Below are 473,608 nucleotides of genomic sequence, written 5' to 3'. Positions count from 1 at the left end.
AACAGACTCTACATACTTGTGGGTGATATTTGAATTATTGTAATTCTTATGACTCTCATAGGTTGCATTGACTCTCAAATGAATCTCTACTTTGTCATTACCACTGCTGTTTTCAGGCCTTGAATATTTGAAGTTTAGCATTCTTCCTGTGAGATGCTTAAATAACTAAGAACTGCTAAAAAAATTAAAATACTGGGTTTTGGTCTTTAATCTGGACACTTCTGCCAAGAGAAATACTATTAAATCACCATAGCTGTTCAGGCAAAACTCTTGAGCTGTCTATTCCCATGCTCCTTTAGGGTGAAAACATTCTCAAATAGGTTTACTTCTTTCTTTTGCTTCTCTCTTTATTACCAGCTGATGGGAAAAGGCAGAAGAAATATTCAATGTGATTAGTTTATTTTAAAGCATATTGCTAAGCCAGCATCCCTTTGCAGAATAGCATATTTCTGCTGACAGCCTTTTCACACAAGATCTTCAGCCAGTTCTCCATGAAAATTTTCCAGCACCCTGTAAGAAAAATTTACTTTTCCTAGGAAGTCTCCTAGCGTTGTTAATTTATGTAGAATGAAGAAAGTAATTTCAAAACAGATATGAAATGGGCAATTGCTTTTCCCTTCCTGAGGTTGCCATAGGTTTGTCTTCTTGGAGAGTCTCCCCTTTCAGCTGAGGACTTCCAGCAACAGGAATTTTTCTGGTGCTGTGCACAAAGCTCTTCAGCTGCAAGTGGAAGATAGAGCCACTTCAGGATTTCTACTTGGAAGCCTAGTAACAAAACACTGAAGTGAAAATAATTAGAAGTTTTTGGGATGTAATCTCAAAGTTTCTCAACTGAGGTATCTCAAATACATCCATTGAAAACATTCTCCTATCCCTTACTGTTACTGTTCAGTTACTGTTCAGTATTTGTTCAAATGACGTATTAGTTGGTCTGAAGCTGTTGAAACTCCACTTCTAACAGTTCATAGCATCCTTTATAAATCATTTGTTTTCTGTAGAAGTGCATATTGCTTTGTTAACTCTGAGATAATGTATAGAAAATTTTGTCTTTTTTGAAAAATATTTTAAAACTGTGGCTCTTTCCACAGTTCATGAATAGTACTTGAAGCTTAGTCTAATTTTTTAGGGAGAGAGACAAAACTTATCTCCACAAACACTTTAAATATGTTAGGGATCACTACTTTCTGCTGATGTTTCTTTGAGTCAGAACATTGGCAATGTTAGGAAAACTAACTTTTTGGGAGACTCAAGGGTAAGATTTTATTTTATTTATTTATTCTGTGAAGCATGAAGCATGGTACGAGCAGGTGTCTTCTCTGTCCTTCATGACAGCTGGTTGATATCCATAATGCTTCCTGGCACTGTGCTTCCTCTTGGAAGGAAATCTGGGATTCTGTGTATCTAGTTGTTTTCTGCTATCTTCTTGGGGTTTTTTTACTGTAATGTTTAAGCTAAAAAATCAAACTTCTGTGGTGAAATTTAGGCATGAGAATCCAATTCAATAACTTAATTTCTGTTTAAAATTGCTTTATCCAGTGTCATTGAGCGTAACACCATGAGTGTGGTAAGTAAAGCTGAGAATGTGCTTTCTGTGTCTGAGGGCAGGTTGGAAATGGAGGTTGTGGGGGCTGAAATATCCTAGTTTTCTACAGTTCTTGACTTTTGCAGGAACTGTAGGTATTTAGCATCCCTGATTAACAGGTAACTTATTTAGGTGTTTAATTGTAGGCACCCAGATAGGCTGAATTTTGAGCTGTTTTTCTTTCTTGAGTTTGGATATAAGTGAGGAGAGGGTGGCACTGTATGTCTTGCAAGATGTAAAAGCATGGGGGGAGAGAACTGGTTTGGGGCTGCGTATCAGGATATGCGTAGAAGGAATAGGATTCCAGCTAAACAGAGTAAAATGTGTGCCCCACATGAGAAAAAAGCTTGCAAACAAGATACATTTGTATATAAGAATGTTTTCCAGGGCAACCAAAGAATATGTTAACATTCATGGACATTCAAAAATCTGGAAAAAAAAAAAGAGGGATTTGCTGGTCTCTGGATAGAAATGATTTTCATCTCTGATATGGTCTCTGAATATTTGGTAAGAAACACAGTGATTTTGCTTGAAAATACATGGGGCAGCCAAAAGCTTGTAGCCACTTGTGCCTTGCTGAGAGATCAGCTTCCATAAAACTGAGTTCCTTTAAAGAAGGTGCCATGCTGTTAGCACATCTGTCTCGAGAAAGGGAAGGAAGCACTGAAGGTGGAGGATTGCCGTTCATTAATTGCATCATATTGAGCTTCCAGGCAGACTTGAGATGGCCAAAAGGTGGAGATTTTTAGGTTCCTCCCTCTACTTTTCTACCTTCTCCCCCCTCCTCAAAAGAAATGTTTTGCCAAAACTTCCTTGTGTCAGAGCAAGGGTTTTAAAAGAAAAGCCAGGAATAAAGCAAGAATTTTGGAGACTTGGTTGATTCCAACAGTTTCTTTTCTGAGAGGAAGACTTGTAATGTGTACACTCTATTGAGTTACATTTCTTTTTCACTTTTACTCAGGGTGCAAATCCAAGAAAAATTAAAAATATAATCAATAATAAAATAGGGTCATAAGTCATTACCCAGCCTTGTAAATACAAGAGTCTCCAGCTTCCAGTTGTTGATCTAAGAACAAAAATTATAAGAAATGGGGACATATTTCTACTTCATTCAGTTTTATTCTTGTGTTAATTACCCATGGAAAAATTTCCTGCTCTCAACAGAAATATTTCTGAGGTAAAATCTGGAGAAATTAACTGATACTTAAGAACTTTTTTAGCCCTAAGGGTTCATTAATAAAATGGGTTTGTGGGTTTTGCAATTTCTTTATCAGAAATGTATACTTGACTTATTAACTTAATATTGTGCCAGTGTTGCACACTGTAATCTTGTATTTCTAAATGTAAAATGGGGTGAAGACTTTTCAGTGCACCACAGCAATTGCTTTTTGAATGGAAATATATTTACTACAAGTGTACACAACTTAATGTGTGAGACAAGACATCTGCCAAGGACAAAGTCTTGAATTAAATCCTATTTTTATCAAAGCTGTCAATGTGTTAAGGCTTGAAGTGAAGTGTTTTCTTCCTAAAGAAAGGTGCCTTAAAGTTATTTTTCTACCTCTTAGATTGACGTTGTCCTTGACATCTGGACAGACAGAAACAGGAAATTAATTTTTGGGGATACATGGCATCTGCTACAAGATTCTTGAAGAGAAATGCACCTGAAATTACTGACTTGGATGATATTGAAATCTTCCTTCTGGTTTCTTTAAAAAAATTTTTGCAAAGCCAGTGTTAAATGCAAATAACAAGCTGTCTAAGGATAGAATTGGAGAAGGCTTCAATTAGTGGTGGTTTTTACTAGTATAAAACAATGCATACAACATGATTGAGATTGGTTTTAATTTAATTGTTTTAATTCAGCTTGTTAAAAAAAAAAAAGCCGAAGAAAGCAAATAAATGTTTGCAAAGTGTCTGCAAGTTTATTAATGTAGTACATTAGCAAGGATGTAAGTGGAAAGTTTATGATCGAGAAGAGAAGCTCATGTTTCTGCAGTGTCCCCTAGGCATTCCTGGCACTGCCTTCTTTGGCACAGGCAGTGGTGGTTATTACATGATGTGGTCCCCACACATTTGTCATTTGCTCCGCATTCATCATCTCTGTTGTATCTGCATGTGGTACTGACAGCATGGATTGCTAGATAAAAAGGTAGGGCTTATATGGTTCTTTTTTATTCTGTGGACTGGTTTGGGGGTTTCTTTGTTGTTGTTGGGGTTTGTTTTAGGTTTTGGTGGTTTTTTTTGATTGGTTGGGGTTTTTTTGTTTGTTTGTTGTTTGGGTTTTTTTTGTTGCGTTGTTGTTGTTGTTGTTGTGTTGTTTTGGCTTGTTTAAACAAATTTAATGTGCAAAATGAACCAATGTCTGCAGCATCCTGGAACTAAGTGTCCTAAAATGAGCAGTTTGATAAAAACACCAGTGCTCCAAAAACATCCAGCAGGAAAAATGCAACCTTGTTAGAAAATCAAACCAAATTTGCATTACCAGACATCAAAGGTTGTGAATTTTTGTTTTGACATGTAATTACTTTTCATTATGTATTATTAGCCTATTGGATGCTTGCTTGCATTAGAAATGGTTCTTGAGAAAGTAAGGCTGGGATATTAGCAATGAAAATTTCTATGTAATATTTTCACTCTGAAGGCTGCTAAAATGAGATCCTGAAAACTTGCCCAAAGTGAGACAGTGAGTCAGTAGAGTGCAGAATCAGCTCTCCTGGCATTCAAACTCTTGTGCTGTACATTACATCAACCATCTTCCCATATCTAAACCTGTTAGGTGGCATAAGGCCAAAAGAAGTGGCCAAGACCCAATCAACCTTAGCTGAATTCAAACCCGGAAACCGTAAGAAACATTTGTGTTTGTCAGGGCTTGATGGGTACATTCAATGCAAAAAAGCTGAAGTTAGCAAAGCATTCTACATTCCTCATGAAGCCACAAGCAGAGAACCACAAGCATGCCTCTATGTCTCAGAAGGTGCTCTCCAGGTCTGAGCCTGTGTGAGAGGCAGAAGCTGGCCTTAGTTTTGCCCATTGTCTCTCTGAGAAGACCAACATGAGCTTCCTTAAGGAGCTGTGGTGCCAGCAGTTTCTCATTTCTCTGCAATTACCACTTTCCAATGAGTGTTGCCTTGCTTATTTATTCCTTGTCCGGATGTGAAGTCGTTGGTGTGACAGTCCCATTCTTCTGCTCTGTGTGGTCCTTCTCCCATGTATTTTCCTCCAAACAGACCTGTCCAGCATGGTGTGCAACATAAATGCTGTGCCTATAATGGGAAAAAGATTTACAGGAAAATATGGTGGTGACTTGATCAGTTTGTGAATATTTCACTGTCTTAGAAGTAATAATATGAAAATAGTTAGATGTGGAGAAGACCTTGTTGGTGAAGTGAGCGTGGGTAAGATGAAGAGTTAGGTATGGAGAACAGAGGTACGTCATAGAGCTTGGAAGAAATAAATTAATTGTGTTCAGAGCAGTGTAAGGAAGAGTACAGTGGAGGGACCTAGAAAGTGGCTCAGTTGATGTAAGAGCATGCTACATGTGAGTTCAGATAATCCCTAGGTTGAGTTAAGTTTCTGTCCTTTTCCCCTGAATCTGCTGCACCAACATGATGAAAGCATGTTATACAAAACTGTTGATGTCAGTCAGTGGAGGTTAACTCAAACAAGATAAAGAAAACAGTTTTTTTATCTGAGAGCTTCCTTGATGATGAGAGGCAGAGAATTTGTTTCCAGTAACCCCTCATGGCTGAAGCTATCCAAATCCTTTTATTTCGTATGGATGAGGCAGTTACCTAGAGCAAGAAATCAGGAAATAATCTTGGCAGTAAAGAGTTCAGGAGGGGCTGTAAGCTTTGAGGCCACATTCAAGGCAATTACTGATTCCAAAGCACAAAATAATCTAGATTTATACACAAATTGACAGATGAATACTAAAAATGTTATCCTTATTTATAAAATATAAAATAGTGCTCATTAATGCTGTGTATTTGCCTTTCCTGTGGTCCAGTGAGGAGAATGAAGAGAAGCACTTAACAGTAAAGGAGGGGAAAAAAACCCTTACAAAAAAATGGAAAAGAGATTTATTTGGTTTTTAAAATTCTGCAGTTACAGATAAGGACTTATATCTCTTTATGTAGAGGTGTTAACATTGTCTAGCTGTGAAGCACCCAGTTTGTTTTAAGCCTTATGGTGATCCTCATGAAATGTTCAAAGTAAAGGAAAAATTATAGATTTCCAAATTCCTTAAGTCTTTTATTGATGTTAAAAGAATTGTGAAAGAAAGTTTGATTCTTAGCACTGCATACTTTTATAAAGAGAGGCATATGCTTAGGGCAAAGATGAATATTTCCAGTAGAAGTCTGTTTTGGTCATTGATGTCAGCAAATCTGAGGACTTCTGTACTTAAGACCTGAACAGTAGCTTTTTAACCTCCTCCAACATATCTCAGCAAGGAAAGTTGAGTTTACATTAGTGCTCTTTGGGAGCTATATGGATTGAAGTATAAGAAAAGGTGTTGTTTATGGCAGGGTCTCCCAACAGGACCCCTGCTAGGACATTTATGACAACACTAGTACTTTCTGTCATCAGATTTCTACAGTCCCTGTTAGAAGCAGAATAGGTCTTCAGTGTGGGGTTGGGTTGGGTTTTTTTGTTTGTTTTGTTGTTTTAGTTTTTGCTTGTTTGGAGTTTTTTAAATTTATCCTTTAGGTCAGGATAATACAGTAAACAGTATCTATCATACTACTACTGCTCTTTGCATCCCCTGTAGTCCCTGTTGTGCCTGTCCTCTTTGCAGCTTTAAATGAAATGGCCTGTTAAGAATGGTGACTGGCTCCTGTTTGTGTCATCTCCTTGTTCCCACTAGTTCACTCAGGAAAACTTGTTTTAAAGAGCTCTTGTCATCTAAGCAATATCAATAAGATATTGAAAAAGGTATTCTAGGTCAAAATATTCTACTCTCACAGCTCCTGATTTCATCTGTCTTTGAGCCAGACTCTCTCTTAAGGACTTTTGTGGGAGCTTCAGTTTATTTTGTTGTTTTTCCCCAGTTGGTGCCATCTAGTGCAGCAGGCGCTGAAGTCCCTGGAAGTTTGATCATTGACTTTCATGAGGGAAACCTCAGGATCTGAGCATTTGAGCTGGAGAGGGCACTTAGCAGTACTCAAGCAAATATCTAACTAAGTCAATGGGAATTTTGCCACCTTCCAAAAATTCAGGATGGCACTCTGCCTTTGCCGTGCCCTCCCAAATGGTAACAAACAAACAAAAACAAACCAAAATCAACATGCTGGGCTCTGCCCAGACTACTTGAAAAGAAAATGTTTCTCAAAAATGTGTTTGCATCAAAACTTGTGGAGAAAATCAGTCCTATTAACTAAAGGTGGAGATCCTGAAACATACTTATTCCAGAGGCTTAATACCCACATTAATATGGACAAAACTACTACAAGTTTTCACAGGTTATCATGTCCTATGTAAGCATATGTTAGCATGCTGGGGTTACAAAGTGGTGAGTTCTTATGAAGAGTTCTTCCAGCACAATCTAGGCTTCGTGTAAGTCATATATAAGGAAAGTTATATGTCGGGTTAAATAAGATGCAGAACCGTCCTAGGAAAATGTCATTTACATCCACATCAATGCCTCAATAGTAGTATCAGTAGGACATTTCTCCCCAGTGTCCAGGAAAAAGCAGCTGACAAGTAGAAATGCACATCTCAGTTACATATATACAATGATAAATGTATTAATTTTTCTTAAGGGGGAAAAAGGGGGAAAAAACCTAGGTGGTGAGAAAGCAGGTGTTTACTCTTCAGGGAATGAGAAGTGGGAAGTTTTCACCTTTGGAACGTGGGTTTTATCCCTGGGCTCAGTGGGTGCTGGCCCAGCCTGGTGCTGCTGTCTGGGATGGGGACGGGACGTGGTAGGGGGGGCTGCAGGGACGCAGATCCGGCACCAAGGGTGGTGTTAATAGCGTGAGTCCCCCGTCGAATTGCAAGCTGAAAGATATTTAAACAAATACCTCCAATACTTAAACACGCTCTGACATTTTCGCACGGCATCCTCAGGCGGTTAAAGCTGCAGAGGGGCAGCTGGTACCCTGGGACCGCAGGGACGGGCTGGTTCCCGCTGGGAGGGTGTCTGGGGATTAGCGATGTCCCGGGGAATAAGGTTCGGAATGACGGACAGGCCTTCTGAACATGAAGTAACAGCTGGAGGCTACTAATCTTCCCATGCAAGAGGGAAAGTATTGCTATAAATCGGGAATCTTTATAGCTGTTCGGCTGGAGGAAGTTTTTTGGCTGTAAACTGTCATGCACTGCAGCTCCCGGTGAAAAGACTGTGGAAGTGGGGAGTCCTCTCTCCTGAGAACCAACGTGCAATTAAGATCAGAAAGAGGGGGAAGGAAATAAAATAAAGACGGCAGGAATCCAAGCCGAGGAAAAACTTTACGGTTTGGGCTTGTTGGTTCTTTTGGAGCAGTTGTTGGCTTGTTTTTATTTTTATGGGGTTTTTTTTTTGGCATTCCAAAGACTATGTATAACTCCTGGAAACTTTTTTTTTTTAATGGTCATTTCAAAATTTAAAGCGGGAAAAACTTGGTTTTTTTTAAAGACCAGCTAAATTTTAAGAGCATACATTATTTTTCTGGGATGAGCAGCTCACTGATTTGCTAAGTATTAATTAAAACGTGAGATCTATCAAATCAAGTTGAACTTCAACTCTCCTCTCTTTGCCTAAAGAGAGCGATCAGTGCAAAAATTATTAACCATGCAGGTAAGTGTCTGCTGCGGAAGGGCTTTCTATTCCTTGAGTGCATATATATAAAAGGGATTGGTCCTTCCTTGAAGCATCCATCTGGAAGAATTAAATGGTGTTTTAAAAGCTCAGATCACCTAAACACAAATCTAGATAGTCTCTAATTATTTGATTTATACATTTTCAGAACGGTTCCTATTCCACCAAAACTGCTCCGTCGCTTTCAGTTCCGGCTGTTCCTGCTGCTTTCGGCTCAAACACGTTCATTGTCAGGTGGCGTCGAGCTGCGGAAAAGCCGAGGCTAGACACGTCCCACCATCACCACCTCCACCACCTCCACTGCTCTTGTCCCCTTCCTCCTCCCCTTCCATGCGGACCGTACCCTAAAAGTGACACGACTCCTGCAGGGGGTGAAAAGCCCCTTCTCTCCCTGGCACCCGAACGGAGCAGGGAACTGTATGTGCGGGTCCTTCCTCGGGGTTAGCCTCTCCTGGTACTCGGCTTTTTCAGGGTTAAGATGTTTGAAATGTCGCCTTCAAAGCAAAACCCAAAGTTGGAGCTGCCAGCCCACCCGAGGGCCAGCGTGCCGTGCTCATGCGGGGTTTCAGCGTTCGTAGGTTTTGTTAGGTCGCGGTTGCTCGTTTTGAGCGGAGCGCCTTCAGCGAAATAAACACCCGATAGCGAAAAGATCATCTCCAACTACGGCTAGCAGTGACCACGTATCAACTCAGTAAACTTTGCCCGTAACTTATTTGCAAATGCTGCTTCGCCCTTCCGATGAGGACAAAAGCAGGCAGTAGGTGCTCAGGCAGAAAGAGCTTAAAGAAACTTTAAAGCAAGAACTAATCTGAAGGGATAACATTTTTTCGCCTACTTCTGCACAGTGGTTGAAGAGAGGTGGCTCGAGGAATTCGGCTTGTCAGGTTGAAGGGGAGAAAAAGCTCTGCGGAGTTGAGTAAGTTAATGATGTATGAGCCCGATGGTGCTGTGTAATGAAAATACAGCCCTAAGCCGCAGCTACTAAACCAAAAAGGACTGAATCACCGTCTGCATCCCGCAAAGGGACCTTCAGGGTGCCTTCCCCTGGCAGCCCTGACTTCCAGCTCCTTCTGCTGCCAGGCAGCTTGACAGTGTACCCTGGACACTTTCTCCTAAAACTTGAAAAATCCGGGCAGCAATGGTGCGCGGTGTTTGGAGAAGAGGAGATGCCTATTTTAAAAAACAACTCTGATTTTTACACCGCTCCGCTTCTTTTCCCCTCTCCTTTGCTCCCGTTTAAAGAACTTGTTATTGTTTAAAGAGACCCCATTGAACTATTTCCTGCTCATTGTCACCTCTCTCCTCCTCGCCCTCTATCCAGGGATTCTCACGGAAAGGTAATAAACTTCCCTCACACCACAGACCGCCGCAGCCCCGGAGAATGCAAACTATTACAACACCGGCCGGCGGGAGTGCTTCAGAGCAGCCCTCTTTTCCCTCGTCCCGGCCCTTGTTTTTGTGTCAAATAACTCCAAAATAAATTCATCCCGTTGCAAACTTTCACCCATGAGGCTGAGCCTCCCATCTTGCCCACAGGAGCTCGCGGGGGTTTCTCCTTCCTACACGAAACAAAGCCTTTAACTATCGATCTGGTTTTCAGAAGTCTGTTTTTATTTAGGTGGGATGGCGGGTAGGTACCGATCTGATTTTTAGATTTTTAAAAAATTATTTAGGTGGGATGGCTCGAAACCATCCCCGTCGAGCATCTCGGCTGCGACGGCACTGCCCGTGCTGATGCTGTGAGGCAAACTCCGACACTCTTCTCACGGGTGGGCGCTTGGGCTCGCTAAAAGCCAGGGAGCCCGTGACAGGGAGAGCCCGTACTGTGCCAGGTTTGTGGTCAGCCGCTGTACAATGCGGATTCAGCTCTTTGGCTGATTTTTCCCGCAAGGTTTGTCTCTGCCAGCTGCACCCTTCCCTGCAGCAGAAGTTTCTGACAAGGGGGCAGGGGCAGGCGTGGGGGGAAGGGGCGTGCGGGGCGGGGTGCTGCTGTCCGCTTGCGGCCGCTTGGAGAAGAGGACTTCCCGTTTTTTCCCCCTAAATATGAATCCGCGGCGGGAGCGCCTCCCGTCCAGGACTGCCGGCCTAGAAGCGGACCGGGGGTCTCGCTGCGGCGGGAGGGTGCCGCGCTGGCCGGTTGTGAGGCTGTTGCCGAGATGGGCCATTTCCTCCGCGGCTGCCGAGCCCCGGCCCCGGCGGCTTTGATAGAGGTGCAAACATTTGGGGGCAGATTTACATAAAATAGCCGCGTTTAATCCCGCGGGCTGCAATTAACATCACAGGCTCCCGCGGGCACCGTTCTGATATGGCCGCGGGCGGCCAATGGGCAGCGCCGCCCGCGCCGATCAAAGGCGCCGCCCGCCAATCAGCGGGGCCCCCCCGCCGGCGCGGTGATGTCACCGGGGGGCGTTTATGGCGGGCTATAACAGCGGCCCGGCCCGCTGAGGGTGAGGGGGGGTGGTTCGGGCCCGGCTCGTTCCCGTCGCTGCCGTGCTCGGGAGCTGCCCCGCGGGCGGGCGCGGGGCCAGGATGAGCTCCCCCGGCGCGGAGGGCTCGGGCAAGCCCCCGCAGTACCGGGTGGACCACCTGCTGAGCGCCGTGGAGAGCGAGCTGCAGGCGGGCAGCGAGAAGGGGGACCCCACGGAGAGGGAGCTGCGCGTCGCGCTGGAGGACAGCGACCTGTGGCTGCGCTTCAAGGAGCTCACCAACGAGATGATCGTCACCAAGAACGGCAGGTAGGGAGCGGCCCCGCGACCCCCGCTGCCTTCCGCCCCGGTGCCGCCTGGGGCCGGGGGTCGCGGGCTGCCCGCCGCCGTGCCTCGCGCCTCCGTGTCGCCCCGCAGGAGGATGTTCCCGGTGCTGAAGGTGAGCGTGTCGGGGCTGGATCCCAACGCCATGTACTCCTTCCTGCTGGACTTCGTGGCGGCCGACGGGCACCGCTGGAAGTACGTGAACGGGGAGTGGGTGCCGGGCGGGAAGCCGGAGCCGCAGGCGCCCAGCTGCGTCTACATCCACCCCGACTCGCCCAACTTCGGCGCCCACTGGATGAAGGCGCCCGTCTCCTTCAGCAAAGTCAAACTCACCAACAAGCTCAACGGCGGCGGGCAGGTAAACACCGGGACCTGCCGGTCAGCGCGTCCCGACCCGCCCGGCCCGGCCCTGCGGGCTCGCTCTCTCCTTAATGCTCGTTTTCGTACTTTTCTTACCAAACGTATTGGTATGGGTCGCACTTCGTCTCCTCTTCCCTCCCCCCCCCCCCCAAATTCATCCAAATTAATTTCTTCAGGAGAGCTCTGCTTTCCACCGAGGATGGGTGCCTTGATGTTTTATCACCTTCTCTTTTTTGCAAGTCTCTTTCTGTTCTGAATATCTGCTAATGTCAGTGGTGTGGTAGATGAATCTTTCTGTCTGACTTACTGATGCATTTGTGACTCTGCGAGTGCCTTGTCAAGTAACAGGGATGAGGATAACTGTGCAAGAAGTTGTGGTGTCTGGCCTCAGTGTGTCTTTCCTTCTCTCACAGCTTCAGTTTTAGGCTTTATTCATCCTTACTGCCTTTTTCACTTCTGATGGAAAGATGAATACTCTAAAACCTTTGTGCCTGCCAGCATCTGCCACTGCTCTGTCACTGCTCACCTGCTCTGTTTGTTCACAGATCATGTTGAACTCCCTGCACAAGTATGAGCCACGGATTCACATAGTGCGAGTGGGTGGCCCGCAGCGGATGATCACCAGCCATTCCTTCCCAGAAACCCAGTTTATAGCTGTGACAGCCTACCAGAATGAAGAGGTATGCACAGCGGGGAAGAGAAGATGCCATTACCAGGAGGTTTCAAGTAGCAAAATGTGCATGTTAAAGAGCAAAATAATGGATCTCCTTTCGCATTTTTCAGTTCTTCCTGTGATTTTTTTTTTTTTTTTTTGAAGCTAAATATGAAAGATGAAATTCATGTGTGTCTAAGCCCTATGAATGAAGGATCGAACAAAGTTCTGGTCACTGTTTGTCTCGATATGTACTTCAGATTCCTTCTAGGGGAGCAATTCTTAAAAGCTTCTGTGGGGGCAAACAACTGTGGTAAAAAATACAGTTGTCATTTTCAGCTACACGGTGAAATGGCTGAGTACTGAATGCACCATTTTTGGAGTGGCCCTTTTTCTGTTAGCCCAAATGCATGTCTGTGTTGAATGAAGTTGTAATTATCAAATTTTCTGAGATTTCTTTGATGTCTAATCTCCTCTGGCTTGAAATGTGAAGATTTTTATAACTATTTAGTTTACTACCTTTCTTAGGTGTTTCTTTAGATGATCAATGAACTCAGGCAATTCAGCCTTTTAAGATTTGGCAAAGAGACTAACTCCTAGTCCTTTGATAATATTTCAGACCTTGCGGAGCTGTATAATTCATGCCCATCAGTTGCTATTATGGGCCTACTTTTATTTCTTCAAAAATCTGTGATTTTATTAACTTCAGTGGATAGTCCTAATTCAAATCCTAGTATCAGTGTGATAATGAATGGTGATACATGTGAATAAAGATATTTGTTGTTGTTTTTAGATCACAGCTTTAAAAATTAAATACAATCCGTTTGCAAAGGCATTTCTTGATGCAAAAGAAAGGTGAGAGCTCTTAACTTAATACTAAAATGTGGATTTTAAAGATAGACTTGTGAAGACATATTCTTAACTCATACAGCACTGTTTCTTTTGTAGAAGTGATCACAAAGACATGATGGAGGAAGTGGGGGACAACCAGCAGTCTGGGTATTCACAGTGTATGTTTCCTTTTGTTGTGCATCATGAGCATAACTTTGGTTTCTTCCATCTACTCTCTGTTAAGTTAAGCAAAGCTTTGAAACCAGTGCTTGATGGCAGGCTTGTTAGCTCACAGAGAGAGGAATGTTACCAGCCTTTGTGACTGTGGTTCATTCATGTTTATGATTGTATAAACACTATAATGTCTGTGTGTGGTTAAGACTTACTGCATTGAAAATCATTTAATAGAATCTTGCAGAGTTGCCTTCATGTCCAAAAAGACATCTGCCTTTTTATACAAGGACATGTTCATATGGACATGGAGACAAAAGTTTATTTCATAAAATTTATTGAGACAGTACTTACATATTAAGTACTCTAAGAAAATTATGGGCATTTGCTTAAAAAAGTTCTTTTAGATGGTTGAAAAGCATTAGTGTTTTAATGATTTCTGTTTTAACAGATTATTGATAACAAAATGACTGCAGCCTATAAAGGATGGGGGTGTTGATTTGCAGTAGGAATTATTTTGTTACAGGGAAAATACTTAATTTTTAAGAGGAGTTCTTAGCAGTCTGAGAAACCTCAGTACTTAGCTGTAGATTGAGACCCCCAAAGAGCAATTTAAAACTGAATACTATGTTGACAATTACTGAGCACACACTACCTACGTATGGGAGGGTTTAACAATTTCCATGTTTCCTTACTGTTGTTGTAATTAAATGGAAATTTAAAAAACAAGCTACCTTGACACAAGACGTTTTCTAATTTTCCTTCATAAGAGCATTTAGGAAAGCTGTAAAGATCCAGATTTTCCAGCTATGTTGAAACTCAGTTTCCTTTCCTGAGTGTGCATTTCCTCGCTATTCAGCTGTGTGTCTTGTTGCTGTGATTCTCTGCCTGGCTGCACTATGCACCCCTCTTACAGACCTCTTGCTTCCCCACAGTAGGTAGCTGGCTTATTCCTGGAAGTGGAACTCTGTGTCCACCTGCCAATCCTCACGCGCAGTTTGGAGCCCCGCTGTCACTGTCCCCTGCGCACAGCTGTGAGAGGTACTCATCGCTGAGGAACCACCGGCCTGCGCCCTACGCCAACCCCTACACACACCGGAACAATTCGCCAAGTAAGTCTGAGGCTGCAGCTCTGGGAAAAGATGGGGACTGAGATGAGCACGTGTTCCCAGTGTCTTTATAACTGAGGGTCTGATTTTGTTAGTGTCTGTTACCTGTGGCTGTAGGTAATGTCTGTGCATCAGGGTTGTTGTCTATGAACGTTCCACTGTTGGATAGACAGAAACAATATGGAGCTGAGTAAACTGCAGAGCTTTTAGAAGGTGTGCTCAGAAGTAGCCAAGTATCTTAAGACTTCGTATCTCAGGCACTAGGTACTTAAGGGTGAGAAGGGCATTTTTAGCAGTGGGATTTTTTTGGCTGATTGGTTTTATAAAATTTTTTCTTTCTTCTGGCAAAGAAGAATGGTTAACGATTTTTGCTTTCAGGCTGTATAGATATTGAAGGTTCCCATTAAAAAAGTACTTAATATTTTGAATTACGAAGTACGTGGGCTTCTAGATGCAGCCTGCCCAATCTTGTATGTAGCTTTGTAGTTCATTTTGAAGTGGAAAACTAGCTTTCTGTGAACTTCCCTTGCATCCTGGAAATTTTGTGCAAGTTCTGTTTTTGTGACTTAAAAAAAATAAAAGAACAAAACCTCTCTGGTGTTCTTTCTTTTTCCCTGGTCCTCAGCAAAGAACCTCCTTCCCTTAGCTAGCTACCACAGCAACTTCCTTCTCACTATGGGTGGCTGGGGTTGCCTTTATAGCTTCCTCGTGAGCCAGCCAGTTTGGGCCACAAGCTGAGTAGTCTAAGCCACAATCCAGTCACTCCTGATGGTGCCCAAGGCAGATTTCATGAGCATGCCCATGGTGGCATGCTCAGCTCAAAACTGGGATGTGTGATCCAGTGGTATGCTTGTTATCCAGCTTTGCCAGACTGTTACTGCCAGAGTAGGTCATGGAGATAAAGGTGTCCTGGAAGGTCCCCAGGTGATTGGGAAAGTGTAAATAAAGAGCTCTCCTTTTCCCACTGACTGAATAAGATATCATATGCTGAATTAGCAGCTGGTTTGCAGACAGCCTTTTGGTCATAGGCCCTTCACAGAAATAAGATTTTGCAGTTATGAGTCGAGCAAAACAGCACATCAGGGCAATGCCAATGAAAGTGTGAGCTTGACACAAGTGGTTACTGGCTTTGTTTTTTCTGTGTGGGTGTAATTTTGTCTTTTTTTTTTTTTTTTTTTTCCCCAAGGCAGTAGTGGGGAAGGATGATTTAAACCTCTGCACTGCATTTAAATACAAGATTGTTATTTGGCTGGATTCTAGTGTTTGTAAGTGATTATGTGTTTTCTCAGCAGCCTATGCTGACAACTCCTCTGCCTGCCTATCCATGCTGCAGTCCCATGACAACTGGTCTTCTCTAGGAGTTACTACGCACACAGCAATGCTGCCCATGAGTCACAGCACTGGCACAGCTGCCAGCTCCAGGTAGGAGTCCATCCCTCATGAGCCCTCAAATCTGTGTATTGGTACTTTCTAGGAAGAAAAGGCTGAAAAAGGAGGTAAAGAGTCACCAGCATGTTAGAAGACCTTTTGGCCATTGGTATGAACCATCAGCACTCTGTGGGGCACTGAGAAGGACTGTCCACAAGGAAAACAGATTGATGAAAGATAATTTTTTTTTATGTTTTGGAAATGTAGATACTTGTGACAGCAATATTTGATAGATTAAGGATTGCAAATTGCTTAGACAAACATAGATTGAATTTGAGGATGCTTCCTTAAGTTTCATCTCTTACGCATAATGGTGTTTAAAATGTTTATTTTTTTATCCCTTTCATTTTAGCTGGTCACTGCTTTCCCAGCCATCTTCATAAATCCTTGTTCTGCTACTAGTGATGGAGCAGTGAACTGTAGTGTGGAGAAGGAGCACAGGGTTGGGGCAGTAATTCTTTACTTAAGCATTGCCACGCTAACTAGCATAGCATGGGATGGTACATGTGGTGAAAGTCTTTATACTTTGTGATCATAAAAAAGAATCTTTTCCCCTCTTTGTACTTACAATCTTAATTAAACTTTTGGATCCTTTAGCAAAAACTTAACTTGCAGTTAATCCCTTAGAGCTAAATTTGAAAATTCAAGGAGATACAGAAAAGGTGGTAAAATATTTGCTATTAAGTGCAGAGGGACAAGATTTGGACATCTTTCTCAGCAATTCAGACTTACCATTCTGTTTGTGGAATGCATTTTTGCATTTGAGCCATGCACATTGATACTTAACTGTTAATCAGGCTATGTACTACTACCCAGTATGAGTTAATATAAGCTTTAGTCCTGAACACAGATTGAGTCAAGAGGTCTTTCTAGCGCTTTTTTCCCTGTCTTATCCCTGGGATATGTATTTAGGAAGTTGCAAAGTTCCCTGACTTTCGATTTTGTCACTGAGTTCTTAAGAAGGTAAAACCAGTAGAACTGGAACTGTGGAACCTCAAGGAAGGCATTTCTGCCGCCCCTTTTGTCTAACCCCCTATCTGGTGGAAAATAGAGAAGTTTGATTTACTTGTGGGGGTGCCATGAACACAAATTCTGCCTGGGGGTCCTTCCTGTGTCGCAGTGGCTGGGAACTGCCTAGAGAATTTCACCATCTCCAGCAAATGGACCTGGCTTGGGGGCTGTGTTGTGAGCTGAGCCAGCAGACATTAGAGTCACTGATACCTTGGTTTATTTATGGCTTTCCCTCTTGCAGTCAGTACCCCAACTTGTGGTCTGTGAGTAACAGCACCATCACGCCGGTGTCCCAGCCGAGCGGGATGTCCAATGGCCTGAGCTCCCAGTTCCTGCGTGGCTCCCCAGCTCACTACTCCACTCTGCCCCACCCGGTCACGGCCGCCTCCTCCGCCTCGCCCCTGTACGACGGCGCGGCGCCCACGGACCTGCCCGACAGCCAGTACGACACCTCTGCACATGCCAGGCTGGCATCCACGTGGACACCTGTCACGCCCCCTTCCATGTAAACCCAGGCCTCTTCCTCTAAGACACTTATAGCTACTGAATTACTTTAGATGCTTAATCCTCAAGGAAGAGAAAGAGGAGACGAAGGAAATGGTGAACAAAAAGCATCTGCACTGCTCTGCATAGAGCATCCACATTATACCTCTTAGAGTGAACGGTGCATCACTGACTTCATGTAGAGTTTACAAACCTGGTGAGTGTGCAATTCTGAGAGCAGATTCACTGCTTTTAATATTTTTTTGTTTTTTGAAGTGTGATAGACCTAAGTTTGAAGATTTTTACTTGGATTCCAAGTTTCTCAGTGTTCTGATACATTTGGACCGGAAATTTGGCATTGTTCTTGAGTAAGTTACTCCTAACTGTTTTTCAGTTAATTTTTTCAAACTGCAAATTTAGCTATAGTCACGAGAAGACTTTTATTAACCATCTAGTTAGAGGCATTCTGAAATATGCACAAATGTAGCTGGGGAGTGAAGTTTTTGGAAAATCATGTGCACTAACACGTATTTGCTTCACAAATACGTTGTGTTCTTAACTGTACGCTTATTTCCTTGCTGCTGAATTAATGTTGAGACAATCTTGAAGAACTATATTCTTCCCAATAAAACCAGTATTAATGTTTGGTCTAAAAAGTTTTACCCAAAAGACTCTTTTAGAGGTAAGTTTTGCTGTTTGATCATATGGATTTCAAATACCCATCAGCTTAGCTAAATGTATCATTTTCAAACAGACAGTGTCTAATTAGGAGCCCTATCCAAAACCTTTTTGAACCATTGAAAATACATCACTTGGTGTTTTGTTTTGGTGGTTTGCTTTTTTTTTTTTGAATCTTTGGTTCAGGCCTTAAGAGAAGGAATTCAACACCTGGGGAATCATTCTAATTTATTTTATTTCAATCTTGTACTCTGACCTATATTTATTATTTGGTAAGTTACAACTTTATCTTTAACTAACATGTAGAAGATGTGTAAATAATACCTCAACCTACAGTGAACTTTAAGACAATCATTTGTGGGATATGTCACACAATGGCACATTGAACAGCATGGATGTAAGTAGTTAACTTGCTGGAAGAGCGAAATCTGTAGCTGTCAAGGATTTTGCACAAAAGTGCAGCTATACTAAGACTTAAAATACACTGACTGCTTGACTTGCTGGAAGGAACAGGTCTTTATAAAATAGTTCCTTCATTAATGATATGAAGTAATGTGATCCAAATTCCTAATGCAGGCAAACCCAAAACCTTGGCTGAAAGTGTGCCCTTAGACTCATCTCTTCCTCCCACTGACTCTGGCAGATAAATATCCTGAGGAAAGTGAGTTCTTTTGCATAAGCCATATAAATAACTTTTATAATGAAGTGCCTAATATAGCAAAGCAAAATTCTGTATCAGGGAATTCCTTAAATAACTCACTGATGTGTGCTTATGTGCTATGGTGGCAGCTATAAGATAAAAAAGCAAATGTTTGCCACTGTTTTGGTCTGTTTGGTACCCTTTGGGCAGGTCCCTGTACCTAGAAAGGCCTTGGCAGGGTGTTTTCCCTGCAGAAGGGTCTGTGTGTGACTGCAGGAAGCAGTCTCCCAGAGGTACTCCAGCAGGAGACAGCACCAGAAATGGGATGGCTGCACAGCCACATCCTCTGTCAATATGTAAATATTGATCTAAGTGCTCCTATTTTATTGTGAAGGTAAATTGTGTAAATGATGTAAGTGCATTATTATTTAGACTATTTTGTAGAAATTAGCAGCCTATTTCATTGTTACATTTTATACTTGTATTTCGGACGTATAATTTAAGTTAAAAAAAAGAAGTAAAGATTCTTAAGAAAAACTCCATGCTTGATTTTCCGTTTGTGGGGGCAGTGGGAAAGGTGAAGCAAATGCACATCAGCCGTATCAAGCCTACAGTATGCTGACCTTCCACGGAACGGTTTCACAAATGGTTCCTGCCGCATGTCAGCTTCTGTCTGTGGGCGAAAGTTCAAAAAGTTCTCATCCACCTCTCCCTGCTTTCTCCCGCTCCCCCCGCCCCATCTCTGGTTTTGCCTCATTTTGATAAATCCTTGACTGACTGGTATTCAGAGATGGTCACTGCATTTGGTGCCGGGTGAAAGCTCTTTTCCCACACTGACCAGTTTCTAGGGTAAATGCTGGAGCTGGATGCAAGCCTGGCAGCTGCTGTGTTGTACCTTGATAACCAAGTAATAAATGCCAAGCTGCTGCCTGGTACTTTTAGCTACTTCAGGAGTCTGTTATCAGCTGATCAGCACTACTGTGGCTCTGTGCGTAGCTGCGTGTGCACATGCCACTTCTGAGAGCTGACATGGTGGGGGAGCCCAGCTCATGTTGGGGAGGGAGCCAGCTTTATCCCTTGCCCCAGAGCTGTGCCCTCAAAGCAGGCATGTCAGGGGAAGAGGATGATCAACCTGCTGTAGAATCATTTAGTTTGGAAATGACCTTTAAGATTGAGTCCAACCATTAACCCACGTCTCTTAAGTATCACATCTACACGTCTTTTAAATACTCCAGGGATGGAGACTCCACCATCTCCCTGGGCGGTCTGTGCAGTGACAGGGACCCATAAAGCAGGAGAGGTGCTAGGCCTAGAGCTGGAAGCTGTCTCTGTGCATGGTGTCTTTCCCGCACAGAGTCTTGCATGGAGGACAGCCCGCAGCTGCTGCCCAGCACCAGGGTCAGCAGTTTCTCAGGTTCTTGCAGACCTTGTACTGAAGAAATGGTTTCACGTCCATGTGGATGAAAATAGTTGAGGTTAGTTATTATAAGAATGAGCTATGGCTCTCTGAACTAACCTGCCTCCAGCTAGAGCCTTTGGGCTGTGAAGTGAGGGGGCTCGGCCCTACTTAATGCTGGTATCAGATGGATCTTACCTAGTTGGCTTTTTTTGGTGTGGGATGTTTCCCCGCCCCCCCCCATACTTTCAAATTAAAGAAGCCAAAACCTTTCAGTGAGTGCAATTTGCAAGCCACTTTTAAGGCAGATAGAGCATTTTGATGTCTGTGTACTCATACCCGAAAATGAACTTTGTGTGACCCTTCTGGAGCCGCTTTTCTCACCCGTGGGCTCAGGGCAGCCGTGCTGTGCTTCTTCCTCAGCTGCTGGCTGGTGCAGCCCTGGCGCTGCTGGTGGAAGCAAGAGAAAGGCACCAATGTAGGTGATGTTTCCAAATGCTGAGGAAGGCTGGTGTGAGACATCTCAAACAGCCCCACCTGTGAGTGTGGCTCTGCTCTTTTCTGGTACTAGGTCCACCATGACTCCTCACTGCTCCCAACTGTGCTGCACACCAGCCAAACACTGGGGCTACAGACTGTGAGGCTGGGAGAAGTCCAAATGCTCAGAACTCTTAGGAAACCTATACTGTTTACCACCTCAGTGGGTAAATGCTTTTTACCTTTATTTTCCTTTGGGCAACAAATGCTGGCTGTAAAAAAATCTTTGTAAAACCCTCATCCCAATTGTGCAGAAATGTCTTGCTCTGCCTCCAAAAGCCATGTCAATACTCAGTTCCAAGCAGGAGTAAAATGTGAGATTTTGTATTTCCATGCTTGTCTCCAGCCTGACTCTCCCCAATAGATGTCAATTAAGTTTATGAGTAGAGATAATACACCTTAAGGTACTGCATCACTCATGTAAATACAAATAAAATGTAATAAAAATAAAAAGTAAAAAAAAATTAACCCCCCAAATATATTGGAAGTCAGGAATAAAGAAGACAGAATCAGAAACATGTAATTTTTTTTTAAACCACACAGAGACTCATTCCAGAGGTTTCTATCTGTGCAGAAAATAATATCTTCTTTAGAGGTCCTGGCTTTAGCTGTTCCTGGATGTCCGTGCCTTTGGGAACTGAGGTAAAGAAAATGAGGGAGCCAGTCTGAGTGGTGCATGGTGCAGTTCTGGTATTTCTCATAATGTCTAGTAGCACCTTATAGACAGAGTTATTTTTGACAATATCAAAAATTCTTTGAGAAGGTAACAATCCAAAGCCAGGTTCTCCCACTGTACACACCAATGTGATATCGAGGATCTGGACACTGTGGGCTTTAAAGCCCAAGATTATACGGCTGGCTACAGCAGTTGCTTTTGTAAACAGAGAAGGCACAGGGCTTCTCAGGAATCTCCTCCTGGAGCTACCAGTGCTCTATCATTCACAGAATTGGTCCTTCTGTCCTTTGTGTTCATCTTCGTCCCCTGCTCTCCTAAGTGGACACTGCTAGTTTTTGTTAGCTGAAATGCTGGCTTGTGTTTATCATGTTTATCATTTCTCAAGTCCATCTACACTGTCAATAGGAGCAGGGGAGGTGCTGAAGCCCATTCCCAGTGATAGCTTCCCAGAGTTGGATGTCAGCTGGTCAGTGTGGAGCGAACAGCAGTCCACTGGGGCTGCCATATATTGCATACTCCTGGTATGCTCACACAGCTCACTGCAATTCAAATTTCAAGCCAATCAAAGCTTCTGTCCTCCCCCATGCCCTTTTTTTTTTTTGTTTCCAGAATGGCACGGTTACCATAATATACTTCTGGTGCTGCACTCCTGACATGTCTCTGAGCCTTGTCTCCCAAGGCACCACCTGAGATGGTGTCACAGGTATGTGACCCTAGGATTCCTAGGGATGACCGTCTGTACCTGCTGGGCAAGCAGCTTGAAGCTCTTTCTTGCTTTTCCCTCTCCTCTCCCAGTCTTGCAGCACTACAAAAGTAGGTTGTTTCTTGATGCTAGTAAACTAATTAATTGCTTCAGTAACTCCATCAATGCCAGTAATTCATCTGTGATATGAAATTACTAGACTTGTACCAGAGAGTTGGAAGGGGTTTCCTGAATCTAGTTCCTTAATTATAGAAAATCTCTTCACCAAGCCCTTTTGGGAAAGCACCAGTGTTCAGCTTAAAAACAATGGATGAGATTCTGGGGAGGCTTTTACCTGTGGCCAGTGGTGTTGCTTTTATTTATCTGCTGATTGGCAGACTTTTGCAGACCCCTTGCTTCTCATTGCTTAGGAGGTATCTTTTAATTGCCAGCTGAAATTTATCTGTAATAGTCTCATGACTATCTGATCTTGAGCCAAAACCTATTCCCAGTTTAAGTGATTCTTCTCCCCTGGTAGTCTTTAAGCTGATATGTGTTGTTAGAAAGTAATTTCTCAGCCTCTCTTTTGATAGGTTATAAAGCCCCTCTCTTCTTCTCTGGTAGCTTTCCCTGTCCTGCTGGCCCTCTGTCCATGTCTGGCTCGATGAAAGGGAGAGATGGAGTGTCCATGGTACAAAGCATGGGCTTGCAGAAGAGCCTATGCAATGGCATACTGCTTCCCTATTTGCACTGGAATTAATCATTTTGATAACTTTGAAAAACACATTTTCATTATCTAGAGTTAGATCAGTGATTGATGGTCGTGGTGATCCACACCCATCTTTAGCTATTTTTTGCTATGACCTCCCATCATCTGTCAGAAAGTATTATTAGTCTTTGACTGTGACTTTGCCCTTGTCCCAGTCAGCTTTATACCACTTTCATTGCTCCCCAGTTTTCTAGTTTGTTCTGTGAGATATCTCCCTTTTGCTCTGCATTAGTGACATCTCTGAACCTCACCTCTTCAGGAGATTTTGTCAATGATCTCTTGACTTTTGGACTAAGACGTTAAAGAAAGTGCTAAACCTCCCATTAGCTTTTCTGCCTTTGCCTCCTTATTATAACTCATCTTAGTCAGTGAGAACAGAAGCAGGATAATGAGTTCTTGAGGAAAAAAAACTTGTACTAGCCTTAATTTCCATCATGCTCTAATGGTACAGTGACCCCACTTCTCTCTCTCCTCTCTTTGTGCACGTGGACAGTGGGCATTCTTGTCCTTGCTCTTGGCAGTGTCTGGGGTCTGGTTTGCAGCACTTAGGTTCTCTGAATATTGTTCAGTGACTTCTCTTTGCAGTGTCATCCAAGGCCCATGTTATGTCAGTCAGTACAGGAAAAGCTACACAGGCAACCTGGAAAAAACTCACTTGCTGAATGGGGAAAAAACCAGAGAAACCTGACAGGACACATGGAAAGAAAACCAGAACATTCAGCAGCTTGTGAATGACACCTGCCTGTTTGTTCATATTTGTGATCTCAGATCCAATACCAGCTATGCAGGGGCTGGTGTGCAGGCTGGAGAGCTCATGGTCCATTACAAAAGGCCTTGTGACCCTGCAGAAACTGGGCTGCCTTAGCCCACAGAGCTGGCACGCAGGTGGCACACACCCACCTCGCTGCTGGCTGGCCTCTGTGGGCTCTGAGGTGGAGCAGGCAGGTGATGCTAGTTTGGGTGGGCACAGGTGGGGATTTTGGAGCGGGTGGAGCCAGCTGTGTGGGAGGTTGAGCCACCGGTGGGGAAGAAAGGGAATTGAGATATATTTGGAATGTGCAGGCTAGTGGTGAGCCTGTCTTTTGTTCCAGCCTGGAGCTTTCAGGTAAGCCATGGAATGTCTCCTGGGCTAGGATTATGCTGTGGGGTTGATGGCACTGAGAGAAATGAGCTGCTATGGATTGGTGAGGTCTTCTTCAGTATGTCCTGCTGAGGCAGAGCAGCTTCTTGACCATACTGCTGTGGTGGGGTGGCTTGGAGAGCTGGAAGTGTGGTTCTCGTTTCTGCCCTGTGGCATAGCCTCCACAGCAGCAGCTTGGCCCAGTGTGGTCTTGGTGACCACTAATGTATTTAACTAATGACTGTTTCTGCCAAGAGGTCTGCCTTCAGCTGCTGCAGGCCTCTCTTGGTGACAGGGAGGCAGGGAGGCAGTGGTGATGCTGGCTGCTGCTTGACCTGCCATGTTATTTTAAATTCAAGGTGGCTTCTGGTAGTTACCCTGCACAATCATTGGCACTGTTCTACAAAAGGTTTTGGCTTGTTGAGTTGGGTTCTGGGCACTGCACTAAATGTGTGAAACTTAATTCTTGATCTATCCTTCACCTTAAGACAACATTTGTGATGGTAATTTTGAAACTTTAATAATTCCGAGAACTTCCCACATGAAAGCTCTTGTTTCGATACATTAGAAGTGGTGTCCCATGCTGTGTCCTATGCCTGAATTACTGTCCAAAGGTGTATGGTCTGTGTGAGAGGTATTTATAATACTTGTAATCCAGGACAGTTACGTGTTCTGGTTGTCCCACTCTTACTGGGTGGCTCATGTAAGTTTCCATCATCTGTTCTTTGCTATGTTGTAGGTTGCCTATGGTGGGTGGGAGGGAAAGAGAAATTTCCACTCGCCCCAGCAGCAGGTTTATGCAGTTCCCACAGTTAATTTACATCTCTGCAAAATGAAATGCATTCTTGCTATTGGTGCCTGTGGAAACTTCTACCTTCTTCCTGTTCTCTTAGTTTGGACACATGCAAACTCTCAGAAGCACCCCAAAAAGTAGCTGCAGGCTGGATGTACTTTTTTCTTATGCCCTTGGCAGCCGGAGACTCTGTCACCTTTTGGTGGTGCTTCAGCTGCTGTGCAGCTGCTGGGAGGATGGTTGCAGGGCAGGAGCTGGGGATCTGTGCAGAGGAAGGGGGAAATCCAGGCTTAGGGTGAGATATGTAGGTGGAATGGGAGCACTGAGTCAGGAAACTTGAGAAAATGAGTCCTGTCTTGCGTTTATAGAAATTTTCTTTTCTCTCTGACTGGGTTATTTGTAGTGAGTGTACTGATCTATTCTACAGAGAGATCATAGAGGATTGCCATGCTGTCACTGGGGTTTTCATGTAGATGGTAACAGGAAATAAATGAGAGTAAGTGTGATTACCCTAAGCTGGAGTTACTTTTTTAGCACACTAAAATAACAAACAACTCTATGCTAACTTGAATATAAAGTTGGTGATGCCTTCCATTCCAGGATGAATAAAAAGAGATGAACTTTGGCAACTGGACTTGAGCAATTTTTCCTCTATGTAGGTTTTTTTTTTTTTTTTACTTACAAGCACATTTTTCTATGTAGGTGAGGAATGATACTCATCTTGAAAGCACTTGCTTCTGCAAACCACAGAGCTGTTGTTGGGGCATGCCAGGGAATTCTGCAAATATGCTGACTGCTGAAAAATGGTAGCAATTAAACAGCCCTTGGAAAACTGCCTGTCAGAAGACTGAATTTGTGTTTTAAACTGACCAGTGAGAGCAAACAAAGCTAACTTTTAATTTTGACTTGCCTTGGTGAATAAATGACAGCATTCCCTCAGCCTCCTGATTTGTCAGTTTAAGGAATGCCTTTCTTTGTTGAATTTCTGCTGTTAGGTAATTAGATAAGGCAAACTCTCAGAGAGCTCCAGAAGCTGGATTTCAGCAGGTAGGTTCACCCCATAACTTGGCTTTCTCTTTTTCCTTGTATAAATTTGCACTAGTGAAGCTTGGCTGATGACATGCACAAAGTCCATGCTCAGAAAGGCTGCCAGTAGGGTCTGTTTTGCTTTGACAGACTTGACATCAAATGGTTGTTACTTATCCTCAGTTTTATTCCACCTCTGTTTCATGTGACTGTGGTGGTCCCAATGAAGTTCAGGATTGAAATTTATCACTAAAATATTCATTTTCATCCTGAATCTTGGATTTCTTAGTTGTGTGCCATCTTTTTTTATGTACTTTTTTTTTTTTTGTTCGTTCATTTGTCTTTTAAGAAAAATTCAGAGGTCCTGAAAGACACATTTCTCTCTGCTTTAGCTTTTGTTCTGTCCCCTGGAATGGGTTCTGGGGTGGTGCTGCCAATGCGATGGCTCCCATAAGTATATATGTGTGTGCTACCAGGCCCACTGTGTTGGCTCTACTTGCAACCTCATCTGTGCTGCTTTCTGGTGCATTGCCATAGGGAAGTGATCTGGACCAAAATCAGGATTTGGAGAATGGACCTTGTGCAGGGACTTCCTTCTGTAGGCTCTATCACCTTGAAATGTTTGGAAGCACTTTGCTTCCCCCCCTTCTTGTGGTGAATTTCTGTAGGGTTCAGGGTGCCACTGTTGGCACTTAGCAAGTATTTAGAGTTAGAAAAATTAAGACAGCTCTGTGATTAGGCCTCAGAAAAGAGCACTGCAGGAAGCCCATCCTTGTGCTGCCACACCCAAGTGGGTGGTCAGGATGCAGCCCCAGCACCGTCTCTCCTCTGCTCTGTGCTGCAGATGTGGCACATGTGCTCCCTAAGGCATGGGAGCTGGAGTTCTGCTGGCTGCCAGGGGTGTCAAGGTCCTGAAGTGACCACCAAAATGTCACTCTTATTTCTAGAGCAAGATCAAGCAGGTCTTGCCTATGAAGAACTGGTAGTTTCTGTTCTCAGACCTCTGTTACAGCACATCAGGGGTACTTCAATAAGAAGAAAATAAAAGCTTTGGTATATTTTAGATAGCATAAAACACTCTTGACTGATAACCCTGCTGAAGCATCAGGCTTCCTCTTTGGGCTACTGCGAGCTTGAACATCTCCTTTTTGCCTGCCTAAGTGAAATTGTTTTGTTAGACCAAATACTAAAAAAAACCCAAAAAACCAAAAAAACAACCAACCAAAAAAAGCACTAATTTTTTATTTGCCCGCTAAGATCTATTTTCAGAATTTCAAAGCAAGCAAGTTCTTTATTACTCTCGAAAGTGCTTCTTTCCCTCCCCCTTAACCCCGTTCTGCTCTTGCCCTTCCCCATCCCATAGGATGCTCTCTAGGCTCTCGGGGAGGGAGGGAGGGCGGAGCACCTCTCCGAGCGCGGGGCTGTACTAGGGGAACAGGCTTCACTGCTGGTCTGTTATCTCCCTCTGCTGGACAGACTCGTCTCTCCTGCCTGCCAGCAGGTGAGGTTGCCGCGGGATGTGCGGTTTGGCACAGCTCTCAACTGTAAATTGATTGCTAGGCAAGCATGGTGTGTACTAATTACTAAAGCACACTGGGTTTCTCTTCTCTGAGGGTGTAGTATTGTAGTGTGAACCAACCTCAAACTGGCCCTGTGAATAAATGCTGCTGCAAAAGAAACTATTGTTAGATTTACGTTTGCCAAAGCAGAACTAAAATTTTTTAGAGCTGCCTATCACATTTTGCTCCTTTTCTCTGTTGCTAATAAATTACATTTTATCAACTGAAATACTACTGATTCTTAGATTGTGTAAGTTTTGTGTAATTTAACAAGGAGGAAAACTAAACTTAGACTAAAAGTGCATATCTGAAAGCTGCAAGAGCAGTAACTTCAGATTTGCCTGTGTTGTAGTCACTACTTTTTGTGCTGTCTTGCATATGATCAATTCCAATAAATCCATCCCTTACTTGTACACCTGCTCTGCCTCTGAGGCAGCACTGCCAGAATTTCCTTGCTGAAAGTTTTGTCCTTTCTACCTTTGCTTTAAGGGTATCTGTGATTGATGTTCTTGACCATTTTAAATCTCTTTTGATTGGAGTTTTGAAGCGAAGAGCTGAGCCAAGGACAGGTGATGGCATTTTGCTGGGTAGGGTTTCATAAATGCAGCCAAGGATGGGCAAATCTTGCACTGGTTTACTGTTGAGATTTGTTCTCATATCTCTGAATAAGTCTGTTAATGAACACAAACTTTTCCACTTTAGGCAATTTACTTTAAATGAAATGCACTTAAAATGTGTGCTTTCTCTTTTGTATGTCTTGGCCTGCCTGGAATGCAAAAAGCCATGGGAGAGGAGACTGTGAACCACTCCTTTGGACTGGGACTCTCCGGTCTGGCATTGACAGTGGCAAGGGCTCTCCCTCTGGGGCTCTTTGGTGCTACCAAACTTTTCTAGTTTGGAAAGAAGCATCCTAAAAATCTTATATAAGAAAAATCATAATTAAAAATCAAAATAGTAAGCAAGCCTATGGGCATGGGGAGGGCAGTGTGACGGACGAGAAGAGAGCAGTCCTCAGTGAACTCACGTCTTTCCACTGCTCTGGCTGGTTTTTTTTATTCCTTAGAGCTAAGAACCCTTCTCTTGCAAAAGGCAAATACACTCTCGTGGACTGACATTACTCTGAGACATGAAGCCAGGAGGCAGAGATCAGTCATTGCAGTTACAATGTCCATGGTACAGTACAGTTTTCTATCTTGTTATCTGTCTCTGAGAGTGTATGAGGCTTCTTGCTGGCCCTGACAATGATGTTTGTGAGTGATACAGGAGTAAGGGGACTTATGCTCTGCTGTTAGCAAATACTCCATACAGACTTTGACCCTTAAAGGCCCTTAAGAGTGTGTTCATTGTTCACTGCATATTTATGCCTGTTTTATCTCTGTTTTGGTGGAAGGAAATACAGCAGTTTACACACAGTACCAACACTGTATAAAAGTATTCTGAAGCTAAGCTCAGCGTTTTAAAAAGTACAGATAACTAACCAGCTAAGTAAGATCAGACACACTCATTAAAATGCTTGTCTAATAACTTAGAGCCTTGTGCTGGATCAGTACATGGTTAGTTTAAAAGCTGCTTCTCTTGGAACCAGCTCAGGTTTTCCGAAGGAGCACCTTGACAGAGGAGTAAATCTTTTGGGGAGTCTGGAATCTGATTAGATAATCTAATGTTATCTTTATTGTTGCTTTTATTTACAATTCACAGAAGGGATAGGTGCTTTACTATAAAAGCCTGCCATAGGTAGAAATTTCTGACCTAGGATAGACGAGAGATTGTTTGAGCTAAAAGGTACTACCACATTCGGTAGTCAGGCAATGAATGCACTTGCAAAATCTGTATCAATATTGTTCCCTCCTTTTGTGACATTTCCTTTAAACCCAAAGCAGATACTGCCATACCCAGTGGTGCTTTCTGATCCATGCCTTCCCTGCAGTGTGAACTGCTGCTATGCCCGGAGTGTTTCTCCAGCTTTCTGGATGTTAACTGCTGCCCTCTCTCACAGCTTCTTGGGAACAAACCCTCAGCCCTTGCGCTGGTTTTTAAATGGGAAGAGATTGGAACATGCATCAGTGCTGTGTGAGACCCACAGCGGGCTCTGGCTTAGGATCAAGTCCTTTACAGTCATGTTGACCTTCTGGTAGGAGAAAAGGACATTGGGGATAAACTCCTGACGTCTGTCTAGGGAGTCAGGCTGCCTAGCTACACTGACATCTGCCCACTCAGGGGTGTTCAGTGCTCCCCTGGGCGGGGTGGATGGTCTGTAGTGCTGAGCCACTGGCTCAGCCTCACACGCTTACCCCCAGATGCCCCTGGGCTGTGTGGTCTAAGGTGGAGCAGCCTGAAGTTCAGCATGACCACCTAGCCAAAGCAAATACATGATGATTCTTCCTGGTGTGGGATACGCTCCATGCTGATGCGACCTGGTCAGGTTGGCTGATCCTCCACTGGGGGGAGGGGTGTGCGAGTGGCAGCCTGCCCTAAGAACTGCTGTTTCCAGCCTCTGCAGGGAGCCAGGCAAAATCAAGACTGACATAGACAACTTTGTATGTTCTTGCTCCCCTGCACAAGCTGTTAAGGATACGTGTTTTTTTAATTAACAAAACAACTTCCTCTTCTCCATGTAATGAGTACTATGGCTTTTTCTTTTCCCTGCTTTGTCCCCCATGTCCTTCTAATGCTTCCTCTCAGTACGGGTTCCATGTACTGCTGACAGGGAGCTCATAAACTCTATTCCAGGGAGGAGAGTTGTTCATAGAAATAGACAACTAAACCCTTTTTCCTGGAAAACCAGGCTGGGTTTTGAAACAAAACCAATTTATTCAGCAATCCTTTTGTCATAATTCCCTGGCCAGACTCTGCCTTCAGAGCTGAGGGAAGAGTGGCACAGGCCAGAGCAAGGCACATCAAGGTAAAATATTTCTGAAGTGAGACTTGTTTGTGTTCACAGTGAGTGATCATGTATTGTTCTTGTCCTGCGTGTTTTCTTTCAGGGACAGGAAGATAGTTTTGTGAATAATAGCCTCTCCTTCTGCAGCTTTGACTCACAATATTTGAGTTTCCTCCCTTGAGTTTCCTCAAGGAGCTGTTTCAGCCACAGATGCTTTACATATGCAGGAAAAGCATGTGTTAGGAATGGAGCACCTTAGCTTTCAAAAACTTTAGTTGCTTTCTATTGTCAGCACTGCTTATGGATTTATTGTTTCTCATATGACAGAGAGGATATAAAACTTAGAGAAAGATGAGGTTTCAAAATCAGTAAATCAGTTACTATAAGAAATATATATATTTAGCAGCAAGATCAAATAACAAAAATATCCCTCAAGCACACTCTTCCTTTCTCTTTTCCAACAAGACCTGAGGTTCCAGCCACCCAGCACAACTTTTCCCAAATGTTCATTCTTGCTTGCTAAGGAAACAACACCAGTGGGGCTTTGCTGGCTGCGTGTCAGTATTAGTCAGTATCATCCCAAAAGCTTTTGAACCTATTGCTCATGTGAGCAGGAAGTCAGAGGCATCCCAAACATATGGAAGAAACTGAACCTTGAGGAACTTTCTCACCGGAAGGATGACCTGGAGCAGGTTTCCTTGGCCAGAGGCTGCTGCATGCCTGCATCAGCCACCCCTGTGTCTGACCCTGTGTGTCCAAGCCAGGCACCTTAGGGTGTGTTGGAGCATGTGAGGGCATCTGGTGTGAGGGGAGGGTGTGGGGGTGTGTGCTTGGGGGTCTGTCTGAAACTGGGCTGTCTTAGTTCTGTTGGGCAGGGAACAAGGTAACCATGCTGTGTGAAATACCTCTACACAAAGTCAAGGAGGTGGCAAGCACAGAGAATGTGTGGTTCTAACTGTAGACAAAAGGGCATAGACTTCACCAAAGTCCAAGTAAATAGGAAAATCAAAGATCAGAGAGCTAAGACTTGGATTTATGTTTTTTTTTTTTTTAGCAAGAGGGTTACTAAGGCAAGGTTACCTCCTTCTTTCTTCTTCACAAAGATTTTGCCTTGGTATTTAATCTTTCCCAATAAAACTGTAATTGTCTTGTACAGATTGAAGAAAATGCTGATCACCCACTTGCCGATGAATTTCAGGGGCTACTGCAGCTCCTGAGAATATTTATCCCATCACTTTCTGTTGGGACTGTTAAAATTCAGACATGTCCCAGATGAGGACAATGTAAGCTACTCTTTGAGTCTTTCCATGACATTAATAGTAATGAACAGACACCAGGAAAGAGTCTTGGGAGAGAAACTCCTTCTGGACAAATCTCTTCCGTTTAAGCACTCATGAAAGATTCCCAATGTTGTTCTTCCTGCATCACTCTGAAGCTTCTGCCTGTGACCTTTCCTAGGCCCTTCAGTGCCTTGTTAAGGGCATGGGGATGGATGTATAATACTTTTTCATTGTTTATATAGTACCTGCTTCTTGATGAGCATCTGGAATTTGTACAGCAATTTAACTTAAAAGTTACTGATGCTTTTAAACTTCAGGTAAATGGTTGTTCACGAAGGCCAGAGAGGACGGAGGCTGGAGTCAATAATGGGATGGGACAGGAATTAACTGATAAATTAGCTTTTGTCTGCCTGTGTGGGGAACGATGTTTTCTCAAAATGAAGGTGTGGCTGAATGGCAGGTAATGCCCTGAGAGTGGGGTGGTCCTGGAGGCTCCATGGGGATAGCTTCCTGGGAGGATGCTGCCATGCTGGGAGTGCTACGGCTCCTGACCGTAGCGCAGCCAAGCCCCATTCCAAGCTCCTAGTTTAGACACAGCTGCTAAATTATGGATGGAAAAGCTCAAAATAAAGTATTTCATGGGTAGTCTTTGCAGCAGTTTACTTGGTTTGGATTCTTCCTTCCATAGGGAAGTCTTATATTCCAAAACAGAACAAAAACGTTGGTTCACGAAAACAGTTCCCCAAACAAAAGAGCAAATATCCTGGCTGTTTAATGCAATGGGGCTCTGTCTGAAGAAAATGCTAGAAGATATGTGATAATAGTGGAAGAAATAAGTTATTTTAATTTTATTAATACAGATATAAAAGTTAATGAAAACTCCTTTGACTGGTAACGAGGCCTGTATATCAGCAGAGGTAATCTCTTAGTAGCCAGATACATTACTCTGACAGCCAGTAGCTACAGCTGTTGATCTAGCCAAGTAAATATTGCATCCAATAACCAGATTGTCCCCATGCAGAAGCCATACATGTGAATTGCCAAGGATATGTGTTTAACAGTACAATAGCCTGCATAATTCAGACTACCCTGTAACTGATTCTTCTAGATTTGGGTAAGAAGTCACTAAAGTAACTAAAAACAACACCCAGCTGCAATGAGAGGTTCAACACAAAATTCAAAGAGTTTAGTATGTCACAAGGTACTTCTGTCTTCTGAGTGAGATTATGTCCATGCATTTGTATAAGCACTGACTTTGCTGTAAGCAACCTGGGATGATGCAGAGGCTGCAGTAAAAGACTTGGAAATAAGAACACATGGAATAGCAACTCCAGTTTAAGTGCTTTTAGTTGAACCAGGTTCAAAGGACCTACATGTGGTAAGTAATGGATCCCAAGATGTACAAGGGTCATGCTGTGAGAGCAAGAATGTCCTTCTCTTGTGAAAATAAAATCTGGTTCCTTGCTGGCCATCTGATCAGACATGAGTTTGTACTTGTTTAAGCAAGTCCTCCAGGAAGTTCAAAGCTGGAGCTCAGACAGCCTGTGCTTCCAAGGAAGATAAATTCATGAGAATATTCAGAGAACGGAAATGGGAATTTGGATATGGCAATAGAGTTGCTAGGTAGGTTTTTGAATGTATCTTAAAGTAAATGTTATTTAACACCCAGTATTCAGTGTTGAAGCAGAAGATTTTGCAAGGCTATGGAGAGTTTTGAAAAAATCTGAGACTAAATTCACATGCAGCTTGCATTTCTGCTATGATATGCATGGCTGTGATTTCAGCCATGATCAAGTGATTATTCAGCTGCACCTATTGCAAGCTATTTGTCAGCCAACCAAATGATGTGATAGTATCTTCAGAAATACTTTGGATCATTCACCTGAACACGTCTTTTTTTTTTTTCTTTTTTTAAGAGATGAAGAAAAAGCTAATATATTGGTAGTAATAGCCAACAACTGGAAGCAAGCATTGTTTTAATCCACAATGAGGCAGTCATGGTTTACCAAGTATATCTTGTTTTAATCCATTTAAGATATATACAGGGATGAAATGGAAATTTTGCAACATACATCACTATTCCAGGAAGAATTGCTTTGAAACTTTTTCACAAGTGTAACTTACGTCTGTTTAGTAGTATTGATTGTAGGTTTCTGTCCATTTTATTAGGGAAGTCTGTTAACCACATGTTTTTCCTCTATTGTGGGGAAATACTGATTGTGTACCTTGTTAGTGAATTACTACTTACAGTAGGTTTTCATTTGAAAAAATGTCTGAGTGGGGGCATAAAGGAATGCTTCACTGAGGTGCTGGGCACTGCAGAGCTCTGCTTTCTGGGGGTGTATGGCTACAGAATGTGTTGCTTCAAAGTAGGTCTTTAAAAGTACGTAAGGGAGAAAGCTCTTGGCACAACTGCTGAAGAGCTGCTGGCACGGAAGTCGTGTGGTTTTTGGAATTCCATAGCACAGGACAAGTTCTTAGGAAAAAGATGTAAGGATCTTTAATGGAGAGACTTAGAGGGAGCAGGCACAATGTTTCTATAGGTTAACTTTGATCTTTTGGTAGCGAGTCAATATTAGCAATTGAATATTGAATAGAAATATTAATAGGAGAAGCTGCATGTGCCTCTTAGAAGAATGGGGATAGAAGGAACTTTAATCTAAAATCTCAGGCTAAGTAATAGCAAGGCATCCTGGCTTTGCTACTTGCTGCAGTTGAATTTTGTCAGAAAACAGTGGTCTGTCACTTCCTGAAAACTCACAAAGCACCGTTTAGCACTGTGCCTTGTTCACATTAGGCTTTGTCTTTATTTCCTCACGCCAGCACATATTAAAACTTTCCTGAGTTTACTGCTGCAAAGAGACTCTTCTGTTATACAGCCCTGGCACAAGTGTGAGTGTTTGGGGTGTTGATATCTGTCTTGCTTCACTCTCAGTTGCAGTTTAGAGCTGTGGTTGGACTTCCTCCAATAATTCAGCTATCCATATTTTAAGAGTGGACATTCAAATATGTGCAAGCTGGAAATAATTTTTGAAATGTTTTTTCAGTGAAAAAGAAATGCATTCAGCATAAGGTTATTTGCTTGCAAACGAGTTGCAGAGTTCAAGTGGACAGTTTCAAAACTACCAACCTGTATGACATATTAATATGAATAGTTTTAACTTGGTTGAGTATGAACTATGTCAGATTGTTTCCTTGTATTAAAAATATACATGGCATGAGATAGATATATTTTCATGAGACCATATGTCTGATTGCCTCCTGCTTCCAAGTTGTAGTCTGTTTATGCTCCTGCACCTCACTGAGAAGTATGCAGTTGCCCTCCGTGCCCATGTTGTGTTGCCTTCAAATAACAGTGTTTCTGGGCAAGCAAATTTTCCCTGGCACCATGCACAATATGGAGTTCAGGTCTTCTGTTGCCAGCTTTTTGGAGGAGAGACCTGTTCCTTCTATTTATATCCAAGGCATCTGTTAACATAAAGTGTCTTCTAAACTACTGTGTTTTACAGGAGGACCTGGTTATTCTGGTCTAGACTTGGGACCTTGCAATGTTGTGCAAACAACATGAGCTGGTCCCTGTACCAAGTATTTGTGATCAAATATTAGAAAGATAGAGCAAGTTAGGAGGATATCCACTCACCAGTGTGATTATTTTATTGATGGAATATAAGAAAAAATGTCCTCAAAACTACACGATTTAGCAGAGTTTGCCATAAAGAACCGTGCTAAAGAACCCACATTTCTGGCTACAAAATTAGTTCTGTGATTCAAAGTACTACAGTTCTGTGTCTTGTGAAACATGTCTGTTCTATTAATACCTCATTCTAATAAAGTAGAAAGCACTGAAAACTGTCAGAGGGTCAGATGGGCTGGATAGTTGTCATATGGTTTATTAGTATTTACTCACTTGAATCTGACATGGTATACTGCTAATTGGCAGGCAGGAAAATGAATCAGCAATAACTCTTTCTGTGCAATGTTCTTGACAGCATGCAAGGGGATAGGAGAGGGAAGGAGAAGCTGTAATAATGTCTTTCCTAGGGGGAAAATAACAGGACAGAAATCCCAGAAATCAGAGCTGAAAGAATAAAGGAAACTTCAGAGGAGGAAAAGCTATCTGTGCAGAAAGTTCCGTTGCACTGAGAGCAGCTTGAGAGAAGGAATTGGAAATAACCTTCTCCATTCTCCAACACGCTGAGTTTTATAATATCTTGTGTGGGGATCTCTCATGGAAAGCAGTGAGGAGTTCTCTGCATGAGAAAAATGGCTCTGAGCCTGGAGCTATGACTAGTCCAAGTTAAAAACAATAAGGGTTTGTTTGATTTTTTTTTTTGAGTTTTATGTTGTCCTCAGGGCTGTTGCAGATCCACGCCTGCTTTGTCTTTTTCTTATGCTTGGATTAATGTGCAGCATGAAGAGTCCTCTAAGCTAACATGGTAGAAGATGGTTAAGTTCTCTTTCATGCCTCTTAATTAGGCTGCTTCTGGGTTTTGAGGTACATCCTTCAGTAATCACACTAAAATCAAAGGTGAAATTTGATAGTGCTCTAGGAATGCAGCCTTAGACCCAGGATACAAATTGCTACTTAAATTTGAAAACTGAGAACCAGCTGCATTTGATAGTTGTCTCAATCTATGTTTCTCAATAACTTACTGAGATTTGGAGCATGGAGAGACTTAACATGAATGCAGTTGGTGCCCAATGGGACACTCAGTCACTTCAGTGCTAAGGAGGTTTAATGCAACCCAGCCTTCTTTCCTGGAAAGAAAAGCAAAGAAAAATGAGTTCTGCTGGTGATACTGGCTGTTTTAAGACAGAAAAGAGCATAAAGGAAGAAACTAGATACTTCACCGTGGGTAAAGAGATTTAAAAAATCCCCAAACAAATCGAAACAAGAAACCAAACAGAGAAACACAAGAAGGTTTTTAGGGGCTTTCCAGGAATTTCACTCAACAACCAGAAATCCAGATGTATAACAGCACTGAATTCATGTGCTAAAGAAAATATTTTTTTAGAGAACAAGAGGAAAAATAGTGGTTTGAATTGGTCTCCTCAAATCATATCAAATGATTAACTTCTGGTTCCAGCATTTGAATATGACTGCCAAAACCTTGTAATGTCTCTTCATTAGGATGGTTGCCACTGCTCTTTCATTCTCTTGTTCATTCCCCTTTATCTCAGAGAGGAAAAACAAGTAGCTGTTTCATTAGTGAAATTTGATGTATTCTTTTGGGAAGCAGTAAGGAGAGATTGGATGGAGGGGTAGGATGGGGGGTGAGTGCTGTATTTACTGCCTCAGACACTACTGCTCGCTTATTTCATGACTAACAGACTTCCAGAAGGGAAGCAGGGTTTAAGGAAAGAAATAACTTTTCACAGACATAACAGGTCCCAGAAGATTACCCTGAGTTACTTTATATTTGATTAAACTCATGCCAGGATATTGCTTTCAGATACTCTGTTCAAGAGGAAAGAGGTTTAGAAAGTATAAGGAATTTGGGTCACAAATTAACTTTTTTTTCCCCACTGTTCTCCTTCCTCTCTGGTTTATAAACTGTAGCATGATTTGGAGCACTCATCATGTCCTAGAACTGCAGAAACTGCCCATATTAAAATCTGGTTACTTTTTCATGCAAAACACACTGTTTGCAATATTCTTTCTGCTTTATCTCAGTCACCAGCTGTGTAACCTCTATGAGAGAGACTCTTACTGAACATAACTCTACTGGTGATGTGCTCATTTCCACTGCTGTTATTCCCTGATTCTTCCCACTATGAACATCACTAAAATAGATATCTACATAATGTTGGTTTCCATTTTAAGTCTCAACAACATTAATGCAAAGAAATCTATTTTATTGCAGTCTTCTAGTACCTATTTGCAAAAAGCTATAATAGGAAAACGCTTGTGGTATGACACAAATTCACCCAATATATCTTTTTCTCAGGCATTTTATTTTCCCAATACCTCTCCAGAATAATTGGACAAGAATAGGCTAGGTGAGTCCAGCTGAGGTTAAAATGGAGACTTGCGGCAGAGCATAAACTAAGTTCAGGTCTCTTATAACAGAAGCAAATGTATTTTTTTTCCTCTATTAAAAAAAAGTTTCAGAATTGCTTCTTATCTTTAAAAGGTGCATCTTGGATTGTTTCCATTAGGGAAAAGCATAAGCTAGTCTTAGTCTGGGAAGGAGTGTAAGAAAAGGAAGAAGCAAAAGACATTTTTCACAATCCTTGGAAAGAGTTCATAAAAAGAAATATTAATGCACTAGGGGGAAAAGTATGAAGAAAGCACACACAGCTGCTATCAAAAAAATTATGCAGGGCTGATCAGATGACAAAAATGTTGGAATATGCTTCAGGGACTATGACAGCATTGCAAAAGGAAATCTGGTAGAAGTTCCATAAGTGAGCTAGAGATGTTGTTGATGAAAAACTATTCTGCTGATGCACTTTAGTTATAAAATAATGTTCAAGCTCTCTCTACTGCTGGATCCTTACGTAGGGAAGTTCTTACAGGAATTTGGATGAGTTTCTAGCATAAAAGAAAACTGTAACTCTAATATTTGCATATTCTGGCATACAATTTTGGTACCCATTTATAGGCAGAATCTCCAGATCCTGGGAATCTGGGCAGTTCAAGTCATGTCATACTGACATGGAGTCAAGGGTTTTGTCCTTTGCAGAAGAAGGCACTTCTACACATCTGCTGAGCAAAGGGAAGGGCTATGGAAAGCGTGGCTTATCTGTGCACGTGTGGCTGGCTGTCACCTGGAAATGTGAACAGCCCTTCAGAGCTGGGGCTGCAGTTGGCTGTGATGTGCAGGTCCTGACAGCCCTGCAGCAGTGTCCTGGGAGGGAATTTACATGTTTCTGGAGGGATAATGTGTTTTCTGTAGTGTTGTTGTGCCCAGCTTCCAATGCCCTTCTAATACTCACCTCTCCAGTGCCGAGGCCCACAGGAGGAATAGACAGGATTTCTTTTATTAGATGCAAACTTTTACTTGTTGAGTTAACTTATCTAAAAGAAAATTCAGAAGTCAGGAGGCAGTGGGCACAACCCAAAATCCAAAGTGTTCCATTTTAACTTAATACAAGCACTTTTTAGGAGAAGATGGTCAAGCAGTGGAGCAGGATTCCCAGACAGATTGTGAAGTCTCCATCTTTAGAATTCTTCAAAACCAGACCTGATCAATCTGATGTAGCTGATCCTACTTTGAGGAGGGGGATTAGATGAGATGATTTCCAGAAGTTACTTCCCAATGCAGCAGTTGTGTGGGTTTGGGGGTTTTTGGGAACATAGGATGTCACCTAAGCACTTAGCATCTATTGGATAACCATTCCTAGACATATTTCAGTGTGTCAGTTAATGTAAATAAACAGGATAGCTATTGGCCAATTTTCAAGTTACTATATTTTGAAGTTAACAGAAACATATCTGTGCCTTAAAGTCTCCCTCACCAGTGACGGATTCTGCCAAGTCCGTTTACAGGAAGTTTAGAAGTGCCATTAATTCAAGATTCTTGGAGTAAGTATTTTCACACCAAAAGTAGGCTTTCAGCTATTTAATCATCTAGATCAAAGACCACAAGCTAGACAGTCCACTTGTTAGCTGCCTCGCTGGAGATGTGTAAAACCAAGTCCCTGTTTGGTCCAAATGTTGTGCATGTGAAGTTGGATGTGCAAATACACACCCATGTAGCTAAGTGTAGGGAATTGGGTCCCTTGTGACAGCCCAGGGCCCTTTATGATCCACAGTGGAGGTAGTGTTTGTGACTGAAAACTCCTGAGCTGTTGGCTCCCCTCACTGTGCTCAGAGCACACTTGAACACAGAACACGCAGCTGCCCATGCTATGCTCATTCAAAACAGCAGAGAGGGAAGCGATGTTCACCTCTTGCATGGGGACTTGGCAGCTACTTGCAACCCCACCCTAGGAAGTGATAGTTCTGGTTCAGCTATTTTTGCAGTCTATCTCTTTCTAGCCACATCCCTAATTCACAAACTGGGAAACTGTCCAGGCTGGACCTGGACTCTGGCCTAGTTTTACTGCAAGGAAGTGATGAGATCAAATGGCCAAGTAAAGGCAGCATAATCAAAGATTGTACAGGTTTTGACAACAGTAGGAAAGTGTTTTGGGTTTTGCCTAGGAAGTTATAGGCTATGGTTTTGGTGCCTTGAGGCAGAAGAAGCTTTGGTAGCAGTGAGAGAAGTTCATCTTTCTGCTCTATTCTCTTGTCTGGTGACAAATGCAACCCATATGGCATTGAGCACTGCAATTTCCACTCATTGTCACAGCAGTCATGGTCATAAGCCATCTTGTTACAGCAGTCACCTGTTTATCACTTTGTTAGTACAAACAGATGTCAGACTGATGTTTCTGCTGCACACATGGGCGATGAAATAATTAAGACTCATAACAGCAATGACCAGCGACCCCATAGCCACGTCAAAGCACAGGGAGGCAGGTCTCATTGTACTGAACTATTATGCTTGGCTGTAGTTTTGGTCTGACTTTGATTTTCAGATGGTTTTTGGTGGTTTAGCTGTCACAGCAATAGGAGCTGCATATTATTTGTATAGACTATTAACATCAGAGTATGGATTTTGTGTATTAGACTTAGTGAACTGTTCTCAGCCTTCTCCACTGTTTGACAGACACCTAGCTGGGGGGTGCCTGATCCAGAACTGAGGTTTCCAGCAGGGTTGCAATCGGGTCAGAGTTTTGTTTTTGAGCAGAATACAGGGTGAAGATGTAGAAGGGGGTTATCCTTCACTGCTTTCCTACAGTGCAGTGATTAATGATAAATCAGTTAATGACAGTACAATGATAATCCCTTCAGAAGGTAGGTAGGTTGAATTCAGTATTTTTCTACCTCTTATGTCTCCTATTAATTGAAAATAAAAAACCTAAGCAACAGGCAAACACCTAAGAATTATTCTTAGATCCTTTTGCAATTTCTGGCATTCTTGAAGGAAGATTGATAGTATTGTCTCTAGGCATAGCTTAAGCCTTCTCCATTTACATCTGTAAAAACCACCTAATTCAAGGCGGTCTGTAGTATCCATCCTTGCTGCCTTTCAGGGCTGACTTGTAAGTACCTGTGTGTGTAGGTATCAGATCTGGCTGGGATTCTAGGTAAGAGAAGGAGAGCAGCTATCTCTTTGAAGGCAAGAAAGTGCCAGTGATTTAAAAGGAGACCGTAACTATAAAAGGAGACTGTATCTCTTACAAGGCAGGTTTGGTCTGATACCATTCCATATCAAGTCTGGTCTGTGGGTCATTCAATAATATCAGAAAAGTCGTGTGCTTACTTACATGAGAATATAACTTTTAAAAAACAGTACACTTTGGAGTTTATTTTCCTGCATAATTTTTTTACAGTTATTGCTGGCCTACAGAATTAGGTCAATTGCTTTGTGGTATCCTGGTGGAATTCACTTTACCATGTGTGTTCATCTGATGACCACGATCTCCTGAATAGCAGTACTACAGAGCCAAATACTTTTTTTTTTTTTTAATCTTGAAGTAAAATTTAACAGCCTTGTCTCCTGTGCCATAAGCAAATTTTTCATTCCTGATCTGACATTAAAAAAAACTAGAAATTTTTTTTTTCTCCTATTGAGGTTTACAAAGCTGAGCATTTGAAAGCTGCAAGAGTGATTTGGATGGGACATGAGCTAAATGTTAACTCATGTAAAAACAATCCAGTTTAAAAGCCACTTCAAAAGTGCTTATTGAAGATTTTCTTACTTTTATTCAGAAGCACATGGGTCTGATGTAAGGTGGTAATTCTTGTGTATGACTTCTTTAGTTGTAAATGCAACTCTTTATTTTCCGTTCTAAATGGACGTCACTGTCTGTGTAATACTTATTCAGAAGAGAAAGCAGTCAGATTTCAGAGAATCATAGAATAGTTTGAGTTGGAAGGAACCTTAAAGATCATCCATTCCAACCCTCCTCCATGGGCAGGGACACCTTTCACTGGACAGGGTTGCTCAAAGCCTGTCTGATGTGGCTGTGAACACTTACAGGGATGCAGCATCCACAACTTCTTTGGGCAGTGAGTTCCACTGTTTCATTATCCTCATTGTGAAGAATTTCTTCCTTGTATCTAATCTAACCCTGCCCTCTGTCAGCTTGAAGCTGTTCCCCCTTGTCCTGTCACTAGCTTGACCTCGCAAGAAGTTCCTCTTCAGCTTCCTTGTAGAACATTTTTAGGTACTGGGAGACTGCTGTAAGGTTCTATGAGGCAGATGCATTGACAATATAATACTGAATGAAAACTAAGCTGGAATTTCAACACAGTAGAGCAGACCCTGCACTCTCCTGAATGCCCTTAATGTAAAATACTGCAGACAACTCGGAAGCTTCAAATTCACCCAAAGATGGAGAAGCTAAAATGAGACTACAAAGTTTTATGTAACCACTGCATATGCAATTTTTTTTTTAACAGACTCTGTTAAAATATGTTTTGTTAAATAAATGATTTAGTGTATATCTATGAAACATAAACAGAAAATGACACATTTCTGAGGCCCATTTATGCTCAGTGGCAAATTTAAAGCTGGATGACAAGACATGGATAGAAGAATTTTGATAGTCTTTTATCTAGCACTGTTTCTAGCATTGTTGAGCAGGGTACTTCATAAAAATGAGTGACATCAACTTTTACAGAGATGGAAGCTGGGCATAAAGGTTACATGACGGTCGTATGCCAACACTGATGGTTCAAGGAGTGAAACTTGCGTCACAATTTCTGGACCAAAGCAGGACAATTTGACAGTTACAACTCTGAATCTTCATTTAATTTGGAGTGTGAAAAGGCTAAATTGTTGTAACAGATGTTGTAACTCTGGTTTCTTGCCTATGTGATAAAGCAGATAATGAACTACGGAGGTTTTATATCCAGTTATTCCTAATAAGGATAACTTCAAAAGAAGTAACTGTTGGGGAAGAGCAAGCACCCATTTACTTAGGATATCTGGCACCATTCACATCTTTTTGTAAAGACAGAGGGAATTCTTCATACTGTAGAGGACTGGGTCTATCAGAATTAACTGTGAAGTCACACAGAATGTGATGAATGATGATCTTAAAAAAAATGTGGTAAACAATTCTGAGAACGACCGAATTTTCAATTTTAATTTTGGGATTTTGTTTTTCTTTAGGAATGTATTTAATCTAAAGCAATCAGGAAAAATAAACTTCTCAAAATTAATAAAAGAAACATTATATATTCATCCTCAAACTAATTTCTTTACATTTCAATTTAGCAGTAAATCCCAGACCCACTTGTTTCCCTGCTACCTCTAACTTAGAGATTTGACCCACTAATTTATCAAAAAAGCTAAGGGCGCCAGTAGTGAATGTTGTGACACCTACACCCTCTTGTGAATCAACGCCAGACTTCTCAAAGCTCCAGCTGTGCTGAAGGCCTGGAAAATATTTTTCTTTGGCATCTAGCACCATTGGAGCCCATTGCAGTAGAATTGCTCCAATTAATGTCCATACTGGTGGATTTGGCTTCCACTTGAAGCAGGGCAAAATGGGGGGCAGGTTTTCTGTCTTTGTGGAGAAGATTGTTCTGATCATACAAGTGTCGCTCTCTCCACCTGCAACAGGGTCATTTCAGGAAGAAATGCAACATCTCTGGCTGACTTATACTGAGTGATCTTACCTGGCTTGCAGAGTTGCTTGGAGAAATGAGCGCTCTAGTCTGTTAAATGGAATAGTGCCCAGTGTGGCTAGTAAAAGTAAGAACACTGTTAAAGTCATTACCAGAGAAAAAACACCAGCTAACTTCAAATAGGCTGATGGTTTTTTGAAACAGGGCCACCTTTCTTTTGATACTGAGAATTCTGCCAGTTACCAGCCCTATATACATCTATATATAAGAAGTTCCTTTTTAGCCTGAACTGTGAAAAGAAGACATGTGAGCCCACTGTCTGTTTATCCATCTCCATTTGTTTCCCTCTCACAGCTTTTTAGCCCTACTGCTCAATTGCCACCAACTTTTGAAAGAAGGTTTCAATGATCATTAAACCCTCACTGATTTGGTGAGCACCAGGAACTGCATTGAGGAAGGACCTGCTGTTATTGTTGCTCTGCCAGGAGAGTGGGCACAGCCCAGGACCTGTGCACCAGTAGGCCAGTGGGCTTGGTGGTCACCTAGATGGTGGCTGAATACAGTGTGGGTTGCCCCTCACTCCATAGGGTGCTGGGTGGATGCTGGAGGAAGCTGGGCTGATGCTGAGAAAGGTGGTGGAGAAGTAAAGTGAGCCTGCAGGAAACCAGGCTTTGCTAACTATGCTGCTTGCAGAACAACTTCAGGTGAGATGAGGTATGGAGATGGACTGCTCAGTCATGTGCTGGGCGTGCTTTGCTGCTTCTGGAAAAGCAGGGCTGAACTTTGCTTGTTCAAGTAATTCTTATACTCTGAAAGAACAGCAAAAACAGTCATGGTAACACTGAAGCCAACAGCAAAACTCTGCCCTTCCTGTTGTGTTTGGCTTCACCAGAGGCCTGGTGTCTTATTTGTTTAGGACTGTGAGCCTTTGAAGTCATTATAGATATTGACCTTCCTGTGTCTGGATTTGTCTTTAAGGGGCTTCCTTTTCTGATGAGGAAGTCTGAGAAAGGAGGGTTTGGGGGGAATGATGAATTTGAAGCTCTTTGGGGTAGAAATCACAGGATCTTGTTTGGTCTAGCTCTTTCCTATTCCTTACATGTATAACAACTGGCTTAAAAGTGTCAACCTCTGTCCTGTTAGAGGTTGAGTTAGAGGCCGTAGGGTTTCTCTTCAAAGACATGCAACTTCACTATATCCCTGAGTTTTTGAATGTGGCTTTTTCCCACCAGGTGTTGCCACCAGAAATTCTCTGAAGAGAGACAATTTTCTGTTGAAGGTCCCGATCTGTGACATGGGCTTCTGCTGGTCTAGCAAAGGCTGCCTACTATTCAGGGCAAATGAGAGGGTGAAAAGAAAATGGATCTTGTCTGATGTTACTTACCTGACTCCTTAACTATCAAGGAGAACCTACTGAGATGATTCTGTTTTCCTTCAGTTTCTGGACACATATTTTAATGGGTTTATATTTTCTATATATTTTTAATATATACCAACAATCTTTTCTTCATTTTCTTGGAGCAGTGCAACAAGCCAGCCAATATTCTTTTTCTTATTGAGATGTTAACATGACTTGCAGTCTTACAGTAAGTGGGGTGGAAAGACACGTGTTGAAGTGATTATGTGTAAAGAACCTTTTCCAGCATGTAATCCCTATGCTCCTTTCATAAACAAACACTAATTCATGTGTTCTGTCTTATGGAAAACATTGGTTAGGATTTAACAGGATTTTTGTGGAAAAAGTGAGTGGAAGTCTGAGAATGAAACAGTAAAGGAGCTAGACCCTGATGAATTAACATGAGAGAAAACAGAGGTATCATGAAATGTTTGCTGAAAAAACTGTCCTCCTAACTAAAATAACTAAATACTTCACCCAGGCAGCCTCTACATGGGTCTGAAACAAACCACTTTGAATAGGAAACACAGACATATGCTTAGAAATGAAGGTATTTTCTTTGTCCCTGGTAGATTCTTTGCTAGTATCTTGTAATGTATTTGGAGACATAATGTGATATTTTGTGACTTTTTTTGGTGATTTTGTTGCTGTTGTGTTGTTTTTTTTTTTTTTTTTTTTTTTTTTTAAGTCTTCAGTAGGTCAAAGGGTCTTTCTGAGGGTATGAGAGGACTGTGCCAGTACTGCTGCTGTGTCAAAGGTGAGGTTTGGAAAAAAATAAGATATTCAAGAAATAACATCCTGGCATTTAAATTTACAGGCAGCTGTGTGAGCTGCTGTTTCTTCCTACATCAGCAGTGTCTCATGGGAAATGGCTGGGACAAACTGCTGGGTGTTTTTACGTCACTGTAGTGAATCTGCTCTTCCTGAAAAGCTGGAACCTATTTATTTTTGACAGCCCCACTTATTTCCCAAGGATCAGCATGTTTTCACATACTGCATTTTAAAAATTTTTGAGGCAGAAATGATGATTAGATCTGTCAGTCCTTTCACAATGGAAGATTTTGTTGCTGCAAGCACCCTTGTCTCCTTTCAGGGTGGTAAGCCATAATGTTTTGAGACAAGAATAAAATAAGTGACCTTTTTTACTTTTTGACAGTCCCTCCAGTTTGCTATAACCATAATCCAGTTCCAGTACCCTGTTGCTCGAGACAATTTGGCAATAAAACTTAGACACCAGCACGTGGATCGGCCGTGCAGGCAGTCTACCTGACTATTGTTTGAAGGCTTTTGAGCTTGTCATTAATCTCTTATGTGCTAATTGATTTCTGTTGCAATTGGTAGTCCTCCTCCTTCCCCCTGCACAGGGCCTGCTGGTTCTCCTGCTGCAGGCACATGAGGGAGGGTGTTGGTGCAGGCACAGTTGCTGTGGCATGTGAGGAAGGGTGCAGCCAGGGCATAGGCTCTAGAAGAAAAGAGGGTTAAAGTCACCTGAGCTAAAGTTTCCATGAAGCACAGCAACTGATCAAGGGCATTAGAATGAAATGGAATGTAACGTGCTGGGCTGCTCTCTTAACTGACTGGTTTCACAACTGGTTTGCCGGAACTTCTGAAGTTGCTGTTGTTTGTTGTAATATGCAACAAAAATACATGAGGATTTTCCAGAAGACTGGAATTCTAGTTCTTAAGTAGTTGTAAGAGCAACTCTTCTGCTCTTCCTGTGCAACATATTCTTTACATGTGAAGTGTGGGCTCTCACTACAGAGATGTTTATCAGTGACTGTGCTGCTCTTCCAATATGCATGGCTATTTCTGTGAAACTGTGAAAGCATGGGACAGTAACATTTTTTCCCCCGTCTACATCTATGGGAATTAGAGCTTCAGCAAAGCACAGTGTTCCCCAACACCATGATGGGGCATCCATCTAACCCTGCTATGGAAGAAAAACGTTTAAACAAACAGGTAGCATGTAACTTTGCTGACTATGTCATCATAATTTTCCTTCTGAAAAATCTTCATTCCATTTAGGTGTAAATACTTTCAAGGGGGCTTTAAAGACTTGAGTATAAGAGTTACTACTGCCCACAGAAACAGCTTTTATAAATAAATCTTACTAGAACTGTTCCAAATATTTTCCCATTTTAATTAATTGTTCTTAGAACTATATTCAGGATATATTACCTTACTGTAGATATATTAGGACATTAGGTGACTATACCAGAAGTGAAATCCAAGTGATTCTAAAGATCTATTAGCTATTTAAAATCATTTGTGGTTAAAGTGAATTGAGAGATGAGTATTAGTAAAAATGAGAAATGTTTATATATTTAAATAGAGTTCCTCTACTGTAAATGTCAGGCTTTTGAAATGAGTTGCACTGCAACCCAGATAATGGGTTGCTTTTAATTTATTACTTCAGGTAAAGAGCTAACCAAAGTACTTTGTTGCAGCAAGTTAGTTGAAGGGTTTTTTAAAATTCAATAAATACATCCCAGTTGGATATCTACAGGGAATTGATAAACCACCCAAAATTTCCTTTTTCAGAAGCAGTCAGGTAAGAAGTAAAACCTAGGATGGATCATTTAGGCTTAGTCTTTGGTTGTTCTAAAAGCCTTTCTGGAGCAGATTTTTTTTTTTTCTTTTTGTTATGGTTATTTTATTAAAAATAAGCAGTGGTAAAAAACGGGGACAAATGCTCCTATTTTTGTTTTTCAAGCTTCAGTAAAAGATCAAAATGAGTTATTTCAAAGACACTGGCATCCTCTATTACTGATAAGAACACAGAAAAGTTACATTGTTGATGTAAATCCCCAGCCCAGTGGCTCTTTTTCAGGAAAGTCAAGAACCCAAGGTAAATATCTCCTTGGAAAATACCATTGATTCTAGACGTCCCAAAATTGAAGCTAGCTCTGAACTGGTTTTGTAAAGCAATTTCTTAGTTAAAATGACTGAATAACTCCCATAATATCCCAGATCAGGAAGAACACCTGCCTAATAACTACAGTTGGGAAAATTTGAGGTATGTTTGTAACTCCATCTTTGGGGTTTACTGCTATCAAAACAATAAATTTGTTCTTTGGATACTTAAGATACTTGAAGGAATTTCATGTATGAGTCTGCTGTTTTCATATACAGCATGAAAAAAAAAATCCTAAGTTTCATTTCTTCAAGGGTCTTTTATGTGGAATCCCTCACTAGTAATTTTTAAGGCAATAGGAAAAGTATCCTGCAGGCACAAGCCCTGAGTCAAAGTCAAGGCAGTGGTAGAACATTATTCCAATATACTCTTGTTGCTACCATGGGCATTGTCCTGCTTACAGCAATGTGCAAACTAGACTAAGCTTAAAACCCCTTGATTGTCACAGTGCAGTCCAGCAGGTACAGGAAAAAGGTACTGTGAATTCAGTCAGGTGGTGAAGATTCATTCATGGCACAATAGACTGTGATGGACTTGTGTGTGGCAAGGTAGTGGGCCAACTTTGACACTAAATAAACTTGGCAGTCTACGAAAATCAGTAAATCTGAATTTACTACAAGACTGCGTTTTTGTCTTCTAGGGAGAATGGGAGGAAATCTTGTGCTTTTAAGTCAAAAATATCTTTTTTTCAGCATACCTTGCCCTTGATAGCAGAAGCTGTCTACATAGTGTTTGTCTCTTATTAATGAATGAACAGGAAAGATTGTTCTGGGTGTGACTCAACCTCAATTAACTTCAGTGATCAGGGATTATGCTGGTCCATTGAGTTTCTCTCAGGTTTGGTGGGATGCCAATATTAATCATGGTAACATGAGGGCTTCTTATAAGTAAGGCTTGAACTCAAATTCATTTATATATCTTTCTTTCACTTAGAAACCACACAATTGCTTACAGTGGCACCTGTAAACAGAACGGTGAGAATCCTTCACAAAGTGTTTCTCTCCACAGCTTTCTTGAAAATACATCCCTCAATTTCCTGCTGCCCTAATCATTGCGGGAAATGTTCAGCTTAAATTTGTTGGGTAAAGTTTAGCTCTTATGTTCACATTTCCCTTCTAGAATAACGGCCTTCACGATTAGCTCATGATGTGATTTCCTTTGATGAATTTAGCTCCTGTTAAAAGTGTAATGATTTGTTTATATTATAGTAAATACACTTGATCTTAGAAGCTAAGAGGTTTCAGATCACTCTGAGACTTGGGGAGATGTTTGAAAATGCTAGTGACAAAAGGCATAGAAAATCCTGGTAAAGCATTGATTTGGAAAGACCAAATGAGCTGGCAGATTTCATTTGGCTCTCTTGTTACTCTTGGGCTGACAAAAGGAGAAAAGGAGAAGGGGAGAACAGCAACAAAATCAACATCCCTGGAAGCTGAAATCCTCCTTTGATAGGAAAAGCAGTTGATGCTGCAGTGCAAAATTCCTTGCTTTGAGGACACCCTCAAACTCATTCTCAAGGGATTTCTCGAGGGGAGAAAAGTACTTACTTGTGCACCTGCGACCTTGCTGCTTACATTGTCAGAGTTGCCTGCAAACTCGGCCAGTTTTGAGCTAGAGGTGCCTGCCTTAGTCTGAACTGTGGACTTGATGTTGCTCGTGACATAGGTGTGGGCTTCAGAACCCAAGCTGCCTCCTCATCTACCAAAATATAACACTGCAGGTTTCCTTCTGCTGGTGATATCTCTTCCCTAAGAAAATCAAAACCAATCCTCTGCAGCAGCTGCTGTTTGCGGCGCATTAACGTTTGGTATGCATTAGTGTTTGAGCTTGTGCCAGTACTCTTATTATCCTTCCTTTGTCCTGATGTCCGAAATCTCTTATTTCATTCCAGATGCACGTCATTATCTGAATACTGGCCTCACCTCCATGGTCACAGGGATTATTTTGTTGTGATGAGATAGTTGTAACTAGGATAATCCCTGTACTTTTTCACGCAAAACCAGTTCAGCGCCTCCCAGTTCTTGTCTCTCTTGCAGAAGCATAAATGCAGGGCTGCCTAGCCTTTGTTTAACGGGTGATGGTAGGGAACAGCTGGGCTCCAACTGCAATTTTGGGTAGTTCCCAAGCTGTAGAGTCAGAATTTGTGAGTGCAGAAAGTTTAATTGCTGCTGGAGCTAGCATGTGCCTGTGTTTATGTGCACTGGGAGCAGGCACAGGCTGAAGCTGGAAGGAGAGGTGCAGAGCAGTTGAAGGAGCAGGCTGTGGCCTCACTGCCATATCCTGCTGCTGATTGCTGCAGTCCCAGAGCCTGTGACATCTGGCTGCAGCAGCTTGAGGCCATATGAAATGGGAGGCACACATGATGTTTCAAAGTCCTCAAGTAGGTACCCATCAAATCTTGATTTTCTGTCCCTCACCTCATGGTGTGTCTAAATCTATGCTTCCATATGTGGACTCAGTAGGCTGTGGTTTGTGGGCAGAGCTGCAATGGTATCTCCACAGAGCAGGACACCATGCAGCTTGCTCGGTGTCTCCCTGTGGTGATGCAGGTGTGATGGGCTGTGCACAGTCCCACCTTGCTGCGGAGCCTGTGAGTTTGCTGGGCCTCTGGAAATAGATTGGAAATGACCCTGTTTACAATGTAAGGGAGAGTGTGCCACAGTATTACATGCTGCCCTGCTTTTAGGCTTCCAAGTCAGGCATGGGGTGCAGCCTGAACAATACAGCCTCCTCAGCGCTGGACCAAGGAGGTGTTTTCAGCATTGTTTCTTGTGGTAATTTGCACATTCAAAGCTGCTTTTTGAGACCATGTAACCCAAACTGCAAAAATAAAATGCCCTCCTAAGAAACCAAACTTAAGGGATTAAAGGAAATAAGATTTTGTTAGGGAAGGGTCCAGAGAGGACAAGAGGAAATGTAAGAAATATGTATAATCTCCTCTCCATCTCAGTTTTATGCTCCCCCTTGGAAAGGCTGGGCTTGTTTGCTTTCTCCTAAAGAAGTTCATATCTATAACCTCTCTCCAGATTCAGGATTTCCTGATTCACAGATGCTGTTGGGAGACAGTAGGCAGCTAGATGTCTCCACTCCACTGCAGTTCTTACCAGATTTTTGTATGGACATTTGCTCAGTTTAATTCCATCTCTTCCTAATTCAGTTGGTGTGAGGGAAGACTGCACCAAACCAAAGTCCTGTCTGAAATTTGCTGTTTTCTGTCTCTTTTCCTGTGAGCTTGAACTCTTGTCCACCAACTTACAGCCTCCTGGTGATACAAAGACAATGCATGATTTGTTAGTTATTTTTAAGGTCTGTGTGCAAATCGAACCGATGCAAATGTATGCAAGAGGAGAAACAGAACTTTTTTCAAAGGACACCTTAACTTAGAGGTAAAAGAGATGGTTGATCTGTGCTCACTGTTCCGCAGTTACTGAGGTGCCATGTGTGCAGAGTTAGGAGGACCATTAGGATAAGTCTGTCTTTCTGAATAGTGGAGCTGAGAGAATCCCTGCTGCAAAGTTCTGCAGCAAGATTACAACATCTAGAAAGATATCCAATCAGTCTTGGGTTGAAGACTCCAGATGGAGCGAACTATGTCCAGGGAAGTGATTGCAATGGCTAATTATTTTCTCTAAAACTCAGAAGACTTTGTTTAGCCTTGCTTTTTCAGACACTGCATCCTGGTCTGACTCTTTAATATTTCTTATACTGTTTATTGCTTAAAGCTTATAAAATCAGTATTAATGGAACTGAATCCAAAAGACATACAGAAGTCTGTTACCTCAAGATGGTTCTATTTCAACGTTTATAACATTTATAAACTGAAATGAAACAAAACAGAAAATTCAACTATTATTCATGTGGCCTGTTAGGCTGCTTCTAAAAAGTGATGGTAACTAGCATTGGTCACATTATTATCCTCTATTTTACATAGTTACCACATCCTAAAATATTACAGTAGTTCCAGCTGAGCTATAGTAACCATGTGTACATGCTCTTAATCCATGGCAAATGAGAAGGCATGCTGGCTAAGTTGACATGCAATGAGAAAGAGTAAAATACAGTTATTTTTAAGTTTTTGTTGTTATAGTTTCTAGCCATTCACATGACAATTACAGTGACACACAATTGGTGACTCTGTGTCTGCTCCTTTGCCCTTCCTACAGTCAGCAACAAGCTGAATGACCAATAGCTCTATTCTGTAATTTTTTTTTTTTTTTAAATTGTCTCTACAGTAACTTTTTCCAATAATCTGGATCTTCCAATTGACTTTCCATTGACTTCAGTGCATTTTGGATCAGATGTTAAAATGAACATCTGGTTGCAAATTCATTAGCCAAGTCTGAACAAGACAGCCTCTGTGACAAAAACCTTCAGACTTCTTGCTTTGATACTCTCTGAACATCTTACTGTAGAAATTTGGTGGTCTCAGGAACTGTAATATAGCAGCTCCAGCAGCAACGTCAGTGTAGTGTTGACAATGTGTTCACCTGCTGTTCCCTGATCCTGTTATTTCCTCTTCAGAGCTACAGCTCAGCGTATTTCTGGCTGGGTCGCCTGATACACAGGATTTACAGCTGAGCTGAGCTGATGTTGGTATTGGAAGGTTACTTTCTTAATTTCTTCTGTTCCCTTTCCATTTAGTCAAGAAATTGTGCTGTATTTTTCTATAATGATTCCAGGAATTAGGAAGAGATTTCCCCTGCTCTTCCACAGCGACAGGTCAGCAGTAAACACTGGCACCACCATTTTTATGTAACTATCGAGTCTTCTTTTAGAACTGGGAAGGGATCTAAGTTGTATTTTAGGCCTTGGGAGCTCATTTTATCAGCAAAAGAGATATTTAGCTTTCTAAAATTCCCCCCCAAAATGGGAGTCAGCATGAGATAGATATGTTTGTATTTATTCGAAACACAGAGGCATATAAAAAAAGGGAAGTAAAATGTGACCCATTTCATCTATCCTTTTTTAATTTCCTTCCAGTAGTTTGCATAAGTAGAAAAATATATGAGGACATGGGGGAAAATACGCTTCTAAAGATGTTGCATTAATTTGGGAAAAAAAATTAAGATCCCAATGCACATTAAGAAAGGCAAATTTGATAGTTCATTTAGTAAAGACATCAGTGCCTGTAGACTCAAAAATTTTTATAGCTCTGTTGGATTCCACCCATTAAAAGTTTTTGTTCTAGAGACCATAAATTTATAATTTTTGTTCTTTTTCTTTTTTGAACAATCTCTATTTAATAATTTTAAAATACATGCAGTATATCTAGATGCCTTCTGGTGTTGATTTTTCTGACTAACAGTGCATTTATAGTTAAACAAGTGAGGCATTTGGACTGTAGTCATTTTGATTTATAGCAGCAGGAACAAAGAGAGAGAGTACAGACGTCAGTGCTGCTGCTGCTGATCTGGCAACAGAGACTTCCTAATGTACAAATTACATCTTTCACCACACAATTCCCTCTCTACCCTAGCTAGAGACAGGGAAGCATGCTTATTTAATGCACTGTGTGCCATCTATACAGAGGTGTGTGTACAGTACTAAGTGGATGCTATAGGCGTTCATTTTAGGCACACAGTTTATATTTCACTGTGCTTTTTCATTTTAAAATGAATTGCCCATAATGGTAAACATGCAGTAATTCACTTTTCTTACCTCTTCTAGACAGAGCAGACACGTGTGAGTTAAAGCTGGTTGTGGAGGTGGCTTTAGTGCTTTACCCATACAGTCCACAAGAAATTGCATTGAAAATATTAATTCATTTTCTATGGATCACCAAAACACCAGGCATGGTGTTTTATTCACGTCTGGCCCTGGGGAGGCCTTTGAATAACTACCCCATGGGTAAAAGGCTCTAGATGTTCAGGCTCAGCTCCCTGTACCCCTGAGTGGAAGGAGGACTGTTTTGATAATTAATGTTGAATATGGGTGGTGGAACAAAGCAGGACTCCAGCGAAGATCTTGTCTCAGTGGTGGTGTTCCAAATGCCAGGGCTGAGTGTAACTGCCTATACCTACTTACCTGTATGAAAAGATCCTGTAAAGTTGTCCTTTTCAAATGGCATGAAGTGTTTCACTAACCAAAAACCAGATTCAACTCAGCTGGGTAAAGCAAAATCTGGCAGTCATCACACCCAGGGACCAGGCACCACATGCCTCTGGTTAATATGTGGCTGCATTTCATTAGTAGCTGGAGTGACTCCTGTGCATATAGCACCATAGTCTGTATATTTGCTAAGCCTTTAAAGCACTTTGGGATGAAAATAGCTCAATGCAAGATAATGGTCTCAATTTAGCATTGCAATCTGCAGGCAAAGACTTGGAGCAACTCCCAAGGCAGAGTAAAGGCTGACTGGTTTCAAACCTGCTTCTCTGCAGGCAGAGCTATTGAGTGCAGTGCCTTGTTCTGTGCAAAAGGCAGGGAGCCGCCCTGTCCATCAGGCAGGCACCACTCCCCTCTGCCACACTGACAGGAAAGAGGGACTCATTCTGCATAGACAGCCGGCCCCTTCCTGCTCCGGGGGCATCATTCCACCGTCAGTATCATACAGCATCCACCTGCAGTGGCTACCCTTGCTCTCACAAGGTCACCTTAAATGTGGGGAAATGAACAGTAAAGTCACCCTTATTAGAGTGCTAGTGCATGCTATCTGTCCCATCTCCCATCTACTTATTTGGATATTGAGAGTTGCACCACTCATAATATGAAAAATATGCACAAATGCATCCCAAGGTTGGTTTTGCTGCACTGAAATAAAATAGTAAAAAAAAAAGAAAAAAAATCCCCAACTTATAAGAAAGGGCAGTCACAGTGGTAGAATGTAAATGACCGTGGGTAAAGTCAGGCTGCTTGCCATGCCTGGGACTCTGTGGGAGCCCTTCCGAATGCCTGCCTTTCCTCAAACGTCCTGTGACTGGGGCAGATTGCTGAGCCACTTGCATCATATCTAGTATGGCAAGTTAGGGGTTGCTTGAGACCCTGCAAACCTCTGTCCTGCATGGCTTTGTGGCCTGTTAAATAGATAGTTATTGAACATCCTCACCGACATGATTAAGTTAAATACAGTTAATAGCTGAAAAAACAAGTGATGTAAATGCATTTTTATGTATAAGCCGGGTATTAAAAGGCGTAAGTGCATTCCTGTTGCTGTGGGGATCCCTATTGCCATCAAGTACTGTTTTTATGACACTGGATTTGGCTGGGGATTTTTTTGTGTGTGCGTGTAATAAATGCAAATAATAAGTTTCAAATGCACAGTGAAGCTCTTGCTGTGCACAAGTTATTCAGTTGGTAGGTTCCTTTCTCTTTTCAGAAATTTAGTTTGTGGTCTAGTTACTTACACTTTAAAAATTTGTTTTTCTTGTATTTAGAAGCACAATGGTTATTCAAAGTACTTGGAGCTACTGAACCAAACTGTTTAAAACTTTCGATGTTTGGATTGACAGAAGAAAAGGATTTGCTATCATACAATTGTTAATATACCCAGCCCTGAGCTGGAGGGGGAGCAGGGGTAAGTGCAGCTGGGAGGATGCAGAAATGTCTGTGCCTCACACCACTGGGACTTGGACAGCACCAGGCTCGTTTGCAGTACAAATTAATATAGTCTTTAGGCTGCTCTAATTTATCCAGCCAGTCTTGACCTCGAAGGACCTTTATCTGCTGGGGAGGTGCCAGGAGGTGGAAGCTAGTGTCTGGCTTCTTGCATGGCGGCAGCAGGGAGGTGCAGGATCTGTTCCAGCTGTTTAACGTCACCAAGGATTCCTGTATGAGAGGGCAGCGCTGCGCCAGCATCACAAGCCAGCTTCCCAGCAGCTTGGCAGTGCTGCAGTTAAGCTGAATTGAAACGGAGCAGGGTTTGGCCAGAGCGTGGCTGTGCATGCTCTGCCAGCCAAATCCGGTGACGCTTGAGTTCACTGGTTGCCATTGACTTTAATAGGACCGGGATATTGTCCTCTCCGCCGAGCTAAGCACAGATACGTTCTGAAGTAGGGCAAGGCCTGACCCCACAGAAATCCGGGGAGCTTTGCCATTAAATTCTCCAGAGGAAAAGAAACGGGGTGGAAGGAGACAGTTGTGAAGAAAACGCAAATAAATAAGTTTGGGGTTTAACTGTGCCCTCAAGCCTTCCCTCTGACCTTGATGTGCAGAAGAGGCACACAGACCAGGAGGCTGGGATTATGCGTGCAGCTGAGGACATGCACAGAGCAACCATTTTATAAACCATTATTCTTTAGAGCCCAGGACTTGATGATTAATGGAGGGGGTGGTGAAGGCAGTGGCAAGAGAAGAAATAATGGTGGGTGTGCGGATAATGCACAAATGCTGAATGAGTGGGCTATTAAACAGGAGGGAAAAAACCCGGTTGCTTTTCTGGGAAGAGAGGGAAATCCGTTATAATATAGTAAGCTGAGTGTGTGCTGGTGCAGCCTCCTGGTTCCAGTCTCCTCTCTGCTGCAGTGACAGGGAGAGAGGGGGAAGAAGATCGGGGGGTGGGGAAGGTGTGCGTGGGGGTCGGCACCGGAGGAGACCCGTGTCTGGAGGGACACGGGACGTGCGCGAAATAAATAAAACAGCAATTATTCTTTAAATTATTAATTTTTTATAATAAAAAGGAGGGAGGGAGGATGGAAATCCCCTCGCACAAAAGAACCGTAAACGCGCCAACGGCACCGGCTTCATGAGAGGGATCATAAAAATAAATAAATAAATAAATAAATGCCAGTAAGGCGTCTCATTGAGGGGGGGGAAAAAAAATAAAAAGAGAATTAAAAAAGAAAAAAAGCCCTCCACGGGAGCGGCAGGGGGGTGGGGGAGCGGGAGCGCAGGGCCCCGGTGCGTGTCGCTGAGGCAGCATTGACGCAGGCAGCTCTGACGGCAGCAGCCGCCGCGGGCGGGGGGAGGGAGGGAGGGAGGGAGCGCTCCTGTCCCCCCATCCCCATCCTCAGCTTTCCGCAGCCGACGGCGAGGCGCTGTCTGCCTGCCCTGCCTAGCGCTGCGGTGGGGTCAGGACATCGCCACCCCGGTGAGGGGTTTTTTTGGTTGTTTTTTTGCACCCCCTTCCCCATCCCTGCGTCAAGCGTAGGGGCTGTGTCCCTCCCGCCCAGCCCTGGTGTGTGCCTGAGTGGCCCTGTGGGCTCACAGCATCAGCCTTCATGGATCTAAACGGTGAAGGCTGATGGTTGTGGGTAGGAAGTGTGGATTTTCTGGGAGTTACTGCTTTACAACTTGGGAAGAAAAGGTTTGAGCACGCTAATGAAAACCGCCTGCTCATCCCTTCTCTGCGAGTTTGTTTCTTGCAGTTTATAGGAAATTTGGGGATTGTGGCCTTCAGGGATGAGAAATTCATCTTTCCTGTTAGTTTCTCAAGGTTTTTCTTGTACAGTCTCTCTAAGATGCAAAGAAAAACAATGATTGTATTGTTGTAATACCAACACTTAGGGTTTGCTTGTCTTTGCAGCTGACGTTTCTCTTGGTTAAGAAAGGAGAACTCAAATCCCAATCCCAGGCATTTCTCTGCAACAACAATGTAGTCATTGGAATTTTCCCCTCAGCATGTTTGTGGATGACACCAAGCCAACTGGTGCTATTGACACACCTGAAGGAGGGGATGCTATCCAGAGAGACCTGGACAAGTGGGCCCATGGGCATCTCATGCAGTTTAACAAGATCAAGGGCAAAGTGTGGCACCTGGATTGAGGAATGAACAGATTGAGAGCAGCCCCAGCAAGAACTTGGGGATGCTGGTGGATGAGAGGCTGGACATGACCCAGCAATGTGCACTTGCAGCCCAGGAACCCAACCGTAACCTGGGCTGCCTCCAAAGGGGCTTGGGCAGCAGGGTGAGGGAGGGGATTCTGCCCCTCTGCTCCACTTTGGTGACACCCCACCTGCAGTGCTCCATCCAGCTCTGGGGTCCCCAGCACAGGAAGGACATGGACCTGTTTGAGTCCAGAGACAGGTCACCAAGCTGATCAGAGGGATGGACCATATCTGCTACTATGAGGAAAGGTTGAAAGAACTGTGTTTGTTCAGCCTGGAAAGGAAAAAGCTTTGGGGTGACCTAATTGTGGCCTTCTAGTACCTGAAAGGAACCTACAGGAAAGACAGAGAGGGACTTTTTACAAGGGCGTATATTGACAGGACAATTACTTCAAACTTAGAGTAGGTTTAGATTAGATGTTAGGAAAACAATCTTTACAGTGAGGGTGGTGTGGAAGTGGAACAGGCTGCCCAGAGAAGTTGTAGATGCCCTGTTCCTGGAACTGTTTGAGGTCAAGTTGGACAGAGCTCTGAACAACCTTTTCTAATGACAGGTGTCCCTGTCCACAGCAGGGGGGGTTGGAACTGGATGATCTATAAGGTCCCTTCCAGTCCAGGACATTCTATGATTCCATGATCTTCAGGACCAGAAGAGTTTTCATAAAATGGTGAAAGGTGGCAACACGAAACTTTTTGCTGTGGTTCCCTGCCTTTAGTGTTTCAATGACTGTTAAGCAACCCTGAAAATACCTCCTTGTCTGAATGACTGATGCTGTGCTGTTCCCAAACATTACTTTGAAAGGACCTCACATTTTGGGCCATCAGTCTGGTAACTTTCAGCTTTCTATTCACTACAACATTTTCACGTAAGGGACCATACAAGTAAAGAGTTTTCCCCCCTTTGTCAAGCAGGATGATTTCTGAAGGGAAGCAAAAAAAAAAAAAAAAACCAAAAAAAACTGATGCACGGGCCCTGACTGGAAAAATCAGAGGCCAATACAGTGTCAGAATCTGACAGAAAACTGAGAAGGTGGCTGCTGGCATCTGTGTCCTAGCCAGTGTCAAACCATGAAGTATGTTACTTTTTCCTCACGCAGGCAGGGCATGCGGAGGAGCATGCACGAGCCCACGTCATCTGATTGTACTCCCACAACCGTCAGAGCAATTTGGGGGCTCTTTTGATCAAATGTGTAGAGTAACACTGGTGGAACAGGAGAATCCTTTCTTTTCTCCTCTGTGTTCTCCCCAAGAAGCTCTCTGTCCTGTGTTTTACCAAACTTGTGAAAGCAAAACTTTTGAAAGAAAAATTCTGTTCTTGAAGAAATGAGGATTGCTCTAGGTTTTTATGGAGTTTGAAATTCAGACATTTTATTGGGAACATTGTTTAGACTTGTGACTGTGAGTAGTGGTGGTTTTTGCTCTCCTGCCTTGCATTTTCACTTTTACACAGTTTCAAGTAGTGAAGTGGATGAACTAGTATAACAGTTCTTTCAGATGTAGTGTGCTTGAATGGTGATGCAAATAGAAGTGAGGGCATAACATTTTGATTTGAAAAAAAAAATCTCCAATACAAAAACCATCCCAAAAAACCCAGTGTGTTCAGAAAAGTCTGAATTGGTTCCCATTAAATTCACTAGTGAAGATGAAAGTGAAAAGAACTTACAAAGCAGAAATTGAGGTTCAGGTGGGGACGGGCCTCAGAAGGTGTCAAGCCCAAACTCCTGCTCAAAGCCAAGAGAGATCAGACCAGGTTGCTCAGGCTAACTTGCCCTCTTCTCTCACGCACAGCAGTTTTAGAGCACGTTTAGTAGAGCTGCCACCAGTGATAGATTTGACTCTTAGGAGCCAGATCTTTCTTCTTCTCACTTGTACTAGTTTTGTACTTTGTGGGAGTAGATGCAGTTAATCCTGCTCTATATTAGAAAAAGGGGTAGAAAAAACTAGTGCTGTTGAATCAAAAGGGAAAAATTATCTGTGTATGGTCACTGAATTACCTCTTAAAGATTATAAATATTTTTTTGTACCTTCTTCTTTAAATGTACAGTATATTTTGATAGTATGCTATATTTAGTGGATATTTCCTGGTATTTTGGTTTTTTTTTTCTTTCTGCTACCAAACATATGCAGATGGAAATACTATCAATTATCTTTTGAGAGACATAACCATAAGTGTAAAAGACTTGCTATAGAATAGAATTCATAACAGGAGTTGCATGCTTCTCACAGAAGTTGGGTTCATTCTGAATTCCTTAAATAAAGAGTTAAAAATAATTGAAAATATAGAGTGGAGCTTATCTTGCAGAAACATGCAGTTAGAATTGATTTTTTTCCCTCTATCTTTCACAGAATATTGTGAAGAAACAAAAAATCTGTAGCCTGGACACTGTGGTGGGGGTTTAAAAGTGTAACTCTTGTGAACCACTGGGATAGTTGAGATGATGTAGCTTAAAAGCAGTTTGAAAGCTGAATGAACAGTAAGTGGAAATTGTGTGATTTTCCAATACTGGAACTACTTATTTAGACTAAAATACTGTCTGTGTCCGTCCTCCAGTCTTGAAGTTTGGTTTCTCTTTTTTTTACTGAAAACCAAGGATATTCTGATTCTCGGTTGCTTCTGCTTATTCCTATAGAATTTGTATGTAATCAAACATGGATTTTCACCCGGATGAATTTGAGACCTCACTGCTCGAGACATTTGAGTACCAGAGACACCAAGACAAGCTCTGTGCTGCAAAATATGCAGGCAAAAGGAAGTGGGGAGGCAGAGCAGGTAAACTCCCTTGGTGTACCCCTGTGGTACCCCCCAGGGCTGCCTTGCAGGTCTGGGCTGTTCATCACTGCCTGGGGAACTTCCATGGTCCACCTCCTAGCCTGATGCAGTGCTGCCAGGGGAAGGTAACAGAGCCCTGTGCTGGCAGCTCCTTTCATACCACAGACTCTGCCAGCAGCTCCCAGGGGCCTGGCATGGGCCTCTGTGTCTTGCCATAGAGATTTTGATCTGTAAAGAAGGCTACAAGGAAGAGGGCTATAGAAGTAAATAACATAAATGAGGAAAGACAGACAGGTCCTGGATCTGTGTAAGAAAGAGTGATGGAAAATGGCAGGGACAAAGACCAGTGTGGCAGAGTTTGAGGACAAGAGAACTTTGCAGACAGTTTTCTCCTCTTCCAGCCCTTTTGGTTACCTAAGGTACCACAAATTACTTTTCGGGCATGGAGTGTTCCACATACCCTCATCATCATAGAAACTCTCAGTACAGGCCTTCTGATGCTGGGATAGAGTCCAGGGGAGCTAGAAATGTTTGAGTGGAATGACCCAGTGTGTCTTTTACAAAAGGAAACATAATTACAGTTTCATCACATTGAAGTTATAGACACTGACAAGGCAGGTGTGTGCTTCCTCTGCTGGGTAGAGGATGTTGGATATTACCTCCCAGAAGTGAGGGATTTGTGGAATTCCTGCTATAGAAATAGAGGAGGAGAAGAAAGAGATGGAGAAGAGGCAGGAAAGGGGAGGAAAAGTGCTGGAGAATCAGAGTTGTTGCCAATAGGAGGTGGGGAAGTTTCTGTACAGTTTCCTCTGTCTTAAGTAGCTGCTGCCCTAAGCACTTCTATTCTTCTCAACAGAGAGGTGTGTGAAAATCCAGTCAGCGAATTCACAGCTTTAAAAACTGGTAACAGCTCAAAGAAGTCACTATACTTTTACAATTAAAAAGGCTACTTTTTACAATGATAGCTACACAATGGTAGCTAAGGTTTATGAGGAGACACAGGTCAGGACGTGGTGTTCACATGTGTTGACCAAATATGAGGTCTTTGCAGAAGCTGGAAGGAAAAGTGGACAAAATAGCTTGATTCTGGAAGGTGAAAACACCCACTTCCGTCAACTGAACAGAGCAAATTTAGCAAGACATCTGTAAATTAATGTACCTATCTTTATCTGTCTGTGAAAATACAAAGATGAATGTTGTGAATTTAGAGCACACATTTTGTGCTGAAAGAACAGAATTAAAAAAAGCCAAATAGAGACGTGGCTTTGTATCTTGAAACTGACTTAGTACTACCTTTGTCCTAGTGCTGAACTGCATATGAAACTTCTTCATATGAGATGTGCCTTTCACCCACCTCCTTTGAATTGCTAAATTAGGAGACCAAAAAGATGGTCATTTTCATAGCATAAGAAATTGGGAACTGCACCAGTCCTATGAATTTTCTTTGTGTTAGGTGTCAACTTGTATGTAATGTCAGTACAGTGGGGCTACTTGATCATTATTATTACTGCAAATTAGCTTGGGTGGTGGGAAAATGACAGATATGGTGGTGAGTTCTGGGTTTTGTTTTTAAATTGGGAAAATGGATGAAACAAAAGAGTGTTTGTTTGAGAAAGAGTCCTCAGTTCTAAACCTGCACTAAAACTCTCTCCATGGCCTTGCTCAAATCACTTAGTGAAAGACACTGTGATTTTCAGTCCTATCAAGTAGTATTTTACTGTGCAAGAATTCCCACTGAAAGCAGTGGAACTATCCAGGGATTAAGGCACTAATCGAATGTGAATAAAGATGATAGAACAGACTCATCACCTCTCTGCTGCTGTTTCCCAACTTATAAAATGAGGCTAATAAAATACATCAACTGTTCTGGGTGTTGTAAGGATACATCATGCTAGTGAATCACTCTGAAGACAAAGCCAAAGGCTCTACACATGATAAGGATTCTGTCAAGAAGTGCAGGAGTGTAATCACAGTTCAGGGACACATACCAAAACCCCAGCTTTGAATGGGGAGAGGGCTTTTGCAAGAAGTAGGCTTTAATGATACAGATGTCTTCAATATCTGAAACACTGTGCTATACTCACCTCATAAATACATACAAAGAAAAAATTCCAAACTGCTTGGAGAAGTGATAGTATGGCTACATGAAAGAGAACTGATTCTCTCATTGTGCTGTTTGTTAAGTACTTGTTAAGTATTGCTGGGCCAAACAGTTCTGAACTGAGTCAGCCATGTGAGAAGAAAAGTAAGAGAAAGCAAACTTGCAATATGAGATCTCTCTTGGTCTTTATACCATTGGGTTTGGTTATTTGCTGAGTCTGTACAGTGTGTATTGTACAGAGGTGTGTTTGTCTTGACCAATTGCTATTTCTATCTCCTCTGAACTTTTGTTTTTATATACCTTTAAAATATGCTGCGTTCAGATTGACTAGTCACTGAAAACCACCATGAATAGTGCTTCGTGAACATGACTGACAGGCTAGGCCAGTAATGCTTTAAAAATAAATCAAAAAGTAGAGTGTTTGCAAACTGAACTGTATTTATTGAAGGCCTTCTGCCTGATGATTTCAATTATTGACTCATGTGAGGCAAAAACCCAAGTCTAAATTAATAAACCTGAAAACACTTCTAGTCTATCTCTGTGTGCAACTGTGTGACTGTCTGAATGCTGAAAACTCAAAGGGAGGGATTACCAAATGTGATGTAAAGATTCCTATTTGCCTTTGAAGGTTTTAGATCAGGACCACCTTCTCTTCTAGTGAACAGACTTTGGGGTTTATATACTGAATGCCACTTACTTAAGTTTGGTGATGTAAGCCCACCACAAGAAACAGTTAATGTAATTTTATCCAAAGGAAGTTACTGCAGTCACTAAAAGTGGGTAGCATTTGAATGCATAATAGAAGTTTGTTGTTTCTCAGGGCATTAAAAATGAACTAATAGCAGAGCTCTCATGTACTTTATTAGGAATGTTTCCTATGAGGCCTACCTGTGTGATAGCTAATCACTGTGCCAGGAAGGGAAGGAAGGCAGCATTCCTTTGGAGGTGGGAATGATTACTACTAGAGTTCTTATATATATTACAAAAAAAAAATATTGGCAAGTAATGGTGATACACCAAGAAACCCCAAACACTGGAAAATTACTTCAAAGTGGTACTATCCTCACCCCAGAAGTCTTTGCTTTTCTGCTCTGGGCCTTAGTCAGTCAACCAGCAACATGCCATCTTCACCCCTTCTTTTTTTTCCCCTCTAAGACTATCCCAAAATGATTTGAAGTGCACAATCTGTTCTAGACTGTGAGTGTAGAAAGCCAGCCTTGGTTAGAACATGGAAACTAGTACTGCCTTCCCTTTATTTCTTCTTCCTTCTTTCCTGTTGTACATGTGTACACACAACACTTTGTGCTGTGGTTGTAGTGAGCATGGTGGTATTTGGTCAAAGGCTGGACTTGATGATCTTGGAGATCTTTCCCAAACTTAATGATTCTCTGTGTCAAAGGTTTTTAACTATGGAAAAGGCAATTCCTTGAGATGGTCCTCATCTTGTATGTAATGTGAAGAAATTTTTAAAAAAGTGCTGCAAGTGACTGAATGAAAAGCTTTCCTTTGGCAACGTCTAATAGGGCGGATGGAATAAAATCCCAAAGGGATTAGTTAGATTTAGTTTGGCTGGATACAACCTCAAAGATTATTGTTTGTGGATTTATCTGGTTCACCCCACATCCTCCCGCCAGGAGATGATCTATTCTGTATTTCCATCCCTGATTTCCATGATACTGTACAAAAATATGATCTGTCATCAGGGTAAACAATTTAGTGGAAATTTCTGTGTAAAGGTAGATCTTGATGGAAACTTCCTAAAACACAGATGCAGAATAATACAATGTCATATTTTGTGATATATTGTGAATTCTGTGTGCTGAATGGGTGAAAAAAAATTTAAAAATGTAGTACTTAAGATGAAATTAAATAGAAAATAGTATAGGATTGCCCTTAAAGCTGGACAAACACATACAATTCCGGTCTCTGTAAATTTTTTTAGAGTATCTCTCTGAAGCGATGTGCTACTAGGTTCCCAAAACCTCCACAAATCATTCACAAAAATAAACAATTTACTAAACGAGACTATGTAAGAAAGCAAGCATCTCCTGCTAATGATTTGAAAATCTCCTCCTTTACTATGCAGCCAATCTTACCAAAGCTTTGTGTGGGAGATTATCATAGCAGGTATCTCAAAGGCCATCACAGATACCAAATTTAACATCCATGCTAGCAAGAGTCTTTATGCCTCCTCTCCCTGCTTGGCACTGCAGTTTGCTGCCTTTTGCTTCTAACCAAAACAAACTTTGAAAGGAGAAAGAACCCCGGACCTTGTGGGTGCTTTCAGCAGCTCGTGAACCTGATTTGGGCTTGCAGTGATACCACTTACATCAGTGGTATCTACAATTGTTCCAGCAAAGAATGGCTCAATGGTTTGGGCAAGTAGCTACGTACTGCTCGGAACCATCTGGAGGCCAAACAAGCCCTGCCCCGGGCCTGACAGGAGGCAGAAGGAAAAACCTAGACACACCAAATGTGGGGCTGGGGATGCAGAGAGCAGACAGCAGCACCCAGGGGCCACCTCACCAGCTGGGTGGGGATGACCGCCTCAGCCCCCCGGCGCCGCAGACCCCGTACGGCTCGGTCCGGGAGCGAAGGCACCCGGCTGGACCGCGATCCCCCAGGACCTTCCCCGCCGCCTCCCGTGTCAGCCCCGGCCCCTTCTCCGGCGGGGGCAAGGCGCGGGGAAGGGGCTGCCCGGTTGTGTCCCCGCCCCGCTGCGGCGCAGCGCGGACCCGCGTGGGCCGGCGCAGGCGGGCGCGGCGCTGCCTCCCCCGCGGCGTGGCCGGGCGCGGTGCCGGTGCCCGCTGCCTCCGGGGAGCTGCTGCGGCACCCGCGCTGCCATTCCCAGGGCAGCGGCTCGCGGCAGGGGAGGCGCCCCCGCCCCCGCGGGGATTGGCAGCCCCGAGGTGCGGCCGCCCCCGCGCCCGGCAGCGCCGCCCGCCCGCCGCCCCCGCCGCGCCTCGGCAGCGCTCGGCGGCGGTCCCCACACGCGGTCCGACCCGCGGCAGTGCGAGAGTGTGACCCCACTGCCTCGCATCGGCTTCTAAAATTCTCATTTCTTTCTAAGTGCCTTCCAGTGCTAAGGGGGAAAAAAAAAAAAATCCTTTCACCCTATACAGAAAGAAATTGCTACTTAAGAAGATGTAGGCATACACCATAAACACTTCAGCATGTACGCTAGCCGAAATATATTTGGAAAGATGGGGGGAGGGCACTTTTACCCGGCTTTCATCAATGCCCGCTTGAAGAGAGACAGAAATAATTAGGAAGGGAAAAAAAACCCCAAACCCTCCCCTCCCCCCGCCCGAATAATCATAATATATTGAAATTTCCCAAAGTCTAGTCAGCTGCAAAAAATAAATGTTTTTGGTGCTAGAGGATCATGTTGCAGAAGCGTGTGACTGCAAGACCTAGATTCCTTTCCCTGCTTCCCCGTCTCTTTCCTTAGGTGTTTTTTAGCATTATTATTTGTTTTGGGAGGGGAAAAATCATCTTCGCTTCAGTCTCTTGCTAGAGGTCCAGACTGCTTACGTCTGAGCGCCCCTTATCATTTCAGTGAATGGCAATTGCAGCCTTGGTGCTGTTATAGCAATGAAGCTACAGACGTCATTGCCTCCTGTTGGACGTGAGATGTGTCCAAGCATCAGCCCCTTTTGCTTAAGAAAAACTCTTTAACTTCCACGCAGCCGACAGGCAAGCTTTTCTAAGAACCTGTGGACCCAACGTTGTACTGATAGAGTTATATCTTTTTATTTATATATACATATACACATACACAGGTGTGTATGTGTGTAAGTACCTATGTATAGAGAGAGACAGATAAATTAAAGCCGCAGCTATATTGCAAGCTCCTCTAAAATTTCCTGCTCGTCAGAGTAGCTCTCTGCATCGTTTTGTTAAATACAGCCCGGCGGGAAAGCAATCATCAATCAATTTCGGGTAACAAGGAAGACTTGTTGAGCACCTTGTTCTCCAGACCCCGGGAAGATGCTGGGCTGCTGGAGCGTGGAAGAGCCAGGATTGTGCCCTGAACTTCACCCACTTGGCAGCAGCTATTCCTAAACAATTTCCCCTCTCCTCCCCTGCCTCTTTGCCTCCCGGACTGACTGAGAATCTGCTCTTTAAAGTTGATCTGAAGGGGAAAGCAGAGACGAGATTGTGCATAGTTTGGAGGGTAAGTTGTGTCCTCGCCCCCTCCTCCCCCCCACCCCCGCTAACAAATACCCTCTAGAAAGCTTTGAAATCCGCCTGTAAAGGGGGCAGGTCGGGGGCGGCGGGGGACGGGACGGGACTCCCCAGGGGAGGGGCACATCTTGTTCCCAGAGCTGAAAGGGTTACAAAGGGAGCGAGAAAGACCGACTGCGGGGGTACTGACTCCGCGGCGGAGTTTGCAAGGTGCGAGTTACCGCTGACTGCTGGCAGCCGGCCGCGGCGCCCCGCAGCCCCGCTCCGCGCCGCTCCCGCAGGTGCCGGGCGGGGTGGCCGCAGCCCCCGCCGAGCCGCCCCCGCGGGCCGCGCCGCGCCCCTGCCCGCCGGCAGCCTCCGGGGAGCCGAGGATCTCCGGCTCCCAGAGCACATGACCCCTGCAGGGAATTTTGCCTCCCTGCACCTGCAGGCTCTTGTCATCCCTCCTCTTCTGCTCCTGGTTTTCTTTTTAATCCTCTCGTTTCCCCCGCTCTCCACACACTATCCCCCCCTTCATTCCCCCCGCCCCCCCGCCACATCCATTCAGCTTTTACCTCCTCCCCCCCCCTTTTTTTTTTTTTTTAAACCAGAAAGAATCCCAGCAGAGGAAAATAACATCAATCAGCTCCCTCCTTCCTTCCCCCCCCCCCCCCCCAATAAAAAAGAAAAAAAAGCACCACCTGCCAACATTTGGAAAAGCAACAGCGGACTATTACCTCTATCTTTAATTTTCACTCACACTCAGATGAATGAGCAAGGAAGGGGGAGACCTCAACAGCCCCTCTAGACATGGGGCTGAATTGATGGGATTGTGATTTGTAGGATTTCTCCACTTAGTCCCTGCCTCCTACTTGCTCTCCAGCCACTCCAAAGTCTCTTCCCCTCTCTTTAAGCAGCGATTTCTTTCAATCTCTCTCTCTTCCTCTCTGTGTCTCTCTCCCTCACACTCTCCCTCTCTCTCTACATACACTCATCTCCCCGGAGAGAGAGAGAGGAGAAACTCAACTCCCAAACACCGACCAGATGTCGAAGAAACGCAAAGCCCTGGAGGGCGGCGGAGCCCCGCTCCCCCCCGAGGACCCCAGAGCCTGCTTTGGGGCCGGCGAGGAGCAAGGTAGGGCGGCGGAGGCCTGCAGGTGGCCGGGCGGCTGGCAGCTGGGAGCCCACCGCAGGGACGTGTCGGCCTGGCTGGCCTCCTGCAGCCCACCCACATTGGGGTGACTTGGGCGCTTAGGCCAGGCTGCTCCCACCGCCGGGCACAGAACTGCAGGGCTGCTCCCACCACAGCGACACTCAACTTGTGGGGGGGGAAAGGGAAGGGGTGAAGGGAAGGGGGTGTGGGAGGCTGGCTGAGGGGAATGGCAGGTCTGCCAAGCAGTCCAGGCTCCCTTCCCTACTGCAGTTTGTCACTGGCATGGGCATAGCCACACTGCCTCATTGATTTGTAGCTTGTGTAAATCTGTTTGCAGTGCGCTCCTAGCCTGGGCAGCGAATGAGCTATAGGCACCTAATAGATACGTTGTGGCTTTGCGTGGGTCCAGTGTCCTCCAGCAAGCCCTCGTCCCTGGTATGATTTCGCTTGCGTCATGTTGGGGCTTCAAATGCCCCTCTTGTAGCGCAATTTGCACCCAGCTAAAGTTGGTTTTGCTGTAATTTTCAAGCTCCAAGTATTTGTGGTGAAAGCTGTTCTGTACTTTTTGACAAAATAATATGAACATAGCAGCCAAGTGGTGTAAAATCAGCTGTGCACACAAGTGTGAGGGAGTTCTGCAGCCGAATTTCTTGTTGTTCAGCCAGCCCAGTGGGTTCCCTTCCTTTGTGTTTATTTTAACAAAGTGGGCCCAGATGAACCAAGCTGAGCTACAGGGCTTTGGGCTTGTGGCTGTAATGCAGAGAGGAGAGGAAAATACTGGTTGGATCCAGAGCAGTGTTTCAGGCTTTTGTGAGTCGCTCTGGTGGGAGATGGTGGGTGTGTGGTGGGTTCAGATGACGATGTGAGTATGTCTCTGTGCATGCTTGAATTCAGAAACATGGTGTTTTTGCTTGGGCAGGTGTACACAGAGCAGAGAGGGATGGAATGGATGTGTTCTCCAACATGGAGTCTGTGGCCCTTTTTGTAAATGATGTGAAGGATCCTAATGTCACAAAACACCCACATCATGAAATTCCCTTACCACTGTGGATGTTTCTGCTTTTTGGAAGGAAATGTTTCCAGCACAGTGGTTGGTGTGTTCTTCTGGTTTCATTAGAAAGGAACACTGAAATTCACCATTTCTCTTAAAAGATATGGTTTAGGGTTTATGTGGTTGTTGGTTTTTAATTGCTTGGCTCTCTCACAAGAAAATAACATGTTCATATTTTCTTGCCATTTCTCTGCTTGAGACTAATCTTGACATGGGAGGGACATTTTCAGACCCTGTCAATGACTTTATATGCATGACAGCATTCAATGTTTTTGCAATGTGGAATTTTGCTATTACTAACCTGGAAAGTCTTACCTCTTTGTCAGCAATAGAGGAGGTTAAATACAGAAAGGACATTCAGCAGAGATTCAGCATTCAGAAAGTTTGGTATAGATTACATGCAATTTTAATCTAAATGTATGCCAGTAGTGGGTATAGAAGCACCTTACACGTTATTGTGATGCAGAGATGTTTGCCTGGTTAGAATTTTTTTTAAGTGCTTTTTTTTTAAACTCCACAATAATATTTTCTGTAACACTTCTGGTTATGTAACAAGAAACAGAAAACATAATATAACTTTAACACAGGATTGTTTTTTTCCTTGATTTCAGTATGCACAAAACAAATGAAATGGAAAGTGAAAAAAGACTTAATAAAGTATTGATGTGTATCTAAAGGGAGTAAATGAGGTATCATTTTCCTCATAAGGGGACACAATGTATTTTGTAAATCAGACTGATTAAAAACTTGTGTTTTGCACCTAGATAATCTAGGCTCATGTCTTTTCTGACACAGTAAATGATGAAATAAGGTTAAAAAATGTAATTTTATTTCTGAGCTTAAATATATTTTTGTGAACTTCTGTTTATTTTCTTCCTCCCATTTTACAAGAAGGAATGTTGCTTGTTAATTACATTGTCTGTGACTATGTAACTGTAGAAACCATTAAGAGTGTGCAATGTATCACAGTCTTGTAGGGAATGTATTTTTGTGTAAGATGGTGGGTGTGAGACTTTCTAAAGGCATGAGATGGGAAGGGGTTTTTTTTGATTAATCTTAAGCATCTTACTAAAAAGCATTGTGCTCTTACAGCAGGTTTACTACCTCTGTGGAGAAGGCATACTCACTAAGGTTGGAGGGCAAGTGTGTAGTGTTTGCCTAGAAGTATGGAGAAACCCTGTAACACCTGGGGTTTAGTATTAAAGTGTGTGTGCGTTGGGAGCAGGGAGGCAGGGAAGGGGAAATGGGCATTAGTAAACCAAGGGAAGAAAAACAGAGAGCTCAGATTTCTGGAGGCTGCCAAATCCTGTATTCCTGCAGAAGTTGAATGCGGAAGCCTGGCTGTCCTCAGCTAACGAGGTGACTTCTTTCAGTGACAGAAGCGTGAATGCATGACAGCCTGGCTCCAGGTTTGCCATTTTATGCTTCTGTGTTACCTGGTAAGCTGAGAGCAGATGCTGCTAACAGAGGAGTCTCAGACCCTTTTGAGGGTCTGCACTTCTGTTCTGAAATATTAAGGGAGTGTGGACTAATTCTTAGCTGCTCCAGACTGTGTTGGATATTTGGCCAACTGAAGTGTGCGCTTGCAGAGTTTCATTCAGCTCTTGTTTATCCTCACTTGGCAAGGCTGTGGGTGGATAGACACTATGTAGACCACAATACAGATTTTTCAAAGTTCCTTGATGTGGCTTTGTTTTTATTCTCCTTCAAAATCTTTTATGAAGGACTCTGTAACCCATACTGTAACCTTGCCTTTTATTGTGGGGTCTGATGCTGTACATTTCAAGCCTCGCTGGTGTGGAGAGGAGATAAGGGATGAGACTGCTCTATATCTCCCACCTTCTCAGCAGCAACAGCCTGAACCTGTCTGTCTAATTCAAGGCACTTCACTGCTTCACCTTACTAAGGGGTAGGCTTATAAGTCTCATTCCCATAATCTCTGAAAACACAGTGGCATTTTTTGGGGAGAATTCAGGTTTGTACACGAGCTGAATTGCCTCTCAGAGGTGCCCCTTTCTTTCCGTTGATTGTGCATGAAGCTTAGGGTAACTATACTGGTTTATTCGTACCAATTAAAGTGGCAGAAATTCCAGCAAAGCTGGGAAGGTCTTAGTGGAGAAACCAGATATGGTTGTTCAGTGTGATACCCACCATGGAGAAGGTGGGACTTGTCTGTTGAAACTCAGCTCTCTGCACACCGTTTATAGTGAGGAAGCAGAACATTTCTAGGGATCACTTCATCTCTTCCTGAAGTGGAAGTTTACATTTAGTCAGCAGAATCAGATCTGAGAAGTGCTGTTTATGCCAATTGGATATAAAAGTAGTCCAAACATCTAGCATGGATGTAGACAGCTGTATTTCAGCAGATGACTCCTGACTTTTGTCAGATCTTTAAGGCTTCAGTGAAAGTCAAATGACAAAGATATTTTTCTGCTGAATTCGAAGCAGAGGACTTCCCTTCTGGCAAAAGTTCTTTTGCTCAAACTTGTAGCACAAAAAAACCTGAAGAAGGGTCTTCGTTCTGTGAATCACTGTTTTCTCCGAGTGTGTTGAAGGCTAGTGTAGACAATGTGAAAATGGAGGGTGTTGGTTTAAAAACAAACAAATAAAATACGGACAATTCTCAGGACCAAATGCAATATGATCTCGTGCCTAAATTATACAGTAATACTGCTCACAATTTTCCAGCAGTTTCTGGATAGAGTGCAAATACAGTATTTTGGAAATTTTCTTGCAGAGATTTTTGAGCATGATGGATTCAAGGAAGGAGCAATCTATGAATTCTCATTGGACTGCTCTTTCTCTATTTACATTTTTTATGAAGATAAATAAATGAATTTCTTCCACTTCCCCTGTGGTCCAGTTGTTCAGATGGTCTCCATTGTCACAAATGCGAGTTATAGTTGACAGTTTTCTGTGCTTTACAAAATTGGTCACTAAAGAGAGAACTGTTGCAAAACTCCTCCAGAGACAAAGCTGAACTCCTGTCTGCCCACAAGTAACCTTTAAGATGTGATTACTTTTTTTGATTTCAAAGGTACTGACAATTTACATAGAAGTTAATCATGGGCATAAGGAAACGTTTTCAAGATTTTGATGGTCTTAGTTATTATTAATCAAAGCCCTCTTGAGGGTCCCTTCTAATGGAAGGGATACTTCCCTAGTAATTACTAGGGGAAGCAGTTTATACTAAGCTATTGTCTCTGACTAACACTTGATGATTTGTGTGAGTGCTTAGCATTCACATATGTTTTGACATTTGGTATTAAATTCTGATTATTATTATTAAATCCTAATTTGGGATTGTCAGGCCCAGGAAACCAAGTTCTGTCCTGTAATTGAAGGGCTACATTGATTTAATGAAAATCAGAATTCCACCCAACTTCTGAATTACAGTTTTCCAAATACTCATTCTTCATCAATACAATTAGTTAGAGTATTTATTCAATTTGTTGTTTGATTAAGCAAGTGAATACTGTGATTCCTTAGAGCTCTGAACACTGTAGTTGATATTCATTTCTCTGATACAGGTAGAAAAGCAAAGCAGTTCTTCCTTTGGCAGTTCTTCCCTTGTGTGCGTGATTTGTGGCTTCAGCTTCTCGCATACTTGCTTTTCTCCATCCTCTGTGTCCTGACCATTCTTTTCTTTCCACTTAGCTTCTGATCCCTGAAACAAACAAGCCCCCTCTGTCTCTGGATCATACTCTGGAAGATCTGGCTAATCAGAGTTAAGGTGTTTAGCCACAGAGGCTTATGTGTTTGTGAGGGCATGGGAAAGGGAAGGGAATTATTGTACAGCTTGGGGTTTGTGCCGATACTGTAATAACACAGAAAGAAGTGATCCTTTCGACTCCATTCACAGGGAGAAGCTTGTGTCACCAGAAAAAAGAAGAAGACAAAAGAATTGCATCAACAGCTTATTAGGGGTTTTGTTAATGGAAAAGAAACCATGCTTTCTAAAGCTGATTAGCTCAATGGGTACTGATAATTTCCTGTGTTTAATTTTTTTTTTAAATCTTTTTCTTCTGAAACAGTCAAGGATCTGCCTTCCAGATGCTGTGAACAATCTATGGGGTCTAACTTTTTCAGAGGATTCGATTTAATATGCTGAAAAAGATGACAGTTTTACCAAATTACTTCAATTTATGTGAAGCTGCAAACTCAGAATGCCAGAAAAATATAAAGCTAAGGAGAATTCAAAATGTTTGGGAAGAGCGATCAGGGGCAAATATATCTGCAGTGGTTGGAACAGCGTTGTAAGTGGTCTCTGGAAAAACACCTTCCTCAGGCGTTGCTGCTGACATGCCTTCCCGTCCACTGTGTCTTAAAGACTGTTGAGGAGCTTTTCTATTCCCACTTGTTTGAGAGAGGTGTGCTAATGTGTGCCTCGGTATAAGTTTATGAGCCTTGTTTGAAGTAAAATACAAAGGCTAATGCTTGAGCATTATGCTGAGTCGGTGTTTCCATGTAGGAGGGGCCTTTTCTGCCAAGCAGTGCAGTACTGCCTAGTAAAGCTTGGTCTTTAGCTGCTGCTAGCCAGTCTTGAGGTCACTATCTGCATTCTAGGGGGAAAAAGCTATCCCAGCAGACATGAGAGGCAGAGCCATAGGGAAAGGGGTGATATTTTAAGTACCTGACATAGTTGCTTTGGTTGGAAGGTATGACTTTGGGGGAATTGCAGACTTGCCCTATAAATAAATTTATCCAAACATTTAAAAAGTGGAGATGACTTTTTAATTATTTGTGGGCGCTTAGATATTTCAGCTATGCTGGTCATGTAGCATGAATGGCAATGCTATAAAAACACCCAGTGAGACAGAAATCGTAATTTCAGCAAAAAAGCAGTGAAGAAGTCTCCTGAGTAGCTGTTAAAAATGGTGCTTTGGTTAAATAACCAGAATTTCAAGGACAAACATATCACAAAGCTTTGTGATAATTGTTTGAGACTCTGCTTTGGGCTCCATGAAGTTGTAGAGTACTTGTTATGATGGCGGTGCTGTAGTCTCATTTCCATCTGCCTGTGAGCTAAAGAAGTCCATCCTGGCTGGCCCCAGCCTGCAGATGGTGATACTCCAGTGTACTAGGAAGTGTTAACTCAATGTAGCAACTGCTGTTAAATGCAATAAAGTTGTGCAGTTGGTGAGTCCATACCTGGTGGTTGCTCTCTCTACCTAGAGAGGCAATGGGGAAAGAGCAGCTCTGAAAATCAGCTTCAATGAAGACATCCTCCTGACTGCACAATGAGCCTGAGTAGCCTTCCAAAGAGGACTAGGACTAGTCTTTGGAGAACCTGGTCCTCAGCTGGCCTCAGGTGCTCCCCTGACTGGTCGGGTGCTGCCTGGGAAATGGAGAACCCTGGCTGACAGAGGAGGAAGACCCTTGATTTGGGATGTCTTCTCACACTTGAAGAAAAAGCTAAATAGGGAGGGCAGCATGAAGGTGAGAAGATTATAAAGGAAATGAAACAAAAAATGTAAAAGCTTTGCAGGTTTCCTTTAACTTCTGGTAGTTAAAGGAAAATTGTGTGAATCTCCTGGATTTACTGGGAACGGATTACATTGTTTCTGTTTGTTTTTTCATAGCCGTTTTCCTCCTTCTAAATTAAATAAATAAAGCTGCTTCCCTATTCCTGGTCAGCAAAGGAATGTGCATCTGCCATTACTATGACATGTGTGAGGGAGAGTCCTGGTCCCCTGTTACAGTGTCCACATTCACCTGATCACTCTGTGTTGACAGGAGGATGAGTTGTATTGATTACACCACCATGCTATAGTTTCTGAACACATCTGAGTCCAGTAATTCTATATGGGAAGGGAGTAGAGATGCAAAAGGCAAGTGACATGTAAATGCAGATGTATTTACTTTTTAAAGGCATTGTGTTAATACACGAGAATAGAGACTAATTTCTAATGAAGCGCTTGTTCATTAATGAAGTCACTTCGTGTTTTCACCCTCTGGCCTTAAAGTTTCTGTACTATTTGAGCATACTCCTGTTTTTAAGTTACTAGGGATAATGTAGAAAGCTTGGCAGCTCAATGAGCAACAGTTGTGGCTTTATGCTGGAGGAGCAGAAGAGAGATGCTGTCTGGGTGTGATGGGCTAGAATACAGTTGGTTTGTGCATTTATTACTTCAGTCACAGTGTGATGGCTAATAATATTGACATTTAAGGTGTGTCCACACACTGGGAAATTGAGCTTGTGCTCCTGAGCCCATTCCTAGTATGTCTGATAACATGTGGAATGAGCAGCTGTATTTCAGGCGTCAAGCTGCATTAAAGCCATCCACACTGTGTTTTACTTGAGTACTGTATCATAGCTGAGGGGCAGCTGGCAATGGATTGGTTCTTTCTTACATTGTTTTCAGTTTGTATTGGGCCCAGATATAATACAGGAAAGTTAAAACCATTACAATATGGATCAGAGGTGGATACATGATGACACTATGAAGTAATAGTTACAACAAATGAAAGCGGAAACAATCCTCAGAAAGCAGCCTTAAGGGAAGACCTACTTGAGTTTAGAGATGAAGGTAGAAAAATGATAAAGTGAAGATGTCAAGACACCTGGAGAAGGCAAACTCTGCGTGAGCAGAGGCTGAATATCAGAAGAACACTATCTTCAAGAATAGCTCTTTTTTCATAGTCATGATTATGCACTTGTTTTAGTCTTATGTAGCTGTTAGGTTAGAGTAACAAATCCAACTGTTCTTTTTGGAATCGGGTTGGTTTTCTAGGCTTTGCCCATGCCAAGTCTGATTTATTTTTCACTTTTACTATTTATTCACCTGCATTTCTTTTCTGTCATATTTCCTTTAGTATAGATACAGCCAAGATAGGCTTATGCTATAATTATTATTCAGGCTTTGCAGATCTGCTCTGTATGTCATTAATCACTTTCTAATGTTATGTTTTGGAACTAAAGATTGCAAATTAGTAAGTTCAGATGGTAGGTCTCTGTTTTAACAGTCCATGCAAGCTCTCCAGCTGTCTTTGGGGAAAAAAGCTAATAACTTATAGGTGGGCTTCAACTTTGTGTGACCTTGCCATAAGTGGGACTAGGAGCATTCACACCTAGAGGCTGCATAGAAACGATTGATGCGTTGGTCTTCCTACTGCTTTTCAGCTCTTTTGTGCCATCTATATTAGACTGCATGAGTACTTGTAGTCTCTTTCAAGGGCAAACTAAAAACAGGTTCCCAGAGTTGCATTGTGGCTTGTCTGGGAAGTGATAACTAACAGCTGAATGTGTCTGCAGAGTGGCCTCAGTTGAGTGGAGTGAGCTGTGAATAGTTCTCACTTCTTCATTGATCTTCCTTGATTTCTTAAGAACCTCAGTAACTTCTTGGAAACAAGAGAAATGTTGTGCAGGCCAATTTTTGCATTCATTAACTCCAGACCCTTGCCTACAGTATTTTGGAGATGTTGGTAAATTTTGTTTTGTTTTGTTTTGCTTGGTTCTCTTCACTGTATGTGAAGAACTGCAACATTTTCTTGCAATGAAACTTCTGATTCCAGGAGATAGTGCTGTGGCCCAGGTAGGGTTTTGAGGCAGATCGTGTGGATTGTGTTAGGTTCTGGTCATGGTGCCTAAAAAAGGTTAATTCTTAATATCCAGATTGTTCTCTGCAGGAGGTCCTATTTGAATGTTGGCTATTATTATATTACTTGTCCTTTGACTCGCAGAGCCTGTTAGTTTCAAACTGTATATGCTTACCTTGGCACTTGAAAACACTTGGGATTTCAGTGCTATATGCAAGAACCACATGCTGAAGTTTAGGCAAGGAGTGGAAGGTGCACAGGAGACACAAACACCTGACTAGATGAAGGGCCTGTAGCTGGCACACTGACAATGTCAGTGCGCAGCCCTGCAGATTTAAAACTACACAGGAAGATAACTGTGACCTAGCCACACACCTTCCTTTGCCACATCTGGGGGAAGAAGACTCACTGCAGTTAGTCTGCAGAGATAGTTAAAAAGCTACAGGTCATCATCATTTTCTCTATTTTGTGAAATACAAAGGCACAGTCCTGGCTGGTGGTAGCTAGTACTTCCAAAGAAACCTAAACGTACACCTCTGCTAATGCTGCACACCTAGTTTGGAAAAGATTTTCATGAAGATGTGAAGCTGCTAAATTGAAGGCAGGGGTAGATTAACACTGCAAAGAGACCAATGTAGTTATACATATATATCTGCTGTATACAACATTTTTTGGGGGGTTTTGAAGGGCCCAAGCATCTAGATAATCCTTTGTCTTGGCCTCAGAAGCTAATGATGTAAGTGGCTTCTAGTATGCCGCTGCCACATTCTCACAGAATGCTTTCAACAGACGCCATTCATTCTGCAACTGCAACCCAAGCATTGGGTGTTCCCAAGATTTTCCTTGGCAGGACTATGTCCTGTTGCCTTCTCACTCCCAGGTAACTGGACAGTAATTAGGAAAAGGCTGTGCCTCACTGGTTTTTTAAAGGCAGAAGATGTGTGACACTTAACCTTTTTTAAATTGTTAAAGAATTATAGCAGTCATTTTTGGCTGGGAAACTGCAGTATAAGCAGTGCTAATCCTAAAGCATTATATATTTTTAATTTGGGATTATAATAGGCTAGGATAGGAAGAAAAAAAATTGTAAAGCTTAGCATGAAGGAATATTTAATTTTATTCGGGAAACTTTCTGGCAAAAATCCCCTGGATCTGCACAGAATCTACAGATTTAAGATGTCTTTGCACAGCCAGAGGCTGAGATCATGGCTGTCTAAGTAGAGTTGGATATTCTCATATCTGCCAAGTTTAGCCTTAAATAAATAAATGAAAAAAAGGTCATGCTTCATGCTTTGTTCAAACTCTTGAGATGGTTCTAACTTAATATTCTAGAAGATAGTGACCTCCCTTTGAAGATTCTGTCCTCCTGCTCAAAATCCTGCATGGAACCAAGAAAGTAGCTGTTTAAATGAAGCCATGAAATATCTGAAGGTACTTTCTGGAATCCTTTAAAATGACCATGGTTCAAGAAATATGCCCTGCTTACTGCCAGGAGTGCAGTAAAGTCAGTCACTAGAAATCTATTAGTCGTGGGCAATTGCAAGTCCGTTACCCAACATTAACCCACAAAAAAGAAAATTAACACAGTTAAGAGTAGTTTTTGCCAGAGAAAGATGAACAAATAGGAGCAGAAGCTGAGTGGGAAGCTTCTAGCAGCAGGAGGGGGGAACTGTAAAGATCATCTGTTCAGACGTGTTTTTTTATTTCTCCCCCTGCAACTCCCCAGGTATCTCTCTCTCACTCATGATTTTAAAGACACAGATGCAAATATACCTAATAGCTACTGTGAAATCTGTAATAACAATCAACTAGCCAGGAGGCAGTTTTCAAGGACCACTGTGATTGAGGGTAATGTTTTTACAATGAGGTCATGTCCAAAGACAGCCTCAGCTGATGGCAAACTTGTACTTGAGCACTGAATAAGCACCGTGTCTTGCGTGGTCCCTGCTCCAGAGAGGGTGCAATCTAATAAATCTGGCACACACATACACGGCTGTATTTTTAAAATTGCTCATTTTATAGATTTTGGGTTTGGTTTTTTGTGTGTTTGAAGTCATTTGTAGTCCTCTTTCTTTACCTCCCTCTATTTACTCATCTCTTCTCTTGATACTTCAGCAAGTCAGTTTTGTCCAAAGTGCTTTTTTTCAAACGCACAGAAGTGCTATCAAGTCGTGTGAAGGCAAACACGAGATCAACAGAAGGGAAGCAGCACATGGGGCAGAGTGTGTTTTCTGGTAGGTCTGCAAAGAGAGTAGGAAGTCTGGTCTGCTTGCTCTTATCTTCTCCTTTATTTACAGTTTTCTGATAGAATTTCCCTTTTCCTCAGAAATGCCCCTCTCTGTGAAAGTCAGCTGCGTCTGTGCTCTGTGACACTGTCACTGTTCAAATGGCAGGGTGGAACAGAGTATGGAGAGGAAAGTATCCAAAGTCAAACAAATTCAAGTAGGATTTGGCCAGAGTGTTTTGAATGGATACCTGCAAGCCAAAAAGCCAAGGAAAAATATCTTGCCTTGTGCTATGTTCATAGTCATGGCAAACCACGTAGGGTCTCACGTGGCGTTTTGTGAGCTCCAAAGCAATGAGCTCTGTTTTCAAGTACCTACAGGCAGTTCAGGTCTTTGCAAGCTTGTCATGACTCGGCTTGAATGGCACCAGGTAGCTTATGCAAATTAAAATGTGAAACAGTTCATGGTTCTTTCTGGTATGGTAAGATGGTTCTTTAAACTATGTTATGATTTGAAGGTGACTCTTCACTGAGTTTAATATCCCATCTCCTTTTACTAAAACCAAAAGTCAGTATTTTTAAAAGTAATTCTATTAGGCATACATAAATTCTTGTTTGATCAACCTTTTTGTCTGAAACGAAATGTATTTAAAAGTAACCAAATGTTCTTAGTATTTTAGTCTGCTGTGAAAGCTTTTTGTATTACCCCCCAAAAAGAGAAGAGAAGGTCATTCACTCATTAAAACACCTTTCTGGGGGTATTTAGAGACATCTTTTGTTTACCATTAGAGAGTATTGTTTTAAGGTGATTGGGTTTTGTTTATTTTCTGCTGCCCACTAAATAGAGTTGAAGGGAAACAAAACCCACTTGGTCATCAGGAAGAATGGTTTACTGGTGGGGCTTGTTTTTTTTTTTCTTGTGTGGTTTTCTTTTTTTTGAGGGGTGGTGGTGGTGTTTGTTAATTATAAAAAAAAAAAATATTAACAAAACTTTTGTAAATTTTTGTACATTCCATGCAAAAGAATTTAGAAAAGATAATGGGCTTGAGTAAGTGTTACTGAGGAGGATACCAGGAAGGTTATAACAGTACAAGTTTACTATAGAGTTGTGTTTGACCAGTGGAGATCTTTGGTCCTGGTTGTGGTGATACATAAAACAAGGAGGGGTTTTCAGCATGGCTCTTGGAACACAGGCTGGATTTTATTCCTTGCAATAAAGAAAAAAATAATGATTTTTATCCAGATTTACTGAGAGTAGAAATCCAGGAAAAAATCCAATCAGATATGACTTTGTTTTACAGCTTCCTCCACCATATTTCTGTTTTTCCAAGTTGTATTATTCCTTTTTTAGTTTTTCTGTCTAAAATGATCTCCAATTTCTCTTATGGAATGCTGTCTGGGCTTTCCTCCTCTCCAGTTGCTCATGCTTAATTTATAAAATTTGAATAAGTGCTACAATAACATATAAGCTAATGATTTTCCTTACCATTTTCTTCCATCCTCCAGATGTATCTGAAATATCACATGGTACAGAAAGTTAATTTTGAAATAAATGGGCTGGGCTGGACTATATAAATTCCTTAACTACTTGGATATCAGCTGGGGGAAAATGATGTCAGGTCATCACTGGAAACTACTGGCACAGCTCTGATTTTCAGTAACTTTCAGTTCTCTTAAACTTTCTCATTTTATTAGAAAATCGGAGACATTAAGTAATTGCATAAAAGGGGATGCCATGGTGGTGCTGTTACAAGTGCTGCTGAACTGCACAGGAGCGGTGCCAGGGGTTACTAGAGATGGGATACGTCTGGAGCATGGCATTTGTAAAACTCCAAAAGTTATTTCTGAAGTCCTTTGTAAGTTTTTAATACTTGTAATGATAGGCCTACATATTATTAATATCAGGTTAGGTTTATGGGGTTTTTTTGTCGTTTTCGTTGTTGGGGTTTTTGTGGTTGTTTTTTCTTTTGTAAGTAGTTTTTTGTTCCTTAACTGTTATGTCTTAGAAGATTCCACTTATTTTTATTTAAATTATGACCAGATATGATGGGTTTTACCTTATAATGACCAACCCTTCAGCTGAGGTCAGAAGTTATGAATGTCTTCAGCTACTTCATCAGCTCCGTGAACTTGAAAAAAGCAGATATTTCTCTCTTGCAGTTTGTTAATCACTGAGGAGCACAAAGACATCAGGGTGAGGCTGAGTAGCCCCAAATGTCTTTTTGTGCTGCCTACACGTTATTGTAGTTGTACCCATCTTCGTTCATTCTGCTTTCTTCTGCTTTATCAACCTGGTAAAAACTCCTCTCCTTCCTTGTCCTCTTTCTAAATCTACCTTGCTTTCTAGAGCATGGCCGTCTTTTCAGATTTGGGGCTTGGTAAGGAATGGGTTAGGGAGTGAAGAAGGAGAGAGAGAGGAGTTTTGGTGTCAACTCCATCTCATTCTGTAGACTGAATTCTGCTATTACTTATACTGGTTTGTTTCATTTGGGCTTTTGTATTTTGAAATAACTTAGGAGTTTGTCAGGCAGCAGAAGATGAGACACACCTAGTCTATAAAAAATAACCGAATTATCCAGGTGGAGCAGATGATATTTAGTGCAAGTTCAAAGTTGTATTGAAAGAATAGGGGAAATGGTTACAAGACTGGAGTGAGATATAGATATTTGTAATAATAATTGAAAAAATTTGCTATGCTTGTAAAGTCTGAAACCTGTGGAAAAACTGGTTTTGCCCTTATTTGTTTTTCTTACCCCAGAATTCCTCAGCTTGAACATTGGTATTGGTTAACTACAGGCCATAACTTCTCCATCTGTCAGACAAAATACTCTTACTTGCTGAAATCTGTAGAATTTATTAATTTATTTTTTTTACTTCTTTAAGATGATAACTTATACCACAAGTGATATAAATTTGGTAATTTTAGGTATATATTGATATTTAGCTTTCTTTTCCAAATCTAAATTATTAAGTTCAGTATTTTGAATTTTAGCGTGGCTAGGAATAGAATTTTATTTCTTCTCTTGACCTCATCCTTACTGACAAGGTACAGATAATGGTACATGAAAGTAAGCCACATCCTTAAAATGTTGGGGGAAAATTTTAAAGTTAGAAATATTGCATTGGCCAGAACAACTGGGCTGTGCTTAACTGATCTAGAACAACAAATGGTGTTGCTCGGGAAAATAAGTTTGGGTTGAACGTTCATGTAACGTTCTTAACCTTGCTTGAGCTGGTCAGGGTTCTACTATGAATATTCCTGATGTGATGTTTAAGGTGATTGAATTGAATCTGGCATGAGACTCTAAGCAACAATTATTGAAATAAAGACTTCCTTTTGAATAAAATGTGCACTAACCCCCCCTTCCCCCCCGCCCCCCCCCGCCCCCCCCCCCATGTTTTTCTTTAATAAGCTGTTATGGCATTTGGATGTTTTCTGTTCTCTTTTCATGAAAATGTCACATTTGAAACACATTACACATGTTGTGAGTGTTCTTTCACTGCAGGAGGTGAACTATCCAGGTTATTGTGAGTGGGCTTCTTTCTTTAGTAGGAGTTGCAAACAGCCATGTTCTCTGCTTTAATAGTTCTACCTGCACATTATTCTGTGAGTCAATTACTGTTTGAAAAATCTGGCTTTGGAGTTTTCTGAACTTTTTTTTCCTCATCTGGGGAAATTTGCTTTCGCCTCCAAAATGTGTTGTTATTCTTACAGTAGCTTGAACAGATGCCTTATTTCAGGGTTACTGGCTTCTCCTGCTTCTTGCCTAAGTGACAGACAGCTAATATAAACGGACCCTTCCCCTTGGAAAGCCCTTTGGATTGCCTTGAGGTGAAAGTGAAGGGAGGGATGGTTTTTTGGGGGCAAGGGATGGGAGGGGCAGGATTGTTCGGTTTTAAATAAAATGGACATTTGAGACATGCTTTATGTTGTGTTCACTGGAACCACCTCTCAGCACTAGGATATGCTGGAGGAGGACTGTCACCAATTAAAGCACTGAGCATCCCCTTTGCCCTAATAAAGTGAGTATTTAGGTAAAGCTGGAATCTGGATATATCTAAGCCTTTCTTAAAGTGCATGCCAACTTAATCATCCTTAGAAGAAAGCAACAAAATATCCATTATGTGTTGGCTCCTTTCTGAGGAGTGGATCTGGGCTTGGTCCATACTATGTATACCAGAAACTCTGTAGTTTAATCCTCAATTTGAAGACTTTTCCATATTGGAGACACTGAGCTTTGTGTTTTGTCTCCAGAACGGAATTTTCTCCAATTCTTCAGGACTGGCAGTAAGCTCCAGTGTGGCAGTGTCACCCTCAGAGGTCCTGAGGGGTCTCTCTGGTACAAAACACAGATGTGAACTTCTGTTCTCATCTGTGGAAAGAAAGAGCAGTGCTTTAAAGAGACATTTAATTGGGAGAGGTATTTCATAGATTTTAATAAACACCTTTGTGAGCAATAGCAACCTTCTGCACTGGTTGTGGGCGGTACCGTTACATTCCCCGAAATGTTGAAAACACTTAAGCCTCGCTTTTGATGCTGTTCCTTCCAAGTCCAGCATGCTGCTTTCAGCAGCGCTTTTGAGATCCCCAAGACAAGGTGGTCTTTCTTTTTGCTTCTGTGTTTTCTCCGGCCTGTCTTTTACATACCAAAGTTTTCAGGCCTCTTTTAGGCCCCTCTGTCCTGAGACTGTAGTTTGAGGGGTTTGCCCCAAACACTAAAATTGTTCCTTCCTTTTTCACCTATGAAATAAAAGTATAGTCAGTCAAGGTTTTGATGCGTAGGTCTCTTTCTTTTCTTCTGATGATAACTACTATCTCTTAAAAATTTTTTCTTTCTTTGTGTCCACCTGCCTAAACACCAATCAAAGAACAGTGAAGGGTGAAGCTATGAACAAAAAGGGAAATCTGTGGTGCTCACCAATCTCAGTGGGTAGTTTTTGCTGCCTGTTGCAAAACGTGTCTTGGCCCTGGCTGTGCAATATCCAACACGGGACTGCTTGAGGCCTGACTGCTGTAAAGAGCAGCAAAATAGAGCCTTCTATGGGGCATATGGCAGCAAAAGGAGATGAGATGGAGTGAAAAACAAATTAATGTTATGTAGGCAGCAGCAAAAACAATGGTCTATTTGTGAAGAGTGTATTGCTTGAAAGGCTGACTGGGGCATCTGGGGTTGAGATGGGACATATTCACTTAGCTCGGGTTGGGAGATTAAATAGTGACAGATGGTTCACATGGTTTTCTAATGCACGAGAAGGTATGAAGCACATCTGTGCTCGTGTGAGAGAGCGCCAGAGCTTGGAGGATTGATTATGTGTGAGAAGCTTAACATGTGAGCGCAGTGTTTGTGTGCAAGCATGCAGAGGCAGGAGCATTGGTGTCAAAGGACGTGCGTGAGAGAACTTGTCTAGTGGTGTACAGACGTACACAAGGGATATTCTCATGTTGATGTTGTAGTAAGAGAAGACCTGAACATATTTGTGTAGGCTGGTTTTGTTGTGATTTTTTTTTTTAAGCTGAGGTAACTTGCCTTGCTGTAAAAATAAAAATGCTCCAAAGATGTATTTCCTTGCTGAAATGTTCTTTTCTGCAAATATTACAAGTTCTTGAAACATCATTATTTTTAATAAAGCATTCTGTCATAGGACATAAAAAATTCTCTTCTTATATTTTAAAGTATGATAAAGCCAAGTTTTTCAGTACATACCTAAGTCATAACATATAGAAGGCACTTAATTTGTGGACCATTACAACATACTTTGGGTCATGTTATGGCCAAAGGCTGTGGCTTAATTTACCAAAAAAGTATTGTAATCACACTGAAATGCACTTCCTGAACTCTCTTACTGTTTTTTTTAAGTGGCTTTTTTTTTTTTTTTTTCTTCAATAAGAAAGCAGTCAAGTATGTGCATTTATTGGGCACAACAGACAAGGATCTTGAATTGCCAGCAATTTGTCAGGAGATTATGGTTCTATCCAGAATTTTCCAGTCATGTTATAAAGTATAGCTGTGTATATTATTATTATTATTATTGTTATTGTAGTATTTAATTTAGTTAGATTTCTGAGCAAATAAATATAAATCAAGGTTTGACCAATACTGCTATGGCTTAGAAATGATTGTGGAGAATGATCAGATTGCACCAAAGCTTTATGACTACCTCAAAGCTGTGCTGTTCAGTCAGAATCTTTTGAAAGAGCAAAAGCAAACAAATCAAATTTGGACAAACTAAGAGTATGTCTTAGCAAAGCCAGTTTGATGGCATTCTATTTTCGTAGAGTCTTTCTTGTGTGTTTTATCATCTTTCTCAGACCTGCTCTGTTCTTTCTCCTCATTCATGGTCTCATCATCATTTAATGCTCAGAATGAGCATTAAACTCATTCTGGGAAATCTTCTACGCAAGTCCCTAGGTTCCTCTAGGTATAACACAACCTGTCCTTCAGAAATTGTTCTGGCTTGTTGGTTTTTTCTCTTCCTGCGGTTTGGGTTGGGATTTTTTTTTTTTGCTTTTTTTTTTTTTGTTTTGTTTTTTCTTAATGTAGGGCCTTTGATGAATTTTCTTGTTTACAACAAGTTCACTGCAACAAACAATAAATCTATGAAAAATTGAAACTCCCTCCTAGTACTAAGAGTCTAGTTTCAGACAAAAGTCTAGGAGCAGTTTGCTGGGAGTAGGAAACTGAGCATTTTTTAAGGATGGCCTCACTTTGGCTCTCAGCTTACTGAACACATTATAAACTTTTTTTATTCTAATATATATAAAAATAGCGTGCCAAGAACAGCCAGAGAGAGAGGTGTTGAGCATGAAGTTAGACTATTCTATTTTTTAACTTATTAGATAGTCTGACATATTAGGAGAATGTGTTCTGCCATGGTCATACTGCTCCCCAATCAGCGTTATCCTGCAAAGCAGGGAAAACCATTCAGTGGGAAGCTGCCAGGTCTCAGTTGGCTGCTATGGAGAAGTCACCTGGAGGGGTCCATAACTACCACGTGCCTCAGGAGTGTCTTGGCATGGTGCTAGGAACAGGAAAAAGAGTTCCAGAAGGAACTGGGAAAATTATGTTTTAGTTGAGAGGTAGGAGGAAAGGCCTCAACTATTCAGGGATGAAAGAGTTGATGCTAGACAGCAGATGCAACCCTGCTGTCTCAAGTGGTCTTGGATCCTCCCAAAAAACAAGCAAACCGTTCCTATGTGGGGAAAGAGAATTAGAGGAGCAGCTCCTGATGCCTGTCAGCAGAGGATGAATTTTTACTCTGAGAAGAATGATGTGAACCTGGCACCATGATGATTCCATATATCCATTTGAATTTGTACTGTGTGATTGTCATGTACTATAAACCTTCTTAGAACATGAGAGGGGTTAAAGAGATGTTTTCATTTTGCTTCTTTGGTGAGAAGTTACTTTGACCCATAATTGCTAAATTATTCTGCGTGCATCCATGCTATTGGAAAGTCATACAGAACTGAGAGAGAATAAACTACTTTTCTATCACCTTTCCCTTTTTTTCCTCCAGTTCATTGTATCATCACTAGGTTGTTTTGTACCTTTTCATTATTTTTTTTCCCTCTTGCTTGCAATCTCTCTGACTGTGTGTACTTACTCTGCTGTGATTAGTGACATGTGGCCTTGGAGAGTTAAGGCATAGGTCCTTTGAGTAATATTTACAATGTTTCTGTCAGAAGACTGAAGCTCTGTAGTGGTCTGTCTTGTTTTCCTCCCCCCCTTAGAAAGCATGCAAGTTGCTATTCTCCAGGTTTTTAAGAGTAAACTTTTAAGATCAGGCATCTAAAGGTTTTATCTCACTTATTCTGTGATTCTCTGCTGCAACATTGTCCCTCTTCATATATTTGAAGATATGCTGTTGTTCTGGTGTAGATCTGAATTTCTGTGAAGTTTGAGTGGAAGAGTGGAGTCTTGGTCTGAAAATCACCAGAGTTTCACTGAATGACTCTGTATTTCCATGTTACTCTCTTGAATCTGCACCTTCCAGGTGCTTACAGTGTTTCCTTATGTATATGTCAGCAATGCTTACACACTATAGTCATGAATGTCAATATGCTGTTAGACTGGTTTTGATGCCGATTTTGAAAATCTGGAAGCTTTTTTCCCCTTTACTGATAAACCCTTTTAAAAAAAACATTTTTAGAAACTGAAGTCCTGTTAACTCAAAGGTTTTAATTTTTTTTTTCATTCTGAAATGCCTTCCTAGGTTGAGGCTGGTATTTGTGTGTTTTTGATAAATGGCAGTTGTATTTACTTAGCTGTTGCTCAGTAGTGTTACCTATTTTTCACACGTCTGATGAATGAGGTTCTCTGTCACTCTTAGGTTCCAAAGTTTGACCAAAAAAATGTTTTCACTTTCAAATTGTGCCAATTCTTTTTGTCACAATCAGGACTAGTAAAATTTGCTGAAGTAAAGCAATGATGATTTTGATTTCAAGTTATGTCACAAACTTGTCCCCACTTGAGAGCAGGTACTGGGATCTTGCCAACATTTAACCCTTATAAGTTATAAGGAAGCACTAAACTCTTTCTTTCTGTATCGATCTGTGGAATTAAGTTGGAAAAAGTTTTGAGTAGCCAAGCCAGACAAACGGCAGTTTCTTATATACCTCCTCTTCTGTGTTCACAATGAGGTCTAACTGTTTTTTTCTTTTTCCTGTGTGGAGGGGGAGATGGAGACTTCTCATTGAATGACTTAATACATGATGGTTTTACTGTACTTACAGTGAATCAATTAGAGATTTCAAAAATTCAGTCATTCAAAATAGGATGGCATTTCAGGGTAAGACACAAAATATAATAAAGCATGAGAGCTGTCAGCACAAAGTACTAGAAACTATACAGGAAAAAAATATTTCCCCAGAATGTGTGATTAAAGCTGACTGCCTGAACATGCTTGAAGATCTTTGTAAGACTAAAACTCATTCAAAATTCTAAGAGCTTGCCCCTGCAGTTTTTGATCTGGCCTTGTTATAGGAAAAGCACGGGCAAGCTTCTTTTAAAACCAGACATCTTACGTACATTCACACACAGAATTCAATATTTCATAGTTCTCAGTTCAAAAGAAAAATAAAATCTGATGGTATTGGGTATGTGTCAATATAGAAATCTTAATGTCCTAAAATAAAACCCAGAATCTCAAATATTTTTGTTCACATTGAGTAATTTCCTATCTTAAAATTAGCTAACAGAATGCCTTGGGAGTAAAAAATGTTCTCAGAATAAACATGTGTGAATTGGTCTCTGTTAATTGTAAAATAATAAAGTTTTCATATTTGCATAGCTGAAATGTTAAAAGTTCCAATAGTGGTTCTGAAACAGCAGTGAAATGTAAAATCTTGGGATTGGTGGTTTTGGCAAAGACTTCTACAGGATTGACTTTTTTCCTTAATCAGTGTAGAATGTTTTTGGACCTAATACATGTTAACAGTTTTGTTAAGTTTTGATTCACATTCTCTAAAGATACTTAGAAAATTCTCTTAGGGATGGCCATGTGACAGCAGGGCACTGTAGCAGGGAAGTAGTTACAAAGAGGGGCTGGTTTCTAAATTACCAAATAGGCTGCTTTGAGAGGTGGTGCTTGGCTCAGGACTGTTTCTTATGAGGAAATATGTTTGTCAGTTGTCTCTGTGTCCTTCCATTCCCCTCTTCTCTTGCTCAGGGTTGTGTAGAGTGACTTTCCTGCAGGCAGGGCTGGTTGGAGGACCTGTGAGATAGTTTCATAGATTTTGTCAGCTGTGCGGCAAAACCAGAACTGTCTTTTCCGGAAAGTACTTGTTTTCATTTTGGCACGCCCACCTTTGTTTCTGCTGCCAAACAAAGCACAATCAGTAGAAGTTACTTGCTGCTTCTGTTCTTCCAGTTGCCTTCAACCACAGTTTTCTGTGGTAGTGCTCTCATTTTGGGTCATTTTTTGCAGCGAGGGAACTTCCTCTCCTCTGTGCAGTGTACGAAACAAACGGATGCTGGATGTGGAGGAAACAAAAGGGAATTTTGCTTTTGGAGAATCTGTGGAACATGGAAAATGGTACTTAATTAGTGTATGTAGGAAAAACGCCACTTCCCTTAGGAGAAAGTTACACTGACTTTATTAGACATGTAACCAATACAGTTCTGTAGACATTAATTGTTGTTAAAGTGGCTTTTAAAATTAGTTTTGGTACTTTTAATTATACTTCAGTTTTTCAGATAGAAGAAAACAGAATCATTCTGATGATGTGGAGGGCTGAAAAAAGACTTGATTTTTCTTTTTTATCTACCTCCTTTTTTCCTTTCCTTACAGCTTCCAGGAAGAAAGAAATATTTTCTAGCTAAATACTGCTTCTTAGGACCATAACAAAGCCTGCAACCTCAATGGTTTCTACTTACTCATGTTAAACATACAGAGCTTTTCTTGTCAATGAGCATTTCATACAGCTCTAAACTGTGTTTTTAAATAATTTATAGTTAATACTACTAATAATAGCAACAACAACAACAATAATAATAACAACAATTTAAAAAATTTAAATGACCTGGACACTTAAACTCATTCTCCTTTATCTACTATGGTCTTAATATATAAGGCTGTGGAGACAGAAATATCTTCATGCTAGGGAAAAACATCCTGTCAGCTTCTAATTTGTCAGCTGTCTTTAAAGACAAAAACATTACATATTGTAATATATACCCAATCATAAAACTTTACCCATTGTATTATGAAGGGAAGAACTCATATGGCAACAAACTCTTTAAGGTAGCTCAAATTCTCTGTAGCTCACATTCTAAGTTATCCTAATTTTTAATTTTTTAATGTGTTATATGAGGGTTTGTCTGCCTTCTCCCACAAATGAGATTGATTATTAAGGAAGCAGTTCATGCTCTAAAGGGGTACTATATAAACAAGGCAAGAACTTTATCATTTTGGGGCACAAGTCACTAATGATGATTCTTATCTCTTCAAATTTACAGATGTCTCACTGTAAGACATTCAATCATAGCTGGTCAGCTTAGGTTGCCTTTGTATTCAGTGGAGAATATTTTCAGTGAGACACAGGCACCACCAGATGGTGATTCATCTAATCTATTTTAGACACCTATTTTAAGACAAGATGAATCACCCACTGAAGGAGCCTTTCGCATAGAATCACAGAAAAATTTAGACTAGCAGGGCCCTCTTAAAGTCACTGATCCAACCCCTTGCACAAGTCTTGGCTAACTTCCAAGTTAGATCAGATTGCTCAAGGCCATCGAGTTGAGTTTTGAAAATGTCCAAGGATGAAGAGTTTGCAGCATCTCTGAGCACCATTATCAGTGCTGAAGCACTTTGATTAATTTTTTCCTTATGTCTGATTAGAATTTCCAGCATCACAATTTGTCACAAATTGTCTCTTCTTTTGTTGTGCACTTTTGAGAAGACTCTCATGCCACCTTCTCTACAACTCGCCTTTAGCTTGTTGAATTCAGCAATTGGCTCTTGGCCTTCTCCCTTTCAAGCGACCTAACCCAGTTCCTCCAGCCTCTCCTTGCATATTTTCTAGCACCTTCAGCTATTTAAGTAACAGTCATTTTGTGCTCCACTACCTTACTTTCTCCAGTTTGTCAACACCCTGTTGTATTGACATCTGTTTTTGCAGAGCTGCTAACCTGTCTAACCAGTTGGTCCCCAGCTTGTACTGATTTTCTTTTTCCTCTCTGCTGACTAAAAAGCAAGTCAGTGGTGACTAGGCTTAATGCTGAAGTTAGGTCATGTAAATAATGGTCTAAAAGCTGATTTCTATGACTAGATTAAATATTAAATTTGGATATGCTGCTATACTTGTAACCTTATGCCTTGAAATCCTGCCTGCTTATTAAATGCTCAGAGTTTGGATGTACCAGATGGATATGTTCTCAGTAATGAGTATGCTAGAACTGAGTACCACAGGGGTTTATCCTGACACCTGTCAATGAATATCTTTGGCAGTGACCTGGAGGGGATGATGGAGGGCTTGCTCTTAGTTTGCAGACAATACCAAACTGTAGGAACCAGTCAAAATGCTTAAAGTCAGAGCCACCATTGAGGGACCTAGACAGGCTGGATGGATGGGCCAGCAAGAGCCTTACGAAATTTAGCAAGGACAAATGCCAAGTCCCACACCTAGGGTGAAACCATACCTTGGAACAATACAGGCCAGGGAGCAGCTTGGCAGAAAAGAACTTGATGGGTCTGGTAGAAGACAAACTGCATATAAGTCAGCAGTGTGCCCTGGCAGTGCAGACAGCAGCTAACAGCATCCTGGGCTATAGTAACAGAAGGCATGTAGGTAGAGGGATTGGTTATAACCCTCTGCTCAGCAATTGTTAGGCTGCATCTGGAGTGCTGTGTCCAGTTTTGGATCCCCAAATACAAGAAAGGCACTGCTAAATTATAAGGAGTTTAGAGGAGGGTCACCAAGATGGCTGGGGCCAGGGCACACGGCAGATGAAGAGAGGCTAAAGGAATTGGGCTTGTTCAGCTTAGACAAGAGGGGACTGCAACTGGAGTAACTAGTAGGCCACCAATTTCTAGAGGAGGTTATTGAGAAGATGGAGCCAGGCTCTTCAGAGCAGTGCATGGCAGAAGGACAAAAGACAGTGGACCTAAGTTGCAACAAGGGGTTTAGATTGGTTATAATTAAAACTTTTTCACTCTGAAGCCAGTCAAGCAGTGAAGCAGGTTGCTCAGACAAGTTGTTCAACTTCCACTATTGAAAGTTTTCAAGACCCAACTGATAAAGCCCTGATCATAGATTGACCTTGCTGTGAGCAAAAGGTTGGACTAGAAAACTCCAGAGATCTGTCCAAGCTGAATGGTTCTATGACTTCTATGAATTGCATTTAGCACCTTCATCTTGTCTTTTAAAATTATTTTTTGTACCCTTTGGAGAGAGGAGGCAGGTGCGGAGATTGTATTTTCTTAAAATACTGTGAAAGAAATGAGAAGTAATTCCGTGAGTTGGTGAAAATATGATATTTAGGCATAAATTTAGTAAGTCACATTTCATGTATTTCCATATATTTTGATTGCTATGTTCCTTTTTTTTTTTTCTATATAGTAATAAGGTCTTTAAAAACACCTCTTTAGAAAACAATAGTTACTGAAGGAATCTCCAGATGAACTGGTTAAGATGCTGTTCATACAATTACCAGATATAGATAGAAGTACTGCTTTTCAGCCTAATGAGTTTGTCCTTCATGGAGTCCCAAAACACTCGTGAGTACAGCATTTCTCCATTCTGTGCTTTTCCTTTAAACAAAAATACCACTGGGCTAAATTCAGCTCTGCAGTTACTCTGATCTCAGACAGATCTCTGCAATCTTGTTGATTCAGCTTTACTGGTATAAAAAGAAAAAAGCACTTGAATAGGTTCTTAAGACATTAATGGCTAAGGCTACGAGGGTATTTTTGAGAGCTAACCTAAAATACTTGAATGTGGAATTAGACAAGTATCATGCTTTAAAAAGAAGGTCCAGATGAAGGTATTTCTATGTTCTGTTTCGCTCCAAAGGGGACCTCTGTGTCTATGGATCTTCATTGCAAAACTACCCGGCATCTCAAATCTGAAGTTGGGTTAGAACGAATTGCAGGGAGGAGTAAAAAACGACTGTTTTTACTCTTTTAAGCAACCTGGCTCTTTACCTTGCTCAGTGGATCTCTGAACCCATCTGAAAGAACTAAAATCAGCCACAGAAAGAATGTTTTGCAGCAACCACTGTCTGGGGCTTTTGGAAGACCTTGCTAAGCCATTGCAGTTTTAAAAGCACACTCACGACTCAGGCAACAAAATGCACAGGTGGGAGACAGTTTCTTTACTTAAGTTCTCTTCAGCCCCAGCTGGTCTGTACTGGATGTGACTGACTCCTCCCAAGCTGGCTAGAAATTGGAGGATGTCTTGCTGTCCCTAAAGCTGTGAGGTTCATATGACATGATTCAGCAAAATGATATCTGTGTGCCTGCTCACTTGCATGCCTAAAGACTACCTGCCTTAGCTGTGTCTGTATTGTTTATGCTCTGCAAAGCTCTATTGTCATCAGAACAGTGTCAGCGTGCTCACATCTCTAGGCTATGGCTCATGTATGTTTTGAGCCCTCTGACTGCTGAAACTGAGGATGTATCCCCTGCTATGTCTCCTTACATGCCTGCATTCCTTAGTTCATTTATTTGGGGTATTGAGGTGGGGGGGGGGGGGGGTGGTGAGGTGAGACGAGACAGGGATCAGGACTCACCCAGGCTCTATGCTTGCCTCCAAGAGGTGGGAAATTACACTGTAGGTGAGGTTTAGCTGTTGTGAACATTTTGATGGCAACTATGTTAGTGTGTTACTGACCACTGGTAAAATAAATGGCTTCACTAGAATGTATGGAAAATATATATTAATTACAGCAGGAAGTACCTTTACTTGAGGAGCAGATGGTTCACTGATGTTTTGGGCTAGGAAAAACAGTCGCTTCTGGACTCAAGGACAGATATCTCATGGGAAATGCTCTCTTACGGCAGAGTAGCAGAATGATTTTACCATATTCAAAAAATTCCTATCCAGTTAGCACAACATAGCTTTCCTTGCTAGTGGCTTTGATTTTTTTCCATCTCTGTAAAGAAAGAACTGGAACTGCGCTGCAAGACTTTACGCGACTCTCTGCCTTCGTGCTGAGGAACCTCCTGTGTGCTGCATGAATGTGCTGGCTGCAGACTCTTTCTATGGACTTGTCAGGCTTCCATACAGACACTCTTGAACTTTGTCCTGTGCTATCTTGTCTGGGTAACCTGTTTGAAATTCCTCCTATATTTTGTTCCTGCATGCTGACTGTTCACAAGACCTTAATTCCATATCTGGTGCATGTAGCCTTGGTGTTGTGGCTCATGTTAATTGCTACCTTCTGACAAGGGCCTGTGTATCACAGAGGACATCTTTTATTTGCTGGGGTCTTTTTTTGTCCTTTTCTTTGCCAAAAGACCTTTGAGGTAGGAGCTTCATAGCATCTAAAAAAAAAAAAAAGATGTAGGTGTTTCTGGGCTACAGGTGTGAAATGCTAAAATGTTGCTTTGCCTCATTTGAAGGGATTTCCTCCAGGCAAGCTTAAAGAGGCCCAAGCATACAGAAACCCTCTGTATGTTGACAGATACAAATTGATTGAAGTTGAATGATGATAATATGCTATTTGTAGATATACCCTTTCTAGACATATCTAGTTACTTTGCTTTCCTGGTGAGGAAAGCCTACACCAGTGAAGGTCACATAAATTCTAGTTTCCCTCCTTCAAGTAGGTAGAGTATTGATTATACTGAACTAGAATTCTGATAGCTAAATCACATTAAGATCAGTTTCATGACAAGATTTTAATACCTTTTTTTGCAATGGTACCATAAACATATATAGGAAGTACAATACTAAGAAAACCCAATCCTCCCATGCAAAAGAAACCCAAACTCATTTTTCCCTTAAAATAGACAGATTTGGTCAATATCTAACAAGAAATATCAGTATCAGTATGTTACCTTTTTTTCCTGAGAACATATAGAACAAATTCTTCCGTGAGTTTAAATTTGTTTAAATGAAATCTTCTTTTAAATAATTATAAAAATTAAGTTAACTTTTTAACTTGAATTATGTTTAGTCATGAGAAAATTCTTCTGTCCATCAATCTTGATAAATGCTACTGGTGCCTTGTACACAGGCTATACCCAAGGATATAAACCATTTGACATATGTATGTCATAACTGCACTTCTCTAAAACTTTGATCAAGCTCTTCAAGCAGCTGTTCTGATTAAAAAAAACCCCAAATACTTTTGAGGTGTCTTTATGATGAAGAAAACATAAAACATATGAATGTAACCAGAGCAGTGAGGAGTTACCATACAACATGCAAGAGTCAGTCCTTGAGGTATAAATCGAGTTGTGGATCTTCCAAAAATGTCTCTTTTGCACAGGCAAATCCAAACCATATAAAGTGTAAGGCTGTCCTAGAAGTTTCTACTTTGATGAGCTTTCACCATAATCCAAGTATCTTGCTGGCTTGCTGTCTGCACTGCAGACTCCAGGGCTTTCACACTCTATGAACTGGGCAGCTGCTCCATGCATGTTGCTTCGGGCTGGGGAATTCTCTCACACTTCCAGCTGTGGCAGCTGCTAGGAAACCAGTAGATCATGAGATGAACATCTTGATAAAAGGAGCTGGAGGTGTTCTCGCCCACTGCCTGCTAACTCTGGCAACAGCCAGTGCACTCGGGCTTTGGGAGGCTTGTTGCTCCCTCCAGGAGTGGAGTGTATTGCAGGATTTTTGTAGCAAATTCTGAGTCCTGACCAGCTGCCCTAGGAACAACCACATTCAGCCAAGCAAGCTGGATACCCTGGAAAAAACTGTTCAGATGACGACATGTGTTGACACGAACCATTCTTTTCCATACTAAAAAAAAAAAAAAAAAATCAGGAAATGTGCCATTACTTGTGAGTTGCATCTCATTTTCATGCCTGCTATTGGGGGTGTGTTTAACACCTGTGTTCTCTCTGTTTCTGCAGCACAGGGGTAGGAGATCTGAGAATGTCACCTGAGATCATACAAAACTGTAGTGGAAAATTTTGGGAGCCTAGATAACCTGAAGTGACAGCATTTGAAACAAGTCACAACCAGAAATAAACAAGCACTTGTGGTGGCTTGTGTCCATCAGGTTTTCTACCACATCTGGTTTCTCTAGGAGGGCTCCTCCTGTCCTCGGAGTCTTACCTTGCTACTGGGGTTTGTCAGGAGCTGGCAGGGGTACTTCAGTGCTTCAGCCCCAACCTCCTTGTACCTGCAAGTGCAAATGTGCAGCAGGAATGTGCTGCAGACCCTGATGAAGCTTTGGATTGTTTCTAAGTGTAGTTAAAAAAAAAATTCCCTGGGAACTGTAAAAGATGCAGCTGGACTGCAGCAGCAGCTTTCCATGCAAACACAGTATCTTATTTAATGGCTGTGAGCATTTCTTGCAGTATATGGGTGTGTGACAGGAAGAAAATTATTTAACAGTATCCTTCTGGACCAATTTTAAACAAAAAGTGAAGGTTTTTAGCAATTAAAATATGTGTTGCCAAAGGACAAAGCAACTTCCGGCATTTATCCTGCATCCAAATGTAAAATAAAGATTTTTTTTTTATGTAAGGCTGACCTGTTTCTGTGTAGATAGTGTTCAATTTTGCAAGAACTTCAGAAAGATTTTTAAAGTATAATTTTAAATTTGGAAGTCCTTTGAGGTTAAGCATTAAAATGGGACACAATGATCTGTATACCCCTGAATATAAATATAATAAATAAACCAGTTATGAATACTTTAGAACTATAGGGATTTCTTAAATTTAGTTTTATTTTTTACAAGCATGCATTTCAAATTCAACTTTTCACTTTGTGTGTGTGTGTATATGTCATTGCCCTCTACTGGACAGATTTAGAGTAATTTTTTGAGCAATGCTGCCAGCTTGCTTGGAGTCGGGTTGTTACTTCAGCACAATCGGAAGAGGGATGCCTTCACACTCCAAGTATTAAACAAATATACGGAAATATCTCTGTAAGGTGGGTAGGTTTGTCTTTGTATTTTGTGTTTTTAACCAGTAGTTTTTAATTTTTTATTTGTAAACCCTGATGTTCTGAGGTCTTTATTTTGTGGAAAGTTGTTCAAGATAAGACTGCTTATCCTTATTAAGAGCAACCACTTACATGGGATGGATGTGGAAAATTCTCTTTTGTCTTGGTAAAATCTCCCAAACATTTCATAAAATAAAAGGATTCAGAAAATTACATTGGCAGTGAAAATATAACTGTAATGGGCAATGTATTTGTTGTTGTAGTTCATGACTAGGTCAATGTCATATATTCTAATCCTTAAAATTTTTTTTGGATTAAATGTTAAAATGAACAGGATTAGAATGGGTAAATAATTGAAACCAACTGTCTCACGGCTTTCACATTGCAGTTGGGAGACTTACTTGATCCTGCCTTGTGCCCAAAGCCCCTGTTTACTGGCAGCTTGGCCAGGATCAGCTCTTTTTTAGGTTAGATATTTTTTGCTTTATTGGTATCTGGCTTTCTGCTGTTAACATGACCTTGCCTGGAGGTGGTGTCATTTCATACTCAGCAGGGACAACTCTCTGATGCTTTGAGGGTTTGGGTTCTGGGTTTTTGGGGAAGGAGAGGTGCAAAATGATCACACACTGCACCTCCCATTTAGTGAGGGCTGCTGCAACATGAAGCTTTTCATATAGGACAGGAAGAATGGGTTTGGTAAGAGTGGAAGGAAAGTGACAGCTGCCACTAGTTGAGTGGCACTTAGCAGGGTATCTTGTTTGGGGATGCTTTTCCCTCATCTGCTCACCCAATTGATAGCTGTTCTCTTCTGTGGCGAGATGGACATCTGTACACACTAAATATGTAGAGAGGAGAGGAAAATATTGCTGCTGTCTCCAAAGACAGTAAAGTTGAATTTTTAGTACAGTGCCACATAGAGAATGTTTGGTTGAACAGAGGGAATGATGAGAAAACAGGTAATATATGATACGAAAGGATCTAAAGTTGGGAGGGTAGCAGGCAGACACAAAGAGGGAAGCCCCCTCTTTGCTGAGTGAGGACCTACTAGTGGAATTCCACAGGCTCTTGGGCCTCCAGCAAGTAACGTTTTTATGTTGACCTCTGGTGCAAAAGCTGGGAGTAATGACCAAATGATGAATGATGGCAGAAATTTGAGAGGTGCTGTAAGCACAGAGGAGGGTTGGGCTATCACACAAAGAAAAATGTACTATCTTGAGGGCTTCAGCAGCAGTAGAAATGGTGTAAGACTTAGTATGTAAAGGACAACATAAAGTTTGGAGGTTTTTTTCTGGTCCTTTTCACATTAAGTAGATATGTAACAGATACAGGTCTACAGGCATAACTGTCTGAGATATGGTAGTCAGCATAGTCCACTTTAAAACAGAATTTGATTTTAATAAATATAATGGTATGCTGCTGACAAACTACTGTGACTTGGTTTGTAGCAGATTTTAGGACTAGTCTTTGGTCAGTAATGAGGTATCATCTTTTGAGTCATGTGATTTTGTGCATGTCCTCTTTATTTAATAACTCTTCTTCAGTTATGAGCACCAAACACAGAAGTAAAGAAAAAGGAGATCCAACATCTCACTGATAAAAGAGACATACAGTAAAATGATACACAGAATGGAAACTTTACCTGGACTTTGTACAATCCTTGCTATTTTCTCTGAAGGGTTTTAGAACAACAGTGTGCTCTTTATGGCTGGATCACTAAGAAACAGTAGGAAATGAGACCTGAAGAGAAGCAAACCTGCACTGAGTCAGCTGTAGTGACATGCAGATGTTTCCAGTTTCCTTATACACACAGTTCATTAGAACTTGCGTACGTTAAGATATGTATCACTGTGCACTTAATACTATCTAAACAGAAATATCTAGGTAGAGCTTAATCTCCTTGACATTTCAGAAACAACTTTTTTGGCTAACATTTGAGAGTGTGATGAATTTGGATATTCAATAAAACAAATTAGCATAATGGTTTGCATACAGAACACGGATCTTTTGACAAAGGCATCAGGTTATAAGTGAAACTCATCTGCATCTAGCCAGGAGGCACTATGTTTGTTTGTATAACCCATCTCCCTCACTATCAGTGCTCTAGCCCTTACCATGTTATGCCATTGAGAGGGAGAACAGCTTGAATCAGTCATGAGCTATTTTTAGCTTACATTTGGCAAGGGATAGGGTCACAAGAAAGAGGAAATTAAGGGTAAGAGGAAAAGTGGTGTTGTCTGTCTAACTTAAATATTTGAATGTTGTGTGGTGGTTATTAGAGGTAGCAAGAGCTAATAGGGGATAATTTTTACCAAAACTCACAATGTTGTGGATATGACTGAGGTTGATGCTGGAATCTGGAAGAGATTATCTTGATTTATTATTGTTTTTTTAAGTCGTACCAGCATGGGATGCTGAAGTGAAAGGGGAGCTTGTAGACTAGTAGAATGGTTTCAGTACAATACGCTTTTCATGGTATGTCGGACCGCAGAGACAAGTGCTCTATACATCCTGAAATTGGAAGATGCCTCAGAGTGAAATGGGGATCAGGAGGGCAGGTAATGGCTGAAAATATGCTGAACAGCAGAGATGATCTCTGCAGATAGAGCTGTGATGATAAAACTGTGACAAGCTGATGGCTATTTTCATATGAACACAAAGTAATGGAAGGATCTTCTTTTTTGGTGACTCCCATTGCTGTCTCAGAAAACCAAGCTAAATAACTCTTGCCTGTCACAAATGGGAGACAGTAAGTCTAGGAATGTTCTCAGGACATCAGAGGTTCATGTGGTGTGGGAATATTTTTTCAAAAATTTACCACCTGCATGCCTAACAAAATTCACTTAACATATCTTCTGTTCAGCAATAGATGTTAAACAATTTAAAGATAACTTACCAGTTTCACTAGAAAATGTGATAACTTTTCTCTTACTTCAAGGGCTGAGTGAACAAACATGGGACTACATCACTGCTGCAATAGTTTTTGAAGGAAAAGAATTGGGATTCAGTAGAGCTTCAGAGTACATTGGAGAAGCCATATAGCAGGAGCAGTTAGGAATGGAGCTGTCTCAGGAAGGAATCAGAGTTTTGGACACCAATGCAGCCTATCCAGACAAAGGTATCCTTTATGCTGTGAGGCTGGGCTTGATCTAAAGCAAGAAGAGATGGTAAGGGTCCTGGACATAGAGGTATGGAGGTTGAAATACGTGCAAGTTGCCATTTATGAGAGGTGACTAAACACAGAAGGCAGCTGGTTATTAAGACACTTGGCAGTTTGTTGAAGGATAGCTGCAAAACATCTTGAAATGACAGGGTCTTCAAATAAACCTTGCTTTCTGTCCTTCTCATGCAACATCTTAAGTACAGTTTGAAAATATAATTCTTCCACCTAAACTTTGTTTTTCTTAGGATCCCTTCACAGAAGTCTTGTTTCTTCCAGTCTGGAAAATACAGTACTGTGCCTGGTGGAGGAAGAACACAAGGAATCAGTGTATATAAAGGAGTATAAACTCTTTAATTTTGATGAAATAATACAGTGTCTGTCTGCTGTGAGAAATTCAGTCATGAGTACACTGGGCAAAATTTTCTGTCCGTCTCCCATTTACTAGTGAGAGATGTCACTACCTATTTTAAATGTATATCTCTGTTTTTGTAAGAGCATTATTCTAACCAGTCTTAGTCTGTTTTCTTTTTTTCTAAATCACTCTAGGGAAACACAAGTTCACGGCCTGAGTAAAATCTTAATGATACATAGAAAACATGTTCAAGTGATAGGTCCATGTAATCTTCATTAAGTCTATGCTATAAATGCCAAGAAATCAGAGTCACTTCAAATAATTTAGATTAGGGTCTCTTTGAACTGTGTGGCTTGTTTCAAAGCCAATATCCTGCTTTTGCTATGAGCAAGGAAATCCTGCCTATGTTAGTACAATTACAGGCATGCTTGCCAGGATATCAGCAAGAAAGCCTTTTGCATTGACTTGGATTAGAGACCACTATTTATCTTTAAACACTTTATTTATCTTTATCTGCAGTTCCAGGACTCTGGAACTTGCCCTGTTTTTTGGTACGAAATATTTGGTGATCTTGCAGTCATTCTGGGGAAGAAACTTGTTCAACAGGATTTTGGATGGGACTAACCATATATGCCACAAAGAAATGAAAAGCTGGAGTGGCAGAAAGGAAGGAGCTTTTAATGTTTCTTTCCATAGATGAAAAGTTGGCAGAGCCATTATTTTATATGCTGCTGGAATTCTGTTCAAATACTGTAAAAAGACTGCCCTGAAGATTTTGTTGTTGTTTTAAACAGGCAAGAAAAGCCACTTAGTTAACGCACTGGACCTGTGCATCAAAAGGAACTTGAGTGTCCTTATTCCTGCTTCACAGCTCAAGGGACTGAACCTTAGGGAAGTCAGCCTGGCTTGCCCAAGATCATGCATCATAGAGAATTGGATGGAGTGGTAAACCTGTTTTTTTACCCTGAAGCAACATCCAATCTCCTAGAGTAAGGCAGCAGTAGCAGCCTACTATTGCTAGGTTCTTTTAAAATTATGGAAACTTCCATCACCAAAGACCTGCTCAAGTCAAGCTGTTTTAAAATGAACACTTTGAGTTTAGTTAGAATAATGTGATAGAGTCAATCCAGACTAGCAGCTAATATAAGTGTATACCAGAATTTTATTTTTTTCCTAAATTGAGATGTGCTGGAAAAGACTAAAGCCAGTAGCAAATTTCCTCTCTGTTCTTCCAAAATATTTAAAGTATGAAAAATCTGTGAGGAAAAGAGGTAAGGGTGACAGCTGTACATGAACTTCTATTTTTTCATCTGTTGTAATTTTGGAGCGATTTTGCATAGTGTTTGACTGTAAATTCAAATTTAAAGTAAAATTGTAGTATTTGTGTCAGCAATAGTTATTGCTAGGTGCCCCTGTTCTCTGAGATTATTTTCTCACTTATTTGGATTTTTGGGTGTTTAGGATCTTTATGCTCTGCATCAACAGATTTCAGATGAGGAATTGGCTGCAGTATTTTCCAGCAAAATCTGTAATGATTTCTTTTGTATGATTTTTATTTTGGTAGTACGCTTATCTATTCAAAAGTTAAGGTTCCCATAGCAATGTTAACATGGCCACACTGCACATATGCAGCATTTCCAATAACTGTTAATTTATGCTCACTCTATATCTTGAATGTTGCTGAATTACTGTTGCTGTGGGAACCTAAACTTTTGAGCCTCCTGACTTCTTTGCCTAGCTTAATGCCCAATTATAAAAATTTTCAGTGTAAAAATGGTGGTAGCATTGAACTCCTTTCTTAATTTCTTGAGAGCTGTATATGTTAGAAAGCAGTGGTCAAAGTTAAAACAGATTTTGAATGTATTTTCAAGTAAACAGTTTTAAATTTAAATTTCTATCTAAGGTAGTTACCTAGAACAAATAGCGTAATAGCTGCACAGTCTGGGGTATGCTCCCAGCTCCTTCAGAAATCAAGTGCTGCTACAGCTGCTGGTACATCCCTCTACCCACATTAACCTCAGCAGGCAGAGTGTAGACCAGGGCCACCCTTGGCATCAATTTCTGACCATGTGAGTGGAGAGAAGGCGTTCAATGACATGGATACTATTCTCAAATCATGTAATGAAGTCCATCTACCAGTGATAATATTTGTAGCATGATCTGAAAATCACTTGATGTACTTGTAATTTACTTTATTGACTCCTCTCCAAATGATTTAGGGGAACTATTAGCCAGAGTTACTGTAGGTGAATGCAGGTTCTTGAAATTAAACAGTAGGGGTCTCCAGTTGTGCAATGACAACTTCTGCACTGTTCCTTTCAAAAGCATGATGATTTAAGGATTCGCCTGTGTGAGGAAAATTGATTGGCAGGACTGTTCCCTTCTAACTATGAGGGTATAATTTAGCTGTTCTAGAATAACTCCCACATGTGGATCAAATATTCCAAAATAAAAATGATTTTATTCTATAACTATTATTTCACTTTGGAACTGGAGTAATTATCCCAGAATAAAATAATCACCCTACTTCCAGAGCAGAATAATTATTACAGAATCAGAGTTGCTTATTTTGGACTAGTGCATGAGCACTGAGGAGCTGTTAGGAAGAAGTTATTCTACTATATTTGCCCTCCTTAGTGTTCACAAGCAAGTGAATCCTGCTGGTCATATTGTGCAACTGGTGGCCTTGAAATCGCGCTGGGGAACATATGTGCTGCAAAGAAGAGTCTTCAGTCATATAATCTGAAGTTCCAGGTTAAATAAAACCATCATAGTCTAGAAGGTCTTTGAGCTCTAAGGGTATTTTTAAAGGTTGGCTATTAGTACAGGTGATTCCAAAATAGTTTATTTGAATAATGTGTCCATTACTAACATGACACAGGGATTTGGATGATTTTTAACACTGGAAGCCTCGCTGGTGGGGCTTATCCAGGGCCGAAGGGTTGGAGATTGGAGCTGCACTCAAGTGAGAATGAAACAGTGCCTGTAGAAGGTTCATGGGGCAATGGGAGGGAATACCAAGGGGATAGGTGAGTTTGCTCTTTGCTAGGGTCTTCAAATCAGAATATCTCGGACCCTACTCCTGCCCTGGCCACACTGGGCTGTTCTTCCCAGAAGAGGATGAGTGGTTGGGTCCTGTGGGAGCCATGCCAGGTGGCAGGTTAGAGGTGCTGGCCTGTGGCAGGCGCAGGAAGTCTTGGGATGCCAACGTTTGAAGGAAACTTGACATATTTCCAGAGTCAGTGCAGTTCACTGGTGACGACATACAATTGCTGTCACCTAGGAAATGAAACATGTTCCCATGGCAACCCCAAGGCTGTGTTATTACTCAGCTTCAAAATGTTGACAGTTGGAAAAAGGCCTCTTCAGATATCACCCCCCGCCCACCCCAAAGGATTTTTTTCCTCCTTAATAAATGCACTTTATTATTTAATCTGAAACAGTCAGGGGAAAGGCATATATTTAACTCAAGATACTTCATGGAAATAAACCTTTAGAAGAAGAAAAAGCAAGATGCTTTAGACACTTAAAAACTCCACTGCCTCCCAAAATAGTTCCAAATCCTGTGAAGGTAATTTTAATGAAGCGTATGGCACTTCAGTTGGCTTAAATCATCAGTCAGCTTCTGGAATTTTTTTTTTCCTGATTCTTTTTAATAGTTTGAATCACTCTGAAAGTCTCCAGCTGTAAACTGTAGCTTTGTTTTGTAATCATATAAATAACTGGGAATTGAAACCTTCATTTTATGGTAGTATGAATGGAGACACGCTTGCTATATGCTGCCTTCAGCATTTCTTCAATATTTTTTTCCATTTTTTTTTAACGCGGCCTGACTACCTGTGCCCTGCCTTTGTGGGTACATTAAGCTTCTGACTTTCTTGCAAAGTTTGTTTCCATATGTTACTGGTAATGCAGACAAAGCATTCACTTGAGACCATATTTGTGTTAGCTTTTGCGCTGTGTGAACTGCAACGAGCCCCTTCTTATTCTGTCTTCATTTTCTTGCTTATATAGCAAAGTAGATCTTGGCTTGATTTTTTTATTATTTTCACTTATCCTTTGACTTCTTGATCTCTAGAGTTAGGAAGATCTCATTCTTTACCATTTTCCATTACTTGGTAGGTTTCCGCTTACTCTTAGTATCCACCTCCAGGTAGTTATTCATCCCCTAAATCTGATGCCCCTTAACACAAGTCCTCATAATTACTGAAAATACAATTTTGGAATTTATGCCATGGGTACCTCTGACTTGGAGAAGTTCCAGACTTCACATTCAAGTCCCTGACATCCCGATCCATCTGATTGTACTAATAGTTTAACTGAGCTATCGGTTTTAATTGTAGAAATCTGTTGTGGAGTTTTTCTTTATATTTCCAGTTAATTTTATACAGAGATCTCTTGTGATCCTTCTGTCCAAGGTCATATTCTATATTTAGATTTTCTATAATGTTCTTACTGTTCACCAAAAGCAAATCTAAATTTGCTTTTCTTAGTGCATTGAATAGCTGAAGAGGTTAGAGTAGCTGATTGTATCTGTCATCTTTAGCTCCTTAATTGTATGAGAAAAATGTTCATCATTGTTAATATTATTACTCCTTGATAATGCTGTTGAATAAAATCTATCATTTTACTATGATATGTTTTTATTTCACTGTAAAATACTGAAATTAAACTTCTGATGTAGTCTGGAAGAAAGCAATCCAGAATAGCTCGTGATCATCTGCTTGCTGAAATTTTCTGTGCTCGATGTAACTATTACAGTTTACGTGTAGTGCCACTTCTTTCTGGTTCAACTAGGAATCAGTAATATATGAACGAAAGTAGGTGGTGATTCCTCTACATTGAGAAGCTTATGTGGACTGTTGCCATGTTTCACTGTTTGTGCTAAAACTAACCACAACTAAACTTTAAACAGGCAACTTCTCTCTTGCAATTTGAGGAATGCTTTATCTGGAAAGGTAAAGGTATTTCAGTACTTACCTCAGTGTTAACCCTGCTCATAAGGTTGATATTGGCAACACTCCCATCAGCTGCTAATCATTACCTGACCACCATCAGGTAATCTCTTGGCTGTGAGCTCAAGTCAGCTGACATGTTGTGAGGTTGTAGAGATGAAATGACAGATTTGTCACAAGGCCCGCTGAGATGGATTTAACCTTTGCAAAAAAGGTAGTAAATCTTGCCCCAGAATCTGGTTGTATTTTGATAGCCTAACACTCAGGGATGATTCGAAATAGATATCAGGTTTCTACCTACCTCTGGAGATGTCCTGGTCTACTGGTGCCTGCTAAGCTTTCTCTGTCAGGCACTGATCAGAGCTGCCTGGGAAGGTGGAGTCATGATGCAACAGAAATAAGAACAACAGAGATGCAAGGTGTATTACCCTCTGGCAGGGATATAAATGCAGATATCTGCATCTGTTAAACACAGATTCTAGGAGGGATATTTTTTTCTCCATTGTTCATTACACCAAATAAAGTTTAAAATATTTGAATAGAAGTCAGATATTTGAGGAGTGATTCAGGGACCAAAGCACAGGCATGAATGTAATGTGGTTTTAGATTTCCTGTGGTACCCCAGACATCGGCAAAGAGATGGCAGCTAACATGTGGGTTTATGGGAGACCCACCCTCTTCTAGGGCAGCAGCTGAAAGCCAGACTGAATACCTTATGACCTCTAAAATGCTCCCACATGCCTTAGTTTAAACACCTAAGTTCCTCTCCAAACAGCTCTAGAGGCTTTACCCATTGGTGTCACTGCTCTGTTGGACGTTCATCTGCTGAGTCCATTCACACAAATGACTGTGTGTGTGAAATCTGTGCTTGCAAGCTTCATTTTCCGGTCATTTCCTCTCAAACAATAAGCTTTTCCAATGCTCACACGTGAGTCCTTCCTGTTCTGCCTGACAATCCTTATTCTTTCAAAGAAAGATCCTTCTCCAGAGCTCATTGGGGGACATGAGAGATTATAAGGTCCTCTTTGCTGACCTTGACAGAAGGGGAAGGGATTAGAGATCTAAATTTTATTTTGTTTTTGTAAGCTTCCTCAAGAACGAGGACCTTTTTTTTGTTCTTCTCTCCACTTTGGCTTCTCTCCCTGCCCCTCATGTTTTCCATTAGCCTTTTTTTCCCCTAGGTCAACATCCTGTCTCTGGTTGCTCTATAAGGTATATCTCCCTAAGCCTGTGTAATCATTGAAGGGCAGAGTGTCCTGCAAGCTTAGCAGGCGGTGCTGTTTCTGACTAGCGAGTCGTAGTTTGCAGACTGATCATGGTGAAGACCAATAAGATACTAGAGAACAGGGAGATTAAAGGGAGGAAAAAAGGTTGCTGAGCAACAATGTGACATAAGCATGGTAGCTATCTATTTTTACAGCAAGAAGGTTGCAGAAGACTATAGGAAATGTTTATTCTTTCAGAACCTTATTGATATTTGTGGGATGAGAATGGTCTGAAGGGAGGAAAGGTTGTACATACTGGGCTAGTGGCTGTGCACTTGTAATTGCCTCATTGTACAGCCAGGAATTGCCAGCAGATTCAAAAAAACCAGGCAAGTACAATGGTTATCCCACAGTTTTTGAAGGAAAAGGCCATTGCTGTAACACAAGCAGATATGGTAGAGAATGACAGCTGCAGGTAACATCCAGAAGCCATGTTCCCCCCATGAATCTGATATGATTTTTTAAAAATTTCTTTAAAAAGTTTAAAACATATGAGCATAAATTTCCTTCGGCCAGCCAAAATGTCTGCCAAACAAACTGCTCTGTGCCTGAGACAAAGGCATAAGCCTTTTTCCCAGTTTTTCTTTTCACATTCCTTCCTAATCCCCTAGGAGCAATTTTGCCACATGCATACTCCACCCTCCCTCCGATTTTATGTCCAGTGATCACACTATTTATCACGTTCTTCTAAGGAGACAGCCAGGAGGGAGTGTCAAGTCTTGCTGTCACAGTGCAAAGATCACAAGTTTGATTAGCTGGAGTCCTGAAATCAGAGTGAGCCATACCAGCTATGGCTTCCTCAAATGAGGTTCATTGATCTTTTTGGGAAGAGGAGTATTGCAAACAATTGACATAGCCTATAACTTCAAAATATTGATGATTTACCAACTATCATAGCATGTCTCTTGATTAGTTTGGCATCAGGCAGAGAAGCAAAATGGTAAGGTGGGAAGAAAACAGAAAAAATTATAAGCAGAAGCAGATGTGGCATGAATTAAAAATAAATATTTAATCTAAATTTACTATAAAACTTTTTAAACTCCTTGAAGGTTAGAGAGAATAACTTTGCACAGTGGTAGCATCCCTTTCTGAAGCCTTTCATCACTAGAAAATGTATGAACGAGTTCCTCTCAAACTAATTCATAATTTTCCATTTAAGATGGTTCTACACAAATGATATTAAAACCTTACCCTGTGGCCCATTCTAAAAATGTTTTTATTGGCTTTTGAGGTTTTCTTTCTTGTTTCTTAGTCTTTAAATTTATAATAATGATAAATATAGACTTTCAAATCTCAGCTTTTGAAGTCTACATCTCACATGAAAAGTTGAAAATGTCACTATTAGATTATTTGGTGCTTTTTTCATATACATTGTCCTCTTTTCCTTGTCTTCTTTTTGAGCTCCTCATTGCTGAGAAGGCTTTATAAAAAAATTTGAGACACCAGTTGTGAACTCCATGCAAGATATATACACAATTTACTTAGTTTTTAAAAAAGTTTGCCTGTGGCAAGTGCCCTAATTCAAATGAACCCGTCTACATAAAACATTTTGCATGCATTTTTAATGTACCTGAAGCACAAAGAGTACTTGTCTCTTGAGATGATTTTTGAATTTGTTTACTCTGGCTTAGTTTTTATGGATGCCTTTTCAATATTAACACATTTAAGCAATATAATCCTACTCAATTGCAACCTACTGTCATTCCACACAAATTTGTACTCCTTCTCAATTTTGCTGATTATTATTTACTTTGGATCAAACAAAACATCTTGTCAATTGCAGAGTTAATTTTTGTAATGGTATCCCATATAATTTTTTTCCCTTAAACAATATTTTTGTAAATGTCTTTGACCTGCTATGGTGTTGGTTCATGCATAACTGTCTTTATGTGCCTGAGAACATGTGTTTTTGCATGTGCATTTGGGAACTTGGATTCAGGAACTAGTCCTTTTGTCTCATAAATCTACTGTAATACTCTTATTTTGTTTCTAGCCTAGCTGTTTTCTTTATATTCTAACATTTGCTGCCATCCTGTGGTACACAGAGAAAGGCACACATACACAAATAAACGATAGAGTAACATAAATGGGGAGAGTTTAAATATACAGAATGGAGGAACCAGTAGAGGTCTTGAGAGGAGAAAACACAAGCAATCTTCACTTCTTGCTAGTTTGAGCAGTGTAGTGTGCATCTCTTTCTCACAGATAACAGAAGGAAGGCCTATGTATCACAGCAAGAATGAAGAAAGGTTTTAGGTAGTTCCATTGAAGGCACTGAGGAAATCTGAGGTTTGGATTTTTTAAAACTGGGAATTCTTCTTTAAGGAAGAAAAAAAAATTCAAACCCCTTTCCTCCTTACTGCCTAGCTATTACATTGAAAATTTCTTTAAGAGCTGTCAAATGTCAGATGCTTGAAAAAACTGTTTCACAGTGCTACAGAGAAGGAAGCTTCATGCAAAGGCTGCTTATCAGAATAGCTGGGCTCTTATACTGGTTTGATCTGCAGTGATGAGGAAAAGCTAGAGCCAGTTTTTGTGACACACAGAGAAAGAAGGTAATGACATGCTTTAGATTAGCTGGTGTCTTACTGGCTCACGAACTTGCATTGATTGTGTAAGATCCAGCAGATATGTCAGACACTCATCTGGGTCTTTGTCTTGTAGGATTGTTAACTTTGAGAGTTAGATGGGTACTCTTAAGCAAGATGGAGAGGAGAAATGTTTTCATATTTCTCTTAATAAAGTTCACCCAGAATCTGAGACATGTTCCTGATGAATGGTTTGGGTCTTTGTTGTGGAGGGCCTTGGTTTCAATAAACCAGCATAGTCTGGTGACAGACCTTCACATGAGCTCTAAAGGTAGTGCCTATATTCCTTTATAAAAATATTTCACCACTGTATGTAGCACTTACCATCTGAAACAGAGTAAAAACCTTGGAGAAAAAATGAAGTGGCTCTTCCTTTTCTACCTTTGCTCACCTGCTCCCTCTTTGCACCTCCTGAGAGTCCAGCCTTCAGCCTGATAGCTGGGACCAGCCTGGAGAGGACTTCAGAGGTCTCTTGCATACTACAAAGATCAGAGGATCTCTTCATAACTCCTGGGTCAGCTTATAAACCAGTCAGCATTCCCCAGTCCACTAAAGCATTTTGAGGCTAATAAATACGTGGAATATGGGTTCACACTGAATGACTTCATATATATATTTATGAAAAGTGAGATCAAAGATTTCTGGAGGTTGACAAAAAATCCAAAACGCACAAATACTACTGTTCTTAATTTAGGTATTGAAGGTGGCAGTTTTTTGCCTTTCCTAGGGCAGATATATACTCAGCTGTGTACAGAAAAGAGAAATCTTGTTGAACTGGACCTAACAGTGTGAAGAAATGGGGGTAAGTTTGACCATAGAACTGCTTGGCTCTACTTCCCAAGTTTATGTTACTTGATATTGGTATTTTCTGATAAGATTTGACCCCTTAAACTACTTGGCAATCTAGGTTTTTCTTATTTCTCTTTCCTTCTTGCCTTTTCAAGGAGTGAGGGATGGTGAGGGGTTTCAGGTTTTTTTCAAAGTAGGAGGCATTCAGATTTCCCCTTTTCCACCAAGAAATGACAATTGAAAATGTAGTTTTTCTCTAGTGAGGACTGTTACAGGTACTTTTTGCTTCTGAGCTTAACGGAAAGTTGGATGATGTGGCTGGAAAAGTATTGGTCTTTCCATTCTTCTAGAGGAGAAGGATGGAGAACAGAACTGATATGAGTTCTAGCAAAGACTTTGTGATGATGTAAATGTTAACAGTCCTGCAGACGACCCAAGGCAGTGAGACAGTGTGCCAGCTCTCTAAGCAGAGTGATGAGTAAAAGCATTTCAGGAGCAAATTCCCCTGGAAACCATTTCAAAGCATATTAAGGATGAGAGGGTGATTGGGAGTAGTTAGCATGGATTTATGAAAGGCAAATCATGTTTGACCAGCTAGGTAAGTTTCTATGATGGGATGACTGGCTCAACAGATGTGGTTAGAGGAGCGGATGATGCTTATCTTGATTTTAACAAGGCTGTTGAAACTGTCTCTTATAATATCCTCATTGACAAGCTGATGAAGCACAAGCTAGCTAAGTGGACAGTGAGGTGGACTGAAAACTGGCTGATTTCCTGAGGTGATGGGTTGTGACCAGTGGGATGAAGTCCAGCTGGAGTTCAGTCACTGGGATTGACACTGAGAGAATACTATTTAGCATTTTCATTAATGACTTGAATGATGGGACAGTGTATCCTCAAGAAGTTTGCAAATGACACAGAACTGGGAGGAGTGGTTGATGCATCTAATGGTTGTGCTGCAAGTCAGATAGCCTGGAGAAATGGGCCAACAGGAAATTCATGAAGCTTGACAAAGGCAGTTGCAAAGGTCTTGAGCCTGGAAGAGCTCCCATGCATCAGCACATGCTGAGAGCTGACTGGTCAGAATATGGCTTTGCAGAAACAGACCTGTGTTTTGTGGCAAATAGCAAGATAGACATGAGGCACCAAGGCATGCTTGTGGCACAGTCAGTCAACAATCTCCTGGGCTGCATCAGGGAAAGCAGTATCAGTAGACAGGGGAAGGTGATCCTGCCCCTCTGCTCAGCACTGATGAGACACATCTGGAGTACCAAGCACAGCTCTGATCTTGCCTCAGAGATGTGTGGACATGCTGGGGGTGAGTCCAGCAAAGGGTCATACAGGTGGTTAAGGACTTGCTTGGGGCATTGGACATCTGGGAAGAGGCTGAGAGCACTGGGACTGTTCAGTCTACCAAAGAGAAACTTGGGCTGATTAATGTCTATACATTGCTGATGGAGTGGAGTAAAGAAGATAGAGCCAGATTCTTCTCAGTGGTGCCCACCAACAGTATAAGATGCAATGAGCACACACTGAAAGACAGGAATTGTTTAAACATAAGAAAAACATTTTTTAAACTTAGGGGTGATTGAACAACGGTGTAAGTTGCCCAGAGGGACTGTGGAGTCTCCATCCCTGGAGATACAAAAACCTCAACTAGACACAGCCCTGAGCAACCTGCTGTAGCTGACCCTGTTTGAGCAGTGGGGGTTGGACTGGATTATCTCCAAAGGTCCTTTCCCACCACCAAGATTTTGTGACTGCTGAGATGAGCAGCAGGAAAGTGCTACTAAACTACCTTTCTTCAAGGAAGAAAAAAAAAAGAGTGAGGGATTTTATGCAGTGGAAGGCACTAGATATGGGGCTATTAAGAAACAGAGACTCTTGTTTGATGGGAGAATTTGCTTTAAACGGTGTCTTTTCATCCTAAAGCATGTCTTGCTTTCTTGTACTTGCTGCAGGCGTTTTCTGCCACATTAGTAAAGCAGAACCCACAGATCTCCCTTGGATCAGCAGCTCACAGAGCTTCATGAGTTTGGTAGAAAGAGCATGCATAAAATATAAGTGTGAAGCATCCTAATATATCCTGCCACTTTTTCAAGGGTAATTTTTTTGTTTGAATTGGAATAGGCTGAAAGTGGCAAAGGCTAATGGTCTGTGTCCAGGGAATGTGGGCAAAAGACTGAGGATCCCTGAAAATGGAGCGTGGGGTGTTTATTGTCAGTGGGCACCACCAGGCCTGGCTGCTCCTGCCCAGCCCCCCAGAGCCATCAGTCCCTGCCCCAGCGATGCTGCAGCTGCAGCAGGGCCCATCTCCAGCTCCCCACAGCCCTGCCCAGCCCCAGTCCCCCAGCTTGCCCCAGCCTGAGCCCGGCCCTGGTCGCCGGCACCCGGCTGGGGTGGTGGGACAGGCCCTGGTGGGCTGACCCTGCCCTGACAGATGCCATGGGCATTGTCCACCTCCTGGGGCCCTGGTAGTTGTTCCATCACCTTTCTAGAGATGTTCTAAAGATGTTTGTCAGTTTTGTGTTCATTTAAAGTTAATGCTTCCCCAGGGCTTCTCTGGGACCCAGGTCCTGGCCAGAGCTCTGGCAGGCAGGCCAGTACCAGCACCCCTTGTCACAGCAGAGTCCTTGGGTAAAAACTTCTAAACTTTACCTATGTTGCACTGACTTTGAAAGACACTGTGCTGGAATCAAATTAGCAAATATAATGTGGGTACCTGGAGAACTCTGTTCCTTTTATTTCTGTGACAGAGCCTTGCTATTAAAATAGAATAATAGATGTGCACTAGGTAGTGCATTAGGAGAAAAAACAATGGGTAACTAACTTCTGAAAGGCTATAGATAGTGCATTAAATGGTGACTTTTTCTCGCTAACTTGGGTATATTGTCATATGTTAATTAAATGCCTGGAAAAATCTTTAGGAGATAATAAGAAGATAATAGAGCATAGACTTTAATGTAAATTGGAAGCATTTTGCTGTATATCGTCTTCTGTCTTACTTTTAAAGCTCAGTAAGAATTCTTAGCTCAAACAATTGATCTTAATGTACTAAAAAGTAAGACAATTTAAAAGTAAATTAGAGAGTTGAAAAGCAATGTTTCTGAATTCAAGTGATTTAGTCTGTCTTCATTGTTTGAACTCCCCATTTCCCACTTGTTTATGTATCATTTCAGAGTTTATATAAAGGCAATCCTTGTCCTAGCTCATCTTGTCCCACTGGGAAAAATCAGATCTCTTATGTATTTCTTTGTTCCTCTCTCATGCCCCTTTTTCCTTCCCTTTTGGAAGTCTGCTTGCTGTGGTTTTGATGATGAGTGTAAAACCATAGTCTATGTGCATTCATGCAAAGGCATTGGAAGGATGTCTGCTATGGCCATAATGAAATGAATTCTGCTATCCTTGGCAGGAAGATGAGAGAGGGACACAGCTCCTGATTATCCTCATGGCTGTGCTGGCTGGGGTTTGTCATTGTAAAGGCTGATACTTGCATTCCAGCAGGGCTTGATCCTGTGAACCACACAAAGGAAACTCACCATTCATCTTTGTCCTCCTCAACACTAATTGAAGAGAGTGTGCTTTGCTCTGAGGAAGAATACTGGGACAAGCTCTGCTGCCCCATCACTATCATCTTATCTTATAAGACTGGATATTTATGTTAGATCTAGATAATAAAAAGATGCTTGGAGTGCATGCACAGTCTGGCCAATATATTCATTGTGTAAGTTCCTGAACACCCTGATGCTCTTGCCATTTTAACATCTCGTGTGGTCCTCTGAAATCCTTCAGCAGAAGAATACATTTCTCAAAGCACAGGAGAACTAGGAGTTTCTTTTACTTAAATTCTGATGGCACTTCATTTCTTTCTTTCCCTTTCTTCCTTCTTCCTTTACTCCTGGAAAGAGATACTTGACACTGTGTTCCCAGCTGTTCAAAGCATTAAGTTTAGAAGGCAGTCCTGGCTTTCTGTACTAGCTGCGGTATCCTCAGTTAGAAGGGACCCTGGTAGGGGTCTCCAGGATGCTTTTTCATAGTTAGTGATTCATGCAGTGTATGGAAATGCCCCACTTGAAATCCCAAACAATTTCCATGGCAGTTCAAAGTGCTGTCATTTACTGTATCAAAAGTAAAAATTTATTTCCGTGATGTCCAGAGAGTGTTGCAGCTTGGATCAGAAAACAGGGATCCCCCTTTTCCTGTCTTATAGGATAGTTATTTTCTGCAACAGTTTCTATCTGATAAATGTTTGCTGGTTTTGCCTGGATTTGGCTTATAAATGAAACAAAATTGATGCTCTCTTTAATTTGGAAGATAGCATTCACAGGAGCTGCTTTATTCTGTACAGCAGCAGTGGTGGCTGCAGGCAAAGAAAGACTTAAATTTTACCAGATTTTCTCATTCGTCTACAAATCTCTCCAAAGGTGCTGGTGCTTGTCTGAGACTTTGGGATTGTGGCTTAAAGGTATCTGCAGCTAAGCAAGAGAGGTTTGTACTACTTAAAGGTTTGTGAGAAACCCATAGAAATTGCAAGTAATTAGGACTTGTAGATTGCCTTTGCAATCAAGATGTTACATCGGTGGAAATACCAGCTCTGGCAAAAGAGTTTCCTTTTCTGCACCATTATCAGTGGTTTTGGTGACACTCTACACCAAGCAGGGGCTCTGTACAGGCAGTTAAAAGCATAAGTCACATCAGTTTTTCAGAAAACTGTACCTTAGGAGCTGAGAATACTTCATTTTGATGTACAGAGATTTTTCTCTCATTTTAAAAATATCTAACCATTAAAATAACAAATTAGTGTTTCCTGCTCATCAGCCATACTGTGATACTTAAGACAGGCTGAGCTCCCCTAGTGCTCAAATACCTGGCAACGCAGCTTTCCAATCTCCAGTTCAGGACGTGTTTGCGTGCAAGAGTAACTGATTTCCTGAAAAAAATTCACTGAGAGTGTATATTTATTCTTCCATTCCTGGTATCTAAATAATCTTAAGATGAATGGGCCCACTTTTTGAACTGTGTATTTGCTATGAGTTTCATTGTTTCCAGCCAAATAGCTTTGTATTAGAAATTGTAGCAGACAGAAAGGTAGGTGGGAGGCACAGCACCCCAATCTGTATTTCTCCTTTGGATCTTCTGTGCTGTTTTTTACCTCACTGATGGATAACAAAATATAGCTGACATTATATAGTTATATAGCATTTTTCCTAAAAACAATGGTCATAAACAGAGCAAAGTTAAATTTCACAATTTCAATTTTCAGAAAATTCTGTTTCTACCTGGATAAATTTAGCTATTTAAGTTCTTAATTTATGGTCCATGTGAAAGGTCAATTCATTGCAACACAGGTCTTTGGAGTACTAAAGATCCCATAGTAACAATACGTGGAAATACTAAAAAAAACCAAACCAAAAACCCCAACTTACCCATCGAGTTGTTAGGATTACGTGATACTTTGGCTGAGTTACAATGTGTTCAGACCATCAGCCTGTCTCCCCTGTTACAGTGAATAAGCAGCACTGGCATTTATACAGAGGCAAAAAAAAAAGTAGCACTAGGAGCAAGGGTGACTTCTGGGACAGTAATTGGTTTGTGAAGAGGTGTTATCCATCTGGTTTTTGTGACTGCAATCTATAGCTAAATTCTATATCCTGTCCCAGAGAGATGAACACCCAGGTGGTTCTTATATCTCTTCTGAAGATATGGACACCTGGAATATAGAAATTTACAGTGGATTTTGATGGTTTGTGGGTCTTATGCATGTACATTGTGAAAAATCTACACGCGATTCACCTATAGAATGGGAACAGCTGTAAAAAAAAAAAAGTTGACTTCTGCTTGGTGCCAGTAGATTTCTGGTTTGACTAACAGGTTGATCCCAAGCAGTACTGAGAAGAGCTTTGCAACACATTCTTTTTAGAAATTATGTTTAATAGATACAAATAGTCTTATGAGTTGACTTCTGTCACAAGGGACGTGCTTTTTATGTCTATTTTTAGCAATATATATACACAGATCTGACTTGAAGCTGTTGCTGATATGAGTTTTCTTTCATTCCTGCTAATAGCAGGGTCTTCTAAATCCATTGAAACATCTTTAACTTTTAAATTTGTAGCACCACATCAACAAGTATACTTAACTATTAGTCACATTACATTTATTTATAGGAGCAGCTTTAAATGATGGAACCAGCAGAAAGAACTTCAGACTTATGAAATATTTGAGTACATGTATTGTATATAAGAGGGGACATTAGTTGGTTTCTGCTGAAAGCCCCTAGGGGCCCCATATGGGATCAGGATGCTGTTATGCTGGTGGTTTTGGAACTGTGGAAGTCTGTAGATTCCTTAGAATGGAATAAATCTGTGAAGCTATGTTAAATCAGCTTTTCAGAAGTGGCTGATACTCAAAATGCACAGCTAGAAATGGCAGCAAAATCCGAGCAGATAATGAGCGACATCAAGTAACATATTGCCCTATAACAAAAGAAGGGAGGTGAAGTCAGATAGTTGAGAAAAGTATTGTTTCATCAGATTTTGCTAGGTATTTCCTCACTTTCTCCCCTTTGTCCTCTCTCTTTCTGAAAATAAGTTTTTATTTTCTGAAACAGGAGAAGAGAATTGACAGGGTACTTCACCTTTGTCTTTCACTCTAATTCAGCAGATGAGATAACTCACATGTACTGTATCCCACAAGTGTCACGTACAAATAAATGTATTAGCTCTATTTACTCACGATATCCTAAATGAGATATGCTAACTCGTATAGCAGTGAATTCAGCACAGGGTTTTACCTGCCCAGTTTTAGCTCTTTCCAAAAGTAGTATGAGTATGTATGAACACCTTAATGTACCTTGGCCTGAAAGGTGAAGCACGTTCTTTAACCAAGAGTACCATTTGCGTCAGCGTGGAAATTGGAGCCTAACAATGTTCATTTTGCTATTTCCTGCTGGTTTTATCGATTCCATTTGCACAAAATCCCATTCAGACTTCCTAACAGCACTGTGAATTTCTCCAGACGGAAAAAAGGAATTGTGTTGTGGTCACTTGTATAGCAATTTGGTTGGTTTTGCTTTCTGGACTCTTCTCCCTTACTTGGGAATTGGTCAACAGTATGCTCTCTTCTGAAATTAGATTAAGAAATTACTTTTCTAAGACAAAGTCATTTGGCATACTACAGGGTTTGTTTCTGCCAAAGTATAGCTAGATATGCCAGTTAACACAATTTATTTTGAGGAAACCTAGTGGCTGAGGAAACTAGCCACTAGGCAGCTTTTTTCTTTTTCTGACTTTTTCTAAGCATTTAAACAAGTCCCCACCAAAGGACTGGTTATCCCAAAAAGCAAAGACTGTTCAGGTCAAGAAACGCTCTTTCTATAGAACCTTTACTTCTGCTGTGGCTCTCCTACTTGGGTGGTACTTCCTCTATGTTAACCTATTGTCTGAGCCAAAAGGAACACCAGTTGCTGCTGAACACGAGACAAAAAGTCCCTTTCTGGTGGAGCTGATGGTCCTCAAAGAGTTGGAGGCCTGCTGTCAGGGAGATCCAAGCTTTCAGATTGTGCCCCAAAATTATGCACTTGCTGTTTCTTCCTTAGCTGCTGAATTCTTTGCTACTTTCAGTCTCATCTGGCAAGGAACAGGGCCACTCAAACATTTCATTCAATGGTCATTGCCTTCTCCAACCATTATTTTGAGAGTGCAAGTATATTTAAGGAATAGCCATTGTCTAATGGCAGAGCTGAGGAGTGTGGCCCTGCAGAGGGATGAAATCTGTTCAGATTGTATGTGACACCGAGGTTTTGTGAAAGGCAGGGGGAAAACATTTGAGTTTTGGGAAAAGCTGAGAAAGAAAGATCAGCATATCTAAGAACTAAGCAGATTCTGCCATTTTGACTGTCACTTCAGCCATGTTCAGACAATGCTGTATCAATTGCCAATCATGTCATATCGGGATGTATTTCAGATCATAATGATAGAAATCAAATGTAGAGCTATACTGAAATCACCAGCTGAGATTCTGGTTTAATGGGGAATCGGTACAAGGCTCACATTCTGAAATACCACATTTAAAGCACCAGAAAGATTCCCTGGAGGATCCTCTGGCTCTGGGAGAGTGAAATATGAGTGAACCTGAGTGCTGTAATTTTTTTCTTTCTGCAGGCTGCTCATTGTTTTTTGCATCACCTCTGCAGTGATGACTGCATAAATATTCTTCACACTCTGTGAAGAACGCATTTACTTCAATGCCCAAGGGGAGAATTTTATTGAAAAACTTGAAAAAATAATCTAGGTATCTGTAGAACACAAAAAATGTGCATACATATGTGGTGAAGAAATAATTCACTAAATATTTATGTGTAGCAGTTTAAAAGCTGAAGGGATGAGGAAGACAGTATGTGGTTTGTGGGGGTTTTGCTTGGTTTGGGTTTTTTGCTTGTTTGGTTTGGTTTTTGTGGAAATACGCCTTTTGGATATATCTCCACAAGTGTTTTAGAGATCTCTTATTTTGATTTGTCTGTGCTGTTTCATATTTGAACAGGACAGCTACCACACTCCTTTGTATAGATCCCTTTGGAATTAAGAGAGGTTTCACAGTTAGAGGCTATGTAGCTCGCTTAAATGAATACTGAAAAAAAACCCCAACTGCCTCTGAGGTGAAACTCGATAAAATCTGTTGGGCTACTCTTGTTTACTTCAATGGTCTGTGGACTGGAAACATGAAGACATAAAATGCAGTGAAGAAAAGCCTCAGAGGAGTCCTGAGGTCTTTATGGCATGTCCTACCACGCTAGTGATGAAAGACAAAGGCTTCTTATTTGCATGCATTAATTTGCTAGCAAAATAGAAGCTCTGCAGCTAATTAGCATATTTAAGGACAATCTACCTGGAAATCTGTTTGGGGGTAAGGGAGTATATCCCACTGTTTCTTGGGAAAACAGTCACAGTTACTAAATGCCTCTGCTATTTATTAGTTACTATGTTTTTTAGACTGCTCGGTGATTACAGTGGAGCATAGCTTTATTGCCTTTCTATCAGCCAGCTGAAAATATTGCAGAGCAAACTCTTGGAGGCCCTCCTAAGGCTTTGTAAACCTCCTTTGTACCAGGAGCTGGTTAAGCAGAGCTTTCTCTTAACACCTTTCACCGTGAACCCTCATTATGAAATTCACCTGGTCCTTTTTTTTCCCTCAGTGCTTCACTCAGCTGGAAAGGAGAAGATGAGCCTTAGATCTCTATATTCCTTAAAGGGGGGAGTTGAGAATGGAGAGGAATCAAGTGGGTGGGAGTAAGGAGGGGAAAGATCTATGAAATGTAACACCTGTTTTATTGGTGTGATTGAAAAACTTCTCTGGAACATTGCCCATGCAGGCATAATCAATCTGAGGCACAAACCAAACTGTACAGTTGACCTGATTAATTCCACTTTTCTTTTATTTTTGTATCTGGAGGTACAGACTGAGAAACAAAACTAAAACACGTGAGGAAAGCTAATACAAAAACTTTGTTTTTCTTTGCATTTTCCTTTATTGATGACTTTTTTGTCTTGTTTGCTACCACAACGATCTGTCACTATACCTTTGCTTGCTTATTATTTGTTGATAAGTTAAATTGCATCTCTTTCAGTGATGCTCTTGCTAAGCCTCATTAGTTCACAGCCTAGCCTGTACATCACGTACTCTACAATCAGCTGATGAGACAATGGTGCCCATTCTCTGCCTCCACTGTTGTGTTCTGCGTGCCAACTGTGTGCTAGCCTCCCTGCCTTCCTGTGGACACAGCACCAGGAAGCAAACTTGCCAAGATGCTCAGCATTAAACTCTTTGTTCTTCAGTTCCACTGAAGAACTGAACTGTTCTTCAGTTTGAACTGAGGCTGGCTTCACTGCTGGCTGCCATTAGCAGCTGTGCCCCACTGTGAAAGTCCAATGTGTGGATGCATGCACTTGGCTGCTGAGAAATTGTGGAGCCTGGGTAGGGCCCTTAGAAGTCACTTGGTGATAGTTATCTGAGGGAGAGGACTGTGCATAGCCCTGTGTAGCAGTGATATGTACCAGCACAGAAGAATCCAGTCACACTTTAAGCTTAGTTTCTTAAGGAAGCTGCGCTGCAGTGTGTCTGGGTCTCCTCCATCTGCTTTCCTTTTCCCTCTTCTCTCTCTGACTTTTGAACTCTCAGGCTAAATTTAGTCAAAGTTTGAAAAGGGATAGAAGTTTAAAACAGAATTAGTTTCGTTACTTTCCATTGCAATGCTGATGGAAGATCAAGACCCAAATTAGTTCCCAAAGAAAAAAAAAAAACCAAAATTAGACAAACTTCAACCTTGTGATATTGTATTCAAGAGCCTCCAGGTGGTCAGTCCTCCCATGCTCAGACCAGTCAGTAAACAAATACCTAAGTCCAGCGTAACTGCAACATGTCATCTCTCATACACAAGACATTAGGGGGTTTGATATTGTTGTGGGAGTGAGAAAGGTTTAAAGGATGAAGAAAACAAACTGACTGAAAATTACTCTTCCCTAGTTCATGGGACAATTTTTGCAGTTAGATATGAGGAAAAGATCTTATCCTCTACAGGCAACTGCTGTATATTACCAAATACAATTTACCCCCTGGAGTAATGCAGCTTATCTGCTTTTGCCCTCATGGTGTGGACCCTCTGTGGATATTTTTTATTTCATGTTGTTTTGCCAGAGTAGGAGCAGCTAGCTTGCAAGCTCTCTGGTTGTAACACTTTGCCAATGGAGTTCTGTGGGAAGCATTTTCTGTATTTCATATATAAGAGTAGAAAGAGCAGATCGGGCAATTTTTTTTTGGTTCACAGCCCATGCTACAGGTTTGCTGTGTTCCAGTGCAACTAATAACAGATTGTCTTGGTGGTTTACAGGTTTTTTTTGGTTATTAATAAATACATGATTAAGAAACTGTATGGGATACTGCTTCTTCCAGACTCTTCCTGGAACAGATTTAGTTTGAAGTGTTACAGAAACAACTTCTGTCCAAACACAGCCAGAATGACAGTGGACATGGAAAATCTCATGAACTTTGGCAGTCAGGTAATGACACAGCAAGTCACATATGTGGTTTACATGTTAGACAATTGTATATTTTCAGTTGTTAGCAATTTTTATTATTTTGGAAAAAATCTGCTGTGTATTTTCATCATTTTAACTGATGAAAAAAGATGGTAATATATGATTTTGTCTGTAAACAAAACTACACTGAAGACACATTGACAGTTTTGCGTGCCAGGTTAACAAAAATCTTTGCTTTTAGCAGTAAATATAATTTAACAACATTATCCAGTTTAATAAATTCTAGTTACTCTCCAGAATTTATAATGCATTTACTTAATATTATACCTGAAATATCTGATTACAGCTTATTATATCTTATTAAATTCTGTAATACAATAAGCATTACATGCTTATTTTGAACAGTGACACAAATATTTGCTGTCAGTGTGCTCCTGTGGTATCCTGTTTTCCATGCTTCCTGCAGCCCTCATCATCAGTCAGAGGCAGTGTTCAGACCTGGGGAGGTTCACAGGGGAAAGGATTAAATTACCCCTGAGTCACAGAAGGCAAAGCAAAGAGTTCCTGACCACCAGTCAGCATTGTGCTGCTCCACACAGTGCTAGGACTTCATAGAGGACACACGCTAAGTCACAGAAATCCAGATTAGACACTAAAGGTCAAATAAACCATCTGTGCTATTAAAGGATGAGTTTAAGCTTAAATGGAGGGATTTTGTCAATAGTATCATTAAAGCCATTAAACAAGCAGAAACTGAGGGAGAATGACAGAAGCTGTTACAGAGGTGGTACACTGTCTCTGTAATTTCAGCCCGCGGGTTGCTCACAGACTGCATGGGGCTGTCTTGTTTCATATCTGCTGCCACCAGTGGCGCAACTAGTCTGGGGCAGTTCCCTTTTGTGTCCTGTTTTAGACAGGTTTTACAATATCTGGAAAGACTTCACAGTCTTGTGTGAGCAAGCCTGGTTGTAACAACACAGGACTTGGAAAGAAAACATTCGGGAATGGCAGAGAGCATGCTGAGATCGATGACAACCTTCTGGTTTAGTAGGTAGGCACTGGAAGCAGCCCTCTTGCTGGAGAGGCTGTGTGCCCTAGTTGATGTGAGATATTTGAAAGTTCAGTCCAGAGTAGGACCTTCCACCTTTCATGCGGGCTTCATGTGCCATCCTGGGTATGTCCAGCTGGAATAGAAAATCAAGGGACTGCTGAGGAAAGCTGTGTGGCTTTGACAAAAGCTGCAAAACTCTGATCTGACCCAGCATCTTTGTCTTCCATGGACCGTCCAAGAAATAATGATTAACTGGTGATTGATGCTTGTTCATTGTTTCCTTTGAGATGTTTTGAGGTTAAACATAATACTGTGATTTGAAATTCATACAGGAACCAGAAGCCTTGTTGCCATACAATCCTTCTTTTGGCTTCTTAGCTGCAAATGGGCCCTGCTGCCAACTGTTTCTACCAGATCCAGCTTTCCCCAGTTTTCCTTTCAAGTGTAAATTGCATACTGGTCAAATCAGGTGAAACATACACTCCTTTCCTCCTTTCTTGTGTCCTAGTCTTTCAGCTTAACTCACTCCTGCTTGGCAAGAGGTCTGGGCCACAGATTATTGCACTTGTTAGATTGCAGAGCTGGAATTGTGAAAATTATCATATGACTGACAGTCATGAAAATGAATCCCACAGCACTAAAGCAAAATCCCTCCACTTTTCTTGGCAGCAGAGTATTGATTTCACCTATGCTTTGCTTAAAAGATACAGAATTTCTCAGGGATGCAGAAGCTGATCATGATCATTCCTGAAAGCAGTGTCTGCACATATTCTCCTGAGTCACAGGCACAGCTTTCTTGCAGAGCTGCAGGGAGGGACAACGTTGCCACTCTCTTTGTGCAACGTCTACTGGCACTGTGGCATTTTTTGGGGTGCAATGTTACTCATACTGAGAATGAAGTATACAGAGAATAATCTCTTAACATGCTGTAATAGTGATGCTTTCAGATTTGAAATATTAAGTGATTAGAGTTCACTGCTGTGAAATTCCTTAATTAAAAACAAATCTGCTGTGTTTATAAAATGTCTAAATTTGCCGTTATGGTTAGAAGAACACACAAGAGAAGGCTTTGTTGAAATGTAAACACTTTGTGAATTATTACTGCAGTGCGCTGTCTGAATGCTCTCATCTAATGACACAGTGCTCAACATTCAAGTGAATGTAATTGTAGCAAAGGGCTATTAGGCTCAGATTCAGTGTTTAGACTCCTAAATTTCCACTGAAACAGTTTATTGAATTCAGATCCTTTGTTCACTCTTGCCCTTTTTCCTTTTCAATTTTTTTTTTATTCCTGTTTTTTCGCATTTCTATGAGTTTTTTTCTTTTTTTAGTGTGGTTTCTTACAGTGCGGACAACTGGTAACTTACTCTTTTGAATGTCATCGTGCAAGATTCATTTGCTGAGATTGAGGCAACTTTGTAAATGAGATCTTCAGCACTGTATTTTCCTTTAACAACCTGAGAAGAAATGGCTCCATCAGAGCACCAGGAAGGTTGTGAAAACTGGGGGAAAATGGTTCCTCCAAAAGGATAAATAAAAGGACCTTGCTTATTTAAGTCAGAATATGAGTTTAAACTAGCTTTATCCCTTGCCTGCAGCCAGTGCACAGCAGAGAGAAGCTGTTGTAGCAGGTTAATGGGTGCAAGCAGGACAGGAGAGACTGCTTGAGAGGTCATAGACACAGATGCCACTGGACTCCTCCAAAAACTTGCTTACTGTTATTTGGGTTTGGATGCTCCAGATGATAGGGGGTAGACTTCTCTGGTATCCCTATGTCGTAGGTGCTGAGGTGAACTGTTCTTCAAAAATGAGAGCTCCTGAGCAATGTCAGCACAGCAGGTATATAGCTTAGACAGTGGAGCAGTGGTGATCGAGGACTGTGATCACTAAAATCCTTGCAAACTACCTTCAATCTCACCACAGTGAACAACTCTACCATCTTTAGAATGAACTGTAGAAACTGGGTGGATTTCAGAAGGAGAGTAAGCTTGGCTTTCTATTCAGAATTTTCCTGATGAAATTTGTAATTGAGTAATCTCTGGCAATGATTTAGTGCTCGTAGGCATAACTGAGTGTTAATGTTATGCCCACAAATTTGATTTTAGTTGGGATTTTGAAGAATTTACTACAGCCATGGTAACAGGAAATGTGAATCAGCCATCTGAAAACCATGCTGATGGGAGCTTCTGTATTTTAGTATAGGATAAAGAGTATATCCTCAGCTTTGGGAGTCATGGAATTTGGTCAATAAATGACTTGTTTTTTCTGAAGTTACCCATTTTACTTTTTGGTTGATTTGAACTGATGAAAACACAAAGTCATGCCACATCCAGAGTTTTCGTCAGTTTTGGAAACTGCTGAGTTGATAAAGATCTTGCTGAAATCATCCCCAAAGCTAAAATCTTGCCTATAAAGTGTGCAAATGATCTCCAAAGGAGACCGTGCTCTCTGACCAGTGTTTTGCTGAGAATATTACAGTGAAGCAGAGTAGGGGAGGTACTTTGTCCTGTAGAAGTGGGGTGCGTTAGTGGCATCCAAGGCTCGGCGAGGGGAGGATGCTGCGGTAGCACCGAGCCGCGGCCTTCCGGGGCTCCAGTATCCAGCGCTGAACACCAGAGGGCACAAACTCTCTAACAGTCGCCTCTTCTCTCCCTTCTCTTCAGCTCCCAGCCAACATTTAAACAAGTCCCAATAAAAGCAGCCTTAGAAAAGCAAACACGAAACTTTACTGGAAAACCAAAGGGAAAGTAAATGAAGCTGCTGGTAGCAGCTTCAGAGCGCAGATGAAAACTTCACTCGTGGGATGAGTACAGCTGTGTTATGAGAACTTGTGTCAAGGGCACTTGCAAGATACACATGTGTACAGGTTTATTTTTAAATGCAAGGAGATGTGTTAACAGTGTGTTGCTGCCACATATGCAAGAATTGCTTTATATATGAATGAAAACATACATGGGTTAAGCAGGTCATTCTGAACTGGTGACAACCAAAATTAATATATAAAATGCATTTCTTTTTCCTGCAGATTGTGTTTAGCAGAAAGATCTTTTTAGAAACAACATAGGACAGTTTGGAATAATTTACCTACCTGATTTACCTGCCTGGTTCTCTTCACGTGTCAGACTGGGCACTTCTGCTGTCATGGGCTCAGTTGCACATCACTGGAAAATTCATTGGCACTAAGTCCAAAGACTTTTCTAAGCCATACATAAAATTATTGCTATCCTAGTCTCTCCTAGCTAAGAATACAAGTGAGAATTCCTAAGTACATACATGTGAGTTTTCAACAGATTTTTAAAGTGAATCAGTAGCCAGACTGTGGTTTTGGAGCTACTAGCTTGGGCCCCTCCTGGCCTCAAAGCAAGTGCTATCTGTCCCTTTGTCAAGCTTCTGTTGTAGGAGTGTGTAATACTCCTCTTTCGAGCTGTGTGATGCTGTCAGCTTCACAATGTTAGAATTAAATCTGAAAGAAATAGACTTAAGGGCTGACTGCAATTTATCATGTGATACGATCTCAGTGTATTTTATTTTAAATTTGAGTCTAAAATGGGTGAATAAAGCTGTAATCATCCTGTCAGTACATGTAACTACTTTCAAAATTAGATACTGATCAGTCTAACTGAGTAAAATTTGGTTGTAATTTCAGTAATGCCATTAAACTTCTAATTATTAGCAAGTGAGGCTGGTCCAGTAGTTTCAAAGTACATCTATAATTTGAGAGACCCAAATTTAGTCCCTTGCTGTGCTAGGGACAACAACTGTGGACACTAATCTCCTGGTGCTTTAGGTCCAAGGCCCTCATGGAGAGGATCAACTCTCTCAGTAACCAGGGCAGAGCTCAGGATACCCAAACATATCCTAAAAGTGTAATTGAGGGTCTTTATCCTCTGGTCTGGTGCTCTCAAAAAGAGGTGAAGCCCATCTCAGCAAACTTATTTGGGTGGGAGAGAAATGCTTTACTTGGTTTTTGCGTGGCATTGGCTGGGTGTGTAAGACTGTGTGCTAGTGTGGAAAACCTGAACTGCTCTGCCCACATGAGAACCCTTGTCTGGGCATTTGGTGAGGCCAGTGTGAGGGGCTTCACCCTCCTGCATCCTGCAGTGCCTTCATTTACACCATCCATAACTGGTTTCTGGAGTTGATTTTTTTCTTTTTATCTTTCTCCACTTAGGATGCTATAGGCCAGAGGTTGCATGTCAGCCTCTGGGGCAGATGTGATTAGCTCAGTATATCATGGCAGGCTGCTGACAGATCATGGCAGACTGAAAAATCGAAATGGAGTTGCCTGGAGCTGCTGAGCTCTCAACCAAAAGGACAAAAGGTGTGTTCTCTTCTACGGCAGGTGGTAGCCTTAGGAGGAGCATTTCTGTCTTATGTTCTTGGTCTTTTTCGCCCACGGCAGCCTAGATCAGCAATTGTGGAAGAATAATCCACTCTGGGAAAGCTCCTGCTCCCCCTAAAGGATTTAATGGTGTATTAGTAGTAGCAACAGGGCTTCAGGCCAGGTCTGTGCTGGGCAGGGAGATGTCTGGGGATCTTGCCTGGCAGTGCGAGATGAGCCAGAAGACCTTTCACTCAGCAGGAACATAATGTTATTCCTGAGAAGGAGCTCCCCAACAAAAGTGTCCTTTCAAGTTGGCTCTGAACCAAAATTGTCATCCCAGGTGGCAGGAGCGGCAGGTGCATGCTGTGAGTGACAGGGACAGTCAGAAATGCCATTAGGGCTCCCTTGGTGTTAGCACCCATCTTGTGCTGGTTAATATATTTCCCTTGGGGAGTCTGAGCTCCACGATGTTCATCATTGCTAAGGCTTCCTCCAGTCCCTTGGTGCTCCCAATCCAATCTTTTGCATTTTTCGTGGTAACATAATTAGTAAATCTGGTGATTAGCCACATCTTCCGGCTCTTTCTGAAGCCTCAGAACAGGATGATTTGGACAATGCAAGTAGAGATTGGAAAATGTTGATACAGCTGCAAAGAGTTATTTGCACTATGCCTGCCTTCAGCCTGTGCAAATAGCAGAAGTGATTCCTCGCTTCATATGACCTGACTTCAGGTGTGCATTCACCTGTGCATTTATGGAACATAAATAGACTCTGCAGCAGAAAGGAGAGGAGCTGCCAACAAAGATGTTAAACAGTGCCAGTTCCTGCGCCAACCCCTGAGGAATGCCACTCATCACTGGTCTCCACTTGGGCATTGAGCCATTGACCACAACTCCTTGAGTGCAACCATCCAGCCAATTCCTTATCCACTGAGTGGTCCATTCATCAAACCCATGCCCCTCCAGTTTGGGGAGAAGGATATTTTGCAGGACAGTGTCAAATGCTTTGCACAAGTCCAGGTAGTTGATGTCTGTTGCCCCTTCCTTGTCCACCATTGCTGTAACCCCATCCTAGAAGGCCACCAGTATTGTCAGGCATGTTTGCCCTTAGTGAAACCATGGTAGTTGTCACCACCAATCACCTCATTATTTTTCACGTACCTTAGCATATGGCACTTCCAGGAGTATCTGCTCCATGATCTTGTCAGGCACTGAACTCTGGTTAGGACAAGGGTACAAAGTTTGTAAATGTTATGCTTAGACTTTCAGTGCTGCTTCTTCTAAGCACTTTAAAAATTGGATACCTGCCATTTCATACTTGCTGGTTTAAGAAAACCCACCAGAGGTTTATCTTGTATGGTGTTCCAAAAACCGAGCTGTCTCTAGCTCTCTGACCTTCTTCCTTGTTGGTTGGTAGCCACCTTCATCCAGATTAAGCAATGACTACAAAACACTTAAGGCAGACACTTGATCTCTTACACGTTCCTTAGAGATGCATGTTAATAGGAATAGCAGTGGTGGTGCTCTAACCAAGAGTAGTGTAATTTCCTAATAAACATGTAATGAAAGGAAGGATTACAGGTAGTGGTCTTTCAAAATTAGGTATTGTTTTTTCTACAATGTGCCTGTGATCTGGGAGAAAATCACCTAGATCCCTTAATGTCTAGTCATTCTAAATGAGAACATAATTCTCTGTAAGATATATAATACTTTTATTTTAACATATCTCAGCATTTTAAATGCAGCTGCATTCACTAGGATGCTTCCAGGCTTGCCTGGTGATCAAAGTTTGTTTCCCTGTGAAAGCAGTGAGTATTCTGGTAGGGAGAATTTAACAATATTTTGTTATCTGATTTTTGGCTTCTTGCCAAAGAATAGTGCCAGTAGGGCACTCACTGCTGCTTATATGATTTTCATTGACTTCAATGGGCATTGAATCAGGCCTTATAAGCACAATTTCCTCATTGTTAGCAGCTGTTCATTGCTTAGCATTACTTGAGCCACTATTCAGCTGGCCATCTGTGATCTGGGACTTCTCAGTCTGCAAGAAAATCATTATCTGTTCCATTTTGGCAGGAGAATATTGTAACTTATCTTAGGGATGTATTTGTACAAGGAGTAATAATGTTTTTCCCCAGTAGCTATTGCTTGTTTCTTGCCCATCTGTGGTTCTAACACACAAATGTTAAATAATAAATACAGTAACAGAACCAGGGCTTTGTACATTCAAATTAATGTTTTTTTCACCAGGATGCTGAGATATTAAGTCTGTTAGCAGGAAACTGTCCATTTTATCAGTATGCATACTTCTTTGTCAGTCTCTGACACTGGTCAATCTACGGAGAACCCAGTAACATCTTAAAAAAAATGATGAAAACAGGTCTTTCTGTCCTGGAGACCTTGGTGATTTATGACACCAAATTATGACTGAGAGTTTGGGATGAAGCTGGATTTAAAAGAGGAATTGAATTGACATTACATGAAGTGTTTGTGTGGTTGAGAGCAGCCATTTAGAGTTAGAGGTATTGTCCTATAATAATTCTCCAGAAGGAAGTAACTGTGGAAGCAGAGGTCTGTACTGATAAATCAGCATTTCAGTTCAACTGTTGAATGTTATCCTGTACTAGGGGATACTAGGCTAGATTCCTTCCAAGATACACCTGTTCCCACATTCTTGCCGGAACCATTTACAAATTCCTGATAACAAATATTCACCTTAAAACTGAGCCTCATTTTCTAAGAAAGTTTAAAGGAATGTAGTAAGAAAGAAGGAAAAAAAGATTGTCTATGTAAGTATGCCCATTTCAAGGAAAGGATTTATTAGCCCAAGTTCATAAGTGATATTGTATGGAGAGCTTGCTAGGAGGGTAATGGTCTTTTTCTTTAAGAAATATTTTGCCTATTTATAATAATTCCTGGGCTAAAAGCTACTCTTGATTGCTCATGTGATAAAGTAAATGACAGCAACTGCTAGTTAGGCTTCTGGAGAGTAGCCCTCTGTCCTTGTACTTTCAGCCATGTTCTTGATAGGTACTGGAGATGCACATCTCTGGCACTGAACAGGATAAATGAGCTTTTTCTGCTTTCTGAATTGAGCTTCTTTCATTTTCAAGTGTTCATCTAAAACAAGGGAAATCAATTTTACTGTTGCTTATGAAGCTTAACTGCTCATTTACATGAACAAGATCTACAGAAATGAAGGGGGGGAAGGCAATTGGATTTCTCTTACTTCCTAAAACCAGGATTTCCCTGTGCCCAAATTTTCTGTTTCTGCTTCTGAGGTAGAGTATTATTGCCTGGTGGCAAGAAAAAAAAAATACAGTATTTCATCAGTTTCCCAGACTATGGGAACTTACCAAGTTTCTTGCAGATTTCAAAAAGAGTGTTCTGGATGCCAAAATAAATGTCTGACTTCACTATGCTCTGGGAGGAGAACCTGCTAAGTTCTCCCACAGGGGCTGGGAGGGTCTTGCACTGTATTAAGATCTCTGTTGACTCTCTGAATCTATCAGCAAAATTCTGGAGAGAGATAATCTGCAGGATTGTACCTTGCTCTGGGAACTGCCAAGAGAAATACCAAGATTCTATCCTCTAAACAAGGCACGAGACAAAAATTCTGTATTTAAGCCAGTTTAACGGTTCAGGAACTACTCCTCCCCATCAGGTGACACAGAAGGCAATGAGGAAATATTCATGCATCTTATGAAGGTTGTATTAAAAGGGTTTAAAATAATGAAATAAGTTTTCCCCATAGTCAGGCTTTGTTTGCCACATTGGGAAGTCTACATTGTAAGTAAACCATATGAAAATGTAATAAGTCTTCCACATATTTAGCAGATGTTCATGGATTTATCCACTATAGGAAGTTATATATCAAACTGTACAATTTTAGTGCCTGTTTTGTGTACTCTGTGAATCCCAGACATGTTTAATATTTCTCCCTGAGGTTTAACAGTGCATAAATAATATTTAATAAACAACCTTTAACTTTAAACAAACTTATTCAGATAGATGATGTCTGCTCAGATCTCATATTTTAAGGATGCTCATAAATGCTGGACAGCACTGATCAAATCTTGCAACGTCCTTAATTTACATGCATTCAGTCTCTCACCCAGCAGCACCACTTTCAGTGTTCCAGTCAAGTTTGCATCACTTTTGTTATGAAGTATTGTTTCAAAGTGGGGAATTCTACAATCCTGATTTGCAGAGAATTTAAACTTGGCACATTAAATTCCTGTCCAAGAACCATTATTTTTTCCCCCAAATGTATTCAGAGAAATGGTTTATTCCTCATGTCATTAGGGTCGAAAAACAATGTCTCAGTGCTTTTATTCCTCTAATTCTCAGGCCTATGACCATGGTGTTTTAAAATGGAAACTTGTGACATATACACTAGGTTCTTAAGCTACTTTTCAACTAGAAAAATTAAAAAAAAAAAAGCCCCCAAACAAAACAAAAATATACCCCTTTACCTCCTTCAATGATTGAGTTATTTTTGGATTTGAAGCTTCACGGCATGCAGCAACTCTTATTTCCTAAATTTCAGGATAAAATTTTAATGATGGCAAATGGTGATCTGAGAACAAAACAAGGAAGATATAAGAACCCAGAGGGAAAATATACATGATACAGGAAAATATGGAAGACAGATTAGAAGGTATTTAAAAAAAAATAAGCCCCAAGCAATCAACCAAGGAAATGAAAACTGCAAATTGCTGTTGATAAGCAGATTGCTGATGGGCCTTGTATTCTTCGAGTGTCCAATTTCAGCAGTGTTCTCTGGGTTACTCCAGTGTCCCTCAGAATGAGACTGAGGAGGTCCACAGGATTGAGAAGCTACTTGTGGTAAGGCATGAGGAGTAAAAAAGCAGCCTTTCTCTCTCTCCTCTCTCAAACTCAACTTGGTTTGGGTCCCCAACCCCCAGGATGTTTTCTACTCTTCCATACTTTTCAGTGTTTCCTAGAATGGGACTCTCACCATTGACTTAGAGAGATTTTTAGATACTCAGCAACTGTTAACACGACTTTGTGTGGCACTGCTTGGTGTAAGGAGCCTGCTCAAAATAAGTGGGGATGAAGGTGGGGCTGATTAATAACCAAAACTTGAGCTACTGGAGATACTAACTCCAGCCTCTGAGTGTTGGATTGTGATTTCTTGATTGCAGTCATGTCTGCTGATTTTGTTGTTGCTCCCTGCAGAATACAGATGTCTTCTTCAGCATCACTCAAATGTGCATGAAAGAACAGTAGGAGTATCTGCTGCTTATCACTTGTGTTTCTTAATGTGCAGGTTTTTTTTCTGTGATCATATGAAAACAGGTTTGTTAGCATTTTGATTAGATTACCTAGAGTAAGACTGTAGTTCAAAGAGATGGACATATAGCTGATATACAGTAACTCCCAAAAGCACAGGTTTATGATAATTTTCATATGCAGAACACTGTGTATCTCTTATTGTTAATGAGGTTGTTAATGACAATTTAAGCTCGAGTGCCCAGCAGGTATCAAGGCAGTCATACTTTATGCATTCTGCTTGTTGATGGTAAAGGTAAAATATCTATTACACGTTTAAAACTGCACTTTAGCTGCTCAGGAAAATGAGAGCTGTTCTCAGCTTCATTTCATATTATCCACTGCCTGCTTTGCGCAGACCTGAATAGGTGATTAGGTAGGGAGTGGAGATTTTTCTTGTCTCTAAACTGCCTATTCTTTGAGAAGACAATTGATGGTAATAATTCTTGGTGTATCTCAGCTGGTAAAAAGTCCTTTGCCCAGAAATAGAAGGAAAGTGTTAGTAAGTGCTGTACTTTTGTCTCTTGGTTGAAAACCCCAGAGGAGCTTTCTCAGATTAGCTCTCCAGAGATGCGTGAAGAAAGCAGTGCTCTAAAACAGTTTTCTCTTGGACTTGAGAGCACTGTATTGTCAGGTGCAAACTTCAACACCACTGTAAGTGAAATGGGTTAATAGGCATTCACATAGGGTGAATTGGTAGACACCCCAAAATTGGTTTTTCTGCTGGCTTTGTTCAAGGTGAGGTGACATTACCTCAGGGAGAGAAGAGAGCATTTTCAATTTAGAACTTCAGCAAATAGACTGGGTGTATGAATTACGGCATTCCTACAACCAGGATTTCCTGGACTAGCTGTCAAATCATAAAAATGGCATAGTGGGAATTCGAAATGCTTTGTATAAATGTGAAACATTCAGTGTTCAATCTATTTAATATTTTTAACTTTTTTTCCTTATTTTAATTTTTAGTCAGTTAAAAAATTCTGTGTTATAGAAAAACACTGACGTGTAATAATGTGGAAATGAAGCATATCAGCATTTCTGAAATTATTACAGTTAGAAAATGTTAATATAAAACCTTACATTGTTTAAAAAAATGTTCCTATTCTTCCTGACCAAACATTTTCATTAGATGTGACTTGACATGGGAATAGTTCTGCATTTGCCCCCCATTCCTTGCCACCCCCCTTTCCCGTGAAGTTGTAGGTTTTGGCTAATTTTAGCTGTTTATGAGAAGGAAAAAAAAAAGCTGGGTCTGGTTGTACTCTTCCTTTACTTTTATAAACTTTGTCTTCAGTGCTAAATTAAGATAAATTTTATATGTTTCCCAGTGGCGTCCTCCACTCAGATTTTTAGAGCTCAAGGAACAGTATGTAGGCAGGGGAAAGCAAAACTAGTTAAAAGCAGTAAATGTAGACTAGTCATGTGGGTTTTGTGCTTATTGTGAGAAGGCTGAAATATTTCACCCCAGTGGAATATTGGCTGGCTTCAGGTGTCTTGCTGAGTTACCACAGCTGGAAGAGTTACTGCACCTGAACCGAGCTGTAGAAAGTAGTCAACTGATCTGGTAGCTCGGGGCAAGCCCGAGGTGAGAAAAATTTGTCGAAGTGTGTTTTGATGATGTTCTATGCTAGTGATTCTACCTCCTGTTCATGACAAGCACTCTCAGCTGACATCACTGTGTCCTAATAATCAGAGACAAGGATCTTCTCATTGGTGAAACACACCGGGGGCCTTAGGTATGGTGTGAACAAAGACCACCACGACCACGCATCGGTAGGTCTTGAAATGAGCACAAAAGGGTGTGTTTTTCAAGTGTGCTTTTTCATTCAATATGTCAGCTAGTTCTAAGTACAAGTCAGGCCCCACTGCAGCAGCACTGAGCAGTGCAGATCAAGAAAAGGGAGCTAAAAGAAATATTATTTTGTGGCATCAAGGATTCAAGGAGCATTTTCAGGCAGCAACCACCTTTCTTCTCTGTGTTCATAACCTGTCTTGCTGAGTACAGGTCCTAGCTTGAGCCTTATCAGCTGTAGAAGGCAAATGGTTGTGCATGAGGCATCTTGATCAGCTCCCAGCTGGCTGCTGCTGTTCTCCCCATCCCCCTCCAGATTACCAGGGTTACCGCCTGGCTCAGATTTGCTCAGGGTTACGTCTGCAAGCGTCACCTCTGCAACTGCAATACAGATAAGAATTTACCAACAATCTTGAGAGACATTCCCTGGCCTGAAGTGCTCAGAGGCATGTGACAGCAGGATCCAGGGTTGTGCTACCAGTGAGACAAACAAACACAGTCACGTCTAAGTGGTTGTGTTGCTTTGTCAGACCTGGGAAACTGATGATATCGCCTGTCCTTCTGGACTCTACAGAGAGCTCTGTCTGGGAATGGTTTTATGCAAAGATTTTCTAAATGTTTCTCTTCTCTTTTCTGAGGTTGTCCTTTGCAGATGTAAGGAAAGTAGGAAGCTGGTGTCCCAATAGGCAGTCTTGGGAAGCTGCTAGGTCAAACTGAAAAAAACAAAACTAGGCTTAACTTCAGATCTCTATATTTTCCCTTGCAAATGTGTCTGTTTTATAACTGTGCATCCTTACCTGTAGCCTGTCGGATGGCTGCTATTTATGTTTACTTCTGGCTCTGGCTGCCACCAGGATGTGCAGAGGGGCTTAAGCTTGAAAGCAGCCCTGCCTCTGCTGTTATTGTTTTTTTTTTCCAAAGAGTTTCTCCTAGCTTACATACCATTTTCTCCCAGTCTTATTCTACTGGGTGAAGGGCAGGAACTGAAGAATATTAAAAGATGTCCCCCTCTATCATACCAAAAAGGCGATTGTGAAAGATATGGACTGTCAGCTCTGGCACACTCCTCCTTTGCTGAAGTGGATGATCAGGTGACCTGTGTGCAGCAGGAGAATGGAGACTGAGGGCATAAAATCACATAATAATAGATAAGAAATAATAATAATAGATAAGAAAAACCCACCTCAATCCTGACAACATCCATAATGATGATAATTCATGCTCAAATACTTTGTCATCTGAATGCAGGTAGAAAAGAAGCTAGCTAAGAAAATCTGAGAAAGGGAGTAGGTTTGGCAATGTGGCTGCCTGCTGCTGGGGCTCTGGCACCTCTGTGGCTAAGGAAATCCAGGGGAGTCCTTGGATCCAAATGTGGTATGTTCTGAGGACTCCTTTTACTCCAGGCTGTGAAGCCTTTATCCATTTTGTGGAGGATTGTTTTTGTTCTCCTGGCTGGCGATTCTATTCCTAAAGTAATTCAAATAAATGAATACAATATGTTTGGTGAGTATATTACTGTAACTAAGATTCCCAGTTGGGTTTCTCATTTGAGCAGCGAGATGGTTGAGAGAATGAAATTAAGAATTGGGTATTCCTCTGTCCTAACCTTGCCCTGCAGAGCAATTCATGCCACAAGCAGGGCCTGCTCACTCAGACCAGCATTTCCAGACTTAGGTGCCTAAAGATAGGCACTTGGACATGTATTTAGGCACCCACATGAATGCTGTTTACTTTGCAAAGGTACAGCTCCGTCAGAAGGGAGGGTGTTTACAGGTATTTGGCCTCTCTGGAAAAGGAGCCAAGCTTTAGGCACTGAAGCAGAGAAGAAAAACTTTACTCTTTGGGTGGGCACAACACACTCATGTGAATGTAGCAATAAATACTTTGCTGTATCACAGGAGAAGGCTGTGAGGCTGAGCTGCTGAAGTTGGCATTGCAGCAGCATTTTGGAAATAACAAAGCTTTTTGTCCATATGTGCTTGATGTTGGAACTCACAGGAAAGAGAGCATACCTTTATGATGGGGAAATAATAGATAAGGGAATGGAAGCAGAAAAACTATAATTTTGACTTTTCTGACTTTTATGTTTAAATCTCAGACTTAGTAAGGGTGTAAATCGCCATAAATTAATAAAGCTTTTTCCTTTTTCTTTTCTTTTTCTTATGCAATATGGAAAGCAATGAACAGACAAGTGCAATTTTTTGTAAGGAAAGAAAATCCACCGAGAGGGCTTGCTGAACTGAGCAATTGAATGGTATTCCTGTGGAGTGGTTTTACAGTGTCACTTGAACCCCCCCTGGTTATGCAGTCTCTAGGTAACTGGAGGCAGGTCTGTTTTCCATAATATACTGACTAGCCTGGAACTAAAAACGCACACATAAAATTCCCCAAACCTTGCTGTATCCATTTCTGGCAAAGGTAATGGAGCCTGTTTAAAACCTTGTGTTTTTTATCCATGTCAAGTGACTTTTAAAGAGCTTGGTACATAAAGAAAATGGAGATTTGCTTGGCAAGTTGCTCCAAATCATAGTTATGTCTCGATACAAGGCATTTGCAAAAGAAAATGTATGCTTTGCTAGAAGTGCAGAATTCAGAACAAGATGCGATTTTGTTTGGCTTTGGGACAGAACTTTGGGGGAAGCGGGCAACAAGGGAAGCATGGTATTATAGAAATAAAGCCTTACATGGAGGGAAGAGAAATAAGCCTTGTTATGAGAGGACAGAAAGGTGGTGGGAGGCCAATGAAACTGGTTACAGCTAGGGAAATGTGATGTGGGAGTCATAGGAGAGAACAAAGGAGCTGGTGGAGGGTGCAAGAAATGTTTATCAAAAAGCAGAGTTTGGTGAAGCTGCAGTGAGGGGCTGGAGGGGAGCCAGAGATGGCAGCAAGGCCCAGAGGAAGCCCAACTAGAAACAAACTGAAAACTTTTCCTCAAAATAGTGCCAGATGCTTCTGGCAGTCTTGCTGCTGGGTGAGTGTTGGAGTTCACGACACTGTTTGCAGCATCTGTATTCTTCCTTGGATACAGCTTGGAGGAGGAAAATGCTGCCAGTCTGAATGACTGTTTATCCTAGACTGGTTGTAGGAGACTGAAAAAGGGGGAGTTCTTACTACCTTTTGCCACAACAGCCAGGATGGGAGAGTTACAGAGAGAGACTCCCTTGAGAAAAGTGAATTTTGGACTCTGCTAGAGATACAAAAGGCACAGACTGTGTATGTGCAGTAGTTAAAACTGAAAGGGAAATGGAAGCATGTTTTTACTTCTAATTCAGTCATTTCTCACTGTAGGCAGGTTGACTAAATGTTGGATAGCTGCATTTCCAACAAGGAGGGAGCTAACACCGTATCTGTTGTACCATCTGTTCACCAGTTACCAGTGTACTGGGGAGAAGCTTCAGCAACGAGTGGGAAATCTTCCAGAGTTCGCAGTTGTGTTTAACTGCTTGAATGCCAGCGATACGAAGTCAGTGTATTGGCAAGCCTCCTGTGTTCTGAGCTAAAACTACTGTGTGTTGCCTCTCCTTTTCAGCTAGTGAAACTCTGTCAGGTGGGCCCTTCTCCTTGCACATTGCCATTGGTGGCAAAAGAAAACTGGCCTCTCCTAGCCAGGCTGCAGCCATGGAGGCACTTTCCATACCTGTCTTTTAATCGTTCTTTGCACAGGGAGGAGGAAAAACCCACCTCAATCCTGCTAACAGTGGTATCAGAATAAAAGCTGGAGAGGAATGTTATTTTGCTATAGCTGATGGCTTGCAGGTTATCTTGGTGTTGCAGTGGTGCTGGGATGCCAGTTTATTAATGAACTGCTTGTGTGAAATTACCAAACACACTGTAACTAAAAGCTCAAAAGAAACTAGGAGCAGCAATTCAGCCAATCATCCTGCTCCCCCTGATTCGCAGTTACACATTCAGACTGAGAAAAATAAGAAAGTTCCTGAAATCATATTTGAGCAATTCTGCTTTGGTTTCCTCTCTCAGCTTTTTCTGCTCCAAAGCCAACAAAACCTGGTGACTACAAACTGGCCTGGGTGAAAGCTGCAGGTCTTCTCTAGCCCTTAAGAGTAGAGGTTTCAGTTTCAAAGCACAGTGCAGAACTAGATACAGGGCATGAATTTCCTAAGTAAAAATTGTGATGCCGTAGGAGGAGTAGAAGAATTAGCTTCAAGCTGATAATGCTTTCAAGCCCAGGAAGATGGTACTCACTACCTTTGCTTTCTGAATACTTAATTGCCTTATTAAGTCACTGCAGCTCAATTACTCTTTGTCTCTGACTCTGAGTGTCAAAACTTGGGCAAACTGTCACAGTTAAACTTGTGGAAAACAGGATCTTGCACAGATCAATTTCCATTCTGGTCAGTTTTGCGTTCTTTGTATCACATCTTTGTCAGGTTTGAGGCTATCTGCCTTTCCCTTCTCTCCAGCCTAAATTTCCTTAATGTTCATTTATCTTGACCTAGAGGCATGCATCCACCCTCCAGATCAACTCTGTTAGTTCATAAGGTCCTGCTAATTTCAGACACCTGCAATTCTTCCTCTTATCCAACATGAGACCCACACTGAAGAGGTCTCACCTGTCCCTGGGGCAGAAATGAGCTTGTTCTGCTTGGGAGCTGAATAGTGGTGGTTAGTGAGCTACTGAGCCCCAATTAATGCCCCCACATATACCCCTGAGAGGCAGGGCATATGGTTTATTTGCTTGACATTAGAATAACAGAACCAAGCATCTTCTAGCAAATTCAGGACCAGGCAGAGTGAAGTGATGTCTGTCTACAGAATAAATCGAGCTCCAAGTGATGGCTACACGATATGATTTATTTTAATACTTGAAATTATGTACTGGGACCAGACCTTTTAAGAAAAGAGGTACATGTGCATAGCTGTTCCTGAGGCTCTGGAGTTCTAAGGAGATAACCTAATCAGGCTTATAGGACCTGTCATCTTTGTTTCTTTTCCTTGAGCAACTCTAACTTCTCTGCCACCCGAGAGAGACCCTTTCAAAATGACTAGAGCTCATTGATCTCAGATGTACACTGTTGTCTTCAGCACCGTTTTAACGACATTCAAAACCTTGCAAAGTTTTTTTCCATGACAGTCTGTTTCCTTCTTGCTTGTTGCTCTTGAAAGTGCTAGTAAACTATTACCTATCAAGTGAACACCCCTGGACGTTTTTATGCCTGTTTATCATCACAAACCCTACTCATCTTTCAGGTGAGCACTAAACACAGTACTGCATTCACACAGGAGAACTCCTGTTCCCTCTTGATGACTCTGCTAGGAGAGGCTAGCAGTTATTCCTACTCCCAAGGCACATGATTTTGATGGCCATACTGTGTGTTTCACTATGGCATTTATATAGTCAGCCCTTCTGTATCAGTCAGCAAAACGGCCTGCTTTTCTATTCTTTTTTTTCTCTCCAAGAAATAAATAAAGGAAACCAAAAGCCTGACAGCAATCTTTATTGAGAGCAGGTTTGCCACTTCTGCAAGCCATGTGAGCCCTGAATGCATCTTCCATCAGCTTAATCTGTTTTTTCCCCTCAAGGAGCCACCTGAGTATTTGTGCTCTGAGATGAAGGCCTTCGCTCTTGCCAGACTGGAAAGACTGCAACATTTGTTGCAAGCTCTTGGCTTTCATTCCTGGCCCACCCGGAAACAACCCATGATTTTGCGGGTGTGTAGATGCGCGTAACTGCTCCACAGCACCTGGAATTGCCACATCAAACCCCTCGCTGCCCAGCCACTGAGGCATGGGAGTTAAGAAGTCAGCCAACAGAAAAGCGGGTTAGAGTTGTGAAAAAACCCTCCTGTTTGGTTATGGTCAGATACATACCGTTTGCTGCCTGGTATATATTATGGAAGAGGATGGTTTATGGTTCTCTGACATGCTTTTTATGTAAACTTAGATTTGATTATACAAAAGAACTGGAGCCAATTCCTCACCAGTTGTCCGCCCGTCCCCTCTGAGTCTTCAACTGACTGGAGAGGAAGGGAGTTTCTGTGCCCATGTGCTGCTGTCATGGTAAATAGGTTAAGGTGCACGTACTTGTGCCATTTGGTGTTTTGCACATCGATGAAGCTGCAAAAATTATCTTTTTGGCCTGCTCTACATAGCCGGTTGCTTCTGCTCTGACCTTTCTTACACCCGGGCACCTAATTGAACAAAATGGTGAAAGAGACTTGCTCGCACAGTCACAGCGCTCGCCCCAAGCGCTTGCTTTCTCCATTCCCCACTCCCCAGAGGCTGCCCTGTGTTAAGGGTGCTCCTCTCCTGCGGGGTGCCCGTGTGCACGGCGGGGCTGTGCCCTGCAGCGGCAGGAGGGCAGCTCTGAGGCCGTCCCGCAGCCCGTGTGCTGCCCCCGGCACGGTTTCGTGTGGCGAGGCCTCCGGCCAGGCCTTTGCGGCCAGGTGAGGACGCCCCAGGGGCCAGGTGCCCGGCCGGCGGGGGCAGCGCGGAGGCAGCGGCTGCGGGTCTGACGCAAGCCCTGTCCTGCTCTCCTCCCCTCCCCCTGTCCGCACTGCTTCCCCTCGTTACGGCAGGGTGGTTTGATTCATGAGCTTTCTGCAGGGCCCTTTGATTCATGAGCTTTCTCTCAGCTCGCCGCTGCGCCGGGTGACTCAGAGCACGGGCCCTGTGCAGGCTTCGTTAGCGGAGATTAACGTCAGCGCGCACCTTTTGTTAGCGTGGGGCTCCTCTCCTCCCGCCGCCTCCCCCCGAGCTCCCGGCCTCGTAGCTGCTGGCAGAGCGAGCATCGATTGGCAGACCCGCGTACGCGTCCTTGCCCTGTCTCAGGTTGCCACCAAAGCGGGCAGGTTTCCAGAGATGCGGTTCGAGTGCCACCAGCTACCTCTGATTGAATCTGGAGTGCAGGCTTAGACGTAAGCCGAAACCTTCTTCGTCGCCCAGCTATGGATCCGCAATTGCGTTCCGCCCCCGAGGGGAAGAGAAAATACTGTTGTTTGGAAAGGGGGTTTTGGGGCTAGTCCTGTGTTTGAAAGAGTGCGGGGGTAGGGTACCAAAGGTGTTACAATCAGCTAAACAAAAAGCTTCAAATTACAGCACCCTGTAATGTAAAAATGCTAGTCAGCAACTTCCAGTGTCATAAGAGGAGATCCGCAGTGACCCAGTATGTTTCCTTCGAGTTGGGGCCAGATGTTTAGCAAGGTTTTTGCCACTGCCTGAATCCCCTCAGTTTGCTGAAGTTTGCTTCCTGGAGTGGAGAAGACAATTTTTAATGAAGCAAGGGAGGGAGGGAAGAGCTTTGGTTTTCTTTTTTCTGTGAGCAAAGGGGCACTATGAGGAAGAGAAGAGTGTACAGCTTTTGGAGCCAGCGAGGGAACATGGGGGCTGATCTCTGACTCCTGCTTCTCCAGTCACAGATGGCTTAATTTTCTAAATCTGGCCTAGCAAACTGTCACTGAATGCTGCTGTCACACAAAGGTGCTTTGGCAGTTTGTAGACAAGATGTTTCTTGCTTAATCCAGTCCTGATGAGCCCTTCCTCAGCTGAAGTATAGTGGCCCCTTGAGTCCTCTTGGTCGGTCTCAGCCATGGGAGAGGTGAGAGATGAAACTGGAGCTGCAGTCACTTCATCCTCCCTTACTGCTCAGGGAACCATAAGTTGCTGGAAAGGAGCAGTAGAAGGAAAATGGTACTTGTTTATTGCTTTAGCTCTCTCAGAACTGCCAATCCAACACTTCTATCACTGCTAACATTAAAAAAAAAAAAAAGGCAGAAATGCAGAAATAGAAAAAATATATGCCAGTTCCAAGTAAAACAAGAAATGGGATACTGCAGGAAGTAGGTGAGACATAGTCCATGCTGTGAAGTGCAACCTGCTTTAACAACCAGTGGACTGAAGTATTACTGCATAGCAGTCCAAAAGAAGCAAGGTGAGCATACTGCAATAGCAATACAGACTGTGCTGCTGCAGCAGCTTTAGGTGCAAATTGAGAGCAAGTGAGAGAGAAGTAGGGCTGTGCAGCCGAAGTTCAGATATGTGAAGTAACCAGACCTGCTTACAATGCATCAGAGAAAAATTTGGATAGAAATGCAATAAATAAACAATTAAGGCTGAATATTACACATCAAAACCAGTTCAGCAAGCTGCTTGACCACTAAGTGAAAATAAGCACAGAGGGAAATATATGGGTATGTGATCATATGAAGAAATACAGACCCACAAGATCCCTCAAGAAGAAACGGTACCTTTAGGTGGCCTCTGAAAGGACAAAGCAAATAAAGCTTATGTAGATAAAAAGCACAAAGAAATTTAGACTTCTGAGAAGGCTTTGAAATCAGAGTGCTGCAAAATGGCAGCTCGTGTCTTATTCCACTGGGCATGGAAACTGGACAGCAGGCTTTTGTGCTTCACAGGGACATTTAGCAAATCACCAACATTATGAGAAGGCTGTATTCATTCTCTAATAGATGGCAAACAAACAAAACAGCTTCTTGATTCTTTTGTCCCCTAAATGCATGGCGAGGTAGTTAAAGTACAAGGCTTTCTGGTAAGTGTTTATGTAGTTGCCTGGTTCTGATGCTATATTTCAGTTTTAAGTACTCCTTCCTTAGCAGTATCAAATTCTTTAATAACTAAGAATTTGCTCTTTCAGTCCGAAAATTGAAAGGGTAGGAAAGAGCAGGGAGAATAAATACATAGAACCCTGCTATTCTATTTTTATTTTCATTGAACTTTTCAAACCAATTTGCAAACAAATTTCCCAGCAATTTTTTGATGGAAGTTTTAGCCTGTTCTTCTGAAAAGCAGTATAGATGTAATCATAGGGATGACACAAAACCTGTCTCTAGATTTCTTGGCAGAAATATTTTACCTGCTGCAAAGGTTTCTTCTTCAAGGTTTTTGATAACCTGACTTTTCTGAAGACTTCCCGGAAACAAGAATTTCCATGAGGCTTTCTGTCCCATTCTTAAAAAAAAAATGAAAAAAAAACCAACGCGAAACCCAAACAACTTTTTGGAAACCCTTATGTTTATACAGAAACACATACGAATATGATGTGAATGTTCTGTAAAGCCTCATAACACATTATAAGTGAAAAAAAAGTAAATAGCAAAGCATCCTAGAGGTAGCTGAATGGAGTGAAAGAAGTGAAATAAAAACTGGCTACATGTCTTTGATGCCTTTTTGTAGCATCATGGGACACTTCACATAGGAAGGGACTTCAGTACATCCCTAGCCCAGCTTCCTGTTCAAAGCAGGATCAGCTCTGAAATGAGACCAGGTTGTTCTGGTCTCTATCCAGTGACCGCACAACCCCTCTGAACAAGTTGTTCCCATGGTAAGGTATTGCCTGTACAGCTGTCTTGTTCAAAGCCAGCTTTTTCTTCTGGGTGGGGAAATAAAAAAAGCATATTTACCTATTCTAATGAAAATGCATCAGTCACCCCTGGAAAAACTCTCAGGGAGCAACACAACACAACACAGCCATGTAGCTCTCCTGAGCTCAGTGGGTGGCTGTGGCATTGGTATAACATGGGAGCAGACCTGTTGAACCTGGTACTGGATGCCAGATCTCTGAGCTGTAAAAACATGAGGGTTATGTAGTCTTATGGAGAAATGTGTGTCTGATTACTATAGCTGTAGTTGGTGGCTTTCAAATATTTTTTATTTTGGACCTCTATGGATATTCAAGTAGAGCTTCAGATTCCTTTATCATGGTATTTGAACCAACCTTTCCATTACTTGCTTTTGTAGGCCCCTTCAAACTGGCCTGCAGATCCATGCACCACAGCTCAAAACTACTGCTAGGAGTCTTCACTAGTTTTTATGTATTTCTTCTCCTGATGGGTGACTCATCTGTAAATACAGGGAAATATTTGTACTGTCATCCCTCATTGTTAACGCTAAATGGAGGAGGTGATAACCTTAATCCAATTTTTTGCAGTAAGACAAAGACAGAATTTTCTGACCCTTGACCCAAGTTAGTAACTTCCATTTCTGCTGCTGCAGTTCTTCAGAAAGACATACAGAACTGGCTTGCAGTCATCATGTGGTCCTTCACATGTACTGGCAGGATTTAGTACTGCAAAACTGTCTTTGCTGTGAAAATTTAAGACTAAGATTGGATTTTCAGTTCTGTAAATGCAGTTGGTCTTTGCAGGATAATTTTCTAATTCCAGTAATCTATTTTCTGTGGAAAATAGGCCAATTTTGAAAATTCTGATGAAAATGTGCCCTGTTTTGCATTGTCTTGTTTTTTCCTCTGGCTTTTTTTTTTTTTTTTGACAAAATGCTGCATGAAATATTTCATAATATTAAAACCTAAAAGGAATGAGTAATGAATTCAAAATTCTGTGTTTATTAGAATGAAGCATTTAATTTTCACTAAATGCAAACAATGTAACTATAAAATGTTTCAGTCTTCAGTTTCCTGGTAAGAAAAGCTCCTGCACCAAGAGAATAAAATGCTGCCAAATCTAGATTTTACTGGGACATGTACAGAGGTACCTGAAGCTTGGTAGAAGCAACAGAGAATGAAACAAGTTAATGCTTTTAGGGTTTCTTTGGTATTCTTTACATGTAAGCTAAAGTTCTCTAGTTTTCCAATCATTTTTCACTCTCTGGTATATGTTTTCTCTCTCTCAGATGCTTACTGTATTTTTCTGGAAAGGAAGCAAGAACAGGAAGCAAATGCCTGAAAATTCTGATTAATAGTGAATGTCAGGCAAAGAAAATATGGATGATGTGGAATTATTTAGGAGCATCTTTCTTTAGTTATTATGAAAATCATATGGCAGAGCCAATCTATCTGATTGGGAATAAGAGAATATGCCTAATGGTAGGAAACAAGTACTGTATCAGTACTTGTATTGCACTTCTCCACTCATTGCTCAGTAGAAGAAATTTGATGGCAGTAAAGTTAATAAAACCATTTACTTATACTTCTGGATTTTATACCATGACTGCTTGAACGTTGATAACAACATAATTTTTATGTCTTTAAAGATCTGATACTTCTGACTGAAACTCAAAAGAAGGCTTAGTGTGGAATTCACACCAAATTGTGAAGAAATGTGCAGGGACATTTGGATCTGGGACAAGAATTCAAAAATTAAAAGATATTAAAGTCTGAGAATTTATATAATAAGAGAATATAATAAGAGGAACATATAATATCAGAATATAATATTTAATCGTAGGAGGGGAATTCTGTAATGGGGATCAAGACTTAGCTCTTTGTCCAAATGTATTAAGACAATGTGTTTGTAAACTGGCACATCCACATGCAATGTGAAGAAGTAAGGGTAACTTTTGCAAAAGTTTATCTGTTCATCTATTGCCCAGCCTCTCTGAAAGGATTATACTCTCCAGAGCTGTCTTTTGTAAGTATCACATTTTTTCACAAGCATGAAAGTCTTTGGAAACTCCGTTTATAGTGTGGTCTTCAATGTCCTAAACAGACCTGGACCTACATAGATGAGCATTCCCAGGTACTGAGCATCACATCTAATACCTCTGGAGTGGAGCATTTATGAATGCTTACTAAATGTTTTGTAGCAGCAGACTGGTTACATGCTGCTGAGAGGAAATCATTGGCTTTTTCCAAAGGAAAGCTATTTTCTAAAGTTGTTTGTGAAGAGTGGCCTCTCTGCAAAATAACAAAGTACAAAATTTGTCTCAATCTGACATAGTTACTCCCTGATTAAATTCTTCTTTGCTGTTTCAGAAGAATTAGAATAAAGTTTTCATAAATATCTCGTTTTAATCATGGGTATATAGGAAGTTAGAAATTATTTGGGAAACTTGTCAGTAAACTTCCCTGGACAGGAGATTGCTCTGAAATCTGAACATTTCATTAGAGAAATGGGAAAATGTGAATGTACATGACAGCAGATTGCAGGAGAGGAGCAGGCAGACAGGAAATGAAAAAAACAGCTGGTGGAGTCACTTGGAAAGCATCCAAACCATCTTGATTTTGAGTCTGGAACAGATGTAGGTGCAGTTGTAGCATATAGTGATTGGCAGAAGGAACTGCAAGTGGGGCTTTTATTCTCAGGGACTGAGAATATCAGTGAGCTGTTCCATGATGTATAAAAGCCACGTTTTTCTTTTTGTCTTTATTTGCTTCTCTATTATTCTTTTTACCTCAGAAACACTAGATTTTGTTTTTTTCTATATTTAGTAGAGGCCTAGTTGGAGAGTGTGTGCAGTAGAAATCTGCTTGGAAGGCTGATTTGAAGGGCTGCATGGTTGAAGAAAGATATATTAAAGTTTGTCAGAGGTATAAAGAAATTGATTAAAGCCCTTCTCTGAGTTTCTAAAGTACAGCTTTTATGTAATCTCATCATAAAGACTTTTGAACAGAAAATGGGGGAAGTAATGTTCAGTAGTACTCTTTATTCCCTCTTGTTCCTTCAACATCAAATAGCTCAGTTACACTGGCTTAATAGAAGTTGTGGGGTATTTTTTTTTTGCTTATAACAAAGGTGCTAAACTTTTGAGAAAGAACTCAAAATTCCACCTCATTTTGCAAATATGTTAAAAAGAATGACATTTGAAGATGTGATATTATCTTGCTAGAGCTTATGTGCCACTGACTACATTTTCCTCACATTTTATTTTGTAATTGTTGTCCTTAGAATAGAGGTTTAAGCAGCAGGCTCTTTTTGCCACATGAAGAAACTTTTAGTCCTGGTTAGGTAAATATTTGTTTTTTCTTTAGTTTGTTTTGTTATTTTTGCAGAACCAACTCTAAAAATATATTTCTGGCATAAAACTGCCTATGCAACAAAATTTTCTGTATGTTGGAGGTATAACTGAATATCCCAAAGTTTATTATTAAATTAACACACAATTAATTTAATTGTACCCTAAAATTGATTTAATAACATGCTTTGGCATAAGGGAATGCGAATTCAGGATTTTAAAATGCATTTTCTTTTATATAACTTTGTAAGTAGTGAAGAAAAGTTTGCTGATGGTTTTTAATAAAGTCTGGAAAAATATTTTTCAGGTGTTCATCTTTGAATTGTATTCATAAAATATGGGATTTTTCCTATTTGGATTTTTCTCCAAAAATTATTTGTGAGCTACACTGTATGTTTGCAGACATATTCCTCTTTGAAAACAGCTCCCAGCTAGACTTTCTAGTTATTTGACATGTTCAGCATTAAAGATATGGGTATGGGTTGCTGTTCTCTCTCTGCTTTCGTGGAGCTCAATAGTTACATGTGCACACACAAAATTGTTGTTGCTTTCCTGCCCATCTTCAGCAGAATTATGGAAAGTAATTGTGTCCTTTTTCTATGTTAGATAATTGTGTTATTAGTTGGTGCTGTTCTCAATGCTCATAACGGGATAAAAATGCTTTTTATGTCTTCTAGGTGTAGAATCACAGGTTGGAAGAAACTTGCTTTATGACAGTAAAACAGATTAATTTTCAGTATGAACATATGCAAGAAAAAGATGTAATTTTACACAATATTTTTACACGGTCACTTTCTGGACCACTGAACAATAAAAGCTACAAAAGGTGCTTGCCTAAATGAGATCAAGTGGATAGGACTAACAGATGTCAGTAAAGATCATTTATCTCTCATATGTAGATGAATGCATGGAGTTTCAGAAAAGCAGGTTTTGGTTTTCTTTTATTTAGGTTTTTGTATTGGAACAGACTGGTACAGTAAGAGAAAATGTACTTCGATATCTAATTTAAAATTTGATATTTCATCGGCAAATACTTTCTGAACAGAAACCTTATGTCTTAATTAGATTTTTTAACTCCTAGACCTGCAGATCTAAGAAATAAAAATTTTTTCTCCTTCAGCCTCTAATCATCATCAGTCCAAGTTAATTATTCCAACTTTGTCTGTTTCCAGATGGTTTTCGTATCTTCTTCCTCCACTAATACTGACAGCTTAGGTATTGTCAATTTTAACTGTATCTAGACCATAAGAAGGGGCTTAGCCTTTCTGAGGGCAGTTTTATCATTATTGCTAGCATTCAGTGACAGCATTAGATTACTTTTCTTACAGTTAATAATCAGTGCTTTTTTTTTTTTTTTTTATCCATCCTGTATTTGTTGCCTCTGTTCTTTACTGCTCATTTAAATACCCTGAAATCTTTTGCAAAGCTTTGTAGGCGGTGGGATAATTGGGCTCAGCCTTTGAAATTTTATCTCTCTGGATGTCAGAAAAACTTAGCAGAAGACATCAAACTATAGCAATGGGTTTATATGACGAATATCTATATCTACATCTCTATTTATTTATATATATATACTGAAGTTACTTGCTGGCAGAGCAGTCCCATGAAGGCAAGGCAAGCAAGGCATACTGTAAACAACTCTACCTCTACTGCATTGAATTTCAAAAGTTCCTTGGGGAGGCATAAATGAATGAAAAGTATCTCGGATTCTTTCAAGAATTATAATTCTTCCTTTCTAGAAACTGGTGAATTGTTTGAATGTTTTCTGACATAGAGACAGGTGGTGGTTAGGAGACCATTTGACTGGACAATTTAAAGGAAACATTCTGCCTCCCCAAATATTTTTCCAAGTAGCAAAAACAAAACAAAACAAAACAAAACAAAAAAAAAAACAAAACCAAAAAAAACCCCAAACCCTGAGAAAAACTGAATATTCTGCTGTAATTATTTGCTTATTCAGAGGAAATTTTAATTATTAAAATTGTAATATCAAAGGACTTCTGAAGTCCAGCTGGTCCAATCCCTACTCAATAAAGCACAACTTGAAAATTAAGTTGTGTTGCTCAGAGTTCTGTGCATCATTATTTCCACATAGAAAATACTGCTTGTTTTACTCACAAAATAATGTGCTATAAATTGTTAACTTTCAAATAATGACATATATTTGTAGTATTGGAGCTCTAATGCATCTGGAGGGTCTTCAGTGCTTTTCTGTCATTTGACAGACTTTAGAAATTTGGGTAATAATAATGCTGAGGACAGAAAGTATTGAAGGTGTTGATTAGTAAGCAAGAAGAAAGGCTATAACTTTTGGTTACAGAAGTAGTATTTTAACAAATAAATACAAAGAAATATGTACTCTTCAACTCTTATTATAATGTGGTTCATGCAGCATATTATTTAACTACAGGATAAAGGTCCAAAAGAGAAGGAAGGTAGGAAAAAGAAGTAACTGCACAATACAATTTTTTTTAAAATAAAATTACTTCATGTGAAATAGATATCTATTACAGAAAAAAGTCTGCTAGATTGACATGTAGAAGTAATATAATTTTTAAATCCTAAAAATATACTGCCCTTTGTTATGAAAGAGAATATTTGATTCTCCTGCAAATGTCTCTTTTTTTTTCCTACCAGACCTGCAGTAGATGTGATAGGGGTAAAATGTTGTCCTCCCACAAGTCTATCAGTTAATATCCTGATTATGTTCATAGGAATGACTGCTTTGGAAAAGATCCAAGGTGATCAGCACAGTGAGAGATGCTTGGACCTACTTCTGTATTGTTATGGGTTTACCAAGGTAGAATATTTGCACTGAGGCTGTGAGTGTTGTTTTCCTCAGCCACTGGGCTGGACTTAGTATCTGGTACAGGCTCTGGCCAGCTCCTTTGGTATCCTCTCTATGGGAACCACCGGCCCCAGACGATTAGTCTAACTCACTTATTTGCTTGCAGTGGTCCTTCAATGACCTCTTTACTACTTCTAAGAGAGCCTGGAAAGTGAAAGCTGATATAAGAACCTGAGGCTTCTACAGCTGTTCCTTGACTTCCCTTTTTCTGGTCCTAGAAAGCGGTAAGCAAATGTGATGGGAAAAATGGCCAGACTCCTCCCTGGATCTGCAGTGTTCCTGCTGGAGTAGAAGAAGCTGTCATCACTATCTGTTTAGACTTTTTTCTAGCACGGAAGAAAAGGAGACTGTTCATCTCAGTGGGCTGTGGAGAAGAATAGAAAGAAAGATGAGGTCTCAGATATATATTACTAGAAAAAGAGAAGGCTTGGACTTGAAGGTCAGGTGCAGCACCTCAGTCACAAACGTCACCCGTGACTTTGGTGAATCACATAATCTTGGGTGTCTTGAAACTCTGTGAAATGTGACAGACATACCTGCTTCATGAAGCACAGTGTGGGTAATGATCATTCATGTGAAGGATTCAGGTGTTATGGCATTGATGGGGTTGACAAAATTCATGTAGTGAGTCCCATTGCTTTCTGGAGTATGAGCCTCATATTCTAAACCTTTGGGAGGGAGAAGGAAAACTGCTTGAAGGAGTAGTGCTTTACTGTAAATGGAAGATAATTTACTGGATGATGAGGAAAGGTTAAGACAACTAATTTAAACTTGTGATCTTTTTAGGCTTCTCATTGGCTTTCTCATTGGTTTTCTTTAACGTGTTAGAAGCATACCTTCCCTTCTCCTTATGACTCTGAAATAGAGGCATAACAGTACATGAAAGAGGGTAAAGACGTGTCTTTCCACAGCAAAGCTTCCATAGTTACAGCATCAGATATTTTGTGGCCTCTGATTTCTGGAATGTATTGCAAAATCATCGATGCTATTTTCCTTGTAGATCCCAGGAATCTTTTGTCCATCCCTTGGGAAAGTTTTGGTCAGTGCAAAGCTCAGTATAAGCTTGAGTCCTCTTAAGTCTTTAAGAAAGCAAGCAAGTTTCATTTTTGTGAATGCTGGTGCTGTGTACTACTCTGTACTGCCATACAGGAAAGTTGGCTGTTTGCCCGGAAATACGATACTCGTGTAAGGATACACAGTGGCTGGTGCAAGGGAGAAAAACAAGGTCAACAGCCTCCACCACTACTCCAGAAGGCCAGCTTTATTCAGAGGGACAGCAGCAGGTTGCTTCAGCTTACTTATGTTAACCACCTTTTCAGTCCTTTCCTTAGTGAATAGGACTATTTAAAACTTCAATAGAAATCTGCATTCAAAGAAGACAGCTAACTTTTTATTGCATAACTTAAAGATATCACTGATCTTTCTCCCTCCCCCACACAGACAGAGCTGTCAAACTGAAAACGTTTTCAGCGTGGAGCACAAGCCTACTCCTTTCAAACCTCATCAAAATTAACTTCAGAACACTTTTAGAGGGAGAGAAATGCTGCAGAGAAACACCTGCAGCATGTTTGGTCCTCCTTTCTTTTGGGGGGCCCATGGGACTGTCAAAGCTTATATATCTGAAAGGTAGTGATTATTAAAAAGCAAAATTGAGCACAGCTAATTGTGAAATAACTCTTTCTTGACTGGGCTCTTTTCAGTATTCAGTTGATGGAGGTAAGCAGATTTACAAAGGAGGTTGCTTTACTGCTGGCATGGAGTCTTGGAGTCTTCATATTATGCGTGTTCTCCAAGAAGAGACAAGTTACAGCAAACGTTTCATCCATGATAACAGAAGTGCTGAGAAAAAACATTTAGCTGCATAGTCAATAAGTTTCATATTCAGCTCCCTTGCTCAAGTCCTAACAACTCAGAGGTCAGGGTTCAGAGGAACTGTGGGGAAGTTGCTGAATGATGAAGGATTGTGTTGATTGATGTTAAATTACAAAAGGAAGAATATTCTGGATGTCTTGGATCTCAGCTTAGGCACCATCCTGAGGCTGCACTCCTCCAGTTTAGTCTCTTGCTCTGAATTGCCCTCTAGGGTATATTTTCCTCTCACATGTACAGCATACAGAGTCTAATAACTGCCCTTCATAAATCAGTCACTTGTGTTTATTCAGCAATAGTGCTTCTCTTTTTGGAATGATTCTTGCCCTTTCCTCTTTCAAGGAGCTCTCCAGCCAAGAGATGTCCCCCTTGTTCATGTCTTGTTTGTGTCCTACTAGTTTGTGTCTCCTCACATTGTTTGAATCAGCACAGTGCATAGTGTTTGCAGTTTCTCATGCTGTCTTACAGTGATTTTCTGCAGGTTGTCTGATCAAGAAGGGCTATTAATGGTGCAACCAAAAATTCTCCAGAAGGATGCATTCTAGACATGAAAGATTTTACTTTTCAAACTACACCCTTGTTAATCCATAGTAAGCACTATGTGAGAGAAAATTCACTTTTTTTAAGATTGCAGCAGTTTGATTTGGGTTTAGAAGAGGACAGCAGCATGGGTTTAGATGGGGAGAGCTAGAAACAGATTTTAAAACAGATCCCTCTTCTGTGAATTAAGCTGTGACACCTCTGAGTTATAATCTTAACTTTTGGTAGATCGAGTGCTTCTATGATTTTTTTCTTTAATAGTAACTACTGGATTAATAGCTAAGAACTTAAGGCATATTTACATAGCTGGTATCTAAAAGAAAATATCAGCAACTGAGTTTATAGCACAGCTGTTCTTTAGTTTTCCAAGCCCAAACACTTTTGGTGAGTGGAAGCTTGCCCAAGTTACATTACTAAACATATAGATGAGGAACAGTTCCAGTTTTTCCTTTACATTTTTCTCTTTCTCCTGTTATTTTAAATCCATCCAAGTAAGTGGGCAGTCATTAGGGTCAGGGTGGGGAATCCTGCATGAAAGGTTTGGTATCTTACAGGGCAGTCATTCTTTTCATTACAGGTTACACGTTCAAGGACAATGTCTACAGCTCAGCAGTGGCCTGGAACAAATTCTCCATCATGAAGGGAAAAGAATGCTGCCCAAATGCCTTCTTAATGAGAGCAGAACAGGGGGAACCTGAGACAAATTCAGAACCTGAGTTACAAAGCAGGAGAACCAGTGGGGAAAGTGAGGCAATGGGAACTTGGCAAGCAGTGGCAGAAACCCTCCCTGAGTGCATTTGCTGCACAAAGCTGTTGAAATGTTGCTCCCTTTCTAGGGATAATGCAGCAGCCTTTTTAATGATGGTTGTTGCGGATAATGTGGCAGCCATAATGAAATATAACCTAGGCAGTGAACCAGAGAGAGCTTCAGACTTGCTGGAGTCTAAGAGAGGAGGGACGAGCACCAGAAATGACTGAGAGGATAATTGGCGTGCTGAAAAGAGCTGAAGGACGTCCAGTAATGAGACAGGTAGAAAATGATACAGAAAAATGGAAATAAATAATAGGCCCCAAAAACATTTTGAGAAATTTTTCCTAATAAAACTTTCCAGACTCACAAGAAGTTTTGTGAACCAGAGCGTTCCATGTGCCAATTAATTCAGGAATAGTGTAATATGTTATGACACAAGAGTCACCAAAGAATTTTTAAATAATTGGGATTATATCAATAAATGGACTTTTCAGGGAAAGAAATAGTTTTCTCCTCTAATAATGTACAAGATTTATGCTTGTAGGTCTCATGTCTTCCAGAAGATCTCTCTGACACCTTGGACAAAGTTCTCAGGGCTTTTCCACTGTCATCCCAGCAATGCCAGAGCTTCTTGCAGTCTGGAGTATAGTTTTCCATACAATGTGCCCATTTTTCATGCCTTCTGGTAGAAAACTGGACTTGCCATCTGAATGCATAGAAAATTTGTGATGGGACTGGAAACGGGCCTGAAGGTTTAAGATCTTAAGATCTTACGAGTGTTTGTGCTTCTGTTCTTACTGTGTATAAAATGGAACAAACATACTCCAGCTCACAAAATGGTAAACAATTTTACTGTGTTAATGTGTATATACAGAAGTAGCAGAACTGAACAGGTTGTAAAATATTCTGTTTGATTTTCTAAATATTGCATTAATTTTAAAATCATAAAGAGCATGGATATAATGTCACAATGCTTTTCCTTTTTGTGCATAGCAAATTGTGGATTTCACTTCATCTGTTCCAGGCACCCTGAAATCTTGGTAGTTTTATTTATTATTAGTTATTATTTTATTTTTCTTAACTATACATTCAAGTCATTTTCCTGTCCTGAGAGGCTATGAAAACTGTCAGGGCTTTCAGGTAGATATGAAATACATGTTTAGTAGGTCTCAGGATCAGGCCAAGGTTGCAAGAATATCAAAAGTAAAGTATTTCCAATCACAGGCATTATAGTATGACTATTAGAGTTTTTATATTTTGTTTTTCTGTATAGAATAACTTTTAGTAATATAACCTGTATTCAAGATGGAGAACTGGATTATGGGATTAAATTTCAGCATATATGATCTTTGTCAGATGAACTTTTTTGGGAGTTGGCGTGACGCTGAATTTGCCCTTCTGCTCAATCCAAATACTATTTATCATTACCACAGCGTGTAAATGTTCATCTGGATGATGACATTTCATTCCTGTTTTATCCCAGCTCATGTTACTGCTTTGGGAATATCTATTGTAACTCTTATCCTTCCGCACACTCTGCTGTCGTCACCACTGCTGTGGCTAATCCACTACTATTTGGCAAGAAAACTGTTTATCCATTCTGTGTTAGGGTAGATAGCTGAAGTAAAAGCTGGAGGAGGAGAAGGCAACCAGCAAAGTACACTGTGTTTGCTCTGCAGCACATTAACATGCTAGCTAAGCTAACAAGGAGAAGATGACCAAGAGTTTTGGTCATTAGACTAATTTTGTCATCGGGTTTGATGACACACTCCCAGATAAACTACAAGGATATTGTGACTAGAGGTAGCAGGAAAGTAGTAAAGACTGTATCTGCGTAGATTTCATAACTAACTATCCTGCACTTTTTCTCTACTTTGCCATGTGGAGAATCACTCACATCCTGAATACTAACCTTGATCAACTTGAATTGCTGCATTAAAGTAGGTATGTTTATGGCTCAGTGTCTCAATTTCCTCCATTTTTGGCTATCTTTGTGTTTGTTTGCTAATGGCTCAGACAGCCATTTTTTGATACCACAAGCCCCAGTGTTGCATAGGGAAAGAAACAAGACAAGGGCCATCCATCTGAGAAACAGCGCAAACAGTATTTACCCCACACCCTTACTTTTTTAGAGTTTGAGGTTGTTTGTTTTTTTTTCATTCTGTTTTTTCAGAGTATATTAGTTTATTTCATTAGCTATTTATGCTAGGAAAAACCAAACCAAAACTAATTGCTGTATCCACCCTCAGGAAAAAGAAAGAAAAGAAAATTATCAAGGGAAACTTAATCCATCTGTCTCTCCAAAAGCTAAATTAGTAAGTACAAAAGAATGGGCTAAAGCTTCTTGCAACTCATATAACCATTTACTACTTTAAGTGCATTGCTTCTATTAGATTCCTCTTAACTAAGAGTCACTCACTGTACTCTACCACCTTGTGTTCTTGCTCATTAGCAAGAATCATAAAGCTGTGACATGCATTTGCCACTTTTTGAATGAGTTTCCCCCCTAGACTAAGTAATGTCTCTCTTGTCCAGCTCAGCCCTGTGATGACAATGGTTTTCATTCTGCAGTCTTCCAGGTAGTTCTCAGGAAGATGCGCTGTATTCCTTCCACCTAAGCATTTTTTATTGTCAAACAGAAGGAAAGGGAAGAAAAGCCAAAAAACCCCAAACCATCAAGGTCTTTAATGGTAAAGGCATAGTTAATATTAAAAAAATTTAGGAGAGAGTACTTCTTGCAGCTTCAATTCTGCCATCATGTCTGTCTGTGTGCTTGACAGTAGCCTTCATGTCAATGAGCACACATGCTGTTTTCCCACCCCTGCCTCACAGGGATCTCCCATCCCTGGGCACACTGTCCTGCCTGCACAGGAGCCCACCAGCTGACCCAGCTTAGTTTTTTTGTCCTAAATCTGATAAAGTGAAATGAAATAATTTGGGGAAGGATAGGGTCCTTATATTTTATTCCTGTGTTACTGATTGGGAATGATGCAGAGGATGATGCATGCTTATGAAGAGGGAATGTCTGGAGATTTTACTAAGGACTTTCACAAGGTTCTCTGAGCTTAATGCTGTGGTCAACAAATGGTTATTTACTACTCTTCCTAATATATTCCTTTCTGAATGAATGTTCATTGTGGCAGCAAGCAGCTGTGGACATAAAAGGAGCTTCTGTCTAGATTCAGGCTTCTGCTGCAAGCCATGCTGAGGCTTTTTCTCCTAGAAGTTTCACCTTTTCAAAGCAATGAAAAATGCAAGGCAAACTTAAGAGTCAATATTTTAGTTCAAGTGAGATCTCAGATATTTATTAGGGTTAAACAAGAGTATTAGGTTCTTCCTTCCTTCTGAATTTCTCATGGCCACGGTATGCTCTCTAAGGTCTTACATTTGAGAATATTCTGCTCTTGAAATTCAAATACAAAAAAGGAATTAAGTATTCTGTAATTCTTTTTCCCAATCGCAAATATTTCCTTACTCTATCACCTTATTTATGGAACTAAATGTTCTCTAGCATTCTTCAAGCTTCCAGTATATTTAAAAAACCCTTATTGTTAGTCTTAATATTCCTAGCTATTTGTGCTTCATTATTCCTTTGTGCGCTTCAAGTACCATCATTACATTCCTTTGATTTTTCTTTTTACAAGTAACAATGCCGTAGTTTTATGCTCCCTGTAATTTTTAGAGCTCCATTTTTGCTTGCAATTAACTTAACCAACTTGTCACTCAGACTTACTGGCTTTGAAATTTTGTGCTTAATTTTGCATAATGGTATACACTCCCCCTGAGCCACCTTCATCATGTCTTTAAAGTTTAGCCGAACTTTAACAACTAATCAATGTTATCACTAATAAGCTTTGCCTGTCTATTTAATTCTTAGTTCACAGATTGCATAGTTTGTTTTATTAAAATTTCTAGCTGAATGCCCTTCAAGAACTGCATTAGGTGGTAAATTGCAATCCTCAAGCAGTCCCTAACTCTGAGCTCATTTCTGCTGTGTAAAACATTTTTAAAACTCTTTTGCTTTCTGTTATCTGCAGCTCAGAGTGCTGTGAAAGCAGAGCTTCTGCAGGACTTGGAGCAGTGTTCCTCATGGGATCTTTGAATACTCTGTTCTTCTGAGGTAAATTTAAATTATTTAGGTGAGTTTTTTCTAACCTCACAACAGTCATTTATTCAGCAGTCCCTGCTGAGGCTCCTTCCTTCATTTAGCAGTTTCTGCACAAACATGGGGGCTGAACTGCAGTGACATAAGGGTCTGCTCTGAAGGTGGTTATAATGGTCAAAATCAGCTGAAGGCATACCCAAAGGTTTGCCTAGAGTTCACTTCTGTTGTGGTTTAACCCCAGCCAGCTGCCAGGCCCCACTCAGCTGCTCGTTCACTCCCCCACCAGCAGGATCGGGGAGAGAATCAGAAGGGTAAAAGCTGGAAAACTTAGGGGTAAAGACAGTTTATTAGGGAAAGCAAAAGCATGCGCACAAGCAAAGCAAAACAAGGAATTAATTACTGCTTCCTGTGGGCAGGCAGGTGTTCAGCCGTCTCCAGGGCCTTGTCACGTGCAGTGGCTCCTTGGCACTTCACATCACACTTGCCATCACTCCAAATGTCCCTCTCTTCCTCCTTCTTCACCCCACTTTATATGCTGAGCATGATGCCATATGGTCTGCAATAGCCCTTTGGTCAGTTGGGGTCACCTGTCCAAGGTGAGGCTGTGTCTCCTCCCAACCTCCCATTCACCCCCAACTCCCTCACCAGTGTGGCAGTACAAAAAGCAGAAAAGGCCTTAGCTCTGTGCAAGCCCTGCTCAGCAATAACACAACCATCTCAATATTATTAACCCTGTGCTTAGCACAAATCCAAAACACAGCCCCATACCAGCCACTGTGAAGAAAGTTAACTCTACCCCAGACAAAACCAGCACAAATTCACTGGCCTGAAATAGGCCTCCACTCTCTTGTGGTGATTTCCTAAATAAGTTTAGTTTATGTTAAACATGATAGGGGCATTATTTGCAGCTGAGGACTAAGCAGAATCATCTTGGAGTTGCTTCACATGTGCTCTTCTTTAACTTGAAGACCATTCCTTTCCCTCCAAGTTGTTGCCTAAAATATGTATATTCAGGGTCACTAGTAGGGCTCTGCAGGGCTCCATCCTCGGGCCTGTGCTCTTCAACATCTTCATAAATGACTTGGACACAGGACTGGAAGGGATACAGAGCAAGTTCACAGAGGGTACAAAACTGGGAGGAGCTGTTGACTCCCTCGAAGGGAGGGAGAGCCTGGAGAGAGACCTGGACAAATTAGAGAGATGGGCATTTAACAACTATGAAATTCAACAAGGGAAAGTGCCGGATTCTGCACCTGGGATGGGACAGGCCTGGATGTATGGACAGGCTGGGGAATGGGATGCTGGGGAGCAGTGCCACAGAAAGGGTCATGTGTATCCTGGTCGACGGCAAGTTGAACATGAGTCAGCAGTGCCCTGGCAGCCAGGAGGGCCAACCCTGTCCTGGTACCTCAGGCACAGCATTGCCACCAGGCAAGGGAGGGGATTGTCCTGCTCTGCTCTGCACTGGGGCAGCCTCACCTCGAGTGTTGTGTGCATTTTAGGCACCACAATATAAGAAAGACATTAAACTATTGAAGAGTGTCCAAAAGATGGCCACAAGGATTATGAAGGGCTTTCAGGTGAACACGTATGAGGAGCAGCTGAGGTAACTCAGTTCAGCCTGGAGAAGAGGAGACTGAGGGGAGACCTCGTTGCAGTTACAACTTCCTCATGAGGGGAAGAGGAGGGGCAGGCACTGATCTCTTCCTACTGTGGTGACCAGTGACAGGATGTGAGGGAATGGCCTGAAGTTGGGTCAAGGGAGGTTTAGGCTGGATATTAGGAAAAGTTTCTTCACCCAGAGGGTGGTTGGGCACTGGAACAGGCTCCCCAGGGAAGTGGTCACAGCACCAAGCCTGACAGAGTTCAAGAAGTGTTTGGACAATGCTCTCAGGCACATGGTGTGATCTTGGGGATGGGGCTGTGCAGGGCCAGGAGTTGGACTCGAGGATGCTTGTGGGTCCCTTCCAACTCAACATACCCTGTGATTCTATAATCATACTCCATCTGTTTATATTCTGCAGAGATAAATAAGCTGAACTCTCTTTAGTCTCTCTTGGGATGTAAGCTTTCCAGTTCCTCTGCTTTTTGTAGCATCATTCCTGTTTGACTCTTTCCTTCTTATATGCAAGTAACCAGAATTACACACAACATTGCAGATGATAAATAAATGTATGTCAGATGTCTAATTTGGCACATTTGCCTCTTTCAGGCTGCTTGATCCTTAGTGGCTCACTGTTATCTCTGAATAGATCCTGGGATTAAACCTCTCCTCGCCTTCTCCTCTGCCATTTCTAAAGAATAAATTTCTACTTTTGAGTTCTGAAGTTTATTACTTTGGTTTCATGTTACTGCATTTCATACTGTCTCTGAACACTTCAGTTTTTCCTGAATGATACCTCAGTCACATCAGTATTGGTCTTCTAAGCAGATTTCATCCTCTTGTGCATATTTTCATGCCAAAGTTATTATAAAAAAACGTTGCTGTCTAGATTAAGTCCGCAGAAACTGTATTAGACCTTCTGCAGCTTGGAGTAAGGGTTTCATGGTATCTGCTATAGGTATCTTCCCCCATGTAATATTACAGTATCAATCTCCATTTTACCAACTTCCTCTCATGGCATGCTACCAAATGCTTTGTTAAAATCTGATCTACTCCATTTTATTTCTCAGAAAATTAGCTATCCTCTGAGAGAAATAGGCTATTCTGACACTACCTACCTTTGATGGATGATAATGTATTAATTCCCCTTGAGTCTATGCCTTTAATTGTATGTTATGTTTGTTTTAAAGATTTTTATGCTACTGGGAATGCGCTAATAGTATTTTAGGCCTTAAGTTTAATTTGCAGTGACCTTGCTCACATGTTTTTCTTTTTTAAATGCAGATGCTATGCTTGTTGTTCCCCAGTGATACATGAAGTACAGTGTCTTTCTATAAAGGGAATTATAGAGGGAATCGCTATAGAAAGAACTGATTGTATTAAAAATTTATTCTTCTGGATTTGCAATTTCTTATTTCAGGTGTTTTAGTGTTCTGAAATGCAGATTCCCTGTTCCATACTTTGTAAATTGCAGCAAGCACGCTTAGGTTTCTTTCCATCTCAGATGTGGCATTCTCACTTTTGTGTTCTTTTCATTTCTATAAAAAAATACCGTATTTCAGTTCACATCTGCATTACATTTAAACTTCTCATTGGTCTGTGAAATCTTAGAGATTATCGGCCTTACCCATTTTAAGCAGGTGTAGGCATTAGCTTGAATTGGCAAAAGTTAAGACGATTAGTATGGTCATCAGCCTGTCTGATGATGGCAGCAAAACTGTATTAGACCTCATGTAATATTTCCTATTGATTGTGGTAGTAATTGTGTAATTTTTTAGCTGGATTGATACTGGTAAGAAACTGATGGACTCCTCATAGTTTTAGCTTTTTGACTATGAACAAGTTCGGTTGTTACTAATTCACTGTTTTGCATGTAAACATTAATGTGTCATTACTTTGAGGCATTTATAAGAAAGGAAATTAAGATCTTGCAGAGAGAAATATGACTCCCATGTACCTGGGAAGTAGCAAGAATTGTTGCTGATTGATTTGCCTTTTGAGAGTGAATTGTGTTCAGGCCTTTTTCTGGTCAATCTTTTGTCTTTTCCTTATTGGCCAATGATTATGTCTTTCTTTAGTATGTAGGTGGCTGACGTGGGTCTGGATCAAACAATGATTTGTATGGCCAGATTCCCTGAAGGTCTTTGAATGTCACCACTCTGGTGGGATTAAATAATTCAGTGAGAGCATAAAGATGATATGTTCAGTGTTATCTGTATTTCTGAACAGGCTGTCACCTCTTATGCCAGATGGAGGGGTTTTAAGGATGTGTGTTTTCACTTCCAGATATGAATTACAATAATCAACTTAGCTGTGCTCTACATAGCTTTCCCTTTTGTTGCATAATTTTAACTTCCACCACAGCTGTTAAGACCCTCTGTGATAATAAATATATATAGCTCTTTTATAATGGAGGAATTACTACTTCCAGTGATCAGCCTTTTGCAAGTTAGCTTTTTTAAAATTTAATGTGCTTCTTTTGCTGTGACAGTTCAGGTCCTTGAGATCCATCAAGTTCTGGGGTAATGTGTACCATGTGGCCATCAATTAGAACCATTCTCACATGCAGCATCAGTGTTAGAGCCAAGTATTCACATAAATTATGTTTGGATATTATGTTCTTGCTGACTTCTCAAGTGATTTGCATGGAACCCCCTGGAATTTCTCCTGGAATTTCTATGAAGGACTATCTTTGATTGCCCTTGTGTAAAAGAGGTTTATGACTCAGTTTCTGTGGTAATTTTTTGACAATACATAAATACCTCTGTAATGCACACTGAAACCAACTTTATTTAACACTTAGGGACTGAAACATGTCACTTTCTTTTTGCCTAATGCAGTTATTGTTCAATGAAGTAACTTTAAAAATATGCAGTGACCACATTTGAGTCAAATACCAATCTTGTTGGATTTCAAATCCCTAACTAAAGGAAGAAACATCTGGTATGTGGATGGGAAGCCAGTACCTAAAGTAGTTCTTCCAGGAGTTCAGGGAAATAGGCAAGATGAATGCACTTAATTTGCAAACTGTTCTGATACAGGAATTTCTCGGGACCATTACTTCTGTCAGAAGAAGTAGTTGCAGTAATTGTAAATGTTCGATTTGTTACAAGTCGCAAAGACCTTTATTTTCTAATTTTTTTCTGCACATTTATATAAACATCTAGAGAAATTATAGGATTATAAGTTATTAGCTGTAAGTAAAAATTATTACTTATAAGTATTTATCTCCTTTATGGAAATTTCATTTTTGTGTTGACAATAATCTCCTGGGTTCTGGGAGATCCACTTGGGAATTAGGCTGAAGGCCATGTGCCTGTTTGCCATTGTCCAAGAGCTTGTAACTAAGTAGAGGGATCTTCAAAATGACCTAAGAGTAACACAGTGTGTGTGATAACATATTTTGGAGTTTTGAGTCATTAGGACATAACAGAACCAGACTTCTGGGTTTTTTTTCTCTTTCTCTGCAACTACTGGAACTAGAAACTACTATTTTCTTAAGAGACTGTTCAATCTTATGCAATCACCTGACTAACCTGACTTTGAGGGCTGGGACTTGATGATAAGTATGAAGTTATAACAGCTATGATAAAAATGCAGCACTGTGTACCAATACATTGAGAGAAGGGTGTTGAAGCAGGTTATTTAAAACTTCTATTAAGAAATTTAAGACATATAGATCATTGTCCCCAGCAGGGGAAAATTACTTTCCAAATGCAATTCTTTTAGCTATTTATCTCCTTTTAATCTGTCTGGCTTTTAACTTTTCTCACTGGCTGGTAGTGAAAGTTAAATCTTCTGTTTTAAATTAGACTGCTTTCCTCAAAATCAAGGATGTGATACATATTTATACATAGCATAAAAAAATAAAGAAAAAAAATGAGAACAAAATAAAAAAAATTCTAAATAGTATATTTTACAGTTAGGTAATAGAAAAGGAAACTTAATCTATGAGGCAACAATATGAAGCACTTTTCATGGCAGCAGTCCTCTTTGAAAATTTGTAAATAAAATTTTAAAATTTTGGATTTCTTTTGGATTTTGAAGAAAGCAAACAAGTATTTTTGTATTTTCTTTCCTACTATTGCAATTTTATGTGTTTATGATACTGATTTCAGTTTACAATGGTGCACTATTAAGTTATTTCAACTTCTTGAAGCAATTTAGGAACAAATCTTTAAACAAAAGAACATACCGGTTTTTGTGACTGTTCTGTTACAAAATCTTGAACTATTTAAAAGAAATATTTGTAATATGCTGCACAACTGTTGTGGATCATTACTAGTCTGTTTTAAATTCTTCAGCCTCTTTAAAGACAGATGTTTACCTAAATTGTCCATGTTTTGAGGCATACTATGTAGGGATATATTCCATTCTCCAGAATTTGTTGTGATAAATTCAAGACTTGTTATTCTCTTGCTATTTTTTTTCTACAATGCATTTTTCCTTTGGCTTTTTAAGCGTGTGTGGATTGGTGGCATATGCAATTACTTGGAGTCTGTAGTGTCCTAAAGGAACTAGCATGATTTATATGTGCAAAAGAAAAATAGTGATGGAGACAAATGACCTTCCTGTCATGTTCCAGTACAGTTTGTACACCTTTCATGAGGTCTGTTTTATGCTCTTCCTGAACCTTGACTTTGCCAAAAGTCTAAAATAAGGGTATAAACTTCAGCCTAAAGGTTTTTGTTTTTCCTTGCCTGTTGCTTTTTATCCATCCCTCCTTCAGTCTGCAGACTGAAACTGTAAAGCTGACTATTTATGTAAAAAGGTTGTTGGGAAGGTTTACTTCTACTTCTGCTTCAGTACAGCTAAGCCAGAGTTCAAAGAATTTAATCCCTCCATTCAACAAAAATGAATGAAAACCCACGCCCCAAAGTAAGTGTGAGTTTAAATGTTACTGAAATGGGAGTTGGATTAGGATGTCCAAGCTGCATCTGGAGAAAAAAAATGAGGGAGACAGGTGATAGCAAGAAGTAAATCAGAACCTTGAGGGTTCCAAATGTGTTTGTATTTAAAAATATCAAAATTTTCAGCAATTCTGTGTTAAAGCTAAAAAAACCTCTGTTTTTTAAATTGCCAAAGGGAGGTTTTCCTTCTGCTTTGTATACACTGACTTCTTTCCTTCAAAGATTCATCTCTGTGAAATTAAATTTTCTTCCAAGTTCTTGGCCTGAGACACCTTGAAAATTGGAGTCAAATGCTGGACTCAGTTTTCATTGGAACTGAGGAGGGGAAGGAGATGGGGTAAAATGATCAGGACTAATTAAGAATTTCCCTTCTATGTCTAAGTCTAATGGGAGACTTACATTCTCTGCTGTAAAGGTTTGAAAATTTGTATTTTCCAAACTAATGGAGGGTGCTCCGGAGGGATATGCACTCTCCTGTGCAGAAGCTGTCCTAGTTTGACAGAGGTCTGAAAGCCATAGATCCCAACTCCCATGCCTGAGTGATATAATATATAGCATTTTCCTGTGTGTATTTAAATTTTTTAGAATAGCTCTAGTAGGGACATTTTCATAGATATTTCGTGACTAGAGACTTGGACATTTTTTCTGAAACAGAAAATAAATTCGTTCAATTCCCCTTGGGAAGTAAAAAAGAATTTCAAGTGGGTATTGAGATTGAAGCCAGTTTGATATTGAGTGAAGGGATGGGTGACAATTTCTCACAAGTTTTGAGTCTAGCCCTTGAGTGCCTTTCACTCTTGTAATGGTTCAAAACAAATTACATCATAGGTGTGAGTGGCATATTTTTTATTTCAATACAAGGACAGGCTAGAAATGAGAAAGAAGGTTTCTTGTACTGGCAACTTCCTTGTCTTTCATCATCTCTCTCACAAAAAATAAATAAACTTCGAAGTTGGTTTAATCAAAGCACAGAAATTTTTGTTATTATTCAACAAGTGAATTAAGGATTCAGGATTAAGTTCTTAATTGTAATATTATGAAAAAAGCCCAACCTGCCAAGAGAAGTGACTGGAGATGACTGTTGACTAAACTCTAGGAAGAAACAAAAGATTGCTAAAGTAGGAGAGTATCTAAAGATTTGAAAAGAAGAGCCTTTTGGCAGATAAAGAAGGTATGTTTTTTATGCTGAAAGCAGCCATGTGAAGCCCCAATTTGTAAGGCCAATATTGGAAGATAGGTTTGCCAAGCCTTTAGAATTTAGATACATCGGGTTTTGCATAGAAGGCTTGAAATTGTATGATATGTAAGCACTATAAAATTGGAGGTATGGAAATATCTGTGTAGTTTTTAGTTGAAGTAATTTAAATTTTTGTAGTAAAATGAACTTTTTAATAGTGTTAGGTGTAAATAGAGATAATTAATTTTAAGTGAAGTTATAGAATTGAGAATAGTAAACTTCCCCTGCGTTATCTCAACCCAAATTTTTTTTTTTCAATATGCTTCTTAAAAGTCAGAGAAAAACTAAATAGATTAACCATGTTTTTCCATAATGGCCATGGAAATTAAGTTATTTTACATATTTCATGTTTATGCACCTAGTGTGTTAAAAATAAATATGAAAGTATTTCTCTTTCCATGAATAATGTGCAGTCCAAGGTCCTGAGCCTGTGGAGATGCTTACATGTGATTCATGCAATCATCCAGGACGTAAGGCCAGAAGGGACATTGGATTGCCTTCGTGATTTGTTTTGTAACATAAGCGGTTTCATGTTACCCATCTCAGCTGTCCTGTATTTGTATGGCTAAGCAGATCTTCCAGAGAAGTGCTCAGACATGATTCAAGGATCTCAAGGGGTGGAGAGTCTGCTGCTTCTCTTGGTAGCTCATTCCAGTGATTAATCATCTCCTCTGTTTAGAGTTTGCACCTTATTTTTGACTTATTTCGACTTGGCTTCAGCTTTCAGGCTTAGGGCTGGTTTTCTGCTGCCCAAGCTGTCCCTCTTGAACTCTGAGCACCATGAACCATCTCAGTGGTTCTGGTGAAACATCTCCTGGCCTTGCATACATTCAAAACTCCTGGTGGGGTATGTTTATGCCTGCGTGTGCTTTGGGATAGAGCAAATGTTGCTGTCCTTTAAAGCAGGAATTAAAATCAAATGTTCCTTGCAGTAGGTTAAGAGAAAGACCTGTATTTTTTTCTGTTTCCTACCTACTGTATATATGTGCAAAGACCAGCTGTGACCTAGCTTTGAATGGTTTTATTATGGAAAAATAATTTAATAGGCTTTTCTTTAATCTGTGATAGTTAAAAGCAGCATTTGCTTTTTATTTCTAGAAAAAGGGTTAAGGGGAAACAATTTTTATAGTTTTGCTGTTGAGGGTTTCTTACACATGCTTGGTGAAATATGAACCTGACCCAAATGTATCTTAATGGTATTGCTCGTGTATGTTACAAAACCTGTAGGGCATGCCCTTGGCTGACTTGTACTGCATGTATAATTTCTTGCAGTTGATGTCCGTATTGACTAATCAGAACATTCATTCTTTCTTTGCTTTCCAGATGCACACAAAGACTTTACATTTTATATTTGCATGCTCTTGGCTACTACTTGCAGTCCTGTATTTTTTATACATTCTAGGTGTCAGGAAGGCATTTCCTGCATCATTTGATTTGCTTCCACACATCCTGCATGAGAATATTCCCTAGAGAGTGAGAGGCTTTTAACTCTTGAATTAAAGCAATTTAGTTTTGTTTTAAAAACTTTTCTTGAAATATAATAATTTGTTTTAAACTGATGATATTAATCTGTCAAGGATAGAGTCACCTCTATTCTATGTCAAGGAGAGGCATGGCTGCACCTGCATCAGACATGAGGCATGCACTCCTTGCACACTTCTGCTAGTGGTAGTATAAATCTGCTTAAATCTCCTGGGAAATCTGCACTTGTCTATACTTTCACTGTAAGAGAGAGTAAAATTGTGCTTTTTTGCTAATAACTAATGGCACATATGGTTCATAATGTACAGCCCAAGTAAAACAGACACTGAGTGATAGATAGTCATCTGTGACACTTCACTATTGTGTTAAGGTATTACTGAATTTATAATCTTGTGTGTATAATTAGTTTCTTTTAAGAAAGCCTGATCATGAGATATATTGCTTAATATAATTTGTGCTATTTTTGCATCATGAGAAGTTTTTAATGGTTCTCAGTTATATCAGAGCCATGACACTACAAGTGATTCGCAGAGATACAGACAGTCATGAAGCAGAATTTTATGGGGCAGCTGCTTGTGCCCACAGTTTTCAGTAGACTTGAGGCTGTTTTACCTCATGGGACCTATGATGTCTATATAAAAAAATAGCCTTCCTGTGCCACCTGTGCCAAAGTATTCCTGAGCCCAGTCTGATGCAGTGTCGAGAGAGGTCAAAAGAATGCTATTCAGCAGAAGTTTACCACAGTGGTCTTTAGGGATATAAACTCTTAGTTGTCTCATATGACAACTTGTTTCCTCTTCCTCTTCTGGCCTCATTCTTAGGAGGAGACAGAACAGGCATGTGGTGAAGTGGATCTTATGGCTTCCGTAGTCTGCCCTCCTAGGGTGCCATCCCAGGAGCAGATGTTTTAGTAGTCTTTTCCTGGTTTAATGCCTCCTCAGCTAACCTGCCAAGGATGTGGAACAACCGTGAGTTCCTTTTAGCCCCCTTGTGCATCCCACTACAATTTACACGTACCAAGAATTAAGGATCAGTTGTTGTTATGTTCTTTAAAGATTTGGTGTACCTAATGTTTAAGAAAGTGATGCTAGGCAATCTGGGAAGCTGAAGTTTTCAGGTAGGTAGGTAGGCAGGTTCTGTTCTAAGATGTGGTTCATAAATTGGGACCCCAAATCCAACATGCACAGAACAATTACTGTTAAAATATTACATTCATGTGATGTTCTGCTATCTAAACTCCAGTACAAGGTTGAGTCCTTTTGTGCTCTGAATTTCACAGAACATAATTCAAATGTCAGTTTGTATTTCAAAGAGTATACACTGAGGCACTTACTAACAATTTGCTTTCAACTCCATTGTGTTGAAGGTCTGCGTGGAGAAAGAGGTGTTATTAATTAATCATTTATAACAAACTCGTGGATTTAGGCTGTGCCACATTGGAACTTCTCCAGCAAGGGCATCTTCACTGAGAACATTGCTGGAAATCTTAAAGACTGTACTTACAAAAGACAAAGAACTGCCTGTTAGATGAAATGAGACACCTTGTCAATGTACTTAACATGCTGCTTACAGTTGGCATTTGAAATTAATTGAAACACAGAGAAGTATGGTACACATAAAGGCAGTTTGTGTGTAAAATAAATATTTTAATAAATACTTGGTTTTGTCCTTTCTGACAGTTCTACAGTCTTGCCTGGTTTTTTTGGGGGTTTTTTTTGGTGTTTTGTTGGGATTTTTTTAAACTTCTCCATCTTCTACCTTAGTCACTGGCAGTTGAAAGCAAAAAATCACCAAATGTAATCTGTTTTCAGTATTATGTGATTAGTATGCAAACAAACACATCAGAGCAATGTAATTCTCTCTCTCTGTGATAGTCTCCAGGCTTTTATTTCAGAACTGCTTACATCTCTGTTATAAAGAAAACTTGACTACCCTGTCTGTATGTCCATGTTAGGGCTTGGAAATGCATAAGAAGGGTGGAGTTGATTGAATTATTTGCATAGAGTGTGGGGAAATGGAGTCTTGAAGTTGGAACCTGAATGTTACTGCTTCTGTTTGCTTCTGTGCATTTTAGCTAGAGAAATGCTACTGCTTTCTGATGGTGTTTCTATTAAAAGTTGTTCAGAATTTTAACTCATTTAGTACATCACATGCTATATAGTCAGTGGTAGAGGTCCTTAAAATCAAGTCTGTTCCCTTTCAAGAAGACTTCTGTTTAAATCTACAGGCTTTGGGCAAAAGCCTTGTATAGATTTCCCTGGGTTTTCCTTTCGCTGTCACACCCTCACCTGTTGTTAGCCGAAACATCATTTAAGTTGCTCAAGGTATGAGGTGGTGTAAAAGTTATGTTCCACCATAGAACAGCATAACCCAGCCCAAAGCAAAAACAGCTGATGGCCACCTTGGTTTTGCTGGAGAGATGGCCATGGCTGGATCTGTAGCTGGGATGTGGGGCAGCAGGAGGAGCGAGAGAACTGCAGAAGCTGAATGTGGATTCTAAACCTGTGTCTCTTAATTATGCACCTGGGTGAAATGTCTGTGGAAAGGTGTTGTTGGATCTTTCACAGTGCAGCAAAAGGTGGTCTCCTGCTTGCTTCTCATTCGTCAGTTGCACAGAAAGCCAAACTTGGATATTACTGGAATGCATCAGGATTTTGTCCTGGTGGCCTGCTTCATGTCAGTTCTTCCCTTGAGGAATGCAAGCTGTAGCACCCCAGGGAGGCTGACAGGACTGTGTTCGCAGACTACTAATGTGATTAGTGACTACTAATGAGATGACCAGTCCTTGTCAGGGCCACATTCTACTGTTGTTTTGACGTTAATAGGTATGAGATAGCACTTCTACAGATCAGGATACTTCTGATACTTGACAACCACTGAAACTGTTTTAGATAGGAGTTCTCTCTGTTGAAAAATAGGATGGGTGGAGATACCTCGTTTAGCAACCCCAGTCTTTACAGAAAGTATTATTTTCTCCCCACAGAGAAATTCATCATCCAACCTTGCTAGATAGTACACTCTGTCAGAGAGATGGTTTCTGAAAGCAGGAAGCTTAAACTGGAGGTGAAGTAAGAGGGAGATCCATGCCAAAGAAAACAAATGAAGAAGGCGTTCCTATTTGAGGTACAGGCCAGAAGGTCACATGGATTATCTGAGACGTGCCAGGACACTGTCTTGGGAGTGATTACATATTTCAGAGAACATGTTCTTGCTCTTGCATTCACAGACACACACAAGAATAATTATACTGCCCACTTGTTTTTCCTTGTTGGAACTGAGATGAGGAGAATCTAGTAGAAGTACTTTTTCTTCAGGGGCAACTGAAACTTCACAGATTGGACACATGGCCATAAATCAGTTTTGCCTGAATTTGAGGAGATTATAAGTAGTATTTAATTGGTTCAGCCCATCTTTGATGTTGCTGTTGTTATTCCATATTTTAATATTTTTAAGAGAAAAAGAGTGAGGAACCCACTCTTGTCAGTTTGCCTTACAATAACTTCACTGTAAGGACAATTGCAGTTTTCCATTTCTGTTCATTTACCAGACCTGTAACTCACTCACACAGTGTGAGCTCATGTCTTTCCTGTTCTGCAGGCACTATTTTGGGAGCTGTCATGTCCATTGTTGCTAGCCACTCAATCCAGATTTTCAACTGTTCATGTAGCATTGTAAGCTGTATGAATGTTTTGAAACCTAGGTTTCCAGGTAAAACATGCTTACCTGAGAAATTCAGGGCTGAATCCTACATTTCCAATATGCAGACATTTTATGTATTTGGAAAACAAAAAAAGTGTTTTGAAAGAAAATTGTCTCCCACTCCTGCCGTTAATTAACAATTGCCTAAGCAAAGAACATACTTCATGGTAAAAGGTGACTCACCATGGGTAATGAGCTCTGTTGTGCTTTTCCCTCTTAGATGGTTAAGACTTTTCATATACGGCTGTGTGAGCTTCCAGCTTCCTTGTCCAGAGCTCCCTTGTAATTTAAGTGAGATTTGCATGCATGTATTTAGGAAGAACATGCTGCACCTTTAAATATGGGTATTTTAGTTTGTAGCAAACATATGTTCTCCAGTCTGGAGATGATTCCCTTTTCATTCTCTTGAAAGGGTTGTAGACGTCCTGGGTGATGTAAATCTCAGAGCACCTCTGCTTTTCTTGACTATTGAGTAGCAGTCAGTAGTGTGGATAAGATATAGAAGTGTGGGCTTTAGGTTTGCTTTTGGCTGCTGAGCATCTCAGCATGACTGAATCCACTGCACTGGACTTTGTTGGGTTGCTGGGGTTTAAATTGTCAGTAATAAGTATGGATTCTAGGAGCTACTCTTATTTGAGAAGTATAAGAAAAAAGCTTAGGTAACATAGTTTAATTTCCATTTATTCTTAAGATGATTCTGGTTAATGAATCCCACATGCTGCCTTGTTAAGATCCGTGTTTTATATGGACTTATGTGGGGTTTAATTATGGTATTCACAAATTCCTCCAGTCGGTAAGCAGAGTTCACACATACAAAAATAATATGCTGGCCTTCTTTCAAATTATGATAAGAACACAGAGTTGGCTTCATTTGACAGTGATGAGGACACAGTCTTTGAAGCAGGCGTTGTTTCGGATCTGTTTTCCTGTATTTGTAGGTTGATAAGATGAAGAAGGAGGAGAATATGGATTTGTCCCAGTGCAACAGGAACTAAACCATGAAAATGGTTTTGTCAGAGCTGGGAGTACGTAGTGTTTGGAATGAAACAGTTTTAAGGATTGAATTTGTAAAGGAATGTGAATTGTGAACATAGCATGGACAAGCCTTCTGAAAACCAGATACATTCAAGGCAGGTTTTCCATTCTATTGGTAACTTAGAGGTGTTTAATAAGAAAGGAGTCAATATTAGCCCCTGAAAGAGGTTTTGAGTGTGTCTCCACTGGATGTCAGTAAAAGTCAAGGAACAGAAAACAAGATGAGGTATTGCAAATATGTTGATCTCATTTTCAAAAATGTCAATCAGTTGTTATCTACAAATTTTCAGGCAGATGAATGACATTGTACCAGGTACTCAAATTATGGGGTACTGAACACTTTGCTCTTGTCTTTTCAATGACAGACAAATCCTTCCTTTTCTTAGAAAAAGTCCCAATGTTTTTTTAGACCGTAGCCAAAACTGAACCATAAAAGCTGTGCAACTGTGGCCTTCTTCACCTGAAAGGGTTACCATTTGTTTCAAACTGATGTAAAATACTGCTTCCAAAGAAGCCAGAAGAAATAGCTAACATGCTATTTACCATTGCACTTTTTTGTACTTCAGTAGGATTCTTTATCTAGAGATGCTAAGAAATATGAACACTGGCTTTTCTGTAAAGACATCATCCAATATATTATAAATTACGTAAGTAATAAAAAGGCTTAAAACCAGTGCGTCTACAATGCTGGTGCTATTACTTCATTCTGCAGAAAAATCAGGAAGTACACTGCTCACTTTTTAGGATCTGAGATCTTAATGGAACAAGGTTTGAAGATCTCTCATCCCAAGAACTTTGAATTGTAGGGTTAATTACCACTGATGGCAGTATCCATTTAACTTGGCAAAAGAGCAGATTGTGGCCTACAGAGCTTTAGTTTTAAAAAGCTGTCCCTGTTATGTGCCACATGCATTCTTGCAAAGTAATTTTATCTTAAAAAATAGCTCCTGGTCTTAGCATGTTAACAGGCTAAAGTTTTTTTCCCAGGGGAGCTCTGGGATAGATGAGATGAATCTAGCACTGGATTTTATACCTGCTCTACCTATTGCAATGTGTGGGTTCTCCCACTGCCGTTGACAGAAAGGTTTTCAAAAATGTGTGTGGAGTTTGCTGCATTTGGGCAGAAGGAGCTCTCACCCAATAGTGCTCCATTTTAGAGCAAGATTTCCTAAAGCTCTCCTCTCTTGGGACCTAAGGGTTACATAGTTCAGAGCTCATTTAGCCTCTAAGTTGAATATTAGCTTTCTGGATTCTTAGCTGAATCTCTGGTAGTCTAAAGTGTAGTGTGGGTGGCTGAATCAGTAGGTGCAGCAGTTCATAAATGGAGAGAAAGAACTTTTTGAAGGTCTTAAATTCAACTCTTGATGAGGATGACAAACTCGCAGAAGCTGATTAAATTGTCAGTGATTCATGTGATGACTTAAGGCTCTGTGTTTTACAGAAACTTCACTAAGGAACTCTAGTGTCATAAAATTTCCCTGGGTTTTTGTGAGTTTTTTGTTGTTTTGTTTTGGTTTTGGTTTTTTTAATTCTTTTGTTTGAAACGACTCAAAGATTTTAAGAAACTCTTCCCAGTGAGGATTAATCCAAAGTCCATTTTTAACAAGGCTAATGTAATATTTGTCTTTATGTTTGCCTTTCCGTTCCTTCACTTACCTACAGATAACTTTTCTATTTGTTTTAAGCCCTTTTCCACATATCTGATTGAATGGCTAGCAGAAATAGAGATGATAGAAAAAGAAAAAAGAAGACAGCTATAGAGAGACAAAAGAATCTCTCCATGGCAAAGGAGGTTGTAATCATGCACTTTCTGTTTTCCCAAGAGTAGTAGTCATCTGGTCAGCAGCAGTGTGCACAGGTAGATCCAGACTGGTCAAAGCATATGCTGTCACTTGGCTAGTGCAGCATGGAGTGTAGGGGCCCTCACAAGGAGAAGGAAAGCCACCTGGCACACAGGAGAGAGAGTCAGCTGAGCTGGGAAGCATTAGGAGTTGTAGGTTAAAATGCACAGATAGTATGTTGCAGTAATTCTATTTGTAAAACTGCTTCTTCGGGTCATAACTTCACAGGAAGATTGGCTCACAGAAAGCAACAGGAGCTGCTGGAGGCCATCAGGGCCCTCTCTGATCACTGAGAACAATGAATCCTGCTGGGGGTTTGTCTTCAGTGCCTCCTGTGACAAATATCCAATGACCTTTGCAGGCAATCTACTCTGGTGTTTCACTAGCCTAAGCCTTGGAGTTTTTCCTAATGTCAAGACCAAATCTTTCTTGCTAAAATTTAAGCTTATTACTGCTTAGATTGCCCATTGGGGATACGCTGAAGTCTTTTCAAGTGTGTAGAAAACTGTCTTGTCTTCAAAAATAATCTGTATTACTTCATCAAGAATTGGATCAAGTTCTGATTTAATTTCTGAAGAGTTTCTGGTAGACATTCAATATAGAAATTGTAGTAGACTATAAAGCCCATCATACCATATAAAAAGCATTCACAATACCACATGAAAAATTTTAAAACTATTTATGTCATAGCCCGTGGCTGTTTCTTTTTGCAACTTTCTTTTTGAAAAAAAAAGGTATTCTTCCTGACTCTCATAGAAAGTTGTTTTTTATTTGGAATTTTCTAGTAAAACTTGCAATTTGGCAGGAATAAAAATGTAACTTGCATAGAAGAGCTGCATCCTATTGGCTGGTATTGGAAATGTGAGTTAAAGACCAAATTAAATTATAGAAGTTGATGACAGCTTAAATATTAAATAACAGTGAATAAAGTTAATATATTAAAACTATTTTTCAAACTATGGTAGGGAGGAGGGCTGGGTTAACTAATAATTTTTCTTCTTGTCTGGAACATATGTGAAGTTTGAATACCTGAAATATATAGGACACACCATGTGGCAAATTTAAAGTTTCTTCTGAGTTCCCCTGAAAGGTTAAATTTCAGAAGGAGATTTTGAATACTTCCTGCTCCTTTATAATTTTTAGCATTCAATAAGAATAACACAATCTGTAAACGAATAAGTGAATTTTTGTTAGCACATTTTGTAACAATGCTCCCATCCTCAACATGAGCTGAGCATGTTCCTCTGCTAAGGAGGGAGGTATAAACTGCTGTTCAGAAAATTCTCCATGCCTTTCCTCAAGGCTTGCTTTGTCATCCAGAGCACAGACTTAAAACAGAATAAATTGATGCTTAACTACTAGGTGCTAACCACAAGGCCTTTCTAACAGACTAGCTTCATGAGCCGTGTGTCAGCTGGTTCGCTGCAGGACTTTTTGCTACATTCCCGTGTTCCCAAACACATTAGCCATGTGAACTGGCAAAATGATTCATGGCATGGTCTTTGCAGCATCTCTGTCATATCATTTTGGCTGCCTACAAAGAGATACTGACAGTGTCATAGAAGACTGTGGTTAATGGATGTTGGGCTCAGAGGTCTGATAAACATGCCTATAATTAGCACTTTTTATTACTTGTTTTCATGTTGTTGGTGTTGATATGGTGCCAAAGGACTTTATTAGAAGTAGGAGTGCAAAACAAGCAAAGGGAGAATCCTGGCTGTGAAGGGCTTTAGCTTAAAATGCAGGGAACAGTAGGAAGAGGCAAGATATGAAATAAAGTTTGATATGGGAGAATGAATCATGAAGCATGTGGCTTTTGGAGGCTGCATGTATTTCTTTATGGGTTTAGTGTACCCGGTCCTAGTTGACATGAATGACTGTACAGCCTGGAATGTGTTAAACATTTTTGGAGGCATTTAGAAAAGAGTAAGTTGGGTTTAGTTGTCAGCACAGTGTTACCTGTATTGTTGAGCTATTGCATAATCTTGCTTATGTTTTATAGCAGGGGATGGATTAATTTAAATCTGATACAAAAATGGTTTCATGCTTGCACTTGACTGCTTTAAACATTTATCATGTATAACATATTTTCAAGCATAATCAGAGTGTTTAAATATACTTCAGTGAAGATTCCTGGAAAAAACAGTTATTAGACTCTTTCATTGAATCTTCTAGTTAGTTTTCTATGACTGAAACTATCCACCCCTTAATTAAAAAACCTCAGAATCTTAAAACTGATAATTATGATAAGTAATGCTTGGTTGCTGATGGTTTGTTGGACCTACTGCTTTTCTTAAGAGGCAAGTGTTCTCTGTGGTCTCCATTTGCTTTGGAGTAATGTGATTCAAAGAGGTCTAAATGCAGGTGCAGTTCTAATTTTTCGCAATGGAAATATCATTCTCCTAACACTGAATTTGATTTTGCTTGATGGTGACTGCACTCTGGAAACACCTTGTGGATGTGTCAGCTTATTCTGTGTTATGTACAGTATACACATGTAACAGGAAAGATGCTCCTTGTTCCTCTTGCTCAGGATTTTAAACTTGCTCAAGTTTTAAGGAACTTGAAAAACATGATTCTCTTAACCAGCTATGAGAGTGGTGTTTTTTCTTTCCCCATTACCACCTCCATAAACTCTGAAAGCATGTCAGAAGTGTAATCTTTGAATTCAATAGTAAGGGAATATAACAGAAATATTATTGTCAAGGATGAATGCCCTGGTAATTGATTCGAGATGGCATTCATATCTGGAGAGTCTTTTGTTTGGATGCTGTTTTGGAATGCTGAGATTTTGAACTTATAATGGAAATGAGATGGATGAAGTATGAGCTGTGATGGACAGAGAATGAAGGGCATCATTATGAAAAGAGCAGGAAGAAAAGAGACTTTTGAGGCTTTTGTTTGTTGTGGGAACCTTAATGAGAGAACATGGCTAACAGATGCAAGGCCTCAAAGTCTATGGTGGCAGGCATCAGTACAAAACCCAGCAACAAATATTTCTTGCTGAGTAGAGCAGAGAAGCAGGAACTTGGAAAGCTTGGAAGATGGGCAGTATGGGTTGGCAGCAGGCATTTGCCATGTACATCAGCAGCAAAAGGGGAGTTGGAAAAGAAAGTGCTGCATAAAGGACATAGGCTCATTGCAGACAGAAACTGTGATCTTTTTTCTTTTTTTCTTTTGCTTTGGGGTGTGAGAATTTCACATAACTGAGTTTTCAGGAACTAAGAGCAACTGCTTTCAGTCCACACCCAAAATAAGTGAAGGATAGCAATGAAATGGGTGACTCAGAGAAATGACTGACTCTAAATCCAGCAACTGATTGGATGGAATGCTTTCTTGAGTCCTAGACATCTGTATTGGACTTCTGAGCTTGTTTTGGTGCTTGCTTTTCCAAATATCTGGTAGCTGAATATTTTCCAATCCATATTTGGAAATAGTTGATTCATTCATAAGGATAATATTCTAACTGTTCAGGAAATGCAGTAGTTTGCTCACACAGATCTCATTTGAATGATGGTATAAAATGATCTGTTATTTTAATTTCTAAAATAGTATCAAATAATTTTCTGAGAACTCTGTATGAAAACACAAGGGATAGGACCTACCTTTGACTAACTCAGGTAAAGCAGAGGAAATGCTGGTCTTTTATTTTAAAATGTTGATATTTAGTTAGCTGCTTCTTGTCTCGAAATGTAAAATATTGCTAAGTGATATTTCCTTTTAATGATAAGACAGGGTCCTGTGCATCACATGAGTTGGAATTCTTCCCAGAAAAACCTCCAAATAAGAAATTGGCCACCACATAGTCTACGCTTTGCTTACATTGCAAACTTGCTGTTGTGTTTCTTGTGGGATTAAGAAGGACTCTATGTGTAGGTGGGACTAGGATATAATACAGCAGCACTGTTAAAGGAATATCAGCTTTGAGTGATTGGAACAGGAATATTATGTGTGATCTTTTAGTTCCCCCCATAGAATTTGTATTGGGCTTCAGGTCAGAGCTATGGAATAGACCTGAAGAAAACCTGAGTTAAAAGTGCATGTCCAGTGGTACTCTGAAAAGCAATGATCTGGCATCTTCATGTCTACGGAGCAGGGGGAAAGGTTTCTTTGCCAGCTGATGATGAAATCCTGCAACCATCTGCCTGCAGATCATGCACTTTTTCAAAACATTAAGCTCATGTTTGTTTCTCTCTCTTTTCACTCTTTTTTAAGAAGTTATCCATGACCTCTTCCTGGAATTAAAAAAACCTCAACAATGAAGCAGCTTATAAAATAAAAATTTTGAGGTCAGATCCACAGAACTGGAGGTGGGGAGTTTTTCCAAAGAACACATTAGTGTGTTAGTGGGAGACCCAGTTTTCATCCAAAGTCACTGAGAAAGTTTATGGCAGAGCAGAGAAGAGAATACAGGTAACCCCACCACAGCCACAGATATATCCTTTTTTTAGTTTGGGATTTTTGGGTTTTGTCTTTCTTTCTTGTTGCATTTTTGGTTTTCTCCCAATAGCTTCCATGGGTCCGCATGCCACAAAAATAGTCGGGAAAACCAGCTTTTATTTCTGTTTTCTTTATGACCTTCTAAAAGTTTATGTTTGTTGCCGTAATAATAAACTATAGAATCCATAAAGTTAAGGTGGTTGCTAAGGGAAGGCCGTGTATAGTAGTGATGTAACCCTGACTGCCACAGCCTGTCCTGTAACAAGAGAGAGGTACTGTGGGGTAAGGGTGTGTGCATGTGTGTGCGTGTGTGTGATTCTGTGGCAAGGACGGCTGCTTAAATCTGAATTCAGCTTAGCCGTGTTGATTTAATGTACCTTTCTTTGTTATGGCAACAGAAGGGAACATATCTTTTGAAATATCTAATCTTGCTTCTCTCATTGACCTTGTTCTTGATAAACAGTATTAAATATCCTTGTAGGAAATATGCTTTAGTGAGTGTGCTAGAAGTATGTGAAGACACATATAGCTGCAGAAGTGAAGAGCAGCAAGCTACTTGTAATACAGACTGAATTAGCCCTTCACCTTTTTCCCTTCGAAGTTCACCATTTCAAAGGAATCACCCCAGATACAACAGCTTTGATGTTGCGAGAGGTGACTTCTCATCCTTGGCTGCTTTGGAAGTTTATCTCAGCAGGTAAAAATTTCCATGGTTGTAAAGCTTTAACTCAGCAGCTGCTGTACTTCCACTCTTCATGGTGGCTGAAGTCATGAAGACTTCCCTTCAGCCCTGCCATTCCCAGCAGATCTTTTGACCTTTTGGAGATTTTGGCAGCTGGTCCGACTGAGAAGGACTAGATAACTGGCCTTTCTAGCTGGGCCGTGTCATGACGATGGCCAGAGAATCAGTTTTGGGGTGCCTGCACTTTTCCTCAGCTTTGTGGTGTGCTTCTTGGCTGCAGCTGGACCATCAGACCATTGTGTGTTGAACAATTGTTGAACAAAATGGGATTTAAAAAAACACAATATGGATTGTCAGCCCAAGGTTACTGCACAATCAGAGTGAATAGTTAAGTCATAATGTAAATATTTTTACTTCAGGTGTTTATAAAAGTAATATAGAGAACAGGATATCTCAGAGGTGTTTAATGAGAGAATTAGGAATGGTTCCCTTGAAGGCCTCCAAATCAGATCTCGCTTAAGGTGGCAGCTCTTGCAAACTGTGAATATTTAGCAGAGGAAATAAATTATTTAATTGATTTCTGGCTCTCATAACAAAAATACAGCCCTGAAAAAGTGCTTGCTACCATTTTTAGAGAGACCAGCAATTCCATCACCATAGAGATTTATCCTCTTGAGCTTCTGTTTTCCCAAGTCAGAGTTAACACTCTGGCTGGGCTACCTATTGCCAGTGTTTGTATCAACCTTCCCTTTGCAAAGAGCTTTTGCTCCGGAAAGGTTGATCTGCCAATCTGGAGGTCAAACAAGACATGGAGAACAAATATAACTTTGCAGATTGTTCCATTAATGGTAATAGATGGGTATTAGTGCTACGGTCTTCGTGCCTAGTGCCAGTCTGAAAATACAGTGTACCTCATGGACAGGAGACCTACAGAAAACAGATTTGTGTAAAACAGGATTATAAAATTGCTTGCATATGCAAGGTTTGATTAGTAGTTGTCTTTTTTTTTTTTTTTTTTTTTTTTACTCTTGGGGTTTTAATTTTTTTTGTTAGGTTGGTGTGAGTCACTGTCAGTGAGAGTGCAGGAAGGGGTGTGTTTTGAAGAAGGGAATATAAAGGCCAAAAGATAAGCTGCATACATTCCAGGTTCAGGGAGTATATTTTGGAAGGTTTTGGCTCTACAAGTGACAAACTGTAAATACAGTTAAAGTATTTTGGTATTACAAGCCAACGGAGCTTTACTCTTTTGTGTCAGCTATCAATCAGCAGTCCTCAAAGAAATCAGTTTGAGAGGTTTCACAAAGACTTACTATTTCCCTTGTTTTACTGAATTTCGTTTTTTGTTTTGGAATTTTCTGTGGGACACCTTGTCAGTATGTTGCTTATAGATGATATTGCTGTGGGCTGGATGACACCACGGAGCACAGCTGGAAAATACACACTTTGCAGGCTCTTTTCTTGCCTTAAATATGCTCTGCAGGTTTAAGGTAGCTTTCTGCACCTTTTGGATATGCTCCTCCATGCTCCTCACAGGTATCTGGCCAGCTGGCCATGCTGACATGTTGGAGCAGAAGGGAGAGAAGCTCCTCCTTCCTTTCCTACTTTTTCTTCTTAATGAGTCCTGGGGGGGAGCTGTGGCTTCTGGTGCATGTGCTACACCCATGACCTGGCATCTGAGTAGCTCTGCTTAATTCACACATGTGTAAGTAGGGCTTGTTTCTCCTGCCTGTGCATTGCCCTATTGATGATAACAATCTAGCCTTTAGAGTGTTTTCTACTTGGAAAAATCACCCATAACCAACCATTGTTTAGATTAATGCTGACCTTGTAACTTGTGATGAACCCAAGACCTACGCAAACAGAAAGTGAATAGCCATAGTTAAAAAGTATCTTATCAGATATTTGAAAGAATAATAAACAAGAGGAAGTGGATAAAAGAATGCCTTTCAGTGAGACCTTATTAAAATAGAGCTTCATGGCCTGGCTTCTGTGATGATTGATAGGTCCAGTCAAAGACAACTCTGAGCCAACGCTGTTGTACACTCGTTTAGGTAGTCACAGTACTCCCCTCTGTCACCTGGCCTATACTGATGCAAGGATGTCAACATCATTGTCCCTGACTTTTCTGCCTAGCATCATTTCAGGGCCTACTTTGGACAGTCTGGGTGATATCGTTGCACTTTTATTACTATGTATTTGTCAAATACATTTGCATAATTGTAGTTCGACATACAGTGTAATAACTGAGCATTTCTCAGCTTTGCAGTGTTTGGTTTGGGGATAATTTACAATGTCCCTGCAATTTCAAGGAGGATGACTAAGAAAAAAACTTTCAAATTCCGATTGTCTTTCACTGTGTAAGTCCCTTATTGCTTTTCAGTCCAGGAGCCATGGTCAAGCAGTTTGTCAGACTTTTTGCCTTTGGAGAAAGGTTTTTCAAGGCAGGTGAAGAAAGCCTTAGCTAGTGTTACTGCACCTGGACTGCCACAAACCTCATTCCATGGTAAATAAAGTAGTAGCAGTTCTGCTTTCTCTCCCATGCTGCCTTTGTGGCCTCCTTTGGGCTGCTTCTTGTTTTAAATGCTTTAAACTGCAAAACCAATCCAAGGTGTAGAATTGATCTAAATGGTTTAAACACATCTAAAGCCTTAAGGCCAAATCAAGCTGTAACTATTAATGTGAGTAGTTCTGTTGATGTCAGGGGGTTTTCTCACTTAAGCATACTAGATTTGACAGCTAGGCTACAGATTATCAAGATTTTAAACTGTTTAAGGGGGGAAAAACCCCAACCAAACAGAAGATCGTGATGCCCCTTAAACTGAGGCAGTGCTTGTTGGGTTTTTTGGTGGTGGAAGGGGGAAGCAGGGAACAAGAAGTATCTGGAAATGTAAGCAGAGCAATGTTTTTGCTTTCTAAACTTCTGCTTGAGTGTAATAACTAAAGAAGTTCATGGGGACACCAAGGTGTGCAAGCACACAACTCCTGAAGCCACCCAGGCTTTTGGCTGCTTTTTCTTGACTGGGATTTGTTGAGTTTCAGATGTTCAGCTTGCCAAATGCAAACTAAAGGTCTAATAAATGCAATGAAGAGGAACAAATTACTTAAGATTATATTGATATTACAAAGTGAAGATAAAAAATGTATTTTAGCTCTCAAATTCCCCTGGTGCAGCCTTTAGCTTCCTAAAACCCGAAAAAGGCCCCTAGTGCCCAAATGCTTTTCTTTTTTCTTCCAGCTTTTTCAGCTTACCTGGAAAAGTATTGATTCTTTCTGCAAGCTTTGCCCTGCTATACTGTACTACATCAGTAGGCTGTTAATACTGCTACTGTTTTAAACTCATAGTCACTTATCCCTGGGAAATGTATGTATGGACTGCAGAAAGAGAAACTCAGGTTATACAGCTACACCTGGGCAGTACTGGCACAGCTGGGAGCAAAGGGGAGAGCAGAGGCTGCACATCCAGCCTTGGCTTCTCCTGTGTCTGCCCCTTAGGTGCCTCACCAACCAAACCTCTTGAAGGAGGAATGGCTTTTGCATTGAAGAACCACTGATTGCGATCCACTGTGCAGAGTTTTGACACTGTGCACTCTAAAGGGAACATTTTGAAGTTAATCTCTCTGGCAGTTCTCTGCTGTTTGAGGTTGAGTTTTATGAAGCCAGGATTGTAGCGCTGTAAAATAGAGCAACTTTGGGTTGGTGCAATACCTAAGTAATCCCAAGAGCACTTTGCAAAGTGGCAAAGTACATATGAATACAGCATGTGCGTAGGCAGGAGATAACAAGGAGCTGAGGAGAAGAACAGTTTCGCTGGGGAGGAGGTGGAATGAAGTGGGAGTGGGGCTCCCAGCCCCAATGCTGAGCCTCTGCAGCACCTTTAGCCGCTGCATGGCCAGGCGGGAATGGATGAGCTGCCAAGGGGGCAGCTGGTGCAGGCTGGATGAAGGCAGGAGGGCCACAAGCAGGACAGGAGTGTGTTTGTCAGTGCAAACCTGACTTTGTGTTGGGCTCTGGGCATTTTATTTCCCTTCATGTCTCTGCCATACCAGTTCACAAGACATGACTGGCAGCTTTGCCTTGCAATTTATTTGATCAGGGTAATTTTTTTTGACAGGCTTTCTTGTGATTTTTTAATATATCAAATAGAGTTTAATAATAGCCTGCTATTAAGTCCTTTTGTTTCTCCCTTGGGATTTTCTTATGACTGTTGCCTCTCTTACCCATTTGAAGCTCTGAATCTCTTTTCCAACTGTGAAGAACTTAGCAGCGTGAGTGCATGCATAATATGTAAAAACATTTAGCAGAATTGTTGCTATGCTTGGGAATTAATAAATGCCAGTATTGAGGGTAATGGAAGGATAAGCCTGGCTTGATTAATTTCCAGGGGTAGTCCTATTAAATTCAGTGGGACAGGCTGTCAGCAGGATGGTCTCCAGAAGAATTTTATTTTATTTTTAAATTCAAATTTTATTTCCACTCATCTTTTGAAGATGAATTTTATCATTGTCTCCAGGATCAAGTGACCTCTAAAGAGAAAAACCTGAGTAAAAGTGAACAAAATAAAGTAAATTCTGCAGTATATCTCTAATAGCTTTGAAATATCAAAGACAGTAAAAGGAAAGTGACTACTTTCATTTAATCAAAGTAGGGTAAGCACATCTAAATGCCACCTAATGGTAGATGATTATGTTCTGTAATGGGGGGAGCCAAAGTCCTCTTGTTTTCCTTATTCCCCTGAGACTGTTGGTGCTGTATCTCTCACTACCTGTTTTCTATCTCCACACATGGTAGGCCCACCTGGTTTTTTCTGCTCTTTGCTTTTACTGGTATTTTTTAAGAAACTCAGAAGTACTTGTCTTATCCTCGTTCCCTTCCTATGCAGTGTTGAAATGGGGACAGCACAAAGCCTGATCTGACCTGTCAGTATTCAAGTGCGCAAAGGGAGACTCAGACTTTCCCTTATCTCTTCTCATCTGCTTGCTACTGTTCTGGTTGTTTAGCCCCTGGGTGATCATTCAGATTTCTCCTCCTCCTCGTCTCCAACTTAGACCTTTCTGTGGTCCCTGCCAGAAAAGAAATGTGCCAGATATGGCTACATTTTGCTGAATTTGGAGTCAGTCAGAGTTCACAGGTAAATACTGGCTTGTGCTAATCCCTGATAGTGTTTGCAGCAGTGTGAGGGTAATGTAACATTGCTAAGCTGTGCATGCCAGGAACAGACACAGATTTGCAGTTGTGGTGTACTTGTGGGAGAGGGGTGTAACAGCAGCAACAGGATGGCTGGTGGTGGGAGCTGTGCCAATGCAGCCTTCCGACTATGTGTCGGAAAGATAAAGGAAAAGATACTTAAGTGTGCCCACCCACATCAACAATAAGGATCATATAGGAAGACGGTGATTTGCAGAGTAATTGGTCCTCTGTAGAAAGCTTAGACATGCAGAAGTCCTCATGTTCCAGCAACTGTCCCCAAAGCCAGTCAGTTCAGAAGAAGATGATTTTGTGGTTTGATCTTACCACTGGAACATGTATGGATCGAACAGATTTCCTGATTTAAACCTTTATTAAATGGGGAATATTTTCCAGGATATTGTACAGCCAAGGATTATTCCTTTGTCTGCAGTGTGAAATTCCTTTAGACTTTTTACATTTTCTCTTTTGTCTCTCTTTTTCCTCCTTCTTTGCAATGACATTTGTTATGACCATTGGAAGGAAATGTTATTCTGCTTAGCTAATATTTTGGTTCCTCTTGCGTGGTTAGATGACTTTAGTGGAAGACTGTGCTGAAGTCACACACCAGAGTTGTATGATGGTGAAGGCTAGACAAGAACTTCCATCAGTGCTGAAGAGTATGGCTCAGGAAGTTCACTCACAGTGAAGGAGACAAATTGTACATTTCATAACGACTGGTAAAATAACTTTCAAGGGAGAGGATTACATCGTAGAATGGTTTGGGTTGGAACAGACTGTAAAGATCATCTCCCATGGGCAGGGACACCTTCCACTAGACCAGGTTGCTCAAAGCACCATCCAACCTGGCCTTGAACACTTCCAGGGATGGGAAGTCCACAACTTCTTTGGGCAGCCTGTTCCACTGTCTAGATCTTATGTTTTCCTGAATTTCCTCACAGGCTTTCTGAAACAATCAAAACCAGCAGAAAGCTCCAAATCCATGTTAATTTTGAACTAAAAGCTATGAACTTTTCAGAACCCTTAGGCCATTTCAGGGAATGCTGCGTTAGCTGTAGCTATGTAGCATTTTTCCAGTGCATTGATAAGTGATTGATGATGCAAAACCAGGGAAGTTAACAGAAAGTGACACGTGTTTTGTAACCAATAGAAATATGAAGTAAAGAAGAAAAAATACTGCTCTCTTAGTGAAAAGATACAGACAGGAAATTTAATCCCCTCCTACACATCATGCCCCATTCTGTTCCCCAAAGCAATGAAGACAAGAGGAGAAGAGGGACCAGAATTTATTCGTAATTTTGGCACCAGGGATAAAAATAAATGGCTGAAAGTCTGTGGAAGTTCTTTGCAACTTTCTGAATTTTTAAGTATGAATAAAGTGTATGGAGAAACTAGTATGTGCCCTTTTTCTTTCCACTAGTTTGTCATTGCCCCTGGATTTTTGTGTCTGAAGTGCCTGCTTATTGCAGGAACCAGGGGGCTGAATCACTACAGGCAGCCCACAGGTCTGGTGACTTCATTTCCTGGGTTGTATAAAATCCAAACTTCCTAACAAATTGTCTGCAGGAAGTGTTTACCACATTGATATAGAACAATGAGAGTGCACAGAAACCTGACCAGCTTGAAAAAACAATAACGTGGAATACTGATGTTATTTATAAAGGCCTTTAAATACGGCAGAGGGGTTGCCAGCCAGTGAGCCACCAACCAGCCTGCCTACCTGGATTCCAGAGTAGAAGTATTCGGTTAGTTGTCAGGGCTAGATTTAGTGTGAAGGGTGGAGACCTGTGTGGAAAAAATGCAATTACAGCGTTATGTCTAGTTTGCTATATTCTCTCTAATAAATTGCTCACCTGTGTAGAACAATAGATCTTATATTCATATTTGTTAACATGGATCTTCAGTACGTCTGCTGAGGTCACTAGAGTTAGTCTAGATTTAAATAGTCAAATTAACAACTGAGTATGTTGATTTGTGTGGGAAGATGGCTTCCTACTGCAAAAACTTACTCCTGTTCTGAGTTGTTTGGAGCCATGAAGGATGAGAGCTCCCTGCACTGGCGTGGCAATGCTGCTGGAAATGAGATTGACAGAAACAAGAACCACACGTTAATCTCTCACTCCACAGAGTTACAAGTTAGACAAGTATTTCCCCCTCCTATGTAGTCTGCAGGCTCTTGGGTACCTCTTTTGCACCAAAAGTTCAGATATTCCCTGACAAGTAAATTTTATAATACAAAACAGCACCAAAACAAAAAGTAACAGAAAACTGTTGACAATTACATAAAATATGCCACTTTCAAATTCATGGGTTTGCTTTCTAAAGACCCCAACCAAAACAAACAACTTCTTATGGAGCTGTTATTGAAGCCATGTTTGTTAAGCCTTGATCCTCTGGCCAAGTTCTGTTAGTTAGTTTTATGGTTTGCAAATTTTCACCAGGATGGCAGGCTTCTGTTCATTTAATATTGCAAATTATACCTATCAAAAGAATTTTTATCAACATGTGTAAACAGAACCTTGGCCTGGAGTTTGAAAAGAAGAAGGATGCAGCTGCTGTGATGTGCTGTCCAGCATTACCTTTATGCAGAAGATGAAGCAGCAGAGAATTTGGGAATAGTACATCTTCACATTGAACTGGAAATGTGGAAATGCAGAAAGCAAATCAGCAAGCTATGTAAGTGATCTGGTATTTGGCTGTTTCAGCATAACTTTAAGTTAGATCTGAAACAGATACTGCTTTGACTGCTGTTTTGTATGCAGCAATGGAACTTTGTTCTCTGAATTGTGACTATCTCAGGGGTTCTTGCTTGGAGGTGAAGAATGCCTAACTCTAGGGAGTCCCCAGTGTTGCTTTTTATCCTTAGACTCTTAAGTCAGGGTCTTTGGTGGTGCATAGGTCTTACTAAAACTTAGCCACTAAGGGGATTGGTGTTATACACTAGTACTGTCAAAGGATTAAATTTCCCAGATGAGCCACTTAAATGGTGCACAAGTTCTTTGAGCCACATGTTTTCTGTTATGGAAATTCCCTGTTTGGACTATTTGTCAGAAGTTTAGTTGTTTAACATTTGGGTTTTTTGCTTTTAGTTGATAATATTCAGATCTCTTGCTATGAAATTGCAGCTTGCTTAGTTTTCCAAGAAAGCCTTGCTTCTGCTAAGTATCTGGCTAATTTCTTGCCTACCTTCAGTGACATGTTTGGCTATTGTCTTTAATGTGTTATCTTTCCAGAACGCTGTAATACTGCAGTCTGCATATTTCCCATTTAAAGCAGCAGTCTTTTTTTAAGACCATCTCCATTGCAATAAAATGTCTTTCTCACTTTTTCTCATCCGTGAATGGATTGTAATACTTCATTACTGTGACAAACTCTTGAAACCTCTGGACAGTAGGATGGCTCTTAAATATCATACTACACTTAATTCTGTGTCAGGACTCCTAAATAGAAATAACATGATTTTCAGAAATGGGGAGTAAATACAACTGAAATGAAACCTAGGACATCGTGCTGCCTACATTAAAGTGCTTAACTATATTGACTATAGGAATCAGGATCGTGTGAAGGAGTATGAATTATTACTGTGTGCTGAAACTGTCAGTATTTACACTTGAACGTGACCAAATATAGGGCTCGGGACCTAAGCTTTTACATCTGAATTTGGAGAAAGTTTGACATTTAGAAAATTATGGGCTTTTATTTTGTTGCAGTTTTGGCTCACTCAAAGCATCTCAGAGGGGGCATCTAAAATTACTAAATACTTTTAAGCTTTTGGCCTTAGAATTTAGACTGCTACCCGTTTTCTCTTTTCTGGGATGCAGCCACTTAAAGCACAAGTTTTAAAGATTCAAATAGAGATATCTTCTTCAATTCATGTCAATATTTGTGTTGGTATCTAAACAATGTACTCCAAATTTATGCTGAAATTTGTAAAGAGAGCATGCTCTTAACATATGTTTCATGTTAGAGAATGAAAAAGCCTTTTTGCAGTCTGACTCAGCTTTAAGTTGCACTGCAAGCCTTGACTATGCATGAAGACATGCATGTAGACTGAGCTCTTGATGTAACAGTAAAAATTGTATGCCTTTGATGCATCATTTCTTCTGTGAATCAACATTTAATGCTATTAAACTGCTTGTGGGGAATTTTTTAAAGACTGCTTGAGCCCTCTGAGATTTCATTCTCTCTGTGCTCCAAGTCTGCCTGTTTTCATTTTAAAACAAACAAATAACTTCCCTACCCCCCTCACTGCCAATCAATCCTGGAGAAAAAAACTGTCAGCTTTAGAAATGCGGTAAATATGGAGAGTGTAAATGGATTTTTTTTTTTTTTTAATAACCTTGTCTTTGGGAAGGAAGATCTGAATCATGATCATCACATGAGTCTGGAAAATACATAGCTTAATGGAAAATAGAGCACGTACATGTCTCCTGTTAAAATAATAAAACAAATTCTGAGTGTCTGGGTAGGAATATAATGGAAGCAAAGGTGATTGTTTACAATGTAGTAATAAAGCCAGGAAGAGTGTTTTCAGCTCTGCTTGCTCTGCAGCATGGCTTTTGAGCTATCATGGCAGAGTATATGAGAGAAATTGCCATCATTATAGTGAATCTGGAAAAGGTAGATGCAGTTCTCTCCCTGGGCTTATTGTGCCCAGGGATCTGGGAAGTCCTTAGGTCTCTGGGAATCTGTAGCCAGGGTGGGGTCTGATTTGGTGTTCAGCTCACAGACCCATCACTAAGCTGCTGTGTCTGATCCCTTGAAGTGGTTTCTCCAATGTGTTGTTCTGGCCTTGCCTTTCCTGTCCTGGAAAGGCTTGAGGCTTGAGCAGAATCAGCTCTCACCTCATATTGCCCAGGCACTCCCCTAAAACTGGAAAAGGACTTCCATGCGCAGATTAGGTAGTTCAGTGTTTATTATGTGATGCTTCATATGGACTGTATAGGTTTCATGGGGTGTGCACTGATTCACCATCTACCTGTTTGCATATGTGCGCATATTTGTATTGCAGGTACTTCCTGCACGCATTCCTTGCTGTGAGGTCCCTGGTCACTCAACAGCTTTCTTACAAGTTACTGCTCTTAGCAACAGATGGAAAGACCTGGCTATTGGGAACTGAGAGGTTCTGGCTAAGATGCAGGGACATGGGGTGGGTAAGAAATACTCGTGTGTGGGGATAAACGAATGCCAGCTGTATTCTACAAGTACATATCTTTGTTGTCTTTACTCAGCTGCAGAAGTCACAGCCATCAGTGTCAATGAAACAGTCCTACAGAATAAAGGCCATCATCTTTTGTCACCTCTGTAGTAGAGTGGTGCTCTCATAAGCTGTGTCTGAGGGAGCAGTCGGAGGGAAAGATCCTGTCTGGCTCTGCACACCTACAGAATCAGAGCTCTGCATCTTGGCACTGCTGGGAAGGAAATCTGGCCTTCAGGCAGTACTCTGTAAAATGCAAGCATCTTCTCCTTTCATTTTCTTTTAGCGACCAAAATGGAATACTATTTTGTCCCAATCAGACACAATTAGTCTGATTCCATTGGTATCTGTCAAACTCATCTTAATTGCAAAATAATTTGTTTATCAAATTACTTGTGAATATGTATGTCTTCAGCATGGTACAAGACAGAGAAACTCTGCCTGTCTTTTGAAGAATTCAGATAGGATTAGGGCTTCAGCAAGAGTAAAACTGGCCTTAATTTTGTGGAGAAATGCTAGACAAAAGGGATTAAAATCTTTCTTGTTCTATAGCTACTAATGTAAATGCTGTATGCTTCAGTTTGTGCCTCTCTTAGTATGACTGACCAAAATTAAGATGGTATAAAGAAATAAAAAATATGGAAAAAAATGTAGCAGAGCAGAATAATTTTCTCTGTACGCCAAAAGTATTTAATCCAAAAATCATAAAAACTCTTATCCTGAGACTGAAAACAAGGGCATTAATTGAGTCATGGTATACAATCTCTTGTTAAAAGTCTCTCAAAAATGCCAAATATCAGTTTTCACTCTGAGATAAACATCCTTTTTTAGCAGACTTGTACAAACTGGCAAGTGGGATATGGTTTCGATGGGCCTGATGGTGCACACAACTACCTACAAGGCCCATTCACCTCTTTGATGTCTCTTACAGGTTCTGAAGGAGTCAGGGCTTCTCTGTTCTGTTAAATTTTTTGTATGATATAATGGAAATCACTTCTGGTTTATATTTCTGCCCAATTAGTATAAAACGCGGAGCCAGATGTGCCTGGATGCTACAGAGATAAGTCCAGGCAAGTCCTCCAGTAGGTTCTGTGGGCTACCCACCTAACTGGCTGTTTTTTGGAAAGAAGCAGACCTGCTTTTGGCAGTGTATTTTGTGTGTGACAATGTTGTAGATAGGTAAAAGACAAAAACTTTTGTTTTGCCAATTGTGTTCAGCTTTACAAAAATAACATAGTTAAAATTAGGGTTGGATGAGATTAGGTAAACCATTTAAAATGAAGATAATGTTTTTTGATAGTCTAATTTTCTAAGTGAAAGTAGCTGTGGGTGGATGCTGGGAGGTGCAGAGAAGCAGGCAATGAAGGACACACTGGGGAAAAAGTGTATCTCTTTACCAAGGTCTCACCCCATGGAAATACAGACTGTCCTCCCAAGGTCTGCAGCTCTCCCGCATTTGGAGAGCAGTGACCGCCTGTGAGAGGAACATCCTGGGATTCCCCTCCATGGTGCTGTGAAGCTGTCATTTTTATCAATGTCACTGCTGCTTCCTGTTTATGGGAAATTCATAGTGGGAATAAGATTGTTTTGGATTTCAGCTCAAATGAAGTCAAAAGAAAAGTCCTGAGAGCGAGAAGTGTGGCTGTTTTGGCCACTTCAGCAACTCAGTCCTGTTGCTGTAACTCAGTTTTTCCACCTTCCCTTTGGTGCTTTCTCCTGCCAGGAGCTGGATTTCTGTCCCATCAAACAGTGGGAGGCTTGGTAGGGGCAAATCCTCAATGTTACGCTACTCACCTTGTTGAATTTTTTTGGTCTGTGGCTCACAGCTGATGTGGACATTTTTACTTTGGTTGTGTAAAATAAACCTAGGTGGTTTCTCTCATCTGAGGAGGCTAAGCAGCTCCGTTAGTGCCTACAGGAGAACTCACTTTGCCTGATGTCTTTCCTCAGTGCTTTTCACACTCCTCTCATCCTTACCCTCAGGGCTTGCATAGCCATCCTGTCTCCATCTGTTGATACTGGCCTTAGTTTCCTATGACCTTTACTTTTGGCCCTGTTTGGAGTTGGTTCACATCATTAGTGTTAAAAATTAGTTCCTGCTCCTGATGGTCTGTCCCCTTAGCTTTGGGTGGTGGTGGTCTCTCTCCTCTTTTCAGTCACTGTTTGATTGAGTGAAGGATCACTAACCAAAATGCTTGTTATAGAGAGAAAAATTAAGGATTGCATCTCCCAATGAAGGACACCATGCAGCTAGTAAAGATTTTCTCCTTATTCCCTGAAATATCTACGTCTCTCTGCATTTTAAGCACAGGAGCCAGGAATGGAATTAAGGGATAAAATATCCTCCTCATTATCATTAAGAACATTGCTTCATGGCCTCTTTTATAAATCAGTAACGGAGGGTAATGGAGCAGAAGGTTCTCTCTGAGATCTTAATTAATCCAAGCAGAGATGTGTGTCTGTGATGTGAGTTAGGATTAGAAATTAGCTCTAAAAACAAAGCAGCCTATGCAAAATTGATGAATGCTGGCCTATAAAACAATTCAGTGAATGAGTTCCCATTTGTAATGTGGCATTCCTTGAAATAATTGGCCAATGCAGTCTTCATCAGAGGAGGTAGTAAAGACTGAATGAATAATTTTGTCACTTTAAGTTAATTTATGATGGTGTCGAGAGGGTGACGGATCTGTTCTTTCACTGAGCCAGACCCTAGTGTGTTACTGTGGCCTTATAAAAAGATGCTCTTTTTACTTTTTGAGCTGCACCTTGAATACAGAGGCCTGTGATCTGCTTGGGTGGTTCAGTCAATCTCTGAGGGAGGGAAGGTATCCAGGAAAAAAGTGTAAGAGTGTGTATGTGGGCATCAGAGAAGAGGGGTTGGAGGAATGACAGGCTTCCATGTCAGAAAGTGAACTTCTTCCCTACGCACGCTTGCAGGAGTGGGTGTTGAGGGGAGGCTGACTGCCTGACTTGCTGCTGGAAATCTTCCATGTTTTCAGCAGAGTGAAAGGAACATTATTTTTATTGCTATTAAAAAGTGCTTCTGCACTTACAGTGTCTGTAAGTGGGTATTACAGTGCTGCTCAGTGGAAGGTTAGCTGAAAGTCACGGGATGTGTTTAGTGTGATGCCTTAGGAGGCCTCAATCTGCTTTGCATCTGTAATGGTCTTAAAACTGAGTACAAAGGATTAGGAGGTTCCCATGGTCAGTAATAGGATACAGGAGTCCTTCACATGGGGAAGGGGTGTTCTTTGGTGAGCTGGAGAGGGGGGAAAGTGAAGGCCATGAGGATTATGAGCAAGGAAGGGCAAGAAAAAGCATGTAAGAGGACAAAGCATTGTCCAGGGGAAAGAAAGGTGGCTAATGCTCATTTCCAAAGTATATAGAGTGCCCTCCTGGGAGCAAGGTGCTACCTTGCTGTGAAAGGAAGTGTATGTGTGTATGGGCTGGGGTACGTGGCACCAGGACTGCAGGACAATGGTGGTGACAGATGAAAGGTGATGGCTCCTATGTATATCTCTGTTTCTTAGGAAACTTCCTCAGTGAGAAAAAATTTTGCAAGAGATGAATGCTGCCAAAATATTGATTTTATAATTTATTTATTTTTTATCTTTACCTGCTGCTTTATTCTGTGGGGAGACTATGTTACCCAAGATTTCCTGTTGCTGTTTGGGTAAGATGTCTCATTTCAGCCAAAAGAATATGGGAAGATGAGAATGATAAGGTGTTCAGTGGCCAGCTGTGCTTGTACATAGTAGGGGCACAGAAGACAGGGGTGCTTGCCAGACAGGTGCCTTGGATGTGTGCTGATGCCGTGGCACACTTGTTCTGTCCATCCTGGATGTTGCCCTGCTAGTCAGAGAAGTCAGCTGCCTCCCTTTGCTCCTCATTATAGCACAGCAAGTTTGGTGAGTGTGGTATGGTCTGAGCAACAGGTCTGGTGTGTTGCATTGCCCTGCCCAAGCTGCAAGAATCAAGGGCAGGGCTGCTCAGTGGGTACCTCCAGGCAGCCCCAACCACCTGGTCTGCATACCTTGTTATACTTCCCCTCATTTCTTTACCCTTCTCTCTCCATCTCCGTAGCTCCCTCTTAACTAGCAACTGGTCTGTGAAAGTGGGACTAAGCAGTTTGCTTAGATGCCTTCCTCAGCCCACAGTGTCATGGGACTGGAGTGTCTGGAGGTGGTTATTCTGGCCATGGTCTTGTTATTTTTATAGTTTAGGTAGCCTTCTGGGCTACCTTCTAGGCATTTTGTGTGCCCGTCTCATCAGTATTACCATGCTGGCAGCATCAGCCAATCCAAAGTGTGCCACAGAAAAATGGGCATTGTCGACGAGCCTTTTCCTTGCCAGCAACACTGAAGCAGAAGAGTATTCCCAGCAACTCTGTGTGCTGCAAATAGTCTTTGTTACCAGCAATTAAGGGTTGGATGTGATTTTAAAGAATTATATTGGCATCTGTTAAACTTAACCCTTTCAAATCAAGTCATTATTCGGCACAAAACGTGCTTTGTCTGCAGCTAGTAAAATGCAGAGGTTGAGAATGTAAGGCTTCTGTATCAAAGAAGAAGAAAATTAATGAGAGGCATGACTATGCTTCTGGTAGCACTATTACCTGAGAGGAAAGGGAGAAATCACAAATGCTCTGCAGGGAGTTTGTTGGCTTGCCAGGAAAAATCTAGCAGGTCAGGTCCACTCTCATTCTTCATTTTTCTTAACATTCTCCCCTCTTATGTCTTTTAAGGGTCAGAAACCCAGTCCTCCAAGGAAATAGAGTGGTTGCCTCCAAAGCATGGGGTAGTGCTCCCCACTCTATCCCCAGTCTTCTCTCTTTGTAGCTCATTAGGGAACCCTTGCCAATTAGGCCTCCCAAGAGCTATTTAGACAGGAATAGGTCTGCAGTGAATGTATCAGATTGATTGCATGTGTTCTTTATATTGCTCGTGAGTAAATGATTTTGTTCTCTGGGTAGTTCATAAATTTGTCTAATTCTTCATGTAATCCTCACCAAAAAAATCCCCAAACAAATTCATAAGAGAGTAGTCAAAGGCACAATTCCTTAGTGGAATAAAAAGAATGCAATTTTTTTAGCCCAAGTTATTTTAGAGGGCTGACAAATCCAAGGAGTATTTGAAAATATAATCCAGTGCTCTATTCTGTTTATTTTGATTCCTTTCAGCCCTTTTTCTGTTTGGTTTCTTTTGGTGTTTTTTCCCTCCAATTTTATCAATTGCATGCTCAAAATTTGGGGCATGAGTTAAAGTGCAGGAAAGATTAGCTCCAGGTTTGTTGAGAAATGACTCTAACTCAGTGAGTGTCCAAAATGTCCAAAAGGAAGAAAAATAAGAGTACTCTTTGGGGACCTATACCCACTGCTAGGGTGGCTAATTACTATTAAGTAATTACTAACACTTCAATAGTGGCCATAACTGAATTTTATGAGCACAACAGAGGATAAGGCTAAAAGAAGTGGCAAAATTTATTAAAACAGAGTAGAGTGGGAGAGTCCTGTACCTCCTCTGGACAGGTTCAGGGTGTGGGGGAGAGCTGGTGTCCCTGACATCCATCAGAGAAATGTGTCACCTAGACAAGGTGCATGAAGGACAGCTTGGTTGACGCCTACCAAAATTCCTATCTGTTCCTCTTTTTAAGATTTGGAAATAAACTGATATCCTGGCTTGCCTCTGCCAGTGCTGTGGCAAGTGCCATGAAGGAAGGGGTGTGGAGGTGTCCCTTTGTGAGCTTTGTGCCTGTACCCCAGTAGCTGCTTTGGAAGAATGCGGAGAGGAGGCACAGGTTAGGTGAGATTTGTATTCTTACAGCAAAGGGTAAGCATCCTGCTCCACCTGCCCCTCAAACTCCTGCAGCATACTTCCAGTTTGCAAATTGTTCAGCGCTGTGTCTGTCTTCTTGCCTTATTATTTTTCTAACATAATTCATCTTGTTCCACAGAGCTGGGCAGGCCTAGCAGTAAAATAAAGCAATGGTTTGCTAATCAAAGCCCAAGACAAAAGTACTAGGTCTTAGAAGGCTGATGACTGTAAGAACAAACTGTAGTTATCGTCTCTGTTTAAAATGAGGTGCCTCCCTAGCTGACTCTGTACATCTCACTCAAAGGCTGTGTTGCACATAGTCACTTGAAGGAGATGACCTGGTCTCTTTCCACATCAGATAAATTCTTCAAAATTTGGGGAATTCAATTTCCTGTATGACATTACAGGTCTTATTTTTAATAGCAGCCAGTAGCAAAGCACTTTGCCAAGATCTACTGCTGCTCCCCTATAGTCAGTCTCTCCTCAACATCCTCTCCAACATGGGAGAAGGTTTTAGGAGAGAGCATTTGTAGCTCCGTGTTGGACTCCTACATTTGCTTGTGCACATGTTGACTCCTTTATGTTTCTGAGGGCAAATGGCATAATTTCCACATGCTCTCTGTGGGATGAGAGGATGGAATAGGCAGGGAAGCTTCGCTGAGAGACATGCTGTAGAAATAGTTGTGACTGCACACTGATGGTGGGTAGCTCCTCTGAGGAAGGAATGGTTGTTGTCTGCCTCACATCTGGCTTACCCAACAGTCATGCCAAGCTTACCTTCCCAACCCCGTGCTAGTGAGGAGGTACCTAGCATTCCTTTCCCTCCCACTTGGAAGGGCTGAGCCCTGGAAGGGTGAAATAAAGGCTGATTGTTTGCCTAAGGTGAGCACAGTTGGGACCCATCTACTCATTGTACCCTGTCAGAAATGGTGTTGACTTCTACTGCCAGCCCTTGTACCATTACCATCGTTCTGTAGGCTGCCATCCAGAAAACATGTATGGGGATGTATGCAACACAAGTGCAAGAAGAAGGTTTGCTGGATGTGGTGAGGGAAGAGCATGCAAAAACCTTCTCTTTTGGAAAGGGATGAGTAGTTTAGATGCCTGTGTTGCCAGTGGAGGTGAGAAAGGTCAATGGTATGGCCTTCTATGACCATCCAAAGTGACATGATGGAGCCTGGCTAGAAATATGCAGAAGAGCGTGATTGAAACCTGGGGTTGCTCAAAATGAGCTAAAACTCCAAGTACCATATCAGTAGCTGCTTGGTACAGGAGAGGAAAGCTGACTTTTGTAAATAATTTTTTTACTTATCTGTGTCTCTTTAACAGAAACTGAAGTATCTAAGGGGAAAATTTAAAGCCTCCTTAGAACTTGAAGTTCAAAAAATTACCATGACGAAAAGATACCAGTAAACATCTAAGGCTTTTTGAGTAAATAGTGTGGAGTCACAAAAACCGTGAATTATGGGCTTCACCCCAATCCTGCTGAAGTCCAGAGTGGTGTCAGCATGCTTCTTCAGATGGAAGATGATATTCCAAGTGTGTAAGAAATAGACTAGTTGGTTTCTTTAAAGGACCACACAGCTTTATGAATAATTCTTGTATTTTAGCCAGTTATAACTAACTGTTTATGATGAGGGGAAGTTGTTGTTGTCATAGTGCCTGTTATTGACTGCTTGCTGAGTCACTTAGAGCATATTTAGGGAGATGAAAGGCCAGTGTAGGGTCCTGGAGAACCAGTTCCTGGTCAAGTGCCTCTATCTTTTAAGACCTGTTTAGTGCACCTCTTTGATAAAAATTTTGAAAGCAAATACAGAGCTACTAGGCAAGGAGCCTATCCTGAACTGATGAGGTAAGATTTGGAAGTGCAGTTATCTGCTATTCCAAACAAGGGGCATGCTCTGAAGCCACAGAATAAACAAATGATGACTGGTAGCATCTCAGAGCAGAGAAAAGTTAAGAGGGAACTTGTAATTAGGAGAAGCTGCTACTTGAACCAAGAGCATTGTAAGGATTTGAAGGATTTCTAAGAGGGAGTAGAAAGTAAATTGGGAACTGGTTCTCTGAGCATGAAGAACACTGAAGGTACAGAGAGAAGTAGGAGATTCCATATTAGCTGAAAACCCTACCGATGTCCAGGGTTTCCATGAATTCTCATGGGTTTCCTTCTTTCAAACCCTTACAGTTTCTTATGAGTAACCTGGTAGGAGTATTTAGGGACACCACAGTAGCCACTGGAGTTGCTAGGATACTCAGTTATATTAAAGAGGGGATTAAAATTCAACTAGAAGGTGTAAACGTACATGGCATAGAATTGAGGGCAGGCAGGAATATCATGTGAAAGGTTGCCATCTCCTTCAGTGGCAGCAATTGGAAAAGATGTGATAAAAGCGGTCACAGGAGGAGGCAGGATCAGTGTGTAAGAGATTTTAAAGCAAGGTTACAGGAGACAGGCCTGAGGCTTTCTGAACTGTGAAGGAGATCATATCTAAAAATATTTAAAAAACCCCCAAGCCTGTGAAGGGAATAGTGAAACATTTTCATTTTCTTTCTGGTTTTCTTCTTGAATGAAGCCCCTTTACCTGCCTTACTGTAAAGTTAGTATAGTAAATGTTGAGCTAATCAAAGTATATACTTCCTTTCCCAATACCTTGTCAGTTGCTGCAACCTGCAGTTGCAAGAGATGGAGGCACATGAAATAAGCGCTGTGGACTTACCATTGAAACACTGACAATTTTGCAGCACAATGCAGCATTTGTATTATAGTACCTGAAGGAATAAGTGAAGGTATTGCTCACAAGCAGGTATTGGGAAGGAGCCTCCTGTACAGGAGCTCATGCACAACCGTGCACAATTAGCTGGCTACTTACCTCTTCCTGTTTGTCACTCCAGGTCACACGCATCGTTTCTCTTGCGCTTTTAGAGATAGCTACGGCAGTGCTGGAACGGCAGCCCCAGCGGACCACTCGTCTAATCTGCTGTGGCAGTTCGCCTTTTATGTAGGCCACTGCAGAACAAATTAAACTTTTGGTGTTTTCATTTTCTTCTGCAAATGGCTTCCTTCTTTGGTTCAGCTTTTCATTTGTAGCAGCATTCACTTTTTTTAACTACGTTTCTGTCCCTCACCTTTGGCCTTGCAGAGAATCCAGTAACTGTTTTCCTGCAAATGGCAAGTGTATTTTCAAGGCCTAGGTTTTAAATGGTTGTTCTGGCAGAAAAAAAAAAAAAAAAAATTCCTCTCACGCCCTTGACATGAAAATAACAATGTGAACAATGGGAGCTGGCTGGAGCCAGCCTGACGCTGGAGTACGCCGTGTGGAAGGAGGTTGAAGAGGGAAAAAAAAAACTCTACATGCCGTGGAGGGAGGATGTTCAGCAGACTATTTGCATCAGAGCATGAGAACCCACACAATAAAAATGAAAGTGCAGAGTGCAGCCCAGCTGCCTGAGATAAGATCACATTGTTGGAAAGGGGAGAAATATACTGTCTCCACACTAGCTGGGCAGGCAGCAGAAGTACTCCGCAAAACAAGTGGTGAGATCAGACGTGCAGCCCCTCTTCCTTGGTTGCTGACGTATCGAGTGATTTTGATTGATTTTTGTATGTCACGGTATGCCACAGCCAACCTGGGAGAATTAAGCAGATGGTATAACGTGCAGGGGAATTGTGTGAAGCGTGGACATGGAGAGCAGCTAAAATCAATCATTTTTAACAAGTAAATGCAACTTTGTGCAGTTCCCCAGCAGCGGTAGGGCCGTAACTGATGCGATGGCTTTATTGCAGCTGTTTGTGGGTGCATTTGGCCTCAAACGGGGAGGAAAGAAGGCTCTGCTGTGGCTCGAACAGAGCTCTCATTTGTTCTCTGCACAGCTCTGGGATTCGGTTCCTCGCATCTGTGGCAAATCATCTTATTTACCACCTCCAGTGACCAATTCAGATGTCGACAGAAATGTCAGTTTTAGAAAGTCACAGATGCTGTTAGGGATAATGAACTAGCTGGATTATTTTATCGTATATTTAACATACACTGTGATAAGACTACAGGGTTGGGTTTGAACTTTCTCACCCAATTTTTAACTCTAGGGTTTTTTAAGGAAAACTACTAAAAATAATTTTAATCCCCCCTAAACTACCTTTAAACTTCTCGTGTGCCTTCCTCAAGCATTACAGAAGATTGTGGGGCTGAACTCTGTTTTCATTTAGTCTGAGCTCTGTTCAGCATCTTGTGTTTCTGGCCAGTGTTGGTGGTTTAACTTTATGCTCTCTGGATGATTTCCTGGGCCTGCCACATTACTTTTATACTCAGTGATAAAAAAGTGATTGCCTATGTGATTGCCAGGTGGACATGGAAGGTTGACAGCATTGCCTGCCGGCCGTTTTTCTCCACCCTCATGTGGGCAGGTGCTAGCATGTAACAGTGCATTCAGCTCCAGTGCTCTCACCAGCTTTGTCCTCTAGGGCTCCTTGTCTACTGCTACGGATTTGCAGCCTCTTAAAACCATTAGGAAGAGATTTTAGGATGAATTTCTTGAATACCACAACACCAGCTTTATGTCTCTCCTGATATAAAGCGTGGAGAGCAACTTCTTTTTACTGCCTTCTCTGTGCTCGCCCCTGGGCACAAAAAATACCTGATGGGGGAAGACCATGTCCTAAACAGGGGTAACTGGAGAAACTTCATCACAGATCGTGGTGCTGTGTAGGTGATCCCTGCCAGCAAAAGGTTGCTAAGCTAGCCTGCAAACAAGGGATTCTTCTTTTGTGACCACTATGATGGTGTGCTAGAAGAGAATACCTTTGTCTATGCCCTGTGGTCATCATGGACCTGGGCTCCCAGTATTAATGTGTTTAGACCCACAGGCACTGGTGGTGAGTGCATGGAGCTGTAGAGGTTTGTGTAAGCATTGGGTCAGGGTTATCACAGGAACTGTACGTGTGCATTTGACATCTTTAGCAGAACTGTTTAAAAATTACTTTCCTGTGCTCAGAATTAAATGCGGGATGCATTTGTCTGTGTGGAGATGCTAGTCCTGTGCTCATGTTTAGTTTGATTATAGTTGTTTTTTACATTTTTGTGCACTGTTGAGCTATTGTTGATGCACACATACAAATAAATATCTGTGAGAGTCCTGCCATACTGATTAAGCCGGCAAGTATGGTGACTGGAAGAGAGACCATGAAACTTCAGATTGCTACTCATTCAGTGTAAAAATGTGAGCAACTGGTTTAACCTTTCAGTGTCCTTATGATTCCTCCTCTTTAAAACAGTCAGCAGAAGTTGCTTCTGGAAGGAGCTTTTGTTTCTGGATAAAGGTGTTGTAAAAGGAAAGGGCACCTCTTCAGATTGCCCAGCTCTGCCAGGTCAGCCTTTGCTCATCAGACTGTTGCTCTTCACCAGTTATATCAATGTTAGGGAGAAAAAGAACTCTGACTAACTATTCAGTGGGTAATGGGTGGGGACTGTGGCCTGGAGATTAATTAGGATGTTTGCTCCCTCTGTTTACTGACACTTGAACTTAAGTAGGTACATCCCGTAGAAGAACATTACTGTAACTCTGTTTCCTGGTATTTTAGAAAGTATAACCTTCCACACTCAGCTGCATCTCTAGAAAATTTACTGGCTTTCTTTTTGTACTCTAGCTTTTGTTTGTTTCTTTTTCTAAGTGGGCTTTCATATACCGAAGTATACCTATATATAGACTTTTCTGAACCATGCACAGTAGTAGAGAAAAGAGTCTCCACTATTCTCTAGGATTATTTTAAAGAAAAATAGTAGAAACATGCAACACAAACTATAAGTAAAGTCTGTTTAACTATTTTTCTCCCTCCTAAAGAGAGACTTTTCCATAATTATTTTCTATATATACATGGATTTATTTTTCATTATTATTTTTATTAAAAGAATTATGTTTTAAGAATTGCTTAATCCACTCAGCTTAAACAAAGAATTAATGTCTGAATTGTCATTCTAATTTAATTTTTAGGCTGAAAATCCTTCTGGCATGGGATGCTTGTAGCCTAAATGGTTTCTGCTGTATAAGGAAATTGATTTTATTTAACTTTCCCAACCAAGTCTATGTGCACAAGAGAGGAGCATCCAAATTCAGACTAAGAATAGAAATTTTCTAACTGCATTAATGGGTTTCTGCTATGGCTGTGTAACTAAGTAGTCAACAGTCTATATGATTACTCATCTCTGATTTCACGAAGGCCAGAGGTTACAGGTGTGTTTTCTTAGTCATTTTAATATATTGAATCTTTTTGTTTCAAAGTCCCTGTTGGCAGCTATTTGGATGTGGGCTTTACTCTGACTTCCCTGTAGCTGTTCCTCCCACTGTGTTGGCTCTGAGCTTGGGTGGTGAAAGCGAAGGTAAGGCTCTTGTGCCAGAATCCCAGGACTCCTGGAATCCCAGTCCTTGCCTTATCATCCCACGTGTTCTGAGGTGGACATCACATCTAGTTGCTGAAGACCAAGCTGCCAGGTAACACACAGAGCTCAAATTCCTGATCCTTCACGTGTGGGCTGTGCTGGGGTCTGTGCACACTCATACCAAAATCAACTCTTGAGCTTCCTGGCACAAGCAGCTATGCCAAGTGGTGGTATTCAGCCTCCTGAGATCAGTTCCTCTGGTGCCAAGGGGTAGCTGGTGGCTCCTGAATCATCTCTGAGTAAAAGGGATGCAAGATGCAATGGAGTGGGAGCAGACAGACTGAGTCTGGCCCTCTGGCTTCAGCAGCTGCCTGACTGTGATGCCAGCTGATTTTCTGGCTTAAGAGTGACCCTAAGCCACCTTCCCTCAGGGCAGTATCCACAGAAGGGGCGATACTGCTGCCGGGTACTTATAGATGCAGTATTTTGCTTATTAGTGTTTCACTGGTGCTTGAAAGCAGAGATCTGCTTCAGGGAAAGGAAACCAATCGTGCCCCATATTGACCCACACATTACATCTTCCCGGTCCGTGAAAGTGAGTTTGTAACGCCTCTTTCCCTCACACCCTCCCTCCCTGCTGACTGGGAAACACTGAAACAGAGTATAAACTGCTTTGGTGGCCCAAAGCATGGTGCAGAGGTGTGGTGCCATGCCCAGCTGCCTGCGAGCCAAGTCCTGCTTGTAGGAGCCCACCAAACCTCTTCTCACTTGGTAATGAAGCACAAGAATTTGTTTCACACATCTGCTGAGATACATTTCTTGTACTTGCAATGCTTCACATTGATTCTCTAAGATCTGATTTTGCTTTTCACTGTAAATTGTCACTGAGTCCCTTGGTATTGGGGGATTTAAATGGTTCCAATCCAGCAACAGGAGACTTGGACCTGCAAATCTATGGCTGAGGTGAAAGTGATGGTTGGGCCCATGTGCAGTTCTTTACATCACATATTGCCATTATACATAAAGGATACTTAACAGCCAAAAAGAGCTACAAATGCTAGAAATTTTGCCTCTTCCTGTCCCCCAATAATGTCTGGCTCTGCCTGTCCTGTAGTCCACTGGACAGAAAGATTTGGTAAGGAAGTAGCAGAACATGAAAAAGTATGAGCAAAATAGGCACCCCACGCCGCTGTTGGCTTTGTGCACTGTGGTCTGGTTTTCCCCAAGAGCACAGCTGCTCTTCCCTGAAGCCATCATGAGGCCATGTGGGGTGAGTATCAGTGACAATGGCGTGGGATGGCGTGCTGTGATGTGCCCCCCCTGATGACAGGGAGTTGCAGATCCTCCCTGGCCTCCATAGTACAGTTAGAGTTAGAAGGGACCTTTAAAGGTCATCTAGTCCCACCCCACCTGCAGTGAGGCTAGGTCAGGGTGCCCCATCCAGCCTGACCTTGAATGTTTCTAGGGATTCTTGTCCCTGTAGTTGTCTCCTGGACATCGCGCACTGTCAGTGAGACTGCTGTGGCTTTGGACCAGGAGGAGGAAGCCTATAATCCAGCCCTGCAAACCCCAACCTACACCATTGGCATGGGATAGCCCAGAAACTCCCCTCACCATTTCTTTTTTCACGCTGTAAAATGCACGGTTTTTGAACTGCTGTGGGAGACTATAAGCACATCAGTTGTAAATAACTTCAGAAAAGTCTTTTCTTCTTTTCTTTTTGTTGAATTTGGCTCATTGTGGTGACATGCATTGAGACCTAAATGATTTTATAATTCTATGAGACTATTAGTAGCATGTCCTACCACGTCTTCCTCCTACATGCAGAAAGCACAAAAACTGCCTGTCAGATGGTCCCGCACATGTTGGACTTGCTGCACCTCAAGTTAGAGCGTGGTACCTACTACAAATAGAAGAGTTTAAATGGAGCTGCAGGTGAAATAAGGCATTATGGACCTAGTATGTGTAATAGGATTGGAAATGAGTTCCTGTCATTTCACTGTGGAGTAGCTTAGCTTATGACAGCAGAGTTATTGAATCCCAAGGACAAGCAAAGTTTCCCATGAGTTTAACCTGCTTCAGCTCCCAGCAAGTGCAGGTAAAAGATTGTTATGTCGGTGGCTTTTGGCATCACATATATAATATATACTTATCAAGGAAGAGCAATACAACAATGGCAAATATTTAACACTTGAGCCCCTCTGCTAAAAAGTTAATTTGCCTGGAAATTAATGAATTCCTATTTATTCAATCCCTTAAATCTATTACCAGAGACAGTAGGAGCTCATTCATATAGGGAAATTTTGCCAGTCATACTTGCATAATTATAGAAGGATGGTTAGAAACATCATTCCTTGCATAAATTCTTTTATTGCAGTGTAATGATGACTATTTGACAGAGCTTACATGTCTTAGAAGGACTAAAGTAAATTAAGAAGTATCATTTTAGTCCAGGAGTCCTGGTGGAGTATCTTTAACTAACTCAGCTCTCTGTTTTATGCTTCTATAACTTTTCTGGGTGGCACAGATAGAGATGCCCAGTCATACAGTCTCCCTGATAAAATAATTCTACTGAGAAGGGCAGCATGTAGCCATGGGTCTACAATTTGCGAGTTTACCCACTAAGCCACAGATTCTTGTCTTGCCTTTGAAGGGATCATGATTTAATCTGCCTGTCCATGTTCATTTTCCCTCTTCTAATAGCTAGGAAAACCTCTTCTTTTCAAGTCTCCAGGGTGCTGCCAGGTTTGAGTCATTAAACTTCAGATCTGTGACTAGAAGGCACTATTAGCTTTACTGCTTGATTGTATTAACTTATTGTTTATATGACTGTGGTGGTTCTTTAACAAACACAATACTTTATAATCTCTATCATAAAGAAATCCCATTTCACAGGGAAAGAACCATATGCTGTAGTTAAAATCAGGGTTACTATTAAACACCAGGCTGCTGTTAATTTGCTGCTGGTGTCCAGGATCTCAGAGGCATCCCCTTATTTTGCTGTGGGTGACTGGGAGCAGTAATGAAGAGTGACTAGGACAGGAAGAACAGTGGCCCTGCGTGGGCTCCTACACCATCCCCTTTAAAGGGACACATAGGTCCATAGACATCAGCCCTTGCAATGGTGAAGACTGCTTCCCTGTGGATTTGTGTCTTTGGGAAAGGTTGGGCAAGGTCTGCATCTTGGTGGGTTCTCAGATGTCTAGTAAGGGTTATACTTGGAGGGTCTGTTTGCTGTCAGGAAAGGCGCCAATAAGGTGATAGTCCAGCTTTCTTCCTGCTTCATTTTGTGGAGGCCTCTTGGACCATGACTGGAAAGGAGTGTTAATAAAGCCAAGTTTTCTCCACCCCTGTGGAGAAAAGCCCCTTTCATTTCAGCAAGAATGTAATTTGGGCAATCTGAAGTAATCTAAGACTGCTTAAAATCCCTTTCATTTATACTGGTGTAGCATTATGATATTCTGTGGAATACCTTATCATTTACATCGATATAAAGGAGAGATAAATTGGTTCTTATGTGCATTGCTGACCAGGAGAAGAAAAAATTAAACACAGTGTTGCCTCTTCCTTTTTGTCCCCATTTCCCTGTGGTTTCCTGTTGAGAGAGTCAGATTAGCTCCTTTTCTTTGTCTCTCTCTCTCATCCATTCTACAGTCTTTGCATTACCTCTTTTTAATAGTCCAAGTACCCATGTGAAGGGCCTATTGGAAACACCTGAGTTTGATAGCTGTATCATTTGAACTTATCTGGGCTTCTATTTAATCTCTGCCCATGGTATGTCATGATGAAGAATAATGCGGGAGAAGATGATGTGTCCCTTATTCAATAGCATCTATCTCTTCCTTCATTATTCTCTCTATTGTAGAGTGAAACAAGAATAACAAAGTTTAGATCTTGTCTCTTTTGATTGCTTAATTCATTTTATAGCTGTATATTTGTAACAGCTTTGACAAGTATATCTTTGGGAGAAACTCTGACCCAGTTCTTGTCTTCATGGGCAGAATATTGAATTTTCTTACAAATGCACTTCTTTTGTAACAGGATTTTTTGTTCTTGAATTCATTTTTTTGTCTGTTTTTTGTGAGGAAGGTGACGTTAACAGGATCACAGTGAGCAGGTACAATGGAGAATTGTGAATACAGTGCAACATATTTTACTGTAAAGCACTATAAAAGTTAAGAGATGTTATGTCTTAAGACCATATATTTGTTCCTCAAGTGCCTGTAATCACATCCTAGGGGAAAATTGTTTCAGCAGAACTGTTAAAATCATAAGTTCCGTTTCTAAGCACATTAGGAATTATGTAGCTACATTTGTTTTTTTAATGTGGGACCTACATTTCTGACATCAACGTTTGCCCCCGACACTAACAAATCATTAACATAATGGCTTTGAAACATTTTCAATTGATTGTAACTTTCAAATTGCTGAGCATCTTTTCTGCAGTTACCAAATAATATAATTTCTCTTCTTGGACTCAAACAGCTGAGCAAAATTTCAAGGCACAGCAGGCTGTACTAATGAGGATAAGCAAATGATGGCATTAGTAGTATATCTGTGCCACTGCCCTGCATGTGTATGTCAACAAAGAATATGCGGACCTGTATTGCTGCACTAAGGGATTTGAAGGGGGTGGGGGGAAGGAGGGGAGGGAATGGGGGACAAAATAGGTGCTATTTACTTGGGAAACAAAATGCTGCTTGAGGGGGTGGGGAAGGTGAGCCCAGTGCTTAGTCATGCTGTGCTCCCTCTGCTCATCTGCCTCTCTGGGGCTTGCTTTGGCTTGTTTGGTTTTTTTTTTTTTTTGTCTCTCAGTTTTTTTGGTTGTACATCCTCTTCTTACAGGAACAGTCACTGAAAGATCATTTTTCCCCCTTCACATGTATAGCACGTGCTTGTGTTCATGGGGTATTTTGTGCCCATGTTTAAGGAGGAGGTTGCCTTTGTTTCTGATGCCTTATTCCAGCAATAAGGCTAATTATGTTGGATTTTTTTAATGCTTTTTCTACATGCCAGGTTGCTGTTAGACTCATCACATTGCAAAGGGATTGAATTCAATCCTTACAGCATTAAGTAATTACTCATCTATTGTTGCAACAAGTAAACTTATCACAGTGATGCTTAAGGAGCATGTGTTGATAATGTAGGCGATATGGACATTTTAGAAATACCACTTAACCCTGCTTTTCTCACTGTTTTTAATGGCAAAGCATAGTTGCTGTCCTCATTTGTAGCCTCCGTTGACCTCTGATTATTTTTCCACTGGTGTATTCACTACTTCACCGTTGCTGGATGTCCCTCTATAATAGCATGCCTATATGATGGTCATTTCCATTGTTTGCCAGTGCCCTGTCTACAAAGTACTGCTGATTTTCCTACCATCTCAAGTTAGTGGCACTGAGGGGTCTTCTGGGCTATTATGTATGATGAAGCTATCTCTGGACAATTCACTTCATGCTTTACCTGTATACACATTACGCATTTACTTTTGGAAACATTTGAAACAGCTGGATCTTTATTGTGTATTTCATTGTTTTTATTAGACACAGCCTCTGTTCAGAGAAAAGAAAGATCAGGAAAACAAAATTTGAACTGTTTTGGATTCAGAAAGCAGAACAGTTTCCCCAAAATTGCAGCACACTTCCCCTCCCCACTCCTACCCCACACATATGCCCCGCTGCTGCTGTGCAGAGAAGCATTAAATGGCTCTTCTGCCCTGCTTGTTGAATGCCTGCCTCTTTCATCCCAAACATGGGCTTTTCTGTTTGGTGTCTGTCTTGGACCAGACACTAGCCAGATGTGGACTATCACTGTTTCAGCAGGCTGTAAAACAAAAGGAAAGAAAAAGAATTCAGTGGAAGTGGAAAAGTTTTGCTGGTCATTAAACTCAGTGTCAGTGCTTAATGATATCATATTATTGCTCTGGATAGAACTTTTCCTCTCCACTCAGTTTGCATGAGGTTTAAAAGCAAAGTGCTTGTGGAGAGGGTTTTGCCTCCCTGTTACCACTGTGGTCATTGATACACAGAAAACTGCAATGACCGGTACAAAGTCAGTGTTGGGAATGGAGCACAACATCATTTCAATGTACAAATACTGCAGTTTCCAAAGGACAGTCTTTCCAAACTGAAGAGGTTTTTTTCTTGTTGATGCATGTATTGCTTGCTTTATCCAAGATCCATATTTTTAACATTTTAGCAAGCGTAATGTAAAGTCATGGTTAAAACCCGATGGTGCTCTCACAAGTGAAATTTTCATCACTGACTTTTGAGAGAGGCAGAAATTTCCCTGCTGAATTTTGTATGCACTTTTAATGCTGTTCAAACCAGTCCAAAGATGATTTACTGTTCACAGAAACCGTGTGGCCTATCCCACAAGTTTTATTTTTCACAGCGGTGATCCTAACCAGACCTGAGGTCGCAGTACTGACACTGTACAGGAGGAAACCTAGTGGTACAGGACTTGGCAATTCACAAAGTAATTTGGGATGTTTGTTTAACATTGCAGTCAGTGTGTTTGTAGAATTGCTGGATTTTTTTTCCCCTATTTATTTTCTTTGTTTTTATTGTCCTGGTGATGGGTTTTTGGCTGAGTCTGTAGGCTTGCTGGAGTATTTCCTCAGCTGTTTACACCTGTTACATAAATCCTTGGCAATAAGCTATTTTTCTCAGCTGCGGAGACATGTTGGTTTGAACTACACTACCTGCGAGTGTCATGGCAGTATTGGGAATTTGTCCATGTCTAACAGTGCCCATTCAAGGGTGTTCCAATCTCCAAGACACTGGGAGACTGGGGCTCATAGCCACGTTGTTCACCACCACTGATCCATCTATATTTCTGATGCTGTTGTTGCAAAATAAAAGTGTTAAGTATTTTCTCCTTTGTTTATTTAAGTAAGACTTAAGGTTAAATCTCGGACTGGAAATCTCAAAAACATGAAGAAATGCATGGGTCCATGTTTTTCAGGCCTGTAAGGTTATTTTATTTTTTTAAACTAAATATTCTGCAGTGCTGTTTGTTGTATATCTTTGAGAGTGGTAGGCCTGCAAAAGAACAGCAGAAGTGATTCTGGATTTAAGTCTCTCTCCTTTGGTTTAGCATGCAATATCAAGTAACTCTTTTGTTCTGACCACTTTTATTTTAATTCCTTTTGTTTTCTTATTGTTTTCTTATTCTTATTATTTTGTTTTCTTATTCTTATTATTAATAGCATTCACTAACAGCCTCAGACAGTATCCTGTAATAGGTGGGAAGTATCCTACATACCCTTCTGTAGAAAGGTGTAAGGGGAGGGGGAGAGGCAGGACATTTGGGGCCAGATTTCTGTTTGTTCATCAGTGACACCCCTGTGGCAACAATGCAATCAGTGGCAGATTTATTTGTCCTCTGTTGTCTGGGTTGCAGTTGATGTTTGGGGAGGCTTAAATCAGAATTGGTCTTAATATGATTGAGAAGTAGGAAAGGTCTTAAACTAAGGGGGGGAACAACACAAAACTTTTGATTTGGGCAGTATTAAGTTTTGACACAGTTTTTGGGAGAACCTGAAATACTCAGGCTTGTAACCGTGCTCCTTCTGAGTGATAAGATATGGTCCATCCCAGAGATGTTTGCTCACTGTTTTGTGACACAGTTAGCTCAAACATGTAGGTAACAGGGAGAGGGGATTGGTTATCCTCCAAGAAGAGGGTAAGCAAGTGTATAGCCGACATCTCATCTTGAGAGGTCCTTGCCACTATCACCAGTTTCCTGACCGCCAGAGGGCTGGGGCTGGGTGCACAGTGCCCTCTGCCCTCTGGCTTTGCCGAGGAACAGAATTCCTTCAAGTTTTCAGGTCAGACAGTGCACCAACCAAAAGCTATTTCATTCCTGGTGCTGTCAGAGGTAGTAGAGGTCAGGCCAGGGTCAGTTAAGTTTGTATCTGCCATTTCAGTGCCAAGGACTTTTGGAATTGCTGCAAGTGATGATATGATGAATGCTTCTGTCACAGGGTGGTAGCAAGCAATTTACAGTGTTTATGCCATGTCTGGAGAAGGAGTCAGCAGGGCTGGTCTTTCCAGATCTGAAAAGTGTTTCAGAAGTCTAGGCATCGGCTTTCAGGCCTGACTGTTCAGTTCTAATTAGTTATTCTGGTTGTACTATTTTCAGAAAGGGTTAGAAATGTCTAAGCAGCACTGCTGATGGAACAAAGTGTCCAAATCAAGTACAGGTCACAGTCCCCCTGTCCAGCTACTGCCATGCTTTTTCTTGAGGAACCATTACTTTGTTTGTTATTTGATTCATCTTGAAAATGGTACAGCATGGTGTTCCTCAAGATACTTGGGCCACCTACCAGTCAGACTGCCTGGATGTTGGTCATTAGGTCTGTTCAGAGAGCAGAGGTGAAGTCCACTGTGTTTATTTGTTCAGCAAAGTTAGATCTGATGACTTCAGCTGGTGTTTCATCAGTGCAAGCTGTTTGCCATGCATTATAAATATTTTTAAGAAGCAGTTATGATGGGGAAGCCTGGAGAGGACTGAAGCAGGCAGTAAAATTTGAATGTCTGTACCAGTGCCCTCCTGAGTCACGTCCTCTGCTGATTTGACCTTTGAGAGTTCTGGGCTGTCTCTTCTGTCAGAAGATACAGACTAAAAAAAGTATTTGTCTACAGCTGGCATTAAACTGTATTTTCAGATGACCTAGGACATACCTATGTGTTTGGTCATGATCTTTTAGCACGAAACTCTAAGGCAAGAGTGTCATTGAACACTATGCTCTCTCTACCTTATTCTCCTCTGCTTTTTCATCTGGCCAAGTTCTTCTTCACTTCCTGCTGCAGGCTGCCATATTGTGCATCTAGCCATTGCTCAGTACAGTTCAGATATCCACCAAGTGGGAAGATTGTCTGAGTCTATGAAGCTGCAAGGAGGAATAATTGATATCGCTATATTGCTGTGTTTCTGTGTATATACTGTTAGAGCCACCCCTTGATTTTTTATGATGCACTGCCCTTGTGTATAATTTTCCTTGACTAATTGGCTGTGACAGGCAAGATGAAACCTAGGAAGACACTATAGTTTTAAAATAAATGCACTTGCTTTGAAATTGGAAATAACTGAATGATCTGGATCTTAATTATTCTTGTACTATAGAGAACTTCATGAGGTTTTTTTTAATGGAGATTAATTTTTTTTTCCATGGTTATCTTCTGGTTTTTAAAGGATTCAACCGCTACACATTTTAAGTAAATCTCTAGTGATAAAAAAACTAATGTAGCTTTTATTTATAATCATATAAATGAAAACCCAGCGTTCTAATCTGTTTCTTTCAAAGCAGAACATAGTGAATTTTTCCAAAAGGCTAAATATCATGAGACTCATGTTGCAATGCAACGAGAATGGGAAAAGTGGGGGAATTTACCAATACCCTAGATATTGTTGAATTCAAAGCCACACTGAAATAAAGCAAGCCTTTCTAGACTTTGCAGGGAAATTCATGTCACATATGTGTAGATAAGAGATACGCATGTTCTATTAAAATTATTTCTTACACTGAAAAAATGAACCCATCATGTTATAAAATCATTTAATGCTTTAATTTTGTCAATTTAGTTTAATAGTTTTTTGTGTGCAAATTAATGCTGTATGATTAATATCTCATTTATTAATAGAAGGAATGGTCTTGAGTTCAAGTAAATTTCAGTGATTTAATCCTGAAAACATATTATATGGAAATTGTAAAGAGCACACACAGTTTGAGAAGAGACTATGATTCCTGCCTCTGCTTCTTTTGTTGTGTTTTGTTTTGAAAGGGCAAGCACGTTTGATTCATTCAGACATTGGAACAAAAGACTTTCAGCTAATCTTTAGTTAGGAGAAATCACCAGTGTTGGCTTTGATTCCAGTTTTAATAAACACAAATGGTGATGACAGCTTTGTTTGGTTTTTAAGATTGTCAGTCTGTTTCCAGATGCTTTTCCTGCCTGGGCTGAAGGCGGGTGGAAGCCTTGTCAGGGTGGGCTCTGAGCTCTGGGATGGAGGGGTCTGGAACACCCTAGTTCCAGTCCTGCCTGCAGTGCGGTGAACTCAGGAGCTTCCGCAGTCCCTCCAGGAACAGCTTATGTAACTTCGGACATGCCAGCAATATGCTGCACTGTGAAATAGTCTCTCGACTGTTTGCCGGTTTGATTATTTTTTTCCTTTTTTCTTCTTCAATCCCCCCCCGCCTTTCTTTCTCTCTCGGAGGGATTGCATCATCTGCCTGCATTTCACAGCTTGGGCAGCAGGGGAAAGGAGTTGAATAAATCAACATGTTGCTTTTATCAAGTAAATCTCTGTGAAGTGGCCTGGTCAGAAGAAATTTATATTCTTTCTATCTAAGCCGTCTTTAAAGAATGTTTCACCCCTTTTTTCCTTTCAAGGATTTTTTTCAAGGCTTTCCAAATCACTTTATCAGAAGTTGTGATAAGCTGAGGCTGTGTTTTCAACAGTTTGCAAGACTGCAAACCCCTTTTCTCAGAACTAAGACGATTTAACAGCTAAAATAATCTGAAAATCTCCTTGCTCTAAAGACATGGTAGGACTGTTACCTCCATGAGAGGTAAACATCCAGCACCCTTCCACTAGTGTCCATGGAGTTACTGTGGACTCAAAGAGATGGAAGGGAGGAGAGAACCTGTCTCAATGTTACTCAAAGCTAGAGAAAGTAAGATGGGTGTGAGGAAGTGATCAGTTTTTAGTGGGAGCAATGGTACCTACATCAGAAAAAAGCATGGGACTGTGATGTCAGGTTTTAACATGCAAAGATGTTTTTGGCTCTTCTAACATCTTAAAGCATGGAGCAATGGCTACAGTCACAATTTCAGTTGTTGCCAAGGATTACCTCGCTCCACTTGTTTGTGCTGGTTTTCATGTTTTCCTGTTTTGTTTTGGTTTTTTTTTTTCCTTTGTTTTCTTCAAAGGGGAAAAAAGTCCCATAAAAAAGAAAGCTCTGCTTGGTTTCTAGCATTGCTGTCTGAATGTTGTTGGAGTACATGCTTTATGTTAAATACTGTTGGATACTTTTTATCAATTTATATTGAAATCTTGTGTGGCTTTCAAGATGACAAGGTTAGGGATACGATTTGGTAGGGGCACAAGGTGAGGTTGGTTTTCCCTTTAGGCAGATTGATATATATCAACTAAAGATCCTGAATCAAAAAGAAAAAAAACCAACCCTTCCTGGCAATCTTTTAAGCTTGAAAATACATCCTTATATTGGAGTATGAGTAGCTATAGTATTGTTTAATCTCTCAGAGCTTCTGGATCAAGCAATGCCTTGTACAGTCCTTACAAGAACTGTGTTTTAGAATAAATTTGCTCTGGTGGTCTTGCATTCCATGTTGCCGCTGCCGAAGCTCAGGGAGGGCCAGGGATGGATCTATAGAAAGCCATAAGTATGGCAAAGGGGAATGAAGTCTCCTGACAAACAGATTCCGTGTTTTTGCCACTAAAGGCTAGATGCGTCTGTCTGCTGTGCTGCTGGGCTTTAGTGGAAAGAGACTGGCTGTGCAAACAAACTTTTTTTTTTTCTTCACTATAGTCCAGGAGAACTGAAAGGGCAGTGAAAATAGAAGCACCCTTACAACAGAAAGGGACTAAAGGTAGCATCTATGGGCTCTGTTCATACACAGGCTAGGACCTGGTGGTGTGGTTTTGATTTTTAAGGAAACTGCAAGGCACTGCAATTAGAATCTCATATTGGAAGTGCTTACCAAGAACACAGTCCTACTTAGGGATAACACTAATAATTCATTTGAAAGTCCTTACCTGTGTTATAAACAATGTTTTAGAGGATGACAACAATGGTTTAACACAAAGAATTTATTTTGTAACTTTTGTGGGTTTATTAATTTTTGCTTCTTTCAGTCTGCTAATAAAAATATGTAAGTTTTTCTTTTACTTGTAAGCATTTACATATTTTGTGTTTGGGACACAAATTCTGTGCTTTAGAAGTTGTTTTTTTTTTTTTTTTAAAGAATTAATATTTTTATTGTACTTCAGCTTATTGCAAACTATGCTCCAGGAGCCAAATTAAATTGTCAGTGTTATTTTAGATGTAGCCTTCATTAAATATCTACAAGCAAATTAAAATAACTCATGTAACTCAAGGCTTTGTCTTCCATCATCAGAAATGCAGGAAAAGAGTGCCAGGGGCTTTACTGTGTTGGAAGGAGAACACTTAAGTGCCAGTGAAGTATAAGATACCTTTATATAAAATAAACATGTTAGAAGAAAACCTTTAGCAGTATCCTTTGCATTTGGTTTCCTTTGCTGAGAAAGGAAGTGTTTACTTGAGAAAGCATCTGGATTTTATTGTGTTTTAATTCATTGTGGACAGCCTGATGGAGTCTGGAACCACTTAGAATGTCACAACCTTTCATTGTCACATGCAATGTGGAAACGAAATAAAAAGCGATCCAAATCTCCGGCTATGTAGCCCAAGTTGTTACTTTTGCTGTGGTCTTCCTTCTGTAAGACAGACTTCTTGAACAAATACAAATTTGTAGTGACAGTCCTTATAGTGCCTCTGTTCATCTGAATACTCCTTAGTGAGCCTCAGTCATGTTTCTCAGGGCTAGGAAATCAGGAGAGAACCTTTGTGAAAGGAAAAAGGAGCAGAATCAAGTGACTGGTGTACCTTTTCTCATGAAGGCAAGTGAGAATAGGTGACATCTGTGGTGGTGCATCTAAGACGGTTCACTGCTTTTTGGATCCCTCTCCCCAGTTCTGGTCACTTCTGTTTGTTATGATAAGTGACATCACAGGAAAGTTAACTCATTTGCAAGGTCAGCGCTGTGTTGCAGGCATAAGTCTGACTTTTTAAATAAACTTTATGGGGTTTTTTAGAAGTATGCCTGAATTTTTGGAATTAGTTTCTAGTCCCATTTCTAGTGATTCATTTATGAGAAGATAAGATTGATGTAGAAAAACTGATCTTCAATGAGCTGCATCCAGCAATTTCCTTTTTTTATAAAATTTCTGACTTATTGTTTTAAAGGTAACCTGCCCACCTACATGAGTCTGGTGAACAGATGAGACATTTCAAGAGCAGATACTTTCATTCTCACTCCTCTCTGAAGCCTATGAAGTTACATCAGAAAACAATTTGGACAAATACATCTGAGCAGTCCTTTTGTTTAACAAATATCCTCAAAAGAGTTTGGTATTCAATTTCTCCTCATGTTCCCATTCTTTCTTCTGTTTGTGTTTTACATCACGCTTCTTTGTATCAATCTGTTTCTAGAACTGGTGTTCTCATCTTCAGTAACACATTCTGATGGCAAATCTTTTGCAGCATTAATGCGCTAAAATCTTTGTTGTGAAACAGCTATGTTGTATGTTTGTGTGTATATAGCAACCCTGATGGCCCTAAGCCACAAAGACATAAAAATCAAAAGCTGATGTACATGCAGCATTGCTGACACAAAACCAAAGAAAAGGAAGAATCTGGAAAATGAGGGCAGTGCATACCTTCCACCCACATGTCCCTCCCTTACTGTTACTGCAAACCCCATGCATTTAATTAGCAGAGAGAAAACTTGCCCTTCTGCACTCTCTACACTATCTCCTGCTCCTTCCCCACACAAAATGCAAGCAGTAGAAGATACTGCCTGCAGCACTGAATTGTAGCAGCAAAGGATGGTGTGCAGGAGCAAGAGGTAATTGGAGTGGGGGAAAGCTGATGCTCCTGTGCAACCAATTTGAGACTAGGATTCATGGTCTGTGATTCATGATGCTTGTGTTCATAGTATAATCATCATATAATACCTGCTTGTAGGTGGACAATTAGCAAATATGTATTGTTTAGGTGGTTATTAGCAATGCTGAAGGCACCAAGATTGTTGTTTCACAGTGAATGATAATTTCCTGGTTTTATTGAAAAGTAAGTTAGCAAGGAGGGCTCCACTGGGCAAAGATGTTCCAGTAGCATGAGCAGAGGTGGGATGAGAGTTTCATCTCCCCAGTTAGCAGAGGCCCTTGGAAGAAGAACTTAACATGATACAATGCTAAATGGCACAGTCAGTTCCCTGCCTTCCCACACTGTCTCTGTATGGTTGTGTAGGACAGTCCTCGGTTGAGTTAGAGACTGTGGTAAAGTAGAATTACTAATAAAAATGCAGCTTCTCCTGAAACTTCCTTTTTATTTTCCCCAAAACTAATGTACACGATGTATGACTAAAGATTGCCTGTAATTGCCTGTGTTTCTAAACTTCCTTTAGAAACACTTGTTGTAGAAAGTCTGCTCTGTCAATATTTTTCTGTGAGGCTCATCTTAGAGCAGGACGGAAGGCAGACTATGCTTTTACTTTTTATTGTTGATGGGGGAAATCGAATAAACAATAAAATGTAGTTTTTCCAAAGGGAGATCAGCATCTAGAGACCAAGTGGGAAAGTGTCAAATGAAAAAATATTAATAGAAGAGAACAAATAGAATCACTAAATTCAGCAGCGTAGACACATCTTAATATAACATGCCTGTGATAAATCCACGTGCGGAAAGCATGTGCATTGTGGCTGTTGTATGATGCATGAAAAATGGATATGTAAGTTTATTACGGCTCCACATCTAGTTCAGCATGTCTTTCAGGCAGAAGGCCAACTTTCAGTGCGGGTGTCATTTCTTCTGACCTTAAGGGTCTCCGTGTGCACATAGGGTGAACATGACCTTGGCTGCTTCGTGGAGTGAAAGTCCAGTTTGTTGTACAAAGTGCATTGTTATCGTTCCTTGGGGCTGAAACACAGTAACATCCTATCACATAGGGGTGATCTGTAACTGATGAAGGCCAAAAGACTTCTGTGCTCTTCTAATTCAGCTTCCCATGGGGTAAACAGAACCATATTTTCAAAGCATGAAACAGCTTTAAAACTGCAGCAAAACTCTACAGCATAAGAGAAATGTTTTGGTTCCATCTATGGAGGAAGCACTGGGCAATGTGGCTGTATCCGTGGTGTCTGCAGGATTGCATGCAGCTGCAGGCCCCTGGCACTGTATTTCTGTGTACTTTTGTATGAAAAAGCAGTTCCTGCACAGTTTGCAATTGGCCTTTTTAATTGTAAACTTCTGTTTACTGTTGCCATGGGGGTTTTTCCTATTTGAACTACAGCTTAATGGCTCAGGAATCTCTCGCGCACAGGTTAAGATCTGCTGTCTTTCTATTGAATTAAAGAGACTAAAGTCCATCTGTTTCCCTTTGGTATGACACTATTGCAACCTCTGTGAGTGAGCTCTGCCCACCCATGTGATGGTCTGGTGATCCCAGGGCTGATTTGTATTTTGTTCCATCAGTGGGAAAAAGTAATTGCACGCTTAACTGTCTTCGTAAATAACAGGTTCTTTTCTCACAGAATTCTTTTGTTTGTAAGTTTATTTATCTGAATTTTAATATCGGGGAAGTAATTCAATCTGCAGACAGACTAATATTTTGTGAGCAAGACTTGTCATTGGTTTTATTTTGAACAATTTTACTGGGACATTATTCCGCTTTATGAGGGTATGAAAACAATTAACATGCTGCCCCTGTGGTAGCCTAATTTATCTGCAGAATTATTATCTAGAACACACCAGTAGTTCTCATAGTGGGCAGTAAATAAGTATGAAGTAGACTTGAGTATGGCAATGGGCAGGCACTAAAGAAAATTCTGCTTCATGTCACTCTTCTAATTTCTTAAATCACATAGCTCCTTGGTACCTGAGTTTTGTACCCTGTTTTAAAGAAATTATCTTTCCTTCCTGCACTGTGGACTCAATGTCTCGAGCAGAAGCAATGAAAAGCCTTCTGAGAAAACTTAAATAAAAACAGCAAGTGAGTTTAGTATGAACTTTACTGAACTGAGAGTTTTCAGCCTCCTCCATGTGGCCCTGTTCCAGTAATGATGACATGGTAGCAGCCAATGGTATACTTGACCAGTCCAATTCTGGGTAGGGGTTAGATATGATTTCTAGTGCCAGGGTGCTTTACTGAAGGACTGGTGTCTATTGATATATGGATATGTGTATAGGAAGCTTCTACCCAAATATTGGGAGCAACATAAAATGCTTGTTTATAAACTAAAGTCACAAGTAATGCACGTTTTCATCTAGAGTCAGCTGGGCATTCTCAAGGTGGAAAGCAGTAGGTGGGGAAGAGATATAAAAATTTATACAGGGGATTTGCTTTCTTCCTTGCCTTCAGATGAGGACAGTGGTTCATTCCCCACCCAGGATAATTGCAGTGGTTTTGCCTGGGATAGCATTAATTTTGTTCATAAGTCATGAGTATCTCTATTTTGAATACTGCAGCAGTAATAACACTGTGTTTCTCCATGCTGGCTAGAACTCACTGTGACAAATACGGTGCAGTGCTTGCTTTTCCCCAGGTGGGCTGTGCAGCACCGTACCTGCTGAGCACTCCCCCAACAATCAGTGCCAGGTGGCAGCAGCACTCAGGTGGTTGTCCCTGAGCAGGCTGTGTCGGCAGGAGCTGCTGTCACGTGTATGGGCTGTAGCATGGAGATCCTCTCCTATCCTTGAAGGTACCCTATCTGTAGATAGTGGCTCCAGAAACTTGAACTTCTTCAGATTCATGTGGTAACATGACTGAGGTTTTAAAAAATAAATGGAGACAATAAGCTCCTTCTTATTTTTTTATGCCTCTGTCTTCTGATTCACATCGTTTGAAAACATTGATTTCATGAAACTTTGGAAAAATCCCCCCCTAAAAGGCTTTTTTATTCCTTTCCCTTTGAGCTACATGTAAAAAAGAAGAAAAGCCCAACCATACTGGAGCCCCTTTAGGGAGTAGATAAGGCTCACTTATCTTTCAAACAAAGGAGAAGGAAATCTCTCAATCGACAGGACTTGTTTCTGTCGTTCTTCTTTATAGTTACAATTTTGATTTGTAAGAAAGCTCTTTGTTTCAGAAAGCCTTCACCTTGAGCTGCCCCCAATAGTGAGTGCACAGGCAGGTCAAACTTGCCTCTGAATGTCAGGTGATGGGTAGTGAGTACCACCACAAGCTGCTTTCTGTCTTGTTGGCTGTCTATGGGGTTTTTGTTTGGAGCTTTTCTTAAGCTGGAGAAAATGACTGTTTAATTCTCCAGCCATTCCAAATCCTCAACAAAAGAGCCAAACATGCTTAAAAATCTTTTTGCACATTCAGTCACTATGAGTAAAAGAAATGTGTAGAACCAGACACTATTTAACTTTCTTCTTTAACTGAAAGTCTAGGACTCAAAGCTCTCAAAGCTCAACATTGTCACTTTCTTCTCTGCAGTGGCCCTATGAGGTAGTAAGTCACCATATTTAAAATTCTCACTTTTATTTAACTATTTGAAAAATGTGGCAGTGCATTACCCTTAATAGTTACTCGTTTCAAAAAACCCAAAACCAACGAGTGTCCCCAAACTATTCCTCTGAGCCAGACACTAAGCCAAAGCAGAGCTGCCCATGAATGGAGGCTCACTGGGTGTAAAAGCTAGCTGTGATGAAAAGAGCAAGCACTGGCTCCTTGCAAGACGCTGGTGTCTCGGGGAGGGAGCAGGAGGGGCTGGCGCTGCAGGGACCCAGCAGATGGCATTCTGCCGGCTGCATCTGTTGTGTGCCAGGAAGCAGGGAAGTGATGGCACCGGGGTGTACAGCCCCGTTACCCCACTGCCCTTGCCATCCTCTCAAAATAGGAGATGTGGTGTCATGATTTGTCTGGTTTAATAGGATACGCTGCTGGGACTGCTGTCCAAGTGTTGCCAGCCAAGGGGAAATAACATTAAAGGTTAAAAGCGCAGAAAAAAGTCAGGTCACTTACAATTTAATTCAGTTTGGAAAGGGAGAACAAAGTCCAGAAGTTTCCAGACTGGAGGGGGGGGGAAGGGTGGGATGTCTGCCATTTTTATGGGCAAGCTCAGATTTCTGAGGGCTCTTTTTTCACTCCTTGGTGCAGTATTTGCTGCTGGTGTTTAATGATTATACTTTTATAACTACTGAACTGCATGGAACCTGTTTAGACTCTGTATATCGAAATTATGGGAATCCAGAATCAACCATTTAAGATTCAGAGCTGATGCAAAGGGACTGTAAGTTTTATTTCGCTTTTTATTAATATCATACCTGTAAAGAGATAAGGGCATGTACTGTACTGCCCACTGTCACTCATTTTGGAAGTTGCTAAATCTCCCCATCAATGGCAAATCTGAGTATCTCTAGCACTAGAGGCTTAGTCCTGACATTGTCCTCATAAGGCTGAGAAATACATTAGCTGGGTTGTAAAGGGTGTCAGTAGAGGGATTAAATCATGCTGAAAGTCTCTTGCAGAGCCATTAACTGGATTCAGTTTGAGGCCTGAGGTATCAAACCTGTCTTCTCAGTGCTCTGCCTTTGAAGCCACTTTCACCTGAATTGCTTTATGAAAAAGTTATCTACCTGCCACTCTTAACAACATGATCTCTCCACCTGATAAAGTTGAGGAAACCTTCTAATGATGATGTAGGGGAAATGGAAATACTGGGGATATTACCCAAATAAATGCACACTGGAATAAAACTGGAAGACATCCTCCCTCCCCCAAGCTTAGAGCTGGCAGTCAGAAGAAGGTCATGTATGTGCTGCTCCTGTCATCACCATATCTAGATTTCACAGATCCTACAAAGCATAAGTCTGCAGTATAAGGCAGTATAGCAGTACCCTTATTATTGTCTATGCTTGTATTGCTGGCTTTGGCTCACTGTTGAGTTTCTATGCCCTGACGGGGACAAGATGACCACTTGTGACTTTACAAATTCAAAATACATTGCCTTTACCTAAGCTGCTACCTGCTGTTTCACCTGCGAGTCTGTGTGTTTGGTCAACCAGTGGGTAGTATCTTTCCCCACCACTTTTAACAGGATGGTATGGATGAGCCCTAAGAAGAGTTTGGGGAATGTAAAGCACCTTTTACATTTCTCACTGGGAATACCATCTTCGAATGCGCTTGTGTGCTACAGGCTGAGCTGCAACATACATCCTTTAGTTCTTTTCACTGCAACAAAAATATTTAGAGGAACTGAAAATATAGAACACAGTCTCCCCACAGCTCTTTATTAAACACTCTCACTTGAGAGGGGCCCTCAAGTGATTTGTTTCAATTTGTTTAATAGTTTTGAGATAATTCTAATATCTCGTACTGATTGCATATGCAAATACCTTGGGGATTCTTTGCAGAAGTTGCTTTTGAATGGTGTTCCTTTAGCAATGTGTGGAGTTTACCTTCTAATTTGAGACTATTGCTTATAACTTTCTCATTCTTTTGAGAGAAGTGATTACAAAGACTTAAGATGACAGTACCAGATTAGGTGGGGCCTAGCATTTACTTGTTGAGTTTAATGTATAACCTTGGATTACAAAACTAGACTGAAGCAGACCATTTTCAAGTCTTTATTTTCAGGGAGAAGGGCCAGAAAGTAGGTTCAAAAACTTAAAAATATTTGCTTTAATCTTGCGGAGCCAAACACAGGAGCCCCATGCTAATGCCTTGTAGCCAGAAAGTAAAATGAGTCATCAACAGAAAATCAACTTGTCTAGAGCATCTTTGGAAGAATGATCACAGAAACTGTGCCATGCGAAATAACCCAGAGACTGGGCTGGGCTGGGCTGGGCTGGGTGGTAGAACTACACAAAATTTGCTAAATCCAAAAAGATGGTATTTTGCCTTTTTGCTTTCAGCAAGTACCTTCTCGGTGCACACCATATTGTCTTCCAGGTTTTGCATAAATACTTGCTGCTATTCAGCTAGAGACATCAGCTTCAATTATTCACGGCTTAATGTAAAATAACAGTATTTTCTTGGGTTTTGATGGGTTTTGGTTTTGGTAGAATTTTATTCAGTTTTTATACCAATATCCCTGCCTTATGCTTTTGAAAAATTCCTTTGGATCATGAAGTTTAACACGATTTTAAAACTTGAGTGATGAATCTTTAAACTGCAGCTCAAGCACTATTACCATGGCCTTAAAACATAAAACATTCTAAGAAGAATTTTTCTGCCTGTGTTTTTGGACAAAAGAAAAAAAAGAGGAATACATAAACATATACAAATCACCATCACTCCTTTAAATGAAGAAACTCAATGGCTATGATTTTGAGAGCAGTTACTTCATTCTGCATTTCTGTACTTGTTACAAAAGTTTCAGGGAGACCCATATAAAAAGCTGAAATAATCCTTTCCTTGATCAAGAGGTTCATACCAACATTTTTGATGCCAATCACAGTACACTGTGATTAGATGCTACTTCCACATTACTCTCACAATTGCTTGGGTTTATAAAGCATGGTATGCTTGTTATGATCAAGTAGCTGCTAGCCTTCCTTAATGCTGCTCTTCTCTCAGCAGAGAACGGGAGACAGAACCTGCCAAAATCATCACGTCAGGGATAGACTGGTAGAGGGAGGTGAAAAGATTGATGAACACAGGGAATATGAGCACAGAGTATTTCTGATGATGAGAGCATAACCACATGAATCTTTTCACAATAAAAGGAGCTAGAAACGGAGGAGGGAGTTGAGGAAAAAATTCTGCCCCTACAGTAGTAGGAATGATACTAGCAACAGAACTCAGTATGACCTTGATAGAAGCAAGCACATTTTTGAAATCCACTGATAGCTTATTCTCATCACTCCCACTGGCAAAACCACAACTGCTTCCCCAGTGCAAACACAGACTAGTGCTGTGTGGCTTGCGATGAACGTCCAAGCTGTCATAGGTTAGCAAGCATAGTCCTGGAAGGGATATCCTTGCTAAGGGGTGCTTACAGCTTCCTCTGGGACCTGGTAGAACCTATCAGCTGACCAGTTTGAATATGGACAATTCTTTAAGCCACTTAAAGTTGTGACCGCCTCTGTGATCCACATTTAAGAATAGGCAAACTCCCCCTCCAAGCTCTCTCTCGTTTCCGGCGCTGGCACAGGTGGCTGCGGGCCCCGTGTGGGGGCCAGCGGGCCCGGCCAGGCCCTGCTTGGGCCAGGCCGGGCCGGGCCACGGCCATCCTGGAGCCGATGGACCTGTTCCAGCCGTGGAACCCCCCCACTGCCTTGCCGTGGGCAGCCGGAGCGGCTCGGCTCTCCCCCCTCTCCACTGCGATAAGAAAAATTCAACATTCCAGCTGCAAAGCTGCAAGGCCGAGGTGAGATTAACCCTTTTAGTGCTGTGAAGAGCTGAAAACCTGAGGGAAGAGAGAGAGGAGATGCTTAAAGCTGAAATTCTGTTGTGAAGCTATGATATATCAGAGTATCCTGCCGTAATTTCATGAAGATATGGGGGGTGGAGTGTTCAACTCGTGAGCAAAAGCACCTGCGCTGAGATAGGCAGATGCTGACGCAGCTGTAATTTCATGAGAAGTTTGGACAGGGAGAGAGGAACCAGATGAGGACTTTTGCTCCAAATGGGAAAGGAGAAAACCTCAGTCCCTAGAGATGAACCAGATGAGGACTTTTGCTCCAAATGGGAAAGGAGAAAACCTCAGTTCCTAGAGATGAACCTGATGAGGACTTTTGCTCCAAATGGGAAAGGAGAAAACCTCAATTCCTAGAGATGCTCCCAGAGATAGTCCTAACAATGAAGATGAGGAAGACCCTTTGCTCCCAGGGAAGGAGAAGGGCCTCTGTTTTTGTTTCTGAACGGCTCAACCTTAAAATTGTACCCCAAAAAACTTCAAGAGTGGACCCTCGAAAGCAGTTGCGGGAAAACCAATTGCTATCTGTGTGTGACCTTGAACAAGCTGCAAGTCAGGGGAAGGGACTCACATGCAGGCAGAGAGACTCCTCTTCCTAAATGGACTGAGCAATATTTGGAAGTGGGCGGCTGTCTCGTCGTGATACTGTTTTCATAGCATGAGCAAGAAGAGACTTCTCTTTCTAGATGGACTAAACAAGGTTATTATGGCAGTGGTAAACAGACTGAACATCTTAAGGGTTGTCTTTTCACATTGTCAGTGGGAGAAGGGAGGAAGGTGGGGGGAGGAGGAGAGTTCTGAAGGTGGTATAATTTTTTTTTTTTTTTCCCTTCTTTTAGGTCTGTTAATAAACTTCTTTATATTCTTTCAAGTTTGGTGCCTGCTTTGCATTTCTCCTAATTCTTATCTCACAGAATAATGAGTATTTTAGACCAAACCACTACACTAAATTGGTGTTTCCGCCCGGTTACAAACCCAACCCGTGACACAAACCTTTCCCAGCTCTGGTTGTCTGTGTATAACAGCTGCCTTTGGAAAGTGCCAGGGGAGCCTTGCCTGGAGAGTACAGTGCAACGGATGGTGAAGCTCTTTTTGTAAATCATCAATGAATGGCGAGGATACAGCCCTGTTGCTGGGCTGCTCTTCACCAGGTCCTTACCAGGCAGGGTACAAGCCCTCCAGATTTAGGTATCTGCCTCTGTGTTCCCATTTTTTAACATAAAAACCTTTCCCAATGGTGATAGCTGATGGGCTTTTTAACATGCCAGCTACAGAACCAGGCTCATTTCTTAAAATTGCTGTTAATGAACAAAGTGAATTATTTGACAATGCAGTCCACATAGAACCTTATTAAAAAGTAAATATCCTTGAAGGTCTGTTAGGTCAGATCTGTTGGTTCCTCACCTGAATCAAGACCAACAGCTAATGCATAAAAATGAACTTGACCTGATTTACGCTTCATAATTCTGTAGTGACTCACTAATTAAATTTCACAATTCCAAGTGCACCCCCTGGCTACTCATAAATATCTCAGAGGGTTTAAAAAAATGTAAGTATTAGTCTTTTAGAAAGGTAATGTCAGCCTATCTTTTAGAATCTTTATTTGCTAAATGCTGGAACTATGGTGTCTGTTTCCAAATACTTGGAAAATACTTCCACAAATGATGAATGAGTCATGTTTTTCATCTTTCATCTCTAGGTAACTTATGCTGACATAGCACTTCATCTCCTTCTGTCCTTAAAATATGCTTGCTTACCCCTCATTCATGACTTATTTTTCTGCTCCTTGCACTGCTTAGTTCACCTGAAAATGTTGTCTCATTTTTAATATTCATTTCTTCACACATGGGATAAATTGGCTCAATCTTCCACTTTCAAATTAATGCTTGCTTTGTTATTGCTCCGTGAGCCTAGTTTGTTCTCTCATTTTTCAGGTTTCTGTTATCTTTATTTCCCATGCTATCATCTCAGTGGGCTTAGTCTGCCTTCTTTTAACTTCTTTGATAGAAATTCCTTCTGCTGCTGCTTTTCGAAGGTTGGGCAAGGTTAGAAGAAGAGATTGGGAGTTTATAGTGTGATTTAACCTCTGAGTGTGATCTTCAAAAATGCCTACACTGTAAGTTTCCCACATAGTGTACTGGAGGCAGAAAGTGGCAGGTTTATTTGCAGTTGAGACTGGGTCATATTTTTGTGCTTCATCTTTCCATCCTGTTGTTTTCCCCCATTTCCTTTCTGGAAAACGTCCTGATGTTAAAACAAAGTCTCATGCTCTACGGCTTCATCTGGCTGCCCACAGGGGATAGGAATGATATTTATGCATACTGGGAGTAGTTTTCACCTTTTTTTGACTTTTCAAGGACAGGAAAGAGTAGATGAGAGACCTCATAGGGTAGATAGTACAGGGAGTTCTCATTTTAAGGTACCTGTCTAGTATCTCAGAGTCTTATATCCCATGTGGAACTGCTGATTAGATTCGGATCTTCCAGGGGAAAAAAATATTCTCCTGCTCACTCAGCTGAGACCTGGAAATCAACTTGATTTTCTCTTAGGATAGGTATGTGGATCACCTACAAGGAATGTATGGTTGTACCACACCTGTGGTTGCAAGGATTTGAGTTCGGTCTTCCCTTTCTGCTTGTAGACTTGGAGCATGAAGACAGATTGGTTGACTGAAGAGTCAATTGCTTTATTATAATGAAAATTGTTATTCTCAATAGAAAGAGCAGTAGTGAGATTTAACAGCAGGAGGCCGCAGTAGATCAGCTTGTGGTCTCTTCTAGCTTTAAACACTATGAAATCTCCCTCCAAAAGGGATGCCATTGTTACTCCATAGGTTTGCTGGCAAGGAGAGAATTTCAAGGCAAGCATCCAGCACCCACCCACAGATTGTGTTGGCTTTGAGCCTGGCAGCTTGAGTTGCTTCCAAAATGTATCCAGGATCTTCTCGTTAGGAATGCAGCATATTGCTGGTTGTGACACAGATACAGCTGAGTTTACTCCATGTCTTATCTGTAACCTTTTAAGGTTTTCACATGGCTTACTCATTTGCAGAAGCTTTTGTAAACCTGAAAACAGAAAACAGCATAGGCTTTATGCAGCTACTGCTGTTTTCCCTGATATAAGATGTTCCCAGTCTTTCCTCTGGGTATCCTTCATGTTACTTTCAAACCTCCAAGGGTCTGCTGTTGTTGCTTTCTGGCCCGCGTCCTTCATTTTTTCTGGGCAAACCTCCCTCTAGCCTGTTGATGTTGTTCCTAATTGCCCAAAGGAATCATTGCTGAGCAATGTGAGGCATTTCCTTCCCTCTTATTAAAAAGCACCAAAATAAAACTTAGTCTTTCACAGCAGTGGCTAAATCAACCACATCTTAACATCGTGTTATGCCGACAGCATTCTGGACTGTTATTGTAAAGTAGCAAGGTGTTTTAGATCAGCTTTTCATTAATCTCTCCTGTTCCCTGACATTAGTACACATTGCATGTACATGCATGGAGGCCCAGTGAGGAGCCTAGTATTCCCCTGACAAGAAAACTGCTTGTGTCAAGGTCTTGTCACTATGGCACTGGAAACACTGGGACGAGACCACTGGGCATGGGGCAGAAGTTGCTCCTAAACTCCAGTGAAGAAAAGTCAGTTGAAAATATTTTTTCAAAACACGTACTGACCTGTACTGACCACTTGCTATGTTTTGTACAGAATTACCTTGGACTAGCCCAGAACAGAGGTCTGTTGTGCTAGTCTGTCATAGTGCTTGAATACAGAACAGTAGACCTCCTTCAAAGCCCTGACAAGTAAACTAGTAAATACACAGTCTAAATGAAGTCTAAAAAAAAAAGAAAAGTTCAGGGAACTACTACTTCATAGTGATACAACTCAATGCTCTTCTTAAAGAGAGTAAAACATTTAGTGGCATTCTGGTGATTTTTTTAGGAAATACATGGTGGTTCCTCAACACAGTCTGCTCTCATCACTCTCTCAGACTCCAGGACTCTCCCTGGGGTTCTGCTGCTTTAGCAGAGATAAAAACTCAGGGGAGAATTGTTGATGAAATAGATTTTGTAGTACTATTAGAAAGCTGCATGAGGCCTTACAAGTCCTTAAAAATTAGGTTTCGTGGGTGTTAGCACTTTCCTGCAGTCAGATGCTTTGATTAATTACACCCTCTCAAAACTTCTCCATGAAAAAAATGCCATTCTTGACAGCCAGTTACTAACTGAAGGTCAATAAACTGGAAGGAGGAGTCTTGAGATTCCTCTCATGGTAACGGTTAGTGATAATCAATCTCCCAAAAGTTAAATTTATTTTCAGATGGGAGGTTGTGATTACTCTTTGTGATAGAAATTCTGGACCATGAAAATGCCAATAAGATTTCAGAATCATTTCATTTAGATTGGAAAAGATCATTGAGACCTTTGACAGATCACCTTGTGTACTAGACCATGGCACTTAGTGCCACGTTCCTTTATTTCTTGAACTCCTCCAGGGATGGTGACTCCACTACCTCACTGGGCAGTCCATTCCAATGTTTAAAAACCACTTCCATGAAGAAATTCCTCCTGATGTCCAACCTGAAACTCCCCTGGCACAGCTTGAAACCTATGCAATCTCATTCTGTCACTGGCTGCCTGAGAGAAGATGCCAACCCTCCCTGGCTACACCCTCCTTTCAGGCAGTTGTAGAAAGTGATAAGGTCTCTCTAAGCCTCCTTTTCTCCAGGCTAAACACCACCAGCTCCCTCAGCTGTTCCTCATATGACTCACTCTCTAGAACCTTCACCAGCTCCATTGCCCTTCTCTGGGCCTGCTCCAGCACCTCAATGTCCTCCTGAAGTGAGGGGCCCAGAACTGGACACAGAACTTGAGATGTGACCTCACCAGTACAGGGGCACAACCACATCCCTGTTCCTGCTGGCCACACTATTGCTGATACAGGCCAGGATGCCATTCTTGGCTACCTGGGCACACGCTGGATCATGTTCAGCTGGCTGTTGATCAGCAGTTCCAGGTCCTTTTCTGCCAGGCCCTTTCCCACCACACTGTCCCCTGCCTGTAGTGCTGCATGGGATTGTTGTGGCCAAAGTGTAGGACCTGTCACTTGGCCTTGTTGAACCTCATATCTTTGGCCTTAGCCCCGCGATCCAGCCTGTCCAGATCCCTCTGCTGATCCTACTTACCCTTCAGCAGATTGACACCTCATCCAACTTAATTTTGGCTGAGAACTTACTGGGGGTATACTTGATGTCCTTGTCCAGATCTTTAATAAGTATATTGAACAAGACTGGGCACCAATACTGAGCCCTGGAGTACACTACTGGTGACCATCTGACAATTGGATGTGGCACCATTCACTTCCACTCTCTGGGCCTGGCTGTCCAGCCAGTTCTTAACCCAGCAAAGAGTGGACCTGTCCAAGCCATGGGCTAACAGGTTTTCCAGGAGAGTGCCATGGGAGACAATATCAAAATCTTCTGTTAAGAAGAAGACAACATCCACAGCCTCTAGGTGAGTCCTCTGGTCATAAAAGGAGATCAGGTTGGTCAGGCAGGACCTACCTTCCCCACATCTGTGCCTGATCCCTTGATTGTCCTGTATGTGCCGTGTGAACACATTCAAGATCATGTTCCATAAGCTTGGCAGGCACTGAGGTTAGGCTGAGAGGCCTGTATTTCACTGGATCCTCCTTACAGCCCTTCCTGTGGATGGGCATCACATTGGCCAACTCCAGTTGTCTGAGACCTCCCTGGTTACCCAGGAACTTATGATGAATGATGGACAGTGGCTTAGAGAGCTCTCCCATCAGCTTCCTTGGCTGAATACCATTCGTTCTTAGACTTGTGAGTGTCTAAATGGCTCAGCAGGTCACTAGCTACTTCCTCCTGGATTACAGGGGGTCTATTCTGGGATGCTGAAGTCATCCCATCTGTGGAAACTCCATCTGCTTCTCACCAATAGCTTGTGGCAGGCCTGGACTGAGATTTAGGCTCAGTTATGTCATGTTTTCTTCTGCTCTAGCTGGAAAGATTCTTACAAATTAAAAAAGAGAGTTAAATCTGCAAGCAATTTAGCCTAGTGTTTCTCCACTGAAACTACCAAGAAGGCTTGTTAATAGTTTTTCATCCCAAAGATGCGTTTTCAAAGTGTGGTTGCCCTCCCTTTCATAGAAATGATTTGCAACCATTCATGCCCTACAAGCAACCAGAAAGCTATCAGAGCTTGCAGAAAGGTTGGAGCTGTGCTTGACAGAAGCATCTCCCTGCACATGAAATGAGAAACCTCTTCTTAAGGGGTGAGGAGTGCTGTATTGAGTCTTAGGACATTAATAACTCAACTGTTAGTCTGGTCAGTCTCAAGGCGAAATTCTCTTGCTATTAGCAGCCTTCTGCGATACCCATTCCACTCTAGTTTTATACCATTGCACTGATTTTGATGCTCTACCCTGCAAAGGAAGTTGCTTTGATATCTTTTTGCTCTTTTATTGTTACTGAAAATGCTGATTCAGTATTGCACTGCCAGCATGCAAACATGTGCTGCTTTTTGTGTTTGATGCTAGACTACTATATTGATGCAACCTGGTATGCATTAATTGTATGGTTTCAATTTGTCATTGGGGACTGCTGAAGAAATAGGCAGGAGAGTTAATTGTGCCTCTCTCACGAGACTTTTGGTTCCTTCTCCATTCACAGCCGGTGAGGAGATCTCCCTTGTCCCTGGCCTCTGTGTCCTCGCTCTCTGTTTGCCCAAAGTTCCTGGTGGATTCTGTTGCATTTAATTGGAAGAGCAAGACACTAATTTTCAATAATTTCTCAACTTACCCCTTCTAGATGGTGTTTACTAACACAGCTCAGCTGTAGGATCTTCAACAGTGTCTGGAGTTAGCAGGATGTTTTGGTTCCATTCATCTCAATCCTTCTTTTTATCAACATTCACAGCACTTTCTGATGGAGATAAAGATGCCCTGAAAAGCTTCCAGCCCAAGTTAAAAGGAGAACAAACAAGAGAGAAGGGCAATATGGAGGGAGGTGACAGGGAAGAGGGGAGAAAAGGAATGGAGGCAAGACTGGCATGATTATTGGAAAAACTTATTCAGATGACTGATACTAGTGAGTTTTCCAGATTAATATGAGTAAGTTTTACGGCTTTTTTCTGAATGTAGCAGAGGCCACTGTTTAAGTTTCATTGAAGTTAATTTTGTGAAGGGGAATAAGGTGGGAGGAAGAAAGAGTGAATGCATGCCAGATGGGGTTTAAGAAGAGAAATCCATGCATAGACAGCATGAAAAGAGCTTGCAAGCAGGCATGTGAGGGGAACACAAAGGGGATGGAGGGAGGGAGTGAATGGAGATGGGGGAGGGCCAGGCTGAGCAGATGGAGACAGCAAGAGGAGGAGGATGGGCAAGTGGTACAGGGATTTGCTTGTAGAAAGACCCTGGAAAGTAAAAGTAAGGAGTTTGGCACTGGCTAAGAGTGGTGGAATGGAGAGCACAAGGAGACCCCTTGGGTGCTGAATGCAGGTGATGGTGCAGAGCTTGGCACCCTGGACAAGTTCGGGTGGGTCTGGAGGTGACTGAATCCTCTTCCTGGGACCAGAGCCCACCTCACATCCCTGGAGACCAAGGCTTTGCTCCAGAGTTGCAGTGATAAGGCATGATGAGAGAGAAAGCATGCACAGAGAGAAAGCATGATGTTGTTTAAATGTACAGGGAACAGGATTTATCTAAGACCTTTCTGGAGAGTCCTTTGCTGTAGTCAGCATTGCAGCCATGATTCATGCACAGTCATAAAGATGTTAAAATGAACAAGGTACCAGCTCGTAGTAACTCAAACATGCAAAATCTGTCAAGGGGACAGCTCAGAAAAGCAAGAAGGAAAAGCTCCATGTACAAAGACATGAAAAATAAGGAGATAAAAATTATCTCAGTAGCACTCACACCTACAGAAATGGAGGGCAGACTTGTCTAAAAGATTTCCAACATAAAAAGAAGGTGTAAGAACTTCCATCACCTGTTGCTGAGGAATAACTCCTGTTTTTTGGTAGAGGTGATGCTTGTCTGCCTGCATGGAGAATCAGGAGTAGGCAGAGCAAACTCGGGTCGTCAGTTTTGCCTCATCATTGCAGGCCTTTATTAAGGAAGAGGGAAAAGGACCAAACTGCTAGCAGCTGGTATAACCAGCTAAAATGTTACGGTCCTCCTGTTAGCAGAGAGCAGGATGAGAGAGCAGGGACCGGCAGGGTATACCATCTGAGAGACTGAGTGAAGAGGATGGACAGTAGAGAGGAATTCCTGTCCTGTGGGAGATGGGCTGTCAGGGGGAGACCTAATTTTGGAGCAGAGTGCTATCCCCAGCCTAGGAGTGCCCTCTCTGCCATCTGAGTATGCTTTCTTAGTCCATCTACGCCTGAGAGAGGCTACTGCACTGGGAGAGAAAGTAATTTTTTTCTCCTTTTATTTCTCATTTTAAGTCTGATTCAATTTGTGGAACAGATCAGAAAAAGATGGTATCTGTGTTTAGATGTATCAAGTTGTCCAAAAAATATCTCCCAGTCTGAATATGAAGTGCAGGTCCTTGAACATGAAGATAAGGTCAAGAAAATCTAGTATTTCAAGGGGTTTTGGGGATCTTTGCATGTTCATATACATAAGTCACTTTAAGTTTGACGTTTACATTTTTTTACTCCAGACAGCTTTAAAATAACTTTGGTTTTGGCTTTTTTATTCTTGTTTGTTTGTTTTTGCAAACACATTCATTTTGGGAAAAAAAATCAGGGGGAGAAATAACTAAACTTTTTAAAAGGTGGAATATTTTTCCCAGCTGAGCTCAGATGGCCTTGGTGACCAAAACTGCGTGGTGGTAACACGCAGCTCCTTGTCCCTCAGCCACATATATGTTGTTTGCAATCACCACATCAAGCAAATTGTTGCTTGGGGAATTACCTTTTGGATGAGTGTCGGGGTGATTCAGAGTGTGTTCGGTTTTGTGATTCACGGAGCTGCAAAGGAAAACTGATGACTGGGGGCAGGGGAAGGAGCATGACAGTAAGGCAGAAAATTAGTGTCCAGAATGCATTTGTGATAGGCATGTTTCACAGTTTCTAACAATATGGGACAGAGACATTTGGCAACCAGTACATTAATGTTGCATGCTTTAATCTTTCTGATAGTGTTTTAATATTTTACAAAAACACTACTGCTAATGTATGAAAACTAGTATTTTTAGATTGCTTCCACTCTTAGGTACTGTTTTATCACACAGAACAAGTTGAACCAGACAGTTACCAGTTTGGGAAGGCACTCTGTTTGTCAGGCTTTGTTCTGAAGCCATTGTTTGTCTTCTGTTCTGCCAAATTTCTTCTTCATGTGAAAAACTCTGGTTAAACCATGCATCCCCCTTTCCCTCAACAATTTTTTCCCAAAGTTAGTGTTGCTAGGAACATAGAAGAGGCCATTGCAGACAAGCCTGTCAAGTGGTTTTGCTCTGCTTTGAGAGAGTTTATTCTTAGACAGTTTGGAAGAATCTGCAAGAAATCTCAGTGAAGTCAACTGTGGAACAAACTGCTCATGGGAGAGGATTTTTCCTAGCCTCATTCATTGAATTACCAGCCTAAATTCTTAAACTTAGGTGAACTTCTTTTCTAATTTCAAGCTTAACCTTGCTAGCTGGTTTTTAAAATAGCAGTGATTCACACAGTATGGTTACACATTGCATATTCTAAATATTTGTAATCAGTTATACAGTATTAGCATTTCTGGAGAAGAAGCAAACCTTTTTAGTTATTAACTATACTACAGTACCCTGGCTCCCCAAGTTTCTGAAAACAACTAGGCACCATCAAGATGCACAAGTGCTTAGGTATACCTCAGCATTCAGCATTAATTAGTTAGTTTGTTCTCTGTGTGTAGTAGTCATTTGTACAAACACAGTGTTCATACAGTCCTTAAACACACAAGAACAAAATGTTTCAAGGATTAAACATGGGCTGAAGTGACTTGTCAGCTGAGGATGCTCAATCAATGCCTTGGAATATACAGAACTCTAAAAAAACATGATCAATAATGTGTACCAATGGAGTCAAAAAGACCATTTCATTGGGCTTTTATGGGAAATAAAATGCGAATAAATATACCAACAGTAAAGAAATTCAGGAAAACTATTTTTCGAGTAAACACAGCATTTCCCAGACAGCAGGACATAATGGTTTTGAAGTTATCTGCAAAGTCAGAATTATTCCCACAGTAACTTATGGTGAGTAGCCTAATCAGACAGTGACACAAAGGAGGAATGAACTTTAAACAATTTTTCTGGTGTATTAAGTACAAGATGCTTTCATATAGCATCTATTCCTTTTGTCCCACATGGCTTTCTTTTAAAACTATACTTATTGTAAAGAACTGTAAAGAAATCCCTTTCATTATGCAGTTAATGCAGGGCTTGAAAAATGTACCTTATGTCTAAAAAGCCAGTGGAGACTGTGTCTTGGGCAGCTTGGTTTGGTCTCATGCATGAAAAGCTCAATTGTAATTCTGCTTTCCCTGGCTTTCTGAGGATTTTTTTTTTGTTTGTTTTGTTTTCAAACATGCTTGGAAGGCACATGTTGACGAATCAGCAAAATAGGACAGTATTGTTAGCTTTTTAAGTGATTTTCCATCTGGTAGATTCATCTAATTGGAGTGGTAGGCTTGAAGTTATTTGCTGCTGCTTGTTTCATGCAATTCAAGTACCTGCATGGGGATTCCTAGACTTCCCCTATTTCCTGTGCTCATAGAGAAAGGGATCTACTCCTTGTCCCATGTAACTACAGCAAGTACTCACCTGCAGCATGAGGCTTAGATAATTTCTTGCATTTATTTCCCTTGGAAGGAAGAGAACCTCATCTCAGCCAGATCCCTGTAAGCTGCAATTGGAGAGGCTTTGAAAAGGGAAAAATAGAAGAATTATGAAGAGAGAATAAGGCAGTCAAAGAAGGGAAGGGCCGGAAGAAAAGGCAAAAAACATGTGGTCTGGCTCTTCTCTTTGACTGCTGTAGAAATAACCCAATCTATTGAAGTCCATGGCTTTCTGCTGGCACAAAGCAGAAAATCACGTGCAAGATTTCAGGCAAAGCAAGGACACAATTTTTCATGTAGGTAAATGAGTGAATTAGCATTGTTTAGCTTGGACTTTTCACCAAGAAGACTGTTTTATGATTTGAGAAGCAAGAACTTGAAGGGTCCATTAGACAAACATATTTCTGATTGCCTGAAACTGCTGCAGGGGTGTGGTAGGATTTTAAATAACTGCTAGCTAAATGGCAAAAAACTCCCCCAGAGCTCCAAGGTGGTGACGCCACTTGACTCCACTTACTTTTCCATTACCTTTCTCTACATTTCCCTTGCTTCTGAATTTTAACATGCCATCTGATTAACACAGCTGTTTTTCCTTTTTGTTTTGTACTTCCATACATGAGATTACTAGATCTTTTCTATTCCTTCCTACACTTATTCTTGCATTTCCTTAAAATGCTGTAGAGTTGGGGACATAGTATACACTAATATCCCTTTTCTAAAAGAGAAATATCTTTCCTGAAACAGCTATGCTGATTTTCATGGAAGAGTTGTAGTGTGAATTAACTTTTCATTGTTTTTATTCAAAACAAGATCGGTTTCAAAAAGTCTTTTGAAAAACTGAATCTGACACACAGTGTACACAGAAGCAGAAGCTGTAATAAATCCTGCTGGGGTCAGGCAATTTGTGTCCCAAAAAGGAGTACAGGCCAGTGTGACTGCAGCAGCTGCTGCTGTGTCAGTTACGTTTATATTGCTGCCTGAAACCCAGCTATTGGAAAAATCTATGAAAAACCTCAGAAGCACCTCAAACTGTGCACAGCTTCAACACAGTTCACGTGGATCACATATTTTAGCTTGGCAGAGTAATGCAGTGATCTTATGAAAGCTGTTGATATTAACAATGCACTAATCTCTAGGTGGGAATCTTCCCTCTACACCCAGGCCAGGCCAGATATCTGATTACAAAGAACAAGTTCTCACTTACAAGAAGGTAGGTATAACTGGGGAGGTGGGGGCTTTTCTACATCTCACTGTGAGCAAAAAGTAAACCAAGAGGTTGGCAGGGATTGGGTGGGTTTTTTGTTTTGGTTTTTTTTTTTTTTTTAAATCAAATAACACGTCAGTTGCTGTTGTTTGAAGTTTCTAAATGTCTTCTCAGATTAAACGAAGTCATTTATGTACATTGTAATTTAATGCTTGGTGGAGTGGCCTTGCATAGAAGACTGGTAGTTCATAGACAAGGAGGGATGGTTTGATCTCAGCCATGAGTGTGGTTTTGAAAAATTACACTTCTGTTGAATATGAGGGTTTGTTTTAAAAGCCATTTAGTGTCACATATAACAAAGAAAAATGGCCATGGGAAGAGGGAAAACAAAGGAGGGCAGAAGTTTGTTTTCCTTAAAAAAGCAGGACAGCAGGCACTAAGGACAAGCCATGCATTGTGATCATGCTCTTGGTGGCTGAGACAGCAGGAGGCTTTTTAGGCAGGGCTGGAGTTGTGCTCTTTGGGTGGCTACCCTGCTGGAAGAGCTCGTCTGCTTGCCTTCCTGGAAAGGCAGAGCAGGCAGCCAGGTGCCCTCCAGCAGTCTGCGGCTTTCGGGATCTGCTTACTTTGCCTCTGCCTGAAGCCAGCCCCAGCCTGGACTCTGTCCTCCTGTGTGCAATGGATGAGAAAACAGAGGGTGAGGCTGCAGGCAGAGGAACAGAGGGGGGACCAGAATACATTTGCGTCATTTTTTCAGTGGTCTTTTATAACTCTTTTCTAAAACTCCCTGCATAACTTCGGGTGTAGGGGTGGGGGGGAAGGTTAAAATTTTGTGTTTCTTCCTCTGTAAGGCAGCATTAGTGAATAATGCTTCCATGTTTTGCAGAGCTGTCAGGCAACATCTTGAGTATTTGTGGTCTGCAGAAATATTGGGTGCTGTGGACCCCCTGAGAGCAAAGCGTTTATAGGTAAGGGGAAGACAAATGCTCTGATGGCATAAGGAAGGTTACAAATTGAATTTAGCAAGAATTTATTTGGGGACTGACCTGGTTTTGTAATTTCTTTCCTACATGCAAATAAGGGTGTGTTAGCAGAGTTTATAGGTTATAAAATTTGAGAGGCCATTTTCTGCACAGAGGGGAGCGGATGCAGAGTTTAGTATGATTCAGAGAGCTCTGAAGTCTGTATGACTGGAAGCAGAATGAAACATAGCAGTACAAAGTGCAATATCATTCACCTAGGGACGAATATGAATGTTGTCTTTGAGGTCATCAGTTGGAAACAACCAGGAGGAAAGAAAGTCCTCATGGCTATGTTCATCTCAAAACGACTTGGGCAACAGTGACTCCTCCCACCCACCCAGTGCTATGATTATGATCTATCAGGCAAAATGTCTCCAAAAGTACGGGCAAATGTTTAAGCTGTCTGTAAAACATTAGCAAGAGCCTGTCTGCAACTGTAGTCACCTGCACTGAGGAAAAGTGAATTCCAAGTGGAAGAGGTATAGCCAAGGGCTTGTAAGGTGAGACACCAGAAAACAGAACAACTGTTATATGAAAAAAACTAAAATATTGTGCCTTGATTAGTCAAGGAAAATGGTCTGAGAAAGATAAGACTACTCCCTTTAAATACCAAATGTCAAAAAAGTGGAATATATATTTTAAAAAATTTGCCTGTCTCATTTCTTTTCCTACCCCGTGTAAAGGTTCCTGTGGCTCCCTTTCCCCTTCATTTAAAGCCCTGCTCTCCAGATCATTTACAGCTGCATTAACGTTATCCTGTTATTTTAGAGCTCCATGGGGCTGAAATAGTCAAAATCTCAACCCCCATAGTTTTCTAGGTGAGAAAAATGGTGTTCAATTTTGAGTTTGTATTGTGATAAACCATGTACAGAGCATGTGCCAGTAAGCAGGAAAAGCTATTTTCAGCAAAAAGTTCTGCTTTTCCAATAAAATTAATCAGATTTTATTTATCAAAGCCCCATCCAGTCAAACCACAACTGGTTAGAGTAACCACAGGTGAAAACCTCACATAGAGCTTTAGCTAAGTGGGAGGTTTGCAGTCTCACAAAGGAATCCTATCTCCAGAAATAAACCCAGAGTTGCTCCTGCATTAATGGCTTGTTTTGTCTGGATGTCAATGTGTACTGAAAAAAAGGTAATGATGGATAATTATATCAGAGTGTGCATGAGCCATATCAGATGTAGAGATGGTCTGATTGACTTGGGTGTTGGGACTGCTGTGTGATTTACTTTTTCTGCTCTGGGAAACTAAGGGGCTTGCCAGAAGCTTTGTCAGTGTAGGGATTCTGTGTTATGGGGTTTGGTGAGAACCACATTGTTCCTTTGCTTTGAAAATAGTCAGACCCAAGGTTCACATTTCCATCTCTGCAGACTGTATCCAGCAAGAGAAAGCTGAGCTGAGGATGCTGTAGAGATTGCTTCAAGTGGGTTACATTGTGCTTTCCCTTCTGATTTTGTCCTAAAGGTGCAGGACATTAACAGAAAAAAGAAAAAAAAGATAATATCAAATAAATTTTAAAAAAAATCTTGTAGGTGCTCAGGTCTGTTCTTTACAAATATGATAGCTCCATATTTATTTTCTAAATAATAAAGCAATCGGTATATTTAAAAATTCCTGCACTGTTTAGCTAGCAGGAATACAAACATTCCCAGCCGGAACAGGACTCCTGTTAGTTATACCTATGGAATTTAATTTTACTTTCTTTCTAAGGAGAACACATAAAGAAATTATTTGTGCCTATTTTATTTCTGGACTGCTGATCTTGTGTTATCATAGGGGTAGGATGTGTCCTATTTGTTCTGCTTGAACTCTGTGGTCTGTGCTCAAGACTCCCAGTCATTCAGAGAATCCATATCAAGCAGGAGAGATGAAAAACTCCCTGTCTCTCTGGCCAAGCTGATAAGATAATGCTGCTTCACTGCTACCATCCTAAAGCCTCCTTAACAGGCAGCCCCAGGCTTCTGGTAGAGTACAAGCAGTCTCTGTCCTTCCCTTCTTCTACTTTAACAGCTAACCTTTATTTAGACCCAAGTCTTGGGAAGAATCTTCCTCCTCTTTTGAGGACCAGAGCTTTTTGTGGAACCTGGACAGCAGAAGGGCAGGAAGATGTGCTTCTGTTTGAGAAAAACTTTGGAAGTAGTAAAGGGAAAGCAGGTGAAGAGCTTGTTGCAGCTGAGAGAACGGGGGTGCTGCCAGCTTGAAGTATGTTTACTTTGTTGTAGCAGATGTGGCAGCATGGGGAGAAATAGTCAGCTGGAGAGAAGGATGGATCATGCATGAGGGAGAGAAAGCTATGGGAATAACAGGAGCTGCAGGATGATGGCAAGTGAGATAATGGGGAATAAGTAAACAAAGAGATAAAAGACAATGAATAAAAGTATATGACAATTCTTCTCTTATTTCTAGAGAAGAATTGTACTGAATCAAATAAGCTGGTCTGCAATGGTCTAGGATTGTGTATGTGAGAGTATTTGTTCTGGGATGATGGCAGTAATACCCCAGCCTTCTATGTGGTGGGTTTCACATGCTGATATTAAAATGTTGTGTAAAGACAATCTATATTGTTATGTTGATTCTGCAGCTAGAGAAATATTGTCTGTATGGGAGAGAAAGAGAGAGGGAGAACGAAAAAGAGAAAAAAATAGAGAGAAAAATGGGAAGAACAGGCAAGAAAAAGATTGCTAGTGTGTCCTAGGGTAGAATATAAAAACATGTTCATAGTGTGTGCATGTATGTTGCTGTAAAGAAATAAGTTGGTTTGAATTTCTTGGTCCCTAAAGTTAGGATGGGATGGAGAAAAGTTGCTTAGGTAATAAATATTTCTCAATTTTATCAACTCAATTGTGGTGAATGAATGAATGTGTGTTACAGCAGTCTGAGACCCCACGTGGGACAGTTATGTTTGTACAACAAACCTGAAGAGTTCAAGCTTTCACTTTCAAAGTCAAGCTTTCTAGTTTTCAGGACTGCAAATGTGAGTTTCTGTGTAGAAATAGGTCATGGTTTTGAAACCAAACTTTCTAGAAAACATGTTGAGTAATCCGTGGTTGCCAGAGATATGCATTTCTTTGCACTTTTTGTCTCATCAATGTGTTAACTCTGAAAGCTAATGACTGCCATTTCACTATCAACAGACACAGTTTCAGGTCTGACTTTTTTAGCAGAAGGGCAGGAATGAAAGTCCTGTTCCTCAAAGGGGGTAGCTTGGTAGTCACTGCAACTGAAGGAAGGAGGAATTCAAGCAAAAATGGTGAAGCATTCTAAAAAAGCACTTATTTCCCTCGAGCAATGATCAGACATCACAACAAGTTGCTTGCATTCATGGTTTGTTTGTAGGTCATTCTAACGGCTGGACTCAGTCTCTTTTTTTTTTTTTTTTTTTTTTGCACCTGCTGTTAATATCAAAAAGGAACCAGCTGTAGGTTTATGTTAGAACAAAATTTTACACTTAGAGCTGAGACTGCTAGTTGCATCAAAGAATTTGCCAGTGATGGAGCAGTAGGACTTTTCATGAACTGTTCAAGCCATGTGGGGGAAAAGTCTGCTTCTTTTTACTGGTTGTAAAATTTGGGAAAGTGAAGAAAGGGGTTGCAAGAGAGAGTTATAGGGGAAAGCTGACATCTCTGTTGTGACAATAGCAGTGTATACTCTGTGCTATGTGCTAGCAAGATGCACACAGAACTCATGGTGAATGAGTACAAAACAAATCACTATTAACCTTTCCTTTTGGATTTTTGTTAAATCTGTTCTTTAGTTCATGTAAAGAATATAATTTTTATGCTCTGGTTGTATACAGAATAGAAATAACTTGTCTGGAGAAGATAGCAAATTATAACAAAATCCTATCATAAATTAACTCTAGATTTCATTATGAAAACAAAAAGGTAGAACTACAAAAATGCTGATAATGGTTTTTTTTTCTTGCAATGAAAATGGCTCTTCCAGCAGTACTAACAACACTGCTATTGCCTACCATGCCAACCATTACATCCTTTGCTGTTTGTATTTCATTACTGCTTAGAGGCCCTGGTCCCAGGCCACGATCCTGCTGGACAGGATTCAAAAGACCTTTTTTGTATCAAAGAGCTTGCAATGTTTATGGTGCTTTTGGTTTGTAATAAAGCACCTCAGTAAAGAGAGCTGCTACTGGAGTTTTAACTTATTTAAAAGAGTTTTTCTGGTGGGGTGTCCCCTACTTTAATAACAGTAACTTAAACCCAAGCAGCCATTTTGCTCTCTGAAAACCCTCTAAATAAAACCAATAAATATTTGTTCTTTGTCCTGCATAGGAAAGCACAAAATGCTAGATGGCTTCATAAGGTCTTGTTTGGCTTCTTTCATAGTATTTTATAGGGAAAAAGTATGAGTACAATTATTGTAAATGTTTCTCTTTGTACATTGATACCAGCTCTTTTTTATTTCAAATTTTATCTTATTCTTTTTTTTATTACAATGTAATTGTAATAAAAATTGCAATATGTCTACCTGAAAATTTTGTGTTTAAAAATGTCCTTTGCCCATGAAGTATCTTCTTTCCATAAGAATTGCAGTTTTTCCCTGGAAAATAATGCTGAAAACTTCTCATAGTTTTGAGCATTTCTAAAAGGAAGTAAAAAAATTGGCAGGAAAATACAAGGTCTTCACAGCTTTATTAAAGTACCCACTATCATACATCACACAGCATAGCACTTGTAGAGAAAGTTTTATCATGTATAGTTCCAGCCACAGAGCCTTTCAGCTGTGTTGAAAGCTGAGCAGAAAGTGAAATGACATAGCAGAGCTGAACGAAATACTGAAAGTAAACAAGATATTTATCTACTTTTTTTTAATAATTATTTTTCTGGAAGTCAGTTATCTCTGAAACAAATCTGGACTTCTTAAAAATGTGTTTTTTTTATTTTCTGAAAGAATTGCCATTCAGTTTGTATCTCACAGTATTTCTTCTTCACCTGGAGTAGGTTAATTCCCCAAAATATTTTCAAGATGGCTGCTAGCCCATGTTTGCATGTTACCAACACCTGCAGTTAATATTCATGTGGAGAAGGGGTGGCTTGGATGAGTGTTTGTGGGAATCAAAGAAAATGGCTGATAAATACCCCTTAAACAAACTTACTCCTTGCATGAGCATGGTGTTTCAGAATAGTCCTTTGTAAGAAAAAACTCTTATGAAGTAAGAGATTCTATAAATTACTCTAAAGATTTATAGAATAAGACTTTAGGAAACATTGTCTTTTCTGGAGGTTTCTAATTCGTGATACCAACTCAGAAGCTGGATGGTAATTACTGTATTCTGTAAGATTTTTTAGCAGAAAATCCCTGAAAAAACACCCCAATTATTGCTATCAACTTGCTTAGGACTTTTCTACAGATATTTTTACTTATACTTATTCAGCCTCAGAGTTTGGGTTTTAGCTGCATTTAGCCTTTTGTTGCCCCTGCCCCACTTTTCCAGCAGATTGCCTTCTCTCCATCTCATTGTGGCTGCTTCTGTCTCACCCACATTCAGGTGGTTGGTTCTGTCAGCTCCTCTACTGCTGTCATCCTACATTTTTATAAACTCCCTTTCCCTATGGCCTGTCCTATGTATTCTTTTTTTTTTTTTTCAAGGAATTGATCATACATCGAAGAATGGACTCAGAATATAAAGATAAGAGGATTTACCAGGCAAAAGAGTGAGACCAGATAAAAGATGAGTCACTGTCATCCTTAAAATGGAGCCGACAGAATTGGGAAAGAACAGGTTTTTGGTTTTAAGCTGTATTTAATACCAAAAAAACCTTTGTTATAACTTGATTTTACTTTTTCCCCACAATGTTTTCCTTTAAGTATTTTGATTAATATTGCCAAATTATTGCCAAACAGGCTTATTTTCTGCATTCAAACCAGGCCTGTGCTTGTAAGTACAATGCACCTGCTAGCTTCAGTGTACTCTGCCTCCTGAATTCTTGTGAAATCACATTTACCCATGTAAATACTACTAAAATCCTTTGGTCGTGGTTGCAGTGACACAGGGCATTTGTACCAGAACCCTTGCACCAGGCACAAGGGAAAGCACCAGAGTATTTTAACTTGCATTTTGTTGTGTTTCAGAGTTTTTGAAATCCATTTTCCTTCAGGGGGAGGGGGTGTGGGGGGGGATGATGCAGCAAATCTCACTGTTTCATATCGGAGTGGGTGAGATTTTCTGGTAAATGACGTGGGTATATGGTTAGTACTACGGTGGGATCAGTGATATCATTGCTCTATGGCAATGGAAATTTTGATGCTGACTGAGCAATGAAAACCCAGATTGACATTGATGAGCAAATGTGATTCACCACTAATTTATCCCCAGGTATTGAGATGGCCATGAAGCATATTTAACTTGTCTGCAAATCTGTATAATTTACAAATATATATGTAGAGAGCTTGAAAATTAATTTTCACTAACTTTTGTCTTCTAACTTTTCTCTGTGATTGCTTTTGCTTGCCCAGCCAAGAAGCAGGTGACCAATAAGGTATGAATTGCCAATGGCTAATGAATAATAATCAAATGAATAGTTTGTAAATAGCCCTTAACCTGAAAGCTGCTTTTCTGGTATATCTGATGATTTCTTACAAATCAAAATGTATTTTTCCTGTTCGATGAATATACAGGTACATATTTATACATGCACAACTGACATGCCTTGTAGAAGTACACAGATTTCCAGTCTGAGGCAGTGATATTTGAACAACTGCAGTTTGGATGAGCAGCAGTTGAGGAATTTAGCATAGACTAGCATAGTTAAACAAGATTTCTACAATTATAAATTGATGATGTAAAGTTTCAGTAATTTACTCTTGATATTGACAGAACAATTTGGGACTAATCTGTCTAAAGGACCTGCTTTAATTTTTTCAGGTGACTGGCTCTTGGTTTTTGTCAATCATTTTAGTCTGATTAGATCTTTAAATCTAAACATTTTTGTACAAGAGTTTTTCTAATAAGAAATTGTTAATTGCTAAACAAACAGGCTGCAATAACAAAATACAATTCACTGAAATTGTTTCCATTAGTTAAGCTTTCTCTCAGAGAATTTAAATATTTGCTGAATTTCTAGTCATTGTGCAGCAGTTTTCAGGAAAAATGTAATGGTTGGACTGAAGGAAAAAAAAGCGTCTCGCACAAATAGGCATGCGAAATAGAAGTTATTAAACTATTTTGGTAAAGTCAAATGTACTAAGAGAAAGTGGATCACAAAAGCAGATTCAGTTTTCTGCATTTTAGTTCAGGATTTTTAGGCAACAGGTTTTAAGAACCATGCAGATGGAAACAGTTTAGTAAAACCTAAGTCTTCTTTTGTTTTGTGGGGTTTTTGTTTGTTTAATTAGAGTATCTAATCTGTTTTTGCATTCTAAACTTTTTGAAACTCGGTGGATTGTTTCTTCCTGTTACTGAACATTCAGCTGGCTGGAAATGCACTTTAATTTGAAAGCGTTGCTATTTTCAGAAGAACATCTTTTTCAGCGTTACAGATTGATACGTAAAGACTCCAGCTTTAACAGGAGTTGGTGTGTATTCTAGCATTAAAAGAAGTCCTTAAATGATAAATATAAAATACTTGAACGACTTAAAACCCAAAAGCGTAGGTTTACACTGTTTTCAAAGCAGGAGTCGAAATTCGAAAGAGCGAGCCTAATTTTGAGCGGAAATAGGAAGACTGCCGTAGTTCGATGAGGATTCCCGCCGACACCTGGACCCGGTAATGCAGCACCTGGAGTGGTAGCGGACGGCGTAGAGGTCTGATCTCCGGGAAGGTAGAGGAGCGAAACAGAATCTCCCGCTTTTCTGGTGCCCTGCTGGCAGCGGCAACACAAACATATTTTCCGCCAGTGTCCGCAACGTTTGCGGCGGTGCCCGCTCCATCCCCTCCGCGGGCAGCGCCCGCCCGGGCTGCGCGGGGACCCCGCCGCACCTCAACAAAATCTGCTGCCAGCGGCACGGCGGCGGCCCCGCCTGGGTGGGCACCAGCGCGGCGGCCGCTTCTCCGCCCGCTGGCGGGTGGGAGCGCCAGGGGGATGCGCCGTCTACCCGGGGAGAGCGGTTCCCTCCGCCCCGTCCAGGTAGCTGCGGGGCAGGAGCCCCGGGCGCGCTGTTCTGCCACGGCGGGGTGGCACTGCGGCGGGTACGAGTCCCTCGCAGCCGGACCCCGGAGATGCCCCCCGCGCTGGCGGTCGGCGCCGGGGGTGCCCCGAGGGAGCTCCTGCCTGGCGCTCGGACAGCCCGCGCTGAGCCCCACGCTCCCTCCGACGGCGGGGGCAGCCCCGCTGCCCGACAGCTGCCGCCGGGCGAGGGGAGGCGGCGGCCGGGCACCGCGGCCCCCGCCCAGGTGAGCGCCGCCGCTTCGGGGCGAGGGCAGGGCGGCAAGGGCTGCAGCGGCTGTCCGGGTGATGAACGATGATGGCCGGTTCCCGGCGCTGACAGGGCTGGGGGCGCTGCTGTCCCGGGAGGGGACCTCGGGGGCGGACTGCCCGCAGCCCTGGGGCTCCGTCGTGCCGACGGGAGGTGCGGGGCATCGGCTCTACGACGGCCGCGGTCCCGCTCGGCCCGGCCGGAAGCGAGCGCCCCGGCAGGGCTGAGGAGAGCCCTGTAGCCGATTGGTGATGCCGGCCACCCTTTCCTGCTGCTGGAGATGAACTCCGGTGGGCTCGGACCTCTCCTCCCGTCTTTCGGCGGCTGGCGCCCAGGGCAGGGAGAGTTAGGGCGAAAACGAAATAAGCGCGGCGGGGGCTTTCAGCGCCGTCATCGGCCCCGCTCCGATCCGAGCCTGCCTTTGGGCTTCCCTTGGCCGGGCGTTCGGCCGGCGGCTGCCCCGCTGAGGGCCGCCGTAGCGCGTACCGCCGGGACGGGCGGGCTGCGGCCGGCATGGCTGGGTGAGGCGGCGGGGAGGGACCCCAAATGCCCAGGCACTCCAACTCGGGGTCGAGGTGGCGGCTGGCCAGCGCGACAGGTTCCACTGGCGAGCGACGGTGCCTGTGCTTGCGGAGCAAGGCCGGTGTCAGCCCCGGGGCCACACTGCACCTGAGACCAGGGTCTAAGGCAGCTCCCCGCCGAGCCGGAGGGCTGGGGTTGAGGGGTGAGTGGCTGTCAGTGTGCCAAGTGGTGGGAAAGGCGGGGGGGACCTGAAGGAGACACGTGTGATGCTGAGCGTCGGGGAGGGTCTGTGCATCTTCGCGTAGAAACGGTGCTGGATGCCCTACAGAAACTGAGGGGCAGCTCTGGCGTCTCCATCCCAGGCACTGGAGGTCGTCTGCCTTTTAATCTCAGTGGCTGGAAATATATGTTTAAAATAATGACACCGCATAGGGAGGATCTTTTCCTCGTGTTTCTCCCCGCTTTCCCTTTAGGTAACCGCTGTGCCGTAGCTCTCATGTGCGCGCCTAGCATGAGAGGAAGGGAGGGAGGAAGGGAGGGAGGGAGCCTGGGAAGCGCTGGCTCCGCCAGTGGGCGTTTTCTGGTGGCCGGGGCTGGTGCTGGAAGCGGCACTGCAGTGACTGTATCTGCCTCTTTGCAGGCGAGCGCGCTTATAAGGGGCAATATTTGCCTTGCTCGAAGAAAATACAGATTGTTGCCGTTTTCTTGCTTTGAATGCGAGGTGGGAGCATGGGGGAAAGCGGACTTTAAAAGGGGATTGAAACCGCTTGGCGGTCAGTAGCGCCCTGTCCCCTCCGGCCTAAAGGGGGAACGGAAATGTGAGGATTTTATGAGGGCGGGGAGCCGGGGTACGGAGGAAATACTGCCCGGGAGTTGCCGGAGGGAACGCAGGACCGATCCGCGGTTGCCCCTTGTTTGGCTCCGTCCTTTTGCGGCTTCCCCTTTCGCTTTACTCCGGTATCTCTGCTAGTCGTCCTGCCTTAAACTACCGCGAAAGGGAGGGAAGAGCGGAAGCATGTCCAACCCGGAGAAGCGGATCTTATCCCGCCCCTCGGCCCCCCTGGCTGCAGCACCCGGGGAAAAGCCCGGCTCCGGCAGCAGCCCGCTCCACTCCCATGGCCAGAGCGGTGGAGGTGGAGGCAGCGGCGGGTCTCCTCCTCCTCCCCCCGCTCCTGGAGGCGACTCGGCTCCCTGCAGCTCCCTCTCTCTCCTCCTAACAACCACCACCAGCAGCAGGAGCCGCTCTGCAGGCACAGCCTCCTCCGCCGTCTCCGCCAGCATCGTCTCTAGAGCGGCAGCGGCTCCTTTCTTCGTTCCAATCCCCTCCTTCTCCTCCGCTTCTCCATCTTCTTTTTATTTCTTGCCGCCGCCTCCTCGTTTCCCCTCCTCGTTTTCCTTTAACCTCACAAGTCTCCAAGGGAGGGAAGGAGGAGGAGAGGCAGCGAGAGCGGGAGGAGGAGGTGGAGGAGGAGGAGGAGGAAGAAGAGATGTTGGCAGAGCAGCAGCAGCAGCAGCTCACTTGATCGCCCATCCAGGCGGCAGTGGCAGGAGGAGACTCTTCTGTTCTTCCTCCATCCAGGGCTTGCTGCTCCGTTCCGCAGCCGGCGGCCCCCGGCAGCACCACTCCCGGCTCCTCCTCTCCCCAGCCGCCTCTCGCCCGTGGTCCTGCAATTCCCTCGGTGCTGCAGCAGCAGCAGCCCGCGGCGACGGGATCCGAGGAGGCGACGGCCCCGGCGGGAGCAGGACTCCTAGGCGGCAGCAGCGGCAGAGAGGCGCCTTCTTCTCCTTCTCGTCTCCCCTGCTCCTAGGGCCAGACATGGAAGATGGATCTAATTCTGCAAGCTGCTTTAGGAGGTTTACGGACTGTTTCTTGAATACAAGTAGGTACCGGAGCGCTGTGCCCGGCGACGGGTCGCGGGTGTCTCGGGGGAAGGCGAAGGGCTGTGTCCGAGGCTGGGTGCATGCCTTGTGGAAAGGGCATTTCTTTGTGAGTGGGGGGGAGGCGAGGACACAAAGGGGCCGTATACGTGGGGCGTGCGTGGACGCATGGAGGAGCGGCCGGGTGTGTATTGAGGATGCACGGACAAAGGGGATGCTCGATGTAATTGAGTGCTCTTTGTGGGAGCTGGCTGTTAACGCCTCGAGGATTTCGGTATCATTCCGGGATCAGATAGCTCTACGTATATGAATGTCAGTCTTTAGCTTGGTACATGCTTAATTTGCTCAGGAATGACACGTAGGGGAATGGAGACTGTCCCCCCCTACTTACTTGAACAAGCAGTAAGGAAGCATTATGGTATCGGCAATTGACAGAAAAGCGGCGGCGGAGGACCGAAAAGGGTGAAATGGATCGCTTCTTTCTGCATCCCCCGTCAGATCTGCCACGCGCGTTCACATTCCATATTTCTGATTCGGCTTTGGTACCGGGTGCCGCCTTCCCCTGGCCGTGGCTCGTTGTAAGGCGGGCCAGGAGTCCGAGAGGAAACATGTGCTCCTTGCTACCGGGGGGCTGGCGCTGGAACGGGCATAGTGACCGGCTGGGGTGGGGCTGAATAAAGGGGGAATTGAGACGCTCCACAAAGGGCGCCCCGTAGCCAGCCGTTCCCAAACCCTGGCCGGCTCCCACCGAACCCGAACGCGGGGGGAAGGGCGCGGGCCGCGGTCGCCCCGTGCCGGCAGGCGGGAGTGGGGGCCGGGCAAGCAGCCGCTCGGCCTCCTCTCGTGCGGGGCTCGGCGAGTGCCCTTCCCGTGCTGGCCGGGGGAGCCCGGCGGGAGCGGCCCGAGCCCTGAGGGCGGGGTGTGGGAGCGAGGAGGAGGCTTCGCGTGGCACAAACTCCCCGTTCGCAGGGATGTGCGGCCCGGCTGCCCCTCGGGTGTCTCGCCCCTCCCGCCTCCGAGGCGCTTCCCCGGCACGCCGCCCTCCGCCGGGTGGGCGCCGCGGGGCTGGGGTGGCCTCGGAGCGGCCGGGGCTTCGAGCCAAAACCTCCCGGGGTCTGGCTGCCCGTGTACCCCGCCAGCCCTCAGTTGTAGCGGCCCGCCGGAAAATGTGCTGGGGTTCGGTGTGGTCATGGGACTAAAGAATTTACAAGCGGAGCATGTATCAGGGCTGAAATAATTTTTTTTTTACCAAGGAACTTTTTTTTTTTTCTTGTCTAGTATTTTGATGCTTAGGGTGACTTCAGTCAGCTGTGGTTATATTTTCTTTTTGAGACAGCTTCTTAGTTTGTGGACCTATGCCTAAAGGTATCCCTAGACTTGAATTGTAATCTGTTAGTATACTTTGATAAAGGTGGCTTTTTGGATACAGGTAAACCATGTAGAGTTCACTGGGGGGAGGTGAGAAGAACTACAGAGATGTTCACTGAAACCTCGTTATCTGTTTTATTGCTTAGAGCTGTCTTGAGCACAAGAACCCACAAGTGTGGTAGTACTTGTGTTCCAGGACAGAGGTGAATAAAGATGATTATGTATTTGCTGCACTGTCTTTTTGAAACTTTATTCAATAGTTAATTATGTTACAGAGCTACATACTTGTTTAGTCTTGAGACCTGAAGGGCAGCCTAAGCTCTTCCAGTTTTAATTTGCTTTGTGTTTGGGAGAGGTAGAATGCTGCCATGAGTGTGGTATGATGCTGATGTTTTAAAATAAGTGGTCCTGAGAGCAATGGACTGAGGCAGGGAATGTGTATCATGTAGGGCAATTCACTCCTTGCTAGACCAGGAAAAAGATGATGTGGAAAACAACAGCTTTGTTCAAAACACAGTTTTAAAAGCAGTAGTGAATTCAACTTAAGCTATTTTATGAACTCTTGAACACAAGAAATTTGGTCGTCTTTCACTGAATGTGACCTCTGACTGAAGATTTTCCGGCAGGCAGGAAAGGAGCAGAACTATTCTTTCCCCTGTGAGTTTACTGATGTCTAAGACGACATGCAGCTTCTCTCTGTGGAAACACTTTTCCATACTCTGCAGCCTGCGCTCATGAAACTTTCAAGAACTCAAAAGTCTGATATTCTCTGCTCCTCTTTTGAGTGTGATTGAAACTGACCAATGGGCTCAAAAGGTATTAGTGAGGCCAGGCAGATGGATGGACAGACATCCACATGCGGTACATATGTACGTATGTGTACACTTCCCTCCCTCCCTGAGTGATTGCATAAATCTGATTTCCTTAGGAAACCAGGCTGAAAAATGGAGTGGAGGGAAGTCAAACAAGATACTATTCAGTTCCAGTGCAGCTACTGCAGAGAGCACTTGTCCAGCTGTTTGGAGTACTGTGCACAGTCCTGGTTACAGTGCAGCTGGAAGGCTATCATTGTTTTGAAGAGGATGAGATCATGTAAAATAATGAAGATAATGTGCTGTGTCTCATAGCTTTTGTCTCCTGAATTTTATTTTATGTTCTAAATCATACCTATGTACATATATATGCTCTTTGACTTTAAAGACAAAAAAAGAAGCCTAAATATTTTTGCAGAGAACCTGAGGAGTTCTGTAGGGAAGAGAATTGAGATGAATCCTTCTGGAAAGAAGATTTAAAAGTGACATAACAGAATCCTCAAGAGTGGAAAACAGTGAAATTGCTAGAGATGTGTTCTTCTTTCATCTCTGAGCTCTTTCAACTTGCATGCTCTCTAGTCAGGATTTTGTTAGAAAGATTATTTTTATTATTGTTATTATTAAAATTTTAGGTTCCGCAATACTCAGTTTGTGCCATATCTGGCTATTTATCTTATTAAAATTCGTAATGAAGCACTGGACTGCAGAAGCTTATGTGAGCTTCATGTGGTGTATGTTGTTTTTCTTAACTGTTTAAAGTCTTGGTGCATAACACGGTGTTTTAAGAAACTTCTAGTATTGAACATCCTGGATCAATACTCCAGTGGAGTTCTGTCATATTTTGAATTCTGCAAGTTGCCAGGTATTCCAGTATTTCAGGTCTCTGGGAAATGTCTTACTTTTAGGGGAGCATCCTATCTTCCTTCCACATTCAAGGTCTTCTCTCATGGTGCTGGTGTAGCATATGTCATTTGTGTCCCATGAGTCTACTGGCAGGTATAAGTTCTTTACAGTATGTGGGCTTTCTGCTTGTCAGAGGATTAACAGCATATTGTTAGTATATACAGTTATCTTTTTTCTGGCTTTTTTAGTCCATACCTTCACATGTCACAGAGACTTTCTGATTAAGCAGCACTCTAAGAAAGAATAAACACAGTAAGATCTGTAAGATCAGTTCAGGAAAAAAATAGCAATTAAAATTCAAATAATGTCAAAGGTATTCCTGTTACTTGATCTAGTGGGAAAGTTAATCTTGTCTTGAATCTTGTTTTTCCCTGGTCTGTGTATTCATTTTTTTGCAGTCAGGGTGTTAAATGCTGATCTTCAGCAATCATCCCTTGTGTGAAGGTGGGCAGAATTTTTACAATTAAATCATGCTTAAAATTTAGATGAGGTAAAAAATGGGATTGTCTCTGGTTTGCACCCCATGGATTCTGACTCCAGGTTAATTGAAAGCAAAATTATCACTAAAGTAGGATATAGTTATGATAAGTGAAGTCATTCAACATCTCCCATCAGGACTGGTGTTTCACATTTTGCATTAATGTATAGGAACACCATGTATCCCGGTCTGCAGCACTGCCATTCTATTTAGTGGGATAGCAGAACAATACATAGGGCAGACAGCAAGGAATGGCAGGGAAAGGTAATGAACACCATGCAAGCACAAGCAGTTAACAGTGGAGAAAGGCTTGCTTGGTCAGGTCAGGTATTTTTACAAATGGTTGTCTGTAAAACATGCAGTTCCCATTTGGAATATCTAATGTCCTGTTCCTTTGACTCCACAGCTCTGCTGCCTGTGTTTGCCTGATGGCTTGGGAGTACCTAGCACTCATAAGCCTTGAGAGAGGAGGTAACGCCTTCCCTGTTAACTCAGTAACCTTGCTCCTCCTGTGAGATGGACTGTGGAAGGTGTGATTATGCACAGTGGGATAGTTTAGATGAGTTGGGAGATGATTTCTTTTTGCCACTTGTGTGAGGAGGATGGCAGTTTATTTAATATTCTAACACAAGGCTGGCAACTTCATTCACCCCATTTGTGTCCTTCTCCCTTTTGCTCATGTTTAAGCCACCGTCATCAGCTGGACATGGTGAAAACCTGATGCGTAAAGATGAGTTTTTATTCAGCATGTACATGGCTTAGTGACTTGATTTTGAAACAGTCGTATGAATGCTTATTTCCACTAATGATCTAGGCCATATACCTGGCTGACTTGCTCTTATATCATCTGTCGTAAAGATCAGTACAGCAGTAACTTTTGTTTAGTTTAAGATTCTGTGCTGTATTCTAATACAAATATATTAACACCAATGTTCTCTCAATATTAGGAAATCATGGACTTAGTTCTAGACTCAGAAAGTTAAGAATGAGAGTCTGTAAGTGAGTGGATTTATGACTTGGAAAGGGCTTATGCAGCCTGTTGATTGATATTAACCTTACCTGTATTTAAAATTGTATTTCAGATTGAGTTTAGTATCAGGTCGTTATTTAATGCTACTTTAAAAAATATTTGGATTTCAAGTCATTCTGTTTAATAATTTAGAATTATTTTTTTTGCTTGTTTTATAATATCATAATTTTTGACTGCTGGGACTATCATTGTATCCTAAAGGAAAGCTAAAATCATAAGTAAAAAATATTTAAAGAGAAAAAAGGCTGTTTGAGGTTTTTAAAATTGTTTTTATACTCCCTCTGCTGGCTGTTTCAAATACAAGTACCTGTACTCGAACACTGTTACTAAATCTGATTTTCTTTTTGCTGTTTTGTCAAGTAAGTAGTAAAGTGTGTTGATTTCAATTTTTTTTTTAATAATTAAAAAAAAGTATAATTGTTAAATGAAGAAACACTATTTGCAGGAATGGGAAGTCTGGCACTTTTTTTTATGGAACAGTGTTTCCATTTTTGTTATACCTTGTATTGATTTTAACTCTTGTCCTAAAAACAATTTAATCTTTGTGTGTGTTGGTCACATCTTCACTAGTAAATTTCACAGAAATAACCATTCATATATTGTTCCAAAAGATTTGGTTAGCTGTTTCATTTGTTGTAACAAATTGACTGTCCAGCTTTGAAGAACAGCTGTGATAAAACCTAAGTAGTTATGATATGTTCTGTTAAATTAAAAAAAGGTAAAATCCAGTAATGAGTTTGACTTACTTCTACATAATTAGCTACAATGCCACACTCAAAGTGTTCTGCAGATGTAATGAATAATTTCTTAAGGTACTGGTTTTGTTATAGTAGTGTACAATAGCGTTTATCCAAAATATTTATAGCACCCAAAAATTGTAATTTATAGGAGCTTCAGAGGTTATATACAAGGGTTGCTTTATATATTATAGAAATGAAGGCATTGCATTCCCCATGAGTGCCAATTATGGCTGAAACAGTTCGGTATTTCTTGTTGGTATTTCTGCTAAAGATCCGGCCTGCTCTGTAGTTTGTCCTCGCTTGTGCTGGTGCTTGGCTTCCCACGGCCAGAGTTTGAAGAGTGCCTCCTACTGTTTAGCAGCTCTGAGAGTGCTGCTGCCTTTGCCATCTGAAGGCTCTCGCAGCTCAGCCTTGCTTGGCTTGGGGATGTGACAAGTTGATGCAGTTGAACCTGACAACTGTGTTGAATCAAGTCTCAGCTTTGAGCTCTGCTATTAAATGATGCAAGGTTTTTTTCTTTCTAATTTGTTTCAAGGTGAGGACACAAGATTTTCATCCTGGCAGGTGGGCTTCCCTTGCCATCCTTGTCCCCTTTTAAAAGCTTGTGAGAAAGTGTCATATTTCTGTGGTTTCTTCATCACTTCTTGTCAAGCTGTCATAATCAGTGTGGGAGGAACCAGCCTGGCTGGTGTTTATTGAAGACTTTGGCTCCTGCTGTGCCAGACAATGTAATGTTGTGTTGCACACTCAAATGAGGCAGTTCAAAAGGCAGGTAACAGACTCACCACCATGACTTTGTTAACAAATGAACATTCCAAAATGCTCATGATGTGTTTGCTTTTGCAGGAGAGGGACAATCTGGTTAACAAGTTCTAAATTTTTACCGTAAAGTTGTGCATTAATCTTTACTTTTTTGCACTCTATGAATACTTTATTTCAACACTGAAGTATGCTAATTATGTCTTAAAAAAAAAAACTTGGAAAGAATATGAATTAGTTAAAAAAATGTATCACTTACGAAGAACACTTTTATTTGCAAATTCTTTTAATGAATCTTTTCTCAGTGATTTATTGCTGCAGGAAGCTTTCTTAAGTCCATCTCCTAAGCACCTTGTCACAGGTGGCATTAAGAACAAAAACCAGTTTTTACAAATTTCATGTTCTTTTGGAAAACACATTGATAACAAGTTTTAGAGATTTTTAATAATAAAATCTCACATCATTAAGAGATGCCAAATCTTACGGCTCAAAAGGACTAGAGTAGGGTCCATGTTTCAGTGTATCAGTTATCACAATGTATCACTTGAAGACTTCCCGAAGTAGTTCTGGCTCAAGAATACTAAAAGAGAAGGCTTGTGACTATTATTCACTGCCTTCAGAGAACACATAGTAATGTTATTGATATCTAATTAAAATATTAATAAAAAACCTCAATGTAGAAGCAGCAGTAGTAATTCTTTGGTGCTGGGACCCAAAGAAGAGATTGTCAGAGTCTGAGACCAGTTACTCCACCTTCCATCTGAAAACTGTTAATGTTTTCATTAGTACTTATTGATCTAATTTCTTGTTTCTTCATTATCAACCAACTCCCATGCAACAGAGCTGTACTTCTCTTAACAAAGTTTATTCAGCTGGTAATAATTTCATCATTCTTCCTTCCTCTATCCTTTCACTTGTATCAAAAAGAAATCCCCTAATGTCAAGCCACAAATACTTCCTAAAGGAAACTTTTGCATATGAAGTTCTAATAACTTTGTACAGAAGTATCACATCTCTAATCCTTCTGACCCATTCATACCCAAAGTAGCAGGTATTTGTAGCTGCTGACAAGCACTGCTATACTTACCTTAGTAATACTGTTTGCTTTGCTTCACCCTGTGGGGAAGCTTCCAAATTGGCAGGAAAGAAGCCACTTTCTTTGTCATGTATATTTTAGTAGCATTTCTGTAACACTGTGGTTCAGAGAATAAGATGTTTATCCTGAATTATGGTGGCTAAATATGCATCCTTTTTATTCTTTTATAGTTTTCCTAACTGCCTAGTTTTTATATCTCCATTGTATTTCTTCCATAGTGTCTTATTTTATTTGCTTCCAAACTGGATAAAGCTACTTCTCTTTCTTCTAAAGGTCTTTGACTTAGTCTTAAAAAAAAAAAAAAAAAGTGTCTCAATATTTCACTAATGATTTTTTTTTTTTCCTAACACATAGCAGTTACGTTTATGGTAACTCATTATTTTACTTACACTGGGTTTTTTTGTGTTTATATTTTGGTTTTCTTTCATGCATATACAGATACCTTGGCAGCTTCTCTAGAGTGAATTATTTTTTGGAACATAGCTCTGTCGGATGTCCTTTCTTTGCATGCCTGTCTTTCAGTTGTATCTGTAATTTCAGCTGTATATTACTTCCCCCTTGTCCACCCATAAGCTTATTTTAGCTGATGTTTCCTTCTTGATTGCTGAATTGTGTTGATTTTGTTTCTTCCTGCAGTGGTCTGGTGTCTTCTACTGTCCTTTTTACAGTGTTTTTGTTTTCCCCAACTACTTTTTTTGCGTGAAGGCACTACGGTACTATTATTCTTCTTCTGGTATGGTTCACTTAAACAGTATTGTCTGGATTTTTTTGGTAAGAAGAAATTTTGCTTGGTAGTTTGAAAATGCTCACGATGTGTTCAGTATTTGCAGTGACTCATTGTATTTCCTAATCCGCCACTGTCTGCCCAGCCCTAAGTGTGATGTCAGTAGAAATTTTTTCTTGCTTTTTTTCGAGCACACGTAGGACTGATGGAAGTTACTGTTTGATGTAACAGGAAACTGAACTCATCTGTTCTCAAAACAGGCACTGCCTTAGCTAATATGCTCAGGTTTCATCATGCCAGGCTTCCGTGTCTCATTCTTGAGAGCAAATTGCTTTTTTGTGGATGTGTCTCAATGTTTCTGTTTCTTCAGACTTCAGATTTTACCAATAGACTCCTGAGATAACTGCTCTTGGAATCTGCTTTTTCATGGATCTTGAGTGTTAAATGTAGTTCTGTGGCCTCATTATTATGAATGCAAGAAAGTGTTGGGATTAGAGGTGCTGTTTTGAGAAGTGCTTTGAAAATATCAGAGAGTATGGGTGACCTGCAGTCTCCAACGTTTATAGAACAGTGCATTCCCTGTACAACTTCTGGCTTAGCTCTTGTGAAGGTGGAGAGAACAGCATCATTTGGCATGCTGCAGGAACTTTCATAGACTCTTTGTGGGTAGGAATGTCCTTGTAGATTGAGTGTTTCTTTCAGACCTTTTTTTGACTTTTGTTGGAGCTATACGCAATGCTTACGCTTTTTGAACTAAGCACAGAGGATGTAGGCTTGAGCTTTAGTCCTGTCTATTCTGCTTAATTTTTAGCATGCTCCTTGGTCCAGTTTAGGCTGAGGCCTAATTGCATGCGTGTTTGGAGTAAGCAAAGGCAGACTGTTCCCAAAAAGCACTGGGAATTATGCTTGCCTCTTTGGACCTTGTGAAAGGAGAAGAGTTTAGCTTTGCAGACGCAAGCTGTGTCATGCCCCTGTACTTTGTAGCTAAGGATCAGGCTCTGGGCTGTTTTAATTACTTGTTTAGGGACACAGCTCTGTGGACCAGCAGAGGAACCAAACAGTCTAAACTGTGGCAGTAGGCAGACCTTGTTTCTACAGACCAGGTTCTCCTAGGGAATGAGCTACAGGTTCTACAAAGTCCTGAATGAAAGATGCATCCAGTGAATAAGGGACCATATTGGAGGACATGGGTTGCTGCCTGAGTCAGCACAATTATTTATATTTTCTGTCTTTGTTTCCTGGACTTGCTGCTTTGAAAGGATTTTTGGAAGTTGTGACTAAAATATGTATGTGAATGTTCATAGGAGAACAAGAAGACACAAAGTTGATCAGTTGACAAGGATGAATGAAGTGTGTGTGGTGATATCATATATCTTAAGTTAATGAAAGATGATGGAGACTTGTCCATCTAAGACAGCAGTATTGAAGGGACAAAAATCAGAAATAGAACAGGGAGAAGACTGGAATGGTAAGAGGAGTTTAACATATTTATTGCTTAAAGGAATGCAATTACAGCAGAAGAAAATGTTCATCCTTATAGGGAAAGCTATTTATAAACTTTAAGAGGTTTCTTTTGGGGTAGATGAAAGGCTTGATATGTAAATATCTCCCAGGAAATTATCAAATTTCAAGGGAATCTCTTCAATGAAGCATAAGATTTGACTGAAGTAAAAGATTACTGTTTTTTAAGTGTGAGTGTTACTTTTCTTTTTAATGTCACAAATGCTTTCTTTCTGCTTAACTATTAACTTTTTCCTCCTTAGTAACAACACAAGTGTGCCTGGTGAATATTACATACTTTATGAATGTACTAACAGATAATATTTTAATTTATTTCTTTATTTTTGCAGCTTAATATTATCTTCATGAATAAACCAGCTGCTATTTGACAATCTTTTGTTTATGCCAGCTGAGAATGTCCTTTACCATTGTTTTTTAAGGTCGCTCTGAAAGTTTTGCTGTTTTACCCCATGTGGTTTTAATTTTCTTTTTTTTTTTTTTTTGAATGATTTAATTGTAGTTTAATAACTTATCCAGCTTGTTCCTGCTTTTTTTTCCCTAACAGTTTATTAAAGTGTAATTCTGGCTACATGTAGAGCACATGCCCTTCTCTGTCTCTTAACATGAATGGCCTTGGGTGGCTCTGGCTGTGGATATGTTGTGAGTATAGCTAACATCACTGTGGTTGGCTGCTTTGATGATGGTGACCTTGTACTTGTCCATGACAAGCCTTGGTTCTTGTTTACCAGATGATGTTGCAGGTGTTACCTTCTGATTTGACTGCAAAGCTAATTTTTTGTTTGCTTTTGTTCATTCAGCTGTCTGTACTTCTTTAAAAAATATGTGGAACTACTCTCTTAGCACTTTGCAACATCTTGTCTTAACAACTTGTGTTTGAATCAAAGCAACTAGCCGTTCTGCTGTGCCAAGAAACACTTTTTCCCAAGCACTTCTAAAAAGGAGGTTTATGTTTCTCTTGTTTCACAATTCTTTTGCTGTTTATGGAGCTGAAGGGAGGAATGGTAAGAAAGTTGAAATTTGCTAGATATATCAAAATTGAAAAGAGAACATGAGAACAATTACACAGTTATATTGAGCAATATTGGAATTTTTGAATTATTTTGCCAGAACATAAATTGTTAAAGCTTAAGCTTTGTTTAAATGTAGTTCTGTTCTGAACTTCGCTTTGGAAATTAAACTGAGTTGACAAACTGATTTTAAGTCCTCTACAAAGACTTTAGTATTGGCTTAAACTCATATGATTTTCGTACGTTTTAGATGTCAGAGATGAGCTCTGGCAAGTCTACTAGTGGCAACTGAGATACTTAACCTGTGCTTCTTTGCTTGAAGTCACAACCAGCTCAGCAGAGGTAGCAGAAAAAAGGCTCAAGCACATTATTTGGCTTCCTAACCTGTGATACACGCAGAGGTGAAGGTCAGCTGACTTACTGAGCTGTAGGCTGCTGTGATGGCTGAAGAACTGCAAAGGTGTCCTTGGGTCCTACTCACATGATGGTAATCTCTAGAAGCAGAGTGCAAAAGGCTGTTAGGAACAATGAGGACATAAAGTGTTACGCCGTCTTCCTTCATTCCCCTTTCCGTCTGTTAATTCTGGAACGTGTCTGATCCCAAACCAGGCTGTTTCAGGGGTCTGAGATCTGTTAAGTGCTTGTTGACTGTCTCTGGTGTAGAGTAAGTTTTCTATTAGTTAACTTCCTGAATAAGTTCAGGAAGTTGAATTTCTGGAGTCAAAGGGTCACTCACTGGTGCTGATGGGAAGCCTGGTGACACGTCAGCCTGTTGCTGGGAGCTGATGACAGGATAACCCCTTTCATCAGCAGCTCATCTTAGATCAGCTTGACTGTGCTTGTACACTTACGCCATAGTTTCGTGGTCACTTGAAGTTCACATAAACTAACCCTCCTGTTTAAATAAATGGCCTAATTCTTCCTCCTTAAGGCTGTTCTTTCTACACATGAGTCCTCCTCCCCTTGTGCAGACATGTTTATGTGTTGGGAGTGTATATTTAAAATATGTTATTTAACATGGAAGATGGGGATATAGCATGATCTATTTAATGTAAATTCTGCCATCTGGGAAGTCAGCTTTATGAAAGTTTCTGCTTATAAGCTCAGGGTTTTTTTTGGTCTGGTGTTTGGTTTTTTTTTCCTCACAGGACTTTCGCTTATCTTGCCCAGTACTTTACCCAGCCCAGAATGTGCATGATGTTGATAGGAAGTGTTACTTGGTATCTTCTTTTTTTTTTGTAGCAACCCCCAAATCCTTCTAATTCTACTGTGAAGACCTTTTACAGAGATGGAGTTGCTAGTTTTCTTTCGGGCTTTTCTACTGATCGTGGTTGCATGAAAGTTTTGTGGGCATGAAATAAGTTTTTTTTATAGAATCATAGAATATACTGAGTTGGAAAGGACCTGCAAGACCACTGAGTCCAGCTACTGGCCCTGCGCAGAACAACCCAAAGAATCACATAATGAGCTTGAGAGCACTGTCTGTGTGCCTGAGGGCATTGTCCAAACACTTCTTGAGCTGTCAGGCTGGTGCTATGACCACTGCCCTGGGGAGCCTGTTCCAGTGCCCAACCACCCTCTGGGGGAAGAACCTTTTCCTAATATCCAGCCTAACCCTCCCCTGACACAATCTCAGACCATTCCCTTGGGTCCTGTCACTGGTCACCACAGAGGAGAGATCAGTGCCTGCCCCTCCTCTTCCTCTAATGAGGAAGTTGTAACTTCAGTGAGGTCTCCTCTCAGTCTCCTGTTCTTGAGGCTGAACAGACCAAGTGGCCTCAGCTGTTCATCATATGGCTTCCCCTCAAGGCCCTTCATCATCTTGGTTACCCTCCTTTGGATGCTCTGTAATAGCTTTATATCCTTTTTGGTGCTATGGGACAGTAATAGTCTCTTGCCACTTGCATATTACTGAAGAATGCAAAAGGAAAGGGATTAGGCAGAAGTACAATATCCACTAGTTTCCTTGGTCAGTCAATGGTTGGATATAACCTGAAATAATTATATCCACCACCCCTACCCAGCCCCTGCCCCAAGAACTGAGTGAACACAAACCAGTTCTCAAAACAAGCCTGGAAGTTTTCAAAACCAGGAAGTTGCCAAATGAACAACGCTGTCCTCTTTTCAAGCAGCTGGGGAAACCTTACCAAAGTAGATGAGTGGCTACAAAGCAGAAAAATGGCAGAGCCACAGTGAGACTTTACCACTTGGCTTCTAATCTGGGGATCCCTCTGTCAGACAACATTGTTGCAATGATCCAAGCAGACTGTTCTATAGCTTCCTGTGACTTAATTTGTGTTTGTGTCTGTCTTTTTCTGTAAACACCTCCCAGATGCTGGGAATCTGGGAGTTTTGGATGAAAAACATAATAGTGCATCATTCTCTTCAAGGACAACAGTGAAACTACTTTAAAGGTTCTTGCATTAAAAGCATGAAGTGTGAGGTAATTATTAGTTTTGATTAGATCTATTTCTGCTGCTACCACTTTTCTAAGTTACATTTTAATTGAGGACAGAATTAATGCTTTAGCAGATAGCATTACATTTAGTGAGAAATGGAAAGAACAATAAAGATGACAAGTTTACCTCACTGCCATCAAAAAGACTGGGGGAGAAAAAAAAAGGAAGGAAAGACAAAACATGTTAAAGAGAAGACAAACTAGAAGATATTATTCAGATGCTTCTCGTGTATTTGCAGTTCACAGTTTTCTGGGCACTTACCGTTTTTTGCCTCATTTATTGATCTTGAGCATTAGAATTTGAGGCAGTTTTGCATCACCTTTTGCGCTGAATTTGCTCTGAGTTTCAGAACATACTTTCTTCCTCCTATTTATTTACTGGTATGGTCTGGCCACAACTAATTGTGCTAAATGCTGTTGCTTAAAAAGTGAAAGATTAAGCCTACTGAGGGAGAACTTCAGTTGGCAATGTAATGTTTTTTGTAGATGTTTTCATAACTCAAACCTGCATCTTTGCATCAGTAGGGAAATCTTTCTGAAGCTATATCAGAGCTCTTGAACTTCAAGATAATTATTGGGTTTTGGGAGGAGTGTCAATAAAGAGTGTAAATAAGAAAAAATAGATAAGTACCTTTAAAATTGTACAGTGGCAATATTATATAAAGTAATATCTCTTCAGTCTAAATGATGGTTACTGATACTTTCCTATGGTGCTATTAAGTGTGCTCTTTGTCATTTACATGCAGAAGCACGGATAGCAGTCACTTCCTGTCCTGTACTGCTGGAGGTTAAATGTTTACTTTACTTGCTGGTGTCTTTTATATTGTTTGGCTGCCAAAATCTGCCTGTGAAGGCTTAGTCCTTCAGTTTTATCAACTGATCACCTGATATGCAGTTCAATGAAACTTTTGAATTAAGACTTGGGATTTATTTAGTTAGTTTTAGCAGTTTATTTCAATCTCAGACTTATTTGGTAATAATCTTGTTCTGAAAAAAGTCTATGTATTTTTGAATTATTTTGGTAAAATGCTGCAATGCAAATATTGTTATCTTACTGGCATAATACTTTCTTTTTTTAGAGCAGTATATAACTTGGGTACCACCCAAAATGCTGCTCTCCTATTTTATGTCTTCATAATTTAGAAACTTTGCATGCTTGATTTTTCTGCTGAAACACCATGAACCTGCTCAGCTCTGCACCTGTTCAATTCAAATTTAGTAAGACAAAGACCAATAACCCCTAAACCCCAATCAGTTCAGTAGTCATTAGACCTGAAGTCTGGATATTCCTGATGCTTTTTCTTTTCTCCTTTCTCCACCAATTTCTGGCTGCCTGGAATATCTGCTGTCTCATAAGATGGGCAGAGCTTCTGTGGACACTTGTTCATGTCTCTGTGGCCTTCCCAGCTGCTGATTTTCATGAGCTCATCTGACACATGTATGGTATGGTCAAATTTGATTACAGTTAATCACAAGGTCAAAATCTATTTTAGGGGCAAATTTTGTAGCTGACAAGCCAGTATGGCAATTGCATGTGTTGTAACTTTTGACTTTTTAAAGATCTGTTGGTTTTTTGCTGTTGTTGCATCTTCCCTTGGTAGAATTGATGTTCTATTAATGATGCCTCTAATTTCTTTGGATTCCTAAAATTTTTAGTGCTTTATGGAGAAGGCAGAGATACGTAGCTTCTGCGGGAGAGGTCAGTGATGTTTTCAGTAGCTTTTTCCTTCTCAAGTGTCATTTACCAAGGGACTCTGCAATCGAGTCATCGTGATGGGAAGTGCATCTCAACTGATGTAATGCATTTGTGTTTCCTGGAAACAGAACAAAAATCTCAGCTCTGCTTCGTTTAATGCGAGATTTGTCATTGATTTCTGTTACCATGTGTCGTGGTTTTAAGCCCAGCTGGAGATGAAACACCACTATTTATTTATCATATTTACTCCTATAATTTGATCTTTCTGTTGTAATGGATAGTTCATGCTTTATTAATCCGATTTCCTGACATCGGCCCCTCAAGGAAGTATTGAAAGTTTTTATTCACGATGAGTATTTAAACAAAATATTTTGAAATATGGTGTAACGAAATCGTATTTCAACAAAGCTTTTTCTGCAGACTGTGCTAAAACAGGGGATCAACATAATTGATATGGCAAGAGGGGCTAGATGCATAAAGCTGGATGGACTTGATAGATAAATTTTTCAAATAGACTAACTATTTATCTAATGCGTGTTACTCCTGTCAAGATCTATCTAGTGTGTATTACTCCTGTCAGAAATATATTTTCTGATGAAGATGCATTCTTTCTTCTCAGTCTGTCTTGAAAACTAGAATGCATTAAGTTGAAACAGTATCACTGTTCCTGCCAGGTGAAACTGTGTATGTTTAAGCAAAATCACTTTCTGATTTGTTATTTTATCTATTTTGCCTAAAACCTAATTTAATCTGAAGTGGAAATACATTTTCTCACTTGAGAGTATTCAGTGTCTACTATCGAATATCATATTTTGACCCGTGGAACACAGTGACATGACTTGCTAATTTTTTGACACGGCTTCCTCTGCTTGACTTCAGAAAAAGTTACGGCAGTATGTGGAAGCTCCATGATGTATAAGTGGTAGGTTTGAATGCTTGGGGTGCCCAAATGTTTTTTTTTCTGGTCACGGTTAGAAAACAGCACACATTTAAGATATTTACCTTAGTGGTAACTTGTAGAGTGAATAACTATATGTATCAACTTTGTAGCCAGAAAAATCTTCAAAAATGCTCCAAAGGAAAAAGCATTCCCTTATTGATTCTTGTACAGCCTTGGTTTTGGTGGAGATTAGAGGAGAGGTTTGATGTTTAGTAACTTTAGCTGATTTTTGCTGTATTTAAGGCAATGGTGGTATAGGAGCTGGGAAAGCATACAGCCAATAAAAAAAAAAAAAAATATATATATATAAAGCAAAAAAGTCCCTCCTGTGTACAGACACTTTGACGACCAAGATGTTTTTGGACTTCAGCCAGACCTGTGTGATATTGTTGTGAAAAGTTCTGTGGAACTTTTTAGGCACTCTGTCAATTGCTTATGCATGCACATGTGGAAGCAAAAATGACTACTTGCAAAGGTTCCCTTCTGTCTTGGTCCTAATGGTACTCTGATGGCTCTGTATTACTAAAAATAATAGTAATTATGTTATGGAATTGTGTTAGGGGTAATTCCCAATTCTAGCCCATGGTCTCAAGGAAGCTTGAAAGCCATGGGCTGAGCCTCATGTCTGCTTTGACAGGAAGGGAACGGCAGCTAGACAGACAGTTGTTCTTTCTGTATACTGTAGCACAGAAAACTCAATGGTTGGTTTTTTTATTTGCTTAACTCTGCATAAATCTTGCTGAAGAAAACTTCTGCAAATGGTTTAAAAACAGTAGGATAAAATTATTTTGTAAAGTAAAGCAAAGTATGTTTTTGTAACAGCTGGGAGATACTTATTCTGTTTATGGTCGCTTTGTGACTGTTCCTTTCTCCACGCCAAAGATGAATTTGCAGCTCAAATCCCAGTAAAACTCTCTAAACAAGAGCTGGATCCACAGTTGAAACCTGTACGTAGATTTTTTTTTTTCCCCCCAAATAGACCTTTATTATTTTAAGTGGAATGACGTGTCTCTAAACTCATTTGTGAATTAAATAAAGATTGGGTTAGCTACAGATTTCAGGAAAATTAACTTGGAAGGACGCTCTCAAATGGTCTGAACTAATGAGTAAGGTATGTTAAACTGGTGGAAGTTTTCCTTTTGCAGATGTTGGTGCACTCAGTTCCTACTGAAGAGAAATCTCATCTGAAACAATTATCATCCTCTTATTTTGTTTCTTTGGTCATTTACTTCATATTGAACCACTCAGTTATTCACATGGCCTTTCTGTAAAATCATACATTGGCAGAAGCTCAAGGGCATGACCTGCATTTTGTGTTTATAAAAAAATGGAAAACAAGGGAAAGGAGAGAATTGCAAGCCGTGATGTATTTTTCTAATGAAACTTCTATACAGCTTTGCTGCTGATTTCTCCTTATATGTATGTCCTACATAAAATGAAAAGCAGCTTTCCTCCACTAACTCCCCTGTAATGAAAAAATAGGGTCTTTTTCTCTGCCGGTCTGAAGATGGGAGTGGGGATGGCAGCTTGTGTTTTGCTTATGAAAGGATTGTGATATTTTTGTGGAGCTTTTTAAGAAAACAGAACATTAAATAGCTATTCTACTAAGGGACACCAGCTGTGAAATACACTAGAGGTGTATTTCTGAATCGTAACTTGCATTTTGGACTTGAAACAGACTTTTCATTCCCACCGTGTTTGTGGCAAGTATTAAAAGTGAATTGGTAAGGATAATGCTGATCCTGTAGCAGCTGGAATTTTAGAGCAAAGAGATGGTTCTCCTGATCGGATGCTGCAGACAGGCAACTCCCTGCTTTGTCCTCCAGCCAGTTGTGCAATGTTCAGGGCTGAAAATCTGTCAACATAATTTTTTTTTTTTGGGGCAGTTGTGAAAGCAGACCATCAAAGCTCCTTAACAAACACACTTAAAAGCTGCTGGGATAGTGATTTGGACAAGAATAATTAATTCAATTAACTTAATTCCAGGTTTTGAAGAGCACAGTGGAACTGCCTGAACAAGGATATTTGACATCCAATTATGTTTTAGTTTATTATATTTAACCAATTTTTTCTCTATTGGAAGTGGAAAGCAAGAAGTTTCTGTGTTTCAGGAGATTAATATCTGGTTTACAGCATACTTAAAGTTCCTTTACCCTTTTAACTGAGCTCACAGCAATACTTCATACACAGGCACTTGCTACCTTTGGCTTGAAATCAGCTTAATTTTCCAGACATTTTTTTTAATGTTTTAGAGACATCCCTTTCTTTGGCTTAACAGATGGGCTTGTGACATATTTGAAAAGCAGCAGGCTTTATGAAAATAAATGGTAGTTGCTGTTTCTGAGGCTGTGGTGAGGAAACCGTGCTGTTGGTAATGGTGGAGAGACTGGAGTCCGAACTATAAATGTAAACTAGCTTGCCATTCTACAGCTTTTCTTTCGGTATTCACATAATTGCATGTAGACAGTAGTTGTTTTTCAGTGCTATGGCATTTTGAAGTGGACTACTGTGCTGGAGGGATGAAATAACCCTTCATTTGACTGATTTAATGGACTAAAGGAGGAAGGGAAATAATGCTTTTAGATGCTGTTGTTAAATGGCAAACTGCTAGAATTGTTGCAGTTTCACTTAAGTCACCTGCTTCCCTCCCTTGATGATTTTAAGTTATGCATGGTTTAGATTTAGATTTATGGTGAATATATTTTTCTTGACAAAGGTACAATACATTAGTGAAATTCCCATGTAATATACATGTAGAAGGTGGGAAGCCAGGGAAGGAAATAGAGTACTACCAAGTGCTCGTAGCAGTGTTTTTAACAACGTAAACTCATCTGTTCATATCTTCCTAAAATACAGAGGTGCCATTCCTGGTGCCTCCCCTGTTGGGGCTACCTGCTGAAAGGGTGAGAGTGCTTTCAGTGGTCTTTCCTCCTTCCAAAATTTGTCATTGTTAATTGATTCCTACCACAGCCTTTCAGTAGATGCAGTATCGTCAGGAAGAGGGGTTTTTTTGGGTTATTTATTATCCCATAACAGCTTCATTTCAGAAGATACTTTCCTCAGAAAGACCAAACACCTGCCCCCATGCTGACAGCTTTACCAAGGGAGAGCATCTGTCAAACGAGTGAGACTGGTAGTTTTATAGATACCCATAATCTTTTTGAGAAGTATTAGGGGTGGATATCTAGCAGTTACATTTCAGTGACTGCTTTAAGTAGCCATTTTTTAGCTGTTTGTTGCCTTGACTAATGCTGGCAGCATAAAGAGCATCTTGATTCGATTGTGAAACATACTTTGAAAGATTAACGTGCGTAGGATGTCTTCATAGGAGGAAAACGGAAGAGAACAAGAAAGCATATAAAAAAACCTTGAGATAGAATTTTGTAGTTTCCTTGCCAATCAGAAAATAAACATAGCTGAGAAGACAATTGGGACACCAAGAAATGGAAGGGGCAATAAGGAATTTTCTGGCAGAAGATTTAAAAAATACCAACAAAACTTAAATAGATTATGACATATTGGTTCATATTTTTCCATTCAGAAAATACAGACCCACCTACTCAAGTTTCTGAAAGAAGTATGCTAGCTTCTGAGGAGCTCAAATACCAGCTTTTGGTCATATTTCTTATGATACATTCTTTATATCTTAATAGGGCATAGGGACTGTGGTGATTTGTTACCATTTAAATAAGGCACGTTCTTTATTGCAAATAGCAGCTAGTTTTCTGGTAGATGCATTTTATGGTGCACTTGGGTTTTAATGCTTCCTCAATAATTTCCTTTGTTGCAGCTTAAAAAAGCAAAGACTGGCTTGCCACTAAGTTTTTAGGTAGCTGAGCTGACTCCATGAGAGGGGTTTCTTTGCAGGGTTTCCAGTGTGAAAGGAGGATGAAATTTCTTGGCCATTTAGAAAGTCTTAAGTTCTTTGAACCTTGAACCTATTTTTCAGATCTATTCAGACTATAGATTCCTCTCATGTATGTTTTTTTTTCCTTACTAAAGACAGTGAGTTCAACTACAAGTTGTGCATGGAAAGGTAAAAGAACTTTACAGGCCCCTGAGTATCAGAGAGTAAAGTGTTTCATATCCATAGTGTTCTTCAGGCTGTAGGTTTATGTAGAACTGCATTTAAATATGAAGAAGGGCAAGAAAATAGCTGAGACTTTACTAAAAACACAGGGCTTTTGCTTTTTTCCTGTTACCACTTTTTCAGTGTTGCAGAATTTATTGATGTGTGATATTTATTTTATTTTAAATTCTTATATTACTTTTCTTCTTCCCCCCGCCAAGCCCTCGGGGACACAGCTGTCTGCCCTGTAACTTTCACTGCCGTCGTTAGCGCTCCGTTATCTCCCATGGCTGTGTGAGGACTTTAATCTTCCATGTAATTGATGGTGGCGATTGCTGCTAAAGCTGTAAAGGAAAAGCATCCAGTTCACCTTCGTGTGAAAATGGATGATTAACGAACTCAAGAATGTTTCCTCTCGGCTCTGAACTGAGTAAGTAAGGCAGAGTACCTCAGGCAGTCTAATTTCCTGGCTTGATAATAGACTGGGAAAAGAGCCATTTGTTGTCTTCAGGGTTGTCCATATATGGACAAATCTTTTGCCGGGCTGAGTGAAAACAGTCGTCTTTCAGGAAAGAATAGAATGTTACAGGATTTTGGGAAACAAAGGTTTTATAAGCAGAGATCTAGCTTAGAATAATGGAAGATAGTTTGCTTCAAAGCACTTTGAATCAGCACTGGCTCAGGTTTGTGTCCTGGAAGTGTTTTAGAGCGTGGCAGCTCTACATGTTAAGCTTACCCCAGTTGTTTGGCAGCCTTTGCATTGAGAAGGACTAATGGTGATGTTGGTGTAGATGACTTGCAGACTTTCACTGCCTTTTTATTTAGTTTTGGATTAGAGACTAAGAAGACATTTGAGGTGAAGTTAAATACAAGAAAGATTATTTGAGTCTCACCATCTGTGGCTCGGTTGTACACTTGTTTATCATTGTATGAAGAACTTTAAGAATATCCCTTGATTTGGAGAATCAAGGTGATCATTATCACTTAGGAGATCCAAGAATAGCTGAACAATTCTTGAGTTGACTTCAGAATTGTGGTGTTATTTTCTACTCACTCAAAATGCTGGGGGTTTATAGGGGTCCCCTCTGTTTTTGTTGTGAAATACAGACTGTGTGTAGAAGCAGTGATTATCTCTGCATTTCGCCATGTGACAGATTTGAGGACAGGAAGTGGGTGGGGGAGGAATACTTCAAACTCATGGTTGAAGGGTTCTGTTTTATCTACTAATATAGTTTCAACTGGTTACAATATTTTATGTGCAATATCTTTTTTCCAGGTGTAGTTGAAGAGACATTGATTTCTAAAGAATAGAAAGAGTCCTAGATTTCTAGTAAGGGACTTTGTTTAAGACTTGTCCCAATGATTGTATTTTCAAGACCACAGGCCCCCTGTTTGGGATACTTCTGACCTAAAGGAGATCCCACAGATTACAGGATAGCAAAAATCTTCCCTAAAATTGTTACATTGATCTGGAGATTCTTTTAGAGTTGTTGACAGTCTTGAAGATGATTACATTTTGGCACATTATAGTTCAGAACAGGTTTTCTTTCTCCTACCTGTTGTACTTGGAAGGGGAAGTTATATAACAGAAAGAAGGCAAGACTTTTTTTAAAGGGTGGTGGGAAAAGAGCAGCTGATTTGCTTTTGACATTACTGAAAATTTCAGCTGACCTTCTTACACAGAAATAAAATATTGTACAGTAGATTTCTTAGATTTGACAGATACTTGAAATGGAATAATTCTCTTTTTGACAGTAGGGAAATGCCCTTAAATATTTTTTATGGTCTTAGGGATTAGGTCAAAAAAGGTTATAAAAATGTCTTTGGCTACTGAAAGTATTATGGTTTCAATATGAGGGAGGAGGGAATGGAATAGGGCAAGACAGCAACAATCATCCTGTCTGAGACTAGAGTGTGTTAAGTGTTATCAAGAAACAGTGTCTGTGTTACTGGGTAAGACATCAAATAATGTAATGCAGTTTCCATAATATGTCTGTAAATATGTGTGATTCTGTAACTTAACACTCTTCAATCAACAGGAGATTGATGTGGGTCAAACTCACTGGCTTAAATTTTTAACCTTTTTCCATGCTGTGGGGAAAGTACTTCACTTTTTAATATGCTTATTCAAAAAGAATGATTTTTAATTTGTATTTTGTGATTTTTTTTTTTTTTAAATTTGTGGAGGAAAAAAAAAGTTTGCTTCTGTTTGCCTTTTAAACTTAGCAGTGAGTGCTTCAGTTTCCTGATCATCTTACAGAGCTTTCCTCTTACAAAGCTTAGAACCTTTGCACAGATTTTCAGCTGTGAAAACTATTACATTTTCTTGTATTTCTTATTAAATTGGGCTAGTTTAAGCCTTTTCCTGTTTTTACTGTTTTTGCTGAAACCAACAGACAGTGCTGCAAAGTAGTTTCTTATTACTACCACCTGTTTTCAGAAGTACCTAATCCCCTACCGAAACCAAGATCCCAGTCTGGATCCATAGCAAACACTGGACCATTTCTTCACTAGGTGAAAGGTTGGGGTTAGGTTAGGTTCAGCTAGCAGAAAGGGACTGAGCCAGATAAAATGAAATAATTTTCTTCACTCATTCTTTAAACAATTTTGTTAGACATGAAGTTTACAATAATAGTTTATTTTTTCAAGGAGAATAAATATGAAAACATACATGAAGAAAAAATAATGTGTAAATTCATTTTGTTTTTGCATTTCACTAATTTTTATGCTTTTCGTCTGAAACTGCACTAATACTTAGCTTGCATCAGTTAGGTCAATTAAATGGTATATTAACCATTACTGAGCAGTAGTTTTGCTGCATTCCACCTCTAGCCTGAGCTTTGCAATGAAAAGCATTGTTTTTTTTTAGTGTGAAATGTAAGATTCTGTGACATGTTAGTGAGAACATTTTGAAGGATAGCATAATAAGATTTTGCATTTTTTCTGATAAAATAATAACTGTATTAATTATCTGCATCCGTCCTACACATACATATATTCTCTCTTTTTCTCATGTTTCTGAATTGCATGCAGTACTTTACAAGATCCATTTTTATTCTGTCCTGAACAATTTTACAGTCTGTAATTCTTCTTCCCTTGTATATTGTAAGATTGCTTTTTGGCTGTCTTCTTTCTGATGATCTCCCAACTGAAGTGTACTCTATTCCCTGGCTGTTGAACTTGTACAGAGTTTTTCATTATTCAGATAGCTTGAGAACTTTTTCCTTTCCAGGTTGCTACAGGCTGACTCCTCCTCTTGTTCATCTGTTTTTTTGGCATCATTGCTGCACTTCATGGCTCTGTGTGCAGGTCTTCTGGAGACTCAATCTTGGCTTGAAAGAATGAGAGTTAGATGAAGGTGCAGATTTCCTGCATGGGAGATTACTCTGAATGTTTACTCACAGTTAGTTTAAGGAGAAAAGGAACAAAGTCATAGGGAGGTTGCTCAGGAAGAGCATTTCAGGTGGTGGGCTGAGTGAGAAAGGGTAAGACTTGGGTCATTGAGGAAGTGGTTTCAGCCTCGGTCTAAGGAAGTGTATGATCAAGTGGAGAGAAGGGCAGGGATCTGGGAAAGATTTATTTGGTCAGGTTATGAAGAACCACTGACAATTTTCTCCTATTCTACCTGGTGGTAGAACGGATTTATGGTGATGGGGTACTAGATTGCCCATTGCTGAAGTTTCTATCTGCTGGATTGTTCTTCCATGGCTGACATAAAAATTTGACACTAACTGAAGTACTGTGGCTGGGACCATGTCCACATTAGTATGTTCAGGTCAGAAATGTGCTTTTGAGGTGACTGTCCTAGTCCTAGTTGTTGTCATTTGTTCTTGGATCACATCAGAAAATGGTCCAACAGAGCATCCATCCATTAACTGGATTATTTCCAGACTAAAAAAACCTGGGATATGCACTACAGCATTTTCTTTGGTGTATAGGACCAGAATAGATAGAGTTTGAAATAAAACTAACCTAAACATTAAAAGTGTGAATGCTGTAATCACCTATTTTGGTCTGGAAATTGACTCCTGGGCAGGCTGTGCTAATGTAGGCACAGCCCTGATTTGTATCTCATTCTGCTTTGGAAATTCAGCAGTACCTCGGGAATCCTTTACAGTGGTTGTGGTGGTAGGAGAATGGGGGACCCAGGGTGTATGTCATGCACTGAGTGATGTTTTGCATGCATCCAAGTGTCTGAAAAATTACTTTGAAGACCAGGGTCCGCTGAACAGCTTTAGCAAGACATGGTGGAGGTACTGTAGAATATTGATGTAAGAATATTTTGTGACCCATTGAAAGGAACTCAGATGGATGCAGATGAACAGTTTGTTTTACTGTGGGCCTATTCAATCTGTTCATGATTAATGTGTTTGTAAAACATAGCTAAGGCTTATATATTGCACTGTTTTGAGATGTTATCTTGGGTTTTGGTGATTTATTCATGCTATAAATTTGATTCTGCTGAACTGGTCTGACTTGCAAAGAAAATCAGAATTTTTATTCTGCCAAGGAACAGAATTATGCACTGTGTCGGATTTAGTTATGGAAAGTGCGAGTAAGTGTGGTTATAAAAAAGTCCAATCTACTTACAAAACACAAATGATGAGAGGAACACTGCATTCTTTCCCACACTTAAATAACAGTGTGCCACTCTTCTGTTTTATAGCTCACTTTGTAGACTAACCCTTTGTTTTGGGTTCTTTTTGTATTTATATTAATACTGAATCTGACAAAAGAGTCCTAATTTAAACCATATAATGTGAATTTTTAAACAAAATTTGTGAAAATTGGCTTTTTTCTCCTTTGTTCTCATGTATCTAGCCAAGTACATATTTTCCTAGACTCATAATGGCTAATGGACAAACTTATGCCACCTTTTCTGATTATCTAACCTTGTTAAAATAGCCTTAGTCAGAAAGAACTAAAGGACATATACTGTGTGAACTGTATGATTCCGATTCTGTACTTCTCACATATTGTGTCATTCCAGTGGTATATTTTAATTGTGAATAGATCTCTTCTGTTATCTTCAGACTGTCCTTTGTGATTCACTTTGCTTTCTCTCATCTTTGTTTTTTAGTGTTGTTTCTGGCTACGTAAGCTAAATGAGAATCATTCAAAGCTTGTCTGGCTCTTAAATTGACTGCTGGAAGAGAGTGACTGTGGTGCAGAAAAACAAATGGCCATTTTTGAGCTTCAAACTTCCTGTTTAGCAGTGCACATTGTCACTGGCAGGTCATAAAAACATCCACATTTGCAAAAATAAAGGAAACTGGACAATGCACCCTCTGTTGGAGTCTATGCTGATACCAGTTTAGTTAGGTTTCTGTTTGTGCTAAGACCAATATGTTTTGATATCTTATGCTATTGATCCATGTAACATTTGTTAACTCTAACAAGAATTTATATTTGCTGTGGAGAAAGTGTGTGTTTCAGCAAAGCACAAAACCAGTATTACAATAAGGACGAGCTGAACCTTTCTCTCACTGAATTTTGTAGTGAAGGTTTCCCTGACTCTCAGGAGCTGGGATGAATGCTTTGGTGGCTACTCCCAGGTCTGATACAATGGGACCATTCTTACATCTCTGCATGACATGGAGAGATAGATGTTCATAAGATGGTGCTTGCTTGGGATTTAATAATTTGTGTTTTGATGAGGAGCCTTTTTGTTATATTTGTTGGAATGCCAAATAAGACAAAACAATAATAATAAAAATATTAATGTGTTGTAATTGACTTGTTCCTAAATACTGTTTTTCTTTTCCCTTTCTTAGTAAAACAGTGGTTTTACGTTCAGCAGGTGCAGCACGTTCTCCTAATGCTGATGCTTTATGTGGCCACGGTCACAGTTATTTGCAAGTGTTTTATTGAGTGAAAACCGGTTGCTATTCTGTCTTGCAATTTTATGTATTTCAATACTAACACTATAATCATCTCTAGCACTAGCACTGCACTGACATATTAAAGTGTGGTGTTATCTCACTTTTTGTTGCTGTAATTCAGGGAGTATCGTGTACACTGACATTTGTATTGTGTTTGGTAACACTAGGAAGTAAGTGTGTGTGTGTTGTGGGTTTTGTTGTTTTGTTCTTTTAAGCCAAGCAATTCTGCTGTAGCAACATTAGTGGTTTATTAATTGGTTTTGGTATTTAGGGATTCTGATGTGAAGTCACTTTAGGAAGTAAACTGTGCAAACACTTATGTGATAAAAGCTGCACTTGTACTGGTGTCAGCAAAGTTATCCAAGGCTGCCTTTGACTCCAACAATATAAGCTAACTAGATAGGAATTTTTGAAATTTCATAGTGCCATGTAGCTCATATAGAGGACACTGGCAGCAATGTTTTAAGCACAGATAAAGTAATTTTATTAATTGATCTTTTGTACAGTGTTGCTTACAGTGGTACTATCTTGGTACTTTTTAACTAGTGCCGTCTTGGCTGTTAGCATACGTTGAAAGCATGTTAAAAATACAGATATGGAATTGTCATGGATGTGGTTTGTTGTACAAGGTTCTGGGCTGTTAGCTGGAAAAATAACAGAGTGGAATTCATGACTGTGCTCGTGTGAAGCAACAAATGTGATGCAACACTGCACATGAACATACATGTGCACATAACAGACATAAACCAGACAGTTTGTGACTGACTTCACATGCCCTCTTGAGATGAATTGAGCTATTAACCCACCTGTTTCTGTTATCTTTCTAGTCACACCTAAGATTCGTGCACTGTAGACATGTATTGAATCCTGCCTCCAAGGTGTGGATTTTGTGTTTTGGAAAAACCATCAGTGTAACAATCTGAGAGTGGTGCTGCCAGTTTTAGTAATTGCTACAATTGTTGTGGTTGTCTTTTCTTTTCTTTTATTCCTGAAAAGTTATGATAAGGACTGAATAGAATGTAAACTGTTGAAACAATTGGTAGAGATGAAGGAGGCTGGCTGGGCACATGTTCCTTAATTTGTCATCCAGGTTTGTCAGTGTTTTACTTTGTACACACCAACATGTAGAATATGTTTGTTTGATCTTATTTAATGTACATTTCTCTAGAGCTCATGTATTATTCATTATTCTTAAGCCATTCCTGAGGCAACACAATTCTTGCTGTCGACTGCAGAAGATAGAGCTGCTAGGCTGCACTTGACCATTTTCATGAAAATAAATGTAAGCACAAAATGTATGTTTTTCTTTCTCTGTGAGCTATTATAAAAGAAATAGCCACTGAAATGTTAGGTTGTTATTTAAGCCTCTACCCCCATAAAACTGATTTTAACTGAGGGACTGGGGTGTTGGGAAGGGGGCAGGAGAGAGGTTAGGTTACCTGAAGATGATAGATACTTATTTCAGTCTGACTTCAGGTCTTGTGTGTTTTGCACATGATGATTTGATTATTGTAAAGAGTTTGCAAGAATGATACCAGAATAAATGTATACATAAATCATTACAGGATACTGATATTTAACTTGTAATGTAGTCTTGATGCTTTGTGTATTTTGGTGATTTATATACTTTGTGTGCTTTCTAATTCTGGAAGAGTGTAAAGCTCAGTTTCCTGCTCTTCTGACAAGATCTGAAAGCTCCACCTGGGATAGCATGCTATGATGGTGTTTCTTCCAGTAAAAATTTGGAATTATACAGCTATAAACTTATCAGATAGAAGGAGGACTGCTGTTTTTAACAGTTATCTATCTAACATCAATTATACATTTAAAGAAAATAATTTAAAAAGATGATACAATACACGGTTATAACACTTGAATGATTTGTCAAGCAGAAATCTTAATTTTGTTTTCTTTAAATGCAGTTAAAAAGAAAGGACGACTTAATACATCTCTTGCATTGTTTTAATTGTTGTGTGGCAGGCGTTGAGGTCACACATCCATAGAGATTAGTAAGTGTTCACTGCTGTTTCTTTCCACATGAAATGTGTACTTTTTGGGCCTGCTAAGACAGCCCTTAGGATCACGTAGTCTGTTTTCATGTTGCCAATAATGATATGATACCACATTGGCACAGGACAGTCTTGAATAATGAGACTGACTCAGTTCACTCTAACTTTTGAACTCTGGTATTTCACAAGTGAGAAATGGTGACAAAAGATAGTGGCTTTTTTTCTTAAATTTCTCTTAAAAATAATAAAAAAGATGAACTAGCAAAATTTAATCATATTCCCATTGTAAAAAATAATCAGCTATCCAGCTTGTAAAATGGAGCCTCTTAAATTAGCAGCATGTGTCATTGTTTGTTAATAAAGGTTGTGAAGTGAAGCTTCAACCCAAGCAAAAGTGAGGGGAAGCTGAGCAGAACATTATAAAGTGAGGATTTCAAAAAGAACTTGTTCTACCACCCTTTGAGGCTAAACAACATGCTTATAAAACGGAGAGCTAGCAATTTTACTGTTATTTCTGTGGAACTGAATGTTTTTCCTGAGACTAACCACACCTTGGGAACATATTTAATGCAGGTGGAACATGAAGGTTTTGGGACAAGTGTTGGAGTTCTGAGCGTAGTCAATTAAGAATATCCATTGGTTACTGTTTAGCCATATTTGGGGAAGTCTTTGTGCATAGCTGTGTGTCACTCTCATTTATGCTATGAACCCTGTTCTTGTTTTTAACTTCACGAGACACTAGAACTAATTAGACAAATGTGCAAATGACTAGAATTTACTGAATTTGGGTAAATCTGTAAATTTTTTGCTGCTGTTTCCTGAGAGACTTCTCTGCTGGTTTTGTGTTCAATATAAATTACACTGAATTAAGGTGAGTCACAGAAAACTTTTATTTAAAATTGTTGACTCATGAAGTGGTGATTTTAAAGAATAGTGTTGTGCAGTCTTAACTATAAAGACAGACACTGTTACCCAGTTATCCATTTTAAAAAATTTATTAACCGTGGATTTTATTTTTTTATTATTTTTTTACTTTGATAAATAGTCTAATGATTTCACAGTAATTATAGTAGAAATAATTACATGTGATGCTTGCTTGTGTTCAAGCTCTGTGAGGACAAATATCAATAAGAAAAAAGCTAGACAGCAGTTGGACCACTGAGACCTTGTTCTTTGATGTTTTAGGGCAGTCTGAGAAATACTTCAAGCTAGCATGTGCCAACATGGCTGCTGAAAGACTTGGTGCTGATGTTTCTGAGATCTTCTGCTTGCTAGCTCAAGGGAAGGCAAGGCAAAACATTTCCCCAAGGAGAGAATGTGTTGATGTGCCTAGGAACTACAGAGAAGACTCTGTGGGGAGAGAAGTGAATAGTAGAGAGAAGAGGAAGTGTTGCTCCAGAGATACTGATTTGTGTCAGATCACAGTATCTGTTGAGCTGGCCTCAGGCTGGGCAAAGTTAGGGTTGGTTGGATCCTGAATGAGACAACAAGTGATTAATTAGCCTCGTGACACTGAGTGGTGGGTCTGATAAAGCTTTTTTCCTCTCTGGTTTTGTCTGGTGCCTGGGCCCCCTCGATAATGCCTTTATATGCTGTAAGGATTTAGCCAGTGTTGCAGCCATTTTCTCAGTGCAGGCACAGATATACTCTTTTCTACCGGGCTGTTCTGGAGTGATCTCAGATGTGTTAACCCCCTGAAAGAGATTAATATTTTTGTTGCAAATGGACAGAACTTTAAATATTTTCTCACATACATGTGCACATTTGCATATATATTTTCATTATCAAATTTGTTCATTTCTTTTGGAAATCATACAAAACTAGTGTTGTTTCTCATGGATTACATGTTCTGAACTTAGTATCTCTAGAGGTACCTCTTCCCTACAGTAATGTTTTTGGCCTGTGTCCCCAAATACTTTTTCTCCCATGGGCCTCAGCAGCCATGTGGAGAAGATGTGACGTGACTGATGGTGTGGGTTGACTGGCTGCCAGTGTGCTGATTGATTAAATCCTGGGCACGCAAGAGAAAATCTGAAGCTCTTTTAACCATGGGCATGCCAGTTTATCCAGTTGCCAGTGGTCAAGAAACTTTCAGAAATTTAGTTATTTTTGGATAACTCTTGTCCTGTGTTGGTTATAGTTGAAATTGTCTCATAAGCCCAGAAGTTATGGGAAAAAACCAGAGAGGCTGCTGATCTGGCCAGTCAGGACTGAAGGTGTGAACTCTGTGGAGTCTGGATGTTTTCTCCTCTAGACTCCTGCAGTGGCTCTGACTTGCACAGGATGTTTCCAGACTGGCATAAGTCTAATGGGGTGAACACAAAGTTCATTCTTCTCATCTCTGCTTTACACTCCCATGTTGTGACATTTGAATCCTTGATCTCAAGTTGCAGGCACAATGTAGTCACTGCCTTCCTGCCTGGGAAGGTACTGTGGTAAACTGCAGGTCAGCAGACTGACTGACTTCCTATGGTACAGTGTGGATTGTGATGCAGTATAACTAGTCAAAAACGCACTTATCCTCCCCTGGTGTGTGACCCAGTGTACTGAGAGGGGTGTCCAGCGTGTGACTCTCTGAGGACTTCCATAGCACGTGAGCAAATGAACTGGAATTCTGTTAGCTTGAGAGGTAAGTCTGTTTGCAATCCTGTTTACATTCACCATTCACGCTGTTGTTTCAGTGCATTTTGTGTTAGTGGCAAAATGCTCTTTGAGGCAAAAGCTATTGGTGATACACAAAATTTACCAATGTATTGATGAAGAAGGAGAACCAGAGTGCACACAGCTAATGGAATGAAGTGCCTGGGAGTCTTAAGCCTTTTCATGATGCTATGTAGTGATGACCACAGAAATGGGGCAGTGGAATGGAAATGTGTTGCAGGGAAGGAGATATGGAAAACAGGATGAGTGCAAAGTGGATTTGTAGGGGAAAAGAGTTTTGCGCTAAGGATTCAACACTGATCCTATGCATTTTATTTCAGTGGGGATCTACTTCAGTTCTTGCATTATAATACCCTTGGACTTCCTGGAGTGCATCTTCTCATGTAGCTCAGCATATGGGGAAGCCTCTATGGATGTGCTCTGAGTCTGTTCAGCCATGGGGACCAAGGTGCCATGAGTGGGGTAAATGGGGAGAATCACTTTGGAAGCAAACTTCTGAACCAGTTATATATGAATCGCATGCTAGTGTGATGTTAACATGGGTATGCATCCCACTGCCTCTGGCAGTGCTGCTAATGCACTTAAAGAGCACTTTAGATACTATTTAGTAAAGAAGTACAGGGTTTTTTTTTTAAAGTTCCAGATTGTGATAGCTTTGAGGAAGCCAAAGATGAGTGTCAGTGGTGGGTAGCCATCAGCAGCAAAGTTGGTAAACACATCCCAAACTATAAGCATGGCAACCAAATGACAGGTTTTCACAGATATTTACAACTGCCAGAAGATGCAAAAGCAGGGCCAAGTGAGGTGCAAAGGGAAAAATGCTACTAAAAAGGAACAAAAAAACCCAGAAAGAGCCAGAAAGATCTTTACTGGATGGAAAAGTCAGTCTTCCATGTGAGGAGAAATGAGCTGTTGCTGAGTTACTCCATTCATAGACTTAGTCTCTCCTAGAGAGGTTACCTAGCTCTGTGTGGAGAGCAAGGTGTTAGGTCCTTTTGAGGGGAGAAGGGTAGAGCTGGTCAGCTGAATGGGATGAATTATCCGCTTTTCTAGGATTAAAAATTTTGGCATTGCTTGTAGTGACTATGGGATTTAAAGTGAGAAACCTTTGTTAAGAATGCCTCATTGACTCATTTGTGGCTGACAGGGGTCTTTTTTTTGCCTGAAGAGGGTTCAGTTCTTGCTGTTTTCAGGAGAAATTCAATGGCTTTGGAATTTATAAATTTTTCTCTTTCAATTTCTACAAGGTCAGTGAAAGGTGTATTTCAAAATTTGCTCTTCAAGGTTTGCTTCTTCGTGTTTTTCCACTTCAAAAAAAAAGAGAGAGAGAGAAAGTTAGCAAATGGCCTTGAAACTTTTTCACTCCGAAAGAGATTTCTGTCCTTGCCCCCTTTTCTTCCACCTGCCTGTAGACAGGAGGGAGCTTTGCCTACTCACTTGACAGACCTGTCACTTCCATCACTGACAGTTCTCTACTTTTGTGTGGAGATTAATGAATAATTTATTATTTCTTCTGTCAAACTTGAAAGCCTTGGAGGTGCAAAGGACACTGTAAGCTTGTAGTTATGCAGCTTTTGAACGTGGAAACCCTTGTAATGCTGATAAGATCTTCAACTGAAGTGGTTGGATCTGGTTTGGCCATTGCATGGCTTGCTTTCTCTTGTGCCTCTAAGAGAGCATAGTAGCCTAGCATAATGTCAGAGGCAAGTGTGCTGTTGAATATTGAAATGGCTAAGGTGAAAAGAGGGCTCAGTCCATTAGTGGGACTTTTCCTTGCACTCTTCTAACCTGTGCTCAGTATCCTTCGTCTGTGGGAACTCTTCCTCACTCCTCTGTAGGAAATTGGCTCCAGTTGTTGGGTGGTCTCTAGCCTGTATTATGTACAATTCATGTACACCTATCTTGAGAGCCGTGGAGAAAGTACCTATTTGTACTATCTCAGTGTTTAAAACACTTCTGTGTTCAGTGAGTGTGAAAAAGCTTCTCAAGTTGCTCATGAACAAGTGCTTCTACTTTGCAGGAGAGTTCACTGTGCTGCACAATGCAGAAATGGTATGAAACTGCAAGGAGAGGGAGTGGTGTTCTGGAAAGCCAGAAAAAAGTTCTGGAGGAGAAAGGACAAGCAGTAGAGAGCTGCAGAGCTCAGGGAGCAGCATAGCATGATTGTGTTTTTGGAGAGAAACTTGTCGAGAGGAAGAAATTGGGATGCGTGATGTCAGTAATCCAAACAGAAACAGTTAATAAGAGTTGGAGGAATGGAAAGTTAATGGTTTTTTGGCAAGAATTCCCATCGGAAGCTAATATATGAGAGTAAAATCAATAATATACATCAGTGAAATGTTAAACATTAAATAGTAATTTCCCATAATTTCTGGGGCTCTGTTGAAGGTACTTCATGTGACAACATTTGCTAAACAAAAATAATTCCAGTTTGGGATTTTTAAATCAGGCAGCACTTTGGCTGTTTGCACATCAAAATACAGCCTTTTCTAAAGTTTATGGTTACACCTGTTACATGCAGCAGCTGGCAGATGCATCATGCAGAAATTGTTTCTCAACTGTTTTAAATAAAGGTATTTGAAATAAATAATACTTTCTTGATTCTGAGTTTTTTTTGGCACAGATAGGATGATAGATGGAAGCAGTAGTTTAGTGAATGTCTTAAGCCATGGTCTTTATTTCAATTCATGGTCTTTATTTAAAAGGTGCAGAGTGTCCAGAAAAAGTAGGCTTTGTCATGTTGGATCCATGTTTGGTGAGAATTGTGGACAAATTTTCAAAAGTTGAATGAGAAATATTATTTTTCTGAAGATAGGGGAAAGAAAAAAAGCCTTTAAATTTGTATGTCTCAAATCTCAGGCAGGCCTGACCCTGCCTTTTGGCCAAAGAAGTCTGATCAGGGCAGGACCAGATGAGTAATGTTTGTGGTGGTGCAAATCCCTGGTGACCCATTCTGAGCAGCTGCAGTTCCTAGTTATTGGAAAACTCAGGTTTTGACTAAGACAACAGCTGGGGTCTGGCAGGTTAGTAATAATAAAACAAATTAGCATCATCAGCTTGACAATGGCAACAGCTTTAAATGTTGACTAAGAAATTTTAAATTCCTTATTCCATTTTTGGTTGTTGGCTAAAGGCAGAAAAAATTGGCAGTAAAGTAAATCCTCTGAATACAATTCACTGTTCAGTGTGTGTTGCTCAGGAGTAGCGCAGTAGAATTAATTGGTACTTTTCATATTAGAGTGATGAAGCAACTGGGTTTTTTCTTTGTAGATTTGTCTAATCCAGGGAGTTTTGTTCCTTTTGTAAGTTTTGCTCCCAGAGTAACATTATATGCTTTATAAAGATGCCTCCTGGGGGATTTTAGTGCACTCCTGAGGTAGATGATAAAATGTAAGGCAAAGCCAGCTGTGAAAATAAGCACCCTAGCCTATTATTTTAAGACTGATCTAATCCAAAATGTTTAATAATTGAGCGGATTGCACAACATTCTTTTTTACCAATTTATTGATTTCAGATACTGTTCTGGTCAAAAGTGAATGCTGCTGGTGTTTCAGTTTATAATACTATCTTTCATAAACTTACAGAAACAATATCAAATGTATGAGAAGAAAAAGATGGATATGGGAAAGTATGTAGACAAGATGGTATTTTGCAGGCTAGATGAAAAATAAATGTCCATACTTTGGATATTATGCCTGAGGTTTCATAATATTTTCATTTGGTCACCTTCTGCGTATACAGATACAAAAGCAGGACAGAAATTTCATTTTTAAAAAAGTTTGTGTTTTTTTTAAACTCATCTTTTCTGTTTCTTTTTTTTTTTTTTCCAGCTATGGTTATATTTTCCTTTATGTTGAGCTATCAGAAGCGATCTGACTGCTATGAGTAGTGTAATGACTCCACTACTACTGCTGCAGTAACAGTTATCCTAATGTTCCTGAAAGGATAGTGGCCATCACGTAGCTGTGAGAGGAAAGGATGATCTGTTGTACATTGACAAACAGAACCAAGAAGAGTTTAGCCTGCACCACTTTAAAATAAGACGTAGAGGATAGATGGGGGATGTAGAAGATAGATGCCCTGCATATATGTTTTTAGTTTTTCTGGTTATTCCGTGATAACTGAATGAATGCTTCTAGACGTTGCCACTAAGATTACACATCAAATTATGTGCTCAGTGGCAGTTTGCCACTGCCAGGGGCATTACTGCATATCTAATCTGATGCAGGGTTAGAGGCAGTGTTTTCTTTACTAACAGATGCATCTATAGAAGTTCTTTAAATTTTAGTGTTGTACATTTTGCTGTTTATAGCAAAAAAATAGTACTGATGCTACATAGACACAGTTAAACAATGTTTTGCTCAGCATTACTAACAAGTATTAATACATAGTTTTTGTAAGCTTTTGTTTTACTTGGACTGCATTTAGTGCTGTTGAATCTACAACTGGAGCAGAGGAACTATTAATATTTGTAATTAGTCTCCTTTGGTTATCCAGAGTTACTATACTAGATGTACGTATGAAAATACCTCTGTTTTCCTTGTGTTGGTTCTTTGCTAATCCATCTTTTTGTGATATTTTGGAGAGAATTTTAACCACTTTTCGCAAATAACTGCTTTAAGGATTAAATGATCTGTGCAAACTAAATCAGCACACTTCATTCAGAGCCAGTTCAAGAGGAGGACAAATCTACTAGTCAGAGCCTCAGCTTTTTCTCTGTAGCTAGAACTTGTCTACCATTTCTCTACCAAGCTGGATTCCCAGCTTGGTTTGTCAGTGTGCTCCAGAACTGTCTTCAAAGAGGCTTCAGAGATCTCATGATGCTTTAAGTGGGATATGTTTATGCTGATAATTGCACAGTAACACCTATGTGTGACTGTGTGTTTTTTTAATTTTCCTTCATGTTTTCGGCCTCTCTTCAGTGATATTTCCATGAAAACAGTTCAGTGAAGGTGTGATGCCACAATTCACTCCCACAGCATTGCATCACATCATTAAATGAGTTACAGATGACCACAGACTACATACTGCTCAAAATTGAACAGCCTCCATAGGCAGGCCGAGAGCCAAAATTAATTCTGAATCCATACTTGGATCATTTATAGGCAGCTCATTGCAAGATCAGTTGTAAATTGTGCCTCAGTGACACTTTCACTACTTAGAACTTTTGAGCAAAAGATAGGGAAAGAGCAGGGAAAGTTGTTTTCATACTGAAACTGACATAGGCGTAGCTGCTTTCATGAACCTGCTGACTATGTTGTTATTTTATGGGCTTTATGGGTTGTGTGTAGCGATGTGTACTGCTAAGGTTAATAGTAAAGAAAATAGAAATCCTGGAATAGAATAGTTTCTGTTGTTGGAGTATTGGTTAGGCCAAAGAAATTTAAGTAAAATGTAAAATCTGTTGGTTATTGTTCACAGTTAAACATTAGTCTCAAGAGTTTATAACAGATGTGTCGTATTTGAAAAATGTTGCTTCTTTTCAGTCACCAAGGGTACAGACTACCAGATTAGTGACAAGCTTTGGTATCTGTGTGCTGAAAAAGGAAAAATAAAGGCAAAGCTAATAGCCAGACAATCACAGCTACAGCTGCTTAAAATAAAATTTATACCAATTTATGAATTCTGTAAGTCATGAAAATAGTGAAGAGGGAAAACACTTTCTGTGTTTTTAATGACATTTTTATGTTAAGTGCTTTTAAATAACATAACATTTGAGGAATTTGGGCAGTTTTGATTCCTTGTATTTTGTTTTTGCTATCTATATTTATTAAATATTTGAGCCTAGCTAGTTTTTAGTAACTATATGAGGAGATAACCTTGAATAAGATAATAATAATTATTTTAAAAGTTTTTATTTAGTATCTTGGAGGAGTCTGAATCAAGCATGCAGCTTTTTTGACACAAATAATCTGTGCTGTAAGACAGTAGCAGTTGGTCATTGCCTACTTATAAAAATATCCTAAGTTTAAAAGTCTAATGATTCAAAAAAAAAATAAAAAGGGCAGTGAACTCCTGGCAATGAAATAATTCAACTGACTTTAGCCTTCTACATATGACAGGGGTTTTTGCAACCTGACACAGTAACAACTTATTTGATCAATCTGACTGAAAAAACCAAGACTGTTTGGTTTGCTTTTGTATCCTTCCTCGGTTGACTGACTAGTGGAATTATTCACCATAGATTCGTCACAATATTCAACAGCTTCTTCCAAGAAAAAAAAATTATAAAAATAAGTGAATGGCAGTAAAGATCATAACTCTCTTAGTTTTTTACACACATGCTTTTGGTCAAGCTCATTACTATTGTCTTTTAACACAAAGGCCATTTTACAGGTGGAAAATGGAGGCATTTAAATCCACGTTGTGAAACATAGCCACAAATGTGACATTTCTCTGTGCTAGGATGTCTCTCCTCAGAATTCCATTTTTTTTTTTTTTTAATTGCTTTCATAGTGCAAAATGAACCCAAATGGAAAACAAACTGGCCCTCCTGACAGTCGGTCTGAAGAAGTCTCTGGTGGGTACCAGAACGGAACATGCGGAATTGCTGGTTCCTGCTGAGTGGTTTGGCCTTTAGAACTTCCTCAAGATCTCATGGGAAAACGATGTCAGAAGGGGAAATGGAATTTTTTTCTCCAGAACAAATCTATTTTTATTAACAAAAATATTATAATTAAGGCTTCATCATGGTTTCCACTCAGAGTTTCTGGTTTAAATGCTCATTGCCCTGTAAAGCTTAGTGGTCTTTAGGTAAGCAATTCCCAGGCTTTTCTAGTGCCTGAGAATGGCTATTTTGGGACTTTGCATTAATACAGTTTTCTGAGGGAGAGGACAAACAGGGAAGGATGACAGTGCCCTTTTTAATTTTATTTTTTTTAATTTAAACAAAACTCTATGTTGAATGTTGAAGCTTGAACTTACTAAGCGTATGCTGTTGAAATGTTTCGGGTTTGATCGCTATACAAACTTTGAAAACTACTGTATGTGCAGGATTCTCTTTGAGGAATTGTTAGGGGTATAAGATGAGTAGCTAGAGAGGGTCTGCTGCTTACATGTTTCAATAACCTTGTGTTTTCCTACATCACATCTCATGATCAGGCATTAAAAAAGGATAACATCATGCTAGCATGGTCTAAAATTATATTACCTTTTGATTAGTTATTTAAGGAGTTACAGAAAAAATTGTGTACATGTAAATATTCTGAATTTTTTAAACTAACTTGACTAAATGCAGATGAGATTCTGACTAGTGAAGCTCTGTCTGGAAACGAAAACTCATTTTGTTAATCATTTGTTTGAATACTTGAGGTACTGTTAAGTTTGACAGTATTGCTAGTTGTTGTGATGGCTTGGATTTTGGGTGTCTGCTCCCTTCTCCCCCACTTCCAAAGGCAAATATACTTTATTTCACCGTTTCTGAAACAAATTGATCTATTTATCTGTAAATCTGGTCTTTGGAGGTTGCAAATGTTTTGATAAACTTTGTCTTGAACAGTGAAAATTGCAATTAACAGAAAAAGGCTCTTTCTGACACAAGTAATCATCCAAATTGTCAGTCAGGGATCCAATTTCAAGTTAATGAGTTGAAAATAATTTCATCTCTCCCAAAAGACTTTGAAAATATTGGATCCTCCTGCCGACTGTGGGGCTTGTTTCTGTCTGTGTTTTAAGTGCTTCTGCCCTCTCCTTGTGCAAGGCCTTTGACTACTTCAAGGAGAGGATTTTTTACAAACTATAGTGGGAGTGGAGCCAAATAGCCACATTATTTTAATTAAATAATGTTGCAGCTTTTAATTTTAAAAGTTAATTGAAAGGCTTTTTCCTTACATGAGGAAAGCCTGAAGGATTACTGCTTTCCTCTAACAGCTGCTCACATCACTCCCACCTAGAGGATGGAGAATTGCATTCCTTTTGCTGATTTAAGTTCTACTAAAGCTGCGAGTTGCAGCAGAGAGACCCGACTGTGAATATTGACAGCATGTGACATCAGAAGTTACTATGCTGATTTTAATGAATTTCCCTTGTAATATAGTTTTTCTTTTTCCTTTAATGTGGAAACTTCACTTGAGCTCTTGTTTTATGTTTTGAATAATTATTTAAAGTGCATTCCTTCTCAGTTTCTAGTGATCTATTGGCAATTCTTTCCAAGCAGTGTGGGCTAGCTGTGTTTTTGTATGGGAATGTGGATTAAAACATCATGAATTAAATCTGTGGATCAGAGCAGAAAATTTGTTTGGGATTTAAAGTGTACCATTTTGGGATTTGGGGACAGAACATTGGGGTGAAGGTAAAAATATGCTATGACTAAGTGGAGAACATGTGAATTAGAGGTTGTAATTATTTATTATACAAAAATATGAGCAAAAGAAATCGTGGCCTCAAGAATGTGGCTTCTGTGGTTATGTTGCTACACTGTAATTTATTTCAGACGCTGGAACAGCACTGCTGTCAAGGTAGTCTCCAACTCTGTATTTGTTAAAGCTAAATTTGTTTAATAATATTAATGACAAAACATCCATCCCCAAATGCACATCCACAAAATAGTAATAGATAGAAATTTTTTTTTACTGTTTTCTGCCAATGGTCCTTTTAATTTTTACACATTATTCTTACTCTCTTTGTGCAAGCATTATCAGTAATGTGTCATAGGACTGATTAATAGAAGACCTTAAGAATGCAATCTGAAGCATAATTGGTATCAAATACAGACTAGGTAAAAGTATAACTTTATGTACATTTCCTCTTAAATATTAAAATGTGTAAAACCAAACAGTTTTATTCAGGCATAATCTTTGTTTCTTAACCTATGCTGCATGTGACAATTTTTTGTATGCAAGTGGGAACATTTGTGAAGGAGAAGGTTGATTAAAGGAGTCTAAAAGTGAGTGTAGCTAAGCACATATGCTTAATACTTAATAAATTTAGATATGTGTAACAAGCAGCTTTCCATTTCTTGCTGGAGGCTGGAGTCAGCCTTGACTTAGAATTGAAAGTTATTACTGATACAATGTAAGCTCAAACTGAGCTATTTTGAATAAAGTACAGAGCTTGCAGAACGTGTGTCGCATTGACATTTTGGGCATGGGAAAGACAGAGTATACAGCTTGGCTGAAGGTAAAAGTTAGCTGTTTGTTCATTCTAAGGATCTGGCCTTATCTTGTACTACATCAGTTAAATCTATTTGCCTCTTAAAATGCTTGTATTTGCTGTGTTCTCCATTGTATTGATAGAACTGTGAAGGCAGAATTCAGAGATGGTTTTCTTGTGGCTTCTTAAATAATTTCATAATGAGTATGATGGTCTAAGATAAATCTCAAACAAACGAGTTTTTGGAATTAGGCAGAAAATACATTGTATAATACCTGTTTGAGCTGCATTTATAAACAGTTATCTTTGGTGTGTTTCATTTGACTCCCTGTTATATGTGTAAAAATGCCTGCACACAGTAGAAATATTGGATAGGTCTCTTAGTTCCTCAGTGTTCCAGACACTGGAACACTGCTGTGCCAACCCATGGCTAAACTCACATGGGGCCACTAAGTTGTATGTTTGCTTTGCCCCCTTTTACCAGGTTCTTCTGTTGTCAGTTTTTCCACATTTCCCAAATATCCAAGCTCTGTTTGTCCCTTATAATAGGCAATGATAGATCTATCTGTAAAGAGCTGTGGTTTAATGGATGAATGAGTTGGCACGTGAAGTCAAGGCTGTGACCAGCTTGAAGCATCCATCAAAAGTTTACATGAACTTTTGGGAGCTCCTGGGGTCTTGCCACTTGCATGACTGTGGTCCCTTAGAGAGAGAGGCCAAAGCAATTATTGGCATCTCTCTCCCATAACAACTCCATGCACGTTTGTCTTCACCAGACCTGCAGTCTGAGTAGTTACATGCTACTTTCTCAAGGTTGTCAACACATTTGAAAGGATCATCTGGACACTCTTCAAATGTTTGTTCCCAGCTACAAACACTTGTGGCTTGCCTTGAAATCCTTTTGGATAAACCACAGACACTTGAGCCTGGGGTTACTACTTGAAACATGCATGACAAATGTGTTGATTACTTCTACCTAACTGTCATTCAGCTTAAAGAAACAACCCACAAACCAAAGGCGAACCACCAGAACTTTCAGGTCTGAAAGGCTAAGGGTTATTTGATTTTATTGCAGCTGGAAGGTTGACACCTTTCAAAGCCTCATGCAGGCAAGGCCCTACTTACTGTCTGTCTGGAGAGGCAGAGAGGCAGTGCTGCAGTGCAAGGGGAGCCATACCTTTCAGACAAAAATCCTTGCATCCATCCCTTGATCCCCTTTTGGATTATCTGCCCCTGCCTGATTCAAAAGGAAGCGCCTGAATAAGAAACAAAACCAGGGAGAATTCCGAGTGTTTTCTCGAAGAGTGAGTCTGCTTTTAAAAGCAAAAAATCCCTGGTATTACTACAGAACTACACTATTGCACTTCTGTGGCTAGTTTCACTAGGTGAAGTTCTTAAATTTCCTATTTAAAAATACTTTAAAAAGCTTGCAAGATTTCTTATTTTAAAACTTGTAGATGAAGAGACATCTTTGTACAACAATTTTGATCCCTTTCTCTATTTCAGTGCTGCTGTAGACATTTGTGTGTGGGAGTAACTTAAAATTTCTTAGGTATGTGAATATGCCTACGGAAGTCAGTAGTACTGAAAATTGGACACGTTTGCAGGTTTTGACTTCTAGGCTTCAGCACAGAAAACATTTTTGGAGGAAAAATTTTATTCTGTAAGAAAAATCTCAAAAATTGGAGTTTGCTGGAAAATCTGCTGACATGTTTATGAACAAACCAAAGCCTTTTCTCGTGTACTAGGTCTGGGAATGTTCATGTACCTGTATCAGTGAGACCCTTTCTCCAGTGATGACCAGGCAACGAGCCTCCTTGCAGAAATGAGTGTTCTAGTGTTCTGGATATATCTTAAACTCTCAATCCAGAGAGCACTATAAACAGTATAATCTCTGGGTGTTTTTCAAAAAATGAGTGAATTTTAACTTTGCACTTTGCCCCTGAAGTGAACAGCCCAGTCATTTTAATTATGATGGTATTATCACTTGTGTGCATTGAATAAGGTACTGGGTGACGTTTTGTAGTTGTACTGGAGCTTCAGGACAAAAGCTTATAAGTAAAACTGGGAAAGATCATGAAGAACTCCAAGGCATCAGGTAGAACAAATGTTCCTGCATAATGAAAGTAATTGATACAATTAATAGAGGAGCATTAATAGAGTTGCTTTACTAATGCTAAACAGTTTGTTATTCTCTCTTTGCATAGGGAATGTTTATGTCTAGAGACTTTACTTTGAGAGTTAGTTGTTTTCTCCGCCATTGTGTTTTATATATCTAGGAAAAACATGAGATGAAAAAATAACAAAGTTGAAATAGAGCTTTGTGGAATTTGACTGCAAATGGCTACAGTTCTCTGGGAGGATGTAAGCATTTCTTTAGTGTGCTGCATCAGCTTTGGTTGTCCTGGCAGTTTTCCCTGAAGGGGAATGTTGGCTGGCAATGTGTGGGATGAAGAAGTGCCCACAAAAAAGGCCAGGTCTCTTCAGCTGTGCTGAGCTGATGTTGTGAGACTGCCCAAGCAAAGGAAGAAGTCTGGGAATGTTCTCGTGGAGCGCTCTGGTTGCTAGCAAGAGTGCTACTTGATTAAGTAGCAAGAATCTACTTGATTCTCTCCCTTGCACCCTCCAACATTTTAAGGTGCACAAGGTTTAAATTTCCAGAAAAATTTATTTTTGACATGCATTATAAAGTCAGATGTAGGTCTGGAACTGCTTTTATTACTTGACAGTGGTGAAGTAACGGCAGCACTGTTTGTTCTAGAAGAGATTTTGTTAAGGTGGAAAAAAAGAGTTATCAGAAGGCTGAACAGCTAATGGTTTTGGTATGAGTGCTCTTTGAGTCATTTGTCTTGAAGCAAGATGTTTAGTTTGGACTTTTAACTTCATAAACCATATTTCTCTTGAGAAAATAGGAATGGGTGTTAAAACAATCTGTAATTTTGTTTCAGTTAGAACTAAAAACAATAGTCAAAATTGTGCATGTGTCTATGATGTTTTCTTGAAAGTAACCAGTCCAGATAGTTTTACGGAATTCAGTGGAGAAATTAACATTGTGTCTAAACAGTGATGGATAGATGACCACATAATCCAAATGTACCTTACGACATGCCTAATTTCCCTACTAATGTTCTGTGGGACAGTCTTACTAGTTCAATGAAGATCAAAACATATGATATTACTGAGTCTGCATAAAAGATTTCCTTTTTTCATGTTGCTTCATTTAAAAAATTTTAGGTTTGTTTGGTTTTTTTCCCCATGGACCTTCATGCTGTCAAAATTGTTAACATACTAGCACAGTAGACTCTTTTCTGCTACTTCTGTAGTATTGCCCACAATGGAATGCAAGAAGAGTAAAATACTCAGTAATTCTATATCCTAGATGCTTTTACAAAATTGATATTTAAAAACAACTTAAATTTTTTTGAAGTACACCTTGCTCATAATAGACTCAAATTTTCTTCTGTATTGAATAATTTTGTCATTCTTTTTTGTCCACCTCTGCAGCTGTTTGATTTGCCAAAGCTAACCAAAACCTCTCCAGGTAAAAATGAAGACCTAGAAAACCCCAAATCTACATCAGTTTTAAAGAGAGCCTATGTTTATACTTCAATACCTTTATACATTTTGAACATATTCTATGGATTTTTGAGATTGTATTTGCCCAAGTGCACACCTTTTGTGCTATGATCTTTTGAAGGATCCTCATGCTAAGGAGTACTTAGAGAAATTTCAGATGGTTAAGGAAACAATTTTCTTCAGTCTGTGCTGAATCATTTTTCTAGCTGTGGACATGTCTTATCTCTGGATAAGATAACTAGTCATACAATATGGGGTTGTTAACTCTCTTGTGGCACTTCATTAGCTGTGATATGTTAATCCTTTGGTTTGGCCATTTTAGCTCTCTTAATTCTTTCACTTCTGAATTACATATTACGTGCAATGTTGGTTTCTAAATGTTTCATACATAAAGCTGTTGAACTGAATCGCATCAGAATCTCAAAAGAAGCAGCATTGCCTTAATGTCTGGTGTGGTTTCTCTATTAAGACAAGAGAGTTTGGGGATCGCTTTATCCATCTCACATGGGGTTTGGAAGTCTTAATTTCAAATTTCATCAGTTGTTTGCATAGCAGATTAGAAACTGGAGAAAATGATCAGGGAAAGTAAAGGAATCAATAGAAATGCTTACAAAAGAATGATCATTGGCAAAGTGGTATTTTTTTTATTTAGAGTATTTTTAGTGGATATGGTCAAGATCAAGGTGGCACTTCTAAACAGGATGTTCAATGTGCGCAGGGTACTAACAAATGTCCTTCCTTTTGCTGACCACAAATGTGATTATCCTTAGGCATATGAAGAGCTCCTATTGGCTTCTAATTCTACTATTTTAGTAGAAATAGCATGTATAAAAAATTGAACAAGATTGTGCAAGGAGCACTATATGGTTCGTTCTTCAAGGCCTCTGTTGGTTCCACAGGACTTGGGGGGTGAGGGAGAGTCTTAGGTGAACATTACATCGGTTGTTGACTTAATTGGATGTAGCTTTGTACTTTTGTTATAATACAAACAAATCAGCTTTGCTATTTGAAGACACGCTAGAATAGTACACCGTATATATACTCACTGTGTAGGGCCTGTGACCCACTTTAATGACGCAAAAAATTTACTTAATTGTGTTAAAGAAACGGCTGACAAAGCATTGTCATGTAATTGAGGTGTAAGCACTTAAATAGACTTGTACAAAATTACTTGGTATTGTATATTTGCACTGAGATTTTGACACTTGTCTTGTTCCAAAAAAAAACAAAGGAGGAAGTAGAGGGGGAGATTCAAAATGGAGATACAAAGTAGACCCTTTTTTGTACTGAAGCAGTGATGTAATGGGACTGATAGGATCTTTGGAGATGATGTACATTATTTTTTCATGTGTGTGTCTGTTTTTCTTGGCTGATGAAGCATCACATCCAGTGTTTGTGTGTCATAGATCTGTAGCTACACTTACAATTCATTTATCAACTGTGTTTTCCAATTGAAGTAGAAAGAGTGAAAAATCAGACACTCTAAGAAACATAACTTCTGTAAGTCATGGGCCTCATGGGAACACATGATCCCACATGGAGTGATCCTTGATCACTACCAATAACTTCTGTATTTATCATTTAACTCAAGCAGGACCAGCATGCTTTTCAAGTCACCAATTCAATATCCCAGTTTCTATGCACAGGCCTTTGAGATGAGTGCAGTGCAGATTCTGCACTTCTTCCAAGTGCAGAAATCCATCCGTAAAAGTTAGGATGAAGAATAGTGTCTACAGGTGATGTTTCTCTTCAGGCTTCTCATTCTGTTTTTCTCTGTCTTCTAAGCCTGATAAAGCAACAACCTGTCTGACCAAAATAAAGTAACAGATAAGAAAAGAAAAATATGAATCCAAAAAAATAAGATATTGTGTCATTTTGTAGACTTTCATAGCAAACCAGTGGTTATGTGTTTCACTCAATAGACAGTTTTTTAAATGTTAGGATCCTTCATCATACATTTGTTGTGTTTTATGTATGAATATGTTATTGGTATTTACCTAAAAATAGGCCATATTTAGAGACGAAAGTGTACTCGTACTGGAATTACCTCTTCAGATGAATGATTGTCCCACTGACTGTACAGTACTGTTGTGGTTCACTAGGTTGACACAACACGAGAAATGAAACTTGAAGCACAGTATGGCTATATGTAGCAAAACATTGCAATTTTTGCTGATGCAGTTTATGAAAACAGTTTTGAAGTAACAAAACTAGAACCTTTATTAGAGTGAACAGAACTCATGACGGGCTGCCCAGTCCTGGTCCTCAGCCAGTAGGTCTTCCCAGAGCTCTGCTGAATCCTTAGCAAGGAAGGTCTCTGTGCAAGCACTGAGCCATTTTCTTTTGTTCTCTACTGATGTTAGTCTGATCACTGGAGTAAAAGATGAAAAGTTTTTGTATGGAAATACCTGGAAATAAAGATTTGTCAAGGTTGCAAACCTCCTAATTTCCACAGATACTTTAACAGCTTTTCATGTTCTCCTGTAATTTATATCATTGTGATGTATCTTCAGAGGTAGAATAGGTTAAGGAAATTAATCTGAAGGAGGTGACTTTTTCTTTTGCTGTCTGATTCATACACATTGTGTAGGAAGCGTAGGATAAGACAAATAATATTTTTCAGTTGGAATGAACCTTGGAAAGCAGATGCCTTACTTGAGGATTATCTTCCTTTGTGAATGTTTTTCTAAATACTAAATACAAAGGTTCATTTGTGCAATCAAGTTTTAAGCTTGGAGTTGTGCTGTACTGTAAGGCTCCTTTGGTCCTGAGAATAATTTGCTATAGTAAATATTGCTGAAGCTGTGCATTTGGAGAAATAATCTGGGCTGTTTAAATCTTGTTTGCAATAAGAAACTGCACCCGTTCTTGGGTTTCCTGGAGGACACTTACCTTGATAAGCTTTTTAATGAGTACGTCCTATCCTCATTTCTCTGGCAGCCCTTCTATCAGCTGTATGTGAAAGGGAGCATTAATCCCTCGAATGCACACATTGTTCTGCCTTCTCTGAACCTGGATGAGAAGAAGTTCCTTTCTTCTACGAGTGTGTGGGGAAAGCAGGAGAAATTTCTGTTAGGATTTACTGCAACCATACACAGCGCAGTAGGCCAAAGTATAATCAGGGCTCTGTTCTGCAGTCTGACCTGCCTCACCAGTCCCATTTGACCTCCTCCCTCCTAGTTATACACACCTTCCTTCCTTCCTTCCCCTTTTTTTCTCTTTTATTTTCACGCTGGAGAGGTTGAAGTGCCAGACCCTGCGAACTGATAAGATAAGAACCACATGGTGCATGCCATAAGCCAGGGGTCCCTACTGGGTCCACTGACGCACGCAGTCCTCCCCTGATGTCAAAGAGCTGATAAGTAGCACCTTGGCTCCAATCCCAAACCTCTGTGCCAAGAGGGGAAAAAAAAGCTCTTTGTCTGGAAAAGGCAGCTCTGCTGAGATATTTTTTTAACATCTTGCTGCTTTTCTTGAATTCAGGCCAGAGTTCTGTCTGTTTAAACTATTTAGTATTATTCCTGAATTGTTTGGCAAGAATAGATGTCCGCTCAAAAAAGTGTGTTTAATTCATCACGCGTGATGTATATTTGACTGTACTTGCAGCATCAGACACACAATCCAATGTGCAGTGTTTATAAAGCGTGATAGCCGAGCCCACACTGCAGTGCTGTTTAAAGCTATATGAATCTTACTTTTCAAGAATCTAGTATCTGATCATGAAGCAGAACAACAACAAAAAATTTCAAATTTAAGACTGCATTAATGATTAAAAAAAAAAGGGTTGGATGTCAAAATGATTCCATAATAAACATAGAACAGTACTCTTTGAAGTCCTTGAACTTTATTGTTTTTGTTCATCTTTATAGTTCCTATTGTTTGATTCTCTGTATTAAACTGTAAGTTTAGTGATTCAGATTTTGAAAGATGTGCTCCTGCTTTAGAAGTATTACATTTTCTTTTGTTAATTTTTCTTAACAAAATAACTTTGTGCTGAATAATGCAGGATATTAAAACCTTTAGAAATAACATGAGGTCATGAGCTTACATGAATTCAAAGCTTTAAGTGTTGTAGTATTTTTAAGATAGGAAATTGAATGTTTTTCACAGTCATGTGCTTTTTTTTGTATACTTATTCAAGCCTGTTGTTTGCAAATAGCATGTTCATCTATATAAATGTTTCAAAATTTGTGTTGTGCTATTTGGAATTTCTAGATGTGTGTCCAATTTTTCTAACTTCAGTGTTCTTGCGGAAGTATTTATAGGACTATACAGTCACGGTTTTATTTCATGCTGCTGTAAAGCCAAATCCAAAACAGACATGCCAAGATAACCCAATTAATCACAGGACTCAACGACCTGAGTAGCCACTGCAGTGGCTACTGCTGTTGAAACCCCCTGAGGCTGCTAGCCTTTGAAGTGTTGCTGCTCTAATGAAGCAGTGGCAGGATGGCACTAACACGGTTATTCTGGGCTAATAATTCAAATCCTTATCCAAAGCTTTTTTGGGAAACTACATGATTTCAGGAAATACCTCATAACTCTTTTGGAGGTCTACTTTTAATGCTACCTGAACCAAAGGAGATATGTCTGTGTGTTATGAAGCACAAGGCTGATGCTAACTTTAATGCGTCATTTTTAGTGATGATAAAGTGAACATCAGTGTATGTGTTATATGTGCCTTCTTGGATGTGTTATTAAAATATTTAGACTCACTTTGGGCTACTTTGTGTATAAAGCCATATATCTTACTTGTCATCCATTTGCAGAATTTCATCCATTTATCGTAGGACCAAAAGTTTGTGTGTGTGTGTGTAATGTTTAAAATGCCAAACATGAAGGTCTACTGCAAAACAGCTTTTCACAGTTGCATAGGATTATGCTAATGCTCAGTGCTGCTCAAAGTACTGTTTTGGGTATCTGAAAGTATAATTTCTCTGGGGACTGGCACTCTGCTGACTATATAGGCATTGCTTGCAAAATTCAGCTGGATTTCCAGTCAGGAAGAGCTTGCAAGATTTGTGCCTGAGAGGCTCTGAGTTGGATTGGATGCACAGCATCAAGTGTTATTGGGGCTTTGAGAAACCTGGTCTAATGGAAGGTGTCCCTGCCCGTGGCAGGGGAGTTGAAACTCGATGATCTTTAAGGTGTGTTCCAACCCAAACCATTCTATGATTGTAAAAGACTATGTTGCTTCTCAGGTATGTAGTTGTTTTAAGAGATGCCTAAATCATCATGAAGTGAAATGGGAGATCAAGTGATCCATTATGTACTTTTGACTGCATAAGAAGTCAGAATGAGCAGACTGTGGTTTAAATGAAGTGCAACGCTGACATTTCAGGGAATTACTACTAGAAACAAATGATGCAGCAAATTGCATTATTGCACAGTGCTTTTCTACCATATGATAGTGGGTTTTGTTTTCTGATTGTATGGAAGGGTTTCCCTTGGCTCTCTTCCCCTTCTCTGGTTATTGTATACTTAATTCTCAAAAGAAAGTCTACAAAAAGTGGTTTGTGAATCCTCTTCATGGAAAAGAAAGGAGAGGTGTTCTCATAGTTCTCTACTGCTGGTTTCTAGAGACCATAATCACTCTAGAATACTTTTAAAGAGAATATATTATGAAACATGAGGCTTGTTAAACCATTAAAAACAAAAATACAATAAAAGAGAGATCCAGATATTGTCCACATACCTGTGTAGTTTCAAAATTGTTACATTAATAAAAAGCCTTTGTCTGAAAAATCTTCTGCTTATTCTTTGCAAGAGAAACTACAGATAGATACTATAATTAATAGAGGCCAAATTTCATCAGCTGACTTCAGCAGGATGCTGTTTCACCCTATGTGTTCAAGAATAATTATCCCCAGATAATTTTAGAAAGAATTGCAATTATTGTTTTGAAGTCAAAAACATTTCACAAGTCCTCAGTGGAAGCTATCATACATAGTATTAATTTCCTGTATATTGTGACGCTAAACACTTTATACTCATGAAATGTTAATGTTTATAAAATACAAAATAGCTTAAATTCTCATTTTATCAGTTAGAATCATTTTAATAATAGCATGAGAAGATAATTGTGTTTTAATGTGAGTAATTGTATAATTTTTGTCCTTTAGCAATTTGGAGGCTGAAACTGATTTCATTATAGTCAGCAGCATGATCTCACCATCTTTAAGAAAAGCACCAGGCTGTGTACTCTTCTTTTGCTTTTGCTACTATGGTTTTTGTATTGCTTATATTAGTTAAAATTCATGAAATAATTTTCTTCTGAGTAAAATTAACTTTAAAACAGATGCTGAATTTTACTGATCAAATCCCTTTAGAATAACTCAGCTTTTTATTTTAAAAGACAGGTTTTTGTGTGAAGAGTAATCTAGCAATATATTTGTGACGTTCTAGATGTTTTAAAATCTGTATACAGGACATACAACATGACATGAGAGGAGGAGGATGAAGGTTATGTAATGCAGAGTAACTGAAAAAATGTACCACTTAATAAAATAACCAGAAATGGTGAGATGTAAAATGAGTTATAGCTTATGTGAATCAACCCTCAAGATGTTCCTTACAAAAAGCCTAGATATTTGAGCCAGAGGGAAGTTGTAAGTGAAGTTGAAATGTGCACTTAAAGCTGATCTAATGACTGTAAGATGGTAAGCTACGACCAAACACTTTATACAGCTGTAAAGGAGGAGCATTTTTGGAAGTCTGTTATAGCCTAAGCAGCGGTACTTCATGAAATTCTTCTTGATTTCTTTGTTCAAGACTTTAGTTCTCTGGGGGCTGCCCTCTCCCTCCCAGTCAGTGCAGTGTTTTGGTTGCCTGCTGCTGATTCTTTCTCCCAGGCCCAGCAGGCATGCTCGCGCCCATGCCTGGGTGTGCCGTACTGCTGTCCTGGGCAGAGAAGAACTGCTTTCTGTGAGGCAATAAGTTTGCGGTGTGGCAACACTGCTTGGGAACGGGATGTGCATTTTCCCTCCATGCCCTTCTGTGCTTCCTCTGTGCCTCTGAGAGCCTCTCCCAAGTTCTCATCTCTTGGTGATTCAGAAGGGGTACCAATAATAGATGTCCATCACTGTTGTGACTTGTATGTGGTAGTGGTTTCTAATGATAAGCTGAACATTTCTTGTGCTCTTTTTTATCTCCTTCTCCTTCTCTTGTACGGTTTCAGGCTTTTCTGCTTCTTGGTTTGGGAGCTGCTATAGTGAGCTATAGAACATTATCTCAACTTTAATGCTGTTCTGTTCATTATCACAGATAAAACAGGGAGTCGTCACTGAAATTATACTGGGATTACTTTGCAAAGTGAACAATGTTACTCAAAGAATAATTTTCTCTTGAGCTTAACAGCACATACAAGACTACAAGACTTGGGCTACATTTATCTCATATCTTTCATGGAAGATGGTGTTAAACATGACGGTATGTGTACAAAAATCAGTGGATGCTACCAGGCAGGAGAGAATTTGCAAAGAGGGAAGATGAAACAAAAATCTTGATAAAACGTAGTAGTTATCTACAATGAAGCAAGTAAAGAATGACAAATAACAATGAATACAACATATGTAAGTGTCAAATCAGAAACAGGCAGATATAAGTAATGTAGAATCAGATATGGGGACAGTAGCGGATAGCAAAATGGGTTAGTCAAAGTATGGCACAAGTCTTAATAACAGAAATATTACAGTTGAAATCTGAAAAAGGAATTTGCCTCTCTTCACCACTGGTAAAGCAAAAATAACATGTTGAAAAACAAAAATAACGTTTGAAAGACAAATCTCTGTAGTACCAATGAGTTAGAATCCAGAGGAAAGCAACAGACTTGTAGTAGACTGAGAAAACATAATAAATTTTGATCCATCTAGAATAGAGAAGATGGATTGAAGAGGGCAATGTAGAACATAGCCATCAGTTTGAGAGAACTTGGTACATGAAGCAAGACAGTTGTTTTCAGTAGGAGGTCATGGTATCACAAGAGAAAACCTCAGGGAGACACTGACTAAATAATAAGAAACACTGACAGTTAACCAATATAAGCTGGAATGGTTGCTACCATAGACGTTTAGGAGCAGCTTTCAAATGATATCTAAGAAGGGGTACACTTACAAGTACTTACTTGATCTTGTTTCAGATCAGAGAACAAAATTTAAAGATTCTCTCATATTATGTGTTTCTGTGCTGTTTACTGTGTACTTTGGTGCTTTTTTTTTTTTTAATAACCTCTATCTTTGAATGTATAAATGTATGGATTTAAATCCAGAAGCTTTGTAGTAGTGAAAACTACACTTTGTTTACACTAATTTAAAAAAAAAAAAAAAAGACAACAGACAATTAGTGAGTGACTTGCATTTAAGCCCTTCAGTCTTTCCCCTGAATCTTGGCAGCAATTAGGAAAATGCAAGATTTATGAGATTTTAGAAATCTCCTCCTGCTTTTTCTTTCACAGAGAACAATAGTTTAAAGCTGTCTTTCACAGCTCTTTTATTTCTTCCAAAACACAATTTGGTATGAGAACACTATGCTGCTAAATTAATGTAATTAAGCAGTTTTGTTAGCTTTTACTTTCTGCTCTTTATAAAAATGTCTTCCAAAATCCATTAGAAGGTGAGGGCAAGAATTTGCGCAGTGTTTGCTTAAATGGTACCTCAGATAGAAACCTGTTGTTTACAGATGGGACAAAATATTCCTGATGTGTATGTAGACTATAGACAGCTGAAAGGTCAGTATCTCTGTCCCCAGCTGTATAAAAATGCAAGATGAAGACAGCAAGGAGCCAAGACAGAAGAAGTGAAGTGATCGGGCAAAGAGATTAGCTGAATATTTGAGTTTCAGAATATGAGAGAATTTGGTTATGGAAAACAGCATGTAATTTTCAAATTGTTACCCTGACAGTGGCTGTAGGAAGTCTGTGCTGGAGGTGGCAGAGGAGGGGTGGGAGTGGGGGGAGAAGAGAGGTGATAAAAGCTTACTTAAATAGTGTGGCAGCAAAATATAGCCACAGTGTTCAAACTTTGTGAAAAATCTGTGCATTTAATACAGCATATGGGGAATTACAGAAGTCTGGACAGGAAATAATTTAGGTCTGAGTAAAGGTGTACTGAGGAAGCCTGACATAAGGGATAATGTAGTGCACATTTGTGGTGCATTATTGTTTCTATTCTAATACAAAATGATGGCTGTAAATCTAAAATGCAACCTTTGGAGAGAACAGTTCTGTTTTGGATACAATCTTGGAGAAAATGGTAGATAGGCCACCACTGCTTGTAATGCAACTGTTCAAAATAATATTCAGCAATTTAGCAAAGAGGTTGATGTTTTCAGATGGTCAGTGTTCCATGGAGAGCTTAGGCTAAGTTGTAGCAGATGAATCAGAGAGTCACAGAATACGATGAGTTGAAAGGGATTTACAGGGATTATCAAGTCCAGTTCCTGGCCCTTCACAGGAGCATTCCCAGGAGTCACACCACATGCCCAAGAGCATTGTCCAAACACTTCTTGAACTCTGTCAGGCTGGTGCTGTGACCACTGCCCTGGGGAACCTGTTCCAGTGCCCAGCCACCCTCTGGGTGAAGAACCTTTTCCTAATATCCAACCTAAACGTCCCCTGATACAACTTCAGGCCATTCCCTTGGGTCCTGTCACTGCTCACCACAGAAAAGAGATCAGTGCCTGCCCCTCCTCTTCCCCTCATGAGGAAGTTGTAAGTGCAAGGAGGTCTCCCCTCAGTCTCCTCCAGGCTGAACAAACCAAGTGACCTCACCGGCTCCTCACATGGCTTCTCCTCAAGGCCCTTCATCATCCTCGTTGTCCTGCTCTGGATGTTCCCTTAGAGCTTTCTGTCTTTTTTACCTCAAGGTGCCCAAAGCTGCCCCCAGGACTCGAGGTGAGGCCAGCCCAGTGCAGAGCAGAGCAGGACAATCCCCTCCCTTGCCCGGTGGCAATGCTGTGCCTGAGGTACCAGGACAGGGTTGGCCCTCCTGGCTGCCAGGGCCCTGCTGGCTCATGTTCAACTTGCCGTCGACCAGGATACACATGACCCTTTCTGTGGCACTGCTCCCCAGCATCCCATTCCCCAGCCTGTCCATATATCCAGGGTTGTCCCATCCCAGGTACAGAATCCAGCACTTTCCCTTGGTGAACTTCATGTGGTTGGTGATTGCCCAGCCCTCTGATTTGTTGAGGTCTCTCTGCAGGTTCTCTCTGTCCTCAAGGAACTCAACAGCTCCTCCCAGTTTTGGAACTTTCCTCTGTGAACTTGCTCTGTATCTCTTCCAGTCCTGCGCCCAAGTCGTTTATGAAGATGTTGAAGAGCAGGGGGCCGAGGATGGAGCCCTCTGGAACTCAGTGAGAGGTCCCCAGTCTGATGTCACCCCATTCACTGTAACCCTTTGTGCCTGACCTGTGAGCCAGTTGCTCACCCATCCCATGACGTGTTTATCCATCTGTGTGCTGGACATTGTGTCCAGAAGGATCCTGTGAGAGACAGTATCAAAAGCTTTACTGAGATCAAAAAGATTACATCATCTGGCTTCCCCGATCACCTAGGTGGTCTACCTTATCATAAAAAGGTTTGATAAGGAAGACTTTCTGCTCATGAAGCTGTGTTGAATGTGCAGTTCTATCCTGGCTGATTTTTTTTTTTTTTCCAGTGGCTGGCAAAACAAGTTCTTTCTTCCTAAGCACTGCAGAAAATACCTTAACAGAAAAAGAAGGAGTAATAAGAGGTTTCCGTTCAAAAGATGGTGTGAAGTTACAGTTACAAGCAGACAAGCTTGAACTTTATGGACTGAAGGAATGCATGTGGATTAGAAGGAAGCAGTGATGGGACAGTTGTTGCCTAGAGCTTCTAGCTGTTTTGCACTGTCTGCACATCAAACAGAAAATTTTGGACACCCTTGATTTAAATTCATTTAAACTGACCATCTTCCCTGTGTCACTTGAAAGCCATAATGTTATTACAGCAGTTTGTTTTAACTTGGTTTGAATTATCCAAATATGTAAATTCTTTCTTTCCACTAAGTGGTAGGATTTACAAGAGAACTGAAACATATTGGGTAACTGTCATAGAAATAAATGCTGCTGTGGTTTCTACAGGACTATACCTCATTTAAAAATCTTATTAAAGCATCTGCCAGCTTTTTGTGAGGGTATACTCTCTGCAAGTTTGACTTGTCCTTTTGAGTGTTTTCAAGTTCCAAATTAAATTCCTGTTATTGCTGTGCTACCTGTGTTTGTGAAAAGCACTGGGATACTTTCTAGGGGATATGACATCTGTGAGAACATCTCCTTTTTTCCAGAAACAGTGACATTTTCCTCTAGTGTAAGTTATTTGATTAACATTCCTTTATCTCATCAAAGAGGATCTTTCACTGAGAATCTATACCTTCTGCAGGTATACAATTCAATAGAATTTATAAATGAATTCCCGAATTTAGAAATAATTAAGATTTGTACCGTGTCTATTTAATACAATATGGTTTTGGAAATATCCATAGAATCATTACAGTATTTCAAACTGCATTGTTTTGGTTAGCTTTATGTCTGCTTTTTAGGGTGAAGTGGAAAGTGTGAAAACTTGTTGCTCTTCTCAGAGTTTATGGTTGATCTGAAAAGTCACTGGGGTCTGAATATTTCAATTGCTCTGGTTTTTTGGATAAGTAGAATTTTAAAAGGTGACTGCACATCAAGGACATGGCAACATTGCAGTTAACTCCCACTGTGTTCAATAAAAGTTAATGGGAAAGCTTCGCATTTCTGAAAACAAGATTAATTAGATGAGGGTCTTAAAATGCTAGGCTCATAAACGTAAGGCCCATCACAAACCATTTAAAATCCTATATTCCTCTCATGTGATATACTTATTTTCATGTAACTGTATTATTGAGTTTTTTTGTCCATAGTGATGACTTGATCAATGTTGAGCCCTTGGGACAGATTACTGTGTGTGTAGTAATGTAGAAAGTAGAAGAAAATGACCAACAGAAACTTTTCCTCTCTCTCATCAGTAGCAGCATATCTTTAAATGAATGGAGATAGGTGGTTATGAGCAGCCAGAATTTTAGCTGTACAAACTATTTGTTTGGGAATGTAGAAGACAGACGGTACTTCAGATGATTAAAAGGACCTGACACATATTACATTTGAAAATGTTTATGCAGGATATGTACTGTAAAGTCATTGTGCACATGAGTATAAATACTGTTAGATCTTTTCTTAGGAGTTGTACATAATAGACAAGGTTTTCAGTAAGAGACATCAATGATGAAATATTTATTTGGTATGAGTTTATAGCTATAACATTAAGACTATAAACTACTGATCTGAGTTAATCTTTAAGTGTCAGGAATAGTATAAGATTTTAAAGCTCTGTGAGTTTATAACATATAATGAGGTAGCAATTTGGACTCCTCCACACTTAGAGGGAAAAAAAAATGCAAGAATCATTTAACTTCTCTTTTTCTTTTAAATGATCATAAAATTGATATTCTTGAAAGTCTGTGGGTTTAATTAATTAGTGCTTATAGTACCTGAAGGTAATATTTAAATAGCAAGAAATTTGGTATGTAAACATAACAAAAGCTGTATTTAATTTTTTTGAAGACATGTCTTTGCTTTGTTTTGAAATAACAGGGTAGTAACTGTGGGCCCTAAAAATACAAGTTTACCCAGTGTTATTTACAACTTGATAGAGTTCAATTATAGGAAATGTGGGAGGACGATACTTTAAGAACTAGTTATTTCTTATGGCAAGACTCATGTTGTTTAAAATGGAGTGACATTAAAGAGCATACAAACTGCATCACTGTTTTTTTCTATCTTCAGAGGCAATCTGTTTTTTGCAAATAAAAGCGGAGGATTTTTTGAAGATTCTGCTTCTAATAATCCAGCCATTACACTGCTTTTAATTTCAGTATCATTGTTTTGAACTAGAAAACAACTTCCAGCATCAAGGTACCGTGACATTGGCTTGTTTTCTCATGAATGCATGTGGTGCATCTGTAATTTTTTCTTTTAATTAAGTAGTACATGTTTTCCCATGATGCTACTTTAAAGAAACCAAGACATATGAAAGCAAGGCGAAATCAGTGCTATATTTGGCAAAAGAGTAGTGTGTATCTTTTGGTGCTGTTCCCTCACTGTTCTAATTGGGTGGAAAGAAGAACTTTACTTTTCATGACCCAACAAAAATGCCGCTATTCTGGGTGAGGTTTCTCCATGAGCAAAACAGTCAGAGCCGTGTTTTAGTATAATGAATTCAGCTGTTCATTTGCTTCCTAATGCTCCCCAAAGCAAGCTGTGTATGTGCCTACTACCTCATCTCAAGGAGTTCTCTGAAATGAGAACTCCTTCACTTGCCATAATTTAACCATCACACTGGCCACAGTATTTCCATTCCTATGGTTCATCCCTAAATGACCATACAAGTATGTGTTGTGCTTATGTACTACATTTACAACCATAGTTGTAATGTTTCAACTAATATTTTTGCTTAATAGTGCAAATGAAATAAGCTTTATTCATTACTATAGAATACATAGATAAACCTATAAAATTATTAAATTTTATATTAGTTTGGCAAGTGTAGTTATGTACCCTTAGTAATAGGAGGAAGTTATGGTAGATTTCTATCAATTTAATTAAAGCTCCATCAAGGGAATAGTTGTTCTAGCATGTGTGTGGAATGACTGCACACTAGATCTTTGTACAGTAGCTTTTTGAAGTAGTGCCCTTCTACAGTGAATTTCTCTTCTTGTGGGTGGTGAAGGGGATCCCTAGGTCTTGATAACAAAGTAGTAATATTTTATCTCTGTATTTGCAATCTTTATCACTGTAACTGCGGAACATCTTCCCAGCATGGGCATTACATTTCTTTCAGGGAAGAGGAAAGCATAGGTCCTTAACTGATTCAACAGTTTAGTAGCATTTGCTTCTGCATGTTAAAAGCAAAGCCCAGTAAAAAAATGTGCATGTGCATGGATGTGAGTTGTTCTAGGAGATGTACTTAAACCAAAGCAAAACGGCCCCTTACTGTTATCATTCATATATATTGTACAGTAAAATGCCACTGTATGGGAACCAGAAGTAGTTTTATGAGAACAAACTTGGAGGAGGGTGTACCAGTGCTCCCAGTTGAGTGCTGTGGTCCCTGTGCTGGAATACTGTTGCTTATTCTGCTTCTGGCTTTGTCACTTCTCAGTATCTGTAATACCTATGACCTACTGCAGATGCTTCCCTCCCTCCTTTGCCTACCTCCAGCCAGAGCTCCTCATGGCCTGCTGGCTAAGGCACTGCAGGGATTTAAGAGCTGTTGGTTCAAAGAACTTTGTCTGTGGAGGGTAACAACACTCATTTTACCTTCTTTTCAGGTGTTCCTCCTACTAGGCATAAAATGGTTGTATAAAATATTGTGTTTGGTGGTTCCTTTTGGCCTGTGTTAGCAATATACTGATCACACCCATAGTTTCAGACTCTCTTGGATGTTTAGGCACCCCTTTGCACCTCTCTGGTCACAGAAGCAATGACAGTGTACCCTGAGATTTTTCATGTTGTGTTTCTTTGATTTAGAGGAAATTAAGATAGGTCAGAATACGTTGTAGATGCGTGCCCTGAGCATAAATGAAAACAAAGCTCAAAGATGTTTTTCCTGAATACCAGAGGAGAAAATTATTTTCTCCGTTTCAATAACAGGAGAAATGCTTGTCCCATTTATGTGTATTCCTAGATAAATCTCAAGGAGTCTCTTATCAGTTGATCTCTCACCAAGAGTTTTCATTGTTTGTTTTTTTTTAAATGAAGAAACCACAAACCAGAAGCCCATTAAGTTGGTATGTTGTATGTATGACAACTTGAAATAATGTACTGTTGGCCATTATTCTTTTAAATTGTCTTTTAAAGTCAAAGACATGACAATCCATGTCAGGAGGAAGCAGAATATCACTCTGATAGCTTGGCTTTACAGCTTTTGCTTAGTTAAAGCTTTTCTTATGGGTATTACTTAAATTCCAGCTGATCTTTTTTGGGTTTTGTCAATTTGTATAAAGTGTGTGCTATATATACATTTTGTGAACATTTAGAACATAATTTCTGTGGGGTAAAGGAAATGCTGATGAATACAATAGATTTCCAAAGAATTCATTTCAAGTTCTTATTATCATCTACCATAAAAACCCAACAAATCAAATTTTCCCCGTCCCCCAAAATTCCACTAAGCTCCAGATATTTCATTCACTTTTTGTAGTAAGTTTGGGAAGTATCCCCTGCATGTTTTATAGTTGACATAAGGGTGATACTCTTTGTCAGAACACTTTAACTTCAAGATGGATTTGACATTAACTGGAGAGCTCCAACAAATAAAATTTTCTGATTCTCTTAACTGTTACAAAAAAAATTACCCAGTGCTTTTCCACTTCTCTGATTAATTGCAAAATAAAAGCAACTAAGAATAATGTTACCTAGCAAGTATTGAACTTTATGGAAAAATATATTTTTCTTTAAATTCTTTATTCAAGATAATTATTTTTTACCTCAGTAAACCCACTGATTTTTCATGTGCCGCCTGTGGTATTTGGGATTTAGTCTTCCAAAAAAGTTCTTATAGGCGAGTTTGAGTTTTTTGGGGTTTTTTTTTTGATGTTATACTGTTCTTTTTCTGAAGAAGAGCTGTAAATGTTAATCCAGTTTACTAATATTTTTATTTTTAAATGATGGTTTTTGCAAACATATCAACTATAGCTTTAAAAGATCCTAATTGAACACATAAGTGCTCAGTGAGGGATGGTTATGCACAAAACTGTTCTTGAATAGCAGTTTTGACTCAGCTTTGTGTCTTTTTGGTGGTATTTCAGATTGATTAGGTAGCCTTCTTGACTTGAAAAACACTGCTTGATTTCACCTTATTTTTCTTTGCCTAACTCTAAGAAAGTTCATGTTATGTGTAATGTATTTTCCTTAATGGTTTGCCAAATAAATCAATTAGTAAGGTTTAGTTCATTCCAGTGCTTCTAGTAAGGACAATTAAAGAAAGAAGCACATGTCTGCATGTTGCATAATAGAGGAATTTTGAGTGGCATAGAGATGTGGGCTTCCACCACTCACTTGTTTGTTCTGGAAAATGCAGCTTTGTTGAAATGAAAGTACAGACATGTTACTTCTAATAGAAAGATTATGAGGAAATAACTCAGTTTATATTTTTCAGAATTTTAAAGAAAATAATAAAAGTACTAAGTAGTAAAATGAAAAACAAATAAAAATGTCCCCAATTTTCATACTTCTATAAAGTTGTCTTTTTAACACTGGTTAGGAATAAAACCAAATTTCAGAATATTGGAATATTTGTGTTTCTTAGGAAATTCTACTTTCCAACTTCTTCTAAGAAACTAATTGATTAGATTTGGATATTTTTAAAAAGTACTTGTTTATTTTGTCCAAATAGTGTGTTAGCTGATCTTTTCTAGACATTATGTACTTGCAAGTTAGTGTAGCTATGTGGCTTCTCAAATAGCATGCATTCATTTTTCCACATTTTGGCTGTAATCTCCAATCCCTGTAGACCAGAGGAGGTTATCAATGTTGCTGTATGAAGAGATCTGCCTTCCCTCAGCCTGGACTGCTTATTCCTATCCTCGTACTGTTCACTCTTTGCTACAACATAAAGGTTCACACAGGTAGACAGGATAACTTGATTCTGGTAAAAGCTGTCCTTTTGTGTTTTGGGTAGGTTTATTTTTTGTTTCTTTGTTTGGTTTGGTTTGGGTTTTTTTCTGGTTAATTTTGTACTGGTTTGGTTAGTCATTCCTTTATCTCTTGAATAGTGTTTGTACTCTCTGACCTGTGTTCATCCTCATGCTTCTCAAGTTTTCTTCTGCATTTTCTTTGTGTTTCTCCTAGCTTTACTCTGCCCATTTATCCGTGGTGAAAATATAGCCATCTGTGTGGCCCTGTGGCCTTTTCCTGCTGATAATACATCCAGTATTTCTTGAGCCTGTCTATCACATGAGAGGATGACTGTATCTAAAGAATTTGAGTTGATGCATTTTTAATTACCCTTTGCATCCCTCTTTGTTCCTCTTACTAATCTCTGTACCTCTCCCTGCCCCCCCCACCAATTAAAAATCCATAGAGACTAAAATTTCCCCAGCTGCTGCCATGCTAAGCGCACTCAACTTATTTATGAAAATATTTGGTGGTGTCTACTGACTTTGGAATGCTTGGATGTCTTGCAATCAAGTTAGAGTATGTGTGTCACAGTCATTTAACCAGAAGCATTGCAGGATTGCTTGTTTGCTGGAAAGACATGCCAGGGACTTGGATGAGTTTGACTATCAGGTACATTTGTTAGCTTGTGTAGTAACATGAACAGTGCCAGCACTATTAAGTCCTCAGAACTGCTGTTCACAAAATTACTAAGCCATTACTCTGTAAAATAATGTGACAGTGGTAGCAAAGGAGAAAGAGTAATGCACTAGTATTTATGACTGCTTTTTGTCATTGATACCATATCCTTGTGAGACCTCCTGCTGCCATTTTTCTTGCAGTACAACATGGAGTCATTTTTTAGTTATCTTGGGTGCACTGGATTTTCTCCAGATCTTTCATGTCACTGTCAGTTAAACTGAATAGTATTAAAATTTATATTCTCCAGCCTACAGAAGTTGCAGTCTTGGAGGCTTTCCCAGAGTGAATCTGAAGGACTTTAAAAACGTTGATAGCTACCTATTTGTTAAATCTCTCTATTTTGTCTAATTTGATATTTTTGAAGTCCTTTTGTGTACTTCTCTTATTGGATATTTTATGATGCAGCTTTTAACTGGCTAGTTCTGGCAGTGGATCAGTCTGTTTATGTGCTATCATTGTGATTTTTTTAGGTATGGCTTTAGTATTTTTTTGTCATTGTATGATATTGTAAGGGACCTATCATGGGCTCATGAGAGCTATATGGCTGGTTAGTGAGCTGGACAGAAATCAGAATCTCAGCCCTCAGTACTGCAACACATTAAAGTGAAAATTTATGACCAGCCCTGTGGAAATACGTGTTTTATAGTGTCTGTCTTGTATGGACATATTTATTGTTTTAAAGTGTTTTCTGAATGTAGCTAATGGCCAAGTTCAAATAGGCTTTACACAGACCAGGTTGTTACATAGTGATTATTAGAAGCAATTCTACCAGAATGTTTTTCTTATTGAGTACTTTATCATCTTTCCCTGTGAAAAGTTTGTATAAATTGTTATAGCAAAGGCACAGTGCAGGATATGCATCCTGTGAATGTGGGAAATTTTTAAAACATGTTTCCTGAGTCCTGTACAAATACAAGCTCTCAGTTTTCATCTCTCCTGTTTTCCTTTCACTTCTGCTCTTCCCAACTCTTCTCCCCCCTTCCCAGTTCTTTTTCTTCTAAGGATGCTTTTTTGGAGGTGAACACATGTTTGTGAGCTACACTGTCTCCAAAACAAACAAAATAGGGTGGGGAGATGATGAAGGGGAGGAGGACAGGGAAAAGATGCAGCTGCTCATTTTTAATTTTTGAAACTAGCTTTGAATTCTTGGCATTTGCTTAAGCTTTATAATACAAACTAGGGGCATGGCTGAAACACTGTGTCTTTGTTCTACTGTGGTTACCAACAAGAAACTCTTATAATAGTAACAAATAGATTGTTTGAATTCTTGTCTAAAATAGTGTCGATGGAAGATGTTTTGCCAGATGAGATTGCGTGCATAGACCATTGCCACAGCAGTGAAAGCTTTTGGAAAAGCAGCCAACTCCATATGTTGTATTTTATTCTGTGGTGCCAACATCCAAGTCAGTAGAAGGTATTTTCATTTATTTCACCTGCCAGGAAGTAGAAATCCCTGTAGCATTTCTTCCTGTAATTCTGTGGAACCTGCTCAAGCTGTGTGCCCTCACAGCAAAGAAGGCCAGCAGCATCCTGGCTGCATTAGGAAGAGCACTGCCAGCAGGTCAAAGGGCGATCCTGCCCATCTACCCAGCCCTGGTGAGACACATCTTGAGTACTGGGCCCAGTTTTGTACCCCCCAGGGCAAGAGACATATGGACATAGTAGAGTGAGTCCAGTGAAGAGCCATAAAGATGATCGGGACTGGATTGTTCAGTTTGGAGAAAAGAAAGACTTGGGGAGGCATCTTATCTGTTTGTATAAGTATCTTATTGGGGGGGGGAAGTAAAACAGGTGGAGCCAGTTCAGGTCTTCTTGGCAGTACTCAGCAATAGAACCAAATGCATTGGGTACAAACTGAAACATGGGGATTTCTACCTGAACACTGGCACGGACTGCACAGAGTGTGGGGTCTCTTTCCATCCTTGGAGATACTCAAAGCTGACAGACCAGGAGCCTGAGAAACCCACTGTAGGTGACCCTGCTTGAGCACAGGGTTGATCTGGTGACAGTCTCTGGAGGTTGCCATTCTCAGTGAATCTGCAATTCTTGTGTGCCTCTGATTTGGTGTCTAGCTGAAAAACTGGACTATGTCAGATACCACTAAACAAGTTTTATGCTCTCACATATTTTTCTGAGTGGTAATATTAGTGAAATAATATTATTAACACTATTAGAGAAAAATTTGTGTTTGAGGAACAAAGCTTGAAACAATGTGTGGAATGAGACGTGTTTGAGGCTTTGTTGCACAACTCTTCACATGTTAGTGAGCTCTTACCCACATAAGTAGTCTCACTGACGTCAATAGGACTGCTGCTGTAAGTGTTCACCAGTGCAAATAAGGGTTGCACAATGTGTCCTTGTCTGTGTAGTACAAGTGTATGTAACACAGTATTTAATTATCACTTCAAACCTCCTTTACTTCAGTAGCGTATTCTTTAAAATACCTCAAATTATACTACTTTTCCTAGGCTGTACTTTACTGACATAGAGATATCATTACATCCATCACCATACAATTGAGCACAGATAGCATCTCTGAAAAATTGTCTTTCCTTCTGTTCATTTATACAGCTGGAAAAAAGAGCTGACAGAAAAAAAAGGAAATAATTCTCTTTTTTGATAGTGTTTTAAATAAATTGGAGTTTCTAACTTTTTTCTGACAGTTTGATGGAGTCAGTGCTTTACTTCCAGTGCTTAATTAGTCTGAAGTTAGGCTTTCTATTCCCCACAAAAGAATTAAATAGGTTTTTTTACTTTTAAATATCAGTCAAAGTTCAATTTTGTATAAAGAGGCATCTTGTATCTATATTTTATAGTAATACAAAATGTAGAGTAAAAAGCGGTTTCCAAGATCAATTATATGATGCCAACTTTTTGTATTTCAACGTTATTGCTAAAACATCTGCTGTGTTTTAGTGTGCAGCGCTTTTGATGGTGTTGAGGGAAGGCTATGATGTACTCTCTAACATTCAAGTGATAAAGCCAGAGTCTCTGTCACAAAAACTTGATTTTTTTTTGGAAGATTTTTAGGAGTTTTTATATTTTAGAGGTTCCTTTCTCGTTGTAGGCATTTAAATTTTTGTCAAGGTACTTGAATTAGTTAGAGAGTTTTCTGGAACTACTGTAGGAATAGTTGAATAATTGCATATGGATACTTGGAGTTAAATCTCTTTGGAATTGTGAAATGTTGTAAGAATACAGTGGTAAATTAGAAAAATGAGCCTGTTCCACTGTGTAAAGAGGATGGATGTTATTCATTCAGCCCAGTGGTACCTTTACAGAGAGTTGATTTGTAGTGCTGAAAACTCTTTCAAGGTAATCCTTAAAGTATGAAAGAAAAAAATTAATTGTTTAAAGCTAAAATAAGAAAAATTGATACTGCAATTTGAATGGGCTATTAAAATCTTATTTATTTATTTAATAGGTACACCCATTTTGTACCTATTAGTAACCTGAAGAGACTAAATGGAAAATGCAATAAACTCTTTTACAGCTTAGTCTTTTATTTAAAATCAGATGTCTTTTTTAAAAAAAAGATGTGCTCCAGCTCAGCCTTCAGTTTGTTAGGCTTAATGTGCATCTAGCAGATGACATCCTTTGTGTTAATCAATAGGTCAGGATCTTGGCAGCACTTTCTATCTGTCTTAAAAGAAAAGAACCTGTAAATATCATCTCCAATCTTTAGATCAAATAAAGCACCTTGCAGCCTGCTCCTTGCATCCTTTCTGAAGTTTCCCGTTCAACAACTTATCAGGCTGGTGCACAGTAATCTCTTTGGACTTCAGCAAAGCTTTTGATGCTGTCTCTCACAGGATTCTCCTGGAAAAAATGTCCAGCACACAGCTGGATAACATTGTGTTACATGATGGGTGAGCAACTGGCTCACAGGTCAGGCACAAAGGGTTACAGTGAATGGGGTGACATCAGACTGGGGACTTGTCACTGGTGGGGTTCCACAGGGCTCCATCCTCGGCCCTGTGCTCTTCAACATCTTCATAACTGATTTGGAAGCAGGACTTGAAGGAGTTACAGAATTTGTGAAACTCGTCATCTAGACTAATTTGTATATTTTTCTAAATGTTTTATTTTAGCCATGATGACTAGAAAAATGCTGAGCTAGCATGGTTTGTTTTTGAAGAGCTTCCTTCCCATGAACCAGATCAAACATTTCTGGATGTGGCTGTGTTATATTTCTTCTATTAGTACTTTTTAGTGATGGATTTCTCTGGGTTTTGTACCTTCTCTTTTTGTAAAGGATGTGGCCTGTGTTTCTCTTTAAACATCCTAAGACTGTAAGTTTGGAGGGGATTTAAAGAGAATGACAAATCTGGTCTGTGGTGCTGCAGATATGGTCCTAGTACCACCGAAGCAGAGACTCTCAGGTGTCCAGTCTTGTTGCTAAGTAGCATGTTATTTGACTGTGTGTAGGTGTTATTTCAGAAGAGTCCTGTGCTCTGGGAAACTGTCCTAACATGTCTACCAACCTAAGTGTTAAGATGAAGTGGGGTGCTCCTTTCCGAAGAAAGAACATTCTCTGTCTCCAATTTAGTGAAATAACAGAGTGAGACTTGGCACAGGCATGTAATATCCCTTAAAGGTTTCATCATAGTGAATCTTGTTATAAACAGGACTGCACATTTATATTGGTAAGTATATTATAAAGCATTTACAGAACTTTATTCATGAAAGTTTGTTTTAAGTAATAAATCAGCAGTAAAACATTGGCAGTAAAGGGAATGGGACAACTTTTAAGCCAGAAGAGCTTGCTTAAAAGGGAGCTACTCCACGATTAGGTGTCAGGTGGGAGGAAGACATTACATCAGCCAGAAGGTATTACTGGAGAAGACATAAATCAAGAACTTGGTCCCAACACCTGTTCTCAAGGGAAGAGTTAAGGCACTCTTACCTTGCTTAATCATTAGATTTTAAGTAGTTTAATTTGCAGCTGTATATGGTCTTTTAAGAGATTAATTATGTGCAAGTTCTAAGTGACTTTACATTGTTCAAATGAGTTATTAATGTATTTTAGTATTTATTTAGTCTTCATTAAGACATGCATTACCCTTTAGGTATATTTTGGGCAGGAGAAAGGTACCCTGGCTCCATGTGTTGCACAAGAGAAAGAAAAAGGCAAATAATTATCCTGAGATGTTCCTTATACAGCTACAAATACATTTTAACCTACTTCAGTATAATGCATTACTTATAATTATGTTAATAATTATTTTTATCAGTAACCTTAAGATGATCCATAACTTTCTCAAGCAAATGCTTGAAATTATTTGATTACAATTTGCAAGTCCTAGAGCATGTCTGTAGTCCTTTTGTTAGCTTTTTCCAGAGTGTTAATTAAATTTCCAAATTTGGTTCCATCATGCACCTGGAAGGAGAATAAAGCTTTTTACAGACCCCTCGGAGTTACTCCAGTGTGCTAATGAGAATTGGAGAGAAGCTAATCTCAAATCAGGAAAGTAAGACAGAGTTTTAAAAAGCCCCATACATCGACTAATGGATAATATTACAGCATAACAGTGTACATGCAGGATTATGCCATTCAGACAATTTGAAGTGTGTTTTGAAACCCTATGAAAAATGAAAGTTCAAATGAGAATACGTTGACTCCATTAGGCATACATATAATTCCTATGGACTGATTATAGGCCTTTAGCTCTAGCTAATGAAAACTGATTTCATCAAGAGTCTTACATGATTTTTTGCTTTTTAAGTTCATACTGAAGCAGTGCTCAGAGCTGCTAGTACTGTGCAGTTCTTGAGTGTTAGATTTTGGGAGACATAAGCAGATGAGTATCTGCAGATGTCTAGGGCTCAGGCTTGCAAGATGCTGATAATATCAGAAAAACCACCATGAAAGTTGGTGGAAACTAAAGGCCCTTATGTCCATGCCTAGCTCAGCATCTGGCGTGTTCAAGTGCATCCATGGCTTTTTCATCAGGAGTATGGGATTTGAATTACAGGATACAGGATGCCGTGGTTGTTGATATTCTTCTGTATGAGCACATTCCAGCTCTGTTTAGCTGAGCTAGACTTTATTTTCTCTCTGAAAAACTTCAGCAGTGCTGCTGACATCCTGGCTGAGATGTCACATGGCTACTGCTGTCATTTACATGTATACAGAGCCTGCAGGTTTATGCAGTGACAGGAGGCTGGTGCAATTAAACATTCACCTTTTAATGAAGATTTAAAATGATTAATAGTAAAATTTATTATCTGTGAAACAAACATATGCCCTTTTAAAATACCCAAATCAGCAGTGAGGTGGTGAGGTGTTTTCAGGTACTGCTTTACTGGTTTTCACTGGCGATATGCCGGAGCCATGTGTTGGGTTTGTTCTAGCAATGCAGGTGGGATTTGGAGTAGGAGGGGCAAAAAAGGTGACTGGAGCTCCTCACAGACAAGCTTGTGAATTGATTTTTTAAGAAAAGAGAAGTTAAAGAGGTTTGACCATTCTGATTGCTTCTCATTAGTGATTATACTTTTTGCCAGACCAGTAATGTCAGGTTTCAGAGGGTTTGGGCACTTGGTCACATTACATTCCTGTGTATTTAAATGGATTAAGATAAAAAGTCTGACTTGAAAAGGATATTTCAAAACTGACTGTGCCTGTGGTTTTGAATCCCGATGCTTTGAACAAAGAAGGGATTGATTTAATGGGATTAATGCTTAATCCAAATGAAGCAATGTACACACATGCCTTGAATGTTTTTGAGAATAACTACAAATACCACTTATAAAGTTCTGTAGAAAAATACAGAGAGGTGATCTTTGTGTAAGTAAGAGATGGGACAAGACTGCTTTAGATAAAGGAGAACACAGGCAAAGCTGTGTTCAGATTAGGTCTTCTGGATGACTTTCAGATATTTCTACTCTTCTTTTTTCATACAAGTATGATATTTATTTTCAAATGTTGATTTTGAGGAAGTGTGACACTTCTCTCTTCATAATTTTGTTATTTCAGATGAGAAAAAGTATTTTCAAATTAGGCAGTTTTTCACTTTTATTTGAGGTATGGTTGTTTTCTGCTTCAGATGATGTTTTATCTTTATCACCACCATTATATTTCTCTTTCCCTTGGCTTGAAGGTTTTCTACGTGGTACAATATGTTGTTAGCTACTTGGAGATATTAAGACTTTGCCCATATTTGCTGTGACTCTGCGGCTCCTCTACTTTCAGGGAAGAATTGCTTCCTAAACCAAACAAGTTAATTTGTGTATTTTTTTTTCTGTCTGAATTACTTTTTTGTTGTTCTTGTTGTTAACAGATGCAACATTGACAACATTTATAGTTATTTCCTTTCATGTTTATTGGTAAAAGCCTTCTTGATATGCGAAATCCACCTGATTTCTTATAATGAATGACCAATGTATACCCTCACAATGTGTTTTCAAACCATTGGATCCAGTCTAAATGGGAAAAAGGTGTGCCAAATTCATCAAAGACTGTTGCAAAGGTTTTGAGGGAAGAAATGACTGCAGTCTTTCAGAGTGTAGCTGTCTGGGATAAAATGCTGACCCTTGATAAGTATTAGGCTGGCTCATCAGTTTTTACCCATTCTTCCCTGACTCCCCATGTGCCCCCCAGACTGGGAACCAGAAATTTTAGGTGAAAATTAAAATTCTTGCCTAATCATGAAATTTGATTAAGCTAGTGGTTTTAGAAAAAAGACCAAATATCACAACGCTAATGAAAAAATTGCAAGAATTGCTAATGACGTGTGTGACTCATGTTGATAAATGGAGCAGATTTTTAAACATAGCTCTAGGCTTCAATTCTTTCAGCTCATTCACAGTCAGTTCTTCTTTATACTGGGCTCAGTGAAGCTATTCTCAGAGGAGGGTGCAGTGTGACATGGATTAGGAGCCAGAGAGGAGAGCCATTAATCGATTCAGTACTACACAGGTTATCCAATATCTAAGAAAGGTTTTAAATATTTTAGGAAGCATAAAAAGCTGAAAGCAAAAATCTAGTGATTTTTGATTTTATTAATTTTTTTTTTCTTTAAAGGAAGGCTGTTGAAGACTGGCTCAAAAGCAAGGAATAATTACTGATAATTGATGTTTGAAGAGGTTTTGTTTCTAGGTTTATTTTTAAACCCAGCTATGCTATATCTGAGTTAGTAAGCAGTGCAAAGGAGCATTCTTATACACTAGAATTGGGTTTTTGTCTGGAATGGTTCTCGGCATTGCATTTTCCGAGCCAGTTAGTGATGTCCTGGGCAGGTCTCAAATGTTGCTCTGGGGTAGGGTCAGGCCAGGAATGGTTCCCAGCAGGCAATCAAACTTTCAGTTTTCCCTCAGCTTCATTGTTGGAGATCAAGAAAGCTTAGTAGTAAGAATGAAGCAGTTATAGGCCACTTGGTTTAATGTCAGTGAACAGCCCTACAATATTCAGTTTACTAGTCTAGACAAGCCTACAGTGTTTCCTTGTAGTACTATTATAATTTAAAGTAAAACTCACTGTGAGTTTTAAGACGCTGAATTTGGTATAATTTGTCACATCTGCCAAAAAACCATTTTCTTCCTTAAGATAGAAGTCCTAGTGTTTTATGCTTTTATTTTAAAGTGTTGATAGTCAGTCATTTTCCAAAGAGCATTTCTCTGACTTCTTAAGAGGACAGCAGCATATAAGACTGCAAGTGTTTGTTTTTTCTACCTCTCCTAAAATCCAACATAGACAGTATGAGGATGGTGGTAATCAACAGGGTGAATATTGCTCATATTTATTATAAGAATCTTTCTGTTCCATAAACTTTGTCCATTGTGATGCTTTATTCCTTCCTGGTCATTCAAATATACATTTTGTTTGAAACTATCTTCACACATTTGAGGCTTCTTGAAAAATGTCTGGGTCAGTACATGTAAAATGATCTACCTGCATAATACTGCAATCTGTAACAAGTATTTCCTAATTTTCTCTTAATTAGTTTTTTTTTTTTAGTGCTACAGATTTTGACTAATGAAGCTGTTGGTGTACTTACACTGGACAGTGGGAGAATGGTCTGTGAAAGCAGTTGATCTCTTTTAGGCTTCTAATTTACATTATCTTTAATGAAATGTAGGAGTTGTTGAAAAGAAACTTTGCTGGTAGATCAAAAGGAGAAACTAGGCTTGAGCAGGCCAGGCAATCACCTATTAAGCAGCCTGCAATGTTCACACTAGCTTTGTATGAGACAATGTGTCATTGCTAGTTTTGATTGTGGAGTTTGTGTGTATGTTTGCAGTGTGTTTTGATGCAGCAGGCTAACAGTTGAGAGCTGACTGATAAGTTGGCCTTAATCTATGTAGAAAATAGGTTTAAATTACTCCTTTTTAACTCTGCAAACATAGTTGTAAATCCTGTTCTTCTTGCTCCCATCTATAAATCACACATTGAAAAAGCACATCTGCACAGATGCCTTTAGTGAAATAAAAAAGGGTAATGTAAAGACTGTTTAGGATTTCTTGTATCAGCTCCATGAATCACTTTTCTGTATAAGGTTAAAGTAGAGTTTTTACCTTTAGGTTGCTGAAGTTGCATGATATCTGAATATTAAACTTAAGACCTGTAGACTGAAGTCTTATTTCAAATTAACATTTTATTGAATTTTGATGTATGTATTAGAAAACCCACAACATTTAAAGGTTTGAATCAGGAAACAAAGGTTATTTTCACTGAAGAAACAAACCAGTCCTTTCAGAAATCCAGTTGCTAATTTTACGATCTTTCATGTCATAGTTTCTTACTAGAAGCAAAAAAGGGTTTTTTTTTGCAGTCTAAAGACAACTTGGAAGTAGCAGACATTTTATGAAAAGTGTGCTTTGATTGTTTTTCATGTAGAACTTCAAGGGCAGATAAATTTTTGACGGCTTTGTGATGGCTAAATCTTTAAAATGCAGTAGTCTTCTGAATGATTCTTAAAACATGTTTCCTTGTCAAATTTTCTTGCTATGGAGTTAGAAATACTTTTTCAAGGTACTGCATTTTTCTCATTTGAACAAATTACTGAATTATATTAATGAATTTGATTTTTTCTGAATATGAGGTCATACCTGTATTGGCTTTAAAATCATCTTGTTCATTTGGCACTTGTACTTCTTTATAGCTGCATTATGATCTAACTTTACAAGCTATCACCTAAGGTTAAACAATCAAAGTAGTGGGGCTTTGCTTGTTTTCGCCCCACTTGCTGATTATCTACTTCTTTTATTGATTTAGGAGAAACCTTTTGTTCTTTACTAATGAAAATCAGGATGCTCACTCAATTAGCTCCTATTCAAGAGATTCAGATATGGGGAATTTCCTTAAGTGGCTATGTTGTTCTTTGAGGCTATGATATCCAACAGAAACTGCTGCCTTTGGATTAGGAGCAAGGGTAGTTTAAACCAGTTTTGGGCTGGTGGGGGCTGATGTGGTGGAGTGATGTGGTGCAGTCGGTGTGAGTAAAGTGGCGTATGTGGTTGATGCCCTGCAGATGGGAGCTGTTGGTTTGTCTTCTGGTGTTGCTTCCTGAAGACTTTCATAGTAAACATTTATAAGAGATCTTAAATATTACCATCATTGACTAGCACTGAAATTGCACTACTGCTCTGTTCATCACGTTCTGATACTGTGCAAAACATCAAATAGGAGAATTGATCGTATTTTGTAGCATGAATACTCTCTGAGTGTTGTTCAGAGGGGTGATTCTTTTCTGCTGAACCTTGACTGCTTTCTGTGGAGAATTTACTATTATATTTAAATACACAAAACACAAGAGAAGATGGTGTATTTGGAGTCATGAGAGTGGTTGTAACTCCTCTTCCCCTCATATCTCACTAAGACTTTTGCATTCGGGGTGCCTGTGCCCTCTGTGATAGATTGGAGCCAAGTCCCTCAGGACAGGCATTTCTTATTTCTTCCCCCTTTGGAAAACCTTAGCACTGCAGGGTTCACCTCCCTCTGGCCAGTCGTTTTGCTTGGGGGATTTGTGAAGTGTATAACCAGATTATAATTTTGTGAATTTGAAAATTTATTTATGAATGTCAAGGATCTGAGGTTCTGAATTTTTCTTCTTGTTCTAAAATGTTTACTGGAGTTTTCTTTTTGTTGCAGATATTGTAAATGCCTTTTATCTGCAATTATTTTCATTTTGATAACTAAATTACTAAAGTAATGGAAGCATGCATGTGAAAACAGTTTATATATCTAAAGTAACTTAAGTAATTCTAGTATTTGAAAATTGCATATGATTTTCATGTTATATAATACTTTGTGTTGATTTTGCTGCCATTTGCAGTGAGAATATTGAATTTGGTGCTCTATGAGACATCCCAGTTCACTTTCTTCTATCTCCTTCTAACCAGTTTCTTTATCAATATATCATCTTGCGTATCTTGGAACTAAGTAATTTTATAGTCACAATCATAGTCGCGAATTCCTACCTAGCTGTTCCTCCTGGGTAATGTCTATGTTTGTTTAGGGGACTTTTGTACACAGTATCCTCTATGGATACACTTTGCTTCTACCATTTTCTATATGACAGCTCATTTATTTGACTGGATATTGCTCTCTCTGCTCTATTTAAATAGTCATATATTCAATCAGTGTGTTAAAGAAAAGGATATTGATTCTTGCTTGTCTCTAGGTGGTTTTTTCATATGAGGGTGTTCATACAAATAATGTAATCAATAAATGTTCTCTCTTTCAGGCCTAACAGATGAAAAAGTGAAGGCGTATCTTTCTCTTCACCCCCAGGTACTGGATGAGTTTGTGTCAGAAAGTGTAAGTGCGGAAACTGTGGAAAAATGGCTAAAAAGGAAAAATAACAGACAAGAAGGTAAGTACTTTGTGATTAATATTTAGCTTTGAACAGCTCAGTTATTTTCAGATTTAAAAAGGAAACCTGGTTTTGGTATAACTTGACTATTATAATTTTTGTGTTTAGGTTCTACCATTTTTTCGAAGGCAAAATAGGCTAACAATTTTTAAAAATATTTTGAACCTTTTGGTATTTTTATTTTGAAATATACTGGTACTAATTTTGGAAGTTTAGTTTACCCATTTTGAGTTGCAAATACTATCCATCAACCTGTAGTGTCTGTTCTGAGAACATAATTTGGTCTTCTTGGATCTGAAATTGATAAATTTCGAATTAAAATTATCCAGTATGCCTCAGTAAATTACTGGATATACCATCTCAAAAGTTCCTACTTGCAACATGTAATAAGTCAATTTTAGATAAGAACATTGACATAGAAGTTAAAACCCAGTGTGTTGAATTCTGGGGGTACTTCTGTTGGATTGCTTTAGGTAAAATACCTTGCCAAATAGACCCAGAAAACTTTCTTTTGAGACAGCCTGGATTGACAATGATCATAAATTTTGTAATGATATTAAATTTTGTGAGATTGTCTGCAAACATAAAATTCATGCAATTCTAGCAATGATTTGTAATGTACCAGGTAAAATGCAAAGGAGGAAATTACCAAGAAGGTTAGGTTAGAAACACTGATTTTGTTTTCTGGCTGACTTCCGAGGTGTTTAGGGTTTAAGTTCTGGTGATAATTCTCATTTTACATAGAGGGGCTATTGTTACTTCCTAGAAGATAGTGTTTTCTGTAGAAGATGATGGTTGACAAGGGATGGAAAAGGCTTTATCGAGCTGTTACTGTTTTTGGTGGTAATGACTGTATATATATATATATATATATATATATATATATATCATACTAAGGTAGCAGTAATTTTTGTTGCTTTAAAGAGATTACCTAACAGAACAGAAGTACATAGCAATAGACTGTTCACTACTTTCTTTGTAGTTTGCAAACTGCAGCACTGCAGGCGGCCTATTGTTATAATCCACAAATGCAATCAGAAAAACAATGTTATGAATCAAGGGAATAGGTTGTGACAATGCTTTTTGTAAGCAGAAGATAAAACAGAAACTAATACTTCTTATTTTTATGAGCTATGGTCATTTAAAAATAATGATTTTGTCTAAGGTGCTTGAAATCACTGTAAGAAATCATTGTATGTTTGAAACACAGTTTATAGTCTGGGTCCAGGATCTTGATGCTAAAACCAAGTAAGTGCTTTGGAAAACTTTTAGCATCAAGAATCATATTTTGCTAGAGGAATTTATTACCAGTTGCTCAAATTTTTGGGGGAGACTTTAAACTAAAGATATATTTTTGTGGGAGTCCTCATGCAAGTTTTTGAAGCAACTGCTAAAGCAAAGTAACTGCTGACCATTTTCCTAGCAAAGTTTTAACATAAACAGGTACAACAGTGGGATTTGTCTGTTTTTTCTTACACTTTAAAAACTCTGTATTATGGCTAATTTGCCCCAAACTTGTATTAAAAGTGTCAAGCAATACTTATGCTACCATTGTCATCCAACAGGTCTTTCTGTCTTCCCTGCTACTTCCCTTTTCCTGACAGTGATCTTTTAGGTGGCCATATTTATTACCCTAAAGACAGTCATACAGATGTGGTTTCTTTAGTGTTGGATTTTAGACAAAAATAAGCAGAACCAGATTTAAAACTACACTTGCCAAGTCAAAAAGATTAATTTGAATGCATTTTGTTTATAGAATGGAACAGATACTGATGAGCCTTATCTGTGATTTTCTTCTGGAAAGATAAAGTCTATAGTCATATAAAATATTTCTGATAACAAAATATCCCAGTTTTTCAGAATGCAATATTTTCAGCAAAGAAATTTGCTAGATGATTTACTTAGGTCATGTTATGTATGTACAAATTCTGCTGCCTGAGTAATGGTGGCAGTGAGAAATGAGGGGGAGAGGATACTGCACTTTTGGTGTCAGCACGGATCTTTGGTGACTTAAAGTGGCTGCATAGCTTAAGTCACTTTACATCAGTAGGGGTATAATTTTCCCTCTATCCTTTTTGCTTCAGTCTAGTTTGCTTTATGAATGCTCACTTCATGTAATGTGTTACAGCCAGAAAAATAAGCTTTGTTTTTATTAGAAAGTTGCCAGGCAGATAAAGTGCTGTTTTAAGGTCTCTGGCTCAGTGTCTGTACTCTTACATGATGGTGACGCAGAACAGTCATTAACCTATATGCAGAAATGGTGTCCTGCCTGATTTGCAGACATCCAGCTGTGTGTACTCTGCAGCCAGAAGTCAGTGGGCCTGCAGCCAGGGTAGTTTATCTGAATTTCATTAGCATGAACATGAAGTGAAATGTCTGATTTGGACTTAAATGAACCAAAATTTATCTGTGACTGAGATTCACTGAATTAATTACTCTAGATGTTTTGGGTTTTTTTTAAACCTAAATTATTAAAAAGGACGGAAATCAGTAAATACTGCAGTGTTTAAGATATAACTATATCCCAAAATATAAGGCGTTCTATCGTCAGTGTATATGGCTTAAATGTGTCTGTCATGGTAAATGTTAGATTGAAAGTTGCTCATGTCTGGTTGATGGTGATGGTGATGGTGATCTACCTGGGATAGTAGGACTTTTTTTCTTTAACTTGTGTTTTTTGTTTTCCTGGTATATTGGAGAAAAGCTTCAAAGATAGCATGGAAAAGGAATGCTGCTTATGCTGATATTTGGGTATTCACTGCAACTTTTTGAACCCTATTATCTACCAATAAGTTACATGATCAAAACACACCCAGGCCTTGTATTGTTGCACACAGCCTTTCCAAACAACTCTGTTTGTAATACACAAACACTCGAGTTTTAAATTTTTCCTATCCAGATCATGGCAGAGTTAATATGCCAGAAGGAGATCTTTTTTCTTTTCCAGATGCCTAGATATAATACTCAGAGAACTCATGAGACTTCTTCCATTGTCCTCTTTCCTTTCATATCATTCAAGCAAAAGTGGCAGATGATTTTAGCCAGAGCCATAATATTAGGAAAGCTTTAGATTCTGTCGCTGGATAGATCCTCATCTCCCAACAAATTTCTCAGAGAAATATTGATAAATTCCAACCTTAATTATATCATTTGAGGCTTCACTGCCACAGCAATAAGAGGCTAAGCACATTGATTATAAACCAGATGTGCATCTTTTACACTGTTGATACTGAATTTCATAGATCTCTTTCCTAATCTTTTTAATGACTTCTTATAATAAGAAGAAAGGACAAACTGTACTGACACAGAATTTCTACATGGAAAGCTGCCTATATCACTTAGGAAACTCATCACTTCCCATAGTCCTCATGTTCATCACAGTGCACGACCGTGTGCTTAGTTACTGCTGAATCTGGACACATTAACAGATTTATACATTTTTTTCCCAGAAATATTTGCCAAAAACATGTAAAGCTATGTATAGTGGGAACTTAAAGTGCTTTGCCGTTGTTAATACAAATGCTGTTGTTAAGTAATTTATAAACACAATTAAAAAAAGAAAAAAGGAAAATAGTACATTTAGTACATGATATGACACTAATTATACTCAGAAGTTATAATCTTTTAAGTGCACTGAAATTACTGCATTTCCAGGAACCTGAAATTTCATAACTGACATGTTTAAAAAAAAAAAAAAAAAAAAAAAAAAGAAGAAATTAGAAATTAGTTCCATAATATAAAATTGGTATGTTATTGCTGCAATATTTGAATTGTACTAGGCTGTATCATTGACACATAAAAGTTCTGTATGAAAAGAGATTTCTGGTGCTGCAGTTTCAGGTTTTAAGATATCAGAATGATGGGATTTAAAGTTGGCTACAGTCCTGTAAGAGACGAAGTAATGAATTTTTGAGAGGTGTTGATATGTGTCTCTACTTAGGGAACAAGTCTGTACTTAGGTTTTTATTGTTAAGGAATACTGAAGTACATATTTCTACATTAGATCATAGTTACTCTGTTATTTACTCTTTTAATTATGTTATTTATTCCTGCTTTTAAAAGATGGTGTGTAGAGGAATGTTATTTGCACTTCGCCTGAGGTTGTTAAACAGCTGAGAGGATGGCTAACATGCATTTCCATAAGCAGGGATAGTGTATATAAAAAGAAATATGTAAGGGGGATATGTGTCAGTATGTGTATGCTAAGTAGATGTCATCTTGCTGCCAGAATTATAAAGAAAAAAATGGAGCCTATTCTTGATTTATTAGCTTTTGCGGACTGTGCCTTTTTGCACCAACTAAGCAGAGATACCTGTTCTGTAGTGCAGGGTAGGAGCTCTAGCAGTGTAGATGAAGGATACTTGGAATCTGGAGACTGTCACTGCTGTGGTGCTCCACATCTTGTTGCAATTCTGACTTCTCCCCAACCTAGGCAAGAGGAACTGATATGGCAGTATGTTAACAACCTCCTTGATTTATAATTAGGGTGTCTTAATATTTCATTGACACTGCAGACATGCTGTTTTATTCCGATGCATCCCTGCTGTGCTTATGTTTGTGACATCCAAGCAGGCAACAAATACTTGCCAAAAAGCAAGAGTAGTTGTGGGAATTATTTGGGCAGTGTGTGACTTTGCACCATTGATACCATAGTAGTAGCTCTTAATGCTTAGTACCAAACCCCACTATTTGCATATTTTGATGCCTTTCTTGGATTTTTTTTTTTAATTTTTCTCAAAATACAACAGAAAGTATGTCTCCTCCAATTCCAACTGGAATAATTGCTTGCTGTGTTCTTGCTCTTCACTCAGCATTTGCTAACAACCAGTTAGATACAAAATGTTGATCTAGGTGGATTTTTTGGTCTGAACCAAGGTAATTTATGATACTGACAGGCACTACTTTCCTGGGATAATACCCAGACTGATAAAAATTGTCTCTATTGTGTATGTTTTTATCAGAAAGTTGCAACAATATCTGGGGGCTTGACTATGTAGGACCTATTTGTCTGTGTATTTGGCATAGTCCTCACTTCCTTGGAGATAAAACTCATGGGTAGACTTTTATATGTCATAGTTTGCAGGTTGCCATTTCTCATGTGTCTGGATAATTTATGTTAGTATTTCAGAAGCACTTTCCAGTTCTGTGGTGGAGCTCTACATAGGAATGCCATTTTAGTCCAGATAATGAAAATGGCGTGCATGTGTCAGAGGTGCAGAAGAATTTTGGAGCAGATTTCTGGGGAGACTGTTGTATTGTGCCATTGCTTTAGAAAATTGTTTTATTACTGCACCATTTCCTGAAAGACTCAGTATAATTGCCCAAGGTGAAATGGTTTCTTTCCTGTGTGACAAGTTCAATGGGTTTTTTTATTGTTTTTTCTTAATCAATCAGAAGAGAATCAACTTAGAAGTGGGCTCATTTTGGCTGTGAAAATATTGAGAAGGAGTTAGTGAACAAGTTTCTCCCTGTGATGTTGTCAGTATGGTTTTTGGACAGAAAAGGTTAATGGAGAGGATATTTAGATTAGATAGATAAGGATTTTTTTAATATATTGGTAGTACAGAAACACTAAGCAGTGGCGTCTTGGTAGATAATACTGAGGTCTTCAGTGATGATGAAGTTTTTTGTCCAGTGTGCATCTTGATGTTGAAGCAGTTACTAATTTCATTTGTTATTTGAATGGCTATCACTAGAAAACTCCAAACAGTGCTCAAAGGAGCTTGGCACATTTTTTTCTTCTAATTTGCTGAAAAAAGTGAGAGTTTATTGTCTGATTGTTTTTTGGGTTTTTTTGAGTGGGTCAGGTGAAGGAGGTGATTTTTCTGTTTTTCTGGAGTTCTGTGTGTTTAGAATTTTTATCTGGTCAGATATTTGCAGAGGGTAATCCTTTAATGATGATATGTTTGGCCTTCGGAAGTAGACGTCATCGCTTGGTCTGAGTTCCCTCTTAAATAATTATGTTAATCACATTATATCTAGAGCAATTATTCTCAACATGTACTTATACTAATGTTTGTTGTGTCTTTGTTAGTCTTGAATTAGGAGTGTTTATGTTTTTTCTGTCTTCTCAAAAATACTGTTTCTCCTTACTTTTAAACCTGGCTTCACAGAATCATTTTCTGCTCAGTACTGCTAGCTGTATTAGAAAATAAACAGATATTGATTTTTGTCATTTCTCAAATGTTCAGTAAATTATGACATGGAGCTTCTTTTAGTATCATTCTGAGGAATAGGTGTTCCAATTTTCTGTTTCTCTTCAGTTTACATTTTGAACATTTCCAGATGATCAATATCTTCTGTAAAGAGTGGACAGTATAAGAGAGATAGCATTGCAATAATGGGTTAATGAAGGTTATATGCAATACAAAACCATTTCCCTACTGTGTGAGACAGCTCTCCTGAATGTTGTCTGGCCCTGCTGTTCTTTGTTTTCAGATTCTTTGTCTCCTGTAAATGGATCTTTGTTTTTAGAGTAAAAAATCAAGCAAACAAAAGAAAAAAAATCTCTCACTACTCAGTAGAGAGGATCCGTTCTGCTGATGTATGTGGAGACTGTATACCCACGTAGCCAACACTTTTTAATAATGATTATTTATGTCAGTGTTAGCTAACCTGTTTTATCTGCATTGAAATGGAGTAGGAACATTCCCATGGCCTGTAAGTTGAGAAAGAATTAAATAACAAGGGAATAGTCATTAACTTTTATGGGACTTTTTAATCCAAGTATAGAAGTATTAACTTCATTAATGTTGGCTAGGCAAGGCCTGTAATCAAAGATTGACCAATAAGGATAAAATGACAAAATGTAAAATAACTATAGATTGTTATGAAATAACATTGCTTGTTCTGTCCTTTAAATGAGACCTGTGTCTTTGAGGAAAGGGAAGTATGCAGTCACACAGTGTGATAGTCTGTTAGTGAGCACAAAGAAAGAATGTTTATTCATGAATGTTCTGTATGCGAGTAGTGAAAACTCAGGTCAGCAACATTCTCAATGCCTTATCCATATATAATATACGTGTAAAAATTCTGCCATCTCTTCTATATCACGGGAAGTACAGGAAGCCCTGAGGATGAATGAAAATTCATCTTTTACAGTGGAGATGTCTAGTTGGATATAAATGTTGATGCCATGCTTTACGTGGATGATTTTATGTTTCTATGGGCAGAAGCAATTAATGATATATGTCTTAACCTCATATTGGCTATTAGTGACAATTTTCAGCAGAAATTTTACTTCTGAAACTGCTCTGTTGTCTTAATGCTTTGAAATCAGATTGTATACACAGAACAGTAAATCACAGACATAGTATGGGCTTAATGAAGACCAAACATTTTCAGTGTGTGATTCTGTAGTGATTTATCTAATCACGATGTTGATTCAGTTACTTTATCCTTTAAAATATCTATGATTGGGGGAATTTTAGGCTAGTTGTCCTGTGTTTGTCTATCTGATCAGATTTAGTGCAGCTAATTTAAAGTGTGTACTTTTCATGATGAGTCATAGATAGTCCCTTTATTTGTCCTAGTGGTCATTGGTCGATCAAGGGCTTTGTCCAAAAATTACTTCTTTATACTCTGCATGGTGAAATAAATCCTGGCAATTAATTTTCAACTGAACTATAATAAATTGCTTTTGTTTTTGTTTTTTTGGGATTTTTTTTTTTGCATGTTTTATGAATGAATGTTAAATTATATTCCCACTTCATTCAGCAAGAGGATGGCCTAAGCATGACTTCATTCCTATTGATTTACTTCTATACATTCCCTAATTGCTCCCTCAGGAGATGATACCTGTTTAAATATGTTGTAGGAGGGACACATGTATTGCGCAAAAGTGAGCCCTGTTTCCTCTGCTTAGCTGCCATAGAGTTTTGTCGAGGAAAGGGTCATGTCACAAATATTATACAAACGCTTTGAAGCTGTTATTAAGCATGTAGCTAGAAATTATTTGGTTCAAAACGTGTAGTCAAGTTCCAGACAATAAAAAAATCCAACAAGAAACCAACCCACAAAACTTTGAGTTGAATCTTTTTCAATTATCTTCGAAGATACAGATATTGAACCAAAAAATCCAGGTATTGGAGAAAAAGTTCTCGTTACGATTTTGAAGTTGCTAAGAACTTGGAAGTAAACTATGGAATTCCTAGACAATTTCACTACAGAGGACTTTAGTATTCTGAGAGGGATTTTTATTTTCATAAGCTCTCTGAAAAAATGGATGCACACTAAGATGGTAAAACTTCAAATGTACTGAAAATTAAACCCAGATGCATAGAAACTCAGAAGAATCTCATAAAGTGTTAGATAAAAATAAGGTTTGGTTGATCTTTACCTCTGAAGCCTAGTTGCATGGTGTGTCACATCTTCGAGGGTAAACTGCTTTTTCTTCACTCCCAAACATGATGCATCCAAGCTACCATCTGGAATAGTCCTGGGCAGCTGTTAGTCCTCTCATCTGATCCCAAATATCGTCTTGCAAATTGGCAAGATCCAAGCCATGCTGTGGGTGCAAAGTTAATCAGGTACTGGTGATATTCAAGCCCAGTCTACATCCCTAATTCCTCCATTACTTTAGACCTAGCCTGAATTAGCTATTACAGCTCAAAGAGGGATGCTAGGAATATAGTGGAAAAATCAGCCTTTAGAGCTTCAGAGAGAGAGCTCAGCCAAATCCAACCAAACAGGAAACTTCATTAAGTCACTGTGGAAATTTGAGGTTAATTTGAAGTTCAGGTGCTCTGTACAGGTAACACCACCTCCTCAGGATACGTAGAAGAGCAAAGTTAACCAGATATGTAGTTATCTCTAATCTGTATTTCTAGAAGTCCAAAAAACAGGCAAGAAAGGAAGTATTTTTTTTTTTACATAGATCTCTTTATTGATACAATGTATGTGACAAGCTAACATTTCCATCAGCACAGCTGAGGGGGACAATGGACTGTTAGACTAGCAGCATGTGAGGCTTGGAGGAACCTGACTTTATCAGTGGTTAATAAACTTGGGCAAGAGTACACTGAGTTTAATTGTGTTTAACTATTTTACTTCTTTAGACAATTTGAGCAAAATGTCTGACTGTCAATTATGGAACAGGTGGAGATTGTGTACGGTAATTTTTTCTAGGTATGAGGGGAATGGATGTTTTTATTTCCCATGTGGAACACTTAAAGCTCAGGTGTAAGGAGGTTTGGCAGGAAATTATAATGGGTTATAAAACCAGTGTCAGTTGGTGTTGAGCCAATGATAAGTATAAATTTTATGTGAAGGATTTTTCTTGTTTGAGCATAAGAACAGAAAAGCTAAGAAAGAATTAATTGAATAATTATGTTAAAGAATATTTTTTTCTCAAAAGCATTATTCATTTTCTGTTTTTTCTAAATTCCATGAAGACATTTACATCTACTGAACTAATCATATGACATTTGAGGATGCTCGTTTACTACCCATAGATCTTGCGTTATTTTGTAGGAGGCTTGTTGTTACGTTGGTGGGAAGTTAGCAGGGTCTGAATTTCTTGCACTGGCTAGTGCATCTAATTCAATTCAGCCAGAAAAAGACCCCTATTCTGATCACGTTATTAACTTTTTATAAAACCTCTCTTCCTTATTATCTTTATATTATGATGACTTTTGTGATGCTGCTACCAAACAGAGGGGGATTCTTTATTCTGCAAAAGACCTGAACTGGAGCAGAAGTTTTATAATTATGACTGTCATGATGAAGACAGTTGACAGATTTACCTTTTCCATAACAGAAGAATGAAGGGCACCCTGCAAAACAAATTGACTACAGATTTGAAACAACAGGATGTCCTTTTTCACACAACCCATGCCTAAATTATGAACCCATTAGCATAATATATTTGAGATGTTAAAAATGTAAATGGGTTCAAAAAGTGATTAGACACATTCCAAAGAAGAAATACTTCATCAAGAGCTGTTACATACTATGATCCTGATGCAGCCTCCAGCTGAGAAAATTCATAAGCATCTGATTGCTCTGAGGACATACTGGAGTAAGTATACTCTGTACAGCTGTAGTCTGTGTTTTCTCTCCTTTTCATACAGTGTAAATTCTTCATACTTTTTTCCTGTTTCCTTTCTAATTGAGCTGTTACTAGCCATTGTTATATGAGTAGATGGACTTTTACTTTAGCAGAATAGGGTCATTATTTTCTGTCATTATACTTCTCCTGCCTTTCTGGGATTTATGTACCACCCGTTGTTCAAATTGTGAGTCAGATTGTCTTAATAACTCATTTGAATATGCTGGAAAAGAGACTGGGTTTTTATATTATGACACATTGTTTATGGATCTTAGATAAGCTGCAAGAGGTCTCTTCAGTTGTAACAATAAGGCGTCTTTGAAACTCTTTGGAGACAGTACTTTATTCAGACTTATGCTACTTAGCTGCAGTACTGAGCTAAATTATTTTATTCTTTCTTTTAACCTGCAGTTTGCAGAGATACACATAAGTGATGATCTTCGGCTACAAAAAAAAGAGGTTTGTCTAGTTGAAATTGTGGAGTAACAGTGATTAAGAGGCTTTCTCACATTTCTTTTTTAATGCAAAGGTAGAATATTTAGTGTGTTTTATTGTTTGTTTAGGTAAGAGAAGGGAGATCTTCTACAGGGTGCTTGGTCCTCATCCTAAAGTGCTGGTTTCATTCCATTTGTCATTAAGCATGGGGAGTGAAAGGGAAAGAGAAAAAGAATGACGGTGTTGATGTGCAACAAGGATTAGGAAATTAATAAGGTGTAGGAGAAGGAATGTCTGTGGGTTTTTGAAGGGTTTATAGCAATTGGGTGTAACTGACATCAGGTTTTGGTGACTGGGGTGGGGAAGTGACAACGGACTTGTTACATTTATACTAATTCAGTTCAAGAGGGTTCATTGTGAACATATGGAAATATCTTCATGAAGTGCATCAGGTATTTGTATAGCAATAAAGAGGTGTTTATTCTGGGGGACTTGCTGGGCAGTGATTTGGATTTACAGTGAACCAAATTACAGTGGAGACTTTTCAAAACAACTTTTTAAGCTAGTAGCTACAGTGACCCTTCTTTTTAAATCAGAGTTGTCATGACCCACACAGTGGATGCCCTTCTGGGAGAGGAGGTTATTTCAAACAGTTTTAAATTACCAGAATGTGCTCTTTTCGCATTATATAACATAGCAAGCCATGTCATTGTGACACCTGCTGGTTTGCCATTATGTATATATTTCATGGTCAATCATGAATGTGCTCAAGGAATAATCTGAATTCTCCCTATTGTCTGTTACTTCTCTTAAACAAAATTTTAGTTTTACAGAAAATTGTTTTTACAAATGTGTACTATTACCATGTTGTGTTTTCCAGCCGTTCTCTGGCCAAAACAATATTTGGAGAAAATAACTGTCATCTCCCCATATGCCAGCATGACTGTGTTCTTCAAAAAATTTTACTTCTGAGGAGTAAACAGTGGCCATAAATCTCTGATACATTTCAATGTTTGGGGTACCTATTGTAGCAGCCAACTGTATACACCAAGGACAGTGGATATATGTATATACATTCAAGTACAGAGAAAAACAGACCATATAATATAGGAAAAGGGTATTTACAAGTATTTTCTCATGTTCTGAGGGGTTTTTTTCCATCAAAAACTCTTTGTTGCACTGTTTAATAACAGTTATCAAATTTTGAATCCATGTAGTTTGAGCAGGTACAGAAACAATTATGGCTCTTCAAAATTCACAATAGGTGGCACGGAACAGTATTGCAGAGCCACAAAAACATAGGCAATCTTAGAAATACTGTTGTCTGTCATGGTCCAGTCCAGCATCCTTTAGTGACCATTTTTAGATCTAAACACTGATGGATGAACCACTGGCCCATGTTGGCATTTTTGTACATCACAGATAGGTCTTTATGATTTGAGAATGGATAGGCTCAAATTTTGGAATACATACTACAACTGTACGTTTCCACACAGATTTATTTAAGCATTGCTGAGACTGACCCTATTATATAGGGACATAAACAAGATTCTTTTAAACACACTTTGAAGAAACTCACCAAAACTAAGCATTTTTTCTGGATGATAAAGGTGATTTCAATGTTTTCTTCTCAGTGTGACAATGGCAATGCAGTTTCTGTTCACAAATGTGGATAACTTGTTACCATTCTGAATTCAGCATTTCTTAGTTTATGTAGCTGTCCATCAGCTACATAGGGAGATGCTTCTGGAGCACTTCAAAGAAAATAGAAGTGCGGATGGAATCTTGCAATATTTCTGAGGGCAGCTTAAAAAAATGAATTGGACAGGTTTCTGATAGAAGTGCCAAAATAATTCTTTTAATAGAAACAATGAAAGAAGAAAAGCTATGTACACAGGATCCTCAGGAATAAATGTCACATTAGAAGTTTAGATTGTTTCTTTTCTTTTTGCTTCTTGTAAATCTAGTTAAAGGGAGAGAATATTTGATTTAGATTTTCTTCATTCTTAATAAATGTGTATAAAATCTTGGATAGTACTTGAGTTACTATACTTGTTTTTCTTTATTTTTATGACATATCTTAAAGCGAAGGCTTGTTTCAAATAATGCTATATTTTCTCTGGAAGTTTTCTCAGCTCCATAATCAATTAGTTGAGTTTTTGAAGAGCTCGTTCTTCTACAGACTGTTAGGAAATTATTGGCTATTTTTGAGTGATTGTCTTTATGTAGATCTTCAGGCATTGAAGTCAACACCTGCTTAGCTCAGCATCATCTCATTTGTATTTGTACCTTATTTTCCTTTCGATAAATAGGCAGACTGAAGCCTGTTGTTATTTCATTTTCTCTACCTCCCTAGGCTTATCATTTTTAAAATATATATTAATGTATTTCATAACTCTAAGATTGTTGGGAGAGACAATTTTACTTGGTTTTCATTCCAAGGTCTGCCATTTCTTTTTACATATCACAGGGATGGAATGATTTTCCTTGGTCTCAATGTTGTCTCTCTCATGATACATCCAAATCCCTCAGATATGGTTGACTGTCTTTCAGTACTCTTTCTGAAGGTGGATTTTCTTAAAGAATGCAGAAACAGAAGCATTTTTTGTACGGTAATTAGGTGAAGTTTATCTCAGAGACTGGCAGTCAAGAACTTTCTGACTTCATTTCATAAAACTTTGGTGAGTTCTGACTCCACTTTTACCTCTTAGAAAAAAGTATTTAATAAGAGCTCCTGGCCTGACAGTTTTCACAACCTTGAGGCTTCATTTGTGTGTCTCAAAAGGTTAATGAAAACCTTTGCTGTGGTAAGTGACAAGCTCACATGTCTTAATAAGGAGAATAAAGTAAAAGAAGGACAGGCATTTCTTCATTCTTACCAGGACCTCTTTTCGGACATTTGCATCAGATATCACCTTGGGTTTTGAAGATGTTTTTATAACATGTCCAGGATCCAAGCCTAGAGGAGGAATCAGTGGAAAATGGCTTGGTAACTCTTGTGTTTCCTCGAAGAAACAGATTAGGAATCTAGAGAAAGTATTGAACTTCTGTTCTGACCTCTCAGTAATCCTGTTATCTCAGTCTGACCTCTGCTTTGAAAGTACCTCAGATTAGTTGCAAGGGATTGTATTTAGTTAAACGTATTTCATTTGATATCTTTTAATCTTTGCAAATTTTCCTTTTGGTGGTTGCACAAAATATATGTTGAGTTCCAGATACTGGCATCTATATACACAGGAAAAAAAAAAATCACAAATCTCCAGTTCATTTCATTAATTGTAATAGTTAAACCTGGGTTAATACAAATGCAGAATGTATTTTTTCATAGAAAAGATACCTGGAATTCCTTATGACCAGTTGAAATGCTGCAGAAAAATACATGCTGAACAGTGGTGCCTTTCTTTGAGTTGATACAAAGCTCTTGTTTTGCTCCTAAAACACATCTAAAGAAGTCTCAGTAACTGTCCAAAGAGTTACTGTATGCAAAGAATAGGTTAAAAAAATTGTAAGTACCTAAGTATTTGCTCCTGCCTTTCATACTGAACTCATATCTGAAGAACCCTCCTAACTTGCTTATAAATCCTTCTCTTTTGGAGTCCTTGAACAAATTCAGAATCTTACAAATTTTTCGCTACTATTTTTAACATTTACTGGAAAATTACTGCACTGAATATTAGTGTTTCAAAGATACTATGGCATAATACATGAAAAACTGAGCTGCTCTGTCAGTAGAGAAGCTTAGAAAACAGTTTACCTGCTTATCCCACTCGTGCTTTTTGTAAACATCCTTGGCTACACTCCCAGTAAAGATTGGAATATGAAGTGGCTTTACCAAGTGGTTTCTTCCTTTCCCTTATGTATTGAAAGGAGAGGCCTTAGGGGAAGCACAGGACAGATGAGAAAAGGACAGAAACAGGAGTAGATGCATGTAGGCAATGAGAAGGAGGAGTGGATTGTATAATCTATTGGTGGTGGCAGGCTGAGACATTCACCCTTTTCATTAATTAGCACCCCACAGATGCAAATAAATATGGAATATTTGTTCTATTGCATTTTCTTGCTGATTTTGATTTCCGTGAAGTGGGATGCTACAGAGCCTGGGTTTCTTTGGGCTTAAAGAAAACCTAATTTCTGGGATATAACAAGTTGCAATTTAAGTAATAAGTCCTGTTTATATTAATATTAGCTGTCAGCTTAAACCAACACCCTGAAGTTTCTAAAGGAATGGATGTAGTTATATACTTGTTTTATGTTTGTGGGAAATCCTCTTATGCATCAAATTAAAGGACACTTGCTAAATTATGTATGGAACAAAAAATAAGTCTAGTGACTGATAATATTTCAAATGAGAACTTTTAAAGTATTCAATACATATTTTTTGCTTGTTTTCATAATTACAAAGTGATATTAAGTAGGAGAACACAGGATTCCGTCATTAAAATAATTCTTTTTGAATAATTATTTTGCTGTGTTTTCTGTGGATCAAATTATGTACAATATGAATATGAATAGCATTCACCAGCTTATACTATATTGAAAGACTATTTTCCTTAATTTTTACACTCTAAACCACCTCCCACTATGTTGCCAGAGCGAATGTATCTTTGGGAACAGAACCCAGTCTGCACCAATGGCTGACTGCCAAACCTTTCTGCTGGAAAGCCAGCCATTATTTTCTACCTTCTACTGCACAGTAGGGTGCATCCACCCATTTATAGCATAGTGCCATAGTTTTTTATTTCATGGTAATCTTTTGTATTAGATATTCATAGGAATAAATTTTCTCTAGCCATGTAGGTCACATTTCTCCCCAGACAAAACTGAAACGTAATAGATGCTTTTTTTTTTTCCTAAAGTGTCTTTGAAAAAATTGTAGTCTCTAGCAATGGGTTTTTCTTGGAACTGAATGCATTTGCACCCTGTCATTGATATCATAGGCACACCTTATCCAATTTCATTGCTGTACTACAGTCGGCAAGCAAACAAAAGTAAATTAGGGAGTAGGTTTGCATTCCTCCAGTATATCTGGAATAGTAATGGAAAAAGAAAGTATTAAAGGCAATAATACAGTGTAAATAAGTTACTGGAATCACAGACATCTTTTAGAACAAGATTAGCAAATGTCATTGTGCTGTCAAAGCAAGTTTCTCTCCGTGCTTGTTTTCTACTTGAGATATGGCTAAATAATTCAAATATTATTTGAATTAGGAGCCTAAAGATAATTTTCAATCTTATCACCTTCCTCTTTAACTGTTCCTAAAATATTATCATCTAAACAATCAATCCTAAATCATTTAGATGCAGGATTGACCAAAAGAAAGAGTATACTCAGTGGTATGACTTAGCAGTGTTTGTCTTGATTGTTAAGAAGTATTTCAAGATTTGAAGAGAATAGTGTGAATTCTTACATAAACCTTTCTCCACGTGCTCTACACATATTAAAGCTTCTTATTCATTCCAGTCCTGTGCTACAGGAAACTAATAACTAGAAATGAATGTTGATGTAGATCATCATGTTCTTAGAATGGAAGAACCCATTAAATCTAGACATCTCTGCAACTGCTACATTTTACTAAAGATGATGTGTCCATGTCTCCAGCCTGAAGGAAGCCATAATTGCATTTTGTTTTATTAAGCTATTACATATGAATGAACGTGTTATGTTAAAAAAAAAAAGTACCAATCATCTTAGCAAAGAGAACTTTCAATGCCTCCTTGAGAGTCTTCAGAACCTCAGGCTCCTTTAGTTGGCACCAACCACCTTGAATAGTCCAGTCATTAGGAAACTGAGATGCCAATGAATCCTGTCTGCTCAAGCCGTGTTCAGTTGTGCCAGAACCTTCTTGTTCCTAGGAAATAACTCTGGTTGATTTAAGCCTGCACTGCCTGCCCTCAGCTTCCATCCCTGGGTGTGTATATCTAGCCTTTCCCAGGCATTGGTCATTTTGCTTATGTAATTGTAGATTAGACCTACAGCTCACTGCTGCGGCTGTAAGCTGCCCCAAGGCAGTGGGGAGAGCACAGAGGTGGTAGTTCAGGCTTAAATTGGTTTCTGCTGGTGTGGACCTGCACCTTGCCATTCCTTTCTAGATAGGTTCATCCCTTCAGGAAGAGACAGTTTCAAATATTCTAATCTGAGATGGCATCGGTTGTATCTGATTAAGTAATAGACAAGCATTGACAAAACACTGGGTATGGTTTAGGTAATAGAATCACAGAATGGTTTGGCTTGGAAGTGACCTTAAAGATCATCTAGTTCCAAGCCCCCTGCTGTGGGCAGGGACACCTTCCACTAGACCAGGTTGCACAGAGCTCCCTCCAGTCTGGCCTTGAATACTTCCACAGATGGGACATCCTCAATTTATCAAGGTAGCTTGTTCCAGTGCCTCATAAGCCTCTCAGTAAAGAGTTTCTTTGTAATGTCAAATCTAAACCTACTCTCATTTCAAACCCATTCCCCCTTGTCCTGTCACTATGTGCTCTTGTAAACAGTCTCTCTCCATCTTTCTTGTAGGCTCCCTTCAGGTACTGGAAGGCCGTAATTACATAACCCCAAAGTCTTCTCTTTTCCAGACTGAAAAAAATGCCAATTTTCTTTCCTTGTACGAGAGGTGCTCCATCCCTCCACTCAACTTGGTGGCCCTTCTCTGGACTCACTCCAACAGATCGATGTTCTCCTGTGCTAATGGATCCCTCAAAAGAAAAGTGCCACACAATTCTTTAAATTCTGGAGAAAGATTCCTGCTTTGAAATTGTACACATCCCTCTTTGAATCATTTTCCATGTAGGTATCAAAGAAAAGACTTTCCAAGAATTACGTGTTAGACTGCATAAAATATGCGCAGAGAGGACAGGGTGCTTAAAGGAGTTAAACATTAACACAGATTGTACTAATAAAAGTTGCACAGATAAGTGGTGTGCTTTTGAATAAATCTGCACATATGGGAACTGATATATATTAATTTGGAGTGAAAGCTGAATTTTCAGTTTGTTAGATATCTCTTTTTATAGGAAATCTATTTTGGCACATTTTGAAGGTGACAGGAATTTGCATCTTATTCAAGTTAATTAGAATCCTAACAGACACCACTTTACCAAGTCGAGACATTGCTATGCCTGGAAGAAAGACAATAGAAAGTAAGGCAATTACAAATCAGTGATTCCAAAGTGAATTCAGTGTAGGCTAATAATTCAAAGTGGTGAAGAGAAGAGCAGATAAAGCACCTCAGGTATCAAATTAGTCAGTGTGGGACAGCATTTAAAAGCACCGACCTATGTGCTAGATGCATTTGGCTGGCCTTTTGTTTATTTTCTAAGAACATCACCTCAGAGAATAAGATTACATTTCTGTGTGGATTATTTCTGGAGCAATTTCATTCTTACTTATTGTACATCATAGTATAAATTTTATATATGCATTTAAAGAAAAGGAAATGTAACAGGCTTTTTCCCTTTCAGCTGTCTTAGACACTGTCAAACTTGAAGTCCTTTTTATAGAATTCAGGCTCAGAATGCATGGAGTAACTTGGAAGTGACCCTGGAAAATAAATTACTGTTTTATAGAGCTTTTTCTGCATTTCTTTTGTGCTTTTGTTTCATTTGGCATATTTGTTTTTGTATATTAACTCATAAATATGATTTTATAACCCTTATGTGTACTTTTATGCTATTTTGAATCCAGCAGCTTTATTTGCAATATTGCTGTCTTTTTTTGCATAGTTAGTGTTGTCTAATGAACTTATAAATACTTCATTCTACTAGAATTTTAATAATGCCATCTGTTCACTTGATGGAAAATGGCAAAGCACTCTGAAGCAACTACCTTTTTTTATTTTTTCTTGACAGCTGTATTTTTAAAGCTTAAGATTTAAGTTTCTAGCATTATTTTTTCACTAACAGTAGCAGGGAACAATATTGCAAACAATAACAATTTTTTTTGTTCAAATCTTACTTTGTGACTGATTTTCTTTAGATGCAGTTTGGGTTTTTTTTTGATCTGTAATAAACAGTATTTTTTTCTTTTTACTGGATCTGGTTTTCTATCGTGGCAGAAAGTAAAATAATCCTAGAGAGGTCAGTAAAGCACATCACCGCTGGTAGCATCTGATGTCTCTGTCCAAGCTGCTTGCTCATCCTGGCACCTCTGTCCCTCTCTCCCTGCACATCCTCCTTTTGAAACTGTTTTGAAAGTCTTTTCTTTGGCTCTTCTTTCTGCTTTCAGTCTTGCTTTATTTAATTATGTTAATGTTTGTCTTTTGAACCACCAACTTCTTATGTAGTTATTAGGCTGTTCTCTTTGGTGTACTGTTTGATGACTTAATCTCACTCCTGCAATTAGTTGTCAAAACTAGTGGCCTGGTGTCTAGAAAAGGTCAGGTCCCCCAGTAGCTCCTGGGGGAATTAGTGATGCATGTGAAAATTGAGTGGCCGTGTACATATGCCACCATCTGAGTAGATGTCAGACTCAAATGGGTTAAATAACACAGCTCTAGTGTTTCTGAATTAGGTAGATGTAGTAGATAAAGAAGTGTCTAAGAAGCGGTTGTGTCACGGGGTTGTTTTTCCAAATTCCTCATCCAAGTAGTTGTGTGACGCTTGCTTACGTAAGAAACTCGTGTTGGTGTTGACAGAACTCTGTGGCAGGCCTGATGAAGAAAGTTGGGAAGAATGGTGCTGTAACTGGCAAATTATGAGATTCCTCAATCATGACTGTTTCAAAACTATTTTGAAGGCATGGTGAGAAGGGACTTAGATTATGAATTACCCTTTTCATACTTGCAGGAATAGATTTCTCGCTTGGTTGCAGGCTCTCAGTGTGTGATCATTAGTAGTTCTCTTAGATTGACAATTTGGGAGATAGACACAGCTCCTTATCCCAGCAGGTGGCAACTTCAGCTGTGTTGAAGAGGTACGGTTGGCTCTGGCTCCCTTTATTCCAACGACAGAAGTGGTACTTCCACTTTCTCTTACTGCTGTGTTAGATATAGTTTATTAGCTTTCCAGCTGATTTCTTTATGTATTTCCTGATTTCTTATTAAGTATTTCAATTAATTTACCATCTGCATTGGATTTTGTTAGTTAAATAAAAAATGCACATCAAAGTAATTTTGTCTTGCATGAACACATCCAGTTCTTCATTTACTCTAAGCTTGTAGAGCTTGTAGATCTGAATTTACAGTTTTCCTTTGGACATTTCTTTTTTTTTTTTTTTGACATCTATCAGGCGAGCTGTGAGTAGAGAATTCCTTCTGAAATTTCCAGTGTGATCTCTTCTCTGTGTGAATGTGTGTCTGAGGCACATTTGCCTTGCAGCCTCTAAGGATGGGATGATTTCTGTCCCCAAGTCTTTCACATGTTCCTAATTACAGAGATACTGTGATTTACCTCCCTTTCTTATGGCTGAATGATTCAAGGAGCTAGATTCTTATGATGGGACAATCATCAGTGCCTGATAGTACAGCCAGCCCTCTGTTTGAAGCCTGTGTCGAAGTTTCTGTACTGAAAGTTGGTATGCAGTAGATGTGATGGCATAGTGGAGCATGAGGATGTGCTGGTAGGCATACTCAGAAATGAGAAAATCATCAGTGCACTGAGGACTGGGTTCTGCCTGTCAATTTTTGTGGAACCTCTCGGAGAACCAGTCTGGGTCAAAGGACAACCTGGATGCTGATGTGCCAAGCTATTTAATGACCATGTCTCACGATGCATGTGGACTGCTAAGTGCTGTGACTTTGTAATGTGTTCTGGTGCTGAAGTGTCTGATGTTGGCTGTTACAGTGTGTCCTCGAGGTTACACAAGACCGGTCAGAGCTATATAAACAGAGCTTCATTGGGAACATTCTTGTTTTCAGCCAGGGACAACTGGTATTTGTCACATTTTTATCTTGTTTTCTAGTAAGCTCACTTCTCAGTATTATAACCTTCCTCAATTATTTCACATAACCTTAATATAATCTTAGAGCTTCACAAGTGGCTGAGTCTCTACAACTTAGTGAATGACCGTTCTCACATGAGCAGTGGTAAATCAACATACCTACTCATCATTGGGGTATGTAACTTCCTTTCATTTCAAGGAATTGGTTGCCAGACTGCTACGGAGATTTTTTGGAAATCATAGTGGATGTATCCCTGCCTGAAAACTTTTCTAAATCTGGCCTAACATTTTTAATACTGCACCTGCTACTAGAGAGAGTTAAAATTTTGCATTTGTTCAAATGTCAGTTGAAGAATACTGAACTCCACAATGTCTTGGATTTTTTTGTTGTTGTTGTAGAGCAGCCAAAAAGATAATTTTTAAATTTTTTTTTCTTGTATAATTACTGTGAATTATAATTATCTGTCATTACAAAATCTTTTTAGAATAAAAATGACTAGTTCAGAAACTCATAAGGTGCTGTCATTATCGTTCATGGAGAACTGTCTATAATTTTGTAGTTACATATTCTGTTCCTTTCCACTCCCTGAAGGGTTTTTTTTTTTTTTTGTTTTTTTTTTTTTGACAGTCTTCTCATTGCAAGCAAAATGTTTTACTCACAGTGGTGGTACTGATAAGTAGTAAATAGTTCAATCTTCTCTTGGTTTCAATCTGTTCATCATGTTAGTATAACATGTCATTTTTCAAAGACTCCAAAGTCATGAATTATCTGCACCTCATTATTCTGTAATATTCAACTCAGTCACTGAGAGCTTGATTATGATTACTAACAAATCAGCTGAAATATCCTAAAAGCAAAAAGGCTTAATTTGTAAATTTTAGTCCCTCTTTTTCTTCTTCAGGTTTTTTTCCTGATTAATTTAAACATTTTTTTCAGTTTCTTGGTTTTCAATCTACAGAGTAAAGTAAATAAAATACATCTCTAATACAAATGCACCTATGTTGTAGTTACAGTATGGTTTCTTCAGAGGGATTGAGATGATTCCCCTGACATAAATATGTTTCACACTGGATCACTGCACCCTCCCATGTGGTAACCCATCATCTCAAGCTCTAATGATCCCTTACCCTTGTTGACGTTAGCAAACTTTTCCTCTGGGGTGTTTTCTTTTGTTTCTTTTGTCAGCTGTTCTAAAGAGAAGAAAACTGCTCTGTCTTGATTTTTGTGCAAATTCTGAGGATTTTGCTGCAAAGTTCAGTAACATGACATTTGTTTTCAATGTAGTCAGAGGTGTAGATAGTAGAAAATCAGGCAGGCTGCAAAGCTTCTTGTTCTACTTTTGATTCTCTATAGCGATAAACACTGGAATCTGAAAATTTTGAACAACTTCTTAAGAGTCCAGTAAATTACAATTTTATTACGTGGACATGTTTTTCCCTAAAAAAAAATCTTTAATGTTTCTAAACAGAAGGAGGTGAGAATAAAGTGATCAAAAAGGCAGGGATGAGAATGAAATATAAATAATTAAAAGCAAAAAGTTTACTAAAAATGTTGGTATCTGATGCTCTGTTTCCCCAGGGTAAGTGAAAGATTACATTCTTCCTAACATGTATAACATTATTATGTTCTCTTGCTGTCACTGAGCCATATGCAGTATTTCCTGCTCCAGAAGCTGACAACCTGCTGAAATTTCTTGGTTTGCTTGGGCCAACAAGCCTTGGAAGCCTTGCTCCATGCCAGGGATGGGAACATCATGGCACTGAGCTGTGTGATGCCATCGCTTGCCTCATTAGGCTCAGAGTGGAGTGTGGGCTGTATATAGGTGTTGAGAAAGCAGGAAGTGTCTTTCCTTAAAGTTCTCCAGGCATCTTATCAGTTGAGAAGAGGTATTCATGGTCTAGGAATAAACAAGCCAAACTCAAGAGGCCCAGCAGGGTCCAACAGGTATGCATGTTTTTAAAATATCAAAATGTCTCGCAATGGACAAGATCCAGTGGGGCTTACTCAGGTTGTTAGAGCTTTGTAGGACCTGCTTCCAGCAGTGTTCTCTTTTAATCATCTCCTTCAGCCCTGAATCACTATACATAACAGAAATGCCATGATATTTAATACATAAAAGCATTTCTGATTTCCAATGTATGCTGTAGCAGTTCTATTGATTTTAATGGAATTGCTTAAGGTATATATCTAAGTAGTATTTGAGCCAACGGCAATGTCATCTTTTTCTTCTCTTTGTAAACACCTGCTGAACACAATAAAACTTCAATTTTGAAGTTTGAATTTGGTATTTGAAAAATATTCAAAAGTAAAGGAACAGCTCTATTCAAAAGTGAGAGGACAGATTATTAGTGATAATGCTCTTTCTTAGATGCATTGATTGCAGTAAACTCTTAGGATACCTTATGCTTGGCAGCCAGGACTTCTGGGGAAAAAAAAAAAAAATGGGAAAAAATCAAGTGAAAACCCGGTAGAATTTTGTGTCAGATGAGAAAAGCGGTAGATGTAGGCAAAAAGGTGCAACTGTAAACTGGTGTGAAAAAATGATAAATTGTTTTACACACTCTTCAGCCCATTGTTTTGTGACTGCATTCTGGTAATAAACAATGGTGATTGCACCTTGTTGACTGATAAGGTGGATGAGCTAACCAGTTTAACACTCTTGTCATTCAACAGCCATGTTGAATAGGATATGAAGTCATCTGCTAATTACCATTAAACACAATCATAGACTTTCTTGATAAAGCATATTTACTGCTGGAAACTATTAAGTTTCTTCCTGATGGTCAGAGCCCAGGTTCCAACATGGTTTTTGCTGAGGTGTATTAAACTTGAGAGACTTCTACAGAATGTTATGAAACCTTTAGAAGATGTGGGGTAGATATTCCAGAAGTTTGGGAGTACACCCATCTTCCTGCTATGTAAATAGAAGTTAGAAGGTGTGTCTATGTTAATTATAAACCAATTTTTTTAATCGTAATTTTGTGGAAATGCTCTGCTTAGATTAGTCTAAATTGCCACATGCATTGTATAATGGAGGATTTTTATGATCATGGATGTATACCTGTGGAGCTACTGTCAGTATGTTTTATACAACTAAGCAGTTTTGGAAACTGAAGCAAAACCTGGATCTTCCTCATGCCTTTCTGTTCTCACAAGGACTGGTGATACTTTCAGAAGATGCCTTTTGGAAGCTTTCTGGCCAGGATAAGCCATCCTGCAAAATTGCTCTGTTCCTTTCATCAGTTTAGTGCGGGCTAAGACCATAGAAAATAATAAGGTTCCAAATTTACCAGATTTAGGTATGTCTAATGAAGTCAAATGCATAGTCTCCTGAATCCTATTGTGTGTAGTGCCCTGTTCGCTTATATGCAAAGGAGTGAATTAAAATTTTCGGACACCCGGGAGACAATATGTTTCTCTGCTTACCATCTGCAGTGAAGTCTTGGTTTGGGCCTTATTTATTATCTGATGTATGTTACTTAAGAAGAGGAAGAACTGAGCATCCTTTTTCAGGAACTTAAAAATGTAGATCTTATTGTTCATGTAAAATAGCTAGAATTCATATTTTGTCCTGCTTCAGGGAAGGAAACACAATGTGCCACCAGTGATCAATCTAATGAATATTCCCTTTCAATGTCTATGTCTATGTTTAAACTAACTGTCTGTTAGTTTTCTGTGAAGTAACACTATGAGTGCTTCTGAACTGTGAAATAAATCCAGGCAGTTGAAAATCAGGAGAGCTGTTCAGGTGCTCTTAATGAGATTGTGCATTAAGAAGCAAGAACATTTTTGAGTGATGGCTTGAAATTTCTGTTGCATATGTGTGATAGTTACTGCTTTAGGAAACTCACCCTCAGCTGAGGTGTCTTTGAAAGATCTTACAAATGCAGTGGACACATGAGCTGCCGGATTCAAGAAGTCTAAAACAAGAATGCAAATTGCAATTAAAATAGACTGACCAATTTCATCTGACCAATGCCATTCTACCACAGAGATAAATTAAACCTGGTAAACTTTATTTCAGGGTGGTGAGATCAGTCTACACAAACTTATGTGGAATTTGTATTGATCTATAGGTGTATGACACTTTTCAAGGGAAAAAAAGGCAACAAATATATCTATGCTGGTCTAATAACATTACAAACAACTTGTGTCTTATTATCTGAAGCCTAAAGCAAATTTTCAAAAGAAAAATTATTAGGTCAATCTGATATCTACTGTGTGGGAAAACACTCCTTAGGAAACTGTGACTGTAGAGCTATCTGGAATTTCATAAACAGAATTAATCCTGAGCATTTGTTTGCTGTCATCAACAATAGTGTACCAGCAGTAATATTTAACTACACAGAAAAAAGAACAGCATGAGACCAGGGAGAAAGTCAATGCTGTTTTTCCAGAAGAGTTCCTATGATAAAACTAACTGGGCATTAGAATTATTGCTTCCATGGTAAATGCCTCAAAATTTCATGTCTGAGATGTTGAAAACTTGCTTTGTATTAAAGTTTTCTTTGTGACTACTCCGGTTTAGCATCTTGCAATTGTCAAAAGCCTATTGGCCTTTGTTTTGTTTTGTTCTTTTTAAATGCATGCATAAAACTCCAAGTAAGAAATGGGATTTTTTTTTTTAATGTGCAGAATGAAATGCAATTTTTTCCCATTAAATGAACAGTTACACAATTTAACACCTCTTCACACACACCCCAACAAAAAGAACCCCAAGCCAAATAAACCTAGCCTCATTTATACTGTGCTGAACAACAAACTTCTGTGGATTTTTTTTCTGTCTGTTCCTTTTCTTTCTTTCTGCTTCTTCCTATCTTATTTGACTGGGTTTAGTATGGAAGCTTTCCCAGATGGATGCTGTCTTTAATTACTATAATGATTATTACGCATATCTGTAGTGTACTGTGCAGTTTTTAATTAGAATTGTATAGGTAGTTTAGCTGAAATTGCAGTGGCAGTTATGTCTTACAATGGTGTGATGGAATAGAATTGTGATGGTAGTTATTTATGTTCAATATGTGTCATAGGTTAGCATTCTGCCTGGTTACAAACCCAACCTGCGACAAAATGTTACAATACATTGATTTTGTTCCAGTAGAGGGAGATTGCTAGTGTGATTTACCCATGTTTTTAAATATATACATCACTTGGGTAAGAGGATGCAGGGTTGAAGTTAATTTGGAAGATAAGAAGATAAAACTTTAATTTTTTTTTTTTTGGGTAGAGTTATCCAGGGTACTAAAGGTACTGAGTGAGAGACAAAACAGGTGGCAAAGTTAATTCTGATAAATGCTGACTACTTTATATGGGGAAAGTAATTTTACACATACAGTAGAGGGGTCTTAGTTATAAATTTGAGTGAGTGATATCAGTATTACAGAATATAAATGTTTGAAAATGTTAGCCTAGTGTTTAGTAACTATCAAGAAACAAGTAAAATGTTAGGTATTATTCCTTTCAAATAGAGAGAAACTCCCTAAATTATCCCTGTGTCATTCTGTAAGTCCTAGTTGTGTTCTCCTGAGCTGCAGAATTGCCTGTAATTCTGGACTTCCCATTCCAGCAAGATGCAGTGGGACAGAGGAAGTAGAAGTGGTGAGAGTTACCTGCAGCAAACCAGACCAGTCTTCTCAAACCAGGAGAGGTTTAGATGGGGTATGAAGCAGAGAAGGACTTGCTTGAGAGATCTGTAGCATCACAGGCTCCATAAATAAGGTGAATAGAGGGCATCAGATGAAATACATAGTGCACAGATTCAAAATAAAATAGTTTTTCTCGTATTATGTGTTTGAACTGTGGAGCTAATAGAATTTTGAGAATGCTGAAGACTGGTGACTCCGGTTTAATAACCAGCCAAACAAAATCTAACACCCCTCCTACCCCACAAAAGTGTGAGGAAGAAAACCCCATCCTTTAAACAGAAAAGTATCAACACTGATTCAAGAAATGTTTAATCCATTGGTTGCTGAAAACTGAGATTTTACTCCAAGGAAATTGTCATGTCATCACTCTGTTTTCTGCTGTTCACATTTCCTGTTGCTCAATGTCAGAAATCAGGTAGCAGGGGAGATGGATTTTGAGCATAGCTCTGGCTGTTCTTGTAACTGGTATGTAGATTTGTCTGGTTCAGGAAGATAACATCACTGAATGTGGCAGAGCATGTGTTACACATTGCATTGCAAGCAACAGAACTGCCTTAAAGAGCTGAGTTAAGTTTATGTCTGTGTTCTGCATGTGTAAAATAGCTGCATATCATTTGTCTGGGGTTAAGAGGAGACTAATACTTACTCATTGTTGTGAAATATATTGTTTTCCTTGGCATCACTCCATTTTGAGGGGAAATCTGTATTGCTATAGAGAATTCTTTCACCAGAAATTGTGTATTAAATATGTTTTCTAGAAAATGTGGGGTTTTTTCTGCCTTTATTGTTTAAAAGTTCATGTTAAATGTCAATATATGAAGAGCCTTTGGCAAACATAAACATATGGTATTTTCTGTGAGATTAAATCTATTTCCTGACTTAATTTTAATTTCTGAAGTATAGTAATTTGATCCATAAGAGCAAATAAAAAGTTACAAATAGTTCTCTTCATGTTTTCAGAAACAACTAACCAACTGGAGGTTTGTAAATGTGTGCTTAAGCTACTTTTGGTGTGGTTAAACTGAAAGTTGGAAACTTCTCCTGTGGCAGTTGTGTTCTTGCTGTATAGCTGTTTTCCCATCATTTTCAGAAATACTAAGTATTTTAGCTGGTGCTCTGATATTGTACCTGTGTTTATTTATATGTATTAAATTTACCAAAAATCCATGAAAGTCTGTTTGCATTTGAAAGGACAAAACATTATATTTTGTGTATATATAAAATAAAATCTCGTAATCTATTTTAACATGTTATGCCAGATCACATCAGTGATATTCTTCTTTTCTTATGGCTACAAGACATTTTTTTCACATCCAAAGAAGTCGACAGGACTAGCATCTTTGATATTCAGAACAGGAGGTTCTGAATAAGGCTGCTCACTAGCTTCCCTGTAGGATATTGGTGGCATATATTTGGTAGCAAAGGTGTTTAATTCTCAGACTATGCAGTACTATCAAGAGCCTTACTGAACTGGAATATAAGTGTAGTGTTTTGCTGGCCTGTGCCAGCTTCCCTCTGAATTCTGATATGTATGAAATTTTGTATTCTTATTAAGTCAGGATAGAATTCCTAAATACATCGTCCTAATTTCAATTGATTGTTAGCTTTAGAAGTTTTTAAAAGATTGTAAATGCAAGCCAGTCTCAGGATATTTCAATCGCTTTATGGAACCATGTTAGAAAAGTTTTGTACATATGTGAAAAATTGTTTGAAGTTTGTTATCTTGTTCTTCATTCAGCCTAGAAACTTCCTAGTGTGCCTAATTTTTTGGTTTGTTTCTTTTTAGATGAAATGGCTCCTAAAGAAGTCAGCAGGGTAAGTGCTGCTCTCTATCCCCTCTAAAAAGAAGTGTCCCACTGCTCATTTAAAATGATTTTTTCCACAGACTCTGATCAAGATTTAACTCTATTCCCTGGTTATAGTGGATCTCCAGAGAAAAATTGCTGTACAGGCTGTCTAGAGAAGAGTTAATAAGGAAAATAAGTATTAGGAACACTTGATTGCCTGTAAATAAATTGAAGGGTATTTTGCATTTAGAGTTATCCCAGTGCTATTTTCATGATCCAGTTTTAAAATGGTACTTCATGGAAACCAGGAAATTCATGGGACTTTGAACATAACATCAGACTTTAATCAGTGCAACTGCCTCAATAGATGGCAAGCATAAAAAGGGAAGAAAAATGCCCTATTTAATAACTCCCTTTTGAGATGTGCTATGGTACGATGAGTTCAATTCTCTAATTTAAAATATTTTGCAGTGTTCTGCATGAAATGTAATGTAAAATCCTAAAAAAAACATATTCAGTAACAGATAACCAGCCCTAGCCTTACATCTTATTGACACTGTGTCCTACAGAATATTGTTCCATGATTGAGGACTAATTACAGGGATCTGTTAGGAATGAGTGTCTTTTCTGTGAATGAGAAAAGATCAGTACAGGACAATCTGTTGCCCCCAGATGGGTCCAGTCATCCTGAGGGACCCCATAAGAAGGGGGCACCCTTACTGCTTTCTGAGGTGGAATCATTCTGTTTTCTAAACTTCTTGAATATCTTGCATAAACTATTTCATGTTCTCAGGAGAAGCACAGTAGTGTCAGACACATATTAAAAACAGGGCAGGTTGAAAGACTGCAAAAACTGTCTGGGTGGTCTTTCTCTCAGTAGAAGTCCTTTGGAAAATGCTAGAGTGTGGAAGGAGTGGAGAACTAAGGCTAGTAGTGGAAACCTCAGTTTTGTAACTCTGAGCAGAGGGCTGGGATAAGGGGGAACTGAATTTCACCTCATACATACAAAAAAGAAATTAAATGTTGTCTAAAATGAGTTTACTCAAGCAGATGTTTTCCATACACATGATGTACCATGGATTTGTAAGGGTGTTGAGAATTTTGTTGAAAATTAGTGTGTTTTAGTAATTCATTAATTTTCAACATTGTTTTTGTTCATCCCTTAATATGCTACTGTTACGACAGTGAATACATTTTGGTGTAACCTAGAATTATTGTTCGTAGAATATCTTTATATATTGTTTTGATTTCAAAATAACTAATGATCTGCCGAAAAATCTCAGAAGCTCTAATTATGCATGCGGGAAAGTTTCTTTTAATTGTCATTAATTTAGTAGATTAACATTTACCTAAAACTCTGTAAAACGGATTTGCAGAATATATCTTGATTACCTCATCTGAGCTACTTAGGGCAAAGAAAGCAAGTTCTGAAACCCTGAACTCCCCAAGTCTGCCTTGCCAGTCACACCCTGTGTCTCTCAGACTGGTTGCAGCCATCTCAGCCCCTCAAAGTCATATCTAGTGGCTTAGAGTTTCCTAAAGATGGATGGGCTGTCACTTGAAGCCCTGGAATCAGTAGGGTGCAGATGATACTTCAGATGTTCTTTAGTAAACATTTTCTCCCTTGTTTTTTTAGCCATTAATCATTGTGCACTTGGTATGTATACTGTGTTGCACTGCTATTTGGTTTGGCTTTTTTTAAAGTAAAGTACTTGAAGGTACTCAGTAACACACCATGCTACAAATCAACAGGTTTGTTTGTTATATTTTTGAATAATGCCATACATAATAATGTAGACCATTGTAACACATCCTCTTTCTTCAGCAGCAGCTAAAACAGATACCAGTTTAATTAAAATATGAACATAAATTATAATTTAAATTAGGAAAGTTCTGTACATGAGTAATGCTTTTCAGACAAAAAGACATGTTCATGATGACTGAAAAATTATGATTTTTGAAGTCATTAAGTGTTACATTTTTAATTCCTGAAAACATCTGCAAGAAGCAGCTTGTATCATAGGGAAGGAAAAATTAAGGTTAGTGAAAGGAAATTTATTGCAGAATTAAATCACTGATTGCTTAAAAATACCATGTTAACTAGAAAACAGGGTAGGAATATACTGAAAAAAATCTTTAATTGTTGGAAGGAAATTTCAGTATTTTCAAGGGTTTTCTGTTGCAATTTCACAGTGAAAATTTAAGAAATTTCGAAATAGAAGTTCTGAATTCCTGTTGTATAGAAACTGTATTTTGAATATATTATCATTTTTAGCTTTTTAGTAGAAAATTGAAATAAAGCAAAAAACTTGGCTGTTGGCCCTTCATTTCAAGTTTTGAAAGAAGGAAGAGGAGAAAGGAGGAGAAGACAGGAGAAAACTTCCACATACTTTAAATTTTGAGAATTGTAGAATAGAAAAGAAACTTTTAAAATTTTATTATTTTTAATTCTGGTCTCCTAAAGGCAATTTTGTCCATATTTTGGTGTCCAGAAATTATATGTAAAGATTTCCTTATTTGGCCTGACCTAACATCTGATGGGAGATGGAGGGGAAAGATTTTCTGATTCCTGTAGACTGCTTTTGGCATAAGAACAGCTCTGGTTACAAAATACCTCATGATCATCTGTGACCAGTGAACCTGTGAACTTTTTTCTGAGTACTAGTTTCCAGTGTTTATGAAATATATGTAACTGGGGACAGAATCTCCTTTTCACATGATGTAGCATTGGGAAAATCCTTGGAAATGCTGAGTTTCTTCTGCTGACTTATTGTGCAGCTGTGTGTTGGCTGATCCCATCCATCCTAGCTACATAAGTGGTTTTCTGGGCAGAGGGATTTCAGAAAGAAAACCAACTATTGAACTACTTGGATGAACAAAACTTAAGCTGAGTACTTTGTTCTTTTGCTGTTTCATCTGCAAAAGAAACGAAAATAGGGGAGTGTGAGTTCAAGCACTAAGTGCATATGTATTCTCGTACATGTAGACTAAAGATGTAGTTCTTTTACAGCATCAGTGAAAACAGTGTGCTTTGGAGACATGTTATTCTTTTCAGTTGGCAAAAATAACCCCATTCCTTCATGAACTATAGCCAGGATTCTGTTCTACGTGCTGCTAAGTTTCCCGTGATCACTGTGTGCTCTTTTGTACCTCAGATTCTGAAGTTTAAATGAAAATACTCAATGTTCCTGATATGATCATGGCAAAATTAGCTGTTCATTTTGCTTAATAACTTTCCATTCCATGTTTACTTGAACAATACTTCCAGTGAGGCTGCCTTTTGGCAAGTACCTTTGCTTTGTAAACTCTGGCAATGCCAACAGCAATTCACTTTGCAGAAGTTTACCATATAAACACCAGAAAATAATTACCTAGCAAGTGACTTGCTCATTTACAGTACTTTATTCTTGGAAACAGGACTGATACTTTAATCCTCTCCTTTCCCCTTTTTGGACTTGCAGCCTTTTGGCAGCTGCCTTGGCACCAGCCAGCACCCAGCACAGTATGTCACTGCCAGTCACAGAATTAGCAAGTGTGTTTTCAGTAAATAGTTGCAGTAATTGCGCGCATCTTCACTGTGCAACTGATAGTAAAGGTTTGGGCTCTTTATGACACATTGGCAAAGCAAACTCATTCCTTGTAGTATCTCCTTATTAAAGATGGATTTAAATGTTTTCATGCTGTCCCAGGAAATGAGAGCAAATTAATCCAAAAGTTGAGGGAACTAGAACAAATATAAATATATATATAAATATATATTTAGCCTTTAGAAGTGTTGCAAATGACATTGCACCTATTGTCACGAGAAGATGCTTGTATAAGCTGACTTCTTTAAAAAGAAAACCTTGTGAATCCTGTGGTAGTGATAAGCAACAGTGGTAGGAAAATGAAGAAGTTTATTTTTAATTTTGTACATGGTGTTTTAGAGTGCTTGCAAGTCAAGTATTAGGAGGGAATGTCATTTTATAAAAAGCTTTTTAAAAAGAGGAGCAGTATTCAGCCCTGTCAAGTTAAACTGAAGCTCATTATGCTGTTTTATTATATAATCTTGTGAGGTGATATAATTGAGATATTAATGAAATTTTATGAGCCTTACAGTTAATAACAGATTATATGGTTGCTTCTATGTAATCATAACGTTCTTTTCTCATAAGTGAAGCCTTTGCTCTTTATGATGTATTTTTCCTATTGTGAAGCAATTTACTTCAGTGTTACCATTTGGTAACAGGGAAGGAGCTGATGGGAAGGTTAGAATGGATGTCAATGAGTGGGTGTTATGGGGCAAGAAACTTCTTCTAGGAAAGGTGTTCACCATCTCTCTGAGGCTTGGAAATCAGCTACATAAAAGGGCTGGGAAATGTGTGCCTTCAAAACTAGTGAGTCCTTTCTGTGCAGAGTAAGAGAGCTGGTTTTCATCATAATAGGGCCTGTGCTGCCAAACATCATCTCGTATTTTCCCTTCTTTCCTTTTGTTGTGAAGGTGTTTGATGGGTGAAGAAAAAATTCATAAATACCTGTGTATGGTGCTGCAGTGTTAAACTTTATTTACCATGCAAGTTCTAACCCATGTCCTCTCCAGTCAAAACAAGAAGAACATACGTCAGACAAATGCGTGTAGGAGCAGTTTTCTCTGAGGCTATGTACAAGCATTAAAATTAATCACCTCAGCTAAGACTGCTCTTTAGAGTTGCTTGCTTTCCAGTGTCCAAGTTTAATGAAAACTGGTTACTCCAGCCAAGCCCAGCTACCTCTTCTCATTTTTTTTTGAGTTTCCTCTCCAAGTTCATTGCTCCTCTGAAAGCCATCTCTGCACGGTAAGATTGCTTACCACTTTCTCCAGTCCAAGGATTTCACATCCTTTGGCTCAGCATTTCCACCGTGAAACAAGCAGTTTGATTACCCTTTTGTAGGGTTTGGGGTTTTGTGGTTTTTAATGATTTTTTTAAATGAAGTCAAGATCCATATTTTTGTTTCTTCAAATGTGCAGTTTACATGTGTTTTCACTTTTATTAGAGTGTAGTTATCTCGTGCTTATCTGTGCCCCAAAATAACAAACACCAGTTTCCATGCAAGATGGGAACTAGTAATGTTCCAGATAAACATCAGTGCAGATAAACAATGCAAAATATTGCAGCCAGTGAAAGTACCAGGCCTAGAAAAGGTAGCAGTACACATAAACATACATGGCAAACACATGCACAACCTACCTCACTACACATAAAAATGACCTGAATAAATTTTAGCATCAATTTAATTAAATAGGTTGGATTTTTTTTTCTTCCCCCTGCAGCTATTTCTTTCTTTATACCCACTGGCCATCAGAAGGGCAATAACACTACTATAACTAAAATAAAATAATTTCTTGCATTTAAAGAAGTAGGTGACTATTGTGGTACTTACAAGTCTGGCCTTCTTTTTTTCTACACTAGATGTCTGAATACTCATTGTGGTAAAGTGTAGTGACACATGGAATGAAGATTTTAGGTACTTTTAAAATAAATGTCTCTTACAAGGCTGCCTTTCCCTTTAAGGGGCTGAATGTAGCCACCAATATGTTCCTTTCTAGTTATGCATTCTTTTGTGAGGAAGAAAAAAAACCAGAAACACAAAAGAATATTCTTCAGTTTAAAAAGCTACTTATTGTGTGGGCAAATAAAGTAATAGTGCCAAAATTCTTAAAGGACATATAGTATTTCTTTAGAAAAGATACGAGTAATTGAGTATTGATTATCTTTCCAGAAGATAATTTATGGATGCAGCTGGAAAATTATATAGAGCAAATCTCTTAAATCAGGATAGTAACTGTGCATATGGGATTTTTCATAATGTTACCTGAGAGAAGGGAAAGCTGATCTATTTCAGCAAAAGGCATCAAATATTTTAGTTTATTTACTTCTTTTTGTGGCAACAGTTCTTTTTTTTTAAGAAGTACAGAAGTGTTGCTGTTGGAAAATCATTTTTATGATGCAAGCATCAATGGCATTGAGAACTTAGGTATGTAAGACCAGTCTTTTTATACTTCTGGTCAAGTATGAAAATAGCTAGCATGAAATATTTTAGACTGACATCTCAATCAAATGTTAATTCAGACATTAAGACTTCAAACAAATGTTCTTTTTCTGTTTGGAAGGTTTTCTTAGTTTTTTCTTTAAATTCTTTCCCTGATTACTCTTGTTGCCAAGACTATAGTTTTATAGGAAAGAAAACTTGTGTTGGCTGGAAGTTTATGAGGAAATTTTGGTCATTTTCGGTTCAGCAGCTGCCTATGTTCTGTAGTGTGCTAATAGAGAAGAGAGGAGCTGTCAGTTTTAAAAAGATGACTGAAGAACCTTGGGTGAAATCCAGTCCCTGCCTCAGGACATTCTTTTGTGTAAAATGTTGCACAGAATTACTTGAATTTATTATCTGCAAGTTTTGATGCTGCCATTGACAGTTTAATTTACGTGGTTTGAAGAAGTTGGTTATCTAAAATACTAAGTGGTGTAACCAGATAGAGAGTAGGTGTTTTAAACTCCTGTGTCTATGTACAATGTCCTTGGCCTACGTAAATCCTTTAGTCTTAGTGATTTCACACTGTTCAAGAACTGAGGTTCCTTATAAGAACCTCTATTTGCCCCAACAGATCCTAATCCTGGTCCAGGAATTCCTTCTTACCTGGACAGCTGAGTTCATTTTTTCTTTCCTAAGAATGTAATTTTGATCTCACAAAGTGTTTTTTGTTGTTAGTTTTTGAAGCTGTTTTAGTTCTTTTGTAGTTGGTTGGTTTGTTTGTGTTTTTGTGCTTTTGGTGGGCTTTTTTTGTTTGTTTCAGGTGTTTCTGTTTGTTTGGGTTCTTTTTTTGTTTTTTCTTTTCTTTTTGTCCTGCTTACATGTCTTGGATTAAATACATGTCCTCAGTTTCAAGTGCGCCTCCATCTGTCCGTGGTATGGCCCCCTGTGACACTCCTAGAGTGCCTTGAAGCTGGATGCAATTGGTGGCACTGGATACAACACGTAGCATCGGGCCACCCAGCCCTGCTGAGGCTCTTACTGTTCACTCCATCCAGGCAGCCTGCACAGTGCTGAGAGTCAGGCATTGCCCCTCACCTCCTGGCTCCTGTGGCATAGCAAATGAAATAAGGGAAGCCTGGGATGGCACAGTTTTACGAGGACATTTGAGTTTGGTTGGTTTGGGTTTTTTCCTTCTCCTCATCTGTTGAATTTCTGCACCCCCAAAGTACATTTGGCTATGCCTCTCCACATTAAATGGAATTTGGGCTACTTGTTTATTCTAACTCTAGTCTGTGATAGGGTCATACACTTTGAGACCTACAAAAGGACCAGGTTCTGTTGCAGAACCAGGCATTTGTTGCTCTGGAAAAAGAGCTCTGTAGTAGGGAGTAAGTGTTACATAGAAACTTACTCTTCTTGTGGCTATTCATAAGATGTTTTAAGGAGTTACAGAGAAAACATTTCAACCTCTGGATTATGTTGTCACTTGTTGACCCTCTGCTGTATTAATGAAGGCTTTTTGTTGCAGCAGAAGGGCTTTTTCTTTCCTGCAAAAGCACAAAATGCCTGTAGCACAGCTGCGCTATGAGCATCAAAGCACGGAAATTAATCTTCATTTCAGGTTTTTTTTACTTTAGATATTTAATTGTGTACTTGAATATTAGTTTCTCTGTGAACGAATACTTAAAATTCATCTCACTCTACAGCATTTCAGTATCTCCTTTAAAGTTTATGTTCTTAGCCTGCTTGTTTAGTTCTAAGTCACAAAACTATTCTTCAATCACCTGTCATGGGTTGTTGTCTTCTATTGCACTGCAATATTCTAAAGACTAAGAGCCGTATAAATATTTTTACATAAATCCTGAAAAAACAATCTTATTTCATATTTATTGATTTAAATATAAATATTTATAACATGATTTCCCTTTTTAATTGTTAGTCCATTTTCATAGCTTTAAAACATACACAGCTACTAGAAATATGATGCTGGTGTGGTAGTGCTAAACTTGTTTTTAGTCCAGTTGAATTATTTTACATAATGTCACTGAAATTCAGAATTTTACAGTAAGTATACTAAAATACTTGTAGACACCAAATCTTAAATAGAAGGAAATCAGCAATGGGAAGAATGAATTAAGGAAAAGTTGATGAGTATTAATAATGTTTAAATTGCAAATTAAGAAATTGTACTTACTCCATATAATGGTGTATATATATAATAAAACTCCTTTTCCACCAAGTTTGTTGAATTTTTTTGAGGAGCTGCTTTCCCAAAGTAACTTTTACACCAAATATGCACAAGTCTGTGTTAGCAACCACATTGGGTAGTGCTTGTACCAGAGTTTGCTGATGACTTATTCAGTGTTTAAATACATGGTTTCATAAAGACTATTGTGGTTTTTTGACCAAACATACTTGTGGTTATCCAATCTAAAATGCCTAGAACCTAAAAAAAACTCTTTCACTCTACCGTAATAAAAGGAAAAACATTGCACTGCATGACGGAGTAATTCTTTGTTGATGGTTGATCTAAATGGTAGAACTACTTAATTGTGAATCTGGACAAGTTGTATTCATCTGGCCAGTTGTGGGTCCACAGATGGTCAGTACCAGAAGTGTGCCACGTAACAACACCCTGCATTACACAGCTGCCATCTTTTCAGTGATGGCTGCGTGCAGTGGTTTGCCCTGCTTATAAAACATCTGCAAGCATCTGTCGCAGAGGTGAGGACAAAGGGCACATAGCTATTATAGAGTTACTGTGCATGTGGAACTGCTGCTTGATTAGAGGGAAAGTAGTTATTCTGCCAGGGCTGTTATGCCAGTGGGCTCATTTTGATGATGCGTTCTCTTAACGTATTCGCTTTAACCTTTGAAGATTTGATTTAAATCCTGACTGTGAGTCGCAGGCAAAGATATGTATTCATTTCCAAGTTCTGAGAAGGCATTTTTCCACATGATAAAGGCTTTGTGCATGTGTGCTTGATTAGCTGTTGTTGCTTTAGGGTATGTGGCTACACATACTTTTGCAGACTGGGGTTAGCACGTCTGAATAGTGTAGACTCTTGTTCACCATTTTCCTGCTTTATGGCTACTTATGGCTACATATTGTAAGTATAAAAGCTCCACTTGCATGGATCTATGCTATTGTTTTCTCCCTGTGAATAATAATCATACAGGAGTAAATGTGGGACACAGCAGAGGGCAGGCAGTGGAAGCTTGCCAGCTGCCATATGGTGCTAATAGTGGTGGTGGCATGCTGTATTGTAAACTCAAGACTTGCAGCAGTTTATGCATTTATGCAGTGTGACCTTACATTGCTGTCAAAATGTATAATCATCACATCATTTTACAGAAAGAATTATGAAGTGTCAGGTTTGTTATACATTGAGAATATTTGGACAGCCTAGGAGTCCAATGTTCTAGTATGTCCATGTGGAGCAACAGATTAATAGATTAAGAAGAGGTCATGGCAAAGATTGTATATTCTCAGGAGCAATTTTAAAGTCAACATTAAGATCTGCTTAATTTAAAGAAACTGGGGATTGATATTATCCAGCAAGCACTTTTGATTTTTTGTTTGTGGAGCTTTTTGGGTTTTTTTGAGATGAAGCAGCAAAATATACCCTGAATATATATATGTTTATATGCTCTGAGTTCATGACATAATGTGGTGTATGCATGAAAATAATAGTGGAAATAAAAGTTATATCATGAAATATATTGTGTAAGTTTTGTGCCTAATCCGTCAGTAAGTATCATATGTGGATGTTTACCCACATTTACAGACAGAGAAGATCTAGAAAGCTATTGAGCAGAGTTACCTATACGCACATAAACATGGGAGTGGTAGTGGGGTAGACTGCGGTACTCTGAACATTTATAGCATTTTTCCATAGTAGTTTATATTAGTCTGATCTATATTAAATTTGGCTCTGAAGTATGAATGAGCAAGAGAATAAGCCTTAGTCTTTCAAGCAACATTAATTTGTCTAAATATCACCAGCTTAATTTTTAGTTTAAGCAATGTAATTTACTGCATCATGGAGTTCAGTAAGTAATTGACCATATTACTTTCTTCAGTTACCACATTACCAGTTTTGGGCAGGGTAATGAATCTTTACTTAGTGCCAAGTATTTCTTTCTGTGAAATTATTGTTCGTGACGCTGTCATGCTACACATACGCATTTAGTGCTGTTTTTATCAGCCCCTCAGAACTCGGGAAATGGATAAACAAATGCAGCTGAGCCCCTGAAGGGAGGCTGCATCTCCTTTCCTGTGAGATTTTAACCATGTCATGCTGTTCCATCATACCAGCAATCAGCACCCCATGGCTCCCATCTAAATATCCTAACTGATTTGTAATATGCCAACAGATTTGATTTGTGTCTGCCATCATCAGTTGAAACAAATGCCTATGAAGCCACAGTGGCTGGTGTGGTTTTGACTTGTGATTTTTGTCCTTCACTTGGTTGATGCTAATTGTTTCTGTATTTGAAAGGCTGAGCTTCCTGAGCTACCACCACCTGAAAGCCCTGGTGCTTGGCACAGTTCATTTGGCACATGAATCTGAGGTGGAAGATGGTAGCTAAGGCAGTTGCTTTCTTCCTTTCCTGGTGGACTAGGAGCAAAAAAGGAAGGAGTTGAAGTCTACTTACTTTATAATTGTCATCTCTCTCATTTTCTTTAGACAATTTCCATGACCCTGGCCCAGTTTAGGTGATAATTAATTGCTCAGTGATGTTCTCAATGTGCTTTGAACAAATGTCTAATGGAACAGAGAGTGGAGTGCTGCGCCTCTTGCTTAGGAGTGACCTTGTTCTTCAGGCAGCTGGATTAGGACAGCTCTGCTTGAAATCTTAACATATTGTTTTTAATGAATTTGTATGTTTAAAACTTGCAAAATACATCTGAGTTATTCCAAAATGTTCTTCTCATCTTTGCTTCCATAGTACCAGGATACAAATATGCAAGGTGTAGTGTACGAATTAAACAGCTACATAGAGCAGCGCCTGGATACAGGAGGAGATAACCAACTGCTTCTGTATGAACTGAGCAGCATCATTAAAATAGGTAAGAAAGAGAATCAGATGTCTCCAAGCTGTTACTCAGCATCAGTGCACAGCACATTTCTTACGTGGTTTAATTAATAAAGACAGGTATTGAGGGATAACAATGTTCTCATTGGATGTTCTCTCGGTGTGAACTTACTTCACCTTCTGTCCCTCAGTGAATCCCTGGCTGCACTTAAGTGAATTTCGTCTTTGGAGAGAGTTGCATATCCAATTGCGAAATTATTGTCTCATGTTAAATGAACCAAACAATAGAATATTCTGGTTATGATGGTGTTTCACTTTCAATATTGAAAGTAAAAAAACAAAAAAAACCAACAACAAACTATTGGTAATACCACTGCATACTTAAACTCCTTTTGAAACAAAACTGAAATGTCACTGGAAGAAGGCATATCCTCAGTGTGATCTCAGATTAAACTCAGTTGTTTAACTATTTTTTTTTATTATGTAAGTATCTTTTGTGGTAACAAAATACTGCACATGATCAAAATTAAAAATTAAAAACAAACAAAAAACTCTCAATAACAAAATTAGTGTAATTTGGCTTCTGTTTAGCCAGAGTGGATGGACTCAGACTTCAATAGGATGTGTCACAGTAAATTTCAGTCAGCTCTTTAGAAAGGTTTTACCATGCCAGCTACTTCATCATTTTGTAATGATGAGTAATAGTTCTGGTTTATGTATATGATGCTTTAAAAGGACCTTTTCTCTACTGATTTTGCTTAAGCTGTTATTTGGATATTGATGTCCAACTTACAGCAAATCAAATTTGTTAATACACAGCAAGTGAGAATTGACAAGACAGAGTGCTCATGTTTTACAATTTTCTTTTTTTTTTTCTTTTGTAAAGCAGGTGGGAGGGTGTTTTGTATGGTACTTCCTTTGCAGTACTCATTTGCCTTGTAGCTCAATATACTTAGGTCCTACAGATGAAGGATTTAAAATCCGAATGCAAAGTACTGTGCCCTCAACTCTTACCAGTGTTGTAGAGTTGACAATGAGCAAGTAACTACACAGTGGAACTTTTTTCCTTTTGTCAAAGAAATTAAGAAAGCTGTTTGATTTGCTTGCACACAAGTGTAATTTTCCCCCTGAAATCTACTAAAACTACTCCTGAGTTCATTCATAAGACAATATGTACCAGATATGTCTTTTTACTGGCTAGAATATTTATTAACTTTTGGGAAGACAGATGCATGATCCAAAAATATCTGTTGTGTAAAGCATGGTGAAAAACATTGTCTCTTATACACTGTTCTGATTTTGAGAGTAAGTTGTGATGGTTGGTTGACTCTAAACTTTTGAGAGTTTAAGGAACTTGACTTTACCCTGTTTCATACCACAATCTGAATCTGGTAGAAATCTAAAATTACAAACTTTCTAGTGCGTGTCGGTATTTTTAAGATGGAGTAGGTGCAGAAAATAGAAACAGTTTGTTTGGAATCACATTTTTATAGCAGTATTTGTAACTCCTCATTTTCCCATGATTTTCTCTCTTAAGGCAAGGACAAATATAGCTTAACATTTACAAATGGCATTTATTTTACTCATAGAAATTATAATGGTATTTGACGGATTATATTGTAAATACACTTTTTAATGTTACTTCTATTGCATAAATTAATTTGCATTTACCAACATTAGGCTTTGGAGTATAGATGTATAAAGAAGTTGTTTCTAATTATCTTTTAGAATGCAGTAGATGTCAATGGAGAAAGCAAGAACCCTGTAGTACCTCCAGCTTTGTAGACTCTTGGAAGTTTTAGGGGACACAGCAAAAGACCATAACTTTTATAATGGTAGATATTTGTACTAAGTAGAATTGAATCTGTGGTTTCACCTCAAAGATGTTGTATAAGTTTGATTTATCCCTGGGAGTACAATTATTTCTTTTGTTATTGCTTTGGCAGCTACAAAAGCTGATGGATTTGCACTGTATTTCCTGGGAGAATGCAATAATGTAAGTATACTGGATTAAAATGCCGCTTTTCTGTACATTCACAAGTATGTTTTCTAATTTAATAATAGTGGTAATGAAAAAAATATTCACTGCATTTAGATCCTTGGCCTTTTTGGTTTTTTTAAGCTTTGGCTTTTTATTGTCTGTCTGACTCTGGAAGCTTAACTTGTGATTTAGCCCCATTATTAATTCTCTTTAAGAAGCAGAAAACTTAACTTGGATTTACTATCTGCATAGCCTATTCTTTGCATCTAGTTATCTCCCTTTTTTTTTTTTTAATGTTAATTGTCAGCTGCAACTTGATAGTGAGATAATGTAAATTTCATATGTAGATTCTGGTTGGCATAAAATAAATGGTACATTTAAAATTTATGAATTCAATTAGTATCTGATGTAATAATTCAAATAACAGTGAGTCCAATATTTGTTCTTTTGTTATTTGAATGTTAGAATACATTACATCTTTTTCTATCCAGTTTAATTTATACAGCTACCATGATACAAGTCTTTGTAGTTATTTCAAATGGCTATCAAGAAGGAAATGCAGTTTAGTTCTTCAGTCAGTTCCATCAAATTAAAAATCACAATTTGTCAGAAATTTTATGTCTTTCATTGGTTCAAGAAACAAGCAGTGACTAGAGAGGAAAATATTTTTTCTCATTGTTTTTGTTTCCTTGCATTACACAGCCAGTTTTAATAGTTTATTCTTGTATAGTCCATTAGCCAATTTCCTTTGCTCTTTGTGAAATAATTGAATTCAGAAAAGGGTAAAAATTACATTTTTGAAATAGTGGAAACAGGATTGAAGATGTACAAACCTGCAAGTTATTTGATGTGGAAGAAGGCCCATATAGAAATTTCCTACAGTAAATGGAAATGAGGTTTTGCATTTTTTGTGATATAATGATTATTTCATATAATAAAGATAACCCACTTTATTATTCAAAAATTGTGTTTTCTCTGAATGACTTCTGTTAAGCATATAAACAGCACATTTTTTAAAATAACTCTTTCACTGAGAGGTATAATTTAAGAAACATGTTGTTCATCCTTTATGAATGCAATCTTTGGTTCTCATTAGTAGGTGACAGCATCCATTGTCATGGGTAGGGGGTGATGCAAACAGTCACTGAAAAGCTTCCTCCTGCTGCCAGAGGCAGGAACCCGCAGGAAGTTCAGCCTCCGTTCCAAATGTGCAGTGCTGGCCATCTTTGGTGGCAGTGACTGCCTGCCAGCTGAGCATGCTCATCTCTAAATGCTTTGTAAAAGATTACAGTAAAATTAACTTTACAGCTTGAGACAAAGAGAATTCTTACTGTGGTGAGGTTTTTCCTATTAGATTAGTGTGGCATAATATGGGATTACTCACAGCCTTCTGATACCCTGAGGGCCTGGGTACTATATGGCCTTCTGCTTGTTTTCTTTTTTTTTTTTTTTTTAATAGCATATTAGGCAGATGAATCTATTAGCTTCCCAGTATTCCAGTATAACTCTTTCCTGAAAAAAGCTCCAACTACTGAAGACGCACATTGACTTTATTAACCACTGCTATGTAGCTGCATCATCCAAAATGGAATGTTCTTCATGCAGCTATTATAGGGACTGATCCCAAGTCCTTTGAAGTTAGTGTGAGATTTTCCATTCACTGTAGTGGGCTTTGGGCCAAACTCATGTTTGTAGTCTTGTAACTAAATGGTAATGCATTAGCTTACTTCTTATAAGAAATTGCCATTGGAAATTAATTTGGGTAGCTCTTGTCTCTTGAATATTTAATTTAAAGAATGTATCCAAGTGAGATTAGCTATTGCCCAGCAAATACTGGCAATGTGGTTTTATTTATTTTTATTAAATGTCTTTTTAAAATGGGAACAAAAACATTCTACATAGAAAAAGCAGGAATGAACTAATTCTTTAAGCTGAAATTAAAAAAAAAATTAAAACCTTTTGATTAGCTTGGACAAAGTATTTGCTGAACATCTATGGTCATGTGTTGAAGAGTAGTATCTGCTTTTTGGTGGCTTAATCTTTCGATGCTAGGTTTGTGATTTGAATTTTTCAAACTTGGCAAAATCCTTCCCCTCCCCCCAAATTTAGCATTGGGCTTTTTGTTTGGTATCTTGGAAAATTTACATAAATCTGATTGTTATCCAGCTAGGAGTGTGTGTGTGTGTGTGTGTGTGTACATCTGTTTGAGAATTACGTTTTGGGAGGGCAGTGTGTAAGAATGGAGGAATCCTATTAAAAAGTAGATAACTACTCTCTCAAATGGTTTCCTAATATTTAGTGATGTGTGTTCTGACTATATTCTGTTAAGGAACTTATGATAAAACCTGAAGCACAAGCACTAACTCCACTTCAGCTTCTGCTTTAAACGTGTATACTTTTGCTTGTTTAAATTAATTCAGATTTGAGAATTTTGACTTGTGTTAATCTCATCAAAGGAACATTTTTGAAATATTAGATATCCTTAACTGCCTTTAGCCTGGATTAAATAGTGAGTTTCTAATTAGGATATAAGATAATTTCCTTTTACAAAAATGCTTAATTTTTGCAAAACGAAAACCAGTAAGTGATTACTATGTACTGTGTGCTATTATTTCTTAGTATTGAGAAAATTGTCATATCATTGCAAATTGCTTTTTGCATGGATTACTAAGAATGCGTAGTAAATCATTCTTTGGTGCAATATTTAGTATAGGCAGAATTTTCTTTACATGAAAATTATATTAGAACTGAAAGAAAATTAATCTAATTTGAAGAAAAGCTCCAGATTAGCCAGTCCCTTTCTTTTTGCAAAACATAGATGATACACTGGCCTTTAAAGGAGGACATTGCTTTAGAAAAAATTCCTTTATAATTTAACGGCACAAAAGTAAGTTTGTAAAAATATCTGTCCATATAAAAAGTTTCTTTATGGCCTTATTTTCTTTCTATTGAAGTTTATATACTATATTTTGATCTGTATTAGAGTTGGAAAACAGCGTAAGGACTAGGTAACTTCTGGCTGACAGTTCTGGTCGAATGCCTTCAGGATCTTTACCTGAGTGAATTTGCTTTAATGGAAAATGACACATCAATTGCAGATTCCAGTGCATTTCTTTATGCAAGTATTACTCAGAATTGGTGCCAGAATGAGCGTGGCCAGTTCAGTTTTTTTAGCATCCTTCTGGTTGTTCAAATTGCTTGGAAGCACTACAACTCAGTGCACTCCTTACTAAGAGTGTTCTGATGGTGATTCTGCTTTTCAAATGATTGCCCTCTAGCAGGTAAGCACCCCGTGCATGCCCAACTCCTTCCTTCCCTGTGAAGTTCCCATGTATATCAGAATCCGGTTCTGCCTGTGCTATATATATGGTAGAATGCATTGCAAAGTACTCAGGTGGTAAAATCAGTAAAGCTTCCTTGTCAGGGTCGTTTTCTGAGCAGACCTGTGCCCATATTTCCTCTGGTTTTTGAACATTCTCCATATCTAAGGACTTATCTTTGTCCATGGGTTAGCGTAGTTATGCAAATAAAATTATTTTTTTCTTAAGGTACGTAGCAGCCATTTTACAAATACTATATACCAGAGAGCAGAAACACTTCCACATCAAACAGGAAGTTTCACAACTCTCCAGCAAAGGACTTGACTTGTTTTCAATTTTCTGTATTATTTCTTATGGGGATGAATATACAGTTCATAATTCTCCTGTTATGACCTTAATTAAGTATCATCTTCAAACATGACTTAAAGGATTTTCTGAAATCCTCATATTGGATACTGTATATGTGTAAATCAATTGCCTAAGTATCATGCTAGCTGGGCATGGATTTAAGCCCATAAGCTGACATCTTTATAAGGCAATATTTCTAAAATACTTATCAAAGTTACAGAGTTCCTAATGTACTACTGCATTAAACAATTCTTCAGATATTTCTTGTTTATATTTTCTACTTCTGTGAGTAATTTGCCTCGTGATTACACTGTGATTCCTACGTAAAGACATATGACTTCATATTTAACAGGCATACACTTAAAGTAGCTTTTATTTGGTCTTGTGTTACTTAGTTCCTGAAACTGCAAATTGTGTTGACAAACAGATTATCCTCGCTTCAGACAGAAGTTTCCAATAGCTTTATTGTAAGAAATAATTATGTGAGGCCACAAATATGTGCACATACTCTGTGCTTCAGGGTGTATTTTATTAAGCCATTCTTGAATTTCTGGTCATGCAGAAGTTGTTGCGGCTTGATGTGCATGCAGTGCCACCTAGTGAGTGTATGAGGTGGGTGACTTGGATTATTAAGTACCCAGGGAAAAAAACATGTACAGCTTGCTAGCTGTCTCTGGTTTTTGAATGCATAGATATTTTCTCTGAAATTTGAGTATTTTAAACATATTTTCAGGTGAAATCCTCCTAGTTGCAAAAAACCTTTTGTCTTTATCCTTAAATCAATTCTAACATCATACAGTTTTTTGTATATAAAGTGGAAGAAATCTATTGCTTTCTTATTTGCCAGCGAGTAGTGATACTCAGCAGAGAGCGAAAGCTCTTGTTGAGTTACACTGTCTGAGTTTAAATTTGAGTCAATAAATTATCAAGCAGAAAGAAATAAATAACTGTCAAAATGTATTTTAGGGAGATTTTGGTCTTGTTTAATTTAATATTCAGGTAAATGGACTTGTGGAATGTGTTAATGATAAATATAGTATCATAGAATATCCTGAGTTGGAAGGGACCCTCAAGGAACATTGAAGTCCAGTTTCTGACCCTGAACAGGACACCCCAAGAGCCACACCATGTGCCTGAGAGCATTGTCCAAATGCTTCTTGAACTCTGTCAGGCTTGGTGCTGTGACCACTGCCCTGGGGAACCTGTTCCAGTGCCCAACAATTCTCTGGGTGAAGAACATTTTCTCATATCCAACCTAAACCTCTCCTGACACAACTTCAGGCCATTCCCTCATGTGCTGTCCCTGGTCACCACAGTAGGAAGAGGTCAGTGTCTGCCCCTCCTCTTCCCCTTCCCCTCACAAGGAAGTTGTCAACTGCAATGAGATCTCCCCTCAATCTCCTCTTCTCCAGGCTGAACAGACCAATTTACCTCAGCTTTTCATCATATGACTTCCCCTCAAGGCCCTTCACCATCTGCGTGGCCTTCCTTTGGATCCTCACTTACAGATTTAGATCTTTCTTATATTGTGACACCCAAAACTGCCCCCAGCACTCAAGGTGAGGCCGTCCCAGTGCAGAGCAGAGTGGGACAATCCCCTCCATTGCCTGGCTGGCGATGCTGTGCCTGATGCATCCCTGCTTGGCTCTCCTGGCTGCCAGGGCACTGCTGACTCATGTTCAACTTGCCATCAACCAGGACCCCCAGGCCCCTTTCCTCAGCACTGCTTTCCAGCATCCCATTCACTAGTCTGTTTGTACATCAATATATACTATAGGTAGAATGCAAAAATTGCTAGAAAATTAGACAGAGACCAGTTGTTTGTGGTTCACTATCAGAATGGGAGGTTGTTTTGCATAAATCTGCAAAAATTGATCCAGGTGTCTGGTTTTGCTTAGTGTATTCACTAATGCATGAGTGAAGAAAGAATATAGGACTGCAGATATATTTGTAGGAACAGATCAGATTTCAAAATGGTCTTTGGAAAATGGTCAGAAGAAACCAGACAAAGATTCAGCTAGGAAAAGTGCTCAGCTTTCTACAGATTGCCTTTTTCTGTGTAGGGCAGTTGATGACTCTGAGAAAGATTCTAGGGTTTTCAGTGAATTTGAAGGTAAAAATGAGTGTGCAATATCATTGCTGTATCAAAAAATACATTTATGTATGTAGCACAAACAGAACTCTAGCCCTAGTGTAAAGTATTTTTCCTATTTCTCTCCACTGCTAAGGCCCCGGATGTAATAATATGGCTGGTTTAAACACTGCACTTTAAGAAAAAATAAAACTGGAGGAGCTGAACTGAGTTCAGGAGAGAGCAGAGAGAATGGTCAGGAAACAAGAGAAGTGGTTTTGCTTTGTCTAAAGGAAAGCAAGTTGAGGGGTGAAGATATGCCTGGATAAGGCAAAGAGGAAGGGAATGACCTCCAATACCTATGGTGTGTAGGGCAAAAAGTAGCGTGCTTGAACTGGAATTGGGAAAACTTCCTCAGTTGTGGCTGTAATGAAGCATGACAGTCTGTTGCTTGTGCAAGCTCAGGGATCCTCGTCCCTGGAGGAGTGTTTGAGACCTGTTGGCCAAATGTCTTTCAGAAAAATGCTTTAGCTGACTAAAATGGAAGGGATGGTAGAGAGGTATGTCAGCTTGGTTTTCTGTGTCAATGAACTGGTATAACTCTTGTGGTGTTTTTCAATTGTGTAAATCAACTGGAAAGTTTCCAGGAGTTAAGTGCAGTTAAAAATTGATACCATTCAGAAGGATGAAAACATAAACACCCCCAAAAACCAAAAAACAAACCAAACCCAACCGCTAGTAGTTCTACAGTAAGTGCATCATCTTCATTTCACAAGTGTCCAACATTTGTACATATGATGTGGGTTAAAATTATAAATCTCCTGTCAAGTACGCCGTGATTTATCGCTAAGGAAATAAGCTTTTATAAAAAATGGTGGTAGTTGCTGCTGGCTTTTTTCTTCTTTTATCCCTGTGTACTTGATGCAGTCAGACTGCTGCACTTGTGTTTAAACCCAGAACATAATTGCCTAGAGCTCTTTAAGATTTTAGCATGGTAGTATTGGGCTACTATTTCAACTAATGCAGTTTAGAGATCCGAGGGTTTTGGCTGTGAATACTTTCCAAATTAATTATGTTTGTTTGTTTTTCTTGGTCATCTTTGCCTATTATGATGAGTTGTATTCCTGCTAAGAATCCTGGCCTAAGGGCACAGCCTTTGTAAATATCTGCAGATAATCTTATCATTAGGCTTTGTGGTCTTACATTTAAGTTGTCCTTTACCAAGAGTAAAAATCTGTTGCTGTTACTGAACAGAAACAGATGTGAGCAGCAAAAGCCATTAAACTCACATAATATCAGCTTGATCAATCTCCATTTAATTTTTTCTTTCCCCCAAGCAGCAAATCACATAGCAATGCTTTAGTATGAAGGCTTTCATTTAATGTCAGTTGAATATTAAATTATTTTCCATGAAGCATTTTTAGGATCAGTTTTATCAGCAAATTGTGCTGTGGAAGAAACTAGATAAAGATCCACCAAAACAGTTTGTCAGTGGAATGCTTGTCACGTGTACTTCAACCCTCATTCTAATCATTAAACCTAGTTCTTATCAAGACTTCTTTTCTGCGAGGAAATTTTAGAAAAATTGGTTTATGATTGTCATTTGCTTAGTTATAAGTAGTTATACAAAAAGAAGAAATAACAGTTTGTGAAATGATGATGAAGAATACATGTTTGCAGTTCAAATCCAGCCCTGGCAAACTTTATGTAGTTGGTTGAATGGTTACTGGCTTTTGTGATAGGATTTGGTGTTGTGCTGGATTCTGACAAACTGCATACCAGCAGCAACTAGAAAAATAGCATCAATTATACCTGTAGTTGTCCTGTTCATCAGAAGAACCAAAGAACAAAATTACTGAAAACTGCAGGTTCTTTCTTAGTGCTGTAACAATATCTGTCAGGAGCTGTTGATGCTGTTGTGTTATAACACTTGCTGCTACTCCTCATATTTTCTTTTACTGGGATTTTAATCTACTTTCTCTGTCAGGAGAGATTTTCACTAAAAAACCAAAAATGGGGCAAGTTACGACAGCATGGCAAGATGAACATGAGTAAATCTTCATGTGCATGCGCTTAGCTGTTAGAAATGAGGAGTAAATAAGGTTTTTTCAGCCACAGTAAGATATTCAAGATAAATTACTTAATTTTACCAAGGAAAGAGCACCAAAACCCACAGTATTATGGCTTATTGAACATATACTGATCTTGCTATGTATCTGAAAGCCAAGTTGGTGGGTTTATCTGTGAATAGAGGATGTTGTCATCTTGATATCCCTCAAGAAAAAGTTACAGTACACCATTCTGCATTCCTGTAGACTGGCAGGCTTGTTAATACATTAGTATTTTAAAAAGATATTAGAGACTGCAATATGTTGCATATACCTAGGTTGCCTAAGAAATGTGGGCCATAGAATAAAATCATAGAATCTTTTATGTTGGAAAAAACCCTGAGATCACTGAGTCCAACCATTAGCCTAACATCACCAAGATGAAATGGTGAATTTTGTAACATTTGTCTGTGTTCACCAGTGTTTAAACATTTGTTAAGGTCATTAATTTAGTTTGGACTTTCTGTTTTGCTTCAGTTTGTTTTTTTAAGAACCTCTTGCTCTCTGTGTTCATGATAGGTCATTAGTGCATTCCAAACCACACTGTAACATCCATCAAAATTAATAGGAGTTTTTTTGGCTGTGGGCTTTTATCAAAGTGAATTAAGTGATTAAACTGGGAGGGGAGGAATAATTTTGGAGATTTTAGGCCCAACCAGAACACACTGTCCTGTCACAGATGGAAGGAAAGGAATCATCTCATGTACTCTAGGGTTTCAACAAGGTATGGGAAGTTCTTGGTATCAAACTTTGGTGTTCCCCTGCATACTACGTTTAAAGAAAGAAGTCCATCACCATAAGGAACTTGTTGGAAGAATATTGTTAATAGGGTAGTTGAGATTGATGTAGGAAAGGAGGCTCTGTCTTTGTCTGGAAGGAGAGTAAACAGATCAAAATAGGGGATTGCAGAATCCTGTGGACTACCAGCTGCCAGAATGCCTGAACCTGAAGGCTTCCAAAGGATTCTCTGTCCAAGCCAATGTTTGCCCTTCTGGTAGTTTGTCAAACCCAGACTCACCCTCCTATCTTGGTTGCCTTCTCTCTCATCAGCAGTAGAGATATCTAATGCTCTTTCTACTCTAGTTATCTTTTATTACTTAACTTTTGCCAGGAGAGACTGTGACATTGAATTATCAGTAAAGAGCTATGTGTATTTATCTCTTTCTGATACTGACTTAGAGGCTCACTGCAAGTGGTAATTGCACCAAAAGGGTCTGTGAGCAGTGCACAAGCATCCTGCTGTCTCCTCAACCTCTTCCTTTTACAGCATTGTGAGTTATCAATATAGTATTTGAGAAATCACGGGTCCTAATATTCTCAGATTTCCTTTTTTATTGACTGTATATTGCTTAAGTTGTGGATGAAAGTCAACTGGTTCCTTATTTTGATTATTAATCACTGTTCATTATCATTACTAGAAACACAAACTGTTTTATGAAGTAAAATATTCAGACCAACTGAGGAAATGCAAGTTAATTTGAAAGGGCCCAATCTATTCATTTCTTCACTTATTTGTGAAGGTTTATGCAGTATCTGATGTATGTATGGGAACACTTCTAGTTACCCTTTGAGCTACTGAAAGATTATTTGAATGTACGTTTGGAAATAAAAAGAATGCTGGAGTCATTCATAGTTAGAACAGAGTAGGTGAGCCCCAAATTTTATCATTTCTGTAGTACATTTTACTTCATAATAATTTTCTTAAGCAAAAAAAAATATTAAATGTGAGCTGGATAGGTGATGTGAAAAACCTGCTGGTTTTTGACAGTGATAATTTTAGAGATTCCCATAAAGCTGTGTCTGTGGGGTGCCTCAGAGATTATTTCAGTAAGATGCCCTAGTAGAGCAGAGCACAGTTTACTGTGTTTTGTTTGGCTGACCTTGCCATTGATGGCTTCTGCTCCAGACATTTCTACATAATTAATTGGCAATAAAGATTAGAACTCATTCAGATTTAAATTCATCAAATAAGGAATGTACGAACACTAATGACAATTTATTAGATATATGTATAAAGTCAGTGTGGAATGGTAGAAGCTCATGGACTAATTTCAGCTTATATATGGTTATGAGAAAGATTGCCTTTCTTTTTAGTAGTGCTGCATGGTCAGGATAAGATTATCAATTTTTCTGCAGTGTCATACTTTTCTACCTCTACAGTCAGGAGGAATAGAGGCAAATTTAGAACCTATTGGGTAGTTTGAAGAGTTTTTTGATCACTGACCCCTTAACCATGGGTTTGCAACTTCCCATAGAAGCAGAATGGGATTGCTTCTGCAAGACTCTTTTTGGAGAAGCTGGAAGTAAAATAATGTCCACAAACTTCTTCCAGCATAGGGACGCTTACTCACAGAAGTACTTCATGGTGTTAGCAATGGAGGGGTTTACCAGACAAAATGGTGCACAAGAACATGGGAAAGACTGTGCTGGTGCAAGCAGTCTTTGCAGGCAATACTTCATGGTGTCAACACAGGTTTTATGGCCATTGAAGATTTGCTGAAGGTGTTTTCTGAAAAAAAGAACCATGTATGTGTGGAAGAAGTGAGTTCTTTGTTTTCTGGTGCAAGCATCTGGTTTTCTTCCCTTTTTTTCTTGAGAAACTCTTTCTGAGAAGAGAAAGATTTGTGCATCATTTTTTACTTAGCGCTGGGCATGACTCAGGAGATGAGTGTGGAAAAGCACATTTTACACACTTAAAGAGCAGTTATTTTGCTAATTGTAAATTGTAAATTGTAAATTGTTGCTACCTTGGCAAAAAGAATCAAATATGTCTCAAACATGTAAGAAGAATACTGTGAATAAAAGTGTTATTCTTTGACATCTTTGGCAAAATCAGCTTTGGTCTCTGATGTCCTGTTGATTTTGACTTGTTCCACTACTTGGACTACATCAATCAGACTTTAAACATTGCGTTGCATCTCTGCATTTTGCAGTACTCTGCAACAGAAACACCCTTTTCAGTTTTGAACACGTTATAGTGTTACTGTTCCTATTATGAGTACTTTTAAAATAGTTGATCTTAAGCATATAGTATAGCATATCAGATTTCTGTGCAGATATGTACTGCAGTATTTCTATGCCCTTTATATTTTGCTGCCTTTTTTATTTTTAAAAAATATTTTATACTAGAACACTGACTTAAATAAATAATGATCTGTGGTTTCTTCAGTTTTATTAGAATAATGTACTTCTTTTTTTTAGATCATGATGTGCTTTTCTTGGCTGTGTTATGTAAAATGTTCTTTTTCATTCTATTTGAGTGCATGTAAAAACATGAACTGAAGCTTATGAAGGCATGTAACTGTGAAACTAAGTTTTCATTTAAAAATTATATGTATCTTTATTAGATTATAAGAAAGTAAGAATAAATGGAGCTTTTTATTCTGGTAGATTGAGTAGGCTTGTTCTGACAGATTCAATGTATCGATTTAATGGTTTTTGATTGTTTGGATGTTGCCTATTTTTTTTTTCTTTTTAATTACATGCTTGTAGTTCATATGGAAAATAAACAATCTGAATTTTCAAGTGTATCTTACTTCTAAAGGCCACACTTCAAAGAAGCTGTGAGCATAAATGGATTTGAAGAATAAGGTTCAGGTTTAGGATAAGAATAAACAGAAAATTCCATGATTTCATGTCCTTGTACTATAATGCAAGACATCAAAATGGAGTAAATAATCTGAACATCTTTCCTTCCAACTGAAGAAATCACTTGTCAGTGCTAAAATAGTTTGGGGCAGCTCTATTTTCTCTTTTAAGACAGTTTGATTTTCATCTGTACCACATATTAACAAATGAATTACTGAATGGAAAACTTACTTTCTTTTCTTGCTGAATTTTTTGGGACTGGCTTTCTGCTTAAGAACAAGAAAAATATTCAGTTACTGGTTTTGTCAGAATCTTGAGTGTTTTTCTTTTGAACTTACTAAATACCCTAATTGTTGGACTACTGATTCTTCTTGGATATAGTCTTCAATCTTGTTTTGGCTATGAATTTCATACTTTTTATTGAACATTCTTTTCCCCCTCAGCATAAAGTCCAAACTTTCTCCTTCAAAAATGCTTTTAATCCATTACAGCTAAGGTGTCTTCATCATTGCAGGAGTACCTTTATATGGTGCGTTATATTGCATCGCCTTAGTTTCTGAACATTTCAGTGTGGGGTTTTTTTTGAATTGTTTAGTACTAATGTTTTATAATGGGCCATGAATCTTTGTTAAAAAAGGAGAATTATGAGAAGATGCATCTCATATCATCACTTCATTTTCTACAGCTGATAGTAGATGCTGAATTTTTGCATGCAAACTTTGCCTTTAATAATCCATGCCAGAAAACAGCCCCTGTTTCATGGTAGCCCTAATGAAAGCAGGTTCTGAGAGTAAAATTAATCAGCAGCACAACCTGTGGACATTCTTAACAGGAATGTTAGTAATACATTGTGGTGTGGCATTGTCATCTATCTGTGGTATATAAACAAGAAATTTAGCTGTTATCTCTACTTTTTGAGTATTTTCTATTGAAATAAATGAGTGCATCCTAGATAAAAAAAAAAAAAAAGATAATGTTTTTCTTACAAAGTAATGTTTTCTTCTGTGAATCTTGTATGCTGTGTATTGTGTGTTCAAAGTAAATGCAATCCTACCCTGATATAAACAATAACTGACCTTAGTTATCCACTGTTCTCCACAGGAGTTGTTCAGGAGTTACCTGGGTGACTTTAGAGTGGGGTTTTCTATGATTACAGAAGAATTAAGCAGTGTTTTTTCAACTACTTTTCATTGTCGAAAGCAGTGTTTCTCTACGCTATCTACTTTATTCTACACAGGTTGTGCAGTAACTGTAAAAGTAATCAGGATTTCTAATTGCTTTTTTTTTTCTTTCTTTCTTTTTTTTTTTTTCCTTCTAACTAGAGTCTGTGTATATTTACACCACCAGGAGCTAAAGAAGGACACCCACGACTCATTCCTGCAGGGCCCATTGCACATGGCACTACAGTATCTGCTTATGTAGCCAGATCCAGAAAAACGTTGTTAGTAGAAGATATTCTGGGGGTAAAAAGCTTTCTGTTTTTAATGAGATGATTGCAGCATGTTCTTAGAATTAATTTTTTGATGCTGAAATGTTTATTGAGATGAATGTTTAATGATAGAATTTACATCTGTCTTGATACCAGGAAAATAAATTTGAGTTTGGATTAGCTGATGGAATTATTTCAGAATATTTCAGTTAATTCTACTTTTAAAGGTTTGGGGTTTTTTTCACGTTGGGTTTGAGTTATTTTAACTTTTTTTTTTTTGGTTGTCAGGTAAAGGACATAATGGCACCATAGTCACTTGGAAAAAGCAACCAGTCAAAACTCCTGTCTTTTTGGTCTTGAAATGTTAATCCCAAACAAGAAGAATTTCATATAGTCAACCAAATTTGACAATTTGATATAATTTTAATACAGGGCTCACACTGACAAGAATGTCAGTCAGAATTCTGGTTACTAGGCAGGATTTTTATCTCTGCATACTCCAGTATAAAGCTAGAGTACTGATAATATCAGTAGATCTACATGAAAGGTGCACTACTGTAACTGATATCAAAATTCAGGCCTTTTTCTGTAACAGGAGTCAGAAATTCCTAAGGTGATATTCTGATAAATCTTGGCACTGTGTATGTCTGTCCTTTTTAATTTTTTAAAACACTTCATCCTCTAGTTGCATCTATGCAACTGTATGAAATTGATATTTAAACTGTACTTTATATGAGCACTTTATGATTGGTTGGTTATGAGAACACCAAGGAAGTTTATATTCTCTTCTCTCTTCAGTGTTTCCTATCTTTTCAAGTTCTGTCCAGAATAGTAGTTTTTGGAAACTGTGACCAAAATTGGGCATTGCTGTCTCTATTTTTGAAATAATTTGTTAAAAATTGTGTGACCTTAATTGGGCAAATCTGAGCTATAAAAAAAAATACCAGATGCCTAATGTGAGTACACTTAGACAGAGCCACAAAATCAAAAGGCAGAAGCTGCTTCCCCTGTAGTAATAGTCAGTGCTTTCTACATACTTTGGACCATTAAGATTTTATGTGTTGGTATGTTTTTTCAGTTAAGGGTTTAAATTGTTAGTGGTAATTTTCAATTGATATCATGTACCTTATTTACAAGAGTTCTGTATTTTGATTTTACATTCATAATAAAATCATGGATTTAGTGAGGAGTAGTTTTGAACTTTTTTGTTGGTTTAATATCAGTGATTCATTGACCAAACAGCAAGATTCTTTTTGGTAAGATGGTTTGCCTTTGTGTGATATTAGGAGCTTCTCAACAGTGAAAGGGAAGCACATGCAGGTAGACTTGCCAGCCCTTTTTTGTGGGAGGACAGAATTAAAAAGAGAAAGCAGAAGGCTCGTGTTTCAAAGTGCTTCCCACTCTCTTTTGTCTGTCATTTGTTCAAATTGATTGTCATCTTAGTAATTAAGGTAGAGATTACTTGCTGTTTTCTTTGAGAAATGAGAGATTTTGATCAGCCTTGAAGGGGTGTCTGTCTTGCCTAAGCTTAGCCTGCAGGGAACATCTGGTACAAATCAAATACTGAAGGACTGCACACTTCACATTGGGTAGTGACTGCATTACTAACCTGCTTTCTCAGGTCTGCCTGAGTTTTCCTACATGGGGAAGTGAAGCTATAAACCCTTGGACATTCCCTATGAGGATTAAAAGTTATGTATTTGGGCCTTTTATAGCAGCTGGTAGGATTATTTTAGCATTTGTTTCTGTAACTTTTGCACCAGTTCATTCAGGATGCATAAGCAAAGGAAGAAGATGCTTACTCTCATGCATAATTTTTTGGGGCACAGCAAGAGTTTATTGAGGGTTATAACTGTATAATGTAAAGCTTTAGCCTCGGGTTTCAAGTTTTTTTCTCTTGCAAGCACTATTGTCTGCTTTCTAATACTGAGATCTGAGCAGTCAATTTCGTGATTACAAGTGCTTTGGGGTTTTTTTGAAGGGAAAGATGATGGGGTGGTAGTGTTGCTTGTTTGGGTTTTTATTTAATCTGGACAGGCATTAGTAATGAAATGCTGTTTTTGCTACCTGTGAGATTAGAGAAAAAAAGTATTATATAAACAAACTCAAAGCTGGGTGTAATACCACAGCTAATTCTGACCTTACATCAATAAGGTTATATGTAAATTAATGCTGAGACTTTAAAATTATGGTTTTTTAGTAGATGTCTAATATTGTGTGTAAGTTATGCTGAGAGATGAGTTTTAGTGAATTTTGTAATTTTCCTGCAGATTTGGTCATACAGGAGGGGGAGGAAAATATCAGTATGTCTTCCCTGTTAATGTTTTATCAGATTTTACATTTTATCAGATTATGTTTGCATTTTCTAGGATGAGCGATTTCCCAAAGGTACTGGACTGGAGTCAGGGACCCGTATCCAATCTGTTCTGTGTTTGCCAATTGTCACAGCAATTGGTGACCTGATTGGTATCCTGGAGCTTTACCGTCACTGGGGCAAAGAAGCCTTCCACCACAGTCACCAAGAGGTGAGCTCATTGTGCAGCCTTTGCCCACTTCCCCACGATGGTCAGGACTTCACTCCCATCCCTCCCCCCACTCCAAACTTCTGTCTCTCACTCTACTTGTGAGTTTACACCTTTTTCATGCTTGATTTTTGTTCTTATTAAAAAAAAAAAAATAGTGATTTGTATTTTCAGTTAGAGGAGGTAAAATATACAAATACAGGGACACATCAAGAATTTTACCTTAAGTTCTTTTGCGGATGAACAGATTCAAGGTTTCTTTACTGATTATAAACTCAATACAGAGTTGTTAGAGTAGTTAGTGCAGGGCAGGTGAGTGAAATATAAGTGTAAATCAAACGTGAAAAACCAAAGTCACTTTATATAAAATAGGCAATGCTCAGTTATCTTGAGTCTCCATCTTAACTTTCCAGTACAGCTTTATTTTACATTATGGTAAGATTTTAAAATTTACTTTAGTTTACTTTTTGGTGCGGCTTCTCAAGGAATGAGCCCTATTGCAAAACATAATGTTGCAATGTTTTAGCAACAGTTTATCAAGTCTCAGCGCTGGGTCTCACAGGAGGTGAAAGTGATTTTAAATCCAAAGTGAAGCAAAAGAGATTTCTGATGTTTGCATTCACATTTTTACTGCCACACGCTCTCCAGCACCAAGATGTGTGTCTAGGTATTTCCAGTAGCAGGTATCCAGTTGGTCCCTCCAGAATTCCTTGCAACAGGAGGACAAGGGATGCTGTCTGCCAAGTCCTTATGGTCTCCTGTTTTCTTTCTAGGTTGAAAACCATGGGCTGGTTTTGGGTCAGCCTTTTCTTTAACCTTTAGGAGCTGATAGCTTTTGTGCCTCTAGCCTGTCCCATCTCTGTGAGTTGTCAAGATTTACTCACTGTCCTTTGTCTCCTGACTTAGATGTCCTTAGAAACTGTGTATAGTAGTGCTGGTACCTGGATGACCTGCCAGTCTAGGTGACACTCAGAAAGCTCTCTTCTGCTTTTCTTAAATTCTGATGGTTCCCTATCCAGATATTCCCATTCATACTCATCTTCCCCTTTCCATGACTGTTCTGCTTGTGTTACTATATTCATATAAGGCCTGTGTACCTCTGTTGTCCATACATGTCCATTTGTCAATCCAAAATTAGGAGCCATTAGCCAAATACAAATGAATTTGAAAATGGAACAGGTGTTGCAAAGGCTGTTGCTGGTGTGAGAAGTGCATCTTTGGTCTCACGTCTGGGTGAGGATCCTGTTACGTCCCATTAAGATGTCCCTGATGTAAAGAAGAATGTACCATTCATTTCTCTCTGTACCCTTCCCCAGGGAAGGGAACCTGAACAGAGGTTAGGACAAAATTGAGTGAGTTCTAGCCAGGTGTGTTGTCTCAATAGTCGTATGAGATCCACCATGGTGCAGTTTAGCTGTACTGAACAGGAATTATATGCATGAAAAGGACAGAAAATATTCAGGCAAGAGATACTAAAACTAGTCCTCCCAAAGAAGGAAAACAGCAGCAGTATTTTTCAAGTGTATATTTTGTTTATCAGTAAGTACCCTAGCATTCATTTGATGTTTACATGTGTATATTATTTGGGTAGTCAATGCCACTTCAGCCTGTTGTCACACCTTGTATTTTTTCACTGGTAGGGGGAGAGGTCAGGGTAGGGGACTAGATTAGCATGGTGGTGCCAGTGTCCCTGCTCAGAGAACAAAGAACAGGCATTCATGCAAATCCAGGCTTCATTAATTCTGCAGCCTACACACAATGTATTTAATTTTTAAAATTGTTCAATCTACAATTCAGATAGGTTTCAGACATGCGCTGCTTTGTGAAAATATGAATGGTTTATGTTATCTGAAATACCTTCTGTAGCTAAAGTCCATGAATGTTCTCTACTTGGAAAAGACTGGCTGCTAAATGAAAGTATTTTATTAGTAAATTAAAAATATTTAAAAGGTCACTTTCTGAGTGTTCTAAAGCATTCTTTTCATTTTCAGATTTCAGAAAGCCTTTGGATACCATTAGCAATTTTTATGAAATGTGTGCAAAGTGTTCTGTTTAAAAATATAAAATATAAAAGATACCTTAGGAAGCTATGCAAAAGCTGACCTCTTGTGCTTCCATTCCCTGTGCTCCTATAAAGCTCCTGTGCTTCAAGGACAGGAGATTATTCATGGCAGCACATCATAGTTAGCTGCAGTTTACATGACATTTGTTTGAAATGTTGCCTGGAAACTGTCATACTTCAAACTAGTCTTGAGCTGAGGGATCAGGTCTGGTTCTTCTGCCACCAAAACAGTAATGAGAGAAGCAGTGCCTGTTTACAGCTGGAAGTAGGTATTGCTGAAGAAAAGAAAAATACAGCCCCAGAAACATGTTAAGGCATATTTTATTTCTATGGCAAATGCTTTTCAACAGTGTAATTTTTAAAGCCCTCAGCTTATGGTATGTTTGTTTTGATGTTGTATTTCTGAGCTGATGGGTACCCAATTCTGCTTCTGAAGACCATTGATAAGCTCTAAAACTGAAACACTTGAAAGTACACTGAGACTTCCACAAAATGACTGTCTTCCCACAAATTGTTACTGCCTGCCTGTCTAAAACAGTTCAGTCAATTTACTTAGCAGGTAGACAGAGAAAAGAGGCATGTAACCAATGTGCACTTTTCAAGGTTACTCCAGAGAGAGTTTCTTCTTTTGTTGCAGGTTGCAACAGCAAATCTTGCATGGGCTTCAGTAGCAATACATCAAGTACAAGTAAGTGTGAGTGGTTTTTAATTTTTTCACTGTGTAACTTGTCTTCCTGTACTTGTTTAGTAGGAGCATGGATTGTGATCACATTAAGTAGAGGTCACTGCTAAAGCATTGATTAAGGCCCCTTCCTTGAACCTGGAAAAATATGCTAACATTTTTGGTGTTCATTGAACTAGTTTTCCTCACTTGCAATCATGGATCAAGTAACAAACACTGAAAGATACTTGAACAAAGTACGTAAATAATGACTAAAGTGGATTTATCACAACAATTTTGAAGGGTTGTTTCTTTTTTTTTTTTTTCTTGTGGAAAGGCAACTGCTGTGCAAACTGGTTGCTTTCCTCCTGCTTTGGTATTCAGTTTGAAATTATGAGGTGTTGCTAGCAAAGCCTATTTTAAGGCATCCTCACTAGCTGCTTCATGGTCCTGTAACTACAGCCACTAAGGATGCCTCATGCTGTCCCTAGCTGGGTGCCTAATGGAGCTTCACACAGTGTCAAGCTGCTCTGGCAAACCCCAGCAGCTTTCCTAATAGATTTTGTTACTTCAGCTAGCAGAAGATGGTAACACTGAAATGAAACATATTCTGTCAACTCAGAGAAGATGCTAAAATAGATTCTTCTGTCAACTCCCAGGAGGAAATTCATGGCATTCTTTTTTTCAAGGTGTCTTTCATACCCTTGTCAGAAGATGCACAGAAAGCTTCCTGCTTTTTTCTTCTAGGCTCTGATGTTTGCTGCCTCGGTGCTGGAAGTCACTGACTTTGGGGTGGGCACTCACATCTAGGAAGAATAAGCTGGCACAGACTATTGTACACTAGTAGAATTGCAATTGCATGCACTTGTAGCTTCACCTGTGTAAGAATTATTCTCTCCTTAACTGAGAAATCTTTCACATCTAACAAAACACAACATGTAAAGTTCAAGCTTGTTCATTGATCATTTTTATTTCTCTTCCTTCTTCTAAGCAGAAGGCTTGCTCTTCCCAAGTTTTTTTGCATGAGAAGAATGCAAGGGTTTTGATCTGGCATTTTGTATCTGCATTGCACAGATGAAAGATATCACTAGTTTGAAGTGATATTTTTGTGAGTGTAAAAATGTAAAAGCAGTAGAGGTTTGTTTTCTTTTTTTGGCCTCAGTGCTTGCTCTAGTAATATACAGATGTACAATTGTGCTTCAGATACAGATTATGTGAACAGGTGAAGTAAAAATACAGTTGAAAGCTTTGCTTCATCTAATATTTTGCTTCTAAAAAGAAGTATGCATACTATTTTTTGTATTCATATTCATGCTGATTTCTCCCGAAGCTGAGCATATATCATCTGCTGCTTAGCTTAGTTAAACTTGCCTGATGTTGTGTCTATATGCTACTTTGCACACTGGAAAAAAGTGGTAAAAGTGTGGTAAGGAAGAAGGGAAACAAAGTATTTGACATTCTCAGAAGATCTGAGGGTCTGGATAAGGAAATGTTCATTCCATAACCACTTTCAGTGACAGCCTTTGAGACAGCATGAGCAAGTATAGCAACCAACAGCTTTCACTGAGTCTTAGGAAAGATTTTACTTGTGTTTCACAGTTTTAACTCAGCAGCTAGAGAGCTAAGATTGAAACCCAGCACACAAATTCAGCTTTTAATTTTATACAGTGCTGTAGCGCATATATATACACACACACACGTACTGGTATTTTTTTCATACAAATGAAAGGGATGGGACTCCAGTTTCCCTCTCACAATAGTGTTCTGGAGCAAATGGTTCTATGATCTGTGCTTCCAGGTGTGCCGGGGCCTTGCCAAGCAGACTGAACTGAATGACTTCTTGCTTGATGTATCGAAGTAAGTGTGATTTGCAAAATAATCTCATGAGTTTTTGATGAGCTTTTCTTTGGAAGATGGCTCTTCCAATCTACCTGTGTTCACTCAATAGCAGTAGTGGAAGCTACTCACTGTAGCTCACAAGTAGGTGGTGCAAAGGCACACTTCAGAGGGTGGGCAAATTTCAGCATAGGGACAAGAACAAGTGATACGGATGGCAGAAGTATATACCTTTCAAAATTTTTTGTGGTGGTGGTGCAGAAGAAAATGTGACATTCATTTTTACCTTACAGAATTTCTTTATTCTTGTGGTTTTTTGCATGGATTTTTTTCCCCCCTTTTCTTCCACCTCTTCTGTCAGAGTTAAGTGTGGCCATCTTTTGAGAAGTGACAGATAGGCTTGGTGTCTCATGGCAATTTTAGAAGGCTTGAAAGGACTCTACAGAAAGTTAGTTGGTGTGCTTCAGCTTCCCCTAATCTCCCCCCATCAATTTTTTGGACATGCACGCATGTATGCATACATATAGGGACTTCAGAGTTAAATCCTTGAAGAATCAGGGCTGCCACATGATTGTTCTTCCCCTGCATTTTCTGAAGGCTGTTTTAATTTTCAAAGACTTTTACTGCATGTAATATGTTTGCTTTTAATTTCTTGTCACTATGAGGCAAGATTAATTTGAAAGCATGGAAAGAGTGTGAAAGCTTGAGTTTACACTTGCAAAAGCAGTTTAGTGTCTTAGGTGATCCGCTGTTCCTTCATCTCTTTGTTTGCCATTGCTACTAGGAACGTTAAATAGCAAAGATAACCAATAAACTAAAAGATAAACCAGGGCTGTACTTTTGGTAAATCAGTCTGGGGTGCTTAACAGTGTTTTATGAAACTGGTTAATAGAAGAATTCCAAAGTGCATCACAAAGTACTGATGATACTGTGGAAAAATGAGATGGCTCGGATTTTTGCTACAAACACTTCTGTGGGTCTTGACGAACAATTCTCAAACTGATGAGATTAGAGGATGTCCAAGATTCCTATGCCATTGCTCAGGAATGTAGGCAGCCAAGTTGACCCAGCTGGAATGGAGAGTAATAAACCACAGGGAGGAGTCTGCCCCTTGCAAGGAGGGCAAGCTGGTTGTATCCAGATGTTTTTCCCAGCTTTTTTTCTCAGGATGACCTTTTTTTTTAATTTCAGCATAATTCAGAGCATGCCTCCCAAAGGGCACTCTTATCGAGTCTTGCACCATTATGTTCCTTTCCAGAGTGCTTTGATGTTGCTAACATCCATAGTGAAGTAATTTACCAAAAAAATTATGTTAATATACCCAGATTATGGACTGGCAATTTATTCTTGGGCTGACATAGTATTGAGATTGTTTTAAAGAACTTTGTAATTGTTTTACATTTTTAAGATAAAAATGACAGTAAATACTGCAAATATTTATTATGCCTTTCTATAAGAAAATAATTCTCAAACAGGATTATCAATTGCTAGAGTTTTTTAGTTTCACAAAAAAATAAAACCTGTGTTTTAAGGCACAAAACTGGGATATCATTTAATAATATCTTTATGAACTTTATGTAGACAAGTACTTGTATCAGCAAGAAAATAATTAGTTTCCTCTTAGAAGTGGTCTGTACCTTTGCTAACATGGAAGGAGAATTTCCTGTTCAGTGGGGAAATAGTTAGTGTTCAATGTCTTCAGGACATGTTCTGCAACATTTTAGAAAGAGCAGAGTATGCAGTACTCCACCTCTTCATGTCCCTGGCAATGTAAGACTAGTGTATTATATATCTCCTTTCCACTAGCCCCTAACAGAACTGAGCTGTGTATGTATTCAAGGCCATGGGACAATGCCTTTTGTCTGCTGGGAACATTGTAATCCGAGGGTTATTAGGACTTGGCATGTGGAAGATTTAGAATTCTTTTACTAATAAGTTTGACCTTTACCTTTCAATGTTCTTGACTGTCCTTGAACAGTTACCATTTTGCTGTGAAACTGAGATTCTTATTTATAAGTTACAAGATCATTCCCTTTCTTCAACTTTAACTACTGTTGATAGAGACGACCCATTAAGAGTTTCTTAAATAGTTGCCTTTCATCTAGTGTTAAGGGTTGGATAATATGACGTGGGTTTAGCCACACTACATAGTTTTATTCATAATATGTTTTATTCATATTATGCACTCTGTGCATAATATGGGTAAACCTAATGGGATATTTTAATGTTTTGAAAGAAATGGATTTTTTTTTTTGTATTCTACTACTTTTCTTTTCCTTTTTACTTCTGCTTTTCAAATTTTCAGTGTGTTAGAGGTGCCAAAGCATTTTGATGCATTCTTGGTGTTGCTCAGCAGGAGCCTATTCAGCTCACAGCAGGCAATATTTGGTCGTTTTTTCCTTTTTTTACAGAGAAAATTCTATGTATAATAAAGAATATTCTCAATTCTGTAGAATAATGGTTTTAGGGAACAGAACTAGGACCGTTTCTTAATTCCATTGTGCTGTAGCAAGCCACTCAGTGATTTTCAAGGTGCAGTGGTATGTCCTCACCTTTTCTGGCTCCATGTTAAGCCATAGTGAAACAAGAGCCCCTGACATCCATTTGAGAAGTGTTTCACTAAATGCCAATGTTTACTGACTTCTCTTTCTCTGCAGAACATATTTTGATAATATAGTTGCAATAGATTCTCTACTTGAACATATAATGGTAAGTTGTCTTTTTCACTTCTAAGTTTATTAGTTGTAGTTATTAAAGCCCTTCATTCTCCTTCCCTTGAAGACATTATGCCATTGAAATATATGAGCTGTTTGTAGTGAACAAAATAATACAAACAGTGTAAACATGTCTATACAGAAAAGGTGGCAAAGGACAGCTTGATTTTTCATTGTTGCAACAACTTCCGTTCGCAGCTTTCATAAGGAATGAAATATGACTGTCTCAGAACTAAGTAGTAACTACTGTGTGTCAGAGAAAGTTTGAAAGTAGTAACAGAAAGGCTTCTGGTTTTCTTTTTATTTCAGTGTGTTATATTGATTCCTTCTTCCTAAATTCAATTTGCGACATGCTGCAAAACACTGCTGAAGAAGTTACTGTCCATAGCAAGGGATAGAGATCAAACATTACTCCTAGGATATTTTTTCCAGTTGCTGAACTGTAGTTGCAAAACTACGCCCATAACTAGAGCGACAGTCAGTCAATGTTTCATAGAAACCACTAAAGCCAAGTGGTTAGTTCTTCCCATTGAAATAACTAATTAGTGAATTTAAGTACTGTTCAGAAGCAGTTTATGAGTTTCTAAACCAATTTTGAATTCAGAATTATTTCCTGAATAGTGTTAACAAGTGTGCATGGACTAGCTGTTTAGAACATGTTTTGTGTATTTGATAAGTGAATAATGCTTTTTAGCTTTATGCTCATTGATTGAATTCTGCAGTTCTTTTTCCTCAGTGTAAACTCTGAATCAGGTCTGTGATACCATTGTTTAAAATTTGCACATTCAAAAAGTTACTTTCCAACAGTACTCTGATATGTGCCCCACTCTTCAAAGTGATATTCATAGATAGACTATTCAAAGACAGCGAAGTTAGAATGCAAACAACATTAAAGTGGTTTTATTTAGAAACGTGAATTAGTAATGGAAAATATTCTGCAGTGTTTGTGTTATTCTAGTTAGTACACAGTCAAGAATTCTGCACATAGGACACATTTCTGCACATTGGCTTTTCCAATTTAAATGAACTGCTTAAAAATAGCTTAGCATTTAAAAGAGCTGTATAACATAACATATGGCATTGAGAACAAATATTGATATTCTTCCCTGTTCTTCCCTGTGAATAGAGATCTGGTGGAAAACACAATTGGCAGTAAAATATGCTTACTCTTTCATCGTCTTTTCCTACATTTGGCTGCATCATGATTCTGTATTTTAACCTGTGTGATGTTTCATACTCAGCTTCCTTTTAAGCTATAGCTGTTGTCTCTTTCTTGAGCCAATTAACTGAATTATGTGTTTGTACATTTATTGCCATTTTATGGGAGTGTGATTTTATCATTATGTGGCTTATTCTGTGTCTCAGTGTGATAAAAGATCAGAACTCAGTTTCACCTCACTACTTCAGCCTTTGGTGATTGCACTTATGGTTTGATTTGTTCCCGCAATACCAAAGAAAAAAATATGGCTGTTTCTTTCCATTCTTTTAATTTTTATTTTCATCAAAATCTCTCAGCAAAGCTAGTAGTATAAGGATGTTTTTGAATGCAAATGCAAGGAAGGGAAGTAAATGTTCAAGTTCTTGCCAATATGCTTGAGTAGTTACAAGCAGCTTATGCAAAACATGGTCCCTGGCTTCCCCATTGACAATGCAGAACATACTTTTTGTACTGATAATCCTCTTCAGCTACTGGTCAGGATTTGAGCAAGGGATTTAGAGAAGTAAAACTCTCTCATCCCAGTAAGTATTTCTCAATTAGTACTGTTTAAGTAATCATTTTTGAAAAGCATGAGTCATGACCAAGGTAAGTTCTTGAGTCATATGCATTAAACCATGAAAGATTAATCGTATAAAATCAACACTGTGTTGTTGATTTTATAAAGAAATCTAATACAGTATCTGAATAGAAGCACTTACAGGACCCCTTGTCCTTTTGGCAGTTTCTATTCACTCTCTTTTGAGCAAATGAATAAGCAGTCCAGGTGGTTGACATCTTTAAATTTCTTAATGCTCAAAGGGGGAAAAATTGCACAAATCTTACCTCTTAGATTGCAGTCTCCCTGACTTTCTACTGCTCTGATGGAGTAAATGGAGTAGAAGACAACAGAATCTTCCTGGACACAGATTCTGCCTGTATGGGAGGGCCCTCCATGTTTTGGAGTTGGGCTAGATGGTATCTGATCAGTTCCCCTCATATGACATAGAACTAGAGTCTCTCAGCTAATGATTTTTCATCTCATATGGGTTTTTTTCTTCAAGGTCTAACATTTTTCCATCTGCATTAGTGTGAAATGAAATACTTTATAGTTTTGTTTTCATTTTTTAAAGACAAGAGAGAAGGGGTGGGGGGAGATGATTCATATGGAAGTCTTGTGAATCCGTAAGACATGCCAACTGCATGCATCGTATACTAAGATTTTGCCAGCCTCTTTCTGTAGATGAATGACTAGGTAGGTATTATATATAAAGTGGAGAGAGATCCACCTCAGATCAGATGCCATGCAGTTACTGTACCTTCTGAGCAGATAAGAAACATAGGAGACCTATCTGAATTGGATAGAGCCGGTTCTTGTGCCCGCATATTGCCATCTTAAGTTAACATAGTGATCGTTGTTTGATTTTTGTCTCACTCTTTCCTCTTTTTCTCAGAAAGACTATTGTATGTGTGAGAAATACTTCAGTGAAGAGCTGTTCTGTTCCCAGGACAAGATTCTGTTCTGACAGTCAGTGGTCCTGGGAGTTGTTTTTGCTAAGATAAAACTAGTTGGTTCAAAGTAAGATAGAGACCATGCAAGTCTGTTCCTGTACTGGGGTACTTCTTTGGCTGTGGCTGGTACCTTTGGGCTTTGGTTAGTTCATGCAGAATTTCTAAGTCTCACCTCTTGTGCAAGTACTGTCCCTGACATCAGGAGGGTGCAGCCATTTCCTAACCCTCTGCCTAGGTCAATCCATAGTGATATCTCAAACGACAGAATCACAGGATCACAGAATATTTCTCACTTGGAAGGGACCCACAAGGATCATTTGTTCATTGTTAGGTATTACAGGGACACTTAGCTTTTTAGAAGCAAACACTACCCTCTCTGTTTTGTCTGTCTTTGGTGGATATTAAATACCAATATATTTACATTGAAGATGAAGGCAAAAAGTCAACATTGTTCTTATGTATTGTTCTAACTTATTTATTTAAAATCAAGTAAAGATGAATAGCATCTAAACATAGAGGGAGGAAAGGTATCGTTTTGAAAAGCCTTGAAAAACAATTAAGTAGGAAAGCTATTTTCTTTCAGGAAACTTTCAAGTCTCTGAAGATATTCCTGTATTTCTCAAAGTGAACACTCTAATTTACAAAAAAAATATTGAATTCAAGATTTTACTTTTGAATTGTATCATAAAAGATTGCTCCTTCAAACTGATTTCCATACTGGATAGCTTCTCAAAACTTTTATTGTACACGGATGTATGTTTTTATCAGGTAAATGACTGGAGATAATCCAATTCATGAACGTTAACACTGGTTTTGTTTTTTGTCTGTAGATATATGCAAAAAACCTGGTGAATGCAGATAGGTGTGCACTCTTCCAGGTTGACCACAAAAATAAGGAGCTGTATTCAGACCTTTTTGATATTGGAGAAGAAAATGATGGAAAACCTGTCTTTAAGAAGACCAAAGAAATAAGGTAAGAATAGCTAACAGAAGAGTGCAGTTTCATTTTAACTATGGATGTGCAGGCATTTTGTTACCCAGTTTCTGTGCCTATCTGCAGGTACCCTGACAATACTTGTCATACTGTGATATCATTCCCACCAGGACCCGCCTCCAGAAGGTAGTACTTCTGGGAATGACATTGCAGTGCCATCGAAACAGCGTCTCTGAAGCTATAACGTCACTCCTGGAAATGCCGTCTTCCGGAGGCGGTCCTTTTGGAAATCATGTTGGGAAAAAAACAGAGGTGTTCTGAGGTAGGTAAAGGTGCAGGTAATAGTGCACCTAATCCGTAGTCTGCCAGTTTGGGACTTTTCTTCCCAAGAGTGTTCCCAAGAGGAATTAAAATTTGTGTGATTCAAGCACATCCAAAGCAAGGAAATCACAATTTGCACTTCTTATGGATGGATTAGGCAAATGTAGACTTGAGTATGGATTGGTCGTTGGTTTTGAAGATTTCAAGTTCAGTAATTTAATTTTACTTTTCTCATGTGAATTTAGATTTTCAAACTTTTAATGAATTGTGATACTGAACAATGCTTGAAGTGGTGAATTTGAAAATATATATTGTCTGGTAATGGCTACACAGGATTCCCTGACTAAAATTTATGTGTGTTTCTGCTTCATGTCACAGGTACCTAATTTTTACACTTACGCACTTTTTTTAATAAAAGAGGCTAAACAACAAAGTAAATATAGTGCTTTTCACATTTCAAAAATTATGAATCCCTAACAGCTCCAGACTAAGATTTTCAAAGGCATGCAGGTTTCAGATGTTCAGCTTCTTAAAAGAAAGAAGTGTGTGACTAAATACCCTGTACTAAATTTTTCCTAAAATATTCAGCGTTGATTTTTATCAGAACTTTTTTCATTTCCTCCTTATACTTTTAAAGTTCTGGGCCAATATAAGATGTGATTCATGTTTTCACTAAAACTCCTTTAGACAAACTTACTCCCACTTACCATTGTGTGAGTGAGAATGGAAGGAGTCAAAATTGGTGCAATTTGCGTACTGACAAGCAAGGAGGTGGTGTAAATTAAAGAAGCTGGCCTGCTTTAACATGCACTTTCCTACTCCTTCTTGATAATTGTTTTTCTTGCTTATATCTTTCTGTCTTTTCTGTATGTTATTGAAATGTTGATTCTAAGTGCAAGGGTGTGAGCCATTTCACAGGTACTGTATACTGAAAGTGAAGTGCAACTTAAATATCTGTAAAAAAGTGACACTGAATGAGTCATCAGGAAGGAGTCTTAAGTTGGTGTGATGTGCCTATCATAAGAAGCAACAGAAAAATCTAACTCAAAGTCAGGTGTGCAGGATGAAATCCTGACAGCTTTATCACTAACTTCAGTACCAGACATCAGGGTACTATGAGAGTACATTTAGACTTCAAAGCGTTCCACATATGATTCTTTCTACATGGTTTTCTCCATAAATTATCTTCTGCTTGTATGTCATAACTACTTTATGTCTAAATATTGAAAATTATTTACTCACAAGACAGACGTATGGATTTTTCTGATACAATTTAGGAATATAATTGTGTAACTTCCTTGTGGTGAATAAGGGATGCAGTTAGTACCATGGCATTGTTTGATTGTCATGAAACAAGCTAATCATTCCAAAGTCTACATGGCAAATGCATCTAATGTTTAGCTATGAATTTTCCACTGGTCTTTTTCCAAAATTTTGTTATCAAATACACACACACACACACACATCCCACCCAAAGAAACAAGTTCCATGTTGCCTTTGTTGTGTCTAAAGAAACAATGAATATGTAAAAGTCATAAAAAAATCAATACCTTTTAAATGTAAACACAAGTCTCAGGTTCTGTACAAATGTTATATTTGTTAGGGATAACTCCCTGGGTTATGAAGACTTCGAATTTTTGTCACTAAAATGGTCATGTTATGGCATGTTTTGTATTAAACTATGTAGCTATATAAAATGTTTTCAGAAAGTATCTGTTAGGATGTGCTTTTTAATTTTGTTATGTACTACTAGTTTTTGTAAGATTTTTCTCCTCAAAGCAAGAAAATGACGCTGGTTGGGAACACCCATTACTGTGCCCAAGACAGACTCCACTGGAAAAATGTGTTTTCCGTATTTTCGCTAATACACATTTTTATTTTCTCCAGATTTTCTATAGAAAAAGGAATAGCTGGTCAAGTGGCAAGAACAGGAGAAGTCCTTAATATCCCTGATGCCTATGCAGACCCACGCTTTAACAGGTAGGGTGTTGTTCATTGGAAGGGAAGATAGATCACCAAACCTTTTACATAAAATTACTACTTAAATTTCATATTCAGATGCATTCATGGAGCTGTGGTCCTCTGATGAGGAGGCAACTTTTAGATATTTATGTAAATGATTTAGCCATCGCAGATAATTTTAAGGTACAAATAAAAAGTATTATTTTATCAAATATTAATATAATGGGGGAAAATATAGTTAGATTGTTGCTGATTTTCATTATTAGTCTCCCTGCAATCTCATTAGTTTCAGGGTAGAAAAAACAGTTCACTACCAAATAACATGCCTAAGAATACCTGAATGTTCTTTAACTCTGTGTTTGAGGCAATATTGATTCTTTGTCTTGCAAATGGCTATTAAAGGATTAAAAAGTTCTTTCTAAGTATGATACAGTAGATAGAAGTATTTGAGGATTTTGGAGGTGAAATTCTTTCAGGTACCAATTCGGTCTACTTTAAAACAATTCAGTACAGTGTACATCAACATTTGTGAGAATCAAGGAATAGATACCAACTGATATTAACTTTTTTCTTTTTTTTCTTTCTCCTTCATGGCTCTCCAGAGAAGTAGACCTCTACACAGGCTACACAACCAGAAATATCCTGTGCATGCCTATTGTCAGCCGAGGAAGTGTAATAGGTGTTGTGCAGATGGTGAACAAAATAAGTGGAAGTGCCTTCTCTAAAACTGATGAGAACAACTTTAAAATGTTTGCCGTCTTTTGTGCTTTAGCCTTACACTGTGCTAATGTAAGTTTTATTTACAATTTTGTAAATTATAATGAGAATAGTTAAGTATTTTGATGTTACAGATTATTGAAATTATTCGTAAGTTTGTTTCATTGAAATAACATTGAATTCCTTGGTGAATAATTCTATTTTAAGAGGATGACAGGGATTTCATTTGAAATAACCATACTCTGGATATATCTATTTTGTGTAGCTAAACTGAGAGAGCAAGCTCTGAAATGTGAATAATATCTGTTTTCCCTTTTTCACTAGAAAGTATGGCTATTATTTATTTTATAAATTCAGATTGTATTTTATAAATTTAACCGGGGAATGGAGATGCCATATATTCTCTCAATTCCACATGCTTAATACTTAAAGATCAATTTTTACACTTAATGCTGTGGTACATACTTATAATTATCCATGCTTCTAGATAAGAGTGGATGGCTATTTTCGTCTTCAAACTCTTCATCATCTCAAAATTTACTATTCCTGTGGGAAAAATTAGCAATGTAATGATCATTACTATACAAGTATAAAAATGCAATAAATTCAATAAAAAGACAATGCAGAAAAACTGGGTTATATATTCATGGGAGGTAAAATACAATGCAAAGCCAGTTAAGCCTGGTGATTTACATTAAGGAATTTTACCAATATTGTGCTATTGGTACAGTGGGGCAGCAAATTTTATTACCAGTTACTTCAAGTTGTTTCACGTGGGTCAAGGCAGGTAGAATGGCCTGCATATAAATTACACTTGGGACTATGCACACTCAGTTGTGTGTAAGTTCACTCTTTTTAGACAGTGAATGTTACCATGCAGGGTGCACTGCTCCAGAGGATTGTTTTACTAGCACATTGTAATGTCCCCACATGTTTGCAAACCATGCCATGTCTGCAACAACTGTCTGAACCTCTCAGTAATTAACTGTGCTTATTTTTCATACTGAATAGTAATGTAGGTATGATGAACATCTCACATACCTTTTACTGAGCATAGATAGCAGTAATTTGTACTAATTAATAGAATTCATACAGTGGCAGAAAATATGAATTGTGCCCTGGTATAGGTTTTCTGTCTGTTAGAATTTTGCAGGGGACTTAGCTCTGTTTCTGACTCCTGAACTTTGATTCTTTTCCTTGGGAGAGCTCACATGCAGTGAAAAGTCAGCTGAGCCTTAGATATTTACCTGAGTGAGGAGATCAAATGATGTGATAGAAGGCCTAGTTTTCCAGAAGTACTGAATTCAGTGTAATCTGTCGCTTTTCTAATGTGTGAAGTTGTGCAGCCAAAAGCACTGTAATTTTTGCAGATGTGTATTTTAATAATCAGTGCTTGAATATGGGAAATAATTTTTTTCTTTATTAAAATTCCACATTCATGCATGACTTCTCTCTCTTTCTCAGATGTACCACAGAATTCGTCATTCAGAGTGTATTTACCGTGTAACGATGGAGAAGCTATCCTACCATAGTGTTTGTACAGCTGAAGAGTGGCAAAACCTCATGCACTGTACACTGCCTCCACATATTTATAAAGAAATTGAGCTGTAAGTATTTTTCTAATGTAGCAGCAGTTGTATATAGCCTGTTAATTTTTTTTTTTCCTATTTGTAGTGGAGTTTTTTGTAGGAAGAACTTTTATTATTGAACTACCATATCATGAACTGCCCTATCATGGGGTTTTATCTCTGGCTTTCTTATATTTAGTTATACTTAATGACCCGTGAACAAAATTTACCTATCAAAGATATAAAATTACACGCACTAAGAATTTTTCCACAGGCATGGGTAGCTGCAGTAGTTGCTTTAAGCATCAGTTTTTACCTAGGATTTGTAGGGATGTGCTTTCATTCTGATAGTCCCAAGTCACCATCAGCTCAGTGCCAGAGAGGAAGCCAAGCTTACGACCAAATGCATGTTCCCATCCCCTTGGACATGATCTAGAATTAAACATATACATCCCAGCTTGTTCCTGGAATTTTCTGGGTTGTGTATGTTTTTTAGGTTTGGTTTTGGGGTGTTTGTGTAGGGGGCGTTTGGTTTTTTTGTGAGTTTCAAGTATGTATGTGTGTGTGTGTGTTGTGCATCTCCTTGAGCTTAAGAAGGAAGAGCAAATGAAAACCCAATGTTACAAATCCCAGGTACTAGAGTGTAGAGTTGCAGCCTAATTTTGGAGGAGGACTTCCCATCCAGCCTTTTAGGCTTTCTCTGACATAATTTAGTTATTTTCAGCTGCTATATGCTGAAGATGTACCTCCATCTCTATTTTAATGGCCAGTCCCCACTCAACGCTAACAATGGGAGTCATCATATTTTTAAGTCGCTCTTTTAGGTCCAGGACAATAAATTCTACTCCAGTAACCACGTGCCTAAAATCAGCTATTGAGTCACAAAATCTAAGTTGTCTTTTTAAACCTAATCTCCAGAGCTCGTTCACTTCTGTTCGGCGCTGAGCATTGTAGCTGTGAGCAATGTGAAAGCCTGTGCTTAACAGGGACTGCTTATAGTTAAAGTTCATTACATGCTGAAGTGATTTGCTTGAATGCCAGAGCATTAACAGCTTGCAGGATTACACCCTAATAGAAGCTTATTCTTTGCAATATAATTTCTTGTGCTTTGTAAGGTGATATTATATAACCCACCTCCTCAGCAAAAATGAATTTTACTTGCAAAGATGACAGGTTTCATTCTAAATTATATTAACATCCTTTAGTTCAAGCAGTCAGAATACATTTAACCATTTTCCGAGCAATTCAGCTACCTTCAGTCCTCTCACAGCTGCTGTGCTCTTCAGTATGGCAAGCAGTTAGGTGGATTTCATGGAGAAGAAATAGAGGACTCACAGCACAGAAAGTGCAGGGAAAAGGTTAATTAATAATTGAAGGAAAAACAGTTTGACTGTCCTGGGTCCCTAAAATTAGCCCTAAATATTGATATCAGGAGAGGAGAGAAGTCTTCAAGTAATGAAGCATAAAAAAATATGGTATTAAAAGTTGAATTTTCGAAGTTTCAGCTTGATTTCTATGAGCCAGTAAAAACTGATTTTTTCCTCTGTCAAAATTAGAGCGAGTCTCATGCAATTTATGCAATTTATGACAGCAATTATTGGAAAAAAATCCAGTAAATATATTTTTAGAGACACCATCTTTCCAATTCCTGGGAAGGAAGTCCAGAATATTTTAGGAATGCCTGTAAACCTCTCATTGTCCCTAAGAATTTTTTTTTTGTCTATTATTTAATCAGCAGATCCTTAAATAAAGATATATGTTTCTGCTAAGTAAACAAAGCCAAAGGCTAACTGTTGGACTTGATCATAAGGGTCTTTTCCAACATAAATTAATTACTAAATGTTTGTATAAAACTATGAGTATAGTTTCATGGACCTTAGCAGAAATACGTAATTTAACATTACTGAAAAATATAGCCTGTAAATTCAGTTTTCTGTGTGTATTCAGAAAGAAGTGAGACTTGCTGGGTATACATTTCCTAGTCATTTTCACTTGTTTTTAGTAACAATGAAAAGGTGTTTGTCTTTACTAAGCTGAAACTTTCTTCTTAGATACCATTTTGATATCAGTCCATATGAGGATGTCTGGCCTGCCATTTTTGTCTACATGGTTCATCAGTCCTGTGGGACAGCCTGGTATGAAGTATATGATTTCTTTCTTTAATTGTTAATTCTGTGTTTATTTATTAATAATTTTGGAGATAATTGCTTTCTAATTCAAGGTCTGTGTTCCTTGATGTTTTTTTCCTATGTTTGGTCTGTACAGGAGTGTAATAAACAGGCTGGATTTCATGTCCCAGCTCCTTGGTCCTTGGTTAATAAAATGCAGGAACAGTCAGGTTAAAGAGCTTGTGATATCATCCAAACAGTTGGCCTTCCAATATACTGAAAAATTGTTTAGTTCTGAGATGAGGTTGCTTTTCAGACAGAAGATGGTAAAGACAAAAAGCAGTCTTCCCAAAAAGGGGAGAACATGCATGAAAACTGATTTTTCAAATATATAGTTGCTGAAATTAATAATGTATATGGTAAAAGTAAACTAAGATCAGATCTTTATCTTGCTAAGTGAATCAGTTATTTGCATAGTTGTGCATTAATTTTGAAAGTGATTAAATTAAATTGAATGCTTCATTTGCTGTCCTTTCTCTCAGTGTTCATTATCATTACCAAGATCAGTAGCCTCTTGGCTAAGTATGGCCCATTGCTGAAAGAAAGGAGCTGCTCCAAATTATGGAAAAAAAATCTATAAATGGTCAATTGAAAGGGGAAGTACATCCCTACAAAAGGAAGAAACATTCAGGAAATGTTTGTTGGTGTTTCATTTTGTCTTGCTAACTGAATGAATCTCCATGCCCTCAAAGTGTAGTCAAACCAGAGGGTCTTTCTCAATCTTCCTCAATGCTGCAGAGTGGATGACTTGTAGAAACAGTTCTCTACTGCTCAGAGTAGTTAGCTTGTTTCCATTCCAGACTGAATGGCTGTGGATGCAGGATTGGGGGTCATATTTTCAGTCAGGGTCTGTTCTCTTCTCTCTCTGACTCCCAGTCTCTTCCTTTCAAGGTGTAGCTTTGATGAGAAAGAATTGGTATCTACTTGATGTTTTTCAAATGAGCCTCATCTTTCACATATCAAATTAAGGAAACAAAAGTGAGGAAAATATTTGAAAAGGAGACTGTTGGAACAGGACTTGTATTTAATTTCTGGAAGAACAAAACTTCTCAAACCCTTGACAAAAAACCAAGAATTTTAAGACTAAAATTTGATTTTAATATATTGAGAAGTAAGGTTGTGCCTTAAAGTATTTACCTATATAATGTATAATTGTCCTGTCCATGGAGGATTTCAGAGAAAATTCTATCATACTCACTACAATTTCTTTGCTCTTCTGAAGCAATAATATTTTACTGCTTTAATCAAGTATGCAAAATACAGCAGCGGACGAAGTAATCGTATTCCACTTTGATGTGTCACAGATAATGATTTTCCCTTTAGCTATAACTGTACTGTCATGTAATAACCATTGAGTTGAGATTGGGTGCAGATGGAAGTGACTACTGTGATATTCTGAATTATGAATTATGTACTACTTTAAACAATAGTTCTGTCACTCTCTGACTTTTTAAAATTAAAAAAGAAAGCTTAAAGTTTTTTGAAAGACAGTATGCTTCTGGTTTTCCTAATGTCAGATTAAGGCCAAGAATAATAATTCCATTGCTCAGCATGCAACTGTAAAAATACACATTTCTGCCTGTTTCCATGTAGTAGATGTGTCTGCATTTTTACACATAGGTCAGAAACATTCAGCTTTTTTCTCACCTCACGAGTACTGCAAAACTAGAACATTAGTACCACTTTCCTGATATACCCAAGAAATTCTTAAAACGTGGAACTTAAATCGCAGCAACAAGGGAAAAAAATGAGAATAAAGTAAAACTGCCTTTTTATGAGGGAAAAAGTCATTGACTTAGGACTTAACAAAATTTTGTTTGGTGAGAAGTGAAGAAACCGAGAGATGTGAATTTCAGTTCTGTTAGGCTAAGGTGGAAAAAAAATCTAAAAGTATTGGAAAAATAAAATCTTCCTCTTTTCACAGTGTCAATATGGAGCATCTCCATTTAAACAGGTTTATTTCTTCTATGTCCTTTGCTTAAAAAACCCTGAATTTTCTGTTTTGATCACAAATCATGTTTTTAAATTGTCCATTAGATGCAGACTTGCACTATATTTCAAGTTGAATAAGCAATTGAAAGAAATCACTTCAAGTTTCTGGGAGCAGGGAAGGTCATGCAATTGTGTTGACTGAGCTGGGTAGCATGACTTATGTTCCCGAATTTAACAGATTAAACTAAGAGCATTGTCAGGTGTCCACGCTCCTCTGTCCTTGCCAAACTTGTGTGACTCTCCATGTCATTCAATGAGTCATCCACAGTGAGAGTCAATCCTAGCAAGAAGGGTAAACCAAAGACCATCTTTTCTCCTCTGCTGCTTGTTTTTCCCTGTTCTTATTTCTTGTCTCTGACCGAATTAATTTCTTCCTAGCTTTGAACTTGAAAAGCTGTGTCGATTTACTATGTCTGTGAAGAAGAATTATCGCCGCGTGCCCTACCACAACTGGAAGCATGCAGTCACCGTTGCACATTGCATGTATGCCATCCTGCAGAACAACCAGGGCCTTTTCACTGATCTAGAGGTAGGTGACATGGTGGTATCAGTTACCACACCTCATCAGAGCTATCAGCTGTTGTACAAGTATATTTTCTGTGCTAGAGTTTTTTTGTCAGTTTGGGCAGAGTGTATGTAAAGGTCTTCATGGAGGAATGGATGTGGGTAAAGAGTTTGAGGGAGGACGATTACTCTCATTCCTAATCCTAGTCATGTTTTCCAGGACTGCCCCTAAAAAAGCAGCGTAGATTTGGTACAAATCCATGTTTAAGTTTTGTGGTCCTCCCTGCCCACTTACAACCACAGTCTTTAATTATTAACTAACTGTCAGATCTCTTGTGAGGGAGGGAAACACCCTGGGTCTTGAATCCTGTGAGGTCTGGGAGATCCTGAATAGGAGGACAAGGGTTGCAGAGATGGCTGACATACGTGAGTAAAGGAGAAGAGCCAAACTTTAAATTGATCTCTAAATGGAAAAGATAAATAGTAAAATGGAAGGCTTAGAATGTTAATACACAGTATGGAAAACTGTCACTTGTTTTTCTTCTGAATAATGGTAGGTACAACTGAGGGTGCTGTCTGTTATTAATGTTACATGAAACTTTTGACTCGGAGAACCTACTTTCAGTTATGTATAACTGCCAAATATTATCCATTTGGGCTGTAATTTTCCAGGCTCTGTTAACTTCCTCAAGTTGATCCATTTGGGGAAATTTCAGGCATAATTGTTTGGCTCTTTAAAAGAGACATGCTAGTAGAAATCAAAGTTTTGTTCAGTGTATAAGAGGAAAATTAAATTTGGCGATCTTTCTTTTGAAAAGGTATAGTTTATCCTGCTGTAAAGGAAAGACTTGAAAGTTGACACTGAAATGTGAAAGAGGCATGTGTCAGGCATATTTGGCCAAGCTATGCAAGTTTGGAAAAAAAAAATCAGTATTCCTTTAACAACAAAAATCTGTGGAGTGCAGCTTCAGAGAATTTTTAAAACTCTGATAACATTCAGTAGTAACCAAGAGGTAAGCCCCATCTCTTTGGAGATGCAGAGTAAGAAAAAGAGAGCAAAAAAGACAGCTGTTAAGAGAGATGGAAGCAGTATTTTTTCCCTGCAAACTCCAGCCAGCCTTCATCTGTTTGAGTGTCTTATTCCAGTCAGTGTCCCAGCTTTTCAGCAGTCTTCTTTCTTGATAATCGGACAAGAATACAGGAAACTGCTGAAAGAAAGTTTGGGGATCTATGGGCTGACCTCAGGTGAGGGATGCTGACACAAACCTCAGTAGATTTAGATGGGAAGAGAAGTATAAAACACTGTAAAGGAGACACTGATCTGGAGACAAATAGATCCAGCAGTTTTCAGTGATTAAAGAATTAGGATCCAAGCAGGGACAGTAGGCACAAGGTCAAGAGCGCTGTTATTGGGCACTGTATAATCCTGTAGGACTGAGACAAGAATGACTTCCTGAGACATGGAGACTGAGACAAGCTGGTACTGTGCAATTTCAAGTGATGGAGGTCTGTGTTATGCTCCTAAGGGTTCCACTTCTGCTGAGGATCTGTGTGGACACGTGCTGCTGCATCACCTGGGGTTTTTTATATGCTTTTTAAAAATATACAAGATGAACTATTGAAAAGACATAATTCAAAATAGAAGTCAATGTCTCAAAATCAGAAATACAATTGGTGTTGCTGCAGCCCTATTTCTGCACATAGTGTATTTGTGATAATATTTTTAATTGCATCATTAATTTCTTAATCATAAATCATTGTTTGCTATTTTTCCACAGAATCATGGGTCCCTTAGTATAGTATCCAGGTTTGATGTTGCACACTTAATAGATGGTTAATCAATATTCTTTTTCTGCTTCATTTTATAGCCTTATCCTTGTTTACTGAACACTTATCAGAACCAATTATAAGAGGAAGCTATTAGGTCTCTGAAGACGTTTTCTTGATACTTCATGCCAACAGTGACAGAGTCATAAACGTTAATGAATTTGTTTTCCAAACACATAAGTTAAGTGAAAACCTTTTGAGAAAGAGATTTCAGGGACTCCATTTTTTCAGGATATTAAGGATTAACTATATAAAAATCCCAGTTACTGTCTTTATTTGTTTGCAATTGCTATTGTCCAGTATTTGAAAAATACTCAACTAGGAGATTTGGTTAACATCTCTAGGAGTGTTGCAGAGGCAGGTCTGGCATTGAACTTCAGTGTATCTGTCTTGACCAGGAGATCATACATCTTGTATGTTTCTTCTCCCTCAATAACTGCACTTTTTATTGTTTTAATAACCATGGTAAGGATTCAGTGGATAACCAGACGGATTTCTTCTGAAGCAGAGTTCATCCAACAGTATGTTATTGTCAAACAAGGTTTTTTAAATGCATAATATAATTACAATTGGAGCAAGAATTTCAATTCGGCATGTCCTTACTGTCACGTTTCTCTCATTTTTAAGGATATTTCTACATGTGCTCTTTGAAGGCAGTGTGAGCATAGTGCAACTTCTACCGTATTTTGGGTAGAGAGTGACATCTAGGGGCAGGAAATACATCTTGCTTTTCATGCTTGTGTCAATTTTTTTGTAGCGAAAGGGTCTTTTAGTTGCATGCCTGTGTCATGACCTGGATCACAGAGGTTACAGCAACAGCTATCTTCAGAAATTTGATCATCCCTTAGCTGCTCTCTATTCCACATCAACAATGGAACAGCACCACTTCTCGCAGACTGTGTCCATCCTGCAGGTAGGATTATTGAAATTGTGTGTTCTGTGCATTAGTGTTCAGTGGTGGAAATAGGAGTCACATCATTACCCACTAGATTTTCTGAAGCATGCTCAGTTTAATTTCTCTATTATAGTACTCATTTAGACGAGTGGAAGATTTATTACAGCAAGACAGGTTTCACAATTAGCAAAACAGCTTTCTCAGAATCTTGAAGTTGTAAAAAATATCGCGTATTTGAGGGTCTTTACTTATGGCCCACCTTTGAAGCTTTTGGCTTCTGGTTCTATGGAAGTTTTTTTCCATGACCATGTGGAATAGGAACTCTGAAAATGAAAAATCATTTTCTCAGTTACATATTTAGTTTTTTGTCATAATGTGTTTCAACAAAGTCTTCAACCATCCTGAAATTTTGAATAAAAACTCAAGTACTGGCAAAAATTTGTATGAGAAATTTGAAAACCTGCTGTAATAAATTCTGTGAACATTGAATGTGTGGCATGAAAGAGGAAGTTTTAATTTTTCATGCATGAAAATTGTAAACTTATTTCATTATGTTATCCTTTGCTTTTTTGTTACTTGACAATTTGAAATAAAAAAACCTGAGTAAGGTAATATTCTGTGAAAGATAGTTCTTAGTATGAGGTCATGTGTCTATGTTTAATGAAGAAAAAACTGCAAGAAAACGTGCAGACACTTTGGGAAAATACAGGTGTGCTACACAGCCACACACATATTTTCTCATGAGTGAAATTTTTATAATTCTCAATTAGAAGAGTGAGTACTCTTACCTGTGAAACTGCTGCCAGTCCACACTTGCGCTCACTAGTTTGAGTTTTCTGTGCACACTCAGCCTTAACTTGCTACTGTGACACTAATTCATTGTTAACCTTTCTTTCTTTCTGGTTTTTCAGGGGAAGATATTTATTTTCTTAAATATGTAATCACCTTTTAGGAAAAATACATATTCTGTCTTGCATTCAGAAGCACATCTTGTGATTATGGTTTTAGGTATCATATACATTTAATCACAGAATGGAAGCTTTATCTCTGAATGCTCCTTCATGTAGGAGGGTGTAATTGAATCCTTCAGTGGTGGTATGGCATTAGATGTTTAGTGTTCATTCTTTGTGTGAATTTGTGCACAGTGAGCATGTTCCTGAGTCATTAACACTTCACTGTCCAAACCATTTTGCATTTTTTTCTGGCAGAAATGTTGTAATCGATGAAAATCCCATTTGCCAACAAGGCAGGGAACCCTTTTGCTTCCCTGCTACCTCCTAGATTTGCTGTCAGTGTGAGTGAGGAAAGGGGAGATAAGTGGCCAGGGCTGTAGAGTGGATTCTAGACACTGGCCACTGAAACACCCATGCTGGTGGTAATTAGCTGCAAATGCAGACTAGAGCAGCCTTTTGGACTTGCTGGTTTTTGTTTGAATCAAAAGTCTTACTGAATTCCTGGACTGATGGAAAAAAAAAAGCCAAACCAGCCCACCAAGCTCTTTAGGGTTTATCTGAGTGAGTTTTAATTTTACATTAGTAACCTGCAGTACTTTTAACCTCTTGAAACTTTAGAGTTGCTTTGGTCATCCACCTGCAGTTCTAGTGTACTCCATACTTAGGACACAGAGGATTCTATTCACTAGCTTTAGCTCAGCAGGGAAAGAACAAAATCTTAGGAGCTGTACTTTGTATGTACTACTCAAAAGCCTAAGTGACACACTCATAACTGGTGGCTTCTGTCAGCACTTTACAGAATCAGTTCTTTTGAGTAGTCTGAACAGAAGCTGTCATAGTGGTCTTTCTGAGAGTGTAGCTTCTAAAGCCCAAGAGTAGAATCCAGAATAATTTAAATACTAGGACAAATAGCCTGTTCCCATGAATTAGACAGCCAGGTTGGGGAGTAAAGGGTCCCCAAACCTCTAAATTGTGAGGATTAGTAGTAGTAATTTTTTACTCCTAAAGTGCTGATGATGGGTTAAAATGTTCTGAATTTTTTTTTTAAACATCATGTTCTATGACTTAGAAATCTGTCAAAGGAGCATTCAGACTTAGATAGATTCTATTTTCTATTCATTATTCACAATAAATCTACTTGTCTAAGTAAAAGTACTGGAAAATGATGTTTACGTTCCGGATGGTGAGAGAAACCAAGCCTATTTGTACTGCAGAGGATTTATTTTGAGCAAATTATGTAAATACTTGATGAAAGTCAAGGAAAATTTTTGAGCTTCAGGCCAAATGCCAATTAAATGTCAAAACCCATCTGCATTTATTATAGTTTAATAATATTTTTTTATTTCTGAATGTGCACACCTTGACATGGCTAGCTCTTTTTTTTTTTTTTTTGGTCTGCTTCCTCTCAACAGTAGGAAGAGTTTTGACAAGTTGTTTTCCAAATCTTAGAGAGAGCAGATAGTCTTGACTTTTTAAAATATGCTATAGCTTCATTAGCTATCATGAAGCATGGATATTGTCAGTTAAATGATCAATAATACACTGTGGAAATTGAAAACTGATGGCAGTGGTGTGTTACCAGAGCCTCCATAGTGGAAACCATTGTCTTTAGTTTATGAGTCGTTCAATTTAAGGTTGAACAAAGCAGCTTTTTCCCCTAAATGTTCATATACATTAAAATAATTAACTTTATTTTTATATAGAAAATCGTGTCAGTAAATGCAGCAATTTCAGGCACATTTCATTTGGAACGCTAGGAAAACAAAATTATTTTGTATTTCTAACTTCAGTGTTTCTTTATCCATACTATATATTACACAGTATCAAAACTGGGCTTAAGTGAATCAGGTACTCAGTTTAGCAACTGGTCCAACTCTGGACCAGAATTGAATCACAAATTTCCAAGTCAGCACTGTCTGGAAGTTCTGTGTCTGTAGTGCTTCTAAATCAAAGAAAAAGATTTCAATAATTTTTCTCTAGTAATACCTTTAGGCTTCAGAAGAAGCAGTCCCAAAAACAGATTGGTGGCTTAGTCACAGGTTTTTTTCACTACAGTGTTTGAAAAGTAAAAAAAAAAAGGGAATTTCAGGCTATTAACATTTGAATTTGCAACAAAACTTGTCATTGGGCTGTAAAACCGTTGCAACCTGTATGGTGAAGTAAAGACTGAAATCATCTCAGAATTAGAGCTTGTGCTTTTTATTGGTTTTTTACTTTTTCATAGCTGGAAGGGCACAATGTCTTCTCCAATCTGAGCTCCAGTGAATATGAGCAAGTACTTGAGATCATCCGGAAAGCCATCATCGCCACAGACCTTGCCCTGTATTTTGGAAACAGAAAACAGCTTGAGGAGCTGCATCAGACGGGAGCATTAAACCTTAAGAACCAAACACACAGGTAAAGCAGCAAACCAGAAGTATATCCCAATGGCATTAGTCTAGAAAGAGAAACCCTTTTGTTTTTTTTTAAAGGATTATCTCTGAATGGTAATTTTCTTACATATGTGATCTCTAAGACCAGCAGTGTGTAAAATTTCACATATGTAACAGTAATTTCCATTGCTTTATATTTGCATTGACCCTTATATGGCTGATGACTCCTCTATCTTAACGTAGGGGAAGTGCACTTTGCCATTTATTGATTGATTATACTGTGTATTTGTGTATTTCCTCTGGTATATTTGTCTGTTGGTACATGTTTAATGATTGCTATCACACTGGCAGGCAAGTTAGCAAGCTCTGTGCTTTTTCACATGGAATAGGCATTATTAACAAAGATGCAGGTGTCCTTAAGGGCCATCTTAATTTCTCCATTGGGTCAAAACACGTGAATTTAAATTAAATTGCCAGTTTTCTTTATAAAACTTAGATTCACAAACCATAGATTTGTGCTATAAAATTGATTAAATAGGATTTTTGTGTGTGTGTGTGCCTTATTCTAATAATGATTTTAATACCAGTGATGGTGTTCAGTTACTCTGTGAACAGGTTTGTCAGCGTTTGACAGAGTCACGCCTTGGATTCTTCTGTCAGGGTTTGAATTCATTCCAACACAGCAATGACAGTATCTGAGACAGACTCAGAAGTAGTCTTTCCTCTCTTTTGGAGCATATTTCCTCTCTCTTTAAAGAACAGAAATAAATGCAACAATAAGATATGCCATCTTTCTTTTTGTAGACTTGTACTGTATTTTCAGAAAATTATGGAGGGGCATGTGAGTGTTTTAACAGGCAGGCACTCTGTGCCCTTGTCAATGTATGTGATTGTGTAGCGGATGGCCAATGAACTCTGCAGACAATGAAGGGAATACAACAAGGAATACAGTATAGAGTCTGTGCCATGCCTTACCAATGAATCATAAATGAGGAAGAAACAAGCTAGGTGGGAGAAAATTTATAGTGTATATACATTGCTGCTGATTAAACTGGGCAAGGGCAAATGAAAACTTAGCAGAGTGATCATTAATTCTTTTCCAAACTTACAATTTAATGTTATTTTATTTTAGAGATAGAGTGATTGGACTGATGATGACAGCTTGTGATCTGTGTTCTGTAACAAAATTGTGGCCAGTTACCAGACTGACAGCCAACGATATATATGCAGAGTTCTGGGCTGAGGTATGTGTGATTCTTTTGCTTACTCTCCCTATAAATGGAAGCATTCAGGAAGAAAAAACCCAACTATGAGTATTTTTCAATCAATATCTTGGTGTACTTGTTTTAAAGAGAGTTCAGTGGTGCATGCATGTGTTTGTTGCTTACTCGGAAGCTATTTAAAGAGCTGAGTTAGCTATCTAATTTTCAGGCAATGCTTTTTCTCTCTGTTCAAGATAATGTAGAAAGTATGTCCTAACAGAAAGTGATCAAGCAACAGAACATAGAAGAAATCACTAACTGTAGTCACTAACTTTAGTTACTTGTAGAAATGCAAAATATGAAACCAGTTTCCAGGTCAGCTGCCTTGAAACATAAAGCTATAGTTTTATGATTCAAGTGATTACAGAAAATGCTAAAGCAAATATGACAAACATTAAAGCTTTTCTGAGGCTTCTCTGTGAGCCAGATCAACAACAGTGTCTCAGAGAGAGCTGGATCTTCAATATATGGAAAGCTACTTGACAGTTAAGGTGTACTGAGAATTGAAACAAGGCACTGAACTGTAGTAATGTAACCACGTTCATAAATAAATATGCAGTCTCCCACATGTCGTATGCTGAGGAGTAAATATCCTAATTGTTTAATTTTTAAAGTGGAAGTGACCGCTCTGGGGATAAGAAATTCTGAGGTTGTTCCGTAGAGTGGAGTTATGCAACTTTAGGAGATACATTGTATTTTCAGAACTATTATTGAATGTGTGTTTGATTAAGTGTTTTTCTTTTCTCTTATGTGCCCTGTGGAATCTTGCAGTATTCAGTGGGCTTATTTCTGTTTTACTCAGGCCTAAAATAGAAATCAGGCCCACGGAGTTGATGTAGCATGCAAATAGTGTGGAGATTGTTATCCTGCCTGTTGCATGTTCATGATGAAATTCCAGATGTGCGCTTCTTGTGGGTGTATTGCGTATTCACATGTTCTTGTTCTGTTAATTATAAACAGTCCAGACTACAACAATATTTGAAAAATGCTGACTGTATAAACTCAAAGATCTAGTTCAGTACTCGCTTTCTGAAATGCCTGTACTGGAAAGTGAGTGTTCTTATGAGTGATGTAATCGAGGTATAATATTGACATGCTTCAATGATTACATACTCAACTTTTTTGCTAATAAGTAAACAGACTTTTCAATGCAAATCTTGTGAACTCAGTGGAGAAGGAAGGATCAAACTGATTTTCCATACTCAAAAATAGTAAAGATGGAATTATGGACATAATTGCACCTGTCCAGATGTTAATTTTTTGTAATCCAAAGATGAGTTAATAAAGGTAGATGTTGATATATTGCTATTTCAGGGAGCAAATGTAAAGTAGAATTTATTGACAGTAACTGAATTCTGTAATAGCTGTTGTATTGAATCCTCTTTTAAGAGGAGGTTGATTGAGGTACAGGAGAAGTTGAATATATTGTGATCCAGTCAGGATGGCTGAGAGATCCAGCCACAGGTATAGAAAGATTAGATTGTGTTTCACTGCAGAAATTGTTACCTAATTGGGAAAAAGGTTACCTCTAGAAAAGTATATTTAACTAGATTGAATGGTTATGTTGCATGAGTGTTGTGGTTTAACCCCAGCTAGCTGCCAGGCCCCATACAGCCACTTGCTCACCCCCCCCACCAGCAGGACTGGGGAGAGAATCTGAAGGTTAAAAGCTGGAAAACTCATGGGTTGAAATAAAGACAGTTTAAAGGGAAAGCAAAAGCTGCACACACAAGCAAAGCAAAACAAGGAATTAATACAGTGCTTCCCATGGACATGGTTCAGCCAACTTCAGGAGAGCAGGGCCCCATCACATGTACTGGTTACTTGGGAAGATGAACACCATCACTGCAAATGTCTCTGCTATGTTCTTCTTCCTTTCACTTTATATGCTGAGCATGATGCCATATGGCCTGAAATGTCCCTTTGGTCAGTTTGGGTTACCTGTCCTGGCTCTGTCTCCTCCCAGTCTCCCATGAACCCCCAGCTCCCTCACCAGCATGGCAGTACGAAAAGCAGGAAAGGCCTTGGCTCTGTGCAAGCCCTGCTCAGCAATAACAAAAACACCCCGATATTATCAACCCTGTGCTCAGCATGAATCCAAAACACAGCCCCATGCCAGCCACTGTGAAGAAAGTTAACTCTACCCCAGACAAAACCAGCATGATAAGCTACAAGTAGGATAGAATATTACAGTTGTAAAAGTAGGATAGACTACTGCTTCTAATAACTACTTGAATTCATCATCTTAATATGTTGAGTAGTGTAATCAGAGTGTTTTATAATATTTCTTCTTCATGAAATCATTAACTAAGACAATAGCTCTAGAAGAGGTTGCAGCAATTTTGTGGTATGTCACAGTGATCTTTTTTTTCCAAAGCCCAGTATAGCTAGTGTCTTCAACTAAGTTCTGCCTTTGTATCACTCTGCATGAAGCTTTCCCAGACTGCTACAATTCAAGCAAAATAATATGTTGGTCATCAATTATACAGAATTACAAGCTTGTATAAATATGTCTGTTGTGATTTTTTTTTTTGTGAGATATGAGGCAATTGTTAAACCCTTTCTATAGTATTTTTAAGAGACTTATAAACCAATTATATCTGTACTGCAAGGATGATACAAACTTCTGGGGTTAAAAAATGGGGGAAGCTTCTGGCATCTTCTCACAGAAGCTTCTGGCATCTTCTCACACCCCACTACCAAAGCCTTGCCATGCAAACCCAATGCATAAAGTTAGTCAATTGAAGATCACTTTGGAATCTCAGACATGGGCAATAGCCAAAAGCAGTCATTACTGTAGTCACTGTAGTTGCCTGTGGTTTGACAATGCAGTTGAGGCATAAGACTTGGAAAACTTCAATTTGTTTCAGAAAGTAGCAAGCTACTTACATATTTTTAAGAAGTAATCTTTTCAAGGTCGAATGCAGTGCTCAGAAATGTGTTTTAGCTGCTCTGCTGGTAATGGGAATGTAAGGAGAGAGTTTTCTCTTGTACCTTACATATATCCGGTCTTTGGATACACTTTGTTTTTCCCAGTATTCCTCTCATGAATCTAGAGGGACAACATACTGAAAGCAAAGAAGGCTGTTTTACAGGCAGCTTCTTCAAAGCAGCATGGTGAAAACCACAAAATTTTTGGCAAAGAGGGCACACTGTAAATTCATCTGGCTTACTCAGCTTTTCTTTTGATGAGTGAGTTGTGTTTTACTGGTCATTGTATTATGGTGCTTTAAACAGATATTTTGAAAGATGAGACTAGAATAGAACAGAATAGAATGATTTCTTTGGGTTTCAAAGCTGCTTTTTATTATGGAGACACACACACTTGGAAACAAGGAAAATATGTGTGCATTGACAGAATTTGCTATTTAAATTATCACTTAGGTGGATGTACAAAATGAGCCTCTCCTTAGGCATTTTTCTGAGACTGCCTCAGAGTGATACCACAGGTTATTTTAAATTCTGGATTTTTAGACAGACATAGATTAGAAGATGGAAATTAATTCAGGTGTCAATAGTCTTGTTTTTGTTTTCTTAATCTCTCTCTCTACTTATCTCCAGGGTGATGAAATGAAGAAAACAGGTATTCAACCTATTCCTATGATGGACAGAGATAAGAAAGATGAAGTCCCTCAGGGTCAGGTATGAACTCTCTCAGTAAAATAGTACATGTTTATACATAAAACATGTATGGAAAAACCATTTCATATGTTAATGAATATTGCATTTGAAATTGGGTTATTCAGACTGCTGAATTCTATGTTCTGCATGCAACTATATTATTTTTTAAAGTAGCAGTGGAAAACTTGTTTTCAAATTTTTTCAAAAATGGCAATATGCTCTTTGCTGTTATTACTTGCTCCCTTTTTTGTACTTGTAGCTCTAGCTAAGACCACAATCACCTTAAATTTTTACAAGAGTCAATAATGCTTTTTATCTTAGTAAGTGGTTGTTTCAGCCCTTAGCTAAAAGTTTTTTCTGTTTTATGCGTGAACAGATGGCTCATGGGTTGGGCACAAAGGGTTACAGCGAATGGGGTGACATCAGACTGGGGACCTGTCACTACTGGGGTTCCACAGGGCTCCACCCTCAGCCCTGTGCTCTTCAACATCTTCATAAATGACTTGGACACAGGACTGGAAGAGATACAGAGCAAGATCACAGAGGAAAGTTCCAAAAATTGGAGGAGCTGTTGAGCTCCTTGAGGGCAGGCAGAACCTGCAGAGAGACCTCAACAAATCAGAGGGCTGGGCAATCACCAATCATATGAAGTTCACCAAGGGAAAGTGCTGGATTCTGTACCTGGGATGGGACAACCCTGGATGTATGGACAGGCTGGGGAATGGGATGCTGGAAGGCAGTGTGGAGGAAAGGGACTTGGGGGTCCCGGTCGATGGCAAGTTGAACCTGAGTCAGCAGGGCCCTGGCAGCCAGGAGGGCCAACCCTGTCCTGGGGTGCCTCAGGCACAGCATTGCCAGCCAGGGAAGGGAGGGGATTGTCCTGCTCTGCTCTGCACTGGGGCAGCCTCACCTTGAGTGTTTGGGGAAAATTTTGGGTGCCAAAATATAAGAATGATATTAAATTATTAGAGAGTGTCCAAAGGAAGGCCACACAGATGGTGAAGGGCCTTGAGGGGAAGTCATATGATGAAAAGCTGAGGTAAATTGGTCTGTTCAGCCTGGAGAAGAGGAGATTGAGGGGAGATCTCATTGCAGTTACAACTTCCTTGTGAGGGGAAGGGGAAGAGGAGGGGCAGGCACGGAACTCTTCTTTGTGGTGACCAGTGACAGGACATGAGGGAGTGTCAAAGTAGGTTTAGGTTGGATACTAGGAGAAGGTTCTTCACCCAGAGGGTGGTTGGGCACTGGAACAGGCTCCCCAGGGAAGTGGTCACAGCACCAGCGTGACAGAGTTCAAGAAGTGTTTGGACAATGCTGTTGGTCAAATGGTGTGACTCTTGGGGATGGGCCTATGCAGGGCCAGGAATTGGACTCAATAGTCCTTGAGGGTCCCTTCCAACTCATCTTATTCTTTGAGTCTGTTATTTTCATTGAGCCAGAAGGTCTACATGTACCATCTCTAATATCCCATTTTAGTTTTTGATAATTATGGAGTAATCTCCTTTTCCCGCTGAAATAAAAGAGATCCTCTTAAAAACAAGCAAACAAGAAGAAAAGAAAAAAACCCAAAACAAATAGGAAGAAAACGATGCAGTATGTGAAATAGTGTGGATGAGCAGACATCCCATATATATGTAGCCTTGCCTCCTCACCAGCTGCAGTTTCTTTCCGTTGTTTGCACTGTAAGTACTTCATCTCAGAGTGTAGGGTTCACAGCTCAGAAAATGTATCTTATTTTTATTTAAAGTATACAGAGGACTTGGTTACATAGCAGTATGGGAGGAATCTTTGTATTGATGAAGACAAGAGTTGCTTTTCAGTTTCTGAATAAGGATCAAAGTTTGGACTATAAAAAAAAGAGATATTACCTAATGCTTTGGTCATGGTACAACACATAGTATTTCACTAAAAGGGATTAAAAATTCTGCCCTAAGGAAGGGATCACAGTGCACTATTTTAACTGTCATAAGAGTCTGGGATAAGTGAGTGATGCTATAATGAATCTGAATGCAACCTGTCAACCTTGATAATATATAAGTAGCATTTTCTAAAAATTTCTTTATGTCATGACAATTCAGCTGTGACATCGAAGCTGTCATAGCCCCTAAGCCTGAATGAGTCAGATATCATTAAAAATGTGCTTATTTGGTGTTCTCTAAATATGATAATGGTAAAAATATATTATTGAACTGCATACCTGAGAAACAATTGCAAACCAGTTATTGAACACAGTGCACACCATTCACAAATGTCAAAAGCTCCCAGCATTTTAAGTACTTTGAGCTGTGCAATGCATACCCTGGAGGACATCAGAACAATCCAGAATCTGACCATATTTTGTGAATGCTGCACAAATTTCCTTTTTTAAAAAATAAAATCATCACATGAATAATGTTTGCAGAAATGTCTCTAGCATCTCCACCTACTTCCCTCCACTACTGACACCAAACAGGTAGACACACCCTGAACAAATAAAATGAATCAATTGAAAAATAAAAGGTTCTGTAGAAAACTCTACCTAAAGCAGCCATATCAGTCATAAAAGAAAGGAGTGTAAGCAGCTTGTAATTACCAAAGATTTAACTGTTGCTGCTTATTTTAAAGTATTTGGATATTAAAAGGAGATGCAGAAATGTGAATAACTAATATAAGTAGTAATTAAGTAAAGAGTTTTGAGCTAGCTGGCTGTTAGATTCCAGTGTTGCAGTTTGGCAACATCTATTTTTTTTCATTCTTGTTTTTCATAGATTGGGTTCTACAATGCTGTAGCCATCCCATGTTACACCACCCTTGCACAGATCTTTCCTCCAACTGGGCCACTACTCCGAGCGTGCAGGTGAGTAAGCATGCATAGCTTGTAGCTTGGTCAAAGAAAAAGCAAGAGTGCTTGCAAGTTTGTCTGGAAATATAGACTTTTAGTTTTAGAATTTGCATGAACATTAACAAGGATACACATCCCACACTAATCTATGCAGAAACCCAGAGTTGATAACTACTGTCTGGGACTATCTACTGTAGATCTACAGACACAGCTGATTAAAATGTGTTGGATGCCAAAAGCATTTAGAGAGAAACAGTTCAGCATTTATGCATCCCTGTCTGCACTGGTTCAGTGCAATTTCCCTCTGTGTCCTTTTTATGTCAATATGGTTCTCAAAACAAAAATTTGCTAGTATTCTCTTTAATTTAAAAAATGTGGGTTTAGCATGTGGTTTTATTTCATATCAGGTCTTTTTTTATTAAAAACCAGAAAAAGAAATATCCAGAAAATATTCAGTAGTTGGGAGCATGAGAGTGGTAACTTTGGGGTTTGGGAGAGGCAAATGTAACTTTCTCCTATGACACAGTGGGTATGGAGCATGGGTTGTTCTGGAAAAGAGGCAAGAGTCCTTTATCTGTTGGCTGCTTCTACACTTGAATGATGGTGAATTTCTTTGTTGGTAGTTCTGTCCAGTAATTATATCCTGGGCCTTAGCAATCTTTCCTGACAAAAATTCTGTTGAAATTAGTGTATGCTTCATGAAAATGTTCTGGTTTCAGGTTAATCAATATTTTCTAGAAAACCCCAGTTTTTTCATAAAATGCCAGCAATTTTTAGTCACATCAAGTTGTTAAAGGTCTGTTTTTCTATGCTCTTACTAGTACTCTCTCATATTTTTTGTTCTGTTGTGGTCCTTACATTCTATCTTACATTGAACTTTTTCTTTGTCCTGTATGGCAGAGCTACCTCCTCTGTCACTTTCCTCATCTTGTGGACTAAATTATTTCTGTTAAGTAAAAGAAAAATGCTTTGAAATTAATGTAGTAGTTAGCAAAACAATTTCATTCGCACATACACACTCTTTCATATAGCTATGAGAAGAATATGTAGGTCTGTGTCAGTGATACAGAGGACTACCTTATGAAAAACAGTGAGTATCTAGGAGGCATCATTAATAGCTGCCTCCAAGGTACCTCTGCTGGACATGGCTGTGCAACCCTTAAATGAATATGCAAGGAATATTCAGGAGGATTAGAGACTATACCTCTGGAGTTATTATATTAATGGGGCTAGAGCTGGAATTTTGTTTAGTGTTGATGCTTCAAGAAGAGTAGATAAAGACATGAGCAAACAAGAGAACATAAAGAAAGAGCTGAAAGAATGTTTTGAGATCTCAGTAGAGAGAGACTAGGTAATGTATTTTATTTATCCAAGAAAATCATAGAATCTCAAAATGGTTTGGTTGGAAGGGACTTAAACATCATCTAGTTCAGTCTCCCCTCCGTAGGAATGGACATCTTCCACTAGAACAGGGCCCAGAGCTCCATCCAGACTGGCCTTGAACACTTCCAGGGATGTGGCATCCATAGCTTCTCTGGGCAACTTGTTCCAGTGCCTCACCACCCTCACAGTAAAGACTTGATCAAAATCAAGTTGTTATTCCACTTAATGGAAACCGGAGCTTAGAGAGGCAGGGTTGAGTGCTTAAGACTGCACAGTATCTTTTACAGGAGCAACAATCTGGGAAGACATACATCTTTTGATTTCTGGCCACATGGATGATATCCCAATGAGGCTTATTTGTAAAAGTGGCCTGTTCTAGTCGGCGGTTCATCTTTTGAAACCCAGATGAGGATATTTAAAGTTGAATTGTGGATATCAAACACCCACATAAGTATGTGCTCTAGATAAAGGCTCTCCCTAATTCTGAAGATCAAGCATGAACATCTTTTCAAGAGCTGGTTTCTCTGTAGAAGGTGTGATGTCTGAAGTAAAATCAATCAGACTCCTGGCAGAGAGTATATGAATTTTTTCTATTACAGAAATTACGTTTGTTGTTTGTAATTCAAATTGTCATAATGATACTTCTGAAAGCTACACTGGCACAGTCTCCACACTGGATAAAGCTCTGTCCAGACAGCTCCCTGTCTTGCAGCTGTGTATCCTTTAATTTAGATTGTGCTGATGCAGAACTCGAGCGGAGATGTGTCGATAAAGTCTCTGAAGGACTAAAGAGCTTCTTGAAAATCCAAACCCTGGAAAAAAAAGTCTTCTGAGGAGCTGTTTGGTAGTTTTATCTTAGCCTTGAATTTACCCTCTGCTTTGTCTTTGAAGAGAATGAAGAGGAAGTTTGAGGGTTAAGACTTGGAGATGGAGAACAGGAAATCAAAATACAGATATAACTTCAGGTGCCCAGTTAGAAAAAAATGATGTTATTGCAGGGTCTAGAATACTCCAGAGTGGCTGATTTTGCAGTACACTTTTGTTTTTCCTTTATTTTTGATGGTTAACTGTTATTTGGTGATGAGAGGCAAACAGCCTCATTCTTGCTTGGTGTTTCCTTAGTTGTTGACTGAACCAATTTTTGATATCACCCCTTCACCAGCAGTGCTCATTCTTGAAACACAGTATTTAAGCTGCTGTGTCCTTGAGTTCTTTGAAACTCAGACACCAGCTGCAAATAATAGCAGCAAAAGCAGCCAAGGCAGCATGTCAGCATCAAGGTTTTTATTTTTAGAGCATCTGGGCATTTATTCCAGACACTAGGAGCCAGGGCTTCATTGGGAGCTCAAAGGCAAATGAATCATATTATCTACACCTTACAAAAAAATAAAATATCTAACACTGATTTCCCTAAAGTAAGATAGCAGCTAATAGTCTAGAAGGTTTTCTCATCTGGTAATTTATTCCACATTTTTAAATGCTTTCTTGTCATTTTGAGTAGATCAAAACTATTAGCCACCTGTGTTACAGTGTTCAGAATAAGTCTTATGTAAGTTTTCTAGCCCATGTACTCAGTAGGCCTACCAAAGCATAACTATATGGCAGTGTATTTATTTAGAGGATGATGTGATTTATTTTTCTCCTTTATTTCAGACCAAATAATTTAAAACTATTTTCCTTATGATTTTGGGTCTCTCAATTCTTGCTAAAATTGATACAACTTAAAAATATTTTGACTGCAGTTCTCATTACTTTCCCAGTTCCAGGAAGGAGACAGAACTAGAGATGCTCCATTTTTTCTGATCCTTAGTGCGTGATTGTATTCTCTGAGGTTCAATGCTGTATTAATGCTGGCTTCATAACTTCCAGCTGGTCTGAAGCACTGGCAGAGCATTTTCCTGCAGAAAATGGTGTAGGTGTTACCCTAGAGGGCACCAGCTTGCTTTGGTAGATTTCATCAGATCCTGTCTTCCACAATCCCCAGAAAATGCAACATTTTCTCTTCTTACCTGTACATTGTGCTTTCAGATCAATATTTGCTGGTTTAGCAAATGTTTTGGCAAGGCTTTGACAAAAAACGCAGAAGAGCTCTGCCACATAAATTACAATGTAATATCATGGTATTACACATATCATGGGAGACATTTTAGCACTGTTGCCATCCTGTTTGTTTACTGAAGGCATATAAGAACTGTTGTTTCAGTAAATAGGGATCTGACAGCATGAAAATGAAACAGTTGGGTTTACTCTCTTTCTCCCTGTGTTTGAAGACTGAATGCTGAGATTTGGCCATAGGTTGCAATTATGTTTCACTATTGCATATAGATTTCCCAGTCACTAGAGTGATACTGGTGTACAGTAAGTAAGACTATGGGTTTGTACCCCCTTCAGATCATTAGAACATTGCCAGCTTAATTTCTCCTCATTCTATGGCTTATGAACCAACTTTTGAATTTAAGGGTTGGCCAGGCTGTGAGACACTAAAAGAAATTTATGTCTAAAGGTGTACCCTTTAGATGTAGTAGACTGATAATATGATCACCACAATAGTAATTGAAAATTGATACTATGATATTGGCATCCAACATTTTATATACTGTCAGGCAGCCCATGTGTAGGAGTTTCAGAAAGCTTAATGTGCTCCTGTTGTTTCCAATGAGGGAAGCTTCCTGGCAAAAGTCCTGATTTCTCTGCTGGTTTTGAAAAGGGCTGAAGTAAAATCTGCTGTGGTAAAATCCCTGCAGTCCAAAGTGTGAAAGGTTTCTTGTCTCTGGAGTGCTGTTTCAAAGTCTCTTCAGACATGTCTCTCTTGGGTCACAGCTGGGCTTTTCTGAAGCCCTGAGGGCTATAAATTTGTCATGGAAGCAGGTGGGGAGCCTCTAGCTTCAGGGCTTGCCTTGGGGAAGGAAGGTGTACTGTAGGCTAATTTAGAGTTAACATGGATATGAGTCAGACAGAATTACAAAATGGGATAACTGAAGTTGAAGGCTGAAATAATGTATAGATGATAAAAGCTTGATTACATACAGGTACTAATACAAATATACTTACATAAATATAATTCTCAAAGTATAGTACAGCAGACATTACTGTGAGGAAGAAATAAATCCCAGTAAACTTATGAACAGTGTTTTACCTTTGACTTTTTTGCAACTCCAGGGACAATCTCAACCAATGGGAGAAAGTAACGAGAGGTGAGGAAGCCTCTATATGGATTTCTTCTCAATCCCTTGCTCCTGGGACATCTGATTCTCTTCCTGTGAAGATTGATGACTGAACATCAGCAACAGATTGCTTTAACATGAAAAGCACCCCTTCTTGTTTTGGGGATTGTTTTTTTGTTTTGTTTCATTTTTATTTGGAAAAAAAAAAAAGGAAAAAGGAAAGCTACAAAATGCTAACTAAGAAGTAGACCTGCCTGGGAAGGTAGCACCTACGGAGTTACCTCAGCTAAGTGACTCCGACAGCCAATCTCCTGACCTACACCAGTGACACAATGTAAACAGAGGGAAAATGACAACCCAGATGTTTTGGAGTCAGCTATCAAAAGAGAACTTACAACTTGTGAATATAAAAGACTGGCCTTATCTCATGGGCTACATTGCTGAGGCCTTAATTTAAAACTGATGGGGGTGGGGGGAATCTTATGGGGTACTTCTAAATTGTATCTTTCTAGTAAGGGTTTCAATGGTACTTTTATTATACTGTACTGTGGCTGGCTTTAACACCAGTGTCACTTGGGAGTTCTTGGCTATAAATAGAACAATATACCCATTGCTATTGTGAATGTTTATGTGTGATCTACTTGTAATCAGTTTGAACTCCAGCAGAATCCTTGGAGACTATAATTTATGCTTAGGTTACTCTCTTGCTGGAAACTAAAGGAAAACCAACATTCAGGTTAAAGTTTTAAAGTACTTCATTAAGCATCATGATGCCAATTGTCTGTCACTCACAAGGGAAATGTTGATAGAACTAGTGATGGTGCTTTGTTCTTTAGGATGTTTTTTAAACCTAGAAAACTCCTCCCTTAAAACACTGGAAGTACTGGATAATTATCTCCGATATGAGAGGGAGTTTCAGGTTGGAGTTTTTGTGTCCATAGTGACAGAAATAGCGGACTAAAATTTAAATGTGACAGCAAAGATTTCCTTGCCCAGCTCACAATTAAGTAAAGTCATCATTTTTATTTCTACCTACTGAGCTGTATTTTAAAAGGTATTAGAGACATACCTGAAGTATGCTATCTGCTCGGAACAAAAGCCTTGTCAGAAAATTCAGGTGTGATAAGAGAGATTGTGGTACCATCACAATAAATCAAAAATGTGTTTGTATTGACTAGCTATTGTGTTGCACAGTAACACTGCATGTCTTCTACTGCTTTTTCCCCCCATCCCAAGATGAGTGAAATTAGGAAACTTCTCCATTTGTCTGTTTGTTTTTTCCCCTAGTTAGCAAAATTTCCAGGTTTAGAAATGCCTTTATTAGTGAAAGAATAGCTGACTGAAGAAAAGTACACTAAATGGTGTGTTTACAGTTCTGTGCTGACAGGCCTCAGCCTTAACAAACTTATGCACAGACTTACATGTAATGCCACTCTTTTAAATTTAGTGCAATTGTACAGAGTATGTCTCATGACACCTAATTTGCCTTTGTCTTTCTCTTAAAAATAATGAGAAAAAAAAACTTCATAGTGATCCACACAGTAGGTGAAAACACAGTCTTTGCATACCTTTCACATACAGCATATACTGCATTATGTGCTTTTTCACAGATAATGCGCTCTTGTAGAGGTTCCGTGATAACATGGCCATTGTGTAACTGCGACGAGTAATGGTAGTGACCTAAAGACAGAACACAGGTTCTCTTTTTCCATCTCCTGTCTTTTGGGCTCTATTGCTCTAACAGGCATGCCAGCTTTTGGGTTCCATGTGAACAACTTGGCCTCTTGAGTTTTGCCTTCTGTTATGGTCGAGCACATGCCAGTATCTGTATATGTGTACAGTACGTGATCCGTAGTCGCATAATGTATAAATGCACCTAAGCCTTTGCTGTACATAGAGATCCCACAGGCTGAGAATTCAATATGAAGTTATCTTATTTGTATGATGCATGTTACTTAGCAACAGCCCCATAATTTTTTTCAGTTTCCCTTAGCAATTCTAAGTGCAGAAATTCTTTGGTAATCACAGCAAACTGGTTTGGAATTGAAAAAGAACAAAAACAAAAAAGAAAAACATGGCATGAAACAATTACACCAAAGTAGAATGAATAATATCTCATGCTGTGTCCTCTACTTTCCTCCTTATCCATTCTGTTTCAGCTAAGTAATGCAGATGCAACCTTTCATCCACTAAGTACTTGAGACAGAATCCACTGTTCGTAATTTACATGGAAATTATCTAAATCTATGGTGACTACAAAAATCCTTTTGAAATTCAGATACCTCAACAACTGGATGGAATGTTTTCCTTTCCTTTGTGGGCTAACTATATTTGCTTAAGCATATTTGCCTTAAATACATTTGCCATAAATATATTTGCCATCATTTTCCCTTTTTTTCCCCCTCTCCATTTAAAAATGCTGATATTAAAAGCATTGCAAAAGTATTCCTTATCACACTATGCCTGCGTGTATGGAAAGCTTTTCATTCATCTTTTACTCACGGACAGTAAAGGTAAATTCACTAGTTCTGCTTCCCACCATTAAAAATACTTGTCAGTATCACACACGACGTTATGTTTTGAAGTTTATAAGTACTGATAGAGAGCATGTTTCCCTGGCAAATTTGTCAAACTGGCAATAAGTTGTTCTATTAATATCTCAAGTGAATCAGCTACTGTTTCTAATATAGAGCTATCCAAACCACTTAAAATATATGTTTGCTATAGTATAATGTCTATTACAATTTTTAAAAATTGGCTCCAGTGGCTGTGATTTGGTTTGATTTCCTGGTGTGTAAAAGGAGAAAGGTCATAACAAAATGTTACTCCTTGTTAGGACCTAGACCAACAAAAATAATCATGACAAGCTGGGTTTTTTTTAGCGAATATAGTCTGTCTTGGCATTTACAGAGTACAGATTTGTATGTGTAAATATTTTGTAGAAAAAGATTTGTATCTGCACTTCCAAAGTCAAACCCATCAAAAATTAGAACCTTGGAGCTGCATTTGAATTTAATGACTCAAAGATCATTCCTTTCCTAGAAGTGTTAGATTTTATATTCCTAGAACTGCATTTTTCTTGATAATAATTCCAGCTGCTTTTCCCTTCTGTGTCTAGTAAATGTGAAAACACTGTTTGAAGTTCTAACTGAGCATTTGTAGTGTATTATGAAATGGTGCCTGAATGGTATGCACTAAGTGAGAAAAATAGTTGACATAGCATGATACTCACTGAGATGTTGCATATTTTATTACAGCACGAAAAATTCCATTTTTACAATTAATCTATGAATTTTAGATGGTTTTGCAGCATTCTACTGTAATGGTTCAACTCATGGCAGTAATTTTTTTTCTATAAATGACCATTAGAGAAATGAAATACGGGTTTTTTAGGGGGAGTATATGATCAAGCATATTAAATTGGAGGGGACATGCAGAATGGAATTCATCTTTTTATGTGGTACAGATTTCTTTCCTGTGTTTAAACTTAAAACAGTGGGATCAGTTTGCTGTGACTGCACTTAGAGCATTTAGTGTTAAAATTGTAGGAGTAGCAAAAAGCACTGTTCATGTTAAAAAATAGAGATTGTTAGATGCTCAAATCAATCATGACCCTCTTGAAATAATGCATTTGCCTCAAACACTGTGATATTGGACCAGTTCTGTGAAGTGGAACAATTAATTTATTCATTCTAAACACAGAAAAGGCTTTCTGCACACTACTACAAAGGAAGTTCATGTTCAAACTTTAGGTTATATATCCCAATCTAGCAAAGGCACATCATAACTTTTGTTTGCTTTCTGACCAAAAACTGTGCTCGATTGTAATACGGGTGTATACTCTGTCAAAAAACCCTAAAATAACGGACTGCTTTCTAGGGTAGATCAAACTGATTTGTAGAGTAGTTTCATAAATATTCCAAATTCAGGTTGGGCTGTTATGTGAAGAAGAAAGAACTTCAAGGTAACAACATTCAACTTTACTACATTTAGTGAGCTGAAAAATTTGTTTTATATATATATATATTTACACACACATATATATATATATGATACATATAAACTATCTTTGTAAAAAAATATGCAAGTGCAATAATTTAAAGAGGTCTTAACTTTGCATTTATAAATTATAAATACTGTACATGGTGTGTAATTTTTTTCATGTATTCATTTGCAGTCTTTGTATTTAAAAAACAAACCTAAACCTTTACTATTACGTTTGTACAATAGAACAGTAAGCATTTATTATGATATAGTTAAGTTGTAAATAAATTCACAAACCAAACAGCCAGTACATATGCATATATGGGTGTCCTATTGTGAAACCTGTTTTTGCTTTTACTGCTGGCTTTAGCACAGCAAGACGACTTCTGTGGATATGTAATTATACATATAAATATATGTATGATACATAAAATATATTTAGAAATGTTCATAATTTTAATGGATATATCTATACATATACTTTGGTGTGAATATTACTGAATACAGAGTTTTTTAATATTATTTTTCATGTTTATTTTTGCTATTATTGGGAGTGCAAGTGAGGGATGGGAATGTGTGTGCATACATGTGTGTTTATACCACAAGTAAACTGCAGCACAAAGTGATTCAAAACACAATGGAGTCTTTTGAATAGGCAGTACTTGTTGTTCCCTGTATTTTCAGTTTACTGCTCATGATATCTTTTCCCAACATAAGATTTTTTTCTGTATAGTTTTATCACCTATTGCAGGTTCACATTGCCACAAACTGCAAAGGGATCTCCTTTTCTGTTTGCCCTCCTGCTGCCAGAGAGCTTACCTTGTTGTTGACAGATAATTTCCACATAGATTGTTGCTTTGCCACTGTCTAATGTCAGTGCAGCTGATACAGAATCATTTGCTACCTTTGGGAATTATTGAGATATTCAGATGCTGAATTGCAAAAGAATAATCCTGCACCCAAATTTGTAAGGTCTAGTCAAAAGCAATATAGGACTTTAACAGCTGCCAATACCCTGAAAATACAAGGTAGGTTCAGAGAACTGTAAAGCAAAATTCTGAACGCATTAAAAATGAAATTAAAAAATAGCTTAAAAAAAAAACCACAAGGAAAAATAATTGTGTGTATTTCTCCACTTAATACATACTCTTGTGACCAGCCGTTCCAGAAAGCTCTGTTTGCTGCAAGGGCCAGCTTTTGTGATGAGAGAGAAACTGCACTGACATTTAATGCATTTTTTAGGGTTCGTTCATTAAATTTAAGACTTTCTGAATTATTTTGAGGGAAAGGCAATAGAAGAAGAATGTTTCTATAAAAAAGATTAATTTAGTACTTTCCACCTGTTTCTGTATTGTTGGCAAGGATCTATGGGCTGAAGTCAATTAATGACTTTCTGGACAAGATTTTAAAATTGGTGGCAGTCAATCACATGTCTTTTCATATATTTCTGCTTGTGCAGACTTAGCTCTTGTAGCACAGCACAGTGCTTTGCCATTGATGGTCACTGTCCATTTGGTGTGCTTTCCTTAACACTTTTAGCCCTTTGACATTGAAGAACATTATCAGAAACTTACAAAAACCAAGCCTGGGTATATTCCCTTGCAGATAACAGAAAATATAAATGTAAAAACACCTTAACTTAAGCTCATTGATGTTTGTGGAGGAAATGAGTATTGCTGTTGGTTTTAAGGAACTTTGAATTTGTCTTACTTGAAAGTATCAAAATGCTCTGGGACTGAAATATCAATGCCTTTCACCTGCTGAACAAGTATTGGAGATTACTTTGTTGTACTTATTTTGCTGAAGACAAAGCTAAGGAGAAATTCCCCTTCCTCAATCTGTAGTCTGTCTTCCTGAGGTTAAGGGAGAAAAGTTTTTTTCAGTGTGTTTCAGTAGTGCTCTGGAAGAGCATGGAAGCTGTTTACAAAGATGAAGATCTTTGGGTCAAGAATGATTTACAGAGAAATGCATCAGAAGGTAGCTCGTGTGTGCATTATACCTCTTGTTTAAAAGTCTAAAAGAAAGGAGAAATCTGAGACTCAAGAAATATGAAAAGAATGCAATATAGCAGGTAAAGTTTTTCTTTCCTTTTTTTTTTTTTTTTTGTAACATTGCTGGCAGGACTAAATGAATGATTTTCACCGTATCATCTGTTAACATGCAGCTGGCATTAATAGTTTTTTTTTTTTACAGCATTGTAAACCCTGTGAATACAGGTGAGAATATGTTTGTAGTGTTGCTTCTGTCCCTTTAGCTGTATTTCTGCTGCTTTTAGAAGCAACATCAGTTGTTAATAAACACTACTTAATAAGCACATTGGAAATGAAAAAAATAGGGCTTGTAAAATAAAAAAAAAAGAAGAAAAAAACCCAAAAGCAAATAGAATAAAAGAAGAAAAAAACAGAACAAAAACCTTTTAGAAGTACCTGAGAGTCAGTAGTTCTCAGAAGCCTCTGAAAATTTTGCCATCGATGTAAGTAGCAGTAGTGAATGTGGTACAGTGATGAATATGGGTAGTTCTGATGAACAAGTTCATCATAAGGAACAGAAGTGGTACGGTAACTAATGTTAATTTCCAGCTAGTGAAGTCCAGGTTGTTTTCTGCTGCTGTCTTGTGGAAAAAAAAAGCATATTCCATATCAGGTGTATTTTACATCTTGAGACAAAAAGAAAGCCACCTTGCTGAAAAAAAAAAGTAGTTTCTCATGTAAGTAATGTGGGGAAAAGGCCAGCAAGATGTGCTTTTCTTCTTAATGTGAAAATGTACTGATGCTAGAAGAGAAAAATATTTACAGTTCATTTGGAAAGACTGGACATCTGTTATGATGCTACTTATGGACTTGAAGGAACAAAGTTGTTCTGTGACAGATTTTCACTATAACCTTGTGCAACTTGCCAGACACTGGATGGTTTGGAATTTTTTTCAATTTAAACACTCCAAACACTTTTTTTTTTTTTTTTTTTTTATGTTATGCATATTGGAAAATACTCCTGGCTACATGCAGTCTAGAATTCAAAATACATGTAGAGAAAGATATTTACTTTCTTGTCAGATGAGGATAAATACCACAGGGCTGTGATGCCCTCAGGTGTGCTGCTGATGAGTACCTCCTTCTCCATTTTCTCTGGATGTGAGGGGAACATTAAGAAATCACACTGAGAGGTTTCAAGCTTGGATATATGGTTTTACCTCTAACTTTTGAGCTGCTGCAATGACATATAATCTTTGAAAAAATCAAACTCCTGTAACTAAACACTGTAGCAAATTTTGTTTTAAAATTTTACTGACTTCTATATAAGTGCCAGTGGCAAATTGGCTTGGGTACCACACCTGGGTAGCTCCTGTTCTGCAGCCATTTTGAAGGTCCTGTTCCAGGGCTGCTAGGAGTGGTATAAGTAATTCTTTGGATCCTTTAAACTGTCTCAATCAGCTCCAGTCATCAGACAACTTCCTATTTTGGACTCGGTATCTGCCCAGATGTATCTGGGTCTATCTTCAGTGCAGCTCTCAATGTTTCTCAGTTAGTTATGAAATACAGTAGAACATGCTATAGTCTCATACAGAGCTGCACTGCAATATACACTCTTCCTTTCAAAGTTACAAAGTTTTCAAAGCCACAGCACTCATAAAGGTTCTAGGTACTCTAGAATCACAAGCATGGTAAAACTAGTTTTGGAGGAATACATACTGGTTGGTCATTTTTTTTTTTTTTAGAATGTGTATAAAATAATACACAAAACTTGGAATATGTTACTTTTGGAAGCTGTCTTTCATGCATAATACAGAAAAATGTTCTCTGAAATCCCTCTTCCTGTCTCCAGCAGAGCAGTGCCATCAGTGCCAGCTATCTTTTACTGGGGATATACCAGAAGCATTAGTCTATTAAGTGTCTGGTCCATCAAGAGAACCTAAGGAACTTATAAGACCTTTTACCAATTTCCTAAATTTAATTGATCCTGTGTAGCCTGTGTCATAGATGAAGCCATTTGTGTATCTTATTCCTTTTGCTGCTTGCTTTTAGTCACAGTAAAACAGAGTTTGCAGGACTTGCTTGAGCTTCCATTTTGTTTGATATCTAACCTCCATCTGACAAAACACTTCTGACACAGATATTTCCCCTCCCCAGGAATACTGATGCTATGGGAAATGCTGTAGCAGACATTCACATGGAAAACAGGAAAGATTTTTTTCACATTCTTTCAATTGGAACGTGTACTGAGAGAATCTGTGTCATCATTTTCAGTCAAGTCAGTATAAAATGTACCATGGGAAAACTGGAGTGGAACATTATTCCTTTTGCAGATGTGGGAAGGCTTTGTGTCAATGACTTATCACTAACTCTTTTTCTGCATCTTAGTAGCAACTCTATATTTTAAACAAGAGAATCCTGTGACTGAGAATGCTATAATTTAATGTTTATGCTGCTGCAGTCAAGGATAATGTGGTTGACACAGCCTGGAATTGTCTATTCTATGAACTTTACAGGGTAGGCTGATGGCTGTAACCCATTTTCTTTCCTTCCATAAGTGACGTTACTGCCATTTTTGTCCTGAATTGAGGGGAATACTGGGAACTTCAGCAGAGAGAGAGGATGGGCTGGAGCAGACGGAATTCTTTTCCTTCCTAGAGCTTGTCTCATCAAGTTTTCCTGGAGATGAACTGATTGGGAATATCAGTTTCACTAGTGCTACCTTGAAAAAAAAGTAAAATAAATAGAGTATGTCATGTTCTGTAATAAATTTAGAAATAATTAGAAACCAAATATGAACTGTGTAATTCTCCACAGTACCCTACAAGGTTAGTCCAAATTTTTCACATGCTTTTTTCCATGCATGTACATAAAAACAACTATTTTTAAAATGCATGGTTTTCCCACAGCCTGTGTGGTTCTTCAGCACTACAGCCACATGGCAATCACTATCTGTTTAAAACAAGTGACCTAGGAGAAAAGTGTAACATGCTCTAATTTCTACATGCCAAGAAATGATGAGAGGGAAATGCTTGTGAAAATCCCACTAGAGAATGATATTCTGAAAAAAACCCTCACTTTTTTTACTCTGAGGATAGTTGTATTTAACTTGATAATAAACTGCCTGGATACTTCTTCTACAGGTTATATAGACTCCAGATAGGTATTATGGTTGTTGAAAATAATTTATGTCAGCAACAGGCTGAGAATATGCAGAAACATACTTCCAAAATAGATGATGAAAAATAATTTAGAAAAGCAAAACTGTGATGTTTAAAATGCTGAGAAATAACTTTTCCAAGGACTTTCAGCATGTGGCCGATCCCCAGCTTGCTGAAAATTGTGTGTTTGCAGAGCAGGGCGAGTTTAAAAAAGTTGCAGTAACTTTTCTCTCTTGTAGTCATATACAGCTGTGACTGTGAGGGATCTCACCTGGAAATTGCTCTGCACATCACTGCCACTGCACTAATAGGATCAGAGGGTGCTCTGTGAGTCCTCTCTGTTTGACAAAGGTAAGTAGCACTGGAAAGGTCCTCTCTGCCACTCACCAATGCCCCAGGCAAGTAGACACAACCAAACCAACTATACCCCTGTGCAGAAAAGGCTTTGAGACAGGACACCATGATCATCATTTCTGCTGCTCCCAGCATTATTAACTGGTGGAATCCACAGCAGCAGAGCTGATGTGAAATCCTGAGGACCTGAGGCTACACTGTTGCTCCCAAACAGGTATTCCTCTGATCACCGGGGAGATGAAGCCCAGCTTCCTACTGATGTGCATTAGTGTCCTTAGATTTAAAAAAATTAAGTTAGATTTTCTGCTACCTTTACATGTGATTTTTAAATGCTCCTCTGTTCCATATTACAATTAATCTCTTGCTGTGCTTTGGCTATGATACACAGACTCACATATCCTGTAGAAGCTGGCTGACAGAATGAATACTATGGGGTGAACCCCAGTCCTTTCCCTAAACAGCCAGTTCTTTTATCAAATATGGAACTTCGTTATTTATAAGACTGTTCTCTGAAGTTTGAATGAAATCAGCCAATACATTCAAAAGATTTATGGGAGGAGAATGAAGGTGCCAGGGAGTGGGAGGTCTAGAGTGGCATTTCTGAAAAGCCACCTAAGATACCATACTGTGCCTTACAGTTCAAACTTTGACTTTTGAACTATGGTAAAATAATATCTGTTGAAGCCCCACATACTGTATGAATGCTGGCAAACTTTTGCTTTTGCCATTCCTAATACACAAACTAAATACTGCAACTTGTCATCAGTTTCTCAGAACAAGTCTGGGCACTTTGTTTTTCTCTGTTTAAGATGTGTTGTGTAGACACACTTTACCTCTATCTGCAGTGGGAGCAATGCTTCCTAACTGAAAAGTCTGGCTGTCAGGACCTTGGACTACGTACAGGTTATGTTTCTGGGATGAAAGTGTGAGTAGCATACTGGGATGGAGACAAACAGCTACACAGCAGGTATTTAAAAACTATCCTACATTTTGACTTGTTAAGGAATTCTGATTTTTTTTAAAGGATTTAAGTTTAGAAATTCTCTTAAATCTAATCCTGGAGCTTGTAGCTGCTGATGACATGAGCCTTCCCTGTGATACTGATGAGACTAGATGCTGTGACTGTTGAATAGCTGGACTGTGGTGCTGTTCTCAGATTCTGTAAACACTTTTTGATGGATGGGTTTTATTTAGGGCTCTATTTTTTCCTTTGTATAAAGCCTGCCCTGCAAAGCAATCAGGTTTGAATTATCCCAGTTCGATGGTGAACCTCTCTTACTCATATTCCTGCTGTTTTCCCTCTGCAGCCTAGAGCTTTCAGCTCTGTCATGGTACTTGTGAAAAAATTTGGGCTGAATTCTGGCTGTGTTCATGAGGGTTTTCAAAGAAGGTTCCTGCTGACTCCTTTTGATAAAGGTCAGTCTTAAAGTGGGGTTGGGACAGGTGTAAATTACATTGTCAGTTCCTGAAGTCAATGCCCATTTAGACTCCAAAGGTAGCAGTGTAATGAGTGGTGGTTGCCAGTGCCCTCAGAAGACCTACTCTAATAATGCAAATGCTGATTGCTGCCATTCCCCAGCTTTGGATCTTGCCTTTGGCACAAGTGTCCATGCAGGCCCATTACAGAGCCCAGATTACACATCTGACTCAATACAGCATCTAGCCTGCTTCTGTGCCAGAGATAACTGAGAGTCTACCCTCATCCTGCCTCTTCCACAGCCATAATCTGCCTCTGATTAACGCAATGCGCGGGGCAGCCTCGGAACTGCTCCGTAGAGCTGAGCACAAGGCCACTCCAGCTGTGTTAGTCTGGTTCAGGCTCCTCACTGAGCCTTACAGAGCAAACATAACCAACCCTTCAAATGCATCCCCTGCCCTCTGCTTGATGGTGTCTTTTTATATAATAACAATATGAAATTAAAGCAAATTGAACTCGTGACTGTGACAAAGTACATAACGACCATAAGATATTTGCATTTCAGGGCATTTGGGGGCAAGATAATAACCATAAAACTTACAGCAATAGATCTGATTTCTTGGCAGTCCTTTCTGTTGTTCATTGCAAGCAAAAGCCCCATAGTAGCATTAACAGTAATAGAAGGAATGCTGTCACTTTTTTTCCATTTACACAAATATAGTTTGAGAAGCAGGAGCAATAGCTCAGAGGTAAGAGAGGCTTTGTTTTTTGGTGCCTGCATGCTTCAAGAGTCACAAAGCTATATTGACCTACCTATATTTGTGGTCATCATACATAGAAGAGCTGGCTGGGACTGATCATTTCTGGGCACAGATGGGAGGTTTCATTTTTACTCTAAACTATAACTGGGTCCAACTGTGCTTTGTGACTCCTGAGCATAAACCAGAGATCCTTTAAAGGAAGAGATCAAGCTGCTCTGTCCCAATCTGAAGGATGGATGCCATCTTAAGGACAGACCTTTGAGTCAGACAGATATAATGACCAGTGCTGTGCTCAAAATGTGCTAAAGTGGTTGTCATCTAGTTTGTTAGGAATCAGGCACGCAGTGCAATGCTACTCAGACTTCTAAGAAATTGATTTAATTAGGTATGCTTGTAAGATTAACATACAGCATCAATATAGCGGTTTGGGTTTGTTTATTTATTTGATGCAGGATTTATTTTCTTGATTTTGTTTGTTTTGTGGGTTTATTTTTGTTTTGGTTTTCCATTTGTTTGGGTTTAGATTTCTTTCTGTCTGCATTGGAAACAAATTATGGGATTGTCAAGCTACTGCATATGTGATAACTGTGCTAAGAGGATAAGGGCCTTGATCATGGTCCTAAAGCCAGTCAAACGTGTCTGTTGCTATCTGCCAGGGAAAAGGCTGTCTTCCACTTTATTTCTGATGCACCCTCACTGTGTCATCAGCTTGTCTACGTTTTGATTCAACAGCCTGATGCAGGTCCAAAACTTTGGTCTGACACTCATGGAAGCTCAGTTTCTCCATAGGTTTGTTAGATATCCTGCTCTTAAGGCTTTCTATCACTGTTTTCCTTTCACCTCTTCTGCAGACCATTTACTGTGTAGTTTTGCCCCCTTTGATTTTAAGTGTAAAGACTTGCTTATATCATGTTTCTCATGTGACAGATCCTTCTGGTACAGAGTCAGCTCATGTCACCTGAAACTCTTCTGGAGAGGCCCATGTCATGCCTTGATTCTGCTTCTTGGTCTCTCACTAGATACTGGTGTGGCTGTGTGAGGATATGGGAATTCAGTTTTGCTGGATTAGGCCTTTTGCTGGTTCTCCATCCTGCATCTACCCAATATTTCAGCTCAGTCCAAGGCTAAAAATCTCCAGCCACTGACTGCTGTCAGCAATACAAATAACTCCTTCCTTGAAGATTAAAATATTTTTGATAGAAAAGACTTGGTGCTTAGTCAATGAAAGAAGTCTCCTCAGCACTTTGTTTTTGGAGGTTATCCAGTGTGGAGGAAAAACCCAAGCCTTATTGGAGGACTAGATGTAAGGTCTTGGTCCTTCAGAATCTTATTGTTTGTGCAATATCTGAGTCACATGATCTGTTTAGAACCAGATGAAGCCTCAACCTTCATGGAGGTGAGGGTGGTGGTCAAGGCCCTCTGCACTCCCGTGTTGACAGGAAGGCTGGTGCAAGACTTGGGAGGGAAATTGTACGGGTGGAAGAAGCAGTGGTAATTAGCACAACAAATAACTGGGAAGGTGAAGAGGCTATCCCAAAACCCTGACTGAGGGCATTGCATGTCTTAGTATCCAGCCTCCAAGATGATTTGTAACTGGATTCTAGTTCTTGTGCAGGAGCAAGGAGTGCCTTTGGTAAGTTGGGGGGCCCTGAAGTGGGCAATGGGGTGCAGACCAGTGCCTGACAGGGCCAGTCTGAAATCAAGCCTGGGTCTGGCCTTAAGTCCCAGGCAGAAGCATGGTTGAGGGAACATGAGACCCAGGGGCTTGTCCCAGTGCCAGGTGGGGGCCCTGGGGATGATGGGGCATCCAGACAGTGTACGTGGTGATGAACAGGACCTGTGGTGAACATGTCCCCGAGTCTCTGCCAGGCTATGTTGCTGAGAGCAGAACCAGGTGAGCACCTCAGTGCTGCCACACTGTCAGCCAGGTGTGGCTGAAAGGCCAGATGGGATGTTTGGGAGGGGAAGCCACATGGAATGAAGCAGGCAAGGCCTTTGTGCCACTCTGAGGGCAATGTGTGAAATTTTGCTGCAGCAGGAAAAGCTGAGCATAACCCACAGTGATCGACATGACACATACTGCTGGGCTGCCCCTGCTCAGCGGCCTTATCCAAAACCCGAGCTTGGCACATGTGTGTGTCTTTTGCTATGTGCATACCAAGCTTCCCTGACTCTTGGGAAGCCATGCTCAGCTGTACAGAGCTGCTTTGTCACGCTTTTAAACTCTCTTCCACCCTCATGTTCTGCAGGCAGAAATATCCATCTGCCTCCTTCAGGAGGTATATCAAGAGGAGAGATGAAAATTTAGTTAACAAATCTTTCACTCCACAAGTGCCAATTATGTGGGTTTTTTCTCAGATGGTCTAAATGATAAATATAGCTAGCTAAATTCAGAGTAACCATTTTCAACCTGTGTTTAGCACTGAAGTGGGATGCTTCTATTTTCAGGCTGAAGAAGAATTTGTGTGCCTGAAATCCCATCCAAGTTCTTGTAACTAGATCAGTCAGTCTAATAAAAGAGATTACCTCTTCCTACGGACCTTGCCTGACTTACATTCTTCAGGCACTGTGACTACAAGGGTGCTTGCTCATCTTTGCTGTTGCTTCTCTGCCACCTGCAGTGTGCAGCTTGAATGTACAAGACAAAAGATGAGGGGAATCACATCAAGGTATTTCCTGACTTTACAGTGTCTCATTTGCAAGCTTAAAGACCTTCTTGGAAACATAGAAAAATTTAAGTTGGAAGGGAGCTCTGGAGCTCACCCAGTCCAGCCGTATTTCGTTTTGATTCGATGCTCAGCACCATATCCGGTGAAGCTGCCAACACTTCCGAGCACGGAGCTTTGACAACCTCTCTGGGTATGTTACTTCAGTGCTCAACCATTCTTTCTATGCAGATTTTTTCCTTACATCCAACCTACTATTACTGCCTCTCATTAGTGGTCTAATCTCTTGTCTATACACAAAAGCTCCTTCTGGGGTGGCCTGTGCTTCAGCCTCTCAGTGGTCTCAGTGTTCCTTTCCTGGAGTTTCTCTGGTTTGTCATTTTCTTGCTTGCTCTACAGGCCAGACACCATGTTCCAGGCCTAGCCATGCAAAGCAGAGGGAAATAAGTGCTTTCCTCTGTTTGCTGGCTATGCACTTGCTTGTCTAGCCTAGTATGTAATTAGCTGCCTTCATTGCATGGCACACTGCTGGCTCATGTGCAATTTGCCAAAAGAATCTCCTAAGTACCCTTCTGCAAAGCTGTTACACACTTAGCTCACCCCTAGCATGCCCAGCTAGGGTTAGAGCACCCCAGCTGTAGATGTTACACGTCTTCTTTTTGGTCCTCCAGTGGTTTCTTTGGTCAATTCCTCCAGCCTGTCAAGGTCTGCCAAACTGTTTTTTTTCTGTCATGCTACTTTTTGTTAAACATTTGGTTTCCTGTCCTCTTGTGCTTGTACCTATGCAAGGCAGACATGTTCAAAGACTTAGTTACTCTTCAGAGCACTGTTTTCTTTTATTATAGACAACAGTGGCATGGTGAGATTGGTTTGTAGAAGCAGACCGGTCTTAATTGCACTGGAGATAGTCTTGGAAGGGGAAAGGCCAGTGCTGGCCAGTGCCTTTGGAACTCCAGTGCCTTGCACGTGACACGATGCAGACATATGCCCTAGCAGGAACTACAGGCCCTCAGGTGTTCTTCCTTGCTATCTGCTTATTGAGAGAGTCACTAGGAGAAAAAATAGAAAATTCCTGCTCTTGAACTGTTCAAGAGAACTATTTTATATCTGCTTTCTTTTGCTTCATGCATTACCTTGCACTTTACCTCATCTCCTATCCACTTAGATCTTAAAGCTTCAGCCTAAATGAGGACTGAATTAAAGGCTGTTTTTGTGTAGAAGTTTTCAGACTACTGTGTTCTGCCCAGAAAGGAAATGAAGGGACAGCATCTGAGCATGAACTTATCCCAGCCCAGCTTGAGACTTCCCTTTAGGACCATCCCAGGCTGTATTCTGAATGGGAAAACACAATTAGTCCCCTTCTCTGCTATATACCTATGTAGCCTAGTGCTACATTTCTAGAACAAATAACATAAATAACCCACAAGAGGGTTTTATGTCAGTTTAAAGACAGAAAAGAGCACCAAATATGTTTGGTTAGGCAGATTCTGCTCAGTAGCAGCAGTCTCTGCTTATCCTTTATTCAATAGGAAGCAATATGCTTTTCCTCTTGCATGTTTTTATGAGAAAAATCATGACCTTCTTAGCATGTTCATTTCCATCCCTCCAGCACAAGTCAATCATAGGAACAATTAAATAGTTCTGGAATCAAAAGTGACATTTTAGAAAGAAACAGGTAAAAATTCAGTGCCAAGGAGGGAAAATTAAATTTCTTTCCCCTTCCTCTTTTTGTCATATTGTTGATGAAAGAATAATATAGTTCTGCTCTATTAGATTACAGTTTATAAAATTTGTTGTGTCTTTCAGTTTCCTAGTCTGATTTCCTGGGTAGCAAGAGCAGTTACAGTCTGCTCTTGGTCACCTCAGGCTGCTCACTTGGAAACTGGGAAAACTGCGAAAAGCAAGACATGGTCTGTAACCTTGGGAATAGCTTTTCTTAATACTTGAACTCCTAAAATCTTTCCAGCCATGCTACAAGCATATTTTCTTCTTTATTTCCCTCTTTCAGTCCCTTCTCCAGGCTAAATTGAATTCTTGCACCCACGTACATTTTCTTCTCAGTTATGGTTTCAACTTACTCTCTTCTGGAATCCTCCAGTTGTCTTAAATGATTCCTGAAGCATGGTGACTGAAACTGAACATAACCTTTGGCTGAAGCCTCTTCTGTGTTGGGAACACTGACAGAAGTATTCCCACTTGCTGTGTGTTGAACACTGACTCTTCTGTATACCCCAAAATGACATTTGTATTGCTCACCACACTGACGCTGTTGATTTGTGCTGACCAAGTCACCCACCATGTTCCCCAGTTTCTATTGAGCCAGCTGCTGCTGGCCACTGGGAAGCTGCTTATTTCTACAGATATTGAAGTTCATCCAGCTGTTCTCAGAATTTTCCAGTTTATCAAGAGCATTTTCAGTTCCAATTCTGTCTCTAAGAATATCTGCATCCCCTCTCCATTTCATGTCATCTGCAAATTTAACAAGCATACTGTGTATTCCATCATCCATAGTATAAACAAAAATGCTGGGAAAATTAGATACAGATTCAAGATAAATCTCCATATAAAATTGTTTGGTACTTCTTTCATTTGGACAGGGAGTCTTTATAAGTACTCTTTGAATATAATTTTAAGGAGTCTTGATGTTTTTATTTTGCACCCATGCTAGCCTGTCAATCTAGGTAATTTTATTTTACTTTTGTTTTGCTTACTTGTAACAGTACTACAAAAGACAATGCCAAAAGCCTAAGTAAGATCAAAACATGTAACAGCAACTGCTTCTTCTGCACTCTTGAACCTTCACACTGGCTCTTATTCAGCTCCTTGTTAGCTCCTTGTTTGTCATGTGATGCTTAGAGCAAGTTTACCTTTTCCCAGCTTTATTTATTTTTTTGGGGGGGAGGAAGTTGAAGGTAAAGTTGATGAGCTTTTCTACTCATTTTCTTTTTCCCTTCCTTACTTCTTTTAAACACACACCCCATACTTACAGTGTTGGCATTGTTGGTGAGTCACCAGACCACAGCTATCCTCAAAAGTAACTACTAACCTGTCTGAGACTATTTCAGGCAGTTTTTCACATATGGCAGACAGATGTTCATCAGGTTTAGCCAAATGAGCAACACTTTACTTTGATGCTACCTAATCTGGTCATTCAGGCTATTAGGTTTTCTAAAATATATTTGCTCTTCTCTCACTGATGTTGCCTGTACCAGCCACCTACTCACCTTTCCAGTGCTGATCGAGGAAAAAGGAATTATTTGGCATACCACAGAAAGGGATCAGCCTTAGGCCCAGTGTAAATGTACCAGCAGGAAAAGCTGCACTCACAAGCAGCAAAATTCATGGGGAGACCTGGGGGAAAAAAAGCCAGAGACTGTGTTACCAAGGAATGTGGGCAGAGGCTGAGCTTCGCAGGAACACACAGGTGTCTCCAGGTTTGTCTGACTATTTGTATACTGCTGTGGATAAGAATCATAGAATCCTTAAGGTTGGAAAAGAACTTTAGGACAATCAAGTCAAACCATTAACCTAGCACCACTCTGTTCACCACTAAAAGCGTATCTCCAAGCGCCACATCCATACAACTTCTGAACACTTTCAGGGACAGTGATTCAACCACTTCTTCAGGCATCCTATTCCAATGTCTGACCACCCTTTCAGCGAAGAAATTTTTCCTAATATCCAATCTAAACCTTCCCTGGTACAAGGGCCATTTCCTCTCATCCTTTCACTTGTTACCTGGGAGAAGAACTTGGCCTTCACCTTGGTACAAGCTCTTTTCAGGCAGTTGTAGAGAGCAAAAGGGTCCCCTTTGAGTCTCCTCCAGGCTAAACAACCCCAGTTCCCTCAGCTGCTCCTCATCAGACTTGTGCTCCAGATCCTTCATGAGTTCCACTACCCTCTCTGCACACATTCCAGCACCTCAATGTGTTTTTGTAGAGAGGGGACCAGAACTGAACACAGGACTTGAGGTGCAGCCTCACCAGTGCCGAGTACAGTGGGACTGCCCTGGTCCTGCCGGCCACAATATTCTTGGTACAGCCCAAGATGCCACTGGCCTTCTTGGTCACCGGGGCACGTGCTGGCTCATATCCAGCTGCCAACCAAAGAATATAGGAGAAGGTAGCATATTTTTGTAGGCCATATCTGTGTAAAATACTCTGTTCTAAAAGTAGAATAGTTTTGTTGTGTGTTGAAAGATTTTGTCATCTAAACTTTTCCTTTTTTTAAGTATATTTTACCTTTCCTCTTTCTTTTAAGTCCGTGCTGCAACAATCCAATTCACCATGGACAGAAACTGTGAAGCGAGGAGCCTGGCTCACCTCTTAGATAGTGTGGAAATGGCTTACAGAACAAATTATAAACTTTACACCTCTGGACTCTTAAATCGTAACAAGTTTCATAAGCCTTCAGAGAAAATAAAACAGGGATGATGGTACTCTGCCAGGAAACAAACTTGTTCCATAATAGAAGAAATCAATTCCTAGCTGAAAATGAGAGAGCAAGGAAGATTAAAAGATTTTCAGGTAACTTTTCCTCCAGCATCCCTCTGCTTCCAGCAAAGCCTGAATTTTTCTGCCCTAACAACGGACATCCACAGTCACCTGTGACTTGTGTTAGAGCCTCAGTAGATTTTTCTATTCCACTGGAAATGCTAAAGTTGAAAGCACTTAAAAGGAAAGAGGAGGGAACTGACAGATTCCATGAGGGTCATCAAAAGAGATGAGTTAGATGTGTCAGAAATTATGGTTGTGGAACTTGTCAAAGAGGAATACCAGTTCATACTTTCATACTTGGCTGGTGTAGCTAAAACTGAACAGTTTAACAAGTTCTTACATTTCCAGAAGGAGTTCATGGCAAACCATGAACTATTACCAAATAATTTAACATGATTTACCAAATGATTTCATGATTACTATTTAATTTTACATAGTTAAATGATTTCAACTATGATTTAATAGTTAAATGATTTAACTATTGCCAAATGATTTAACAGAGACCAAAATATTAGAGCAGCATGAAAGCAAGCTGGCTGAAGTAAGAAAATGGGTCTCAAAGTGCATGGAAAGGTAAGTTTTGTCTTATCTTTCTGGGTGGATTCCGTTCCAGGAAAATGAAGTAGGTTTAGGCAAAATGACTTCTCTCTTCTTCTTAAAGACCCAATCCCCTGTGTTTGCTTAGTAAGCACTTGTAAGACACATCAACTATGTCTTCCAAAACCCTGAACCCAAATTTGTTATGCCACTGTTTAACCTTCCTTCCACTGTCACATGGAAATGTTGGGTTAAATATACAGGTAAGCAGGATCTTGCAAGCTAGTGATCTACAGGACAAAAAAATCACTGTTGGTCAGCATCTCTGCAGGAACTGTATATCAGCATCTTGTCCAGCAGCACGTTTGAAATAATTTGGAAAAGAAGCTGCCTTCCCTATGTGTGCTGTAGACTCTTTAAACACAGACAGTTGTAGCTGGCTGGCCCCTTGAGGCGGGTGGGATGGGGAGTGAATTTCATCACTGAAGCACATACATTTTGCAGAAGTTGCTTGTCTTTCTTGAGTTGCTGCCCTGAAGGAAGCCTTAAAAATCTCATCAGCACTCATAGCCAAATGCAGGAGTGAGAGTTAGATACTGGATTCATAGAAATTTGGGGTGGAACCTAACGAAGCCATTTGGGGGTTGGTAAACTCAGAAATGACTAACCTAGTGTGGCCTGGAGAAGAACGGACATTTCATGTAGGTGAGAGAAATTTTGGAAACGATTTGGCCATTTGTCAGTGTGGTACTTATGGCCAGGTTTTCATCCTTTGTAAGATGGCAGCTTATTTATCAAGGGCATTTTACAGAGAATTTATCAGTGTTGTTTGCTGGACTGTGGCTGCTAACACAGAAAATAGAGATTGGGCTTGACTGAAACAGCCATCCCAATAGAAGCCCAAGTACACCAGAAACTGGAAAAGAAATGATGAAGCAAATAAATAGAGATTGTTAGTCTTGTATACCTCCAACATACCTCTTTTGAATTTTAGGAAGTATCACCTGTCACACAGCTAATGAATTTGCCAAAACAGTTGGCTACTTCCCATCTCAGTCAATAACCTCAAGCAATCTTTGTCCTCTGCCTCTGAGCTGAGAGGCCAGAGTAAAAGGAAGGAGGGATAGCAGAACATAAGAGGCAAAGCGCAGTAATACATCAGGATAACAACTTGATCTTGTAATTTTGAAGCATTTTTCCCCAGGAAACCTTTTCCCCAGAAACAATTTGAATCAGTACAAATTTTGTGATACAGTGCAAATCTGGTACAAAGCTTAGCAGAAAGCTGTACTAACTAGCAGTGATGTCAATCTTTGTCCTCTGACTAAATGGTTGAAATTTCTAGCAGCCTTGGTTTTAAACAAGTATATTCACAAAGTGAAAAACTGCCATAGTATATTATCTACCTAAAAGGCTTGTTGTGAAAAAGTTAATCTTAGGCACAGAGCACTTTGAAGTGAGGCCAGCAGCAGTCTTGACAAAAAGTTCCCATGGCAGAGGAACCCCGCACAGGTTGCCTAAGAGACCCCCTCCTTCTGTTGCCCAGATTTATTACTCAGACTTGGCAATGTATAACTATGAGATTCCAAGTGTATTATTTTAACCCTTGTACTCCTTAGCTAGGGGTTCTTGGGTTATTTATATATTAATTATGTCTTTCTGAGCTAGCAGTTACTTTTAAGGAATGCAATGTGTTCCAAGGTCAGCTTCTTGTTTTGCCCCCTGCTCACACTTTAAAATCAAACATATCTAACAAACTTCATGGACTTATAGCACAATTTTTAAAAAATTAATCACTTGTAGCCTCAAAGGGGATAGCCAATTTCTTCCTCATTTTTGTTCCTTCTCCCATTGTACACAGACAATCAAACAAGAACAGAGAATACAAGTGTTAAGAGAGATGCCTATGTAGAAAGTTGATTTCCAGTCAGCTCAGTGATTTGAACAGGCATAATTTCATTCTATAAGCTTCACCATGTTAATGGAGAAAGGAGGAATTACAAGGAATTGCACACCTCTGCAAACCATCTGCACATGCACAGGCCACAAGACTGGAAGAAATAGCACTGGGGGAAAAGGTGAATTGAAAATGCTTATATTAATTGATTCAGGAAAAGGATATGCTTTCAGTCACTCCTTTCATTCATTCATTTAAATTAAGGTCACAAGTGTGTGTCTCTGTGTGTGTTGTTTCCCTCATTTTTATTTGATTGATCAGCAGGTTAAACTGCATGGCTATAAAAGCCATGTGATTTTGTCTTCAGTGTATTCCCAGTTCTGTTTCTGGCCCTACTGGTGAGACAAGCCCTTGAATGTATCCCAGTGTTCCTGCTGTGGCTTTATGCCTTTTAATTAACCTCATAGCAGCAAGCCATCACTCTTGCTTCCTGCAGTTTCCCCCAGGTTACAAGACAGCAGCATCACATACTTACATTTTCACTTGCTGAAGTATCTCTGTATGGTCAGGAGAGAAGGGCAGACAGCTTTTAGGAAAGATGGACGAGTTCTTTCCCAGGTTTTCTCTAATTATGAGTAATACAAACTGACACCAAACATCTGGTTATCGCTTAACCACTTTGTTAAAAATGTTAGTTAAGAAAAAACAAAAACCAGAAAACCCACACACAACCTCCTCCTCCTCCCCAAACAAACCAACCCCTCCAAATCTCCAACCTGCTAACTTTTGAGCCCTAATGTTAAAATCCTTAAAATGTTTAGGAAAAAAATTCAGTCTGTAACCTACTGGTGAATTATTTTTCCACCTTTCATTTTGAAGGTTACGTCTGATATTTCTCATGTGATTTACCTGGCATTTTTCTATTTTTTTCCTTTCGATTTTTTCACTATGTTGAATTATAATACTTAAAATCCTTTATTTGGGGAAAAAAATCTGTTTGTTTTTCCTCTTGGCCACTTACAGCAATGATTTCCATGTTGAACACCACTAAACTATTGTAGGCAAAAGTTACACTCTGATTCTGTACTCTACGATGTGATGGTAGTGATGACAGAAATTGTGCACTGGCTCTCCCAGTGATAACTGAGGGGGCAAAAAAAGTCATTCCTCCATATTTGTTGGTGAAATAATTGCACATTAATATCCAACATTTATAGGCAAGAGAAGGGAAGAGGAGGACAGAGAAATCAAGAAATCCTTGAGGAAGAGGAGCTACTTGGGAAGTGAACTGTGCTGAGACTGACTTTGCTATAGTCAAAATCAAATTGATCATCTCTAGGTTTTGAACAAAACTAGAAGCAGCAGAATAAGCAAACCTTCCGTGACAGCACAAAAGGTATGATTTGCCTGGAGCCAAACTGAAACAGGAGTCCGTAATCTGGATTGTTAAGCATTTTCTGATAGCCTTCCTTCCTCTTAGTTTATTTAGAGCACGAGCTCTTCTGGACTCTCTGATTATGACACATTACAAGACAGTATTTTTTGTCAATATTAGCACATTTCCTTGGTGATGCTACAGAGAAATTAAGTATTTAAAGTCAGATATGGGTGCTCCCTGACTGTTGGAACCCTGAGTTCAGAGAATTTCAGTCTTTCAGTGTTGACAGGCAATGATCCTCAAAAGCACGCTGCATTTGACCTGAGGCCTTGGGAAAAGGTTCCCAAATTGTGTGGTAACACTGAGGTTGTTGCTGTGTAATTAAAGTTATATCACTGGGTGGAATATGTAGATGTAGATGTAGAAAAATTAGGTTTATGGAATATAGTAACAATATGGAGGATTTTGGGTGTGGATTAGTTCTTCTTCTTTCCTCCTTCTTCTTCACAAATCCGGGTGTTCTGGTATTGGTTCAAAAAACCCGCAGAACATGAATGATTAGTTACTGGATTATAAGTAAAAATAAATTAGTTGGCATTCCATAATTGGATAGATTGGACTTTAAGAGACCTTGGAAAGTAGCACTTGGGGCTATTTTCCGCCTTGTTAACTTAGAAGGCACACTCTGTGCAGCTGTATTACGGATAAGATATAATAAACATCTAAGTCCGAAGATAAACTCCCTGTCACCTGCGTTTCAATCTGAACTCTGAGTAAAAGAACTCATGAAACAGAGGCAAAGAAGAAAAGAAATGAAATGGAGAAAATAATACCTGACCTTATCTTTACACAGGAGATCTACTGCTAGCCCTTTGCTTTATTGTTGACAACAGTTTCTGTAGGAGCAGCCCACAGTAGAGAAATCTGAGACAGTAGCTGCTTACAGAGTAAACAGGACATTGTCTGAATAGACTGTGCTGGACTTCTGAAGTGTCAAACCTATTGTCCTGTCTCCTCTTTGCTAGAGCCATATCAGGCTTTGTGCCAGCTTTACTGGAGAAATGCTGCTGAACAGAGGCTGGTATTTGCCTCACGCTTCCAGGAGTAGTGCCACAGACCCCTTCCCCCTGCCTCTCCCACCGGTGACATCTCAATTCTGGTCAAAGGAAAAGGTACTATGGAATTAGAAAGGAAGAATGCAAGAGATGACAAGCCCTGAGGACAGAGCTATACCCGACTGGCCCTGCCCAGCCCCCTTGGAGTTTCTTCCAATGGCACAGGACTCCCTTTCAGTTCATCCTGGACCTGTCAATCCCTGCCCATTTCTCTATCTCATCCTTTTGTATTCTTTCCTTTACTTTCCTTACTTCAAATCTAGACCCCTCTGTTTCTGACAGCTTCTTAGGCCCCTGTCCTCCATCGACCCAGAGACAATCCTGTGGATTTGTTCTGAGGATTTCATCCTAGTTATCCACTCTCTTTAGCACTGAGCCTGGGAGTACCCGTGTGATATTGACAATCTGTTGAAATGAAAATGAAAGGTAATGATGAACATGGCACAGTTGACAGCATAGCAGCTTTGTCTAGGTTGAGTAATACACTGCTTAGTGGCATAACAACAGAAAGGATTGTCCAAAAGCAAGGGGTTGCATGAGTCTGAGCCCTCATATTTACTGGCTGTGACACATGCAGAAAACCGTCCATATTCTTTTTTTTTTATCTGTAACAAACCTTAAATTCATTTACGAATAGAAAAAGCTTTGAATGGCTGAAACCTGCCACAGAGCTTTTTTGTTTGAAACCCGCCATAGAGGGGTTTTTTTATGCTAACCTTTAGTCTCATCAACAGCTCATTCGGAAGTTTTCATCAGAACTGAATTTTACTGAAAATTACATTTTATAAATGGTTCCAGAACTTGTAGCAACCCCCCCCCCCAAAAAAAAAAAACCCCAAAACCGCCCAAAAAACCAACCACACAAAACCACCAAATTCAATTACACAACTTTTTACTCTTAATCCACATTTTACTCTTTCTCATGCATTAGCATAGGCTCTGAAGGCTCAGGTCAAAGGGATGAAATACAGGCACTCAGGAAAGGTGTGCAGGTTCTCATGCAGAAAGCCAGTATTTCTCTGGAAAGAAACAAATAATATTTCAAATGCTATCAACACCTGTAGCAACAACAAGGCAGATGGGATAGGGCAGAAACAACTAAATAGAATACTTGAAGTTTTTTAAATGTCAGGTCTTGAAGGAAGGCCAAAAGATTAGACCTTGTGGATGGACTGTTCTGGGGAAAAATCTTTCTTTTGTACTAATCATATTGGGAGACATGGTTAAACGCTGAGCAGGACCAAGGCTTTCTTTTGCCATTTCCAGCTGACCACCACCAAATGGCTGAATGTCATCACAGCGAAGTCTCCTGACCACGCAGACTGCAGTCTGCACTGCTAAATTTCAGACCGTGTCACTTTTGCTGAGGTGTTGATTTTGTTTCCTATTGTGAAGGCAAGAAAGCCTAATTAGCCCTCTACGGCTGCCGGTCTTCTTTGGATTGTCCCAGTGCTTCCATGCCACTGGTGTGTGCCCCTAATACTCTATACCACAACTTCCAAATCTCCTTACTGGTGCTCCAAGCTCTGATCTGACTTGCTACTCTCAACAGTTGACCTTATGTTTGTTTAATTCTAGAACTCTAACCTTTAGGGTGGAAAGCTGTCCTAGCAGCCTATCAGCTTTCTTGTTCTTGCCCACTCCACTGTCTGAACCTGAAGAATTACCACGTCACTCTTTCACTAAGCTGCTGTTTCCTTTTTTTACCTATCTCTTCTTCTTGTAAATGTAACTCCAACAAGCCTGGATGACTCAAGAGGTCTTTTATATCATTGCAATTGTTGTTTCCAGTGTATTTAGAGTGTACACTATACAATATTTACACTGTGCTTTTAAAAGGTATTTTGGATGATTCTGCAGTTAAGATATTGGAGTGTGAAAGAGACTCAGGCTCATTAGTTTTCATTAATGAAAGCAGAGAGATGACTAACAGTGACCCAGTGTCTATACTTGTCTACAGAGAGAGAATTCATGATGTGTTACTGTGGGATAGTCAAACTGGCATGAATTTAAGATGGATCAGGGCATACTGTGGAGTATTTATAGCTCATGCACATGCAAATTTTATCTAGGCTATTCAGAGATTGATTTTTGTGCAAGCTTTTCTAAATATTTTTAGCGATAAAGGGGAAGAATATTGACGCAAGCCACTGTATCTGGGAGAGGACCAGTGCTGTGCCTTCCCCGAGCGTCCGCTGCAGATCTGGAGACCTCTGGAGTCCCTATCCGCAGTTGGCGACCCTCAGGAGGGGCTGTAGAGCCACTATGCAAACACCCACAGTCCCAGGAGCGACAACCAGCCCAAATGCAAGCGGCTATATCCAGGTGTGCACACCGGAGATGAAGAGATGGAGAGGGATCTTTTGTGTGCGTTCTGAACAGCCTACCCCAGCAGCGCGTCCACGGACAAACTACATCAACACGGGCGGGGTCCAGGGATTTTATAGGGGTGTACTTAACCAATCAGACGTAGGCAAAGGGGAGGGGAGAGTACAAACAGACCAACCAGATGCAAAGTGGGAGGGAGCAGTGAAGGGGGACCAATGGGGTAACAAATAACAGAGAACTTCCCAGAACTTATACATATTTAACAGGCTGATGCATATTCAAGAGGTCATACATAAAACAGGGTGGGGAAACGATGAACCAATTGCAACTGAGTAGTTAACACAAGGGTCTGTGGCTGCTCAGCTTAACCATCAAGGGAGGTTTCAAAACTCTGAGCCGGCCCACCATGAGTTTAATGCTGTGGCTCAGCCCTGTGGTTCACCAACAACTTGGGAAGCAGCAGCCACCACCGCAACAGAATATGACATTTTGTCTTCTGCCAAAGTGGTGAAAAGGAATTGTGATAAACATCCCAGAATTATCTGAAGGAGTTCTTGAGAGATTTGTCAGCTATTGGTATAAAAATCCAGTGCTCCATAAGACTATTCAATTCTGAAGAGCAGTCTGTTTTCAGAGAAGTCTGGGAAGATGTGCTATCCTAATGTCAACTTGCTAGCTTTGCATGAAAAGTAACAACCAAAATCTGAGTCATTTGCATGCATTACTTTCTACTGAAAGCCTAAGACTGAGTTTTTCATCTTGCCATGGATCATATGTCTATGTGTAGGGAAACCATCCTTGGAGGGTGGGCAGAGGAAAAGGTTTTCATACAAGACTGAATTTTTTTTCTTTAAATACCAATGGTTAGTAGATGTTAAAATATCTGGTAGGATTTTTGAAATCTGATGGTGAAGAGAAAATAAGAATATAGATAGATAGGCAGAGAACTAAGCTGTCCACTTATGTTCTTGTGATATCTAATAATGTGTAGTTGCTTCATTCATTCAGAGAACAAGAAGTTTCCTCTTAGGAAAAGAAGCTGCAGTTTTAATAAAGTAGAGAGTGACTGAATCCTGTTAGCTCCTCACAGTGTCAATTCTTCTCTCCTTTGCATCACTGAGCATTCAAACCTGGAGTCACTTTGCTGTAATTCACTGAGGCTCAGTTTCTCTCTGCCTTGCTAGAGTAACATTTGACCTCTGGACATGTGTAATAATCTTCATTATATGTAACAAACAACTATTTGCTTATTTCTACCTTTGTATATGATCCCAAAAAGATATTTGTGAAACTGTTGTTCTCTTTTGTTCTAGTCTAAACTGAAGAAAAAATTAGAAACAGTGCAAGAGATGAATCAGACTCCAGACAATAAAACAGGTGAGTGATAGGACAGTTCTGAGTGGAGCAGAAAAGACATATGGTATAAATTATGGAAATAAGGTTCTAAAGGGTCAGAAGGAGAACCAATCAAAACTTACCTCTGCTGTTGAAATTTTTCCTGTTAGTATGATCAAAATGTGCTGATATCTAATGACATCAGGTATGTAATATTTCTTATACTTCTTTTACTCCTGGCCTTATCTGAAACCAGTAGGTGTCAGTGGAAGACTTTCTAAAGTGTTAGAGGTGTCTCAGGGGATGAAACCCTTCAGCTGGCAGAAACATAATAACTGGATTACATGCTTATGATGAGGAGGTTAAACCCTGAATCACATGCTTTCAAGTGCCCTTCCTAAACTTCTTTTCAGCCTTCACTTCATAATTCCTGAATGCTGTAGTTATCCATAGGATAGTCCAGTCCCTCTTGGAGGTTTGCTCAGTGCTTTGATTCAGTAACAGCACTGAGGTTTGCAGTCTATTTATGTATTGCTCAAGAAAGCAGTGTCTTTTGATAAGTAAGCCTTTTGATCAGTGGAATCTGGATTAGGATCTTCAAGCAGGATAAAAGACATGAATCTGGAAAGTTGTGGGGAAAAAATAAAGCTGACAGGTGATAAACTAGGAAATCCTGTGAAATGTCATCAGGATGAAGTATAGTCTGACTGCAGCACACCTGCATTTTATGACTTTAGTGAGACCCTGTTCTGAAAGTCGTTTTCTTCCAGAGCTTGAGAAAATATCAGTCAATTATAAAGTGGTAAATAAGGAAATAGCTGTTCACATGGCAATGTAAAGCACCTTCTACACTTCCTCTTTGAGAGAAAAGAAAGATCCAAATCTTCTTTCTGTGTAGTATCAGGAACATTACTTGAGCAGTCAAACCAGCTCTGGTTGTGTTTTTTTTTTCCTTCATCAGCTAAACTGGCCCACATTTCTCCCTGGTGTAACTGTCTTCCTATCAATGAATGTATGCCTGAATGCAGCTCTCTGATTATGTTTGCTTCTACAGCATGGTACAGATTTTGAATTCCATTGCTTTGCAGTCAACCACTAAAAAAACCATAAAATCAGTCATTGGCTCTGGATCTCCCACAGGACTAATGAATAAAACAAACAGAGCTCTCCAGGCCAAGGCATATCTGAGGAATAGTTTTGCATAAAATGAGATAAAGGGCATTTAAACAATGGGTAAATGTTTCTTGCTTTCTCCTCCTTACCAGGTACTAATTTCAGAAGTACTATCTCAGTTAACCTCAAACTTCCCCTCCCTATCTTCCTCAATTACACATTGAGGAATCAAAACCAACCAAGTCAGAAAGATGTTAATGTTCCTGTTCTTCTTTTCATCTTACTGCTGTATTTAGAAGCCCAAGCCAAGAAATTTGGGCCACATGTGCTAACATGTGCTGGCACTGTAGGGAACAAAGCTTTACAAATATTATTTTATTTTATTTTTATTTTATTTTATTTTATTTTATTTTTATTTGTTGTTGTTTAGGTCTTTTGGTTTGGTTTTGTTTGGTTTGGGTTTTTTTTGGCTTTTTCATTTTGTTTTAATGTGGGATGGTAAGCAATTTAAAAAGTGTTCAATCAACATCAACCTGAAATGAGAACTTTACAATTTTCTCAGAGGAAAAAAGGGAGATCTGATTATATTTTAAAATGGAATTAAAAGTTTTCCTAATATTTTTCTAAAACAGAAGGCATTCTTTTCTTCTCTCCAGATAACATTTCTGTGAGGCCCTTCCAGGACCAGTCACTTATCCTGATCCACAGACTGAGACTATGCTCTTCTATCATTTACAGTGGTTCACACGAAAAGAAAGGATCTTTGAGAAACTAGTGGCTGTTGGACCCCAGGGCAGGAAGCAGCAGGAAGCATGGTCAGGCCCTTTCCCCACATGGGGCAGTGCATCACTCAAGTTCGGCTCAAGACTGAAGATGCCTCAGTCTTCATCAAAGCTGTTGGCTCCCACTGGACCTATTGACTGAGTGCTGATACTGCATCACAGACCAGAGGGACGAAGAGGAGGGCTGGCTGCCAGTGACAAACTGCTTGAGAGTAGCAAATTTAGGTGTTCTGTGATCTTCAACGCTGAAACATCATCATTACTCAATATAGTGCCCGGTCCTGAATCCAACAGCACGGCACAAAGCTGTTACATGTCAAGTATGACTCATGAACTACTGCAGGTTCTGAAAGCCCCTCCCAGCTCCAGGGCAGCCCCTCAGTCAACAGGATTTTCCTGACCTGCTCATTGCAGGAGTGAGACAAGCCAGAGAGCGAGGTTAGAAGCTCTCACACAGCAGAGAAACGCCAGTTCTTCCTTTCCGCATTCTCACCCCCTTCACCTGTGCCTTGCCTTTCTCCTTCCTTCCCTTTTGCAATTGCAAAGCCTTGGAGGTGTAACCCGGCACCCATCTTTCCTGGCTATTCCGTTCTCCATAGCTTCCCTTGCCTACAGACACAGGTATGGGAGACAGGTAAAACAGAATGATCCTCAGCTGCACTGCCACCAGGGAAGAAAGTTTATTTATATTAGTACAGAGCACTGGAGTGGAGGGCACTATTTGTGCATGTAGTTCCTCTCATTCCCTAATGAGGGGCTGGCAAGGGCCTGTAATACAGCTCTGGCTGCAGCAGCGTGGACACTGACAGGCTGCAGACGAGCTTGCTGACAAGCTGTGAAAAATCAAAAAAGGTCTTTGATAAGACCCTGGCTGGACAGGAGCATGAGCTGGCCATGTGGGATCTTGTAACATAACATTACTGACTTGTAGTGAGGTGAGTGGGTGAAGTGACAGTGAAGTTGGCCTGTAAAATTCTGAAATGCGTTTTCTTCTGGACTCTCCTAAGGGAGCATAGCATGTTTATTCTGCTTCTTGCATGCTGTTACCTGTTCTTTGTGCTGGAACTCAGTAATTTCTTCCTTAGCTGTGTTCCCATTGTGCCTAGAGCCTGACTATTTTTGTATGAAGGGCTAAAGGGTCTTGGTTGGGATGACTGTGAAAGGTGAGTGGCATAGCCCATGTGCCAGCATTCATTTGGTGGAAATAGTGTGGGCACAGTGGGTGTGTGTACCCAACCGAATTTGGGGCAATGTTGTGGATGCTTGGTGTGCATATAACTCAAGCTTATATATGGGTGTGCCTACTAAAAACCTTGCGGGCACAGCCTTAGATGACAATTAGCTTTGCACTGCTGGCTTTGTCCTTTAAATAGTGCATGTACTTTTTTACTTCTGGAAACCTGCAGCAGACATGAGATGAAGAGAATAGCAAAAAATCCTGCTCTCTGCTTCAGAACAACTTGAATCTATGAGGTGTAAGGTTCTTGATAAATGGGAAGAATGAACACACTAGAGACTCTGAAGGAAGAAATAGTGGTTTATGCTGTGATGGTGCATATAATGGCAAACACTCTTAAAAAAATACAGGTAAAAAAATCATGGACTCTAAACACATCCTAGTAAAATTTCTGGAGAAATACTGTTGTCCATGTAGGCACTACCACGATGGACCTTTTAGCACTGAGATATTGGCCCTCAGTGGTCTTTTATCCTCACGCACAATATGTGCCTAGTTTGGTTGCTTCTACGTTCACCACAGCATCTTAGCCTCTGCCCCTGCAATGGGGGGCTTGTAGGCTGACCCTTACTGTGTCACATGATGATCTACATACATAAGAGTTATTTCTGTATTCATGCTACAAGTTTGGGGATTTACAAGTAAATACACATTAAACAGTAGCATCATTTTTAAAAACTTGTTTGTTTCTTGGCCTGGAGAAACAGAAAAGTTCTGGGTGGGATTTTTAAGTATTCTAAGTTGGCATCATCTATCCTTCAAATGAATGCTGAAATGCCTAGTGACTTCAAGGAGGGAGAGATAGGACTGTCTCCTGATTCCCTTTGAAATCTCATTGCTGGATGCTGAAATAACCAAACATTACTGCAGATTATTCACTAGTATATAAAAATGGCCATAGCTGTTAACACATTTCAGATACAAACAGGAAGGTCAAGTTTAAATCTAGATAGGATGAGAAGTCTATGATGGGTTCTTGATATCAGGTAATTGGTTTTTAATAAAATGGCAAATATTAACATGAATACTTGTTTGCAGAATAAGGTTGTTACTTTTTTTTCTGTAATTCACTAGGCTCCGTCATTACTGGTTCCGCTCTCATAGTTATTGGTGCTGTACAAAGCAAGCAGTGAGAGATAGGCTGGTATTGAATACTATGTAATCCAAGGTACAGAACTTGCTGAAATTTGTTCATGTGCTAAAATTTGCATACTGAAAATGGCCTGTGTGATGACCACTTAAACTATAAAAGACATATGCTTGCAAATTTCTGCAGGATTAGTGCATTCAGCACTTACAAACAGTATTCCTTTTCTTCTGGCTGCTGTGCAGTTAGAAATAGCACAAGATTTCAATAAAGGCACTTCAACATGTCCTTGTCACTGGTTATGCTCATAAGTGTTCCAGCTGTGTGAAGTGAGGAGGTAATTTCATGCAGCTAAAAGTACAGTCAGCATGAGAAGGGGATAATGTGTCACTCCTAATGGTGGGCAAACAGCAGTTGTTCATGTAATGTGTATGTTTGACTAAGCATCTAAAAGGTCAAGCACATCTCCAAACTTACTGTCCCCTGAAGCAGAGTTATACCTGTTGACAGGAGAATAAATTAATCAATTAATTATACTAAGAATAAAACATATGCCAAAACCTCACAGGAAAGCTGAAAAAACTAGTGAAAAACATAATATGAAAATTGCAGGTATAGGTACAGCCATTGTGTTCTTGTTATATGTTTGACCATCTTTAAATTTAATGACATGTTTTAAAAAAGTGTTTTTCTTGCCTAATTTTTCAACCAACCCTGTGCACTGCTACCTAAGAGTACAAGACAGAAGTTTGTCACTTGTTTCTGAAGCAATTAGGAGGCCTTCAACAGCAGAGAGCTTTGGGGAATGAAAAAAAATCTAGGTTTTTTAGACGATTTACTTGGTATCAAGATATTAAAACAATTAACAGCAGCAATTCATCCAATTAGTCACAAACTCTTCCTTTTTTTTTCTTTTTTTTTTTTTTTTTTTTCCTAGCAAACAGGACAACTTAGGATCTATGTGCCTTAGGTAATGTTCCGTGTACACTCTCTAAGATATGTTCCCCCATGGCATGATAACAAATGAAATATGAAATATGATCCTCTAAAAAAATATCCACTTTGTGAAGTTCCTCCTTTTGCTTTTTAAAAACAAATACGAATATTCAGAAGGTCTTTAAATATAAATTGCTGGTTTATAGAGTGGGGGATTTTTTTTGGGGGGGGGGAGGGGGGCGAGCTTGTCTGTACTGTAATGAGAAAGCACAGTCAGCAGATGGCAATGTTGTATAGTTGTCCCAACAGGAGACAGCCACGTCAGCAAGGGAGTGAAACCCCTTGTACTCCTTAAGCAGCCGTAAGGGAAAATGGAATGGCCCCTGCAGACCTTTAGAGAGTTGGCCCCTCAAGCACACTTTGGCTGAATCCTTGTGTAGGCTTTCTGAGTTTGTAATACCATTTGTAACAGCAATTCAACATTTAAAACTCCTCATTTGAAAGGGAAAGCCCATTATAATTTAAGAGCAATCTAATTAAACTAATGCATTGCCGTATTCTTTTGAAAGCATTTAATAATGCTACATAAGTACATGTTCTTTGCCACACAGGTTTAGTTTTTAAAAAGATAAGTGTGTGTGTTCTGTTTTCTTTTGCTGGAATATTAACAGATCAGTTTAACTGATCTGTTACTGCCTTTTCAGGCTCAAATTATGAAAGTCAACTCATCAAACATGTTTCTCCAATGCCAAATAAAACTTATTTCCCTAGAACCCAGTGCGGTTCAGGCACGCTGCAAACTAGTTTATACATGAGTTACCTTCACTAGCTCTAATCCCAGATGCCTGGAAATCTTCTCTTTGGCTCCAGCAAGTTCCAGACTTGGCCTGCTGTGCTTTGCCAGCTAGAAAGTGGAAAGGTATGGGATACAATTCCATCTTTTTTTACTTTTCCTAAACTACTGTGGAGAGCTATAAGAGTACTTTGATCCAGATATGTAAACCAAAGCTGCAAAATCTTTCTCCTTCCAACTGTACTGAAGGCACTGGAAGGAGGTAAAAGCCTGTGGTAGATAACTCTGACATATAAAATTCATGGAACAGCTCAGCAAGAGGAACTTGGAAAGACTTCCGTAAAATACAGGAACTAACAGATGTCTTGAGAGAAGTGAGTAGTAGTTTGAATAAAACAATTTTTGGTTCTGCTGCACACTCTGAAGTCTGAAGCTCTATGTTAGCAGCCAAAAAAGTAGGCATCATTTCAGATATAGGTGAAATGTGAAGTACAAAGCTCATTGCGTTCAGAGTTTTGTCTAGCTGCTCCGTCTAAAAGGCAGAAATTGTCATGGATGCTGAAGGACAAAGTCAAGTCATTTGTAGCATAGTACTGGCTGTAGCGAAAACAAAGCTATCAACAGCCTTCCTTGTTCACATGGTAAGACCTGGTTTTACTGTCTGTTCAGTTTCCCTCAAGGTAAAAAACTGGCAAGAGGAGAGGCTCTATGTCAGACTCAAAGACATATGTAACTTGAGATGTAGTGCTAAATTAAAACTCCTGTCACACAGAGACTACTTACTATAATTTATGTCAAGGTTAATGGAGTAAAAAGTATCGGAGTATTTTAAATGCTGATCAGACATGTTGCCAATTAGTATTGCTGCAGATTTTTTTGTTATATACCAAAAGGTATTTCAATGTTTCTCATCATTTATGTCTTTTTTACAGGAAGTTGAAGGAAATATCACAGAAATTTTAAATAAACTGAAAATCACTCAGGAAAATCAGAGGTGAGTATGAAATGTTCAAATATCTATGTCAGTGTGGTTGCACAGAAGGTGTTAGAGTGATGGAAATGCCAGTCATAACAGCTTTGGGCCAAAGTAAGACAAATTAGTTACTGATAGCAGATGCATTCAAGTGTTCATTGCAGAACATACACAGTAGCAGCTGGGAGTCATAATCAGATATTATAGATTTGACTTCAGTGTGGCTCAGAGTATTAAACAATAAAAATTATGCAGAGTTTAATTAAAAAGTCTTATTACTTCGGTTTTTTATTTACAGATTCAGAATATTCAAGGTTGGAAGGGACCCACAAGGATCATCAAAGTCCAGCTCTTGACCCTGCACTGGACAGCCCCAAGAGTTGCACCATGTGCCTGAGAGCATTGTTCAAACACTTCTTGAACTCTGTCAGTTTTGGTTCTGTGACCATACAGGTACAGAACAGACACATTATGGTACTTAAAGACTTAAAAGTTTTCTGACAGCATCCTGCCCACGGTTTTTTACACCTGACTTAGAGAAGTTCAAGCCCTTCTCTGTTCTGACATTGCTCAGTAGTGCCAGTTTTGGTAACTTCTTTGTGCAGTGGAATTTTCTTTATATTTGTAACTGGCTTGAGATTCTTAAACTTCTTTGACATAAACTTAATTGGTTTTTTGAAAGGCATGGATTAGGGGGCCATCTCAAGCATTTGAGGTAATATATTTTAAGAAGTTAAATCATGCATGTTTGATTATTGAACCTGCCTGTCAGAGGTAAACATTGAATATATTTTTTTCTGGGGTGCTTTCAGTATTTTGTTTTAGCACAAGACTCTTTATTCCTGCCATGTTTTTAATGTTCCAAAGCTCTGGCTTTCAACTGGATGAGGAGCCATCCAGTTGAAAGCATGGTGGAAAAGAGGCTATCCCTACTTATTTATCCACTGTCAAGATCATGAAATGCACACACTTATGTAAGTGCTTGTTTCAGCATATTTGATGTAGCTTCTGATTGGTGGTTGCGAGTTTGTAGCACTGTTTTACAAATACTGAGCAAATGTCAGCCCAAACTAAGGCTTCGTATGAGTTAAAAAATATATCTATAAAATATCTCAAAAGTCTATTTTATTGTCCATGAGCATTTTTTGTACCTACAAGTTATCAGTATAAGAAATCACTGCATCCAGGCAAATCAGGTAGTGGCAGACTGTAGTAAATTTAATTCCTTAGTTAGCTGCATGCCTAATTTGTTAGTTTATATCTGCATGAGTGATGCAAATGATTTAATCTGTCAGTTGGTGGTGGACATCATAAGTTAGTAAAAGGCCTGAGGACACACAGAAAGACTCACTGACCTGAGTGCATTTTGGGTCAGCCTTTCAGGTTTTCAAACATTAAGCAGATATTATCAAGTTGTCTTCTATTGTTACAACGAAACACTAAGAGAAAGGTTTCTTAGATTTAGATGGCAGGTGGTATTTTGTGCCACGGGGACCCCAAACAGTTGCTGCAGGTTCCTATTGTGTCTGTGACCTATACACTTCCATGCACAATTATGAGATTGTTGGTAAGAATCCAAAATTATAGTTACAGACTTCAAAGAATAAGATCCGTTAATATCAAAAAGAACAACTCTATTTTCATCTTATTGCCAACATTTGGTGTCAAAGGGGATGTTTTATTTGCTGACACTGGCAGAAATTTTTACTTTTAAGTTGTATTAGGGAAGTAAGAAAATAATTTTTTTTTTCAAAGAAGCTATAAATCTTAGGAAAAAAGAATCCTGAACTCATATATTATAAAATATAAAAATTTTCAATTAAATTATTTTTTTAAGCTTAAGATAGAATATTAATAATTCTATTACTCAATGAAACCTTAAAATTAAGGCTAAGCTTCTGTTAATTTTCTGTTTCTGGCTCTTTGATTGAGTATTGTGTTAGATTTCATAAGGTGGTATGTACAGTTATGGTACAGTTGTGTTGTTGGAGGGTAGCAATGCAAATAGCTCTTGATTAAGGAGCTGCTACCTAATGATCTAAGACTACTAATACACAATAATTTCATGAACATGCAAAGTAACCACTTTATGGCATGAAGTTATTGTATACCATGTTGTTACGATTTCCTGGATGGATGCATTCATTAGGCTTGATGAGGGGGAGTGAAGTAATTGAAGAAGAAAAACAGTAAAGCAAAGCATGAAATCTAGATAAGAAGTCTCCCCACAAACAGTAGGGAGAGCACTTCCTGGACTATGGCATTTATTTCCCTTCCTGCTTAAATTTGCAAGGATTGCTTTGCCGGAGCTGAGTGCTAGTGGATCTAGAAAGTTATAGACGATTACAAAATTGTGAGCAAAATTAATAAGTGTTTTGGTTACGGATAGTTACATTCCCTTCAGGAACTGAACGTAGGTCAGTGTAGCTGAGGTGTTAGAGGCAATATACAAATAGAAGAATTCTTTGCTCTTTCCCTTCAAAAAATATTGATGAATTATGTCCTAAGAACATGCGCAACAGAAAAGACACAAACAAGGTTATAAGACATGATCACACTTGCATCTGCTTATAAATTACAGAACCATGCATGAACCTACTTTCTGGTATTTCTTTGAGTTTGAATCGAGAGTTGCGTGATCTGCAGGTCAGATATGGGACTTAGTGGATAAAAGTCAATGTCATTTGATGGACAAAACTTGGACAAAAATAAAGCACCGTTCTGTCTGAGAGGATAACAGGATAAATTTTTGTAAAAATTAAAATTTGAGGACATTATAAATGTGAAATAATTGGCCAGCCAAAAGTCTATTAGAAATAAAACATAAAGGTAATTGGTAGTAGATATAGTGGAATACAAGGTTAATTAGTCTCATTTGTATGATGTTAATAATTGAATGTAACCAGCCCTGGGATACTTACAGAAGCACTCTCACTCAATGTTTTAAAAAATGTAACAGAAGGACTTTTAAATTTTGCTTCAAGCAGAGCTTATGTATAAACCTTTTAAAGTAGCACACTGTCTTGGGATATATGCATAATAAGATGCTTTGTCAAATGAATGTCCAAAATTCTGCTCTCCCCCACAATGTTAAGAATCACATTTCTAGAGCTGACATTATTCTCTTTCTCCAGGACAGATTAGGAACACTGAAACATTAATGGTAGCATGAGGTTTCTGAATCAAAGTCTGTCTTCAGGCATAATTAACAGAAGGCGTCTAATTATTTGAAGTCAAAACTGTATCATCCTTTGCCCTTAATGCACATAAGATAACTTAGATGACATTTAATTAGAGGCAAAGCATGGATTAATACTTATTTAATAGCTTCAGTAGGAGCTTTCCTCAGGTGCTAAGAGATTGTCCAGTGAATTGGGGCAAATATTTAGCCTGTGCCTGTAGCCAAAGAAACAATTTGCAGCAAACTATTTACTTAGCCAATTTCTACTGTTTCTGCAGTAAGAATATGATTTCTTCAGGCTTAAAAGCTATCTTTGATTTTTTTTTTTTTTTTAGTTCTCATTTGAGAAACTAAACATGTTCAAAATACAAAATTTTGAACACTACTTTTTACCTGTAAATTGGTGAAGTAATAATATGGTTTTATTTGTTTTCCTAGTTAGAGGGTTGTATCCACAGCTGTAGTGGAAGTAGTAAAATTTATTTTGGATTTGAATTGGTGAGCTGTCTCACTATTTTGTAGAAACATTTGTTGTCAGGTTTTAACAGCTCTGTTTGATCCATGCCTAAGTCACTGTAGGAAAGGAAGGCAGCAGGGAAAGCAAGCTACGCTGTGAAAATGATGATGTCCACACTCTGCATTATAAAACCTTATGGGCCAGTGCCACAGATATAAACCATTTTCACTTTCAGTACATAATACCAGATCTAGAAAAGGTCTCTCTTGGGCTCTCTTCTTTAGAAATGTGTAGAGGGGATGCTTTCTAGAGCTGCTGCATCTAGACAGGTGGATGGTAGCTTTTTGCCCAGATCCATTCCAACACATTTCAGTTATCTAGCAAGATGGTAAGGAGGATGAACCATCCTCTGGAGATTAATCTTTCTCTCTTTGTAAGCAACTTTGAGTGCCTGAAATTAGATGAGTTGGTCCTAGTTCCTTTTGTATGCCTCCTAGTGGGAAGACTCTTCGGTGCTGCCGGAGTTTACATTGGAGTGTTGACTGTCACGGACTTAGATCTCAGTTTCTGGTCAGTGTTTGTGCTGGTTGTATGCTCTACTTCTTTTTAGAATGATGAAGGATCTAGCAGGGGGAGTTTTGTTACCTGAAAAGGTAAAATGAATTTCTGAGAGTCTAGAAGAAAATAAATAAAGAAAGATAAATACTCACCACTTCAAACATACTCCTAATTTCTTGAGGGTGTGCCAGTGGAATCCAGCCTTGAAAAACTGCTATTAAACCTCAGAATCACATATTATAATGAAATGTCAAAATCAGAAATGTGTTTTCATTTTTGAATACAATATTGTAGATAACTATACTGTCTGCATAAAGAGATGTTAGCATATAACATTTTTAGAAAATGTCTAGTGCTAATAATTAGTTGCATTAAGCAGTTGTGTTATTCTGTGCAGTTTTCAGTAGACACTGCACTCTTTCCATCATGGCTCCTTTCCATATGGGAGCACCAGCTAGTAATTACACTCTCAGGAGACAACTTCCATGTGGAAGTTATTTAAGTATATGTCATTGGTGCCTGCTTTGCGTTTCTCCTAATTCTTATCTCACAGAAGGTAAATAGTAATGAGTGTTTTGGACCAAACCACTACACTATATCAAAGCTGCATCTTCTAAATAAGATCTGGATACTACTCTTGGATTACACCTCGAACTATGATGGTGCACACTGGCATATGAACACTGCTTGTGTGAATCTTCTCATGACTCCCAAATTTTGACTTCCGTTTTATGAAATCTTACAGTGGATGCAGTTTTTTTTAAAGCGTAAGACGTGTTCAGGTGCTTGATTTTGCAGAAAGCCTGAAAAACCAGGTCAAAGAAAAGAAGCAGTCCTTTCAACAGGAAGGGGTGTTGTTTAATACCTGTAATTAAACCTCTGCTATGAAGAGTGGTTGTTTACAAAGGAATGTGAAGGAAAAGTATGAAGAAAACAGATCAGACCAACAACATAGCTGTATCCATGCTAAAGAAACATCTTTTTTCCCATGCACAATCAACCTCTGGAAAATGGATTTTTTTTTTTTTTACTATGTTTTTTAAATTTAATAAGTAATCAGATGGAAAGGGGACATGGAAACAGCCGCACTTGGTAGCAAGCAAGACAAACCCAGAGATGTCAATGTGTCAAATGGATATATTTGCATTAATTGGAGGAACATTCATTCCAAGAGACTCAGCCTGTACATCCCAGTTTAAGCAAAATGCATAGTCTATTGCTGGCAAACTGGGATAGGTCTTATTAAAAAAAACCCAGAACAAAAAACGCCAAACAAAAAACCATAAGACAAATAAGAAATAATCAAACCCACCATTTCCAAACAGATAAAATGCCTACCCCAAAACAGCAACCCAGGGGTCTTCAGATTGCATGAAGTTGTTTCTTATTTGCGTAGTGGTTTTTTTTTTTTTTCATTTGGTTTGGTTTTTATTGTTTGGTTTTGGGTTTTGGTTTGTTTGGTTTTGTTTTTTTGTTTGTTTGGTTTTGGTTTTGTGGGTTCCTTTGTTTTATTTTTTGTTTGGTTTGTTTTTGTTTTGTTAAGTGTATATTTTTTTGTTTGATCAAGTTTCATGAACAGGTTGTCACTGTAGTAGGTGACATTGTAAGACATCAAGTTGAAGAAGTCACATAATGGAGTTGAATTCTTAGGGTTTTGGCTTGTTTTAGATTCAGGTCCATAAGAATTTGTAGCAGCTAATAGTAAAACATTGCCTTCCTCTACCTTCCTTCTGGCTCAAGCCACTGTCTAAGATGAAGTCCAAATTCTGCAGTAGTACCTGTGGCTTCTCAGCATTGAAGTGTGTCACTTGCATTGGACTCCCATGGGGTCTACCAGTGAGGCATTGCTGTCCCAATCTTACACACAGACAGATCATGAATCCAGCTTGTCCTAAAAGATGTATCTTAAAATATTCTTAAAATTTTATTTTAGACCTATAGGCCCTTTATCCTGACTTCTGAGGAAGAGTACAGGAACATGTAGGAGAATTAACAGTGTCTCCTAAGTTCTAGTGAATGACTTTTTCTTTGGATCTGCCATCTTCTGCCCTCCATGCTGCTAGAGAGAATTAAAACAAGTCATTATGAAAAAGGAAGAGAGAAAGACAGTAGTATTATCTCCATGAGTTGCTGTCCAAGCTGGTATTTGTCTGTGGAAATCTGCAATAGAATGACATTTTTAGCAAGAAGTGAGAAGGATAGGATTTTTTATGGGTAACAAGGGCAGTCAGAGTTATAACAGTTACGCCTGAAAACAGGAAAAGACTTGAAAGTAAGCCAGAATCCCTCAGTAATATCTAATATGTGAAGTAGGAAGGGAACATCCTATAGCAACATATGGTGCTGCTCACTGCTGGAGATAGCACCCTGTGGAAAATGCTATCTGAATTCGGGCCCAAGGTGTCAGTTCCCATGTCTAGTTCAGAGATGGAAAATGGAGCGCTACTGCAATTTATGGTTGCCCTGGAATGTATTCTGTGAAGGTAATTAAAAAAAAAAAAATATATATATATCTATATATCTATCTATATATCTATATATCTATATCTTTTTTTTAAGATATTTTGGGTCATTTCAGTAAAGTCAGGGTGGAAGAAAGAAAGTGATTTGAACTTTTCAAGGACAAGTTGCATTCACCTCACAATATAAAACAGTCACTACCTGAGTCTGATCTCTACTTATGTACAAGTACTGATTAGTATTCTGTGAACATGAATGCATGTTTTGAATGCACTAATTATTACAGCATATTTTTAATAATTCTCTTCTTGTAACCCTCAATTTATCTTTATTGCATTTATGAAATAATGTAGGAGCTCCCAGAAGGTGAATGTAATATTATTTTGTGCTCACCTCTCATCAGAGACTCTGCCAGAAGTTTACAAACATCAATTAAGTTTCACCATGCTGCCATCTGGGAAATAACTTTTCTTACACCCATGTTGCAGATTGATAAACAAACAGGAGCTAAATAACTTGGCCTGGATCATGTCGCCAATTGGGAATAGAGTTCTCACACTGTTTCCCAGTCCCCCACACAGGTCTAACCAGTAAACATGCTGCCATGCAGTTTAGTTACATTTTGGACTGTTTTTAATGACCTAAGTTGCGATTTTTTTTCTTCTGAGTCATCCAAAACTTGCAAACATTTTATTTTAATAAGTAACACTCAGGCCAATATTTATAATTAAATGTAATGTTTATCCTTACCTTTGGCTGGTTGTAAGAGTTGTGTATGCTGCTAACACAGGATGATAGCAAACAAAGCGCAGATAATTTTTTGTGATTCCCTTATAAAGTGTTCCCACTGATACCAATGGCTTTTGGGTCAGTTTCTTATACTCATATTATAAATTGATCTCTTCAGTTTCTCACTTAGTTTATTTTTTCCTTGCACAGAATCCTTTCCCTTTTCTAATGTTTTTAGAAATGTTTCTAATGTTTGATAAGGCATACACAAGTGATGAGGAGATTTTTTTCTGTTGTGGATTCTTACACAGTTGTTCACTCAGGTTGGACTGATTGCAACTTTTTTTTTTTTTAGTTATTTTAAATTTTCTTCCTGTATTGTTGGTAACCCTTTTGAACCTAACAGTGATACATCTAATTGTGGGTGGAAATACAAAGCTTCTAGTTATTGCAATTGTTCTCTTCCCATTTCAGCTCTAGGTAATTAAATTTTTTGGGGGGGGAGGTGGGTTTTAAAGGTCATCTCAGTTTTCCCTTATGTGTGATATTAATTATAAAGGCATAAGGACCACTACTACTGTAGTCACTCTACAGCATTGGAGGATATACTGCCATGTGAAAAATGGGCCATTACTGCTAGACGACTGGACTTACTTTTCGTGCAGAGAAGGTGGTGCCGAAGAAACCTCGGTATGTCACTGTAGTGATAACTTCCAAATTTTAAGGACGTGCTCACAGGAGGAAGCCATCCTTTCTAACCGATGAGACTTAGGAATGTCAACTGGTTCTTTCTCATTTGGCACTGGGATAGATGATCATTTAAACAGACGGGTAGATACACTGTGATAATTCTCTTTGTAATAAACATAATTATTATTTAAAAATCTGTCAGATTACACCTCAAGTGTTAGCTTAGGGAGCGGTCAGGGAAGGGCTGGTATTACCCTGAAGTGAGTAGTTACTGTTATGTCTGTTCCCAAGTGAAATCCAATCATATGCTGCATACATTAATCCCAACAGGATGACTCTAGAAAGTATGATTAATGAGGTTACCTGTATCTAAAGAATACAGGTTAATTATGTAAAGAAGATATGCATAAGGATTTGAATCTGCCCAGACAGGCCTTTTGCTGTTCAAGGGGCTACAAGTCTGTCAAGCACTACAGCACTCATAGCTGACTGCTTGCCATTTGGACCCGTGGTAATCACTTCTAATCATACCCAGGGAATACCAAGGTTTCCCAAGTGGATGGGAGCAGCCAGAGGGTGGGAAATCATAGGACATCTTTGAAGGAAGAAGTGATGGGAAGAAGATTTGAATGAGAAGATCTGAAGTGTTGAGGAGAAGCAGAAAGTAGAGGATCCCAAATCAAATACTCTTCTGTTTAAAAATTTCATGCCCTGTGACTGTGTCAAGCAACTAGATGCTGGGACCTGAGCTATGAATGTCTAACGGTGGGTTCCATGTGAACCTTTGGAGCTGAGAGAAGTAGGAAGCTTTCTTTGCATATTTTATTTATTTATTTAGTAAAATATTTAACTTTCATCTCTTTAGCTTCTGTCAGTAAATTGTTTATTTTACATTTACCTTAATTTAGATTGAGTTCAGGTCAATTTCCGGGTGCTGGCAAATGTCAAGATCACTAACTTGTTTTGGGGAGGGAATTTTAAACTTGACTGTAGGAATATTATTTTTTAATTTTTGTTTTGTTTTGTTTTATTTTACTGTCCAGTAAATCTATTGATTTTGGTTTCCAAAAGGAATCTCAGTATCTGCCCATCTGCATAGGCCAGTTTTCAAGATGATGATAGAGATATATATGAAAGAAGCCTCTTTTGGTTAATGGCATTAATTAAGTACAGAATAGTCTGATCCTCAAAGAAGTAGTTGGGATCCAACATTTAATTTACAAACAATTTTACAAGATTGAGTAGGCAACTTTCCTCAAAAAAACCCTCAATCCCCTCCCAATAAAAAGGCAAACAAAAAGGCCCCCATTCTTATACTTTGAAAGAATAAAAATATTCATGACATCAACTACAGAGGATAAGCTAAGGAAGGGCTTTTTGATTAAGGTAAGAATGGAAGAGGAAACAATCTGAAGTGGAGTATATTAAATGGAGCATTAAAAGACAAAAGACACTACTCTGATGCATTCAAGAAACCAGAAATCTGTCCCAGATCCAGAAGCAGATTAGCAGAAGAGAGTCTGAAACCAAGGTTTAGAGTTTAAGGAACTAAGATAGAAATCCCCTCTGTGTTCTAAAGCATGGATGCAGCCACGGTAGATAGGCCCTGAACATCTGGATGTCATTTAGGATATGAATAGTATGAACAGTTAGTAAATTCTATGTATTCTACACAATTTTCTGTACCTCAATGGTGAGCTAAGGCACTAACATAAAGCCACCTTGGACGCGGACGTGGCACTCCTCTTTCATAGGGTGCTTATGGTGTTTATATTTGCGTTTGTAATATAGATGCTATTTCTAGGACACCAACTTACTGCAAAGTGGAAACTTGAGAGTTCTATTTTTCTTTTACATACACACATGCCTCTTATAAAGTGTCTTTAATTAGATCCCCTTTAGCCTATATGATTAATGTTTTCTATCCCTGAACATGCAAGATTTTGGTAGAAGTTTCCACAAGACCCTTAAAAATAGAACATTTCTCTCCTTAAGTCTGAGGAGAGCAGGCCTTATAATTGGGTTTTAAGATATTCCATTGCAACTTTTACTAAACAGAGATATTTCTCTTTGGTGGTAGAATTTTTATTTTCTTCTCATGTGTAGTTTTCTCCTGCACTCTGAAAATCAACTAAAAATGCCATGTAAATATTATTGTATTCCCGTTCTATTAATAAAATGAGAAATTATATTAAAAAAGAATGATCTTTAAAGCCAGAATTATTCTCATAGTGAAAAAGATGGCACAGCTTTAGACAGTTATTTTCTTTTTTACTCTGTTCTATTCTGATATGTCAAACTATCCTTAATCCAGCAAGCTCAAACTTGCAAAGTTTTTTAATATAAATGACGAGTTGGGTGCTTGTATCACAGAAACACAGAGCTGGAAGTGTGCTCTTGAAAATTAACCGAGTCCCACCACCAGTTTAGCCTGTTATTAAAATCTTAAAAATGTAGAGAGTGAAGCAGATTCTCACCCTCTGTAGCTTGTCTCATCTTGTGCTTCTGTTTCCTTACTTTTAGCTAAAAGTTTTCTGTTTTAGAAAGCCTTTGTAGAAGCACATCTGGCTGACTTCTTCTTCCAGTCTTTGAGAGGCGAATTACCTTTTAATGAGGTTTCAGTCATGCAGTTTGATAGAAGGAAGAAGACTGTGTCCTTCACTAAGTGAAACATCTTTTAAGTAAAGAAAAGGACCAAGGCTTCTGAATGTGAACACCTTGTCTTAAATAAAAGCATACCTTGTTCAGTGGCCAAACTCTCACTACCGTGCAAGCAGTACTAGGATTTCATTCACAGGTTTTGTATCATGGGCCAAATAATGCAGAGGTAAGTGTGTTTATTGCCAAATTGTGCATTATAACAGGTAAACAGAGAAATGTGAAAGAACACCTGCTTCTGAAGGGATGAATCCCTTCAGGAGAGGGTTTTGGCATGAGGAAGACTTTTGTTGGCAGAATTCATTTGAAACTGGAGGAAGTCTCCTTCAATAGCTCATTCTGTTGGATTATCAACTTGTACTTTTTTGTAACTATCCAGGAAGGGGTTTTCTTTTCACTTTAATTTTAGATGCTACTTGCCCATAGACATATCTCTACAGTGTCATGACTGGTTTTTCAGTTCTGCAGTTCACTTGGTTTGCTTGGTTCATATCTCAAGCAATGGTCAGGATTGCAAATTACCATCAGAGGGAAAAAAACAGGCTCACTATTCTCTTGTACCTTAAAGCAAACTGTCTCAACTACATAGATCTTTACAGTGTCTATCTGTCCCCTGCTAGGGACCTGCCTTAGTGTAGACTCCAGCACTGTATTTCTTCAAATGAGCAAGTAATTCCCCATTATTAGCTGTCAGGAATGGGATACTTACCTCAATTCATTACAAAACCTGGACAAAACATACAATCATAGCGTGGCATGCATTTCTTCTATGTTGTTTGTCTAGTTAATTAAGCCATTGTCCAAAGTAATTAAATTATTTAACCTAGAACAGTTGTTATATTCAATCTCTTTTATTTTTTTCCAATAAATGAAGTGCAAGAAGTGGGTAGTAGTAGCAGTAAGATATGGTAATTAACATTTAGTTCTGTTAATGGAAAAAAAAAGAACCCAAGCATGGTGAAATTAGTCAGTTACCTAACTGAATTCAGAACAGAACATTTAAAAATGCCTGTTTATGCAGTGAGAAAACTAGTTACTAAGTTACCACAAACTGTTTGATGATGTGAACAAAGTGATGCAATTATTAATGTCTACATTGTATCATCTGTCTAATTTGGAGCAGATTCTAGTATCGAAAACCTCCATCATCCTTATCTCCATACTTGTTTTCACAAAGCACTGTATTTTGGGCCAATGTCTTCACTAGGAAATGCTAGGTAGCCCTTTGAATTACTCGTTTGTTCTTTAGGAATTTGCAGAATAGAGCCAAATCAGGACATCCTGGCATCAAGATAACAGCAGAGAGCAGTCTGGACATTTCAGGACCTATAGGTGGGTATAGAAAGGATTGGTGTGGTGCCCCAGGGCTGGGTGGAGGAGCAGCTAGTGGTATTTTGTGGAAGGTTAAGTATACTAAAACAGGTAACACAGCTTTTATGAAGCTATGGGTAAAAATCACAGGGTAATGGGACATTTGGGGTCTGTGAGTTGCTTCCTTCTCCCAGCTTTTCCTCCCACTATTTGAGGTTTAAACATCTACAGGCCCTCCTGATACCTGCAAACAAGCCTTTCTCCATGCAGACAACTGCTTTCTCCATTTACACCTGTTTGCTCTGATCCTCCTCCCTGTTGCAGGGATCACACAAGTATTCTATAACACTGCCTGCTTGCTGGGGCTGGCCTCCTGGCTGGGTGTCTCACACAAGTTCCCTTCAGAGAAGCTGCAGCTGTGTCAGATAAAAGGGCACTAGCACACAGGAAAGTTGGTAATGCAGGGGAAGTGTTGCATGTTTACTATAAGTGTTTTTCTAGTACTAAGCCTGCATTTCATTTATTGAAGGTTGTAATAATATGACAGATCTGGTTACCAGACAGGACCAAGCTGGGGAAGAACTTTGTTCAGGAAGTGTGCTAATCCCTAACAAAAGGAAAGTGAGCTAACGAAAAGAAAATGAGGCAAATGTGCAGTTGCCAAGAGCAAGGTGCACTAATGAGAACGTTCATAGCTTGCTGATGCAATCAATATAAGTTCAGAGTAGAAAGCTAGTTTTTGGAAGAGATGGGCTTTTATATGGAACAGGTACACTTGCATGCTCTATGGCTTTAAAAAGAGTATTCATACGTAAACCTGCGTTTCTTATTTTTCTTAAATGAAGATAGAAGAGGGAAACAAATTAATGTTTAAGGATCCAGAAATGTTCTAAAATCTAGCGTAGGTCTCTTCTCCCAGGTAACAAGCGATGGGACAAGATGAAATGGCCTCAAGTTGTACTAAGATGTAGATTGGATGTTAGGAAAACTTTCTTCACTCAAAAGGGTTATTAAGCATGGGGACAGGCTGCCCAGGAAAGTGGTTGGGTCAGCATCCCTGAGGTACTTAAAAGACATGTAAATGTGGTGCTTAGGGACACAGCTGAGTGTTGGACTTGACATTGTTAGGCTAGGGGTTGGACTCAATGATCTTAAAAGTTTTTTACAACCTGAATTATTCTGTGATTATTCAGGTGCCAAAGAATTACTAAGATTTTAATTAGAGATGCTATAAAGGTAATGGGGATGGAAAGAAATATGTTAGGAAAGGAAAATGTGCATATAAGGCATGGTGTGCTTCAGTCTGCAATACAGGATGAAGGGAGGTAGAAAATAGGGTATGCAGAACAATAAACTAAAAACTTTATGTTAGAGGGATATCAGAAACTGCTTGCAAAAAACAGTGAAATCTGGTTTTTCTCTTTGGGTTTTTTTAAAGTACTGTGGATCTTTTCAAGATGGCATGAGGAGGTGGCACTATGTATTTTATAGTTATCTGTGTTGTACCCAGTGTGATGCGCAGTGGTTCAAACCCACTTGGGCTGAATTGTAGCTCTGTACTGGAGTTCTGCAAGGGTATGGCTTTCAAGAAGAGATCTTTTTATTCTCAGTGTATCCTCTTATTATTTTGTTTTGAAAGAAATCAGCTTCTATCTTCCTTTGGCTATGTGGCAGGAGTGTGCCTGTGGAGGGAAATCTTTACTGCCCACAGTATGGGCCCACAGTTGCTCATGGCTTGTTTGTAGCATTCCTAGATGGTAGCCTATTTTAGGATTTCTGCGTATGCCTGCCATGTCTGATCTATCTTAATGTGTTCCTTGGTGTTTCCCTGTCTGCCACAAGCTGTCTGAATCTTTTGACTTTCAGCAGCAGCTGAGCTGTCCCAGTTCTCTCTGGGCAGCTGAGTGATGTGAGATGTCAAACAGTCCAGAGACTCCCAAGGCAGCCTCAGAGTTCTACTCTGAGCTGTTCACAGTGAGGCAGGTAATAGTTTTTAAGAAGTGTTTCAAGGTAAAGTTATGAATAATGTTGAGTAGAATTGGACCTTTAGGAAGAATAATTTCTTTAAAAAGTTTCTAGTATGGTCTGGGTAGTTGTCTTGGACCTGTAAATATCTGATTTGAGACTCTCATCTGCAGAAATGCTCAAAAGATCTCTCTTGGGAGAAAGTTGGGTGCTGAGGAATTCTTTTCTGCCTGTCTGTGTGAAATTAAGGAATTCCTGGCTGCTTCTATGAAAAGGGAACAGATATTTTGGCTGTGTCAAAAAAGTTGACTATGTCATGTTTACCTAACAATTTGAAATTAAAGCTTCATTTGAGGTGATAGAACAATACCTTTCTGGATATACTAATGCTAACACTGTGACTGGATCGAGAACTACAGATGTTGTTTTATTCATGGTTTTTATAAGTTTTAACCTAAGATTGGATTTCTGTAGCATGCAAATGTGCACAAGTATAATTCTGCCATCTGCATCTGTGCCTACATATTATAAAACCAAGCATCAGTATATCAGTATAAAACCAAGCTATTTAGTAGACTGCCGTCATTCCTGTCACAACTTTACGTGTCCTCTCAGTCAGTCTTGTTAAGTGTTGCCCTTTGTTATTATTGCTTAGTTGAGGAGAGGAAACACAGGCATTCTAACCACTAGGATGCTTTATTTTTGAATTCCAGATCCCTTCTGAGATGAAGGTAGCAAAGACATCTATCTGAACTCTTTTTTCTCCTGCAAGTTAATGCTCTGGATTATAGGGTACTCTGGCTCAGTTGCTTTCATTGGTTTTTTATGTTGGCTTGCTGGTTTGTTTGGTTGCAAGGTTTGTTGGGGTTTTTTGTTGTTTGGGGTTTTTTGAGGTGTGTTTTTTGTTTTGTTTTGTTTTTTAAATGTTCCTCTTTGGGTATAAAATATTGGAACATTTTTGCATGTGAAGAGCAGAACCCAAGTGTCCCAAATCCCGGACAAGTGTCCCAGTGATCAGTTATTTACTTGTCTCTCCAGCACCTGGCGAACACTTCAGTGTCTCATCAAAGAGGATCAGCATGCACAGGGAAGACCGCTGCCATGGCTAGGATGTGCTCCTGTGCATGATGCAGGTCTGTCCAGGCAGAGGAGGAAACTTTCATCTGGCCTCTAAATTTCTTACCTCAGCCTCTAATTGTCAATTCCACGGTGCTTCCCTACATATCTGTTGGTGCATTGTTGTGTGCATGTGTCCACAACAGGGTTGTGTTTCTGACCTGTGTGAACATGTATTTTGAGCATTATTGAGAACTTTTGGTTATTCTCTTCTATGCAGGCACCTAATAGTTTGTCTGAATGGCACTTTTAGCATTCAGGTGTGGATTGGTATGTCCCTGAGGCTGCAGAGCAGATGCAGACGTGGTGCATGCTGTAGGGCACTATGTTTCGAGGTTTTTGCAAAGCAGCTGGAATCGTTAGCTTTGTATTTCTTTATTTATAATCTTATGCATTGTAAGAAAAGAGAAGGAAAAATAGTAGGATAGAAATGCCAATATAGAACTTGGATAATAGAAATGTGATGAAATGCACCTTAAAATTATTTAGAAAAACATAAGGCTACAGGAACCTCTAGGTCATGTTGTTAATTTTGGGGGTTTCCAACTATGTATCTAAGTGGACTCTTGTAATCTGAGTTAAACTAAATCATTTTATCACAGAAAACCCTAAAATTCTAACATGACCCAGGTCTAGATAGTATCAACCAGGGTACTTTGTGTCCAAGATCGCTTTGATATAATGAAGTTGCTTAGTATGATCTCTACAATACAAAAATGACAATTATAGATAACCCCATGTCTGGGGGGTGCTTGCCTATGGCAGAGGGGTCAGAACCAGGTGATCTTTGAGGTCCCTTCCAACCTCACCTGCCCTGTAACTCTGTGATTCTGTGAACTATGGTGTTTTTTTCATATTTTTCAGTCGCAGAGATAGAAAAAATCCGCCATGTTAATTACGTCCACATCATAGAATCATGGAATGGTTTGGGTTGGAGACACTCTGAGCTCAAGCAGAGTCCCTCTAGAGCACACTATTCAGGTTTTTGTCCAGACAGCCTTTGAATATCTCCAGACAAGGAGACTCCACGTCTTCTCTGGGCAATGTGTTCCAGTGTCCAGTCACCCTCAGACTAAAAAAGCTTTTCCTCATGTTCAGGTGTTTTTCTTCTCATCTGTTCATTTGGAGGCTTTAACATTGTTATTTTAAACTCTTTCACCTTGAAAAAAAAGCCCCAAACTGAAGAACACGTAGGTCACAAACAGTGGTATTACTACTGCAACTGCTGTAACTGAATTAGCAAGGCCATGACTCTTTTTGTGGTCTAAGAAAAAGTATTTTCTGTAAGAATTATATTCAGATATTTTTTAGCTGTGAATATTTGATATTGTGCATGCAAATTAGGTTGATGAGCACTTCCAAGAGTTTCTGTATATTTGTCTGAAGTGTGTGCATGCACAGAGGTGAATGGCTTTTACACACTATATTATCATTGTTAAATATATATAATAATTCATTTCTTAGTGTGCATGTATTGTGATTCACCATAATTCTGTGTGAACTTGAAAGGCCCCTTATGCATTTTGAAATACATCTCCACTGTTATCTTAACAAATGTTGCTCTTTGCTGCAAAGTCAAAGTACATTTGAATGTAAGGACACTTAGAGCATATTTATATCATCATGGAGCAACCACAGGGAGAACTTGTAAGGCTGTAAAGCCTAAGCAACCAGTCACCATCCATAATTGTGAACTTTTGTTATTAACCCCTGTGACCAGTGTACTGCTGGATGTGGAATAAAACACATAAAGTATTTATTGAGAAATAATAAAAATGCATTCCCCAAACAGAATTTTTACCTGCAGTCTCACAGACTGACTTTGTGAAGCAAAGGAATTGAAAGAGCAGCCTGCTGGAAACTATTGCCCTCAGGGGATGAAAAAAAGAGACAATAAATCTGCAGCTGAAAAATATTGTCAGACAAATGGAATTAGCATTTGTATAAAAAAGTTTAGAGCAAATTAACTGCTCTCTTGAACTTCTAACTTCCCCCAGAACTTAAGCCTGCAACTAGGATGAAATTATGTTTTGTTCTGGTAACACTTATGTGTTCCAACTAGTTGCCATTTTTTAATTGTATGGATGGCTGAACAAAACCTGCTGTTCCATCTAGAGTCAGACAAAGTATTTTCAGTGGCACATGAAACCAGGCAAAATTCTGTTTCTGCCACCTTTGAAAATAGGCCTCCAATGTATTTATTACAACAAGCAACTCTACTACTTGATACTAAATTTTACAATGAGGCCACAGATTGATGGGGGAAAGACAAGGGATAGTGCTATAATCCTGAGAGATAATACAGGTTCAGATATTTTGATTGATATTATTATTTCACTTGAGAGTAATCTTCACCCTTCATGTCTGAAGAGGACCACTATACACTCAAAACTAATGCTGATGTTTTATGTAGGACTTTGGTGGTGTCCAAGCATTATGCCTATAGTCTGCACCAGGCTAATCTTGTTTTTTTCTTCTCTTCCCTCAGATCTGAAAACCAGCTAAATTATTTCCTCTGACTGCTGCCCTCAGCCCACCAATGTTGTTACAAAACTCAGAGATGCTGTCTAAGAGAGATAATTTTTACTTTGGGTGTGTTAGACCTAAGTAAATTATTTTTCTTGGGAAAATGGTTTTGACTCACTTACATGTTGGTCTGTGAAAAGTGTCTACTCTCAGAAGAAAACTTCAGACTTATTCCTCAAAATTCATGCTGTCAGCTTGTTATTCAATCAACAAGCAATGATGTGCCAGGAAGCTGTTTCCTATTCACTTTTTCTTCAGTATGGACATTCCCAACAGGAGTGAGACCCCACAGCTGATGAAGGTTGAATATTTGTTATACATGTTATATATGGAAATGGCAGGGTGTACTGGGAACTGAGGCGGTCTCGCCAAGGAGCACAGTTGTCTGCTGAGGATACCCCCTAAGGCACTTAATTAAAACTCCCAGCAGGCAACATCTGCATAGAAACAGTTTTGGTTTTGGGGCAGACTAGAAATTTCCAATTCCTGATAAATTTTATGATCTCTCCTGCCCCTCATCAATCCCCAGTAAAAGCATATTCTCTAGTGTATATAAAAACAGACAACATGGATTCTATAAAAAAGCTTGGAAATTTCCATGTGGTATTCTCAACATGTCTAGCATAAAGAGAAATGCCAGAACTGTAGGGGCAATCACTTGTGTATGCATGCAGGCTTTAGCACCTTAAGGGCAAATAGCTTCTGCCTTTTCATGTCATTGAAATTAGCATGTAGTAGAATTGGCCCAGCTTCTGAGTGGCAATACTATGTGATGTTTATTTGGTTCCTAGTTTAAAGGTATTACAGGGGCAAAAAACATATAAAAGAAATGAAGCTCCACAGGCAGTGAGAGCAATTACTAAACAGTGTTGGGGCTGTTATACTCCAGACTGCTGGAGGAAGGTACCATTCAACAGCCATGGCCATTTTTCTTGTTCTCTTCTGCTATCCATGCCCCAGCAGTTCTTATTATTGACCTGGGACTGAGCACAATTAAAATATTTTTTCAGTTATTTCCTGCACTCTTCTTTAAACTTGATGGGGATTTTTTAATATCAAAAATGCAAGTCAGAGATGTTAACGTTCTAAAGCCTGGAGTGGATGATTAGATTTGCTGAAAATGAAAGGAAAGACTAATTCAAGTAGCAGTAATGTTTTCAACCTTTATGTCACTTGTGGTAAAATCTGCTATTAGAGGTCCTAAAGGGCAGTTTTCATACTGGTTGCAATAAATCACATTAATATGATGACGAGGGAGGAAGAGAGATGAGTGAGGTCACTTAAGGAGGAGAACACAAAATTCTCAGAGGAAAAGTACTGTGGTTGGCACTGACCTCCCTTGGAAAGGGAGAAGATACAGGAAGTTTATCTGCTTCTTACCACTGTGTGTACATACTTCACCAGAAATGGGTGTAGTTGAAAGTATTTTTGAATACCAAAAAACCAAAATAACAACAATGGCAGGAGACCCTGACAGAAAGTACGAAAACAGCCTACCAATGTTTTTTTTAAGGACTGGAGAAGATGACCATGAAGAAGAAGGACCATGCTGTTGGCCATATATAAGCTGAGAAAAGACTGAGTAGTCACTATGGATCTGCACGCCTGGGGCTAGGAATAGTCAGAGTATTTGAAAAATGTGTTGGACTCAATGTAAAATAATATTGAACCTGTTTGAGGATATGGATTTGGTCTGGGCTACTCTGTCAAGTCCTACAAGTTTCATGTTTCTACCCTCAGAAGTTTGGCTGGTTGGTGCTATTTCAGTAATTTTATACTTGGGGTATAATCATACTCTAAGACTTTATTGAAAGCTAAAATTCAGGAGGTGTTATTCAGATATTAAAATACTTGATATTTAAATAGCTTGAATAATCAAGGAGGCTACCCCATAGAAAATAATGGAATATTTTCCTTTTCATGTTTTCACCTCTTTGTAATGAAAAAATCCAATGGTTCTGTCAAAATATTTCACAAGAATGGAAGCAGATATTGATTGAAAAGAAACAAATGTTTCAACCCTTGTTAACTGGTGAGAAAAATATTTCAGCTTTTCTTCTAAATCGACTTGAGCCACTGATAGCTATAGTAAAGTCTGGAGTGTACTACTCCTCTCTGGTCATGAAATGTATGAGAATAGGGAAAAACTATTTTACTCTGAGTTGTGGTGAAACATCTTCATTTCTACAAAACAAGAATTCTGAGTTTGTTACCTCAACTATCCACATGGAGAAGGTGTCTACATATCATTTTGCAGTGTTGTCAACAGGTTATGAAGACCAACTTTTTGAAAAAAAAAGCTCAGGATGAAATTGAGCATTTGATCAACTTTTTTAAGGAGTACCATTTGTAATGAATTGTATCAATGCTCTGAGCAGACTCACATTGATCTGAGGTATGAACCTTTATTTCATACCTTATTTCAACAAGTCTGAAATCTTGCTCTTGCACTGGAACACTCACATCTGTGATTTCATTTGTCTTCTCTTTTATACTTCTGACTTGACAGTAGCTAACTTGTGATCAGAAAAAAAAGGAGTGCTTCAGCCCATCAGAGCTGAACTCTGCATTTCTTAAGGTGACAGTTTAATTTTTAAATGCTGAGTTTATTCTTTTGTAAGTAGAGTCTCAGTTTTATTCACTGGTGAGTGCTCATGAAGAATAAATGCAAATACCTCAACCAAACCTGCACAGGTTTGCTTTGGATTTCTCCTGTTTTCTTTCTTTTGTGGGCTTAACCAAAGAATTTTAAAAGATCTCTGATGAATAAGCATATCAGATGTTGGCTTTATGGTGGGAAATCCTACTGTAAATGCCTTTGAATCAGTACTTTAATTTTTTTTCTTCCCAGTTGGATTATTTATCTCATTTTTTTCTCTTTCACAACATAACAGTGTCCTCCACTGTTTTCATGTTTTACCTGCTGACTACTTGCTTCTGCATCTAAAGAATATGAGTACTGGGTAGAAACTTGAACACTTTTTTTTGTTGTTGTTGTTGTTGTTTAACTGTATTTGTATTTTCAATTATCTTCCTGTCCATGTAACCTTCTGTGTTGGTAGGTGAATTTTGTCCTCGAGTCACACAATCCAGGGAGTAATCTTCAAGACTTCCTGACACTTTTATAGACTGCTTGGGTGGACATGGTGGGCCCAGGTTCTGTCAGTGTCAAACCTGGGCAGGAAGGCATCGAAGCTATCATCTGCCAACCCCACACTGCCAGGTAGGATATAACATTTTTCTGTGTTGGCACAGAAAAAGAAGAAATAATTTTGATTATGAGTTGTCATCAGTGGTGTTTTTCAGGAACGCAAAGGCAGTGGGAGCTTGCACTCACTAAGAACAGACACTGCTTTTAGTGGAACAAGTTGCATGCATTTAGTTAATGAGGTGCTTAATTTACTTTTGGATGGGAGTTAAACTTTCCTGGCTAGAAATTTCACATTTACTCAAAAAATTGTTTAGCAAGGTCTATATGCTTCAACCAGCATCCATTAATGTTTTTGAACTCCATACCTATTATGATATATCCCCTGAAGAACAACATTGAACTACATATCTATTTAAAATTTTCATTAACAGAGGAAATCCTAGTCTGCTTCTGTAGAATAATGGGGTTTTTTCCTAAAGTATGTTACTCCATAGTCCAGATTTTCTGCCTATTTACTAAACTTCAAGGCAATGAATTGCTGTTGATTACATTATTCAGCTATCAGCTTGTTTTATTCCTTCAGAGGGTGTGGGAGGAAAGCTCCAGAAAAGCCTGTTGGAAAGCAGCAGTGCTCCTGCTGCATTTATTCAAGTTTGGGCTGGGTCTTACTGGACTCCTGTGAAATGGTGGTGCTGCGATTCTTTGAAAAGCAAGGAAAAAGAGGAATCAGCTTTTAGCTTGTGGTAAGTAAGCTGCTGCAAAGTTGCATTTTGTTTCTCTGTCTCTTTTTATACTAAAATCTGTACTCCTGTGTTGAAAGTCACTTGAGTCTTCTTTCCACAGAAAAAACCCTTACATTTTCCTCTTAATGTCTCTCCCTTTTCCATATCAACCTATTTCCAAGAACCCAATGTTTTCCCTTTCCATTTAGGATACAACTATGTACTCCTGCTGCAATCGTCATTTGTATTGCACATCATTTGTCACCGCTTTGCTCTTCTCTCTGTCACATCAAACATAAGTGTGCATCAAACCATGACAATAAGCCATAGCTTTTCTCTTAGGACCTAACTGACCTTTCTCCATGCACTCAAAGCTCAACTCACATCTCCAGTAGCCATCTGGAAACCAGAAGTGCCATGCACTCACATACTATTCTTTTTTAAGTTATTGGGTGAGTACTTTTGTGCTGTCTCCTGTTAGCACAGGTGCTTGTGAACAAATCCAATACTCTCCTCCACCACTCTGAAGTGACCTCATTGCTCTCTTCCAAATGCCTGATTGTAATTTTCCTTAAAACTTTCATAATACCTACCAGAGACTTGACAGGAGCTGGGCTGCCAGGTGTTGGGCCACCAATAGGCTGGCATCAGCTGTGGTTCTGAGCGCTCATTTCTCCTTGTTTTGAGGCCCTTGCCTTCGTGCCTGTTTGTTTGCATTAAAATCCTAAAGGCTGGCGGCTGTTGCTCTGCATTTCTGCCTATTTTATGGGCTTTTATGTGCAACCAGAAGACTTGCCTTGCAAAGGCAAGATTAGAAATTTTTGCCACAGTTATTGGGGAACATCCATCCACTTCCTTGTTGTTATGTATCTAGCAATTAATGTTTGCTTGATGCTTTCAGTATACAGGAACCAGAAAAGGCAATGACACACCAGTGGTATTATAAAATTCATTATATGAGTACATAGGTGTTTGGAATAGGTGCATGCCAAGCTGCAGTAATCATGGAAGGCATTTGTTTGATGTATGATGTAAGTGGTATTGTGTGTTCAGTACCAGCCCTACAGAGGTTTTCTTCCATAACTCCTGTCAAAACAGGCAGCACTGCTCTGGGATCTCTTTCTGGCAATGCAAGTTTGTGTGAACTTTTTCTGTTTTCTTAATAAATTTATGTTTTATTTATTTTATATGGGATATATTTATCAAATACACAGGATATAGGTTTGTAGGCTGAAATCTGTAGTTAAAACTTTTACTGTTATTAAAAGTCTCACTTTTGGCTGGTATATACAAGGACAACCTAACAGTAAAAATTCCAGTTATTTTGTAAGTTAGTTTCTCATATTTAATTAGCTCTTCCTTGCACCTAGTTTGTCAGTGAAAGGAAATGCTTGAGCTATATCTATTCCAAAATAAACTAGAGAATAGAAATTAAAACCATCTCCTTACCCTAGATTTCAGAAGGACCTAAACAGACCAATATGTACTATTTTGAAATAAGTTATTATTAAAAAATCTCTAATAAAAATTACTTATTTCAGTCCTATTCTTCTCAAAAAGGTTAGGCATTTTCAAAAGCATTTTATGGTTTTTTGCCATCTAAATGTTAGTCAAACTTTTTAATAATTAAACACGGATGGCTAGAAAAAATACATTAATTATGCATCTCCTAGGCCACAGAAAGAAGTTGTTTTAACAGTCTACAAAATGATTTAGTATGCATAAAATTTAACATTTAATAATATCACAAGAACATTTATTTTAAATGTTTCCATGTTCCAGTCCTGTCTAATTAATATTTAAATGCTAGTGCACTGATTATGCTCTTTTTTTCTCTTACTCAGTGCAACTGAATTTCTTTGTTTGAGAACCCTTGGTTGAAACTTCAACAAACCACACAGCAGAATAAACCTGTCTACTTGAGGCTACAGACTTGAGGATCCCAAGGTATCTCAGAAGTAAGGTTCATGACAAATGGTCTCTAGGAATGCTTTCTTTACAAACATAAGCTATTGTGTATCACCAACAAATTATTAGAAGAGGATTTGGAAGGTATTATGTAATTTTAAAAAGGTTGCATTCTTCAGACCTGCATTTTCATGCATAACTGCAGAAGCAGTGAAGATTGTTTTGGCTTGGCTGGCATTTACAACTGTGCACTGGAGCAAGTGTTTCTAATGCCCTCTTCAATTTTAGTTCCTAAAAGGCATGATGTACTTGACAGCCTATTAGACTATTCAAGAGCAAAATCAAAGGAGAAGACTTTGAGCTGAGCAATTATCTGTTAAAATGCAGAAATTTTGGTTGTAAGACAAGCAATACAAAGAGGAAATATAGATTGATCCAGATGACATGTTCTCATAGTCTCTTCTATGAGTCTTGTCCTTACCAAAATAAAACCTGCTGTTGTACCTTTGGGTTAAAAGATATTTCAAGTGCTAAACACTGATATCTGAATTTGAATAAAGACCTTCCAGGGGTGACTGCTGCTTTATCAGTTAAATAAACTCTCCTTCCCTCAGTGACATGCACACACTGAGGCAATCTTTCACTGATAGACACTGATGTCAAGCAGTGATACCATCAAGGAACATAAGTATCACAGAATCACAGAACAAGCTGAGTTGGGAGGGACCCACAAGGGACTCACAAGGACCATGGCCCTTCACAGAACCGTTTCCCAAGAGTCACACCATGTGCCCAAGAGTATTGTCCAAAAGCTTCTTGAACTCTGTCAGGCTGTGACCCCTTCCCTGGGGAGCCTGTTCCAGTGCCCAACCACTCTCTGGGTGAAGAAACTTTTTCTAATATCCAACGTAAGCCTCCACTAACACGTCAGATCATTGCTTTCTGAAACGTTCCCATGGACTTTCTCTTCACTTCTTTTTTCAGTTTCTTTGGTGTTTTCTCCTCCTCTTTAGAGATCCTGGAAAAGCGTGAAGAATTCACCAATTCATTTGTTCTATTCCTCCAGGTGAAACAGTTGATTCAATAATCTATGCATGCCTGTGTGTGTGATCAGGTGGCCCTTTGAAATGTGAAGCAAGCAGTGCAGTGCCAAAATATACCACCTCCTTTTGGTCACAGAGCCAGAGGATAGCTTAGGAGGTGTCTTGGCCCTTTCTCAGCTTTCTTCCTGGATTCCCAAAGCTGTCTACAGTCTATATGTACCTGGCATCTATAGTAGCTGGCAAGCATCTTTTGCCAACCTACAAGACCAGGATAGGAACTGGCATTGCTGAGTCTTCAGCCCACTAACAGAGAAAGAGCAGGACACAGGTGCCCCTTCTCTATCCACTTGGAGACACCAGGCAGCTTGGGGCAGCATCTGAAGCACTACACAAGGTGCCCTTACCTCCATGGTTGGCAGTGAGTGTATTTCCTCATCTTGTGAAACACCAGCAAGCATATCTGAGTCTAGTCTGTGGAAGAGATCACAAATCACTTTTTAAAAATTATTTTCTAAACAGCTATAATATCAGAATATTTTCCATCAGAGGAGGAAAATCACTACAATACTGATCAAGAGGATAGGTCATTAATTTTTTTTTTGTTTTCCCTCATTGCTAATGAGCTGGTATCATTACAGAGTTTTTGCCATTACAAAGAGGTGGTGTGGAGTCAGGGCCAAGAGTTGGGAAGGAAATGAGAGGGGGTCCTTGGGAAAAGACACAAAGTGCCATTGCTAAGGAGCATCTGAACAGGCTGTCTGCTTTGTAGATCCAACTGCAGCTCAGAGTTGCCAGCCTCTGAGTCAGTTTTGGACATGTTTGGGATTAGTGACTTTGCAGTTTGCATTAGGCATGGCTGTGCCCTTGAGGCAACAGATAGCAATTCTGAGCTTGATTTCATTTTTTCTGCTGGTTTCTAAGACATCTGTGACAAGAAATGCTGTGCTTTATGCACTGGTGGGGAAAGGAAGAATTATAAGGTGACAGCACTTCTGATTGAAGTCTCTACTCTTTCATTTCATCTCTAAACCCAATATTATTTTAATGCTTTTTAGTGCTCTGCAAGAAAAGCAAAGTTGAGCTATTGATAAGGCTTTATCTACAGGTAAATATTTACTTTCAACATAAGAAAACCAGGTTTTAGGGACCTGTAAGAAACTACTTCCTTTTCCTCTCCATAGATTTGATGAGTTTTTCAGTAAGAAAGTGCTGGTAAAGCAGGAGTTGAGGATGAGGGAATGAAGAGACAGCATCTACCCATCTGCAAATATGAAATGTACTTAGATTTAATAAAGGCAGCAAGCAAAGGGATGGGACTTAAACAAGTGGAAAGCCTTGATGGGTTTGACAACCCTTTCCTTTATTCTCTTGAGCTAATTGAGTCACTTGACAGGTTAGCATCAGGGTACAGTTAAATTCTGACAGGCTAATTTGAGCTTGTGGTTCCAATGAAACATACATACAGCACTCACTATATTTAGTGACAATCAGTGTCATTTTCTGCTTAAATGCAGACAGCTCAACACATTTATTCAGCTGCCTATCTGGGAGTGAAGCAAACAACCCAATGACGAAGGTGAAGCCAAAGGGTTAGAACGGGGGGTCTATTTTCACTCTTCATAATGCTTGGGATCCAGAAGGAGGATGGGAGGTTGACCAGTAAGCTGGTCTAAGGGAGATTGGTAGAGGGGGAGAAAGGATGGAAACTGCCATAACCTGCCATTTGATGTGGTATACAGAGAAATTTTTCTTTGTGATAATCGAGCTAGAGATGCAAAAGACAAAACTATTCCTGCTTAGTAGAGGCTGCCTCCCTGACACTGAGTAAGCACAAAACCACTCAGGATTGCATAATCTTAACTACCTTCTGGAAAGGTATTGAGGAAAGCAGCTTGCTGGTCTGTGTGCTGCTCTAAGACAGCAATCCTCAGCCATGAGCTGCCCTTCAAAACTGAGGAAGTTAGACTCTGTGCACCCTGATACAAATATCCACTAATACTACAATTCTACAATCAGAACTCTAAGTGATAACTTTACAAAACTCCTTTTCTTTCTTTTTTTTTTTTGGTGCAAATAACTTGCACTTTCTTAATGTCACCTTTGTATGCATGCTTTGGCAAATTTGATTTTGGGCCCTAAAATTACTAGATAAATGTCTAATGAGGGCATAGGAAGAAGGAATTTGATTTTTCAGACTTGGCTCATGTTTGTTGAAGTTCCCATAACTCAGGGTCAGGACCTGTTTTTTTACATCGTCTTTGGCTAATGTTAAAATCTTAGTACTGTTGTGCTATAAATCTAGTGAAACGAAGACTCCATGACATTCTTCTCTCTTTTCCACCTTTTAAATTCTCTGTTTGTAGAAATTGTATTTTTCTCTTGGAGCGCAGATGTAGCTATTCAGTGTGACTGTAAAATATCTGAAGTAGGTAGTGTCAAATCCTTATTGTAGCAAACGAAAAAAGCATGTATATAAAGCTTGTAATGCTGAAACATAAGACTTATTTATCTTTTTTTGCTTAGGATGGTTGGATTCTGTGTGCAGGCAGAGACAGCTTGTGCAGAGATTGTGATCCTTGTCCATTGATAAGTTTTTTATGACTAATAATCTGATACAGTCATAAAAACAAGAGTTGGAGATATCTAAGACCTGTTTGTCTCAGATCCCATTTGTCATTCTGCTCACGTGGTGTAGCTGTGTTTTGTATATTCAGGTAGGCTCTACTTTTTTTGATCAACAGAGGCCAACACATGGCTAAAATGCAAGAAGTCTGCACTGAGCTATAAATGGTTAATTTATGCAACATGGCAGCCTTTGACTTTAACTTCTAGCCTATTTTCAATCTTTGTTTGAAAATTAACAAAATTCAGTTGTCATTCTGGGGACAGAGGAAGAGGAACTTGCAAGGAAAGCTTGCAGCTGGATTTCCAGAATCTGGCTTTGAACTGCTCTTGCTACCCATGACAGGGCTTCTGTTTTAACTTTTTGTTTGTTTTCCAAATGCCATTCTCCTCAAGAGTGACCATTTTATAGAAGCTGCGGAAAATGTAACTGTTATCTTATGTGGAAAATTTGATAGTTTTCTGTAGGCTTTATTCCATTTTAAAGTATTAACATGTTTCTTCAAGAAACATGTTAATACTGAATAATATATATTCCCGTCTTCCATCAACACAATCAATCTTGCATTTCTCTACAAGGTTATGTTGATTACGTGCTAATGTGATGATGCTATCATTCAAAATGACAATCAATATTTTAATGCTAATGCACTGATTTTAACTTTGGAGAGAAACCTGTAGTTAACTCTGCCACACCAACTTTGCGTGACATATGTCACAGTTTGGAATTGATCCAACGAGGTATTATGTTGTAAACACCTTGTTTCCTCTCCAGTCTTCAGAGGCTGAGATGTAATTTATTCCAATCAGGATGTACTTTGACAAGCCAGCTGAATAGGATGCAGCTGCTGTTGTTAAATATTTCCACCTCTCTCTGCTTTTCAGGTTTTCCCAGATGTCATAATCTTCAGAGCTCTCCATGCTAGCATTACAAGCAGCTCTGACAAAGGTTAGGAGGAAGTGAGAGTGGGATGTGCTGGAAGGAAAAGTAGCCCATTATACTCATTATAGGAAGAGATGGACAAAGGGTTTTGATTGGAAAAGCCTTCTGCGCTGATGAATAACTAATTCACTCGGATTCTTAATCTGACAGTTATTGTGTATTTGATGAATGGTTTGAAAATTCTATATTTGGAAAGACATTTCATAATAACATGACTCAGAAACAGTGAAGCAATAAGCCTTTTAAAACCAGAGATTCTACCTGAGCTGAAATTATGCTGGTTTTGCTTTGGAATACAAAAAACTTTGAAACCCAGTGTATTTTCCTCCACTCCACAAGCCTAGCAGGTAATAAGCATTGCAGTAGTCATCACATACCAATAGAAATGCCTGTCTCCTAGAACATTGCTCCCAAGCCAGTGAAACTTTAGCTGGATAACTTCTTAGGGAAGCTTTGTACAAGTTGTCATTGTCCTTTTGGAATGGAATGAGCAGTGGAGTTATTCCACGAGGTCTTTTGAAAGCGTATCAGTGGGAAAGAGTGCAATGAAGCTGTCTGCATCTTTTGAAATGGAGTCATTGCCACCTTTGGACTGGCAAAGAAACATTAAAGCTTATCTGTATTTTGTTCAGCCACAAGCATCACACAAACTTATTACCCCATCCTTAGCTAAACACATTGGTTAGGGTTTTCAGTGCTATGGATTAGCTGACTGGCTAGTTGACTTCAGCAGAGCTCTGACTTTCTTACTCAGTTTAAATGACATCAAAAATAATTTATCAACAATTTAATTTCCCTTACAATGGCTACTTTTGCTTCTAGTCCCGATAACTTTTTATCTGCAGTCAATATTTTTTACTTTAACAGTGAAGTAAATTGAGAGAGAGTTATACCTTTGTTAGAGTGGAGCAAGTGAAATTAAGAGCTGGGTCTTGGGTTTTATTGATTCTTGCAGCCTTTGTTGCTCTGATTTCTAGAGCTAGGAAATAAACTTTAGTTTACTACACTCAATGTATCCAAACATATTTACAGGGAGAATAATGCTTTCACTGTTACATTCGTGGTCTTTAATTGAAGGTAAAAGTAAAGACCACCAACATGGAAATAATCTCTATAAATCCAAGGTGTTGATATGATGAACTTAGTAGCAAAACCAGCAGCAGAGTTTTCAATGCTTTGATTCAAGAAGAATCTGTGTATAATAT

General features: G+C 39.5%; 2 protein-coding genes and 1 long non-coding RNA gene across 7 annotated transcripts; all 3 read left to right on the top strand.

The window, feature by feature from the left end:
- The first annotated feature begins 10,797 nt into the window (after positions 1 to 10,797).
- TBXT (T-box transcription factor T) lies at positions 10,798 to 19,003 on the top strand. 2 transcript variants are annotated; one of them, XM_039570043.1, is made up of 8 exons: positions 10,798 to 11,116; positions 11,225 to 11,489; positions 12,037 to 12,171; positions 12,937 to 12,998; positions 13,092 to 13,153; positions 14,081 to 14,257; positions 15,547 to 15,676; positions 16,935 to 19,003. In XM_039570043.1, exons 1-8 carry the CDS (start codon positions 10,911 to 10,913, stop codon positions 17,200 to 17,202), a joined length of 1,305 nt encoding a protein of 434 aa, XP_039425977.1. In that variant the 5' UTR covers positions 10,798 to 10,910; the 3' UTR covers positions 17,203 to 19,003. The 2 variants fall into 2 exon arrangements, with proteins under 2 accessions (XP_039425977.1, XP_039425976.1); XM_039570042.1 differs by having other exon boundaries at positions 15,544 to 15,676.
- Positions 19,004 to 66,716: 47,713 nt separating this feature from the next.
- On the top strand, positions 66,717 to 414,549 carry PDE10A (phosphodiesterase 10A). Of its 4 annotated transcripts, none has more exons than XM_039568839.1 (22): positions 66,717 to 67,087; positions 315,283 to 315,411; positions 343,201 to 343,229; positions 354,146 to 354,266; positions 356,179 to 356,228; positions 368,971 to 369,111; positions 371,447 to 371,602; positions 374,299 to 374,349; positions 376,121 to 376,179; positions 378,816 to 378,867; positions 382,410 to 382,552; positions 384,722 to 384,814; positions 385,399 to 385,585; positions 386,978 to 387,120; positions 389,133 to 389,216; positions 391,620 to 391,770; positions 394,330 to 394,485; positions 397,645 to 397,817; positions 398,925 to 399,036; positions 402,616 to 402,696; positions 405,423 to 405,511; positions 410,039 to 410,428. In XM_039568839.1, the coding sequence occupies exons 1-22, from the start codon at positions 66,997 to 66,999 to the stop codon at positions 410,154 to 410,156; spliced, it is 2,409 nt and encodes an 802-aa protein (XP_039424773.1). In that variant the 5' UTR covers positions 66,717 to 66,996; the 3' UTR covers positions 410,157 to 410,428. The 4 variants fall into 4 exon arrangements, with proteins under 4 accessions (XP_039424773.1, XP_039424771.1, XP_010389942.3 ...); XM_039568837.1 differs by lacking the exon at positions 66,717 to 67,087 and adding an exon at positions 242,114 to 243,381 and having other exon boundaries at positions 397,648 to 397,817; XM_010391640.4 differs by lacking the exon at positions 66,717 to 67,087 and adding an exon at positions 242,115 to 243,381 and having other exon boundaries at positions 410,039 to 414,549.
- Positions 414,550 to 443,815: 29,266 nt separating this feature from the next.
- On the top strand, positions 443,816 to 445,486 carry LOC109143523. Its single transcript, XR_002043750.3, has 3 exons — positions 443,816 to 444,031; positions 444,323 to 444,384; positions 444,662 to 445,486. It is a non-coding gene; the product is annotated as an uncharacterized LOC109143523 (long non-coding RNA).
- Positions 445,487 to 473,608: the final 28,122 nt, after the last annotated feature.

This window comes from Corvus cornix, chromosome 3, assembly GCF_000738735.6.
Source record: "Corvus cornix cornix isolate S_Up_H32 chromosome 3, ASM73873v5, whole genome shotgun sequence".
Lineage (NCBI taxonomy): Eukaryota > Metazoa > Chordata > Aves > Passeriformes > Corvidae > Corvus > Corvus cornix.
Note: the sequence above shows the minus strand (reverse complement) of the source record. Positions and strands in the feature narration are given on the sequence as shown.

Excerpts from the sequence above, each read along its gene's own strand:
- TBXT (XM_039570042.1), top strand. The coding sequence starts at position 10,911 with ATGAGCTCCCCCGGCGCGGAGGGCTCGGGCAAGCCCCCGCAGTACCGG. Across the intron at positions 11,117-11,224 it reads ATCGTCACCAAGAACGGCAG|GAGGATGTTCCCGGTGCTGA; the intron begins GTAGGGAGCGGC and ends GTCGCCCCGCAG. Across the intron at positions 12,172-12,936 it reads CAGCCTACCAGAATGAAGAG|ATCACAGCTTTAAAAATTAA; the intron begins GTATGCACAGCG and ends TGTTGTTTTTAG.
- PDE10A (XM_010391640.4), top strand. The coding sequence starts at position 242,517 with ATGTCCAACCCGGAGAAGCGGATCTTATCCCGCCCCTCGGCCCCCCTG. Across the intron at positions 369,112-371,446 it reads TAGTAGAAGATATTCTGGGG|GATGAGCGATTTCCCAAAGG; the intron begins GTAAAAAGCTTT and ends TGCATTTTCTAG. Across the intron at positions 382,553-384,721 it reads AAGAAGACCAAAGAAATAAG|ATTTTCTATAGAAAAAGGAA; the intron begins GTAAGAATAGCT and ends TATTTTCTCCAG.